Raw genomic sequence first — 542482 nt, forward strand, 5'->3', positions numbered from 1 at the left:
AATGTACTCTTAATATTTTTTAAATTAATTAAATACTACATTAACTAAAACAATACAAACAATATTAAATAACAGAGGGAATAAAATACCATTCCAACTCACAAAAAAAAACAGTAAGGAAAATGTTGGATAGCGTAGGGGTAAAAATTACTATTCCCACTCCAAAGAGTGCACCAGTAGGGAAAGTGTTGGATAGCGTAGGGGTAAAAATGACTATTCCAACTCCAGAGAGTGCAACAGTAGGGAAAATGTTGGATAGCGTATGGGTAGAAATTACTATTCCCACTCCAGAGAGTGCAACAGTAGGGAAAGTGTTGGATAGCATAGGGGTAAAAATTACTATTCTAACTCCAGAGAGTGCAACAGCAGGGAAAGTGTTGGATAGCGTAGGGGTAAAAAGTGCTATTCCAACTCCATAGAGTGCAACAGTAGGGAAAGTGTTGGGTAGAGTAGGGGTAAAAATTACTATTCTAACTCCAGAGAGTCTTACAGTAAGGAAAGTGTTGGATAGCGTAGGGGTAAAAATTACTATTCCAACTCCAGAGAGTGCAACAGTAGGGAAAGTGTTGCATAGCGTAGGGGTAAAAATTACTAATCCAACTCCAGAGAGGGCAACAGTAGGGAAAGTGTTGGATAGCGTAGAAGTTAAAAATAATTAATTTTTAAATATATCTAAACTATTTACAAATACCAATAAATAATGATTAAAAACATAATTACCAATGAATAATTCATATCCAATAAATTAATTATTAATACACAACTATAAACGTAATACCTACTTAATTACATATCAATGACTTTACACACTATTACCCTATAAACGCAAAACAAACGCCAATAATAAAATAATACACTTAGCATAATTATCAATTAATCAATTAATAAAAATTAATTACCAATTCATAAAAAATTAATTACCAATTAATAATTAATTCACAATATTATAATTAGCAAAAACAATTAATGAAAATAAATGATTACTCAATTACATTTAAATTACTTCCCACCATATCCCCCTATAAACCCATAACCCAATACAGAACATAATTATTAATCAATGAATTAAACATTTTACCAATTAATAAAAATGTATTGCCAATTAATTAAAATTAATTTATAATTCCTAAAAATTAAAAAATAATTTAGTATAATTAAATTACTTCCCACCCTATTCCACTATAAACCCGCAACCCGCTACAGAACATAATTATCAATTAATTCAACATTTTTACCAATTAATAAAAAGTAATTATAAATTAATTAAAATTAATTTATAATTCCTAAAAATTAATAAATAATTTAGTATAATTAAATTACTTCCCACTTTATTTCCCTATAGACCCACAACCCTCTACAGAACATAATTATCAATTAATTAATTTTTTTATTTATTTTTTGAAGCTTGTAAAGCGCACGGCTACCACCAACGGGGGTGTCCCGGCGCTGCAGACGGCAGGCTAAAAGTAGGGTGGTGGCTACTAAGGACTAATGAACAGCCAGGTTTTCAATCTACTCCGGAACTGTGATTCAAAGAGAGGAACCTGAGGTCTAATGGGAGGCTGTTCCAAAGTTTAGCGGTCACCACTCCGAACGCTCTGCCCCCCATTCTGGACCGGCGGAAGCGTGGGGTAACCAGGAGGCGGAGATTGTTAGACCTCAATGATCTGATAGAATGGACCAATTTGAGCCTTTTTCTCTGGTAACCAGGGCCAAGTCTGTCAGGGTCCGACGTGTTCCTACCCAATGTTGAACTCATGAACTACATCTCCCAGAATCCATGCGGACGCAAGGAGTGGGAGAGGCCATATAACCAGGAAATGCTCTGGGTGCGGTGCACGTGATTTTGTCTAAACTGGAACTTTGAATACACGGACGTCTTGGTTCTCCGTGTTTGCCTTGATTAGATAGTGAGGAACCACACCTTGTTGAAGTAACCCCGCGGCTACGGGATTACATTTGCTGGAGTTTGCCGTTGTACAGAGAAAAGGCAGAACTCTGCGTTAGTGGTGTTGAGGGAGTCTCTGGAGATTGTTTCCTTCCGTGTCGGATTCCTGGAGTGGTGGCCGCATCGAGGAGAGAGACGCAGGATTGCCCCCTCTCTCGTCGGAACGTGGGTTACCAGATTCGAGAGACGCCGGATTGCACCCTCTCGCTGTGAAGTGTGTGGAAGCCGGCATCGAGAGACGCCGGATTGCACCCTCTCGGCTGGTTGTTTCGTTCGGCGAAGTCAGGGGCTTTGAGCGGATACGGGAGACGCAGGATTGCACCCTCTCGTGATCGGAGCCCTTGTATTTTGTCTCCTGGGAGTAAAAAACCTTGGGTTAGTTACTGGTACAGAAGACGCAGGATTGCACCCTTCTGGAACCAGAGTTGCAAGAGAGGGAACTTCTGTCTCTGGTAAGAGAACCTCGTTCCTCATGATTTCTTTTGTAATGAATTGCTGTCTCCAGTTATAGACGTTGGTGAAGATACTGTATTAATACGAAACACTGCTGGAGGGCTTACGGGTTTGGTGTGGATTAATTAGGAGCCTTGAATCTAGAAGTTTTTGCACTTGAACCATTTGCTTTGTTTTTACTATTCTTGTTTCTCAGTCGGAAATTAACATATCATGTTGGTTAGACTGTCAGAAAATCAGGGGCGAGACCACATGGTATGTAGAAAGGATATAGGGGTTTTTCTAGGAACCAGTAAGGGAGAATAGGACTAATAAGTGTTTTTGTACCTTTAGGAATCTTTTCCATGCACGAGAGAGGACATCTCATCATATGATTTCGGTTAAAAGAAGGGGGTTAAAGTCTGAGACTTATCAGGTAGGGGTTAAGTCTATAGAGCTATAAGGTAGTGTAGGGTGAGGGCCTTGTACTAATATATGACACTTTGTTCTTACAGACATCCCTTCTTCAGAGGTTCCAGCCCCAGCGTTTTTTCCTTCACCTGCTTACCACCGTGCTCTGTAAGTGATAAGATTCAGAGTGCGGGGAAAGCTGGAGGTGGACCCCTATTAGCATCACCCTGATTCCGAGGAGCTGTTGGACCGTGACAGAATCACGTGCCCACGAAATAACTCCTCCTGATCAGGGCGTAGGTATGGCTACCATGGATGATGTATTGGCGGCCCTAGTGCTAGTGCAGCAGGAACTGGCCACTTCCAGAGCTGAGACCGCAGCGTTAAAGGAACAGGTTGATAGGCAGGCTAGAAACCCTTTCAATGCTTCAGCAGGTGCTCAACAGATTCAGGTTACGGTTCCACCACCTATTCCGATAGCCTGCCCTGAAAGATACTCTGGAGACCCTCTCACCATACAAGCATTTTTAACGCAGGTCTCCTTGCATTTCTCTTGCCGTCCCGCATCATTTCCATCTAATCTGTCTAGGGTAGCGTTTGCCATTTCCTATTTGACGGGCGATGCGGCTAATTGGGCCGGCCCATTGGTCAGGAACGACGATGCTCTTCTGTCGGACTGGACTGCCTTTAAGAGGGAGTTCGAACGTGTATTCGATAGAAGGGCCACGACGCTTGTTGCGGATCGTGACCTACTTGAGTTGCAACAGGGTAGGAAAGACTTGGTGTCGTATATGACCTCTTTTAACAGGTTGGTGGCAGAGACTGCCTGGCCGGAAGAAAAGAGGATGGCGCTGTACTACAAGGGCCTTTCCAAGGAGTTGAAAGACGTGTTAGCGCAAATCGACCCACAGCCCACCACCTGTACGGCTTTGATAAACTTAACTTTAAGACTAGATCATCGGCTCTCTGACCGTACAGGAGATAGGAGAAGAGGCAATCGTTCTCCTGGGGGGGTGGGTAGGGTCGAGCCTGCTACCCATATTGAGAAGAGTGGTTCAACGGAACCTATGGAAGTAGGGGCCGTAAGGGCGCCTTTGTCGAGGGCTGAGCGAGAAACCCGTCGCTCCCAAGGCCTTTGTATGTATTGCGGCAAAAAGGGGCATTATGTAAAGGACTGTACCACGAAACCTAAGAGATCACGTCCTTTTGTGGCTGGAAAGAATTATTCCCTTCCGGCGGTACAAAACAGTACAGAGGTGGAGGCCGTTCCGTCCCTTCTGGATCCTGAAGGAGCGGGATGGCAGTTGCCGTCTCTAGCAGGGGTGTGTTCGGCGCACACTGAGTCACACATAGTCCTCTCAATGATCTTGCAAGTGAGAGGTGAACAACACTCGGTTCATAGTATGCTTGATTCCGGGGCCACCGGCAACTTCATTGATGAAGGGTTGGTGCGCCGTCTGGGTCTGGAGAGGGTTTCTATTCTGAAGCCAGAAAGGGTATTGGCAGTAGATGGCACCCCACTGAAGTCTGGTCCAATCACAGAACAGACGGAAATGGTTGAGCTGCAGCTTCCGGGGGAGCCATTGGATCATGTGAAAAACATTGTCTTGAACATCATAGAAGCTCCTCAGTGTGAGGTCATTTTGGGGATGCCCTGGCTAGGGTTCCACAATCCTACCATGGACTGGAAACTTAGGACCATTCGGTTCCTTTCGGATGAGTGTCAGAGGTCTTGTCTGAGGGAGGCGGACAAACATCTACTGGCCTTGGCGCGAGTGTTCCAAGTGGCCACGGCCGCCGAAAAGGATGTGATATTGCCAGCAGCTTATGAGGAATATAGCGAGGTGTTCAGTGAGATCAAGGCGGCAACGTTACCACCCCACCGAGAATACGACTGCCGCATTGATCTCATTGACGGGGCAGTGATACCCTCGTGCAGGGTGTACGAACTATCGAAGCCAGAGACGAAGCAACTGCAGGAGTATTTGAAACAATTCTGTGCCATGGGGTTCATCCGTCCATCCAGGTCCCCTGCGGTTTCGCCTCTATTTTTTACAGCGAAAGCTAATGGTGAATTGCGCACCTGCATAGACTATCGCCTGCTGAATAAACAGACTGTGAGAAATCGTTACCCTCTTCCACTCATCCCCGTTTTATTGGATGAAGTACGAGAGGCCAACATCTACACCCGGTTGGATCTCCGCAGAGCATACCATCTGGTGAGGATTCGTAGCGGCGATGAGTGGAAAACGGCTTTTAAAACATATGGCCTTTATGAGTACTTGGTTATGCCGTTCGGGCTGTGTAACGCCCCGGCGGTGTTCCAGTAATTCTTAAATTATGTTTTGAAGGACTATATAGACCAGTTTGTCATAGTGTATATCGATGACATTCTGGTCTACTCAGCATCAATTCCACAACATGCCAGTCACGTCATCTTAGTCCTTAAGAGGTTGTTGGAAAACTGCCTTTACTGTAAACTCAGTAAGTGCGAGTTTGGGGTGTCAGAGGTGGAGTTCTTGGGGGTCATCTTGAGTCCCCGGGGGTTTCGAATGGCAGAAAGGAAGGTGGAGGCGGTACAGCAGTGGCCAGTTCCCAAAAGCGTGAAGGAAGTACAGGGCTTTCTAGGCTTTGCCAACTATTATAGGAGGTTCATAGGTCAGTTCTCCTTGGTAGCCTCACCGATCACTCGGTTGTTGAGAAAAGGAGTCCCTTTCGAGTGGACTCCGGAAGCAACAGAGGCTTTTGAACTATTGAAGACATCGTTCAGTACCGCTCCTATACTACGACATCCACAGATGGCTGTGCCGTTTGTGGTTGAAACGGACGCCTCAGACACAGTGGTAGGGGCTATTTTGTCGCAGAGAGATGCGGGAACCGGGCAATTACATCCAGTGGCGTTTTTGTCAAAAAAATTGTCCTCGGCTGAAGTGAACTACACAGTAGCAGAAAAAGAGCTGTTCGCTATAAAACGGGCGTTTATGGAGTGGATACACTATTTGTGGGGAGCAAGACATAGTATTACGGTGAATTCAGACCACCGGAATTTGGTCTTGCCCGTCATCTTTCTCAACGTCAAATGAGATGGATGCTATTTTTTGCCGGGTATGACTTCGTCATCACGTTCCGACCAGGGTCGGACAACCGGAAAGCGGACTCTCTGTCTAGACAGGAGGAAGGAGCGGCATCCCCTCTGGTGAAACCACAAGCCATCATCCCCCCTGAGAAAGTGCTATGTGCGGTCGCAGCAGACCAATTTTTGAAGCAGGTGGTTGGGCTACGTAGTCCGATCCAGTGGCAAAATTGGGCCGATCAAGACTCACAACGGACATTGAAGCATGGGATACCATTGTACAAAGGGAGACTGTATTTACCTTCACATTCCCTTAGGTTGCAGGCATTTAATTGGTGTCATAACGCCGTGGTGGTGGGCCATCCTGGGAATAAGAAAACGCTACTCCTGGTGCAGAGTCAGTTCTGGTGGGAGGGAATTTCTAAGGATGTGGAAGGGTGGGTGCAACAATGTGACACTTGTGCACGAGCTAAAGGTGAACAGAGTAAGTCGAAGGGGAAGCTTATGACATTGCCAACTCCTGCACATCCATGGCATGCCATCAGCATAGACTTCATTGTAGGGTAACCAGCTGATCAGGGTTGCAATGCTATACTGGTGGTGGTGGATAGCCTCACAAAGATGGGGCATTTTATTCCCTGCCGTAATCTACCCACAGCGAGCCAAACCGCTCAGTTATTGCTGACCCATGTAGTGAAATTGCATGGGATTCCTAGAGTTATCATCTCGGACAGAGGGCCTCAGTTCGTGGCTCGTTTGTGGCACATGTGGTGTAGGGCCATGCATACGGAGGATGCTTTATCCACAAGTTTTCATCCGCAGACGGATGGACAAACGGAGCGGATGAACCAAACTCTGAAGAAATATTTGCGGTGCTACGCTAAGGAGGCGGAACAGTCGTGGGTTTCTATGTTGTGGCTGGCAGAATTGTCTTACAATAATGCGTGGCATTGCTCGATCAAAGAAACACCTTTTCGGGCCAATACTGGATACCATGCCAATACTTTACAGGTGGTGATTCCGGGAGAGGTGCGGAATCATCCGACTGTGGCTGCTCATATGAAGGCCCTTTATCGCATCCATGGCACCATTCGGAAGTCACTGGATCAGGCCAAGGTCTTCTATAAAGAATGGGCCGATAAGCATCGTCAGGAGGGACCAGAGTATAAAGTGGGAGACAGGGTCTGGCTCTCTACTCGGAACATACGTTTTCGTTTCCACAGTATTTTCCACCCTCGCTTCATTGGTCCTTATGCCATTGCTCGTAGGGTCAATCCTGTGGCCTACAAGCTCAAGTTGCCGGCTTCGTTGCGGATCCATCCCGTGTTCCACTGCAGCCTGTTGAAACCGGCGGGGAGGGCCAGGGTCGTAGCGGCACCTCCGGTGCTGCGAGATGGTCAGTTGGAATACGAGGTCCGCAGGGTCCTGGATTCTAGGTACCGCCAGGGGAAGTTGTGGTTATTGATCTCCTGGAAAGGGTACCAAGCGGAGGACGTTTCGTGGGAGCCTAGTGCTGCGGTTCATGCTCCTCTGGAGGTCCAGAGGTTTTTTCAGCGGAATCCGGGGAAGCCTGGCGCTAGGAGGCACATGGAAGGGGGGCATACTGTCAGGGTCCGACGTGTGCCTACCCAATGTTGAACTCATGAACTACATCTCCCAGAATCCCTGCGGACGCAAGGAGTGGGAGAGGCCATATAACCAGGAAATGCTCTGGGTGCGGTGCACGTGATTTTGTCTAAACTGGAACTTTGAATACACGGACGTCTTGGTTCTCCGTGTTTGCCTTGATTAGATAGTGAGGAACCACACCTTGTTGAAGTAACTCCGCGGCTACGGGATTACGTTTGCTGGAGTTTGCCGTAGTACAGAGAAAAGGCAGAACTCTGCGTTAGTGGTGTTGAGGGAGTCTCTGGAGATTGTTTCCTTCCGTGTCGGATTCCTGGAGTGGTGGCCGCATCGAGGAGAGAGACGCAGGATTGCCCCCTCTCTCGCCGGAACGTGGGTTACCAGATTCGAGAGACGCCGGATTGCACCCTCTCGCTGTGAAGTGTGTGGAAGCCGGCATCGAGAGACGCCGGATTGCACCCTCTCGGCTGGTTGTTTCGTTCGGCGAAGTCAGGGTGCTTTGAGCGGATACGGGAGACGCAGGATTGCACCCTCTCGTGATCGGAGCCCTTGTATTTTGTCTCCTGGGAGTAAAAAACCTTGGGTTAGTTACTGGTACAGAAGACGCAGGATTGCACCCTTCTGGAACCAGAGTTGCAAGAGAGGGAACTTCTGTCTCTGGTAAGAGAACCTCGTTCCTCATGATTTCTTTTGTAATGAATTGCATTCTCCAGTTATAGACGTTGGTGAAGGTACTGTATTAATACGAAACACTGCTGGAGGGCTTACGGGTTTGGTGTGGATTAATTAGGAGACTTGAATCCAGAAGTTTTTGCACTTGAACCATTTGCTTTGTTTTTACTATTCTTGTTTCTCAGTCGGAAATTAACATATCCTGTTGGTTAGACTGTCAGAAAATCAGGGGCGAGACCGTATGGTATGTAGAAAGGATATAGGGGTTTTTCTAGGAACCAGTAAGGGAGAATAGGACTAATAAGTGTTTTTGTACCTTTAGGAATCTTTTCCATGCACGAGAGAGGACATCTCATCATATGATTTCGGTTAAAAGAAGGGGGTTAAAGTCTGAGACTTATCAGGTAGGGGTTAAGTCTATAGAGCTATAAGGTATAGTAGGGTGAGGGCCTTGTACTAATATATGACACTTTTTTCTTACAGACATCCCTTCTTCAGCGGTTCCAGCCCCGGCGTTTTTTTCCTCACCTGCTTGCCACCGTGCTCTGTAAGTGATAAGATTCAGAGTGCGGGGAAAGCTGGAGGTGGACCCCTATTAGCATCACCCTGATTCCGAGGAGCTGTTGGACCGTGACAAAGTCCATTAAGGGCCCTAAAAGCAAAAGTCAATGCCTTAAATTGGATATGCCGGGTGACTGGTAAACAATGTAGCTTCCTCAGATAAGTTGACACCGAGTGGCGATAAGGGATATTGCCAATCAGTCTGGCCGCCGCATTTTGTACAATCTGCAGGCGCTCTATTTGGTACAAAGGGGCGCCAACATATAAACTGTTAGAGTAGTCTAAGTGTGAGGTGATCAGGGCATGTATAATAGTTCTACGAGAGTCTAGCGGGAGGTAAGGGAAAGTTTTCCTAATCATGCGCAGCTTGCCAAAGCAAGCAGCCGTTACCTTGTTAATTTGGGCTTTACAAGATAAAGAGTTATCAAATTGAAAACCCAAGTTTCGAACTGCTTGGACTGGGACCGGGGGGGGGGGATTGAGCTCTGTCGGCCACCACTGAATGGCTGGCAGTAGAGTTTTCTGATTAAAAAATAAGACCTCCGTCTTGTCAGTGTTAAGTTTAAGATGACTGGAGGTCATCCAAGAGGAAATATTGCTAAGACCGTGACGAAAATTGGTAAAATTGGTGTCAGAGTGATCTCTAAAAGAAAATACAAGCTGAGTGTCATCAGCGTAAGAGATCACTCTGACCCCCCAGGATTCCACCACTTTTGTCAGTGGTGCAAGATATACGTTAAAAACAGAGGGCTCAATGCAGAGCCCTGCGGCACACCACAGAGCAAAGGTTTATCTTCTGATTCAAAAGGTCGAAGAAGGACCTTCTGGGTACGTCCTGTGAGAAAAGATCTGATCCAAGCCAATACTATACCTCCAATACCCATAGGGCCCAGTCGATCTAACAATATATCATGTGACTCCGTATCAAAGGCAGAGGATAGGTCGAGGAGGACCAGCATGGCCTCCTCGCCCCTATCCACACACTCTCGAATAGACTCCGACACCTCTAAAAGTGCCGTCTCTGTGCTAAAACCTGGTCTAAAAGCGGACTGCGAGTCATGCAGAAGTTGATTAGCTTCGAGGTGTTCCGCTAATTGTTTCTGAACTACCTTTTGTAAGATTTTAGCCGGTTTAGGAAGGAGAGAAATCGGACGGTAATTGCTACACAGGGATGGGTCCGCATCAGCCTTCTTAATAATTGGAACCTGCTTCCACACGGCCGGAAATTGGCCAATGCGTAGCGAAGTATTCCAAATATCAAGAAGTGGACTAATTACCAGAGGAGCAAGTTTGCCCAGCACCTTTGCTGGAGCGGGATCCAGAGGGGACCCCGATTTGCACTGGTCAAACAAAGTCCCAGCAGCCTCAATAGTGAGATCTTTGAAAGAAGTCAGGGACACTTTCTGCAGGTCATAGAAATCAGGCACGGGCGGAGCCCTGTCTAGATTAAATACAGAAATTATCTTGGTAATCTTTTCATGAAAGTAGTCCGACAGGCCATTACAAGGCCTGGCTAGGTGTACTCTGTGACACCAAGGCTGGGGGGGGTTAGCAAAATCCTTTATAATATTAAAGAGGGTCTAGCTGAATTATCAGCCTTTTTAATTTGTAGAGCAAAAAAATCCCTCATAGTGGACCGTTTTTATTTATGAAAGTTCTTTAAAGCGGTTTTGTAAATAATTTTTGACTCAGTGACATATGTCAGTCGCCATTTGCGTTCCAATTTATTGCATCGGCTCTTTTCCTCACGTAACACGGTGTAGAACCAAGGTGCCGACGGTCTTGATCTAGAGGTGGCGAGAGATTGCAGTGGGGCGATAGCGTCAATGGCAGATAAAAGGGAGGTAATACATTTGGCCACATCTCTATTCAGATCCTTAGAGGTGTGCCCTAACTGATTGGAAAAAATAGGATCCAAGGCGGCACAGGTGACTTTATGCCATTTTCTCCCACGCTCCCTCCCTATTACTGAAGGGCCCGCTAATTGAGGTAAAGTTAACTCGAAAGGAATAAAATAATGATCTGACCATGTGAGAGGAAGTGGAGGGTGAGTCATGATACCGGGGTGATTAGTAAATATCAAGTCAAGGGAGTGGCCCGCTGAATAAGTAGGGCCCTGGACTAGTTGAGTCAAGTTCAGTCCCTGCATGGTATCAAGCAAATAAGTAGCTTGTGTGCATGAGGTGTTCTCAACATGAAGGTTAAAGTCTCCCAGCACTATAAAGTGCGTGTGTCTAAGGGAGAGGTCCGCTATCATATGAAGCAGTGCGGCTAGCGAGGTGGATAGAGCGCCGGGGGGGTTATACACTAGAATGCCTGTAAGAATAACTGAGGCCGTATCTGAGATGGTAAAATACATGACTTCAATAAGACCTATTTTCGTGATTTTCCTAATGGTCATATTATAATGTGCCCGTAAGATAACGGCTTAACCCCCACCTATTTTTTCGCCCTCTCGATTTATTCCCACTAGCCGATAGCCGGGGGAGTCGCTAGGAGAATATCTGGTTTAGATGTTTCTTTTATCCAAGTCTCAGTAAGAAACAGGATATCCCACGCATGGGTGGAAAGTGATAACCAAATATCACTGTTATGACGAGGGAGGGATCGACAATTAATCAATCCAGCCTTCAGCGTTACCGGTTTACTAGCCTGTCTGGCCTGACGCATTTGATGGTAAGTCTGTTTCGTACAGGGAGTTAAAGTAAAGGCTCAGTGTGAGCAGCTGAAAGAATTTCCCTCTAAGCTAAATGGGCTGCAACTGGTGGCTGGGGAGCAAACATCATATCTCAGCTCTAAGAGCTGGGTTCTAGGCCAGCGAATCTGTGTAGTTTGGGAGCAACCGGCATGGTGGCTAGCTCTGGGCGCGGGCCAGGTGCGGACGGGCGCAGACGGGCTTGCCTTAGGCGCGCCTTCCCCGCTGCGCGTCGTATACTGCATGTAGTTAAATAGACTGGTACGCTAACCCTGGCTCCACCCTCGCGACCGGAAGTGTAGCGCGGTCGCCCTCTCTACCCTCCACAACAATCGGGCGAAGCCCGTGGTGGACCGGGGTAGGAGGGAAGGAGGTGAGCGTACAGGTAGGCGTGCAAATAAGCAAAGTACAAACAGTGCAATAGTTTGAAAACACTTTTTGTTAAAAGTTTTAAAATGAAGGCAGAGTAAACTTAGGGCGTTAGCAGCTAGCGCGACCAACCAAGCATGTAGCGCGCGTCCACTGTGTCCCCCAAAACTGCAGCAGTTAAATAGACTGGTACGCTAACCCTGGCTCCACCCTCGCGACCGGAAGTGTAGCGAGGTCCCCCTTCTACCCTCCCTAATTAATAATCAATTATTAATTGATTGATTAATCAATTAAAATGTATTACCAATTAAAATGAATTACCAATTAATTAAAATTAATTTTAAATTCCTAAAAATTAATAATTAATTTAGAATAATTAAATAACTTCCCACCCTATTCCCCTATAAACTCACAACCCGCTACGGTACTAAAATACAAAATGTACTTAAATTACATTTTTTTTAAACATATTATATACATAATATACATAAAAATCATATAAAAATCGATATTAGTAGCATCGATATTACTAACATCAATATTAGTAACATCGATATTACTTACATCGATATTACTTACCTTCGATATTATGTCCCCTCGATATTAAAAAATTCGATATTACTTACCTTCTATATTCTGTCCCTTCGATATTAAAACATCGATATTATTGTAGGTCAATATAAAAAATTCGATATTTTGTCTGCCTACCGTATTGCATATACCAAATAAACATTTCACTTAATGCAAAACAATATAACAAAACGCTTCATCAACAATAGATATATTTGACGTGATTCCTCAATTGTACATCCACCGTAATGTAAGGTTAAACATGTTTCAAAATAAGCGAAACAACACTGCAATGTGTATATAAAAGAAATTTTTCTAAACAGAATGATCACAAGTCAACACAGTGTGTGCTGTTTTATTTGCAATTTCCAATTTTCAATTTTTCAACACAGCATCCAACATTTCCCAATGCATTTCGGTGCTGGCATCTTCATCAGGGGAACACTGTAAAAACATATATGTACAATCCATGTATTCATTTTCTATTTAAGTTTTCCAAAATGACAAAATAAATGTAAAAATTACTTTTTTTAAACACGATTGTGTGAAAACACCACTAGCCAAAGTAGACAAACATAAAGATAGTACCCAATCTGGTGTGACATTTCTCAAGACACTATATAACCCAAGTGTGCATATGACCAGAACAATACAGTATTTTAACGCAACTTCAGTTTTTTTCAAACGCAACTTCTGCTTTTTCAAAAAGACACGCAAAGTGAAATGAGTGACATGGGAGTCTCCAAAGTTGTGCTATGTGAAAGTGTGCACAAATGTGATACTAATCCACACAGGGTGGCATGCTTAATGTGCCTTAGAATATAAATTATTTAGGGTACCCAATATTCTTCGAACAGCTCACTCACTTAAGATGCTTGTAGAAATAACCAACTATGTAGTAGCCTTATACTACCAACTCAGAAGCCCCATACTCTGTATAAAAAATAACATGAGCCAGACAAACAATATCCAAATTAGCAAAAAAAATATGAACGACATTTGAAAACTAAGCCCATAACTACGTTGAAATATCTGACTAACATACTCATGAGCTCATGTTTGCTAAACACAGACTCTCTCCTCTCTCTTTCTAACTTGCAGTTCCAACAGTGTAACATGTGCTACAGAAAGAAAACACTGTAGTCAATACTCGAACCTGTAGCATAATAATCCACTACCTCCAAATGAAATATTGGCTAGTTCGCTCGTGTTATTACCTATAGTTTAAAAGGTACCAAGTCCTCCGTAATCACTCGCGCTGTAATGGTTTCGTGCACTGAGGCGTTCTACACGCTTATGTTTCCACTTCCGCATTAGCGCGACGTTAGTGAGATCATGGATACAGATGTAAGACTCCCGCTGTCTGTGTACTAAACTTGAACGAAAGACAGATTCTACATTCAACCTGAGCACTAAATTAATAATGCCGGTCAAGCGCTGCATTGTTGCGCAAAAATTCTGAAAATGAATCTTAAAAATACCAATGAGGTTGCTAAACTATTTTTAATGATAAAAATAAAGAAAGTAAAAAAATGCCAAGCTGGTTGCCTCGAGTGTCTAAAACTAATGTGTTCTACATTAGATTAAGCATAGAATAGACTCCAAAAGAATCTGTGGGAAACCACCAGGTAACCCTAATGCACAATAACCCGCATCTGTAAACCCAAGTCCATAAAATGACCATGGCAGCTCACCCATATGCCTACATTTGTAAAATAAGTGCTGTATGGTTATGTTGTTGCATGTCTTTTTGAAGAAAACCGTATAATGCGGTCATATTTTCAAATGGACCCTATACACATTTATCTTGTAAGAAACATGTATGCAAAAGAATATATATATATATATATATATATATATATATATATATATATATATATATATATATATATATATATATATATATAAGGGGTTATATAGGAAACCATGTCCACTCCTATACATGCCTATTTACAGAAAACATGTGAACTCAATTTTATCATTCAACCCACAAGGACTCATAGTCTTCAAAAATCTGATCCAAAATGTCTCTCTTTGCGCCAGATGTCTGTTTATATCAACATGTGGCTGAAGGGACACCTGCTCTAATATGGTGAACCGTACTGAGGTATGGTATGTTTCTGCTCTCCCCAGTGTAGTGCTAAACATGACTTCACATTAGCGGTTCTAATCATGCTTTTGTGTTCTGTCATTCTAATTTTAACTTTTCTAGTGGTTCTTCCGACATACACAAGTCCGCAAGGACACTTAATAGCATATACAACCATGCTGGAATTACAATCTGATGCATGTTTCAGCTTGATTTGTTTCCCTGTGTGTGGGTGTGCAAACTTGTCACCCACAATCACGTTGCCACAGTGGCCACAGTTGTGACATTTTCGCATCCCATGTGTGGTGATTGGCATACGGTCTGTATTTGTCTTACTCAGTATCTCCCTAAGGTTTTTGGATCTGGAGAAAGCAAAGATGGGACTACCTTTAAACACTTCCTTGAAATCATGTACCTGCTCTATTAGTTCCCACCGTTTCTGAATGCACCGCTTAATTCTTATGGTGGCTGTGGAATATTTTAAAACACAAACTTCTTTGTGGGATGTGGATTTCACTGACTTTTTGTAATAGTTGGAATCTATTACGCTGTAAAGCTTTCTGCTTAGCCATCTCTAAAACCCAAGTAGGGTAACCTCTCATGGAATACTGTTGTGATAGTTCCTCAATATCTCTCTGGGCTTGCTCGTCATCTGAACTGATCCTTCTGATCCTAATGAACTGTGATGGGGGTAAATGATTCTTAAGGGTGAATGAGTGAAAACTGTGATAGTGTAAAGGGTTGTTCCTGTCTGTTGGTTTTTTAAATACCCATGTCAATAAACTGTTCCGTGTCCTTTAAATGAGAATGTCCAGATAGTTTATACTTGTTGAGTCCAATGTATGAGTAAATTTTATCTGAGGATGACAGGTGTTCAGCATGTGTATAGCATTCTCAAATTGGTTAGGTGTTATTTCCATAAGATCAGGATGTCATCTATATATCGAAGGTATAATAACAGATGATCCGTCCAGACACTTATGTAGAATGTGTGTATCTTCAAATTTAGCCATAAAAATATTGGTGTTTGTCAGTGCCCCGGTAAAACCCATGGAGGTTCCCGTCTTCTGTAAGTAAAATTGTTGTTTTCATGTGAAATAGCTGTGGTAAAGACTGAATTGTAACTGAATTGTAACATTTCCAATAGAAAGATGCTTAAAGATTCTTCATAATCATGACGCAACAGCATCCACTCAACAGCTTCAATACCTTCTCCATGGAGAATGGATGTGTACAATGATGATACATCAATGGTTCCCAACCAAATTTCTGTGTCTGATGGTATAGTGATGTTGTGTAACTTGTTTAGGCAATCCGTCGTGTCTTGCACATAGGTGACCCAGTTTTGCACAAGAGGTTGTAAGTGGTGATCTAAAAATGTTCCCACTGGTTCCTGCAAAGAGCCACACCCTGCCACTATGGGGCAGAATGGGGGATGGATGGGATTTTTGTGCATTTTCGGGATATCATGTTTAGCACTACATTGGGGATAGCAGAAACATACCATACCTCAGTTACGGTTCACCATATTAGAGCAGGTGTCAGTTCATCCACATGTTGATATAAACAGACATCTGGCGCGAAGAGACATTTTGGATCAGATTTTTAAAGACTATGAGTCCTTGTGGGTTGAATGATAAAATTGAATTCACATGTTTTCTGTAAATAGGCATGTATGGGAGTGGATATATTTTCCTATATAACCCCTTTTATATATATTTTTTTGCATAAATGTTTCTTACAAGATAAATGCGTATAGGGTCCATTTGAACATATGACCGCATTATACGGTTTTCTTCAAACAGACATGCAACAACAGAACCATACAGCAATTTCTTTACAAATGGAGGCATATGGGTGAGCTGCCATGGTCATTTTATGGACTTGGGTTTACAGATGCAGGTTATTGTGCATTAGGGTTACTTGGTGGTTTCTCACAGATTCTTTTGGTTATGAATTTTTGGAGTCTATTCTATGCTTAATCTAATGTAGAACACGTTAGTTTTAGACACTCGGGGCAACCAGCTTTGCATTTTTTTACTTTCTTTATTTTTATCATTAAAAATGGTTTAGCGACCTCATTGGTATTTTTAAGATTAATTTTCAGACTTTTTGCGCAACAATGCAGCGCTTGATGGGCATTAATAATTTAGAGCTCAGGTGGAACGTAGAATCTGTCTTTTGTTCAAGTTTAGTACACAGATAGCGGGAGACTGTCGTCTGTATCCAGGATCTCACTAAAGTCGCGCTAATGCAGAAGTGGAAACATAAGGGTGTAGAACGCCTCAGTGCTCGACACCACAAACTATAAGTAGGAACACGAGCGAACTAGCCAATATTTCATTTGGAGATAGTGGATTATTATGCTACAGGTTCGAGTATTGACTACAGTGTTTTCTTTCTGTAGCACGTGTTACACTGTTGGAACTGCAAGTTAGAGAGAGAGAGGAGAGAGTCGGTGTTTATTGAACACGAGCTCAGGATTATGTAAGTCAGATATTTCAACGTAGTTATGGGCTTGGTTTTCAAACGTCGTTCATATGTTTTTTGGCTAATTTAGATATTGTTTGTCTGGCTCATGTTATTTTTTATACAGAGTACGGGGCTTCCATGTTGGTAGTATAAGGCTACTACATCGTTGGTTATTTCTACAAGCATTTTAGGTGAGTGAGCTGTTCGAAAGAATATTGGGTACCCTAAATCACTTATATTCTAAGGCACATTAAGCATGCCACCCTGTGTGGATTAGTATCACATTCGTGCACAGTTTCACATAGCACAACTTTGGAGACTCTCATGTCACTCATTTCACTTTACGTGTCTTTTTGAAAAAACAGAAGTTGCGTTTGAAAAAACAGAAGTTGCGTTAAAAAACTTTATTGTTCTGGTCATATGCACACTTGGGTTATATAGTGTCTTGAGAAATGTCACATTAGTTTGGGTACTAACTTTATGTTTCTCTTCTTTGGCTAGTGGTGTTTTCACACAATCGTGTTTTAAAAACTCAATTTTTACATTTATTTTGGAAAACTTAAATAGAAAAGGAATACATGGATTGTACATATATGTTTCCACAGTGTTCCCCTGATGAAGGTGCCAGCACCAAAATGCATTGGGAAATGTTGGATGCTGTGTTGAAGAATTGAAAATTGCAAATTGCAAATAAAACAGCACACACTGTCTTGACTTGTGATCATTCTGTTTAGAAAAATGTCTTTTATATACACATTGCAGTGTTGTTTCGCTTATTTTGAAACATGTTTAACCTTACATTACGGTGGATGTACAATTCAGGAATCACATCAAATGTATCTATTGTTGATTAAGCGTTTTGTTATATTGTTTTGATTAAGTGAAATGTTTATTTGATATATGCAATACATATAGCACCAGATCGGGCATGTGAACAGTGCACCCAAGCATTCAAGAAGCTTCTGTTTGATTATTTGACATATTTTTACCTGACGGGGTAAGTCAGGTTTGTCTGGGGTCTGCACCATTTTTTTAAATAGTTTTAAAAAAGATGTATGTACATTGTTAATAAAACAAAAAATAATGTGAGTACAGAATAAGGTGTGCAGGGTATCCTTCTGTTGTTGTTGATACAAACTATGACATCACAGTTGAAGAGGTGACCCAGGTCCTATAAAGCCTTCCCAGTGCAAAGCGCCAGGTTTAGACTGGTTTACTACCTCCTTCTACAAGGAATATGCCCCTCTCTTAACCCCACACCTGACTGTCTATGAGGTTTCCCTGCCTTTTGGTGTGCTGCCACCAACCTTACGGAAAGCAATCATCATCACAATACTAAAACTTGCCAAGCATGATACTCCGTGACTCATATCAACCATTTATAATAAACAATTTCGATAATAAACTCTTCGCCAAACTCCTCATGAATCAGCGACTTTCTTTACTGCCAGAGATCATCTGACAGTATCAGTCAAGATTTGTACCAGGCCAGTCCACGGCTCATAACCTCTGTACAATGTACACCGTCATGCATGCTTGCTGACCCCCAACTAGCAGCAGACGCTGCCCTATTGGACGCCAATAAGGTTTTCGATTCCCTAGAGCGGCTAAACTTATTCCACTTACTACCGCGCCTACTCAGGCCCCTCGTTCATGTGCCTAATTGGTCTCCTATATGCTTTTCCGATGGCACGCCTCCGCCTCAATGGAGTGATCGCTGCTCAGCTCTCCATCACATGCGGAAATAGGCAGGGATGCCCTTTATCCCTTTTCCAATTCACCATAGCGATGGAGCCACTGGCTGCTTGCCTACGACACCACCATGCCCACAGGGGCCTCAATTTCATGGCTTGGAGGATCTTAGTGTCCATGTACACTGACGATGTCATGTAATATATACGAGAACCCCAAAAGAACCTGGTCTCCCTTATCCACAAAGTAATCAGATTCGGCGGGTACTCTGGTAATAATATAAATTGGGCGAAATCAACACAATTTCCTCTTACTTCCGGTATGCAACAATTTAAATTTAAATACCCCTTGCAGTGGGCCACTGACCCAGTGCCCTGCCTGGGTATCTGGCACAGCCAGGACATGGACGTACTCTGGACGGCAAACTATGGAAGGGCCACAGCATGACTGGAGGAGCAGATCCCGACTTGGACCCGGCTGCCTCTCTCCATGGCGAGGATTGCTATTGCAAAATCCCTCTATCTTTTCATCAACCTCCCACTCTCACTCGCTACACAATTCTTGAAGAGACTGCGCTCCAATCTGATATCACTAGTCTGGGCAGGTAAAAGCCATGGGTCATGCGGGAGACGCTTAGCCTACCTTTTCAACAATGAGGCCTGAATGCACCAGACATTACCCTATACTACCCCCCCCCCCCACAGGTTTCGGGGTAAAATAACCCTAACTAGTGAAGTAGATAGTACTGAGTATGAGCAAGGGCAAATAACTTCCCTCTCAAGTGTGTTATTTTGAAGTGCGCGCCTGGCTACTGGCCTTAAATGGACATACTGCTGTTGGTAAACTGAGGCCCTCTAACTCATCTATAAGCTTTGGTTTATCCACTTTACATTTTTGCACAGACTGTACGGCGCTTCAGTGCTATCGATTCGTATGGGATTAGCTGAAGAGGCACGCTGTCTGCAATGCGCCACCACATAGGTCACATTCATGTTATGTTCTGTTAATTATTTTTTCAAAGCACTCTATTACCAAAAAGGCATCTTAGCGCTGGCTGAATTGACAGAGAGGACCTGAAGGGAGGGATCCCATTCAGAAGTAAACAACCAGGTCTTCCAGGCTTTACTGAAAGCCAGAAGGAGGGCATGGCTTTCACTTACAGAGGAAGAGAATGCCATGCTTTTGTTGCTCCCAGCACAAAACTTTTGCCTCCCGAAGCCACACGTTTGAAACTGGGCACTACCACCGATTTGGCAGAGGCAGATCGTAAGGTCCTTCCTAGTGTGTACCAAGTAATACTCCTCTTCCGGAAATCGGGACCTAGGTTATGTACTGCTTTATAGACAATGCAGACTGCTTTGGAAATTACCCTCTGTCGAATGGGGAGCCAGTGAAGCTTCCTAGTTGACTTGGAGACTACATTATATCTCAGGACTTTTAGCAGCACATGAGCTGCCATGTTTTGCAAGGTTTGCAGTTTGTCGAGTACATGCTGATGAGCGTTGAGATAAAGCCCATTAGAGACGTCAACACCAAGGATGTGACTACTGTTTTCTAAAGATTAGGTAGAACAAAAGGTAAGACCATCGATTTTTCATCCTGTCAGGGATGTTCATTATCTCGCATGAGAGTGCCCGCGTGTTGCTGGCTATGGGACTGCAGTATACAGAGACCTAGTTCATACAACTGGCCATTCGCTGCCTCAGATCCCCCTGGTTGACCTCCGGGGATACGTCAAAGATGTGCCCTATGGAGTTCAGTGCCTCACTGGAATGCTATTGCTCCTAGCCAAAAGACCTGTAGTTATACATTGGGGCAGACGGCCTGCACCCACAGCTGAGACCTGAACACAAGCCCAGGTTTACTGCCAGGAGCAGCTCTCCGACTACTGGGATCTCATGCCAACGAGATCCTGTCTAAAGGACATTTGGGAACCACTGATGACCTACTTGAGACAAAGAGAGCTTATCCCTATGGCAGAAACGGAGGGGGACATGCCTGATGCAGGAGCAGACACTTCGTCCGCTGAAGCAACCTGTGCACCTGACTGTTTAGGGCCTGATTTAGATCTTGGCGGATGGGTTACTCTGTCAAAACAGTGACAGATATCCCGTCCACCAAAATATGAATCCCATAGGATATATTAAAATGTATATTTTGGTGGACAGTACACCTGTCACTGTTTAGACAGAGTAACCCGTCCGTCAAGATCTAAATCAGTCCCTTAGTCCCCATGCCTACACCCCCAAGCTGTACGAGTACCAGGGTGGATGTATGTAGTGTGTCTAATTGAATTGGACATTATTTATGATGTGCTGTCTTTTGAGTGATCCTCCTACACTAAAATGTATCCATTGGTGTGTTTGGTCTGTACCCGGACTCTCTCCCATCCCTGCCTCACCCTTCCTGAGGGTTTTGCGCTGTAACCTTCACAAAATGCTATTTATTTCTATTTTTAAATCAATGAAAGGTGATTCTTTAGATAGTTCTTTCATAAAGTAACATTAGTATAGTCCCACCACCTCCCAGTAAATGCGCAGTGCAGAAAACTCAAAATGCATGCCATATCACAGTCAACAAATTTCCACAGATACTAAATGTAGGAGGGTGGATACCTGACTATGGTTACCCCAGATTTTTTGCCCTGTGTTTAGCTGGTTTTCGACTTAGTTGGCCTGGGATCCTGCTAATCAGGGTCCCAGGCTATCTGCTCTCTCTTAAAATGGACTACATGAGCCCTAGGTGCATAACCTATCTGGTACTGGACACCTTATCAGCCCCTGTACAGTGCACTATAGGTGCCCAGGGCATAGGTGCATTCAAGGCCTACCAGGGGCTGCAGCATATCTTTTGCCACCCCTGGATGGTCCTTAAATTGACACAACTGGCTGATCACTCAGCTGGGGCAAGGTGGTGTAATCACCCCTTGTTTAGATATAGTATACCTATATCTAAACCTATATCTGGACACATATATACCTATAAGTCACTCCTATGGCAGGCCTTAACAATCCTGGAGGCAGAGTGCTTGGTTTTATGTGAGATGGTGCTCTAGCATGGGCTGAGCCTGTCTGCAGCTGTCGGGACCAACTCCCTTAGCTGTTACGGGATATTGCCAACCATATACTCTTAAGTGCATTATAATCAGTTGCGGTTATGTGCTAACTGGTTTGGCTTTATCAAAACATGTCGTGTAAGGTGTCATACGCTTTGGAATACTACCCCCTCACCAATCCTGGCGACAGGGGTAGCATTCCGCCCTTCTAGAGGGAGAAGACATGTTACTTTGCTAAAACGCAGTTAATTCTAACCAGAGCCTCAGCATCACAAAATGGATGCTGTTGCCACAGACACGAGTCTGACCTCCTACTGCCGACCGAAACTTGGCAGGGGAGGCCTGGACAAAAGGTTTCCTGTCACAGGGAGGTGTCACACCACCCCAGACAGGAGATAGTGGATTGTAGCAGGGAGGGTTGAATGAAACTAGACACCACCTGGGGAGCACAAGGCTTCCCCTTGCATAATCCAGTCAAACCGGTTCTGGGGCACACCAGCCCCAGTCCTGGCGCGAAACTGGACAAAGGGAAAGGGGTGTAACCACCCCCTTCCCTGGTCCCACCCATAGGAGGGACCTTACAGGTAATCCAGCCCACAGATTTGGAATAAAGGTAGGAGCAGTGCCAACGCACATCAGATTATCCTGACTGAAACTTTGATACAGAACTCTGGACCCTTTGACATCCCACTCGACGGGGAAGACTGAAGAATCTCCCTTGTGGTCAAGGAGTGACCACCCTTGTGGAATTTTAGTTTACGAGCTGAACATCATCTGCGCCAGCTTGTCACCCACGTACAACGCGCACGATAGCCATTTTTAGGTATCATGGTCTCCCTGTCCACGATCGATCGCCAGCGCGCTCCTCTGACCCTGCAAGCACCCTCCGCGCACCCTGGCTCCCCCTCCCTCCCTCACATGAGCCTAACCCTTCTCCTCCTGAATGACCCTGTCCTTGGGAGTCACGCCCGCGCCTGACCAGCACCTCCTCTCCTTCCATTAATACCCCTCTGTTGATAAACCATCCCTCCGCGCTTGATTGTCCACGCGGCATGCATACCACTCCTTTGATGACCCCTTCCCCCGGGTCCGACTGTCCACACAGGTCCGAGGCCATCGCCTAAGCCGGGAGATACCGTTTACTGCCCCTTATTGTATGGAGTCGCTCCTCTTCAAAGGATCCACTATTGATCATGGCCTCCCCACCCCATGGGATACGATCAGGCGCACACATCCTAAGAATCGGCGGAACACTCAGCCGCGTGATAGCCCCCTCCTGTTATCAGCAGGGTGAGGACCTCTATTGTGGATGTATGTGGGGGTGGGTTTGACACGAGGATTATGGGGACGTCATATCATAAGTTTAAAGAGTCTTTTATGCAATAAAGAATGCTCACATGTCATAAACCAGGGTATAAGAGGCCAGGCCTCAGAGAGGCTGCCAGAGCACCTCGAGACGATACCTTGTTGTCTGATCTGATGTGTTCTGCTCCGTCGGAATAAAACTTCTGTTTCCTGCCTTCTGGTCTCCGGCGCCTGCCTCATTGCTTGGTAATTTGAATGGTACAAAGGCGGTTAGCGCCGGGCAAATCTTGAAAAAGGTCATAGCCCTACCTTTTTCCACAATTGGCGTCCCAAAGCGTGGGGCCCATCAGCGACACGTGGATCCAGTGGGAGAGGTCCCGACGACAGAGTGAACGACTGCAACGATCGGGAGAGCTCGTGTCCGATAGACCCTCGTCTGACAGCCGATCATCCGACCTTCACTAGTTCCGAACAGACCTCTCTCGAGTGATCTACGGTCCTGACTGGGAACCATCAGGAGTGCCACGAACATCACGAAGAAGAGAGGACGATCGGGCGCTGGATTCGGAAGACAGGAAACCGTCCATGCGGTCCGGGTAAGGTCGTGTAAACACGACAAATTGAGAAATGATTGTTTGATTTGGATAATACTAGTATTACGCTTTGTTGATCCCTCTGGAGATTCACCGTCTGCAAACGGAGAAAACAACAGGCTCTCTCTTTGCAAACAGTGAAGGATAGGTAACGCAGACTTTTGTCCCCATTGTAATCCGTCGTGCCTATCTTCCTCCCCCACTGTTTTCCCGAGCTGTCGTTCGTGGATTGTTGTCTGGAGATTCTCTGTCTGCAAACAGGGAAGAACAAGGTCTCTCTTTGCAGGTAGAGAAAGAGTGGGTAACGCAAAACTTTAAACATGTCGTACCCACTTATTCTCCCCATTGATTGTTTGATTGACCGTACATTAAGTGTTCGGTATTGGTTCCTTTGAGGTATTCACGGCCTACAAACAACGTAGAATAGAAATATTCTGTCTAGTCTTTGTCCGCCGTGATAAGATAGGTAGTGCAGACCTTTGTCCCCGTTGTAACCCGTCATGCCTATCTTCTCCCCACTGATTGGTAGCCTGTACAGCCCGGACCGCTTATTAGAGATGAACCATCCAGCTCCACTGGAGGGCACCCCTAATAAGGACATGTTCACTAAGCATGGACTAGTCGCTATAGCTTATACTAAGCTATGGCATAAATATACGAAGAAGAACCCTGAAAGTCAGTGGCCACTGATAGGTTCCTTTGATGAAAATAAAATAAAAACATTGGAAATAGCGCTCCAGAAAAATAAGACCACGCCCACTATGCTCGATAGTATTGGTATGTGGCGCAAAGAAACGGAACAACGGAAGAAAAGAGAAGAAGCAAAAATAGGGAAAGAATTACGAAAGGCAGCCCACCTAGCCGCTAAGCAACTAGAAGAAGAAATAAAAGAAAGAAAAGAAGCTGCACAAAACCAAGAATCAGGGTCGACAGGTCAATGCCCTATTAGGACCCCCTCTGCGCTCTACCCTGAATTGCCCTCCAAACAACGGACGAACGATGAGTTACTGCTAGGTCCCCCAATCATCTATATGCCCCCTCCATATGCCCCCTGCCAACAAAGCTTGCAAGCCCCGAGTGCGAGCGAAAGTGACCTCAGCGCTAGTGCACCAGCCCTCACGGCCTCCGCACCAGCCACATTAACAACATCGCCAGATGACCCCGAGGCTAGCAAGCAACCACCAGCCAGACCAAACAGATTGAGCAAAGATGAACGGGATGGGATTGACAAAATAGCAAAGACATTAGTAGAACGAAGGGAGAGCGAAGAATACACAATGAACATGTATAATTCGCATGCCGACAGCCACAGACGGCATTTCATTTTGCGATTCAGCTACCACACGCTGAACGCATATGAGGATAGGTATCAAAGTAAGGGCCCCGCTAAACTGACAACGCTGTATAGGAAGATCGATGTTGGAGATGGGACTGAACGTGAGGCGACGGAGCTCTTCATGCAGACGCTTGAGGTCTTCCGCCACCTCACGGAACAAAAACCAGAAGCCAAGGTTACAGTCCCCGAAACGACCCCAGTAGAAGTAGCCAACACTATGATGCCCATCAGAGAGGCGGCCCCTTACTGGATCCCGCCACGTGGCCAGGGAACAAGCGATGATATTAATCACACAGATGCAAAAGGGAGGGTTGTATACAATTGGGTTTACCAACCATGGGACCGACAAGATATCCTAACCTTTAAACAAACCCTGCCCGATTTAAGAAAGAACCCGACAGCATTCTATACCGAATTAGGCACAGCCTTGGGTTCGACGATAATGACTTTAGCGGACATTGACTTGTTTTTCGGGTTATGCCTGCCAGCTGACGTGTGGAAGCAAATCCGGAAGGCTGACCGCACAGATCTGTTTGGACATACCTGGGACCAACTCAGTGAACTAGATAGACAGCGAGAGCCTGGAAGGAAACCAGTAAAGGACATATTAGAACTCCCAGACAAATTAGTTCAGAAGTTGAAGACACTGATCCCAGAGAAAAAGGTAGATTGGTTGATAGTCACGGCCTGTCGTCAGAAACCCCAGGAAGATGTGTCAGAATACTTCTCCCGATTCGAGACAGTGTTCTCCGACTACAGTGGCCAAGACATGACCACCGCAACCGGACAACACCTATTTGCACAAAATTATGTAAAGAGCCTATCACAAGAGGTCTCCCAAAAACTGCAGACGAGCGAGAGTAGTTGGGGGGCCTCCAAACCCGCAGCTATCCTTCAGATGGCTCAGTATTACGAGCACCAAAAGAATGAGAATGATAGGGCGTCCGAGAAAAAGAAGAAAGATTTAAAAGAAAGGGTAATGATAGCCCAGATACAAGGTATAGCGGTAGGACGGGAACACCAAAGGGGGAACTACCAATCGACCACCCCCAGAAATCCACCTCCTAAAGATCACACCCCAACACCCCACACTGGACGTAGAGACATTAGCGATGACCAATGCGCCTTCTGCAAAGGATTCGGCCATCGGAAATCCCAGTGTCCGGTTCTGCTAGAGATGAACAGAAATAGGGACCCCAGGGATGTGGCGGGTGGTCCGAGAAATAGAGGACAAGGACGAGGGCACACACACAATACCAACAATGACAGATCAGGGAGATTGAACACATTTGACCGCCCCCGACAGAACCAATATCAACTATCCGACGGTGAGAATGCCCCCGATTTTGCATAGGACTGCCAGGGGCAAGGGAGGGATCCAGTCGAGCTCTGTGTTGACCAGCAAGGTCCTTATGTCACCGCTAAGGTCCTGGGTACAGAGTCTCCATTTTTGGTAGACACTGGGGCGACACGTAGTGTGTTATCGAAACGACTGATTCCAAGGGCACCCTTGTCTGGCTCACACATTACATCGATAGGTTTCGATGGGACGCCCTCCACTAACCCCCTGTCCGTACCTATCACCTTTGACCTAGAAAACAACACCACTGACACAACATTTCTGCTCTCCTCCAACTCCCCTGATGCCATTATGGGCATTGACTTACTGAAACATTTTCGAGCTACCATTAGGTGTTCCCCAGATGGAATCCGAGTCATCCTGTACGACAACCCAGACATACCCAAATCTTGCCCTACACGACACATGTGCTCCATAACTGATGCTGACCTGTCCTTGCTTGATACCCTGCCTCCGTACCTATGGGCCAAAAATGACTCTGATGTGGGACGAATGATGATTGACCCCATTCATATAACTGTAAGATAGGACGCTATGCTCCCGAAACTCCCACAATATCGGATATCCCCCGAGGGCGAGAAGGCACTGGTAGCGATCATTCAGTCTCTGGTATTTGATATTTGATATTTATTGGCATTTGTAAAGCGCTACTTTCGCTCCGGAGGGAGCATCTTGGCGCTGAGCACACAGAAGGTCGACTATGGGGGGCGTGGATCAGATAGCTGCGAGAACTGAGGAGTCGGACTGAGAGTAAATCCAAGTTTTCAGGGATTTCCTAAATAGGCTTTCTGAGGGAGCGTGCCTAAGGTTGGGGGGGAGACGGTTCCATGCCTTAGCCGCCAGAAAAGAAAAGGTCTTTCCGCCCTTGGATTTTAATTTTATACGGGGTTCAGAGATGAAATTGGCGCCTGATGACCTCAAACAGCGAGTTGGAGTGTAACGCTGGAGGCGCTTGGTCAGGTAGGATGGACCCATGCACCTGGTAGCTTTAAATACAGTAACTAAAAGCTTGAATAAGATTCTCTTATGGAGGGGCAGCCAATGGAGGGCGTTGAGGGCTGCAGAGGCCGAGGACCTACGGGGGAGTTTCAAAACAAGCCTAGCTGCTGCATGTTGAACACTTTGTAGTTTTTTAAGAGAGGATTTCTTGATGCCTGCTAAGAGGCCGTTACAATAATCCAGCCGGGAGAGAATAAGCGCCACCGCGACTGATTTCCTGGCTGAAATAGGCAGAAAATTAAAAAATTTCTTTAATTGCCTGATCAAACTGAAACAGCGCCCTGCGGTAATGCGCACATGCTCATCGAAGCTGAGGGAAGCGTCAAATTGAACGCCCAGATTGCGGGCTGAAGCGACCGCGCTCGGTGGTGCTTCGGAATTATGAGGCCACCAGTCTTTGGGGGAAAAAAATGTGCCTTTACCTAGGGGAATTATTTCTGTTTTGGCGCTGTTGCATTTTAAGTGATTCAGGTTGAGCCAGGAAAAGACTTCTGACAGACAGTTTTGGAATCTGATGGCAGCATCAGGAAGTCTTTTGTCGATAGTGACGACAAGCTGGGTGTCGTCAGCGTAGGATGTCACGAGAATCCCATGTGACTCGATCAACGTAAGAAGGGGGGCCATATATACATTAAAAAAGAGAGGGCTCAGGATGGAACATTGGGGCACCCCTGAGATGATGGATCGTTCACCAGAAAGAAAGGGGCCTAAGGAGACCGTTTGAGAGCGATTGGACAAGAATGAAGTTATCCAAGCAAGCGCGGAACCCGAGACACCAATCTCACGCATCCTGTTAATTAGAATAGCTTGTGAGATGGTGTCGAAGGCCGCGGTTAAGTCGAGCAGGATGAGGACAGCCTGCCTGCCCTCATCCTGCAAGAACTTGATGGTGCCTTTAACTGCCTTTAACTGGATCGAGTCCTTCCTTTCAGGAAGAAGTCAGAGGGTATTGTTGCGGCCTTTTAAATCGGAGGAAAAACCCCTGTCTTGCGGGGTGCCACAGGGCTCTGCCCTCAGCCCTCTGTTTTTTAACATCTATCTTGCCCCACTGGCCGGCGTTGTGGAGTCCTACGGAGTCAGGGTGGTCTCCTATGCTGATGATACCCAGCTAGTGTTTTCCTTCAGAGACCACTCTGACTCCGCGTTCACCAACTTCCGCCTGTGCCTCAACAACATCAGTGGCTGGATGTCTGAAAACCACCTGAGACTCAATGCAGACAAGACAGAGGTGCTGTTTTTTAACCAGAAAAATTCCATCCCCTCCTCCTGGTGGTGGCCCACGGCACTAGATCCCGCTCCCTCCCCCGTCCACTCGGCCCGTAACCTGGGTTTCCAGTTTGACGACTCCCTTTCATGCAAAACTCAGGTCAATAAAGTGACCTCTGCCTGCTTCCTGAAGTTGCGCATGATCAAAAAGATACTCCCTTATCTCCCTCTGGATTCCCGCCGTACAGTTACCCATGCCCTCATCACGTCCCACCTGGACTATGCTAATAGCCTTTATGCTGGTGCCCCCCAATACCTGATTGACCGGCTTCAGATTGTTCAGAATGCGGCGGCCAGACTGATTGGCAATATTCCCTACCGTCAATCAGTATCCGCATATCGTAAGGAACTGCACTGGCTACCAGTGGCCAGCCGTATCCAGTTCAAGATCCTTACCCTGACCTACCGAGCCATCAACGACCGCGGACCAAACTACCTGAAAAAACGTGTCTCAATATCCCGTTCCTTCAGATCTTTGAGATCCAATGACCTCCGCCTTCTGATCTCTCCCCGTTTCAGACTCTCCAGAATGGGTGGCAGAGGGTTCAGTGTCATTGCGGCAAAACTGTGGAACGCTCTGCCAGTCGATCTTAGATTCTGTCCCTCCGAATCCATCTTCCGGGCCAGACTCAAAACTTGGCTCTTCTCTGGACTCTGATCTACTCCGCTGTTTTCCCTTCTTGCTCCTCTCCTCTCCTTTGGAGGTTCAGGTTCAGGTTCTAGCGCCGGGACACCCCTTCGGGGGTAGCTGTGCATAAAATAAAATAAAATAAACTCAATCAAAGCGGTTTCTGTGGAATGGCCGGGGCGGAAGCCAGATTGCTGTGGGTGCAGGATAAGTTTATTTTCCACAAAAATCTTTAATTCCTCATGGACTAGTTGCTCAGTGATTTTGCCTAGCGCAGGGAGAAGTGAGATTGGGCGCATATTAGACAAATCAGTAGGGGATTTATTTTGCTTTTTCATGAAGGGCTTGACTATGGCCTTCTTCCACTCAATAGGAACAATACCGGAGTTGAGGGATTCATTCACAATCGCATTGATTAGAGGGTTGACGGACTCAATAAGGTGGTGCAAGATGACTGGGGGGCAGGAGTCCGTAGGTGCACCTGATTTACAGACCAGTATGGCTTTGTGCGTTTGCAATAGGGAGACTGCTGTGAATTGATATAGTGAGGGAATAGTTGTATCAGGCTCTTGGGTTGGAATGGGTAAGGGGGGGAAGTCCTTATGGATATTATTAATTTTCTCCTCAAAGAAATCAGCAATTTGGTCACAGAGGGTTTGTGAGGGGGGGATTTCAAGTGCCAGTGCTTTGGGATGAGTAAAAGATTTTACGATATTGAAAATCGTTTGTTGTTTCTGTTTAGCTGAGTCTATTGCTAGGGTGAAGAATGCCTTTTTTGCTTTTTTTTTATATTAGAGAGATATTGTTTTCTCTGGAGAATGTATATGGATCTGGACGTAGGATCGTAGGTTTTTCTCCATTCTCTCTCCAAAAGCCTACACTTAAGGTGACAGTCAGTGAGGGCCGGAGTATACCAGGGGGCATTGGGTTTCTTTTTTCCTCGGACAGGTTTTTGAGTAACAGATTTTGAATTGGCAGAGACTACTCTGTCGATCCACAGGTGGAAGTTTGTGGAATCTAATGAAGCGTCGCCCATGATGGAAGGGGGGGGGGGACAGCCGGTTGTGGATTAAATTTGATGTACTCAGCTACCTTCTTCCAATTGACAGGGAAGGGGGTGTGAGAGTGTTTAATGGGAGGAGGGGGCAAGGTTTTGGTGTTGATGGAGAAGGGAATGAGACAGTGATCTGTCCATATTTGAGGCAAAGGGATAGAAACATCTAGGGAAGTCAGGTTTGTGCAAATGCCATCCAAGGTGTGCCCGGCACAATGGGTAGGATGGGAGACTAATTGGGAGAGACCAAAATTCTCAAGAGAGTGGCGGAAGTTGAGAGTGTGGGGGTCAGTATCGGATTCCAAATGAAGATTGAAGTCTCCAAAGAGGGTGAAGGTGGGGTAATGGGTAAGAAAAGCTGCCAAAGTTTCATCAAGGGAGTCCAAGAATGGAGTGGCATTTCCGGGGGGGGCGATAGACGAGTGCTCCTGAAAAGGCGGAGGAAAAACTGGTTTGGATAACAAATCCCAGGGATTCACAATCCTTGAAGGAGGCCAGATCAAAAGTATGGCACTTGAGTGCTTTCTTTACAATGATGGCCAGTCCGCCTCCCCGACCAATGGGTCTATCCCGCCTGAAGATGGTGTAATCAGGGGGGAGAGCGGTAGCAAGATCGGGGTTTGAGGCATCATGCAACCAAGATTCAGTAATGAACAAGGCATCGAGGTTGGCTGCTATAATAAGGTCATAGATGTCTTGTCCGTGACGCGCTAAAGATCTGGCGTTGATGAGGCCACCATTAAAGGAGGGTGTCTTTTGCCGCGAAGGAGGGGGAAGGGGAGGAATAGGGCTGACGGGGCTGGAGGATGACCAACCACATGGTCGGCAGATGAAAGGGCCCCAGAGGTGGTCAGAAAAGGAATGAACACAACAGGAAGGACTAGGTAGGGTGGGGCGCATAGACAGCAGCGTGGAAGAGTCGTACCTGAGTACTGGGGATGTAGAAGCAGCATGGCCCACGCCCGGCGCGGTCCAGGCGCGGACGGGCGCAGACGGGCTTGGCTTAGGCGCGGCTTCGGCGCGTATCCGGCGCGCCCGCTGCGCCAGCCCGCTGCGCCGTCTGGTTGCTTTGCACATTATGTAGGGAGATAAGAGGGTGGGAGTAGGGCGCGACTAGAGCGCTCTCCCCGACTGCCTCACTCAAGATGGCGCCCACCGCCGCCGAGTGTCGGCTAAGGAGCGGTAGGGCGGAATTAAAAGAGGAAGAGAGGTGTTAAGGTGTCAGAGTGCCTAAGGTATCAATTCCCCTTAATTTTAAAGCCCCCAGAGATGAATTCCAAGCAAATTTAAAAAAGGTTAAAAACGCTCAAGATGCGGTAATCACAATGCTGTTAAAATTAGAAGTCCAGATTGCACGTTCTTGTACACATCAGTCGCTCGCAGCCCCAGTTCCCCTCGCTAGGGAGAGCTTCTGAAGGGCGCCGAGCGCTGCAAGAGTTCGATTAAAATACACCAAGAGGGCGGGAGTAGGGCGCGACTAGAGCGCTCTCCCCGACTGCCTCACTCAAGATGGCGCCCACCGCCGCCGAGTGTCGGCTAAGGAGCGGTAGGGCGGAATTAAAAGAGGAAGAGAGGTGTTAAGGTGTCAGAGTGCCTAAGGTATCAATTCCCCTTAATTTTAAAGCCCCCAGAGATGAATTCCAAGCAAATTTAAAAAAGGTTAAAAAACGCTCAAGATGCGGTAATCACAATGCTGTTAAAATTAGAAGTCCAGATTGCACGTTCTTGTAGATGCAGGAGTGGTTGAAGAGGTGGTTAGCAACGTCTGCAACAGCCCGATCCTACCTATTGTTAAGAAGCAAGGCGAAGGAGATGAGAAAGCGTACCGCTTCATCATCGACCTGCGAGAAATTAACAAAATGGTTGTACCCCAATACCCCGTAGTCTCAGATATCACCACCATTCTGACCCTCATCCCGTCCACTGCCACCACCTTCACTGTTATCGACCTTAAGAATGCGTTTTTCTCTATCCCCATCCATCCAGACAGCCGTTATCTCTTCGGCTTCACTTTAAAATCCCGCTCGTACCGATTTTGTAGAGCTCCCCAGGGGTACACTGAAAGCCCCAGCATTTACAGCCAGGCCCTCAAAAGACAGCTGGATGCCTTCCAGCTACCAGATGGAGTGGTGTTGATCCAATATGTCGATGATATCCTTTTGGCGGCCGACACCACCCCACTTGCAATCACAGCTTCTGTCCAACTCCTACACTTTCTTGCAGAAAATGGCCATAAAGTTTCCAAAAAGAAATTGCAGTTCTGCCAGCCACAAGTGACATACCTAGGCCATCTCCTGTCCAAAGAAGGGAGGAAACTCACACCTGACCGAATCCAAACCATCCTAGACACCCCCGTCCCAAAAACACAAAAGCAAGTTCGCTCTTTGGTTGGCCTAACCTCTTTTTGCAGACAGTGGTTACCTAATTTCAGCCTCATTGTGAAACCCCTACTTGCCCTATTAACCAAAGATGCCCCCTTCCCGCTCCCTTGGACCCCTGAGTGTCAAGCATCCTTTAAGGAATTGCGAGATGCCCCCTGTTCAGCGCCCGTCCTGGGAACCCCGGATTACTCCAAACCCTTCTCCCTCTTCACCCACGAAAGGGAGGGGTGTGCATTGTCTGTCCTAACTCAATCAATTGGTCCTAAGCAGCGCCCTTGTGCCTACTTCTCCGCCACTCTTGATCCTGTAGCCAGAGCTTTGCCTGCCTGCCTTCGAGCAGTAGCTGCCGCTGCTGTCTCTATCCGTCAGAGCGAAGGAATCGTACTTTCAAACTCCCTCACTGTGTTAGTCCCCCATGCAGTCGACACCCTTCTGAACCAAACCAAGACTCAACATTTGACTAGCGCACGACTGACAGGGTACGAACTGACGCTACTTGCACCCCACATCACACTAAAGAGATGCACGACTTTGAATCCTGCCACATTGTTGCCCCTGCCTGAAAATGACCCCGACGTGCCTCCCATACACGACTGTGTGACCCTCACGGACGAACAAACTAGGAGTAGAGTTGACCTCCGAGACACTGCTTTCACTGACCCCGATGGAGAGCTATGGGTAGACGGCTCATGCATCAAACTCCCAGATATCACCACTTCAGCTGCCTATGCAGTAACGACAGCCCGAACAGTAGTTGAAACAGCCTGCATCACACAACGATCTGCCCAGGCAGCCGAACTGATAGCCCTCACACGAGCATGCATCATAGCCACAGGGACCACCGCGAACGTATATACAGACAGCCAGTATGCCTTCGGGGTGGTTCACCATTTTGGGCTCCTGTGGAGGGAGAGGGGATTCCTGACGTCCCACGGCACCCCTATCCTTCACGGAGATCTGGTTTCTGCCCTGATTGAAGCGGTTCTCCTCCCCAAACGACTAGCAGTGATCAAATGCCAGGCACACAAGAAGGTGACAGACTCAGTCGGACAAGGGAATGCACTGGCCGACATCACTGCACGAACCACAGCTGGGAATAGGACGGTGACACGCATGTATGTGACCAGGTCACAGGCAGAGAAATGGACTGATGCAAGGGAAATGATCAGAGACATCCAGTCGGCCAGCACCCCTCACGAACTGACTAAGTGGGCCGGGGTGGGTTTGAAGGATGATGAGGGCTGCTGGCGAACAAAAGATGCAAACAAGTGGTTGCTACCTGACTCATACCTGATCCCCATACTGACAATGGCTCATTCCCCCGCACACATAGGATCTGCACCCATGATCGAACTCATTTCCAAAGTCTGGCACAACGACAAAATCCCCGACTCAGCCAGACGCCTAGTCCAGCAGTGCCTTATCTGTCTGCAACACAACCCCGGGAAAGGAACTGTGGTACCCCGGGGAGGGTTTGGGACCCCCAATCACCCCTTTGAGGTCCTTCAGATAGACTACATCCAACTAGAGAGATGCCAAAGCTTGAAGTATGTACTAGTCATCGTATGTGCCTTCAGCAAATGGGTAGAGGCCTATCCAACCCGTGACAACACTGCCATGACTACTGTCAAAGTACTACTGAAAGAATTCTTCCCTCGCTATGGCCTTTGTCGAATTTTATGGAGCGACAATGGCCCCCACTTCATAGCTGAGGTTATCCAACTAATCCTAAAGGGGTTGGGGGTGAAACAGAGATTTCACGCAGTCTTCCAACCCCAATCCGCCGGCCTGGTGGAACGCCAAAATGCCACACTGAAGTTGAAATTGTCAAAAATAGTGGCAACCACCGGACTTAAATGGCCAGACGCTCTCCCTTTGGCCTTGCTATCGATGCGCTCTACTCCCACCAAACACCATTTGACCCCCTACGAGGTTGTATTCGGGCGACCGATGAACCTCTGGACTGCTCCCAAACCAACCTCCATTCATGACGTCCCGGACGTCCTACTGTCTGATTATTTGTGCAAATTAACTAAGACGTTGTCTGTCATTCATCAACAGGTGCAGCAGGCCATCCCCGATGCTTCCAGGGGCCCCGGCCACGACATCCAACCGGGAGATTTCGTTCTAATACGAAACTTCCAACGGACCAAGAGTCTGGAACCCCGGTGGACGGGCCCCTGGCAAGTGCTGATTACCACACGGACGGCGCTTCGAGTGGAGGGGAAGAGGCACTGGCTGCACGCACATCACTGCCGGAAGGTCTCTGTGAACCTGGCCACGACAGAAAACGTCCACACCCAAGAAGAGCTCCTGATCAAGGACCGACCGACATTGAACTGTTATCCCGATACTGGGGCACTTGAACTTGCAAAATTCTCTGACCCCACTGTGCCGACCAGAGAAGGGTATTTCCTGCGACGAAAGGAGGGAGCTTCGGCTAAGTAGGCCACGGACTAAGTTGAACCTCAGAACGGTGACCTAAACACAACCAAGGGTTACCGGGAGAGAAGCTAAACGAAGTCTGTGGTTCTGCCCGCTACCGAGCCCCTTAAAGATGATGGAAGCGCCAGATAAGAAGATGATGGAAGCGCCAGATAAGAAGATGATGGAAGCAACAGGAAATGCCCACTATAGAAACCCACAGACTGACAATTTGCACAAATCAAGGACAATCGCCCTCTTTATTGTCTTCCTCTTCTGCCTCCTCCTCATGACCTCCTTCTGGATTCTGGAGGAAAGCACACCGGCTCATGAGGCATTGCTGCCCACTGCACAACCAACCCCCATGAAAGAGCATCACCTAATCTCCCTGTCGCCTCAGCTCCGAGAAAGGCGCAGGGAATTTTGGAACAATCCCTTCGTGCAACTGTTGCACCAACACAACCTTGCTGCAAATGCTACGAACTGCTGGATCTGCGGGTTGCTCCCGCATGCCACTGGACACTCCATCCCCTTCATCCCTTCCCCTTTCTCAGTTCACGGCTCCTGCCTCGCCTGGTTGATCCTCATGCAAGAGAGCCACAAGGACAACGCCACTTCCGGCCAGACAGTGTCGCACTTCTACTCTGGGTTCTGGCTGAACAAAACCGGAAAGACCTCTACTCCCCTGTGTCCTGCGCTCACAGGCGCCACCTTCCTTAAAGACATTCCAGCCAAAGAACGAGTCGAAGTACAGGTACTCCACAATCCAGCTAGATCCACCTTCTCTCATCTGCGAAAACAAACTACCGCCACCCTGACTGTGGCTCTTTCTGTTATCAATGTCACAGGTCTTGTGTGTCTCGAAGGCCAGGGAACACAGCTGGTGGGTCACAGTTCCTGCCGAATCACCAGAGCATTGAACTCAGTTGATCCCCCTTCCTTTGTTGCTTCTCCAAATATGTACTTTGTGTGTGGCACCAAAGCTTACACCTGGCTCCCGAAAGGTTGGAAGGGTATCTGTTACATTGCCTTCGTTCTTCCCCCCACGTATGTAGCCCCTGCCAACCATCACCGGCAGAGGCGTGCAGATGACATTGGACAAGCCGACTCCACTGGAGCACAGTTCCTAGATGCAGCAAAGGGACTTGTTCCTCTGTGGGGCCCAATGGCAAACAGCCGCGCTATCCGACACCTGACCCAGGCAGTAGAAACAACGATCAACATCACGGCTGGCATCCTCGCTAACAACACAGCGGAGCTTCAGGCGGTCCGCCTTGTGACCCTTCAAAACCGCCTTGTTCTAGATGTGGTCCTAGCCGATCGAGGAGGAGCATGCCGCATCATCGGATCTAGCTGCTGCACCTACGTGCCAGATAACTCGCCTTCCGTCTACAAAGCAATTGAGCACCTCCACAGACTTTCCTCGGAGGTTCACCAAGAACAAGAAGGATGGTCGCTTGGGAGCTGGTTTTGGGACACTTTGAAGGACTGGGGTTGGAGGTTGTTTTCCATCGTACTGATACCTGTGGTGATATTGTGTGGGTGTTGTTTAGGTATCCAATGTCTGCCATCTTTGTGCAGTTTAGTTTCTAACTATATGTGCCCAAAGACTTTGGACTTCCGAAATGAGCACATGAGTCCCCTTTATGAAGTAGAAATACGTGGCCTTATGGGGATAAATCCGAACTGACAAGTTGGCGAGACATGTTAAAAGGGAGGACTGTGGAATTTTAGTTTACGAGCTGAACATCATCTGCGCCAGCTTGTCACCCACGTACAACGCGCACGATAGCCATTTTTAGGTATCATGGTCTCCCTGTCCACGATCGATCGCCAGCGCGCTCCTCTGACCCTGCAAGCACCCTCCGCGCACCCTGGCTCCCCCTCCCTCCCTCACATGAGCCTAACCCTTCTCCTCCTGAATGACCCTGTCCTTGGGAGTCACGCCCGCGCCTGACCAGCACCTCCTCTCCTTCCATGAATACCCCTCTGTTGATAAACCATCCCTCCGCGCTTGATTGTCCACGCGGCATGAATACCACTCCTTTGATGACCCCTTCCCCCGGGTCCGACTGTCCACACAGGTCCGAGGCCATCGCCTAAGCCGGGAGATACCGTTTACTGCCCCTTATTGTATGGAGTCGCTCCTCTTCAAAGTATCCACTATTGATCATGGCCTCCCCACCCCATGGGATACGATCAGGCGCACACATCCTAAGAATCGGCGGAACACTCAGCCGCGTGATAGCCCCCTCCTGTTATCAGCAGGGTGAGGACCTCTATTGTGGATGTATGTGGGGGTGGGTTTGACACGAGGATTATGGGGACGTCATTTCATAAGTTTAAAGAGTCTTTTATGCAATAAAGAATGCTCACATGTCATAAACCAGGGTATAAGAGGCCAGGCCTCAGAGAGGCTGCCAGAGCACCTCGAGACGATACCTTGTTGTCTGATCTGATGTGTTCTGCTCCGTCGGAATAAAACTTCTGTTTCCTGCCTTCTGGTCTCCGGCGCCTGCCTCATTGCTTGGTAATTTGAATGGTACAAAGGCGGTTAGCGCCGGGCAAATCTTGAAAAAAGGTCATAGCCCTACCTTTTTCCACACCCTGTGCAAACAGGCACCATCTAGCGCCTCACCGTTTGCTTTGTTGCAGTTCCCGCCGGAACTCGAGCGACAAAGATCGACAAGACCCAGCTTTCCCGCCTTCCAACAGCCCGATCCACAGTCCCAGCAAGTCTGAGACCCGTGGAGGAGACCTGAAGCGTGGGGCCGGCCATCTTGGAAAAACCACGAATTGGAGACATCACATATCAGGCCAACTTCTCACACTAAAGTCACCCACTTTGAGTCTGGGTCACAATAGCATTCTGAGAAACAATTCTGTCTCACATATCCGTGGTCCTCAGCTAGGTCTATTAAATAAAGCGGAGAGATTGAGGAGGTCAGTGCACAGCCTCAGTAAACCAGGTCCATACCTGCCAATATATTTAAATTCAGGAGGCAGCCTCCTGACTACCCCCCACAGGTTTCGGAGTAAAATAACCCTAACTAGTGAAGTAGATAGTACTGAGTATGGGCTAGGGCAAATAACTTCCTGTTCAAGTGTGTTATTTTGAAGTGTGTGCCTGGCTAATGACCTTAAAGATGGCAGGCATGTTCTTTAATGCTGTGAGCAAGACAGAGAAAAGGGACAGCTGCAACTGCCCACGGGGAGCTGTCCCTAATCAATGCGGTCTTGACATGTTGACCAGCACCCTGCCTTTTTCAGGGAGGTGCAATTGTCTGTTTACAGTGCACACTGAGGCGGCACGACCTGTAGAGATGCAGGCCAGCCGAAGCATACCATGCTATTGCCAGGAGCATACATTCAGATGGGGACAGCCCCCCACCCCCCCAAATAATTGCATTCCTTGCTTGATACTTGGGTCTGGGGAGGCGTAAGTCTAGCTCACTGTGGATTTTTCTCCTGATCTAAAAGAAAGAAGCCTTTCATATTTAAAAGTGTACTTTCGTCTTCATTTCATTTAGAGAAAAAGGTTTTAACTCATTTATTATTTGAATTTGCATCTTAAATATATATGGGGACTGATCAACGAACAAAGCAGCAAATCAGTACCCGCAGAAGTAATCCAATGTATGGGTGTAGTTTTACTATTTTCAGAATTCACAAACATTGGCAGTAGTAGGATTCAAAAACTGATCTGCTGCAGATTTCAGGTGTCTAGATATACTACTTTCAAAGTCATGTGATATTTTGGTCATGTGACATTTTTGGAAATAACTATTTCCATAACGGAGATTCTAAGCACAGTAAATTTTACCCGTTGAGGAACTCTGCTTTACAGCTGCAATTTTTGTTCTCCAAGTTGAAACATGTTTTCCTTGTGGAAAAAGCTATTCCCCTACACACCCACAACATTGTGCAGTGTTCTGCTTTTCTTCCTACCATGGAAGGGGATTTACTCCAATGCTTGATGGAGCAAATCTCTGATAGGTTTCGATAGTTTATGAATGCCCACCAACATACAAGTTGAATCATGGTTGATTCACCCACTTCACCCTCTTTGCATAGCGTTTGCTATTGAATAATTGTACTAAATTGTGATGTGCAGTAGTACAGTAGTAAATGTAAAGTATCCTTTGGTGGATACCTACCAGGCATATATAGAGTCATTTTTGGCCACAATATGGCTGTGCGAATTGGTCCCACAGTGTCAATGTGGCATAGGGGAGTGCAATGTAAATATCAATGTTCCTCCTTTCTTTTTTTTTAGGGGGGGTGAGAGTGACATGGAACAGGATGACTAAAGAACACAACAACCCACCTGTAGCATATTACATATAGTGCCCTGGGGTTGCAATGGACATATGTGCCCAATTTCTGCTACCCCAAGGAACTTTGGTATCATCAAAGGGCCTTCTTGTAAGACAGATCAGGCTTGTGCTACATATGTACGGAGTGATTCCAAGAGGTGTTGACCCTCATTTGCATGGGTCTACAGACCCATGCAAATGAAGGAAACAATGTATCTGCAATTGTGCTGTATTATGGAGGAGTTCTCTAACAAAAATGGTTTGCCCACTTAACCTCTCGGTTCCTGTGCATAAAGACTAAAAAAAAAAAGAAAATGGAAAAAGAGGAGATTGATTTATATTTCACAACAATTACACCATAAATTGTCACTGAACATCAATGTATTAATCGCTTGCAAATTTTTTGCATTGTTATTATATACAAAGTCTATATTGTTTCAATTAGTCACCTTAAAAATACAAAACAAATGTACAAAAACAGACAAACAAATCGTATTGTGTTACAATTATTTCCATGTGGCTTCCCGTGTTTTTCTAGTGAGGGTAAGGTGATTGTTCCAAAGCTTTTAATATGCAATATACCAGAAGGTAGTCCTTATCCAAATGGAGGAGCGAGGCCAAAAGCCTGCCTAACCTCCTAACTTAGGCCTCTTGTATTACTAATATATGCTGTTGGACTCCTTTCAAGAATTTCAGTGTGTTTCGCAGTGACGGCCAGCGACAATTAGAACAGGTGGAGCGACGGGCGGATATTAACGCACTGACAGGCACTAATAAAAACCTGCAGTGCCCTTAGACTCAAAGTCAGAGAGCTCAATTATGGTCCATTTTAAATAGTGTTTTTAACGGGCCACAGTTGAGAGCTGTGGATTTTTAAAATACCGAGATTAACTTACCTCCTGCCTCATGCTTAGTGCTCCTCTTCATCTTGATACCACAGGCTCCCAGAGCTCTAGCCAGCAACTCCCCTCTACCAATCCTGGTGCTGCTCTCATACTGCTCAGGCAGCATGAAAGAAGAACTAGAATAGGCTGGAGCGCTGGAGCGCGCTGGTTCGACGTTCTGTTAAGCACTGGGGGCCTGTGCATTTTCTCCACCCAGCTGTCTAAGGCAGCTCCGGTTGGAGTGTTTAATGTGTGCATGTCAAGTTTGCCGTCTCAAAACAGCTGGTGAAAGTGACATGCACCCATTCCACTGAAATGCACACTATCCTCTCCTACTTCTGTCCAGCCCTCGGACTTGGCTGCTACCAGAACAGAAAAAAATGGTAATAAATCTGTTTTATTATCATTTTTTTTCCCGTTTCCTGCTCTCCAGCGGATGGGCAATGATCCTCTGCTCTCATAGAGGCACCGCCACTGCCATTTCAGCCTATTAAGATTCCAGGACTCCTCAGGACCAGGGAAGTCAAGGAAATAAACCTGTAATGAGAGGGGCATCCTTGTCCAAATTTGTCTAACATTCGAACTAAGGCGAGATAAATAGTTAAAAACAGAAGGATTGGGCATCTGGACATACCCGGCACAATTAGGGCGAGAAAACAAAAGACACACAATTGATGGACGGAATGCAAAACAAATCATAACATTCACCCCAGTCAAGAGAGCTGGTTAAATCCATCATTCTTTTGCTCACCACCCAAGATTAGACCTGGCCATACGCAAATCAGTATTGACCCTGTACCTCATGGGAACAATCCAGCGCACTTAGGGCAAGAAATCAAAAGACACATAATTGATGGACGGAATGCAGAACAAATAAAAACATTCACCCACAGTCAAGAGATCTGGGTTAAATCCATCATTGTTTTGCTCACCATGCCACTCCAGTTTAGACCTGGCCATATGCAAATCAGTCTTGACCCTGTGCCTCATGGAAACAGTACAGCCTGTACTGCCAAGCCAGGTCCTTCCTAGGCCGGAAACAAGCATCCTAGGACCAGTTTTGGGGTTCCACCCCTCATCAGCCAGGATAGCTTGAATCCAGTGGCACTGTGAGCTCGGCACCCACGTCTAGGCAGGCATAAGTTGGCAGCTGCCCTGGGGGTTAATGTATTTTCTATAATATACCTCGGCGGGTCTCGGGCTCAAAAATTCCACGGACTCGACAATTCTCGCTCTGGTGCCTACTCAACTCACGGGGTCACACTCTGCAACTCTGGGCAATAGCTTGCTTAATCTCCACTACGGCCCCTCGCGGCGGGATGCCTGGCTTTCACCTTGTGGACACCCTGCCGTGGTTTCTCACAGGGGAATACCAGGACGGGTTCCCTAAGCAAGCGCCGGGACGCTTACGGGCAGCTGTGCGCTTTACAAGTCCAGCACATTTACATTTACATTTAGTGTACTGTCCCTTTTTGTACCTGGCAAACCTAGTTAAAGGTACACCACAGAGCAAACATACATAGCGCACCTGTTGTAACCTAGTTCTGGTTTCCCCCTGCAACCCTTGGCAAGTGGTGCCTACCAGCTCTCCTGCGCGAGAGCATCCATTGTTCCCTGCCCTCCTGATTGGTTCCCCAACATTCCGCACTGTCCTGGTTCCGTTCCCTTGCCCCCAACTGCATAATGATTCTGACTAACTGACCTACGCACTGCCTTAAGGTGTGGGGCTGATTTAATAAAACTTCTACTTCTTTATCCTACCTTGACTCCGACATTAATTGTAACAGTGGCGACGAGGACCTCAGCCCCTCACCGCGAACCCACTGCCTTCCAGTTTGAATGCGGAAGCAACCTCGACTAAAGGCACGGTGCTGCAGCCGGTTCAAGGAACAACTGGCTTGATATTAATAGGTCAAGGGCAAAGAACAGCTCCGTGATTTCGGCAAGTCGACTTTTGAGCGAGTCGAGCGTGAAAGGAGCCATCGACTTGTGAGTGAGTCGAATGTGAAATGAACCATGGACGCTTAGCAGATTGATTCGACCAGTGAATACCATTTGAAACTCGGGCGTTCTTGTGAAACTGACGAAGTAAGACTCGAGATAAGTATAACTGGACTCTGCGCAAGTTGATGTGGTGAGCCGTGAAGCACAGTGAGGACACTGAGCAGCCTCCGTGAATCTCGGCAAGTATTTGAAAAGTGAAAGTGATAAGTGAACCTTGGACTTTCTAAAGATTGACTGTGACCGGTGAATACCAATGAAACTTCGGGCGTTTTTGTGGCAATAGTAAAGGAAAAAAAAACGCAAGACCACTGGAATCTGAGCGAGTCCATGAGGTGAGCCTGGGTAGCCGGGTGGTGGTGAAGTGAGCGGAGCAGGGACCCATACTAAAATAACGTCTGTAACCGCATTTAATGATGTTTAAGCTGCGCGTTAGAGTGTGAAGTAAAAACCTCCAAACATTCAGCGCAAACCCAAGGCCAAACGAGTTAACGCTCTGAGGAAAACAAAGAATCACCTGCTAAAAGTACATAAGCATTGAAAGTATTTAGCGTGTCAAATTCCTCACATTGTTGAAGATAAGAACAGCGCATGACAAATAAGCTGTGTCCTGAGTGAAAGTGAAGTGCATTTAGAGCAGCGCAAACCCTTGATTGTTTAACAATCCGAAAGAAGAAGGGCGACTCTCCTCAGCGCGAGTCGAAGAGGCTCATTTAAATGTTAGAAGTGAATCGGCATCGGCGAGTGTCAGCTGTCCTTCTGGCCCTTTTCTGTATATTCTATGGAGTGATTAGCTTACCTTGAAGCAGCACATTCGGGAGCTTGAGGGAGGTCGTGCTGGCAGACCTTGGCGGCGCCCGACGATCGTAGAGTTTTCCTCATCACTTTGGCGCAAAGGTGAGAACGACGCACTTCACGCAGCAGCGCCCCCCTTGCTGTCGAAGGCCGCAACTGCTTATGCACACGATGATTTCGAGAAACAATGAAATCGAGTGGGATAACAAATGAGTGAATAAGAACAGTACCCCTGGGTGGAATTTATGAACTACACTGCAAGAAAAGTGATAGGAAAAAAAAGTACCTTATACACTAAATGGGCTGATATATGGAAACGTTAAGAAAAGGTATACTCAGTTTGTGAAAAAAAGTCTGAACACCCTCTTCTAAGTAAAATTCTGAAGTTATAACTAATGAGCTAGGAAGAAACTACGGTACGGTTAACACATAAAGGGAAATTATATAAGTGGAATTTGTTTGCAGCAGCAATATGGATAAAAACATAATGTGCATCTTACCCCCACCAGAGAAAGAAGTCAAGAAGGGAGCAAACAGAAATGTATTTGAGGAGGTGAAGGACGATTTAAGTGTACATTACAAACAAAAACTGTTTGCCAACGCACAAAAAGACAAAATTCACTGGGAAAATGGTGATTGTAAAAATGAATTGGACATATGTGAAACCAAACCTGAAAGTACTATTGACGTAAGTGGAGTTGGAATCGACGTCATCGCTGATTCAGGTTCAAGTTGTACAGTGATATACAAAGATTTTTGGAAGAGTAAATTGACTATGACACAAGGGAATGAATTAGATGAAGCTGACACATCCCCTAAGACATACACAGGAGAAAACATTAACTTAATAGGTTGTAGAGAAGCAAAGTTGAGCTATATGAAGAGAAGTACATGGAGTATAGTTTATATTTCAGAAGAAGGACCCTCTGTACTGGGGTGGGAAGAACAGAAGAAATGTAAAATAATGATAGATCCCAACCGTACTGAACCTTTGAATAGGCTGGCACAAAACAACAACAAACTCAGTACAAGCTCCAAGATGTTGAGTGAGAGAAAGCCATCGTCCACGACCAAAAGTGGATGGACAAAGGCTGCATGGAGTAAAGAATGGAAAAATGAAGCAGCCATTGACAAATTCAAACTAAAACAAAGTGCATTCATGAGTTATGATGTTGAGGACAATATTAGTGAAGAAGTTCTGGTAGATAAAAGTGAACCGGCCTATGAAAGAACATGTATGGTTTCTCAGTCCACGGTGCTAGTGGAGGACCTTTGTAAATCTACCTGCCACAAAGATGAGGAAGTGTGGCACTCAACTGCACTGATTAAGTCAAAACCCATCACAAGAAAGAATGATGCTGATGACAGTGACCAGGAAGAAGATTATGGTCAGTGTCTGGTGGAGTCTAGGTGTAACATGCTAGGAGAGTACTATGACTGGTTATATAATGTAGAGCCAGGGAATGAAGGTGAAGAGGCTCACAAACACGTACTATGTCCTCACCCCAAAGCTCAGTTAAGGAAAAACAAAAGGTTGGTGGAACGCTGGAGAGAATGTGAGTTAAGAGACACAGAGGACACAACCACATTCTCTAGTGGAACTCACTTGATGAAATTGGAAGGAGGACAGGTCTTTGTGGATGCATGTATTGAAGGAGTGAGAGTCGTTGGAAAAGAAAGTACAAGTGACACTGGTACAGAGTACAACAAGAGAATTGACGTCAGACCTACCACCGAGGGTGACAACGTGAGGGACACCCGTTGTATGAGTAAGCGTAGGCGTAGACGCAGTACATTATGGTCCTGGAAATATCCCAAGAAAAAGGATTCTAAAGCCGTGGTCACTCACCTGGATGGAGAAGTCAGTACAAGTAATAGCAGACAGGAGCACAATACCAAAAGGGATTGCCAAGGTGGAGTGAACGATGAGGAATCAGAGAAAAGGAACAGGAAGGCACTCAAACCAGCACTATGCCCTCACCATGTGGCAAACATAGGAATTGACTAGACGCATACTAGACTTGCGGGCCAGCATAAGACCTGTGGACCAAAAGACTCAGCGAGCCCTCACGGAAGTTCACCATTCACGTTGGGGATTTAACTGAACTGTGTGTGGGCCTGCACGAAACATTGGCAAGTTAAACGATGTAGTGTCAGACGATGAGGAAATGGACACACTCAAACACCTACAATGTTCCCACCCTGAAGGTTCCATGCAAAGAGATGTGAGTTGATGGTGATAGAACCAAGTTGGACGCTGTCCCACTTTCAGAAACACGATTCACACTTTCTCCCACCTGCCACTGACTCAGCTGACTGTCAATCACTCAGACCAGCCTCTGGGGGTCACTCCACGCACTCCGATCACCTATCGGAGCTGTTCGGTGACTCCCACTCTGTCTCTGAAGCCTAGCTTGGCGGTCACTGCTTCAGCGGTAGGTTTGGCAGAACCCACATGGAATCCCATTCTGACACAGAGCGTGTTCCTCATGCCCTTGTTACCAAAGGAACATCAGGGAGAGCCGTCCGCATTCCCAAATGTTTTCAAGGCCTTGTTGTGACTAATGTTGACAGATATATATATCACCAAAGTTTTCTCTGTGCAGAGTATTCCTCATGCCCTTGTTTCCAAGGGAACATCAGGGTGAACCACCCACAACTCCAAATGTATTTAGACCTTGTTTGTGACTAATGTTTACTAGTTCACTTATCTCCAAAGTTCTCTTTGCCACACGTTGTGCCTACCTGTCAAAACCCTCAAGAGAGGAAGATGTGTTGTAACCTAGTTCTGGTTTCCCCCTGCAACCCTTGGCAAGTGGTGCCTACCAGCTCTCCTGCGCGAGAGCATCCATTGTTCCCTGCCCTCCTGATTGGTTCCCCAACATTCCGCACTGTCCTGGTTCCGTTCCCTTGCCCCCAACTGCATAATGATTCTGACTAACTGACCTACGCACTGCCTTAAGGTGTGGGGCTGATTTAATAAAACTTCTACTTCTTTATCCTACCTTGACTCCGACATTAATTGTAACAGCACCCTATGTATAATACAGCCTGTTATTGCTATGCTTCATATTACAGAGCTAAACTTGAAGCTAAAATCAGCCCTTGAAAACGTTGTAAATCAGTCTCTTTCTTTTTGAATGGGTGATTGTAGCATAGCTGCCAAGGTTTCGGATTGCTATGTGTGACATTGTCAAATTCTCATAGTAATTATGAGTGACATTACAACAACCATGAGTGACACCTTCTCGCGAGCAAAATCAAGCGTTGAAGCCAAGAAAAACATTTAAATATCTGAAATTACCCCCATTTGAACAACGAGAAACCCTAAGAAGTTCCTAAAACTTCTGTAAAACACCAGAAATGGAAGGGCACTAGACACAGACTCAGAATCAGAGGACAGGCAGGCACAGAAGCTGCTAAGAAGATGATCGAATTGATCTGCTCATTCAGGACCTGCACTAGCCTAAAAAAAAGCAACGTTTATAGCCTAGCAAGTGCAACTAGGAGCTTATACCATCACTCTGTCTCTGGCATTATTGGTTGCAAATGCAAAAAAATAAGTTAAAAAAAGAATGCTCGGAGTGCCAGCGCAAAACCTGGATCTGTTTTGCTCTAACCATGTGATAGTGCAAATAAATAAAAAAAATACAAATTGCACAAAGGTGTAAAGCAAAGTCCTAAAAACCGTTGGACATTATATTATTCTGGTTTTGCACATATTTAAAGAAATAATGTTTTGATATATGACACGTTATGGTCATTCGTGTACTGAGCCTTTTTAAAAAGAGAAAACAATTCGTTTTTTTTTTAAATGTAGATTTTTTTAAAGATTGGCTATATAAATCTGTCACTGCAAATGGACTAAGTGCAACCTTGATTATTTTAACAATATATAGATGCAGACTAGAATGCAAGCACGGCTCGTGGATGTTACAAGAGTCACCACCTGTGTTGCTGGACGGCCGGAAGTAAACAATTAACAAATCATCCTGCCTCAGGCACATTAAGCCAACTCCTCACCACCACCACACCTCCATGTCCCCGGTTCTGGCAATCAATTATTAGCATGCTGCAGAGCATCAGTTTGGATGCCAGTGTGCTATCTTTCCCACGGGGGCCTAGGCCCGGCCGACTTGAGCCTCCCAGAAAAGAATGTTATAGGCCCCATTCCTGGATGTCTTCTCAGCTGCATATATTACATTAAATAGAGTGTCAACAAAACAGTATGACTTAGCTGACTCGACCCACCTGAGTACAGAACCGTGCATTTATTTTCAGGGCACACGGAGGTCAAAGCCAGGCCTGCATGTATTATTTCAAAAACATTAGACCAGTTTAAGCTTTACTTTCCATTTTTTATCTAACCCTAAATTCATTAAATTTTGACGAGCTGAGCCTTTTCCGGGGATCACACCAGACGCACAGCACAGCCAGCCTCAAGTAGAAGGGAAAGTGGAAAACTACGAAATAAACAAAATCGAATTATGCAACACATTTGTCAGTTATACAGCACACTTGTCTGTCATCCATAAATGCGCGCCCTGACATGGGCGATTCGGAATCGGGGGCTTCTATAAAAGAACCCGCTCTCTAGTCGAGAGAAACCATTCAAAATCACACCCGGTTGGCTTTACTTAACTAGCTGCGACAACGAGAGGCTGAAAAGAGGAATGTACTCTACGTAAGCCTTCAATATACTGAAAAAGCATACTGTACAATCAGAGGAAATTAATTAACATTTTCAGTACTTAGAATTAATTTTCTCTCAGCGTGCCATCGAAAACGCAGCCTGGCGGGAGATCGGTTTCACTGGAGGGCTGGTGCGGTTGTTACTTTATTTCGAACATTGTTCCTCTCCCTTGACCCAGAGAGGTAAGACCACAGCACCTCAGTCAGCGCAGGCTATTAAAAACTAAGCGATTTTACTAAAGCAGACAATACCTGACTCCACCAGGCCTGCCTCGTGGCCGAGGAGTGAGTGCCACGCCGCATAGAGACTCAAGACTCTTAGTGCCTGCACATAGTTGATTCCCCGCCGCTTCTGCCTACATCCTCCGGATGTGACGGCACAGTACCACCGGCACATCCGGATTATTAATCCCGGCCCCCATGGTGCCTCGGTGATTGATAGCACTATCGGATGCTGAGAGGGCAGCCCCTCTCTGCCTCTGCAAACAGTGTGATGAGTAAGCCCCGAGCCGCCTGCGCCGCAATTATTTGTTTTCAGGGCAACACAGCAGCTGAGCCTGGGCAGAGATACACTGTAGCGCTCTCAGCCACTCCACGGCTGAGAGCAGATCTGTTGACTATTTAGGCTCTCGGGCTCTGCAAGCAGCACGTCCGAGCAGCAGAGAGCCCGGGCACAGGTGGTGGCAATATGCGTGACAATGCATTTCAGTGCGGTGATGCGGATCACCGCACTGAAATGCGTGAGTGTCACACCTGTTGCGTGATGCTTGGCAGGACTGTTCTAGGAAGGTCGGAGTTACCCCACCGTCAAAATCCACAACATTTGTGCGGTTTACAATTCATTTCAAAGCATAGTTCTCTCTCTAAAAAAATATACAAGATAAAAAGCTATGTTCAGTTAATAATAAAAGAAAGTTTGAAAAAAACACTGTTGCCACAGGTTTCTGAGCTTTGTAGGCTGTAAGTTTTCATGGTCATTTCACCCCTCCACACTGCTGCCCACAAGTTTGCTAGTTGGGAAATTTAAGATTCATACCACCTGGCTCTCATTCAGAATTAGCAGCGGCAAGGGGCGAATGAATAACAAATATCCCATTTAATAAAAGATTAGTCACTTCAATTCGAATACCATCAAATTGATAGCAGAAATTCAGCTGCCACAAACAGTAAAGGAAGACAACTATTGGCTAAGAGTAGCCGTTCTGAACCCTATGTTCTGGGTGTTCAATTGGTTACTTTGATCACGTGGACATTTTGCAACCGCACTGGAATGTTGGGCATTGTAGTTCCTACTTGACTTCTGTGAATTCCATATAGAAAGTTAGGCATAATCTGATTCGCAGACTGAATATAGAATATAAGTTAAATAGTTAAAAAATACCTCGGGCTGTCCTTTTTTTAAGTCAAAAGCAACTAAGTATAAGCAGGAGGAATGCTTTCTAAAGGATGTCCCGCTCGTGGGCAACCACCATCTGTAGGGCGCCTTGTTAGGATCAGGCAAAAAGAAGGGCTGGTGCATTAAGTGACGCGCAGCATCGGTGTGTCGAATGGGCATGCGCCCTTTTGCGAGTTGAACGATGATGGGCGAAGTGGTACGCCAATCACAGATTATAACTGATACCGCCCATTTACAACACGCCCCCTCTTCGACTGTGTAACATCGGGCTTCGAGTCCTGGTCCACTTTTTCCCCAGTCCGTTGAGCGTGAACGCGCGCGGGAAGGAGGCCGGACGGATGCGAGCTCACTTCTTGCGCGTGACCTCCACCCTGTGTCCCCCGCCCTGCGGTGACGTCGTCCGGGGAGCGAGCGGGCGCCATTTTGAAAGTTGTGGTGGAGGAGGTGCTGCTGCTGCTGGGTGGCCGAAGATAGGACATCTAGGTGGGGCGTCCTACGAGAGACGGCGAGGAAAGAGCTTTGGAGAGCGGGAGAAGAGATTGCCTGCTATCCTTTTCAGGCACCTTTAAAGGGACGCATTCTGACAGAGGGACAGCCAGGAAAGGAGTCACCCGGAGGAGACACTCCTAAGGAAGCAGGGACGGGAGTGCCCGCTGCATCCTCGCACCCCTGCGCCCCCCGGTCCGTGCTCATCCTAGGCCCGAGGATCAGCTGCAGAAAGAGGAGGAGGCCGGGCACCGTCACCCTCAGCCCCGCCCCTGGTGCGGGGTCACCGTGCAGCAGCAGCAGCATGGCAGGTATGGAGGTTCTGCGGGCCGCTGAGTGCATTAGGGCCTTGCATATATATATGTTTTGACAGTCGGCGAGGTACCATTGACAGGGTCTGTGTCCAGGGTATTGTTGAGGACTTTTGTATAGCAAGAGCATGGATGTGCATTTACTATTCTTGAAATAGTTTGGCTTGTGCACACACATATGAAATGACTTGTGTCTGCATACAGGGCGTCAGTTGTGCATAGAGAGGATGGAGCCCCTCAGGGCCTGGGCATCCAAATATGTGTTCTGGACAGTCGGTGAAGAATAGAAGAGAGATATTTCTGTGTACTTTTAAACTGATTTTGCAAGCGGGGATGAATGAGCCTGTGCACAGAAGCTGTCTCACCGCGATACAATGGTGCTACGTTTTCTCTACGTACTACCCTTGTCTTTGAGCGGTATGTCCAAATACTTTTTCGTAGTTTAGCTTTTCTGCGAGTGAGATTGTATGTGTTTGTTTACATTTACTTATTTTGTATCATGTAAAATCTATCTGTTCGAAAGTCTAATGCCGTCCCAAAATTACGATTTACGCTCAGAATCAATTTGTGAAAGGTTTACTGGAAGGAAATTCACACGATGTTTGATGCTCCTTTCCCTATTGGTGATGAAGTTAACTTAACTTCCTTTCTTAGGCAATCGCGAGGCTGACGATGATACCGCCGACCCGATGGGCAACCTCCCGTGGCTACTCAGAAATCTGAGGTCCTTTTCCCTGCTTAATTTCCCTTTCAAAATCTGCAAAGTATCGGGCTCCCGCTTTGTAAAACGTCTTAATAAATCTAGACACTCGGGGGTCATTTAGTCTTGTGCATGAGACTTCTACACATCATGCTGCAGGTATGTCACACCTGAAGTTAGTATTTGTGAAGATCTAGTACCATCGAAGCACTCATAGGGTTAAAAAATCATGTCTAATTATAAATTAGATCATACTCTCTACTATGTTGTTGAATAGATCCCACACGCTTCTTAGAATAATAATCTGTCCCCCTTGTCCTTCAGTAGCTTCTCTGCTTTCTTAGCAAATGGATATTCGAAACCTGTGAGACACAAAATGAGCAACGTGCATATAAAGCTATGGTGTATTCTTCAGTTGATTACCCAGTTAGGAGCAATTTAATGTATGTACTCCGGAGAAGGGGCCCACATAGACATCTTAGCAGTAAATGTTACCAATTGCATTCAAAAGCTGGCTCAGTCTAAGGTTCTTCATTCAAGATTGCTGTTGTGTGTCTTGATTGCATATTGAAAGCAGGGTTCCTCATTGACTTCATTCTGACTTAGGGATTCCGAGTTTTCCACCTGTTTTCGACAATGAATACTGTGATCCACTACACTGCCGCATTTGGAGCTAATGTCGGATAGTCACTCAAACCTATGCAATTGAGTACATATAAGAATGATCATACAATGTAAAATATGGGCAGTAGTAGGTTATGCACAGCGGGCATTCCCAGGCAAAATGGACAGCCTGCTTGAAAAATCACAATGTAGGGCGTGCAAACGCATATTTAAGTTACCGAAGGATACCTGCAACAGCCTGATTCGCCTGGTGCAGCAAAACTGACTTCCTGGGAATGCAGGCAAAATACTACTGCCAAGTTCTGTAAACACCCATTGGAAGCGTAAAGAATATGCTTAAACCCATCTATAAAGGGACAACTAACCCATATAAAATATATATGTAAAACATGGTGTGAACACTTGTCCTGGCGACACAAAACTGGGGCCAGGAAGGGCTTAGTTATGTGGCAATCAAAATGCACTTATTAAACTATACAGGCAGAGGAGGCCTTTCCAGATTGATTACATTATGCAAATGGTATAGAATACAGCGATATCTAAATCAATCACTTGGGAAGAAGTGTTTAACGGATAGTCAATGGATCAGGCTTGTACCCCTTCCGATAAAATAACTGAATCCCAGATGGAAATCCCTGGCTCCTATGACTGGGTGCAGAATCTGCAAGTACAGGAAGGAATCCCAACTGCATTTGGTGTGTTGTTGTCCTGGTCTACTACTGCCACATCAGAAGGTAGCATTTTTTGGTCTCGCCTGGCGTTAGCAGCGCACATGCGTTGCACTCGCCAAGCAAGGGCTTCTTGGAATTGATGTGGTTCCCGAAGTGTGCTTTCAGCTCCGCCCGGTATTCTGGTTGGTTCGAGTCATAACGTATGCTAAAGGGAGTGAAATAATTGTAAGTGAGGTTTTATAACTCCTCCTGGTTACCACCCTGTCCACTTTTGGACCCGCCGACAGGGACTGGATAGTTTACTAGCAGTTACACGGTCATCTTGAAAAGCCTGGAAGCACTCTTTCTTTTTTTGATTGTCATCGCTGTCCGCTTCAATTGCACAAGCGCGGTCTGCTTTGGCTGCGCTTGTTTATTTATTTAATTAGTTGCACAAGCGCGGTCCGCTTCGGCCGCGCTTGTTTATTTGTTTTTTTAATTAGTTGCACAAGCTCAGTACGCAGCGCTTGTTTGTGCCTGCAAGAGTTCTGCAGCGTGCTGCCGTAATAAAGAGAGATACTCTTTAAATACATCGCTGTGCCTGGACATCGCATGCACAGAGACTTCACACTGTAGGAGTTTCACACCTGTTAACCTCCTAAACCCTGATTTTATTTTTTATTTTTTTGCTGCACTGCACTAGCCATTGGAGATTCCGACCCGCGGAGGTATTTATTTATTTACTAAATTGCACAAGCGCGGTCCTCTTCGCCCGCGCTTGTTTATTTTTTAATTAGTTGCACAAGCACGGTCCACCGTGTGTGTTAGTGCCTACAAGAGTTCTGCAGCATGCTGCTGTAATAAAGAGATCTACTCTTTAATGAGCAGTGTGCTCCTAGTGGGTAACCTGAGCTCCTATGTTTAACAATTGCAGTGCTGCTACTCCTCTCGGGAAGAGAAAAAGGCTTCTCCTCTTACCCCACTCCTGGTACCAAAATATAAAGGATTCTCCTCTTACCCCACTCCTGGTACCAAAATATGAACCGAGGAATAAATGCCAGTTGAAAACAAGTTCTTGTATTTAAAATAAGACTTTATTAAGTCTTTTAGGTATAGGCAAATAACGGACCCACAACAGAGCGGCTGTTCGTTGTCAGAAGGAGAAAGGCCGAATGAATCCAGCTTGGATTCTAGAATGATAGGAAGGGAGAAGACCAAGATAGAAATAGAAGAAAGGGATAAGGAGAGATGAGAACATTACAATAACGCTACTCAGAAGCCATAAAAAACAAGCATTAAAAATGCAATAGGTCTCGCCTTTGATTAAGTTAAAGCCATTTGCTTTGCTAAAGGTATTGTATAGCAAAGCAAATGGCTTTAACGTAATAAGTCAAACACGAGAATCTACTGGAGCTGTTAAATATCAGAATAGGCATATCCGGGACTGTTCTCAAATGGTTCACGTCCTTTCTACACAACCGGTCTCAGAAGTTCAAGATCAACAACGCACTGTCCTCACCTGTGCCCGTAACACTTGGCGTCCCTCAAGGTTCCTCCCTATCCCCCACATTGTTCAACCTAGTCATGGAACCACTCACTACCTTGCTTCAAGCATCAAATGTACACTTCCATATGTACGCCGATGACACTCAACTCTACCTCAAGCTACAATCCCCGGAAGACATCAAGCTTTTGAACGCCACACTAAGAAACACCCAAGCATGGCTGGCCGATAATCACCTCAAACTAAATGCTCTGAAAACTGAGTTCCTCCTGATCTCACCTCCTGCGAAAAAGGCCATCACCCAAACCTGGCTCACTCATCTAACAGCACTCAACGTCCAACCCACCATCGTGGACTCTGCGAAATCCCTTGGCATCACACTTGACTCCAATCTCAACATGCAGCAGCATATTAGCAAAGCAACTAAAGGAGCCAACTTCCAAATCAACACTCTGAGAAAACTCAAACCCTTCCTACCACCCAAGGACTTCCAAACTGTTGTACAAGCCCTAGTCATTCCTCGCATAGACTATAGTCAGTCAAGTCAATAAATTTGTATAGCGCGCTACATACCCAGAGGGTCTCAAGGCGCTTGAGGAAGGGTGGGGAGTTACTTGTCAAATATCCAAGTTTTAAGTTGCTTTCTGAATGCTAGATGGTTCGGAGTAAGGCGAAGATGAGTGGGAAGTGAGTTCCAGGTTTTAGCTGCCAGGTAGGAGAAGGATCTACCTCCCATGGTGGTTTTGTTGATGCGAGGTACAGTGGCAAGGGCTTGGTTGGAGGATCGTAGCTGGCGGGAGGGGGTGTAGAAGGACAGTCGTGTGTTGAGGCATTCGGGTCCGATTTCGTAGAGTGCTTTGTGTGCGTGGGTTAGGAGCCGGAAAGTAATCCTCTTATTGACGGGGAGCCAGTGGAGGTTTTTCAGGTGGCCAGAGATGTGTTCTTTACGCGGTATGTCTAATATGAGCCTGGCTGAAGCGTTCTGGATGCGTTGGAGTTTTTTCTGTTTTTTTGCGGTGGTACCGGCGTAGAGGGTGTTTCCGTAGTCCAGTCGGCTCGTGACCAGAGCGTGAGTGACTGTTTTTCTAGTTACGGTGGGGATCCAGCGAAATGTTTTTTTGAGCATGCGAAGAATGTTGTAGCAAGATGAAGAAACGGCGTTGACTTGTCTGTTCATCGAGAGTGAGGAATCCAGGATGACGCCCAGGTTTCGTGCGTGGTCCGTCGGGATAGGTGCTTTTAAGAGCCTCTCTGAACGCGGCCACGAGACTCATCACTGGCTCAAGAAAACACTCGCATATATCCCCTGACTTAAAAGCCCTGAACTGGCTGCCTTTTGAAGCTAGAGTTCAGCTGAAAATTGCCTGTATGACACACTCTGCCGTACACCACAAGTCACCCAACTACCTCACTCACAAGCTGACTGTATCAGGAGGCTCAAGATCCAACAGAAGCACAAAAAACCTCCTCCTGAAACCTCGTAGATTCCGGAAGGAAAAAACATACAAACGCTCCTTCTCAGGAATGGCACCTAGGATCTGGAATGCACTCCCGCCAGAAACTAGGCTTATCCCCTTCACTGTTCTCTTCAAGAAAGAGGTATAAGCCATCTTTATGGCTAAGTTCACCTGAACACTATTGTTACTGAAACATTGACATTACACGGCCCCTATATTATCGGCTACCTGAGTGTTTATCTGTGTTATACTCTTTTTTTTTTGATTGCTACTGGATCAAAGTCATTGCACGGATTCTATATTATTGGTTTCCAGTTTGTTTATTAGGGTTTATACTATGACCTGATTGTTCTACTAATTTGCAATCCACTTATTTCTGACTACTATACTGTTTTCAACAGTGTTTACTCACCCGCTGGGGTGCTATAATCTTATTCGATCGCTACTGGAGCAAAGACATTGCACGGCTCCTATTTTTTGTTTCCTGATTGTTATTAGTGTGTATACTCTTATGCGATTGCTACCCTACCTTGCAACCCACTCACTACCGAATATTATATTGTCTCCGGGAGTTTGTCTACCCTACCTCCTGTTTCTGTAAAGCGCTCTGATATCTGCAAGGATCTTGTTCGTGCTATATAAAACCTTAAAAATAAATAAAAGGCGAGACCTATTACATTTTTAATGCTTGTTTTTTTTGTAGTGGGTAGCAGTGTGACGGTTTGGAGAACTGCTTCCAGTGTAGCGTGTTGTTGACCTGCTTGGAAGTTGTTAACAAGATCATACTGGAAAGCGAGGAGAGGATGATCTGCAGTGTTCAGATCAGTGATTGAGGCCGAGGGCCTCTTGTGGCCCATGAAGATTCCCCGTGCTGGATTTATCGTTTAATCCAGGGGATTCCAGTAGTTCTGGTGTTGAGGAAATAACCAGTGATTAGAGGAATTTTGAGTTTTGGGGAATAACGTGACATTTTCTGAGATACTGCTTTGACTTCTTCATGTTTTTCTCCTGTTTTCCACATAGAGAATTTGTCTGTTTGAAGCAGAGGAAACCTGTCGTTGGAATATCAATTGGCGTGGTTTCTACAGAATACATAATTGCAGTTTGAACGATGACAGGGCTGAAGCTTTTCGTCTTTGTACAAGCGGTCAAAGTTGTGTCTGAGCAAGACAAAACGTAACTAGTTTTTGTGAATTGAGCATTAACAAGCTGTTTGCCGTCCAGGTGCGGTTTGACAATCGGGATCAAAGTGTGAATGTCTTATGTTGACATTTTTTGAAAGTAACATTTAGAGTCCGCCTGTTAATGAGTAGTGACACCATTTTCTCTAATAGAGTATGGATGCCTCATGAAAGTATAAGTGCACATTTTGATAGCTTGGTAACAAAATTAAATAGGTGTTTCCCAGAGTTTTCCTTTACAATCTTAATCCTGTAATACTGTTTTGTTAGAAAGGTTTCCAGCCGTCACAGCACTTGTCGTTGCAAACCCCATCAATGGTCCAGGGTAACATTTAGCCAGTGGAGGTAAATTATGTCAAATGCTTGTGAGTTTGAGAAGACCTAAGAAGCAGGAAACTTCTTAATACTGGATGCATTTTCCATCCTGTCTAGTTTTTGAAGTGGCTCTTTCAGTGCTGCTGTCCTATTAATGATCTGCTAGAAAGCATTCCTATTAGATATAGACAACGAGTGGTTAGAATATGTATTTTTTTTAAGCTGTGGCCCATTTGAAAATCACCCATAGTTGCTTAACACGTAACTGTTCGCATAGTTTGAGTGCTCTGTCCTTAGTCCCAAATGTCAGTTACGGCGCTCTGTGAAAGCTTATTAATCTAAATTGATGAAAAAGACTAGGCATGCTTGCTTTGTTATGTTAGTCTGCTACGATCTTAATAGAAGCAGTCCAGTTAAAGGTAGAATGCATGAATTTATCTCCAAGCAGGTCACAAGTAGATGAGCATACAAGCAAAACCAGACCGGCGTTAGCCTCACTAGAGATTCAACCTGAGGTCTGTGTGGAAAATGAGAACGGGGTTCGCATCTGGCTGTACACGCCACATTCAAGGTGTTCAATTTAGACAAATATAAACAGTCACTATTAGAATGCTTCATTTATCTAAGCCACCTGTTTGTTATTACTCGGATCATATTTTAGTCAGTCGTTTTAATATATATATTGTTTTTTGCCCACAATGCTGCTTCTGTCAAAGAGTAGCCTGATATTAATTACTTTTCACCCTGTTATGATGGGAACTGTCCCACAAAAATTGCTTGACTGCAACCCGCTCTACCCCCCCCCCCCCCCCCCCCCCCACCCCCATTGATGGTAACAGAATACCCATCAGTCTGTTTATCGCAAATGTTTGGATCACCTCACTGAAGGGCAAGTACAGTACAATGGCACAGCGAGTAAGAACCTACATCTGGACACAACAGTTGCACTTGGGTCATCTCGCTTTAAAAAATGATGGACAGTTATCATTATTGCAATGTACCATATATAAGATACCAAACCAGAACCCATGGTAGGTTGCAGAAGGTGTAGCTTCTGATATTCATCTTTAATTAGGATACAATTGCCATATGTCCATGCAGAAATAGTTAGCAGTCCTTGTCCGTCATATTTGTTCTAGTTCAAAACTCGAACAGTATCTGTGTTTCAGAGATATGTCTTGCACTGCCTAATTGTTTTTATTGGTGCTGTGCTACACTAAACCAACCAAGAGTTAGTGTCGCTAAGAAAAATAAAGAAGACATTTGGCAAGATGCTTGTGGTTATAACCGCACATTTGTGGCACAAATATCTGGCTTGACTGAGAGGCGTAGACCAACTAAGAATCATTAAAGGTAGCAATGGAGTGAGAGGTTTCCTTTGGCACCAATTGTAACAGCTTTCCATCTTGCACTTTTATTTTAGAAAACTGATTTTATTAGTCTGAACGCACATATAATGCATAGCTCCGACCACCGGAGTCTGCTGCAAACATTAGTGAAGCAACAATAGCATCTGCAGACTTTTACAAGGAACAACAACATCCCCCCCCCCCCCCCCCCCAGTTGCGCTGCTGCTAATACCAAAGTGCAAAAGACATTCCAAGTCCATCTAGACACTTCACGGAATTGCCAAAGATCCAGCTGTCAAAGTGACGGGAGGGCGGCTCTCTCAGGTGGAGGTCTAAGTCCTGCCCACGGTAATCAGCCCACCTCTTCCAGATTTTAAAGTGTTTACCGGGGCACTCCCTGGCCACGAATATAGGTTGCTCTAGTCCCATGCAGAAGTCCATGCCATACCTCCAGGCGGCCAGTGGCGGGGCTTGGGGCGCCTGCCAAGCTTTGGCAATGTCTCGTTTGGCCAATGTGAGGTTCAGGAGTAATAAATGACGCTTGTACCAGTTTCCCCCAATCCCTTCCATTACATGCAGCAATGCCAATTTGGGATCACGAGAAAGTTCCCAGGCCAACACCTCAGATAAGCATCGAAAGACCCCATCCCAGAATCTATGTAGCGCTGAGCACCCCCGTGTAGTGTGCAGAAGTGTACCCACCTCCGAACCGCATAGAAGACCGTTTGGCGAACCCACCATGCCCGCCCTCCACAAGCGCTGCCAGGTAAAATAAGTGCGATGTAGGTATTTAAATTGTATCAGTCGCAGGCAGGTGGAGATTGCTGCCGCCCTCAGCTCGCCAGGGCTTCAGTCCAGTCCTCTTCCTCCAAGTCCCCAACAACCTCCTCCCACGCGGACTTAAGTCTGTGTAAGTCAGAGGAGCAATGATGGACCAGTGTCTGATATATGCATGAGATTTTCTTATCTGGCAATTCCCCCATTAACAGTTTGGCCTCTAATGGACTAAACTCAGGGAGCTGCTCCAGGTCAGTCAAGTAGGGCGTTCAGAGCATGTAGAAATTGGAGGTATTTAAAACTGGGAGCGGGGCATCCCGAATTCGTCTTGTAAGTTCTGAAAGGACTTCAGGGAGCAGCCTGACATCACGTCACCCAGTGTGGAGATACCTATCGCATCCCATCCCCGAAAGCCCAGCAACGCGTCCATGTGGGGCAGCCGACTATTATGCCAGAGAGGAGTTTCTTGAGTGAGCACGTTCCACCATCCCATTCTGCGCAACGCTTGCGTCCAGACGTAGAATACTACCTGTCTGGCAGAGGGAAGGCACCTCCGAAGCGATGCCGAGTACAGCAGCTTATGCACAGACCCCGAGCCCATGAAAAACCGCTCCACCGCGTAGGCCGGATCACCCCCATCACCGTAGCACCAGTCGTTTAAGACCAGCAGATGCGCTGCTTGGTAATTGAAAAGCACGTCCGATGTGGCTAACCCCCGTATAGGAAGATAATAGTTGATTTGTTGGAACCAGCGGGGCGGAATCCGATGTGGATGGTTTTGTAATTGGTACACAAGGCGAGCGAGCACCACAATCTTAGAGGGCTGACCTGCCATATATAGTCAATGGCATACGGGACCATACCTTCATGTCCTCGCGTGTGCGATCCCATATCGGGGTGAGGTTGCGTTCTCGGGAGGCAGCTGCCTCCTCCGACAGGTACACCCCCCAAATATATCACCCTGCCCGACGCTAATTGAAGGTCCGACACCCAAGCTCCCACCTGCCGCTGTCCACCGAGTATCCACAGTGTTGACTTAGCCGGATTCATATAGAGGCCGGAGGTTTCGCCAAAAAATCTGCAGAATGCGCAACAGCCGTGGCCTGAGCGATCCAAATCGGTGAGGAGAAACAAGACGACATCTGCGTATAACGCTATTTTATCAGCCAGATCTGCAGACCACCGAAAGCCTTTAAGTTGGGCATCAATGCGCACCCACGCTGCAAGGGGCTCCATGGCGAGCGTGAATAAGTAAGGGGAGAGGGGGCAACCATGACGCGTCCCCCACCGAACCGAAAAAATCGAGAGACCGCGCCCCCCAAATTGAGGCGTTGCAATAGGACAAACAAATATGGACAGCTCAGGGAATCAAAGGTGTGGTCCATGTCCGCCAAAAACAGCGCTGCCTGCTCCCCTAAGCTCCTCCAGGCCGATATTGCGGCATGGGCACGCCGAATATTATGGCGAGTAGCCCTCTGAGGCATAAAGCCCGCCTGATCCAGGTGGACGAGGTCCGTAATATGGGGCTTGAGCCTGTTGGCCAGAACCTTAGCAAGAACCTTGGCTTCCGTATTAAGTAGCGAAATCGGGCGGTAGGACGCATGGCACCCTGTGGGTCTGCCCGGCTTCAAAAAGACCACCACCTCTGCGTGTCGCCAATCCGGAGGGAGCACACCACCCTTGCACGCCTCCTCCACAACCGGCCGGAGGCGCGGACCCAGCTGCACATAGAACTGCCGGAAGAATTTGCAGGGTAGGCGTTGGGATTCAGCTCACCCAGGGCAGTGCCCAATTCGTCTTCGGACAGGGGCTTGTCCAGGAGTTCCCGCACGTCCGAGACCACACGCGGGAGGAGGTCATCAATAAATCGCTGGATCATGTCAGCCGCCAAGCACTCCTGAGGCGCATATAGCTTCTCATAATACGCAGCGAAGCTCTCCGCAATTGCTGGGGGCTCGAGTATAGGCACCCCCCCGGGGTCTAAGATTTGAGGCAACAGTTGGGAATGTAAAGTGCACTGACACAGGCGGTGTAGCATCTTGCACGATTTGTCCCCCCACTGGTACACACGACTACGAGTGGCCAGCCAAGCCTGCCGCGCCTCCTCCATCAAAACCACAGTATACTGTTGTTTGGCCAAGACTAACTGTCGTCTGGCGGGTCCACCACCCATCTACCGGCTTCTACGCTCTAATTCCTCCAGAGTCGGCGGGTCCACCACCCATCTCCCGGCTTCTACGCTCTAATTCCTCCAGAGTCGCCTCGCGTTGCTCTAAATCTCTCCGCTGCTCATTACGGGCTGCCGCGCACCAGGAAATATCTACACCCGCAGCGTGAGTTTTTAAGGCCTCCCAAAGGGTAGTCTGGGAGTCCACGGAGCCCACATTGGATGTCAAGTAGTGATCTAGTTCTTTGGTCATATGCTCCCTGTAGTTGTCTTGCATCAGGTGCCACCCAGACATGCGCCAACGAAACGGCTGTCTTGCCGGGCCTACGCTAAATGTGAGGGCTACCGGTGAATGATCAGACAGGGCCCTCGGCAGAATATCCGCCGACAGGATTCTATCGGCCAGCCCCCTTGGAACGAATATGTAGTCCAGTCTGGAAAATGAGTCGTGTACCGTGGAGAAATAAGTATATTCCCTATGTGAGCCATGCCGGTAACTCCAGGCATCCGTCCAGTCCAGGCCTGTAGCCAGGGCATGTAGTTTTGTGGTAGGTCCTCTCCCGGCTGCTGTTCCGGTGCCGGATCCCCTTGGAGAGGCGCTGAGCCAGAGCGTGACCTGCGTTCAGATTTCGATCCCTTGCTGCGGCGCTGACCCTTAAGACCCTCACGGACCACTCCACTTGAGGAAGAATCCGATTCTCCACCCTGGGCCACGTTGACTCGAATTTTCACCGTCTCATCTGTCCATTGGAATACTTCTTCAGGGGAATCAAAGAACAGCCTGGAGGACTTATAGATAACTCGCAACCACGCCAGGTAGAGCGAGGCATACCGGAGCTTAAGGCCACGGAGACGGGCTTTGGCTGCAAGAAAAGATTGGCCCTGCTGCTGCACCAGCCGCGTGTAGGCTGGGAAGATGAGGATGGTTTGGTTGTCATAGGTGAGGGAGGCCTTCACCTTCGCCTGCCGCAGAATGGTGTCTCGGTCAGAGTAATTCAGAAATTTGGCAGTGCTCGGCCGTGGGTGTGCTCCAGCTGGGGGGTTCCGCATGAGAGCCCGGTGGGCCCGCTCCACCACAAAGCAGCGAGACAGAGCGCCCGAGGGAAGCCAGCCCTCTAGCCACTGGGCCAGAAAGCGCCACGCGTTGTCACCTTCACAGCCCTCCGGAAATCCCACCAAGCAAAGGTTGTTCCGCCGACCCCACCCTTCTGCATCTTCGACCCCCATGGCTAGGCTCTTCTGAATTTTTTTCCATGGCCGCGACCTTCTTTTTTAGCGCGGACATGTCATCTTCCACCTTGGATATGCGAGTCTCTGTGCCGGTGATCCTCTCCACCGCGTTCCTCAGGTCCTGGCGTACCAATGTAACATCGGACACAACGGCACCAGCCTTGGCGTCCAGCATGTCCTTGGACACTTATGGCCGCCAGCAGCGCTGCATTATCGGGTGCCGAGTTTTGTGTCGCCCCCACCTGACGCCAGCCGCCTGGCCCACCTCTGTGAATTTGTCAAGGGTCCCTTGCTTGGAGTGGCCGCCGCCAAAGTCAGCCCATCTTGCAATTTTAATTTATTGGAAGTTGCATGCAAGTTTATGATTGTTCACTAACCCAATGTCGGAAATACTATAGAGAACACTCTTTCTTTACTCACCACTTAGATGTGGTGGGTTTCTCAGTTAAAATAGGCGATGGTTTGAAACAGTGTTTTCTGGGGGTTGTGCTTTCGTGACTTGGCGGTACTGAGAGTGAAAGCTGTCAGTACTCAGTTTTTTTAGCAAAGGTGCACTTGTGTGATTATACTTGGGTATATTGTATGTTTAGTTTGCAAGCAATCACCATATTTTCTGTGAATTAGACCGGTTTCACTTTTTAGCTTGCAGAAAAACATCCTTTCCCACTGGCTATGTCTGTGATTTGACACAAAAAGCTGTTTTTTGCTGTAAGGGGTTCCCTTGAGTTTGTAAAGTTACGTACACTGTGTATTTGAGTAAACAGACTTCTTTTAACTTATTGAATAATTGACCTGTGGATCTATTAATGTTACAGCTACACTAACACGTTTTTCTGAACTTAATTTGAATGTTTATTTCCCTTCTAAAAATGCACAGTCATATTTACGGCAGTCAATTAGATGTTGTGATTCCTAGGCTGTGAGCTGCTCTTATGATTGCAGTCTTATATCATTTATGGTAGTGTTAGGGTACTTTACTTGTTAAGGTCAATTCCACAGTACATACATCAAGTTTCAAATGTTATCAGCTTTATGATAGTTTAGACCTTTTTATATATTGAATTACATTTACATAATTTGCTCCCTTAACGTCTGCCTTTAGCATATACTTTTTCCACTGAGAGAAATTCCTTGCCTGGCAATAAAAAGGGGGTTCCCCCTGATCGTAGAGTGGCACTTAGTCTTTCACATAAACACATATTTAGGATAGCAAGCAAACTGAATTAGTTATACAAATATACAGTTACGTTTGGGTCTTTAGCTACTGCAACATAGTGCCACACTCCTAACTAAATACCCTTCTTTCCACCCCTAAACCTAGGCTTACAAATGTGATCATTCTACAACTCTTGATATTTTCCACCGTATGATCGTAAATTGCATTAATCCTGTTTTTTTTAATCAAGTGTGTAGTTTACATGTGACCAAAAGTAATTGAATCCGGCCCGTGGCATAAGATTTGTTGCCCACCTTGCCTCTCCTGTTCTCCTTCTTTGTCCTTCTGATGTTAGTCATGAGGAAATGCTGCCTGTAAAAGAAAAACGAAGTCTATCTTGCACATAGCTTCTTTTATCCCGATTTTGCTGCTCTTATAGTAACCAGCAGCATCTTTTAAATCTTGGGCAATTAGGCAAATATATTTCAGGTTTCACGTACTGTGTGCTTGTAACAATACAGCATTGCCACACTTGCATGTTTGTATTGATATTTCTCAATCTCATCCACACATGCGGGTGTTCTATTGGTATGTATTGGCAGTCAGGATGTAATTGGAAACGGCACCCGTCAGCAGCCCACCTAAAACTGATCCATCAGTCCAGAAACACCTACAATCGGAAAATCCTCAACGCAAAAAAGAATTTTTCAGAACAGAACTGGGGAATGCCAAGGACAGACCTTGCAAGCTATTCGTCCTGATCAAATATCAATCTAACCAGCCTGGCTAAAACCTCCAAAGAAACCCCATAATCTCTAATTTCTTGCGAGGAATTTTCCTCCTTCTGTGACAAAATCACTGAACTAAGAGATGAACTTCATTCCGCAACGCACTCCCAAACTACGTCTGCTTTACCTCTTCTCTCCGCATTGCCCTCCCACATTTCACCCAAAAACCTAGCGCACTGGTCCTACTTTAAAGTCTATGACGAACACTCTGTCTCGAAAATTCTATCTTCCTTAAACCCCGAACAATCACTACAACGATCCTCTCCCTTCTAACTGCCTAGCTGCCGTCTCTCAGGCAATCGTCCCTTCTTGGACTGCAATAAATAATGTATCCCTACTACATGAATCAATACCAGACTCTTTCAAAGCCGGACAAGTCGTCCCCATCATAAAGAAACTCCGGCTGGATTATGCTTCCCCTGACAACTATAAACCAATATCGAACATTCCACTCCTAACGAAAGTGCTGGAGAAATGTGTGCAACAGCAGTTAAGCCAACACATCAACTTCCACCTACTTGATGACTTCGAATCCGGGTTCACACCTGGACACAGCACGGAAACCACCCTCCTTCACATCGTGGATGATGCCTTCCAAGCCCTTGACCTAGGCAAAACCTGTCTCCTAATCCTCCTAGACCTATCCTCGGTGTTAGATATGGTCAACCACAAAACCCTCGTGGACCGCCTCCAACTCCGGATGGGATTGGATGGCACCGTTCCTAAGTGGTTTAGGTCCTTCCTCCATAATAACTCCCAGAGAATCCTTATCAACGGCAACTTATCCGCTCCCTCTCTGATCACGGTTGGAGCCCCCCCCCCCCAAGGGTCAACCTTGTCCCCTACCCTCTTCAATCTTTACCTGGAACCGCTGACAGGGGTGCTACGCACCGCCAGCATCCCCGATCACATGTACGTCGACAACACACAGATCTACATTAATATCTCTTCCCCCGAGGACATTCACTCCCTGAATGAGGCCTTGAAGCTGGCTCACCTCCAACCAGCTCAAACGTAACGCAAAAAAACCTGAATTTCTCCTGATCTCCCCACCCAAAACCAATTCTTACTCTCAGGAATGGATCAAGGCTATCACAGAGTTAAATTGCCCTCTGACCATTGTGGACTCTGCTAAATCCCTGGGAATAACCCTAGACTGCAATTTGAATATGCATGGCCATATCCATTCCATGGCCAAAACCGCCAGATTTCACCTCCGCTACCTAAGACACCTGAAACCTTTCCTTGACACCACCTACCTAAAAATGGCAACCCAGGCACTAGTCCTCTCCAGAACTGTTTGGCCCCATTGAAAGCCTGCCTCAATGCCGACGCCAGATCCTAACTGGGCCAAAGAAATTCAACCATATCTCTCCCAATCTCAAAGCTCTAAACTAGTTTCCTCTTGAGGCCAGAATCCAACTTAAGCTAGCTTGCATCACTCAAAAGGCGCTATACTCCAAGACACCAGCTTTTGTCGCTCAGAAACACGTAATATCCGGACGATCCAGAAGCTCACGATCCACAAAGACCTTTTGCTCCAACCAGCATGCCTGCGGGAATTTTTTTTACAATCTGGCCATCTCTGGGGCCGCCCCAAGAATATGGAACTCACTCCCGCCCACCATCAGAAGACTTCCATCTTTGGCACATTTTAACAAGCATTTACAATGCAATAGGTCTCGTATTTGCGAGAGTTTAAGCCTTTGACATTGTAAATAACTATGCCTTTAATTTATCTTTTTAGAAAAACATGTGTGTATTTAAGTACAGTTTCCGGTCTGATTGAGGCATTGAAATGTTAAAGATTAGCCATTTAAAGGTCAAGTGCTGTACAAAACAAATGCAAGGTCAAAAGTGATTTGTAGCTCTGAGTGTGGAGGATGCAAATATGCATTTAGCATTTCTTCATTTATGGATCACCTGCTTCTCTCATGTATAAAGGGCATCTTCTCTTCGTGAAATCTGCATGTTGGTTATTTATAGCAATTCTTCTTCACTCGGTTCGGTTCAAAAACTTTATTCGATTCAGAAAAGAATCATAAAAGTAAAACTTCACTCTTAATGAAGTGTGTGCCTTGTGCGCTCACGGGAACTGCATTTATGTAACTAAGATCTGATCTCTACAATTTATGTATAGACCGTACTAATATATATGCCCCTGAAAACAAAGTGCCTTACCCTATGTATTTATCAAGCTGTGCTAAATAAACATACACTATACTAAACCCAGTTATGCACACAATATTTAAAATCCTCCTGTTTATAGCCGGTGTGTTGCTTTCTGAACTGTTATCCATGTAGTGTATTTTTTGGCGTGATTCTGACCCACCTCGTTCGCCAGCTTGTAGTGCAGGCTCTCCTAGTAGAGCAAGGGGATTCTCGTGGCATACAGCCCCGAGGCATGCAGCACTATGAACTTGCTGAACTCAATATCCGGGCTGCTAGAATTTTTACAAACTTACAAAGTAAGAGGGTTTGTGTGCAAGAAGGGAAAGAGCTGGTGCGGCACACTCAGTGCAAACAGAAAAGGGACTACAAGTCTTGGCAAACAAGAACATGCTATTAGAACAAGCCACTTAAATCAAATAATCAACAAAAAAAAGAAGGCAATAAAAAAATGTATGCAGATGGAAGCCCAGAGGGCCACAGCAACATTGAAAACAAGACGTGCAGGGCGAGTGCCGGTCCGGTGAGAAGGGGTGGGGCTGTGAGAGCAGATTCTGACGCGCGCCTTTGGATTGGCCGCGCGACGTCACGTGAGCTGTCTACGGTAGAAGCTCACGCGCGCGACCCGATCCGAAGTCGCGCGTCGGAATCCGACTCCCCCATAGGGAATGCTGGGCGCGCGGCCAGCTCTTGTCTCCCCTCGTCGTTTTTTCGGCTGAGACGCCGACTATAGTTCTTGCTGCGAGAACGCGCTTAGCGCGTTCGTCGTTTTGAGACCTAAAAAGGAGGCACAATCTTTCCTTCTGGGCAAATTCCTCGCTTAACGCTTGCATTTCAAGCACCTCAGCAATTTTGTTTCTCCTTCTATTCGGTATTATCCATGGCTCTTCCGGATGATACCTACACGGCACTTCAGGGCATCCCACCCGGGATTTGAGATTGCTGCTCTCTCATTTAATGTCTCCAGCTGTTTTTATCACACCTGTATCCGGGATATGTTACTACCTATTATTTCTTTCCTTGTATAATGCATCTACTTGTTCCTATCACAATTGTATGCACCCGTCCTAAGACTGTTTGTACCACCTGTCAATCCTGTAAAGCGCTCTGATACCCTCACGGGTCCGGTTCGCGCTCTATAAAACTCTAAAATAAAGTAAAAAATGTAGGAAGCAACCAAGTACTATACACAACAGAAGGGACATCTGAGCTGTCTTTCGAGGCTCTTAAAGGAAAGCGATTTAGCTTAACCTGAAATTCCAATGCCTTAAATGCTGTTGCAAAACATTGAGTCATATCTAAACCAGACAAAGGAACACCCTTTTGGTAGCACGAATCTTCCTTCATGTGAAACATATTAAAGTGGGCCATTCAATCAGGCTAAATTTGTCTTAACCCCTCCCCTGCTGATGACAAAACCGCTCCGTCACCAGCGTCCGTTGCGCTGTGCTTATGACGGAGCGGTTCAGTCATGGCCCGCCCGACGCTCCTGCGCGGCGTGAATTCCGCGCCTGCGCAGAACGCTCTATTGAGCGGACGGGGCCATGGCGGAACCGCTCCGTTATAAGCACAGCGCAACCAGAGCGGTTCAGTCACCAGCATGCGCCCGCCGCATTTCCGCCCCAGCCCCTTAGCACTGCGGCGGAATAGCCGCCGCAGTGAAGGGGTTAAAGGGGTTTCTGTTGGTAAATGATTCAGATTCTACAGGGAAGAAATGCTTTTTTACTAGTGAACAGTTGGGAATCTGTGCTTTTAGCTAGATGAAGGTAGGATTACAGTTGGGATGGTCTTGTGATCCATGCTTTCGGGGATTTTTTATTCTGCGTGTTGCCTGAGCATGGCTTTAAGCACTGAAGAACGAGTCTACGACCAGTGTTGTTCACTTCATTGCGTGGTCCTATTCTGTTAAATAGATTTATTCTTTGGCCTCGTCAGTGGTGCTCAATACTCTACGTAGGTCTTCATTCTTTCTGACAATGAGTGGCACAATTAAAAAACATTATTGCTCACTGCTTTTATTGCTGTATTTTCTGATCCATCGTGAACATTTCACTCTGACAGCCTTTTAGTGGGTTTGAGAGCAAGTTAAATCCTCCTTGCAGATTCAGTTGGAGATGCCAATTTCCTTGCCATTCAACTTGAAACGTGCGTCTGATTGTTCAGATGATTCATCACTTTGCTCCTGGCAGTGATGTTTTTGGAAGTTTTCTCTGAGGCGTTAATTGAAAGCCTTCATTTATTTGAGCAGAACAGTTTCATTTACTTTGTGTCCTATCGTTCACCCGACCGCTAGCCTGTTCATTTTGTTTTAATGTAAATGTGTACCTGTTTGTGAGTTTTTCCAATAAAACACAGGCAAGTAAAATCTTTGGTCTGTAAATTGTGTGTCTTCATATGAAATATCCGGGTTTCATAATTAGTATTCAATTAATTTGGAACGTCTTCATTTTCCTGGGAGATAAAGGTCATGTTTGGTGAAAGTGAATTTGTTTTCAGTAGTAAACGTTTATTTTTTTTGTCTGTCTTGGATAGCTGTTGGTTTGGCAGGTGTTTGGGTATTTCCGATTGAGGTGTCAATATATCTTGTCCCACGCATGTACCAAACGTTTAGCTATTGATTATACAAACCAGATGCTAATTGTCTTTTTTTGTCTTTAGGTGCTGGAGGAGGGAACGATATCCAGTGGTGTTTTTCTCAGGTTAAAGGGGCAGTAGATGATGATGTCGCAGAAGGTATGATCTAATCCGGCATGTTTACCAGTCTGAAGTTTTTTTTAATTCTTAATATTTTTTTTTGTTACATGTTGGATAGATCAAGAAACAAGTAGACTGTAAATATTCTTTACTTGAATTTGTCACTGCTGACCTTATCACCCTGGAGAAAACCATTTCAGTTAACACATTTATCATGTGTAGTGTGTTCAGGTTTTTTTGTGTGGCCTTTTGCTCTATGGATAATCAATTGTTTTGTTTATTAAAATGATGACTGGGGCTAGGAGGCAGCAGTGTCTCCTCGAGGCTACTTTCGTGTGGTTTGGGAAACCGTGCAATTATTTAGCTTGTTTTTTAAGATGCCATATTTTAAATCTGAACTTGTCCATGGAGTGTGTATACAACTTACTTTGGTACTTGGTATGCATGTTTTGTATAGGAGGATTTATGCATGCATGAAATGGTGGTGTGTGTAATGTGGTATGGAGCGCAGTGCTGCAGTTGGATTAGGGGTCTGAGGGAGACACCACTTGTATTGCTCTGTCAACTTGTACATTTAATAAATACTTGCGAATATGCTCTTCATTACAATGGCAATGAGCAGGAGCAGTGTTGATGGAGCGACAGTGATAGGCCACATTCTATGGCCTAATTGGAGTTGGTGAGGGACACACTCAGCGGTTGCAGTCAACCATTATTAATATTCTGATGCACACCTGGCAAATATAGGATACTTGTATTCAGTTTAGGTTGGCAGTAATTTCTCATTCCATCCTCTGATTAGCTGCACTGCTCAAAGTACACTGTGAAACATTAACTTGTTGTAACCTCCGGTTTGTGACGGGCACAACACATCATTTTGACTCCTGTGCACTTGTACTTCCTCGTTGACCATCACACTTGTTGATAAATTTGCTTGCGCCTTCGTTTGAAAGTACTTTACTATGTCAAGTACTGTATTAAAAATGTGTGATATGTTTTAAGTGTCGACCACCACCTCCGTTTTTGTGGATCACTTCCGTTTTATTAGTTTTATGAAAAGGGACACTAGTAATACCAAGCTCTGTTACCTACAATCTGGAGGCTGGCAGCAGGGTGGTCGTAATATAGCAAATCAAACCTCAAGATTTCCCCCTCACCCCAGTAGAATCTCTACACTCATATTATGTTGTAAATGGATATGTTGCCACTACTTACACCATGAGATCAGTAACTGTCAAGCCTTCTTGCCTCGAGCCACTTGCTATATCCCAGTTAAAAATTAGTATCTGCTATACCCCCTTGCAAAATAGGAAGTAAGAGTTGTAATTCAAGGTATTTAGGTCATGTCTGTTCACTATATTCGGAGCAGAAAATTGAAGTAAAAGGGGACAGACGTCTTGAAATCCACCAGACTAGAAATTTAGGGATTTTATTAATCTGCTTGTTGAAAATCTTTGCGTTGAGGTTAATCAACAAGAGGTCTGTATTAGCTATGTAGTTTGTTATTACGTGACTTACTGATGACCGCAATAGATGCCTCTAACATAGAGCGCGCAAACTTCCTGCTGTATGTGAAGGTATAAAACTGCCCAGCGAGGACTCTGGTCAAGAATTGACAAAGGTTTTGAATAATAATGGCGTGAAGCCATTGGATCTGGGCAGTTTGGGAGTTTTCAACCTTGCTATTGCAGACATCACTTAAGCAGTCTCTCAACTTCTCTATGGTTTCTGCCAGAGCCAGTGTGAGTTTTGTCATCTGTGCCAACTCAAAGTAGGCTGGAATGTCGTCCTCGTTCAAATCTTGGGAGTAGAGTCTGGCAGAAGTCTCAGAAAGCTGACTCAATCCAGGCATTGTTTATAGGTGTGGTAGGTTTAGTCACTTAGTAAGTGCTAAACCTTGTCCTGCAGTTGACAAAGTTTTCAATAAATGTAAGAAAGAGGTATTTGCAGACGTGCATATTCACTTTAATTAATTAAAATGATCTTTGTTTGATTCCTGAGAAGGGGGTCAATTGGAAAGAATCCGAACAGGAGGATGGTGTAGTATTGTGGGTACAAGATGCAAGATTTCTTACTAGGAGTAAGGGACTGCTAAAATGTAGTGTGACTGTGGATGGTGAACTGGTTGAAGTGATGATGGATTCAGGTGTGTGGTATAATATCGTTTGATATGAAATGTTTAAAAAGTTGTGGAGAGTAAGTCCGTTGTAGCCTACTACATTAAAGATGGGGAGTTATTAAGGATATAACATTGAATTCAGAGGATCCTTTTGTTCAGATTTAGATTTCATGGGAAGAACCTAGTGCAAGTGTTTGTAGCAGAAAGGGTTGTGGCAATTTTGGTTTGGTTGTCCCCATAAGAGGAGCTTGGAATGTGGCTGGATGCTAGAGCAAATGCATTGGGACAAATTAATGTATGAATAGAGGTATTCTAGGTTCATTGACCAGTTTGTTTTCAAAGAATATTTACGCAAGTACAAAAAATTACAATCCGCATTGTGCTGGAGAATGTGAGACCTGTAAGGCCAAAGGTATGAAACCTGCCCTTGTCTTACCGAAATAAAGTGAAGGACATGCTACAGGAATTGTGCTTGAGGAACATCCTTGAGATAACAAAGTTCAGAATGTTTGTCACCCATTGTTATAACTTGTAAGTGTTCAAGTGAGCTAAGACTATGAGTAGACCTAAGATGTTTGAATGATGCTATATGGATAGGTCGTTATCTAATGCCCGAAGAGTTGTTGGCCTCTGTTTCTGGTGCTGTTGTGTTGTCTACTATTCATTTGACCAGTTCATATTACCAAGTTGAATTGGAGGAGGATTCTAAACCCTTCAGCACTTTGGTCACTCAAGAAGGAGCATTCCAGTACAAACGCATGCTATTTGGATTTTCCAATGCTTCAGCCAGGTTCCATCGGGTGATGAATAAGGCACTAAAGGACACTGATCGAGCCAGGGTGTGTTCCAGGACAATGCTTTGGTTTTTGAAAAGATGTTGAGACAGACACACAATGCAGGGCTCGACAAATCCGAAAAATTGTACTAGTCCTGCAGGTCGAGTAACTTGGAAAATCCCCTCGACCTAACTTGACCTCTCTCTGAAAACGGAGCAAAAGTGACAAGTTAACAAGATTTAAAGGCATCTTTATTGCTCAGTCCCTTTTGTGAGCAATAAAAATGCCTTTAAATCTTGTTATCTTGTCACTTTTGCTCCGTTTTCAAAGACAGAGGACAAAAGTTAGTTTGTCTTCCTACTGGGCGAGTAGGACTTAAAAATAGCTCATCCTCATCCATTCTCCCTCGCAAATTTGAGTGGATTTGTCGAGCCCTGCAATGTGAACCTTAATAGTTTTGTCTGTTTTACAGGAAGGTAGGGTACTGATAAACGAAAGCAAATGTACATTTGGTCAATCAGCGGTAGTGTTTGGGTCAAAAAATTTCAAGTATTGAAATTACACTAAAATACAATCATGTAAAGGCAAATGTTGATGATCCAGTACCTACTTAAGTTCTGCTTCTGGGCTTAACAGAATTTTAAGCCAGGTTTATAGAAAATTATTATAGCAAATTGGAATCAATGATATTGCTAAAAAAGAATGAAAAGAAACGTGTAGGTTGGCAAGCAAGAACAAAGTTTTAAGATGTTAAAATGGGGTATCACTCAAGCACTCTGTTTGAACCCACTTGTGAGTGGGCTTAATGTGTGGTAGTGGATGCCAGTGGGTATGGTCTAGGAGCAGTATTGATTCAAATGACTGCTTTGGAGGAGTGTGTTGTAGCGTAGGGTTCACGTGTTCTCAGACTAGTGGAAAAAATATCACATTTTAAAATTCCGCGGAAAAGAGAAGAGTGATTCTAAACTTGTGGTAGGAAGCATGGGTAGGATTAGGATGGGAATGGCCAATGCCTTTTAGGTGATGTTGTTGTATCACTTTATTTCTGAAACATGAATTTTTTTGTTTTGTTTTGGCTGCTTTTAGTTCCTCGTGAAATCAGTGAACACACTGGAGAGTGAAGTTTCATCCCCTTGAGGGAATAGCAGGAGACTACAGTCGAGTAGCATGAGGAACTGTATTGTGTTGTTGTTGGTAGAAGTTGGAGAGTAAGCAACCAGGAAATATGTTTGTGAGGAGGTGAGGCATTTGAATAGCTTGACAGCTAATTATGTAGAACTGAGTTAATGAAAATTAGATTTATACATTTTAAGTTGTTTGTAAGAGTAGAGTTAGTCAGTAGTCAGTTGACCGTGAGTGGCATATGTGATGTTAAAGTCTGTGTTAGATTGAGAGACAAAGAACAGGGTAACGGAGAGGCGCATGGGTGGGTTGATGTTGTACAGTGGGGTTGGGGATGAATTGGGTAATAATGTTGTTATAGATGATAGAGGAAGGGCATGGCATGTTCATTGAAAGCAATGAAATGTTAGAGAGGATAGCAAAGGTGCAAATAGATGAGATTTTAAAGGCTGAGTAGGAAACATCGCTTGGTATGCTTGTCCAGTAAGGTGGGTGTATTCAATCTGTAGTTTTGTTTCCGTGGATAGTATTTGAGTAATAGAACAATGGCAAGGATGTATGCCAATTTGGCTGAGTCAAGGGCAGTGTTAACACTTCTATGCTTGGACATAGTTGAAAAGAGGAAACACATTGGTGTGACCCAGTGATTTATTGTGAAAGGAAAAGAGCCATTTTTCCGGTGGTTGCTAATTGAATAGTTCTGTTTCGTGGTTGGAGAACTGTGGAGTAGAGTGGATCGGTCCAGAATTGAGCTTTAAGTGGTTATAGCTCCCAGTGGTAATGTAGCATATTGTAAAGTCTGAACTGGGCCCTCGTTGTGAAAGTGATGTTATAAAAGTGGGCTTGATCAGGAATTTGGTGTGGGGGGGGTCTGTGAAAAGATGAGCCCTCTCCTGGTGGGGATATCAACCTAATTTCCCGTTGTGGAAAGGTTTTTAACGAATGAGATTAAACAGCAAGGCATTACTGAGTGTAGCATTTGAACTTTCGATCAGTTAAACAGACAACTTTTTTCCGCTTATATTTTCCCAATGTTGTTGCAAAATATGTACTAAAGCTTTCTTATCCATTAAGCTCTTTCTTGATTCGCCTGTTAGCTTGCTGATTCTCTCTTGTACACCCCACACTCAAGATGTTCAATTTAGAAAAATATTAAGTCACTATTAGAATGCTTCATTTATCTAAGCCGCCTGTTTGTTATTGCTCGGATCATATTTTAGTCAGTCGTTATATATATATATATATATATATATATATATATATATATATATATATATATATATATATATATATATATTCTCCAAACCAAACCAAGAAAGCTTACAGAGGCCCATTTCAGGAAGAGTAGCTTTAATCCAAGTACCACTGTATACATACTCCTACAGGTCTAACATGTTTCGGCGACATTGCCTTGATCACGGACAGGAGTGGTCACAGGTTGCCTTGCTGTGAGCGTTTTTAAATGTTTGCAACCACGTGATTTGTTCAATACTACCTTTCCCACAATGCACCAGTCTCTGCATAGGTAAGTAGTGTTCAATTTGAGATAATACTCGTGTTGCTGGAACATTCAATATGTACTCACAGCTGTTTGATGCAAAAAAAAACTTTTGGAGTTTGGAGAGAGACACAGAGCAGGGTGCCAGCAGCGAGCAAGCTCCTGGCAGAGTTGGGCGGCGGCTAGGAGCTAGCTCAGTGGCATGCACAGGAACATTTCAGCATTTTAAACGCCATATTGCAGACAGTTTGCAAGACCAAGAAAGAGGCGGTGAGTTGACTCTCTCCAAGTCTGTATACCGTTGCAACACTATAAACTGTGCAGCGCCTCGCGTACAGTGTAGGAGGTACACGCGCATGCTGTGTGCAAGTGAGATACAGACACGGCTGTGAAATGCGCGCAGGAGATGAGCAACACACAGAGACAGAGGCATAAGTGGAAAGGTTTTAAGAGCTCATGTTTGACCCAGTTCTTCGGAGCTGGAACCAACACAGAAGTAGCGCTGTGTTCCCCTCCCTCCTGCCCTCGTCAGCGTGATACAGTGTGTGCGTGTTTTTAATTCTGCTTTTTTTTTTTCTTCTCCTCTAAATTGAACTTTTGAATCGTGCGCTTCTCGGTGTCTCTTGACAGTTGCTTGTCTGTCTGTCCGCCAAGGGCGCCTTTTGATCTGCTCGTTTCTCGAGTAAACGGAGCACATGTTGTCTCATATGGTGCGGGGCGAGGCTGGCCAGAAAGCTCCTCTGATGGGGCGCTGTGTGCGTGAGCTCCTGCTGAAGTGAACCGCTGTCCGTGCTTTCTCCTACTCCATGGCTTCCAAGCTCCTGTGTGCCGTCGTCCTGGGTCCCCCGGGCTCTGGCAAGGGCACAGTCTGCCAGAGGATCACCAACAACTTTGGCCTCAAGCACATCTCCAGCGGCGACTTCCTGTGGAAGAACATCAAAGCCAAAACAGGTGAACGCCGCTGCCTCTGCGGCCACGTGCGTCTGCCCCTCGTAACCGCCCCCCCCCCTCCCCCCCCCCCCCCCCAGGTGTAACAACACTATGCCCCACAGACCACCCCACCTTCCCAGGAGAATGTAACACGGGACCCCTAAACCCGGAGTATCCCATATCGCACTGATAACCATTGACCTTGGCCTGAATGGCCCCGGGCAGTCTAGTGTTATGCCCCTGCCCAGCCTGACAGGAGCGGAAAATGGTGTGTGCTGAATATGGCGCAGGGCCCTGACTTTCCCATATGTCTTATTATAGTAGCTTCATTTTATATGCCTTGCACCGAATGGAGACGCCCAAAATTGTGGGAGGCCATATAGCCACCCTCTCCCATTAGGGAGAATTACTGTGAGTGCGGAAGTACTCAACAGTAGGGCTCTGGGAGAGGTACTAAGTGGTCTGACAGGGTGAAACTTAGTTAGTCACCTGCTAGTGAGTGCAGAGTGACTAGGGAGTGCAAGGGAGTGCAGAGTGACTAGGGAGTGCAAGGGAGTGCAGAGTGACTAGGGAGTGCAAGGGAGTACAGAGTGACTAGGGAGTGCAAGGGAGTGCAGAGTGACTAGGGAGTGCAGAGTGACTAGGGAGTGCAGAGTGACTAGGGAGTGCTAGGGAGTGCAGAGCGACGCGGACACGGGCAGTCAGGTAAGTTTTCTTATTCGTTGCCTGCTTGTGCCTCCGTGTGCCCCTGTTGCCTGCTTGTGCCCCTGTTGCCTGCTTGTGCCTCAGTGTGCCCCTGCTTGTGCTGTGTGGGTGTGTGTGGAGGGCTCTGTGTGGCTGTGTGTGTGGGAAGCTTTGTGTGGCTGTGTGTGTGGGAAGCTTTGTGTGGCTGTGTGTGTAGGAAGCTTTGTGTGGCTGTTTGTGGGGGGGCTTTGTGTGGCTGTGTGTGTGGGGGGCTCTGTGTGGCTGTGTGTGTCATTTGCGAGAGATAAAGCTAGTGGCATTGTAAATGACTGCCATTTATTTATGTTAAAAAAAACATAAATAAAAATGTCAAGAGCAATGCCAATAGCTCTAACTTTAACAAAGGCAAAATCATTGCATTGTAAATGCTTGTTTGATAAAAGCTTGCACACGGCTTTGTTGCGTGTGTTCCAAAAAGTGCGCTCGCTTTAAAGGTTTGCGCCTGTACTTCAAATGCAGTAATTCATACAAAGCAGAAAACACACTTTCTCCTTCATGTTCACGTGACTGATACTGCAGTTTTTTATGCAGTTCTGGCAATTGTTTTGTCACTGTTATTAGTCAGTCGGTGATTCACTGGGAAGCGCATGAATTATGTCGTGTACCAGCTTGTTCTTTCCTATCCAGCATTCTTTCTTGGCCAGGTCTTAATGTGAATGTAAGAAATGGTAAAAAAAAGTTAATATGCAGTAGTCTGTTTATTACCTTGCCCTTGAGAGAAACGGTGAAACTTTTATACTCTGAAATACATTGGTACTCTGCAGTCTTTATTTTTCATTGTTTAGCAATCTGTCAGATTTTCCTAAACGTACATCCAAATAACATGTATGTAGATTTTGTGTTGGACAGAACATTAATATAGGTTAGTGACGTGTGAATTGACATTGGTCTGATGGTAGCTACGTTGGTCAAATGGTATATACTGGCCGATTTGTTATTATAGAGTTTAAATCCAGCTTTTTGTTAATGACTGACCGTTTTAGTTTGGATTCATGTAGAATCGCTATTTGTTCAAGACTTTGTTGTTAACATCTATGACCTGCAAGTCCCAAGTCGGAATCCTATTAGGGTCTACCTTTTCACTGTCGAAAATGTGAGTTCCGCAAATACGATAATAAAAATACCTGTTATTCGCCGCACTAATACAGCAAACTGTCATGTTATGCTCCATGTATACAAAGAATATGGGTGCAGAGCAGTGCTTTAAATGGACAGGTATCGATTAACTATACTTCTACAACTTGAAAGGGAGAATACCGGCACTGGTCAGGATGGGTTCTATAACTCTAATTGGAAAGTACCAACACTTCTTCGTAATAAACAGGTACTCTGGTTGTGTGAGTATCGCCACTTCTGTGTTTCCATTTAAAACACTGGTGCAGTGTCTTTTGCACTTTTTCAAATTAGCTTTTGGCGGAGGATCCTCCTGCTGGACTAGAAGTGATATTGTTTAGAGGGCTTTTTAGACTAATTTTTCATTATTTTTCTCTTTTTCTGACAGGCGACACCTTTCACATGTTGGCTTCATGTAATACAAAATTCATAAATAATTGAACAAATCGATACATCCATAGAGAGACTTTGAGTCCACCCACTTAATCCATTAGTCTTTTCAACTGTCATACAGGAGTTGCTTCCGTCCATCACAGCATACTATGGAGCAATTGGTCAAACCGCTTGCATTGAGAATTATGGAATTTTTTCCTTGATTGCATGTGCAGGTTCTGCTTCACTCCTCTGTCTCCTGTACTTCCTCTCGGCCTCTTATTCCTCCTGCATTCTTCTCCTCTGCTTTCCTCTCTGCAAATATCCTTTTCTCTTTGCCTCTTTTGACTCCAGCTAATATCCTCTTCTCTGTTTTTGTCTGTTTGCCTCCCCCCCCCCCCGTTTCTTGCTCTCTCCCATTTCTGCTGGCGATTCATCGTTGCGCCTTTCCTGCCTCCCGCTAGACCCGCCCATCACCATTCAGTGACACTCCCACCTCCCAGGCCCAACTTGATAGTTGCCACAGTGCAGCCGGGCCGCAGGAAACAAAAGACAAACCCATCTGCGCCCGGTGCCAGGAACTCGGCAAGCACGCCTGTGAGCTGTTCCGCAAATACGACATCAACACCTTCTCCCTGACATAGTCACACACTGGAACTGCATCTACAAACTGGGAGGGGAGATTGCCATGAACCACAAAGAATCTGTCAAGTGCCCCACCACGACGGACACTGCCATTCCCGCTATGGAACATCTCCACTTCACATTCCAAACCCACGGTAATGCCACAGTCGGGAGCACCTTCACCTACAGACCCCCAGGACTGCCCCCCAGCTTATGCAACATTCTTGCTGACTGCATCGCCCCACTTGCCATAAACTCCAAGGATTAATCTTGCTCAGTGATCTAAACTTCCACCTGAATGTTGTCAATTATCACAACACCGCCAACCTCTTCGACAGCATGCACATCAGTCTCACCCAACTAGTCAACTGCCCCATTCACACCGCAGGACATACGCTGGATCTCATCTTGACCTCCAGCAAATGGGTCAAATACAGCCACGTCCCCTAACTCGCCTGGTCTGACCACTCCATCCGCTTCGGCATCACTAGCCCTCGTACCTGCACTCTCATGCCACCCATAGCCCCCACTGCAGCTGGAGCTAAGTAATGGACCAGTGCCCTCAATGCTCATCGAACGCCACCACAAACTGGGACCAGAGTGTCAAGAACTTCTACACTTGGATAACCAACAGCTCCTCATGCGTCACATCCATCAAGACCAAAAGACACAGGAAATCTACCAAACAAGCCAGATAGTACACCGAAGAGCTGAGAACAACTAAACACAAGAGTATGAAAAGATGGTGTGCAAACAAGAGCACCACAGACAGGATCACCTTAAAAAACTCCTCCAACTGCTACCACTGTCTGCGGAGAGAGAAGAAGAATTCCCTAGCCTATCGCATCAATTCCAGCTCCAATCCATCCTCAGAACTCCTCAACCTTGCCACTGAGAACAGCATCACCCTCCTCATAAGAACTATTAGACCGTCTCACCGATTTCTCCCACGACAAGATTGCCACCATTTACAGAAACTTTAACTAGTACGGACCACCTGATGACCACATGAAACCAGCTCCCCCCCAATACCACAATCATGAACTCAATTCACTCTGAAACTACCACTGACCCTTGCCCCCACCACATCTTCACCCTCAGAAGCCACAGGATAAACCTCACCCTCACCACAGTATTCAACACTTCATCCCTGGCCAGCTTCGCCGAAGACTGGAAACGTATGGAGGTCAAACCACTACTCAAAGCCTTCAGCCGACCCCAGCAAACTCAAAAACTACAGCCCCATCTTCCTGTTCCCCCTTCCTGTCCAAAGTCCTGGAGAAGGCCATCAACAAGCAACTCACTATCTGGAGTATTACCACCTCCTCAGTCTGGATTCTTCAGCAACCACAATACCAAGACCGCTCTGATTGCCACTACAGATTACATCTGATCCCTCCTCGACCGGGGAGAGACAGTGGCACTGATCCTCCTCGACCTCTTGATTGCCTTCAACACCGTATCCCACCACACACTGATTACCAGACTTCACCACACTGGAATCCAACGAAGAACACAGAAGATCTGCCTGCCACTGTTCACCTTCAAACCCAGACACAACATAAGCGTTGTCCCCCAGGGTTCCTCCCTCAGCCCCACCCTCTTCAACATCCACCCACCTCCGGCCATCATCGTAAGACTCTACAGACATCATATGCTACGCAGACAACGCCCAACTCCTCTTCTCCGATGACCCTGCCACCACCAGAACCAACTTCCAAAGATGCATGACAAGTGTTGCTAAATGGATGAAGGAAAACTGCCTGAAGCTGAACACGGACAAAACAGAAGTACTAATCTTTGACACCACTCCCAGGAACGACTCCTGGTGGCCTTTGGAACTAAGACCATCTCCATCACCTACCGACCAGTTAAGGAACTTCAGCACCATCCTGGACCGCAAACATACCATGAAGTCCCAGATCAGTGTGGTTTCCTACCTCATGGCGGAGTCCTATAACAGTCTCCCACAGCAGCTATGGACCTCTGTCTCTATTCTGAAATTCTGAAGGGCGCTAAAGACTTGCATGTTCAACAGAACCTCTGGGCCATCCCAGCGCCTGACTATTCTCTCTGGTGATTAGCTGCACTCTGAAAATTGACTGATTGATAATACTCCACTTTGCCAATAATTTTTCTTTCAATTGTTTTTCTTTTTAGGCGAGTTCTGTAGACAGCTTTTCGCTATTTGTTGTTGAAGACCTAAAGACCTATTGTGTACAGTGCCAATAAGCCCTTTGCTTACCATTAGTTGGTTTTTTTGCCACTCCTTTGCATGCTTCAGTGACTTTCTTCTCTCCTGTTGAGTTGGCTCCCCCCATGGAGCATTGCTTATTTACCATCTTTTTGGATTTTAGTATCCTTCCTTCACTTGCATGTTTTCCTTCTCTTTACCCATGTGCTGTTTCTCCCATGTACCCATGCATACCACCCAAGTCCACCCTGCGCTCTGCTGAAGCTTGACACCTGTTGGATCAGAATGTGAGAAAACGACAGGTAATCTGGAACTGCATATCACATTTAAGCAGTTTTCATAAGCAGCACTGTGGCTGTTTGCCAGTATAGTAAAAGCTAGTGTTACCAATGACTGTTGCTTGAAAAAGTTTAAACCTTTTTCAAATGTTTACACATTTGATCATGAATATTTTGAAAGCCATTTTGGTAGTTTCCCATTTGAAAGATATTAAAGTGAGTTGTGCTGATTTAGCAGTGTTGAATTTAATAAAATAACTACTGGTCTAAGGAACTAAATGCTTCTGAAATCTAATCACCCTGTTTTAAAAACACTTACACATTTTAACCATTTAGTTTCGTGCAGGATACAAATTGTGGCCCAGTTTCATATCGGACCTATTGATAATAGCCTCTCTGGCTCTACAGAACTCGTATTTAATCAAGGTTCTAATTCTAGGAAGGCTCGTAGATGCTAAGATGGTTAAACGTGTTAATTGTATTTCATTTTTCCTGTGTTCTGATTTCGAAATTGATGCTCAACATTAAAATATTACCCCCCAACGTAGGGCCACAATTTGTACGAAAAGCGAAAAGCATTGGGTAATATTAATGATTGTTACCAGAATGTAATTACAAGCAATTTGTAATGAACCAATAATGAGAAGTTTAGGGAGACCTAGTCTCTTTACCAAGTTGTGCAAATGTGCCCTGAGATTGAGCAAAACTTGGAATAGTTTAATCACATTTGGGAGAGATCTCTTCTCTCTATATTCCGCCTGGGCTCAATTCGATGGAAACTGTTTCCCTCCTGGTCAATATGATGTTGCCACCATCATCCACTGCCCTCGTGACAAAACCTTTGACCAAATCATGTTACACTGAGTTATGAACAGGCATGCTTATCACTGCGATTCAAAAGGTATAGATAAAAAATTGTAGAGCCGCTCTAATTTATTTGCAGTGCTACTTACGCAGGAAACATGCTTTAGAGTGGCCTGATTTTTAAACCTGCCACTATACTTCGTAACTTGAAGCTATTTTAGTCTATTTGTACGCAACTTCCACCATTTTATATTCCTTTTAATATTATTTGGTCGTTTTATTTGTGAACTGTAGTTTAAATTAATGATGGTTTTTTACAAGGTTTCTTACAAGGCTGCTTGGTTTTAATGTATTATGCTCGTTATTTATTTTACAGAATTTTATATAGCGCAAACTTGACCCGAAGGTATCGGGTATCGGAGCGATTTACACGAACACCAGTTGCGTGAGGACACATTCAGTGCTATTATGGTCATTTTTGGCCGAAAAAATTAGAATTTAATTGAGAAATGTTTTAATCAAATTGATTCAAGCATGTCGTTTTGGATAACATCTTACTCGTGAAAAGAGAACTCTAGGTTAAAATGTATTAAAGTGAGGCTACATTCCTGGTAATCATTGTACACAAAGGTCTCCCTTCATGAAGAAGGTACCTTGGACTGTGTAATTTATGTATTCCAGTTCAGAGGGTACTCTTTTGTTGCACGCCTTAAATATAACTCAAACTGATAAAAATAGATTAAACCCACATATTTAACCGTCTGGAATACTATACCTCGTATATCAAGATTTTGAGTACACAACCCTTCCATTATTCGTTTAGTGGGATTACAGCAGAGTGCAAAATATATACTTTCTTTAATTGTCATTACTTTCTAGGTTGAGAAAGCATGAATAGCTCTGGCAAATGTAATTTTAAGCCATTACTTTGTTTTATAAATTGTTACTGTTAATAATCTTAGATTCTACTTCTGGTCCAGGACCTAGGTCACCAGCTCAGGGTTAATGAAGACTGTTCTTTATGAACTCACTTCTGTGAAATAAGCATTTGTGTTACAAGAAAAGACCGAGAAAGCCACGCCAAGGATGCCAGGTTTAACATTAGTTTTAAAAATGCAAGAACAGGTTAAGAATATGCTTGATAAGTTAACAAACTCTTAAGTATGTTGGTCTTCATTTAAAATTTGTTGCTTTGACAATTCGAGTTTCTTTTATTAGTTGTGAGGCTTTCAGGATCTTGTCACTGAAATATCAATTGAGGACTCACTAGCCTCCTCACATGCTTGGGTAAAGTACAACAGATTTTATGTGCCTGCTGTCCCCAGTATATCACAATGAGCGTATTGATACCTATTTCTTCAGTGGCCCACATTCTAACCCAAGGCAGCCACAATCCTGGCTAGGTTTCATGTTCTGTACTGCTAACATCAAATTGCAGCATTAGTGTTAAAGTAGAAATACCACTTTGGAGGTTATGTCTTTTTAGGTCGAGGACCGAAGGCTGCACTTGCGCAGTCTCCGGGAGGAGATTTAATGATTTGGAGTTTGAGGCTTGAACCTGCCTCTCTCCTCTCTCCTCCATTGGCTGGCTTCCGAAACAGAGGCCAGCCATTGGAGGAGACAGGCGTCACTCCAATAAAGCCCCGTCTCTTTCGGATTCGGGGGCGTGTTTTTTTGCGTATTGACTGTGACATCACCAGTCACTCAGAACGCCAAAACACGCCCCGAATCCAAAAATGTTCAGACGTTTGCGGCCGCCATTTTGTTTTTGTGAGCGCGAGCTTGGGGCGTCTGTTCCCACTGCTTGTTTTTGGCAGTAAGTAGAAAATATTATGAAATAACATCTTTACATTTCCTTCTTGCGTTGCTGTGTTTGCCGCAGCTCTTCAGTTTATTAGATACGAGATGGGGTCGTTCCCAGGAAAGGGTATCTCTGTTACATCCGGGTACTCTGGTGCTGGGGTCCACACGGCTCTGTTCTATGAGGGGATCCTGCAACGTGGCTGCAGTGCACACTTGAAGGAGTAATGCACAGGCTGGGGATGTGGTGCCAGGGCCAGAGATGCCGACTTTGGAACTGCTAGCCCAGGTCCGAGTCTCGGCGTCTGCTCAACATCCCGTGATTCTGGGCAAATCGCTGCATCTCCCAGAGCCTACAAATGAACGTGACCCATGTAGTGTAACAGATGCTCACGCAAATGCGCTTCAATGCCCCCGGCAGGCAAAGCTGCCAGTGTGCCCAGCCCGTAGGTGCCCTGCAGCGCGTGTCTGTGCGCCTCCGTCCTGTTCCAGCCCCTTGCCGTGCCGCTCTCCAGGCGCTGCCTGCCGGTGCCGGGGAGGGCAGTGCCTGCCGCTGGAGGGGCGGGGAGAGGGCTGACTGTGACACCTGCTTTATCTCCGCACCGCCGGGGTGTCCGGGGCGTCGGAGGGCAGCGGGAGCTGGGAGGAAGAGCCGCTGCAGAGAGCAGGTGGGGCAGTGATGGGGGCTGCGCACTATGCATCCCACCTGCATGGCGCTCTCTACTCTAAGCGCTATCCTTGTATAGTCCTTCAATGTGCCTATGCTCCCCTCGTCCCCTCCCATGGTCTCTTTCTCCCTGTCCATCAACCTCTATCCTTGTCCGTCTACCCTCTCACCCTACCAGTGTCTGCTACCCTCGGCCTACCATTGTGTGTGTGTGTCTCTCTCTCTCCCCCTCTCTATCTCCCTCCCATCTATCCCTTTCCATCAGTATCTATCCTGTCCCAATCTAACCCTCACCCTACCAGCGTCTGGCACTTGCGGCCCCCCATGGCGCCTCTCTCTGTCTGCCTTTCTTTATCTCTCTCCTTCTCTCCCCTATCCCTTCACATCTACCACTGGCCCACTCTACCCTCTCTCCCTACCAGCGTCTGGCCCTCCCGACATCTAATCTGCTCTGTTTTTTCTGCCCCTCTATCGCAGTGTCCGGCCCTTTCATGCGCACTGGCTCGGTGTGTGTGTGTGTGTGTGTGTGGGTGTGTGGCTCTGTCTCTGTGTGTGGCTCTGTCTCTGTGTGTGCGTGTGGCTCTGTCTCTGTGTGTGTGTGTGGCTCTGTCTCTGTGTGTGTGTGTGGCTCTGTCTGTGTGTGTGTGTGTAGCTCTGTGTGTGTGTGTGGCTCTGGCTCTGTGTGTGTGGCTCTGTGTGTGTGTGTGGCTCTGTGTGTGTGTGTGGCTCTGTGTGTGTGTGTGTGGCTCTGTCTGTGTGTGTGGCTCTGTCTGTGTGTGTGTGTGTGGCTCTGTCTGTGTGTGTGTGTGTGGCTCTGTGTGTGTGTGTGTGGCTCTGTCTCTGTGTGTGTGTGTGTGTGTGTGTGTGTGTCTCGGTCTCTGTGTGTGTGTGTGTGTGTGGCTCTGTCTGTGTGTGTGTGTGGCTCTGTCTGTGTGTGTGTGGCTCTGTCTCTGTGTGTGTGTGTGGCTCTGTCTCTGTGTGTGTGTGTGGCTCTGTATGTGTGTGTGTGTGTGGCTCTGTATGTGTGTGTGGCTCTGTATGTGTGTGTGTGTGTGGCTCTGTGTGTGTGTGTGTGGCTCTGTGTGTGTGTGTGTGGCTCTGTGTGTGTGTGTGTGGCTCTGTCTCTGTGTGTGGCTCTGTCTCTCTGTGTGTGTGGCTCTGTCTCTCTGTGTGTGTGGCTCTGTCTCTCTGTGTGTGTGTGTGGCTCTGTGTGTGTGTGTGTGGCTCTGTCTCTGTGTGTGTGGCTCTGTCTCTTTGTGTGGCTCTGTCTCTGTGTGTGGCTCTGTGTGTGTGTGGCTCTGTCTCTGTGTGTGTGTGTGGCTCTGTGTGTGTGTGTGTGTGGCTCTGTGTGTGTGTGTGGCTCTGTGTGTGTGTGTGTGGCTCTGTGTGTGTGTGTGGCTCTGTGTGTGTGTGTGTGTGGCTCTGTGTGTGTGTGTGGCTCTGTGTGTGTGTGTGTGTGTGGCTCTGTGTGTGTGTGTGGCTCTGTGTGTGTGTGTGTGGCTCTGTCTGTGTGTGTGGCTCTGTCTGTGTGTGTGGCTCTGTCTGTGTGTGTGGCTCTGTCTGTGTGTGTGGCTCTGTCTGTGTGTGTGGCTCTGTCTGTGTGTGTGGCTCTGTCTGTGTGTGTGGCTCTGTCTGTGTGTGTGGCTCTGTCTGTGTGTGTGGCTCTGTCTGTGTGTGTGGCTCTGTCTGTGTGTGTGGCTCTGTCTGTGTGTGTGTGGCTCTGTCTGTGTGTGTGTGGCTCTGTCTGTGTGTGTGTGGCTCTGTCTGTGTGTGTGTGGCTCTGTCTGTGTGTGTGTGGCTCTGTCTGTGTGTGGCTCTGTCTCTGTGTGTGGCTCTGTCTGTGTGTGTGGCTCTGTCTCTGTGGCTCTGTGTGTGTGTGGCTCTGTCTCTGTGGCTCTGTGTGTGTGTGGCTCTGTCTCTGTGGCTCTGTGTGTGTGTGGCTCTGTCTCTGTGGCTCTGTGTGGCTCTGTGTGTGTGTGTGTGGCTCTGTGTGTGTGTGGCTCTGTGTGTGTGTGTGTGGCTCTGTGTGTGTGTGTGTGGCTCTGTGTGTGTGTGGCTCTGTGTGTGTGTGTGTGGCTCTGTGTGTGTGTGTGTGGCTCTGTGTGTGTGTGTGTGGCTCTGTGTGTGTGTGTGTGGCTCTGTCTCTGTGTGTGTGTGTGTGTGTGTGTGTCTCGGTCTCTGTGTGTGTGTGTGTGTGTGGCTCTGTCTGTGTGTGTGTGTGGCTCTGTGTGTGTGTGTGTGGCTGTGTGTGGCTCTGTGTGTGTGTGTGGCTGTGTGTGTGGCTGTGTGTGTGTGTGTGTGTGGCTCTGTGTCTGTGGCTCTGTGTGTGTGTGTGTGTGTGGCTCTGTGTCTGTGGCTCTGTGTGTGTGTGTGTGTGACTCTGTGTGTGTGTGTGTGTGTGTGTGACTCTGTGTGTGTGTGTGTGTGACTCTGTGTGTGTGTGTGTGTGTGGCTCTGTGTGTGTGTGTGTGGCTCTGTGTGTGTGTGTGGCTCTGTGTGTGTGTGTGTGTGTCTCGGTCTCTGTGTGTGTGTGTGTGTGTGGCTCTGTCTGTGTGTGTGTGTGGCTCTGTGTGTGTGTGTGTGGCTGTGTGTGGCTCTGTGTGTGTGTGTGGCTGTGTGTGGCTCTGTGTGTGTGTGGCTCTGTCTCTGTGTGTGGCTCTGTCTCTGTGTGTGGCTCTGTCTCTGTGTGTGGCTCTGTCTCTGTGTGTGGCTCTGTCTCTGTGTGTGGCTCTGTCTCTGTGGCTCTGTGTGTGTGGCTCTGTGTGTGTGGCTCTGTGTGTGTGTGGCTGTGTGTGTGTGTGGCTCTGTGTCTGTGGCTCTGTGTGTGTGTGTGTGGCTCTGTGTGTGTGTGTGTGTGTGTGTGGCTCTGTGTGTGTGTGTGGCTCTGTGTGTGTGGCTGTGTGTGTGTGTGTGGCTGTGTGTGTGTGTGGCTCTGTGTCTGTGGCTCTGTGTGTGTGTGTGGCTCTGTGTGTGTGTGTGTGGCTCTGTGTGTGTGTGTGTGTGTGGCTGTGTGTGTGTGTGTGTGTGTGGCTCTGTGTGTGTGTGTGTGTGGCTCTGTGTGTGTGTGTGTGTGGCTCTGTGTGTGTGTGTGTGTGGCTCTGTGTGTGTGTGTGTGTGGCTCTGTGTGTGTGTGTGTGTGGCTCTGTGTGTGTGTGTGTGTGGCTCTGTGTGTGGCTCTGTCGCTCTGTGTGTGGCTCTGTCGCTCTGTGTGTGGCTCTGTATGTGTGTGGCTCTGTGTGTGTGTGGCTCTGTGTGTGTGTGTGTGGCTCTGTGTGTGTGTGTGTGTGGCTCTGTGTGTGGCTCTGTCGCTCTGTGTGTGGCTCTGTATGTGTGTGGCTCTGTGTGTGTGTGGCTCTGTGTGTGTGTGTGTGGCTCTGTGTGTGTGTGTGGCTCTGTGTGTGTGTGTGTGGCTCTGTGTGTGTGTGGCTCTGTGTGTGTGTGGCTCTGTGTGTGTGTGGCTCTGTGTGTGTGTGTGGCTCTGTGTGTGTGTGTGTGGCTCTGTGTGTGTGTGTGGCTCTGTGTGTGTGTGTGGCTCTGTGTGTGTGTGTGGCTCTGTGTGTGTGTGGCTCTGTGTGTGTGTGTGGCTCTGTGTGTGTGGCTCTGTGTGTGTGTGGCTCTGTGTGTGTGTGGCTCTGTGTGTGTGTGTGTGGCTGTGTGTGTGGCTGTGTGTGTGTGTGTGTGTGGCTCTGTGTCTGTGGCTCTGTGTGTGTGTGTGTGTGACTCTGTGTGTGTGTGTGTGTGTGTGTGACTCTGTGTGTGTGTGTGTGACTCTGTGTGTGTGTGTGTGACTCTGTGTGTGTGTGTGTGTGTGGCTCTGTGTGTGTGTGGCTCTGTGTGTGTGTGTGTGGCTCTGTGTGTGTGTGTGTGTGGCTCTGTGTGTGTGTGTGTGTGTGGCTCTGTGTGTGTGTGTGTGTGTGGCTCTGTGTGTGTGTGTGTGGCTGTGTGTGGCTCTGTGTGTGTGTGTGGCTGTGTGTGGCTCTGTGTGTGTGTGGCTCTGTCTCTGTGTGTGGCTCTGTCTCTGTGTGTGGCTCTGTCTCTGTGTGTGGCTCTGTCTCTGTGTGTGGCTCTGTCTCTGTGTGTGGCTCTGTGTGTGTGGCTCTGTGTGTGTGGCTCTGTGTGTGTGGCTCTGTGTGTGTGGCTCTGTGTGTGTGGCTCTGTGTGTGTGGCTCTGTGTGTGTGGCTCTGTGTGTGTGGCTCTGTGTGTGTGGCTCTGTGTGTGTGGCTCTGTGTGTGTGGCTCTGTGTGTGTGGCTCTGTGTGTGTGGCTCTGTGTGTGTGGCTCTGTGTGTGTGGCTCTGTGTGTGTGGCTCTGTGTGTGTGGCTCTGTGTGTGTGGCTCTGTGTGTGTGGCTCTGTGTGTGTGTGGCTCTGTGTGTGTGTGTGTGTGTGTGTGGCTGTGTGTGTGTGTGTGGCTCTGTGTGTGTGTGTGTGTGGCTGTGTGTGTGTGTGTGGCTCTGTGTGTGTGTGTGTGTGTGTGGCTCTGTGTGTGTGTGTGTGTGTGGCTCTGTGTGTGTGTGTGTGTGTGGCTGTGTGTGTGTGTGTGTGGCTGTGTGTGTGTGTGTGTGGCTGTGTGTGTGTGTGTGTGGCTCTGTGTGTGTGTGTGTGGCTCTGTGTGTGTGTGTGTGGCTCTGTGTGTGTGTGTGTGGCTCTGTGTGTGTGTGTGTGTGTGTGTGGCTCTGTGTGTGTGTGTGTGTGTGTGGCTCTGTGTGTGTGTGTGGCTCTGTGTGTGTGTGTGGCTCTGTGTGTGTGTGTGTGTGTGGCTCTGTGTGTGTGTGTGGCTCTGTGTGTGTGTGTGTGTGTGTGTGTGGCTCTGTGTGTGTGGCTCTGTGTGTGTGGCTCTGTGTGTGTGGCTCTGTGTGTGTGGCTCTGTGTGTGTGGCTCTGTGTGTGTGGCTCTGTGTGTGTGGCTCTGTGTGTGTGGCTCTGTGTGTGTGGCTCTGTGTGTGTGGCTCTGTGTGTGTGGCTCTGTGTGTGTGGCTCTGTGTGTGTGTGTGGCTCTGTGTGTGTGTGTGGCTCTCTGTGTGTGTGTGTGGCTCTCTGTGTGTGTGTGTGGCTCTCTGTGTGTGTGTGTGGCTCTCTGTGTGTGTGTGTGGCTCTCTGTGTGTGTGTGTGTGTGTGGCTCTGTGTGTGTGTGTGGCTCTGTGTGTGTGTGTGTGTGGCTCTGTGTGTGTGTGTGTGGCTCTGTGTGTGTGTGTGTGGCTCTGTGTGTGTGTGTGTGGCTCTGTGTGTGTGTGTGTGGCTCTGTGTGTGTGTGTGGCTCTGTGTGTGTGTGTGTGTGTGGCTCTGTGTGTGTGTGTCTGTGGCTCTGTGTCTGTGGCTCTGTGTGTGTGTGTGGCTCTGTGTGGCTCTGTGTGTGTGTGTGTGTGTGTGGCTCTGTCTCTGTGTGGCTCTGTCTCTGTGTGGCTCTGTCTCTGTGTGGCTCTGTCTCTGTGTGGCTCTGTCTCTGTGTGTGGCTCTGTCTCTGTGTGTGGCTCTGTCTCTGTGTGTGGCTCTGTCTCTGTGTGTGGCTCTGTCTGTGTGGCTCTGTCTGTGTGGCTCTGTGTGTGTGTGTGGCTCTGTGTGTGGCTCTGTGTGTGTGGCTCTGTGTGTGTGGCTCTGTGTGTGTGTGGCTCTGTGTGTGTGTGTGGCTCTGTGTGTGTGTGTGGCTCTGTGTGTGTGTGTGTGTGGCTCTGTGTGTGTGTGTGTGTGTGTGTGTTGCTCTGTGTGTGTGTGTGTGTGTGGCTCTGTGTGTGTGTGTGTGTGTGTGTTGCTCTGTGTGTGTGTGTGTTGCTCTGTGTGTGTGTTGCTCTGGGTGTGTGTGTGTTGCTCTGTGTGTGTGTGTGTTGCTCTGTGTGTGTGTGGCTCTGTCTCTGTGTGTGTGTGTGTTGCTCTGTGTGTGTGTGGCTCTGTCTCTGTGTGTGTGTGGCTCTGTCTCTGTGTGTGTGTGGCTCTGTCTCTGTGTGTGTGTGTGGCTCTGTCTCTGTGTGTGTGTGTGGCTCTGTCTCTGTGTGTGTGTGTGGCTCTGTCTCTGTGTGTGTGTGTGGCTCTGTCTCTGTGTGTGTGTGTGGCTCTGTCTCTGTGTGTGTGTGTGGCTCTGTCTCTGTGTGTGTGTGTGGCTCTGTCTCTGTGTGTGTGTGTGGCTCTGTCTCTGTGTGTGTGTGTGGCTCTGTCTCTGTGTGTGTGTGGCTCTGTCTCTGTGTGTGTGTGTGGCTCTGTCTCTGTGTGTGTTTGTGTGTGTGTGGCTCTGTCTCTGTGTGTGTGTGGCTCTGTCTCTGTGTGTGTGTGTGGCTCTGTCTCTGTGTGTGTGTGTGGCTCTGTCTCTGTGTGTGTGTGTGGCTCTGTCTCTGTGTGTGTGTGTGGCTCTGTCTCTGTGTGTGTGTGTGGCTCTGTCTCTGTGTGTGTGTGTGGCTCTGTCTCTGTGTGTGTGTGTGGCTCTGTCTCTGTGTGTGTGTGTGGCTCTGTCTCTGTGTGTGTGTGGCTCTGTCTCTGTGTGTGTGTGTGGCTCTGTCTCTGTGTGTGTTTGTGTGTGTGTGGCTCTGTCTCTGTGTGTGTGTGGCTCTGTCTCTGTGTGTGTGTGGCTCTGTCTCTGTGTGTGTGTGGCTCTGTCTCTGTGTGTTTGTGTGTGTGTGGCTCTGTCTCTGTGTGTGTGTGGCTCTATGGCGCTATGTGGGTGTAAATGCAATAGGTAATGCATTTGCGAGCGCTTAAGCTATTGGCATTGTAAATGACAATGCCATTTATTTAACGATTAAGCTATTGGCATTGTAAATGACTGCCATTTATTTAACGATTAAGCTATTGGCAATGTGAATGACAATGCCATTTATTTATGATTTAAAAAAAAAAAAATCATGAGCAATGCCAATAGCTTTAATAATGCAGATATTATTGCATTGTAAATGCTTGTTTTTCACATCTCTTAGCCGAATACTACAATTTATATTTACTCAGACTTAAGCCAGGTCTGTTGACAAAGCTCTGCACCATGTATACCTGACTTTTTTTTTTTTTTTTGCCTAGCTCCAAACGTGTCCTCCAATTGTTGCCATTTTTCAATCCGAACGAAGTGACCTCAGGGTATTCTTGGGAAATCTTCACATAATTCTCCCGTTGTAATTTTTATTTTTGGTCGCTTCCCAGTGACATGTCAGTGGATTCTGGTTTGAACCCCATTCATTAGATTTTATATATCCAAATGTCTATTCCTACAGAAGGTGTCAATTATTTAAAAGGTTTTATAGTTTAATTGACTTTTTTGTTTAGTGCAATATCATCCCTAGAAAATAAGATTAGACTTTCTCACATGAAAAACAAGAGTTGAATCTACACATCCTTCAAATATCTGGCCAAATCATTAAAACCAGTGAACGAATGTAAGAGCCTGTATTCAATCTTCAACCATGGCGCAGTTTCATCAATGACAGCTCATCTGTCAATTCAACTTTCCACCTGTGCAAAATACTTCATGTATAATCTCCATTTGTCTTCTGTAAAATGATTGGGCATTCAGAGATGTCAGAATGCTATAAATCTTCCTCCGTCGCCTGTAGCCAAATGTATAGTATATATATCAATGAACAGAGAATAAGTGTCCCCGTTTTGCACCCAATTGCTAATCAAGTGAATTTCTTAAATTCTGCACCTATCTCTTGCCACTGGTTTTCCAGCAAATCTGAAATTCAAAAGGAAATGCAACTAAAATATGAACCAATTCATCATTTTCTATATTGCTTTCTCCTAAAACTTTAGGTCTCAATTAACCACTTGTAATTCGTATGATTTTACCTAGCATCAATTCTCCAATATTTTTTTCCCATCTTTGTGTGAGAAAATAACATAAAATTGGAACCTCTGTCTACAAAGTTTGGCTCTTAAAAAAATATATATATATTGTTCCTTTACATGAATAGATTAGTTAAACTTTTTTTGGGATGGGTGTTTGTTTTGGTGTTTAATAATTCAGCCAGCTCTCCTTGAAAACACAGGTATCTGATGCATAGTAGCCCAAAAATAAATTAATATTGTATTCTGAAAATATACAGTAAACTTGTTTTCCCCAGTTGCTTTGCTGTCTTTACATGTTGTAGAGACATCCGTTTTTATTAACTTTTGTATTGTAAATGTTTTGGTTCAGATTGTGGTTAGTATATGTTGCAACCTACCTGGACTGTCTTCAGTTTCTGAGATGATTTTTACTAGAGTAGGCTTGATTGTACAAGTTTGAGCCAATTTGAGTGTGGAAATCACATAATGGTGGTACTTAAATGAGAGCTTGACTTAAGTGATTTGATTTATTTGCTCACACTCCAGCACGCATGTAATGCATCTAATACTGAACTCCATCCGGTTGGTATGGCCCTGCACTGTGTGAATCCAGTTTATATTGTATGCTTTTGTATTCTCAATCTAAACGGTCACATTTTACTTCCAACCACACTGCCACCTGCAGCATTGCTTATGGTTCAGCTCTATTCAGCAATTAGCTCATTTCATTTGCGGGTGATTGCGTTTTGCATGTGCACATTTGCTTTAAAGGTAGTTCACGTCAGTGCCAGCGACTGTAGAATATCTGCTTTTATTTACACTTTCACTTCATGTTTTTTTAATTTATTTTGAGATGGGCCATTAAAAAAAATGTTTTGTAATCCTATGCATGCCAACTGTAAACCTCAGCACACCTACTGTAATAGCTTTTTAGGTCTCGGCTAGCGTAGGCTGCACAAATGCGCAGTCTCTCAGGCAAGATTTTATGTTCTTAGTAGTGAGGCTTAAACCCGCCCCTCTTCTCCATTGGCTGGCTTCCTAAACGGCGGCCAGCCATTGGAGAAGAGGTTTGTCTTTCAATTTAAGCCCCGTCTTTTTCGGATTGGGGGGGGTGTGTTTTTTCGGTTGTTTCTCTGTGACGTCCTCAGTCAATCAACAAAAACATGCCCCCCAATCTGAAAAGGACTGGGATTAGATAGAAAGAAGAACCATTTGTCTGTAAGCCCTGTCCTTTTCAGACTGGGGGTGTGTTTTTGATTGTTGTTTACATTCTAGAAAACACGCCCCCCACTCAAAAACATGCCCCTCAGTCTGAAAAGGACCGGGCTTACAGACAAATGGCCAGCGCTCGAGCACTTGTTCTGTATTTCAGCCGATAGCCTTTTTTCTATGCCTATTTTGCAAACTTTTTTCCCGTTCTTCTGTCCCCATCTTTTCTTCTTTCCATTTGTTTTTTAGTTCGCAACTAACGAATGTGAACTGTAATGTACTAACCCTGGTGTACGTTGTCGCTACTCTTAACAGGTGAAGGTTCGAGTATTTTGGTAAACAGTACCAAAACATGAGTTTGTGTTTAATTACGCTGCCGTTGGCTCAGTGGGCTTGCGCATCGCTACCAGTGGGCTGTGGCCAACCCCATGCTCACAGTTTCAAAGTTAGAGGGTTTATTCATCATTTCATCTTTCCGAGATCGATACAATTGTCGAGCGGCTGGAACGTGACTGGACGGACGGCTGCCTTCCTCAGCGTGTGGAGACGTCTTTGTCATTCCCAGGTACATCCAGATTAATGGATTTCTCAGGCCCATGTTTGTGAAAGCGGATGGGCAGAGAATTACTGGTGAAGCTCCTGAGGGTGGGGTGGTGCATGGCTGCCCCCGAGATGGGCCGATGCAGAAGTTGGATATGGCGATGTGAAATTTGTTTGCGAAGCTCGCCCCAACTACGCAGTAGATATGTAACAAGTCTCCGGTGGAACCCTTGGTACGGACACGCACAACCGCTCGTGGGACTCTGCTCGAAAGCTAAGCGGCAATAGGGGGGTCGCTCCCGGAAATGGGAGGCCTCACCTCAGCAGGGACAGCACCTAAAATGGTATTGAGGGTAATATGTAAACCCACAACGGGGTCAAGGTAGCGAGGCGACTAGAACTAGCCAGGTCCTCAGGCTAGAGCCAGATGTTGCACACGTTCTCTGCAGACTCGGTTTCGGGTCTCTGTGACTCACCAATTCCCCGTGGGCAACAGGCGCAGGAGCCCAGGGCAGTATGTGCCCAGCAACAGGGGGACTCGCCAGGCATTTGCTCATGAAAGATCAGCATACGGAAACCAGCAGCCCAAAGTCGTGGACTATTCCCAACCTTCTGATGATGTCAGCCTTTCAAGGAGCAGCGCGCTCAGTGGGGATTCCATGTCGTCGTTAGTCAGAACTTTGAGGCGGGGTATCAGACGGGCTCACCAAGCAGCCAGCTTATCTGTCCAATGGCCGACGGTCCCATATAAGGTGAGAAGGGTCTGTGTAAGATGCTCGGTGCAGTGGGTCCGGTGTTGCTCCGTGATGATGGTGGTGGGAGGGAGGGCGACGGATGGCAGGGTATACAGGGATATCGACCAATTTGGTGTAAAAGAATGTGTAAATATTCAAGTTCCGTTGCCTATGTGGAGTCCGTGATTACGAGTCAGTGTACACACATACACAGAGCCAGTGTGAAGCTAACAGGCGCCTACCTCGTGTTGTGCATAACAAGGTGAGGGGCTCGTCAGGAACTGTAAGTGTTAGACGAGGGCCTTAAGGCGACGTGTGTGTGTGTGTGTTATACTTCCCTGTCGTTATGATAAGGGGTTCTCCACTCGTGTCTGTTATTGTTATGTGTTAATAGTTGTAGATGCGGGGCACGTTAAATTGTGTCCAACCAGGTTGGTTTCGTTTTTAAGATGGACACTGCGTCAATTCCAGTGTTGCGTAACACCTGTATTTTGAATGTTCATTTTATCAGCTCTCATTTATCTATCACCACGGGTGACCTAAACCAGCTGGGGTTGCTTGTTTCTCTTTGCTGCACAGTCTTCGCGCCAAGTTTCTCATGTTGCAGTCTGCCTGGCCAGTGCGCATTTATCATTTGCACTACGTTCTGCCCGATTAGTGTATTTTTAGCTACTGTTGCCCAATGTACCCGGCGAGTGTCATTTTACCACTACCTGCTTATTCTGCTTGGCTACTGCATTTCGTCTCTATGCTGCACTGTCTACACACCTATTGTATTGTTAACCTTGCTTCACAGTCTTCCTGGCTAATGTATATGTATAATTTGCTGTGCATTCTTAGTGGCTAGTGTATATTGCCATTTGCTGCCTATTCCGCCTGGCTAGTGTAATTGTACCCCTTGCTGCACATCCTACCTGGTTAGTGCATAGCTCCCATTTTCTGAACATTCGGCCTGGTTAGTGTATGTTTACCTCCTGCTGCACATCCTACCTGGTTAGTGCATAGCTCCCATTTTCTGAACATTCGGCCTGGTTGGTGTATGTTTACCTCCTGCTGCACATTCTGTCTATCTAGTGTATATCTATAATTTAATGCACATTCTGCCTGGCTAGTGTAATTATACCCCTTGCTGCACAGTCTGTCTCGCTAGTGTATTTTTACTTCCCGCTGCACATTCTGCCTGGCTAGTGTATTTTTACTTCCCGCTGCACATTCTGCCTGGCTAGTGTATATCTACCTTGTGCTGCACATTCTTCCTGGCTAGTATATATTTGACATTTGCTGTATACATGGCCTAAGTATTTTAACTCCCCACTGCACATTATGAATAGATGGTGCATATTTGATATTTTCTCCTCATTCTGTCTGGCGAGTGTATTTTTCTTCCCGTTGCACATTCGGCCTGGCTAGTGTATTTGTGATTTGCTGGAAATTCTGCCTGGCTTGAGTAGTTTTACTTCATGCTGCATTTTCTTACTGTCTAATGTATATTTGTCTTTTTCTGGCTGAGATCTGACCCCCAACATCTCTCCCTCGAAAACAAAAGCTTCGGAAGCTACCACTAATGCCCTGGGAGTATGTAAAAAAAAAACATACCCAGGAAACGCAGCAGCACCCACACTCCAGATATGAACTCGAAACCCACAACCCACACCTGCTGTGTGTGAGACAGCAATGTGTGTGTGGCAGCAGTGTGTGTGTGACAGCAGTGTGTGTGTGACAGCAGTGTGTGTGTGACAGCAGTGTGTGAGACAGCAGTGTGTGAGACAGCAGTGTGTGAGACAGCAGTGTGTGAGACAGCAGTGTGTGAGACAGCAGTGTGTGAGACAGCAGTGTGTGAGACAGCAGTGTGTGAGACAGCAGTGTGTGAGACAGCAGTGTGTGAGACAGCAGTGTGTGAGACAGCAGTGTGTGAGACAGCAGTGTGTGAGACAGCAGTGTGTGAGACAGCAGTGTGTGAGACAGCAGTGTGTGAGACAGCAGTGTGTGAGACAGCAGTGTGAGACAGCAGTGTGTGTGTGACAGCAGTGTGTGTGTGAGACAGCAGTGTGTGTGTGAGACAGCAGTGTGTGTGTGAGACAGCAGTGTGTGTGTGAGACAGCAGTGTGTGTGTGAGACAGCAGTGTGTGTGTGAGACAGCAGTGTGTGTGTGAGACAGCAGTGTGTGTGTGAGACAGCAGTGTGTGTGTGAGACAGCAGTGTGTGTGTGAGACAGCAGTGTGTGTGTGAGACAGCAGTGTGTGTGTGAGACAGCAGTGTGTGTGTGAGACAGCAGTGTGTGTGTGAGACAGCAGTGTGTGTGTGAGACAGCAGTGTGTGTGTGAGACAGCAGTGTGTGTGTGAGACAGCAGTGTGTGTGTGAGACAGCAGTGTGTGTGTGAGACAGCAGTGTGTGTGTGAGACAGCGGTGTGTGTGTGAGACAGCGGTGTGTGTGAGAGACAGCGGTGTGTGTGAGAGACAGCGGTGTGTGTGAGAGACAGCGGTGTGTGTGAAGACAGCGCAGCACCTCCGGCAGCCTGTTCCATAGCTGAGGAACTAGCACTGAAAAGGCTCTCCCTCCCTTGGTCACTAACCTGTAGCGAGGGCAGACCAGTAATTGGGAGTCTGAAGATCGAAGTGTTCTCATAGGGCAATAAAGTTGCAGACGATCTTTGATGTAGGTTGGGGCTTTGCCATAGATTGCCCTATGGGCCGTGCATACGTTCTTAAATTCCACTCTTTCTTTAATGGGGAGCCAGTGCAAACTTTGTAGTAGGGGAGTGGCTTTAGATGTCCTCGGTAGCCTGAAGATTAACCGTGCAGCGTCATTCATTATGACCTGAAGTCTACTGGTCAGAGTTTTAGGTAAGCCAAGGTAAAGGGCATTACCGTAATCAATCCTGGAGATGATGGTGGCCGCTACTATTGATCGAATCATGGGTTGTGAGAGGACAGGAATTAACTTCCGCAGTTGCCGAATGATGTTTGTGCAACTTCCCACAACCGCGGAGATCTGAGGGGCCATTGACAGATCATCATCCAGCTTGATCCCCAGGCTCTTTACAAACGGGCTTGGTTTGGGAGCAGGGCCTAACTCTGTGGGCCAGTAGAGATCACACCAAGGTGAGGCAGTGGATGGAATCACTAGTACCTCAGTCTTATCAGGGTTAATTTTTAGCAGGTTATCCGTCATCCATTGCACTGTGAACCGCAAGATGTTCTGAGCTTGGAGTTGTGCGGCCATAGTGTCATCGACATTTAACAGCAGTTGCGTGTCGTCCGCGTAGTTAAAGACTTTACAGCCCATGGTGGCCAAAGAAGCAATCAATGGTTGCAGGTAGAGATTAAATAGAAGCGGGGACAGGGCGGACCCCTGTGGCACCCCGCACTCTAAAATCCCTATCTCAGATGTTTCATCCCCCAGTTGTATCTTTTGGGTCCTTCCTGTAAGGAATGATTGCAACCATTGAAAGGCCAGGCCCTTAATCCCAAAGTCCTTCAGTCTTTCCAAAAGCAAGGCATGGCTGACAGTATCGAACGCCGCTGATAAGTCTAGCAAAATCAGGGCGCTCGGTTTCCTGCAGTCAGCCATGCCTCTTAGTTCATCCAACACCGAGAGCATCACCAACTCTGTGCTGTGATGAGCTCGGAAACCTGCCTGTCGCTCATGGAGTAGATGATGAGTTTCCAGATAGAGGGACAGGGACTTTAATACATGCTGCTCAAGAACTTTTGAGAGGAAAGGCAGCTGGGAAATAGGTCTGTAATTCTTTAACACCGCAGGATCCGATCCAGACTTTTTCAGTAGAGGTCTTACACGCGCCTCCTTAAGCTCAACCGGTAGGTACCCCGTGTCTAATGATCTATTGAGGAGGGTGTGTGTGTGAGAGACAGCGGTGTGTGTGAGAGACAGCGGTGTGTGTGAGAGACAGCGGTGTGTGTGAGAGACCGCGGTGTGTGTGAGAGACAGCGGTGTGTGTGAGAGACAGCGGTGTGTGTGAGAGACAGCGGTGTGTGTGAGAGACAGCGGTGTGTGTGAGAGACAGCGGTGTGTGTGAGAGACAGCGGTGTGTGTGAGAGACAGCGGTGTGTGTGTGAGACAGCGGTGTGTGTGTGAGACAGCGGTGTGTGTGTGAGACAGCGGTGTGTGTGTGAGACAGCGGTGTGTGTGTGTGAGAGACAACGGTGTGTGTGTGTGAGAGACAACGGTGTGTGTGTGTGAGAGACAGCGGTGTGTGTGTGTGTGAGAGACAGCGGTGTGTGTGTGTGTGAGAGACAGCGGTGTGTGTGTGAGAGACAGCGGTGTGAACTTTTATTTATGTTTTGGTTTTTGAAACCAATAACGCATTGTTATTTGCAATGTCAATAGCTCAAAATCTCGTAAATACGCAACCTATTGCGGTGCAAAGTTAATATGTCTCGCATTTGCAAGAGATAAGCTATTGGCATTGTAAATGACAATGCCATTTATTTATCTGTTTTCAAAACCAACACCTAAATAAAGTTTGTCATTTACAAAGCCAATAGCTCTAACTTTTGCAAAGGCGAGACCGTTGCATTGTAAATGCCTGTTTCACTTCTATTGCCTGTTTCGTATGTTAACAAAAATAAACGTTACAGCCGTGCCGAAGCCAGACCAATTTATTGTCTGCCAATTTTTGGGTTTGTTAAAGACAAATATTTTGTGTACTATGGATTCAAGCTCTTTGGGTTCCTATTAAATTAATCACGTATAACCTAGCTTTTAAGCACTCCTTTATGACAATGCTGAACATTCTCCAATATGTAACTTTTATGTTCGGTGCTTGACCTTTCTTTTTCTAGTTGAATCTTTTGACTGCTTTAGCGGTCAGTGATCATGCAGCACATCATAACACACACCTAAGTTGGTATTACTGATTGATCTGCATACTGGCTTTCTTCTGAACTTTGTCAACTCTTTCGGTTTTCTTATACTCATTTTGCTCTCCCGCAGCCTCATACCATTTGTAGTTCACCAGGGGTCAGTGGTGGGTTTGTTTGTTGCAGGGCTAGGCCTTAAAGTATTTTCGACAGGTGAGAAGTCTGCATGAAGTTTGTCAACTTGGGGCAAACATATTTTGCTAAACTTGGCTGTCTATTTCTGTTGATAATCCTACCTTTCATTTAAACCTTTGAAGAAAACCATTATTTTGAATTCCAAAGCCCTGCTCCCACAACAAGGAACATGTGATTTAACATTTGTGCTGGTCATGGATGTCTTTTGTTTTGTCTCCCCTTTTCCAGAAAAATTCCAGATGCTTGGATTGTGTAATAAAGCACCCCTACTTAATACTGTACAGTGGGTATGCATTTAGTAGGAGTTTGTGACCACTGTTTAAAATAGGCCAATACACACATGCTCCGTGCTAATCTCATAATAAGGCCTTCACGTTGTTTGCAGTTACATTAACTGACTCACCTTGGCCCTGCCCTTATCCTATGCATCATTTGTTTATTGCAACACACAAACCCTACTGGTTAACCCTGTTTTAGTGCATTTAATTTTTCGAAAATGACTCCGTGCTGAAGTTTAAAGTGATTATCTGATGTAGTATTCTTACTGATTGTCTGCACTGAACACAGACTACTCTTTGTCAAAGAACGTGTATTCACTGTGCCATGTTTCTTTTCAAGTTTTTGAAATTGACAGTATTTAGCATCCGTTATCTGACTTATCTGGTTGGAATGGCAAGAGAGGGGAAAAAGAGAAACTTTACAGTCACCTCCATACTACCTCCCTACACTATTATATATTTCACAAAAGTTATCAGGGAGTCACAGAACACCTGTTAATCAAGGGTACTATGGCACTATTGGAAGAACAGGACATAGAGGTGAATTGTGACATCTTTTCTCTAAACCCCATGTGAAGATATTCCTTTAAAGTATATAGTTGTCCTCGTGCGTTTCCAGTGGCATGCTTCATTCTGGTAACTCCTTGCTAATACCCTTAATTTAGGTGTGTAACGGACCTCGCTTTTGTATTTTTCTTTTTTTGTGACGTAATGGTGCAGTTTACGTCTGGAAGGTACTAAGATGTCTTACTGTCAGTCTAACTGTATAGTAATTTTATTGTAATTGCATTTATATAGCGCTTACTACCCCTGACGAGGCGTCTAAGTGCTCTTTCGGAGAGTAGCACGCAACTCCAGAACCCATAAAGGATTAGTGGTAAATTAGTATAGTGAAATATGAAAGTAATTTGAGTGGAAGACGTGCAGAAAGAGGCCTTTTTTCAAAATTATCCTGTACTCTCAACTTTGTCAGATGGATACTGTTGGTAACTGACTCTGACTAACCAGTCCTAGAGCCAGTGGTATGCTAAAACACACTTAGAGTACAGTTAAAACACCTACATACACTAGGGAACACTATGCATTGGGGTACCCATTAGCATGACTTCCTCTGTAAGCCCCTAGTATATAATAGGTAAGCGGGATTAAAACTACCTCTTAAAACGTGCCACAGGGCGCTTTTGCACACTGGTGAAGGGGGGGAGCTGAGCTGAAGTGTGAACACGCGCCCTGTGGCCGTTTTAGTTTGGGGGATAAAGTCCCCATGAATCCGGAGTGTCCCTTGGGTACAACTAGCCCATCCGGTATCTCTAGTTAGCACCACAGAGCTGCGTTGCAGGGAAAATGGGCATGGCCTGGACCACCTCTCTACAACGCAGCGCAGTGACGCTTACTGAAAGCACCTGGTGGACTAGTTGGCCTCCATGGGCCCTCTGGATTGAAGGTGTATTATTTCCCCAACTTAAAACGCTCCATAGGGCGTCTTTGCACAAGTCACCTCAGGCCCGTCCCCTCCCTTCCCCACTGTGTAAACACACCCTGTGGCCGTTTTAAGGTGGGAGTTTAATTCCCCTTGAATCCTGAGGGTCCCTAGGTGCAAATTAGCCCACTAGGTACGTCCAGTAAGCACCATTGCAGAGAGGTGTAAAAAGGGGCATGGCCTGGACCAACTCTCTGCAGCACAGCAGCGCTTCCTGGAAGCAGCTGGTGGGCTAGTTGGCCCCCCCAGGGTCTCTCAGGATTGAAGGGGAATTATTTCCCCAACTTAAAACGTGCCACAGGGCATGTTTGCACACACTGAAACGGCACGGTCCCCTCAGGCCCTGTCCCCTCCCATCACCACTGTGTAAACGCGCCATGTGGCCGTTCTAAGTTGAGATTAAGTCCCCTTGAATCCTAAGCGTCCCTAGGGTCAAACTAGCCCACTAGGTACCTCCAGTAGGCGCCACAGAGCTGCGTTTCAGAGAGGTGTAAAAATGGGCGTGGCCTCTGAACACCTGTCTGCAATGCATCTCCCTGGCGCATACTGGAGATACCTGTTGGGCTAGTTTGCCCTCAGGGACCCTCAGTATTGAAAGAGAATTAATTTCCCAACTTAAAACGCGCCACAGGGCGCGTTTGCACAGTGGTGAAGGAAGGGGGCGTGGCCTGACTTGACCAGTCTGCAAACACGCCCTGTGGTGCGTTTTAAGTTGAAAATGTATTCCTCCTCAATCATGTGGGTCCCTGGGGGCCTACTAGCCCACCAGGTACCTAGAGTATGCGCTAGGGGGCTGCGTCACAGAGAGGTGTTCAGAGGCCACACCCCTTTTTATAACACTCTGCAATGCAGCTCCGTGGTGCTTACTGGTGGGCTAGTTGGTCCCCAGGTACCCTCAAAATTGACGAGGAATTAATTCCCCAACTTAAACCCCGCCACAGGGTGCGTTTGCACACATGTCAACTCAGGCAGGTGAGAAGGGGAGCCAGTTTCCACAACTGTCTCAGTAAACCTGTACAGGTACTCACTATTGCTGACCCCTGTTGGATCATGGACAGTTTGTCGTCAATCTTCATACCAAGGCTTTTTTACCGCCAAGGCTGGCTCTGGGTACTTGCCTAGCTCTTGTGGCCAAAGGCGACTGCTCCATGGGTTGGCGTCCGTGGTGACGGCCAGCACCTCCGTCTTATCTGGGTTGATTTTGAGGGAGTTGGCCGTTATCCAGTGGATAGTAAATTTGAGGATGTTCTGGACTCTAGCATGTGCCGTTGGAGAGTTAGCAATCTGAATGATAATTTGGGTATCGTCGGCATAGTTGTAGATCTGGCACTCCAGCTTAATCAATGCGGCTATCAAGGGTTGGAGATAGGCATTGAACAGGAGGGGTGACAGTGTTGACCCCTGGGGGACCCCGCATGGAAGTGTGCCCGGCCTGGACACAGCGTCTGCTAGCTGCACTCTCTGGAAGCGGCCCTTCAAACGGATGTGAGCCATGAGAGTGCCTTGCCCTGGATCCCTAGATCAGAAATCCGCGACAGGAGTAGGTCATGATTTACTGTTTCAAATGCCGCAGGGTTTCTTGGAGTCTGCCCTCAATCTCAAACCATCTAGAACTGATAGCATAACTAGTTCCGTGCTGTGGTGTGCTCGAAATCCTGCCTGGTTGGTTTGTAGGATGCGCGAGTTAGGATAGCACATGCTGTTCTAGAACTTTTGAGAGAAATGGGAGTTGGGAGATTGGCCGGAAATTCTTCAGGTTTTTGATGTCGGCCCCAGGTTTTTTTCAGGAGTGGGATGACGCATGCCACCTTGAAGTCCCTCGGGACTTGTCCTGTTTCGAGGGAGGAGTTAAGGAGTGATATAATCTCGGCTTCTATCCCTGGGAGAGCCATCTTGAAGATCCTTGGGGGGCAGGGGTCCGCCGGTGAGCCTGATTTCACGCGGCCTATTACTAGGGCCAAAGCTTCGGGCATGAGCGAGGGGAAAGAGGTAAGAGGTTGATCGCAGAAGGGACGCAGGGGTGTCTGTTCAAGAGGGCACAGAAGCGTGGGGGTGTGCTGAATTGTGGTCAGGAGATCCTCTACTTTAGAGGCGTATAAAGTTTGAAATTTCACTCTGTCCTTACCGAAGGAAGGCTTCTGTTCCTTTACCTGGCTTAAATCTTTTAGAATGTTGAAAGTATATTTCTGTGTGTTATGTGCAGGCGCACCTTTGGCTTCATAGAATTCTGATTTTTTTTTTTAGTTTGGATTGCTTTTTTGTATGTGGCAAATTTTGCATGGTATTTTAAAAGGGCGTCTGGGTCATAGGCTTTCCGCCAGGCTCTCTCGCTTTGGTGAAGCAGTTGTTTCATGCTACGTAGTCATCACTGAACCACAGAGCCCCCTTCCCTTTGTCCCTTATCTTTTCCCTGCGTGCAGGTGCTAATGTGTTGATGGTGCTTTTTAGCCTTAGCGTGAGGGCTCTACTTTGTGTGGCTATCCAGGAGTGGGACAGGGAGGGCTGGATTTTCTTAGTGCCGAGACCAGGTCCTCGGCCCTGATTTTAATCCGATCCTAAGGGTTTTCCATTCTGGGGGTGGAAGGGGTTTTTGCTCTAGGAGTTGGAGGAAGCCACTGATAATATAGTGGTCTGACCATGAGCAGGGTCTCGTGACTGGGGGGTCTATATGTGGCGGGGAGTTCCAGACCAGGTCGAGTGTATACCCTGTCTCATGGGTAGTGCCTGTCACGGTTTGCTATAGCTCTAGTGCAGTCATTGCTTCGTCCATTAGATTGGCTTGGCTCTCTTCGGGGGATTGCTCCCAGTGGAAGTTAAAGTCTCCCATTATTACGAAGCCTTGATATCGTGAGCGCACATCATGGGCCAGTTCCGTCAGACATTCAATGAACTTAGGCGGCGGTCTCGGGGGCGGTACACAATTAGGATGACGACACAGGCTGAAGGGGAGCAAAACTTCACCCCTAGTACCTCCGCCCCTTCGAGTTTCTCTGTGAAGAGCGTCTCAGCCTTTAGGGAGTGTTTGTAGAAGATAGCAACCCCACCCCCTCTGGTGTTGCCCGGTCTGTTGTGACGTAGGGCCGCGTAGTTTGGGGGCATGGCTGCTACCAGGTCCGCCGTTGAGGATTCCTCAAGCCAGGTCTCGGTGATGCCTAGAATATCTATGGTGCTGTAGGGCTGATGCGCTGCCATAGCAAACTACAGTGTCCCAGGGAGTGGGCACCCCGAGACACTGCAGGAGCCGGCCCTGGGGGTTTGTGGTCCCCAGAGCCATGACAAGGTTTCAGGAGGTGGACCGTGCGGCCCCCCTCCCAACATCTATAAAGCCCTGGGGCTGGGGGGTGACTTTGAGCCCCCCCCACCAATTATTTTTCGAAGCCCCGGGAGGGGGAGGGGCGGTGGCGGTCCCTGGGGCTGGAGGGCCTTAGGGCCCCGCACTTTATTTAACAAAGCCCCGGGGGTGGCGGTCCCTGGGGCTGCAGGGGGGGGCGTGAGCCCCCCCAACCATTCCTCAAAAAAGCCCCGGTCCCTGGGGCTGCAGGGACCGGGTACCCCCCCCCCCCCCCAACCATTCCTCAAAAAAGCCCCGGGGGTGACGGTCCCCAGGGCAGGGGGGACCCTTTAGGCCCACCAACCCAATACCATCATTGCCCCGTGGACTTGGCCCCTCCGGGTGATAATTAGCAAGGAAGCGCAGGAGACTGCGCTTTTTTTTTTTTTTATCGGCAGGAGCGGTGCTCCCTGCGCGGATTTTGACGATTTTTATTTATAATTTTTTTTGTCCCTGAGCAGACCTAGGGGGTCAGGGTGTTTCTACCCTGCCCCCTTTTTGCGTTTTGCGCGTTCGATCTTCTGTTTTCTTGTGCCTCTGTTCTACCGAGGCACAAAATGGCTGCCAACACTTCCTGGTTTGGAGTGTTGACAGCCAATTAGCATACAGCTCGTGCTCAGCAGGGTGCGCTTAGGGTGCGCTGATCCTCCGTGGCCATAGATATATATGTGATTTTACTTTTGAATTTCTCAGGAACTACTGAACGGATTTACGCCATTTAACCAAAAGGCACGACTTTGAAGCAAGGGCTACCTTTTTTGCCACATTTGGTGTAAATCCGTTCAGCAGTTCGGGCTGTAGCTGCGACTAAAGGTTCCTATGGGAAATAGCATGGGGAAAACACGTTTTGGGACCCCCCCCTTTTTTCTCTGCCCCCGCTTGACGAATCGCCCAGGGACTTTCAGGATAGGAGCGGACCGGAGCGCCCCACCAGTTTTAAAATTTTGCGAAGATTCGTCAACCGGCGCCAAAGTTATTCCAAATAGAATGTTGCGGATTTCCTATGGATAATAGGTTTTAATTATAACTACCTACGGGCGACCGCCAGTAGGTAATATATATGTATAATATAACCTACAGGCGGTCGCCAGTACGTTGGTAGTTAGGACCTGGTTTCTATAGGAAAAGCGTTTGAAAATATCTTTGGTGCCGTTTGACTAATCTTTGTGAAATTTTCAAAACTAATGGGGCGCTCCGGTCAGCTCCTGTTACTGGAGGTAATAGGAGGAGTAATTGGCCCCCAGGTTGTCCTTGGGGGTCAGCTACTCCTTCTGTTACCTGCAGTAAGTCCCACACAGTGGGATTGCGAAGAGGTGTTGTTAGGCTATGACCCCCTTTCTCCACAACTCTGCGACCTCGCCTCCTGGCACACTACTGGTTGGGGATGAAGTCCAGTTTACTCCTGAGGAACTTTAGGTGCCAAGAAGCCATTCTGGTACCTCCTGTAAGTCCTACACAGCAGAATTTCGGAGAGCTGGTCGGAGGCCCAACCCCTATGCTGCACCACTCTGCAAACTCTACTACTACATTATAGTTGGTAATTAGTATTGCTTTTGCTGACTGTGAGGAGCCCTGCTGTCCGTTGTTTCGACGTGGGAGGAGACTTTGGAACCCACAACTTGCCGCACCTGCTCCGTGGGTAGCGCTTTGCGGTTGTGGACTTTGGAGGGCGCCTTATCCTTATGGGCATCTGCGTTGTGTATGCTGTGGGGCGAGGGGGCCACGGAAAAGATCGCGCTGAACGCCAGCAGGGACTCGAACTACCAGGAGTCCCTGCTTGACCTGAAACAGCTGATCCAGCGTTCGGCTGACAGCCCCGCCCACGGATACCGCACGGATAAAATCCCTTTGCTCCACTGACACAACGGGTATTGCTTTTGCCTTTGCTGACTGTGAGTAGCCCTGCTGTCCGTTTTGCCGTGGGAGGAGACTTGGGAACCCACAACTTGACGCACCCGCTCCGCGGATGCCGCTTCGCGGTTTTGGACTTTGGAGGGCGCATTATCCACCTGGGCATCTGTGTTGTATATGCTGTGGGGCGAGTGGGCCACGGAAAAGATTGCGCTGAACGCCATCAGGGACTCTTAACTACCAGGAGTCCCTGCTTGACCTGAAACAGCTGGTCCCGCGTTCGGCTGACGTCCCCGCCCACGGATACCACACGTGATATTTAATTGACGCACACACCCGCTGCTCGGGAGCGCCCGGGACAAGGGCGGGACCGTCTGTGGCAGTCCGAGGCCGGGCTGGGCCACCCCTCTAAACTTTTCCGCAAAAGACATCTTGCGTGAGCTTTATAGCGGTACCTCGTTTTAATGTTACTTCATAATATGCAGTCAAAGTGACTAACAACACTTGTTGTTAAATATTTTTTCTCTGCCATTTTGGTACATTTTAATGTGTTCCTGCTGTTGGTATAATCTTGTATTTTATTTTACCCCCCCCCCCCCCCCCCCCCCCCCCCCCCCCCAATTGGCTGTAAGTAGCAGCATGGGCAAGGGAGATAAGCCGACTGCTCACCGCCCTACGACCAGGCTATTAGCAGCTTCTACGCAACCCCTACCTAGCCTTACGGCTATTGATAAAATGCTTCAAAAAGCAATAGGGGTTGTGGCTAACGCTATAGAAAATACGGAAAGGCGTCTTTCGATTACCCCTGCCATGCCCTCCTCTACTCTTCTGGAAGACTGCTCCGTAGCCACAGATTTTCCTACAGATTTTATGACCTCCCTTATGCCCTCCTTCTCAGACCTACCCGGTGCTCAGATTGTGTCTGACTCAGACTTTGTAATTGAGAGCCCGCAATCGCGATCTTCCTCTTCCCCTGCCCGGGTCCCACCCCAGGAGCACGTGCGTTGTGCCTGACCCAAAAAATCTAAGAAAAAGGGGAAACCCACTAAGGCACCAGTACCTACTCCTGCTTGTGGAGACTCCGAGCAGGGCTTTCGTGACACTAATCCCAGTCCCCCTCTCTGGGCTACTCACCTTTTTGTCCGATTTCCAGGCCCACATGGAACTGGTCATCAATACCCATTTTAAATCTTTGTCCTCTCTGATTGATAGACTGGTTTCTTTGATAAATAATAAAGGCCCAGGGAAAGCACAGACAGCCACCGCATCAGGGAATACCATCTCGGCACTGGCTAAAGGACCCACCAACGTGGCTGCGACGGATCAGCCTCTGGGCAATAGTCTTTGCCCTAATCCCTCCACCTCCGCACTGATCCCCCCCTAAGATCACGACTCCCATACTAACTACTAATGGCCCAGGTCCCATTGGTCACCCCACTACGTCTCCATCTGTCCCTGGATGTAAAGTACAGGAACCACCAGGGCTGCCAAAGCCAACTGGGCTCTTAGAGTGCCCGCTAGGAAATAAAAACATGCTGGGCTCTTCTAAATATACTGCCTACCCCAGCTTCCTCCGGAAGCATCGCCCTATGTGGTAGTGCTCACAGGCGTCCCTGCCCTCCCAGGCGATACAAGGGTATCTTTTCCGGAATTGAAGAACAAAGTTATCTTCTGGTTAAGCAGGCACAGACCTTTAATGGGTGCCGGGCAGGGTGAAATTATGTTTGCATGTAGAGTAAGTTGGTTGGGGACGAGACCTAAGGACATTAGTGGTGACTGTGAATTTTCGGGATCCAAGGGCTGTCGAACATGTATTACATAATGGAGGGTTTTCTCTCGCGAACTCAAATACCGTCCACTTGGGGTATTTCCATTTACAACCTTCAGCTCTAGGGGGGGTCTGACCCATTCCGCCCCTTTCTTGCTGGTTATGATTACGAATTTAACATCACTGTGGGAAATAGATACTCTGCCCTAAGCAATATAGACTGACCACTACCAATCTATTTCCCTGTAGGATCTGTTTTGCCCCACTTGGTGTGTGAAGGTGGGAGGAATTCTAGCAGTGTGAAGGGTGCTTCTGGTGAGACCGTCGGTCTGGAAGGGACACATTTTAATGTTATTACTCCCCCGCCCTCTCCTAATCAAGCTTTAGTTAGTTCTGTAGAGGAAGTGGGTAACCATTTACATTTTAAACCTTCCTGCTCTACCGAGCCTCTACTGGCAGACCCCCCCCGGTTCCTGCTTCAACTCACTTTCCACTTACAGTCTCTTTGAATGTAGCAGGACTCGAGAGAAAGCTGCTAAATCTGGAGTGGGGAGAGTTGATGGAGTGCTATGATCTATGTCTCTTCCAAGAGACCTGGATGCTGTCCCCTCTGGTCAGGGAGGGGTATGTCTTTTCATGTCCCAGCAGTTCAGGGCTTGAGGGGCAGACCTTCGGGGGGGGGGGGGGGGGAGGGTTATGTATTTGGGTTGCTGTTCATCTGGGATGCATGGTTAAGGTTGTAGATTCCCACTGCCCGGACATTCTGTGTCATATTGAATGTCAATAAGGGGACTGTGCTAGCAGTGTTTAATATATACCTGCGCCCTTATCTGCTCCAGCTGGGCCAATCAACTTTGGAAGCACTGGAGGCTCTCTTACAATCTCTTCCCCCGGGTGCTCATAAAATTATTGGTGCAGACCTCAACTGCCAATTTGTGCCACTTTCGGGGATTCCCTCTATATCCTCGGTAGAGGACGAAAGTTGGTTCATTCCGGACTGCACCATGTACCCTGAAAAGCGCCGACTACCACTTGCCCTTGCGATTAACAAGTTGGTCTCCCTATATTCACTAAGGGCTTGTAATGGTAGATTGGCCCTAGATGTTCCAGGGACTAGTACATTTAATAGACCGGGGGGAAGCTCTACCATAGATTACATATTGGTGAATGTAGAGTTTTGGGCTTGTCTCAGAACTTTTTCTGTGATCCCAAGGATTGACAGAGATCACAACTTACTGTCATTAGAACTGCTAGCCCCCCTTGGTTGTCACAATGACCTAGGACGTGAGGAGAAGGCTACTGACTGTAATCTCGTCATAGCAGCGGAGAGTTAGATGGGGGAGAATTGCACTGGCTCCTGAGAGGCTGGCAGAATATATCAACTCTTTGTAAGCTCTCTCACGGAGGTCTCTAACCTCCTGGGCGCAGTTTGCGAACCTCTCGCTTCCCACTCCCAGGGGCTGCAAGACCTACATAACAACCTTTTATGCTCCCTGGCCTGCTACTTTTACTCTTCGGGTGTTAGGAGTGGTGGGACAAAGAGGTGGGATCACTTGTTTAACCCTTTCGATGCTGATGACGAGCTCAGCTCGTCATGATGCACGGTTGAGCTGTGCTGATGACGAGCTGAGCTCGTCATGAATAAAGTAAAATATAAATTTCCAGCACAGGACGGGAAAACTGCTAGCAGCCAAGGTGTTAATAAAGCATGTAGCTACGCAAAGAGGTGCTTGATCAGGGAGGTCAAATCGGGCTCAATTTCTAGCATTAGAGCGGCGAGGGAGGTGTATTAAACTTTGATTAAGGAGGCTTGGGCTGAGTGGGAAGCCGCCAGGTGGGACAATATCAGAGTGGCATTGGGAACCCGAGATTTCAGGTCATTCTGGAATCTTGTGCGAGTCGGGTCGGCCGAGGGGAAGTCTGCCATCAACCCTAATCTTAGTGAAGACGCTTGGCTAGATAATTTTAAGGCCCTGTATTCATCTGGCCATAGTGACCACCATGAGGAGACTGTAATGCAAAACCACCCCACAGAATTGGCTCTCCTGGAAGCCCCGGCCTGCCCACCTCGCTCTGTCCATGAAGTGCAGGTGGCCCTTGATAGCCTGAAATTAGGAAAAGCCCCGGGCCTGGACAGGATACCTGGCGACCTCTACTGTTGTGAACAAAAGGTATGGGCTCCCTATATCTGTTTTATTTTAATGCCATTTTTCAGGGTTCAGAGATCCCTGAAACCTGGCTGGGAGCCGAAATAATCCCCATTCACAAGAAAGCCTCCCCCCTCGACCTCGAAGTTTGATTGATGTCCTCCAGAAAAATTTTGCCCGCCTTTGTTATCAAGGTTGCAGAGTTGGATGGATGACCAACACATCCTAACCTCCCTTCAGGCGGGCTTCCGAGCAAAGGTTTCCACCATAGACCAACTGTTTAGATTACAGTTGGTCTACTGGAAGACGGTCACTATTGGGGCTGGTAGTTTGTTTTTGATCTTTGTGGACCTTCGGTCCGCGTTTCACCTGGTCCATAGGGATAAGTTGTGGGCTTTACTGGTGACGATGGGTGACCCCCTTTATTTGTGCCACCTATTTAAACGATTGCACCAGGGCACATATGCTAGGGTGAGGTATGGGAGGAGTGGAGAGTTCGTCGGCCCCCTTCCCGGTTGAGAGGGGAGTAAGGCAGGGGTGTGTCCTGGCTCCTACCCTCTGCTCCCTCTTACTGGGCTAATAGACCATCTCTCTCGGGAGCAAAAGATCTGGACTCTCCCAGTTTAGCAGGGAGACGGATACCTGCCCTAATGTTCGCCGATGATACTCTCCTGGTGTCAAAATCGTCAGGGGGTATGCAGCGCACATTAGAGGCATTCTGCTCCTTTTGTCATTTGAGAAATCTGGAGATCAACATCTCAAACAAAGTTCATGGTCTATAACTATAAATCGGCCAATTGCCCCTGCCCGCATATGAATGGAACAGTGCTGGACCGTGTGTCCACCTTTGAGTACCTGGGGGTCACACTGAATGACAAGATGGACTGGGGGTCCCACAAGGCTAGGGCCAACCTAAAGCTGGCCAAATCATCGGGTGGTATTTTAAAGATTTTTAATGACACCTCATTGAAACTCCTGACCTCTATGGCGTAGAGCTATGGGGCCATACATCAGCTGCCCCTTTGATGCTCACGGAAAATAGTTTTATTAGGCGCTTGCTCAGTCTGCCTGTGTGCTCGCCTTTGATCCCTCTGCGGTTGGACCTGGGCCTGGTACCAATCCAGGAGATCATAGCAAATCTCCTTCTCCTGTATTGGAGGCGTCTTTGTGCGACTCCTGAGCTATAGGGAGGACCTGAGACATTCTGCAGAGGGGGACCTTGGGGAAAATACCCTGGTTGAATTATATCGAGCACCTCTGCCATGCTTTAGGTAGAGGAGACATGTGGTCGTTTCCCCAAGACTCCTGTCCTTTGCTTTCTAAAAAACTGCTGAATGTAGCTCTAAGGAGGTACCGCACGGAGTCTACAACAAGTAATCCCTTGACGGGTAGGTTAACAGACACTTTGTTGAACATCAAGGCTTATCCCCACTTGAAAGCAGGGATAAGCCAAGCCCTCCTTGGCTAAGAAACTTTACATCCAGTTCAGACACAGCGCATTGCGATTGAGGGCGGTAAAGCACAAATGGCGGAACACCTCCTCCACGGCAAGTACCTGCCCGGGGTGTTCGAGCGGCAGTGAGACCGATCTGCACGTCCTGCTCTTCTGCCCCACTTACGCTAGGGCAAGGGAGAAATGGATTCTGCAGCTATGTAGGGCTAGGGGCTTTAGGGATTATAGGGAGGTCTTCAGGATTCTTAAATACTACACTACCCCCCTGATAGTGTTTGCCACAGCAAGATTTCTCCAATCTATGTGGTACACGAGATGTACAATACTAAAGCTGGAAGCTCATATTTCGCACTTAGGGCTACTTTCTAGGAGGTGCCACACTTTTTATACTATTTTAGATATTTTATATATTATCATCTAGGTGTATTTATCTGATGTTTTTAATATTTGCAGGAACTGTTTGTATGAGATTTTTTCAACACAAGTTTTTACTTGTTTTATCCTTTGATATTGTGTTGTGTTTATTGTATGTATGGTCTTTTTATGGTATGTTACCGAAATAAAGTACTTAGACTGACTATTAAGAAAACCTTAGAAATTCACTGAAAAAACTATAGGTTTCAGGGACGTTATAGTTGGATATTAGCATTTTAAAAAAACCTTAAACATTCACTGAAAAAAACACAGGTTTCAGGGACGTTCTAGTTAGTTGGACCTTTCAATCGTCCAAAACCACAGAAATTCGGCCGTTATAGTTAGTTGAGCTAACAATAACTCACGCCCCGCAATGCACTGCTGATGACGTCCATCACTGATGATGTACTCTGTGATGTCACTGATCATATGTCTAATGACATCACTCATGACGACATCTGGTTAATATCTGATGCACCTCCTCACACCCTAATATAACCTTCCATACACCCACTCTAAAATGCAGGCTACCATTCTCGAAACCATAGACGCACCAATACCAGTTAATACATACCCGCTCACTGAGTCATAGGTTGCCGCACACCCACCCACTCATCGATACAGTCACTCATACACTCACTCATCAATGCAGCCTCTGGTATATGCACTCATACACCCATACAGACACTCACAAACTGTCACCCATAGTTACTCACACACCTAGTCAGTCACCCAAAAAATCAATAACACTGCTTTTACTCACCTATACAGTTATATACACACACCACCTCACTTGTACATACGGATACTAAAGCATACTCACTATCTTCTACAATCACTGACACAAGTACACACTCATCCATACAGCCACTCTCACAATAATTCACTCTCATATAGTTGGGTATATACTCCAACACTCGCATATACTGCCTTTCACATATGTAGTTCCTCACACATATACTACTGAGACATCCATTCACTCCACGACACAGCCATATGCACACTCACTCATACAGCCCCTCGCAGACGCACTCATGAACCCTTACACCTACTAAATCATCCACTCACACGTCCATGCAGGGAGTTACACCCCCTCACCCACCCACACAGACACTCGGGTACCCATACAGATACTCAGACAACCAATCATTAACCCATATAGACACTCGTGTAGCTACTCAACATCCCATGCAGCCACATACACACCAACTGACAGACTGGTACATACATTCACACAGATTAATCATTCACCCATGCATTCACTAAGACACATTTAATCACTCACACCCACTAAATCATATATTCAAACACTCATACACCCACTCATTCTTCAGTACACCTTTGCTTATCTATATATAACATTCTTAAACTTTTTAAAATCACCCAGTAGCTGGATGAGGTAATCAGTGATGTCATGAGTGATGTAATATGTGTCTTCAGCACTGCATTGCGGGGGCGTGAGTTATAGTTAGCTCAACTAACTAAACCAGCCAAATTTCTCTGGTTTTGTACGAGTAAAATGTCCAACTAACTATAACGTCCCTGAAACCTGTGGCTTTTTCAGTGAATTTCAAAGGCTTTTTAAATGCTAATTTCTACTATAATGTCCCTGTAACCTATGTTCATGGGCCTAGCAGGGTCAGTGATAAGTGGGGAAACCTTGGCAGCATTTCAAAGATCTAGCAGTGGAGCTGGGAGTCCTTCTGGCAGCAGAAAAAACAGTAAGTCCTGCCACCCGGCTCAAATTTTGAGGAATTGAGCTAGACTCAGTTGCAGGAGCATTCAGACTGCCAGATGTTAAAGTAAGAGTTCAGGGATGACATTAGGCAACCGTCCGCAAGGTGCAGCAGCTTATTGGGAAACTTAACTTTGCAGCCAGAGTCATCCCTGCATATCGGGCCTTTGCCAGACGCCTTACTCAGTTAACTGCCGGGCTCTCGCAAAAACACCATCATTTTAGGTTGGGGGCAGGGGTCAAGCATGACCATCATATGGGACGTCTTTCTACAGAATTTTAACGGCCTGATAATCTGGAGAGAGAGATGGGTGTCAGCCAGGCAGATCGCTCTGTTCAGATGCGTCAAGCAGCACCGGTTTCAGAGCCCTGCTAGGGGACAAGTGGTGGGCTGGGCGATGGCCAAACAGCTGGTGGAATCAGGTTGTCACTAGCAACATCACATTTCTAGAGCTGTTCCCCATTATAGTGGCCCTGACGGACTGGAAGAAAGAATTGAGGGACATGAAGCTGACACTCTGCTCTAATATCAAAGGAGTAGTACAGGTAATCAACAGAGGGTCAGTCAGGTGCCCTAACACATTTAGGCTAATTCAGCGCTTTGTTCAATTAGAGCTGGAAGGGAACATAGAGCTGAAGGTACGGCATGTACCGGGCGTGGAGAACGAGGTAGCGGATGCCGTCTCCTGTGCATAGATGAGCAGATTCAGGGAGTTGGCATCAGGCGGAGAGGGAGGTGCAACCCTTCATGGAGGACTTTTGGTCTCTGGCGGAACTGACCTGTTGATACTAGTGGACCGAACCCTGTCCTATGACGCGGCCGAATGCTACAGGACATGAGCTGGGACAGTGATGCAAATAGGAAATATCCACACACTGGGCGATATGGGAAAAACAAGGATGGCGGTGGAGCGATTCATCCAGTGGGTATTTACGAACAAAGTCCAGTTCCTGGGCCCAAGCCCACCTGTCTGCAGCAGCGCACTTCTCCAAGTTGATCACAGGATTGGACCCCATAGCCTCCTATTACGTCAAAGCAGCAATGCGGGGTTGGAAGCGCTCAGAAGGGGCGAGGGCGGATAACCGTAGGCCTGTAGCCTACAATAAATTGGTCTTCATCCTGGATGCGCTGATGGAAATAGCGAAAGACACATATGTAAGTAAGTAAATTTTATTTAGCATAGTTAATTAAAACCATTGCAGTACAAAATCAGAATAATTTTCTTTTTTTAAAACTATATACTTGAAAAACCAGCATAGCGCGATCAGTTTCTCGGTTCATTTTAGACACAAAATTGCATCCTATTAAATTAATCTTTTAAAATTGGTACAGCTTTGTTTTATAATCTAGTGTAGAGTCCGATTCAAGTTGTGACTTTTTTCTTTCCCGGTGCCTTCATATTGCTCATTGTTTGCCAAAAACTGATCCCTAAATGTCTCCATACAGTTCAACAAAACAAAACTGCATTTATCGTCATGGCTTTTTCTTTTCCACTGCCTTCATAAATTTCACAAAACTACAGTTCAACTGTGGGGCCTGAGATGCAAAACAGGCAAGAACTGCATTCCTTCGTGTGTGTATCCCACGTCGATTAAAGTAGTGTTTCAACAGATATTTCCGTTCATCCAACAGTTTCTCACAGGTGCACAGCAAGTGCAGCATGTCCTCTTGCACTAAGCCGCATAACCGGCAGAGGGAGCCTGCTTTGTCTTTTAGCCAGTGTGAGAAGTGTCGAATGCAGGGTAGCAGGCCCAACCTATACTTTAAGAAACACATTTTAACGGTTTTGGCATAACCCAAACTAAAGTAGCTCTGTGGTGCTTTTGTTGAGTAAGAGTTCAGGGTCTCCAGCCAAAAAGCTCAGATACAAAGGGTCAATTAGTTCCCAGAGAAATACCTGGCGCTCAGCCTATAGTATACGCAGAGGTATATGTAACTCCAAAGTGTCTGTATGGTGCAACTGGCAAGCGGGAAAACCCTAGAACCGCTCAAAAGTGTATCACAACGGACACACAAATATCCAGTAGCAAGAATTGCCTATGCACACATGAACAATCATACACATTCGTATTGTGAATATGAACAGAGAAAAAGTATGGAAACAAAGACAGCAATAATCATGGATTCCTTAAACTTCCGATATTTTTCTGTAGATTTTAATCGTTCCAAAAGCCAGCCGACACGTGTTTCATCGCGTTAGGAACAGAGTTAACGCGGGGGGGCAAGATGGCCGTTGAGGGTTTCAGCGAGTAAGTCGCACTTTTTCACTTCTCCCTGCCACAGGCCTAATGGTTGACTGAATCGATGCTGGAACCTGACTTGGAAAGCAGTACTTGGCAGCACAACACACAGCTTCATTGCAACAGGAGTTGCAGGAAAGACGCCGGATTCCTATCTCAGGAATTAAGTTTAACAAAACGGATCGCCCTGAAGATTTGGAGAAATATTACAGCAAGTTCCAAGCTGTTTTTGAAATCTTGGTTCAGAATGCCAACGAGGCTGCAACGAGTGCAGGATGCAAAAGACGGCAGAGAAAATAAAAGCGGGAAGCCCGGCGAAACTGACTCTAGCAAAGCCCCTAATGCTAAAGAGAAAGTCAAGACTGATATGAAGCAAGACACCAAACATGATACAAAAATGGATACAAAAGTATCACAGAACGCGGCTCAGAAAGCCGGTGCTATTCCCAAAAGGCCAACTCTGAGGAAACCGGGCGGTGACAACCCAGCCTCGGCTAAGGATAGTGGAAACACCAAGAAGACGAAAGAGAGTGCTATGCGCCAGCCTTCAGTGACGGAAAGTTTTTCAAATATACCTCTGAATCCGGGCGGGATCTGCAGCGGTAAGATTGTATCCGTGTCCGATGCTGGTCCAGTACCTGCTGCTACAGTTGCCGCGGAAGCTAAAGGAGTTGTGGATCCTGTCAGCAAGGTCCGTGGGCCGACACCGGCAGTGGGAGAGGGAGAGAAGGCAGTGAAGGGCGCCAGCGCGGGCGCTGGGATAGCGGTAACCAAGCAACAGGGAGAAAGACCCGCTGCAGGGAAGCCGGCTGAGGCGCTGCCTGCATCCACTGTTAGCGCTGCTGTCAGACAGGGGATTGAGAGAGATGCAGAGGGTGAGAGTACTGCAGTGGCCACTTCTGCACAGCTCTCAAGCAAAATGGCCCCAGGAGCACATCATACACTGCATAAGGTTGGTAACGAAGTGCTTGAGGTTAACGCTCTGAATGCGCAATTATCAGATAAAGATAGCGGCTTGACAATATCTATGGATTACGATGAAGGATTAGCGAATGGTTTGTTAACAACTGACACTGCACAAGCAATGCCTCCGCTATGGGAGAATGAAGTAGAAATGAATTTGGAAAGAGAAGGAGGGAAATCAGGCGGTGAATCATCAGCTTCTACCTCCCACTCCACTGAATTGCATTTTATATCTGAGGCAGCCTCCGCGGAGAGGTACTACTCGGTAGAAGAAGACTCCCAGTCACAGTCGCTTCCTACTGGAGAGAGTACTGATGAATCAACTGGGGGAGATACAGGTAGTAGCTCTCCGGTTCAGAAATATACTCAAAAAAAACGTCTATCCAGAAGAAAACCATCCTCAGCAAGCAGCACTACAGACCCCACTAAAAAACTAGCCTGGGATTACTCTACTACCACATTCTCCTTTTTAGAGCAGGATAGCCCGGCTACAATGATTGGAGAGCAGGGTTCTTTGCAGCCCACACAACCACCTGTTACTCTGGATCTATTATTCAACACTCTGAAATTGATGCAATCCGAGGCTAGAGGGGAAAGTAGGAGAGCTAGGCATGAGGCTAGAAAGGTACAGAATAACTTGAGGAAGATAAGTCAAAGGCAGGACGAGATGGCGGAAAGGGTGGCACACGTAGAAGAAAGAACTGGGAAAGTGGAGGACGACCTGAGAGAGATTAAATCATACAAGGAAGAGCATCAGAAGGTTGCTGAAGATATTAACTGGAAACTCGAGGATTTTGAGAATAGACAGCGTCGAAATAACATCAGACTGCTAGGAATTGAAGAAGGACTGGAAGGAGGAGACATCAGACTGTTTGTGGTGAATTTGTTAAAAGGAGCTTTCCCAGAACTAACATCATGGCAATGGGAACATGAAATTCAAAGAGCCCATCGCTTTCCGTTCTTTAAAAGAGGGCAGGAAGGGGCCCAAGGGGGTAAACCAAGGGCAATTTTGATTTTTGTTGGAAATTTCTTGCTAAGGCAGCTGATCTTAGATAAGGCCAAACCTGAGTCAAGAAAGTCTTTTAATAACGTGTCATTTTTTGCAAGGCCTGATTTTTGCCATGCTACGGTAGAGCGTAGATGGAGATTGAGGCAGCTGATTCCGAGTATACAATCTCTGGGTTCAGAAGCCTACCTTCTCTACCCAGCAAAGCTGAAAATAGTAACTAAAAGTCAGGTTAAGTTCTTTTTTTCTGAAATTAAAGCAAAGGCCTTTATGATTGAAGTTTTGGGGTATAAGGACAGTTAACCAGAATATAGTAACTGTTTATTTGAAATAGAGGGGGGTAGGAAGGCGGGGAGAAGTGGCGACTGCTGATTCTCTGGCGATCACACATAGGTCATGCTTGACCTATTTGCCTGTAGGGGAGGGTGGGGGTGGGTTAGGCTGGGGTGGAGAAGGGGGGGAACACTAGAGGGGGGGAAAAATGGCACACATCATTTGTAGTAGTGTACACACAGAGCTCTGGTAAAAAGATGGTATTGATTTTAAGTATATGGTGGAACAAGGAAACAAAGAGAGTAAGAGGAAACTGGGAGAGTAGGACGGACAGGATGGATATAATTCTTGAAATTCTGAATGGCATGTAGAATTATGTCAATGAATGTGTGTGGCCTTAACGACCTCCAGAAGAGATTAAGGGTCTCTGCTTTTTGTAAGGCATTAAATCCAGATCTGATCTGTCTCCAAGAGACCCACGTTGAGGGAGGTAAAGGTTTTTTGTTAGGACAGCTGGGGTTCGAAGTATTAGCTTATACTACACAAGCTTCAAAAACACGAGGGGTGGCAATCTTGGGAAGGGGGAGAGAGTGTTTGGTGATTAGGAAGAAGGTAGATAAGTGGGGAAGATGGGTTATGGTGGAAGTAGTATTCAGAGGAGCTAGATTTACCTTGGTCTCAGTCTATGGCTCAACAGCCGATGAATCAGACATATTTGAATTTTTGGATCAGGAATTGACAACATGGGTGGATCCTATCGTATGTTGTGGGGATTTTAATATTAATCGACCAGCCAGTATAGAGCTTCAAAGGAATTTTGGTTATACTGGGCGTAAGAAGAGGGTACATAAGGCGATAGTAGATCTGGCTACACATAATGCTTTATCAGATGTATGGGCAAATTTGAATCCAATGAGTGATGGGGACACTTTTTTTTCAGCGCCCCATAGAATTACTGTTAGATTGGATTATTTCTTAATCTCTAATGTGCTGTTATCTAATGCATCTATTACAAAGTTACCACGTATGATGTCAGATCATAACCCGTTACTATTGACATTGAATCTCAGTGGAATAAGCAGAAAGGTGTACAAATGGACATTTGAAAGAGCGTTGTTGAAAGACAAAAGCTACTGTAAGCATATGATGAAATGGATAACCGAATTTTGGCTTAATAATAAGGGGAGCACAAGTAGTGGTAATGTCTGGGATGCTTTTAAAGCAGGGATTAGAGGCGAAACGATTAGTTTTACATCTTTTCGACGGAAAGCTGAAAGAGAGAAGTCTGAACAACAGATGAACTCAATTTTGGCTGCAGAAGCAGAACTTAATAGATTGATTATAGCCGGGAGTCCACTGGATCAAAAAATATTAGAAATAATGATGTTAAAGAATGACATTGCTGAAATGGTTACAAATAGAACAGCCATAAACTATCTCGCAAAGAAGGAACAGGTGTTTGAATATAGTGAGAAGGTGGGGCATATCCTCGCTGTTAGGACGAGGCAGAAAGCTAATGCTGGTGATATTAAAAGCATGGTAGATAACTTAGGAAATGTGATATTAGATTCGAATGGTATAAGGAAGGAATTCTGGAAATACTATACGAACTTATGACAGCGACAACAGGATGGGATCCGAGGAAATAAATAGGGAAATAAGAGATTATTTGGGAAATATACAGCTAGATACGCTGGAAATAGTAGATCAGACTAAGCTAGATTCCGATATAACATTAGAAGAAGTTGCATTAGCACTTTCGGAACTCCCATCTTCTAAAGCCGCAGGTCCAGATCTCATTCCAATTGAATTTTATAAAACATTTTTTTCCTCTATAAGTGCGGAGCTTTTAGATACTCTCCTACAAGCACAGAGAGAAGTCTCAGTTCCAGATTCATGGGGAGGCACGGAGATCATTGTCATTCTTAAAAAGGGCAAGCCTCCTACAACACCAGGGTCGTATAGACCAATTGCCCTTATGAACGCGGATGTGAAATTATATTCTAAAATTTTGGCAACAAGGCTGTCTACCATTATTGAAAAATTAGTTGCACCAGAGCAACATGGATTCATCCCAGGAAAAGGTACCACTACACATGTTCGAACAGTAATCACTTGCTTTGATGCTATGGAGGTTATTGGCGGCCCGCTGGCAGCCATGTTCCTCGACGCCGAGAAGGCTTTTGACAGGGTGGCTTGGTTATACTTATGGGAAATAATGAAAGTATATGGTTTTGGCGATAAATTCATAAGGGCAATTCAGGTTCTATACAAGGCACCTACAGCTAGAATTAAAATTAATCGAGACTTAACGGCACCTGTACAAATTAAAAGAGGTACTAGGCAAGGTTGTCCTAGTTCTCCCCTTCTTTTCGCATTATATATGGATCCATACTTGCGTTATTTAAAAGCTAACCCGAATATTCCACCACTCATCTCGAATGGAGTGGAGGTTAACGTTCTAGCATATGCAGATGACGTTGCTATAATCACTCCAGACCCAGCCAAAGCAGTGGAGGAGGTGGAGCGGGAGGCTAGTAAATTTGGAAGAATATCCTGGTATAAACTAAACAGCGCAAAGACACAAATCATCCAAAACACTGTGGTCTTATATAATGATGCTCGAGTGGTTCCCGCAGCAACATATTTGGGAGTCGAGATATCTCCTAATCTGGACACAGTGGTAGGACGGAATATCTCTCCGTTAATTAAAGATGTAAGTACAGATTTGGCCAGAATTGATAAGCTTAGACTTTCGCTAGTAGGACGTACAAATGTAATTAAAATGATTATTCTTCCCAAATTCCTTTATTTTTTTCGCACTATTCCTCTTTTTTTTTAAACAATCTGGTTTAGTAAACTAGAATCAATACTTAATACATTTATATGGTCTTATGGGAAAACGAGAAGGGCCTATAAGTTCATGACGCTACCAAGGGTTAGAGGAGGGTGGGGGGGTCCCAGACTTCAGGCTATATTACTGGGCATCTGTACTACAATACACCCAGGGTTTGCTGGGGGCTGATAACCGAGAGGTGAATGTTAGATCTTGCTCGACAATGGTATATTCTATTGTACTGGGGGCAGATGCCGCAAATGCTTTCCTAAATCATGCAGATTTCCTTTACTATAAGCATACACGATTTAAAACAGTTAAAGCTGCATATAATATCTGGATAGCAGTAGCAAAGAAATGCGGACTAGGAAGATACAATAGGTATACTAGATTGTACAGGAATAGAACACTACCCCCCTTGATATTTTCAGATTCTATAATGGCGGAATGGGATATGCAAGGCGTAAAAAGTATAGGGGATCTGATGGGAACGGATGGGAATATATTACAATTTTCAGATCTGATGGGTAAATTTGGCATTACAAGAAATAGTTTTTTTAAGTATTTGCAAATCAGGAGCTTTTTGGGCAAAAAAAAGGGGGGAGAATCCGGATTTCGGAAAAGTAACCTTATGGAATCTCTAGCTCAGGGGGGAGTGTGTTCTATACGATTCTTTTATGCCAGTCTAGCAGGCCTAAAAAAAGACGATACTGAGAAATTTGGAGATAAATGGGCAGGGAAACTAGGTGTACAGAGTCAATTCTTTCTGGATTCACTAGAGTTAGGATGCTCTGTGCTGTGTTCTGCTCCTCTTCAATCGCAGCATTTTAAAACTGTATTTCAACTCTATCATACACCGGACCGCATTGCACAGTGGGGGGCGACCACAGGGACAACTTGTTTTCGATGCAATGCTCCAGTAGCAGATAGTATTCACATTTTCGCACTGTGTCCCCAATTAGAGAATCTACGGAAGGAGATTGAAGATTTTATGAGGTTTACTCTGGGTGTAAATGAGACTTTAACACCAATGGTTATCATGCTAGGGGTTAGGGGTTATAGGGACGATAATACTGAATTTATATTCCTAGCGATGGCAGTGTACAGACTATTAATTGCAAGAGCATGGCGGGATCCTACTCCCCCTACAATACAACAATGGATTGCTTTGTTATTAGGGATATTTAACCTTGAAAAAGGTATATACGCCAGGAAGGGTAAAAGAACTAGAAAATTGGGATTAAAAATTTGGAATCCTATATATCGGTGGAAAGAGAGAGTAAGGATACCCCTTGGTTAATAATTTATAAGGCTTGTTTTCCACCTGAAAGTGTTGATGACTTATAATTTTTTGTTTCAACATAGTAATTATTTGGGTTATACTGTGTATCGAGATCTCTGTGTATGTAAATGACAAATTGTTGTATGATGTGCCATAACATTTTTTAAATAAAATTAAAAAAAAAAAAAAAGGAACAGAGTTAACGCGACTCCTCAGGGCTTGCGGTCGTGTCGCACAAACGGTAAAAGTCGCACAACTGGTTATAATTCCGACCCGGCGGGGCCAGCTGTCATCAGTGGTCGATGGAAGATCAAGTAAGCTTCCAAGTCCAAAATATCGTAATACAATGTATTTGTCCTCCTAGCAGTCCGTTAAAATGAGGCACATCTGAAAGTAGTCGTTGTGATTGCGACTACGAGTACATAGGCGCTCTGGTGAAGTTTCAATTCTCTCCTACGATATCAGGGAACCTCGCGCTATGTTAAAGTGGATAGCTTGCAGCATGCGTAAATAGTAGTAAGGATCAGTCCGTTCCGTTAGAGGTTCCCGGTTCACTGCCAACTGTATGTTGGGTCTCCAGCCATTCGTTCTTTTTGAAAGGGCTGCCGTATCTTGAACCCACGATAGTTGTTTGATTGATTTCTTGACCAGTTTTTTGAGCATTGTGTTGAGGTATCCCAAAGCTGCTTTAAGCCCGTATTTGTCAGACTGCTGATAAGGTACTTGGCTGCTGGTGAGGAAGGGTGTTGCTCTAGCTCCGTCCATAGATACTCATTTAGAGTTCCTTGTTTGGATTTCCTCACTTTGTCCCAGGCAGAAATATAGGCCCCCTGTCTTGCCAGGATCTCTTGTTGAATACCGAACTTTTTTTTTTTTTTAACCGAACTCTACCCTGATTTGTGCTGGGGAGGTTCGCTTGGGCAGGCTAAAAATGATTCTGTATGCAGTTGTAATTGTAATGTCAACGGTCTTTGCGTCTCTGCCTCTATGTACCTCGCTCCCATAGGTAATTGTTGGCAGAAGTTTAGCACAGATTACTTGTACCAGAGGTAAAAGAGGGCCCAGAGAGTTTGCTGTTTAATGTTTTTAAAGAGATTGCCAAAGCAAGCCCTTTTCCTCTGATGCTCGTTCTCTGTGCAGTAAACTGTCCGCTGTTATCGATCTTTACTCCTAGGTATTTGTACGTCGACGTATCTTCAATTCGTGTGTTCCAGAACCACGATATAGATTTTCTTTTGTTCTTGCTAATGGTCATCGACTGGGTTTTCTCCAAATTTATTGTTCGTTTGCTTCAGAATAGCTATGTGTTGTCTTCACAAGGTGTTGTAGCCCTACCTTTGTGTGACTTATTAAGACTATATCGTCTGCGTATAGAAGACACGGTAGTTGGAGCCCTCCTAATTTGGGAGCATGAGAGTTGCAGCTGTTTAGGATCGGTACAAGGTCCCCTAAAAACAGATTGAATAGAGTGGGGGCCAAGACGGAACCCTGTTTGAGGCCCTTATTGGTCGGTATGAGCCTTGACAGAAGTGATCCTTCCCCCACCTTTATCTGAACCCAGGTCTCTGTATGAAGGTTAATCAGCAGATCCAGCAGAGGTCTCGGAATCCTCAGCCATTCAGTTTAGACCATAAAATGTTAAAATTTATGTGATCAAAGGCAGCCTTGTAGTCTATGAAACAAAAGTGGATGAGCCTTATCTATTAGCATACCCATAGTTAAAATATTGGTCATTGTGCCAACTGATTTGGCAAAGCCTGTCTGGTTGACCGGAATTGGGGATTTCTCTGTGGCCCATGCCTGCAATTACTCCAACAGTATACCTCAAATACCTTGCCTCATTATCAATTAGGGCCACCAATCGATAGTTTTGTGTAATAGCCTTGTCCCCTGCCTTAAAAATTGGAGAGATGATAGAGCCCTTCCAGGAGCCTGGCAGGATGTTGTAATGTCTAATCTCCAAAAAAAGGGGTTCGAGAGCTACTGCCCAACCGTTCGCGTCTTGCTTGTAAAGAATTGGCGGGATTCCATTTGGTCATGGAACTCCCTCTCTTCTTCCTTTCTTAATATGGCGCTTAATGATGCTTTGTAGGTTTGACAATTAGTCATTTAAAATTGAATTCTGACCATCTTGGATGCTGATGTGCATTTGGGGTGATTGTGCTTTGTATTCTTTAAGATTATCCATCACACGATCCGGTATTAACACCTGATTATTTCCCATAGCCTGATTAAAATGATTTCCAAGATAACTTGCCCAGGTTTCTTCTGTGATGCATAGGTCTTATGAGAGTTTATGATTTTCCAAAACCTTGCCCCATCGTTCCGTTTGGTGTCAGAATGAAGTCTTGCCCACATGTTATCCTACATGGATATATTGGCTTCCCATTTTAATTTTTTCAATGTTGCTTTCAGTAAGTGGCCGTGCTTCACTATATCCATGGGTTTCTGCTGAAGTTCTCATTGTGCGATAAATTGATGTTTTTGTGTCTCAAATATTGTTCATTATACTCTTGTGTAAACTTTTTCATTCTGCCACAGCCTAGTTTTACGTATGTCTTAGGTCTTGTAGCATAGATAGACATCTTTTTTGTGAATTGTTCCTATTTCGCAATTTCACTGGATCCAAAGCGGGCCACAAAGTGCTGTTTTGCCCTTTCTATTAAAGTTTCATCAGTTGCTGCCGAGTATTTGATTTTTTTTAAAGTTAACGGTATAAACCAACTCTTTTGGTGCGTTGGATAGCTCAAATTTCGGCTTCACAATTTCCAGGGCGATTTCTTGAGGACAGTGGTCACTCTGTTTTTTTACCTATCCGAAAAGAGGTCGTGTATTGAAAAAAAGGTAGTGAGATAAAAGTGTAGTCCAGTATACTACTTGCTCTTGTTGAGTGAAATGTTGAAGCCGGAGGGCTGTCTACAGCAAACCTTCCATTTAGAGCTCTGATGTTAAAATGTTCCAATTCTTCTAATATCTGATTTCCTAGTTTTGTTTGTTTGGATACTTGCGACTTCCCTTGTAGTGGAATATCCCAATTTGAATTTTGAGTTAGGGTCTCATCTTCTCGCGAGATGCCCATGAGGTTGAGATTAAAGTCCCCAGTGAGCACAAGATTTGTTGTGGGTCTTTCCCTTATGCACTCCTCCAAGAAGTTGCATAGTTCTTTGTCTGCCTTGGTTTTCTTTTTGGGATGGACGTAGGCGTTGATCAAGGTAAAGTCAGTATCAAAATTACCTGGTTTTAGTTGCGCCAAAGGAAAGTTTACTGCCAATGACGCTATCGAAGATGGTCCAACTTCTTTTACCGTGAGGGTACTTGTGGCTGATGCATATATTACCAGGTCACCTAGGAGGTGCCCATATTTGGCTGTCCTTTTTGTACCAGTGAAGAAACTTAAATATCCCTGGAGATGTGGAGGATCTGCAAGCCATGTCTCTTGTAGTGCCACAATATCTTATGTAGTCTACAAACTCTGAGTCCGATATTTTAGTGGCTAGGCCGTTGATATTCCACGAACATATACGTAGTAGGTCATGCTTGCTCTCACTTGAGTTTAGGCCGGTTTGTTATTTGTTGTTGTTTATTGTTCTGGCAATCCATCTTAGGTCTGACAATCCAGTTGGTAATGTCTTATCTCTGATCCGTCGAGTGATACCGGTATGTTGGTCATTGCTTGTTCCGCATGATCCTACTGCTCCTCTGAGAACATAAATTCTGGGTCTTTTTTTTCGCAGTGTCCTGGTCCTCCAACTTTGCCACTGGAATTAGTATTTCCGGATATCTTGGCTTTATGTATGAGTTTATTGTTATCCCCCAATTTTTGAAAATCTCTGCTTCAGCTTGTATTTTCTGAGAGATTGCTATAGTGGCCCAAGTTGCTATTGTTTTTTCTCTACCCGTACCATCGTCTATGAATTCGATGGAGACCAGATCAGAGCTTTTCACTTCTACCAGAGAGAGGATGTGAGATAACAGCCGTAGGATGTTACCTCTATTAAGTGTATCATGCCTTCCTTTCGAGATGTAATCCGGATTGAACCATGTGGCACCTGTTGCATTCCTTTGTTCGTTTATGATCCCGCTCCCTTTGTAAATTTGGCTTAATGATTTGGGCTCAACTCCTCGTATTACTGATGATTTTGCCTGGTTAGTGTTGACTTCATTTGCGCCTCTTGTTACTTGACCAGGTGTGTGCTGATTTGATTCAGGCGGTTTAGCCAGTTGGTAATTCTCTCCGAGCCAAGGGGGGTAGCACGTGGGATCCGCAGTCTTTGCAGATGCTGGTTCTTCTTCTATCTGATAAGCCCATGTGTGTACGGACGGAGTTGCTTGAGTGATAGTGGATTGTTGACTATCCGTCGACCCTTTGCACTTCCCTAACTTTTTCGGCTCCGGGTTGTTCCCAGGCCTTTTACCCGGAATGTGTTCTTGCTTGATAGTTTGTATGAGGTTAGAACTAGTCATCGTGCTACTTTTTGGTAGCCGTTTCAGGTCGGATTCAGGATTTGCTTTACTATCCCCGGAGGGTTGGAGGCATATAATTAGCCTATCTTGTAATGCAGCTTTTGGATCTTCATGCGTAGTATTTCCAAGTGTTTCCAAGTTCTCGATTATTTGCCCCTTTCCATTGGTGATTTGAGTTGATGCTATTATCTCTACAGGAGTCTCTGATGTGCTAGTGCCTCCCTCAAGTTGGAGTATGCTTTGTTCTGCAACAGGGGTTCTCCCAAAGAGATGCATAAAACCTTCGCGGTTAGAATGTGTTTTATATTTCCTGCCTTTACTTTTTTTGCTCGTCTTTGTTTAGCGTTCATTGTTGAATCTGTATTGACTTCTCCCAAGGTTTCAGGAAAAAGAGGACCTAATGTTCCAATTTCACTGGCCTCTATACTTTTGGATATATGAGATAGGGAGTCTTTTGTTTTGGAGTGTCCTTGTTTATTAGTTTCCAGCAATTCTGTATTCATTGAGATTTCTATTTCTTCTCCAAAATGGCCATCGCACGGATTGATTTGTTGACACTGAGCAGACCTTTTAAGCTTTATGCACAGATCGCTCAGTATTGTTGGGAGTGTAGACAGTTTTTCAATAATTGGGCCACATCCACCTCTGTTGCTCCTATTTACGTCTTGCGATTGGTCAAGCTTGTTTTGAAGAAGCGTGTTTAGCGTGCCCAGCTTCCCATCAATGGCAACCACAAATACAGCGAATGTGTTTAATAGCGTTAATTGAGTGTCCATTTTATCTGGTTGATAGTGAAGGGCTACTACCAGGAATTGTATTGTTTTTAGCAGGCTAGGCCAAGCGCTTTCCTGCTTTATATGTTTTGGGGTTTCTTCTGGACTTCCTGAAGTTGTATTATGATTTTGAGCCCCCTTTAGCGCGCCCGGATCCTCTGCCGGTTGTTCCCGGAAGCCTTCAGTTGTCTTGACCAGTGTATTTGCACTCACCCAACTTCTGCTCTTGTCTTGGGAGTATGCAGCAATGAGATCTTCCCACTCTTCCTTTCCCAGGTATGAGGATATTTCTATCACCTCTGACGGAGGAGTTGTTGGCCGGTCTGCTTTGTCTATCTTCCTCCCAGACCTCGGTGGTCTATTATAGTCAATCCCTTGTGCGTTATATGATGTAGCTAGGGCTGCCAGAGATAATTAATTCTCTTTCCAGTGCTACTTTACGCTCACCTCCTTATTTTTAGTATCACTGAAGTGCTTTGTTGCCTCTTTGCTTCTTTGTTCGCAGATCGTTAGTGCGTCTATTTCGATATGCGTGTCGAAACGCGTGCTGATTAGATTTTCCTCACCAAGTGGACTGCTGCTCTCAACAGTGTCACAGATGTCTATTTGACTGTCATCTAATTTGTCTACTGACAGATCTTTTGCATCATTAGTCACGTGTACTTGGATTAGTTTGGTTTCTAATACAATTTTTCCTCCGACCTTTTTCCCAGTGGTTGTAGTATCCTGTACCATTCAGCTTTTGGTTCGCTGAGGGGTTGATGTTTGTGGTAAGCTTCTAACTATAGGGCTAGGGCTTCCCTTGCGGTTATCGTCACTCTGTATGCCAATGATATGTAAAGGCTGGGATGGTTCAAGAGGTGACTGTAGGCCTGATAATTCTTTGGTGTTTGAAAGTAAGATGTCCCCCGCATTTTTTAAGAAGCAGAACTTTGTGTAGATTTTTGGCTGAAACATAGTTTGGCAATTTTTTGTTTTACTATTCTTTTCTGTTTTGTTGTTTGCTCGCTTCTTGAGCTATATGTATCTGATTTGTCTGATATGTCAATTAATGAGCAATCGCTCTGTGTTGTCGGCCTGGTTTTGATTTGTGGTTACTCCCTGGTCACTCCCTGGTCCCATCAAGCGTCTTGGATGTTCCTTTGCGTTTTTTAGGTTTTGCCTGGCAATACTGCGCAAGCAGTTCGCGCAGGCGAAATCCTAATGATTACAATATGGGATATAGGAACGTCCCCCGGCTCCCATTGGCTAGCTCCATAAATGGAGGCTAGCCATTGGAAGCCGGATCTGTCCGTCAAGGCCGGACCAGATTCGAGGGTGTTCCTGCATTTTCTTCCCGGGGCGTGGTTGTACTTGTCCGTTCGTCTTGTTTACTCTTGTGATAGAAAACACACCGGAAGCATGGTTTTCCCTCTCGGCCACTTTAAGGAGTATCCACCTTGTAGGCGGTAGTCCTTTTTCAGTTACCGGTCTTGTTGGGGCAGATCATGTGATCCGGAAGGAACGATAACGTGGGACGCTGAGCAACGTACTAGTTGGGCGCTCGCTCCCGCGTTAGATGTGAGCTGAATCTGAAAGAGCATAGAGATCTTACGTGGTAAACTTTGGAACGCACAGGTACGTGACCATTGTGTGTATGGTTACTTTGGGAAGACAGTGAATTGATAGTAGGATATAGTGCCGTGGGAGGGCGACCGATAGTCTTTACTTTAATATTGGTGCCCTTTGTTTACAGAGTTGGCGGACACCGCTACAACGATTTAAGAGGACGGTGGGCCACCGTGTTAGGGACCAGCAGCGAGTGTTTACTAAGGAATGTCTGTTTTACCGGGTAAGAGAGTGGACTCCCTGTTAAAACAAATAGGCTTGGTTTAGTACATCGTTTATGTTTTGCCTTTCTTGTTTATTAGAGCTACGGACTGAGTAATTCCTTCCACTGTATTTTGCTTGATCCTCATAGGAGGTTATCTAGTCCCCATATTGTTATCTGGAGACCACGCTTCAGGTGGAAGAGTAGGAAGTTACTGGCCCTTCCCGGTCTCTCTGGGTGCTGGTACTTTTATGCTGTTTATGAATAGCCTGGATGCAATCCACTTGTGATGATTTTATTGGGCGACAGTTGAGTAGTTTGTTCCATCATTGATTGTGTTGGTTTATTTGTTTTACCAATTATTTCCGTACCTGTACCTGTGTCAAGGGCTTATGGTGGCGCATGCTCATGATTTGGTTGTAGTTTGATTTATTTTTCTCACATGGAAACACTGGTTTTGTGGAGTGGTTGAATTACACATGGTTTTTGATTCATCTTTCCCGTTCTCACCTCTGGTGTTGGTGCTAGTTCTTCCCTCTGTCTGCCTAGTTTTTTGTGCTGTTCCTCCACCTGAACTGAGCCCTTTAAAATAAGGCCATGCTCCAAAAAGTACCGCAGCCCCCTGCCCTGAACCATAAAAAACTGCCCCCTACCTCCGTGCAGTACTCTGACTCTGCTCCCTACCCTCCCTTGGCGCCTAAAACTGTCACCTGCCATGCACCCTACAAAGCCTCAACTTAGTAAACTGTCCCTTCTCTGTGTGCTTCAAGGCCGTAAAATGTAAGCCTAGGCACAAATGTAAGCCTAGGCACAAATGGATGGTTGGATTTGTGGGGTAAAGTTTTATTTAATGTGATTTTATGTAGCGCGAACTTTACCCGAAGGTGTCAGAGCGCTTTACATAAGAACCAGTTGCCAAACCGAAGGACTTTGATTTACATGCGTTAAGTAAAAGATACAAACAGGAAAACAATTGAAATGTACCAGATGTAGTCACACAAAGAAGAGACTGTTGATTCTCGTTATATTTCTATATACATATGGAAGGGATATGAATAGATGTACTGCAAGAGTCACATAGGAATGTTATAGTAGAAAGGTCTACTGCATATACTAGTGAATACAGTCATCTCTATATACAGAAAAACTGAGTTATATTTAGAGGGGTCGGAGTGGGACGCAGTGGGTGGATGGATGCATGATGGATGGATGTATGGGTGGATGCATGGATGGGTTGTTGGTTGGATGGGTTGGTGGATTGCATAAATTGTGGGATTGGCTGTATATATGCATCTATCCATCCATGCATCTATCCATACACCCATCCATACACCCATCCATGCATCTATCCATACATCCATCCATACATCTATCCATACACCCATCCATGCATGCACCCATCCATGCGTCCACCAACTCATCCATGCAAGCATTACAACAACAGCCCGCAGCTCTCCTTCGTCTCTCCTCTCCCCCCCCTTCCCTGAGCCCGCAGCTCTCCTTCGTCTCTCCTTGCCCCCCTTCCCTGAGCCCGCAGCTCTCCTTCGTCTCTCCTCGCCCCCCTTCCCTGAGCCCGCAGCTCTCCTTCGTCTCTCCTCGCCCCCCTTCCCTGAGCCCGCAGCTCTCCTTCGTCTCTCCTCTCCCCCCTTCCCTGAGCCCGCAGCTCTCCTTAGTCTCTCCTCGCCCCCCCTTCCCTGTGCCCTGCTATTTTAAATGACAATGCCATTTATTTATGTTAAAAAAAAACATAAACAAAAATGTCAAGAGCAATGCCAATAGCTCTAACTTTAACAAAGGCAAAACCATTGCATTGCAAATGCTTGTTCATACCTCCTTTGCTCATAGGACCTCCTCGGACGCGTCCTGACTCTCATGCTGCGCTGGTCAGACCTTCCGGCCGGCAAGATTGCAGGGCCAGCAGACAAAAAGACGGAAGACGACCTTGGTGATCCGATCGGCGCAGCTTCCAACCACACCTCCGGTGCACCTCGCTCAGCTGGGCTTGTTGGCGGGCTGGCGGTGCGGGCAGGTACTCAGGAACCAGCAAATTGTGGGCTGAACTGGGATACGAGGGTCTCTACGTAACTAGGGGGCTCCTTAGGGCTCCTTCCCCCTGCCACATCCACACTTCGCTGCCCCTCAATAACAAGTGCCCTGCGGCTTACCTCCCAACCTGACTGCAATACACAGAGGAGCCGCACGCATCTCCAGCTGCCAGCTACCACCGGCCTCAAACCTCGAACAGATCCGTCAGCAGGCAGCCATCAGCCAACTGGTAACCGGTGGAGGTAAAGGTGCTGCGGCAGGGCTCCGATCCGGTCTGCCTGGTGCCCGGTAGCCGCACACGGCAGACTTTTGCAGAGTTTTGCAGGGTTTTGGCCGGGCTCGGCCAGGCTCGGCTCAAAGGGTTTCCTCACCCAAGTTACAATGTCAGAGTGTTTGAGGGGCTGCGGCTCACAGCGGCTTTCAGCAGCAGCGTTGGCTTCCAGCAGCAGCGTTGGCTTCCAGCAGCAGCGTTGGCTTCCAGCAGCAGCGTTGGCTTCCAGCAGCAGCGTTGGCTTCCAGCATCAGCGGTGGCTTCCAGCAGCAGCGGTGGCTTCCAGCAGCAGCGGTGGCTTCCAGCAGCAGCGGTGGCTTCCAGCAGCAGCAGCGGCGGCTTCCAGCAGCAGCAACGGCGGCTTCCAGCAGCAGCAACGGCGCGTAGTCCTCCCTCGTTCTCAATCTCGGCAGGCTCAGGCTATTCAGACGAAAGACGCATATGAGCTGAACCTGTTGAAAGCGACCTTTGAAACTGCTTTCTTTGGGGCATTTAGCCTCAGCGAGTTAGTGGCCCTGGCTAGGACAGGTCCTGCGGAACTGTGCCTGCAGGTAGCCGACATCAGGCCCAGGGTGGCCGAGGTGGAACTGCAGCTGAGAAGGTCAAAAGCTGACTAGTTTGGCAAAGGGGCAGTGGTAAGGCTGGAATGAATCAGGGACCCCAAATATTGCCCAGTATGCTGCCTACTAACCTACATGGCAGCTCAGCCAGCAGGGGAGGGCCCCCTCTTCAAGCATAAGGATGGCAATCTCAAGTAAATTCCTGTTCTCAGCAGTGATGTGCAGAGCCCTGGACAGGGCAGGCCTACTGCCAGCGTCCTTTGGTTCACATTGATTTAGGGTCGGTGCAGCAACCACAGCATCCCAACATGGAATGTCTGAGGCAGGGATCAAGGCCATCGGCAGATGGCGGTCGAAGGCATACAGGAGCTACGTGAGACTGCAGCTGTTGTAAGCATACACGACAACGCACACGAATATGCAGTCTCCTAACATTCGCCTGACATTATGATTATTGCCTCAGCAGGACGGCGATGCCCCTGGCTTGAATGGGTGGTGGCCTTTGTTTCCCGGATAAAGTTGTGGTGGCAGCAGGGAGGTCACAGGCAGAGAGGCGGGTCAGTCGGCACCTGCGTCCGATGGTGGGGTAGCCCGAGGATGAGATGGGAACAACTGCCAGCGGTACTAGAGGATCTGCGGAAGGACGTAGCCTGGCACCTCGACGTGTTGGTAATTCATCTGGGCGGGAACGATTTAGCCCGTCTGGGGAGTAAAGAGCTACTCCTCACCATCCAGGCGGACCTAACTGGGGCAGCTCGGTGCTTTGGGAGCACTGTCATCATTTGGTCCGAACTGATTAGCAGGCTGGTGTTGCGTGGGGCGGAGGTGCATAAGGCAGTAGAAAACTCAAAAAGGAAGCTGAATAGCACTGTAAACAAATTCTGCAAGACCAATGGCTTGAAGAGCGTTGGACATGGCCTCATTCCCCAGGGGTGCCCGGAGCTGTACGGATGTGACGGGGTCCACCTATTGGAGGAAGGAATGCGCATATTCTGAAGCAACCTGTTGGGCACTATGTTTTGGGCAGGCTGCACTTAAGGAAAGACAACAGATTATAACTGACTGCAGTGCGGGAGCCGCAGGAAGACTGGAGCCTCCCTGGCTGTGTGGCGGAAATGAAGGGTACATTGGTTTGGTTATGGAAGCACACCGACCGGGTGTTGTGTAGAAGTAGGGCAGCTCACTTTGGGATACCTTACGGCAGGGTGAGTAGACCCGACAGAAGGGGGTAGCAAACGGAGATGCTGCTTCCAGCCCAGACCCCACCAGACGGCAGGGCACAAAAGAGAGTAGCATGGTAGTGAGTTGAGGCCTAACTTCCGAGGAGAGGCTACCCCCACACGGATGATGTACGACTCTGATATGCAAATGAGCAAAGACAAGCAAGTGATTTATGACCAACAAATGATTTATGGCGGAAGATTTATGACAATCAGAATGATTTATAACAAATGTATGACTACTTGTAACAATGATTTACAATCCTCTGATTTATGATGAGCAGTAAATGATGTCCTGGGGCATTTACCAATGTGTAGTTATGTAAAAAGTAATAAACTGCGGCCAACGACGACTACAAAAATTACAACTACTGTTGGCTGTGTTTGGTAATACATATATATGAATGTGTGGCATCCTGGAATGGGCAAAGTGTGGGAATTATTAGCAAAGTAGCTTCCCAATGATGTGAAACCGACCTTGAGGCCTGCAGATTCCTTCCTCTTCCTCGTGTGTCTATCTGTGTGCCTGGTAAATGCATCAACAAGAAGGAAGCGCTATCATTGTGCTCTATGAGCGCCAGGGCTCTGTCTGTGTAAACACACAGGACGCCCCTTCGGAGCCCATGTGTTATGTGTGACGTTGCCTTACGATGGAGCTTCTCTTCGCTATATCTTCCACAGATTCCTGTGCTGCAGACCAGGGGTGTCCAGTCTGGGTGCACAAGGCTGCAGACCTCCCATCTTTTCATAACAACCTGGTGATATTTAAATTCACTGTGTAGAAGTGTGTCTTATTTGAATATCCAGGATTTTTGGCTTGACTTTACCCCCATGGGCAAGTATTGGGCACACCCTATCGGGAGGTCTTCAGAGATTAAAGGGCTACAGTTCCTGCAGATCGTTTGGTTTGTTTTGATGTCTCAGATGGCATGCAGGGCCCACTGTTATTACTTTGCTCATCCTTTTACCTGCTTACTGCTCAAAGGGACCCCCCAAGCCTGCAGCTTTTAGCCCCTCCTCTGAGAGGAGCAATGTCTGGGTTGGAAATGTAACGCCTTTTTCCTTCCCTCTAGTTGTTGCTGAGCACTAAGGAAGAGTACCCTTGGATGACTTTCTATGGCCTGCTCAAGGTTGCCCGTTAATCCACTCGTAGTCATACTGGATAGGTTAGTATCCGACCTTTCAATCAACCAATCAATCAAATAGTATTTATACAGCGCACAGCTGCTTCATAAGAGACCTATTTACCAGTAGAAGAACCGTAAGCTCTAGGCCTTATCAAAAAGAGAGGATTTTATTTATTTTTAGGTCGAGCCTAGGCAGCCCCGTAATCATGTCTTTAACTTTTCAGGCAAAAATCACTCATTGATATCTGAATAACCAATCCAATCCAAAAATGCATTATTTCGGCCATATAGACCATAAAAGATGCAGTACAAAACACAATACATACATTTAAAATACAATTTTTAAAAATACATTATGTAAGAATCTCTTCTCATCCAGCGAGGAATAGGGGGTGACATGACAGTACCATGGTTCAGAGGGCTATTTTCTTTCTGATTATCCATACTGCCATTAGAAATTTGGATATAGCGAACACAATGTGACCCAAAGTGCTAGTTTTCATTACTCTGAATGCCTGTGTGTACTTCCTGAACCCCAGGTTTCTACAGAGCGGCGCTATTCAATATTTTCTGGGTCTGTGATAGGCAGGGCATACAAACATGATGTGGAGGTAATCTTCCTCATGGATGTTACAACATGGACACATTTTGTCACCCCCCTTGGTCCATTTGTAGGTAAAAGTTTTGGTAAGGAGTGTACCTAGCCTCCATTGTACAAACAATTTCCTCGCCAGGATAGGAAAGATAAAATCCATGAAAGGTTCAAATACATAAGAATTTTTGTATTCCAGGAATCGCGCAGTAAGGGTGCCGCTGTTTTGAGCATTCATCATAAGTGAAAGGCTTCTGTCTTTGTAGATTTGGGTCAAGGCTTTGCGTGAGATCCTTTGGCAACCTCGAGCAGGATCCTCCCATAGCTCCGACAAGTTCATAGTGAGCAGTTCGTTTTTTACGAAAGCAAGCCAGGGGATTTTACTATTGCGGTTCAGGCTCATGACCTGGATAAGGTCCTGCCTGTAGTGATGTAGTTCGTTTGTGGACCAAAGCCTGTGCCAAAACTTCACTGGCTTTGACACAAGCTCCTCAGCAATAGGGGGAAGACCCATGTCTAATCTCAGTGGCAGGAGTGGCGTGCCTTGTGGAAGACCTAATAGGCGCCTTAGAAAGCTGTTTTCCACTCTTGCCAAGTCTTTACCTGCTTTATACCCCCATAGCTCACTGCCATACATGGCCGCTGCCTTGGCTTCAGTCCTATAGGTTTCAAGGGCCGGGCTTATGGGCTTGAAGGTGGAAGTATTTGCCACCTTCAGAATTGCACCCGACAGCTGGGACAGTTTAACCCTTGATCTAGCTATCTGACGGTCCCATGATAGGTTTTCCTGTAGTGTTACCCCCAAATATATGAAGGTAGAAACCCTCTCGAGGCTAACAGTACCCAGGGTGGGATTGGGTCTGGCTTTGTTTAGTGGATTAAAAATCATGAACTTGGTCTTCTGTGTTCACCTCCAACCCGTGCTGTCGACAGAAGAGACCAAATCCATTCAGGATCCTCTGGATCCCCATGGGGGATTTGGAAAGCAGGAGGGTATCATCGGCAAACATAATTGCCGGAACCCTCCTGCCTGCGAAATATGGGGCGTCATTGTCCTTAACGTTATCTAGATGTGATATAACGTTATTAATGAAGAGACAGAACAGGGTCGGTGCCAGGACACAGCCCTGCCTCACCCCTCGACGGACAGGGAACCTGGACGAAAGGTTGCCTTCCCTCCCGCACCTGACCTGCGCATAGTTGTTCTCATGCAGCCTAGTTATAATACTAAGTAGCTGGGGGGGTACTCCTAACTTTTCCATGACCTCCCAGAGTTTCCTGCGCGGGACTAGGTCAAAGGCTGACCTCAAATCCACGAAGACCATGTACAGCCTTCCCCCCCTCTAACCTCACCGTCTTCCAATAAAGGAGGACGAGGCGGAAAATCTGATCCATGGTCGACGTGTTTTTTTCTAAAGCCAGCCTGCAGGGGGCTCATGATGTCGTTGTCCTCCACCCAATCTAACAGATGGTTTAAGATGAGGCGCGCAAAGAGCTTTTGGGGAACATCTATCAGGCTAATTGGCCTGTAATTGGCCGGGAGCAGAGGAGACCCTTTCTTGTATATCGGCACAATCTCTGCCCCCAGCCAAGAGCAGGGGACCGCCATGCCTTATAAGATGGCGTTGAAAAGGATAAGGAGGTACGGACCCCAAATGTCAGGGTGATATCTAAAGAGATCCCCCGGTAGCTTGTCCAGCCCCGGCGCCTTTCACAGCGCTAGGCGCTCCAATGCAGTCACCACCTCACCTAGGGAAAATTCCAGGGCCATATCCGAGGTACGGGGGGCTCAACCACCACTCCATCGGGCCATAGAATAGTATCTTGGTAAAGTGCCCCAAAATGGGCCTCCCAGACAGAGGGGGCGATGTTAGGTTCACCTGCTGATTTGAGTTCCCCCGTCCCGTTGTTTACCAGGGCCCAAAATTTCCTAGAGTGTTTAGCTTTTAGGGCTTCAGACAGGTCATGCCAGTGATTCCAATCCCACTCTGCCCTTGCATTGGCCATTGCTGCTTTGTACTCCCTCCTGAGGTCTACAACCTTACCCTTATCAGAGCCCTCCTTGATGGTAGCAATTAGCTCGGATTTAATTTTCCTACAGGAAGAGGTGTACCAAGTAGGGGTACGAGTCTTTTTCCTTCGTGATTGTACCACCGGATGGAAGACCTCTGCAAGGTCCCTCACTAGTTCCTGGTGAATGCTGGCTAATCTCTCATTATAGTCCGGGTGTCTTGGTTCATTTATGAGAGCATCCACATCCTTGAACCTGGGGAGTGCTAGGCCATATAACTTATTTATGGCATCTTCTGTGTTGAGCAGCTTTCCCCATTTAACACGGCGCCTATTTGTGGAGAGAAGCATATCCCCCTGGTCATCTCCGCAGGCAGTAATGGGCGACCCTGCTGGGGGAAGTGGATACTGGATCTCCAATTGGAGAGCATTATGGTCACTATCTGACCTTATTAACACCCTGAAGTCGAGAACTTTGGGCCACATAGTGATATCTATTAGAATGTAGTCCAGCCTTGACTCGTGGTCCTTTCTATTGAAAGTACACAATGAGGGGGTATCAGATGGGGTACGCCCATTGCATGCCCTCAATGCGAAGTTCAAGGTAAGGGACGTGAGTTGTACTGCCAGCGGGGACCAAGCTTTGGGGTGAGGTGAAGACGAGGGTGGGACCCCCCAATAATAATCCTCAGCGGTGAGAGCACCCTCCTTTAGTCCTTCTAGGGGTTCGAAGTGGCAATTAAAGTCCCCTCCCATCACTATCTTGTGGTCACCTGACAATTGACCTAGGAAGGAAGACAATTCATCTAAGGTGGGGGATTCATTGGGCGCGGCAACTGGTCGCGAGTAAACATTGACAATGGCCCATGATGTTTTACCAGGCCATGTAAGCAGCACACACTGGATGTCCTGCGAAAATGTGTCCATCTTTTCCGCCTGACACCCAATGTGACTCGCTACCCAGATCGCGAAGCCTCCCGAGGGCCTCCCCCTCCCGTTCCACTTTGCTGGAATTTCAAAAATCTCAAACCCCCTTCTGGTCTGTGGTTCCCTCGCCCATGTCTCCTGGAAAAGGAAGATGTCGCTACCACTTATCAGGAGATCCCAATCAGGTGTACCTGCCTTATTTGTGATCCCTGCCACGTTCCAGGAGAGAATTCTCTGCCCTGGACCTTGTGGTGGTGGTCCTGGCCCACCAGAGAGGAATAGTGCGGTAACTGTGGGGGGGTCAGGGTCTCGCGGGCCATTTGTGATAGCCGGAGTGATAGACGATACAGCCACCTCCGCTGGTTGCAAATTGAGACCAGTCGGGATATTGGGTGGTGACTCTTCTTGACCCGAGATACTTCCAAGGGTAGCCCTTCGTTCTTTGGCGGGGTCCTGCACCCTATTATCAGTTACGGGAACAACTCTCACTTCCCCCCTGCCTGGGACCCCGAAAGCAGATTTTTCTGGAGACTGTTGAATATCCCCCTTTTGTGGTCAATCCACCTGAGCAAGGCAGGAAAATCTATTCTGGTGGATAAAATTACCAGGAACGGGAAATACATTGTGCTTGGGCCTGTATCGTGAGCCATCTACAGCAAAGCCCACTCTAGTCCAACCCTGTTCCCTCCCCACCTCAGGATTACAAACATTTGGATAGAAGTGTGAGAGAGGCACTAATTCAATGGTGGACTTATCAGGCCTTACAAGCCAATTACAAATATATGGGGCAACCTGTGGGCTTTTGAAGCTGACAATGATGCAGTCCCCCGCCCTATTCTTAGGAGTAAAACCAATCCATGGAATCCTTCTGACCATCAAAACATCACCTTTTAGGTTCGGAGGGAGGGGCCTGTTGATATTAAGCCAACTAATTACCTTATTACGCAGCGAGTCCTGCGGCTCCCTTGCATCACCAGTGAGCTCAGGCACTCCCACCATAATCGCCGTGTATGCCACTGCCTCGGGGGGCAGATTGACCACCCTGCGCCTAGCGTTAGGGTTAATGGGGCGGCCAATGTGACCGTTGGCAGAGCTCTCCTCTTTCGTTTGTTGGGAGGATGCAGGTTGCTTAGACCTTCTAGGAGCAGGAACGGGGGGCCTTGACGTTTGGGATGACGATGGGTGCGTTTGGGGGGCAGAAACACTATTGTTGCTGTGCAAGTCCCCTGGCTGGACTGGTGCCACGTTTGGGACCTGGGTAGTCGTTACTGGGGTCGGAGGTCTATTCCCAGCAGTCTCCCGGGGGACTCTTTGTACATTTGGACCCGGACCAAGACTGTTTCTTTTATGAGTATTTTCTAAAGCCATCAGTCTAGCCTCTATAGAGTCCAGTTTTACAGACAAAGGGTTCAACAAGTTCTTAAAAATGTCCGTAAGTGCACTAATGAGCAAGTCTGTGTTGTTAGGAGGTGCCCCACCAAATATGAATGGCCCTGAACACACCGGTATGGCTGTAGCTGGTGGAGGGCCAGGGTGTTCCGACCTATTTCCCGGGGAAATGACCTCAGGCGAGGCCGAGATGTTTGTACTAACATCCAGGTTTTGCTTGGTTGAATCGACTTTGGCCCTCTTTGCCCCTTTTAACTTCCTTGACCTTTTCCTTTTCGATGGTTGATCCCCTCTGGTACTTGCGGGTTCTGTTAGAACTATAGTCTGGCCCACATCCTGCGACTCAGTTTCCGTGCAATCCGCATTAAGAGGAGGGATCTACAACCCCGGAGAGGCGTAGTGAGTCTCTGTCCCTCTGGAGGTTTGACGGGGTCCTTAGTTGTTGTAGGACTGACTCAATAGTCTGGTCGATACTATCCATGAGTGACAGGTGGGCGGCATCCAGAAGTAGTGGGGTACTGGCATCAATTGAAGAATCCGGGGAGTCCAGTGACAAGTTTTCTGAGCCCACCTCGGGGTGAATGTCCAGCACTGGTTGTCCTTTGTTGGCCAGAGCACTGGCCTTGGGGAAGAATTTTTTCAATGTGCTAGAACACTGTTGAGCAGCCTTGCTCCTGGAGACCCTGGTAGCCATGTTGCACTGGAATGCACAGGGGCCGCAAGCTTGAGGAGAAAAAGGTATTTTATAAGGAGCACGGCGTCAGAGGGGTGGCCCGGTCCGGTCTCTACCGGCCTAGAACGGCCCGCCCTTTGCCCGGGCTTAGCCCGGTGATCACCCGCGCGCGTCCCGCGATGCGCGTGTGTGGGAATGAAGATGTAGTTGATTGGGGCTAGGAGGCGTGGCCAGCCGGGAAGAGTCCCAGGTGCGCCGTCTCAGCAGCCGCTGGGATACCTGGGACTCGCAGTCCCGCTGCGACGTTAGCAACCGTCCACGTCCCTCTTCTGGCCAAATGATATCCCCACTGCAGCCTCCTGGTCAGACAAGCAATCCGCTGGCGATCCAAGCCTTCGAGCGGCTCCAGCGGAGCGGGGGCCGCGAGGGGCGGTTTTGTGGACACAAGGGAGAGGCGCGGCCAGCCGGGAAGAGTCCCAGGTGCGGCGTCTCAGCAGCCGCTGGGATACCTGGGACTCGCAGTCCCGCTGCGCCGTTAACAACCGTCCACGTCCCTCTTCTGGCCAAATGATATCCCCACTGCAGCCTCCTGGTCAGACAAGCAATCCGCTGGCGATCCAAGCCTTCGTAGGGTGCTTTGGGCATACCAGGTCAGAGCCCCACCTTACCGCCGGGTGCCACAGGAAACTCTGATGAAGTAGTCTCTCCAATCTCTGTTTCCCGCCATCTCCCATCCATAAGGTTGCCCCTGGTTCGAACCCCAGGTTCCCGAAGGGGGAGGCCAACCTGAAGACTTGGTCTTGTGGCTGGTGCTGTTGCCACGGCGGTGGCTAGTAGTGGCTACTCTACTGCTACTGCTGCCCGTCCTGAGTCCTCGGCGCCAACGTCGTTATCGGGTCGTGCTGGCTGGGGAGTTGAATGGCCGTCCGTAGATTGAAAATTAATGAAACAATCACCATGAATCACAAAAATCACTCATTGATATCTGAATAACAAGTGTAAAAGCGTTACTTAATCTTGCATTCCCTAAGAGTGTTTGGTTTTTCCATGTTTTTACTTTTTTATGCAGCATATTACTCTGGTCACCCCTCCCTAATAACTTAATTTCCCTTTTTCTGGTTCTCCAGCACTGCGAGGTCATACGAATGGCAATAGCGCTATGCAGATATGATCACTTCACTGCAAATAAAAAAACAAAAGTAAAAAGCATGGTTCTTTTCAACGCCAAGAGCTCTTACTTTCACAAATGCGAGACCGATTGCATTGCAAATGCTTGTGTTGAAAAGTGAAATGTCTTGGATTACACCAGACTTAAACGACTGCCTTGTCATTCTCACCCATGATCTGAACAGCAGCAAAGTTAGTTACATGATCACTCCCCATCCATCCTTCAGAGGCAGGGAGATTCGAACCTTTACTGCTGCCAACGTGTGTGCCGCAGCTATGTGCAGAGCATTGACCAGCTCCAATCCAGGGCTTTTGTTGCTCTCTCTCCTGCCAGTAATCTGCAGTATCCTCTACTCTCTCCACCCCACCAGGAAATATAAAGTGATCATGCAGTCTGCAGCATGAAAAGGGATTCTTTATACTGTTTAAACCCTCTTGGCCCTAATTCTTTTGCTGTAGCTCTAGACGAGCATTCTGGCCAGGCGCAGTACAGCAGGGCAGCAGCCAGTTCTTGCCTCATTTACCCACTTGTACTTCAGGCCTTGTTCGTCGTGTTAGGTGTAGCACTTTTCTACTGCAAGGGTTCCTTAACTAGAGGCCAGTAACTGATGCTTACTATTTGCCGAGTAGCATCCCTACTAGTACCTGACCGAGAAAAGTGTATGCTCGGAACACATCATGTAATCATCGTTGCACTAGCGTATCCTGTACCGCTTATCCTTCACCTATGCCATATGTGCAAGAGAATTTTGTACTGATACTTTTAGTACTGTGCGCATGAGGGACGCTTAAACTGTTGTGTGATGTACTGGTTATGTTTGCAATGGAAGGTTGCTTAGCTGTAGAACACGCCTTTTCTATTCTGTGTGTAGTGGAGGTTGGACGACTGCTGCTGCCCAAGTTTCCTTATGGAAGTAATGTTGTACTGTTACTGATAACTGTCAGGAAAGCTTGCAACCTGGCGACTCGTGGAGTATGTTTGTGCATGTGTGCAAGCATGCTCTGTTAGCCCGTGCTGTAACGTTTCTGTGTGTGGGGGCAGGTTGCTTTTGTTGCCGCCGCCTTCATTAGACTTGTACTCCATGAGATGGAAGCTGCTTCTCTCCCAGGTGCACATTTCGGCGTGTCAAGCTTTGAGAGCGCCGTGTTCACAACCCAAAAAACCCAAAACGTTTGGCTTAGCAAATGTTATTGTGATGGAAGCCCTCTTTCTAGCAAAATAGTGATCCGCTGCTTTAAAAAAAGAATAATCCATGTATTTTTCGTTTACCTGCAGTTATGTATCGTTGTATTACATTGAACAATCAGTATCTGCTTTCAGCGGTAGGCATGTTTTGTCTACTTTATTCATGTCAGATGTTAGCTAACTACACTTGCCATTCACATGTGGCAGTCAGTCTTTAAATTGACAGGGTTTTGTGTGCTTCGTACGTGGTATGCATGATAGGGTAGGGGAATCCACAAAACTGAATATTCCTTACCGTCGTCAATGCGTTGTCCTTTCGCTCTATTTCGGTGGGCAGGGGTCGCCCCAGTTTCGTTTGTATGGTTTTCTGAGCTGCCGTAAAAAAATGCACCTTATACCGGTCCCAGAATACGCTAGGATATTCCAATTCGGGAATTGTCTGGTTTCGCCAATTATTTCAGAAATACGTCCCTCGCTTTGCATGTTTACTTGGCGTGGTTGTATAGCCTACCACTGTGAATTGGGCTTCTGCCCTCCTGCTTGCATCTATCGGCCAAGCAGTAACCATACGGGCTTTCTACTTCACTTTTATCTGCACAGTGGCTGCTAAAAAGCGAGCTCTGTAAACATCCTTTCGGTTTTTATGATCTATGCAGCTCCAGTAAACGTTGCTTTTAAGATCGGTCTTGCCCCTAAATAGTGTGGCCGCTATTCTCGCAACGTTATGTGCTGTTTTTGTAATACTATACTATTTTTTCCAATACACACTTTCAAAACGTTTCGCTGACTAACGAGACCAAACCTAGAATTGTGCTGTCCAAGGGCAGCGCCTTCCCTCGTATCTTTTGTGACGCTGCCTTGTATTGGGAGAAGGCTGAGCCGTACTGATGGAGACCGATTTAGAGCTCTGTTCTAAAATGCGTGGGGGTTTCTTTGTGGGTGAGGGGGAGGTTCGGTGCCGCTTGTCGCCGTAGGACCCTCGTGGCCAGTATTGTGATTGTGAGCTTGGCTTTACGGGGAATGCTGGACAACAATCACGGCTGGCTTTTGTTGTTTGCATGCCCCCGCCTACAGCCCATAGCAGAAACAGCACGTACAGCACACGCTAATGCACACGGACACTGGACGGCTAGGCGAGGCACTTTCAGTGGATGCAGCAGACGCCCCCGAACACCGAAATAACCCACTGACTCCGATTATCACTGGGATTGCCAGTTCTCGCTCAAAGAGGGAGTTCTTTTCCTTGTGTCTGGCGGCCGTGGTGTTCACCCAGATGAAAATCCAAACGCGAATCTGTGCACTGCGGAAGATGAAATGCTTCCCCTGTCAGTTTACACAGACTATTAAATCCTCTCAGTCCAGCACCAGTGCATTGATGACGGCTTCTTTCTTTGATCAAGGTATGGGAAAAACACTGTCTTAACGGTGAGTTCGAGAGTTTCAAATGCTTTTCTTTGATATTTTTCCGAAATATTTTAATTTTCCGTTATAAGGATATGGAAATCTGAAACCTTCCGATGGCTCTTGACCCTTTATTCCGCAGTTTAAACACCGACATATCAAGTTGAATGCAGAGAGGAGCTGTTTGTATTTTAATTCATAAACTAGCATTTGCCAGTTATTCTGACATCGTTATATTTCAGTGCGTGGTATAGTGTTGTGGTCGCGTAGACGATCTGCCTAGAGTTGTTTTTAAAAGCAAGCTTTGACAAATAGCACGTCATGCAGAGGGCACCAACCTTTAAAGTGTGCATCTCATTGCTTCCTTTTGGAGATACTGGAGAGGCTGTCAGTGATGGAATGCTGTAAAGAAAACCAGGCAGCGGCATGTCCCCTAAACCTTTCTACACTCGCAAGACGTTATTGATCAGTTAAGCCCCTTTCATGGCTTCTGCACAGAATTCACGTACTGCCCACTGCAAGCACATCTGCCCCACTGCAAGCACCCAGTCTTTTCAGGGGCAAGGATCAAGCAGGCAAAGCTGAGGCCATGAAATGTAGCAAACCTCCCAGTCTCCAACCTCTCTGGCATCCACCTCCAAGCCACTTTAGCACACAAACGCCAGTGAGGGAGTCAGAATAAGACCTATTCTACCCAAGTGGCAAAAAAGAATATCCAACAGGTGGGTCCCGCAGAAAGCCCAGGCAGGCTTTGCCCTACCATTAGTTTTAGAATCACCGCACCTCCCACCTACATCGGAGCATCTTTTATAGGAGCACCTTTCTATCTTGCTGCAAGAAGAGCAAGCTCTTTTGCCCAAGGGTGACTTGGAGCGCCTTCCAGCCTGGAAATGGACACTAATTGTTACTCTCACTAAGCGATCTCGGAGGCAAAGTGTGTAAGGAAGGAGCAAGACTGGATCGAAATTTTACAAGTCTGTAAATCAAAGAATAAGAACATTTTGTTGGCCGTGATTAATTAGCCAGAGCATTGCCCCACATTTTCTGCAACCAATAAGGTTTCGCATCAAGCATGGCTTACTCATATTGGCTCCTTGTAACACTCTGAAGATCAAGCAACTCTACTTAGACAAAGAGCAATACGCCAACTTTCTTTTTCCAAATGTACAATTGACGCTCAAAGAAAGAAAATGAGGGGAAATATGGCGCCGGGTTCACATGGTTTGGCAACCTACATTTACAAGCACAACCGAGGTTTGTTGAGCAAACTATTTTTCAACCTGTACAATTTCTGTGTCCAAGAAAATGTCATACTAGAATCTTGGCACGGGTCAATCCTACATCCAATTTACAAGAGAGGCCCTTAATTGGTCCGAAACAGCTATTGAATGATTGAGTTATTAGATACAACTCAAAGTTTCTTGCTACTATCTTGTTACAGGAATTGGAAAACTGGGTGGTAGAAACTGGCCGGATTACATGCAATCAAACAGGCATTCGGCCCAAGTCAAGTACAACTGTTAACCTTCTGGCTCTTTCCATGCTTAGCAACTTCTTTGCACGTGCTTTATTTAACCCCCCCCACCCCCGGCTTTTATAAAAAAAGCTTTTATAAAAAAAAACACTTTTTATTAAGCTTGTAGCAAGCAATCTGAAAATAAACAAAAACACTACCTGTAGTCATGCGCATGTGTGCAAGGCAGAAAATGTTAGCTATGCTATTGGTGATTACACTTTCTGCATCCCAGATCACCCACTGCATCCCAGTCGCCAGGCGAGTCCCTCCGGAAATGATTGCTTTGGCAGAAATTGCAGTGGGCGGCCACACAAGGGCTGCCTTTGTAGGCATTCCATTTGCTTCATTGTCTAGGGCAGTCACATCTTTCATAAACTTTCTCAACCAACGTGCACCAATACATGTTCCTTTTCCAGCCCTTCAGCAGAGGTGCGGACGTAGCCCCACACAAAAATGGTATGCTACGTTTGGCAACTGCAGTGCCCAAGGTCACCCAGACCTGCTGCATTCAGCACAAGTCTGCAGCATCCCAATCATTAACCAATTCCATGCTGATGATAGCTCCCGGCAGTCATGCGTCACAGTGGGCTTGTGCTGATGACGTCCGGGAGCTGTCATGAACACGCCCGCGATTAGAACCTTCAGCACTGAGGCGAAATTCGCGCCGCAGTGATGAGGTTAAGTCACTATTTGGTGGAGATTGACATGGCACTGCCACATACACAATTCATTTATTTATTTATAAAGTTTTGTTCAGCGCTAACCAGACCCAGGCGTGTATCCGAGCGCTTCACAATATGAATGGGTAGGAAATAATAGTGAGACGGAACCAACGATACTTATAAGTGCAAACACGAGCAGGTTCCAAGAGGGTAAACGAGTACATCACATTAAGAGTAATACATATACTTTACTGGGAGAAAAACATACATTACTTAAAAGGCCATACCAGGCGAGGCTGGGATTAAAAGGTGAACGCCAAACTAATAAACAATCCGGGGACAGTGAGTAAGGAGTGGAGACTTGGCCAATTAAGGCAAGAACTTGTTCATTAGGATTATTTTTGCTTCTTTTTTTAAAATATTTTTATTGGGTTTTTACAGACATATGAAACAGTTAACATTTAGACCTTTTGGGTTGTCCATACAGGTTGGCGTTCCATTTAGGCTTCAGTGTTGGTAGCCTCGGTTGCAAAGGCTTAAGCTCCCTGTTACCGCTATTGTCAAACAAATAACATATGACATATAGCATAGAACATATACACTGCAGCGTTTTGTGTTAGGGGTGTCCGAAGGGTTGGGCTGGATACAGTGGATCATGGACTTGGACGGGCACCTGCCACACGGACTACTCTGAGGAAGTAAGGAGGGGGGTGAGAAAGAGAGAGAGGAGAGTGGGCTCTAGGGGAAAAGGGGAGTGAGGGTGTCCTGCTCTGAATAACTGGCCTGTGCTGGGTTCTGTCGCTGGTGTTGATCTGCACCTACACGTTGGAATATACGGGTCTAGGAACCTGTCCAGGGAGGTCCACAATCCCCTGTTAGGGTTTTTCCATGGTGTGTTGCGTAGGTTTGTGATGTCGGCTCCCCTCAAGAACGTTACCCAATTCAGCCACCCCTTGAAGGTGACCTTGGAGGTGTCCTTCCAGTTGGTGAGGACTATTTTAGCTGCTGCTGTTAGTAAGAGGTCGAGCAGGCTTCTGTCATGGTGCGAATCTAGATCAGAAGTTATGAATGCGGTGGTGAGTGAGGAGAACTCCTCTTTAAGAGTACAACCTAATGCTTTGTTTATGAAGGAAAAAACTTTGTTCCACTGCACGAAAGTTACAAAAAAAAATTGGAAGATGAGGTGTGCCAGGTTCCCTTGTTCTATGTCAGTCAGTCAAGAACACTTTATTCGATTATTAAAAATCATAAAAGCAGAAATATTACAATTCATTATCATTAATTTATGTACAAACTATCATCAGTACAAATTTATCATCTGATAAAAACACTTTAAAAAGTCTCCCCCACAGGAATATTTAAAACTGGGCAAAATGATAAATCAGTCTTGGTTAATGCGAATGGCTAGTCTCTTGGCGTTGTTCCGCACAGCTGCTACCAAAAAGCTTGCAACCCCAAACATTACCAGAGTATTGTTTAACAGTTTCAGATAAGTCAAAGCGGGTCTAACTTGTAGAAACCCAGCTTCCCTCAGTAACGGTTTTAAATAAGTTTTCCTGAGGTCAGCGAAATGCTCACAGAACATAATGAAATGCATTGTGTCTTGAGTAGAGAAGTTGTCGCAGCTACATGGTTGGGAGGTTTCTGGTCTACCCCAGACTGGGAAGTGACCTAACAATAAATAAATCATACCAAACTTGAATTTAATTAAAATGTGTCGGTAAAATGGGATTGTGACGATTTTCAAATAAGGTTCTAGTGTCATAGATGTTAACAATGCATAATTGGCCCTGACACAAGGTTTCCTCATTTCCCGTTCTTCCCGTTCAAATTCTAAAATGCCCAGGGCATTCTTCTTTACTCAGGTTAAATCTGCCTTCCTAATGAGCTATGGTGATACATACATTTCTGGGCGCCCGAGTTTAAAAAACATTTCCTTTATGTACACTAACCAGGGTACCCTGTCCACCCTCTCTAGGCCCATGCAATCTCTCAGTATCCAATGGTTCAATGAGATCTCCTGATTCAACCAAGTATTAATCCAGCTAACCAGCGGGGCGACCATCAGCTGATCACTCACGTGTCCCAAACCCAATTCAGTATGAATTGAGAATGTGGGGGTAGACTGTGGGACCGCTAAGAGGGTTCGTAGAAATGTATTTCCGACTATCTGAATCTTCTCCTGAGGTATATAGCCCCATAAAGAGGCCCCATACGTGGCAATAGCCAATCTTTTTGCTCTATATACTTTCAAAAGAGCCTCCATGGGCCCCCCCCCCCCTCCCCCCACAAGCGTTTGGCAAAACCCATAAGTGCGGCCGTTGATCTAGCAACAACGTTCGCCTTCTGCTTCTGCTGTGGTCCCGATGTGCCTCTCTCATCGAATAAAACTCCGAGGTACGTGAATACAGGTACCCTTGAGATTTCTGCACTATCGCAAAAAAAAATTACGTTTTTGCCCCCTTGGACGTTTTCCCAGATCATAACATGGGACTTGAAGTTGTTAACCTTGAGGTCTAGGGAGTCCATAAATGTCCCAAAGGAATCCAAGAGCCTCTGGAGACCAAGGCCCGTCCTAGCCAAGAGCACTGCATCGTCCGCGTACAGGAGGACCGGTATTGCAGACCCTCCTATACGCGGAACATCCAGTGAGGCGCCCTCCAGGTTTTTGTCCAAGGCATTTATATACAAAGTGAAGAGGAGGAGTTCAGGATGCAGCCCTGTCTGACCCCCCTCCTCGAACTAAAGTGACTAGTGCATCCGCCCTCTCTCGTCACCCTAACTGATGCTGATAGCCCTTGATGGAGAGCAGCTAGAAAGTTTACCAGGGGAGGGTCAACCCCTATACTTGATAAAATGGCCCAGAGCTTCGCCCTGTTTACCAGGTCGAAGGCCGAGGAAAGGTCCATAAAACCTAAGTAAAGCAGCCCTTCCTTAGGCTGAGTATATTTGCGTATCAGCATGTGTAGGTTTTGACATTGGTCTAGGGTACTTCTCTTTTCTCTGAACCCATACTGCAAGTTGGAGAGAACCCCTCTTTCCTCTAACCAATCCCTCATCTGACTCAGAATGACTCTGCCCAAGATCTTAACTGCAGAGTCAATCAGCGAGATTGGTCTATAGCAAGCTGGGTCATCCCTTCGGCCCTTTTTAAATACTGGCCCTATAACCGAGGTTGCCCACGATGCCCGAAACCCATTTTCGCTAGTCGCGTTAAAAACAATTGTTACAATTTTTGCCCAAAATTTTGGTAGGGTACTATAAAAGTACGCTGGGACATGGCCTGGGGCTTTGTGTTTGGACATTTCTAAAATTGCTTTAAGTACGTCCGCTTCTTGGAATAGAAGCGGGGGTCCAGACTGTATGGGTTCGTAAGGTGTCTCTTGAGTAGGACTGCCCTCACTGTCATAAATCCCTTTAAAATGTGATAACCATTTTTCCTCCGGGATCACACAGTCTAGCGTAGCAATCTCTTCCCCTGAGAAGAAAGGGTGATTAATGGTTGCCCAAAATTTACTGCTATCTTTTAGGCTTTCTGCCGACAAAAGGTCATTCCAGGCATCAGATTTAATAGCCGGTTTCCTATTGAGGATTGCCTTTCTGCAAGCCTTCCTTAAGTTAGCCACTAGTGCTCTGTCTCTCGGTTTTTGCTTCAGAGCCTGTAGAAGGGCTCCATGTGCTTTCGAGCAACAGCCATCAAACCACCTTCCTGGCTTCTTTAGGCCCTTTTTGTCATCTACCCTCAGATCTGCTTCGATCTGGGAACAGATGGCAACATAGGCCCCCACAATCTCACTACTAGGGGCTGACCTATCCAAACAGATCCCTAGTTGGCCCTCAGCCTTCAGAAGCAAACCCCCATAAAGGCTTCTGGAATCACCTTATCCCACTTGAGTCTCCTCCCTTGATCTCTCAGGGTCAAATGTGCGATCTCACTCGGTAATTTTTCCCTTGTGTTGGTAGCCTCTCCTCAGTTAAATTCCAGAGTTACTGGGTTATGATCGCTAAACCCTGATTGGATCACTTCGCCCTATTTGCTACTTCCGAGGAGACAAATATAACCTCAATAACGGTGTCTGTGTCTCTCCCCTTAAATGTGGGGACCCTCCCTTCTTCCCCCCTTGATGCCATTTCAAACAAATTCAGGCTTGCTAGCAGATCCTCTAATGCTTCGCCCTGCCTATTATGTTCGAAATGCGGGATCAGCGAGGCTGAAGTTCCGTGATTATCCTCCAGGTCGCATTTCCAACCACAAGGATGAATATTAAAATCCCCCATCATGATTATCTCGAATAAAGTGTCATGTGCTAATTTATAGTCCTCTAAAAAAACTCGCCAGGGCACATACGTGTAAGTTCAACTGTTCCTTGTCCATAGCGTTGTAAAAATGAATTAATAAAATAGTGTGTAAATCCTGCATATCCCATTCAAGCACTAGTAAATTTTTGGACCCAGTATCTACCATGGAGTACGTAACAATTAGGTTTAAGGAGGTAAACCTAGTGAGACCACCCTTCGATCTCCCTCCTAGGCCTGGTGTAGCACTTACTCCAAAACTAGAATAACTATCCAGAAAGAGCCTGTTAGATGTGTCCCAAGTCTCTTGTAAGGCTATAATATCATATTGTTTAACAAGATCTACCAACACATCATTCAACTTAGTTCTGATCCCGGCCACATTCCAACTTAAAATTTTACAAGAGGATGGGCACCTCTGACCCTTAATGGTCTCTCCTTGCTGTATATATCTATCAGGTAGTCGATCATTATCCTCCATATTTGTTAAGTAAGAAAAATGGTTTGACATGGCTAGATCAGTCACCCAATTTGTGGTAGCTCTATCAGGGTTGCTGGGGAGGATCTCTCCTAAGTTCTCTGCCCCTTGTCAGGCCCTAGTCCCTCCACCCACAGTCTTTAAAGAGTCATCAGTCCTTAGGTTGGGTCAAAGAATTTGGTTATTCTGTTGGGATAAGGGTAAATGCATACTGGGGACCGGCGGGTAGAAATATCCCAGAGGGAGTGGCCTAATACCCCCACCTCCTCCGATGTCAGAAGCATCCCAAAATAACCTGTCTGCGGTGTTTGGGCTGTTAAAATTTACCACAACGCAGTCCCCCGCAATGCACTTTTTCCGCTTCCTCACCCAACTGACCCGTCTAGCCTTGATAACCTTAAGGCAATGTCAGAGTTACCACTACTAAATTGGACACACCACCCTTTTGTCCTCTCTCTAAAAGATCTCGTGTGGATTCCTCAGAGTTACTAGATAAGGGGGGAACTCCTGTCAGCACCGCCACCAATGGTGCGGAGTCCGGGGGGAGATATAACGTGCGGCCCTTCCCCTGTTGTCCACCCACACTAACACTGGGGTTAGTCCTGTGATGGGGGGTTCCTACACTTTCAATCACATTAGGCTTAGCAATGTTAGAATTTAAGGGCTGACAGACAGGTAATGTGTTTTTTATACCCCTGCCTGCCCCAGTTTAAGTGCAACAGTGGATGACCCTTCAACTACGACGATATCCTTTGATATCGAACGTCTTCTCCTAGCCCTGTGGTTTAGGTGCTGGTCCTGACCCTGCGTGACCCCCATACAGCAATCCCTATGCCTGACCATAAACTTGTCAATCTTAGTAGATTTTTCCAACAAACTGGCAACACAAGAGTTCAATGAGTCCACAGTAATCTTACATAGACCAATGAGAGCAGGCTCCAGTCGGGTTTCAAACATTTCTTCCACCAGTGACTCCAGGCGATCAGTAACAATACTGTCTAGGGGTTGCTGTTCTGCCCCGTGTGTCCACTTTTTAAGTGGCTTGGGCAATTTCCTTCGCTTCCCAATAGTGCCCATGGGTGGCCCTGCAGAATTTTCCGGGATTTCTTGAGTAGGCCCTGCTTCCCCTATAACTTGCTTCCCCGGGCTGCCTCCCACACTATTTAGACCTTGTGGGGGGTTATTAATCAATATGACAGGGTCCAGGGGAATCCTAGATGGTAATATATCCTCAGTCAGATCTGGGGTAGCGTATCATGAGGTGGCAGGCATTACCAGTCTAAGTTCCTTCTCGGCATTTGCTATTTCATCAGTCAATACCCCCACTGCCGAAGTCAGATATGAAATAATTGATCCTGACTTTCTGGCAACTTTTGCCTTAGTCCCCTCTCCTTCTCCAAAGTTACCATTTTTCCGCTTACCCATATCTGCAGCCAAGTGTAGTGTCCCGACCCGGCCTCCTCTGGCCCCTGATGGCCACAGATGGCCCCACCCTTGTCCCGGGCTTCGCCCGCACACGTCCCGCGGGGCGGGAGGTGCTCTGACGCTACAGCCAGTGCCCAGAGGCGCTACTTAACATCACTGGTGCGCCGGTGTACTGCTGCTGGGGCACCTGGGTATTGTAGTTGGTTACAGCCGTTCCCCTCACGGCGCTGGAAACACTGCTGCGCTGCCCCGCCTCCGCCGTTTCCCTCACGGCCGGAGCTTCCACCTGGTAAGTGCTGCTTGCTGCTTAATTAGGACCCCCAGAGCACTCGGCGCTCTGATGTTAAGTAGCGCCTCCGGGTGCTAGCTGTAGCGTCGCCGGAGTACTGCTGCTGGGGCACCTGGGTATTGTAGTTGGTTACAGCCGTTCCCCTCACGGCGCTGGAAACACTGCTGCGCTGCCCCGCCGCCGCCGTTTCCCTCACGGCCGGAGCTTCCACCTGGTAAGTGCTGCTTGCTGCTTAATTAGGACCTTGTTCTATGTCAGTTCCAGCAATGGTCGTGCTCCCTCAGGCCCATGGCCGCTAGGCGAGCCGGGGTCCAGTATAGTTTGTGTAGCAGCCAGAATTTTGTCTGGGCAAGCACCGGGAAGACCATATTCTTCGAGGGGGCCAGAGGGCATGTCTTTCTTGTTCGTTCTGGGCGGAGTCTAGGCCCGCCTCCCAGTAATTGATTGTTTTGCTATTAAGCATGGAGGTGTTGGGAAAGAAGCCGTGGAAGATATCTGGCGGACTTCCGGTGGAAGAGAGCTCCAGATCTTCGGGGCAGAGCTTGAGAAGTCTCTGTGGCTCGTTCTTTTTGTGGAAAATCTGTAGTTTCAGAAGCAGTTAACTTGCTCTTTGTGGTGATCTACCCCTTCCAGATAATTCAAGCTTTTGAGCCAAATAAAATGGGGTCTTAAAATGGAGAGATTAGTAAGTCAAGCAGGCAACCTTGAGCTGAATTCCTGCTTCGTAAGGAACCAGTTTAGAGATTTTAGGACTGGGGATATGTGAGCGTTTTTTTTGTACTAGTAATCAATCTGGCTGCGGCCTTCAAGGAGGATCTTAGTGGGGCCAAGGCATATTTGGGAAGGCCACAGAGTATTGCACTTCTGTAGTCTAGCCTAGGCAGTACGAGCGCTTGAACCGCCTGCTTGAAGTTATCTTGTCGAAGGAATGGTTTGAGATTCCGGAGTATACTCAACTTGTGTTTAGAGCTCTTGTTTATATTGCTGATATGTTTCTGCATATTCAAGTGCATGTCCAGTGTGATTCCTAGGGATTTAGCAGATTCAGTAATGAGGGGGGGAGCAGTTGAAGGCTGAGAGGTGTTTCAAAGAGGTTGATCTTGGGGGGTGATTAGGAGGCGCGATGAGACGGAATTCCGTTTTGGAGGTGTTGAGCAAGAGGGGATTCTCAGACAGTTTTGAGTATACGTCAGGGTATCGTTGAGTGAAGTGAGGTCATCAGGGGAGGTGATTTTCAGATAGAGTGGAGTGTCATCCGCATACATATGAAAAAGAATGTTTGCAGAATTTAGTGCATTTGCTAACGGTTCCAAGAATAAATTGAAGAGGATGGATAATAAGGCAGACCCTTGTGGAACCCACATGGATATTACAGCGGGCTAGGATAGGGAATGATTCACCTCGAGTCTTTGAGATCTGTTGTGGAGGAAGAAAGCAAACCATTGCAATACCGGTCCTGAAAGGCCCATCCTGTATTCTAGAATCGATAAGAGGTTGTCATGGTTGACCGTGTCAAACACAGAAGAAAGGTCGAGGATGATCAGTAGGTAGGTTTTTTTTTTTGGTGTAGCATTTTTAAAATGTCACCCAAAATGTGAGTGAGAGCAGATTCCGTGCTGCAACCTCTCCGAAATCCAGACTGATGTTTATCCAGAAGTTGGAAATTCTCTCATGTAATGTATGTGTTCTTGTAAAGCGCACTGCTGCCCTGAGGCGTCGTGGCGCTGTAGACCGCTGGGGAACCCGTCCTGGCTATCCCTGTGAGATGGTCCCTACTGGGTATCTCCAAGGTGAAGCCAGGCATCCCCGGCGAATGTGGGGGGCCGTTGTAGAGATGAGGCAAGCTAATGCCCAGAGTTGCCGAGTGTGATCCCTGGTTAGAGTAGGCACAGAGTCGAGAATTATCGAGTCCGCAGACCCTGGTCCACGATCCTGCCGCGTCGGGTATTGAACCCTGGTCCCAGGCCGTTCTCTGCTTCCGGGTCTGCCGCCTCTAACCAGTGAGCCACACCACTCCACTTATGTGTTCACAAAGTTGCGATAGTACACAGTTTTCTAGTTGTTTTGCCAGAGTGGAGATGTCGGAAATAGGGCGCACCTTATTAAGATCAAACATGTCAGCATTAGGTTTTTTTAGAATGGGGATACCTGACCAACTTTAACCTTCTCACAGTGAAGCAGTGACAATATTTGTCCAAAGGGGGATCATAGCATCTTTGATTTCTTTGAAGATGGGCGGAGGTAGTGGGTCGCTGAAGTGGTTAGATAGGTTCATCATAAGGAGAAAGTTTGTAAATGTCCCTTTTGCTGAAAGGAGTAAATGTATTCCAAGTGGCATTGTTCTTGGTGCCAAGTCTAAACAGACCGAGCCTCTCATGGTTGGTAAATGGAGAAGCAAACCCGTAGGATGGAAGAGCCCTTTAAGAATCCAGGTCACTACTGATATTTGTTTTTTCCATGAAAAAGGCAGCCAAATAGTCACATGATGGAAGGTTGTCACCAGGGTCAGGGCGGTAGGGTGCTTTGACCTATTGTTTTACAATTTCAAAAAGTTTCTTCGATCGGTTTTTGGCTTGATTAAGCTGGGTTCTGAAAAACCGGCTTTTGCTTTCTTGATTTTTAATTTTTTTTTTATTGTAGGAGCTCTTAACCAATTTAAGGTGGATTAAATGATCCATGGAGGGTTTAGATCTCTAAGATCTTTCAGCTGACCTTAAGTTGCGGTGTTCCGAGTTTAGGTTGTCGGTGAACCAAGGTTTGGAGATTTTGGCTGAAGCATTTTTTGTTGTAGCAGAGCTAGGGAGTCCAGGATACTAGAGATGGTGGAATTGTAGAAATCGGTGAGTACCTGAATGTCTGTCGTATCTGCTTGGGAAGGCAAGGCATGCTTACAGCGTGTTCCTAGATCTTGGGTGTTGATATGATATTCCTGAGGTCCCTTTTCCGTTGCTTCATTTTCTCCTAGGTTGAACTCTTCTCAAGGACATCTCCCTATTGACAAAGAAGAAGATGCTGTATTGGTCAGGCTAGTCACATGGGCTAATGGAATCCAATGTGATGGTGTTTCCTTATGCTATGATAAGGTCCAGAATTTCTCCCTTGTTTTGAGTTGGCCTGCCACAGAATTGAGTCAGCTCATGATCAAATAGGAAGGATTTTAACCTCTTGGCTGCTAGGCGTTTTCCCGCTGTGTGCTGGAAAATGCCATTTTAGTGGCACTATGACGAGCTCAGCTCGTCATCAGCACACGACACCCGTGGGTGATGACGAGCTGAGCTCGTCATCAGCATTGAAAGGGTTAAGCAGTTTACCGTTTGATCATTAGGGTTGGACCAATGAAGGTTGAAATCTCCCAGGAAGATTTGGGACACTGAAGTGTCATTATTGGATGAGATGATTTCCATTAAATGTTCAATAAAGGAAAGATTGTCTCCAGGGAGGTGATGGAAGGTGTGTAGTTTACATACAGGGAGGTGGTTGCTTGAGATGTTAATGCAAAAGTATTCGCTGGAGGTTGAAGTGAGGTTATCTGATTGGGAAACAGATAGTGTATTCTGATGTATACACGCTAATCCTCCCCCTGGTTTCATAGATCTGTCAAGACAAATTGTCATTACTAGGAGGAACTAAGAGGCCAAGGATACTTGTGGAAGAGCAATTTAGCCAGATTTCGGCGAGGATGAGGATATCGAGATCATTGTGTAGGATGAGGTCAAAGATATTGGAGGCATGTTTACTAGCAATCTTCAATTGAGAAGAGCACATTTCAATTGTACAGGTGCATCGGGGGTAGGGGTCAGAATGATCACTTTTTTGAGGTTGTCACGGTTTATAACTCTGAGGTTGTTTGAGGGTTCCCTAAACGGGTTGGCGTGAATGGCTTGAATATGACCCAGCTGGGTCTTGTCGGTGTCTAATGTGTGGGAATAGGAGAGGAGTAGATCATAGATATCACTGGTCGTTAGATCGGTCTTCATTCTTTTGGGGCGGGAGGGAGCATTTGGGAAGGGTAGGGTTTTCCGAGTGAAGTTAGAAGAGTGTGTGTGTCGAGGTCGGGGCCTGCGCCTGTAGGGACTAAGGACACTTTCCCTAGGGAATTGAAAGATCTGAGTAGAGGTAGATGCTCAGTCGAGATGTCTTTCAGTTCATGAAGTTCGTCATAGAGGAGGCGCCGGTGTTGAGAGATATGGTCCAGACTTGCAGCCAGATCTGAGTGCTGGTTATAGGATAGGAGTTGTGTGGAGAGTTCCGGCCTAGAGGCGGGGCCTCAAGGGATAACTGGATGGTCAGAGGAGTCACTGGTGTGGGAGCGATTGAGTCCGTGATGAATTGCAAAGATCCTATTCACGTCGAGAGGGGAACCTGATGGTGGGAGGGTGGAGGGACAGGTGAGTGGCGAATAGGAGGTGGGTGAAGAAAGGTTGATTGGGTAGAGTCAATAGAGGGCAATTGCCTAGGGTCAGGTAAAGTATTAAGCAAAATTATGCAAGGAAGTTCACTGGGCGACGGGACGTGAGGGGTTACCCCAACTAAGGAATCCTAGTGTAACCGCGTAGGAATCTGGGAAGTGTGCAACTCTGTAAGCCCGCTAGCCACTGGAAAAGATGATCGGGTGGACTGGGAGGGTTCCAGTGAGTCAGGGGACTGAATGGAACCGCAATCACTTGGGTGGGGGGTCGGGGGGGGGCTGAGTAGGGTTATGTGAAATTGGAGTCGTTACGGACATGGTGGGGGTGTGTGAATGTGATGTCTTGTGTAGTAGGATGGTTTAGGTGGGGATGAGTAGGGGAAGAGGTTACAACTTTCCTGAGTGTAAGGAAGATATTATCCATTATAGCTAAATTGTCATTAGAGGCTTGAATTAGAATAATCCCATTGTTGTAAAGGGTGATGGTTGCATTTGCATTGAAGAAAGTAGAGTGCATAGCAGATAGTTTGAGACCATGCAGAGTTTTCTTATTGCCCAATATACAAAGCATGGAACGGAAGACGTTCCTTCAACATGCCCGTTTTCTAGAGTAGATGATGAAGTCATTAGATAGATTACCCTTGTTGGCACAGAAGTAGACATCTGAGATTGTTTCAGGTCTGGATTTGAATAAGCGATGTTTGTGTTTTTTGGCTGTGTTTTTGGAGAGGTTAGGCGGGTATTTAATAGTGAAGGCTTTTGAACCGTCGGAGTCAAGTCTTCTATCCATTCTGAGAGAGGCCGAGATTCTATAGTAACTAGGTCCACGCAGGCGGGATGTAAGTTATGAAGTTTTATTGACGATAGTAACATGAAGATATTATCCTGTGAAGCAGCGCCACTAGTAGCAGCCTGCCTGCTGCTCAGCCCATTCTTAACTGTCACTTGAACTCACAGGCAGCCAACATTCCATACAGCACAAACACTCTGGCTGAGCGGGAGGTTAAAATGGCACAACATGAACATGGACAGGATACTACATATCTCCCTTTCTTATACAACAGAAGCAATAGTACACTACCAGAAAGAGAAATAACAATAAGAACCTAATAAAGGAATAACTGAGTAACAGAGGTATGAAGAACAGGACAGATAAGGACGAACAAAGGGAAAGGTGGAGGAAAAATCCTTTATTATACAACAGAAGCAGGAGTCCTGTACCAGGAGGAAATCAGAGGAAGCAATAGGTAGATGTACACGAATAGAAATGACCCATACTCTCCAAGAAAGAAATACAAAAGAGAAGAGGACAATAAGGCGAAAGAAACCACAAGTTAGCAGAAAGACATATGCACATCAAAGACTACCTCCAAACACACCCGCTGAACAGGAAGGCAAGAAGGAAGGAAGGAAACACAAGGCACGACACGACCGAACATCAGCCTTACAAAGAGACACACAAAGAAGGAAAGGACAGATCTCCTCCTAAACCAGGAAGAAATAGAATGAAGCAACACTGAGGGAAAGGCTGAGGACAAGGAAGACTAACATCCAATGTAGTCCAGATACCAAGGTTGAAAAGAACGTGACATCACGAGGAGAACTGGACAAGAGAGAAAACCGAGAAGATGAGAGGCAAATACAACTCATCCCCCATTTTCAAATTGACAATATAATAATATAAGAATAACGTTGCGTTTTCAAAACGACAATGTAACATAGTAGAAGAGAAAAATGCGAGAAAATAACAGCAAACGGGACTGAGACCCATAATATGATAGCCTGTGTAAGGACAACCCCCATGAGAGGTCACATATAGTGAAATGCTGTAATGGGACTTTGACCCATAAACCACACCCTGTGTGAGGGTAAAAGTGTAAGAGAAGATGGGGATAAAACCCTTAACCCACCCCTGACATAAGGACGTAAGCTAATGTGAATGGGAGTGGTCCCAAACAGACACACCCTGTGAGAGGGTAACAATGTACGAGAAGATGGGACTGACCCATGACCTACCCAGTGACGTAAGGGAAGTTAGCTACTGTAAATGGGACTACACCCATAGCCTATCCCTAAGCATAGGGATGGTTAACAAATGTAAATGGGCCTAACACACATGCAACAATGCCCTGTGTGAGAGTGGAAACCATAAGTAGCTCGTGTAGGCAAGAGTATAGTGGGCATATGGGGCTAGTATCCATTGCCATTCCTATGTAGGGAAGAATAAAGTGTAAATAGAATGCATGTAAGCTGAACAATGAACCCCTGAAGGTGAGTACCCCGAGTCCATAAATGTAAAATGATGAGTCAAGGAGACCCACCATTCAGTCCCATGGTGGATAAGTATGGATAAGAGCAATTACATCATGTAATGTACAAAAAGCCAAAACACCCAAGGAAACAAAGAAGCTAATTAGCTAATTGAAGTGACATGTAAACCAATTTGATAGAACAAAACCCAATAATTATATTCAAAATAGTTTGTGGTTTATTTAAATATTTTCTTCATTTTTTTGATAAGAATCTTATTTCTAAAAGATACATGTAAGTATTTAAAACATCACTAACATACATTTTATGATTTCATATTCAAAAACACGTAAAGAAAGAAAATGAGAATTAGGGAATTTAACACACAAAAAACAAACTCTACGCGCGTTTCGGCATATATCAATCTGTTTGTTTTAAAGCTGTAACTGCTCAGAGACACAAGGTCAATTGACAAACAATGGTTTCAAACATGTCTGTACAGTATGTTAATGTATATTATTTAGACCTAGACCCAAGTCTTCAATCAGAATTGTATAACGACAATACATATCTTTCAATGCAAGTGTATGTCACATGATTTTTATATGTCTTTCAGTGTTATGTTTCTGTCTTAAAGCAAATGACGGACTCCTGAGGAAGGCATATGCCGAAACGCGCGTAGAGTTTCCACCCACCGCTTTGCTTACTCCACTAGCCCGATCTATCATCATAGTCATTTGTACTCTGTTTGTTTTTTGTGTGTTAAATTCCCTAATCCTCATTTTCTTTCTTTACGTGTTTTTGAATATGAAATCATAAAATGTATGTTAGTGATGTTTTAAATACTTACATGTATCTTTTAGAAATAAGATTCTTATCAAAAAAATGAAGAAAATATTTAAATAAACCACAAACTATTTTGAATATAATTATTGGGTTTTGTTCTATCAATTTGGTTTACATGTCACTTCAATTAGCTAATTAGCTTCTTTGTTTCCTTGGGTTTTTTGGCTTAATTACTAAGCTCACTACCATATGTTCTTCTAAAAAAATGTCTATTTTACTCCCTACCGGTAGTGTATGCATTAGCAGTAGGGGTCCCCCTTTTTTCTAAATTACAAAAAGCCAAAACATAAATGAAAGCTGTGTATACATAGCCAAACGTACAATAGGCATAGATACTGAATCGCAGTAACATTTCATTTGCTAACTGTTAGTTTAGTGTGTGCGTGTCACCGTAGCCTTGTGACACACACCAGTATTTGTGAGCAGAATAATGCGCAAAGTGAAAACGTGGAAAGAGAATCTTTGGATCACCTCGTGGACTGCCATTACAATAAGTGGTAAAACTGTCATAAATGGTCCTGAAACCGAAGCTGTACTGAGTGGACCGGAAAACCAAGCACAGAATGTACTCCCTGAATTCATCACACGTCCATGTAAGATGTATTTACATGTTCCTCAGATGTGCCAGGGTCCCAAAGGAAACATGAAGACAACGATGAGGTGAAAACTTGGAGATAGACGAGTTGCAGCAGGTGCATTGACCAGTTTTGAAATGCTTAAGAAACAAAATCTGCCGTATCTGTGTAGATGCCAAGCAAAAGATGGCGGCACATCGTGCCGGATGGCTCACGGCACCCTTGTGCACGATGGCTCACGGCACCCTTGTGCACGATGGCTCACGGCACCCTTGTGCACGATGGCTCACGGCACCCTCGTGCACCAAACATTCACACAGGAGTCCTTTCACAGTGGGAGCTTGTGTCGTCATAGGGGATCCTTTAACTACGCGAGGCATCAACGTTGAGGTGAGATGAGCGCGCTATCTGTTACACTGTTGGGATTCCAAAATGGAGAACGGCTGTTAAACGGCCACGGGAGCCAGGTCTCAGATAAGGGAAACTGACAAAGAAAAACAGACTCACTAGCATGTCTTGCCAAAGACACTGGTACTGCGTCGACAGTGTGAAAACTCAGCTTGCGAGACAGACGCAATGTAGGAAAAAATAAAGCACCACTACTACATTGCGATGCCATACAGTAAATGAGTCACCCCATTTCCATGTGACGGACAAGACCCAAAACAGCTCCTTTGAAAAAATTTCAGCAAGTGTGAAAAATGCCTCACTAGTGAAACATGAATATTATAGAACTCCTACCAAGTCAGATAGAGGCAAAAGCATCAACACAGGATGTTGTTCAGACCGGATGGTCACAAGTACATGAGTTCATACATGTTGACACAGCATTGAAGCTCACTGACCTCCATAAACACATTTTGGCTCTATGGATGTAAGTTTTGAAGTTTTATTTAAGATAGTTACATGAAGCCCATTCTTAACTGTCACTTCAACTAACAGGCACCCAACATTCTGAAGCGCATCCTCAACATTCCATGCAGCACACAGCACAGACACTCTCCCTGAGCAGGAGGTGAAAATGGCACAACATTAACATGGACAGGATACTGCAAAATCCTTTTGAGAGAAGCAAGCAGTGATATAGGTTTATGGCAGTGATAGTGATTCTTCATTAATTAAAGCATAAACAAATTAGGCAGTGGACCTGAAGGCCATGCAGAAAAACAAGTTGTCCGTGGATTATGATGATTTTATTAAATTGAGCGTAGACAAATAAGCGACGTGCGTGAGCCTAGAAGAACATCCTGTGGTATGTCAGGTAAGAACGGGCTATCCTAAAGTAGGCAATGAAAGAGGACCCATTCCAATATGGCCGATCTTAGGTTAATCCAAATTAGTAGTACTACCTTTTTCCTCACTACATTGTGTGAATGTACCAAGACTAGTCCTACTTTACTTTTACTGCCCTTGAATGCTGCCTCAGGTGTTAGATTGCAAATATACAAGTCCTACCTTCCATTTGATGGCAATGAGTAATGGAAACACTTCTTTATTTTCGGTGCAGGACTGAGCAGATATTAGTGTGCTTAATTTACTGAGAACGAACACCTTCTTGAAGAGAAAGGCTCCTGTGAACGGATGAGCTTGGACCATTAAATGCAGGGAAGAGGCGAGTAGCACGGTGGGGGACTTGATCGTATCCAACAATCCCTTGTTGTTTCCATGTCTGGAAGCAAGAAACTCCAGATCAGCATGGCGGTCACCTGGACGACGACCCTTGGCTTCGTACATCCCGAGAGCAACACTGCGTGAGCACACACACGACCATGCAAACCCTGCCGTAGGGAGACGTCGTATACATTAACACTGCAGTCCAGAAGTTCTGAACTACTGGACAACCCCAAAGTATGTGATTAAAGGTCCCTTCCTGACCACATTTCCTACGACAGCCAGAATCGTGTATTCTGCCCACCTTGACCATCGTGTTAGATGAGAGGTAAGATCTATGGAGTACTTTACGCAGCACCAGTTGGAACCTCGCCCTGACGGCCACCTCTCTACGGGAGGCCAAAGTCTCCTCCCACACATCTGCTTTAACCTCCCAGGTCTGAATGCCATTGTTCTTGCAATGCGGGGGAGGGCATTTGTTGACTTGTTGATCAGTTTCTTGTTTGTAAGGGAGGTTGCTGTATGGCTCATGTGTTCATCAAGCAGTCTGTCCTCAAGGGGTGCTGCTTTTGGGGGGTCAGTTCCTCGGGGAACCACTGCCTGGAGACCGTGAAGTATCTGGAGATACCGGAAAGTTTCCGAAGTTGCCAGTTCGTAGTCTTTTGTAAGTCTGAGAAAGGTACAACTCTGTCCTGGGCCCAAAGGTCTCCTGCAGAGACCTATTGGGTCCCATTGGTCTAAACCGGATCGAGTCCCCTAAAGCTTTTGACCACGTGGACAGGAGTTTGCTGTGGCATAAACTGTGATCATGGAGCATCCCAATACAGCTTTTGTACTCCGAAACTTGGACAAAGGTGAGCCTGGGCACCAACAAGGGCCTGATCCCACCATTTATCACGGGATGAGGTTTAAACTGGTGTTTGCTCGCTCTAACTTTGCTCAACCTCTTTATTTCAAGTCTGAGTAAAACATTGGACAAGGCACACTCACATCTGCTAAAATTGGGACAACTGATGACGTAAATCCAATACGTAGATGATGGAGTCCTCATAAATTTAGCACCAATTGGTCTACAAAATTTGCTGAACGGTTGGCTCTCTACTGTGTAACAAATTGGATGACGGTCAATTTAGACCGAGATTATAGTAAGCGGAAAAGAAAAGTCTACCAAAATGGCTGCGGATCGCATACAGTTCATGTGATCTATGCGCGAGCACAGAGCCAGCCACATAAAACACCACCATTTGTCTGTACCTTGGCATCAGACTTGAAAGGCTGCCGCTCTCACGCCCACCCGCCACAGCAATGCCGAGAGCTTGTTTCTGGTCGAAAGTGAAAGCCTACCGTGCTTGTTTACAGTAGCCTTGCTCCTCAAATGCTGTTGCTGTGTTGCCATCTCTCTAGAGACACTCAGCTTGAAAACACTGGACTTGCTAGCTGCAATGCTACAACCGCTATGCTTTGCCTCTAGATACTTTGATCCCTCGCAGACTGTGCTGACTCTGCCCCTCCTGATTCTGAAACTGACCAACCTAGTCACCACGCAGTCTCTTCTCTCTGTCTTATGTCTGCCCTGCCACCATTTACTTTGGACCCTCACCCTCGCACCTCCTCACCCTCACACCTCCTCACCCTCACACCTCCTCACCCTCACACCTCCTCACCCTCACACCTCCTCACCCTCACACCTCCTCACCCTCACACCTCCTCACCCTCCTACCTCCTCACCCTCCTACCTCCTCACCCTCCTACCTCCTCACCCTCCTACCTCCTCACCCTCCTACCTCCTCACCCTCCTACCTCCTCACCCTCCTACCTCCTCACCCTCCTACCTCCTCACCCTCCTACCTCCTCACCCTCCTACCTCCTCACCCTCCTACCTCCTCACCCTCCTACCTCCTCACCCTCCTACCTCCTCACCCTCCTACCTCCTCACCCTCCTACCTCCTCACCCTCCTACCTCCTCACCCTCCTACCTCCTCACCCTCCTACCTCCTCACCCTCCTACCTCCTCACCCTCCTACCTCCTCACCCTCCTACCTCCTCACCCTCCTACCTCCTCACCCTCCTACCTCCTCACCCTCCTACCTCCTCACCCTCCTACCTCCTCACCCTCCTACCTCCTCACCCTCCTACCTCCTCACCCTCCTACCTCCTCACCCTCCTACCTCCTCACCCTCCTACCTCCTCACCCTCCTACCTCCTCACCCTCCTACCTCCTCACCCTCCTACCTCCTCACCCTCCTACCTCCTCACCCTCCTACCTCCTCACCCTCCTACCTCCTCACCCTCCTACCCCTCCACACCCTCCTCACCCTCCACACCCTCCCTCCTCACCCTCCACACTCACCCTCCTCACCCTCCGCACTCACCCTCCTCACTCACCCTCCTCACCCTCCGCACTCACCCTCCTCACCCTCCGCACTCACCCTCCTCACCCTCCGCACTCACCCTCCTCACCCTCCGCACTCACCCTCCTCACCCTCCGCACTCACCCTCCTCACCCTCCGCACTCACCCTCCTCACCCTCCGCACTCACCCTCCTCACCCTCCGCACTCACCCTCCTCACCCTCCGCACTCACCCTCCTCACCCTCCGCACTCACCCTCCTCACCCTCCGCACTCACCCTCCTCACCCTCCGCACTCACCCTCCTCACCCTCCGCACTCACCCTCCTCACCCTCCGCACTCACCCTCCTCACCCTCCGCACTCACCCTCCTCACCCTCCACACTCACCCTCCTCACCCTCCACACTCACCCTCCTCACCCTCCACACTCACCCTCCTCACCCTCCACACTCACCCTCCTCACCCTCCACACTCACCCTCCTCACCCTCCCACCCACACATCCCTCTGCACCACAACAGCACTGTCCTTGCTTGCTACCAACAAGCATTGCCATAGCATTAGGAAAGTGTAAGCTATTGGTTTTGTGAATAACAGTGCTATTAATTTATATATTTTCAAAGCCAACACATATAAAAAAAATTGTCATTTACAATACCAATAGCTCACACTTTCCTATTGCGAGACCTATTGCATTGCAAATGGTTGTTAATAACTGCCATAAGGGTAAATGGTACCTGGGAGGTAACCTGGCAGAAAGGTGTTCCAGCTGCAAATATTTCGGGGTCTTGCTTCAAGATTGCCATTCTCCCAGCCTCCACCTAAAGACTCCAAAGCCACGCTTGGCCTCACTTATCGCCGCCTTTCAAAAAATACACAATAACATGCCTTTGCCAACTGAGAAACCAATTTTGGCAGCAGTCAAAGCAAAACGGACTCCAGTGTTAGCCTACGGATCAGTAGCCATCCCAGGTAGACTAAATTCATTCTTGAGCAACTCTCACAGTAAGGTCTTCTGTCTAATATTCTATCTCTAGCAAGGCACCTCACCTGCACAAATTCGCTTAGAGTTCAGATTACAAGGGCTGATACAAGCGCCCTTAAGTAATTGTCATCTCTAAGAGCGGGTTCTCCGAACACAGTAATCTCTTATCTAGAAAGAGAATCAAGACCTCTGCAAAGCGATCTCCCAAGCTAGGAATGAAGCCTTAGAGGCGCTGGACTCTCATCACCTCTAGGAAGCAACTTTACCTCATACCACTTTTAAACTGGCAATGAACAAACAAAACTATTGTCTTGTTTGCAAGACAAGGAGTAATTCGGAAAGCGCAAAAACGCTTGACTATATATAAACACATACAAATTGCCATCTCCACAGAGCTATCTGTTTGAAACAATTAAAGGTTTCCACAAATCCATGTTTTTAGCATTAAGGCTCGACCTACTACCCACGAGTGATAAATTGCCACCATGTGGTCCCAACCCAAGTACACTGCTTTTCAGGCTGTGCTTGTGGCTTTAAGAATCCCTTTTACACACATTATGCATATGCCCCACTTTGCAATTCGCACGTAACAAGCCTTTGCGTAACATCTTCAACACTCCCAAGAATAAGAACATATCAAGGCGTTCTTTAATGTTAACAAGGCTCTTGTGCTAGGGTAATAGTTTGCCTGGTAAAGTTTATCATCACAGAGAAGCTTCTCGAAGATGGTACATAATCGACCTTGACATCCTTGCCAGCAGTTGCCTCGAACACTCAAGAGCATTAGGCATCTTACCAAAAGCTGAAGTCGATGAAAAAATGAACAAAATGGAATGCTCTAGCATATAACACAACCGCCCTATAACCTGAGCTGACCAAAGCATTACAAGATGATGCCCCTTTCCGACCGTTAGACCAAATACCGTGGGGGCTACCTGAGCGTATTCTCGGACTGTTTCAAAAGCCTATAAGTGGCCATCATGCATCTTTTGCTGCACTTTCCAAGCACTGCCATTTTTATCTTACATGACTGACTACTGCCCACAGAGGGCAAAAGAACAACTGCTCTGATCTTATTTAAGCGCACTTATAGAGGAACTAAGTGCCACAGGGACTTTCATGTATGGCTAGCTGCTTTCTTTTAAGCATGCCATTCTCCATACACTTTTCTGCACTAATATGGACAATGTTGAACTAAACCTTTGACATTGGTGTGTACGCTCTGAATGAGGATATTGGATGATTGCATTACCATACAGTATTTTTATGACTGTTTTAAAAATTGTCTGAGCAGTCATTTATTTGAATTTGAATTTAAAGAAACTTATAGAGTTTCAGTACACTGAATCAGTTTCATGGCGCTGGTGAGGTCCCTGAGTGAGAGTAATAGGAGAGCTAGGTACCAAAGGCCTGCTGGAATAATAACGTTTTTAGTGACCTCCGAAACTCCATGTAGGAGGAAGAGAGTCTTAAAGGTAGAGGGAGGTCATTCCAGAAGGTGGGTGCAAGTACAGCAAACTTCTGCCCCCCTGCCCGCTTCTTTTTGAACCGGGGCGTAGTTAGTGAGGCTAGGCTAGAGGAGCGGAGGTCCCTAGAAGGAACGTAGGGAGAAATTGCCAAGTTGATAAAAGCAGGGGCTGTGCCTGCTCTTGCTTGAAAAGTCAAGCACCCTAACTTGAACCTGGCTCGTTGTTTTATGGGGAGCCAATGTAGGCTCCTAAGCAAAGGGGTCGAATGGTGGGACCTAGACCGGCCGGAGACCAGGCGAGCAGCCTGGTTTTGTACTAACTGTAGGCGCTGCAAAGCATAAGCAGGAGCTCCGTTATAAATGATGTTGCCATAGTCAATCTTTGACAAGACCATGGCCATAAGGATCAGCTTTAGTGCAGAGGTGGAAAAGAATCTGGCAACTTTCCGAATAACTCGTAGTGTGAAGAAGCAAGAGGAAACCACCGAGTTAATGTGTGAATGGAGGGTTAATTGGTTATTGAGCATAATCCCAAGGGTTTTAACTGAACAAGAAGGGAGAGGAGGGGGTCCAAGTGACGGGGGCCAGAAGGAAGGGGACCAGGGATTGGCAGCACCGCCCGTCTCCACCAGTTCAGTTTTATCCGGGTTAAGTTTTAACTGATTGATGTTCATCCAGTCTCGGATAAATAGCATGACGGACTGAAAACTGCCAACCCCTGAGGGGGAAGAAAGATCAAAAATGAGTTGATGATCATCTGCATAGTTATATACAGTGACCTCCATATTCTGTAAAGCAAACACCAGTGGAAAAACCAAAGATTGAAAAGTAAAGGGGAGAGAGCAGACCCCTGGGGATATCCACAGTTGACATTACGTAGAGGGGCCGAGAAGGTGCCAAGATGGACAGTCTGAGTACGGTCCTTCAGGAAAGACTCGACCCAGGCTAGTGCTAGCCCCCCTATCCCCGCCGCCCTGACACGAGATAACAGAAAGTCGTGGTCCACAGTGTCAAAGGCGGCGGATAAGTCCAATAGGACCAGAATCTTGGGGGTGTTGGTGTCGAGTCCTTCCCTGAGTTGGTCCATGACCGAAATCACCACCTTCTCGGTTGAATGTCGTGGTCGGAAGCCGGCTTGACATGGGGCCAGATAATTGCTGTCCTCAATGAAGGTGCTCAGAATTTGAGACACGTGTGCCTCCGCCACCTTACCCAAGTAGGGAAGCAGGGATATGGGGCGGTAGTTGGCTAGGGAAGAAGGATCAGCCCCAGGCTTCTTTAAAATGGGGATGATGGTGGCAGATTTAAATGCGGTGGGGACTAGGCCTTTAGTGAAGGTATTATTTAAGACCGTGAGAGCGGGAGCGGGACAAGCCAAGAACACCTGGGCCAAAATACGGGCCGGGCACGTGTCCGAGGGAGACCCAGATTTTACACGCTTAAGGAGCGGGGGCAGAGACTCATAGGTTAGCTCCGGAATGTAAGTGAGACACTGGGTGTTCTGTGGCGGGGGATAATCTGAAAAAGAGTTAGATGGAGGAGGAATACGTGCTTTTATTTGTGCAACTTTCTCAATGAAAAACTCATTCAGTGAGCTGCACAATGACTGGGAGGGTGTGATTGTAGGTGAAGGCCTGTCTGATAAGGCTAGCTCGTGGACTGTAGCAAAAATTTCACGTGGCTGGCATTCTGCTGCCAGAATGGGTTGAGAAAAGTAATCTTTCTTGGCCGCTTGGATGGCTTTTTTATACTCTGATAGTAGGGTGGTATAACTAATTTTACTAGCGGGGCAGTATTTCAGCCTCCAAGCCCGTTCAGCTTGACGGACCGTTAGCTTGAGTGCTTTCAAAGCAGGAGTGAACCACTTGTTGGCATGGTGATGGTGATTGATAGTAACCTTCTTCAAAGGGGCCTTTTCATCTCGAAGTTGGATTAGCCAACTGTCCAAAGTGGCCAGTTGCTGTTGAGGAGGTGTATCAGTGAGATCAGGGCAGGTGGCAGTTAAGGACTCGCAGAAGGCGGAAATATCAACACGATTCCAGCTTCTAGCCCAAAGGGTTTTAGAGCCAAGTGGGGCATTTTGCACGCGCAGGTCCAGGGAAAAAGACAGAAGATGATGGTCGGACCATACGCAGGGGGCGATGGACAGGTTAGTGGTGGGTAAGTTAAGGGTCCATATTTGATCTAATATATGGCCCCGAACGTGTGTTGGGGCACGGACCTGTTGAATAAAATTTAAGCTTGATAGCAGAGAAGTAAAATCCTTGGATGTGAGGTCTTCTGAGGGATCACTGGGCCAGAAATTAAAATCGCCAAGCACAAGTACAGTAGCATTATTGACCACTAGAGGGGCCAGTAATTCTTGGAAAGCAGGAAGGAACTGGGAAGGAGTGCGAGGAGGACGGTATAGCAACACACAGGTGACAGGGGTTTTTGGGTAAGGTAGAGCGTGCAACCAAGCAGTCCGCTGCAAGTAAAGGGGGGGATGCTAGTGTTTGAAACCGGAGGTTGTCACGGAAAATTAAGGCAACCCCACCACCGGTTTTGCCATCAGGTCGATCAGCTCGTAGGATGGAATAAGAGGGCGGAAGGGCCGCCAAGACACTAGGTTGGGAATCAGGACGATACCATGTCTCCGTTAAACACAGTATGTCGGGGCTGTCGCTATCAAGGAGGTTAAATATCTCCTGCTGGTGCGCGACTGCCGATCTAGTGTTTAGTAGGGTGATAGAGGTGCCCGGGTATGGGGAATTGCTGGGGGGTGGGGGCAGGGGGTTGATTGTCTCTGGTGAGGAAGGGGAACAGGCAATACCTAGGGCCAAGATGTGAAAGGCGATTGTTGGGTCTATGGGGTAGGTCTTACACAGGGATAGCAAGTACCTGGATGAGTATTCAATGGAGGATCGGGCGTGGTGGCAGGCCCCGGGTCCCGTGCGGTCACGGACGGGCACAGACGGGCTTTCCTTTGGCGCGCCCGCTGCGCTCCCGGAAGCACATCGCCTTAAGTATCCTATCCCACCCGAGCACTGGACCGCTAACTCCGGCCAGGCTCGTGGGACTCCCCCTCCCAAGATGGCGGCCGCCCTCTACTCTCTTGGCACCGAGGCCGGAGAGTGTCTGCAGGGGAAGACCGTAAGGAGTGAGGGAGCGCCGGGGTCCTGTACAACAAAAGGGTTAGTGCATTAGGCAGCAATAGTGCAATTTAAAAGTTAATTTTAAAAAATATCGCCGAGCGGCGCAATTGTCATCTGTAGCTCAGAGCAGCTCTCAGGGAAGTATTTCTCCCTGCAGGAGACCTCAAGCGTGCCCCAGGCTCTGCCACCGCCTGAAGACCGCAGCGACCCCCTGCCTGGGGGATTTATCAGTTTCTTCATTTGCTAATTGCAGCTTTTAAGCACTGTCCCCTTTATCATTCACATTTGTGCACTATTACGGACAGTGCGGAAACAGATCATAGACATTGGTGGGTTCGCTTTGAAATACTGCTTTAGATGGCTGGGATAGCATATAGCTTTTTTTATGCATGTTTTAAAAGTATTCTTTGACCGCACACATGTTTATTTACTTTCAAATTTGCTATTCACATTATTTTTTATTATGTAAAGTTTTTAATTAACTATATCCTCTATAAATTAACTTATTTACCATATACTTACTGCTTATTACACGCCCTATTTCCTCATCCTGAGGGACAAAGGTCACTATTCTATTTAAGGTCTTTGCCCCCTTCATGCAGAAGGATCAATTTTAAAATGCTCACACTGTCCCAGGTTCTGTCTGCCCTAGATCAAGACAACTGGATGGTGGATTTGGACCTACAGGATGCCCGCTTTCATGTACCCATCCTACAGGCAGACACTACTGTCCGTTCATGGTGGGCCAGGAGCATTTCCAATTTGTCCTGCTCTAATTCGGTGTCCTCAGCGCCCTCCTGGTTTTCATGAAAGTGATGGCAGTGGTCGCAGTACATCTTTCGGGGTCCAGAGTGCTTTTTTTCCCCTACCCCAAGCCTGGCCGTTAAATGTGGACTCTCAAAATCAGTGATAAACACCTATAGACCACTGCAAACCTCATAAGATTGTTGGGGTTCTCAGTTAATTTGCTGAAGTCATACCCAACTCTTTTGCAGAAGCTCTCTTTCATTGGAGCCATTCAGGGTACAGTGCAATTTAGGGCTTTACTTCCACCATTACAAGTCCAGGACACTTGCTAAATGACCCTGATGTTTTAGCCTCGGTCCTGGGTCTCTGTGTCTCTGAGGCTTCTGGGCCTCTTGGCATCTTGATGGTCGACTATGCCAGATGGCATATGCAGTCTCTGCAGTGGAACCAGAAGTTCCAGTGAGCTCAGCACGAAGGGAACATATCAGATTCCATCCAGGTTTCGGAGAATACTCCAAAAGACCTTCAATGGTGGCTCAACTGCAGTAGGTCCAGTTGCAGACTGCATTTCGTGCCCCACGGAGAGGTAATCTGTTGGAGGTGGAGGTCAGATGGCTCTGATCTTCAGCATAGTCCCATCTGAACATCGATCTGTTGGAATTAGTGGCCATTTGCTCCTTGTTAAAGGCCTTCCTACCATCCATCAAAGGGAGGCAGGTTCTGGTTTTCACACATCCCATCACTGCTGTGTGGTACTGTAACAAGAATGGTGGCGTCTTGAGTCCGGAGACACGTCCCCTCTGGAGCTGGCTGTAACAGCAGAGCATTTCCCTTGTTGTGACTGGTGGGATTTTTGAACGCCAGGGCGTACAAGCTTAACCAGCCTCACCTGGCGCACCCCTGCCCATAGTTCTAAAGAAAATCAAGAACAACTTTGCTTAGTATCTCTGGATTAGGCAAGGAGATTGCGGAACCTGCAACTTCTGGGCATGAGAATATGTCCTTCAAGCAGGCTACAGCTTTGGGAGGACTTGATTTCGCAGCAGCAGGGCATGGTCTCTTTTGTGAACTAGCACAATCTGCAATTCATTCATGGAGATTAAGCTCCAGCAATTGACTGCATTCGATCTTCCTTCCGCATTTTTAGATATCGTCTTGGCTGCCAGGAATCCTTCAGCTAAGTCTGTCTACACTGGGGCAAATCTATAGCCTGGTGTGGCTTCTGCATTACATATCCCCTGCAAGCTAAACTGTTGGACGTCCTGTTTGTTGTATCCCAGGAACAGCAAGTGCTTGCATTGGGAACTATTAAAAGTTATCTGTCAATCCTGTTGGTATGTTTTTCAACTTTACTGGATCAAACTCCCCTGTTCAAGTCCCCCTTTGTGATGAGCTTTTTAAAAAAAAGTTTGACTTGTTCACTCCAAAAACTCTTTATGGTACCACTTTTGGTACTTTTGTTCTCGCTTTACTTGTGTACTCCATTGAAACCAATATACAGCTGTTGATTACATCTCCTAACTCTGAAGGCTGTGCATCTGGTTGCAGTGACTCCAGCTCAGTGTGTGAGCGAGCGAGCGCAAAGTTTTCTCAGGGAGCCACCGTACACCTCCACTTTTCTGGACAAAGTGGCACTGTGGTTAAGGTGACCTTATTTGCCTACAGTTGTGACCGCTTTTCATCTTGGGCAATCCACTGTTCTTTCAACGTTCTTTGTCCCACATCACCCCTCAAAAGAAGAGTTGAGACTTCATTAGCTGCACCTCAAGGGTGACTTGAGCTTTTACATTGATCGCAGCCCATCGAGAGGACTATCAGCTCTTTGTAGAGTTCCTGGGCAAAAAAAGGGCAATACAGTGCAGAATAGGGCTATTTTATTGTGGGAAGTCTGCTGTTTTAGTATCTGCTACGCATTGGCCAAGAAGCTGCCTCTGGAGGAGTTGAAGGCAAGCTGCTACTACTGCTCTGACATGCAGAGTGCTTGTCCTTGACATCTGTCAGGCTGTGACATGGGCATCTGTACTATTGCTGTGATAGTCCGGTCTGATGGATACAGTATTTCAACCATTCGATCCCACAGAGGTTTTGGTATGAGCCATTCCACAGATGCACCACCTTGGAAGCTACCGCTTTGTTTTATATTCTACAAGTGAGAGATCTACGGTTATAAATATCCTTCAGAAGAGCAAGTTTACTTCGATAACTTTATCTAAGCGCAGATTCCTCACTGCCCACCCTCCTCCCCACTGTGTATATTAATCTTTTACTTATAGAAAAAGTTCCTAAATTAGGACTCTGCACACCGACTGATTATTGTTGGGCTTCCGGTCTTAGGTGTGGACTGTCAATGAAGAAGCTGATGTAAGCATTCAGGGGGGATGCTTATATGCTGCCCCATTCGTCACTTCTGGGGTGGAACGAGGTTGACACAGAGCATCACAAAGTCATCTACTGGGGCACAGGAGCAATGTTTATAAAATCTTCCGGGTCCAGTCTGCTCCTGGGGATAGCCTAATGGTGTGCAAGCTGTGCTTAGAGTGCCCACCAGAAAAAGCATTATGTAAGGTAAGTAACTTGTTCTTCGTTTGGTGGAACCTTACTGTAGTTGTCCATTTTTAGGTCTCGCCTTTTCCATTGGAAAATGGCGAGAATTCAAGTGCTCAAAATACTCGTGAAACCACCGTTTTTTTCGTGCGGTTTTCTTTGAGTTCACGTGAATCACGTGACCAAACAAGCACGCGCATCAGCCTCCCTCCCTCCCTCCTAATTGCATTTTTTTCGCGGACGCCACCACATCAAAGGGCTTCTCCCAGCGTGCGCTCTGCGGCTTCTCCTCCCCTAATTATTCATGACTGGCCGGTCACATGTAGCTGAAATTCAAGCGTCACCTTGAAAGTTATTTTGAATTCCTTTGCAAACACTTCGTTTTAAACAGGAAGATTTGTGGCAGATGCTGGAATTCCAAGTTTAATTTCCAACCTCCGCCTACCGTTCCCTCCTTTCTTTACAGCGAATCTTGCGCGAAGTGCTGTACACGGGATCCTGTACTTGTTTGTTTCTGACTGCCTTTCTCTTTCTGACTTGCGCTTTCCTCCTCCTGCCTTTATGTAGCGCGAACATGAGCCAAAGATATCAGAGGCTCTGAGCGCTTTACAACAGTAGCAGGCATGGGTTGCTTCGAGTTCCAGTAATTCAACTCGGAGGTTTACACCGGAAGATGCGCGCAGGATTTACCTCACAAGACAATTTCCTAAAGTCTACATAGAAGATAAACGAAACCGGGAAGGGCACTGCCCCCACATTTCAGCATCGTATTTATATAGCGCTTCCTACCACTGACGATGCGTCAAAGCGTCAAAGCGCTTTTCGGCGAGCATCATGCTACCCCGGAACCCAAATTTATGCAAAGATTCTAAAAGAAAAACTCTTGAAGAGACTGCGCATCACCTGCAGGCCACGCGGTAAGACCAACTCGTCTTTTCAAGCTGTGGTGCAAAACAGACCTGGGCTATTCGAACACAAGAAGTGCCCCTCCCCCTTCTGGTTGCAAGTGTCTGCAAAAAAACAACGTGAACTAATACACATCTATCCTAGTGTATAGAGATTTGAATCCGTACATATTTATTGCAGGGCTTGAAATAAGCTACATTCGAGGTTGCTCTGGATGGGTGGTAAGAGTAGAACTTTTGTTTCTAAAATAAAATGTACATTTAGGACAAACAATCAGGCTCCCCGCTTTATAGCCATCATAGTGTGAAACATTTGTAAGCGAACAGTGTTTTCATCCCCTATACAGGTGTGTAGATTCTGCGACGGGCCGGTGGTACCCGTGATAATTAACTCACTAGAGGAGTGAAAGGGCCACGGGCACCAGAACATCCGAAATCCACACGTGTATTGTATTTCTTAGTTCAAATTGTGGTTTAGCATTCCGTGTGGTTAAGCGAAGCTTCAAAGCGCTTGAAGACACGACAGTATATAGAGAGGAGCTCGTGCATCTGTACGTAGTTGCGGCGGATGGGGAAGGCGGGTTAGGGGGCCGCCCACGCGACACCCTCAGCACTAAAAACACCCCGAAGACAACATTTGCAGCGCTATTAATCAACACGAGAACGTGTGAAATTTTGAGCCGTCTTGCTATAATGTCTGCAGTTTTGTGAAGCCAGCTGCTATGGGTGAAGCTGATAATCACGCGCTGTACCATGACACAATCAAAAAGCCTGCAAAGTAAGCCCCTCATGTGCCATGCAGCTCATTGCTTACACAAAGAATGCGCAATGCATGCAGGGCAGCTGTCGGGGAGTGTGCCCGCCCCTCCCCCATCACATGAACATTCTTTCACACACATCTCCATCTGCCTCCCCCGCCCGGAGGGCACCGGGGTCACTCCACGAGCCGCCCTGGGGTCTGATCCCAGTGACTATGGGAGAGTAGGTCTTTCTCAGCCTGCACAGGGAGGTTGGGTGCAGCGTCGATTCCTGCCTGGCACCGGGCAGTGATGGCCAGAGGGTAAGCAAGACCCTTCCAAGGCAAGGACAGCCCAGGGCCCTCGATGCAAGGCTGCAGACGGAAAGTTCACTTCTAGCCTCTTGGATACCCTATCTGAAGAAGTCAAACTGAAGGCTGCCCACATACTACCAACTTTAAAACAAAACAGTCACTGTAGTTGCTTCGACTTGTTTGAGTTAGGTTTGTTCCCCCGCCCCAATTGCTGTCCACTTGGTTGTATATTGGTTGACTGGCAAGGCTTACGCACAACCAACAGCTTGTGTGCACAAAAACATATTTTCATCACACAGGTGCCAGGCTTCTGATTGGCAGACTCTGGTACTGCGAACATTTGTACCCGCATCTATATCTCAGTACAGCAGCCAGGCGGTATCACTGTGGGTCATCTGCATGCTCATTTCAGGGTTACAGTTGGCATGGGTGGGCATATGAAGTGCAGTGTGTGGGTATTCACACACGTTTTGCAGGTTGTTTCCTTCCTTCCTGGACGAGGCACATAAACCTACTCATGCAAAGGCAGGAGAAGAAAGTGTATTTCCATGGTGTTGGCGAGCGGTGAGAACCCCCTTATTAATTTACATGTCGGCTTTCTAATGACCGTGGGGGTTATTTAGTATACAACGGCGCATAAATTGCTAACAAAAATGGTACTCCCGTCCGACGATTAAGTTGCATGAAGGAAGACTGCATTTAGAAATCTGTGGTTTTAGATTGGGAGGCGAATTACCAGTGAAGTGATTTATCATAATAACAGACGTTTTAAGGCATGGGCGAAGTGGGCAATTGCCCAGGACCTCCACTCTCCAAATGCAATGTTCTTGGATTTTCGTCACAATAAAATACACTGAACATAATCTTCACAAAATGTATTTACAAACGTTTAAGCTATTGCCATTATAAATTACAATAACTTTTATTTAAGTATTAATTATTTACAAAATTAAAAGCCATTGTTATTTGTAATATCAATACATCTAAATCACGTAAATACAACACAAAGTGCATTACAAATGCTATAGGTGTCACATTTGCGAAAGTTAAAACTACTGACATTGTAACTGACAAAGCTATTAATTTTGCTATTTTCAAAACCAACACATAAATTAAAAAAGTGTCATTTACAATACCAATCGCTCAAACTTTCCTAATGCCAAAAGTTAAGTATGGGCATTGTAAATCACAAAACAAAAAAATAAAATGTCATTTAGAAAACCAATAGCTCAAACTTTCCTACTGCGAGACCTATTGGCAACGCCAGTGCTGGTTTCCTTTTCCCCTTCTTTATTTAAATTTATTTATAGCATATTGCGTTTCCGTGGGCAATGCGGACTGGACATCTTTTTTTTTTTTTAGGTCTTGCATGGGCAGTGCATGCGCTGCTCTGTGAGGCATGCTGTATTAGAGTATGGACTTGAAGCTCTGTCCACTCTTCTCCCATACTTTTCATTGGCTTTTGCCATTGTCCTTTGTAAATGCGGACTCCTGATTCATTAATAGGCTTGTTGGTCCCTCTTTAGTACCGCCATGTCTTCATTTGTACCCTCCCATGAGGACTGGACCTTTTACTTCTGTTACGCAGGATGTCTTTTTTTAGACTGTAAGCACGATTTTCTTTAATGTTTTTTTACTACTGCAGGCATAACATGCTTTCCTGCAACATTCAGGGTGCCATGCGGGCTTTAACACCTTGGCTGCTAAGGCAATTTCCAGCCTGTGCTGGAAATTGCTATTTGACATTATGTATGACGAGCTCAGCTCGTCATCAGCACAGCTCCACTGTGCCTCATGACGAGCTCAGCTCGTCATGAGCAGGGAAGGGGTTAACTTTCCAAGCAGCCCGGGACGATGGCAGCCTAGGTCTTGCGTTTACAAGAGTTTGAGCTATTGGCATTGTTAATGACAATGTCTTTTATTTATGTGTTAATTATCAAAGCAAATAAATGAAAGGCATTGTCATTTACAATGCCAATAGCTTAAACTCTCGCAAATGCAAGATCTTTTGCATTGCAAATGTTTTTTTTAAACTATCCCCCAAGATAGCAATTGCAAAGCCTAATTATTTGCTTATTGCATATTTTTGCAAGATAAGTTTCACATTGTGGCATCATAACCTGGTCCCAGAGGTGCCACGTAACATCACACTAAAATGTATAAACAACTCTGATTCTGGTGAATGCCTAGGATTTTTTTTTTTAAGTTGATCCGGACTAGACTGGTATGCCCTTTGTTGACAGGCGTACTTTACTTAAATTAATACAAGCATCCCGCTTAATCTTTTTTGCTTTCTGTGTAGTTGTCAGATCACAGCATCTCTCCTCCCTCAATGTAGATGAGCGCGTCTTACCTGCCTGGCCATTGCTTGGAGCTTATCACCTTCTTGGCAGTACCTTGGATCTTCTCACTGCCTGGCCAAAGCTCGGAGCTGGGTTTACTTCAGTTTTTCTCACAGTTCGATGTTGATAAAATCTTCTCTGCTACTTTGGGTCCCTCTGTGAGCTTTTTAAATTACTTCAAATACTTTATGGTTCACTGCATGTCTGTATGTATCCCAGTATCTAGTGTGACTAGAGTCCAGAAGTAAATCCTATCGACTGCAGATGGTTGAGAGGTATCATTTGCACCTTTTAATAGGTTACGCATGGTTGGCCTTGAGGTCCCCTGGGCAGTTTTGGCTATAATTTGTAAAAAAGTGGTCCTCACCGACAAGCATCTGTGTTTATGGTTGATGTCCTGGTGTTGCAATCTGGGAGTCATAGAAAGTGAGTGAACATTGTAAAAGTTGTCTGTATAATGTTTTGGAAAAGCACTTGTGTGTTTACCGTTCTGTAGTAAAGCTTTCTATATCTCGTGAGGTCTAAAATAGAAGGGTTAATACCTGCTGACTACAATATACTTCTGGTAAATGCAGACCTTAGTGGGAGGATTTTCTTGGGTCCATGAAGCTATCCTTATGGTCAACATCTCTTGTAGCATCCAGTTCAGTGTCCAAGATGGGCCCCTATTCTGAATCGATTTCTGAGGGTTGAATGTTGTATTTTAATAATGCCACCAAGGGTGTTATAAAATTTGGATTCCTTCCATTTTGTTTTTACTTCTGGCCTTAGCCAAGGCCCTTTCGTTTTACTCAAATGTATGTTTAATACTTAGAGGGGCTTTCATCCAGCGCTCTTCTTCCATTATCTCTTGTCATTCACATTTTTCTTTTACTCACTAAATTATACAGCATCGGGCAGTTGTCAGCCCACTTTAGCCATTGGTTAACTTCACTGTGAGTGTCTGCAATCATATTTCTTTAGGAACATTAAAGGCCATCTCTTTATTAAATTACATCGCTACTGTTTTTTAATTCCTAGTTTTGCTTTTAATTATTTTTTTTAGTTTATTGTTTCAAAAAATCTTATTAACATTGTAACAAAATGGTACCCCATACTTCAAGAAACTTGCATATGATGCTCACGGCTCTTCAGAATGAAAAATTGATTTTATGTTGCTAATAACACAAAGGTAAAAAACACTGCAATTTACAACGTCAATAGCAGCAACTAAAAAAAAAAACTTTAAGTCCTATTGCGTTTTTTAATGCAAATTTTAACCGCAGTGCTATTTGGAAGCGGTTTGGAAAATTTGATTTGAAGGATTCGCTCATAATTGTCAGAGTGCGTTGCGGAATTGAGTTCATTTCCTAGTTCAGTGATTTTGTCACAGGAGGAGGAAAATTCCTCCCAAGAAATTAGAGATTTAAGGGTTTCTTTGGAGGTTTTAGCCAGCGTTGTTAGATTGATGTTTGACCAGGTCGAATAGTTTGCGAGGTCTGTCTTTGGGGTTCTCCAGTTCTGTTATGAAGAATTCTTTTTTTGCGTTGAGGATTTTCCTATTGTTGGCTCTTCTGGACCGACGGAGCAGTTTTAGATGGGCTGCTGACGGTTCTGTTTCCAGTTACGTTCTGACTGCCAATACATACCAATAGAACACCCGCATGTGTGGAAGAGATTGAGATATATCAATATAAACATGCAAGTGTGGCAATGCTGTACTGTTACACGCCCACAGTACGTGAAACCTGAAATATATACCTTAATTGCCTAAACCTCAAGATGCTGCTGGTTACTATGAGTAGGAAAATCGGGTTAAAAGAAGCTATGTGCAAGATAGACTTAGTATTTCTTTTACAGGCAGCATTCCTCATGACTAACATCAGAAGGATTAAGAAGGGGAAATGGGGAGGCAAGGTGGGCCACAAATCGTATGCCACGGGCTGGATACACTTACTTTTTTACACATGTAAACTACACACTTGATTCAAAGAATCAGGATTAATGCAATTTACGATCATACGGTGGATTTACAAAATTGGAAAATATCAAATGTTGTAGAATGATCACATTTGTAAGCCTAGGGTAAGGGGTGGAAATAAGGGTGTTTATTTATGAGTGTGGAACTATGTTGCAGCAGATAAAGACCCAAACATAACTGTATATTCGTATAACTATAATAATGTAAACAACAAGGACCCCCTGTTGAGAAACTGAATTCGTAATACAGGGAAATAAACAATGTGAGAGAAGTAATCGAATATCAATGCAAAAAGGGAGAAAAAGTATGAAAAGCACACAACCAATTAAAAAACACAAGATTGCATTTATTTTTATATACACATATTCATATTAAAAACATTTAATAACCAAGCATAATAATCTAATGATTACATAAACAACTCAGTAGTACAATAATCATATGTTTGTAACACAATTACACGAAAAGGTCATAAAACAGTGGCAAACAATGTTAATCAATCATATGTTTGTAACACAATTGCACAAAAAGGTCATAAAACAGTGGCAAACCATGTTAATCGACGCGCGTTTCGGCGTTTTTGGAAACGCCTTCTTCAGGAGCCACAATAAAATCTGAAAAACATATGTAAAGCAAATTTAAAACAAGGAATTGCAATCTCAAATTCCAATTTTAACTGTAAAAAGTTCATATGCGAAATATACATATAACAGTGCTTACATACCAATGACTCCCTACTTGTGTAGCTTGAAGATATAGCTACATAAGGTACAAACTAATTTTATATTTGAGCAGTAGTATATGAGCAAAGGGGAACTTTTGAGGGGCATGGAAAAGGTGGGGGAAAAAGGGAGGGATACCCTCTGAATGAGTCAAATACACAATGGTAAAAAGTAGAACGATGCACCCAATATGCAAACTATTTCAGTTTGCTTGCTAACCTAAATATGTGTTCAGGTGATAGACTAAGTGCCACTCTAGGATCAGAGGGAACCCACGTTTTTTTTTTTTTGCCAGGCAAGGAATTTCTCTCCAAGGAAAAATTATCTGCTAAAGGCAGACATTATTAGTTAAGCCAGCACATTATGTAAATGTAATTCAATATATAAAAGGTCTAAACTTTCATAAAGCTGATACCATTTGAAACTAGATGTATGTACTGTGCAATTGACCTTAACAAGTAAAGTACCCTAACACAACCATAAATGATATAAGACTGCAATCATAAGAGCAGCTCAGTCTAGGAATCACAACATTTATTTGACTGCCGTGATTAGAAGTGACATAAACATTCAAACTAAGTTCAGAAAAACGTGTTCGTGTAGCTGTAACATTAATAGATCCACAGGTCAATTATTCAATAAGTTAAAAGAAGTCTGCTTGCTCAAACACACTGCGTACGTAACTTTACAAACTCAAGGGAAACCCTTACATCAAAAAAAAGCTTTTTGTGTCAAATCACAGACATAGCCAGTGGAAAAGGATGTTTTTCTGCAAGCTAAAAACTGAAACCAGTCTAATTCATAGAAAGTATGCTTATTGCTTGCAAACTAAACATACAATATACCCAAGTATAGTCATATAAGTGCTTCTTTGCTAAAAAAAAAAGAAACTGAGTACTGACAGCTTTCACTCTCAGTACCGCCATGTCACGAAAGCACAACCCCCAGTAAACAGTGTTGCAAACCATTGCCTTTTAGAACTGAGAAACCCACCTCATCTAAGTGGTGCGCAAAGGAAGTGTTCTCTGTTGAATTTCTGACAATGAATGCACATCCCCAGCCTCTGTCACTCCAAAACCAGACAGTCCATCCTCAACCCACCCGAGGCACACAGGATGGTTAATCAAGATAATGCCTATGTTCTTAAAGTAAGAGTCATAATAGGGAATGCACTCCTTTCTCCATGAATGGTTAGTTTTTGCTTAAACTGCCAAATAGGTGCATGCATAACAGTGCTGTGATCGTCCCGCCACATCATAACAATAATGCTTGAAAAAAAGTGCGAAAATCACACCACCAACTGCTGCACTGCTACGATCAGGAAAAATGTCCTCCACATAAACAAATTTTTAACATTGACCAGAGTAATCCATAGAATCCCCATTTTTGTAGGTATTCAGTAATCCATATTTTCCATACTTATAGAATCAGTGCAGAGACAGATACGTTGAAGTGGAATGTTTTATTCCTCATTTTCAAATGTCATATGCTGCTTATCCAGGCTTAAACATAGACATGTGTTGCCAACTGTCCTTTGACCCGGTAAAGTGGAAAAACCCAATGCTTTTCGAACTATGTGCATTTTTTTATCAGGGGTACTGTAATGAATCGGAAAGAAATGTTTAAACGACTGCTACACAGTGATGCACCCTGAATAATGGTGAATAATACATTTTATCCATAAAAAGGGAGGGGAGTTTAATAAACTCCCCTCCCTACCAACCCTTGTTAACCTCCCCTTTCCTCATAATCGTTATTCATAGCAACCAAAGTAAACTATCCGTGTTCATTTACCTTCTGAGGCCATAGCTAACAGTTTAACGTATGCGTGTCTCCCTTTTGTTTCAAAGAAGAATCAACTTCTCTCTCTCCCGCCATGCATTATATTTCAAACTTTATTGCACACGTGACCTCAATCAGTCCCAAATGAATCTACTCAGTGACCTATTTTACCTGCCTTGCTTGTGAAAAGAACTCCTGCCCAATAATCCCATAATGCACCATCTCAGTTACCTAAACCGTGAACCCCCGAAAACTCCATATTAAAACTAATGTCTGCATCAAATACAAACACATATACAAGTATTATACAAGGAAATAAATAATAGGCAGTAACATATCCCAGATACAGGTGGGATACAAATAGCTAGATACATTATGAGAGCATCTGTCTCAATTCCCGGGTGGGATGCTCAGAAGTGCCGGGTAGGAATCATCCGGAAGAGCCATGGGTAATGCCTCAATGCAACTATACCTGCTGCACTAATAACTGCAGGCCTGAATAGCAGGCTATCTCCTTTGCCTCTTTTACCTCTTCCCACCCTGATGGGCCATCTCCTCTGTCCTAATACTTAAAAGGACAATAAGCTCTGATGCCCCTTTGTAGGTCTTGCCTGCGCAGCACGCATGCGCTACATAGGAGCAGAATCCTTTGAATCGATTCGCTTTTTAGGCCAAAAAAGTGCTTGCATTGCTTTCAATGGCAACACGTGCACGTTTATCGATTCACTTGCGGGAGCAAGGTTTGGGGTTATCTGTTTGTAATAAACTTGCAAACAGATGGTGCCCCTGCTCCCTCCCTCAAGGGAAACGCTTTGTGTGCTCTCCTCCCACTCCCCCTCCCACTTGTTCCAATGGGCGGTAGGCTGGGTTATGTGGAGGCTGAGTTAGATCAGATTCTACAGGCTCTAGTGAAGGGTGGGGGCTGATCAGCCCGCCTCTGATAACATACAGACTATGTGAAAGGAGGGTCTGGGCCGCCTCCGTCAGCGTCCTGGGCACAGAAGGCAGGGCGACGGCCTGCCCTAAGCTCCGCCCAGGTGCATGTAGAGGGACGCCCTACAGTTTCTGTTCAGCCCCTTGCGTACCCGCAGCCTGTTGGGAATCAGCCCCTACCCTCCCCTGTCCAGGCTTAGACAACACCCAGGGCCTGCGGGTTGTGACTCTTATAAAAGGTTATCTTCAGTGCTAAACAGAGGGGCAGCAGGAGGAGGTGGTGGGCGACTGATAAAAGGACCAGGGAAACGAGAGTGGAGGCCAGCTAACCAACGCCCCCAGAGAGCCCATCCACAGCCCCACCATGTACGACTTCATGGAGGCCTTCATGCTGGTGCCACACCCGCTCTATGATGTCACCAACCCGGGCTCCTGTATGCTGCACAAGGCCCGGCTCAGCCCCTGCTTCGGCGGCCTCGACCCCTTCGGATGGCCGCCGCCTGCGAGCCTGCAGTGTAAGTGGCACCGGCTTTGGGTTGTGTTTCTGCTGAGAGTGGCGGGCGGATGTTTGTGAGGCGTGGCTCTCTGAGAGAGTGTGTGGGCTGGCAGAAGATGAGGTCTGCTAATACCACCTGTGAGATATGGGCAGACAATAACACCCCTCTGCCCCGAGGCTGGGGACTTGAGTTTTGCTCCCTCCGGTGCAGGGATGGAACACGGTTCAGCGTGCATTGGCGACCAACACTACGCCCCCTACCGGGTGAGAGATATGGACTTTGATATATCTTTTTTGGACACTGAATCAAAGGGTGGGACAAGCTCCCACCCTAGGGTAACACAAAAGGACTGGGAATACTTCCTATGGGAGCAGAAGTCATGATCCGGGATCTTGCCCCTTCCACCCCATGCTAGGCGATATGGCCTACTACCTACTATGCCTTTGGGACATTGGAAACATAAGCTGTAGTATTGCCCCCCTGCTGCTTCCAGGTGACCAGATATGGGCTTGGGCTTCTCCCTAGGTAAGGTGGGGTCATGCACTGCGCTCTTGTTGCCTCTCCAACCCGCGGCTAAGAATTTGAACTGGGGTGACTCCATCTGGGAAGCTGGAGGTATGAGCTGGGGTATTGTTCTGTATTTGGGCGAGGGTGTGGGCTGGCTCTATCTACCACAGTGTGCTTTGGTCACTTGACCCATGCTTGTTTAAAAATAGCGCCCTATAACCACTATGTGTTCCTCACGCTCACTTTGAGTGAAGTGGGATAAGAGGGCCTTAGAAATTGTGCTCAGAAATGTTTCTGCACTTCTAACTTCGCCAAAGAGGTTTGCTTACATTTTAGTTAAATCCATATTTTAGTGTTGGTAGTGATTTGTTTCTGTGTTAATGGACTAACAAAATGAGCAACAACATGATATTGGACAGAACGACAAAATGAGCACGCTATAGGCTCTAATGCCTTGGTACAGGACACAAATGTCCATTAAAACAGATGGATTCGTTCTGATTACTAGGACTATCTAGCCAGCCCTAGTACTACACGGCTTGGTCTCCAGCTTTGACTTGGCTGGTGCATCCTGATTTTCTAATCGGTGCATGTTGAATGTATTGTTTTGGCTTAACCCTTTCTGCTGCCTGTGCATTCCCTTACCTGGCTCTCGTTCTGCCACGAGCAGTGTCTGCCAGGCCTTCTTTGAGTCAGTGACTGATAGTTTACTTCTTAATTGTTTCCCAGTACCTCTGCTCAAGCCAGCCTACTGCATTGCGTTAGTGTGCGGGTTTCATAGTGTTCCCAATCCGGGGCAGTGAGTGTACTTCGACATTCTTACTTAAAAGCTGTGGGCTTTTTTCGGTTCGCGATTGTTCTGGCCCGGGGGAGGAGATATGCAGTTTTCTGCGTCTTTTCTTTCTCTGCCTGCTTGCTTGCAGGGGACGATGGCTTTTAACATGGAGATTTGACCCTGAACAGAACCTAGGGGGTGCAGCATTTGAAAGGAGGCACTGCAGGGAGAATATTGGGTTCTGGGGGAGAGGGGCACTTCTGCTGTGATGCTGTTTTGTGTGCCTTTGCCAGCCAGGGGACTCTGGCCAACAATATGAATGAATAATGCAGTGCTGCATCATATTTAGTTTGAATGTCTGCGGACCTGCATCTCACATAGTGTGAATGCGCAGCTTTATTGCCAGTGCTTATATGAGATGTAAGGAATAGGCAGAGTGGGGCCCAGGTAGTACTGGAAAAAAGAAAAAAAAACAGAGCCTCTGTAAACAGTTTCCAATGGTATGCAAATGGTCTTTAAAGACCTGTGAAAAACTTTGGCGTGCTGTAGTCTTAATAATGCTCCAGACACTGCCCAGCCGAGCCCCCAGCAGCACACCCACTGACCTCTGGCCCCACGGCACTCTGAGGGCTTCGGAGTAAATTAAGACAGCCCGGAAATGCAGCAAATAAACATCTCTGCACTTCCAGGCGTCTTCATTTACATGTACTTGCAGAGGCCTTTGCGCTTCATGGGAACGCATCCACGCCCCCGCAGGGGGGAGCACCCCACAGTTTGAAGACCTGTGCCCTACACCCACGCATGCAACCTAGGGGTCATCCTCGACTCCACCCTCTCAATGACTAAGCAGGTAAACGCTGTCTCCTCCTGCTTCAACACCCTCTGCATGCTCCGCAGGATCTACAAGTGGATCCCCACCTAAATAAGAACGGTCACCCAGGCCCTCGTCAGTAGCAGGTTGGACTACGGAAACGCCCTCTACGCAGGAACGTAGGCCAAACTCCTGAGACTGCTGCAGGGCATCCAGAACGCCTCTGCATGTCTGATCCTCAACATCCCTCGCTGCAGCCACATCCCACACCATCTGAAAGACCTGCACTGGCTCCCCGTCAACAAGAGGATAACCTTCAAGCTCCTCACCCACGTACACAAAGCACTCCACATCCCTGGACCAGCATACCTCAACAGACAGCTTCCACACCCCCACCCGCCAGCTCCGCTCCGCCCTCTCCCTCTCCACAGCCCCCCACATCCAAAGAACGACTTCCGGCGGCATATCTTTTTCCCACCTCACCGCCAAGACCTGGAACACCCTCCCCACCCACCTATGGCAGACCCAAGACCTACTGACCTTCAGAAGACTCCTCAAAACCTGGCTCTTTGAGCAGTAGCAGCTCCTCCCACTCCCAGTGTCTTGAGATTCTTGCGGGTAAGTAGTGCGCTTTACAAATGTTATGATTGATTGATTGCATGATACCACATGAGGATGTATGGAACAAATACTTTCTCCTCCTGGGTTCCCCTAGGGTAGTAGCCTATTAAAGGTTCCCCTCAAGACAAAACCTCAGTCTTCCATGCAGTCATTCAAAAGGTTGCATTTCATCATGAGGGTCACCGTGGCAGTAGGTCTGAAAGAAACTGATTCTCATTACAACATTGTCAAACTGAGAGATCAGACTATTTACTGATGTTAAAAACTGTTGAAAAAACTGGCAGCTAGTTTAATGTAGTCAAAACCCACTCTAATACATTCAGAGCAGAACCCAAATCTGAAGCCTCACCTAAAGGTCCTCTTTAAGTCTTGCCTGTCGTTGCAGCGCAAAGCGCTGCTCGCTGGGCGAGTGATTTTGTAATAGATGTGAGAAAGGAGATTAAAGCCCCGCCCCTCATTTTCATTGGCTGGTGTCACCGTTTATGCTAAACGGTGGCCTGCCATTTGAAATGAGGGTTTTTTGTTCACGCCCTTTCGCCTCCGATCTGGACTGAGTCGCCTGCTTTGCTGTTGTCGCAAAGCACTTTTTAGGTTTCTCCTATTATCATTCGCTTGCTAATGTAATAGGCGAAAATTCAAGTGCTCCATTCGACTCGTCAAACCACTGCGGCTTTTCCACAGTGCATGTGAGTCACGTGACCACAAAAGCGGGTCACGTGACCACACAATCACGCGCATCTCCCTAATCCTTCCACACTTCTCCTCCCCTCGCTCGCATTCCCACCCCCCCACCAGGCTCTCCCGCCCCCATCCGTCTTCCCTCCGCATCTGCCTGCCACACTTCTACTCCCCTCGCTCGCGTTCCCGCCCCCCACCAGGCTCTCCCGCCCCATCCGGCTTCCCTTGTACCCTCTTAAGCCTTACGTCAGACCGGTTTATTTAAAAAAAACTGTGAAGCAAACCTTGCACAGTCACAATCCAATTACCGCCTCTTCCGTACATTATTGGGACTGCCCGAGAGGTGCGTGGTTTTCACGGAACTCCATCTTTTTAACAGCAGGAAGCAGCCCAGAAAAAACAGCATTCATTCAAAAACACAGATACCCCTTCCTCTTGCGTAGCCTTCAGACAGTTAGTGATTAGCAGAGCAATGTCCGGATGCTCCCTAATGTAACAAGATTTATTTCGAGTTTTAAGCCAAATAGTTTCAAGATTTCTTCATTTTTTTTTTTTTTACGAAGTTTCCTAACAATAAGGTTCGGCGTACTTTTATGTTTATTTCAACGAACTAGTCTTTCCGGTTAAGGGGTAGGGGAGATCGGAGAAACCTTACGCTGCTCTTTGTGCCGATATTTCGGCAACAATATGGGTATTTTTCAGCAGTTAAAACGCATGCATGATTTCCTTAAAGTCTACCAGCTGGACCCCTTCATGTCGACGCCCTGCCAATGGAAGTTCGATAAATTCGTAGGAACCCACATGCTGTGACGCCTCGTTTTATGGGGGTAACTTAATGCCTGAACCGTGGACCTGAAGTATTGCGGTAGTTAAAGTTCTTAACGCTTCTGTGCACTCGTTGCTGCACAACGTCGTCTTTCCTGTGTGACTGTTCCTCACCTGTATTGCTGTCTCTGCAGAGACCACATACAAATAACACCACCCACTCTCATCTCTCACACACACACACACACACACACACACACACACACACACTCCTCAGCAGAAGACTCACAAAACGCATCACTGTGATAGAAGACCAGACACAGACATACAAGCACACACACTTGAGCATCACGCGCTACAAAAGCGGGAGGCACAGGACCAGCATAGGTGCTCGCACCAATCACTGCATGAGGCGCACACTCCTCTGCAGGATGCACCAGCGCCGCTTCCAGAGGCGGCTCAGGGGACAGCACCAGTTTTAGGGGGCAGCCCGTAGTATCAGGTCGTGGTGTTGACTGTAACTAGGTAGCAGCACTGTTATAAGCTCTGTGGTGTATGTCACCGTAACTGAGTGTGATTGTAAAAATGTAAGAATTCTGCCACCTACTATGGGGTGCACCGCACTGCTCTCTGTGCTGCTGCATGTTGTGTTGCAGTCCATATCATTTGTTTTCTAACAGTACATACGTCGGTCATTCGGATACCGGGACTCCTAGGCCTTAGCTGTGCAGCTGTCTGTTTGTGCCCTACTACCGCTATTTGTTGTGTTGCTCTCTGTGTGTGCCCTGCTGCTGTCTGTATGCTGTGTTGCTCTCTGCGTGCGACGTGCTGATAAATGTATTTGTTGTGTTGCTCTCTGTGTATGAGTTGCCTGTATTTGTTGTATTGCTCTCTGTGTGTGACCTGCTGCTATCTGTATTTGTTGTGTTGCTATCTGTGTGTCCTGCTGGTGTCTGCATGTGCCCTGCTGTTGCCTGTATTTGTGATGATGTTCTTTGTGTGTGCATGACACCTGTCTGTATGTGTCTAGCTGCTATCTGAAGATGTTGTGGTGCTCTCTGTATGTGCCCTAATGTTGTCTGCATTTGGACGTAGGAGAAACCCCATACTTTGAGAGTGTTGTCATGCTTGCTTTTAATGTTTGGCATAGAGGGTGATTTAAAAGCTACTAATGACTAATTTACCTTTTATTGGGAAATAGGGACCACTGCATGTTTTTCATTTAGCCAAAATGGAAAAATTCAAACTGTTCTCTGTGACTTATAGTAAAGTGTTTTCACTTCTCTAGTGTTTGAAGATTAGGTGTTACGTCCAATCAAAAAATAAGCACTGTGTGTTTGTTGAAATATAGAATTTGTGAAAAGGTCAGCATATATAGATGCAATGTTTTAACATACACTGTGTTCTTAAATTTCAAATCATTATTTAAGACTGTAACAGTGTTTGTGTATTCATATACATTTTCATTGCTTCTCCGGAAACTGCTTTTCACTGCAAAGTCGTTTAAATGCATCTTCCAAGCGACTGAAGAAGATACTTGTTGTTATTTGTCAGGTGGTCCAAGGAAATGCTACCCGAATGCTCAGTGAAGGGAATGAGTGTATGATGATTTCTATGTGAAACTAGTTTAGTAACCAACATCACACAAAGTAGAAACAATGATTGAAAAGTCAGTGAAGAAATCCTTATTGTTTTGAACATGTTATTAATAATGTGTTTGTTTCCTGGCCAATTTAATATCTACTATGTTCGTTCTTTGAAGAAGCCTTACAAAAATGTTAACTCCCCAAACGTGTAAATTATGCCTATATTTTTAAACTACTTCAAATGGTGTAGTTTAAATGGTTAATTATTTACCTTTCTATCTTGCAAACGTGAACGCACAATCTCATCTCTGTGCAAAAATATCAGCTGACCGAGTTTACAGGAATGTTTCAAAGTGAGTGAGTTATCACAGAGAAATACTGCATATCACTCAGACACACTGCTAGACACACTCAGGCAGCTGACATGTCGCTAGACACATATAGCTACACTGCTGAACGCGTAGATAAACACTTAGTACACAAACACTTAGTACACACAAACACTGCAAGTCAGGCACAGCCATATTTGCACTATGGCACGCGCACACACACTCACACACGCGCGCACACACACACACACCTGATACATGCATGTCTCTGACACATAGTTACTGTTAAACACACACACACACACACACACACACACACACACACACACACACACTACTAGATACACTTCAGTACACACTAACACTGCAATACAGGCACAACCATATTCACACTATAAGAGACACACACACACACACACACACACACAGCTAGACAAAATCAATCCGGTACCTGACACATACAAGCTCCTAGACAAATAGTTGTGCACGCTGCCAGAAACACTTAGGTACACACAAACATTGCACGACAGGCAAAGCATATTTACACTTTTAGACACACACACACAGTATTAGACACACATAGGCACTTGCACATACGCTTTGCTAAACATACATGGTGATACTGCTAAACACAGATGCACACTGCTAGAAACAGTTAGGTACTCACAAACCCTGCAAGACAGGCACAGCCATATTCACACCATTAAGACACACACATAGACATACACACTGCTAGACATACTCGGGCTCCTGACACATACACAATGGTAGACACATAGTTACATTGCTAAACACACACATTGATCTGAAAAACCAGCATTGAAAATGCAATAGGTCTCGCCTTTGATTAAGTTAAAGCCATTTGCTTTGCTAATGGTATTGTAAAGCAAAGCAAATGGTTTTACCTTAATGAAAGGCGAGACCTATTGCATTTTCAATGCTTGTTATATTTGAGGCCCTGTCCATCTGGATAAATGGATCGCTTCCTGAACCACCAAAAAGTGCCTCTGGGTAAAAAAAGCCATCTCCAGGCAAGGAAAGCTAACCCCTTGATGCAGTGGGGAAAAGTGGCAGTAGGTAGTGACATCGTAGTGTGTTGCATACACTCACTTTTGACTGTTACCTGTTAGAAGAAATGTAAGACCTTTCCCAACACCTTCCAGGGAAAAATAATTTCCAGTGCGGACATAAGCTTCTATCTGAATGCTTTTGCTGCAGCATACCACCAAATCAGCAACAGCATAATTTTACTAAGACATGCTTGGTTGCAAACTTCCGAAGCCTGCCCTAAAGTCCTACAAAAACTCCTAAATGTGTCCTGCAGTGCTATTCCTCTGTTCTGTCCTCGTAATTAGGCTTTGCAATGATCAAAAAGGAAACTGATATTCACAAGCCCATCAGCACCCTTTAACAGCAATGGCCTTTTAAGAGCTGGCAACAGTGAAGGGTGTGGCACAGGGTTTCAGCCACGAGGAACAAATGCTGCATTCAAGCAGTGACTGTACTTATTCCTCTGATCACGGAACACTGGTCAGGAGAAGGATGAGGGATAACCTCATGAGTAGAGGAAGATCAATCAAATAGGTAGTTTTCACGGTTATTCCCAAGCTCCCATATCTACCCCCAAATATTGATCAACAAAAGCACAAAACCATCAGAAAACCTATCCATTGTTGCTGGTGGAGATTCACATGATCCTAAGCTGAAGGGCATAGAGAAAATATTATTGCATCCGAGAGAACAGGAATTGTACTCCATGTACTTACTAATATCAAAACAAGCATTTGCAATGAAATAGGTCTCACAATCTTTAGAGTTAGAGCTATTGGCTTTGTAAATGAGAAAATGTATCTGTTTTGGTTTAGAGTGTGGTGGATGTATGAATAGAGACACATCTGCAGAAGTGCATAGAGGACTTAGAATGAGGAATTACTACTGGGACCAGAGAAGCAGCTGCTGCACTGTTTATCAAATTGATAATGAGGAATTGCTGATGAGACCAAAGAAGCAGGTAGCAGCACTGTGTAGAGGAGTTAGAATGACGAATTACTGACCGGACCAGAGAAGCAGCTAGATCTAATGAATAACAGGAAAGATCAACCTTAGACCATAAATACAACTGTTAAGACGTTGACCATTGGCAGAGAGTGGAAAAACACTGAAACAAACTAATAAAGGCACAGAGTAGCAGGCCCAGTAATTATATTGTATTTGTTAATGAGGAGTTGTGTGCTGAGGTTAAGAAACCGTCTTACTTTATGACAAACAGCCTTGCTTAACATAATAGCAGAACAAGCAGCGCGACTACACACACAAATACAATTACAAATAATGGTAAAAATACAATGGAATATGTGTACACAGTGCTCGACAAATCCACTCGACCGCTCGCATTTGCGAGGTAAATTTTATGAGGTCGAGCTATTTTTAGGTCCTACTCGCCCTTTCTGGCGAGTAGGAAAACATACTAACTTTTGTCCTCCGTCTTTGAAAAAGGAGCAACTGTGACAAGATAACAAGATTTAAAGGCCTTTTTATTGCTCACAAAGCAAATTAGCAATAAAGAGGCCTTTAAATCCTATTATCTTGTCACATTTGCTGGCTTTCAGAGAAGGAGGTCAAGTAGGTTAATGTTAGGTCGAGGAGTTTTTTTAAAGTACTAGACCTGCAGGACTAGTACTTTTTTTCAGATTTGTCGGGCCCTGGTACAAGGAAAAAGCAATTTTTTTAAAGCAACGCATTTTGCTTTCTGCTTTAGACAAAATCCGGCACTACCTTGATGTTTGCACTCGCAGCATTTGTTTATGGAGGATAGAAGCAGCGATGGGCATCACCTCTGTTTAAAGAAAAGGCTGCTTTTTAGGTCGAGGACCGTCGCACTGCGTAGCAGTGGGCGGAACCGAAGATTTTGTTTCTTAGAGGGGGGCTGGAACCCGCCCCTCTTCTCCATTGGCTGGCTTCCTAAACGGAGGCCAGCCATTGGAGGAGAGGGGCGGAACTCCTTTTAAGCCACGTCTTTTTCAGATTCGGGGCGTGTTTTTTGCGTTCTTTCTATCTGCAACGTCATTTGTCACTCAGCAAAAAACACGCCCCCGATTCCGAAAATTTTGGACCTTTGCGGCAGCCATTTTTTTGGGGGGGGTATGGTCAGGGACAGCCCCGTTGCCATTCCAAGTAAGTTTGCGAGAAAATCCATGCCTCTGGGGTGTCGGGGTCTTCACCAGATTGTTCGTTGACAGCCCCCCCTGTGCCTGCTGGGTGGCCTTCTCCCTGGCAAGTGGCACTGGCGCACGCCAGACTTTGCTGCGAGATTCAGGGACAGGCTGCAAAGCTCCGGAGCTCCATGTTCACTTTTCTTTAGTGCTCGGCGCTTGATGATGTTTGCCTTAGTCGTTGTGGCGATAAGTGCCTGCAGACTGCAACCATCCCTCCTAGTTTAGCTCAATCTCAAGATCACCCCTAATCATGATCCGGAGAAGAGCCCGGTGTGAAGTGCTACTAGTCCCTGTCAGTGGTAGTGAGTGCCACATAATGTAATTACAATACAAGCCCACGCTAATAAAACTGTTAATGTTATGGGTGTCTTATATAGCGCTAGGCTCCTCCAAGGAGTGTCCCGGCGCTTTCTAACCCACAGCAGACTACAGAGGGGAGGCAAAAAAAAGAAAAGAAACAAGCAGATCACTGTCCATAGAGCCATGTCTTAAGATCCTTTCTGAAGGCAAGCAAGTTCGAAGTACAGCGGAGTGACAGAGGGAGGGTATTCCATAGCTGGGGAGCCAAGCGTTTGAAAGAGCGTCCCCCTACCCTTGCTTTCCTAACAGCAGGGATGTAGGAAATGGGAACCCCGGCCGGCCAGGGCTTGCGCCAAAGTCAGTCAGAGACCACCACTCCCACGTCAGGGCAAGGGGGTCACACGCCAAGACAACCCCTGCTCACCCTCTAGGTAACGCGGCGCGAGCAGTCAGGCCTATCTCGGAGGTCATGTGTAAAGCATTTGTTCACGCACCCCCAGCAACAACCTCCCGGGCCCCCACAAAAGGAACTCCACACAAGGTATATATGAAAATTAGTCTTTGTATTAAAAAGGACACATAGGAACACACACTTTACAAGGTGCCAGAGGCACGGGCAGGATTTACAAGGGACTATGTACAGGGCAGGGCCAAGGGACCACTGCTGGGGGTATGCACATGATGGAACTGGCATTAGAACACATATCAACTGGGAGCTTCCTAGAACTAGTACTAGAACACATAACAACCAGGAGCCTCATGGAACTAGCAGTAGAACTCACTCTAACCAGGATCAACATACTTGGGACATCGGATATTCAGGAGGGAAGGAAGGACAAGGTACATAACACAACAGAGGCCCCATCAGCAGGACAACACGTAATAACTCTCAGAATCACATTAATATTAGCCAATAGCGTTCCACAGGCCAGCTGGCCTTTCTGGGGCTAGGACGCCCAATGTCACGATGTTCAGGGCAGGCTGCAGGTAGCCAGGGACAAACCTACACGTGGCAGCTGCCCACGAAGTGCTGGGCAGCTGAGGGGCATTGTGGGAGCCTCGCAGGCTCGGGGGAATAAATGCGCCATGATGGAGCCTCTAGGACTCGAGAACAAAGATGCTGGGCGGAGCCTCGCCGGCTCGAGAGGACAAGGGGCAATGTTGGAGCCTCTCGGGGCTCGAGAACACGGGGACACGTGGGAGCCTTCTCGGGCTCGTGAATCATGTGGGGGCCTTCGCTGAAGTCCCCCCTCTGGGGACTCGATGTGGCCAGGCATGGGTGAAGATCCTCTCAGGGCTCGGAAGCAATGTGGGGCCCAGGGGGGCCTCTCGGGCTTGGAACAACCGGCGGAGTCCCTCTCGGGGGACTCTGCATTATGTGCGGTCCCACGGGCCTCTGAGCGCCCAAGCGCTCGCAATGGAGTTTAGGGGCGGTCACCGGCTATGTGCCCCGGTGCCCCATCTCTCCCTCTCGTTACTCACCGGTCGGACTCGCCGGTCTCTCTCGCTCTCTGGGGCTCCCCCTCGCTCCTGGGGGCCCCGGGGGGGGGGGGGGGGGGAAGCGGCAGTTCTCCTGGGGGGATGCACGGGCGCGGAGTAGGCTCCCGCCACCCCCTGCCTTCTTGTGCTCTCGCCAGCCGTCACCCCTGCTCCTCGGGCCGCCGGCCAATCACAGCGCGCCCCGGGGGGACGTCAGCAGCCAATCCCAGCGCGGCCCAGGGGAGGGCATCATGAAGGGTCCCGGGCCGGCGGTGGTGAACTCGGGGGGCTAGCGAGGAGTAGGCTCCCTCGTAAATACGCCAAATAAGGGGATAGGCGAGGTAGGCACTCGATGGGGGTCAGGCACCTCCGTAGAACAGGGCAAATGCCGGGTGAGCACCGGCTTGTTGAACACAGCGCTAGTAACAGGGATGAGGCGCTCCCAAGCGCTAGAGGGCAGGAACCAGCGCTCCCAAGCGCTAGAGGGCAGGAACCAGCGCTGCCAGGCGCTGGGGGTCAGAGGAAAGCGCTCCCAAGCGCTAGATGAGAAAATAGCAAAGTCCAGGACCTCAGGTGGAGCACAGCCGCTCCTAGAAGGGAAGGGGCCATCAGAAGTCCAGGAGTAGGGCAGGGCCCAGGGAGGCAAGCCAACCCTGAGCCCAAGCAACAGCAGCCCCTGGTAGATTCAAGTTGGGAACAAGAACATCTTCAGAGTGAGTGTCACAGCACCCTTTTTATACACAACATCCACTGTCTAAAGGGGCAGGCAGGTGGAGAACCAGCTAGAACTGGTTATGGGGGATTCTTTTCACTGGCCAGGCTAGGAACATCAGACGCACCCCAGGGGGTGGAGCCAGCATTGTGTGGGGAAAACCCAGCCTCATTCAGGACCCTCAAACCAGACAGTCAAGCCACAAGCAGGCCCAGGCTCACTTCTCCCCTCACATCAGCATGCTAAACACTCCATTCACCACCGGGGCAGACCCTCCCAGATTCCTGGAGCCAGGCTCACCAGCCTGCCTCAGCCAATCACACGCCAGACACACATTCGACAAATATGCCAACTTCTAAAAGTGGCGCTTCTGTACTAGACCCAATCATACAGCATATACCGTTGCGCAGCATTCAATCTCACGAGTTCACACATACCAGACTTGACCCTGCACACCCTCCGCAACGGGAACTACCCGGGACACATACATTCCCCATGCATTCCTATGGAAGGGCAGGTCTCTCTCTTCACACGCACTCAGAGTGGGAATTACCATCCCCAGGTTACTTATAACAACAAAAACCTCAGGGGGGAACCTGCCAGAAGGGCCAAGTCCAACAAGGGACACTGGCAAGACCAAGAGATTCCGATCTAAGGGATCTAGTTGGTTTGTAGAAAGCAAGACATTTCTGAATATATTCAGCTCCCACAGCATGGAGTGCCTTATGCATCAGCGTAAGTATTTTAAAAACAATCCGCTTCCGAATAGGGAGCCAGTGTAGGGAGTGTAGGTGATCCGAGGCTCTCGCTCGGCGAGGTAGGCCAAAAATCGCCCGTGCCGCCGAGTTTTGGATCACCTGAAGTTTTTGAAGTAAATAGTCAGGAAGACCCAAATATAGAACATTTGAGTAGTCCAGCCTAGAACAGATAAGAGCCTGGACCGTAGTCTTCCTATGCGCCAGCGGGAGCAGGGGAAGGAACTTGCGTAACATTGTAAGGAGACCATAGCAAGTGCCAGTCAGTCCAAGGATCTGGGATTTGAGCGATAGGCTGTTGTCAATTTTGACCCCCAAATTCTTAGCAACCAGAGAGGACGCGGGAGGGGACATGTTCACAGGCCACCAATCCTGCCAGCTCGGGTCAGCCTGACACCCGAAGAAAAGCACCTCTGATTTATCTGGGTTGCACTTGAGGCTATTTCGCTGAAACCATTCGAAAACAGCCTCAAGACACCCACGGATGCTCTCTCCGAACTCAGCCCCCTTACCACAAGTGAAAAGGAGCTGGGTGTCATCGGCGTATGACACGATCTGAGCCCCAAAAGACTCAGCCAGCACCGCCAGAGGGGTCATAAAGATATTAAAGAGAGTCGGGCTCAGCACCGAACCCTGAGGGACTCAGACCTCCTAAGGCGGCACTTCGGCTGAGTATGGGGAGGCCCAGACCATCTGTCGGAGACAAGCTAAATAAATTCTAAACTAGCTCAACACCGTCCCTCTCAGACCGATCTCATGGAGTCTGCTGAGGAGACCCTCATGAGGGACGGTGTCAAAGGCCGCCGACAGGTCTAACATTACCAACATGGCCCTTCCTCCTGCGTCCAGCACTTCCTTAATGGCCTCATTGACCTCCAGAAGTGCCGTCTCAGTGCTTAGGTTGGATCAAAAGCCCGACTGGGTGGGGTGCAGCAAGCTATGGGTTTCAATAAAAGTGGAGAGCACAGTATGGACATGCTTTTCCACTATCTTTGCAAGAGCAGGCAGGAGGGAAATCTGCCTATAGTTGGCATGTATCTCGGGGTCGAGGCCAGACTTTTTAAGAAGTGGGACCACCATCGCCTGTTTACAAACCATAGGGACCACACCGCTAGTCAATGACAAATTCAAGATAGGATTAATCAGCGGGTTCAAAACCTCCGCTGCCCTAGCCAGAAATCTAGCAGGGCCGGGGTCAGAGGGTGAACCTGACTTGAGTTTAACTAGGAGGTCCTGAGAGATAGTCATACCACTGTGACACTCAGCGGTTGGCAGTCCATGGTAGTTCACACAGGCTGCATCATAAGTAGGGCTCCCGGTTTTATGGCATTTATTTTTTGGCCATTTCCGTCTGTATTTATCCATATTTATTTTGTGGGCATTTTTTCTGTATTTATCCACATTTATTTTTGCCACAAGTAAGACCGACGCTGCAGCTAGTATATTTCCACATTTATTTCAGTCCCAAAAAAACACGCACACAAGAGCTGAAGGTTTGTCAACTGTGTATTCACCATGGATCGGCTGACCATCCAACTATTCATTCATTGATATAACACTTTAGACATGGCTTGAAACAGTGAATATAATTTGCCATGTGATTAAATGAGAGGGACATTTTTTGGGGGTTTGAGTTTAAAAGCGCTGCTGCGTTTGTTTTGTCTGTGTTACTGAAGCTTGCACTGCAACCATCTGGCAATAGCTACCCTTTGCCTTTCGAATACCTATGACTGGTGGTTTCCATGCATTCCTTTCTTCTGTGGGCAAATTGTCTGACATAAAAAAAGACAAAAGTTCTGGCGGTGGTAACCAGCGTTCAATGTTGCTTACTATTTACTGATGTAATTTCGAGCTTTTAAGCCCCTTTTTTGAGAGACTATATCCCACACAAAGTGTCGGTTCACAGGTGTATTGCACAGCCAGTATACCAACAAACAAGGCCTCTGGACTTTTAACGAACAGAACACAAGCTCTAAAAATATCAACCAGCACCTCTCCTCAGAAACATCGGATCATTAGTTCACTCTGGTGAATTAAAGGTCATGGAGTTGTCTTTTCTTAATCCTGCTATCTGGTATTTCCTTGGCATCCCTGTTCATTTCCCGAACTCTGGACGCCTGGTGTCTGAGGAAGCATTAATAGCCATGCGCGTAAATGAGCAGGTAGTAATGGTAAACAAAACAGGCAGGATGTGAACTGAGCGTTATTTCAAGGGCCAAGCTCGCAAAAAACAATCCACAATCCATGAGCTGCAGTTCTCCTAATCCGTCACATCAATGAACGTTAATTGCTGTTTTAAGCAAACAAAAAAACGATACCAACCCCCCCTGGTGCTGCCGATTCATGCTGGGTGGGGGGCCGGAGCCAGAGTCCGATGCTGCAGTGGGACAGACATTATGCGGAGCGGCATTCAAGGGGTAGTGTCCTGGGTCGCTGTGAGGCCGTAATTAATCTACCCCCTGAGGCCACAGAAAAACACTTAACTTGCGAAATGGCGACGTGCTGGCACAGAGCTCACACGAGCAGCGGAGCCCTGGAGTGACGTATTCAAAAGAAGGGCTGGGGCAGCAAGAAAAGGAACAGGGGTTTGGCAACTCTGGGCTGAAGCACGGCACCGCGGTCAAATTTACTAGTATTTTGCCGTTTCTACATATAAATACAGACAACGGAAAAATCATTTTCCGTCTGTATTTATATGTAGAAATCCGTTTAAACGGAAAACCGGGAGCCCTAATCATAAGTCCCTTTTAAGGGTGCCAATTACAGACGAAACAGATGAGAGAAGGCTCAAGTCCAGCGCGCTGCACGTTCCCAGACCACCCAGCAAAGCTGACCAGGCACGCAACGCCACTGCGGGTCCCAAACAGCTGTGTACTAGGAGCGCTTCCAGACACCTCACGGCCACAACCAGAGAGGGCAGGGTTTAACATAGCCAGTCCCGGCAGCTCCCTGCCCGTCTCGGCAGCTCCCTGCCAGTCTCGTCCCGGCAGCTCCCTGCCCCTCCCGGCAGCTCCATGCCCCTCCCGGCAGCTCCATGCCCCTCTCGGCAGCTCAGTGCCATCTCTCCCGTTAACCTCTGTCCGCTCAGGGCCATAAACTTAAAACAAAATATTCCCGAATGGACAGAACCGGGGAGTACCCAGCTGCTGGAATGTGAACATAAGACCTGCAGAGCTGCTGCACGCGGCCAGCTGCCTTAAACCATGAACTGTGCGCCTCTCACACACCTCAAAGCGCTATGACCCATAACACGAGGGCTGCACCCAAGGGGCCCTCTCGCACATGACATGTATACAATCCTCACACCGACTCAAAGCGAAGACACTTCCAGCCACAGATCCTGCAAGGTGCGACTGCTGCTCGTGTAGGCAAGTGCCTCAGCGCCCCACAAAGGAGTAGAAAGCACTATATTAGCATTGCAATGCAAAGCCCACATACCTCCCACTTCTCTCCGTGCTCTGCCCCCCCCCCACACACACACACACACACCAAAGCGCACTCACGCTGGCACTCTCCCGGCGCACAGGCTTCTCTGCGCTGGATCCGCTTACTAGCGCGCAGCTGCCTGCAGGCTCTGTACCCAGAAGATACCCTTTGAGGACAACAGCGGGCGCTGCCAGCCTGCGCCCCTCTCCTACCTGGGGCCCAGTCCTGCAGGATGATGGCCAGGAAGTAATCCTTTGTGTACATGGTGCCAAGTGGGCGTCAGGTGCCCGCGCTGCCCATCCCGGGACCTGGAGGGCACCGCAGCCCCTCAGCCGCACTCCTGCCTCCAGGTGGGCACTGCAGCCCCTCAGCCGCACTCCTGCCTCCAGTGGGGCACAACAGCCGTACTCCTGCACCCAGGGAGCCACGCGTCTCACCGCATCATCGGCGGTCCCAGGGCAGCGGCGGCCAGGGGCTCCTCCCTGCATCGCCCGATGCAGTGACTGCTGCTCTCCCAGGGGCGGGGAGTGCGGAGGAGGGTCAGGAGGCAGCGAGAGGAGAGTAGCATCCTGGAGCAAGTGCAGGCGACTGGGTGCGAGGAGGGACAGCAGGGAGGTAAGGCGGAACAGCAGGGAGGTAAGGCGGGACAGCAGGGAGGTAAGGCGGGACAGCAGAGGGGTAAGGCGGGACAGCAGGGAGGTAAGGCGGGACAGCAGGGAGGTAAGGCGGGACAGCAGGGAGGTAAGGCGGGACAGCAGGCAGGTAAGGCGGGACAGCAGGCAGGTAAGGCGGGACAGCAGGCAGGTAAGGCGGGACAGCAGGCAGGTAAGGCGGGACAGCAGGCAGGTAAGGCGGGACAGCAGGCAGGTAAGGCGGGACAGCAGGCAGGTAAGGCGGGACAGCAGGCAGGTAAGGCGGGACAGCAGGGGCTGTGCTTTCTCCCCTGCCCCCTGGCTGTGCTTGCTCCCTGCCCCCTGGCTGTGCCTCTGTGTGTGGGTGTGGCTCTGTGTGTGGGTGGGTGGGTGTGGGTGGGTGTGTGTGGCTCTGTGTGTGTGTGTGGCTGTGTGTGTGTGTGTGTGGCTCTGTGTGTGTGTGGCTCTGTGTGTGTGTGGCTCTGTGTGTGTGTGTGTGTGGCTCTGTGTGTGTGTGTGGCTCTGTGGCTCTGTGTGTGTGTGTGTGTGGCTCTGTGTGTGTGGCTGTGTGTGTGTGTGGCTCTGTGTGTGTGTGTGTGGCTCTGTGGTGTGGCTCTGTGTGTGTGTGTGTGTGTGTGTGTGTGGCTCTGTGTGTGTGTGTGGCTCTGTGTGTGGCTCTGTGTGTGTGTGTGGCTCTGTGTGTGTGTGTGTGGCTCTGTGTGTGTGGCTCTGTGTGTGTGGCTCTGTGTGTGTGGCTCTGTGTGTGTGGCTCTGTGTGTGGGTGGCTGGGTGTGTGTGTGGGTGGCTGGGTGTGTGTGTGGGTGGCTGGGTGTGTGTGTGGGTGGCTGGGTGTGTGTGTGGGTGGCTGGGTGTGTGTGTGGGTGGCTGGGTGTGTGTGTGGGTGGCTGGGTGTGTGTGTGGGTGGCTGGGTGTGTGTGTGGGTGGCTGGGTGTGTGTGTGGGTGGCTGGGTGTGTGGGTGGCTGGGTGTGGGTGGCTGGGTGGTTGTGTGTGTGTGGCTCTGTGTGTGTGTGTGGCTCTGTGTGTGTGTGTGTGTGGCTCTGTGTGTGTGTGTGGCTCTGTGTGTGTGGCTCTGTGTGTGTGGCTCTGTGTGTGTGGCTCTGTGTGTGTGGCTCTGTGTGTGTGGCTCTGTGTGTGTGGCTCTGTGTGTGTGGCTCTGTGTGTGTGTGGGTGGCTGGGTGTGTGTGTGGGTGGCTGGGTGTGTGTGTGGGTGGCTGGGTGTGTGTGTGGGTGGCTGGGTGTGTGTGTGGGTGGCTGGGTGTGTGTGTGGGTGGCTGGGTGTGTGGGTGGGTGGCTGGGTGTGTGGGTGGGTGGCTGGGTGGTTGTGTGTGTGGGGCTGGGTGGTTGTGTGTGTGGGGCTGGGTGGTTGTGTGTGTGTGGGGCTGGGTGGTTGTGTGTGTGTGGGGCTGGGTGGTTGTGTGTGTGTGGGGCTGGGTGGTTGTGTGTGTGTGGGGCTGGGTGGTTGTGTGTGTGTGGGGCTGGGTGGTTGTGTGTGTGTGGGGCTGGGTGGTTGTGTGTGTGTGGGGCTGGGTGGTTGTGTGTGTGTGGGGCTGGGTGGTTGTGTGTGTGTGGGGCTGGGTGGTTGTGTGTGTGTGGGGCTGGGTGGTTGTGTGTGTGTGGGGCTGGGTGGTTGTGTGTGTGTGGGGCTGGGTGGTTGTGTGTGTGTGGGGCTGGGTGGTTGTGTGTGTGTGGGGCTGGGTGGTTGTGTGTGTGTGGGGCTGGGTGGTTGTGTGTGTGTGGGGCTGGGTGGTTGTGTGTGTGTGGGGCTGGGTGGTTGTGTGTGTGTGGGGCTAGGTGGTTGTGTGTGGGGCTAGGTGGTTGTGTGTGGGGCTAGGTGGTTGTGTGTGTGTGGCTGGGTGTGTGTGTGTGTGTGTGTGTGTGTGTGGCTGGGTGTGTGGGTGTGGGTGTGTGTGTGTGTGTGTGTGTGTGGCTGGGTGTGTGTGTGTGTGTGTGTGGCTGGGTGTGTGTGTGTGTGTGTGTGGCTGTGTGGCTGTGTGTGTGTGTGTGTGTGGCTGTGTGTGTGTGTGTGGCTGTGTGTGTGGCTGGGTGTGTGTGTGTGTATGTGTGGCTGGGTGTGTGTGTGGGTGTGTGTGTGTGTGTGGCTGGGTGTGTGTGTGTGTGTGGCTGGGTGTGTGTGTGTGTGTGGCTGGGTGTGTGTGTGTGTGTGGCTGGGTGTGTGTGTGTGTGTGTGGCTGGGTGTGTGTGTGTGGGTGGCTGGGTGTGTGTGTGTGGCTTTGGGTGTGTGTGTGTGGCTTTGGGTGTGTGTGTGTGGCTTTGGGTGTGTGTGTGTGGCTTTGGGTGTGTGTGTGTGGCTTTGGGGGTGTGGGTGTGTGGCTCTGGGGGTGTGGGTGTGGCAGTAATTGCTGTCTGCTGAGCTCGTCCAGTAGGGTACTATAGGTCTTACATTTGCGAGAGATTACGCTGTTGGCAATGTAAATGACAATGCTATTTATTTATCTGTTTTCAAATCCAACACACAAATAAAAATGTTGTCATTTACAATGCCAATAGCTCTAACTTTTGCAAAGGCGAAGCCGTTGCATTGTAAAAGCTTGTTTTCTCAGTGAAAGGCTTTCCTGCCGGGAAGGGGGACATGGCAGCATGACCAGCCGATTGAGTGAACAGTTGTCAACAGGCATCAGGTCAAGAAAGAAACCTCTGGTTTGCACTCTACAAGATATGCATGCTGGGATTCTTCAACCGATGGGGAAAAAAACTGTCCAGCCCGGAGAGTTGGCGTCTAATCAGTTTGATCCCTCAAGCGCTGTGCAGCCCAGTGACAAATTTATTGTCACAAGATGATGCTTCCATAAGAAGAGAAAGTTTTTCACTCGCAAAAAGCGTATGATATGCTGTGGCAGTAAACTCCTTGTGTGTAACTTGCCCACAAGCAGGTTGTGAGAGCTATACTTGGGGAGGATGAATGAATAGGATACAGGTAAGCAACCCGATTTACCTTTAAAGTGATGGTGCAAGAAGATGCCATAGGCATGCAGTGCACACGTCTCTCACATGCGCATATACAGATGGAACATGCACGTTATGAGGAGAATGGAAGCAGGGTTGGGGGGGCGGGCAACAATGAAAGTAGATGGGCAACTACAAGGAAACGGAGGCTGCAGTCAAGTTGAAACTTGACAGGCGCGATGGTAAAACATTAAAAATAAAATTAAGCGTGCACCCGTCCGTGAAGCGGGCGCTGTGCAATAAAGTTTGTTTACACATGCGACTTGTTGGAAAATGCAAGTGCGTTAAGCACTGTGCTTATGATGGTAAAACATTAAAAAAATAACATTAAATGGGCATTAAATTGAATGCGCGGCTAAGGTAATGAGCAAGGATTTCATTCTGAAAGCAGTCAGAATCAGAAGTGCAAAAACGTACCAAAATAGACAGGGGGAATAATGTTTGTAACGGGGCCAGTCGCCAGGGTCGGAAAATACCCACCTAAAGGAGGAACAAATGCAAAAATTAGCCACTGAAAGGAAAGGAAGGGAATTTACATAGGCACACAAAGGAGCTGAAGGGGAGTGAGGAGTGTAATTAATGTCCCTTGAGGAGATACTTCATGCCTCGCAGAGCAGCGCTGCTAGGCTCAACCTAATAATGGAACATCTTTAGACCGCTCTTCCGAATGTATTGTCAGATTTTACAGCAAACTCGACTCATTGTAATATGATCAAATGATTGCCATTGATGTCCCCAGAACCCTTGATAGGCTAGTATTGTGGCCGGGGGGGGGGGGTCTATAATAAGGGCACTGGGCTTGAAAACCGTGTTTTCTTTTTTTTCTTCAAACAGGGAAATGTTATTGAAACACTAAGTTAAATACTGGATTATTTTGTACTTAACAATTTAGACGTTTAGAAGGAATCTTTTGCTTTGTTAAAAACAGTCTATAGGAGGAAGAGGCTGTTGAAGTTCTAGCTAGCAATGGAAATTAAAATGTTCGAGTTCCATTAACTTTTGATGAACACAATATCTATTAAATAATGGACAGTGGTATAGTTGTGATCAAACTCAAATTTCAAAAAATATTTTCTGAATTGCTTGGGTCCCTATGAAATGTGGACTTTTTCTTTACCTTTTTACAGAATTTTGTTTTTCTAATAATTTATGGTAGCACTGTTTTTCTCTTTGTCCTACAGCTGATATTATCTCAACAGTAGAATTTAATCATTCTGGAGAATTACTAGCAACAGGAGACAAGGGAGGTAGAGTTGTCATTTTCCAGCAGGAGCAAGAGGTAAGTAATAGTTTCTTATTTAATTTAATTCTGAAAGTGGCAGTGGGAGGTTCAGAATGTGACATTCTTGTTCATATTAAGAAACCCTATGTTACTATTTGGCCAGTTTAGAGCTTGGTTGTGTTAGTCCTGCTCTTTTTTTCATGAATAGTGCATGGTTCAATCCATATAACCCTGCTCCTTGAATTACAAATAAGCTGAATAGATACTTTTCCTCTTGTTTAAAGGTGTAAAGAAAGTCCAGGAATCTTAGGACTGGATGAAATATCTTTATCAATTGATAATTCTTTTTAGTGGAACTTTGCTCGAGGCGCCGGACCTATCCAGCCTCATATCTGTGACTGTGCAGTAGGGGTTTGAGTATGTGCTCCTTTTTGGATAGTAATAGTTTCGAGCATGCAAAGGGTATCCTTATTAGATCTGTTGTTTTTTTAGAGAGACCAATGCCGTGTGTCTTTAAGAAACTTTGTTAGATCCTTGTATGTTTATACACATTATTTACATGTGTGCTCTGAAGGTGCAACAGCCGACTCGTGTTTCACCCTAGGTGGTCAATATGACCAGGGCTTTCTCAAGGCATATTAATAATTCTCAGATCATAGAACATTTCTCTTATAATGCCGAACATGAATCTTCAAAAGTACATAATAAATGCTGATTTTTTTGTCAGTGGAGTAACTGTCCCGGGTCAATCCCTCATGGAAGATATCTGGCGAGCTCACCAAATGACTTCCATGAGGGATTGACCCGGACCGTTGACTAGGGCGAAACATGCGTCTGCTCAGGCATGTCATACTAGATCTTGTACTGGCAGCAGTAAAAATGTATTAAAAGAGGTTTGATACCAAACCCCATAAGTTTCAGTAAAGCCATCATGCAGCTGGGAAACGTGTTAATGACCAGTGTCCAGTACATCTACTTAAGATGGCTTCCTTGTTCACTTGTACCATCTAGTAATTGAATTAGACAGCACAGGGACATATCTGCTCATGCAAATATGCCCTCATATGTAATATAATGTATCCTGCCTTGGGACTACACGGTCTGCTGTAGGGGTGACATATATATAGATCACATACAGTGACTTTGGCACAGTGCGTGTGTCATATTGTGTTTTCACTCATGGTCTGCACCTTGACACACCGTCTGCAATGGCAGGCTGCATTCAGTTTGTATGGGGGTCACTTAAAGTGGCATAATACATGCCGGAGCCATTAAGGACACTCTTTGGTAGCCAGGTAGTAGGGCTAGCACTTACTAGGGACTTAAAGGGGTGTAAAAGTGTGTACCAATTGTGTTACAATTAGACCATTTTACCTTGTTTTAGGGAGCTCACTCGGGCTTGGTTAGCAGGGGCACAATGCACATCAATCAAAATATCCGTAACCGTGGCAAAAAGTGGCGGAGACCCTGACAAAAATTAACACTTTCCTACAATCGCTCTCTTAACAATAGAGCTGTTCCAAGTTGTGATGCCATTGCCAGTCTATATGCTATGCCTTCTCACGGGCCGCCCTCGCAGCAAAGCCTTAGGTTAATTGATGTCAGAGTTGCGCCGCAAGCACAAGATGGCTAAGTGGCAAAAGCTTCTTCCCCTTTGTCTCAGGAGTGAGGCCGTGTAGTCGCCACACAAAAAAATCTGACTCGGTGGGAATTACCAAACCCAGACCATTCTGAGGTCCTGATGCACTAAGAGTTGCCCAGGTCATCATTGACTACGCAGCAAGTTGAGGCCTTTAAACAGCAATGCATTAGATTTCTAAGACCGCGTCAGCCCGTTCTTGACCGCCTTCATGATCCATGGAATTAAGTGACTCCCAGGCGCACGTCTGCTGCAGGTCTTTCCCTGGTGTTGACTGACTCAGTTTTTTGTGCTTCCGGTTTGCTTAAGCTGGGATGTCATGCTGATCTTAGTGGACCAAATGCTCCATATGAGCATTCTTGGGCCTGTGTTGTCCATTTAGTTCTGAAGTCAGTCTTCCCATCCATCAAGGGGGGGGCCTGACTAACAACTCTACTACAATGTGGTACTGCAAAAAGGAGGGTGATGTAGGGTTATGGATCTTGTGCCAGGAGGTGTCACCTCTTGCTACATGGCTGGGCTGTCAAGAGATGTCCTTGGTGGCAAATTATTTGATGGGATCGCTCAGTAGCTCAGCCCAGCAGATGTTGGTTGGTAGACCTAAAGTATCTGCTTAATCCGTAGGTGGTCCGAAGTGTATTTGCCGAGTGGGGTGTGCCCTGGGTGTTTCTTTTCACCACTGCAGCAAACGTGTAGTGTCATGACTACTGAAAGATTCATGGGGGACATTTTATATAGCGCAAACTAGGCCCAAAGGGATCAGAGCGCTTTACATGCGCACCAGTTTCGTTACTGGTGGACAACTTTTTTTTTTTGTTTTGTTAGGCTCGGGCAGATTACGTGATTAGCCCAGAATAACAGGATGTTGAGCATCGTTGCCGAAACTCTAACCCGGTTCCCCAGCTTTGAGGTCTACCGCTAAGCCCTTCAACCAGACCTGTTCGGGCTGTTGGATAAAATTTGTGGCCTGCTAGATGAAATTTGTGGCCTGCTATGAGGACCATCCTGTCGCCACCTTTGGTCGTTTTGCATTCGTCCAATCAGCCTTCATTCAAGTCGCATGTTGTGCTGAGTTTCTTAAGACTGATTAACATGTTGCCACTGATGCCTTACATTATGTATCAAATGGCATTTTAACTTATTCCCAACATTTCTAATGTGCTTGCCTTTCAAGCCCATTTACAACTGTTGTCTGTGTCTAGTGCCCAGCAAAACGGTGGTCCTTATCACAATTACTTCGGCGTGCTGTAAGTGCTGTTGGTGCATCCCCCGTAAACTAGCTTTTCCCAGACAAATTGGTGAAGAAAACTTATGCTTCATTTTATCCAGAAGTGACATTTCGCTTTCATGTGGGCAAGCCCATTATTCTGCTGAAGGGGGACTTTGTTGACTCATCCAATAGAGAGCTCTTAGGTCATTCAAATAACTGGGTACAGACCGAGGTGGCATGGTGTGCAAAATAAGGATGGACTGAGATGCAGTCCCAACTAAGTGCCATTGGCTGGGATAAATTAAAGTACTCCATCCATCACTTTTTTGTATAGTTTATTGATAGATATGACCAGATCTGAATGTTGTGCCACTGGTGCTAGGCTACATCCGACTGAAGGGCCACAATTGGGGCAAAACCCGTTCTTGGAATGCTTGTGTTCTGGTTTAGAGTAGACCTGGCCTGGTAGTTAGAGCTGGACTTTTCCTAGTCGACCAGGGTCAAGACTAAATTGCATATGGCTGTGTAAAAACTGAGGTGGCTTATGATGCAAAATATTAAACTGAGATGCGGCCCTGAGTAATTACCAGTGGTGCAGATGAATTCGGGTATTTCTCATCACTTTTTGTGCGTTTGAAGTATCACCCAAAGTGGCAACGATATCCCCAGACGTGGGACATGTGCTCACTGTGCCGTTGAACATCTATCAGGGTGAACCCGGTCTTGGGTTACTTACGTTCTGGTTCAGGAAGGGCCAGACCTGGTAGTTCCAGATAGAGTATTTCTATTGAAACAGGGTCAAGATTTATTTGCATAAGACTGGGTCAAAATTGAGGTGGCATGGTGGTCAAAAGTGTATGGTTGGAATACTAGCATGAATGATTGCCTATAGTTAGTCTTATTTCAAGTATTGCTCCCATCAGCTTTTGTGTTTATGAAATCACAAGCACTTATACCTACAATAATGGACCTCATTATGTAGTTATCCATCCACTGTGTTCACCGAAAAAAACATGTTAAATTGAAGTTGAGGCTGGTTTTAATATCTTAATAAAATTACTTTAATTACAGCTATGAACTAAAACTGAAATTTGCATATTCTTAACTCTGCAATACATAACACAGTAGACATGCATACTGTAACTCGTACAGCAAATACAGTGTTCATAACCACATTCTCGATGTGACGATATACCTATGAAAGAGATTAAGTGTTACGGGACATATTACCTATCACTTTAGCATTAATACTACCAGTGAGACACTATAGATTATAAGGCTATTAATGTTTTTTTAGAAGGAATTGTGTTCTGCATCGTAGGATCCTCACTGATGGTCATAAACACAGAAAATTGCCATGCTTCTGCAGGGATCCTGGAACACTTCAGATTTTGAAAAAATATCAGTTGGAGGAAAGGCCTTAATCGCCATAGAGTAAAGTTTTCTCCAGTAATAAATGACAAACTTGCTTTTTGCAACGAAAGGTATGTAATCAATGTGTTGAGATCGCATTGCAGCACCTGTCAAAGCAAATAAATACTTCTGTTGGGCACCTAAAGAAGATGAAAATGAAATAAAAAAGGAGCCTGTCCGGTCAAGAGTTCATGGAGTGAAAGAAAAAATACACTTATTTTAAAGAGGCAACAGCTTTCCTTCCCAGCATGCAATGTACCAGCAGGTTTCCTCACAACCTCACTTTTTTTTCCAGCTCATGCTGTGAGGAGCCCTCCACAGACTCTGGCTTTCTTTACCCAGTTGATTCTATAACTTTTCACCAATTTTTCCATCATAAGTGGCAACATTTCCCTCAGAAATGTGCCCTGCATGTGGAAGAAAAAAGGCTTCATCAGACCCACATTTGGTGAGGAAAAGAAGAAAAAAAGTAAAAAGAACCGAGAAGTCGCTCCTTCTTTTGAATCAAGCACTTCTCACACAAAAGACTCCCATAGAGGAAGATCTAGAGAAAAGACATAAACATTGTCATCACCATTCTGGACACTCTAACGACCCTCAAACACCAGTCGACATAGAGGCAGGCGTCGGCACCAACTTGCTTGCCATCTAGGAGAATGTTTACAGCACCACCGATGTCAACTACACATCAGGTACCGTTACTTTTACCTTCGAGGTCACTCCCTGTTCAGACACCACAGTCGTGGGCAGTGAGGTTATCGGCAGCAGAATACTTGACACCGACGCATCTCCTTTCGATGTCAAAGTTCAGTTTCTTTGTCTACTTCGAGATCACCATTGAGACACTGACGTCAATAAGATCTACGTCCAGACAGTCAGAAGTATCTATTTTTTTCGATTTCTGGCCCACATGAACCAGGTGATGATAGTGGGACTAGACTAACTTGAGTAATTCCACAGAAAATCTGTGCAGTAACATCTTTCTCCTTTATTTATCTCCAGTCCTATTTCTCCTAGAACTATCGTTCACCCTTTGAAATCAGTTAAGATCTGCATCGACAGTAACTTCACGTACTGAAGACCCAACATTTTACACCAAACTCCAAGAAGACCTAAAAGACTAAGAACCCCCTTTTAGTCTCTACCAGGTAGATGTGTTTCCACAGATTTGTACTCCACCTACACTCCCACGTCTCCGGCAGCATCACCTCCGAGATAGTCTCCTGTCGATGACTTTCCAAGATGTCTTAGGCAGAGAAGCCAATAAACTGAATATACAATTACAAACGCCACCAGCCTCCGTTTCAGTTATAATGGATAGACTGCAACCAAGAGCTTCATCAAGACTCACCTTACCCTTGGTACCAGCGTTAGCAGAAGAAAAGTTCCTTACTCCATCCACTATTGAGGTGGCAACTCCTAGACTTTGTAACAGATACAGGGTCTTAGAACAAGACCCTATCTACCTGAGTCAAGAACCCAAACTCAATTTGGTCGTAGCTCCTGCAGTTAGAAACATCTTTCAGCTCCAGAGACTTCAGTCCCTCCTGAAAAGGAAAGTAAGACTGGATGCAGTGGACAGACAAAAAAAAAGTAACTCTGCAGCTGTTTAGGATAAAAACTGTAGTGCATCTGCCCCATTTGTGAGATATGACTGAGTCTTATGTGAATCTGTCTGCATTTGAAGATGATCTGTCGAAAGATACACTGGATTTTATGGAAATCGTCCATCAGGGCAGCTATAAATGAATCAGATTTGAATATTGCTCAATTCTTCAATGGTATATCTCTACGCAGATTGTCTTGGCTTAGACTGACCTCACTAAAACTTGATGCTCAATCAAAAATTATGAATCTTCCTTTTTACTGGTCCAGTTCTCTTTGGCCAATACACGTGGAAAGAATTGAAAAAGCAGAAACCCTTAGAGCGGTGGGTTTAGAGGAGAGAAATACATTTTAACATTCCCAATATTCTCTATGGACTACAGATTTCAGTCTAGAGTGGATTCTACCACCTCAATGGTCTTTTCATTCTCACTCTCAAGGTACCCAACCTCAATACAAACAGCTAAAATTCCAGAGGACATCAACAGATGCACCGCCAGTTCTCATCAAAGACTAGACCAGAATCAAAACAGTGAGCATTACCCCCCCTGTGGTCTATAATCTACTCTTGTGGAAGAGTTTCTCACATAATCAACAGAGGAAGTTGATAACCAGACAAATGTGTCCTACAAATTATTCAAAATGGGTACACCATCCAATTCAAAAATCCTCCACCCCCTCCAAAACAAGCACTAATACACCAGTTGCTGCAATTAAAAAAGAAGGTTCAATCTTCACTCTTTAAAGGGCAAACGATTTGTTCTTGCTCTCAAAAAGGAAAAGGTATCTATTCAAGATATTTTTGGTCCCCAAGAGAAACAAACAAATGGAATTCAGGCCTATACTCCCTAAGACAGGCAAAGAAATATGTCAAAAGTCAAAAATTCACAAGGTTTGCCCTGCATCAGATCTATCCCTAATTGATGAAAGGAGATTGGATGTAAATTGATATTTGTATAGCGCACTACTCACCCGCAAGGGTCTCAAGGCGCTTGTACGAATACCGCTGTGGAACCCATCCTGGCTTTCCCTGTGAGGCGTCCACTCCTGGGCACCCCAGGGTGAAGGCCAGGCATCCTTAGCGTTGTGTGGGCCGTTGTGGAGATTAAGCAAGCTATTGCCCAGAGTTGCAGAGTGGGACTCCATGCTTAGAAAAGGCACCGAGGCGAGAATGATCAGGTCTGTGGAATTTTGAGCCCAAGACCCGCCGAGGCGGGGAATTGAACCCTGGTCCCGGGCTAGACCTCTGCATCAGGGTCTGCCGCTCTCCATTTCCACATACCCATTGCAAAGAAACACATAAGTCTTAAGATTTGTAGTAGGGAAATTCCATTATCAGTACACAATGTTCCTTTTCGGTCTAAAGTATGCAACCAGGTCATTTTCAAAATGCATTGCAGTGGTTGCAACTCACCTCTGGAGAAACTAGATCTACATTAACCCGTATCTAGATGATTGGCTGATGAAGTCACACTCCTCAGCAAGCACAATTTGATTTCAATAGAACAACCAAACTCTTGACAAAACAGGGTTTGCATATCAATCACGAGAAGTCAATTTCTTCACCTCGTCAACTTCTAGGCTACCTTGGAGCTACCCTAGGCACTGCAAACGGAGATGTGTATCATTCAGAGAAGAGGATGTCTAAGATTTTTCGGCAATGTCTCTTACAGTTTCAAATTCCACGTCCAACAGCTAGACATCTCATCCCTACTAAGATCCATGGCCTCTAGCACTTATCGAGTACCCCCCACACGTCTCAAAATGAAACCCCTACAGTAGTGTCTCGAGGAACATTGGTCTCAGTGGAAGGACAATTAGGATGACCAACTTTCTCACAACACAAGCCAAACGTCTGATGTGGTGGTGAAAGAGATCATTTACTGAAAGGAAACCCTTTGGTCGAGGCATATGAGCTGCAGATCTCACACTGTGCATTAGATCGCCACCTGGTGTTGGGCTCGGATGATTGCTTGTTGTCTTCTTGTAAGAAGTCTTTGTAGTCACGAGATAGGTGACTCCTCCCTTGGACGATAGTGCGCGTGGGCATCAACTCAATCTTCAGATTGTTTTTTTCCACCTCTGGGTTCGGATGAAACCTTTCCGCTCCAGTTAAAAATTTACTTTTGAAGTACTTCGATGCGCAAAGATTTTCTTCAAACTTCACCAAACAACTTTCAATATCGATAAACATCGACTCGACTTAATCAGCTCGATTCGGGTCGTCGACGCGGGCCGTTAAGCCTCACGGCGTGGGTCGGCCTACACCTCATGGAAAGGACGCCATTCAAAAGATGCCCTGAGTGTGGAGCAAAATTTCCACACAGTGACCATCACGAGGTCTGTAACCTGTGCTTATCGCCAGAAAACAACGAATCCAGCTGCACAGCCTGTGCATCCTTTCGATCGAAAAAGACCATTCGTGATCGGAGGGCCTGTCGACACGATATGCAGAGATCAGCTCCGGAACCAGTGGATATTTTCGACGAAGGTCCATGCATCCCAGAAGAATATTCCTATCTCCAGATCGTATCCGAGGCAGATGACTCAGATGGCTTCATACCTTCGGGTCAACGCGTGAGTACCACTGCCCCTACCACAGCCCAAATACAAAAATCGAAGGCAAAGGTCAACACTCAGGCTGCGGGGCCCAGTTGAGACCGAAAAAACAGTTCGAAAGCCCCGCCATCGAGCCCGGCTCCGAAGAAAATAATGAAGCCTTCCGGTAGCTCCATACAGAGCAGATCGCATGTGCCGATACCACCTGCTCCCTCTGCACCGAAACAAAAAAGTCCTGGTTCCGAAAGACTCTCTAAAACCGTCGACTCCGAGAGACAAAGTGGCTCAGAAAACAACAAAGCCTGCTTCCGATGCTCCGAAAACAGCTTCCACTCCAAAGCCGATACCCTCGATGCTGAAACAGACAAAGCCTGATTCCGATGCTTCCAAGTCCACGAAATAGGCATCGGCTCCAAAGACAAGAACTTCAGTGCCGAAATCTAGGCCAAAGGACTCAACATCAGCTCCTACGGTTAAAGACGAGTAATAAACAGGTTCGGAACCGAAAAGATTGGCGCCGAAGGCTGTGCCTGAAAGAGCTTTTCCAACCAGATCCTTTACAAAAAAGGATCTACATTGATCCAGAAACAGGACATGTTTCCACTACACAACACAGGAAGAGGAAGTCCGATACAGCACGTACACCTCCAGTAGGTGTCAAGGAGGATTCTGCCACATCTCCTATGCACCCTTCTTCTCCTGTATCTCCTTCTCTTCCTCTTCCTTTAAACATTTCACCTCAAAATTCTACCCCTCATTCTCCACCACATACACTCCCTCAGGATGTTGATTATGAATATAGCATGGGGGAGGAAGAGACCCAGATGACCCTTTTCCCTACCCAACAGGTTCACCGGACTGGGAGTATCCAAACCCACAGGATGTACCAGATATTCCTGACCCACATACATATCCATCTAAACCTTCTCCTCCAGAAGACCATATTGGGGTTGGACATTTAATTAATAGGGCTGCCATCTATCACAATGTCACCATGCGTTCAGATGAGGCAGAGGAAAAAATGTTATTAGACCCTTTTGAACACTCCCAAAAATCTATGCAAATACTGCCAATGATTAAAGGAGTCATTAAGCATGCACCAGAAGTGTTTAAAGATCCTGTACGAGCTAGAATCATAAATCCAAGGTTAAAGAAAAAGTACAGGGGTGCTCCTGGGGACCCTGCCTACATTAAAGGACAGCTACCCTTAGACTCCCTAGTAGTTTCAAACGCTAGGAAAAGAGCAAATTCCCAAACAGGCGAAGCAGCACCTCCTGGTAAAGAATCAAAGATCATAGACGCTTCAGGGAAAAGAATAGCTGCCAAAGCTAGCAATATATGGCGCATCGCTAACACACAGGCCCTTCTCGCAAGATACGACAGGGCTCACTATGATCAGTTAGAGAAACTCTTACAACATCTACCTGACCAAGGCACAAGCAAATGACCTCATGCAAGAGGGTAAGCTTATATCAAATGCCTCCATTAAATGCGCACTTGATGTAGCAGACGCTGCATCCAGAGCAATAACCACCATTGTCCTCCTTAGACGTCACGCGTGGCTACGCATTTCAGGATTTAAGCAAGAAGTGCAAACTACTATCTTAAATCAACCATTCAACCAACACCAATTGTTTGGTCCAGAGGTAGACACAGCACTTGAAACAAGCATTGGAAATAAAATAGGTCTCGCATTAGTAAAGTTTAAGCTATTGGTCTTGTAAATGACAATTTTTAGGTCTCGCCTTTACCATTCCGCAGGAATGGGAAATGGGGAGAATTCAAGTTGGCAAAATCCACTTCAAACCACGGGCTTTCAGCCGCGGTTTTCTTTAAGTTCACGTGAATCCCGTGATTAGACATGCACGCGCATCAAGCAGCATTTCTCCTGCAGGCTCGCAAAAGGCTCTCCTCCCTCCCTACATCAAAGGCATCAATCACCCTCCCACAGGCTTCCCCAGCGCTGCCCCACCCCCTGCTTCACAGCCAGGTCATCTGTTCCCTGCCGGACCTCTCACACCTCCGTCACAGCATGCCTGTGTACTTCAAAGGCTTATCACTTCACACGGCCGGCTGCAGGCCGTGCAACCAGAGCACTTCAGTTGGTGTGCAGCCCCCCTCCCAGCACTGCCTTGTTACTCTCGGCAGCCGTGAGTCCCTAAACACTTTTTATATTTAATTAGCAGCATTTCTCCTGCGCCAGGCCACATCAAAGGCTCTGTGCCACTTTCACCCACACAGCAACACTTACAGACACGCAACGCCACTTACACCCACGCAAGCCCACTATCATCCACGCAACACCACACTCACCCACGCAACGCCTCTCACTCACTCACGTAAAGCCACTCACACCCACGCAGTGCCACTTTCACCCAAGCAACGCCACTCACCCAAGCAACGCCACTCACCCAAGCAACGCCACTCACCCAACACAACTCACCCACGCCACGCCGCTCACCCACGCCACGCCGCTCACCCACGCCACGCCGCTCACCCACGCCACGCCGCTCACCCACGCCACGCCGCTCACCCACGCCACTCACCCACGCCACGCTGTGCCACTTTCACCCCCACTTTGCAGTGCACAATATGTCTCGCAGTAGGAAAGTTGGAGCTATTGGTTTTGTAAATGACAAAGCCCTCTATGTTTTTAAAATGAAAACAAAAATAAAAGGCATTATTTGCAATTGTAATAGCTCCAACTTTCCTACTGCGAGACCTATTGGCAACGCCAGTGCTTGTTTTATTTATGTGGTGTTTTTGAAAATAGCTAAAGTAATAGCTTTGTCATTTACAATTTCAATAGTTATAACGTTCGCAAATGTGACACCTATAGCATTTGTAATGCAACATGTTTTGTATTTACGTGACTTGGATGTATTGATATTACAAATAACAATGGCTTATATTTTTTTTAAATAAGTAATATTTAAATAAGTGATTGTAATTTATTATTATTATTATTATTATTATTAATCGGGTTTTGTAGAGCGCAGACAACCCGGAGGCCTCGTAGCGCTAAGTACCGTCATACTAAAAGAAAAGAAAGGATTAGATGAACAGGTGGGTTTTCAAATACTTCCGGAATTTTAGGAGGTTAGGTTCACTGCGAAGGGAGGTGGGCAGAGAGTTCCATTCTTTTGCGGCGTTCCAGGAGAAGGAACGCCCGCCCCATCTGGTCCGTCTGATTTTGTTGACAGTGGCCAGGAAGGCAGTGCTAGATCTTAGGGACCTGTGAGGAAGGTAGGGTTTTGCCAGGGAACAGATCATAGTAGGGGCATTCTTCCACATGGCTTTGTGCATAAAACAGAGAGACTTAAACAGCACTCTGGCCTTAACCGGAAGCCAGTGCAGTTTCCTTAGGGCAATGGTGGCTGAGTCTCGTTTATTGAGGCCTATTAGGAGACGAGCTGCGGCGTTTTGAGTCACCTGTAGCTTTTTGATTGTAAAAGCAGGGGCACCTAAGTATAGGGAGTTCCCGTAATCTAGGCGGGACAAAATGATGGCTTGAACCATCATTCTGCGAGCTTCAAAAGGAAGAAGAGGCAGCACTTTTCTCAGCATACGCATTAGCCCAAAGCATGTGGCAGAGAGAGTAGTAGCTTGCTGCATGAAGCTGAGGTTTGAGTCCAGCCAAATGCCTAAGCTCTTTAAATGGCATTTTGGTTGAGGCGTAGGGCCCATACATGGTGTCCAGTCTAGCAAAGGAATGGGAATGGTTGAGTTACCTAACACCATGAGCTCAGTTTTCTCGCCATTTAATTTTAAATGCGAGGTTGCCATCCACTGAGCCACTGCTGTCAGGCAGTTACTTAGATTGGAAGGGGAAGAGTCTGCCTGATTCATAGATACGACTAATTGCGTGTCATCGGCGTAGGTTATTATATCCAGACCGAAAGAGTGCACTATATCAGCTAACGGCTGCATATAAATATTAAAAAGAGTAGGGCTCAATGAAGAGCCCTGAGGTACACCTCGATCATGGGCCAGACTTTAGAGTAGGTAGTACCCTCAACTACCCTAAAAGAACGGTTCTCCAGGAATGACTAGAGCCAGAGCATGGCCTTCCCCGAGATTCCCATCTGGTTGAGGCGATGGAGAATGCTGGTGTTAACGGTATCGAAGGCGGCACTGAGGTCGAGCAACATGATTGCTGTAGTGCCGCCTTGATCCATTTGCTTCCTGGCCAGCTCAGTTACCGCCAGGAGAGCCGCCTCGGTTCCCAATTTTGGACGAAAGCCAGCTTGGGAATCGTGGAGGAGATGGTTGTTCTCTAAGAATTGAGTGATAGCCGAGTTGACGTGTTTTTCAAGGAGTTTGCTGATCCACGGAAGGAGGGAAATAGGCCGATAGTTGGCCATATTTTCCGGGTCCAGTGTGGGTTTTTTCAGCAGAGCCTTAACCTGTGCACATTTCCATGCAGTGGGTACTGAACCTGTGGAAATGGAAGTGTTTAGTATGTTCAGGATTACAGGTTTGACTATATTCTCAATTTTTACTATCTGAGAGGGAGGGGCAGGGTCTGTGGGAGATCCTGATTTTATTTTCGTCATGATGACCGCAAGTGAGTTTTCATCCAGCAATGGAAACTCAGCTAATTTTGGAGTCGTGACGTTAGGTGAGCTGGTTCCCATGTCCTGGGATAGATTAGGTGATTGAAAAGCGGAGGCAATTTTTTGTATTTTCCTGTAAAAGTACTCAGCTTGACTCTCACATCGAGCCTGAGCTTTACTTGGGTCAGCGGGAACCAGGGGGATATCCATCAGGAACTTTGCTATCTGAAAGATTTCTCTAGAGGAGTTGGAGGCAGTTAGAATTTTTTCCTCGAAGTATAAAGTTTTGGTTCGTCTGATTTCTAATTTGTACTTTTTGATGGCTTCGAGATGTGTAGTTTTATCTACCTTACTACGAGAGATCCTCCAATTTCTTTCAAATTTTCTGCACGCTCTTTTTAGTTCTTTAAGATGAGGGGTGTACCAGGGTGAGCCCTTGGATTTAGTTTTTTCTTTAAGGGCCTTGATAGGTGCAATAGTGTCCAAGGCTGAACACAGCCATTTGGTATAATTCTCATATTGCAGTGCTGGGTCTGTCGCCCTTTGGGGGGGGGGCAGCCGAAAGCAGGTTAGCCCATTGGTCTGGGGAAACTTTGGACCAGTCTCTTCCAGTTAGGGTAGTGCGAGGAAGGGGCTGCAATGGCGTCGCTGGAGTCCACTGAATGGGTATTAAATAGTGGTCGGTCCAGGTAAGAGGTAATGGGGTCCCTACTTCCAGTCTGTTGTCGTTACTGAAAACACCATCGAGAAGATGGCCCTTTTCGTGCGTGGGCTCAAAGCCTTTCTGTATAATCTGGAGAGCTGCCATACTATCCAAAAATGCCTTGGCCGTGGGGTTGTTTATAATGGCAATAGCTTAAATTTTTGTAAATAACTTTTGTGAAGAATATGTTCAGTGTATTTTATTGTGACGAAAGTCCAAGAACAGAAGTGAAATATTAACATCTTTTTGTGACATTTGTAATAAAGGTTGAAACATTGAGAGAACATATTTGAACCAGTGATGCTGTGGTTGCGCAGAGTGATGCTGTGGTTGCGCAGAGTGATGCTGTGGTTGCGCAGAGTGATGCTGTGGTTGCGCAGAGTGATGCTGTGGTTGCGCAGAGTGATGCTGTGGTTGCGCAGAGTGATGCTGTGGTTGCGCAATACTTATTTCTAGGGGTAGGGTTTGGTCAAATCCGAGGTTTGTACTATGCAGCTTAGTCTAGGTTTTCCACAAGCTTTCAAAGCACATGACCGCAGTGATGAGTCACATTTAAAATCAAGATGGCAAGAAAGAAAGAGAAATGGAAACGCGAGACACGGCCTGGCGGCGCGTGGGCAGTGAATAATTGGGGGAGGATAAATGCCTGCCGGAGGCAGTGTGTGAGGGGCAGTGTGTGAGGGGCAGTGTGTGAGGGGCAGGTGTGTGAGGGGCAGGTGTGTGAGGGGCAGGTGTGTGAGGGGCAGGTGTGTGAGGGGCAGGTGTGTGAGGGGCAGGTGTGTGAGGGGGGGCCAGTGTGTGTGAGGGGGGGCGTGTGTGTGGGGGGGCCAGTGTGTGTGTGTGGGGGGGCCAGTGTGTGTGTGTGGGGGGGCCAGTGTGTGTGTGTGGGGGGGCCAGTGTGTGTGTGTGGGGGGGCCAGTGTGTGTGTGTGTGGGGGGGCCAGTGTGTGTGTGTGTGTGGGGGGGCCAGTGTGTGTGTGTGTGTGTGTGGGGGGGCCAGTGTGTGTGGGGGGGCCAGTGTGTGGGTGTCCTGTTGAGGTGGCTAAAAAAGCACCAAATATTCCTCTCGGGTGACTGAGATGTGAAGCGCTTGATGGAGTGTCCCGTGGTGTGATTATGTTACACAGTTGTAAGACTGAGGCATGGGACGGCAATGCTGTGACAAGAGGGCGAGAGCCTGTTGGGGCAGGGGGTGAGGCACAAGATTGAGAAGTGGCTTCTAATATGGCAGTTGCTGGAGGCTAAGGAACGAGAGGTAAGCTGTCACGCAGTTATCAATGCTGAGGGATGAGGTGCTGTAATGCCCCGTGATGGGGTACCCTGGTAGGAAACAGAGGGAGCTGGCAGCATTAAATACACTGTTGGTCTTTTAACGTAATGCGTGCGAGCCAGGAAGTCTGTGGCTGAGATGCAACCACTTTGTGAGGCTCAGCAGGAGCAAGTGGGAGGAGGGAAAGATATATATCAAAGCGCTTTCCTGAGTCCGAGAGGGAGGAAGGCGTCGGACAAAGAAACACACCAGAGCGCGGAGAGTCCGAGAAAGAGAGAGGAAGGCAGGAAAGAGAGCGAGATAGTCGGCGAAGGGCAGAGGCGGGCTGGGGGGGGGCAAGCGAGAGTGGTGGAGATCAGGGAGTGAGACAGTGCAAACACTGCACAAAAGCTCCACAAAGAGGAGCGAGTGACACTGAGACTGCTTGTGTGTGTGAGCGCATCTGAGAGTGTGTGTATATGACAGCTTGGGGGGAAGAGATAGAAAGAGAACACAGGGGGAGAAGGGTTGGGAGGGGCAGAGGACAGGCGAGTGGGAGAGAGCTAGGGTTCATTAAGTGAAAAGTGAGAAACCGAGAGTGATGTTGAAGGGACATGAGGATGGCAGAGAAAAGGGTGAACCAAAATCGGTGAGCATAAGGTGACCGGATATTTCGAACCAAATACCGGAACACTTCACAAAAATAGAAGTAAGACTAGGCTTTCACATGGACAGAGAGGCACAGAAGAGCTGCTAACATCGGAGCTTGCACAATCCTGAATATTTGAGGGAAGGAAAACCGCAAAAAATTAGTGAAAGGGGCGGAGACGGTGTATGGAGGAGAACGAGGCGGAAGGGGCAGAAATATGGAGAAAGATGGAGCGGCAAAGAGAGAGAGAAAAAAGTCCACCCTTCCAGGGCAGAGGCATGTCATTTGCGGATTCAGTCAGTGGTTGGGGGGCCTGGACGGACATTTGTTGGAGAGCTGTCCTGCATGGTAACAGCATTTTGTTTCCCACGAAAAATACGGGCAAGCCTTTTCAAGGTGTGCATGCATGCATGCATGCATGCATGCAACGCGAGGGTGTAATGTAAACAAGCGGCGCCATTCTCAAACAAAGCACGAGCCCCGTGCATAGAAAAGTTTTGCGCATGGTGGCCGCAAGGGATTTAAATACAACAAGCCTTTAGGGATGTGGCTGAATAAAAGACGTCGCAGTTAATGGGAGCACATAACAGTCTGTTTTCGTTATATAATTGTAGAGCACGTCTTAATAAAGTGGAAATTCCATAGGTGTTATGTCTATAAAGCAAATGGAAGATTGCCAGCCTCGGTCTTACTAAGAGGTTGTCTTCGCCATAGGTTGTCCATGAGTATATTAATCTGTGGGCTGTCTTTTCGACATCTCTGCCACATGCAACGCAGGGGTGTAATGTAAATAAGCGGTGCCATGCTCAAACAAAGCACGAACCCCTTGCATAATAAAGCGTAGGTAAACCATACTTCTCCGCTGCTCCTCAACGTGAAACGAAAGCTACATTACATTCGCGATTCAAAGTTAAAAAAGTCGATCAAAATGTTTTCAAGTTCGGAATCAAACCACTATTAAATGCACGGAATACAGTATTGCAAAATGTACAAAAGTAGCCAAAAAAGCACTTAGGACAAATTATAAAGTAGAAACATATTTCATAGCAAGAGAGAAACAAAAATGTAGACAAGTTTCACGTGATGTAGAGCATTGGAATGTCCGTAAAATAAAGTTAACCTGCGTGCAATCAAGAGTGAGAACCACGCCTGCAGCAGGGGGCGGAGCGGGGGGGGTGCGGTGGGACAAAACAGATGGCTGCCTGTGGGAGGGAGGCTGATGATGTGATGTCTGATATCATCTGCTACCTTCACCATTTACAAAGATGTAGTGTAGCATATTAATCTATACGTTTACATCTTGCAGCAATTGCAGCATGTTTACAAAATAGACAACATATATCGTTATTCTGAGTACCTACAATCAAAGCTTTTATGTAGGGATTAAAACTAATCCTTCCTCCTAGGTTACCACCCTCTCCAGTGTGGAACCTAAACATTGTTCTTACCAGGCTCATGGAGCCCCCTTTTGAACATTTACATAAGTGTGAACTGCAATTCCTTACATGGAAAACAGCTGTCCTTCTCGCTATTACCTCTCTTAGGAGAGTTAGTGAGATTCAAGCTTTCACTATCAAAGAACCATTTTTACAATTACTCCGTAACAAGGTGGTTCTAAGGACTAATCCCAAATTCCTTCCTAAAGTAATTACTCCTTTTCATCTAAATCAATCAGTAGAGTTGCCAGTGTTTTTCCAAAAGCCTGACTCTGTGGCAGCAAGAGCTCTACACACACTAGATGTGAAAAGAGCTCTTCTCTATTACATTGATCGGACCAAATCCTTTCGTAAAACAAAGCAACTGTTTGTAGCTTTCTCTCCACCATATAAAGGCAACCCCATCTTTAAAGCTGGAATTGCAAGGTGGATTGTAAAATGTATTCAAATATGCTATCACAAAGCAAAACGTACATTAACAGTTCCCCCTAGAGAGCACTCCACAAGCAAAAAAGGGAGCCTCCATGGCTTTCTTAGGGAATATTCCCCTAGAAGACATCTGTAAGGCAGCTACATGGTACAACACACACCTTCACTAAACATTATTGTGTTGATGGCCTACCGCAGCTTGCTGCTTGGCTTGTACAAGCTGTCCTCAAAACTCTTTCAAACTACTGCAACAGATACAGGTGACCACCGCTAAGGGAGACACTGTTCTACAATCAAATGCACAGTGTGAGATCTGCAGCTCATATGCCTTGAACGGAAAATGCTACTTACCAGTATGCATCTGTTCTTGGCATGCAGAGCTGCAGATTCTCACATGCCCACCCGCCTCCTCGGGCCTGTATCTGTTCCAGTTCTATCTTTATTAGATACACACACATGGACATCCCTTTTTTCTATTTCTACTAACTCCATTTCCCATCATGGCGAAAAACAATCTAAGGATGGAGTCAATGCCCATGTGCACTATCGTACAAGGGAGGAGTCACCTATCTCATGACTACAAAGACTTCTTCCAAAACGACAATATGCAATCATCCGAGCCCAACACCAGGTGGCGATCTAATGCACAGTGTGAGAATCTGCAGCTCTACATGCCAAGAACAGATGCGTACTGGTAAGTAGCATTTTCCTTTTCCAGGATCTCACAAAACAAACAATAGTCACAGAAGCTTTCCTAAAAAGAGTGGGGAGTGCATTTACAAGGTCTCGCAATACAAGGCCAATGGTCCCTAAAAGAGCAACTTTTTCAACAAATGTTCTAGAAAGGAAAGTGATCCAGCTAGCCTTGAAAGTGTTATGTTAAATTCACTTGTTCTAGCGCTATGCCTCTCACCCGAAAGCGTTTTGCGGTGCTTCACTACGGACAGGGACATCAGATGACTTAAATAGCCTTGTCTTCAGCAGTTTTTTAATATTTGGCGTGGTCTGTAAAGGAACGAATTTCGTATGGCAGAGTGTTCCACTATGAAGGAGCGAGATATAAAAAGGACCGGCCACTGTATCTAGCCTGATGGATATGGGGACATTAAGCAAGGCCTTGTCTTTAGATCTAAGGTTCCTGACCAGACAATAATAACTAGGCTTCTTCTGCAAGTAGCTCTGGCCCTTTCCCATTTGGGCCTAATGAGTAAGCCAGCAAAGTTTGAAGGCTGATCTTTTCCTAACTGGCAGTTAATGTAAGGCTTGCAGTAAAGGTGCAGTGCCTGAATAATGATTGCGATCAAGTCGCACAGTGGTCTTGTGTACTACTTGCATCTTGGATATCAAAGCCTCATTAGCTAATACTAGTAGAACATTTCCATAATCCAACCAGATGATCACAGACTGTACTAGCGTTTTCCTGGCAAAGGAAGGAAAGGAAATGCTTTCCTCAGCATACACATCATAGAAAAGCAAGTTCCACAGATGGATGAGCTATGATCTTTCATTGATAGACATTGATCTAGTTTAATCCCAAGATTTTTTACTGTCTGCCTAGGAGACTGAGCGTGGCCACGTTCAGGGGGCCACCCCTCAAGGAACCTTGACTGTTGGGCTTTACCGAACAACATATTCTCTGTTTTGTCCCAATTTATTTTCAAACAGTTCTTTCTCATCCATTCAGCTATTTGAAGAGCATTCTCAAAGATGCCTATTGCATGCAACCTGCAAATTACCATTACATGGGAGACCGTATTTAAAGCTGATAGGTCAAGCAGAACCAACATGAGTTTTAACAAATTTAAGTAGTTTAAATAATTCTTTGGTCGAATTGCCTGCTTGATCAATATGTTTAAAGATGTACATTTTACGAGCTAGTTTAATTTTCCTATGATAATTACTAGGCATTAATTTTATGATTCTTTGTCCTCCCAGTTTTTAGTCTGGTTCCATCTTTCAAGCTTACAAGATGATTTCTCTATTCTCAGCTCAACAAATATAATGGAGTCTGAGATCTGCTCTGGGTCCTTAAACCCATGTAAGAGGAGCAACACTTTTAAACATTAAATTAAAGGAGTAGCGATACTCTGCCAAAGCTGAGTTAACATCACTGACCTGCGAGGGCTCTGAAAATTCGATGGCTTTGGAAAATGGTCTGGTAAGACTAGCTTCTTTTGTCTAGAAGCTCTTTTATCAACTTTCTTTAACTTGCCTGTCCTATCTATCTCAGTTATCTGAAAACCGATCATGTGGTGATCAGTCCATGTGAGCGGTAGCGGAGTGGTCACTAAGTAAAGATATAGAGTTGGTAAAGCGAAGATCTAATGTGTGGCCTGCCATGTGAGTGGGACCCACCACCTGGTGGAGACCCAACATTTCCTTGTTCGTTAAAAGTTGGGCTATCTCTTGAATTGAAGAATCTTTCCCATGATAGTAGACCAGTAGGAGGAAATTGTTTGGCGACAGTACTTGTGGGGCAATATATTAAATTTGCCAGTCACTGAAATCATTTTGTTTTTTTATCCCAGAGGTCGATAAATGAGTGCCCCTTTCCAGTGGTCATCCGTAGAAAACTCAATTTTAAAAGTACACAATTCCACCCAGTCTGCTATTAAGGTGTCAATAAGTGAGACATTGTCAGTTTCTCAAAGCAATAGCAACATCACCCCCAGTTCTGGCTTCTATGTTAAGTCTAGTCATGTGGTATTGGTCGGAGTGCTTGCATGATGAATGTAGGGCTGGGGCATTGAACCAAGTTACTGTAAAGAAACAGAACGCTGGTGATAGAGAGGAAATGAGACCCCAAAGTTCTGTTGCAAGTTTGGGTAAAGATCTACCATTGCAGTAGAGGCTGTTAGGTGTCTCAGAGGTGCGGGAGGGTATGGGAGTTAGCAGTCAAGTGCGTGGGTAGAGCCCTATTAACAAGACAGGGCAATCTAGACAGCGTAAAGCAGTTAATTCAACACTTGGCCTGTTTGTTAAGATATACACCTGTCTTCGAGTTGGTGTAAGGCTATAGTAGAAAAAACAAAAATTCTTGCAGGGGACTGGCCTCGATGGTATAAGAGGCGGGAAAATTGGCGACATTCAGGTGCAGATGGACTTGCCTTTGGCACACCTGCGGTGCAGCGACTGCTGCCCGTCGGCGCTTGCATCAGCCCAAAATAGTCATCAACTGTATTGGCCAAACACAACTTGTCTGCTAATCCTCCCAAAGGTTTGCACCATCTCTAGTTCCCAACAGGATTCTTATTCAGACAGACAATGCCACAACAGTGCATGATCTAAACCAGCAAGGGGGTTACCATATCAAGGTTTAAGTCTATACAAGCTCAAACAATCTGGCGTTGTTTACTGGCAAGAAACTGATCTATTCAATCAATTCACTTACCGGGCATTCAAAATTGCCAAGATCTATTAAGCAGATACTTTATACACCACCATGAATGGGAAATAGACAATACATTTTGTTAAGCGTTTTCCAAGCCCGCCCCCCCCCCCCCCCCCCCCCCCCCCCCCCCCCGACATGGACTTATTCGCCACAGGAGAAAACACCAAATGCGCCCAAACTTCGCATCACATTTGGGAATTAAACTCGTTGGGCAATGCCCTTTTGATCAATTGGTTGAAATGTTTTTGCTACTCCTTCCCTCAGAAACCTTTCATACCAACAGCACTACTCATACTCAAAGTACTGGATGCCTTATTGATTCAAATAGCACCAGAATGGCCCAGACAGTAGTTGTATCCAGAGCTACTTCACCTCCACGTCAGGCCCCACAGGAAGTTGTTGTGCAAACACAAACTTATGTTTGGAATGCAAGGGAAGATTTTGCATCCCAGTGTACAATCCTCAAATTTTGGTGTCATGGCTCCATAAATCATTCAATATGGACTCTTAAATTTTCCCCCAAACTGCGACTATTCTTAAGGGAGTTAAACAACCAAGCACAAAAACATTCTATGCCTTTAAGATAAGAATTGTCATCTGGCGCCTTCAAAACAACAATGATCCAATTAAATGCCAAGAAGATATCTTGCATATTAACTTCATTTGGCTCATTCAGAATTGCATTTCAGCTCTGTAAAAGTACATATAAGTTCCTATATGCTGCAATAACCGTATATAGGGAAGGACCGAATCAAAGATCCTTCTTAACTACAAGAGTGCTTAAAGACTATCTAGAGCAACTAAAAAGACATCTCCTCCTATCCACAGCCTGCCCTTCCTTGAGAATTAAACTTAGTTGTATCTAAACTTCTGTAGTAGGGGATCTCTGTGTATAGTCATAATCTAGTGAATAGTCCCGCCCATGTGCGTGGACCCCGGAGCAATCAAAAATAATCTCTTAAGGTGTCGGAAAAATGCAGAACTGCACAGACACTTAAGAGAGAATTAAAGACAGATAATGCAGCCTATATCACCAGGCTACACTGTCCAGTACTTCAACTAGAAATTCCACCAAAAATCCACAAACAGCAAAGTCTGTCCAGATTTCCCTTGCTTTAGCAGTAAAAACCCTCTGGAATGATAGAGAGGAAGACCTGGACAGACAAGCCCCATAGGCTGCCATTATGTGGCTCAGAACAGGATACTGTGCCTTTAAGAGAACTTTGCAGAACTTCACAGTATCCCAGAATGCACTGCAGGTCCCTTATTACTTTCAGTTCTTTTTTCCGGCTCCTGCAAGCAGGACCCTGGAGCATTGATATCGCCCTTTTCAAGCGTTTATTGGTGATTTTTTTCACTTTTTTCAAGTCTTTGAGTGCTTTTCTAAAGTACTTTGGTGTCTTTCTTCTTGTTAATCCTTTGGTGCATTCTTTGCTTGTCAATATGCCTGCACGATTTGACAAATGCCCAGATTGCTCCAGGAAGAAGGCCAAATCGGATCCACATGTGGTGTGTATCCTCTGCCTTCCCTCTTTCCATGTCCCAGAGAAGTGTCATTTGTCAGGGCTTTTCTGGCAGGACGCTGAAAGATAGAAAGAAGATCAGGCTTCAGGGCCTTGAGGAAAGGCTGAAGGCGCAAGGTGGGTCTGGAGGGGCTTACTCTGCCCATGCTGAGGCCTCAGGGGGGCCCCCCCAAGGGCAGGAAGACCAGCAAGCGTCCCCATTCTCTGTCTGTGTCGATTGCACCGACTACGGCGTCGAGAGGGATGACTGCAGCCTTTTCCCCGTCTCCACAGGGCTCTGGGTCAAAGCTACTTCGGCGTCGAGGGAACTGAACAGACCGTCGTCGAGATCTCCTGTGATTATTTCGTCGTCGTCTGAGTCGTCGTAGAGTGATCGACGTAGAGAGGCCGGGCGTCGGCTCTCGCCGTCGAGGCGAAGGAGGTCGCTGTCGAGGCGAAGGAGGTCGCTGTCGAGGCGAAGGAGGTCGCTGTCGAGGCGAAGGAGATCGCTGTCGAGGGGCCGACGCTCGCCGTCCGGTCACCGTTCTTCGACGCCGAGAAGACGAGGCATGAGTTCTGGTGCCAGGAGTCAGTCTAGCAGGTGCCAGATACGTATGGGAGGTTCGCCAAAGTCACAGACTGGAAAGGAAGGCGGATCGCCGGGTTCGGTGTACTTCATGGTGTATACCCCGCCGCAGAGGCCGGTTACGCCCCCGCCTCCATTACCGAGGGGGCTCCCACCGTGGTCCCCTACTCCTCCTCCGCTCCCACCACTTCCACCGTGTCCTCAACCTCAACCTCAGCTGCTGGCAGACAAGCCGCCTCCGATCCCTCCAAGGTCGGTATCACTGCCCTGATATCAGACTCCTCCCAAGGGGACCCCTCAGCCGAGGGCCCCAGCCAAACCAAAGTCGCCCGCCCCTGTGGAACCGGCGGATCGACCGAAGCCAAGGAGGTCACGATCACGCTCCGGACGGAGGGGGAGATCGAGGAGTCTGCATAGATCCTCCACCAGGACAAGACGGCGCCATAGGAGGCGCGAATTGCGGTCCCGCACGGACTCGACCAGGACCTATTCACTGACCTTGTCGGAATCCCCGGGGACAAGGGTGTCTCCAGTGGACGACATCAGCACGTTCCAGGATGTTCTCCTGAGGGGGGCAGTGAAATTGGGAATCACGGTGACTGCTCCGACACCCACGACGTCCGTGATATTTAAGACGCTTCACAAGAAGCATTTGTCTCGCCCTTTACTACCACTAGTACCTGGGTTGGTAGAGCCCGCGGAGGAGCTGTTCCTCACGCCAGCAGTGACTAAGGCTGCTCCCTCCCGGCTTCTGAAGAAGTACAGGGCCCCGGATTCTGACCCAGCTTTTCTACGGATAGACCCGGTTCCGGACTCTGTTATAGTGACAGCGGCCAGGAAGCAATATTCTACCTCTCCGTCTTCTACTGTGCCTCCTGATAAGGAGAGCCGATGGATCGACTCAGCGGCAGGAAGGCGTGTGGGACGGCATCCACGGCCATGAAGGCCTCTAGCGATGCAGCTTTGCTAGGGTGGTATGACCGTGCCCTGTGGGAATCCCTTCAGCAGTTCACGGAACTCCTGCCACGAGATAAGAGGGAGGATTTCCAGGAGATCCTCAAGAAGGGGATGCTGGTTTCGAACCAGGTCATCAGCGCGGCTGCGAATGTCTCTCTTGGCGGCCCATGGGTACTGTCATGGGATCAACCAGCGGCGCCATGCTTGGCTCAGGCTCACATCATTCAAGCCGGAGGTCCAGCAGCGGGTGGCCATTCTGCCCTTCTCGGGGGAAACCCTGTTCGGAAAGCATGCGGACGATGGGATGGCCCGCATGAAAGCGGAGGCCGAGACCCTGACGGCTGTGGGCTTGCAGAAGCCCAAAGAAAAGAAAAGAAATCCTACCGCCCGTTCCAGAGACTGTTCGGTGCACAGGGCATAAGGCGAGGACATGCTTCGGGACAGCAGCAGCAACAACAGCAGCAGTTCCGGAAACCCTTCCAGAAGCGCCAGAAGGGTAGAGGGGGCCAGCAGTCCTCTTCAGCGAACAAAGGCCCAGCTGGGTCTCCACCCTGAGCGGTTACTTCCCCTACATCCGTTACCCGCTCCGGTAGGGGAAGCATTCGATTTTATCTGGCAGAGTGGAGAAAAATTACTCAGGACAAGTGGGTGCTGAATATTGTCTGCAATGGATACAGTCTTCGGTTCACCAGCCCGCCTCCATCAATTCCTCCGGTCAGCTCGCAGTTTCAGCTGCGCGAGCTCCAGGCGGAAGCCGATATCCTGTTAAGGAAAAGGGCAATAGAAGACGTACCTCCGTCTCAAAGAGGAAGAGGTCTGTACTCTCGGTTCTTCCTGGTTCGCAAGAAGGACAAGAACGAGTTCAGGCCCATTTGGGATTTGCGACAAGTAAACAAGTGGATTCTCAGAGAGAAGTTTCGCATGCTATCGTTGCATCAGATTTATCCTCAGTTGCAACAGGGAGACTGGCTATGTGCTATAGACCTACAACATGCTTACTTCCATGTGCCCATTGCACACAAACGCAGGAAGTTCCTGCGATTACAAGTCAGCGCCAATCATTATCAGTACACAGTACTGCCATTCGGACTGAAGTCTGCGCCCAGAACATTCTCGAAGTGCATGGCAGTGGTAGCCGCACACCTAAGGAAGAACAAGGTGTTTGTCTACCCGTACCTAGATGATTGGTTGATCAAGGCCTCCTCCTTCTCTGAAGCTCAAGCACACTTCCAGAAGACGTGCGTTCTCTTGAACAAGCTGGGGTTGCACATCAACATGTCCAAGTCTGTCCCGACTCCGGTCCAGTGCATACAGTACTTGGGAGCCTCCATCAATACGCTGTCAGCAAGCGTGTCTCCTTCGGAGGAGCGACGATTATCACTCCTTCGGAAGGCTCAGGCTCTTATGACCACTCCATCTACAACAGTGAGGACGGGTCTTCTCTACTGGGATCAATGGCCTCTTGTATCTTCCTCACTCCACGCGCACGACTGCACATGAGACCGTTGCAGGAGTGCTTGGAGGATCAGTGGGTCAGAGGAGAGGATCTCGGGACAGGATACGACTGTCTCTGCATGCGCTTCAGTCGCTGAAGTGGTGGCGTTCAGCCGAGAATCTCCTGAGAGGGGTTCCCTTCCACAAGGACATTCCCACACAGACTATCGTGACAGATGCGTCTCTCCACGGCTGGGCGGCGCACTCCGGGGACTTACAGATTCAAGGGACGTGGTCCAAAACTGAGTCCACGTCCTACGCTCAGGTTAGGCAGGTTTTGCTGCGAAATCTATTCGCACAATAGTGGGTTTTTTCTAGGTTTCTCCACAGCCGCTTTGGTGTGGGGATGGGCTTGCCATTCTATTCACTAGATTATGACTATACACAGAGATCCTCTACTACAGAAGGAGTAGTTTCTGTCCTGTAACTCCAGTTCGGTAGTAGGGGTATCTCTGTTATAGTCATAAGCGCCCGCCCTCCTCCCCGGTGGAGAGGGATATTCATGTAAGGAATGCTACAGGTCTGGCGTGTTACGCCTTCAAAAAGAACTGAAAGTAAAAGGGACCTGCAGTGCATTCTGGGATACTGTGAAGTTCTGTAAAGTTCTCTTAAAGGCACAGTATCCTGTTCTGAGCCACATAATTGCAGCCTATGGGGCCTGTCTGTCCATGTCTTCCTCTCCATCATTCCAGAGGGTTTTTGCTGCTAAAGCAAGGGAAATATGGACAGACTTTGCTGTTTGTGGATTTTTGGTGGAATTTCTAGTTGAAGTACTGGACAGTGTAGCCTGGTGATATAGGCTGCATTATCTGTCTTTAATTCTCTTAAGTGTTTGCAGTTCTGCATTTTTCGACACATTAAGAGATTACTTTTGATTGCTCCGGGGTCCACGCACATGGGCGGGACTATTCACTAGATTATGACTATACACAGATACACCTACTACAGAACTGGAGTTACACGACAGAAACTACTCCTTATGGCTCCTCCTTTTGAGCACATACACAAGGCCTCAATGCAGCATCTCACTTGGAAGGTAGTTTTTCTGCTGGCTGTTACTTCAGCGAGAAGAGTTGCCGAGCTGCAAGCTCGATCATCTGTAAACCATTTACTATTTTTCACAGGCATAGAGCAGTATTAAGATGGCATCTCTTTTTAGGTCTCGCCTATCCCATTCCGTAAGGAATGGATAGGGGATATTTCGACGAGTGCATGTGTCTGTGCATGCGCTTCCATCCGCCTGCCTCGCATCATTGCCACCAGCAGCATTTCTCCTCCCCTAATTATTCACTGCCCACGGCCGGCCGGAGGTACTTTACCTTTCTCGGCCGCCAGGCCCTGTCTCGCATTTCTCCTCCCCACATTTACAGTTCTCTCCCTCGTTCACTTCTTAGATGCATCTTAACGCTGTTGTCCTTAACTCATCCATAACCAAATTGTGAAGATTACTTGTTTTCATTCACTTCTTTCACGGCAGCGAGGCAGTGCTTCAAAGGGATCCGCTCCCCCGCCCCCTGCTTTAAGTAAAAGCTTCTTTTGGCGCTTTTTTTTTTGTTTGTTCTGTTGCATCTGTGGATTCACTCCCGCAATGCCAAAGCTTGTTTAGAAATGAACGCTTGAAATCACCCATCTGTGTGATGTCGGCATACTTATTTACGGTGTGGTTTGTAGCAGGGCCCCATAGTTCCGGTTTCACGCTCCCATCACAGCCCCAAGCCCTTGAGGTTTATTTTACAGAAACGTGAGCACCTTTCCGTTTTGAGCAGTGGATTCTTCAAAAACACGGGCTGTACTAATTTATCCCACCTCTTGCGCAGTAATTCATTCGCGGGGCAGTGCTGTGAAATGGATTTTTGAAAAGTCACCAGGGGAAAGACAATGGTTACTTGATGTTGCTTTTTGTCGGACGAACAATCGTTAAGGTGTAATACCACCGCTGTTAACAATTCCACATATTAGAGCGTCCCCCAGTCAATCAATAAAGTTAGCATTCCTCCGTTCATTTTAGTGGTTCTGTGCAAGCGATTGTCAAAAATACACTCAACACACTGAAGCTTTACTCCTTTCTCGCCACTCAAATATCAGTGTCCGGCATTTGTTGACTACGGCTCCAAAAATGTATGAAAAGCCCAGATATTTGTATTGTGCATTTCAATGTATGTGTACGGGTAGCTTCTCATTTCAATGTATGTATACGGGTAGCTTCTGAAGCAAGAGTGGTGCACACAGTACAAAGTGACAGGTTAAGATCCATGACGCCGGAATGAACCACCTACAAGGGACTTGGTGAAAGTTGTGTGCATGATGTGACATTTATTCATAAACACATACACACAAACATGCACATACACACCCCACACAGACCTACACAACGCACACCACACAACACATACCCTGCAGTCAGTCACAAACACATACACACACCAACACACAATACACCCAAACACACACACTCAACCAAACACATCAACACACACACACCAGGTACAAGCAGATCTTCTCTCTCTCTCTTACACACACTGATCAAAACACACACCCTGCACACACGTAGACGCACAGTCACATGCACACACACACAGACATACACAACAAACACTACACAACACATGCAGTCACACACACAAGGACACACAGTCACATCAAAACACATAATCTGGCTCACTCTCTCTCACACACACATATAGGCACATAAAAACACAGACCATACACCATGTAAACACACACACAGCAGACTGACATACCACACACACAAACATTCACACACAATACTTTAAATGATGCTCCTACTTGCATGCAATAAGCTATAACAACATACCTAAAAAACTGGTGCGTCAACAACACAAAGTCCTAAAAAGAATGCCAAATGTATAAGTTACATGGCATCTGGCATCGACTTGAAAGCCAGCGCGCGCCCGGCCTCACTTCCTGCTCCCCCTCTTACAGCAATTAACTTTCGTTCGCGCTGCCATCTGCTTTGCTTTTTTTTCCTGCCTTTCGTCATGGCGCCTCACAACTGTCCCTCCCCACCACAACCACAGAGCGCCCAGATTTTGACCGAATTAAGAGACATTTCACTTTGTTACGATTGTGCTTCTTCACTTGTTGTGGTGTTTGTCGTCGGCTGACTTGTCTTGCCTTCTGCTCCCCTGATTGACCTAGTTTTCTTGTCTTCTGCTTCCCTGATTGTACTTTTTTTCTTGCCTTCGGCTCCACCACTCCATCCATCCATCTCCCCACTCCAATCATCCATCCATCTCCCCACTCCAATCATCCATCCATCTCCCCACTCCAATCATCCATCCATCTCCCCACTCCAATCATCCATCCATCTCCCCACTCCATCCATCCATCCATTTCCCCACTCCATCCATCCATCCATCTCCCCACTCCATCCATCCATCTCCCCACTCCATCCATCCATCTCCCCACTCCATCCATCCATCTCCCCACTCCATCCATCCATCTCCCCACTCCATCCATCCATCCATCTCCCCACTCCATCCATCCATCCATCTCCCCACTCCATCCATCCATCCATCTCCCCACTCCATCCATCCATCCATCTCCCCACTCCATCCATCCATCCATCTCCCCACTCCATCCATCCATCCATCTCCCCACTCCATCCATCCATCCATCTCCCCACTCCATCCATCCATCCATCTCCCCACTCCATCCATCCATCCATCTCCCCACTCCATCCATCCATCCATCCATCCATCCATCTCCCCACTCACTCCATCCATCCATCCATCTCCCCACTCCATCCATCCATCCATCTCCATCCATCCATCTCCCCACTCCATCCATCCATCCATCTCCCCACTCCATCCATCCATCCATCTCCCCACTCCATCCATCCATCCATCTCCCCACTCCATCCATCCATCCATCTCCCCACTCCATCCATCCATCCATCCATCTCCCCACTCCAATCATCCATCCATCTCCCCACTCCAATCATCCATCCATCTCCCCACTCCAATCATCCATCCATCTCCCCACTCCAATCATCCATCCATCTCCCCACTCCAATCATCCATCCATCCATCTCCCCACTCCAATCATCCATCCATCCATCTCCCCACTCCAATCATCCATCCATCCATCTCCCCACTCCAATCATCCATCCATCCATCTCCCCACTCCATCCATCCATCTGCCCACTCCATCCATCTGCCCACTCCATCCATCCATCTCCCCACTCCATCCATCCCTCCCCCACTCCATCCATCCCTCCCCCAATCCCTCCCCCTCTTGCCCTCACTATCTATCGCCCTCACTATCTATCGCCCTCACTATCCTATCCATCGCCCTCACTATCCTATCCATCGCCCTCACTATCCTATCCATCACCCTCACTATCCTATCCATCACCCTCACTATCCTATCCATCACCCTCACTATCCTATCCATCACCCTCACTATCCTATCCATCACCCTCACTATCTCTTCCAGGGGATCCTCATCAATAGTCATAAGCATTAGAATATTCCTGCCCATGCGCGGGACCCCGGAAACACTATATTATATGTGCCCCACATGTGTGTATGTATATGTGTATATGTGTATATATATATATATATATATATATATATATATATAATAGCTGCCAAGTCACATTAGAGCTGAAATATGCTGTGAAGAATTTCCACCATACATGTATAATAAGCATTAGAAACATGAGAAACAACACCAAAGATTGTTTAGAAATTGTTTTAATGCTCAGAAAGCAGTAGAAATTCTCATAACTCACTGAAAGCATAGGAAGCTCCCAGGCTGCATTGCAAGCACACAGTCTAAAAAGACTGAAAAGCTAACCTGTAGCTGAATAGCAATAAACTGACACCGTGCCTTTAAGGCACTCATGACCCCCTCTATCCCATCATGCCCCAGGGGTGACAGTTAGGTCAGTTGTTCTTTCCGGCTCCTTCAGTGAAGGACCCTGGTTACACAGCTCCACTATTTTTCTGGTTTTTGACAGAAAAATACTTCTTTTTTGACAACTTTTACTCTTACTTTGACGTTTAACATCTAGTCAAGTAAGATACTGCTTGTTTTCAGCAGTTTAGTGAACATTTTCCTCTGAGAATGCCTTCACTCTTTGATAAATGTCCTTCTTGTGGCAACAAGAAGGCAAAATCAGACAACCACGACGTCTGTATCCTTTGTCTGCCTGAAGATCATGATCCAGGCACCTGTCCACATTGTGAGAACCTGTCAGGAAGAACTCTCAAAGACGGGGAAAGGATTCGGATTCATGGCCTGGCTCACAGGGCTTCAAGAGGAAGATCTCCAGTGAAGAAGGGCTCCAAGAAGACTCCTACATCTTCAAGAAAGGTCTTCATACCCTTTAACTTCAGCGTCCGGCTCGGCGCTGAGAGAACCACAGGTGGAGTTTTCCTCTTCAAAACTACCGTAGACGGCGGGCTCGCCGTCAAGGAGAAGACCAGGTACGTCGACGACGTCGAAAGATCCAGCTCCGTCGTCGAAATCCCCTCCGCCGTCGTCAACCGGGCGACGATCGGCGTCGAGGAAGGCTACTCCGCCGCCGTCAACCGGGCGACGGTCGGCGTCGAGATCCATTACCCCTCCGCCGTCGACAGTAGCTCGTCTATCGGCGTCGAGGACGCAGTCTCCGTCAGTGCAGCATCAGCGCTCGGCGTCGAGGGTGCCCAATACCCCTCCGCCGTCGTCGCACAGGCATTCGACGTCGAGGCAGAGATCTCCGTCGACGGCCGACCATCGCCGTTCGACGTCAAGGCAGAAAGCTCCGTCGACGACAGGACAGCGTCGTTCGACGTCGAGGCAGAGGGCTCCGTCGACGGCTACTCATCGCCGCTCGATGTCGAGATCAGGCTGTCACCTAGATGGTACAGATCTTTGGACCATTGGCGAGATGCTGGGGCTACCAAGCGTATGCAGGAATATGCCAGCCCACACCACAGGTCTCCTCGCCAAGATCTGGTGGAGGAGATGGACAGGCGTAGCCCTCCCAGGCGCAAATCCCCTGTGAGACTACCCACCAAAGCGCACAGAAGATCCCGATCTCCTAGAGGGGAACCTCGAATGGAAGGTCGGATCAGATCTCGCTCCCCTAGACGGGAGGAGCGTTCAAGGAGGTCACGGGAGCAGAGACTCGGTGCTCACCGTAGACGTCGACGTACTCCGTCTACTTCTTCAACCTCTTCTACCAGATCGTCCAAGAGGGACTACTCCCCGACGTTGACTGACAGTCCTGCGTCCAGGTCCTCCCCAGTGAATGACATTGGCACGTATCTGGATGTGCTGCAAAGAGGAGCGCTTAAACTGAACATCGAGATGTAACGACAGTCATTTTTGAAACTTTACACAAGAAGGCTATCTCCAGACCTCTGCTGCCTTTAGTCACGGGGATTATGGACCCTGTCAAGGAGGTTTTCCTAACCCCAGCAGCAATCAGAGCAGTACCGGCCCGCATTCAGAAGTACAAACCGGCGGCTTCTGACCCAGTGTTTGTAAAATCTGACCCTCCAGCAGACTCTGTGATTGTGGCAGCGGCGAGGAAGACACATGCGGTTGCTGGTTCCTCTTCAGTCCCGCCAGATAAGGACAGCAAAACTCAAGACTCCTGGGGTCGAAAGGTTTGCAACTCTGCTGCTTCCACTCTTAAGGTTGCTAGTGCAGCTGCGCTTCTGGGTCGATATGACAGAGCCTTATGGGACTCGGTGGAAAGATTCAAAGCCAAGCTGCCAAAAGAGGACCAGCAGGACTTTGAAGAAACTGTTAAAGAGGGGTGTCTGGTGGCGAATCAGATAAGCACGGCCGCGGATGGGGCTGTGCTTTCGGCTCATTCCTATTCCCATGGAGTTTGTGCCAGAAGATCGGCCTGGTTGCGTCTTACATGTCTGAAACCGGATGCTCAGCATCTGATTCTGAATCTTCCCTTTTCGGGTTCCGCTCTCTTCGGAGAACATGCGGACGAAGAGATGACCCGAATGAAGACTGAGCTGGATACGGTGAAGGCGGTGGGCTTGGAGAAGAAAAAGGAATTCAAGCCCCGCTTCAAGACCAACAGGGGGAGAGGGGCTCAACAGAGGGTTCAAACCCCTCAGTGGTCCCAAAACAAAACTCAAGGGAAACCCCAGTTCCGTGGCAAGCCCAGCAGAGGTAGAGGAGGTCACCAACAGTCCTCCAACACCACAAGAGGAGGAAAGGCCTGAACAGAGGCTTCCTCTGACGCCGTTGCCCACTCCAGTGGGAGGAAGTGCTTCACAACACCTGGCAGAGTGGGTCAGCATCACAAAAGATCAGTGGGTGCTGAATATACTGCGCAATGGATACAGGATACGTTTCCGTGCTCTTCCAAAGAGCATCCCTCCAAAGAGCTCTTGCCCTCACCAGCTAAGCTTGCTCCGACGAGAGGTGAAAATCCGGCTGCAAAAAAGAGCAATAGAAGAGGTTCCTCTCGCTCTAAGAGGAAAAGGAGTTTACTCCAGATATTTCCTTGTCCCCAAAAAAGATCAGGAGGACAAGTTCAGACCAATACTCGACCTGCGACTATTAAACAAAGTCATCGTCAAGGAAAAGTTCCGCATGTTAGCGCTTCACCAAATATGTCCACATCTTCAAGCCGGAGATTGAATGTGTTCGGTGGATCTGCAAGATGCGTACTTTCACATCCTGATTGCGCAACAACATCGCAAGTACCGAAGGTTTGTCGTAGGGAACAAACACTACCAGTTCAAGGTGTTACCCTTCGGTCTCAAGTCCGCACCACGAGTCTTCACCAAATGCATGGCAGTGGTGGCGGCTTTTCTTCACAAGAAGGGTCTCTTCATTTACCCATACCTGGACGACTGGCTCCTAAAAGGTCCATCTCCGGTACAAGTAACGCACGATCTGCAACTGTGCCTGCACAGCTACACACTCTGCCTCCATGTGAACCTGGAGAAGTCAGTCCAGCGGCCTACACAGTCCATCCACTACCTAGGCTCCGTTCTGGACACAAGCTTGGGAAAAGCGATTCCTTCGGAGGAGAGACTTTTTTCCATGAAACAGAAATGTGGGATTCTGCTAGAGTCTCGGCTTCCAACAGCCCGACAAGTAGCATCTCTACTGGGTTCCATGGCGTTCCGCATTTTTCTCATCCCAAACGCCAGGCTGAGAATGCATCCTCTACAACAGGCTATGGAGGATCAGTGGGACCAAGCGACAGGACGCTGGGAAGATCGAATCAATCTTTCCCAGGCGACAAAAGAGACCATCAGATGGTGGACTCGGAGAAAGAATGTGATGGTGGGGGTGCCGTTTCACCAACCCATTCCTTCCCAGTCTATAGTGACGGATGCCTCCCTGCAAGGCTGGGGAGCACACATGGGTCCGCTTCAGATTCAAGGCCAGTGGTCTGCGCAGGAGCAGACATACCACATCAACATGCTGGAACTCAGAGCGGTATTCCTGGCTCTCAAAGCTTTCCTACCAGCGATCAAATCCAACTCAGTCCTGGTTCAGATGGACAATACGACCACCATGTTCTATCTGAACAAACAAGGAGGCACAAGATCTCGCCCACTATCTCGAGAGGCTCAGGCAATCTGGCATTGGCTTCTCTCTCGAGGTCTCACAGTAGTGGCAGTGCACCTTCCAGGCGAGTTGAACGTCAAGGCAGATGCACTCAGCAGGCACTTCGAAGATCAGCCAGATTGGGTGCTAAGCGACGAAGTAGTAGAAGAGCTTTTTTGTGGCTGGGGTCGTCCATCCATAGACTTGTTTGCAGACGACGTAAACACCAAATGCCACGCCTTCGCGTCCAGGTTCCACAGGCCAGGGACGCAGGGGAACGCTCTACTGTTGGATTGGGCAGGGATGTTCGCATGCGCGTTTCCTCCCCTAGCGCTGATTCCGAGAGTAGTTTCCAAGCTCCTCAGGTCGAACATGGAAATGATCCCGATTGCTCCGGATTGGCCTCGGCAAAGGTGGTATCCGGACCTTCTACATCTGTCTGTGTGTCCACACAAATGGCTCCCTTGCAGGCCGGACCTGTTGAGCAAGATGAACGGGAGGATAATGCATCCCAACCTCTCATCATTGAACCTAACCGCATGGCTCCTGAGGTCCTGCAATATGCACATTTGAACTTGCCTCCCGAATGCATGAGCATTTTAAAGGAGGCTAAGACCGTCCACGAGAGCGTCCTATGCATTCAAGTGGAAAAGGTTTTACTTGTGGTGTAGAGATCATCATTTGGATCCGACTAAGGGGCAGGAGGACGTCATCTTACCATACCTCCTTTCCCTCGCAACTGCTGGTTTAAAGTACACTTCAATTAGACTGCATTTGTCAGCTATTGTAGCATACAGAAAATCACCAGATCAGATGTCTTTCTTTCAGGTTCCAGTGGTCAAGGATTTCCTCCAGGGGTTGAAGAAAGTGTATCCCCCTGTGCGAAATCCTTCTCCTCCGTGGGAATTGAACCTAGTTCTATCAAGGTTAATGTCTCCACCTTTCGAGCCCATCCACAAGGCTTCCTTACAACATCTCTCTTGGAAGGCAGCTTTTTTGGTGGCGATTACCTCTGCGCGCAGAGTAAGTGAGATACAAGCGCTCTGTGCGAAGGAACCATATACTATATTCCACCACAACAGAGTAGTCCTAAGGGCTCACCCATCTTTCTTGCCAAATGTCATCTCGGATTTTCATATAAATCAGTCTATTTCCCTCCCTTCATTATTTCCAAATCCTACGACCCCAGCCGAGCGGTCACTTCACTCCTTAGATCTTAAGAGAGTACTTAAGTTTTATTTGGAAAAGACTAAAGGGATTAGGAAAACGGACCAACTGTTTGTGAACTATGGCTCAATGAGAACAGGTTTTCCAGCGGCCAAGAGGTCCATCTCCAGATGGATTGTCTCTTGCATTAAGTTGGCCTATCAGCTAAACGGCAAACCTTTGTTGATGTCTCCAAAAGCGCATTCCACTAGAGGGAAGGCCGCTACAGTAGCTTTCTTGCATGACATCCAAATGTCGGAAATATGCAAGGCGGCAACCTGGAAATCAGTTCATACCTTTACGAGGCATTACTGTCTCGAATCTGATTCCAGGGCCGATACTCAAGTAGGGAAAGCCTCCTTGACGAATCTGTTAGGGTAGTCTATAGTCTACTCAGACTTACTGATGAGATTACTGTCTTATCATTCCTTTGCCCGCAGGGATGAGGAGAGGCTCGCTACTCTATTCTAATGCTTATGACTATTGATGAGGATCCCCTGGAAGAGAAGGATTAGTTACTTACCTGTAATCCTAGTTCTCTTCCAGGGGTATCCTCATCAAAGTCATAAGCAACCATCCCGCCTCCCCGGGCAAAGGATACTCTTTAATAAGGAGATATTGTTAACCTATTTGTTATTGGGTTTGTTTTCAGTCTCCGAAAAGAACTGACCTAACTGTCACCCCTGGGGCATGATGGGATACAGGGGGTCATGAGTGCCATAAAGGCACGGTGTCAGTTTATTGCTATCCAGCTACAGGTTAGCTTTTCAGTCTTTTTAGACTGTGTGTTTGCAATGCAGCCTGGGAGCTTCCTATGCTTCCAGTGAGTTATGAGAATTTCTACTGCTTTCTGAGCATTAAAACAATTTCTAAACAATCTTTGGTGTTGTTTCTCATGTTTCTAATGCTTATTATACATGTATGGTGGAAATTCTTCACAGCATATTTCAGCTCTAATGTGATATGTATATGTATATATATATATATATATATATATATCACATATAATATAGTGTGTCCGGGGTCCCGCGCATGGGCGGGAATATTCTAATGCTTATGACTTTGAGGATACCCCTGGAAGAGAACTAGGATTACAGGTAAGTAACTAATCCATCCATCGCCCTCACTATCCATCACCCTCACTATCCATCACCCTCACTATCCATCACCCTCACTATCCATCGCATCACCACAGAACCACTCTGCGCAACTCAGCCAACCGCAGCACCCCTCTGCGCAACCACAGCACCCCTCTGCGCAACTGCAGCACCCCTGGTTCAAATATGCTCTCTCAATGTTTCAAGCTTTATTACAAATATCACAAAAAGATGTTAATATTTCACTTCTGTTCTTGGATTTTCATCACAATAAAATATACTAAACATAATCTTCACAAACGTTATTAACAAAAGTTTAAGCTATTGCCATTATAAATTTCAATCACTTTTACTTAAGTATTCATTATTTTAAAAAATTAAAAGCCATTGTTATTTGTAATATCAATACATCTAAGTCACGTAAATACAAAACATGTTGCATTACAAATGCTATAGGTGTCACATTTGCGAAAGGTATAACTATTTGCATTGTAAATGACAAAGCTATTAATTTAGCTATTTTCAAAAACACAAACAAAAAAATTGTCATTTACAAGACCAATAGCTCAAACTTTCCTAATGCGAGACCTATTGCATTGCAAATGCTTGTTGCAAAAATGTTGTCAGGTTTTTGCACTAATCCGATAATCACATTCCCGATATTTTTCAGTGACCCTTCACCCACAAAGAGAAATCTTCTCTCTTTAGATGTTCAGAGTTCTTAAGTTCTGTTTGAATAGAACAAAAGAAATCCTCAAAACAAATCATTTGTTCATAAACTATGGACCTTTAAGAAATGGTTCATCGAAACAAACTATAGCTAGATGGATAGTTTCCTGCATTGCCTGTTTCTCTGTTAGCTACCAAACCCCTACCGGGTAAAACCAGAGGCCATTCTACATGTTGTAAGGGTCACCTGGATGAAAAAATTCCCAATTACAGCAATTTGTAAAGCAGCCACATGGATATCAATTAGTGGTGGGCGGAATTTGCTTAGTCTCTCTACGCAAAGCTCCGCAAAACGGTAAAAAATCTCGGCAAGCACGCAAAAGTTCAGCGAACACGCGGAATTGCTTGTTCCACCCGTTCGTGATACTTTTTTTTCTGTTTGAACGCTGTTTGCGTGCTTGGGGTGAAATATCTTGCGAACACGCATTTTGAAAGCACGAACAAGCAAAAAAACTCAGCGAAGCCGCGGATTGTGGAATTTTCGGCAATTCTGTGTTCTCCACGGAACACTAACTTCCGTGAACGGAATTTACCTATTATCAATTCACACTTTCGCTAAACATTAATGTTTTGGATGACAATTTAAGAGCAAATTCTTTGTTAGGCCATGCAGATCTAAAATTATAAGGTCCCAAATGCGAGACCTATTGCCATTCCAATGCTTGTTATTTCATTTTCTTTCTCTGCAGGTGCTCAATAGAAGACTTTATATTCAACTCGGGGTTGCCTTAATGTCAGATGCTGAAATGTCTCACTACATTGATTTTTTTTTTTTTGTGTTCAAAGGTTTTTTATTAGGAGCTGCAAAGAGATACAACAGTACAAGAAGACCAGTTTCAATAAAATTACGTACAGTGCTGTAATAAAATCATAAAAAAAGAAGTATAAAATTTGGTACTAGTATCGCAAATTGCATTCAGTAAAACAGGCAAGTCCAGAAAAAACAAATAGGGATCCACACATATTGTCTAATAGGCAGATATAGAAGAGTTGAGTCCAAAGTTACACGATGACTTGTATAACATGACCTTCGCCCATCGATGCCCTGAGAGCTGTCTGAGGGTGCTTTTTTGGGACTTTGCTGGCCTTAAGGCACTCGCGCGACCCTCGCTCCGGGCTCAGCCCAAAATGGCGGCGCCTAGTCGCGGTCGGTGTGCCTGATCCACGCGAGCACCGATAGTGCTCTGAATGTCATCAGTCATCCACAGCCGGCGGTAATTACTTTCCAGCCCTGATAATCCGCCCTAAATGCTCATTTGCGGTCAGAAGAAAGTATCTGAACAGCTGTGCAGACTTTAACCGGCTCGTAATGCCTGACCCTAAAATGGCGGCGACACTGTACTCGATCTTCACGTGAATCTTATACTCCGGCTCTCAGAGAGCTTCTAGATGCACCTCAAGAACATCCACTGCCATCCTGAGCCTTGACCTCCCTCCAAGTGAAGGTATGTGCAGCCCCAACCTGCCTCAACACCTCTGTCTGTGTAATGCCTGCACCTGAGTGACTGAGCCCACGTGGTGTTCCTAAACCAACCTCACTGCCGCATGGCTGCATCCTACCACCCATAGTGGAGTTTCTCACCCTTGTTCTAAGAGAGCAACGCACCTCACCTACTATGCAGTGATTGACCTTTGGCCACATGCTAATCTATGCACTCCCTGCCCATATGTAAGCAGTAACCAGTGTCATTCATGCCTTGGATCCTGGCCCCATCCTCTCAGGCGCTCCCAGACGCATAAGCAGTCCTGCAGCCGACTCTCTTTTCACATGAGAGCTCACCCTCATCAGCCAGCAGTGTCCTCCTACAACGCCTACGATCTGACTGTTTCCAGGCAAACGGGTGCATAATCCAGACGCGGTCAGCAATCCTGCGACCCACTCCTATCGCAAAGGTGCTCATCCGTGCCATCCAGCGGTGTTCTCCTCCAACACTATAGGGTCAGGCAGGCTTCCAGCGAGCGAGTACACTCATCAGGCAATAATGTCACTACATTGATTTGATACCTTTCATAGAACAGATAATTTCAGTAAAAAGCAGCCCTGTCATCCCTTACTGAAGGTAACTTCCCCCATGGAGATTCAGGTGTTACCTCCAACTTATGAAGTTCAAGATTTGAAGACAGGGTCCCGGGAGGCATGGGAATAATCTTTGTTTGTGACTTCAGTATGGATACCTACAGTGTAGAACTTGGAATACAAGTAAGTAACTTTTCTTCGGTGTTGTGCTCTCATGCATCATTTATTGGCAGTGCCACAATGTATTATCCAACAGGGTTGGACCAAGTTCTCCAGTATTAGGGGTGTGTCTCATAGATTCACATGCCTGAATCATTTCCCGTCGTCGGAGTGAGTCCCACAGTACATAAAAAAGCAATAATATGCCATAATAAACATAGGAAAAACCAGTAATTCCCAACCAGGAAGTAAAGTAGCCCAAGCTCCAGGAGAAAAAACTTCCACACTTACGACTATCCTAGTCATTTTGTATAGTTCAAACTACAGCAAATCAGGCGACAGCACCCACCAGAAGGTTCTCCCCAGAGGCTCAGGCTTTCAGATTTTGTACTGCACGTCGTGTGAAGGGAAGGTTTCCTGAGCTCTTCTCAGTACTTCTCTATTTTCCTTCTGGAATCTAGTGTTTTGAAGATGTCTTCCAAGAAATCTTTATTCAGACCTTGTGACTCTTGTGGTAAACTCCGGCTTTTTAAAGAAGATCCCCACAAGAAGTGCATTTATTGCCTTTATACTGAACATCAAGTAAAGGACAGCAAGATCTGTAGAACCTTCCTCAGAAGACCCTCAGGGACAGAGAGGGACGCCTGCTTTTCTGGCTACAAAAGCTTAAGGATTCGGATTATCCTGCTTCTGAGGTAGGCAGTATTGCCTCTGGATCTACTTCAGCCTCTAGGAAGAGAGCTGCTGCTGAGGTAACTTCTCCTGGGGCTAAAGTTGCTAAGTAACAACTACCTACTAAGGGGTCTGAGAAGCCTTCCACATCTAAGGCTACTCCCCCTGTTAAGGAGAGAGGTGGTACATCTATGCCCCCGAGAAGATCCACCAAAAAGTTACCTCAGACATCTGAGAAGATTTTACCTCAGATACAGTCGACGAAGCCAATACAGTCGACGAAGCCAATACAGTCGACGAAGCCAATACAGTCGACGAAGCCAATACAGTCGGCAAAGCCAATACAGTCGGCAAAGCCAATACAGTCGGCAAAGCCAATACAGTCGGCAAAGCCAATACAGTCGGCAAAGCCAATACAGTCGACGGAACCATCATTGACTATGACAATAACTGCACTGTCGACGACCTCGTCGTCGTCTAAAGCCAAAAGTCAGGTCGAGTCCTTTGGTGGACCCACAGTCGACGCCGCAGCTATCCTCTTGTACCAGTCTGCAAGTGTGGTCTCAGTCTATGGCTTTTCTGTCGGTGCCAAAACCGTCTTTGCTCCAGAGACGTGGTTCAACCTTGGAACAGTTATCACCTCTGCATATTTCACCGCAAAGGGTACCTCTGCAGGTTCCAGACAAGCTTCTCTTCCAGGGGATCCTCATCAATAGTCATAAGCATTAGAATATTCCAGCCCATGCGCGGGAATATTCTAATGCTTATGACTTTGATGAGGATACCCCTGGAAGAGAACTAGGATTACAGGTAAGTAACTAATCCTTCTTGACTCTGAAGACAGTGAGGAGGATTCTGTCATTGAAGAAATCTTTGGAGCGGCGACAAGTCCTTCCGAACTAAACATAAATTATCAAGAGGACGACTAAGACGATCAACATTCATCTGAACTAATGACATCACAGGTAACAAATGTCCCTGCAGCTCAGGTGCCAATTGCATTGCTCACCAATCTTCAATGCATGCTGGACGACTATTACAGGCGTTTCCCGCCATCAGAATCTACAGGCTCTGTGCCTCATACACCTGCGGTGGAAACGCCTTTACCAGACTTCAGACCTCCAAGGCCTCCTCCTCCTCCGTCCAACCAGCCGGACGAACATTCTTCTGACGAAGGAGAGGTTGATGACGGGTCCATGATGTCGGAGTGGGATGATTACCAAGTACAAACTCCTCCATCTCCTCCGGCTACCTCTGATTCACCACCAGTGGACGTGGGGGGATTCCACCTTCTCATAGAGTGGGCTACGAAGCGCTTCCATATAGACCTGGAACATACGGAGCAGGAATGCTTTCTGTATGATTTTAAAGACCAGCCAAGAAAGCAGGCGAAATCTATACCTATTATAGGCTTCATCTGGAAGGAGGGTATTAAGGTCATGTCTACCCCAGCTTCCATACCTCCGGTCCTGCCACGGATCGATAAGAAATATAAGGGACCTGCAAAATCTCCTGCTTGCCTTATAGGACAACCAAAACTGGATTCAGTCATTGTTCAAGCGACCCAAGAGACCTAGGAAGCCTTCATCTCCAATTGCAGCCCCACCGGATAGGGATGGGAGGCGCTTGGATGCCATTGGTAAACGTGTGTCAACGGAGGCAGCTACCACGGTCAGGGCTGCGTACTCATTGGCCATCCTGGGCAGATATGACCGGCAGATGTGGTTGGATGTTTCCCCATACATAAATCTACTTCCTGAGCCTTCTAAATCTGAGGCACTGAAAATCCTGCAGGAAGGGGAAAGAATCTCGGCTGAGATGATCGACTCGGCGGTGGATGTTGCCTCAACTGGGTTCAGGCAATTGGCTGGTGCTGCTCTCTTGCGTAGACAGTGGTGGCTACGATCCACTTCATTCCGTCAAGAACAAACTAGGGTATTAGATATGCCGTATGACGGAGAGTTTCTGTTTGGCCCGCAAGTGGAGGAAGCCTTGCAGACTATAAAAAAGATACAGAAACAGCGAAATCCTTGGGCACCCTACAATTTCGTAAACCGCCCTTTTGAGGAGCGAGAGGACGTGGATCGTCCTCCAACAGAGGTGGATATACACAACAATCTTCCTACAGACAGGGAAATCAGCGCTACCAAACCCATTGCTATCAGTCCTACGGCAGACGAAGAAATATTCCCAGAACAAGGGGAAACCGGCCTACCGCGAAAAGGACAAACGTCAATGAGACTTGTCACCTGCCACCGCTACTTCCCCACTCTCAAGTAAAAATTGGAGGACCAATATCAATTTTACTCAAAATGGTCATTGATAACATCGGACAGGTGGGTCCTGGACATAGTGGCCAAGGGCCATGCCCTAGAATTCGAACAGTTTCCTCCAAACGTTCCCTCGAAAGGTCCACCTCCAGCTCATCTAAGAGAGCTCTTTCTCCAGATCAATTTGATTTTTAAAAAAGGAGCAATCGAGAGTGTTCCTCAAACTCTAAGGGGAACAGGATTCTACTCCAGATTTTTTCTGGTAAAGAAGAAATCCGGAGAATGGCGTCCGATTCTGTATCTCCGTGCCCTAAACTAATATCTAAAGAAGCTAATGTTCAGAATGTTGTCGCTACAAGAAATACTGAATCTTCTAGCAGCTAGAGACTACATGGCCACCTTGGATCTCCAAGATGCGTATTTCCACATCCCCATCTTACCTCGCCACAGAAAATTCCTGCGATTCAGAGTGGCTGGCAGGGATTATCAATTCAGAGTTCTTCCCTTTGGGCTGCGCTCGGCACCCAGGGTGCTTACAAAGGTTTTGGCTTGTTGGCGGCGCACCTCCGGCTGGAGGGGATACAAATATTCCCATATTTAGACGACTGCCTTATCAAGGCCAGTTCTTACGAGGACGCAGACAATCATGTACAGCAGTGTCTAACCCTCTTTCAGTCTCTGGGTCTCTCCATCAACCTCAGCAAATCCCAGTTGGTACCGTCCCAAAGACGGGCTTTCCTGGGAGCAACCTTAGACACCCAGCTGCTCCAAGCCTTCGTCTCGGACGAGAGACAAGACAAGTTACAGAACATGGCTCAGGATCTACTTTCAAAAAAGTCAGTTTCGGTCCGACGGTTCAAATCCTTTCTGGGGATGGTATCTTCTTGCATTCCATTGATACCGAATTGCCAACTCAGAATGAGGCCTCTTCAGGAGGAACTCAGCTTACAATGGCTGCAGGTCTCCGGCTCCTTCGAAGATCTCATCAAGATTACCCCTAGCATCCGGGGTTCCCTTCTCTGGTGGATACAAAGAAGGAATCTTCAACAGGGATGCGCGTTCCTTCAGGATGCGCTAAACTTTACGATCACCACGGACGCATCCCTCGAAGGCTGGGGAGCTCATCTTCAGGGGCTTACAATCAGCGGCAAATGGAGCCCTCAGCAAAGATGTTAGCACATCAATCTGTTCGAGCTGAGAGCCATCTTCCTTGCACTCGAAGCATTTTGCAATCATCCAAGGAGCCACTGTGTTGGTGCGCACAGACAACACAACAAGCATGCACTATGTCGACAAATAGGGAGGGACAAGATCAGCTCTGTTGTCGCAAGAAGCCCAGGAGCTGTGGGCATGGGCAATTCGACACAGAATCGATCTTCAGGCGGTTCATGTTCCTGGAACAGAGAACGTCCTTGCAGACACTCTCAGCAGTGTCTACTCACGAGTGGGAGCTTCATCAGCAGGCGGTGGATCGGATCTTCTGACAGTGGGTCATCCAGATCTAGACCTCTTTGCTACCAAGAACAGCAAATGCTGGTTCTTTGCAAGTTGGCATCCCCACATAAACACTCAGGCAGGGTAATTCGTTTTCGATCAACTCGTCTCTGATATATGCTTACGCTTTTCCACCAATACCGCTGGTTCCCAGAGTCCTGAGGAAGATGAAGAAAGAACTGTCGGCTGATTCTCATTGCTCTCAGATGGCCTCGCCAATACTGGTTCACAGAGCTCCTTCTCCTATCTGAGTGCGAACCGATTCAGTTGAGTACAATTTGGGACCTACTTTCCATTCAGGACGGTCAGATTTACCATCCGGGCCCGACATGGCTGAGATTAGCAGCCTGGCGCCTGAGTACCTTGAGTTCGCCCATCTAAACATTCCTGCTGATTGCAAGGAATTTCTGGCCAAAGCAAGAGCGCCTGCTACCATAAAGATGTACAGTCTCAAATGAAAACGTTTTTGTATCTGGTGTCGGTCGGCTGGAATTCATCCTTTTTCAGCTAGTCCAGAGGAAATCTTGCCTTTTTTCTTACATCTAGCAAGATCGGAATTGTCTCATGCAATCCTTAAGGTTTTCCTGGCAGCGATTTCAAGATACCGACAAGATGGGACCACTTCTCTTTACTCGTCAAGAATTATACAACCATTCTTTAATGGCCTTTTTAGAATGTTCCCTCCAGTACGTCGTCCACCTCCATCGTGGCATCTCAATGTAGTGTTAGCGCAACTTATGTGCCATCCCTTTGAACCTATCCACAGAGCCGATTTGAAATTCCTTACGTGGAAAGTGTTACTACTTTTGGCTTTGACTTCCTCTAGAAGAGTCAGTGACATCCAGGCTTTTACGGTTCATCATCCCTTCTTAATGACTCTGCGGTGCTCCGCACTAATCCGAAATTCATACCTAAAGTGCCTTCGGATTTCCATCTAAACGAACCTGTAATTTTAAAGACATTGTTTCCTAATCCACAATCACCTGCGTAAAGGGCATTGCATACTCTGTACATTAAGAGATGTCTAAAGTTCTATTTGCAAAGAACATCTACTTTACGCAAATCTGATCAACTGTTTATCACTTATGGTGCAATTCGTAAAGGACAAGCAGTTTCTAAGCAAACAATTGCAAGATGGATTTCTGCAGCTATTGTCTTTTGCCATGCACAAGCAGGAAGACCTCTGCAAGCAACTCCTAGAGCGCATTCTACAAGGGCAGTGTCTTCTTCAACAGCCCTGTTAGCTGGAGTCCCTCTTCAGCACATCTGCAGAGCGGCAACTTGGGCCAGTCGGCATACTTTCACCAAACACTACTGTTTGGATGCGGCCAGTGAGACCGATGCTTCAGTGGGTCGAGCAGATCTACGTAATCTTTTCAACTAAGGTGAGCCTCTAGTCCCACCTCCTATTACTGCTGTCAGACGCTTGCTTTGTTTTTATTGTGCACATGCTCAAGTAACTGCATTTTATCATGCTTTTAATACTGTAATAATTACATATTGCATTATGTGCTTCTCATATTGACAAGCTTAAGCTACTATTAGCGTCTCCCAGGCACGGATATGTACTGCTATCTACTCTGATTCAGGCATGTGAATCTATGAACGACACCCCTAATACTGGAGAAGAACAATAGTTACTTAACTGTAATCTGTGGTTCTCCAGTATTGGTGTCTTTCATAGATTCACATGCAACCCGCCCAGCTCCCCTCAGAGGCTCTTAGGCTACATTGGTTTACCATCACTCCTTGCGAAAAAATCTGAGCCTGAGCCTCTGGGAGAACCTTCTGGTGGGTGCTGTCGCTAGTTTGGACTGTACAAAATGACTAGGATAGTCATAAGTGTGGAAGTTTTTTCTCCTGGAGCTTAGGCTACTTTACTTCCTGGTTGGGAATTACTGGTTTTTCCTATGTTATTATGGCATATTATTGCTTTTTTATGTACCATGGGACTCAAACTCCGACAACGGGGAACGATTCAGGCATGTGAATCTATGAAAGCCACCGATACTGGAGAACCACAGATTACAGGTAAGTAACTATTGTTCTTATGCTGCATGTTTGACTACATTATGCCTGGTTTCTGGCCCTTCTTGACGTCCTCGGTGTTTTAGGAACAGTGTGCAATGACTTCAGGCTTTAAAGCTTGTGAAGCCTGTGCGCGTCAGATGTCTGGCACTGACCTGCACCTTATCTGTATGTGGTGCCTCGGTGTGCACCACGACTCGAAGGACTGGGACGCCTGTCAGAGGATAAAACCAAAGTCCTTGAGGGAGCGGCGTATGAAACTGCTGGCTGCACGGATGTCCTGTACAGCACCCTCCCGTCGCTGCTCTTACTCTCTGAATTGGGCTTGTTCCCGAGGTCGCTCCCGCGACCGCAGCTCGAAAACAGGAAAGCATAAGCACAGGTATCGCTTACGGAGGTCTTCCTCCGATATCCATGCCGCTCCAGCCCATTCCTCTCACACTGTGCCAGGTAAGGGCACACAGCAGCCTCCTCCTCCTCCGTACCCTCCCTTTCCAGGAGTTGGAGCAACGCATACCCAAATTTTGGCTTGTTCTAAGGCACTCCAGGCTTGCTTTGAGTCGCACCCTCTCTCTGGTGTGCTTTCGGGTCCCACAAAGGTTGCAGGCACTCATGCCGGGTCATCGTCTGCGGACGTTTCCCTGGCACTGACTGCGTGTATCGACTTATATTCCGTAGCTGACACGGTGCCGACGAGCCAGGACCCAGAGCACAGCCCACCCCGTCAGTCAGCCCATAGCCCTGAGCGGCTTCCTTCGCTGACGTCCGAGGTGGCACGACGCCAGGTACTACACCAGGCTCGACGCCGGGCCCGGCACCTCGTGCTTCCTCCAGGCAGTTTACAGTGGGTTTGACGTCGGTAGGCATTCTGATCAAGTCCCCTGAGGAGGTAGTCGACGTCCAGGTGACTCTGACACGATGTCGCTCGAGGCCGGTACTGACGTCTATTCCTCTTCCCTTGGTTGAGGTTGTTCCTCCTCCAGACTCATCGGGCGGCGATAGGTCTCCTACGCGGCGTCAGTTGATGCCAGTAGTAGCGATTACTACTCCTCCTTTACAACGTGATGCTTCCCTTGACTTCACGGGTCCAAGGTGCAAGTACCCAGTGTTGCCTGGCCTTCGGGTCAGCCTCCGGCTCATCCACTCCTAATGTCTAGTGGCGTGATTAGTCTTCAACTGTCTCCTACCAACGGTTTAGTCTCACCAACACGGATGGCAACTGAATCAAGTGCTGCCTTCACTCGCGCTATTCATGGGGTGGCTGCTGTACTCTGCTTTCAGCCCCCTGTAGTGCCTCTACTTGATCCTTTAATGGATCTGCTCCACTTGGAGCCTATCTAGGTAGAGCCTTTGTTGCCCTTTGGAGGCTCTTTATTTGACATCCAGCTGTGTGTTTGCACGTGCATCCTCTGCTCTTTGGGACTCAATTGAGAACCTTCTCCCTTCTGTTCCAGAAGTGTCACGGGCAGAATTGCTTCGTCTTCTGCTGCAAGGCAGGGGCATGGCACAATTCTCTCTTAGGTCTTCACTTGATGCAACTGACTCTATGGGGGAAGTTCTTGCTCGCGCTGTGGCTGTCGTTCAATGGGGTGGATCTTTTTTACCGCAACGCGGATTCGGCGGTTTCCTGTCTCTTCTCTGGGCTGCAGTGAATGTTGGTGCCATATTCTCTGCCTTATTTTACGGCGTCAACCTATGCACGGGTTAGTTATAGTGCCCGGTTAGTGTTCAGGGCGGTTTCTGCTACCCACCCACCCCCCCCCACCACCACCACCCCCACCCCTTCCCCCTCGGGGCAGAAAGGCCAAAACAATAGGCAGATCTGCCCCGGAAAGGGGGGGGGGGCAGAAAAAACATGCACAACTTTTGAGCCCCTGTGGAAGCGACCCTTGCCCAAGAGGTTGCTTCCATTTAAATTATTGAATCCCTGGTTAATCCCTGGTGGCTAGTGGGGTTTTATTTCTCCCCCTGGGGGCAGAAAGGCCAAAAAAATAGGCCGATCTGCCCCCAGGCAGAAAAAACATGGCCTAAATTTGATGTTGATCCCCTTTGGAAGCGACCCTTGCCCAAGGGGTTGCTTCCATTTAAAAATAGATACCATCCCTGGTGCCTAGTGGTTAGGGCGAGCAGACCTAAAAGCAGGCGGAGCCTGCTTTGTCTGCGAAGACAACTGTTGTTGGCGTGTTAGAAGGAATCTGAGACGGAGCTCACGCACGAGCGTCGCAGTCTCAGATTCCTCTTCGGGGGCGCGCACGGCACCACACACGCATGCGCATACAGACTCAATCACACACAGTCACGCATGCGCTCACACATTCCCACACGCACACACTCACCCCCCTCCCCCCTCAGGCATACACACAGGCAGGCAGGCACGCACACACACACACACACGCACCCCCCTCCCCCACCACCACCACCACCACTCCTCACGGGGCTCACACGCACGCGCGCGCACACACACATATACACATATCCCCCCTCCACTCACCGTGCTCGAGTCGCCTCGCTGAGCTCCTTTTCTCCACACGCGGGGCACTTCTGTGGATCTTCACGCTACCTCGGCGCTCTCCCTCCATGATGGGAGCCCGCATCAACGCGCAACACCGGCCTCTTCCGGCCGCGTCACAGGCCCCGCCCATGTCACGGGCAAGGATGCCTGACTTCCTGGTTTCGCCCCCGCCAGCAACTCTGCTTCCTGAAAGCGTGCAGCAACCTAGACCGGTAATTTGGGATTGCGGGCAAATTACTTGTTTTACTTGTTTATAATGTACCCTAAATGATTCCAGAGAAGGAAGTGACTTCATTTATGACGTAGTAGCATTCCACAGTTCGGTGCCTCTTGCACTAAGCAATCCATTACCAGGACTCTGGGATCCTGTTTTTCTTGGTATCAGATGCAGGAACATGTTTCAAGCAGAGGTGTTTTCTGGTTTATGTCGCAGTTATGATATAGCGGAACTCAACCAATAGGTAATGGAGTGCTTCACATGAGCAGGATGTTGAGCCTATGCTCGAAGTCGGCAGCTCTGGTCATTAATGCCGATTTCACTTTTAATTTACAGAGCCTTGGAGCAGCAGCGCTAGCCACCGTTTTACAAGCACTTTCACTTTTAATTTTGCAGCCTGTGCGGCTGTCCGGGCATACTAAAGTCTGTTTCAATAGTGCAATGCAAGAAATTAAAAAAACATTTTTTTTAAACACGAAAGAAAAGGGAACTGAGTGTTAACAACAAACAGATTCTGACTTCTAAAGGACTGTTTTTTTATATCCCTTTTTCCTCTAACTGCCTTCCCAGCCCCATTTGGGTGCTTTATGTGTAAGCCTGCTTTCAATGCCCCTGTCCTGGCGTGCCACTGTTGGCATTTACAGTGGTATTCAACGGTGTCGAGCGAGGATGCAGGCATCCTTATGCCATCTGCTCTTTGTGCCTCGCCACAAATCATACTGTACTTTGCAGGGGGCATGTTTTCAACGAATTATTCAGAAGGATGCTGTGCACAGAAATCACTAAACATCGCTGTTACTCGCAGCATACGTTTGTGTAGGACAGCCACTGGAACCTCTGTAAGGCATGTGTGCCTGCAGTGTTGTGCTTGGTGTGCTGCGAACGCTTTCAATGACTGGGCTGTTGATAACCTAGATGTGCACACAAAGATACCGTAGTATATCTGCTCTTAATCCTTCAGTCCCGAATTGCTCGTGGTAAACAATGGCAAAGGCTGCGAAATGTGTATCTAACTGCGTAGAGGGTTAGTGTTGTCTGATAATACAGAGCAGTTTGTTGTTGTAGACCGGTACTGCTGCTGAGAAATAACCAAACAGTTCAACTGGTTCGCTTCCTGTGCGGGAGAACTGTTTCTGCTGAAGGTTTGTTCAAATTCGCCTGTTTGCGGCTGTAATGTTAGAAATGAAAGAATAAAGTTGCCGATAGCAAAGGCAAAGCCACTAGGTATGGTTTTAATATACTACAGTCTGCAAACATAAGCATCTACAAATACACACAGGCCTTTTGTTCCATGTTTGTGTAGCCTGAAGCACAATAAAATGGGCAAGTTTTTTAAAACAAGCATTTGCAATGTAATAGGTGTCACATTTACAAGAGTTTGAGCTAATGGCATTGTAAATGACAATGCCTTTTGTATTTATGTGTTGATTTTTACAAACTGATAAATAAAAGGCATTGTCATTTACAATGCCATTAGCTCAAACTCTCGCGAATGCGAGACCTATTGCATTGCAAATGCTTGTTTTTCTTATGTTTCTACATACTTTTTCAGTGCCTGGAAATTTAGGCAAATGTAGTTTTTTTTAAACTACGTACACAATCAATTCTGTTTTTCAGAAAAATCGTTGGCACATATTTGGAGCTTCCCTGTTATTCGTTCATGGCATTGTTGTTTGTATGTGGTCCAAGTAGTGTTCAAAATACTTACTAGTCTAATGGCAAGTTTTAAGCACATGTGAATGACATTCAGAATTGTGTGTAATAGATAGTAAGATTAGAACATATTAAGTGTGGCAACATTTTCAAGTGCTTTTTGTAGACTTGACTGATCAGAACGTAATATTTTCTTTTTCTTGTTTTTACAGAACAAAACACAGTCTCACAGCAGAGGGGAATACAATGTTTACAGCACTTTTCAGAGTCACGAACCAGAATTCGACTATTTGAAAAGCTTAGAAATTGAAGAAAAAATAAATAAAATTAGGTGGTTGCCACAAAAAAACGCTGCTCAGTTTTTATTGTCAACAAACGGTAAGCTGTCTTGTCATTTTTTTCAAAACATTTTGCATTTAGAAATTGAACACAACGATGTAAAGGTTGAGAACACAGTTTTACCCTACTCTTTTGGGTATTAAATTTGCCAATATCTTTCACCTACAGCTCCTAGTTTGGCTGATTACGCATGCGGCATGGAACTGGATGCAGCAATGCATGCATGGAAGAAAACTGTTCCATCTTGCAAAGTTAGAGCAGTTTAATTTGCTAGAAAGCCTCAAGGTATCTTGAAGATCTTTCAAAATCATATCTGGGATTTTAAAAAGACTATGAAAATGGAGCATGTTCTTAGGCATGTAAGAACAGTTAGCTAGAGCCATTGCAGTCTGCATGAGTCATAGGCATAGAAGTAACCCTTCCTCAACATGCCCACCGATGTGCAGTATGCAGAGGACAAGTGCTCCCTACAGAACTAGTTTATATTTTAATTATTTATACAACACAGAAAAATCACTGAAAAATATAATTTAGTACAAGAGCATTATACAGGTTCCATTAAAGCGAGATTGTTTATTGACCCCATAAACCACAACTCTGTAGGCACTACGGAAAAAGTGGGTGTGACGCGGCCACTGCAAAAACACAAACCAAAGGCTCAGTAAAAATAGTGCTCAAAGGTACAACAGTATGTTGGAATACAAACAACATATAGTTAGACTACAGGAGGTTACCCGTAAACCCGATAGAGACCAGGGTAAATATTGTATAGCATAGACCGTGTCTAGAGGGGTATCGCTTGGTAGGAAAATAATTAAAAATGCACAATGAATTGCAGCGAAAGGGCGAAGGGGCACATTGAAACAGAAGCCCGTGAAGCAAAAAGATTTAAGGAAATGCTTTCCACATATATTTAATTATATTATACAATCAAAACACAAATGATTAAACCATCATAAGTGCACTGTTACATTAAATGTCATCTAACCTGTGATATTGTGCACAAGTACTTGTGAGAGGTTAATGGCGCTAGTGACACATGAAGGAATATATACAGCAGGAAATAAGACACAAACAAGGTTGTATATACAGAGAAATCAACTAGGATGCCCATACAGTTAGTACATTTATGGACAAGTTAATTCTTCTGGGCAATCACAGAAGGCGCTGTGAATTATGCAATGGGGGGTCGACGTCGTTTGGCCTATATACAATGTCAGGTCATCAGGACCAGGTTACAGATTTGGGATACAGTGTTGTATGAACGGTAGGCAACCAATAGGGGCTCATAATCAGACGTAATTGTGGGGTTGGATCAAGTAGAGTCCAGTAAGGTATTTCAATGTTCGAGGCATGTGGGCCGCTAAATTCATATCTTGTGCATATATCGCCGCCTAGTGTTGGGTCCGGATGATTGCACCTTGTTGTCCTGGAAGAGTCTTTGAAGTATCACGAGATAGGTGGCTCCTCCCCTGGACTACAGTGCGCATGGGCATCTCCATCCTCCGATTGTTTTTTTCCGCCATTGGGTTCGGATGTGTTCCGTGACTCTCGTCGGAACCTATAGGAAAAACTTGTTTTCTTCAGACCAAAAGGCCTCTTTAAGCATCGGTATTGTACTTCGTTCGGTTCTGATTTAACTTATCCGGTTTCCCGGATACTTGAGCACGTGTGCTCCCAGCTTTTTAGGCCCGATCGAAGATTGACATCGACAATGGAATTCCAGGCCCCTTTTAAACGTTGTCCAGTCTGTAACGCGAAGTACCCTCTCTCAGACGTGCACCCTGTGTGCAACAGATGTCTGTCTCCAGACCACGACGAGAAGAGTTGCTTGGCCTGTTCGAAATTCAGGTCGGAAGAGGCGCTCGTTCTTCGACGTGAGGCGAGACTATCGGCGTGGAGAGCGTCGGATGTGGAGGATATCTTCGAGGCTGGGGACGACAAGGGCGTCCAAGAGGAGGAACCGGAGCACTTCTCCGACCCGGCCTCCTGTCAACAATCTTACTACGGAGAAGAGGTAGGCGATGAGAACATCGAAGATGATGAAGCCGTCGAGGTAAGAGACGACGGTATGGCTATTGGAGCCCCAGAGGGCGGCTCCAGCGATGAGCAAGACCCAACCGAACCTTCGGGGGTCGAAAGTGACACTGTCTTGTCAAAGGCTCAGGTTGAAGCATAGCCGGAAGGCCTTAGCCAAGATCTTTATACTCATTCTACAGCCCCGCAACCTGGCCCGGCTAAGAATATTTCAGAGCCTTCTGTGGGTACGCCTTCGAAATCGAAACTGAAACTGGTCAAACCAGTATTCTTTTCGCAAAGTCTCGTTCCATCAGATCATAAGAAGGCTTGGAGTGTCATTGCCCCTTCGGGGTCACAAAAGGGTGCCAACCCGAAGATCGGTGCATCCAAGAAGGCCAACAGACGGTGCAACGTCATCTAAGGCTGCCCTCGGGGGCGTGGACACTGAAGACGGACTTGAGTCGCAGCCGCCCCTCAGTCCGAATGCATACAAGTTGATGCTGGTGAAGGTTCTCGAAGACCAGCACAAAATGGCCGCGTTGGAACGTGACGCATCAAGCCGTGGCCATTTTGGGAATCCCAGCGCAACACCTGGCTCGAAGTTGGCGATGGCCGTGAAAAAAGTCAGCCATCGGGGCCTCCACCTATAGTTTTTGGACTGCCTCCGACTGCAAGACCTAAAACGTCTAAGCCCGCACAGGGCACCGACCCTGGTAAAATGATGTCAAAACTTAACCCCTTCCATGCTCATGACAAGGTTAGCTCGTCATGAGGCACAGTGGAGCTGTGCTTATGACGAGCTGACCTTGTCCTGAACAATGGGGAAAATCACTTTTCAGCACACAGCGGGAAAACCCTTAGCAGCCAAGGTTTTAAGGGACCGACCGCCACTCCTGAAGGCGTCGGTTCCACTCCACCTTCTTCTGAAAGCTCAAAGAAGTTGTACATTGACTCTGCAACCGGAAGACTAACCCTTTTCAAACGGGAGATGTTGCCGGAGAAGCCAATGGAATCCTATCAAATTCCACTTAAAAGGAAAAGAGAGTCTGCTTCCTCTCCAGTTCTTTTCGAGTCCGTAAGGCCTTATGGACAAGCCTTTACACATTCCCCCACATGCACTGAGGATGGTGGGGGGGATGACCAGAATGACGAGCAATTCAATTATCCTGATGAATCTAATCAGGATGACTCGCAGGATGTGCTCGACGATCAAAGCACGGCGGACACCCAGTGTTACCAAGTAAATACAGCCCCCGCAGAGGATACTGCGGCGTTCAACGCTCTGATTGAAAGGGCAGCGTTGAACCACGATGTGGTCATACATGCAGACCCGGTTGAGGAGGACTTTCTGTTTGATACCTTCTCTACGTCGGACAGATCAGTGAAGACGCTGCCGATGCTGAAGGGTGTCCTTAAGCACGCCAATGACCTTTTCAAGGACACAACCAGAGCAAGGGTGGTGAACCCACGTATTGAGAAGAAATACAGGCCTGCTCCTGTGGACCCTACGTATATAAGGGGTCAATTGCCATTGGACTCTTTGGTGGTCTCCAATGCCCGGAAGAGGGCGAACTCACAAACAAGTGGTGATGCTCCTCCCCCAGACAAAGAATCTAAAGTATTAGAAGCCTCTGGGAAGCGGGTTGCTGCACAGGCGGCGAATATTTGGAGAATAGCAAATATACAGGCTCTACTGGCTAGATACGATAGGGCTCACTATGATACACTAGAGCAATTGTTGCAACACTTGCCTGATGAATATAGAGAGGGGGCGGACATGTTGATTCAGGAAGGGAAACTGATATCAAACGCTTCTATCAAGTGTGCACTAGATTTAGCAGACACTGCAGCCAGGGCCATTAACACTAGTGTAATGCTAAGGAGGCAGGCATGGTTACGAATTTCAGGATTTAAGCCAGAAATACAAACAACTTTGCTCAATCACCCCGTTAACCCAGATTTCTTGTTTGGGCCCGACGTTGACACAATTCTTGAAAAGATCAAGAAAGACACCGAGACGGCTAAGTCTATGGGGGCCTTGCAGTCTCAACAGTTCACAGGGGGTGCTTTTCGTCGCTCAGGTAGTAGAGGGCCGTCAAGAGGGCAAACATCTCAGCAAACACAATACAATAAAGGTGGTGCACAGACCACCTTTAACAAAAACAATAGAGGTGGATACCGTGGTAACAGCACCAAAGGCAGAGGACGTGGAAATAATAACACCAGGTCCTCAGCAAATACCAAACAGTGACGTCTTGTCACTGCCCCCGGACCATGTAACACTGGTCGTGGGACGACTCCAGCAGTTCCTGCCAGTCTGGGAAGGCATTACCACAGACCGGTGGGTGAGGCAACTTATCCAGTACGGGTATTGCTTAGAACTGACATCCACTCCACCCGACATACCACCAAGACACCATCCTATGTCTGCAGAGCACTTACTCTTATTACAGCAAAAAGTGGCCAGCATGCTGCAAAAAGGGCCATAGAGCTGGTGCCTCTAGAGGAGCACGGAACAGGGGTGTACTCTCTCTATTTCTTAGTCCCAAAGAAGGACGGGTCTCTCAGACCCCTCCTGGATCTGAGACCCTTGAACCTATACATCCTTTCAGAACATTTCCACATGCTGACTCTGCAGCAGGTCCAGTCAGGTGGATTTCCTGGCAACTCTGGATCTGAAGGATGCATATTTCCATATACCCATACATCAGGCACACAGGAAATACCTCCGGTTCACTATACAGAACAAGCATTACCAGTTCAAGGTACTACCCTTTGGAGTGACCACTGCTCCCAGAGTGTTCACCAAGTGCTTGGCGACAGTGGCGGCACACCTTCGGAGACAACACATTCATGTCTACCCTTACCTGGACGACTGGCTTGTGCAGGCGAAGTCGGCCCAGCAGTGCGCCAGCCACGTGTCCTGCACGATTTATCTTCTGCAAAGTTTGGGATTTTGTCTGAACTATCCCAAGTCGCATCTTCAACCCGCTCAAGTACAGCAGTACTTGGGAGCGACGTTGGACACTGTGACAGCTACAGCCCAGCCAAACTTGGTGCGAATAGACCGCATGCAACTGCTGATTCGCAAATTCAGACCACAACACTCACTACAGGCGCGAGTGTTTCTGCAGTTGATAGGCATGATGGCCTCCTGCATATTCATAGTCCAGCATGCGAGACTGCACATGCGTCCGCTCCAAGAGTGTTTAGCACGACAGTGGAATCCGGCTCAAGGACAATTGAAAGACCTAGTGTTGGTGACCGGTCGTGCGTATAACTCTCTGCATTGGTGGAATCCACGCAACCTTTGCAGGGGACGAAAGTTCCAAGAGCCTGTACCACAAATAGTGCTCATGACGGACGCATCCCTCCTGGGGTGGGGGGCGCATCTCCTTCATTACACAGTGCAGGGACTATGGTCGGATCAACAGAAGAAGATGCACATCAATCTGCTGGAATTGATGGCAATCTTCATGGCACTGAAGGCTTTCAAGATACATCTGTGCAACAAGGTTTTGTTGATCCGGACGGACAACATGACTGCCATGTATTACATTCAGAAGCAGGAAGGTACTCAATCTCCACAGTTGTCACACTTGGCACAGAGCATGTTGAAGTGGGCCACTCAGAGGAATGCCTCCCGGGCCAGGACAACCAGATGGCAGATCTGCTCAGCAGGCACAGCCATCAGGTGCACGAGTGGGAGATTCATCCTTCGGTGCTGCAACCGTACTTCAGGCAGTGGGGACATCCAGAAATCGACCTGTTTGCCACAAACGAGAACGCAAAATGCCCAAACTTCGCCGCCAGGTTCCCACACCACAGGGCAATGTGATATGGATGAACTGGTCAGGCAGATTTGCGTACGCTTTTCCGCCAGCCCCGCTCATACCTCTGGTGGCACGGAAACTCGGACAGCACTCAATTACTCTCATCCTGGTTGCTCCAACGTGGGCGAGGCAAGCATGGTACACCACGCTCCTAGAACTTTCCGTGGTGCCTCATCAAAGACTGCGTCTTACACCCAGTCTTCTCACTCAGAGCCATGGCGAAGTTCAGCACCCAGGTCCGCAACAGTTAAACCTTGCGATATGGCTCCTGAAGTCATAGAATTTGGGTATCTGAATCTGCCTCCTGATTGTATGGACATCATCAAGGACGCAAGACGGCTAACCACTAGGGCCTGCTATGCTGCCAAATGGAAACGTTTTGTCATTTACTGTTCCAACCATGACATAAACCCGCTGGATGCATCAACACAGAACATTATTTGTTACCTGTTACATTTATACAGATGCAATCTGGCATACAGTTCTATACTTATTCATTTGGAGGCGGTAGCGGCTTACTTACAGAACAGGCAACACCTTTCTCTGTTCAGAGTGCCAGCCATAAAGGCTTTTATGGAGGGACTCAAACGAGTCATTCCACCCAGAAGACCACCTTCTCCGGTCTGGAATCTTAATATAGTTTTGACCAGACTGATGGGACCTCCTTTCGAACCTTTCGAACCTCTCCACTCTATTGAGATACAGTTCCTAACTTGGAAGGTTCTTAGTAGCGATCACGTCGCTGAGACGGGTTAGCGAGCGGCAAGCCCTAACTATTAAAGAACCTTTTATACAGGTTCACGCAAATAGGGTGGTACTACGCACCAACCCTAAATTCATGCCCAAGGTATTTTCTCAGTTCCACATTAATCAAACTATTGAGCTGCTAGTTTTCTTCCCTAATCCAGACTCAGTGGCAGAAAGATCACTGCACACATTAGACGTCAAACGAGCTCTCCTGTACTATATAGACAGGACGAGAGATTTCAGGAAGACTAAACAACTCTTTGTTGCTTTTTCACCACAGCACAAGGGCAAACCCATTTCCAAATCAGGTATAGCCAGATGGATTGTTAAGTGTATTCAGATTTGTTATCAGAAGGCTAAACGCACACTAACAGTCCCCCCAAGAGCGCATTTAACACGCAAACTAGGGGCATCCATGGCTTTCCTGGGTAACATTTCATTAGAGGACATATGTAGGGCAGCCACATGGAATAACATACATTCACCAAACACTACTGTGTTGATGTACATTCCAAGCAGCAAGCTGCTGTAGGACAGGCTGTTCTAAAGTCCCTCTTTCAGGCTGCTGCAGCTGGCTCGGGCAACCACCGCTAAGGGAGAAACTGCTATTTATTCTATGCACAAGATATGAATTTAGCGGCCCACATGCCTCGAACGGAATATGCTACTTACCAGTATGCATCTGTTCTTGGCATGTAGGGCCGCTCACATTCATATCGCCCGCCCATCCTCCCCGGTGCCTGTCGCAGCTGTAGCAGTCAGAATTATTTGTAAGCATGGTCATCAAGTATTGTATTGGACTCCATCTCTGCCACAATGGCGAAAAACAATCTGAGGATGGAGATGATGCCCATGTGCACTGTAGTCCAGGGGAGGAGCCACCTATCTTGTGATACTTCAAAGACTCTTCCAGGACAACAAGGTGCAATCATCCGGACCCAACACTAGGCGGCGATCTATGCACAAGATATGAATGTTAGCGGCCCTACATGCCAAGAACAGATGCATACTGGTAAGTAGCATATTCCATCCTGAAACTTGGTCCGGAGGGGCGTCCAAATGAGTCATGGTGATCGCAGGGGCAGCCGGAGTCTATCAGCGGGGGACTGGAGCAGCCTGGTTCAGTCTGCTTGAGACCAGAAAGAGCAATGCGGTTCCGGCGTGAGTCCGGAGGAGACTGAATTATTAACCCCACAAACCACAACTCTGTAGGTACCATGGAAAAAGTGGGTGTGACACGCCCACTGTGCAAAAACGCACACCAAAGGCTCAGTTAATAGTTCTCAAAGGTACAACAGTATGTTGGAATACAAACTGCACAATTATTAGTCTATAAACGGGCCCACAGTTGCCTGTGAAAGTGTTGATTCAGGTGAGGACATTTATTTTGTTTGTACTGCATACCAATGAAATTTTCACCACCTACCCCTCCCCCTTCTGTGCCGCCCCAAAAAGGTCTCCGGACGTAAGGGGAATGTAGAATAAAAATGAAAAATTAAAAGAACCCCTGCATGGAGGGAAATCCCAAGGTATAAAACCAGGCTGTGACAGTATGGCATGCAAAGTGTTTTCAGGGTTGATCTCCTCAGTGAAAAGTCAAGTCAAGTAATTTATATAGCGCGCTACATACCCAGAGGGTCTCACGGCGCTTGAAGAAGGGTGGGGAATTAAAAGTCGAAAATCCAGGTTTTAAGTTGCTTTCTGAATGCAAGGTGGTTCTGAGTGAGGCGAAGGTGAATGGGAAGTGAGTTCCAGGTTTTAGCCGCCAGGTAGGAGAAGGATCTTCCTCCCATGGTGGTTTTGTTGATGCGGGGTACAGCAGCAAGGGCTTGGTTGGAAGAGCGTAGCTGGCGGGAGGGGGTGTAGAAGGAAAGTCGTGTGTTGAGGCATTCGGGTCCAAGTTCGTAAAGTGCTTTGTGTGCGTGGGTTAGGAGGCGGAATGTTATCCTCTTATTGACGGGGAGCCAGTGGAGGTTTTTCAGGTGACCAGAGATGTGGTCTTTACACGGGATGTCTAGTATGAGTCTGGCTGATGCGTTCTGGATGCGTTGGAGTTTTTTCAGAAGTTTTGCGGTGGTGCCGGCGTATAGGGTGTTTCCGTAGTCCAGGCGGCTTGTAACCAGAGCGTGGGTGACCGTTTTTCTAGTTTCGGTGGTGATCCAACGAAATGTTTTTTTGAGCATGCGAAGAATGTTGAAGCAAGATGAGACGGCGTTGACTTGTCTGGTCATCGAGAGTGAGGAGTCCAGGATGACGCCCAGGTTCCGTGCGTGGTCCGTCGGGATGGGTGCTTTTCCAAGGGCCTCTGGCCACCAAGAGTCGTCCCAGGCGGAGGGGGAGGTACCTAAGATAAGGACTTCTGTTTTGTCTGAATTCAGTTTCAGACGGCTGTGTTTCATCCACTCGGCTACTTCTTTCATTCCTTCATGAAGGTTGGTTTTGGCGGTGTTAGGGTCTTTGGTGAGTGATCGTATCAGTTGAGTGTCATCAGCGTAGGAGATGATGTTGAGGTTGTGTTGGCGTGCGATGGCCGTGAGGGGGCTCATGTATACGTTGAAGAGGGTGGGGCTGAGTGAAGATCCTTGTGGCACGCCGCAAATGACTTCAGTGGCCTCTGACTTGAATGGTGGGAGGCGGACTCTGAGTACTGCCGGCAAGGAATGAGGTGATCCATTCCAGTGCTTTTCCTTGGATTCCGATGTTACTGAGGTGTTGTAACAGGGTGCTATGACAGACTGTGTCGAAGGCTGCGGAGAGGTCGAGGAGGATGAGGGCGACTGTGTCTCCATTGTCCAGTAGAGTTTGAATGCCGTCTGTTGCAGCGATGAGTGCGGTCTCAGTGCAGTGTTTGGCTCGGAAGCCGGACTGTGAGGAGTCGAGGGATTTGTTGGTTTCGAGTAAGGCGGCGAGCTGGTTGTTGACAGCTTTCTCGATGACTTTGGCCGGGAATGGAAGGAGCGAGATGGGGCGGTAGTTTTTGAGTTCGGTGGGGTCAGCTGTGGGTTTTTTCAGAAGGGCGCTGAGTTCGGCGTGTTTCCAGATGTCCGGGAAGGTGGCGGAGTTGAGGGAGCAGTTGATGACGTCTCGGAGGTGTGGTGCTATGATGGAGTCTGCTTTGTTGAAGATGTGGTGAGGGTATGGGTCTTTTGGGGATCCTGAGTGGATGGAGTTCATCAGGCGGATGGTGTCCTCAGTAGAGATTAGGTTCCAGTCATTAAGGATGTTCAAGGGGGGTGAAGGTACGACAGAAGGTTGGGTGGGTTGGTCTCCGGGTTGGTTGTCGAAGCTGTTGTGGATGTCTGCGATTTTGTCGTGGAAGACAAAGCTAGGGAGTCGCAAAGGGTTTTAGAGGGAGTGATGTCGTTGGAGTTGGCAGTAGGGTTGGTAAACTCTTTGACGATGTTGAATAATTCCTTGCTGTTGTGGGCGTTGTTGTCAAGTCGGTCTTTGAATGCGGCTTTCTTGGCAGTCCGGATCAGTTGGTGGTGTATGCGGGTGGCGTTTTTAAAGGCGTCCCTGGTGCTGGTGTTTGGGTCTTTTTTCCAGGCCTTCTCAAGGGAGCGACAGAGTTTCTTGGATTTCTTAAGATCATCGTTGAACCAGGGGGCGTTTTTGCTGCCTAGTTTGATTTGACGTTTTTTCAAAGGTGCTAGGTTGTCGGCGCTGTTGGTTAGCCATTGAGTTAGGTTAATGGCTGCTTGGTTGGGGTTCGAAGAATGGGCAGGGGGATTTTGTAGAAGCGATGAGGAGATCTGGTCGATGGTGATTTTGTTCCAATTTCTTCGCAGAGTAGGTTGAGGATGGTTGTGGGTTGTGGTCTTTTTGTAGACAAAGTGAACGCAGCTGTGGTCCGTCCAATGGAGAACTGTGGTGTGACTGAAGGAGATATGTTTGCTGGAAGTGAAGATAGGGTCGAGTGTGTGACCTGCGTAGTGAGTGGGGGTATTAACAAGTTGTTTGAGTCCGAGGTTGGCGAGGTTGTCCAGAAGGGTGGTGGTGCTGTCGTTGCACTTTTCCAGGTGAAAATTGAGGTCTCTCAATAGAATGTAGTTCTCGGAGGGGAGGGCGTGTGGGATGTCTTCACTGAATTGTGCACGGGGTCCTAGTGTCCTGTAGAGGAGGGTGCCTCTGAGTGTGGTCTTGGGGTCGGTGTGGATCTGGAAGTGAAGGTGTTCGGCGCTAGCGAGGTTGACGTCTGAGCTGGTTGAGATGCGGAAGGAATTCCTATGGACGATTGCGATGCCTCCTCCTGTCTGGTTGGTACGGTCTTTTCGGATGATCTTGTAGCCTTCCAGGATGGCAATGGTGATGTCTGGGGCTGAGGAGGCGTTCATCCATGTTTCTGTTAGGAAGGCGACGTCAGGAGAGATGGTGTCTAGTAGATTCCAAAGGTTGATGGCGTGTCTGTGGACCGAGCGGGTGTTGAGCAGGATGCATTTTAGGTGGTTGGTGTCAGATCTCTGTTTGGTGTTAGTGGATGAAGAGTTGGTCTTGGTGCCGTCATATTTGCAGGAGTTGCATGTGAAGGGTCCATGGGTGTGTCCAGGAGCGGCTTGGGCGCAGTTGGGGAGTCAACCGGGGTTTAGGGCTAAGAGGGTGGAGGCGTCTTATGTAATGCGGGTGGGGTGGGTGGGACGGGGGCCAGGGGGTCTGGCGCTGGGCGCGGTCGGGCGTAGACGGGCTTACCTTTGGCGCGACCGTTGCGCGTGGACGCTGCGCGTAAGTCCATCTGTCCATAAATGGATAGTGGGGGGGGCGGAGCGTGGGAGGGTCAGCTGGGAGGCGGGAGCGGGGAGGAGACACGGTGACAGTAACAACAGCAAAATGGTGGTAGGGTAGCGCGATCCAGAGCAGGGGCACAGTCTACCTTCAAATTGCCAAAATACAGTACACGCGTTTTTGATTAAATAGTAAATAATGTTGCCACTATGCAGGAGCACTGAGCAAATTAATAAATTAATCAGATGAAAACGATACCAGGCAAATTAATAAATTAATTAATCAGATGAAAACGATACCAGGCGCTATACAGCAGCGCTGAGCACAAACGATACCAGGCGCTATGGAGCTGCACTTTCTCTGGACAGGCAGGGCTCGAAGAGGAGCGAGTGGGAGCAACCGCTGAGTGCGAGAACCAGACGGTCACAGAGGCAGAGGAGGACGGGGCCTGCAGAGCGATGCTAGTGTGTGGGAGGATCAGCTGGGAGGCGGGAGCGGGGAGGAGACACGGGGACAGGTAAACGCCAACAACAGCAAAATGGCGGTAGGGTAGCGCGATCCAAAGCAGGGGCACAGTCGACCTTCAAATTGCCAAAATACAGTACACGCGCTATTGATTAAATAGTAAATAATGTTGTCACTATACAGGAGCACTGAGCAAATTAATAAATTAATTAATCAGATGAAAACGATACCAGGCAAATTACAATGACCTGGCTGCAATCGAAATGAATTAATTATCAGAATAATATAAGGGTACATATTTAAACAAAATGGCAAAATAATTTTTATTGCATAGTTAATTGAAACCTTTGCAAATGCCAAAGAAAGATAGCTTTCAAAACATTATATGGTTCTGGTTTAAAATCAACTACTTAAAACGTGAACGTGCTAACACTGTTAAGAACATGTACAAGTGTAGATAAAATACCAACACTTAAGAATGGATCAAGTATGAACCGGTCTGTTTGGCTAAAAGACCAGTTTATTGGCTACTTGGGTGGGGCAGAATTTTTTTAGCCCCAGTGTCTAGAAATGTAATCACCTGGGATTTAAGCCCATGTCTGTCCCATTGTAGCACTCTCACAGCTTGCCTACAACTGCTCACACCCAGGAACTTGGATGAAGAGCACAACAAGAGTTTGCTCTCTGAAGGAATTCTGGACAAATGCAAATCACATTAAATATTGATACTTTTTATTAAAAAAAAAAAGATTTTATTGACCGATCACATCTAAATCTCAGAGATCTGTACCCCAGAGGTATTTGCCAGGCAAAGATACATGTGTATGAGATCGCAAACCATCATGACTTTTGCATATATAACCAGAGAACAGAATCAATGCAATTAACAGCCCCGTCCCCCCCTACCCAACCTCCCCTTCCCCCCCCGCCCGGATTCCCCCCCTCCCTCACCCTGCACGGTTACTAACTTTTTGGCAATCAGCATAAACACAACCATCTACACAGCACTCTCATGTCCTGTATCAGGTCTTGTTCTGGCGGAGGTTCGAGCCATAGACCCCTGATGTCAGCCCACCGCTTCCAATATTTTATAATGCTTACGAGGGCATCCCATCGATTCTTGTACTTGATGGCACCATCTGCATGTTAAGTCTGTGGTTCTGCCAACCACCTGAGCTGATAATCCATAGTTGTAAAATTACCCAGACCGTGGATCATAAACTGAGTTTTGAGTGACGACTGTCTAGGTAGGGCTGCCTTCGGATCTACTTGTAGTAATTTATTGTGATGCAAGTATTCTTCCCCTTGGCAAACGTTTTTGTTTTCAAAGACCGATAACTAGTGTGAATAGTTTTTTTTTGTGTATTTTTTTAAACATTGCAAAAGAGAGGCAGATCCCAGAGCTCTTGTGCTTGGCGTGCTTTCAAACTGCTCCGAAATCGTTTTCCAGTCTGGATTCATTATTTCTTGCTAGAGGGGGTGGTCCAGCGAGGACGGGCTGGCGTTTTTAATTTAAAACAAAATTTCACGTATGCCATTGGTTTACAAGGCCAAACTAGTCCAATTTGGGCATATTTAAACCTGTAATTTAGAATATCATTAAGGGTATTGAATCTTACCTGTATCTGTGGTAGATTAAATGTCCAAATTGCTCATGAGCACAAATTAATCATTGGAAGTCTGACTAATAGTGCCCAGCCCATTGAGAAGGTCTGTATGGATGTCTGTGGCTAAGAGAAACAGTCAGACAACGTTCTGGAGCGTGAGCACACCAGTATCAAAGATAGCAGCTCGTGGGAAAGAAACTTGAGATGCGGTGCGTTTCAGACAAGACACCACAATTTAACGAGGAACAAGGTCAAGACTGCATAAGTGTTCCTTTCCCAACTTCGGTTGGATCTGGATAAGCTACTGGACAATGGGATGCGACTCTAGAAATGGTCAATCAGTGGTGAGTCTACAGCGGTAGAGATATCTCTCCATGGATGTCTGTTCAATGGGGCAATAATGACATTTTTACATCATCCTAATACACACAATTAATACTAGATTATGTTGCCGAAGTGTGCTGAAATCACCTAATTCAATTTATGGTGAAGAGACTGGCAAAATATATTTCTGCTGAAAAAATTGTGGATCCCTTATGCACTCATTTAAATAGTAGTTAGAACTCAGGTTCAATGTTTCAAATGGGTGGGGTCGACGTTTGTCACACGATGCCTTGTGTCTTGAATTTGAGGAATCTATATATTTCTGCATCATATTGATGTAAGCAAGTGACAACAACAATTTGGTAGTGGTGTTCCCTGAAAGGGAATAACCGCACCTTCACATGCGTGTTGGATGGAATAGTAATTTGGAACACCGTTATTAGAGATATTATAAATCTAGTCCGAGTGCTAAGGAGACCACCGTCACTCACTACCAAGGATGACTAAACGCAGATCCGAAAGATCTGCAAGAACAAAATTGCAGAAAGGAGTCGATTAAGCACTATCCTATGAGCAGTGTCAAAAGTGACCTATTAGTCATAACAATTTTATATCCAAAGTAATCATAACATTGCACTTTTCATCAACAATGTTCTCCTTGAGACAGGATGATAAAGCCAAAGTCCTTTTGTATATATTATTCCATTTATTCATAAACATCAGAAGAAACAGCCAACACGTGTTTCATCGGTACACAGTCCGTACCAAGACTTTCTCAAGGCTCGATGGATGAATGAAACACTTTAAGTAGAAGATTGATGATAGGCACGAAAAAATAAATCCTCCCAGACCCCTACAGTAATAGTGTCGCAGAGCACAAACCTCAATTGCTGTTAAAGGAAAATGTAAAAAGAGTAGCGAAGATAACCGTGGATAAACTCTCAGTTGCCAACCGGGATGGAGTTACAATGTGGCCGGATTGTGTGTGCACAATGTGTATCTACTAATGGCGACGGTGTGGATCAGAGAATTTCCAGAGTGTCAATCAAAACTAGAGAGTCCTTGTTATTTGCCAGTCCAGTATGCTGAAAAACAAGAAGTCGCTATAAGAGCTTGAAGTCGTCGTGTAGCAAAGTGAAACGCCACATCCGTAATCCGGAGTTCCGTTAGTCTGTCCACTTGATAACACGACTTGCCAATTCATGCATGGGGAAATCAATCAAATTGTATTGATGTATAAGTCTAAGAGCATAGTTAATTAATGAAACCAGGCACAATTTCTTTCTGGTCTACTTCTAGTCCATGTTAACCATACACTATCATAGCACTGTCGGGCCTTTTAGCAATCGGCTAAAGAATGAAAGGCACATCATTCCTCCATAGTATTCAGTCCTTATGCAACCGAATTCTTGCATGCCAGTCTTTGCAAAGTATACAACAGAACTCCACCTCTTGGAAAAGGATACGCTTTTCAATAATCTGTCATTTGATATCATCCGCTGAGTGGTTGTGTTTGATGAAATGCACAACCAATTTAGTATTGTGTAGTGGCATCTGATATAACTCCATGTTGGCCAGTCCTTGCCTAACCTTGCTGCGGTGTACAGGTACCAGGTGCAATATACAATATTAGCAGAGTTACAGTTGGTGTGAGATCTTGGCTGTGTAAATTGCGATTATTGAAGTATTTAGTGTTGATGAATTGGCATGCAACATGGACTCCACATTTATAATGGACTCTGACTGTTCTCAATTCCCAGCAAAGTGTTGGGTCTAATAAGTTTGTCACTGGCATGAACTATGTGCTGTTTGTTGTTTTTACCCCTTTTAACCGACAAAATGGGTAGATCAAAGGAGGCATCACTGTGTTTCAAAAATGTGCTGATCGATTATTTAAAATCTTAACTTTGTGTGGGGTTCAAAATGTAGAAACACACACAGGTTTGTCCATGGGATGTTTGACTCCTTGTTTTAGGAGTTTCCTCTGGTATTGTACCAGACAATCCTATGGCTGCTTTGACCAAACGTCTTGGATACTCTTTCTAACAGCTTAATAGCTAGCAGATTAGTTTCTCAGAAGTAATCCTGTTTATGGGTGCAGCTGCAGCACACTGCGGACCTGGCCATGTAGGTACTCCTTTCTCAGAACACATGTATGGAAGATTTTGTTGAAGAAGAATGTTCCAATAGGTTTGTGATACAAAGATGTAGCCAGCTTGTTCTCCTCATGCTTGGTCAAGAGGCCTACAAATTACACACATTCATGCTCACTATTGTGAGTGAACTTGATTACACTGGCTATTCAAATAATCAAAAAACAACCCTAGTTTAACCTTTTCGCTGCAGCGGACATTTTGCCGGGGTGCGGCCGAATCGGACGTGCGTGCAGCAAAGGCCCACCGTGACGTCGGACGGCATCGCAAAGACTATCTTCCGAGTCAGTCCAGATCATGAAAACATTTTTGTGTCTCTTCCAGTGTTTGATTGAATGTTTAACTCGGTAAATACTTCAAAGGGTGTGAGTCGTGTCGAATCTGTTTGATCTCTATACTTTCCTTTTTGGTATTTATTGGTTTGCAGAGACTCTGTATAGTGTTACAAACAGATCACTGTTCAGGTTGAAAACCATGCCCTCATAAATGTACTCTCCCTTCCATATGTCTCAAATTTGAGGGACAAAATCCTTAATAAATGTATTGATGTGTTCTCCCAGTGGTTCAATGATTGAGCCATAGCCTGAAAGTGTTGGCTCCCTGGAGGATGTGTACTGTTCTTGTGACTTTTGAGCAAAGTGCAAAGTACTGGGGTTCTGGCATGTTTATTTAAAGGGGGAAAAATCAATTTGTTGTGAGTTAGAAATTCCTTTTCCTTTCGTCTGGTAATGATCCTCAGGATTTTCTCTTTCATCTCAGCTAAGGGATTTTGAGTACGTTTCACATAGTGAGCTGTCTTGCTTAGTAGTTTCTCAATTTCTTGGTCCTAATCTTCCAGGATTTGTACTTCAATTTGACCCCCCCCTCACCCCCAAATGAAGGTGGCCTTAACTGGGAGGAAGCACCTGAGTGATTCAGATTATTGGGGATACATTGGGGGGGGCATTTGTCTTGCATACATAACTAAATTATACATTTTGTGTGGACCTCTGTTCCTCTGCATTTTAATTACCCAGGCCCACACAGATAATCTGACTTTCAGCCGCAGATTCGTTACTTTAGACTATTCCTCGGGCATCCAAATGGATACAAATGTTTTCTACCCATACTCCTGACTGAAGGTAGGTGACGTTGCTTGGCTTGGTTTCATCGACATTGTCTGTGCCAGAAATGTTGTGCACAGTGCCGATATTGGCACCTCCCGTTGGTTCTTTCCTTCCGCTCTAGATAGCGCTGATCTGTGAAGTTATTTTCTTGACTCTTGTGTTCTCTTCTCATGTGACAGGAGATGTTTCCAAAGAAACCTACTGGTTTTACAAACCATGTGGTGTCTTTGACAGATACTTGATTGTCTGTGCAGCTTGGAAAGATATTAAGCCTCAGAGACCTGTGAGGGCTTCTGGGTCATGCATCCGAAGGTACTGAGGGGGCGTTCCTATAAGCTCCTTGCAGCCGATGACCGAGTAACGTTCAAGATACCGGTCGAACAGAAGGTCCTAGGACTAAGGATAAATTCTGCAAGAAGTTTGTCACCTTGTTCTAAGTCGTCTGGTAAAAAGTTGAAGAGGTGTTCGACTTTGCACCGCTTATCTAAATCCTCTGACACTCTGCAAGAACGTTTTCACCCCAGGCGCAATGCTTTGGTGGAACTTGAGACCGGGCTTACTACACTCTTCACTGACTTCGCAGCAGCGACGCCCAACTAACAAAAATTCAGTGACCTCATACACCTCATATTTTGATGGCTCGACCCCTCTAGAGTGACTTGGGGTCCCACGGATTTGGGAGGTTCTCCCCTACCCCCACCCGCACCTTTATTGGCGGGATCGCTCTTGGTGCCAGTCAGGCCCCTTGATTCCTGTGTTGGATCTGGAGCATGGCTACCTGCGAGATGAAGACCTTCCTCAATACCCGATTCAGTACTGACATTCCCCGTTCTTCTGACATCTTGATAGTTATTCCCGACACCATCACGGAGACGAATGGTTGCTGCCAGGCGCTGGTTCTGACGCAGACCAGGCCCATGCCCTATGAATTGGAGCCATTGCCTTTTACATTCAACAAACTTGGAGAGGGAGAGATGAATGGGAGGAGTCTGAGGACCCTTATGGATACCAACATCCCCTAGATGATGCTGAGCACAGCTGGTGTGAGGAACTGGTGGAGGCCAGTAGGCTAGTCACCCCACCAGACACTAGCTTGGTGGCTCCACCCCCTCCCCCTACTGTGGCTACGGAGGAGGTTGCCTCATTCTCTGTGGTGGTGCTTAGGGTGGCTGAGATCTTGGAACTTCAGTTGCCCTCATTGGCAGTCCAGTCTAATGTCTTAACAGAGGTGCTCCAATAGGGAGTTGCTCCATCTCAACCTTTACTGCCATTTAATGGCCTGGTCAAAGCACTGCACAGGACAGTTGCCTGCTGCCATCGCCCTGCTCCTGGGGACCGCAGTTTCCTTACCAAGCACGCCCCTCCTTAGAATTTGGTGGTCCAAGCTTCCACCTCTAGGATTCCATTTCACTGGATGGGGAGTCCAAGAGGCAGTATACCTTTGGGGGGAAAGGATGTTCTTATGCCAGCATAGCACTGCGGTTGGTGAACAAGGTGTGCCTCTTGAGCCGATACTCCCATACAATCCGGGTTTGAGTTGCGCAAGTGCTGCCTTTGGTCTCGGAGGAGTCCCGAGCTATACTCTGAAGCTATTGCTTACACAAGATGCAGCAAAGTTCATCATATGTGTGGACTGGACATGACACTCTGGCTGAGCGATTTCATAGTCATTGGTCCTTCGGTGCTATGACTGGTTCCGAAACACTGGCTTTTCTGGGGATGTCCAATCCTTGTTCATGGATATGCCCTTTGATGTCTTTCTTCTTTTTTGGTGCAAAGTCAGACTCTGTGCTAGAGCACTTTTTGCGGCTCCTCGCTAACCTCAGTCCTCTTTCCTCCTCTTTCGTGGCCATGGGAGGGGTTTCCAACCACGCTCATACCCTCCCAACCACCACAGTCAACATGCTTCCCAGTCTTTTCTTGGCTGAGGACGTGGTTCCCACAGACCACATGGGACAGGTCGCCAGAGGTTGTGCCAGTCTGTACCCTTACCCCCTCCCCCCAAACCAGGAGCTGCAACCTCCAATCCTCTTTTGTTTGCCCTCCTACAATCACTGGCAACCAGTGGAAAGCAGGATGCGCCATCACTGGCATCACTGGAGGGACAGTAACCGACTGTTGGGTTTTACTGATTGTCCAAAGGAGCTACTCCATTCCCTTTGGGAAACCCCCACCCACCCCTATGCCACCCATCGACAACCTTGAGGACCACCTCTCCTTGCTCAATCAGGAAGTGTTGGCTCTCTTGACTAAGGGAGTCATCGAGAGGATTGAAGCATAAGAAGTAGGTTGTGGTTGCTATTCCTGCTACTTTCTGATGCCATAAAAGGACTGGAGTCTTCTTCCTATCTCATGCCTTCTCAAACTACTTGTTTTCCCCTGAGGCGGAAGCCGGGGGCATTTTGCTTTCTTTTCTAAATACTAAATTCGAACCTGTATGATTGTGTGCTCATAAACTGTTTGTGTGGTGACATATGACCTGTATGCAGTCGCGCTGACCTTATTTTAAACACTGTAATTATTTTAATTGTGGCTATTTTAAAAATCGGTTACTGACCACCTGTATGTTTGGACGAGATTAAATCGTCACAGGGGTCCCGATCTCCACTTCTTCACCGGTGCAGCCGAGCACAGCGCTCTCGCCGGCTGGGCAAAGCGGAACCGCCATCTTGGGGGGAGGCAGGGTAGCGCTCCAGCTCCTGGACGCTTCCCGCCCTCCCTCACTATTTAAGGAGTGTTAGTTATTGTGGTAACTGACTACTTGTTTTCCCCTGAGGCGGAAGCCGGGGGCATTTTGCTTTCTTTTCTAAATACTAAATTCGAACCTGTATGATTGTGTGCTCATAAACTGTTTGTGTGGTGACATATGACCTGTATGCAGTCGCGCTGACCTTATTTTAAACACTGTAATTATTTTAATTGTGGCTATTTTAAAAATCGGTTACTGACCACCTGTATGTTTGGACGAGATTAAATCGTCACAGGGGTCCCGATCTCCACTTCTTCACCGGTGCAGCCGAGCACAGCGCTCTCGCCGGCTGGGCAAAGCGGAACCGCCATCTTGGAGGGAGGCAGGGTAGCGCTCCAGCTCCTGGACGCTTCCCGCCCTCCCTCACTATTTAAGGAGTGTTAGTTATTGTGGTAACTGACTACTTGTTTTCCCCTGAGGCGGAAGCCGGGGGCATTTTGCTTTCTTTTCTAAATACTAAATTCGAACCTGTATGATTGTGTGCTCATAAACTGTTTGTGTGGTGACATATGACCTGTATGCAGTCGCGCTGACCTTATTTTAAACACTGTAATTATTTTAATTGTGGCTATTTTAAAAATCGGTTACTGACCACCTGTATGTTTGGACGAGATTAAATCGTCACAGGGGTCCCGATCTCCACTTCTTCACCGGTGCAGCCGAGCACAGCGCTCTCGCCGGCTGGGCAAAGCGGAACCGCCATCTTGGGGGGAGGCAGGGTAGCGCTCCAGCTCCTGGACGCTTCCCACCCTCCTCCCACTCCTTTCACGCTATGGATATAAAGAAACGTTTTTCCCGTCCGCGCAGCGGGCGGGCGCAGCGGGCGCGCCGATGGCGCGCCGAAGGCGCGCCTAAGGCAAGCCCGTCTACGCCCGTCCGCGCCGGACCCGCGCCCAGCGCTAGTCCCCCTGCCTCTCATACCGGCATGATCACCTGGCCCTCGGAGCAACTTATATTGCTACGCCGTAATACTTGCAACCCGCACAAACTTTGTAACCCCCAAACTTTGGACTACTGCTCTTATTCTTGCCCTGAGTGTAATCTTTTTATTCCCGCTTGCATTACACGGTGTTCACCACCCAACAATGGTACTCACTGCTCTTCTTCGCCTACCATTCATGCTGGCTTAATTAACTGCCGATCTCTTCCTGCACATGCATCTGATATTTGGCTTCTACTAGATACAAACAAGTGGGATATTTTATTCCTTACTGAAACATGGCTTAAAGATTCGTCCATGCCAGATATCAACTTGGCCATTCCCTCCGGCTTTCGTGTGGTAAGCATTAATCGTGATGGCACTAAACCTGGAGGGGGTCTGGCGATTGTTGCTAAATCTCACTTGATTTTGAGCTCGACCAAAATTATTAACCTCGGCTCGATCGAGGCCATGTATTTTGTAATTAAGGACGCCGCCTGCACTATCTTTGCTGGTATCCTTGTATATAACCCTCCTCCTGTTACTGCCAGTTCTCTCAGTGCCCTTGTGCACACAATTGCGGACTTTTCCCTTAAACACTCGCACTTCACAGTGCTGGGAGATTTTAATCTTCATATAGATAGTCCTTCTTGTGTTCAAGCCTCTTCAATGCAGGAATCCCTTCAAGGACTGACCTTGTCCCAACTAGTTAAAGGCCCTACGCACAAAGCCGGTCATACTTTAGATTTGATTTTTTCAAATCATCCTTGCATTACTATTTCTCCTTCTCTCCCTCTTACCTGGTCCGACCACTTTCTTATCCCTTTTCATATTGACAGACCTCCCCTTCCCCCTACCTCTTCTCTTAGCAGAGATAGTGGTCGTAAATGGGTCAAGGTGACCTGTGAAGCCATTGAGTCTCAATTTCAGTTCCATTTTAATCAAATGGTGGATCTGGACATGGAAACGGCAAGATACAACTCGGTCCTTACCTCAGCACTTGATTCCATTGCTCCTCTTGCTCCCCTGGCATCTGCCAGATCTCGCCCTTCGGCTCCCTGGTTCACCCCCCTCCTTCGCGAGGAAAAAAGCAAATGCAAAAGGCTAGAACGCATGTGGCGTCAGAAATATGATCCAGAGGCTAAACTGGCCTATAAATCTGCATTAAATAAATTTCAAATGCTCAAACGTTCCTCCATGAGATCTTACTACTCCAACCGTATTCAACAGGCACAGAATTCATCAAAAACTCTTTTTTCAATTGTGAAAGATTTTGTTACTCCTCAGGCCATAAAAACTCAATGCAGCCCTACCCAAGATCTTTGCAATGGCCTCTCTGATTTTTTTCAGGACAAAATAGCTAAACTTGCTTCTTCATTTGTTTCAGCTATGCCCAATTCAATTCCAGACTCTTCTTCCCTTACGCTAAGTTCCTTCAACTCTTTTAATGAATTATCATTTGAGTCTGCTTTATCTCTTCTTCAGCAAGTCAAGTCTGGCTCACCTATAGACCCTGTTCCTGCTAAAATAATGGGCAATCTTGCCCCTGTCTTAATTAACCCCCTTCTTTCCATTTGGAATGCCTCCCTGACCCAGGGTCTTTTTCCTTCAGCTTGGAAACAGGCTAGACTGCTTCCCATTCTTAAAAAACCTAATGCAGATCCTTCCCTGTTCTGCAGTTACCGACCCATCTCGCTTTTGCCTAAGCCAGCTAAGATATTGGAGAAAGTTGTTCAGAAGCAAATGGCCCAGTTCTTGGAAACAAACAAATTGCTTCACGATTCTCAATCTGGGTTTCGAACTGGCTACAGCACTGAGACAGCGTTGCTGGAAGTCTCAGAGACAATTAGGGAATCGGTGGATAGGGGTGAGGAGGCCATGCTGGTTCTCCTCGACCTATCCGCCGCATTTGATACGGTTTCCCATGTCATTCTTACATCTAGACTTCAGCAACTAGGGATTGGGGGCACTGTCCTAGCATGGATCAAATCCTTTTTATCCGGACGGACCCAAAGGGTACTGTTGCATCCTTACCAATCTGAAGATAAACCCCTGCTGTGTGGCGTACCCCAGGGCTCAGCTCTGAGCCCTTTATTGTTTAATGTTTACCTGGCCCCCCTTGCCAAGGTAGTTGAGTCTTACGGAGTCAGGGTGGTCTCTTATGCTGATGATACTCAGCTTGTTTTTTCATTTAGAGACCATTCTGACTCCCTCTTTTCCAACTTTCGAAGCTGCCTTGGCAATATTTGCACTTGGATGGCTGCTAACCATCTTGCCCTCAACACTGAAAAAACAGAGGTTCTTTTCTTCAGCCAGAAAATTGCTCCTCCTTCTTCCCTCTGGTGGCCTACCATTCTGGACCCTCCTCCTGTACCAGTGCATTCAGCCCGCAACCTGGGCTTTATATTTGACAATACTTTGTCGGGAAAAATCCAAGTTAATAAAGTGGCGGCTGCTTGCTTCAATAAACTTCGCATGATTAGGAAGATATTTCCCTATCTCCCCCAGTCTTCACGCAGAACAGTGGTTCAGGGACTCATTACGTCTCACCTTGATTATGCCAACTGCCTCTATGCCGGTGCCCCCCAATACCTCATTGATCGACTCCAGATTATACAAATAGCGGCTGCTAGGCTGATTGGCAACATCCCTCCACGCAACTCGGTCAGAGCCTATCGAGAGGAGCTTCATTGGCTCCCAATTGCTCGCCGCATTGATTTTAAGGTTCTGACCCTTGCCTTTAGGGCAGTTAATGGCATTGGCCCCTGCTATTTGAGCAAAAGGCTTAAAATAGCGTCTTCAGTAAGGCATCTGAGATCTAATAGTTTACGCCTGATGACGGTTCCTCGCTTTAGACTCACGCGTACTGGTGGCAGAACCTTTACTGTTGTGTCCGCTAAGCTTTGGAACAGCCTTCCTTTGGATCTCAGGTTTTCCGAATCAGAGCAAGTCTTCCGCCGTAAACTGAAAACTTGGCTGTTTTCTAAACACTAGCCTACAAAGCTTTTGCACACTTTTAGTTTTTTTTCATGAACTCAGTATCCCCTCTGTGACAATCAAGTAGTCTTAGCGCCGGGACACCCCCTTTGGAGGTAGCCGTGCGCTTTATAAAATTCTAAATAAATATAAATAAATAAATAAATCTCTTCCTAAAAATGGAGAGATTCAAAATTTCTGCCCTGGACCTGGGAGACTGGATCTTGGCATTGGACTGGCAGGAGGCATATTTCCACATTCCCGTCCTACCTGCCCTCAGATGGTACCTGCAGATGACGGTGACCCTGTAGCACTTTGTGTGAAGTGCTTCCCTTTGGCCTTACCAGTGCCCCTCTTGTGTTCTCCAAGCTGATGACGGAGTTTGCAGCACGTCTGCGTAGGTTAGTGGTTCCAGTCTTCCCACACCTCGACGATTGGCTTTTGAAGGCTGGCTTGCCATACAGTCGGCTCCCACCTTCCGACTAGGGTGAACATTCTGCACTCGCTGGGGCTCACCATCAGCATGCTGAAGTTACACCTGACTCTATCTCAGATTCTCCATTTCATCAGAGCTTTTCTGAACATAGTGCAGTTTCGGGCTTATCTTCCTGAACGGTGAGTCCAAGATATTCAGGCTATGATACTAATGTTTAAGCCTCTATCCTCCGCTTTGGTCACAGTTAAAAGATAAGATACTTATTGCCCATTTCAGCATTTTTACAGTTTCCGGACCAACCTTCCTTGTTCAAGTCACCTGTGGCTAGATTACTCAGTGTTCCAAAACGTTTTCTCCCAAGCCATTCCTTATGCCCCATTGGGACTTCAATCTGGTCCTGACATTTGTGATGCTTGCACCCTTTAAGCTGCTTCACAACTGCGTTCTCAAGTTATTAACTGCCAAGACTGCTTTTCCAGTGGCCAGGAGGTTCAGAGAATTGCAGACTCTGTGCACCCTCCATTTGCAATCTTCCATACAGACATCCTTCCTCCCCAAAGTTTTTTTTTCTCTCAATAGAGTCCAAAACATCACCTTACCCACTTCCTTCGCTCTGCTTCATTTTTCTGAGGTGGAGGAGGAGAAGCTCCATCGTCTGGCCCCAAAAGGAGCATTGTCGTTCTACCTTTACCGCACAAACGAGTTCCGGTTGGATGATTAAGTGTTCATAGAGTACGTTGGGACCATGAAAGGAAATGTTGTGCAGAAATGGACCGTCTCAAGATGGATAGTACTCTGCATAAAGATCTGCTTCACACTGGCCAAGAAGCAACCTCCTGAGGGCTTGCATCCTCAAGCCAACAGAGAAAAGTTTGCCACCACAGTGTTAGCTCGCAGAGTCCCTGTTCTGGATATCTGTCAGGTAGCAATGTGGGCAGCTCTGCACACATTTACCAAGCACTACTGCTTGGACAGTAAGGTCCACTGTGACAAGCACTTTTTCCGTTTGGTTTTGCAAGACTTTCTGGTTTAAATCAGTTTCGCAGACCCTTTGGTGAGAAATTGCTTGGGTATCTATTCTAAGGGAAGGAATCTGCATCTAGAAGTCTTACCTTTTTGTAATGCCTTATCTAGTAGCGACTCTCTTGCCGCAGATTCCTTACTGATCCTCCCTTCCACTCCTCTCTGTGAACTGATAAGTGTGAGAGTCATCCTTCTAAGGTCATTAGAAATTCACACCGGTTGTCATACTTCATCATGGCTATGGTAAGGAAAGCCTTGAACTTATGAGATCTGGTCAGGGTGGCGCCTATACAGCTACTTTGCACGTCAATTCAGACGTTGACGACACTGGTTTGGAGCTGAAGGACACCACCTACTGGCACACAGTGGTATTGTTCAATCTACCAGGTACAGTGACTCCTGGTAAATATTCTATGGGAAGGAGTCTGTGGCAAGATAGTCTAGTCTTGTGCTACTAGTTTTTAAATCCAGGATGCTAGCTCCAGTGTAGGATTTTTTTTCTTTCACGCAAGAGATTATTTATAGGAGTGCAGAAAAAGAGCAACTAGAACAAGTTTTAGTAGTAGTTTTCGAAACTGAGGATCTGTTAGATGTGACATGGAAGGTCGCAAGTGTGCCGAGAGCCTTGAGAAGAGGAGCCTAAGCCTGCGTGGTTAGTATTTCTTCTCAGCCCTCTTTTCCCCAAGCATTGGAAAGCTTGACACTTTGTGGAAGGACCTGTGGTAGAGAGTGTGCCGTTACCACTAACTGATCACATGATTGTAAGGTTATTAGCACAATTTGTAGCTTGAGAGAGAAAGGTGTGTGTGGAATGTGGCACTGATTATTTCTGTCGCTTTATTGCATTTTGGTATGTTTCTTCTACTGTTTTATTACTTCTAATGCAGACTGTTGCACTGTAAATCATAGTTTAAATCCTTGCCATCTGTGTAAAGATGCTGTCTTTTTCAGATAAAACAATAAAGTTGTGGAAAATCAGTGAAAGGGACAAGAGACCAGAAGGATACAATTTGAAGGAGGAAGATGGAAGATACAGGGATCCTTCAACAGTTACAACACTTCGTGTAAGTGTATTTTACTTCATATTTATCCAAATACAACCTGTTAAATATGAGCAGGCTCTTTCTCTTTTTAGCGTTAGAAACTAACACCAAGCAGCAATGTGTTCTTTTATTTTTTTAATTGTATTTCATTATGGAATGTTAATTCACATTTGTACAGCGCCAACCACTGTTAAGGCACCACCGCACATTCTCTGACTATGGACCTTTTTGTGCACGTCTCAGAAGGCCATGCGTCAAACTCTAGAAACCCTTGTATGTAGACAAGCTGCTCCTCTAGTTCTTGTACGACAGATGTTGCCTTTAACTGTACCCTTTTAATAAACAATACTGCCACCCCTCTAGAAAAGGAGGTAGAGGAGAAAGAGTATAGACTTCCCATTAATCTCTTGGCTAACCAGGCTCATTTCAGAGCATTGAGATGTGCTTCTTTTGAAATGGCAATCCTCTTATCCTTACACCTAATTAATAATAGGACCCTATGTCTTTTAGTACAATAAAGTTCCAAAACTTCACAAGATATGAATTTCATAGCTCCAGATATAATGTATTTGCATACCTTCTAGTAGATGGGAGTTTCGTGGGGAACCCTAGCCCATCTCTTAGTAGATCCCAACACTCGGAAACCGAACTATGAAGTTCACGGTTTGTCACACCACCCTATCTGCCAGTCAAACATCAATAGAAAAATCACTAAAAGCAGCTTCCCCCTAGAACAGTTCAAAAAAGATCCATCTTATAAAAAACATTTTTCATCCACTGATTGTTCAGGCTTAGTAAAGAGTGAACAATAACTTCCTGCTCCACATTTGCTAAACTAATACTATCTTCCAAAACAAAACTCCCCACATAAATAGAACCAAAACCAGCATAACACCCTAAGCAGTTGCATGCTGCAGCACTCGTACTTTTGGTATTCACTCATGTGAGCTCCAAGAGCACCTGTTACTTCTCCAGCAGGGACCATTGACGACCACATGGTGTGGTGGTGTATACTAATTCATGTAGACCCTCCACACTTAGCTTTCTCATCTTCACCATATTTAAACCTTTAACAGTGTCCTCCAAACGAGTCTTAGATCACACTAGTATCCTCCAACACTTGTTTGTTTCAGCAAATAGCCACTGCCATACACCACCATACATCTGGCAGAGTGGATAGTAGTGTTGCCTGCCCATCACAGAGACCACCTGGTCTACAAGCGGTCCTTCCTTTCTACTGCCAACGCCCTGTGAATGCTCTCTGATAAATGTTTGGAGAGACCTTGTGTCTGTCTTTCAATGCTCTGCTTCTCAAGGAAAGGTTTAGCCAGTGGACCTTCTGACCTCCGAGAATACACCCGAAAGAAAACCTAATGCTGCTTTTCTACTCTACTCCGTTGGCCACATAGACTCCTGTAGGCCTTCACTCCACTTGACCTGCAGCAGATACCGAGATACCTGAGCCATTTTCTTCCCATACACCCATGGGCGCAATAGTCCCATTGATACAGCCTGCATATCTCTCCATGGCCTGCACTTGGTCACTAACCAGTCAGGCTGGCTTGCCCCTATGTTATTGTACAACTTATAAATAATCCTGGGCAAACCCGATAGCCACAAGTTTTAGTAATTTTCCTACCTCATAAATTATTCGTGGCTGATGTACGTTTTATTCTATAGAAAATCCCATATTGATGTTTCCACATGCTTCTTTAGACTGGCTTTGTTTGGTTCAGTCTAATGCCACAAGCCCTTTGCCATGTTTTCCTTTGCACTAAATAGGGATCAAGTCTGACGATTTCAGTGTTGTGGCCCATTTGAACACAGTCACTAGTGTGATTTCACATTGTGGTTCCAGCTGATCTAAGATTTCCCATACCTCCACTTGACATCTTTCACAGCCGATCCTATTTCCAGTAGGTGCCTACTTTTGGCACAGCAGTTTGGTTCATTGCACCCTGAAATGGTTGTTTCCCTACTAAATTAGCAGCTACCTGTGCAGTCTCTTATTTTTGGTATATATATTCCATTAAGAATATGCGCTTCTATGTCTATTTGGTATGTAGCTCCATGCCAGGTGCATGTGAACGTTTTTAATCTAGCTGTCCTTCGGATTGTCCTGACCAGGCATTTGAAGTAGTCAACAGGCCGAAACACCCTTACAAGGCCAACTCCTCATAAAAAGCTGATATATGAAGACCTTTTGTTATAGAGGTGATGATTTTGGGATAAACTGCTCCATCCCATATTGCTATAATTGTGGGCCTCCTTACAGCAAATCTACTTCAACACTGAATATTGAATTCCCCAAAGTTCACTTAAAGGATATTTTTTTTTTAACCTTTTGATACTTTCATTAGATATATGCCCATATGCTTTATCATGCAACTTTTTGTAAAATTAGCTAAATATTTTTTTAATCTCTTTTCAACATAAATGTGTCTATGATGTAATATATGCTTAATGAATTAATGTATTTATTTTGGACGATTCATCCTGACGTGTTGCCAATAGCAAACAATTCACAATCTACAACCTCCTATGATTTAGTCCTTCCCCTTGTGTGCAAGTTCCTTCTGATTGGTTTACTTTTCCCCATCTCGTTGAGGTCGTAAAGAACACCTTATGTTTTGTTTTTTAGTAGAAATCTGTGCATGTAAATCGCGTTGTTTGGTATAGTTTTGACAGTAGCATGTATACCTTTGTGCTTCGAGTTCCACTCTAAATAGGTAATCTCTACTAAAGCTGAATCAGTAATGTAATGCATGGCTAAGTCTCGAAGGTTTTTCTTGTGATCTGCACTTGAGTACTCCGCCTCCCATCCTGTCCATTCAGGGGATCCTGGAATGGCTCAGGGTTTTGGGCCCTTGTAGTCATTCATACACTAAACTATATGTTCGAGGCATATGGGATGCAAATCACAAACTAGTCCACAGATCGCCATCGGGTGGTGTGCCTAGATGATTACACTTTGTTGTTGTCCTGGAAGAGTCTTTGTTTGGTAGATGACTCCTCCTGTGGAGCATAGTGCGCATGGGCATCGACTCCATCTTCAGATTGTATTTCTCCGCCATCGGGCTCGGATGTATTTATCAATCTGACCTGTTAACGATCTCCTTTCAACTTCCATTGCTCAATTCAGTTCGAGGCATGTGGGCTGCTGAATTCATATCTGTGCATAGATCACCGCCTAGTGTTGTGTCCGGATGATTGCACATTGTTGCCCTGGAAGAGTCTTTGAAGTATCACGAGATAGGTGGCTCCTCCCCTGGACTACAGTGCGCATTGGCATCCTCTCCATCCTCAGATTGTTTTTTCCGCCATTGGGTTTGGATGTTACTATCTTAGCTCAAGTTAGGAAAACTTTCTACGAAGCCAAAAGGCTTTCAACAGCGTCGGTATTGTTTCGTTCGGTACCAATACCTTTGCTTTGAGAGGACATCGAGGAATCAGACGGTTTTTCTTCCACTTTCGACCCGATCTTCGATCTACGATGGAAAGAAGCACATTCAAAAGGTGTCCACTTTGTAATGCAAAATACCCGCACATCGATGTCCACCCGGTGTGCAACAAGTGCCTGTCCCCGGATCACAACGAAGCCAACTGTATGGCCTGTGCCCGGTTCAGGTCGAAGAAAACTCTTCTGATTCGACGCACGGCTCGATTGGAGTCGCAGAGATCAGCGCCTGTTCCAAAAAACATCTTTGGGACCGAAGACGAAGAGGTCGTTGATCTGGAGGATCGGGAAGGACACTCAGATCCGGTTTCGGGCCATGACTCAGAGTATGACGACGAAGAAGTATTAGAAGAAGACGAAAACGTCGTCGAAGAGGTAGGAGACGACGCAGAGGCCCTTGGGGCCGAAGAAGATAGCTCAGGTGAGGAGCTCGCCCCAACCGGCTACGCGGGGGCTGACGATGAAGCACTCACTAAGGCTCAGGTCGAGGGATCGCCACAGGGCCTTACCCGAGATCTACAGACTCGTTCAACAGCCCCGCGTAAAGGCCCGGCTTCGAACATATATAAAGAGCCATCGGTATCGAAACCGCCTTCATATATAAAGAGCCATCGGTATCGAAACCGCCATCGGTCGATCCAAAGACATCGAAACCGAAAGCATCACTGCCAAAACCGAAACCAAAAGTGCAGCTAACTCTGGTCGGCTCCAAGGCCTCAAACCCCTCGGAGCCGAAGAAACAGAAAAAGGCCGTCGATACCGAGAAGCCCAAGAAGGTAATCGAGCCAAAGGTTGGGGCACCAAAGACTAAAGTCAAGGCTGTCGGACTGACGAAGCCGACACCGAAGGGAGTCCACACACACAAAAGGCCCGAACCAATAGAAGGGTTCGATCCTCGGTCGAGGCCTGCGGACAAGACAAAGACTGGCTCCAAGGACCCTGTAGAGTCGACGCAACCGAGCCCATTCATAGCCAAAGAAATGTCGGAGTCACTCCAACGCATCAAAGATAAGGCTACAGGAGTCGGGCCGAAGAAGGCCCCAACACCGAAGCTGGTCGGAAACGTTCAGCCCACATCGGCACCAATCAAATTCGGGTTGCCACCGACGGTGCGTCCGAAGATGTTCGAACCAAAGAAAGGTATCTGAGCCATTAAAAAAGTGTCGATGGAAGTGGAGGCTACAGAGGAGCCTGAAGAATAGGAGTCGAGGCAGTTCATCGACTCGGAAACTGGTAGACTGTCCATATATAAAAGGAAGATCATACCAGAAACACCCATGGAGTCATATAGGATTCCCTTAAAAAAGAAGAGGGATTCAACATCACCAGTTCTTCTGGAACCTCTCCAATCCAATGGTCAAGAACCTCAGACTTTTTCACCCACATACTCAGATGTGGATGCAGGGGATGACGAAAATGAGGATGACACTTATCATGTGGACACTGATCCCGATGATCAAAACCAACCATGGGCAGACCCAGCTGACCCAAAAGATCCGCAGACTGCCCCTGGCACACATGTATACAGTGTAAAACATCTCCCACTGAGGACACTACTGCCTTTAACGCCCTTATTGAAAGAGCGGCAAGTAACCATGACGTGCAACTACATGCTGACCCTGTGGAGGAAGACTTTCTGGTCGACACCTTTTTCCACTTCAGAAAGAACAGTCAAGACCCTGCCCATGCTAAAAGGGGTCCTTAACCACTTGGATGCTATGCTTCTGCTGGAGCTTCAATGTAATTTCCATTGAAATCAATGGAAACTCCATGACGAGTTACCCTTGTCATTAGCGCTGAAGGGGTTAAACATGCTGGTGACATTTTTAAGGAAACCGCCAGGGTATTAAACCCAAGAATTGAAAAGAAATATAGACCGGACCTGTGGACCCTACTTATCTAAGAGGATAGTTGCCATTGGACTCATTAGTTGTTTCTAATGCACGTAAGAGAGCAAACTCCCAGACTACAGGTGATGCTCCTCCTCCGGACAAAGAGTCGAAGGTACTGGAAACTTCAGGAAAAAGGGTGGCAGCGCAGGCAGCTAACATCTGGCGCATTGCCAATACTCAGGCACTCATAGCCAGATATGACAGGTCCCATTATGATACCCTTAAGACACTGTTGCAACACCTACCAGATCAGTACAAGGAGGGTGCAGAACTACTAATCCAAGAAGGAAAGTTTATAACCAATGCTTCCATCAAGTGCGCTCTAGACGCAGCTGACACTGCAGCCAGGGCCATTAACACTAGCGTCATGTTAAGGAGACATGCCTGGTTAAGAATCTCGGGATTCAAGCCAGAAATACAAACTTCTATCCTCAATCAGCCAGCTAACCCGGACTACTTATTTGGACCTGAGGTTGACACCACCCTTGAAAAAATTAAAAAAGACACCGAGACTGCAAAGTCTATGGGGGCTCTGCAGTCCCAGCAGTTTTGGGTGGCTCTTTTCGTCGCTCCAATACTAGAGGACCTTCAAGAGGCCAATCCACACAGCAGACACAAAACAATAAAGGAGGTACACAATCCACCTACTATAAGAACAACAGGGGTGGATATCGTGGAAACAACATCAAGGGCAGAGGAAGAGGAAACAACAATTCCAGATCCTCTGCCAATAACAAACAGTGTCGCCCTGTCACTGCCCCCGACCATTTAACACATGTCGGGGGGAGACTACAACAGTTCCTGCCGGTCTGGAAATCCATCACCACATACAGGTGGGTGAGAGACATTGTCCAGTACGGGTATTGTCTGGAATTAACATCCACTCCACCCAACATACCACCAAGACACCGTCCTATGTCCGCAGAGCACTTACACTTATTGCAGCAGGGGGTAGTCAGCATGCTGCAAAAATGAGCCATAGAGCTCGTGCCTGTAGAAGACCAAGGCTCAGGGGTGTACTCTATGTATTTCTTAATAACCAAAAAGGACGGGTCTCTCAGACCTATACTAGACCTCAGACCTCAGGCCTCTGAACAGTTACATTCTGTCAGAGCATTTTCATATGCTCACCTTACAGCAGGTTCTGCTGTTACTCAGTCAGGGAGACTTCCTCACAACACTGGATCTAAAAGATGCGTATTTTTCCTATACCCATACACCCATCACACAGACGGTATCTCAGGTTCACTATTCGGAATCAACATTATCAGTTCAAAGTCCTCCCTTTGGGAGTAACAACGGCACCCAGGGTGTTCACAAAGTGCCTAGCGACAGTAGCAGCACACCTAAGGAGACAGCACATACATGTCTACCCTTATCTGAACGACTGGCTTATTCAAGCAAAGACGGCCCAGCAGTGTGCCAGCTACATGTCCCACACGATTCATCTTCTTCACAATCTGGTATTCTCGCTGAATTATCCAAAGTCACAACTTCAACCCGCCCACGTGCGACAGTACCTGGGCGCGACAATAAACACTCTGGCAACCAAAGCTCAGCCAAATTCAGCGAGGATAAACAGCATGCAATTGCTGATACAAAAATTCAGATCTCAACACTCGCTTCCAGCAAAAGTGTTCATGCAGTTGATAGGCATGATGGCCTCCTGCATCTTCATAGTCCCGCACGCGAAACTACATATGCGTCCGCTTCAGGAGTGCTTGGCACGTCAGTGGAATCGGGCTCAAGGACAATTAAAAGACCTAGTGTTGGTGAGCGGTCGGGCATTCAACTCTCTGCATTGGTGGAACCCACAAAACCGTTGCAAGGGCCGACCGTTCCAGGAGCCTGTGCCACAGATTATATGGACGACGGACGCATCTCTCCAGGGATGGGGAGCTCATGTACTCCACTACACAGTGCATGGACTATGGACAGCACAGCAGAAGAAAATGCACATCAACCTTCTGGAACTGATGGCAATCTTCATGGCGATGAAAGCTTTCAAGGTACACTTGTGCAACAAGGTCGTGTTGATCCGGACGGACAACATGACTGCCATGTACTACATACAGGACAATCAGACGATGATGATCCAATTCCAGCTGGTCAACAAGTCGTGAGTACAAGCGTCGACCCTGTTCACACCCCCATACTGGGCCAGGCTTCGGTTCCACCTTCACCTTCGGGTACAGATGCACACCGGCCACAAACTTCTGACGCCTTCCTTCCGGCAACAAAGACTACCAAAAAGCCTCTAGGCGACTTGGGCTCGATTCAGCCTGTCGGTCCAGATAAACAAAAAGTCCTTAAACCAAAACTAACTCAGGCACCAAGCAAACCTCGGTACCCACACTGGTCAAGCCAAAAACAAGCTTAGCACCGAAAACAATTTCCACAACAAAGACTCATCGAACCGAAGCCAACTCGGGTACTGCAATAAGTCGAACCAAAGTCTACTTCGGCACCAAAACACACTTCAGCACCTAAAGCTGTTGCACCGAAACGTGCTTCGGAACCAAATACTATGGATCCAAAAACATCCAATCCGAACAAAAAACACAACATGAAGAAAGGTTCTGACCACAAGTCTTCGGAATCTAAACCAAAATCTGCTCCGAAGACCGTAATAGACACGGCTAAACCTTCTAAACAACTCGGCCCCAAGCAAGGAAAGTCGGTACCGAAAAAGGATATTTCCACAGAAGAGCTTATCCGTCCAGACCCAAAACAAAAGACTCTTATTCATCCAAAGACTGGACATGTCATTACTGTGCCTGAAAAAATGAAGCTGGACCCTCCCGCCACACCTCCAGTAACTCTCAAAAAGAATGCTCAGACTTCTCCTATAAGGGTACATTCACCACTTCATGAACTACCAGATCCTGACATTTCCCCTGCACATTTACCATTCACCCCACACAGCCTGCACCAGCAGATGTTGAGGATGATTATTCAAGGGAGATAGAGGATGAGCAACCCATAGATGACCCAGAGGATATTCCTGGACCATCAGATGATCCTTGGGAAGATTATAATGCGCCAGATGCCCCTGATCTGCCACACAATGACGCATACCCTTCTAGGCCATCTCCTCCAGATGACACTATAGGGTTTACATAACTCATTCATAGAGCAGCCACCTTTCATGGGGTCGATCTACACACTGACCCAGTAGAAGAAGACTTCCTTATGGAAACACTATTACCATCACATAAAACCACAACCACATTACCAATGCTTAAAGGGGTTGTAAAGCACGCGCTAGAGGTATTCAAAGACCCCGTCAGAGCCAGGGTAATTAATTCCATATTGGAGAAAAAGTATAAAACGGCTCCAACTGACCCAGCCTACATCAAAGACCAGTTGCCATTAGACTCATTGGTAGTCTCAAACGCCAGGAAAAGAGCTAATTTGCAGACAACAGGGGATGCTCCACCCCCTGATCAAGAGTCCAAACTTTTAGATGCTTCAGGCAAACGCTCCATCTTGCAGGCAGCCAACGTTTGGAGAATTGCTAACACTGAAGCTCTATTATCAAGGTATGATAGAGCTCACTACGATGAGCTTGAAAACCATATGCAACATTTGCCAGACAAATAGAAGACCAGGGCTTTTGACTTAATACAGGAGGGTAAGGTCATTACTAATACTTCAATCTGTTGTGCTTTGGATACTGCCTATACAGCCTCAAGGGCAGTCGATACAGGCATACTTTTACGTAGGCATGCCTGGCTGTGCATCTCTTGTTTCAAACCAGAGGTACAAACCAGTATTCTTAATCAACCTTTTGACCAACATCATCATTTTGGTCCTAAAGTTGATAATGCACTAGAAAAAATTAAAAAGGATACTGACACGGCAAAGTCCATAGGAGCTTTACAAATTCAGAGTCCCAGAGCGTCCTTTTGTCGCTCCTCTTACAGGGGCGCCTCCAAAAAATTTCCAACAAATAACGTCTCCTCTTCTTACAAAGCACCCTCCCAATCCTCACCCAATAGAGGTTATTACAGAGGAGGATAGAGAGGTAACAACACTAAAGGCAGAGGTAAAAACAATCGCAATGCCTCCACTCCCAAGCAGTGACTTCCCTCCCCTTCCTCCAGACCATTCCACTCCTATCGGGGGGAGATTACAACAGTTCCTCCCTGTCTGGAACTCCATCACAACAGACATGTGGGTGAGACAAATAGCTCAGTCAGGTTATTGCCTGGAGCTCACTTCCACTCCTCCAACAATACCACCCAGACAGCGTCCCATGTCACAAGAGCATCTCACACTCCTAAAACAAGAATTTGCCTCTCTACTGCAAAAGAATGCAATAGAACCAGTACCAGTACACCATCAGAACACAATCAATCAATCACGGCATTTGTATAGAGCACTACTCACCCGGGAGGGTCTCAAGGCGCTCCCGGTGAGTAGTGCGCTATACAACAGTTTACTCCCTAGATTTGCTTATCCCCAAAAAGGACAGCTCCCTCAGACCTATACTAGACCTGAGACCCCTAAATCTTAACATACAATCTGACCACTTCCATATGGTCACATGACAGCATGGCCTTCCTTTGTTTAAACAAGGCAACTTCCTTGGTACCCTAGATCTCAAGGCCTACTTCCACATTCTCATCCACCAAGCTCACAGAAAGTACCTTTGGTTCGTACTGGATGGTCAGCATTACCAGTTCAAAGTACTCCCTTTCTGTGTGACTACGGCACCTTGAGTTTTCACAAAGTGTCTTGCAGTAGTAGCGGCACACTTGCGAAGGGACAGCATCCATGTCTTCCCAATCTCGACGACTGGCTAATAAAAGCCAAGTCATACCACCAGTGCGTGCAGCACACACACCAGACCATTCACCTGCTACACAAGCTCGGGTTCACTATAAATCAAACTGTCACATCTACAACCATCCCTGTCTCAACAGTATCTGGGTGCCACAATAGGTACCTCCAAAGCACTTGCATCTCCCAATCCAGCAAGGATACAAAGTATGCAAGCTCTTATACAAAAATTCCAACCGCAACACTCACTACCAGCTCAAGTGTTCATACAATTAATCGGAATGATGGCGTCTTGCATCTTCATAGTACCACACGCAAGACTCCAAATGCGCCCCCTGCAAGAGTGCTTAGCAAGCCAATGGAACCAGGCTCAACAACAATTAACAGATCTAGTGGTGGTGGACGACCGGACCCATCGCTCTCTGCAGCCGTGGAACACCAAAAACCTTTCCAAAGGACTGCCGTTCATAGAGCCAGTTCCACAGGTGGTGCTAACCACTGACGTATCCCTTACAGGCTGGGGAGCTCATTTAGCAGAGCACACAGTACAGGGCACATGGATACCACAACAAAAGCTACTCCACATAAACCGTCTGCAATTGCTAGCCATTTTTCTAGCTCTAAAGTCATTTCAACATTACCTATCAGGCAGGGCTGTATTGGTCCGCACCCACAATATGACAGCCATGTACTACATCCAAAAACCGGGAGGAACACACTACTTGCAGCTCTCCCGGCTGGCGCAGAGCATATGGAGGTATGTCATTCCTCAAAAAATCTTCCTGTTGGCAGAACATCTATCAGGAGTTCACAATCCGGTTGCGAATCTGTTAAGACAACAGATACACGAGTGGGAACTTCATCCTCAAGTTCTTCAACCTTTCTGTCGCAAGTGGGGCCAACCAGAGATAGATCTGTTCGCCACACACCTCAACACCAAATGCCCAAGCTTGGCCAACCGGTATCCACACCCATTGTCCAAAGGCAATGCGATATGGATGAGTTGGTCACAGATTTGCGTATGCTTCTCGCCTCTACCACTCATTCAGTTAGTGGTGCGCAAGTTACAGCAACACTCCCTCACATTGATTCTCATTGCACCAACGTGGGCAAGACAACTGTGGCACACCACACTCCTAGAGCGCTCAGTGGTACCACATCAGAAACTAAAACTCTCTCCACACCTGCTAACACAGAACCGCGGAGAGATCATGCATCCGGACCCCATGCAACTCAACCAAGCGATTTGGCTCCTACGGTCTTAGAATTTGGATATCTCAATCTCCCGCCTGATTGCATGAATGTTATAAAAGAAGCTAGACGTCCCACCATTAGGGCATGCTATGCAGCCAAGTGTAAAAGGTTTGTTGTGTATTGCACAAATAACATTAACCCACTAGATGTTTCCATCCAAAACAGCATATGTTACCTGCTCCATCTACAAAGATGTAGTTTGGCATACTCCACTATCAGGTTACATCTGCTGCTATAGCCGCTTACCTTCAAAACAGACAACATCTGTCATTATTCAGAGTACCTACCATCAAAGCATTCATGGAAGGACTCAAAAAAATAATTCCTCCCAGAGTTCCACCCTCACCTGTATGGAATCTAAACATTGTTCTCACTAGGCTTATGGGTCCTCCATTTGAACCCTTGCATATGTGTGACTTACAATTTTGTTTCATGAAAGTTGCTTTTTTAAATGCTATTACTTCACTCAGAAGAGTGAGATCCAGGCATTAACAATTCAAGAACCATTCTTGCAACTCCATCACAACAAAGTGGTTCTAAAGACTAATCCCAAATTTCTTCCAAAAGTCATTTCAACTTTCCATCTGTCTATTGAGTTGCCAGTATTCTTTTCCCAACCTCAAACAGTTGCTGAGAGAGCTGTCTGTACATTAGATGTCAAAAAAGCTCTCCTCTACTATATTGATAGGACAAAGCCATTTGGTAAATCAAAACAGCTTTTTGTGTCCTTTTCTCCTCCACATAAAGGTAATCCCATCTCAAAAACTGGGATTGCCAGGTGGATTGTCAAATGCATTCAAATTTGTTAACCAAAAAGCAAAACACACTCTATCCATTCCCCCTTGGGCTCATTCCACCTGTAAACTAGGGGCATCTATGGCATTTTTAGGAAATATTCCCTTAGCGCGGGGACTCACTGTCTTGAGTGTAACCATGCGCTCTATAAGTGGTTTTATTATTATTATTATTGGATGATATCTGCAAGGCAGCTACATGGTCTACACCGCACACATTTGCAAAGCACTACTTTGTAGATGTGAAAGCAAAACACTATTTCAAGCTACTGCATCAGATACTGGTGGTCGCTGCTAAGGGAGAAAACCGCTATGCAATCAATGCACTAGTGTGTGATCTGCAGCCCATATGCCTCGAACGGAAAATGCTACTTAGCAGTATGCATCTGTTCTTTGCATGTATGGCTGCAGATACACACATGCCCACCCGCCTCCCCGGCTACCTATATCTGTTCCAGTAATATCTTAATTAGATACACTATACATGGACTTGTTTCTGTTCTCACACAACTCCATCATTTTCCCTAATGGCGAAAAACAATCTGAAGATGGAGTCGATGCCCATGCGCACTATGCTCCACAGGAGGAGTCCTCTACGAAACAAAGATTCTTCCAGGACAACAACAAAGTGTAATCATGCGGACCCACCACCAGAGGGCGATCTATGCACTATTGTGAATCTGCAGCCCTACATGCCAAGAACAGGTGCATACTGGTAAGTAGCATTTTCCTTTTGGTTTGTCCATCACCTAATGCAACTTATGCGCCTGACAGAAAAATAACACAAATCGCACCCTTGCCAAAAGTTTGCCTTTAATCAGTTGTGCAAATCAGTCCTGACTCTGCTCCAAAACAGTCCAGCCCAAACAGCGTAGCCAGGACCTCCCTGAACTAGAATCTAATGAGCCCACAAATAGGGCAAAACCCGGTCCTAAGTTCCTTTTATTCCGTTTCAGGGAGGACCTGGCTTGGCAGTTCGGACTGGAGTGTTCCCATTGGGCCATGGTGAAGACTGGTTTGCATATGGCTGGGTCCAAACTGAAGTGTCATGGTGGGTGAATAGCGATAGATTGGGTTGTGACCCAAGCGATTGCCAGTTGTTGGGAGTTTAAGCATTCCATCCACCTTGTTGTTGCTTTACTTATAGTGGCTCCCATATGTTCCCCTGGCTTCATTTAATATACCGCATGAGATCATAATTAGATTTCTAGCTTTCTGATGTGTGCGCCTTTTTAATCTGTGCGCTGACGCAGTGTGAGACTTTTGGCACTTGAGACTTATTTATATCTCTTCTCTGCTGCCTGTTAGTAAGTTGCAGATGTCTGTTCCGCATCCCTGTGCAAGTTTTTTCCCTACACGTTGGTACTTCGAACTTGTGCTTCTATTTCTTCGAAAGAGATGTGACACTTTCATGTAGGGTACTCATGCTGTCTGTATTCTTCTCTCTGCCACTCCTCTGAGAACGAGTAGAGGCTTCACCAGTTGAATCCTAAGTTTGTTTGTTTCTGTATTGATGAGGCAAAGGATCACCAAGTAAACGGATCAACTTTTTGTTGGGTTTTCCGGTGGATAGAAAGTGAAGGCAGCCCAGAAACAGACCATGTGAATGTGGATTCTCTTTTTCTCTCCAACTGTGCTATGCTTTGTCCAAAAAGGAGCTTGTAGAGGACCTTTGGAATCATTCCACCAGTATAAAGGCTGCTACCACGACCTTGGCTAGAGGCCTACCACTGTTGTACATGTGCCAAGCAGCTACATGAGTCTGTTTATACCTTCATCAAGCATTTCTGCATTGACTTTCAGGACCATAGTAAGGACCGTTTTGCTTGCTCGACCCTGTTGGACTTGCTGTTATGAAGTATATTTTTCAGATTTACCTCCTTAGGGAGCGTGTTGCTTTGGTAGATTTTCAAAAGATGATTAATCTGTAGTTAGAAGTAGCCAGCAAAAAAGCAGGTTGCTTACTTTTTTGGTAATTGGATAATTTAACTGCAGAGCCCTCCTCCCAGTTCTAGTAATAATGTTCCAAACTATATTTTGCAGACTATCAAGAACTCAATTGTCAGTTCCTCTGTCGGAAAGTGTGCAAGTTTCTATTGATAAACTGATGTTGGCCTGCACAGGTAGTAACAGGAGATTGTTTGGACGTGTTTAACTAAGTCTATTTAGACAAACCCCTTATGACACATAACGTGGGTTTGGTGTTTTTATTTCACCTTTTACTGTAAGCATTTGTCTGTGAAGCATACATAAAAAACCCATTACATTTATATCATAGAAAAAGGACCTACATGTGACCATTCAACTAGACATCAAATAGTAAATACACTGTAGTTGACATTTAACAAACACGTGACAAAAAACCATTGACATCATAAATGACCATTCCTTGAATTAGAAAGGAAACAATAGCGGAGCAGACTTATTTATGATTTTTGTTACTGCAACCTGCTGAACAGCTAGTCGACATTAGAATTACAACCGGCTGAGTGCCTTGTTTGCACACTGAATCATTCAGTGAAATCATGATGGTTGTGGCCAGCTGTGTGTGGTCCATAGAAAAAGGACATACATGTGACCATTCAACTAGACATCAAATAGTAAATACACTGTAGTTGACATTTAGCAATACATGACCAACAAGCATTTGCAATGCAATAGGTCTCGCATTAGGAAAGTTTGAGCTATTGGTATTGTAAATGACACATTTTTAATTATGTGCTTGTTTTGAAAATAGCGAAATTAATAGCTTTGTCATTTACAATGCCAATGGTTTTATCTTTCGCAAATGTGACAACTATAACATTTGTAACACAATATGTGTTGTAGCACTGAGTGGTATTTGGAGTGTATGTTGCATTGAGCGTAGTGTAATTATGTGGCGTGTAATTATGTGGCACTGAGTGGGGTTTGTGAGTGCTGTGTAATTATGTGGCGTCTAATTATGTAGCACTGAGTGGGATTTGGAATATGTTGCATTGAGTTTAGTGTAATTTTGTGTCGTGTAATTATGTGGCACTTGAAGTGTATGTTGCATTGAGCGTAGTGTAATTATGTGGCGTGTAATTATGTGGCACTGAGTGGGATTTGGAGTGTAAGTTGCATTGAGTGCAGTGTAATTATGTGGCGTGTAATTATATGGCATGAGTGGTATTTGGAGTGTATGTTGCATTGAGTGCAGTGTAATTATGTGGATTGTAATTATGTGGCACAGAGTGGGATTTGGAGTGTATGTTGCATTGAGTGCTGTGTAATTATGTGGGGTGTAATTATGTGGCACAGAGTGGGATTTGGAGTGTATGTTGCATTGTGCGCAGTGTAATTATGTGGAGTGTAATTGTGGTCCCCCTCCAAAACAGTATCCATAGCGATGTAATTCTCTTCCCATTGAATATTGCAGTGAAGTCGGAAGTAATACATTCGTTAATTTATACATATATGGGAAACTGTAACTTTAAAAAAAGAGCATATATTTTACGCAATAGATCTAAATAACCAACTGGTTTTAATATGACCGTTATCACCTATTCATTTAGAAGGATCAACCTACTGTATGTTTACATAATCAAACTCAATATACAAGGCATATCAAGAATTTTTTTTTGGGATAAACACAGAGGAGGTGGTAACAGAATGGGAGGTGGAGGGAGAGCCACAGAGAGCTAAAGAAGAGAGGGAGGTATAGAGGAGGGTACAGAGATATAGAAAAGAGCTGAGTGAGGAGGTAAACGAGTGTGGGTGGGGGGGACCCAAGGATAGATGCAAATAAAGGCAAAGATTGAGGAGGGAATGGTACAAAATGTGGAAGATTGAGAGGGGAAGGTCCAACGGGAGATGAAGGAAGTGGGGACGGTAAGTGGTCGGGAGGAGTGAGTTAAGAGACGAGGGAAACATTATTGAAAGGGGAGGAATGGTAAAAACTGAGGAGAGAAAAAAAGTGAGAGGAGCAAAGACTGAGATAACAAAAGACAGGTGCATGTAAAGAAATCAGGAGGGAGCTAAATTGGTGAAGGGGACAGATGGGAGGAAGAGAAAAGGGGAAGAATGAAAATAAAATGGGAGAGAAAAAATTCGGCTGAATCTACCCCTGAATGCGAGTGTCCAAAAGAGGAGGGAGTTGACGCCTAGACTCTAACCCGGTTTCCCAGTTCCAAAGTCAGCAGCTTTTGCAGTTATGCCACATTCTGACTCAAGTAATAGGGCCTGAAGACAAACACGAACATTATTGATCAAAATATTGTCTGAAAAGTTCTGTTATTTACAGCTCTGCGCTATGTCCGGGTTTAAGAACACGGGAGCGGGAAGACAGTTGCCTGTTTCAGACCGACGCCCGTAAGCATCTTCGTTCATGGAGGGGGCGCGAGCTGAGTGGCGGGAGACTGAAGTGCGAGGAGGATGACGGCATCTAAAGAGGAGCGCCATGTGGGTCGGCCAAGGAGGATGAAGGAGCTAAAAATAAAATGCTGTGGGGTTTGAGCGGCACATGAGCCGACCTTGGCATTTCTCCACACACCTGCCCACAGAAGCATTCTCGCCTTTGTAATGGTATTTCTCTGTAATACTGACCAGTTCCTCGCTCGTCAAGTTGCCAGAGCGCAGGGTTCTCAAGCCCTGCCGCCATGTGGCTCTATCCAATACACTCAATTGTGATAACAGATCAAGGCAATCAGAAATGGCGGCTTTGGAACCCGGGCCACCAGAGGCATCGATGAACAGCCTCTTTATCCCGAAACAACCAGAATCAGACATTGTGGCACTAAGAGAGCCATTTCTGCTCATGAGATGGGGTTGTTAGACCACTCTAACTCTATAGTAATTTAAGGCAAACAGACCCTGGAAAATGAAGAATACGAGGCTATTAAAAGAAGCACTGTTAAAGAGAACAGGTCTTGTTTTTATGTGCTAACACATACAGCAGTAGCGCATTCAAGTGAGGCACACAGCAGGGAGTCCGCAGGAGGGGACAAACGGGGCTTTAGCTGAAGTTTAATTGTAAGGTAGGAGCAGAGGCGGAGGGCTACCACTAAATATCATTAGGCGAGAGATAAATAATGAGGCCGAGCGAAGACATGATTAACAAAGTCTCAAACTACTGGCGGAAGGAGGCTCGTGGAAGCAATCCGATGGATGCAAGGGGCGGAAGTAAATAAAAATAAAAAATAGGAAAAGTTGAGTCAGTGCCCTGGCACAGCTCTGCGTCTGTGTTCATGTGTTTTTGCAGTTTTATATAGCATGAACTCGACGCGATGGTATAGGAGCGCTTTTTAAACGAGCACAAGTTGCATTACACAAGAACACATTTTTGTTAGCAATGGAGATTAAGTGATTTGCCCAGAATCACAGGATGTTGAGCCGACGCCTAGACTCGAACCTGGTTTCCCAGTTCCAAAGTCAGCAGCTTTTGCCGTTATGCCACATTCTGACTCAAGTAATAGGGCCTGAAGACAAACATGAACATTATTGATGGAAATAATTTCTGAAAAGTTGAGTTCTATTATTTACAGCTCTGCGCTACGTCCGGGTTTAAGAACACGGGAGCTGGAAGACAATTGCCCGTTTCAGACCGACGCCCGTAAGCATCTTCGTTCATGGAGGGGGCGCGAGCTGAGTGGCGGGAGACTGAAGTGCGAGGAGGATGGCGGCATCTAAAGAGAGGAGCTCCATGTGGGTCGGCCAGGGAAGATGAATGAGCTAAAAATAAAATGCTGTGGGGTTTGAGCGGAGAGCAAAGATCCTCTTTAGACTCCAACATTAAATCAAACCCTTAAACTGACCTAGTTACGCTAATGTTACATAAAATTACTTCACTTAAAAAGGAACCTTAACCTAACCACAACTGTAACCCCAATTTAAAATATATGAAGTTAAGTAACTTTAGACCCAATATTAACCAAAATCACCAAAACTAAGCTAATGTAATTAAAGCAGGGGGCGGATCCCTTTGAAGCAAGGCCGTGAAAGAAGTAAACAGCAGAGATGTAATTAGGGGGAGGAGAAGTCTCGCTGGGGTGAATGCCTGAGGCCAAGCTGCCCGTGGGAGGGAGGCTGATGGCTGTGATGTGGACGCGCGTCGTGAACTAGCCTCTGGTTGCCTGTGGGAGGGAGGCTAATAGCTATTATGTGGACGCGTGCCGTTAACTGTCGGAAATCCGCTGGTTTAGCCTCTGGTTTAGCCCCAATAAGCTCGTCCTATTATCCCTTGCGGGATTAATAGGACGAGCCCTAAAAAACCATTGACAACATAAATGACTAGTCATAGAAAAAGGACATACATGTGACCATTCATCTAGACCTCAAATAGTAAATACACTGTAGTTGACATTTAACAAATATATGACAAAAAACTATTGACAACATAAATGACCAGTCAGTGTATTTACTATTTGATGTCTCTTTGAATGATCACATGTATGTCCTTTTTCTATGTTATAAATGTAATGTTTATGTATGCTTCACAGACAAATGCTTAAAGTAAAAGGTGAAATAAAAACACCAAACCCACGTTATGTGTCATAAGGGGTTTGTCTAAATAGACTTAGTTAAACACGTCCAAACAATCTCCAGTTACTAGTTTGATTGGTGGCCTAGTTGGGCGTGAATAAAGGCCCAACCCCCCTATTGGTAAAAAAGACGTGCACAGGTGGCACCTTTTATGAAGCTTTGTCTCATCCCATCAAAATGTGGTACCGAGCCATCATGCCAGGGGCTATTGCATGGATTTTCAGGTTCTCAGTGGCACAATGGGAAATGAAAATGGCAAGAATTCAAGGCACTATCCTTAGCAAAGGAAGCTTTATTAGAGGAAACTACTTAAGTTCCTGTATTTGTGCACTTCATGAACATTTTATGGTTAACTATTGGTTATTGTGGACAAAAATACATTTGACTTCATCTCGGGTAAAAACTTTGCGCCAATCTGATTGAAATAGGTCCATTAAGACTCATGGGGTTGGGGGGCGGCAGTTGGCATGTAAAGACAAAATCCAGCATTCTGGGCACCACTTTTAACTACTGTCTTCCGTGCACCTGCTAAGGGAGACAGTCCTCATTCCTCGAAGGAGTCCATGATTTTCCCCCTTATTTAAAAAGGGGAATAGAAGCCACCCCTCATGTTATTGGCCCATCTCCCTTTTGGACTTGTCAAAGGTATTGGGTAGTGTCCTTTTAAAGACCTTGGAAAGATGGGCCCTTGACAGTACCTTTTTTCTGACATACAATACGGGTTTAGGCTAGGGGTTTGTACAGTCGAGCAGAGTTTAAATCTCCTCTTAATTTCAGGGAACTATATTCAAGCTAGGGGTGGAGCTCTTCACTTGGCCTTTATGGGCCTCTCTAGCACCTCTGACATGGTTGACAGTGGCAAGCTGTGATCTATGATATGCAATGCAGGGATTGGCCCTGCCCTGGTTGATTTTCTTGCACGCTTGCATAGTGACACCAAGGTTCAAGTTTGCTATAATTCAAATGGAGATTGCATTTAACCATTTCACTCAACAAAGGGTGTGACAAGGTTGCATTTTGGCACCTTTTCCATTTGCGTTTTATATAAACCAGCTTGTTTAAATTTTGCTTGCAAAAGGAAAAGGCCTTCCAAGGGTTGGCGTCTGGTGGCAGTTTCTCTATACGCTATGTGGTGGTGATCGCAAGCACTGCCAATGGCCTGTAATTGCTCCTCAATATTTTTAATACTTTAATGGGTGATCTAAATTTAAACATTAACCATCAAAAATCACATATGACCTGTGGCCCAGAAAAAACTTTCTCCCCCTCTTTCTACATTGATGGTATCTCTATCACAAAATTTCAAAGTTTCAACCACCTTGGCATAATTTTCTCAGAAAAATTGAGCTGGGAAGATCTGCTAAAACAGAAGGCCTGTAAGATTGCATCGGCTATAGATGGTATTTTTAGATTTTTGAAAAAATTAAGACAAGATCAAATAAAGGAATCTGATAGACATCTAGCTGAAGATTCCTTAACTTAGAATATCCCCAGGCGCCAGACTGGATCTGGAATTTTTTTTGCAGCAGCACCTCTGCGCTCTGGGGGGGGACGGCGCCACACGACCCCGCCCTGACATCGTCCACGTACGTGACATCAGCGAGGTCATATAAGTCCCTCCTGCTGTGCTGACGTCCGTTTTCTTCATTTCCTTGTGCAATGCGGATCCGGAGTTAGCGGTTCCTCTGGCCTGTTTTCAGGCCCCTTTTTGACGCTTCGCATCTGGAACAGTGTGCAATGCCTTTGGGTTTTAAAACTTGTACCTCCTGTTCATGGGCAGATGTCCGCGACGGACCCGCACCATATCTGTATTGGTGTCTGGGCGAACACCACGACTCAACGGACTACGATGCCTGCCAAAACCTCAAGCCGAAATCCCAGCGGGAGCGCCGGATGAAGCTCCTTTCGGCTCGCCTGTCCCGGTCGGAGTCGTTTCTATCTCCGGCCTCATCTGCAGCAGGTCCCTCTGGCAGTGGTTTTCCGTTGTGGCGTTGGTCGCCCTCTGGGGCCTGGGGGCGTTGTTCGCCCCTTCTGGGTAAGGCACGGCGCATGTCGCCAAGAAACTCTACCTCACTCCCCTCAGTTGTTGGGGCACTAGTTCCCGGAGCCCTCCAGACGTGCGCCCCTAAGTCACCCCTCCCCGCCTTTTCTATGCGCGGGGGCGACTCGGACACAGATGGAGGCTTATGCCACTGCCCTGCAGGCTTTCCTTGGGTCCTCTCCTGTCCCTGGGGCGTCCTCGGGGCCTCAGCTACGTACGGGATCTCCGACTGGCTCGCCGGTGGGTTCGCCACCGGTGCCATATGAGCCCTTGCCCTCCAGGGACGAAGGAGATATTGGGTTGTCAGGGTGCGGCCCGGCTGGGTCCCCCTCTACGACCCATAGCACTCCTGCTGTGCCTCATAGTCCCGTGGGGCTCCCTGTGGTGTCGTGGGTGGTTGCTGGTGCTCAAAGCCTTGCTTTGAAGACACCTGTGCCTTCCGGGCAGGCGGACGCCGGTCCGGAGCTGGGGTCGCCGCTGTAAACGCGCCTCCCCGGCTCCGACTCCGCTTCTTACTTAGGAGTCAGAGCCTGTTGTGGTTGAGGCTGAGTTGGCGCCAGAGCGGCGCCATAAGCTTGCTGCTCTATCTTGCCTCAAACAGTCTTCCATACAGAACGAGAGAAGCTAGCATATCTTGAGTGCCAGATCTTGCGCCAAATATGGAGGGGTGCTAACTGAACTAAGTCCTCCAGAAATGGGAGGCCGGCCTCCATTTGGACAATGAGGCCAGGCATACTTTTGGGAGTCGCAAGCAACCTGTGTAAAAATCTATTCTCAATTTTCTGGAGGCTAACCAGGTAAATGTACCCACACACATCTGCTCCGTAATACCCAAAGGAAAATAATTTGTTTTTATATAGAGTTAACGTACTAGTTACTTACCTTCGGTAACGATTTATCTGGTAGAGATGTTGTCTAGCCGCAGATTCCTTAATTTAGAATATCCCCAGGCATCAGACTGGATCCGTAAAAAATTTTGCAGCAGCATCTCTGCGCACGGGGACGGTGCCACACGACCCTGCCCTGACGTCGCCCACGTACGTGACATCAGCGAGGTCATATAAGTCCCTCCCGGCGCGCTGACGTCTGTTTTCTTCTGAAAAACTTTTCCGCGGCACAGCACAGAGCCCCCAACAAAAACTGTGAAAGTATGGGAACAATGTGCGAAGGATGAAAAATCCATAAAATAAAGAAGGCGGATGGTGTAAAAAAAACATCATAAAGGACAGTATCTGACACTGTCTCATAAGTGAAAAATCAACGATCATGTTTCCATCTTATGATGCTTGATGCTGCTGGATTATTCCAGTTTTGGATTATATCTCTTTTGGCCACTATCAAACCTAATCCAACAAATAGTTGTTGGTATCTCGTGAAAACCGAGTTATCCAGAATACTAAATAGGACTATTCTTAATTGCCCATTACATCGTTGCATTCTATTTTTCTTTGGCCCCCAGCATCCCTGTAGGACTCAGCACTGTGCAATAAGCCTCCTTCCTCTGGAAATTCTGAGAAATATATGTGAGGAATCTTGTTTAATGCACCAGAGCTTAACTCTGGTATAGTATACATGTTGTAGGTATACTGTGAAGAGCCGTTCAATAATCACTAGGCGATCTTCTATTTCTAGGCCCTTGTTGTAGGTTGCCTTATAGCATTACATCATGGACACACAGGTGGCTGTCTTATTCTGCCAAAGAAAGGATCTTTTAGAGGATTTAAGCCTTTGAAAGAATGAGGAATGGGAAAAGTGTAAATCTGCAGTGTACATTCTATTCTAGGAACTTGTACTATTTTAATGAATGCAATCCAGCCCACTATGGAGAGGTGAGTGGATTTCATAGTTCAAGGTCTCATTGTAGGTTGTTAGAAATGGGAGTCTCTAGTTGGCAATGATTTGCACCTTTGTCCAAGTATAGACTCTTCCTTCTAATCAGGATAGGGTGGGGGATACACTACTGAAATAACCCATGCTCACCCCCTTGGTAGCTTGTCACAAGCAGTCCGGCTTATCTCAGTGAGTGTGTAAAGCATTTGCACATAACCCACAGTAATACAGTGAAAACACTACAAATGGACACCATACCAGTTAAGAAAAATGTCCTATATTTTAAACAAGACCAAAACAATAAAAACCCAACCTACAGTACTCAAAAATATGCACTTTGCAAGAATAACCCTAAAGTGCAGTTTATTGAAGTCGGTAGCTCTGTCAGATGCTACCACAATGCTGAAAACAACTGAATCCAACAGTTCCATCGGACCGCATCGGTCGGGGTGTGGGCAGACTCGTAGACAGTACCTTTTTGTTGCGGCTGATCATGTTGGTGTGGGCCAGTTGTGGCTATCATTGTGATTGCGAGGTGTAGCGGTGCGACGTGCGATGCCCTCAAGTCGCAGTGCAGGCAGCGGGGACTGGTCCAGTAGCGTCGGTGAGACCAAGGCTGCAGTGCGGAGGAGGCCTGGAAAAAAGACCCAAACACCAGCACCAGGGACGCCTTCAAAAACGCCACCCGCATACACCACCAACTAATCCGGTCTGCCAAGAAAGCAGCATTCAAAGACCGTCTAGATAACAACGCCCACAACAGCAAGGAATTATTCAACATCGTCAAAGAATTTACCAACCCATCAGCCAACTCCAACGACATCACCCCCTCCCAAGCCCTCTGCGACTCCCTAGCTTCCTTCTTCCACAACAAAATCGCAGACATCCACAACAGCTTCGACAACCGACCCGAAGACCAACCCACCCAACCTTCTGCAGGACCTTCACCCCCCTTGAACATCCTTAACGACTGGAACCCAATCTCCACTGAGGACACCATCCGCCTGATGAACTCCATCCACTCAGGATCCCCAACTGACCCATGCCCTCACCACATCTTCAACAAAGCAGACTCCATCATAGCACCACACCTCCGAGATGTCATCAACTGCTCCCTCAACTCCGCCACCTTCCCGGAAAGCTGGAAACACGCAGAACTCAGCGCCCTTCTGAAAAAACCCACAGCGGACCCCACCGAACTAAAAAACTACCGCCCCATCTCGCTTCTTCCATTCCCGGCCAAAGTCATTGAGAAAGCTGTCAACAACCAGCTCGCCGCCTTCCTCGAAGCCAACAAATCCCTCGACTCCTCACAGTCCGGCTTCCGAGCCAAACACAGCACTGAAACCGCCCTCATCGCAGCAACAGACGACATTCGAACTCTACTGGACAATGGAGACACAGTCGCCCTCATCCTCCTCGACCTCTCCGCTGCCTTCGACACAGTCTGTCATAGCTCCCTTCTACAGCGCCTCAGAGACATAGGAATCCAAGGAAAAGCACTGGAATGGATCACCTCGTTCCTCACCGGAAGAACACAGAGTCCGCCTCCCACCATTCAAGTCAGAGGCCTCTGCAGTCATCTGCGGCGTGCCACAAGGATCGTCACTCAGCCCCACCCTCTTCAACGTATACATGAGCCCCCTTGCGGCCATCGCTCGCCAACACAATCTCAACATCATCTCCTACGCGGATGACACTCAACTGATCCTATCACTCACCAAAGACCCTAACACCGCCAAAACCAACTTACACGAAGGAATGAAAGAAGTAGCCGAGTGGATGAAGCACAGCCGTCTGAAACTGAACTCAGACAAAACAGAAGTCCTCATCTTAGGCACCTCCCCCTCTGCCTGGGATGACTCTTGGTGGCCAGAAGCCCTTGGAAAAGCACCCATCCCGACAGACCACGCACGGAACCTGGGCGTCATCCTGGACTCCTCACTCTCGATGACCAGACAAGTCAACGCCGTTTCATCATCTTGCTTCAACATTCTTCGCATGCTCAAAAAAACATTTTGCTGGATCCCCACCGAAACTAGAAAAACGGTCACCCACGCACTGGTCACGAGCCGCCTGGACTACGGAAACACACTATACGCCGGTACCACCGCAAAACTCCAGAAAAAACTCCAACGCATCCAGAACGCTTCAGCCAGGCTCATACTAGACATCCCGCGTAAAGAACACATCTCTGGTCACCTGAAAAACCTCCACTGGCTCCCCGTAAATAAGAGGATTACTTTCCGCCTCCTAACCCACGCACACAAAGCACTTTACGAACTTGGACCCGAATGCCTCAACACACGATTATCCTTCTACACCCCCTCCCGTCAGCTGCGATCCTCCAACCAAGCCCTTGCCACTGTACCTCGCATCAACAAAACCACCATGGGAGGTAGATCCTTCTCCTACCTGGCAGCTAAAACCTGGAACTCACTTCCCACTCACCTTCGCCTTACTCAGAACAACCTAGCATTCAGAAAGCAACTTAAAACTTGGATATTCGACAAGTAATTCCCCACCCTTCCTCTAGCGCCTTGAGACCCTATGGGTATGTAGCGCGCTATATAAATCTCTTGACTTGACTTGACTCGTTGCGGTCCTGAAGGATCACCGTGCAGGCGACAGAGCGGGTTGCGGGTAACTGTTGGTCGGGCCAAACGGCAGTGTGGGCCGGGGCGGTGCGTCCTACGAGCGGTGCCCCCTTTAACCACGGTGCGTCACAGGAATCAGTCAGCGTGGAGTGACGTTTGTGAGACCAGACTAGTGAAGTGAAGTGAGGCGGGCGGAGAGTGGTGCCCACAGATCATGGTGCAAGCAGCAGCTAGGTGGCGGCGGCAGTCGTCGTCGTCGGTGAGACCAGGGTTGTGGTGCGAGATGCTACAGTGCCTTCAGGACATATAGCCAGCAACAGAGTTGGTTGCTTTTCCCCCTCTGTGGCAACTAAATCCCACGGTTCCAGAGGCGGTACCCAGAGGTGAGTGACTTTTTTGCTGTCCCTGAGACTTCGTGAACAGGAGGCAAGTTTGGTTTCAAGCCCTTGGAGATACTCAGCACAAGTTAAAGTTCAATACAGTCCTTTCACTGCCCAGGACAGAAGCCACAACTGCAGGCCAACCCAGCAAAGCAACAACACAGCAAAGGGGCAGCACTCCCCCTGGCAGTACTTCCAGCTCTTCTTCTTGGCAGGTTCCTTGATTCCAGCAAGTTCTCTGAAGCCTTTTATGTCCCTGAGACTTCCAACAAGAGGCAAGCTCCACTTCAAGCCCTTGGAGAAAACTCTAACAGCAGGATGATGAAAGTACAATCCAGTCCTTTCCCTGCCCAAGACAGGAGCAGAAAGCAGCAGACCAACACAGCAGAGCACGCCTTAAAGTGGCAGTTCCTCCTGACAGCTTTTCCAGCTCTTCTTCCTGACAAGTTCCTTAGTTCAGCAGTAATCCAAAGTTCTGGGGTCTGGGCGCCAATGTTTATACTCTGTTTTTCTTTGTTATTTTGGACAGAGTGTCTGTGCTCAGTCCAAACCAGTTCTGTCCTCTCTGGTCCAGCTTCGTGGCAGGAGGTGGAGACAACATTGTGCAAGGGAGACAGGGCCTATATTCAGGTGCAAGGATAATCTCCTCCGACCACTCTAAATGCAGGTCAGGCCTATTCAGGTGCTAGTGAAAACTCCTCCCACTTCTCTGAATGTAGCCCAGGTCTATTCAGCCCGCTCTGAGTCGTCCACGAAAGGCCGGACACACTAGAAATACCTCTGCCCCCTCTCCCCCCCCCCCCCCCCCCCCCCGCCACCCTCCCGTGGCTATCTACAGTGAATGCACATCCCCAGCCACTCCAAAGCCAGACAGTCAATCCACAACCCAGCAGAGGTACACAGGATGGCTAAGCATCAAAATACCCACTTTCTAAAAGTGGCATTTTCAAACACACAGCATAAAAATCTTTACTAAGTTCATGCATACTAAATCCCATTTCTCTATCTAGTCCCAATGGGCAGATGTGCACTTGTCATGTTGACATGGCAGTTACAAACTGCGCGCAGACACTGTAGTGGCAGGTGCTAGAACTTTTATGGGCTGCTTGAGTGTATGGCACAACCAGTGCTGCAATCCCACTACCAGCATTCGATTTACAGGCCCTGGCACACCTTTTGCTCTCTACTCGGGACTTACCAGTAAATCAAATAAGCCAAACATGGAAATACAAATCCATAACCACAATTTACATGGAGAGCATATGCACTTTAGCATTGAATAACCGTGGTAAAGTGCCCAGACTCCTAAAACCATCAAAAACAGGATCAACAACAGGAGGTCAAAAAGCAAGAAGTCTGGCGGTAAATCCGCCGAAAAAGCCAAGTCTAACAGTTATGCATCATGAGGATTATATTTTCCACCAGGAAGGAGGGTTCTGGGTTTATGTTCATGCCTAAATATTTGAAGGAGTGATGGATTATCTTTACCCCTTCACTGCGGCGGCTATTCCGCCGCAGTGCTAAGGGGGGAGGGCGGCCGAGCGGCAGGCGCCTGCTGGTGACTGAACCGCTCCGTCACCAGCGTCGGTTGTGCTGCGCTCATGACGGAGCGGTTCCATCACGGCCCCGCCCGCTCAATAGAACGCTCAGAGCAGGCGTGCCGAGCGGGCCGTGACGGAACCGCTCCGTCATCAGCACAGCGCGACCGCGGCTGATGACGGAGCGGTTCCGTCATCAGCAGGGGAGGGGTTAATCGCAGATTGTCAGGCTGACTGGATTATCCTCTGACGTGTTTAAAGGGGGAAACACCAGATTTATCCCAATTTTTCTTGAACAAACTCTTCCTTTTTTTTTAACCACATGGCTGCTGTGGGGATTTTTGCGCTGTGCTGCAAATTGCTCTTTTGCTGCAGTTATGACGAGCTCAGCTCGTCATCAGCACACGACACCCGTGGGTGATGACGAGCTGAGCTCGTCATCAGCAGCGAAAGGGTTAATGACCTGTGATGCTTGGGTGTTCGAAGAAGAGCAAAAGATAATCGGCATATAAGAAGGCCTAGTCCTCCTTCCCGGATACCCAGCAGAAGCTCACTTTTTCTTCAACATGCCAAAGCCACTCTGCTGAAGACTCTGTCCATCCCAAAAACTAATGCGGAGAGGTAGCTCCTCTTGTGTATCCTTCTATTTTAATAGGAGTCAGAGTCCCATTAGTTTGCATTCTTGTCGTAATGTCAGTGTATCCAAAACATTTTGACCCGAAATTCATCTTTTGTATTAGGGAGATGAGGTAGCCCCAGGTTAACCAAGTTTTTTTCAAAATCTACCAGACGGTGTCAATGGTTTCTCAAGCCTATGGTACAGTGCAAAAGTGTGATTTGCTGTTTAAATGTTTTGCCTGGTGGATCTGCGTGTCTGAAGCCACTTTCCATTTTAGTAGCTTAGAAATTCCTTTCAACAGACAGCCTGGATTTTAGCTAGGGTTTTGGGCTCTGTAATTATAAGCGAGATTGGTCTGTACAGACTGGTTCGAGGCATGTGGGCTGCTGAATTCATATCTGTGCATAGTCCGCCACCTAGTGTTGGGTCCGGATGATTGCACATTGTTGTCCTGGAAGAGTCTTCGAAGTATCACGAGATAGGTGGCTCCTCCCCTGGACTACAGTGCGCATGGGCATCGCCTCCATCCCCAGATTGTTTTTTTCCGCCATAGGGTTCGGATGTGTTTTCGGTTCCCTCCTTCGGAACCGATAGTTGTTCGATTTTACTTGAGACCAAAAGGTCTTTAGGCTGGGCGTCGGTATAGTTGCGTTCGGGTTCTCTTACTGACTCTCAGCTCCAATCTCCTACTGCCCTTCCACGTGCTTTGACGCGGACGGGCCTACACTACCGCATTTGCTATGGAGCGGACTCCATTCAAGAAGTGTCCGCTATGTCACTCGAAATATTCGCACCTCGACGTGCACCCCGTGTGCAACACATGCTTGTCACCGGATCACCGTGAAGACACCTGCATGGCGTGTTCAAAGTTTAGGAGTAAGAAAACTTTGAAGATTCGCCGGGCTAATCGACTCCAGGCACAGTTGTCGGCTTCGGCTCCCCCACCTGATGACATCTTTCAGGAATCGATCGAGGAGGAGGACGACGTACAAGAGTCGGACTCTGGCCCCGCGTCCGAGGAAGAGACCTACGACGCGGACGAGGAGGCCTGCGACGAAGTCTCCGGTGAGGTAGGGGACGACGAACTGATTTGTGCCACGATGGGAGATAGCTCAGAGGAAGAGCATCCCCAACCGGACTCCGGGGTTTCCCCCCGTCATACGGCCCAGGTCGAGGGATCGCCTTCGGGCCTTACCCGAGATCTTACTATAAGTCCTACGTCCCCGCCTCCGGGCCCGGTCACGGACATTTCTAGCAAGAAAACGAAAGTGAAGCCAACCGGTCCCGCACCCTCGGATGCGAAACCGAAACTGGCGTTGGTGAAGAAGGTTCTGGAGGCGTCAACTTCCACGAAACCCAAAATGGCCGACTCGAAGAGCCACGCCAAGATGGCCGACCACAAGAGCCGCGCCAAAATGGCCGACCCGAAGTCCTCTGGGTCGGCACCAAAGGTGAAGACTTCCGACGCGGCTGCGTCGGCACCGAAAGGGGTCGCGGACCCGAAGACGGCTTCGAAGAAGCGTCACGCCGACGGTGCGACAGGCCAAGGGGTGTCGGCACCGAAGAAGAGGCCTGCCGGCGACCGGGCTCTCGGAGACGAAGAGTCGCTCGAGACGGTTCAGCCCTCGGCATCCCTTACAAAGAAGGTGGGAGAATCCTTGAAGCGGATCCAACAGTCCACTGTGGTTCCCAGCCAGGACACTGTCGTGCCTAGGCCCACGCCGAAGCCTGCCAAGGAACAAACGCCCATCCGTTTTACCCTTCCTCCCAAGTCGGCGCCGAAGGCCTTCGCGCCTAAGCAGAGCGGACATTCTCAGGAAGTATTGACGCCGAAAGCTGCCTTGGTGGTGTCGAAGCTTCGGCTCCAACCGCTCGCGGTGGAGGAACGTCGAGAGGTGACCATCGACGCCAACACCGGAAAATTGTCGCTCCTCAAACGAAAGATTACGTCGGAGCCGCCATTGGAACCTTTTAGGATTCCACTTAAGAGCAAAAAGTACTCTACGGACTCTTCGGCTCTGATGGAACCTCTGTCTCCACAAGCCATGGAACGCTCGCCGGCCCATTCCCCAGTGCCTGATGTGGACGACGAGGACGACGAGTACAACTATCCTGCGTACTCGGATCCGGAAGAGGAGCAGGTGCCCTGGACGGCAGGAGGCGACACGGACGACCTGCAGTCAGGCCAGGACACTCAACTTTTCGCCGCGAAGACGTCCCCGACGGAGGACTCGGCGGCGTTTAATGCATTGATAGAGAGAGCTGCAGCGAACCATGACGTCGAACTGCACTCAGACCCTGTGGATGCGGACTTCTTAGTCGACACCTTCTCGGTAGCCGAAAAGCAAGTCAAGACGCTACCTATGCTCAAAGGGGTGCTGAAGCATGCACAGGAGGTATTCAAGGAGCCCACCCGGGCGCGGGTGGTCAATCCTCGCATCGACAGGAAGTATAAGGCGGCGCCCACGGATCCCACGTATATTAAGGGACATTTGCCATTGGACTCCCTGGTGGTGTCCAACGCTCGAAAGAGGGCGAATTCGCAGACTACTGGTGATGCTCCTCCCCCAGACAAAGAGTCAAAAATCTTTGAGGCATCAGGCAAACGCATTGCTGCACAGGCAGCAAATATCTGGAGGATCTCTAACACCCAAGCCCTGCTTGCACGTTATGATAGGGCCCATTATGACACATTAGAGGCCATCCTACAACACTTGCCTGACCAATACAAGGAGGCGGGGGAGATGCTCATTCAGGAGGGTAAACTCATTACTAATGCATCCATCAAATGTGCCCTAGATGTAGCAGACACTGCCTCCAGGGCTATCAATACAAGCGTGTTACTTAGACGCCATGCCTGGCTTCGAATTTCTGGGTTCAAGCCCGACATACAAACCACATTACTGGGTCAAACGGTGAATCCTGACCATCTGTTCGGCCCTGAGGTGGATGCCTCCCTAGAAAAAATGAAGAAAGATACCGAAACTGCCAAGTCTATGGGGGCTTTACAAAGTCAGCAGTTTCGGGGTGGTTCCTTTCGCCGCTCCAATTCAAGAGGCACCTCAAGAGGCCAGGCATCCCAGCCCACGCAATACTACAAGGGTAACACCCAGTCCTCGTATAACAACAACAAGGGCAGGGGTGGCTACAGAGGCAATAATATCAAAGGCAGAGGACGTGGAAACAATGCCTCCAGGTCCACCGCCTCCAACAAGCAGTGACGTCTTGTCACTTCCCCCCGATCACACAACACCTGTCGGGGGGGAGACTACAGCAGTTCCTGCCGGCGTGGAGGTCCATCACCACGGACAGGTGGGTGAGGTCTCTTATCCAGTACGGGTACTGTCTAGAACTTACGTCCATTCCACCGGACATACCGCCAAGAGGCCGTGCTATGTCCGACGAGCACTTGACCTTGTTGCAGCAAGAAGTACTAATCATGCTGCAAAAAGGGGCAATAGAGCTCGTTCCATTGCAAGAACGGGGAACAGGGGTTTACTCCCTGTATTTTCTAATCCCCAAAAAGGACGGATCACTCAGGCCGATCCTGGACCTCAGGCCCCTGAACTGGTACATCAACTCAGAGCACTTCCATATGCTCACATTGCAGCAGGTGCTTCCCCTGCTTCAACGGGGGGACTTCCTAGCAACGCTGGATCTGAAGGATGCCTATTTCCATATTCCCCTGCATCCTTCACACAGAAAGTATCTCAGATTCAAGATCTTAGACCAGCATTACCAGTTCAGAGTCCTGCCGTTCGGGGTCACCACGGCACCGAGTTTTCACCAAATGCCTAGCGACTGTAGCAGCGCATCTCCGTCGCCAGCACGTCCATGTCTTTCCATACCTAGACGACTGGCTTATTCAGGCAAAAACGGAACAGCAGTGCGTAGACCACGTGTCACGCACCATTCACCTCCTGCACGATCTGGGATTCTCTCTGAACTACCCAAAGTCCCATCTCCAGCCCGCCCACGTGCGACAGTATCTGGGCGCGACGATCAACACTCTGGCGGCCACTGCGCAGCCGAGTTCAGTGAGAATCGCCGGTATCCAGGCGCTGATCCAACGATTCAGACCCCAGACCTCGCTTCCAGCGAGGGTGTTCATGCAGTTGATAGGCATGATGGCCTCCTGCATCTCCATTGTCCCGCACGCGAGACTACATATGCGTCCGCTTCAGGAGTGCCTGGCACGTCAGTGGACTCAGGCTCATGGGCAACTGACAGACCTAGTGTTGGTGAGCGGTCGGGCGTACAACTCTCTGCATTGGTGGAATCCACAAAACCTTTGCAAGGGCCGACCATTCCAAGAGCCTGTCCCACAGATCATCCTGACAACGGACGCCTCTCTCCAGGGATGGGGAGCGCATGTACTCCATTACACAGTGCAGGGACTATGGACACTTCAGCAAAGGAAGATGCACATCAATGTGTTGGAACTGATGGCAATCTTCATGGCCTTAAAGGCGTTCAAGGAACATCTGTGCAACAAGGTCGTGTTGATCCGGACGGACAACATGACGGCCATGTACTACATCCAGAAGCAAGGGGGAACACACTCTCCACAGCTGTCTCATCTGGCTCAGAGCATGTGGAAGTGGGCCATTCAGAGGAACATCTTCCTCATGGCAGAACATCCCCCAGGCAAGGACAACCAGATGGCGGATCTGCTCAGCAGACACAGCCATCAGATGCACGAGTGGGAGTTACATCCATCAGTACTCCAACCGTACTTCCAAAGGTGGGGTCATCCAGAGATAGACCTGTTCGCCACAAAGGAGAACGCAAAATGCCAAAGCTTCGCCGCCAGGTTCCCACACCCCCAATCACAGGGCAATGCGATGTGGATGAACTGGTCAGGCAGATTTGCGTACGCTTTTCCCCCAGCACCTCTGATACCGCTGGTGGCACGCAAGCTCAGGCAACACTCGATGACGCTCATCCTGGTTGCTCCAACGTGGGCTCGCCAACCATGGTACACCACGTTTCTGGAACTCTCCGTGGTACCGCATCAACGGCTTCATCTCACTCCCAGCCTTTTGACGCAGAGCCATGGCGACATTCAGCACCCAGATCCGCAACAGCTCAACCTGGCGATCTGGCTCCTGAAGTCCTAGAGTTTGGCTACCTCAATCTTCCTCCCGACTGCATGGACATCATTCGGGAGGCGAGAAAGCCCACTACTAGAGCTTGTTATGCGGCTAAATGGAAGAGGTTTGTCGTCTACTGCGTGGAGCACAGAATTGACCCGCTAGACGCTTCCATTCAAGACATCATATGCTACCTCTTTCACCTGTATCGGTGTAATCTTGCCTACTCTTCCATCCGCATTCACCTGTCGGCTATGGCAGCATACCTCCAAAATAGGCAACACCTGTCACTCTTTAAGGTCCCTGCTATCAAGGCTTTTCTGGAAGGACTCAAAAGAGTCATTCCACCAAGGACTCCACCAGCTCCGGAATGGAACCTCAATGTGGTTCTTACAAGGCTGATGGGTCCCCCCTTTGAGCCACTACACTCTTGCGAACTGCAGTTTCTGACCTGGAAGGTGGCTTTCTTAGTAGCAATCACATCGCTACGGAGGGTTAGCGAACTGCAGGCGCTCACCATCCAAGAACCTTTCTTCCAGGTACATGCTAACAGGGTGGTGCTCCGCACTAACCCTAAATTCTTGCCCAAAGTGGTCTCACAGTTTCACATAAACCAAACTATTGAATTGCCGGTGTTCTTCCAAAACCCAGAGACGCTGGCGGAGCGGATGCTCCACACTCTTGATGTGAAGAGGGCCTTGATGTATTATGTGGACAGGACAAAAGATTTCCGCAAAACCAAACAACTTTTTGTTGCTTTTGCCACTCAACACAAGGGAAATGCAATCTCCAAAGCAGGAATAGCTAGATGGATAGTAAAGTGCATTCAGATCTGCTACGCTAAAGCAAAGCGCACTCTCACTATACCACCGAGGGCCCACTCCACTAGGAAGTTGGGGGCCTCTATGGCATTCTTAGGTAACATTCCCTTAGAAGACATCTGTAGAGCAGCCACATGGTCTACCACTCATACTTTCACTAAGCACTACTGTGTAGACGTGCACTCAAAACAACAGGCAGCTGTTGGTCAGGCTGTTCTAAGAACGCTTTTTCAGACTGCTGCAGCTGGCACGGGCGGCCGCCGCTAATGGAGGGACTGCTATGTATTCTATGCACAGATATGAATTCAGCAGCCCACATGCCTCGAACTGCAAATGCTACTTACCAGTATGCATCTGTTCTTGGCATGTAGGGCTGCTGACATTCATATCGCCCACCCTCCTCCCCGGCGCCTGTAGCAGCTGCAGTATGTATTCATATACAAACATATGCTCATAGCATGGTCATCACTCACTTCTTCACTCCATCTCTGCATATGGCTAAAAACAATCTGGGGATGGAGGCGATGCCCATGCGCACTGTAGTCCAGGGGAGGAGCCACCTATCTCGTGATACTTCGAAGACTCTTCCAGGACAACAATGTGCAATCATCCGGACCCAACACTAGGTGGCGGACTATGCACAGATATGAATGTCAGCAGCCCTACATGCCAAGAACAGATGCATACTGGTAAGTAGCATTTGCATTCCGAAGCAGGACAGTTGTGTTAAGCAGCACAGGGATGGCCGCCTCGCGCGTCTCTGGGGAGGGTGCCCGTTTCTTTATCTGATTTGAAAACGTATGTAGTGGCGCGACTAATAGAGAGGTGTAGACTCCAAGGAACACTTTCCAGTAAAACATTTGAGACAGTTTTTGTTGTTGAATTCTTTGACTAGCTAATTGCCTCTGTTACCAGTTTAGTCGTAATAGCAATATCAAGTCAAGTGATTTATATAGCGCGCTACATACCCAGAGGGTCTCAAGGCGCTTGAAGAAGGGTGGGGAAATACTTGTCGAATATCCAGGTTTTAAGTTGCCTTCTGAATGTTAGGTGATTCTGAGTGAGGCAAAGGTGAGTGGGAAGTGAGTTCCAGGTTTTAGCTGCCAGGTAGGAGAAGGATCTGCCTCCCATGGTGGTTTTGTTGATGCGAGGTTCAGTTGCAAGGGCTTGGTTGGAGGATCGTAGCTGGCGGGAGGGGGTGTAGAAGGAAAGTCGTGAGTTGCGGCATTCGGGTCCAAGTTCGTAAAGTGCTTTGTGTGCGTGGGTTAGGAGGCGGAAAGTAATCCTCTTGTTAACGGGGAGCCAGTGGAGGTTTTTCAGGTGGCCAGAGATGTGGTCTTTACGCAGGATGTCTAGTACGAGTCTGGCTGAAGCGTTCTGGATGCGTTGGAGTTTTTCTTGAGTTTTGCGGTGGTACCGGCATATAGGGTGTTTCCGTAGTCCAGGCGGCTCGTGACCAGTGCGTGGGTGACCGTTTTTCTAGTTTCGGTGGGGATCCAGCGAAATGTTTTTTTGAGCATGCGAAGAATATTGAAGCAAGATGATGAGACGGCGTTTACTTGTCTGTTCATAGAGAGTGAGGAGTCCAGGATGACACCTAAGTTCTGTGCGTGGTCCGTCGGGATGGGTGCTTTTCCAAGGGCCTCTGGCCACCAAGAGTCATCCCAGGCGGAGGGGGAGGTACCTAGGATAAGGACTTCTGTTTTGTCTGAGTTCAGTTTTAGACGGCTGAGCTTCATCCACTCGGCAACTTCTTTCATTCCTTCATGTAGGTTGGTTTTGGCGGTGTTAGGGTCTTTGGTGAGTATCGTATCAATTGAGTGTCATCAGCGTAGGCGATGATGTTGAGGTTGTGTTGGCGTGCGATGGCCGCGAGGGGGCTCATGTATACGTTGAAGAGGGTGGGGCTGAGTGAAGATCCTTGTGGCACGCCGCAGATGACTTCGGTGGCTTCTGGTGGAAGGCGGACTCTCTGAGTTCTTCCGGCAAGGAACGAGGTGATCCATTCCAGTGCTTTACCTTGGATTCCGGTGTTTCTGAGGCGTTGTATTAAGGTGCTATGACAAGCTGTGTCAAAGGCTGCGGAGAGGTCGAGGAGGATGAGGGTGACTGTGTCTCCATTGTCCAGTAGAGTTCGAATGTCATCTGTTGCTGCGATGAGTGCAGTCTCAGTGCTGTGTTTGGCTCGGAAGCCGGACTGTGAGGAGTCGAGGGATTTGTTGGTTTCGAGGAAGGCGGCGAGCTGGTTGTTGACAGCTTTCTCGATGACTTTGGCCGGGAATGGAAGGAGCGAGATGGGGCGGTAGTTTTTGAGTTCGTTGGGGTCAGCTGTGGGTTTTTTCAGAAGGGCGCTGAGTTCGGCCTGTTTCCAGCTTTCCGGGAAGGTGGCGGAGTTGAGGGAGCAGTTGATGACGTCTCGGAGGTGTGGTGCTATGATGGAGTCTGCTTTGTTGAAGATGTGGTGAGGGCATGGGTCTGTGGGGGATCCTGAGTGGATAGAGTTCATCAGGCGGATGGTGTCCTCAGTGGAGATTGGGTTCCAGTCATTGAGGATGTTCAAGGGGGGTGGAGGTCCTGCAGAGGGTTGGGTGGGTTGGTCTTCGGGTCGGTTGTCGAAGCTGTTGTGGATGTCTGCGATCTTGTTGTGGAAGAATGAAGCTAGGGATTTGCAGAGGGCTTGAGAGGGGGTGATGTCGTTGGAGTTGGCTGAGGGGTTGGTAAATTCGTTGACGATGTTGAATAATTCCTTGCTGTTGTGGGCGTTGTTATCTAGTCGGTCCTTGAAAGCGGCTTTCTTGGCAGTCCGGATCAGTTGGTGGTGTATACGGGTGGCGTTTTGAAGGCGTGCTGGTGTTTGGGTCTTTTTTCCAGGCCTTCTCAAGGGAGCGACAGAGTTTCTTAGATTTCTTAAGATCATCGTTGAACCAGGAGGCCTTTTTGCTGCCTAGTTTGATTTGACGTTTTTTCAACGGTGCTAGGATGTCGGCGCTGTTGGATAGCCATTGGGTGAGGTTAATGGCCGCTTGGTCGGGGTTTGAGGAGTGGGCAGGGGGGTTTTGAAGAAGCGATAAGGAGATCTGGTCGATGGTGATTTTGTTCCAGTTTCTTCGCAGAGTAGGTTGAGGATGGTTGTGGGTTGTGGTCTTATTGTAGGTAAAGTGAACGCAGCTGTGGTCCGTCCAAAGGAGAGCTGTGGTGTGGCTGAAGGAGACATGTTTGCTGGAGGTGAAGATAGGGTCGAGTGTGTGACCTGCAGTGTGGGTGGGGGTAGTGACAAGTTGTTTGAGTCCGAGGTTGGCGAGATTGTCCAGAAGGGTGGTGGCGTTGCGGTCGTTGTTTTTTCCAGGTGAAAGTTGAGGTCTCCCAAAAGAATGTAATCCTCGGAGGGGAGGGCGTGTGGGGTGATAAAGTCCGTGATGTCTTCACTGAATTGTGCACGGGGTCCTGGTGGCCTGTAGAGGAGGGTGCCTCTGAGTGTGGTCTTGGGGTCGATGTGGATCTGGAAGTGAAGGTGTTTTGCGTTAGCGAGATTGACGTCTGAGCTGGTTGAGATGCGGATGGATTTCTTATGGACGATAGCGATGCCTCCTCCTGTTTGGTCGGTACGGTCCTTACGGATGATCTTGTAGCCTTCCGGGATGGCAATGGTGATGTCTGGGGCTGATGTGGCGTTCATCCATGTTTCTGTTAGGAAGGCGACGTCTGGAGAGATGGTGACCAGTAAATTCCAGAGGTCGATGGCGTGCCTGTGGAACGAGCGGGTGTTGAACAGGATGCATTTTAGGTGGTTGGTGTCAGATAACTGTTTTGTGTCCGAGGATGAGGAGTTGTTCTTGGTGCTGTCGAACTTGCAGGAGTTGTAAGAGAAGGGTCCATGGATGTGTCCAGGAGCGGCTAGGACGCAGTTGGGGAAACGGCCGGGGTTTAGGGCTAAGAGGGTGGTGGCGTCGTATGTGATGCGGGTGGGGTGGGTGGTACGGGGACCAGGGGGTCTGGCGCTGGGCGCGGTCCAGGCGCGGACGGGCGTAGACAGGCTTACCTTTGGCGCGGATGGGGCGCGATCGCTGCGCGTGACAGCATCTGTCATAAATGGGTGGGAAGGGGGGAGGGGCGAGGGAGGAGCAGCTGGGAGGCGGGTGCGTGGTGGAGGGGGCGGGCTCAGGGCAAAACAACAACAACACAGCAAATGGCGGCTACAACGCGAGTGCAGACCGGGTTGGGGGAAAATGATGAGGTTCTTGCCAAAATTAATAACAATCAATGAACAAATGCAGGCACAGTCGAGTGCACAAACAGGCAGGCACGTTCAAGTGTAGTGTGAAATTTGCCATGTAAGCATGCCTCTGGTAGGGTGTCCGTAAGCGGCCAGCTCCTCGGACTGTATTGGGTCATGGGGACCACAAAGTTTTTGGTGAAACTGAGCAAATGGTTGTTCTAGATCATGCGCATAATTAATTTGCCCTTCTTATTTTTGTTTCCCTCCTACCAACCAACTATTCCCCCTCCTCCCCTCCCAAAGAAACGTTCTGTCACTTAACTCCGCAGCTAAGCCCGTGTAGCATCTTTCCTGTTTTGTTGCTGTGCTCATAATCAGCTCTGTGAGGCTTCCTGTTCCAGTTGTACAACGCTTTGTTGTTGTGGTGTTTTATTTTTTCGGAAGTTTTAAATTCTTATTGGGGAACATTTGTTGCTTCCACTTTGGCTTATTATTCAAATTCTGTTGGTGCTTTACCCTGCCTGTCGATTGTTTCTGACTTTTCTTGTTTAATAGAATGTAAATATCCTTCCCCTCTTAACACAGGTTTAAGGACCTCCTGGCATCCCACACTCCCATTCCCATTATGATATCTATGGGAATGTTAGTTTTTTTTAATGTTGAACTTTGAATATTGAGCACAAATTAATAATTTTTAAATTGTGTAGGATCGTAACTGATGAGCTAATAATGTTGCACTTGAAACTAATCAAAATATTATGTTAGTGTGATCAATAACGTAGACTAGTTCTGCCACATTTTTGTGAAGACACGACTTTATTAAAAATGGATGCATTTTCTGGTGTATTGCTCATTGTGCTCCTGCTCACTCTACCTCAAAATCAGTGTCCCTCTGAGTTTTCACTCCACACAATTTCGCGGAAAATCGAGTAATGTGATGTAACTATCTTTAGAGGGCATGCATTGTAAAAAAAAGTTTATGTTCTTGATGTAACGTTTCGAAGTTACACTTCCGCTGGAAGTTCTGATTGTCCTCTTGCTAGCACAGTAGCGAATTGGTCTTAGAAAATGTTTCATTTATTTTTGCACCTCCGATTTCTTTTGCTGTGGACAGTAACAGAAGGTTCTTGATTATTCTTAGTAGTGGGTTGGTGTTATAAATTTATTTGTGTTGATCCAATTTCTGATTTGTCCAAAATATGCTGTTGATGATCACACGATGCAGAGTTTGCAGTTTTTCTCATTGTTTATGCATAAATTGTGTATAAACCCCCCATGGTCTTATGTGAATTGGACTGACTTTTATTTTTACATATGAAACTCTGTGTGATCAATACTTTCATTTTCATCACAAACTGTCCGATTATTATGTTTACTTGTTAGTGCTCTTTGTGGACCTGACAAATATCGAATATTTCTGATTTTGTATCTGTGCCTTCATGGCTAACCATTTATTTTTTCATAATGCCTATTTTGATTTGTAATAAAATCCTTTCAACTTTAATGAATCTAGAACTCAGTTTTCGAGTGGTACCAGTAAATTTCGATTTACCCTGCTAATTTGGTTGTGATGTTGAATAGGGTAAAGTGTCTTAATACTAGATCGCGGATGCTGGAGACTTATCGCCAGAGGTAAATTCTGGGGTGATTAAAATACTGCAGTTCATTAATTCATTGCAGTTCAGGCTCCCACAGAAGTATGGTCTAATATGCTGCATGGGATGTATGTTACAGTCAGTGGCACAACCCATATCTATTGCTGCCATGAAAAAAGTCTGTGCAAGAGAAAAATGCGCAGCACAAAAGGTGGTATATTGCCTTTGGTTATGTTGAATATTACACCAGACATCATACGAGATGTGCTGTGCTGCAAAAGCCACTAAAGAGCTGCATGTTACTTTCCGTTGCAAAGGAAGGCCATGCGTATCAGGCAACCTATACATCAGTCTCTTGAAATCCCTTCCCATGATGAACAAACTGGGAGGAGCCCGGCTCGAACCTAGCAGGTTTTAGAATGTTGATGCGGTGGTTGGAGGTGCATATAAAAGCAATAGTATTATGGTAGATAGAGCTGATGTGGCCAATATTGTAACTTATTGGCTCTATTGATCCAACCATGTACTTTTGATTTGTAGGTAAAAGTGCCTCTTAAATAGTACCCTTCACAAATCTGCACTCTTTGATATCTGCCTCAGGCCAAAAAGTTGCATTTGGTCCTCCATCAGATATATCTCTTGGAACATCAGGACCTTTGAGATGTAATACCCCAGCATTTTTCTAACTGGTCCACATTTAATTTTACCGAAGGCAATTAACATTCAACGAGAGGCACCTGAAACTGGTAGATTGTAAGACTGTGCCTCATCAGTCATGGCGGTTAAATGGGCAGTTGTTGAGGGTGCTGTGGGTGTGACTTTGAAAAAGATTCAGTTAAAAAGTTGGTTTAAATAGCGTAGCCTATCTGGAGGATCGAATTGCCTTGCCCCCCCTACTAAAGTGGATCTCAGTCTGGCTCAACCCGGAATTGGAAGTGAACCACGAAATTTTTAAGGACTGCCTTATCCTAGATCATTGGGACAAGATTCCCTGGTTGAAATATGTCCAACAATTATCTATAAAGTTAGGCCGGCCAGAATTGTTTAATAAACCATCTAATCTAGTGAAGGGCGACCTGAAGTGGGTCAAAAATACCTTTTTATTGAACAGAGGGATGGAAAGCAGGATTGGAGTTGTCAAAGCCATCCGTGAGAACTCACCAATTGATTGTATCCTCTGGGTGTGAACTGGAACTATATCTAAAGGTTGTCAACAACTCAAACCACAGATACCTTTTAACTAAGTTCCGGTTAGACAAAATTCACCTTCTGATTTCTGGCCGCCCTGGTTGGTCTAAGTCCCTTGATCTGGATTTGTGTAAATGTGATGGTTGTTCGATTATGGATACTGCTCACTTTCTGTTTTTCTGTGGTTACTTCATAGATATAAGGAAAAAGTTTATTATACCCTTGTTAAAGGGGAAAGGGTTTAGGCAAGTAAAGCCAGCCTTATTGTACCTTCAACTACTGTCTAACATATGGGAAATTTGCAATGTAGCTAGATTTTTAACCATAGCGGTGAGACTCAGCAAAAAGATTAACTGGACTTAGATGAATTATTGCAAACGTTAAGTTCTGCTTCTTGAATCCAGTTTTAAATGTTTTTATCTCCCGTGACACCAAGTTTTTGCATTTTTAAGTATTTTTTTAATTGGGTACTCCCTCTCTTTTAAATTGTATTTTTATGTCACTATGCCGCCTGGTGTCTTTTGGACCTTCTTGTTTGTTTTTGTACTTTTGTGGTTTTTGAAACAAACCGAATAAAGTATTACTTGACTTGACTTGGTTTAAATAACTTTAAACCTGCAACTTCTCATCCTTCCCCCATACTTACAGAATGGAAGAACCTGGGAAATATCTTGGGTGATAAACTCATCTTCTGGTCCCATCTTTTTCCTGTGAAAATGAAGAACACTCATCCGAAGGTTCTGAATCAGATGTTGTAGCTAATTCTGTGTGTATCAGGCGCATTATGGGCACAATTTTATCTGTCTCTTGCTATGTGAGGCTTGTCCTTTTGCAAGTCCTCCTGGAGTTAGCCTTTTCCTTTCTGGGTGATTCCCTCTGTATGGTTTGTGCATCGCTTCTGAGATCTCTGTGCTCTTCTAGCTACTCCCATGCTGCCTTAAGAGTAAAATGATTTAGTTTCACAGTTTATAGGAACATGTATTTAATGTACATTGCCCAGAGCTCGCATTTGACTCCTTCAGAAATGTATTTTATTATTTTTATTTTTACTTGTGTGGTTTGGAAACCCTTTTATGGTCTGGGATCATAGCAACTTTTGCATAGTGTTGTACCATGTTTAAAGAACTGTGATTTGGTATTCCGGCTGAAGTCCTTCCATTCTTGAAGATCCCAGGAAATAGATTGCTTTGTCTCGTGCTGCCTCTAACATCTTCTATTCTTTCACCCAGGGTTTCAGATAACGTGGTGAGGTCAGATACTATTGTTTACAGTGATTTTACTGAGTCTAACGATTGTGCCCTCATCTTTGCTCACGTTAACTGCGAGTTTCAAGTTTTGGCATAGCAATGCGAAGTCAAGCCCAACCTCGCTAGTATTGTTTTCCAGTACAGGATTCCTGCATGGCCGAGAGTACATCTGTGGAGCCTGTTGAAGGGGCTTGTGCTGTAGCTACATTTTGGGACCCAGGCGAAAATGACCCAGGCGGAAATTACCCAGGCAGGGTCACCTGTAGTGGCATTATGTGTACATTTTCCAATTTTCCCCTGATTGTGAATATGGTTCAGTTTGTCTTTTGCAATGGTGCCTCTAAGGCAGTGCAACAGTTCTTTTGTCTCTTTACAGTGTTTGGCAGCCTATTTTTATCTCTTCTCCCCCCTTGTTATCTTCTTGTAGGGACACACCCTGTTTGAACTTACAAAAGGGGATGGGGTGCCTTTCCGTGAAAGTTCAAGTAATGACCATGTGTGCCAGTTGTGCCTCCTCTTGGCAATCCAATCCTGCACACATTTATTCCCGACCATTTGTGCAGTTGAAAATGTCACAATTAAGTATGTGGTTTACTTCTGCTTACTTGAGATGTGCCCCCTATCCCCAAAAATGCCACCAGGCAGGCTGTCTGGACAATGGTCTATCCTAAGGTGGGTTATGACCATGGGGTGAGTGGTCATTTAGATATGTTCCCTTAGTGTTCTGTGAGTACCATGTGGTCGTGTCAATCTCGCCTGCATCAGAATTGCCCCATCCATGAGGGATGGGGAATTTTCAACAACCATTCCAGTGCTAGTTGTGCTGTCTATGGCAGATTTTGTTGTCTTCTCTTTGGCACTGGAGGCCCTGCAAAATGCATCCTGACATATTGCAGTGGGACTCTGGAGATTGATGGGGTGTCCTGCGATTCATCTTAGGGAGGGATGAATATTATTAGTGAATTGAGCGGGTGATTACCCAGAGGTGTCCTGCAGATAAAGAAAGTAGGATAAGAGTCGAAGTTATGCGTGGGGAAGAGAAGATGGGCCTACAACCACCACCCAGAAAGTACGGATCTCCCTGACCTCAGACATGTGTGCATCTGACATCCTGCCTTGTCAGCCAAGTGACATCACTGCTTCAAGCTGTCTAGTATAGTCTTCCCTGCATCCAGATTAGATTTACGGGTACTGTCTGGTTTCTCCAAGAAGCACTGTCAGGCACCGTAAGGTTTGATCATGATTAGGGCAAGATCGCACAGGGTGTTCACTTACAATACATCTGTCATCTTTGGTGGCCATGCCATGCCCTCTTGCTTGCTGTGTTTCCTAACCTACTTGAGCTAAGGAAACTCTGGTTGGGACAAACATCCTTTTGTGGGTGGAACCTGCATAGATTTACTTATGAAAGATGACATCACCAAGTGGACTTGTATTTAGCTGTATGTTGTAAATAGGATGGTCAGGGAATCTTGTCCCTCGTCGCCACCACATCACTGAACGCCACGGCTTCACTCGTCGCCACCACAACATCACTGAACGCCACGGCTTCACTCGTCGCCACCACAACATCACTGAACGCCACGGCTTCACTCGTCGCCACCACAACATCACTGAACGCCACGGCTTCACTCGTCGCCACCACAACATCACTGAACGCCACGGCTTCACTCGTCGCCACCACAACATCACTGAACGCCACGGCTTCACTCGTCGCCACCACAACATCAATCTGTGCAACCATTCAACAACAACTGGTTCAAATATGTTCTCTCAATGTTTCAAGCTTTATTACAAATGTCACAAAAAGATGTTAATATTTCACTTCTGTTCTTGGATTTTCGTCACAATAAAATACCCTGAACATAATCTTCACAAAAGTTATTTACAAAAGTTTAAGCTATTGCCATTATAAATTACAATCACTTTTATTTAAGTATTAATTATTTAAAAAAATTAAAAGCCATTGTTATAATATCAATACATCCAAGTCACGTAAATACAAAACATGTTGCATTACAAATGCTATAGGTGTCACATTGCGAAAATTATAACTATTGGCATTTTAAATGACAAAGCTATTAATTTAGCTATTTTCAAAACCAACACATAAATAAAAAAAATTGTCATTTACAAGACCAATAGCTCAAACTTTCCTAATGCGAGACCTATTGCATTGCAAATGCTTGTTTGAACTTTCTGTGCAGGCTCTGTCCTAGGACCCTTGTCCCCTTTTTGAACTTTATGTGCAGGCCCTCCATCTTGGTACTTGAACACTGCGCTCCTTGTTCCGGACAACCTTTGTCCCCTTTTGAAAGTCCATTGTCATCTTCGTCCTCTCTTGGTTCTGAGACCACTGTCCAAACTTGTTTCTGGAACCTTTGTTCACTTTGTGGTCTGGGACCTTTGTCCCCTCATGGTTCTGGGACCTGTGTCCCTTCTAGACAGTGTCCAAGCCCTTTGCCACCCTACTTATGCTGGAATCTCAAATACTGCTTTCAATCCATTCATACTGCCGGAGTTTTGTTCTGGTTTTCAAAAGATCTACAGTGTGACCAATTCCTAAATAAGAGAAACAAAACCACTGAAAATATGCTCTAAAAAGTCCACCAGATGGCACTCTTGCGGAAGAAAAAAAGGGGGAAAAAAACTCAAATTGAACTAGTTAGTGCTTTCCTGTAATTCCGAACACTTTGACGTTTGGCCGGTATCTGAGCTCAAAAGGGCATATCATTGCGCATTGTGACTGAAACTGACTCCACAGACTTTTATTAACTTCTAGATCGCTGCCAAATATATCTGATGACCACCAACAGCGTCATCCAGGAAATACTCACTGTTTACGTCTCTCCAAAGTACACAGTTCGTGGCAAGTGCTGAAATTATCTTCCTGTCACTCCGTGGCGATGTGTTCTGGTAACCATGGGCACACCATAGAAACAGAGAATGAGGACTCAAATGTCTTCCTGACTTCGTGACTTAACACGTCGCGTGATGACGTTACACGCAATGATGTCACAGACTAGAAGCACCTCATTTCCTCACCAGCTTGGCGCAGGGACATGCTACAACGTGCAGACGCCAGACGTTCAATACCTATGAAAAGGAACGTTCTGTCACTCCGCAAGGACTCCTGAAAGATCTACGACTTCATCATTATAAATTGTGCCATGGTGAAAAACAGATCAGCACGGAGGCAGACATACAGTATTCACAGGCAAACGGAAATTTCACCACACAACTGACTCACGGTAGAAGAACATGAATACTGTTTCTTCTTTTCCTTTCCCCGTATATGTCTGTAATTGGCTCGTTTTTGGCAGCATATGTCCGTTTTTCCATGCAGATCTCTCGTTTTTGGCAGTATGTGTGACCAATTTCCAAGTGATTGTAACGTTTTATGGCAGCAGCTGAGGCTTGAACATTAAAATTACTTCACTTAAATACATTCCATTTCACGTATATAAAGCTTCATTTGAAACATTGCAGGCAGTAGAGGAGGAATTCTATGAACCAAATTCTTAAAGTTACTGGTTTCTTTTAATTCATAAGAAGGGTTTCAACGCATTAAGTTCTTTTTTTTCTTCTTCTTACTTTAAGCTGCAACAGGTAAAAATGTAGCTTTGTTTTGCTTTTGCTGCCACTTGAAACTAGTTACTTATCAATTTAATGCACTTCAAATACTTGTAGCTGTTTTATACATTCACAGCGCTTTAAGGATTACTGGTTACTTGACAGCTTAGTTTCTCTATGCCTTACTTGGTATTGTTTCCTTTGACTTTTCCCTCATCCATCTGGTTTCAATCTTCCTTTGATTGTTATTGGCAGCAAATAGATGTTGTGGGTTCTTTTGCGAGGTGTAGCTCAGGCTGTGTTTGATGGTTCTTCTCTGGTCAGCAGAAAACGTCGCCAAAATGTTGTAAATAGGATGGTGATAGATGGCAGGATACTTCTAGTTGATTACATGTAGATGTATTGTAGGACACAGCTGAGTACAAAACCTCGCCAGCTGACCAGACCATCAACTGACAATCATAGAACACCCTGGTACAAGTTAAAACACTCACAGGTATTCTGGGAGACTAAGGAGGTAGGAACACTAAGGAAGGGCTAAAGACTACTGTCGGCCATATTACAAGAACAATCAATATACAACACTGTAGAGGAAGTTAAGCATGCCTTTTTGCTGTATAAAGGTGTGCGTCAGCTTATCTAAAATGTTCCCTTTGGCCTGTGAGAAATATGGGCGGGGTGCCCTGTTTGCTTCCTATGCACTTAATGAGTTTAGTTATTTTTGCTTGTTGTATGCCTTGCAGCAGAATGTGGCAAAGAAAATGCATCATATTGAGTTAATAGTTGAACCTTGTTGTGAAAGGTTGGGTCTAATTGTGACGCAAGAAAGTCCTTAGGAAGGAGTCCTGAAAATAACCGTTTTTCTCAGTTTATATGAATGTTACATATTTTGGTGCCACACTTTCTTTTCCTTTTATTTAGACTTTAATTCACTACAAAGTCCTAATTTTTCCAATGAAAATTTACCACCATAAACCTGCTCTCTGAATTGGTGACACTCATGAGCACTATTCCTGCCACAGATATTCCCCGCTGAAGTAATTTAGACAAATAACTAAGGCTTTGATCAAGATACAGACAAATGGCTGCCCCGTGGTACAGCTAGCATTGGAAAAAAGCAAAGCTGTAGTTTGCTATCTAGACACATTTGCCAAGCTCACAGACCTGTAAATAAAACCACTTCAGCAGCTGAGCAGTCTTATTTTTATCTCTTTGGGGAACGCCTATTAGTAGAGCAAAATGGACCGTATAAGATTATTCTTAGGCTTTATCAGCACCATTGTGACACCTATATCTCACATTGGGATATTTTGATATAGAATTTCTGAAACTTGCCCATTAATTTAGATTTCCACCCCAAAAACATTAATTCCCCTCGGCAGTCCTTTCAAATGCATTGACCTTATTTAAGTCTTCAGTCCATCAGCCTACCTATGTGAATGATGCCATTACTGGAAGGAAGACCACTTAAATGGCAGCATCCTCAAATTACAGCATGTTTTACTGCAACAAAGATTCTTCACATGGACCCTTCATAGTATAAAGACCAATTTAACGTGCTCCATATTTGATAAACTTCTCAAAGTTGGCAGCGATTTACATTACGTACCCCATCATCTCTCAGAATTTCCTCTGCGCCATCAGGGTAGATTTTGACAAAGGTCAATTTCTGATAGTTACTAACTCATCTAAAATGGCTCCTGTTTGAAGCAAGGATCCACTTGAAGATAGCCTGCATGACACACAAAGCCATTCACCATAACACTTCAGTCTACTTGGCCGATAAACTGAACCCGGCTGGGGGTAGTCTTTCCATAAAAAGCGCAAACTCCCTTTTGTTGGAACCACAGAAGCTCAGCAAAAAAAGTACAATCCCTCCCAAGAATATGGCAGGCACTACAACCTGTAGTGCACTCCTCGACTATCTCTTTAAAAAAAAAAGTTAAAATACTTCTGCTGAACGAATTTCTTCAATAGGAGCCCGGAGGTATCTCAGCTTGACTATTTTCATGTGACGCCTCGGGATCTTGAATCTGCAAGATCAATTGTTACATTGTATCTGTATTGCTGCTTGCTTATTCCTTATTGCTTTTTTTCTCTGTATGTTTGGCTTGTCTGCTATTTGTACTGTGCTCTGATACCCGGATTGGGTCATGTTTGCGCTATACTCCTCAAACAAATAAATATGGTTTGTGATGAGAGCTTTTTTCTGATTGGTTTACTAGGCTCACTGGCATTTACTAGGGTGAAGCATGTGATTCTCTCAATTCTGACTTCTCTGTACAGATTGTAGAAGAATGGCACTAGTTTTCGTAACTACGCGATTCAGCCACTAAACGATGTAGTCTAGGAATATGGAAATAGTGCTCCAGTACACAAGGCTCTTTTCTAGGAAGGACATTAATGTCCTGATATTTTCACTCTGCAAAAATGAACTGCTATTGTTGGAAGACTTCTGAAGATGATTTGCTCATGCAATACCCTTGGACTTACTTCCACACCTATTTCCCCATGACAGTTAAGTGAGTTTCACCCATTGGCTTCCTGGCTGCAGTATAAATGAATGAATGGGTTTGTTTGCTCTCCAGCTGTTATTTATCTTCACCTCACTTGTTTGATTTTTGATTAACCCTCCTAGGTCCAGATTTTCTAAAGTAGGACATGCAAAAAGTGGTTGCAATGTGCACACCAACGTTTTGTGAACAGACCTATGTACTAACAGTTCGGATCTCAAATACAGAATCATAGTGGGTCCCATTTCGACCTACTGCATGAATGTTAATCAGTTAAGTCAAAAATTGCAACCTACTATAATTTGCTGCCATCACAGGGATGGTGGCTTACTGGGGTTAGTAGAACGATATCTAAGTGTTTTTAAATTAAGAAATCATTTTGTCAATTTTTTTTTATTAAATTCAATTCAAGAATTCTTTATTTCGGCAGGCATGACCATAAAAGCACAAGTAAAAAGTATGTCTCAGTTCATACATTTAAATTTCCGAAGGTAAAGTGCACGTGCAATATATTATCAAAGAATTCCGAATAAATACACATTTCTGAAATTTAATAAGGGTGGTACCAATTTGTAATCACAAAAATGGGGTGAAATGATCGAATTAGGCTTAACCTAATTTTAAAATGGCTAGGCGTACACACCACATAGAGAATAAATATTGAGAGACTGAAATCACAATAGGCATACTAGTATCATATTTTAGTATCCTATAGGCCTCCTGTGAGAAAGTGCCATCTTTCTTGCATGGTATGCCCCCACTTTTAGCTGAATTGCTGATGTGCTTTGACTGAGAGTGCCCTGGGTTCCTGCCAATCAGGTGCCCAGGGCCTATGTTCCTTCCCTAAAACTGTGTTGAAACTAAAACCCAATTGGCATCTCTGGCCACATGTCAGCCCCTGGTAAATGGTACCCTAGGTACCCAGGGCTTTGTGACCAGAGAAGACCCCTAAGGGCTGCTGCACTTAAAGTGCCACCCTTAGGGGCCCTGCACCCTGACACACACACACACTGCCTTTGCAGGCTGAGTGTCCTGGTGCAGAACTAAAAAAAAGTCGTCATGGCACACATCCCTGTGTGCCATGCCCACAAACCCACTGCCCTGGCATACATCAGTCACCCCTCTAGCTGGGTGCCTTATGCCAGTGGTGTGGGCACAGGTGCATGGGCCTTGTGCCCCTACAGTACCCAGGGCCATTAATGGGCACTGTACGTGCAGTGATGCCATTAAGAGTATATGGTGCTGGGGGAGGTTGTCATTGCGAACTCCACAGCACCATAATGGCTACACTGAAGCACAACTCTGGGCTCCGGTCATCTTGAGGATGGGGAGCCCTGTCCAATCAGGGATAGGCTCCTGCAAGAAGATCAAGAAACGAGAAGACCTGCCGTGTAGCTGCTAACAAGAGGACGACACCAATTGACTTGGCCCCAGCCCTACCGGCCTGTTGATCCTTGAACCTGCTCCTGCGAAACTCCGGTGCCTTCAGTGGTCAGCAACCTCAAGAACCCCGGAGGACCTGACTGCCTTGAGACTCTACCAAGACTTGAACTCCCACGAGCAATGGCTCTGCTCAAAAAGTAACACCCCTGGCGCCAGCCAGGAACCGCGAATCCAGCACACTCTGCACCCGCCGAGCCCGGCCTGTGCTTGAGTGGACAAAGACCCTGAGGACATCCCCCCAGGCGATTGTGACCTGCAATCCAGCGCCCAAGGACCCTCCTCGACGACCCAGACGACGCCTGCAGCCTCACAACAAGGGACCCCTCCTACCCGGACCAGCATAGGGTAAGATTTCCCGACTTCAAAAGACACCCCGGTGCCCAACTCCTGGGTGCCTACCTATCCTCCAAGATCCTAACTTACTCCTCGAAGTGTTGGTCGCTCCTAAAGAATCTCAGTCCCTGAGCCTGCAGCCTTTGTTCAACTTTCAAGTCTCCCATTGAATAACAATGAGCGCCCAACAGCTCTAAAGCACCCTGCACCCAGCTGCCAGACTTCCCCTGGGAGTGCAACCTTTGTCCTAATCTACTTCCCCGTTTGCCCTTAGCAAGTGACCAGGAGCTCAGCTCCCACAGCCGCGTGGCCTGCTTGCCAGCTGCCACCAACCAAAGGCCCCCTGCCGCCCATAGGCTAACATTGGGCCTAACTACCTCTGCACCCGGCTGCCCCAATGCCGCTGAGGGTATACCAACTGTACGTACCTGAACCTGGGAGACCCCCGAGTCTATGCTCAGAACCTTAACTCTGCCAGTCGAGTACTTACCCAAAAAAGCCTATAACTCACTTTTCTTCCATAGGGTAACATTGACTGGATTCACTTAGAAAATCTTCTAAGTGTGGAGTTTTGAAACTTTAAAATATCAATCTAAAATCAGCCGAACAACGAATTCCGATTTACTCACCTGTTATCAGGAGAGATCCCAGTGCTGGATCTTGGTGCCCAGCACTGACCCTGAAAAGTAATTCTAACCGTACTTGTCAGTAACTTGAATTTCCTTCCATAGGATAACATTGCCTGCTTTTTGGTGAAAAAGTTTCTAAGTGTCAATTTTTGGAACTTACAAATATTGGTTAAAAATCGCCTGTATGGCATAAACTAATTCTTTCAATTGTTCACAGGAGGTGCACCAGTGCTGGATCCAGGATCAAACACTGAGTAAGAAAAAGTTACGATAACACTACTTACCTGCTAAGTAAATTTCCTCACATAGGATAACATTGGTGATTCTATGTGAAAGTGTAAACTTTCAAAATACAATAATATTCCTTAAAAATCACTACTGTAACCAAAACGCTTTTACCCAACTGTTTACAGGAGATGTCCCAGGACTGAATCTAGGATACAGTCCTATGGTTAGAAAAGTAACCCATAAAGTAATTAATTACATTTAACTAGAAATTCTCATTGAGCTCAATGTTGCATTGTTTGAAATTGTGTTGCCTCTTGCAACAACTGTAACTACTGTACTTAAAAAGTCTATTGCGTATTTGGAAAGTGTTTAACTAAAGTAACTCATTCTGAAAAAGTATATTTTGACGCCACTTTGGTTCTAAAAATAAAACCACTATATATTTTTATACAAATAATTGGCCTAGAGTTCAGTTCTTGAGTGTGTGAGACCATTTGTTGACTGAGTGTGTACAGCAAATGCTTTGCACTGTCCTCTGATACTGCCTTACTGCTCTACCATGCTACCACTTTAGAGAGTAAGGTTATATCTAACTTTAGCCTCTGCCAAACGTCTGGGGACTGTGGACTCAGTACCCTACTTTGGTTCAGTATATACAGAGCCACTTTCTTACACCTCCGCAAAGTGATTTGTTCTGAGGTTTCTACTTATCTCTAGTAACCATCTGTGTCTAGCCTTCTTGTATGCCAGGCAAAAAAATAGTATATGTTCTGTCTCCGAAATGTTATTGCAGACTGGACAACCCTGAGTCAGAGTGCCTCCCTCCCCAGTTGTTTATAAAGGCATAAAGTGGCAGTGCTCTGTGCCTAAATTGTAGATAAAGCTTTATGGCTAGGGGAAGCTGGATGACATCCAGAGCAGGTTCCAGCCTATATTGCTCTTTAACCTCTAGGAAGCATGCAGTCAATATGCCAGTCGCGGGGTTCCTCTTTATCTGATTAAGTATAAATTCCCTAAAGATCCACAGGGTCTTTCTGGATATTGACATGCAGCTTCCTTCAGCGTTAACCCATAGGTCGCCCATCCCCATAGCTTCTAAAGAGTTTTTGATATATGCCAGCCATGGGATTTTACTAGCTCCCTGTAAATCTAACACATCCTTTCAGCTCTTCTCTAAAAGCTACTAATTCTGGGGTACTCCAAAGACGTCACCAATGTAGGAGGGGTCAGAGGGCAAGTTCCTCTGCAATTGGGCCGACCCGAGATCCATTTGAAGTGGCGTAAGTAGTGTACTTGTGGGGAGACCTAAGAGTTGCCTAGCAGAGGAATTCTCATTCTTGGATGGGGATCGGATGGCCGATGGCCCCAAATTTCTGTCCAGTACAAGGCCACCCCCTTTTTTGGTGTTCATAAATTTCCATCACCGGTCCAACCATTTTATGGGTACACTTCCTGAGCATCTTTGCTAACCGCCCCATCCCCCCTCCTCCCCGTTCCTGTCCCAACTTTGGGCTAGCCTTCTTTATTTGTGCACTCCATTTTCTCAGTAAGTGTTAATCCTAAATATTCAAAGATGGTCACTTTCTCTAGTGGTTTCCCATCTCTCTCTAAACCTGAACTCTTGCAGAATGAATGAAAGATATCTAGGGCCCTCTGTATTCCCATAGGGGACTTAGATAGTAAGAGGGTATCGTCAGCGAACATCAAGGCGTGAACCTTGAGGTTCGTCAACGTAGGAGCACTTGTGTCACTCCCAGCGATCAGTGTCTCCACTAGGCCGTTAATAAATGAGCAGAAAAGGGTCAGGGCCACGCACCCTTGTCGTACCCATCTATTTATGGAAATGGGGTCAGTGAGCTCGCCATTTTTCCCGTACCTTATTTGGGTATAATTACATTCATGGAGCTGTTTCAAATGATGGTAGATAAGGGGCGGGGCATTTCTAGTAAAATGGACCACAGTTTGTTCCTGTGGACCAGGTCAGATGCCGATTATAGGTCCACAAAGATCAAATAATTTTTATTAAATGCAGCCCATTCTCCTTGAAGGAAAACTAGATGCATTAAAAAAAATACATTTAAAAGTAAGTTTCACTATTTTTTTTCCTCTTAGGAGTAGGGAAGCAGTGGTCCCAAGGAGCACTGCTAACTCCTAATAAAATGTTTTGTCAACATCCACAAATGAGAACTGGTATCTTATGCACCCTTCCTGTTTGCGAGTGGGGTACCACTACCATTGTGTTGTCGGTGAAAAATCTAGTTTCTTCTTTTTTTTTTTTTTTTTTTTTTTTTTTTTTTTGGAAACAGATTTTGATAGATTGCACATATGTGGCAGCATCCTGCATCCTGGGGAAGGGCTGCAGATCAATTACACAGCATCAGATTAATTGCAATCTTAAACATCATTTTGATTCAACTAATACCATCAAAACCTACCAGTTCTACATCCCCCCCCACCCCTTATCCTGCCCCGCCCCCCAATTCCCTCCACCCAGATCCCACCCTCCCCAGCCGCACGAAAGCATCTCATATTTTGTAAGCCATGCTCTAGACTGACAGTGTACAAACACCTTCCCTCCTGGTCCTTTTACGCCATTACCGGGCCCTCTTCCTGGTCCACCGTAATTTCCAACCACAGGCCCGTTAATTTGCCCAACGCTGCCATATCCTGTAATGTTTCCTTGGGCAGCCTCGGGCCTCAAAGATTGGCCGCTCCAACCCCATACAGAAGTCCAGCCCTTTCTTCCACACCAGCACAGAGGGAGCCCAGGGGTCTTTCCTTGCTTTAGCTATATCTCTCTTGGCTATGGTTAAGCCTAGCAGCAGTAGATGCCTTTTAAATGCGTTGCCTCCCACCCCTTCCATCACATGCAGGAAACCTAGTCGTGGAGTACAGGGGAGCTCCCATCCCAAGACCTCAGACATACAGTCCCAGACCTCTTTCCAGAATCTAATTAGGGAGCCACAGCCCCACACTGTGTGAATCAACGTCCCTACTTCCCGTCCACAGCGGAGACAATCTGGGGACGTAATCTGGCCTGCCCTCCACAGTCTCTCCCTTGTAAAGTAGACCCTATAAGTATTTGAATTGAATGAGTCTCAAGCGTATTGCTATAGCCGCACCTCTAGGGGCCTCAAGTGCCTCCCACCAATCTTCTTCCTCCAGCGTCCCCACATCCCCCTCCCAGGTCTCCCTAAGTTTCTGCAATGATGTGGAGCAGTGTATAACTAAGGTCTGATATATTCGAGATATCTTTTTCTCTCCTAGGTCACCCATAAAGACCTTGGCCTCCAGAGGGCTAAATTCGGGCATGGAATCAAGACCCTCCAGGCTCGGGGCAATGGCGTGTCGGAACTGCAAGTACCTAAAGAACTGGGACTGGGGCATACAATACTCCTTGCGCATCTCCTGGAAGGACCTGAGGGCTGTCCCTGACATTACATCTCCCAGCCTGGAGATTCCTTTATTGTCCCAGCCTCGAAAGCCCTGAAGGGACGCCAGCGCAGGTAGGCGTCCATTGTGCCATAAGGGAGTCTCTTCAGTTAGCTTGCCCCACCATCCCATACGACGTAGGGCTTGCCTCCAGAGTTGGAAAACCACCTGGGTGACCGGCGGCAGCCTCCTCCGCAGTCGCGCCGAGTAGAGGACTGTGTGTAGAGTATTAGACCCCATAAGACATCTCTCCAGGGCATACCCAGAGTCCCCCCCCTGTCCCCATACCACCATTCATTCAGGACTAGGAGATGGGAGGCTTGATAATAGGATTGGATGTCGGTCGGAGGTCGCCAGGCAAACACAGTATGTGGGCAGAGAACATGTGCGCAGCGCCACTCGCACTGCCCCTCCCGCCCAAAGGAATTGCCCTAACGCCGAGTCGACCTGTCGGAACCAGTGAAGCTGAATCGGAAAGGGGTGGTTCTGTAGTTGGTATAAAAGTCTCGGAAGGGCCACCATCTTAAAGATGGCTGATCGACTGTAGATAGTGAGGGGCATGCGATACCACGTCTTCATCTCTGTCCGAACCCGGTCCCAGATTGGCACTAGGTTCCGTTGCCAAGAGACCGTAGGGACGTCTGTTATGAACACTCCCAAATACTGGAGTCCCCCCACCGCCACCCGCAGCGTGGATGCCCAGTCCCCAACTCCCGAGCGCTCTCCCAGCACCCAAAGGGTTGATTTGCGCAGGTTCATGTAGAGCCCGGAGACCTCCCCAAAGATCTGCATAATCTCTTAAGACGCGGTCCGGATCTATTTAGATTCGTAAGGAAGAACAGGACATCATCAGTGTATAGCGCCAGTCTATCCGACAGCCTGGTCTCCCATTCGAAGCCACGCAGTTGCGCATCTATGCGCACCCACGCCGCCAGCTGCTCCATGGCAAGGGCAAACAGGTACGGTGAGAGGGGGCAGCCCTGTCTCTTACCACGGCCAACATAAAATGCAGATGACATGGCCCCCGCCACCCTAACCGAGGCCGTTAAGTCTGTGTAGAGAAGTTTCAGATATGACAGGAAATGTGGCCCAAAATTTAGTCGGGGCAGAAGCGCGAACAGGTAAACCCAACTCAGGAAGTCAAATGCCCTGTCTATGTCCGCTAAGAGGAGTGCTGCTTGCTACCCGATATCCCTAATCGCTGCCACCGCCACATGGGCCGGTCTGATATTATGTCTAGTCACCCTGTGGGGCATAAATCCGGCCTGATCTGGGTGGACAAGTTCCGCAATATAGGGCAGGAGACGGTTGGCCAGCGCCTTAGCCAATATCTTAGCATCCACGTTAAGGAGAGATATTAGTAGAAATGATGCATGTTGATCAGGGGGCCTGCCCGGCTTGTGGAACACCACCACCTCCGCGTGCCTCCAGTCCGCAGACGGCTACCCCCCTCCCGAGCCTCTTCTAACGCCGCCCTATAGTGTGCTCCCAGCTGTAAGTGATATTTCTTTAAAAAATTCACTTGGGAACCCATTAGGTCCGGGAGCCTTCCCGGTGTTGAGCTCCCCCAGGGCCCGACCCAGCTCCTCCTCCGTCAGTGGGAGCTCTAGGCCATCCCGCACCTCCTCCGACACAGCACAAGGAGGCAGATCCACAAGAAATGTATCCACTGTGCCCGCAGGGAGGCACTCCTTAGTGGCATAGTATGTTGCAAAACTTTCTGCCAACTCCTTAGGGTCCATGATCGGGGCCAAATCCGCATCTTGGATCCCCGGTAGGGTCCGTGCCTGGAACGTATTCTGGCACAGCCGGTGTAGCATAGTCCCGGATTTGTCCCCCCATTGATATATCCTGCTGCGCGTCGCCAGCCACACCTGTCGCGCGTCATCAAGAAGTAGTGACGCATAAGACTGCTGTGACAAGAGGAGCTGCCCCACCACATGACTCACCATTTACGCTACAGCGTCTCTCCAGAGCCTCTGTCAGCCGCGACCCTCACTAACTCTGCTCTGCGCTTCCTCCGGGCAGCCGCACACCAAGCAGTGTCCACACCACGAAGCGTGGGTTTCAGAGCCTCCCACACCATCCCAGCATCCGTGGCCGACCCCACATTTTCAACCAGATAATGCGCTATAGCTCCCCCCATATGTATCCTATACTCCTCATGCTGAAGGTGCCATGTGGAGAGGCGCCATCGGAAGGGCTGCCGCTCCCTGTCCAAAAGCAGATCTATCGTAACCAGGGAGTGATCCTACAGCCCACACGACAGTATAGCCGCATACTCCACTCTTCCAATGACTGGTCGAGGGACAAAAATATAGTCTAATCTGGAGAAGGATTTGTGGACCGCTGATAGGAATGTATATTCCCGACTATGTGCATGCAAATAATGCCACGTGTCCACCATAATTTGGTGGACGTTCCAGCTACCTGGCCACCCCCAGGTCGACCTCTATCCAAACGGATGTCAATGACATCATTCTAGTCCCCCCCCCCCCCCCCCCTCCCCCCGCCCCTATCACCGCTAGTGCGTCAGGAATGTCCGCCCATACTGCAAACAATTTCTCCACCAGTGACCACTGTAGTGGGGGTGGGGCATACACACTCCCCAGCACCAGGGATTCCAAAGTCCGCCCTCCTACACCCCTGAACCCCCCCCCCACCCCCCACCCCACCGCCTCAACTCAAACAGTCGGAAGCGCCGTACACCACGTGACCGAACGGCCCCTTCTCAACACCATGAGTACACAACCAAGTCACCTGCAGCCCCCTATGTACTGTAAAGGCACCTTAGCATCAAAGTTCCTCTGCCTGCAGGTCGATAGTTCAAGGATCAGGTACTGGAGGTTCGAGGGCGACCCCCTTCCCCTCCACAGCTCTGCTTTAAAGGACTGCCTCTGCTGTTGCACCAGTCTTGTATAGTCAGGGAAAATCATGATCTTCTGATTTTCATATAGGAGGGGATCCTTCGCCCTTGCCTGCTGTAGGATAGTATCCGGGTCGTGGTAGTTCAATAGCTTAGCTATCACCGGCCGAGGACGGGCCCCCACCGGTGGCTTTTGCACGAGAGCCCTATGTGCTCGCTCTATCACGAAACATCGTGAGAGGGAGTCCGGAGGGAGCCAGTTCTCCAGCCACTGGGCCAGGAAATTCTCCATGTTGCCTTTCTCGCAGCCTTCTGGGAATCCAACGAAGCGCAGGTTATTTCGCCGGGCCCGCCCTACCGCATCCACCGCTTGGAGCGCTAGGCCTTTCTGTACACTCTGCATGCTGGCAACTTTGCGCTTCAGGGCCTTCCACATCGTCTTTCACTCCCGAGATTCTGGTTTCTGCCTCCGTAATGCTGGCCACAGCGTTGCATAGATCCTGACGCAGCAAGGTTACATCCGCACCTACGGCCCCTATTTTCGCGTCCAGCATGTCTCTAGATTGAGTCATAGCTGCCATCAGCGCCGCATTGTCCGGCCAAGTATCTTGATGGCCACCCGTGGCTCCGGCGCCTCCACTGTGCCCGGTGAACTTGTCAATAGGCCCATGTTTTGCCGACCCTCCACCACTCCCGCCATTGCCAAAGGTAGACTGGGACACTCACAAGGGGCCAGCTACCGTGTGTACCAGTGAACCGTCTCTGGGACCGCCAGTCAATGAGGGATGCCCAGTCCTTGTGCCCCCTCAAGACCAGCGCCAGTCCGTCTGGCTAGGCGGCAGGATCTATGCTCAACGCCCACTCCGCCGGATGTACAGTAAGGAGGGCAGCCCCAGCTCCTTCCAGGCCACTCACAACTTGCACCAGCCAAGTGCACCTGGCCACCAGCTACGGCTCACAATCTCACTCCTCCGCCGGTGCTCCCATCCATCCCGTGGCCCCGGCACCAGGAAGGCGACACATGTCCTGCCAGTCTCGGCGTGCTCCCAGGTGACCTTCCTCCACTGCTGCGCACAGGGCTGTGCTGGACCCCACTCCAGGCCGGGCACACTCCTGCAGCTCTTCAGCTGCGTCCACTGAAGGCCGACCTGCCTCCCCGAACACCAGACGAACAGTCACACTACGGTAACCGCCACCTCGGGCGGCGCTAAAATCCAGCTCCCGGCTCCGCCACAGGTCTCCAGGCCTCACCCTTCGAAGGTCCCAGCTCAGCCACGAGGAGAGGATCGGGCCACAACAGCGGCTGTCTGCTCCCAGTAGTAGTCCCTCTGAGGCTGCAGATGCCGCGCGGGGAGTTTAAGAGGCACCCATACCTCCGGCCCTCACTCAGCCTTTCAAGTCGCCACCAGCACGCCGGGCCCGGTGGGTCACGAAACTCGAGGCCCCGGCTTCTCCACCCCAGACCAGGCCGCGGAACGCCGCTCCTCCTCCCTCCGACTCCGGGCACCGCAGCGCTCCGCAAACGTCACCGGAGCGCAGCAGCTCGAACTAGCGCACAGTGTCTTTTCTCCAGGCAGCAGGGCGTATCAGGGGAACAGGATATTAGGCGGATAATTCACGGGCAGGACGGAGCTCTACTAGGCTGCGTCTGCCATGTTGGCCCGCGTAGCCACGCCCCCCCCAAAAATCTAGTGTTAAGGGTTTCTTTTTTTTTCGTTTGTGAGCACAAAGCAGCATGATTTCCTATTTGTATTAATGTTTTTTTAACGGGAAAATACAGAAAGTTCGTCAACCTTTAGAAGTTTTTATGCGCTTTTATACACGCTAGATACATATCCGTATAGATTGACATCTTGGTTAGTTAAAGAGGTAAGAGTTCTTTAAAGAAATTCAGGTGTGCATATGCATTTGTATTAAATACTTACCTTTTGTATTGACAAATTGTATAATTGTGCTCTTACATGGCTGAAACACGATAGTCTCTTTAATTAGATAAAGAAATGTACATCAGTTACAAATTAAATTTTTTAACAAAATATAAATACAGAGGTGTTTGACTTAAATCATGTTGAGTTGTAAGGCTCTCCATTGGTTCATGTCCAAGTTTAGATGCACGCAATTCTGACATTAATTACCTTTTTAGGAAACAAACCCTGAATCTGGAGGGGACTTCCGAATGTTCAGTATTGTCTAATGGTACTTGTTTGGGGAAGAGACAGTCTGAGTAATTTAAATAGTTCCATGGTCTTGGTAGAGTTTTATATATTTATTTTAAAGCTTTCATTTCCTTTCACCCAGTCTTCCATTTATTACAAAGTCCTTACGTTTTCAATTGAAAATATTCCGAGGTATGCTACAAAAGTGCTCACTCAAATGGTGATATTATCAAACTGTGTTTCTGCAACAGAAGAGCGTCACAGAAGTAATTCAAACAAGAATTAAAGACTTTGGCCTAGCTACAACCCTATTAAAGTATAAAGGGCATTACATCCAAAAAGGCTTGCACATTGATACAGCTAAGAGTCACAAAAGCATACACACAGTGGAATATGTGGATTTTTTTGTCTATGCATTTGTCTATGATTAATCTGTATCCCTTGTTTGGCTCTATGTTGAACATGTTATGCACCATTATCTTACAGGTACCCGTGTTGAGGCCTATGGATCTAATGGTTGAAGCGAGCCCACGAAGAATATTTGCTAATGCTCACACGTATCACATCAACTCTATATCTGTCAATAGCGACTATGAAACATATCTGTCTGCAGATGACTTGCGGATTAATCTGTGGCATTTAGAGATTACCGATAGAAGTTTTAGTATCCTTTTCAGTGAAATAACCAAGAATTTTAAATCGCCAGCATGTATATATTACTCTGTAAAATGATTTACTTTGTTTCTGTTCAATTTCAGTATTTCAGTGCTTTTCCGGAATTACATAGGCCTACTGAATAATCACAACAAAGTCTCCCACTTGCAAAGTAGTGTATGAGTAGTGAAACTGATGAGTTAAAATGTTCAAATTGTGCATACTATGCAATTGGCATAGTCTAAAGATAAAGGAAATTCAGCTCATGCACATTTATCTAAATATACGTAAGTTTGGTCTAGGGTTTGTGCCACTAGGGCAAAATGTTGTGTGTAACTGATAAAGGAACAAAGAGGATTTTTTTTACATGGGTTTGGTCACATTGTGATTCTATATTCTTAGTTTACCATAGGTAAAATCCAGATGTACTAATACATCTAGAACCAATTGCTAAAGAAATAGCTGTCCACATTGGATGGCTTATTAGTACAATCACTTGCAAACAAAGAGTACAATTTTATAGTTTTCTTTGCATTTTAATGAGCTTTAATGCATCCTTTCTCATTTCAGGTGACCGAATGACCGGTTTAACTGCTGTTTCTCCTTATTGCAATTTACTATTGATCGTCTTGAATTCCTGTATCCTCACTTGTTAATAGAAAAAAGGTTCAGTGGCATCTATGGCTTTAGATACACATGTTCTGCATACTCCTGCCATGTAGTGTTGTATTTGGATTTGAACAAGTAGTTTTTCTTCTAAGAAGATTTTTTAGTCACAAGATCGAGTGTCATTCTCGGTGATACTTCGCAACGGCATTGACTTCTTTATTAGATTTTCTCTCCGCTGTCTGTATCAGACCTGTGACTAGCCTCCGTGTTTAACTCCGTTCAGTGTGCGTCTTCGGTACTATTCTCTCTTAGATGGTATAGTTTGTCTCAATAGTGCTTTTCATCGTTGTGCCGTCAAAACTTCAGTTCACGCACCGACCCGTCGCCCTTCGGTGCGCTGCCCATCTCGGGCCTTCCCTCTCACTTGCAGTCGGAGCTGAACATTAGTTCCTGATGGAACAAACACCTTTTCGATTTTGCCCGCAGTGCCATTCCAAATATCGACATTAAGTGTGCAACTTTTGCCTCTCACCCGATCGCCATGAGACAGACTGTGACGCCTGCAAGTCTTTCCGTTCGAAAAGACTCTCCAGGATGAAACGACTTGTCGGTTGGAGATGTCTTGTCGAAGTAAAGACGACGCATGATATTTTCGTGGCCAAGCACGCCCTAAGAACATGCTGCTGAGGTAGAACAAGAGGTTTTCTCCTTTAAAAAAAATTCCGACGTGGAGGCGCAGTTAGAGTACACCCTGCCTCCTAGGCAGCGTATGAGTACTATTACCCCAGACCCTGGTCCAAAACCCAATCAGCCTTTAACATTTTCACCCTTCCCAATACTAGAGGTTGTGGTACCGCGATATGAGCATTGTCAGATCCGAAAAGACACTGGATGCCCCACCCCCTGGGACCTGAACTGAAAATTTCCACTAAAGTTAGGTCCTTGTGTTGACCCCCTCTCATCAAGCGCAGACTTTTGTCTCCACCCAATCTTCGGAACAGACTCGCCCGCTGACCACAGCTACCTCGGTGCTGAGCAAAAAAAACTCCTCAGTTCCAAAAACCTCTATTTCAAAATCGACAAAGACCAAAACCTCAAAGCATTCCTCAGTTCCCATGTCTCCGGTCTAGCCTATCCTTGAAACAATGGACGTTAGACAGTGAAAATACCAGATTCAAGAAGGCACTGAGCGAGTAATGGCCTCTTCTCCACCAAAGAGACAATTAACTTTTGAGGATGCATTGAACGCTCCTGTTCCTCTTAAATACAGGTCAAAGGACAAGGCTACCAGCCCTACTCATTCTCCACCTCCACTGCCTTTCGCATCACCTCCACTGTCCCCTCCTTCTCCTACATCTCCACATCACCACCCTTTTGATGTTAGACCTGCAGGGTCATCTAGGTCAAACAATGGGTGAATGGAAGAGCTGTTAGGGGATCCAGACCCATGAGACACATAAGATACAGAATCTATAACACCCAATGATCCAGATCTTTATTCAGCCCGCCCCTCCCCTCGTTAAGAAGCTAGTGCTTATTAACAGGTCATTGCTAGAACACCAACTTCCCATGAGGTTGAGCTGCACAAGGAGTCTGATAGCCTCTCACCCACTCACAAAGATGCACATTGCCAATGCTACCTGGTATGCTGCGGCACGCTGATGACACCTTAAAAGAATATATACGTGCCAGGGTTATTGCCCCACGGGTAGATAAGAAATTTAAAGTGGCTCCATCAGACCCCCTCTTCATACTCAGTCAGGTACCACCAGAGTCCATAGTTGCCACTACTGCTCATAAGAGCTATTAGCCAGGCAACTGGGGATTCGCCACCTCCTGAGAAAGAGGAAACATATTGACGCAGCTGGGAAAAGAGTAGCAGCGCAGGCAGCTAACCACTGGCGCATTGCCAGTTCCCATGCCCTTTGAGCACGTTATGATAGGGCCCAGTGGGATGAGATGAAGGAACTACTACAGTATCTCCCTGTGGATCATCGTCGAAGAGGGCAAAAAATTGTTACAAAAGGTCAAGCAATCATCAAAAATTCCATTAGGTGTCCCTTAGATTCAGCAGATACAGCCGATAGATATCAATACCAACAAGCTGCTTAGGAGACTGTAACGAGGGGGACCCGGACCCGCCAGGCTTACCTGTGTCCCCTCTCTTTACACAGCACACCGAGACCTGGAAGACACCGGACGCCGCGTACAAACATGGTCCAGAAGCAACAACGGAACCTTGTTTCTTTAATTGGGCGGAACAGGACCCGGACCACACCCTCTCGTCCGAGGTAAAACCCAGCCCAGAGAACCAGCAGGTGTGTTTTACACCCGGAGGTGATTGGAGTGAGGACGGAGCGGACTGGGAGTACGGAGCAAGCGAGGAAGACTGGGGAGAGAGCGGAGTAGGCTAGCAGTGACCATCGGAGGAAAGAGGAGGCGAGCGGAGAAGTGGAGTCGAGCGAAGACCATCTGAGGAAGGAGGAGGCGAGTAGAGCGGAGGAGTCGAGCGGAGACCATCGGAGGAAGGAGGAGGCGAGTAGAGCAGAGGAGTGGTGCGGCGACCATCGCAGGAAGGAGGAGTCGATCGGAGACCGGCGGGAGACGGAGGCAGGTCGAGGAGAAGAGAGGGGAAGAGCGAAGACCGAGACGTCTGCGACATGCCAGGAGGCCAACAGAGAGGCGCTTCGCCCTGCCACACTTCCTGGGAAGTGTGGCTCGAGCAGGTACGGTCACGCTTTGCGGGCTGGGCGGGTCGTAGGTGGGTTAAACCTCCCTGAACAACCGACCATTTCCTAGTGCAAACCCCTACCCTCACGAACCCTTCACTTGAATCTGGGTCGGTAAACTGCACGTGTGTCACACACTCCCTTCCCTGTGCACGAGCCACGGCCCCATCCTAACCACACTTTCTTTCTTCCATGGTACGCTCGACGGGACAACGAGATATCCGGAGGAGAGGCGGCCTACAAGTCCCAGAATCCCCAGGGAACACCGAAGAGTCTGAGCACTGAAACGCCTGGATCGACTCTCGGAAGAGACGGATACGCCACTGCCATACTACCGAAAGACGATCCAGAAGAAGCGTTCATATAAATTAATAAAGCCATCTTTACCCCGACCTCCAGTGTCCGTGAGTCTGTTCGAACGCCCACAGAGACATACCAGAAGTCCAACAGACAGTTCTCAATATGCCCTTTGACAAAGACCATCTTTTTGGCCCACAGGTAGACACCACCTTAGATAAAATGAAAAAGGACACAGATACTCCTAACACTATTGGGGCCTTACAGACTACTACACCTAGAGGCTCCTTTTGTCGCTCTGGCTTCAAGGGAGGATATACATACACCACCACAGATGCCTCCACTTTTCAGCTAAGTGGGCCAATCCACCTACAGTAAGGCCTATTTTAGAGGCTCCTTCAGAGGTGGTAACAATATAGGCAGAGGTGCTTCGGCACGTGGAGCACCATCCACTGCAAAACAGTGACTTCCCAATCCTTCCCCTGACCACAGTCTGTCAGGGGAGACTACAATTTGTTCACCGGTCTGGGAGTCCATCACCACAGACCAGTGGGTACTAGTCATTATCCAACATGTCTACTGTCTGGAGATCATTACCTTGCCACCAAACATCACACCTCACACTCACAGGTTATCACAGGATAACTTAACACTCCTCAAACAAGAAGTCGAAGCTCTTCTACTCAAAGGTGCCATACAATCAGTCCCTCATCAACAGCAAGGCACAGGGGTATATTCTCTACCCTTTGTGATTCCAAAAAAAGGACCTACACTGAGATAAATCTTAATCCTCAGACCTCTCAACTACTACATTCTAACAGAACACCTCCATATGGTTACTCTACAGGATTTCATTCCACTTCTACAGGGCGACTTTATGGCAGCACTTGACCTTATGGACGACTACTTTTACATACCCATAGAATTTACTCCCCTTAAATACCACAGATTTGTTGTAGCGGGAAAACACTGCAAATTTAAAGTTTTAACTTTCGCAGTGGCCCCTGGAGTTCACAAAATGCTCGGCAATAGTTGTGGCACATCTCAGAAGGCAAAACGTTCCCGTATTTCCCTACCTGGACAACTAGCTCATCAAAGTCAGTACTTAGCTTCAGTGCCAACAGTACACTCAATTGACTCTGGATCTACTTCACAGCTTGGGGTTTACAATAAATGTTCCTAAGTCTCACCTTCAACTTCTCCAAATTCAACCATACCTGGGAGCAATCCTCAACACCAGGTCCATATTGGAATATCTCAATCCAGCTTGAGTTCAAAACTTTTTAAAAACTCTGCCACATTTCAACCAAACTTAATTCTGACAGTTCAGACTGTTATGCGATGATGACCTCTTTTATTGCCATAGTTCCCACGTGCAATTGTATTTGCGTCCCCTACAGTAGTGGTTTCAATCACAGGGTCACCTCCAAGATCTGGTAATGAAATACTGCCACATAGTGCTGTGCAAATAGAAAGGTGCAAAGTTTAGCCTGTCGAAGGACTAAAGTTAGTCTGTGTCACTCGTTGAGTGCTATTCTGATGGCAGGAGTATGCAAAGTATGTGAATCTACAGCAGTACATGTCATGAACAGATGCTGTGCATTATTCCACCATCTAGTGGTTTGGAAACATTCTTGTTTTATTTATTTTATATTTTTGTAGCTATGCACAACGTGGACCACCCTCTGGTGGTCAGTTCTTTCCTTGTGTGACATAAAGAGGGTCATTGAGAAACAAACCTTTTTAAGTTCTTCCTCAACTGTCGCCACATATTCACAAATAAATTTCCCACCAAGTCTGCATCTTTTGTCTGCAGAAGCATCACAAGTACAAGGACTAAGAGGCTTGTGCCGAGCTCGTCCAAAGGCACATTAGGTACGACGTCAACAGAGGCTAGAACATGACACCATTGCGGGCACACCTAAGACACAGGAATCTCTTAAAGGCTTCAGCTTATTTAGTAACGATAAACAGAATGTCTGAGGCTGAACAGCACAAGGAGCTGAGTCAGACAGCCAAGACTTAACAGTCGGCGCCGGAAAAAGGAATGCGTCGAAGGCGGCGAAGAACTCTGAGAAGAAGCAACTAAAGGTAACCAGACTGGCGAAAGGCATATACACCAAGACCCGGGCTCAAAGGCAGCCTCTATATCGAAGGTTAGCACAGACAAAGAGCCACATGGGTTCAGACAAGAAAATACTGATGGAGGCAGATCGTTGACCAGACCTTCTTTGCACACTTCCCCGCAAGAAGGGCAAGGAATCTGGGACGGGAGAGGCCTCCAGGTTGAAAAAGAGAACACGCGCGGCACTGAACAAAGCACGCTTGAGGTCAAGCGACAGAAGCAAGTACTTGAGGCTGAAATGGCTGCCCAGCTTCAAAGAAAGGAGTACAATGACTCCTTGACTGAGTTTCACTTCTCGACAAGGCCATTCACAGACTCCAATTGTAATATTCTGTCAACGCATTGTGAAAGACTCACCTCTGTCTTCTGTAGTCATAACAGTATGTGAGGATGTAACTTATTCCTATGTTGCTAGCGAGTTGTCGAATCTGTTAAGTGAATGTTATAGTTTCTATATTTAGGGATGTCCCGGTTTACCAATATAAATGTTGTGAAAATGTTTTCCATATATATCTTCAACATTTGTGTCGTAATGGTAATGAATTCCGGTACTTAGGATGATCTGAGAACTTTTTTAGTACACTTTGAAGTTGTAGCATGTTAATCGTGCCATTTTGTGTTAAATTCCTTTACCCAGTTATCTCTAGACATTGTAGATATTAAGCCTGCCAACATGGAAGAACTGACAGAAGTAATTACTGCTGCTGAGTTTCATCCACACCATTGTAACACCTTTGTTTACAGCAGCAGCAAAGGGACTATTCGACTGTGTGACATGAGGGCAGCAGCACTCTGCGACAGGCACTCGAAACGTGAGTCATAAAACAGTGTTTCTTAACCCCTTCGATGCTCATGACGAGCTGAGCTCGTCATGAGGCATGGTTGAGCTGTGCTGATGAAGAGCTGAGCTAGTCATGAACAATGGGAATAGAGATCATGCAGCACAGGAGGGGAATTGCTACAGCTGCGATGGTGTTAAATAACTTTTTGAAAGCCTTCATTCCCTACATACAAGTATGGTCTTAAAAACGCTTTGGGTTTCTCTGTACTTAATGTGCATCATGGTTTAGTTTTTACTATAGTGAATGTAACTGTGCATTACAATTGCTTTCTGTGGGCATGCAATACTGTTTTGTGCAACACCTACATCTTTGCTGGCTTCTATTTTTGTCAGTTTCTTTGTGTTATGTATTACAGCATTCCTATAGTGGCTAAAACCCCTATGTGGGACACTGAAGTGCTTTCATACATGGTTAGCAAGCTATGCCATATACGGTGTGTGGTTTGAAGAGTGTTGTCTTTGTTATTTTATGTGGGAAGTGTTTCCATGAAATGAGTGGTGCAGTTATTGTGGTAAGTGATGCAGTGCAGCAGATAATGAAGTGTTAGAGACCGAATTGCACGTTTATGGTTTCAGTATGCTAGGAGCTTTGAACAGCTCTACAGGTCACTTTACATTATTTCTTACGTTTTTAGTTTGCCTGGCAGGTTACTGCACTGGGTTGTCCAGGTTGATGTTGTGTGTTTAGATGTGGTCCTGAGCTAGCAGGGTTGGAGGGAGAGAAGTGGAGGGGTTTGCTGGGATGGGCATTGTTACTATCATCCAATATCTGACATTGTGAAATATAAAGAAGCAGTCGTAGTGTATAGAGATTTGGAACTTGCATAGGTGGACTCGAATATAGAACTCAGTGTCCAAGAGTGCTTTCCAGAACTCTTCAGTTGTACCGTGCCTGTTCATTTGTTGATGGCTGGTTATTTGCAGTACTGTACTGGTGATGGACAACCCTTGTAGCAGATGTTTATAATGTAAGAGGTATAAGTTACATTTGGCTAATGACCTCTATGTAATATGGTCTTTGTATTATTGTGGACCAGAAATGTTATAACTGAACTTACATAGCCATATTTTGCCTCGGCGAACCTTTGATTAGTCCTTCTTAGCTTCCATGCATATCAAAAGTAGTTTGCTCGTTTGGTTGTTTCCAATCTGTGGGTTGTAAGCTAAAGATTAAGCTTAAGGTTATGATTGCCTTTGTGGGTTCTGCTACCGAGCTGTGCGGTGGTGCAGTTCATGCCATGCCATGTTTTCAACTGTCTTCAGCAGTGTATTTGCTTCTGGATGCTTAGAATGTAACCTGTATCAAGTTCCAGAGCATTGCAGCTTGTTCTGAGAAAGTAGTGCTTCCTATGAGTTTCTTATGGTATAAGTGGTGCATAACTGAACGCAGTGTCCTGTTTTGTTTGTATTGCCTGAACTTAACTTGTAGGTATAGCTGTCATTTTCCTTTGGAGGCTCTAGACAATGCAGAATGCCTTGAACATTGCCCTTCTAGCTATAGGTAGCCACTGGAACGATTACAGGACTGGAGTCATGCATTCTCTTAGGTGAATTACGTATAATGAATGAGCGCCAAATCTGAGGTAGTGTTTTCATTGTGTAGAAGGCAGTCTTTGTGGCATTATTAGCATACTGTCAAGGATAATCCTGAATCCATGGTTACTCCTAGGTTTTTTAACTTCTCTTGATGTTGCCAGAGGGGCCTAAAGTTCTTTCGGACATATTGTGGTAGGCTGGTAGCTTTCCCAAGTCATAATCTAACTTTGCAGCTTTAGGTGGTTATTAATCATCCATGTGTTTATGGCACGAAGGGAGTCAAGTTTTGAATTGTGGAGGTCTTCGGGCCTTTCATTTACAAAATGTTTTGGGTGCCATCTGCATTGTTGTAACAGGTGAGTGAATTAATCAGTTTTGTTAAGGGGGCTAAGAAGATATTGATAGAGGGGATATGATGATCCCTTGAGGAATGTCACAATGTTGTGTGTGAGGGGGTGATGTGAAAAAGGCTCGGTAGACTACACTTTGTGAGCTAGGAAGCAATCCATTTTAAAGCAGTTTCAGATTCCAATAGTGTGAAGTCTTTGCAGTACTGTGTGGTGGTGATGGACAGTGTCAGACCGAGCTTATGAATCCGGATATTTTGATGCAGCTACTACGTTTTCCCTACTGAGTTTTAGATCACTCAAGATGAATATGCTGGCTGACTCTGTACCTCTGCCTGGTCTGAAACCGAACTCATGGTCTGACAGTAAGTCATCATGGTTGGTAAAGTTACAGAGCTGAGTATACACTGCTTTCTCATTTTTTCCCCCTGAAATTATCCATTTGATATGGGCCTGTAGGTTGCTGGATCAGACGGTTAGATGTTTTTCTTTTTGAGGAGAGGTCTGATGTCTGAGGTTTTGAGCTCAGGTGGGAATGGACCTAGTTCTGGGGACTTGTTGAGTTGGCATCTTGCTACCACTGCACAGGTTGAGCGAAGGATATCATTAAAGATTCCTTGCACTTCTGGGTCTGATGGTGATACTTATGGTCTGGCTGAAGTGATAATATTGAGGAAATCTTTTTGTGACAGTATATCTGTATTTTGTGTACATTGATGGATGGTTATTGGGATCTCCTTCTCCTATGGTGGGGTTGTGTATTTTTGTGGTGTTATCCATGTTTGTGTTGTCCATGTTCTCTGAGGTAATTTTCAATCTTTTTAATTTTTAAGATCAATTCAGTGTAGATTTTGTCACAGAAGTCTTGTGATGGCGTTTGTGGGCAAGTTTTATAGTCTGCTCGGCCGGTTTTACAGTGGTTTTCCCGAATATTAAAACCAACATTGCCTGAAACAAGCTCAAATCCATATTGTCTTCTATTCGTTAAGACACTTATACAGTGTGTCTTTACAAATTTAAGCTGCCCTAACTTGTGAGCATGAGCCACTTTTTTATTAGCTTTAGATGTCACTAAGGGGGTGACTTCATTTTGGTGCCAGGGCCTGGTTTCTGACCCAGTTCGACCTTTCCCATGGCTATTTGGAATTTAAAGTCAGTATTTTGAAATACTCGATTGGAGCAAGTCAGTGACCTGGGTACTCAGGATTTCAAGAGACTGGTTTCTTAGCCTAAAGATAAACTTCAGTTATTGCTGTATCAGAATCACCAGTTAGGGGCCATTATCACTCTGGCTGGAGTTTAACAGTATTACAGCAAGAAGCAACAGAATACCCACAGTTCACCTGCAAGAAGAAAAAAATAAGTAAAAAAATTAATAGGTCCTGCTGAAGTGGAAACAATGTGTCATGTCCATTGAAACGTAAGTCGACACGTACGTCGAAGTAAGAGTATGATGCCCCAGCCATCAGCATTCTACCAAACAGAACTAGCCAGTCAGGTTTACTTTAGTTATAATTAGAACACACCCAGCCTTTAAGTACTGAGTGTTCCACTAATTTGTTTGAAAAAAATGTATTTTATTCAAATTTTTCATTGACTTCTTTGTATGTCCTCAAAGGGACATTTATCAAAACAATCCAGTATACATTCAGAAAATAATGTGCGCAATATATACAAGTGTTGGATCTGTACACAATCAATACTCAAAATTCAGAAACACCAAAAACAAAAATCTACACAAATAAATTGATACAATGAGAAACATTAAACACAAGCACCAGTCCTTCAAATAATATACCAGAAGACAGGCGGACAAGGGGGTTCAAAGATACTGCCTGCCTGTCTAACTGTCTGTGGTTGGGTATTTTGAGGATTGAACAACTAGGGGTGATAAGAGTGGTATTATTTAGTCCCTAGTTGCACCCTTCTTCCTTGACACAGGCTGGGGGTCAATGCGTTTCGAACCACAGAACGATTGTGGGTTCTCCTCAGGACCGGGACTGGGTGAATCCGTTGCTGCAGGTAGCATGCAGGGGCTACAAAGGTGGTGGGCAGCCTCACACAGTGTGGAATTTCTGAACTTGAGAACGAGTGAGGTACATGTTGGAGATTCGAACGCCCAGTAATTAATCCGGAGATCCGAGTATGACACTGGTTTCCTTCGGTTTGGAATCGTTCGGTAAATGAACTGCATTCGTTCCTCGACCTCCGGCGTCAGCCATCAGCATAGCATCTAAAGGTTGATATTTCCACCGCAAGTTTTTTTTCATCTATGTATGCGATGCTGCACTGGGGAGTGTGAATGTGTGTAGTATGTGTCAGTGATAGGAGTGTTGACTATGTGAATGAGGTGTCAGTGTGGGTTATACATTTTTGGTTAGTAAAATTGGTGTTGGTTCCCTGAGAGGAACATTTTTAAGAATGTGTACAGATTAGGAGTTTTCTGCACAGATTGTGATCATTATAAGAAAATGTACTATTGAAACTTGTTGATATATTGTAAAAGAAACAATGTTTAAAAATAGTGACAATATAAACTAAGATTGTTATGTGATTGCTTTTAAAAGAGAATAATGAAATAAAATAAAAAAATGTTTTTTATGCAATTTAAATCCTTGTGTTGAGAAATCATGAGTTAATGACCCGTTGCTATGCTATCACTAGCAAGTATTGAAGTATTTAAGGTCACGTGGGAGGTTGTTTGTTAAACCCGATGCTATTCGTGCCACAGTGGGTGAGGCAATCCTGGTTCTCAGAATTAATACAACTATTCCAGAAGAATATTCAGAAAGTGCCAAATAGGTTGGATTTGCTGTCTATGCAAGATGGAAGGTTGCTTCACCCAGAACCAGAGTATTTAAAAGTTAGCAGATAATTCAATCTCTGTCCGTAGGTAAGCAAGAAAACCCCAGAGCTAGAAAGTGTTACATAGTTAACTGGAAAAGAGATTCACTTTGGTGTTTTAAAGAAGTTTTATTAAAAACGAACAAACGAGATAAGACAGTGTTAAAGTATTTACCACATCTTCTAAAATGTAAATGGACTCGTGCATCTTTTAAAGGTTCAATTAGCAGCAAAAGTGACTTACACAAGAGGCCACATTGGGAAGTTTTTTTTACAGCACCAGTCAAAAAGCGTTTTCCTATAGGAGCAACGAGAATGTCCCCTCCAACAAAGGTATCAGCATCCACATGGAACTTAAATATAGTGCTCACACAATTGATGAAGGCACCATTTGAACCTTACACTGAAAAAAGAAGGGAGGTCCCTGTATTGTATCCAATCTGGGACAAGGGGAAATAAGCCAAAAAACAGGATATGTCCCAACTAAACACAGATCGCTATGTCGGTATAGCTAATTATACCAGTAGGGAAAATAGATCACATTCTAATGGAGACCACACTATAGGGAAAAAATGCCAAAAGCCACTTCAGTGAATCTACACATTACAGTATCATCATAAAAAAAATTTGTGGCCAAGCATGGAATGCTGATATTTTTGTGATTAGAGTGCAGTGTTTATCCAGAAGGAGCAGGGAGGCCAAAGTAACCGATAAAGATTATTTTTAATTGATCAACGTACAAAGGAGGACAACCCCTACAAACCATATGCCGGCTAAATATCAGCATTTCATGCTTGGCCACTAATTGTTTTTTATCCCGAATATATCAAGATATTAAGGTACCCTTCTGGTGGCTCCTCTGGACACCCTTTATCTTTACTTCATTAAGAGAGCAGATTAATTTGAAAATATCTAAAGGATCAGAATCACATTATCCTCATTTGGGCCCTGAAACACTAAAGAAAAAGAAAAAAATTGAAGTCAATGAAGTCGTTCCTCTGACTAAAAGATTTTAGTTGAGAATTGTCCTGAAGGTGTTGTAATCTCAGAAAACCAAAACGCTGCGTCGACCAATATCTCAAACCTTTATTTCCAATTGTATTGGACATGTGAATATATAATTTGCGGTTTTTAATCTTTTTAATGTGTTTGGATTTATTCCAATTTTAAATGTATTTGTGTGGCAACTGCATGAAATAAACCCTACTTAATATTTTTAAAGCAACTCATGGTTTTGTAATCAATGTTGTGATGTTGTAAATTTTGTTACTGTAATGTGTAGATTCACTGAAGTGGCTTTTGGCATTTTTTCCCTATAGTGTGGTCTCCATTAGAATGTGATCTAGTTTCCCTACTGGTATAATTAGCTATACCGACATGGCTGTCTGTGTTTACTTTAAACATATCCTGTTTTTTGACCATTTGAACCTTTACACAAGGCTACATTACAGATGCTCACATTCAAAACAGCCTTTTTAGTGGTCATTATCTCACTACGCAGAGTTACTGAATTACAAGCACTCACCTTAAAAGTACACAAGGACAGAATTGTCATGGGAACCCACCCACAGTTAATGCCAAGGGATATATCACAGTTCAAGTATTCAGATGCCAAGTTTCTTACAGAAGCCAAGGAGAGACACAGAAAGACAATTTCACATTTTAAGTGCAAGACCTGCGGTAATGTATTACATTGAAACTTCCGAGGCGGACAGAAAGACGAAACAGCTCTTTGTGTCATTTGCAAATAGTTTTCTAGTAAGAACAGTTACAAAGAACACAATTGCAAGATGGATCGTTCGGACCATTCAGTTGTGCCATATAAACGCACACGAGACACTACAAAAGACTCTTGGTGCACATTCAACAAGAAAGAACGGAGCAACCATTGCTTTATTAGCAAATACTCCATTACAAAACATTTGTATGGCAGCTGGTTAGTCGTTAGTGTGCACGTTCACAAGACACTACTGTGTAGATATTCAGATGTATAAGAAAACACAAGTAGGATAAAAGGTCTTACAACATCTGTTTTCAAACCAATGCTCTTCAACCCATCCACTACTGTAGTAACTAACCACTACAAATCGATGCACAGAATGTACCCCAATGGCCTTGAACCTGGTCCTTAATTTCTTGAGAAATGCTCTTTTTGACCTGTTACACAACTACCCTCTTCGGTTATTATTGTATCAAAATCTACTTTCTGGTGGCCATCACATCGGCCAGGAGGCTCAGCTGTGTGCCTGCCTGTCACTACTTTTTATCCTTCGAAACTGGTCCTCTGGACACAGGCCTCCTTCCTCCCGAAGGTAATCACCGCTTTCCACGTAATCCAGACTATCACCCTTCCTACTTTTTCCCCCGCCTCATTCTTTCTAAGGAACTGGAGAGACTCCACCGTCTGGATCCAAAAAGAGCGTTGCCATTCTACCTTGACCACACAAACTATTTCAGGTGGATGACCAACTCTTCGTAGGGTATGTTTGGTCCAAGAAAGGGAAGGCTGTGCAGCAACAAACCATCTGCAAATGGATTATGCTCTGCATAAAAATATGCTAAGCATTGGTCAAATAAACATCTGAGGGCTTGTGTGCTCATTCAACCAGAGCTAAAGCTGTGACAACGGCATTAGCTTGCAGAGTTGTGGTCCTGAACATCTGTCAGGCTTCAACATGGGCTTCACGGCATATGTTCACAAAGTAGTACTGCCTGGACAGTATGGTCTTTCGGGATGAGCATTTTGCCCATTCGGTCCTATGGGACTTTATGGTCTTAATTTGATTTGCAGAGCTATTGCTTGGGTATTTATTCTAAGGTAAGGAATCTGTGACTTGAAATCTATCAGATGAGCATGTTACCATCAGTAACGCCTTATCTGGTAGAGACTCTAGCTGCAGATTCTTTACCGACTCACCAATCATCCCCACTCTGTAATCTGACTAATGAGGTTTTGCAGCATGAATCCTCTTCTGGAATCACATGCTGTGCATTTTTCCGCCATCTAGTGGTTGGGTCTGGAACGGTCAGTTTCTTTTTTTGTTGGGCGACGTTGACCACCATTTGGTGCTAGGTCCTTCTCTTGTATAATGTTAGGCGGCGCCCCAAAAATAATGCAAGGTAGTGGCCATGAAGAATACCCCTCAAATTTTTCCCTAATTGCCACCACAAATTTGCGCAATGCGATCCATGCGACGTCTAACTTCTGCCTGCAGAGGGATCACAAGGCCTATGCTGTATTCATGTAGAAAACTCATGGCCCATCGAAAGCAGCGGCAGGAGCACCACATAGCCATGCTAGTCAGTCAGAAACACCAGGTAGCGCTTAGGGGCTTGGGTCTCTCAAGCGATGAAGACAAACATGGGGTGACCGCAGAATCAGCACACAGAGGATATTAGAGATCCTCGAAGGAGACAGAGTTGGCGTACCGCAAAAAGGATGAACAAGGACGTCGAGAAAAATGAAAAGGTAAAAAACAAAAATCTTACCCGTCCGATACCAAGGGCCACAAAAAGAAGATGCAAAAGGCACCCCAGGCGTTGAAGAAAACCACTGAGGGTAAGCCGCAGTCGAAAGAACCCCATGGATCCCATTCCAGGTATACTGACTAAGGGAGAACATTGAAACCAAAGGCAAGTGCTGGACAAGGGGCTGCGAAGGATAAGACCATACCTTCGGAGACAGAATCCACACATTCAAGAAGAGGATCTCCCCAGCTTCAGACGCCCAAAAGGGCTCTCGGTGGAAAAGAAGAAAAGATGCCTAGAGGCAGAAATGGCGGCACTCCTTCAACGAAAGGAGGAGTTTGAGGTTCTAAAGGAGTTCAGTATTCCTGCTAAACCCTCCATTGCCGCAGAGAAAGAAGAGGATACCCTCGAAGATCTGGTAAACCCCGAACCTCAAGAAGAGGACGTCAAAGAAGAACTATCTCTTTCCAGAAGAGGAGGAAGCTAAGGGAACTTTCGAGGAAGAGTGAAACGACCTTGACACACAGCCCTGAAGAAGAGTTCTGTAGCTATCCCTCGAAGGCTTCGCCACCAGACAAAATAGCCTTTTGCAACAGCCTCATCAAGAGAGCAGCTGATACTCTTGGTGACCCCTCAGAGGACGCAAAAGGAGACTTCTGTTTTTCCTAGAAACAGCACCATCCTTGAAGGGTACACAATAACTTAAATGCTGCCAAGCATTCTGGACCAGGGCAAGGAGGCTTTCAATGAACCTGCCTCAGCAAAGGGAGTAGCCCCAAGGGACAAAGTACAAACCCTCCACAAGGCAACCCTATATACGTTCAAGGAACACAGTGGCGGACTCCGTCATTGTTATCACAGCAAGGAGGAGGAGAAATGCTCATTCCACCACTAATCCTCCTCAAGATAGGGAAAGAAAGAGAATAGACATGGTGGAGAGGAAGATGGAAAAGGAGGCAGCAACACCAACAGTGGGACAACATTGGGAAACTAATGAACAAACTCCCAGAAGAGGATAAGACAAGGGCATAATCCATCATACAGGAGGGGGGAAACATAGCAAACACCTGTCTGAAATACGCTCCAGAAGCAGCCAATCCACTCAGCAGACAAATGTGCCCTGGTACAACACTAAGAAGACACACCTGGCTCAGAACCTCAGGCTTGAAACAGGAAGTACAAACTTACATAATCAATACGCCCTTCACGGGAGATGCCCTGTTTGGAAGTGAGGTAGAAGAGTCCCTACAGCAAATAAAGGACAATGAAACTGCCAGAGCTGTGGGAGCCCTGCTACAGAGGGGCATCTTCAAAGGATGAAGATTTAACCTCAGAAGACCCAGGTGAAGAAGGGGTCTTCTCAACAGGGCAACAGCAACCACAGTGCAACAGACAGCAGCCTAGCAAACAGTCCGGATACCAATCCTGGCACCAATCCTGGCAGCAACAACCAAAGCACTCCTTTCGTAGCAGAGGAAAAGCTAGGAGACAACCCCCAAGAGGAGGAGGAGGAGCAGCAAGTTCCAAGTGACTTAACCACAAGGGAGGACCCCCACACAACAGCAGCAGGAGGCATTACCTGCTACAATGGGAAAACATAGCTACAGACAATTGGTTTTCAAATGTGGTACAACATGGCTATTGTATAAAACTAAGTAACCTCCACTGAATCCAGCAAGGAAGAAAAAGTTCCTCAGATCTCTTAAAGTTGATGGAGGAAATAAAGGAAAACCTAGAAAAACAAACAATAGAGAAGGTACGAACAAGGGATCACAACAAGGAAAAGTAGTAACCTTATTTCTTGGTACCAAAGCAAGATCTCACGTTAGGACCAATCCGAGATCTGATTCATTAACAAATTCATTCGCGCACACAGCATTTCAAGATGTCAACACTACAAGTAATCCCACAACTACAACAAGCATTTGCAATATAATAGTTTGAGCTATTGGCAACACCACCTCTCTAAAGGTAATGCACTGTCGCTAAACTGATCAACCTGAAAACAAGTCGGGTTGGCCCTAAATCAGCAAGGCTGGGCCGGTATATATCCAACAAAGAACAAGTGCCTATACTGAATGTGATTGAAAATGGAATAGCCACCAGAAAGGAGAATCCTTCAAGACTGGGGTATGCTTATAATTTGCAGTTTTATTTTAACATCTGGGTCAAAGGAAGAAAGGGTTATAAATGTCTTGGTCATATACAGTTAAACAGAAAATACAATTTTTTTGAAACACACCAGGAAAAAATACTAAGGACAAAAGAACAGTGAAAAATGTTTAAAATCCAACAGACGTATCGAATTCATTTATATCACATTCATTCATCTTCATTCGTACTACACAAAACTACGAATACAAATACTCCACTCAGCTAGGTGCGAATAAATAGCCAAGAAGAGTATTAGGTCTGCTACAATATGTACAGTTATTATATACAGTTTTTACAAGGGTTATACATGTGTCAATCAAAATAAATCAATAGGATTCAAAAACGATGCAATCCAAAGCAATGTATCCAACAATTTAAAGCCAGTAGTATGAAGATGTTTGCACACTACGGCAAGAATAATGAACAGAAGCAGACGCTGGACATGCAGGGGCCTACGCGTTTCAAATCCCTATAGGTTGGCAGGGATTTTCATCAGGGCCAGGTAGCTCTAAAAGGAAGAAAAAGAACAAAATTCTATAGTGAATGGCTTAAAAGATTAAAAGAACCAAGAAGCTCGAGTGTAGAACCGCCCAAGGTTTCAAAAGCTTACCACTAACGGAGAGAATCCGAAGGAAAGATGTATCACCTGTGCAACAACAAAAACAATAAGGACTACGTAAATAAAGGGAAGTGTTTGTCCAAGACTTAGAAGTACAGAATTAAGGACAAAACAATTACCTAAGGTGTATGCGGCAGCCACATCGGTGAAACAGATCCAAGTTGTATAATGGACGGCGAGAGGACTTTGGATGGCCTAGGGGAGAGACGGGCACTATTAGTGTGGAACGGTGGCGTAAGATTGAATTTCTAAAACTGGGACTGGTCTTGGGTTCTTACCGGAGGATCGTGGACAGTCGCGTCCCGCCTCTTGATTTCCAAACGTTCAGGCTCAGTCTTCGTTAATTTCCAGGAGCTGATTGAAAAAAGAGTAGAGTATAAGAAGCTTCTCTGGCCAATGTTCGGAGTGTGAAGACACACATCCTTGAAAGAAAGGGCTCGTAGGAAATTGGCTTACCGAACACAGCAAAGGATCTAATCGGAAGAATAACCGGCGTCTCCAAAAGCACTAGTCCCTCGCGCATGCGTGGAAAGTGATGTAGTGGCTGAGGCTCCTCTTATGTAGTGCGTGTAGGATTACAAATTACATGCTGAGAATCTAGTCTCCAAATTGTGCGACAGGGGTTACCCGAAAAAACTAGTTCGGAACTCCATGAAAAGAGCCAGATGGACCCCGAGGGACAGTTTGTTAGAAAGAAAAAACAAACCAGTCTCCAACAGACAAGTTTGTGTAACAACTTACTGCCCGAATGCCAATAATCTCAAAAAAATCATCAACCAAAATTGGCACCTTGTAAAAAATCTGGATGCCAGCCTTCAAAATCCGCCCCTGTTTGCTTTTAGGAAAGAAAACAGTGTGGCGAACTATGTAGTAAGAGCTGGTATAAGACCCAACGCACAACCTTCACTAAGGCAGATGATGGGATTCCCCCCGATCACGGGCCACCACAAATGTGGAACATGCCTGTGTTGTGAATTAACAATCGAGGGTTCATTATTTCAACACCAGGGTATCTCATGGAAACATGATAACTTCAGCAATTGCAAAACGAAATACGTTGTATACGGAATTATCTGCCCGTGTGGCCTATTATACATAGGTAAGACCAATCAAGAAATTCGTACCCGAATTACCCAACACAAATCCAGAATAAAGAATGGCACTGAAAACGCGCCACTGGTAAACCACTGGAAACGTTGTAACCATTCCCTGAGTGACATCAAATGGACAGTGATCTCGCGTATTGAAAAGGATCCACGAGGAGGAGATATGGATCAAAAACTCTCTAAAAGAGAGGCCTATCTAATTGTTAAATTCGATACAGCCGTGAGAGGGCTCAATGAAATATCGGAGATATACAAATTATGAAGGAAAATCCGACTTATTGAAGTCACTACCCCTTTGACTTGCACGCATGCGCAATCACGCACTACATAAAGAGGAGCCTCAGCCACTACATCACTTTCCACGCATGCGCGAGGGACTAGTGCTTTTGGAGACGCCGGTTATTCTTCCGATTAGATCCTTTGCTGTGTTCGGTAAGCCAATTTCCTACGAGCCCTTTCTTTCAAGGATGTGTGTCTTCACACTCCGAACATTGGCCAGAGAAGCTTCTTATACTCTACTCTTTTTTCAATCAGCTCCTGGAAATTAACGAAGACTGAGCCTGAACGTTTGGAAATCAAGAGGCGGGACGCGACTGTCCACGATCCTCCGGTAAGAACCCAAGACCAGTCCCAGTTTTAGAAATTCAATCTTACGCCACCGTTCCACACTAATAGTGCCCGTCTCTCCCCTAGGCCATCCAAAGTCCTCTCGCCGTCCATTATACAACTTGGATCTGTTTCACCGATGTGGCTGCCGCATACACCTTAGGTAATTGTTTTGTCCTTAATTCTGTACTTCTAAGTCTTGGACAAACACTTCCCTTTATTTACGTAGTCCTTATTGTTTTTGTTGTTGCACAGGTGATACATCTTTCCTTCGGATTCTCTCCGTTAATGGTAAGCTTTTGAAACCTTGGGCGGTTCTACACTCTAGCTTCTTGGTTCTTTTAATCTTTTAAGCCATACACTATAGAATTTTGTTCTTTTTCTTCCTTTTAGAGCTACCTGGCCCTGATGAAAATCCCTGCCAACCTATAGGGATTTTAAACGCGTAGGCCCCTGCATGTCCAGCGTCTGCTTCTGTTCATTATTCTTGCCGTAGTGTGCAAACATCTTCATACTACTGGCTTTAAATTGTTGGATACATTGCTTTGGATTGCATCGTTTTTGAATCCTATTGATTTATTTTGATTGACACATGTATAACCCTTGTAAAAACTGTATATAATAACTGTACATATTGTAGCAGACCTAATACTCTTCTTGGCTATTTATTCGCACCTAGCTGAGTGGAGTATTTGTATTCGTAGTTGTGTGTAGTACGAATGAAGATGAATGTATGTGATATGAATGAATTCGATACGTCTGTTGGATTTTAAACATTTTTCACTGTTCTTTTGTCCTTAGTATTTTTTCCTGGTGTGTTTCAAAAAAATTGTATTTTCTGTTTAACTGTATATGACCAAGACATTTATAACCCTTTCTTCCTTTGACCCAGATGTTAAAATAAAACTGCAAATTATAAGCATACCCCAGTCTTGAAGGATTCTCCTTTCTGGTGGCTATTCCATTTTCAATCACATTCAGTATAGGCACTTGTTCTTTGTTGGCTAAACTGATCAGACATTTGCATGCGTTTTCCTCTAATTCCTCTACTGCAAAGAGTACTGGAAAATGATAACCAGGAACGATCTAGTTCTCGTAGCCCCTCAATAGGCAAGGCAAATCTTATACTCAAGCTTATTGGAACTGTCCAAGGGACATGTCAAATTCAAGGCAGGAAAGGACCTTGTCGCAGTGCAGGGGGGGGCTGATATTACACCCGGGACCAGCAACACTCGGCCTGGCGCCTGAATACATAGTTTGAACATTTGAACTTACCACAAAGGACAATGGCGATACTAAAGGAGGCTAGACAGCCAACCACAAGACAATGCTACGCAGCTAAGTGGAAAAGATACCTCATATGATGTACGGAGGACAGTGCCCTAAATACAGAATCTACACAGGAGACAGTGCTGATATCTTATCCACTTGCTAGATTGTAAAATCTACTCAAGCCTCAAGGTGCTCTTGGCAGCGATTGTAGCTTACACCAGCGACGCTTCATGTAAGAGCTTTTTCACATCCCCAGTCATCAAGAGATTCCTAGAGCGCTTCAAAAGAATCACACCTCAAAGGAAGGCTCCAGTCCCTATGTGGAGCTTAAATACAGTTCTAGCACAGCTAATGACAGAACCATTCAAAGGCAAACCCATACACAAAGCAGAGCTTTGGTATATAACAGACTGCATTCTCAATAGCTATAACATCTCTGCAGAGAGTAAGTCAGACCCTCCAGGATTTCGCGATTTGCAAAAAAAAATCACAAAATCAGCCGTTTTGTAAAAATGCTGCGATTTTTACAAAACGGACCTCGAAATTTGAAAAATGTGATCCATGCCGGGTTTTATTTCTGCGTTCTCGATGGCACAGATATTTTAAATGTGGGGAAACAATTTGATCGTAATCCCTTGGTCTTCCATCCATAATAGATACTGTTTCCTTAGTAGTAGATCACCCTCAAGTGGTTATTTACAGAATTACGCTGCAGATTATTCTAAGAGGATTTTAAAAAGTGCTCAGACCTGGAAACAAAGAAAACTGACAATAAACTGGTCTAAAGTGCTGCAAACAAAACCTGCTCTACTTGTTACTGTAATGCAGGCCACCCTCGCAACGCTGCAAGGGGTGGGAAACATGCTGGAGACACCTTTAACTGAGCAGCCGAAGTCTATAGGTAGGCTAAGGAGGGAGGGCTGTTTCATCTAGTGTTTTTGTGACAGGGCTGTTTCATCTAGTGTTTTTGTGACAGTCAGTGCCTGTGTCTCATCCCCTAGGAGCAAAGCAGCCATAATCCTGGTATCTTCCCCCCCCCCCCCCCCCCCCCCCCCCTTCTTTTGAGGCTGCAGGCCAGTAAGGAGTCTGCAGGCAGGGAACAAGCGGGCCCCACTCTAGACCTGTCTGCTGTTGAGGCACAGTTGCGCCACCCTGGAGGCCTCTTTAAAATGTAAGGTCCAGGAATTGCCGACTTCTCCCTAAAAAAGTTCAGACTGTGCCACCCCCTCAGATAGGTAGAGCACATTGCGGCCAGCGAGGGATAAGAGCACCAGCCAGAGAAGGAGGACAGGAAAAGGGGGTATTGGAAGTGGCAGGCTCATGAGGTAAATCTTTCTGAGGCAGGAGGGGGCACAACTCATGAGGGGATGAGCACAGACATTTAGGGACTTGTAGTGGGACCTCTGGACTGGTTTTTGAGGAAACAGAGTGCTCCGAGGGAGTGTATCTGTACCGCAGACCAGTGGAGGGCACAGTTGGATGGTGGAAACCACTGAGAGGAGCAGAAGGGAGTAGTGGAGGCAGGTGCCCCCATATGCACAGCCCAGGACTAAGGAAGCCTCTAGGCACACAGACAATTCAGAATTCATGTGTGAAGGGCACATGTACCCCAACACAAGCAATGAAGATATCTGGTAGGGTGTGGCTGTCTAGTTGGCGCAAGAGATGGCGGAGAAGGACAGGGCACCTCCTTCCTTAAGAAGATCCCTGGCAGAGAAGGCAAGGACACTGCACTCTTTTGCAGATGGCAAGGGTGATGAGGGGAATACTGGAGATGGTGGGGACAGAAAAGCTGTATGGTCAGCTGTAGTATTGGTCCTTAAGCATAGTGGTAGGGTGAGCGAGGGGATAGAGAGTAGAAGGCAAGGGTTAAGATTGTCCGGTATGGCAAGAGTAGGCCCGGACGTATGTTAAATCTACATTTCAATCAAACCAAAGTGTCTACATTGTAAATAAACAAAATATACGTAGCTTCATGTTAAATAACTCAAGAAACTAATATATCTGTGTTTGTTGTAGGAAAAATGGCCAAATAAAATGCCGCAAAATTGCCACAAAAGTTCCATATGTCTGCTGCTAAAATTTCCATTTTTGTGCCGCTAAATTTGCTAATCCATGCCGCTATATCCTGGGGGGTCTGAAGTGAACTACAAACACTATCTGTTGAGGAACCATACATGCAAATCCACAAGGACAAGATTGTCCGAGCAACATACCCATAATTCCTACCAAAGGTAGTAAGAATATTCTACATGAAACTAAGCATTCAGCTAGCAGTTTGCTTCAAAACCCTACTAATACAACTAGAAAAAAGCCTTCAGACCATGGATGTAAGAAGAGCTTTACTATACAATCTACACAAGACCAGACAATTCCATAAAGGGAATCGATTGTTCATCTCTTACTCCAAGTCCAGCAAGGGTGCACCTGTGACATAGGAAACAATTGCTTGTTGTATTGTAGAAGCAATTCAGGTATGCTATTCCTTAGCGGGAAGATTAAACTCCGCACCTAGAGCTCAGTCAGCAAGAAAAAACGGGCTATCCTGGCCTTCATGGCTCATGTGTCAATTAACACTATATGTGCAGCAGCTACATGGGTATCTCCACACACCTTTACCAAGCATTATTCTGTGGACACACATATGACAAAGGAAGTTTAGGTGGGGCAAAAGAACTTAAACACCTGTTCACAAGGTCTTCCTCATCTTACCCCAACCATCCCAAGGAAGGGGAAACTGCTCCATAATGTAATGCACAGCATGTGAACCCAGAAAAGGATTCATGCTGCAAAATGAAATGGGTACCTGCCTGTAGGAGTAGTGTTGCAGCTTGAAGAGTTTTTTGGATTCACATGCAACCGACCCACCTCCTCACAGATGAGGAAAGCAAACCAGTGTAAGAAATAAATCCCGTAAAAGAAAGGAAAGAAATTAAAGAAAAGTGAAGACTTATCCTTATTTACTAAGGAAGGAAAAGAATCCAAAGATGCCTTCCACGCACAGGATCATTCGGGGCGCTGTGACGTCGCACAAGTGATGGACCTAGCACTAAATAAATGGTGGTTGATGACACCCCACAAAAAAAAACGAAAATTCCTGTCCCGACCACTAGATGGCCGAATAAGGCACAGCATGTGAATCCAGTAAACTCTTCAAGCTTCAAAACTACTTCAGTAAACCTTTTTGTTAACCCTCACAAAGGGCCCTAGCAACTCGCACCAGTGGTCAGGCTTCCTTGTAGCTTAGTGCTCCTGTTGTGGAAAGTCAGGAAAATGAACTGACATCGGTGCACTGAGGTGGCACCTCTATAGGTACCGCACAGTACACTACTGGTGCGGCGAACGCCGATGCGAAACAGACCACCACCTACCAGTGTGCAGGTGTACTGCTTGAAAATTTCGGGATCCGGAAATGTACTGTGGTTTCCTGTTAAAACTAAGTCCTAACTTCTAAAAAGTGGGAACACATTTTAGATGCTGTGACCACAGACCTAGGTACATGCCCAGCAAACATGACTTGCGTTTCAAGCTCCACACTCAAACTGACCTACTTTCCAGGCACTTGCGTAGACACACACACGCTCATACAGAGGTCATAGATTTTCTACTATTGACCGCTACCATCCTTTCCTATTCATCACCCACTAGGAGCAGAAAGATCTTAGACATGAATATGTTAACCTTTTCTGAACCTCTTTGAATACTACCGATATCCAAGGTTCATCTACCAAAATGGAGTGACAAGGGAAACCACCATCTTTCGCTACAGGCATTGGAATCCTGGTATGGTAATGTCATGATTTTGATCTTTCACGATCTGTTATTTCACCCTCCCCTTTCCATTCTACACTCCAAATTCCTTAGATAATTCTAGAAACTGATTGCCAGGCTGTGATATTTGCCATTATTTGACACACCTACCCTCACTACTACACCATTTCTAGGACATCTACTTGCTAGGGATGTTGCTGTCTCTTCTAAACACTATTGCCACTCAAACATTGCACTAACTGTTGATTACACAATCACACTGATAATTTCAAGATCATGTTCAAAGCAGTCCCTTGGATATTAGTTTGGTATATTGTTAGGAATGGGGTAGATTGGGCTTCTTCTTGGCTAGGGTATGCACCTAAGTCAGGAAGAACCCACCACTCTAGTCAGGATAAGGGAGTGACACACAAGATAACCCCATCTCTTACCCCCTAGGCTGAGCAGTCAGGCGTATCCCTGAGGCAATGTGTAAAGTGTTTGCGAAACACGCACACACCCCTGCGACACAGTAGGCACACCACAAAAAGACTTCACTCAAGATTATATAAAAATATCCTTTGTATTGCGCATAAACACCTTAGACCACATTTGCAAATCACTTTGCCAACCAGGCAATTGTCATAACATTACAAGTTAGTGCAATCCAGTTTACTTATAGGTTGCACACGTTCTAAATCCACCATCACTGCCTATATAATGTTTGCTCTGACATAGTACCCCTTATTCTGTCATGGTAAGTCATAAAACGACTATACCTTGGAACATGAAATGTAGCAGTTAGGGAACATATCTGGATCACCGGCCCACCTACTACAATGATGGTAATTCTGGTTCTCCACATAGGTTATATGATCGAGCTCTGCACTCTATGAGCTCCTCGGGCCTATGAGTCACAAAGCTGTGTTTGTTTACTGTGGCCAATTCCAGATCGGTCCCGTCTTGGGCTCGCCCCACAATGGCCACAAAAGTGTGAACAGGGGAGGTGGGCGCCCACAACTGGAGGCTAAGCGGGGAGACCTTGCTGGGACCCACCCCTGCATGTGACTTAAACAATATGTTGCTACCCGCAAACACGTGGCGTAGCTGTTACAGGGAGATGGCCTCAGGGCGGGAGGCCGGGGTGGGTACAGTTCCCCGTAGTCCCCCTGAGCCCACTGTCCCTCCATACTCCTGGTGCCAGGAAAGCAGTTCCCACATCCCTTTGGACCCGCTCCCGCTGCGAGGTGGCCTCCTGCAGCGCCAGAGGCTCTTTTCAACTCTGCCTCACAGGTCTGTGCTGAGGGAGGTTTCCCAGGTGCGGCTGCAAGGCAGGGACATCCGGTTGTTGTTCCTGAATGGTCCTGGCAGCAGAGAGGGCGCCAATCGTGGTTTCCCTGGCTAGGGGGGACCGGGCTGGGGACAACCACCTTTAATGCTCTGTTTAGACGGGGACCTCAGTAGGCACCTCTCCCACTGGAGACACACTGTGCTCTCGACAATGCGGGTGGAGCGATTCTGGACGTAGGGCAATGCTAGTGCCTACCACTAACTCCTCTCGGCACAGGCTGCCAGGAACCACATGGAGTGCGGCTCCTGAAAGCACATGCTGGTGACTCTGAAGGGCATCACATTCCTCATGTGCTCCCGATACGAAGTGAAGCGCTCCCCACACGTGCTGGTCTACAACAAAGAGAGCATTCTCTTTCAAGGTAACATACAGCGCTCACCATACGCAATGGTCACATCAGGAGGTTGGGGGCAGAAACAGCGCTCCCCAAGTCTGGTTCAACAGATGCAAGGAGCATAAACAGCACTCCTTGAAGAGCAGTGGGGCACCAAAGTAGGAGTGCAGTCAGTAGTCCAGTACACAGGGTCCTTCTTAGCAGGTCAGCATAACTCCACAAACTCCCGTTGCGGTTCCTTCTGGCAGCCTGTCAGTAACCTATTGGCAATGTAACGCATGTAAAGCCAACAGCGTCTGGGTGAAAGTCCCCTGCAGTGTCTAAAATCATGGGGTCACATCCCCTGTACTTATACTCCTAAAGTTTTTGTTCTGGAGGCACTTCAATCAACATTTAGAAGTACACAACACCTCCATTCAATCCCCAGCCCGAGCTCCAGGCACACTACAGGGGGCACAGACAGCATTGTGAAAGGTAGGTACAGCCCTATTCATTGGCAGGTGACCACTCCTCCCACCACTCTAAGTGCAGACCAGGCCTATTCATCCAACTGAGTCACCCAGGAGAGGCAGGACACACCTCAACCCCTCTTGTAACTGGCTGCAGTGAATGCTCATACCCAGCTCCTGTCAGTCTAAACCAGACGAATACACAACCAGGCAGGGCACAAAGTCATAAGCACACAGAAATGCCTACTTCTAAAAGTTTACTCTTCAAAACTCATATGTAAGCAGTTATATGATCAAGTGCATAGGAGCCTCAGAATTAATTAATCGAGGTTCTAAGTCCGCCATAAAATAAAGAGCAGCTTGATGAATTCGGGACCAGGTCTCCATTTATTCGTAAAGTTTTATTGTCCTTCCTGGTAACGTACGGACAAGACCCCCCCCCCCCCCCCCCCCCCCCCCCGAACAGCCCCCCCTCCCCAGTGTTTATACTTCTAAAAGTGGCATTTCTAAAGTAGTAATAAATCCACTTTCACCAATAAGCAGTATTTATCACCACTGTTCTAAGCATACCAAACATGGCCACGCTACCCCTTCCATAGCAGAAATTACACCTGACGCACATATCCGGGAATACCCAATGCAAACCTATGAAAGGGGCAGCCACACAGCAGTGAAGCCGAATAGGCTGTTTGTCCCTACCAGGATATGCCACACAGTTAAGGCACATGTCCTTCATTTTACCTACACAGCACCCTGCCCATAGGGCTACTAGGGCCTACCTTAGGGGTGACCTATATGTAGTAAAAGGGGAGGTTCAGATGGGAGAACACTGTAAGTGTTTCACCACTGTGGCAGGAAACTGCGCACGCAGGCCCTGCAGTGGCTTGAGGCCTGAGACAGGTTTGTAAGGCTACTTCGGTGGGTGGCGCAAGCAGCGCTGCAGTCCCACTAGTAGTATTAAATTTACAGGCCCTGGGTATATAGGATACCACTGTACAAGAGACTTACAGGTAAATTAAATATGCCATTGAGATGTAGAGGAATATTACCAAGTTTACAAGAGAGCACATGCACTAAGTCTTAAAACCACTAAAAATAGGTCGGAAACAATACAGAGGAAGGCAAAATGTTTAGGGATAACTCTACGAAAAGGGCCATGTCCAACATGTATTCAAAATAAGTCTTACACTTACTTTTACTCTTGAAAAGTCAAGGGCCCCCCCATTACACAGCAATTTCGGGTACATGTGCGATTGATTTTTAAACTTCTGAAAAGCATTGGTGGCTGCTAGAATCTAGATAGTATGCCACAATCTTCCATATCAAACTGCGTAATTGAATTGAAGTCTCATAGAACATCCAATCGGCCCACAGAAACCTGAACCTACACTTACAAATCTAAACACCCATCCACCAACCAGAGGTCTGTTTATCACCTGATAACTTTTGAAATATGTATTTTCTGCCCACAGTGATAAAGGCCATCCGTTCCTCAAGATGTATTTACTTAATTCTTCCTCTATTCTTTTTATTGCATTGTGCAAGAATAACTGAAAACTGACATTTTGCTGTGCCTTGCAAGAAATGAAAAACATTCACCCCCAGTCAAGAGATCTGGGTTAAATCCATCATTCTTTTGCTCACCATGCCACCCCAGTTTAGACCTGGTCATATGCAAATCAGTCTTGACCCTGTGCCTCATGGGAACAGTCCAGCCCAAACTGCCAAGCCAGGATTTAACCCAGATCTCTTGACTGGGGGTGAATGTTTTGATTTGTTCTGCATTCCGTCCATCAATTGTCTTTTGCAAGAAATGTAAACATTTAATTCAGAACCTCAATGCTCTTGAGTTTTGTTACTTCTGATAATGTAGTCATTAGTTCCACCGCAGTGGGATGTCTTAATCCCTTGATCACATTATTTCTGACAGTCATCAAGTAACAAGTATTTGTGACAATTTATTTTGGTAATCTTTTAGGTTTCATAGGATAATTGTAGTAAAACATAGCTGATGTCAAGCCTCGTTCTCCTTCGCAGGATTTTCTTTGACATTCATAAGCAAAACCCCTGTGGACAAGAGAAACACTTTCTTTTGTGAAAGCACATTTCTGTTTAAAAGTTACTTTTTTTTTATTTGGCCAGCCACAGCAGTCTGTATGGATTTACAGCCTTCTTATAAATTGAAAATGTTGGCAGTTAAGCAGCAAACCCTATCTGCGACAAACCCTGCCCTGAGACTCCATCAAACTGATTAACTGTCTGGCATTAAATTTTTCTGTTACGGTTTGTCTGCATCTGTGAACACTGTTTGTTTCTTTAGGTCTTGCCTACTAGTCAGGGCATGCCCTGCCTACTGTGAAACGTATTATTAGCTTACTGTAGGTTTAGAGCCCCGCAGTGCTTACCATTTGTTGGCTTTGTTACTCCCGTTTGCTTGCTTCGTATTTGTCAGCTTGTGTGGTTATTACTTCCTCTTCTGTTTGTCCCACTCCTGGAGCATGGATAAATTACTTGTGTCCTTCCCCGCTTGCTTTCCAGACACTAATTATTTCTTTTTGTTATTTAAGCACTCTATGAAAGTGCTTGTGTTCCAGATGTCTTTCTTGTGTACTTCTCTTCCCCCGTCTGTTGTGTTGGTTTTTCTCTCTCTCCGGTTTGCTTTTCTCCAGCCTTCACCCGCCCTCTTTGTTGCCTGCCATACATGTGGCTCTCCCTAATCAAATGGCTTCCGCCCCACCCCATGCCCTCTTTTTCTTCCGCCCACTTAAAAAAAAAAAAAATGTTTTTAGGTCTTGTGCCTAGCGTTGCAGTGTGCAGCATTGCTTGCGTAGCGTGAGACCTCTTGTATGGGCTTCAGAAAGCTAACCACATGCTCGTGCGTGTGGTTTTGCTTTCGCAGGCTGGCATTGGCTGTAGCATGCTTTTTTAATAAAAGAAACGGCACGCAATTGGGTAAAGGCGAGCGCATGTCCCGCCTTTGCTCCGCCCATGTCTAGGACGCGCATCAGCGTGCGGCACAGATGACAGGCTCCCTCGCTCTCCCCCCGCTCCTCCGTGGTGCGCGCGCACTACTGCTTTCGATTCCCACCCGCCCTGTGGTGCGCGCACCACTGGTTTACTCGGTCCGCGCAACGTACTGCTTTTGGAAATGCAGTGAATTTCACTGTTTTCCATTCCAGAAGCACAAAGCTTCTCGTTCACTCACTTGCTCTGCATTGAAATGGAATGTATGCTCTCTAGTATTACCTGGGAGAATTTAAACAAGTCTGTGTAGAAACTTGAATTTACTTCCGGGTCACCCGCTGCTGCGTTCGGACTACACTTCCCAGGACTCTCCGCGGCAGCTGGTACCTGGCTCCTGCAGACATGAGTACTGGGTTGTTTTCATTCCACCGGTTCTGCCGCCTTCTACCCTCCAAGATGCCGATAAAGGGGCGCTTCCCGATTCGCTGCACCTTAGCCTACCTGCTGGAGGGCAAGATGGTCTTCAAGAGCTCGGTGAAGTTCATGACAGTCAATTACAACACGCACGGGGAGCGTGCGGAGGGCGCCAGGTAAGACTCTACCACTAGCATCGGGGCTATGAGGTGACAATCACAAACAGGGGGGACGGTCGGTGCTGGTGTGTGGGGTACAAAGTGCCACTGCATCTCACTATGCAGCGTTCCCTGATGCACCATAATTTTGCAGAAACATGTGGGTTTTAGAATAAGATACCCTTCAGAGTTTTTCTATTGGCCATTCGCATTTAATTTGAAAAGTAATATTAGATTTTGAAATCTTGAACTGTGTAAGAGTTGCACTTTTTTGTGCTGTTTGTTAATGTGAGACATTGAGCAGAAACCCGGATGCAGTTCTCAGAGGTTTGAGGGTAGGGTATGAGGAATTTAGTGCAACCTTCTACACTACAGTGCAGACTTTCAATTGATGGTCTACCCAACGTAGATTTACCTTCATGACTAAAGATGGATCAGGTGAGACTGTCCCTTGAGAACAGGCATTCAGTGAATTGTCACTATACTAGGGAGAGGGGACCTAGAGAGACTTTAATATGGTTAAAATTTCAGTTCACGGTTATCAAAGAAGATGATGGGCTTGAGTAGGGAAATGCCATTATGTTAGCTGGGTTGAAGGCGTGGCTTATCCTCTTGGGTACCCAGAAGATGTGCATGTCTGTGGGAGAGATAGGTCTTCAGCTTTCTGCAGAATTTAATCAGCGAGGATGAAGCCCTATTGTGCAGAGGGATTACAGAGTGAGAGGGGGGATATACACGTCTGCTCTTGGTGGAGGCACATTAATCTGAAAAAGACAAGTTAGTGATAGATTCCTTACCTTAGAATATCCCCAGGCGTCAGACTGGATCCGGAAAGTTTTGCGTAGCAGGACCCTTGCGCGTCGGTAGGCGTCGTCTGCGGCTCCGCGTCCGTCGTCAGCGTCGTGGGCGCCGTGATGACGTCGTCGAAGTACTTAGACGCCGCCTCCGCGTGCTGACGTCAGTTCTTCTTTTTTCCGCGCCAGTCAGCTCAGATCTGGAAAGAGCAGTTCCCTAGTCACTTTTTGGCTAACTTTGGTGATCTTTTGATCCAATTCGAAGTCTGTACGACTCCGACGGTGCCTGTAGGGATGCCCGGATTCAAGCATTGCGACGAGTGAGACCGTACCATGTCGGTCACGGACCCCCACCGCCTGTGCCTGACGTGTTTGGGCGTCGACCATGACGACGAGGCCTGCCCCGACTGTCGGGCCCTTTCGAGGAAGGCCAGGCGGGAGCGGTCCCGCAGGCGACTCGAACTCAGTCGGTCCCGCGCGAGGTCGAGGGACAGGTCGCTGGGACGGAGCCGTCACAGCCTTGGGAGTCGGCACCACTCCTCCGGGTCCAAGTCGTCAGGTAAGAAGCATAAGAAGTCGAAGAGACATCATCGCTCTTCTGACTCCCCCCCGACGCTCGCGCGATGTGGCCGGGGGTTCAGGTGACATCGCCCACGCTGCTCCTCGGTAGTCGCGGGCGCCACGTTCGGTCCCATACCCCCCGGTCCCTGGGCTGAACGCGACGCCTGAGGAGATTGAGCGTTTCCTCATGGCCATGAGGTCCCTTTCTCCTCCGGGTTCCGCTGCGCCTTCGGGCCTAGCGAACCCGTCTGGGGGCCCTAGTGGGTCGGGGGCTTCGACCCAGACGCCGTTGGGTGCTTCGGCCCCGACGACGCCGCCTTCGGGCCCGGCGCCGCAGGGCCCCACGATCCTGACACCGCCGGTGCCCGCGGGCCCGGCGCCGCAGGGTACAGCGGCTCCGGCGTCGTCGGCGCCTTGGGGCCCGACGCCGATGGACCTTCCTCGGGCGATGGATCGTCGCTGGTGGATCTTACGACCCCCCACCCCCCGGCGTCGGTCCGTGTGGTGTCTCCTCCGGTGCCGTCCTCAGGCGACACCGTCCCCGATGCCTCCTTTCATTCGGTTCTGACGACGCCTATCGGCGCCGATCTCGACGTCGTTTGGAGATTTTAGTTTCTATAAACCGACCTCATTCAATTACGACCCTGAATCTCAGGAGATGAGGGATGAGGAGGATTGGGAGGGGTCGGAGGACCCTCTAGCAAGGGAGTGCCAGTCTAACATGGACTGGGCTGGAGACCTTGGGGAGGCCAGTGGCCTGGACACCTCTCCAGACACGGGATTTGTCTCTCCTCCTACCGTGGCTTCGGAGGAGGGAGCTACCTAAGGTGTGGTGTTGATGAGGGCTGCCAAGGCCTTGGGCCTTGAGCTCCCCGTCGCCGCCGTGAGGACCAACCTCCTCACGGAGGTCCTTAAGCCGCAGTCATGCTCCATGGAGCCTCTGCTGCCGTTTAATGAGGCCTTGACGGACGTGCTTTTGGGCACTTGGTCCAGGCCCGCTACAGGTTCGCCTGTAGATAGGAACGTGGCCAGACGCCACCGCCCGGCCCCAGGCGACCCATGTTTCCTGTCCTCTCACCCCACCCCCGAGAGTCTGGTCATCCAGGCCTCTAACTCCCAGACCGCCTTCCTGACGGCTCCGCCGGACAGGGAGACCAAGAGGTACGAGAACTATGGTAAGAAGATCTTCTCGTCCCTTAGCTTGGGACTGCGGTCTTCCAACACCGCATGCCTCTTGGGCCGTTACACCCACTCCCTGTGGGAAACGGTGGCGGAAGTGCTGCCAGAGTGCCCGTTGGAGGTACGGGCCAAACTCGGCCAAGCCCTTGTGGAGGGCCGGGACGCAGCCAAGTATTCATTCAGGTGTGGACTGGATACTACTGACTCGCTGGGTAGAGCGATGGCTACGACGGTGGCGGTACGACGCCACGCCTGGCTGAGATCCGCCAATTTTTCGACAGACGTCCAAAACACACTCATGGACATGCCGTTCGATGGCCGTCGCCTCTTTGGCGACAAGGCAGACCACGCGCTTGAGTGCTTTAAGGACTCCAGGGCTACGGCCAAGTCCTTGGGCCTCTCGGCCCCGCGCCAGCAAATGGGTGCCTTTCGCTCCTTTCGTGGCCAAGGAAGGGGCGTCCCCACACGTGCCCCCAGCCACTCGCCGCAAACTGTCGTCCAGCGGTGCGGCCGTGGAAACTGCCGTGGAGGCGGTCGGGGAAACAAGCGGAGTCAGTCAACACCTGCCCCCGCAGCATCCGCCTCAAAACCCTCCTAGTCCGTGCTTTTCGGCCCATGTGACGCCAGTGGGAGGCAGGGTTCGCCATCACCACTCTCACTGGCGCACAGTCACTTCGGACAGGTGGGTGCTGCAGATCGTCCGAAGGGGCTACTCCCTCCCCTTCGAGACGACCCCTCAAGCCATGCCACCGCAACACCACCGCGTATTGGGGGATCATTTGCGGCTCCTGCAGGAGGAAGTTTTGTCCCTCTTGGCCAAGGGGGCCATCGAGTGCGTTCCTGGGCCAGAAGTAGGACGTGGTTGCTACTCCCACTACTTCCTGGTACCCAAGAAGGGCAAAGGGGGCCTACGCCCTATCTTGGATCTGAGGAACGTCAACTGCTTCCTCCGGAAGGAGAAGTTCAAAATGCTGACACTGGCTCAGGTCTTGACTGCCCTAGACCCAGGAGACTGGATGGTAGCGTTGGACTTGCAGGACGCATATTTCCACATCCCCGTCCTGCCGGCCCACCGGCGTTACCTGCGGTTCACGGTAGGCCTTGAGCACTTTCAGTTTACGGTGCTCCCCTTCGGCCTTACCAGCGCCCCACGGGTGTTCACGAAGGTGATGGCGGTGGTCGCAGCTCATCTGCGCAGGTTGGGGGTCTCAGTCTTCCCCTACCTAGACGACTGGTTGTTGAAGGCGGGCTAGCCCCAGACGGTCGTCAGCCACCTCCAGACTACGGCGGATCTCCTGCACCAGCTGGGATTTTCCATCAATGTGCCGAAGTCACACCTGTGCCCCTCTCAGAAGCTCCTTTTCATCGGAGCGGTTCTCGACTCGGCGCAGTTTCGGGTTTACCCGTCCGAACAGCGGTTCGGGATATACAGGCTCCGATTCCGATCTTCGGGCCGTTATCTCGAGTTTCGGTAAGGTTGACGCTGCGGCTTCTGGGGCTGATGGCCTCCTGCATCCTTCTGGTGCATCACGCACGGTGGCAGATGCGGGCTCTGCAGTGGGACCTGAAGTTTCAGTGGGCCCAGCACTGGGGCAACCTGTCCGACCATGTCCTGATCTCGGAGGGCACTGCGAGACAGCTGCAGTGGTGGCTCACGGACCGCGATTGGGTCAACCGCAGATCCCTCTCCCTTCCCCAACCGGAGCACGTAGTTGTGATGGACGCGTCCCTCCAGGGCTGGGGAGGCCACTTGGGAGAGGCGGGGATCAGACGACTCTGGTCTCCGGCTGAATCCCGGCTCCATATCAATCGGTTGGAGCTGCGGGCGATTCGTCTGGCACTGAAGGCATTCCTCCCGTCTGTCCGAGGGAGTGCAGTGCAAGTGTTCACGGACAACACCACCGCCATGTGGTACTGCAACAAACAGGGCCGAGTGGGGTCGTGGACCCTTTGCCAGGAGGCTCTGCGCCTCTGGCAATGGCTGGAACATCAGGGCGTGACTCTGGTGGTTCAACACCTGGCAGGTTCTCTGAACGCCAGGGCGGACGAACTCAGCCGTAGGTGCTCGATGGATCACAAATGGCGTCTGAACTCGGACGTGGCGCAAGGCCTCTTTCTGCGATGGGGAGAGCCTTGGTTAGATCTATTCGCCACCGAAGAGAACGCGCAATGTCATCAGTTCTGCGCGTTGGAATTTCCAAGGCGGCCCTCGCTCGGAGACTCTTTTCGTCGCGAGTGGAGCTGCGGTCTGTTGTACGCCTTTCCGCCTATACCACTTCTGCCCAGAGTGCTGAAGAAGATCAAGCGCGATCGGGCACAAGTCATCCTTGTGGCTCCGGACTGGGCACGAAGGTACTGGTATCCCGAGCTACTCAGTATGTCAGTCGATCCCCCGGTTCGTCTGCCTCTTCAGGAGGACCTTCTGTCGCAGCAGTAGGGGACGGTCCTCCTTCTTTGTTCAAGTCCCCTATCGTTAATCGATTCCTGAAGGGCATCACTCATACCTTTCCTCCTGTTCCCTTCGTGATGCCTCAGTGGGACTTGAACCTGGTTCTAACGTTTCTGATGTGCGCTCCCTTTGAGCCACTTCACAACTGTCCTCTTCGCCTTCTTTCTCTGAAGACTGCCTTCCTGGTAGCCATCACCTCTGCCAGGAGAGTGAGTGAGCTCAAGGCTCTCTCTTGTAAGCCTCCTTTCCTTTCAGTCCATCCGGACAAGGTTGTTTTAAGGACTAGGCCCTCCTTCTTGCCTAAGGTGGTCACGCCCTTCCACATTGGGCAATCCATCACATTGCCCACCTTCTTTCCGCCTCCGCACCCCTCGAGAGAGGAGGAGAGGCTCCACCGTCTGGCCCCAAAACGTGCGCTCTCATTTTATCTGAATCGCACACAACAGTTCCGGGTGGATGATCAACTCTTTGTTGGGTACGCGGGCGCTAAGAAAGGGAAAGCGGTGCACAAACGGACCATCTCTCGGTGGATTATCTTGTGCATCCAAGCGTGTTACTCCTTGGCTAAGAAGGAACCCCCTGTTGGGCTGAGGGCTCATTCCACTCGAGCCACGGCCACTACTACTGCCTTGGGCCGAGGTGTGCCCTTGCAGGACATTTGCCAGGCAGCAACGTGGGCCTCGCTGCACACGTTTGCAAGACACTATTGCCTGGACAGTCAAGTCTGGAGGGACGGCTACTTTGGCCGTTCCGTCCTCCAGGACTTTCTGGTGTGACTATTGGTTCGCAGACCCACCACCACGGGGATGGTATTGTTGGGGTATCTATTGTAAGGTAAGGAATCTATCACTAACGTGTCTCTTTCCGATGCACAAGTTACTACTTGTGTAACGATATATCTGTAAGAGACATTAGTTAGTGATAGATTCCTTACCGACCCACCCATCCTCCCCGTTCTGCGAACCGATATCTAGGGTTAAGGTCATCCCCTTTCAGGGCCTTAGTTTCTTGGCACCAGTGTTGGTTTTTGTCATGGCTCTGCGCTTCTGGCGCGGAAAAGCTGTGGCTAAGAACTGACGTAAGCACGCGGAGGCGGCGTCTAAGTACTCCGACGTCATCATGGCGCCCAAGACGCCGACGACGGACGCGGAGCCGCAGACGACGCCTACCGACGCGCAAGGGTACTGCTACGCAAAACTTTCCGGATCCAGTCTGACGCCTGGGGATATTCTAAGGTAAGGAATCGATCACTAACTAATGTCTCTTACAGATATATTTCGTTACACAAGTAGTAACTTGTGCGACAAGACCATTGTTGCTAGAAAGAGCATTTACATGCAAGTTGCAACAAAACTCAGGAAGGGTAATATGAAGCTACTGCCACAAGTGTGAAGGAAGCAATAGTTGAGGACATCCCATATTCTACTGGATATCACTTGTTTTATCTTGTGAACTAGGTTCTAGCAGTACTTTGCTATAGACTGGTTTTATTCAAAACAGAAGCATTATCGCTAAGGTGAATATAAAACTTTAATGCTAGCAAGCGCTCACCTAAAATCACTTATTCCAAGAGTCATAACCAAGTCACATGAAATGATTAACAGGGGCTTCAACCCAATATCAGTAGTATGGCCTGTATTGGAAAGGATATTTCCAGTGTTTCATGTAGAGTTTAGAGACAGATTCGAAGTGCGAACTATTGTCCATCAGCTAAAGGACCCAAGGCACAGTCACATGCTGTGATGTGCCCAGGACCCCACCTTGCTAGCTGTTAAGGATTTTAAGGATACAATTCACATAACAGCCATTGGGGTCCCCTTTTCAATTATGTGCACTTGTGCTCTTTTCTCCTAAAGTAATTTTTGGGCAGCTTTTTCTAGAGCTAAATGGACACAATGGCATAACAGTGCTTTACAGTACAAACTGGCTTCTGTGTTTTTTAACCACACAAACATTGTGACTTGTCTAGAATCAAAGAGTGCCCACCTGAGATTTCGAGGCAAAAGTAATTTTCCACTTTTAATGTCGGCAGACCGGGCCATTAGGCTAAATCTCCTACTGCAAAAAACAAATAAAAACACAGTTGTTCCATATTTAGTGTACAAAATCACTTCATAAACACCACAGGACAACCTGCACTTGTTCCTTTAATAATCACTCCACTGCAAGCAAGCATTTGCAATTCAATATGGTCTCACATTACTGTAAGTTTGGACTATTGGCGTTGCATTACTATTAGCAACGCCAATAGCTCAAACGTTCAATAATGCGAGACCTATTGCATTGCAAATGCTTGTTTCTTTTAGTTCCTGATCTAACTTGGATCAGCAACTAAAAAGAAACAAATGACTGCCAATTTTGTATGTGCATGCATGCTGCGTGTTTCTACAAAATAATGCAGCTGGCCTAGTTAAAGGGCTTTTTTTTCTTCAGGCATGATGCACAGCATCAAAGATGCTGTGTAGCATGGCTAAAACAATTGGCAAACCCAGTAGGTCCCAAAGAGCAGGCCCATTCACTTTGCGTTTGCTTATCTATCTAGAGTTCTGGAGGTCACAAAGATAGAGTTCATTGGCCTGGTGCATAGAGATGACGGTTGAGGAGGAATTCTTTTAGTTGTCTCTTGAAGATCGTGAAGGAGGGATTAGTCCTGATGTGGATATTGAGAGAGTTCTAGATTTTTGGGGCATTCCCTGAGAGAGCGGGAAAGGGCTTTTTTTGTTTCTTTGGGGGGATTAAAAGGAGCGAGTTGGAGCATCTTAGGTTTCTTGAATGTCCAGCTTTAGTGAGTTTGGCAGCAAGGTAGTCCGGTTTGCCTGTGTGTAAGGCTTTATGAGGGAGACGGGCAGTTTTGAAGGCGCAGCGTGCTTCGATGGGTAGCCTTTTTAGGGCCTGTAATGCGGGGGTGATGTGGTTGTATTTCTTGGTACCTGTGACCATTCTTGCTGCTGCGTTAGGGGTGGCTCTCATGGTGGCTGTGTGTGTTTCAGCTGCCCCAGTTAGTATGGCATTTTCATAGTCAAGGCTGGACAGAACTAGAGATTGGGTAGCGATTTTCAGGTCGGGGGGGGGGGGGAGTGAAAGGTTTGATTTTGGTGAGGAGTTTAAGGTTGTAGAGGGCACCTTTTGCTTAGGATGTGATGGGGGAGCTCATGTTGAGACTTGAGTCTAGAGAGATCCCTAGTGATTTAGCTGAGTTTGCTGGAGTAAGTTTGTAGTTTAGAGAGTCCAGGTTGTTTATCCATTCTTGGATCTAAGGGGGTTGTTCGTGATTGGAGAAGACCAGGATTTTGTTTTTTCTTGGTTGATTTTGAGGTGGTTGAGTGTTAGCCAATTGGAGTTGAGACAGAGGATGTCATTGAGGGAGGACTGAGCCTTGTGGGACACCTCTCGTTGAGGGGAGGCATCGGACATAGAGGTTTTGATTTTTATGAGTTGGGAGCGGTTATTTAGAAATGAGGACCATTTTAGGACATTGCCATCTGCTCCGATATGCTTTTGTAGGGTCTCTAAGCGTAGATTGTGATCTACTGTGTCAAAAGCATCGGATAGGTCGAGGGGGACAAGTAGGCAACATCTGTTAATCAAGGGAGTTGTGAATGTCCTCTGTAATGCTCAGTATAGCGGTTTCTGCGCTGCAACCATTCCTGAACCCGGATTGGTGTGAGTCAAGTAGGTTAGATTCCAGGTGTTGGTTCAGTTCGGAGAGAACACATTTCTCTAGGATTTTAGCTAGGAAAGGAAGGTTGGTGATGGGCCTTAAGTTTTGAGGTCATTCAGGTCAGCATCAGTATTTTTTTAGAAGGGGGGGGTGACTTGGCCTTGTTTGAGGCAGTTGGGCATCAGTCTGTTTAAGGAGCTGTTGATAATCTTTGTACACAGTGGGGTTAGGGTACGGTTGAGGTTCTTAGCTAGGGAGGCGGGTAGAGGGCCTGCGTAGTGGTTGGAGGGTTTGGAGTTGGCAATCACCTGCTTGGAGAGAAGATTGAAGTCCTTCCATCGCTTGGGGAAAGATGGGGAACTAGGGTGAGGGCTTATATTGGGGGTAGACAGAAGAGGGGTCTCGGCTTTGGGGAGCATGTTGTGAGCTGGGGTAGGGTTAGGTTTCATTAAGGGTGAGGATTTGCAGTGTTGGGATTGAGGACGGTAGTCTAGGGAGAGCGCGATATTGGTGATTTTGTCATTGATGAATTTAGCCAGGTTGTTACACTGAAGTTTGGAGGCAGGGGGGTTACTTTGGTGGGCCCTGAGGTCTGTTTCTGGAGGCTGTTGAAAAGTTCCTTGCCAAATAAGACTAAACATTCTGAAAAGGTTGGAGGATTAACCTCTTTCCAAGCTCTGCAGATTTCACGCCTTGCGTGAAGGATAACATAAAAGATAAATCTAGTAGGGAGTTCCTTAAGATTATAGTCTGTCCTCAGTCCAGAGATAATAGTCCTCGGGGTAACTACCAGTTGTTGTTGGAGGACATCTTCCATAAAATCCTGAATCTTAATCCAATAGTTTCTTATCTCTGGACAGTAGACAAACATGTGGAGGTCATCCGCGGCAGGGTGCCTACATCTTGGGCAGAAGTATTCCATACTAGTGAACTTAACAAATTTTTTAGGAGTTATGTATACCCTATACATGGTGAATAAATGGTTTCTTTTTAAAGCGGCAGGCTTAACCATTGCCTGTAAGATGGTAAAGGAATCGATCCATAGCTCCTTAAAGTTGTCGATGTTTGGGCTTAACGGGTTGCCCCAAATCTTTTGTAACTCAGGATCTGTGACATTCTCAGCCTCTAATATAGCCCAGTACCAAAACAAGATCTTGCACTTCCATCTATCCCTCCTGGATACAGAATCAAATTTTAAGTTTGATTCTTCAAAATCCCAGGATAGGGTTGCCCACCATCCTGACAACTGATAATATTTAAATCTGGTGAGTGTCCCCCCGGTCAAACTAGAAAGGGACTCCCAACTTAAAAGCTGCAAGTCTTTTTGGAGATCTACCCAGCAATCTAATCCTGCCAACCTTAAAGGCAGGGACAGTTGATCATCTAGACAGGCAGGTGTGCCGGGCGAGTCCCAGATCGGGGCCTGAGGTACATAGTAGGGAATATTAAGACGTTTCCTAATATATACCACATTTTTCAACGCAGCACCTAGAATCTTAAGCCTCACTTTTTATAAAAAACTTCGGGTCCCCAAACTTGAAAAGAAAGAACTCTTGTCCCTGCGGTATATCTTGTAATAATGCTTTAAAGAGTGTGCCTAATGAAGATGAGTCTATTCTATTAGCCAACAATCTGCAGTTTCTAAAGTGAAAAGAATGACAGTAAACGAGTATATCTGTAAGGGCCAGCCCACCTGTATTTAAACTTCTCCTTAGTTTTTTCCAGATTTTTGGGGACTTGGAGTTCCAAATAAAAGATCCTATTTTCCCCTGTAATTTTGCACTAGCCGGAGTAGAAAAGGATAAAGGAATAGTATTGAAAAGAAATGTTATTACAGTACAAGTTTTGACAAGATCTAGGCGGCCCTTGTGGCTTGGCGTAACAGGTAATTGATCTTCCAACGATTTTTCTGGGCACTGTTGGTTCTTTTTCTCCAAAGTAACACAGGGTTTATGGTGTGAAATGGAGTGGATCAAGCAAACCGTAGCGACTTAAGGGACCTGGCCCCCCTTTTCTTGTATTGGTCCACAACATCAGGGTCGGAACAGGATGACCAATTGTGAGGGGATGGGTAATTTCCGGTCAAGAATGCCCAATATGTTATATGAGGAAAAACAAAAAACAAAAAAAAGTTCTTTGGGGCAGTTTCTGGGTTTGTCTAGTGCGCCCCGGAAGAAGGAGGCTTTCTCCTTGATGTGTTTTTTGTAATTACTGCATTCTTTCCTGAGCTGGAAGAGGTTGGTTGTGGATGGGTTACCTCTCCAGAGTCTCAGAGGAGCTTACTTTCCTTCTTTCGGAGTTGAGGTCATAGTTGAACCATGCTCGGGAGGGGATGTTTGACTTTTTTTCAGTTTCAAGGGGGCTAATTGTTCAAGAGCAGTTGTCATTGTCCTGTTGTACTGTGTAGTGAGCTCAACCGTGTTGAGGTTGTCTGTACAGGATGGAAGAAGTGATGTTATGGTTTCCTCAAGGACAGGGAGGGGGATGTCCTTGAGGTTTCTGCTCCTTTGATGGGTAGTTTGTGTTTTGAATGGTGGAGCTGTTGATTGATTGATGTTGTATATAGTGGTGTGGTGGTCTGACCAGTCGATTAAGAGAATGTTCTTGATGGTTCTAGTTTCGCTTTTAGCTATGATTTCATCTAGGGTAGAGACCTTGTTGTGGGTTTGACCCTTGCAGTGTTGGGTGAGCTCATTTGTGAGAAGGAGTACATTTAGTGACTGTATAACAGTTTCCTTTCCGTTATTCCAAGGGAGGTTGAAGTCACCCAGGATGATATTGTTGGAGTTAGTTAGGGAGCAATGTGTAATTAGGTCCGATATTTGTTCTCTGAAAGCAGGAGAATTTCCTGGGGGTGGTAGATGAGATTGCATTTTGTTACTTTGTTGCTTTGACATATGTTGGTGTTGGGGTATTCGAAGGTGGAGAAGGAGTGGGTTTTGATTTCGACTATATTGATGTTGTTCTTATGGATGATGGCAATGCCGCCACCACGTTGGTCTATTCTGTCTTTTTAATGATGGAAAAGCCTGGGGGGGGATCGACTAGTTTACCTTGCCGCTGTTTGAATGGATTCGGGAGGATGGGGGTACTTGGGGAATGGTTGTTCGTTGGGAGGGAAGTCTTGTAGACCTACGTCAGTTGTTGTCTCTACCAATTCTGGTGATTACTTGTATGTTGGAGTGGGGGGGGTTGAGTTGTACTTGGGACGTAAGTATTAGCGAGTGTCGTTGCCTCTGACATCTCAGGGTTCGTTCTTCTTGGTCTGAGAGATTGGGTGTTGCGAGGGGTGGAGCGCCAGCTCGTCGTCTGGTGTTACGACTGTTGAGGTCGCTCAGTGATGTTTGAGGAAGGGGAGTATTGAGTGTTGGGCGGGGAGGAGGGCGCAGTGGTGTTAAGAAGGATTTTGTTTATGGTTTGCGTGATTGTGTTGATTTGGCTGTGGAGAAGGGATAGGTTTTCAGTTATGGTTTTGAGGTCAGTCGGGGTCCTAGCTAAGAGGGTGTTGAGTTGTTTTTCTATGCGTGTAAGGCGTTCAGTTATTACATCCATAGTCTCTAGGTTAGGGGTGGTGGGCAGATCCGACTGAGGGTGTGGGTTGGGCCGGGAGGGTTGTTACGGTTAGGTGGAGGGTAGGGATTGGGGGGCAGATTCGGTTGAGGGTCTAGATTGGGACAGGAGGGTGGAGGGTTAGGGGAAGTGGCGAGGCATGCGTCATCTGATAGGCGGTGGTGGGGGGATTGTGGAGGGAGTTTCTCGAGAGTGTTGGTGTTTTGTCTAAGGGTTGGGCATTGGTTAGGCGGGTGAACATGTTACTGTGAGTAGGGGAATTGGGGTAGAGGTATTGGGAGAGGTGAGGGGGTGGGGCAGGGTGCTGAGTCTCTGGGTGGGAGGTGTGGTTGGGGGGGTGGGAGTGGGGGGGGTAGAGAGTAATCTGGCCTGGGGGTGGGGGATAGGTCTTTGCAGTTTGTTACTTGAGGTCTTAAGGCAGGATTCATGGCTGGTCTTTCTTGAGTCTGGGTCTGGGGGGCGTGTAGGGAAGGGGTGGGGCAATTGTGAGGGGTTGGGATGGAGTTTCACAGCTTGGGGAAGGAGAGTTCAAATTGGTGATTTGATTTGAGTTGCTTGTTTATTATAGCATAACCTGATGTCTTTAAATGCTTCACAGTTTTTTCTGTGAAAGGTGTTCTTTTTTTGGGGCTTTTTGTTCTCCCTAATATTCCTTCAATTTTAAAAGATCCTCATATACTGCCTTTCTGACAACCTCACATTGTAGGTTGTGGTTGGACCATTCTGAAAATTGCTGTAAATACATAAAAATAACCTACAGGGAATTATTTGTGGTAAAACGACAATGCAGCAAATGTTAATTTCTGCAGTTTTCTGTTGTAGTGTTTGAAGAGCCTGAAGATCCCAGCAACAGATCCTTTTTCTCCGAAATAATCTCCTCCATATCAGATGTCAAATTTAGTCACAGCGGTCGATATATGATGACTCGAGATTACCTTTCAGTAAAAATATGGGATTTAAATATGGAGAGCAGGCCTGTGGAAACCTACCAGGTAAGGCAAAATTATTTTCAGCTCTGTTGAAAGGATGTGCTGCAGCATTTGCTAATGCTATCTGCCCATGTTACGCAGTTCTTGTTTTGTAGAGCTTTTTTGACATGCAATAAGATTAGAATATATTCACAAACAAATGTACTTAAAGGTTTTGACTGTGTTTATTTTTACTTGCCTTGTGTTTTCGAAACCTAGAATCACTTGGTCTGATTTTCTAGGTAGTTGTTGGAAAGGGTTCCCCTGGAAATAAACATGGTGTTGAAAATTGCCAACATTACTTCATCTTTACACTTGATGAAAGTTTTAGAAAGTCTGTAAATGCTGTAGATTAAAAGTCTAAGGAAAATCCCTGGAAAAAGTAATTCACTCACTCACACTTGATACTCTGGGTACTATTTGTAATCACTGGTCACAAACTAATTTATACCGTTCAGACTTTTTATTTAAGACAACATGTAGATAAAAAAGAATTCATTACATATTCGGTTTCACAATACATGTAAAGTCAAAAACAATCACTTTGTGCAATAAATAAAAACAGTGTTAAAAGTTATTCATTAATGTACACAGGTAAAGCAGAGAAAAAGAATACACATTTTAAAGTGTCAACAAATCCTATCTAAGTTAATCACAACATTATCTAAGGCAAAACATATATCACCTATAATCAAAATCAAGACCCCAATGAAAAAAGAATACCTATTTCTATTACTGATTTCAAGATTCAAGTGCCCTTACAATATTTTTGGTACAAATCCCATGTTACAATATGCCTAATATCAAGGATTTCCTGGGCTTGAATTCTAAAGAGCAAAAAAAACGCCGACGCGTTTCGGTGTATCTGCCCTTGGATATTGGCACACCTTCCTCAGGACAATTCGGAGTCGTTTGGGGTTAAAATCATGTATCCTTCCTTAATATTAAGGTTCTGTTTCTTTTTAGATAGATTATGACCAAATCCACAAAATGCTGGATCTTAAGCTTGATCTTTAGATAGTACGTACTCGTAGAGGGTGTTCCCTTGCCCTTACGTCTCGTCGGTTCATTCAGTAACCCTGACAGTTTAGTAAATGGCCCTCTGGATCCGGGAATTTCACAGGTTCTATAGATGAGGCCCCTACGGATGTATGGGTGTGTCCTCTTCCCGTGGTATTCTTTCCTTAGTTAGTTTCCTATTCGCCTCAGGATAACGGTAAATGGGCTTGTAGAAGCTATGCCTGATCTTTGGTATAATCTGGTCACGAGCGGCCACAGGTACGTCCGATCCTGTGTTCTCTCAAAAAATGATGTAGATTATCCACTGTTAATGTTCTCCATTGTTATGGTCTTCAGTGGTGAATTTGTATTTGTCATGCATCTAATGTAATGAGGCAAAATGGGTGTCTTAAAGAAAGGGTCACGTTCTGGAGGAAAATCCAAATAGATACATTCCACTTGTGATAAAATGCTGAGTTGATGTAAAGTTGTTGCGGTTAGAATTGACTTGATCGGAATCTTAAAGAAGATAAGTGACTGAAATACTTTGTCAACTTTCAAGCATAGAGCTTGTAGCACTTCTTAATGGAAAATTATTCCGTAAATGTCGGCCAAGTGGGATGCCTGCAAGAAAGTAGGAACCATAGCAACCACAGAATGTATCAGGCCAAGGACTAGGTGCTGTTGTGCAGCCATTGGACAAGGCTGGAGTGAGAGGCACAGATTCCAAGCCCCTTCCAAGATGCCCACATGAGCTGAAGCGAACCACAGCCAGGATAGAAACAAGTTCAACTCCAGCGGGTAATTGAGCTCTTCAAGCTCTGCTAATCTGACACTGACTTGTATAAGGATACATGAGCCACCCTACTCACATGGAACCACAGTAAATAGTTTAACAAGGAACAGTGGTCCCTGTGGACAATAAATATGTAATAAATCATAATAATCAGCACAATGGAAATAATCGAAGGCAAGCAGATGTCAGAAATAGAAAAGAACATATATCACAAAATATTCATCAGTTCAAGATGAGATCTAGGTACCTAGCCAGTCTGTCTCAGTCTTAAAGGGCATATTATTAATCCGATTTATTAGGAATACACTGTCCCTCACGTAGGTCTCTTGTATGGGAACAAAATCCCTGATAAAGAAATCAATAACCCTTCTAATGGGGTCTAAGGCTTATCCACCGCCAGATAGAATGAGTCGGCTTGGTGGATTCGTAGTGCTTTTATGAATTTTAGGCAGGATCAATAAGACAAGTGTCTGCAGGCTTTCAGTGTTCAGGTATTTAAATTCCTTTTTATTGGGTCTCGGCTAGAAGTGCGTTCTCACCAGAGAACCATAGTCGTCGGCTCAGCTGACATGGAGTGGAGACGAGCTGGGCACGCGCGCAGCATTGTCTATGGCGGAGGCGGATTCCGTTGCGCGCGTGAGCTTGTAACGTAGACAGCTCACGCACGCGACCCAATCCCCGACCCAATCCCAAGGCGCGTGTCGGAATCTTTCTCTGCCCCCTCTTGCGCAAACCGCAGGCACATGATAACCCCGCCCACCCCTACAGCAGAAGGCAGCCAGGTCTGGCATTGTAAATGCTTGTTATTCATGTGGTATTGATCTTTTCTCGGGGTCATCGCAGCCTCCACAGAGCAGCCGGAGCCGGCGCTGCTGGGTCGATAGATAGTGGGGGGAAGGAAAGGCAGTGACGGGGATTACTGCTCGCCCGAGAGGGGGTGCGCGTCGGAAGAAATCACGCACATCCGAATTAGGACCTTTCATCTCCCTCCCTGCTAAGTCTCCACCGCCTCTGCCGTGCGCCCCGTGCCTGGGGCTCTCCAGGCTTTCTCTTCTCGCCTCTCCCTCTCTGATTATTTTCCTTCGTCTCCTCTCTCCTTCGCCCTCTCTTAGGGTCTCTATCGAGCGGTTCCATCCTCTACAAAGGCTTCTCACATTCCCTCCCGACTCTCTTGTCTGGATGTCTCTCAGTGCCCAGGCTCAGCAGCCCCTCTTTCCGGATCTCACTTTTCATATCTGTGCGCCTCGATCACAGCCTCTTCTGTTTTAGACTCCTCTTTGCTGTCTCTTTCTGCCTCACGGACGCTCCTCTCTGCATTCCATCTTCTGCCTCTTCCTTCCCTCTCTCAGGCTCTCTCATGCCCCTTCCTCCTCTCCGGGTCTCTCCCATAGTTCTTATTCCTCCCCTGTCTTGCACTTTCCCCTGTTTCTTCTCTCCTGCTTCTTTCTCTCTCTGTATATTCTTCCCTGCTTTTTTCTTCCTTTGTATCGCCTCTTCTCTCCCTCTCTCTATGAACTTTTCCCCTCCATTTCCTCCTCTGCGTCTTCCTATGTTTTTCTTTCTCTGCCTCTTCTCTGTGCATTTTCTCTTGTTTTTCTTAGGCGTGTATTTTCTCCCCTGCTTCTTCCCCTGTGTCTGTTCTCCCTTGCTTCTTTCTCAGTGTATTTTTCCCTTGCGCCTTCCTCTGTGTATGTTAGCCTCTGCTTCTACCCCTGTGCCTTTTCTCCCCGGATTCTTCCTCTGCGTATGCTCGCCCCTGCTTCTACCCCGTGCTTTTTCTCCCCGGATTCTTCCTCTGTGTATTTTCCGCCCTGCTTCTACCCCTATGCCTTTTCTCTGTATATTTTTACCCTAAGTTTCCTTTTTGCATTTTCTTCTGTGCTTTTTCGTCTTTGTATTTTCCCCTGCTTCCTCCCCTGTTTCTTTTGTCACCGTTTTCCCCTACCTTCTCCACAGGCATTCCCCTGCATTTTCTTCCTTGTCTCTTCTATCTTCTCTGTATTTTCTTCCCTGCTTTTCCTCTGTGCATTTTCTACCCTTTTTTAGTTTGAGCCTGTCAATGCGCTTGCGAGAGATATTGGGGCTTAACCAGACCTTAACCATCGGGCGATTTGATGCTGTACCCCTAAAAAGCGCGTGCACATCAAAGCCACCAGCCTCCTTCCCACAGGCATCCCCCAGCGTGCGCTCTGCCTCAGGCATTTCTCCTCCCCTAACTTAGTCACTGCCGCCGGCCGGCCGTACTTTCCCTTTGCCGGCCGCCAGGCCGTTATCTCGCGTTTCTCCTCCCCCCTCCTAGTGTACTTTTTTTTTTTTAACTTGTTTAATTTCCTGCTCTCCCACCCTTTCTTGCCTTTCATTTCCCATTTCTTGTTATAACGATGGGTCTAACCTTTCGTTGAAGCACAGGAACAAACAGGAATAAACATAAAAGCTATTTTACCTTCTTTTTGACTGCAACTAAAAGCAACAAATATATAACAAGAATTAGAGTTTTTGCGATGAAGTATAATCCTCATAATGAACTGTCACGCACTAACTTATGCAAACATAACTACCGAGACTGTTTGCTGCTCGTGAAGTCCAGCTCAAAACAAGTAAATAATTAACTATGTAAGTAAAAGCGATACCTAGGTACTTAACACTAATGTAAGCAAGCACGGACTACTTACAGAATTATCTCAAGAGGGATGCCCTCCTTTTAGCTGTTCACATTCGATCAAAACAGTCCGTCACCAGTGAAATCAGCTACCGTAGTCTTAGCTTACGGGTAGGCAAAAAGGTGTTGAAATCGGTAAACACCATTAGCCAATAGTCATTCTTATGACCGTGTTTTCGGTGTACTGTAAATCTCCCCACAAGAAGCAAGGGTTTACATTTAGATTGACTCCGATGACCATTTGTTTACACTGTGCAACGTGACAGTAATTCCATATGATATGGGTAGCTGCAACGAAGGCTGCAGAGAGGATCCAAGCCTCGACTGAGACCTCTACATGCACTCAACACAAATATAGCTCCGAAAGTCAGTTGAAAAGTTATATGGGAGAAGGCACACAACTTGCAAATAGTCTCTACTTGAAAAAAACATATTCCATACAAGCACGGAGACTGACGGATGTCCCCACCCACCCGCCCACAACACACTTCTAGGACGCTTACCGTTTGCTGGGAGTGCTTCTCTATGTGTTTTCTCAGTTCCCCTACGCTGTCGTCCAGGCTCGAGCGGCCGCCCTCTTGAAACGTTTCCGTCAGCGTATAGACATTAAAGTCACAGTGATGTTTCACACAGAAATCCCCCGAGTGTATCACACGGGACACGCTGCTCCAAGACTCCGGCTCACTGGCTTTCTCACTGAAACAAAATTCAGTCTGTTAATAAGTAAACCCTGCTTACATGATGCAATCTGGCAACATGTGCTCCTGTTTCGGTCTGATTCATCAGACGACAGCAAGGAGAAACAGCAATCGGACAGGCGGCTCCTTCTGCCAAGGATTAGAGACACAAAACGGCATACTTAGAGAGAAACAATATTATGTGCCAAAAGTAACCACAGACAAAAATGCAAATCCCTTTCAACAGGTTCTCCTGGATTCGAAAATTCGCCTCTGTGCATAGACGGTTAAGTAATGGTGACGACGTGGGACTATGAGTAATAAGGAAGTGAACCTAGCTTTTATATTGCAGCGCTCTTTAAAGAACCGAGGCATGCGTCAGGAGAAGCACAAAAGCAAACAGAGATGATGTACTGATGGTTTTGGCATTTATAGGTAACTGCCCCATTCCTTTCATAGCTGTATTGCCGCATTCTCACGTCCCTTCACAGACATGGAGAAACGGCATCCCTCAGGGCCACGGCATCCCTCAGGGCCACGGCATCCCTCAGGGCCACGGCATCCCTCAGGGCCACGGCATCCCTCAGGGCCACGGCATCCCTCAGGGCCACGGCATCCCTCAGGGCCACGGCATCCCTCAGGGCCACGGCATCCCTCAGGGCCACGGCATCCCTCAGGGCCACGGCATCCCTCAGGGCCACGGCATCCCTCAGGGCCACGGCATCCCTCAGGGCCACGGCATCCCTCAGGGCCACGGCATCCCTCAGGGCCACGGCATCCCTCAGGGCCACGGCATCCCTCAGGGCCACGGCATCCCTCAGGGCCACGGCATCCCTCAGGGCCACGGCATCCCTCAGCAACCAGGATGACTCAAATGCTTGTCGATGTCATATATTTTAATGACTGTTTTCTTTCTTGAGTATTCTTCTTAGTACATTACATCATGTACAGTGTTTCCTCATAACATCATTATTGCAGTCACTCCCAAGTGATCGACAAGCATTTGAGTCATCCTGGTTTCTCGACAAGAATTTTGTATTTTATGGACAATTTGTTTTGGAAACTTATAGTTTGAAAAAGATGTACATGTAAAGGAAGGAATTGTGTTTTTATAAGGCATCCCACGGGAGCTTGTGAACAGTGTGTCGCTCTCAAACAGTCTGTTTGTTTCACATGTACACTGCACACTGACATTCATTCTCATTCTCCGGTACGGATACGTACCATAAAGCAGCGTTTTAACCCCCCTATTGACAGTGGGGTCAAAACTTCGTTGACAACCCAAAGTGAACCATTTCCCAGCCCTTACCATTGCATTAGGAGGCTTTGATCACTCATTGCATATTACTGTTATGGTCGTATTTGTATGTTTGAAACCTTGTTTTTATGTCACAAAGTGTCAACCTTGATATGTAGGTTTCACTTTCACTTGGGACACCATGCACTGAATTTAGAATAATGTGTACACGCATTTGCATAAACAACTTAATTGATGAATATTTTGTGATATATGTTCTCTTTCTGACATCTCCTTGCCTTTGATTATTGCCATTGTGCTGTTGATTGTTTATTACATGTTGATTGTCCCCAGAAACCACTGTTTCTTGTTAATCCGACTGACCGCATAGTCCCATATGGTGCTAAGCTGAGTCGTGTGAATGTTGAGGCTCGCTAGCTTTCAATGCCACGAAGTCAAATGTTTCTGCAAAGCACTTCAGGGCTAAGCCCGGAGGTGTTTTGCAAAAACATTCTTATCAATCTAATTGATTAAATAGTTACTTGTTAATTAAAACCATAACATAGTACGTCATGTGAAGTACACAGTAAGTAGATATACAATAGTTTAAAGATCCTAACACCAACATGTACTCTTCTGCAGGCTCATGTCATCTCAGAAATGCAGTGTTGCATTTAGAATCGGTAAGACACATGTCTAAAACCTTACACAGGCAGATTTTACTTATTAATATTGAGGAGTAAAAGAAATGTTCGTCTGTGTTTCCTAACTGTGCAAGCCGCCCAGCCTTACAGTTTTGTGGTCTTTCGAAGTCCTCTAGGCAGTTTTATGGTCAAACTTGTGAGGTATCCATGTGATTGTTACTACTTAGTAGGCTCTCTATTTTATCCATGGGTTTAATGAATCAAAAACATCAATCTGCTTGAACTGAGGGAGATTTGCCAGGGTCACCCTACGATCTGTATTACCCACCTTATGACTCGCATCTCTTTGGGGACCTATGGGACGATGTGAAGCCACCTGCGGACCCTAACCTTTATCCTGCTAAGCCCACACCACCTCATACCATGAGGTTTTTCAGCGTACAGCTCCTCCTGCAAGGTTGACAAACAACCTCAAGAGGAGGACTTTCTTATGGAAATACTCTTCCAAGCGTAGCTCAATGCAATATCTGCCTATGCTCAAGGGAATGCTTAGACCTGCACATGAGATTTTTACGGAGTCCCTGTAGGTGAGTTACCAACCCTAGGGTGGGTAAAAAGTACAACGTGTCCCCTTCTGACCCCCCCCCCCCCCCCCCCCCCCCCCCCCTCCGCCATACATCAGGAGCCAATTACCACCTGACTCACTGCTTGAACATACTGTACACAAACATGCTAATTCCCATAATTTCCAGGGCACAGCAGATGCTCAGTGTGGGAAAGTGGCTCTATATATACTGGACTAGAAAAAAGGTACAGTGTGTATAGAGTCCACAAACCCCAGAGGTATAACAGAAGTTAAAGCCTGGTGTGACTTGGTTTGAGCAGTAAGGCAGTACCAGAGGTCAGTGAAGCATGTGTTGTACACACTCAGTCAGCAAAAGGTTTCACACACTCAAAGACTTAAAGAACTCCAGGCCAATTGTTTTTATATCAACGATATAGTTGTTTTATTCCTAGAACCAACAGGTATCAAAAATATACTGTTCTTAATGTGAGAGGTCTCAGGTGAGTACTTTGCAGAAAGGCAATAAACTTTGTAAACACAATAGGTACAGGGGTTGCAGTAGACAACACAATTCTACACACAAGTTAGCATTGAGTTCAATGGATCCTCTTGTATAAACACAGTTGATTACTTAGTAGATTACTTTGGTAATTCCAGGATTGACTGCTAGATTCAGGTCTAAGCTGAAAACAGTTGAGCAAAAACGTTTTAGGTAGTGCAGTGATTTTTCAAGAATAAAAAGCTATTTTAAAAGTTCACACTTACAAACTTTTCAACAGAAATCTGGCAATATTATCCAATGGGAGAAAATTCAGGCTGCAGGTAAAGTAATTTCTCGTTACTTTTGTAATCCAGTACTGGGCACCTCGGGCCAGCACTGGGGTCTCAACTTAAAACAGGTAAGTAATTACGTTTCAGTATTTCGTATGATTTTTAAAGAATATTTCTAGTTTTCAAAAGTACACACTGAAGAAATTTCATAGAAAAGCAGACAATGGATTCCTATGGAGAAAATACAAGTCACTAGTTAACCCACTAGGGATTACTTTTGCGGTTCAGCACTGGGCTGCAAGGTACGGTACTGGCTCCTCTCCTGATCACATGTGAGTATTTCGAAATTCGGAATTCTGATGATTTTATATGAATATTTTAAGTTTTCAAAAGTAGACACCTAAAAGATTTTTCGAGTCAAACCAGTCAATGTTATTCAACGGCAGGTAAGTGGGTTACCGGTTTCCTGGTGAGTACTCGACTGGTGAAGTTGTGGTTCTGGGCATAGACTCAGGGATCCCGCAGGGTCAGGTAGGTACAGTTAGTTCACCCTCAGCGGCGCAGGGGCGGCCGGGTGCAGAGTTGGGCTCAATGTTATCCAAGGGGGGACAGGGGGCCTCCGGTTGGTTGCTGCTGGCTAGCAGGCCATGCAGCTGTGGGAGCTGGGCTCCTGGTCACTAGCTTATGGCAAAGGGGGAAGCAGTATAGGACAAAGGTCGCACAGCCAGCGGTATTCGGGCGGCTGGGTGCAGGGTGCTTTTGAGCCGTCGGGCGCTCAATGTTATCCAATGGAAAAGGTCAAAAGGGAACAAAGGCTGCAGGCTCGGGGGCGGAGACTCTCCAGGGGCGACCAGCACGTCGAGAGGTAAGTTGGGATGTTGGAGCACAGGTAGGTACCCCAAAGGGAGGCACAAGGGGCTGTAGGGCGCCGGGTGCAGGGGTGTAGTTGAGTGTCGGAAAAGCTTACCCTCAGCTGGTCGCGGTCCCTGGTTCTGAGTCTGCAGGCATCGTCTGGTTCGTCAAGGAGGATCTTTGGGCACTGGACTTCGGGTCCCAGTCGCCGGGGGGGACGCCCTTCGGATCTTGGATCACTCGGGCACGGGCCGGGCTCGGCAGGTGCAGAGTGGGCTGGTCCGGAGCTTCCTGGCTGGCACCAGGGGAGTTGTTGCAGCAGAGCCTCTGCTGATGGGAGTCCCAGTCTTTAAGAGGGTCAAGGCAGGTAGGTCCTCTGAGTGTCCCAAGGTTGCTGTCCGCAGGAGTCGCCGGGATTTAGGCAGGAGCAGGTTCCAGGATTGACAGGCCGGTAGGGCTGGGGCCAAGACAGTTGTTGTCCTGTTAGCAGCTGCGTGGCGGGTTGTTGTCTTCTTGATCTTCTTTCTTCTTTTGGTATCGGGATCTGAGGAAGGAAGGTTCAGGGAGCCCCTAAATACTGAATTTATGGGCGTTACAGGTAGGGCAAGGGCAGGGACCAATAGGTGGGAGGGGGCAGGATCCTAGCTGTGATTGGGCAGGGCTCCTCATCTTCAAGATGGCCGAAGCCCGGGATCGTGCTTAACCAAGTCTCCCCCACCTGAGGGGTGGGGTTGGCACAGGCTGGCACCCCCCCCCCCCTTCCTGACGTAGTTTTTCCCGCCAGAGTGGGGGTCAGGACTGGTGGGGGCCAGTTGCTGGGTACATCATTTAATCTGGAGAAGTTCACAGAGGCGGCATGCCTTTGAAGCTTCTCCCTGCCCATCCTGGGGGAGGAGACCTAGCACCTCGCCCAGGATGTGCATTGTTGCAGGCCCAGAAGAACGGGGGCTCTCCACCCAGGGGTCCAGCAACCTGTCTGCTGTATGGCAGCCTCTGCAGCCACTCAGCCCAGACGTGGATTGTAGGTTAGGTTTTTGGGGGGCATCTCTAAGATGCTCTCTAGTGCATTTTACATTAAATCCCACACTGGCATCAGTGCGGGTTTAATGTCCTGAGAAGTTTGGTACCAAACTTGTTAGTCTTCAGTGTAGCCATTATGGTGCTGTGGAGTTCGGAAAGACAACCGCCCAGCACCATATACTCTTAATGGCATCACAGCACTTACAGTGCCTAGGAATGGCCCTGGGTACGGTTGTATGACGTTTTAACGCATGCTTTTACCACGCATGCCTTTACAACGCAGGTATTACAACGCAAGTCGTTACAACGACTTGCGTTGGGGGGCGCTGGATAGTGGAGTAGTTTAATTTTCTATTCCAACTCCAGTCCCCATGGATAGTAGGGAAGGTGTTGGATAGAAAATTAAACTATTCCCTATCCAACAGCGCCCTCCAGCGAAAGTCGTAACGACTTTCGTTGTAATTCCTGCGTCGTAATGGTAGTGCGTGGTAAAAGTTTTGTTGTAAACGATGTTCCCCCCCCCCCTGGGTACTGTAGGGGCACAGGGCTCATGCACCTGTGCCCACACCTCTGGCATAGGGCACCCAGCTAGAGGGGTGACTGAAGTATGCCAGGGCAGTGGGTACTGTGGGCATGGCCCACAGGGATGTGTGCCATGTCAACTCTTTGTTTAGTTCTATACTTAGACACTCAGCCTGCAAAGGCAGTGGGTGGGTGTCAGGGTACAGGGCCCCTGAGGGTGCACAATAAGTGCTGCAGTCCTCCGGGGTCTTCTCTGGTCACCATGCCCTGGGTACCTAGGGTACCAGTTACTAGGGGCTGACAGGTGGCCAGAGATCCAAAGGGTTGGGACACGCACAACCAGATGACTGCAGTATTCAAATTGCCAGTTGTCACGTGCAGCAGGGGCTGTGCTATCTGTGTCCAACAGCGTTGTAAACAGTATCTAAGGTGCAGCCCCTGGATAGGGGTTGTGCCCAGCGCACTGTATCCAGGGGCTGCACCTTAGATAGATGGCCAGAGATGCCAATTGGATTTTAGTTTCAACACAGCTTTTAGGGAAGGAACACAGGCCCCTGGATACCTGGTCGGCAGGAACCCAGGGCACACTCAGTCAAAGCACATCAGTTCAGAAAAAAAGTGGGGGCCTACCAGTGCAAGAAAGATGGCACTTTCTCACACTCAGCCTCGTGACCGGGTGAGCAAAAAGATTGATACAGCAGGCAAGCATGTTGCCGCCCAGTCTGCCAACCAATGGTGGATCGCCAATTCAGTAGATCTGCTCTCTCTGTACAACCATGCCCACTGTGATGAAATTAAGGATCTGATCCAGCACCTTCCAGATCAGCATAAAAACCTGTCCAGGAGTTGGTAGCATAGGGGAAGATAATTTTGAACACCAACATTGTGTGACCTTGACGCCGTAGACACTGCTGCTTGAAGTGTCAATACCAGTGACCTTCGCAGGCACGCCTGATTGCACATGTCTGATACCAAACCATAAATTCTCAACTCTCCATTCGATGGTGAGAACCTCTTTGGAAGGCAAGGTGATTAGATATTGGAAAAATGTAAAAAAGACAAGACTGCCAAAGTCATTGGTGCCATGCAATCACCTTCTAACATGGCTCCTTTCAGTCAATCGGTAAAAATTGATAGTCCTGGTGGTTTTAGTTCCATGCGCGCCCAGTGCTCTAGGAATTGTTTTTACGTTGTGCCCTCGACTTTTTCCGGAAATCCCAGCACCAGGATGTTATTGTGGTTGCCATTGTCATCTGGGCCATTTGCCGTTTTAGGACCGTGACTTCTCCCTGTAGCTCTGCGATGTTGGTCTCAGCGGTATCCAACTTAGCTGCTACCTTTCTCAGGTCCACATACAGGAAGTTTATGTTCGAGGCATATGGGCTGCAGATGGTACATTATGAATAGATCGCCATCTGGTGTTGGGCTCGGATGATTGCACTTGTTTTTCTCCTGGAGAAGTCTTTTGTTGTCACAAGACTGGTGACTCCTCCTTTGGGTGCTAGTGCGCATGAGCATCGGCTCCATCCTTAGATTATTTTTTTCCGCCATCGGGTTCGGATGAGGATCGAAGCGCTCCAGATCGACTTCGAGAAAAAGTGATATTTCGGCATGTATTCCCTTTCCAATTCGACAGTATTGTTATCGAATGCGATTTCATTTCTATTCCGACGCGTTTCGTCTCCAACAATAAACATTTTCTTCTACGTTGACGAGAGCGGGAGGCCTTTCTCGACATAGTCCAGCCCGGAGTCCATGGAAAGGACTCCATTTAAGAGATGTCCAACGTGTGGTGCTTAGTTCCCACACAAGGACCTACACGAGGTGTGCAATCTCTGCCTATCGCCTGAACACGAATCCAGGGACTGCGAAGCCTGCGCAGCGTTCTCCTCCAAGTCGACGATTAGAAACCGTCGGGCCCGAAGACACGAGGAATCGAGAATGCAGTTGGAGGCAATCCCGGAGCTGTTCGAAGACAAGCACCTCGAAGAAGAAGAGGAACATGAAGACGAGTCGGGGTCGGAAGGGGACTTGTCTGATGTCGAGGAAATCGACGTCCAACAAACAGTGAGCGACTATGTCCCCTTACCAAAAAACCGACCCTGTGTGGTACCGACCCCGCCTTCGAGCCCGGTCAGACCACCGAAGAAAGTTTCCGACGCCCGCCTTCGGGCCCGGCAACGAAACCGAAACAAAAACCGAAACTCTCGGCCTCCCACCATGTCGGATCCGAGAAACGGTCGACATCGACACCGAAGCTCCATACCAAAGAAAGCTCGGCATCGAAAACATTCCATGTCGAAACCGAAACATGCTTCGACGTCGAATACTTACTTGACCCTGAAAAAATCGGAATCGAGCAAATTCTCGGTGCCAAAAACACAGAACATTGACGGTCAGAAACAAAGGCATCTTTCGGAATCAAAAACTTCGGTACCGACACAGGAGCAGCAGACCGATCCAAAACAAAAGACTTTGTTTATCGATCCGCAAAGTGGTGACAAAATCACCGAAAAAGAGGAAGAATGAACTAGATGACAAAGCTCTTCCTCCTAAAAAGAGAACAATGGGGACAAATACAACTCCTCCCCTTTCTCCTCAGCCTAGAGACTCACCCTCTTCTCCTATTCCTCACAATAGACTAACTATTCCTCCACCTTCTACACCAAGACCATCTACACCTCAAACAGATGTAGACAGTGATGCAGGGGAGGGAGAACCTCATGGAGTTGACGACACTATCCCAGATGAGGAAGACCCATGGGAAAATTATGATGCAGGGTCAGACGATGATAACGACCCACAATTATACCCCTCAAAACCTTCACCACCTGATGATAATACAGGTTTTGTGCAGTTGATTAATAGGACAGCTAAATACCATAAGGTAGATTTACATACAGAACCTCAAATCGAGGATTTCTTTTTAGAAACGCTACCTGCTGCACAAACAACATCAGTCACACTACCTATGCAAAAGGGTCTTCTCAATCACACAGCAGACATATTAAAAGACCCTGTGAGGGCTAGGGTATTAAACCCAAGAATTGATAAAAAATATAAGGCAGCCCCAAAGGACCCAATATTTATCAAGGGACAAGTACCTCTGGACTCGCTTGTAGTTACAAAAGCTCGTAAAAGAGCAAATTCATTATCTACAGGAGAAGTTCCTCCTCCTGATAAGGAGTCCAACCTAATAGATGCATCAGGCAAAAGGGTAGCATCCCAAGCAGCAAACAGCTGGCGCATAGCTAATACACAAGCGCTACTGGCACGTTATGATAGAGCGCATTATGATGAGTTAGAAAAACTCATCACCCATCTTCCTAAGGAACATCAAAAAAGGGCAGACCAGCTTATACAGGAAGGGAAGATAATAACTAACACTTCCATTAAGTGCACTTTAGACGCAGCAGACACTGCAGCAAGATCCATCAACACTAGTATCATGCTAAGAAGACATGCATGGCTTAGGGTCTCAGGGTTCAAACAAGAAGTTCAAACATCTTTATTGAACCAACCTTTTGACCAAAAAACACTTTTCGGCTCAGGAACAGATGGGACTTTAGAAAAGATGAAAAAGGACACAAACGGCTAAATCAATGTGAGCATTACAACAGCCAACTCAAAGAGGTTCCTTTCGTAGGTCCACCTATAGAGGAGGGTCAAAAAATACAGGCACAAGCCAACAATCTACCTCTTTTACACCAACATCAGCCAGAGGTAATTCAAGAGGCAGTTACAGAGGTAACAACAACAAGGGTAGAGGTCGCGTAAACAATAACAACCTCAACTCCCCAACCCCAAAGCAGTGACTTAATACAACTCCCCCCAGACCATATAACACCGGTCGGGGCCGTTTATCACAGTTCCTACCTGTCTGGGAAAACATCACATCAGACAGGTGGGTGAGACAGATTATCCAACATGGTTATTGCCTGGAACTCACAGCTACCCCACCAAACATCCCCCCCAGACAGCGTCCAATGAATCAAGATCTAACATTGTTAAAACAAGAAGTACTATCACTGCTACAAAAGCATGCCATAGAGAAGGTTCCAAAACATCAGCAAGGGACAGGAGTATACTCTCTATACTTCCTAATCCCCAAAAAAGACTGGTCTCTAAGACCAATCTTAGACCTCAGACCTCTCAGTGCATACATAAACTCGGAACATTTCCACATGGTCACGCTCCAACAAGTACTTCCTTTACTGAAGAAAGGGGACTTTCTTTCTACACTGGATCTAAAAGACGCTTACTTTCACATCCCAATTCACAAAGTCCACAGAAAATACCTCAGGTTTGTAGTAGAAGGACAACATTATCAGTTCAAAGTCCTTCCATTTGGGGTCACAACAGCACCAAGGGTGTTCACAAAATGCCTAGCAGTAGTTGCAGCACACCTAAGAAGACAAGAGATACATGTCTTCCCTTACTTGGACGATTGGCTAATAAAAGCCAAGTCACAGGAAGAATGTCTTCAAAACACACAAAAGACCATTCAATTGCTGCACCAGCTGGGGTTTACGGTGAACTACACAAAATCCCACCTACAACCAAACAAGATTCAACAATACCTAGGGGCTACTATAGACACAGAAAAAGCCAAAGTATACCCCAATCCAGTCAGGATCCAAACAATGGTCACGTTGATCCAAAAATTTCAACCACAACAATCACTAACAGCTCGAGTCTTCATGCAGCTGTTAGGGATGATGTCCTCCTGCATACTGCTCATACCATATGCCAGACTACAAATGCGTCCACTGCAGGAGTGTCTGGCGACACAGTGGAATCAGGCTCAAGGTCAGATTACAGATCTGGTGTTGGTAGACGACCGCACACATCGCTCTCTGAAGTGGTGGAACACAACAAACATTTCCAAGGGACGGTCGTTCCTAGAACCGATTTGACAAGTGATCCTGACAGAGGATGCATCGCTCACCGAATGGGCAGCGCATATGGAGAAATATACAGTACAGGGAAAATGGAGTGTACAGCAAAAAAGACTGCACATCAATTATCTGGAACTACTAGCAGGATTTCTAGCATTAAAAGCTTTCAAAATGCAAATCCTCAACAAAGCAGTCAGAACTCAGAACAGACAACATGAATGCAATGTATTATATTCAAAAACAGGGGGGGGACACACTCTCTCCAACTATCCAGACTAGCACAGGACATTTGGACATGGGCCATTCCTCAGAAGATCTATCTGTTAGCCGAACACCTACCAGGAGTTCAAAATCAGATAGCAGACATCCTAAGCAGAGAGTCAGAACAAATACACGAATGGGAACTGCACAACCAAATACTTCAGCCATTCTTCCAAAGATGGGGACAACCAGAGATAGATCTCTTTGCCACTCATCAGAACGCAAAATGCCAAGACTTCGCAAGCAGCTACCCACACCACCTGTCCCAGGGCAATGCACTATGGATAAATTGGTCCAACAAATTTGCTTACGCTTTTCCCCCTCTCCCACTAATTCCATTAGTGGTTCGGAAACTGCAACAACATTCAATGACAATGATACTAGTAGCACCTACGTTGGCAAGACAGCCGTGGTTCACCACGCTACTGCAACTCTCACAGGTGCCACATCAAAAGCTGAGATTACCCATGCACCTTACACAGAACCATGGAGAAATAATGCACCCAGATCCCAAACAATTGAACCTAGCGATCTGGCTCCTGAGGTCATAGAATTTGGATACTTGGATTTACCTCCAGACTGTATGGAAATTATTAAGCAAGCAAGACGTCCTACCACCAGAGCATGCTATGCAGCAAAGTGGAAAAGGTTTGCTGTATACTGTAACAGTAACAACATCAACCCTCTGGACGCATCCACTAAACAGATTATTTGCTATTTACTACACTTGCAGCAATGTAACCTTGCCTACACCTCTATTAGAGTACATCCAGCAGCTATAGCGGCGTACCTACAAAACAGACATCTTTCCCTGTTTAAAGTACCAGCAATAAAAGCTTTCATGGAAGGCCTCAAAAGTCATTCCACCAAGACTACCGCCTGCCCCAGTCTGCAATCTCAACATAGTACTTACCAGACTAATGGGACCACCTTTCGAACCTATGCATAGGTGTGAAATACAATTCCTCAGAAGAGTAAGTGAGTTGCAAGCATTTACAATACAAGAATCATTTATGCAGCTACACCAAAATAAAGTGGTTCTTAGACAAAGCCGAAATTCTTGCCACGGCCTCGACAACTTTCAGAGGAAGAGCGTCAAGAACATTTCATCGACGCCGAAACGGGCAGGCTTTCCCTCCTGAAGAGGAAAATCACCCCGGAGCCCCAATTGGAGTTGTACAGGATCCCACTAAAACGGAAGATGGACTCTGCTGGTACTCCAGCCTTGGTGGATCCCATTTCACCACAGGCTCACGAAGTCTCGCCCACTCACTCAAATGTGGACGCTGGTGAGGGCGACGACGAGGATGAATACAGCTATCCCGTCTACACAGACCCAGAGGATGTGGCAGAGCCCTGGTCTGCTGGTGGTGAGCCTGGGGACCCGCATTCTGGGCAGGACCCTCAGCTCTTCTCCGCAAAAACTTCCCCCACTGAAGACTCTGCGGCTTTCAATGCCCTCATTGAGCGGGCAGCGGCCAATCACAACGTAGAGCTGCATGCTGACCCTGTGGACGTAGACTTCCTCTTTGACACCTTTTCTGTCTCTGAAAAGACTGTAAAAACTCTGCCAATGCTGAAGGGTGTTTTAAAGCACGCTGCTGAGGTCTTCAAAGAACCCACCAGGGCGAGAGTCATCAACCCGAGGATCGATCAGAAGTACAAGGCGGCGCCCACTGATCCAACTTATATCAAGGGACAGTTGCCTCTGGACTCCCTGGTTGTCTCCAATGCCCGGAAGAGGGCCAACTCGCAGACTACGGGTGATGCTCCTCCCCCAGACAAAGAATCAAAAGTCTTTGAGGCTTCGGGGAAGAGGGTGGCAGCGCAGGCAGCCAACATATGGCGCATCTCTAACACGTAGGCGCTCCTGGCGCGTTATGACAGGGCACACTATGATACCCTAGGGACCCTTTTGCAACACCTACCCGATCAATATAAGGAAGGGGCTGAAATGTTAATACATGAGGGGAAGCTGATCTCCAACGCTTCCATAAAGTGCGCTCTGGACGCGGCTGACACCGCCGCACGCGCAATTAACACTAGCGTTATGCTTCGTAGACATGCCTGGCTAAGGATATCTGGGTTCAAGCCGGACATTCAAACCACCATCTTGAACCAAACGGTCAACCCAGATCACCTGTTTGGCCCTGAGGTTATACCACCCTTGAGAAGATGGACACCGACACAGCAAAATCCATGGGTGCTTTGCAGTCCCAGCAGTTTTGGAGTGGGTCCTTTCGTCGCTCCAATATTAGAGGCACCTCAATGGGTCAACTTTCGCAGTCCGCGCAGCTCTACAAAGGCAACACCCAGACTACTTATGCCAACAAGGGTCGAGGTGGATACCGCGGCAACAACGCCAAGGGCAGAGGACGTGGCAACAACAGCTCCAGGTCCTCTACCGCCAACAAACAGTGACGCATTGTCACTGCCCCCCGACCACACAACACCGGTCGGGGGAAGACTCCAGCAGTTCCTGCCCGTGTGGAAGTCCATCACCACGGACAGGTGGGTCAGAAAGCTTATCCAATTTGGTTATTGTCTGGAGCTCACATCCACTCAACCCAACATACCCCCAAGGCACCGTCCTATGTCCGGCGAGCACTTGCACTTATTGCAGCAGGAGGTCACAGTCATGCTGCAAAAAGGGGCAATAGAGCTCGTGCCCTTGCAGGAAAGAGGCTCAGGAGTTTACTCCCTGTACTTCCTGATTCCAAAGAAAGACTGATCCCTCAGGCCCATTCTGGATCTCAGGCCCCTCAACTTTTACATCCTGTCTGAGCATTTCCACATGCTAACACTGCAGCAAGTTCTCCCACTGCTTCAACAGGTAGAGTTTCTGGCAACTCTGGACCTGAAGGATGCGTACTTCCACATTCCGCTACATCCTTCACACAGAAAATACCTCAGGTTCACCATCTAAAACCAGCACTACCAATTCAAGGTTTTGCCTTTCAGGGTCACCACGGCACCCAGGGTATTCACAAAGTGCCTGGCGACGGTGGCGGCACATCTACGACGTCACAACATCTACGTCTATCCCTATCTGGACGACTGACTCATCCAAGCGAAGTCAGCCCAACAGTGTGCCGACCACGTGTCCCAAACCATTCACCTCCTGCACGATCTGGGATTCTCACTGAATTACCCAAAGTCCCACCTCCAGCCTGCCCATGTACGGCAGTATCTGGGTGCGACCATAGACACTCTGGCGGCCACAGCCCAGCCAAATTCAGTGAGAGTCGGCAGCATTCAATCGCTGATCCAAAAATTCAGACCTCAACACTTGCTTCCAGCAAGAGTGTTCATGCAGTTGATAGGCATGATGGCCTCCTGCATCTCCATTGTCCCGCACGCCAGACTACATATGCGTCCGCTTCAGGAGTGCTTAGCACGTCAATGGACTCAGGCTCACAACCAGTTGAAAGACCTAGTGTTGGTGAGCGGTCGGGCATACAACTCTCTGCATTGGTGGAATCCACGAAACCTTTGCAAGGGCCGACCGTTCCAGGAGCCTCTGCCAGAGATTATCCTGACCACTGACGCCTCTCTCCAGGGATGGGGAGCGCAGGGACTGTGGACGCAGCAACAGGGGAAGATGCACATCAATGTTCTAGAACTGATGGCATTCTTCATGGCACTGAAGGCTTTCAAAGTACATCTATGCAACAAGGTCGTGTTGATTCGGACGGACAACATGACAGCAATGTACTACATTCAAAAGCAGAGGCACAGACTCTCCGCAGCTGTCTCATCTGGCTCAGATCATGTGGAAGTGGGCCATTCAGAGGAACATCTTCCTCATGGCAGAGCACCTCCCGGGCAAGGACAATCAGATGGCGGACCTGCTCAGCAGGCACAGCCACCAGATGCACGAGTGGGAGATACATCCATCAGTACTCCAGCCGTACTTCCAAAGGTGGGGTCATCCAGAGATAGACCTGTTCGCCACAAAAGAGAACGCAAAATGCCTAAGCTTCGCCGCCAGGTTCCCACACCCACAGTCGCAGGGCAATGCGATATGGATGTACGCTTTTCCCCCAGCACCTCTGATACCGCTGGTGGCACGCAAGCTCAGGCAGCACTCGACTCATCCTGGTTGCTCCAACGTGGGCTCGCCAACCATGGTACACCACGTTTCTAGAACTGTCTGTGGTACCGCATCAAAGGCTACATCTCACACCCAGCCTTCTGACGCAGAGCCATGGCGACATTCAGCATCCAGATCCGCAACAGCTCAACCTGGCGATCTAGCTCCTGAAGTCCTAGAGTTTGGCTACCTAAACTTACCTCCCGACTGCATGGACATCATTCGGGAGGCGAGGAAGCCCACTACTAGAGCCTGCTATGCGGCAAAAATGGAAGCGGTTTGTCATTTATTGTGCGAACCACAGCATTAACCCGCTGGATGATTCTATTCAGAACATCATCTGTTACCTTTTCCATCTGTACAAGTGTAATCTGGCCTATACTTCCATTCGCATTCATCTGTCTGCAATGGCCGCTTATCTCCAAAATAGACAGCACCTTTCACTCTTCAAGGTGCCTGCCATCAAGGCTTTTTTGGAAGGCCTCAAACGAGTCATTCCACCACGGACTCCACCAGCTCCTGAGTGGAACCTCAATGTGGTTCTTACCAGGCTGATGGGTCCTCCCTTTGAACCACTGCATTCATGCGAGATTCAGTTCTTGACATGGAAAGTGGCTTTCCTCGTAGCAATTACATCGCTACGGAGGGTTAGTGAATTAAAAGCCCTCACAATCCAAGAGCCATTTATCCAAATTCATTCCAACAGGGTGGTGCTCCGCACTAACCCTAAGTTTCTGCCCAAGGTTGTGTCTCAATTCCACATCAACCAAACAATCGAATTACCTGTTTTCTTTCAAAATCCTGAATCATTGGCGGAGCGGATGCTCCATACCCTTGACGTTAAACGGGCCCTAATGTATTACATTGATAGGACCAAGGATTTTAGAAAAACTAAGCAACTCTTTGTCGCCTTTGCACCGCACCACAAAGGTAATCCTATTTCCAAGGCTGGTATTGCTAGATGGATCGTTAAATGTATTCAGATCTGCTATCTAAAAGCAAAACGCACTCTTACCATTCCGCCAAGAGCCCACTCCACCAGGAAGTTGGGGCCCTCTATGGCGTTCCTTGGAAACATTCCTTTGGAAGACATATGTAGAGCAGCCACATGGTCTACCACACATACATTTCTGTAGTAGGGGATCTCTGTGTATAGTCATAATCTAGGGAATAGTCCCGCCCATGTGCGTGGACCCCGGCAATCAAAAATAATCTCTTAAGTTGTCAAAATCATGCAGAAACTGCAAAGACACTTAAGAGAGAATTTAAAGACAAATAATGCAGCCTATATCCAGAGGCTACACTGTCCAGTACTTCAACTAGAAATTCCACCAAATAATCACCACACATAATACAGCCAGCCAGTTTCTACCTTAGAGAAACTTGCCTCCACGATCAAAAAGACTCTGGAATGTTAGAGAGGAAGGCATGGACAGACAAGCCCCATAGGCTGCCATTATGTGGCTTAAATAGGATACTGTGCCTTTAAGAGAGCCTTCTAGAACTTTCTCCCAGTATCCCAGAATGCATAGCAGGTCCCTCTACTTTCGGTTCTTTTTCCGGCTCCTGCTTACAGGACCCTGGCATTGAGCTCTCCCTTGTTTCAAGGGTTTATTGTATTTTTTGGCACTTTTGTGTTCTAAAAGTGTTTCATTTGTCTTTCTTGGTGTTTTCTTTCTCTCTTGTGTGCTGTTTCAGGCGTTTAGGGCTCTAAAATGCCTGGCCTTTTTGATAAGTGCCCAGCATGTGGGAGAAAGAAAGCCAAGAGTGATCCCCATGATGTCTGCATCGTCTGCCTCCCTGAGGATCATGTCCCTGAGGACTGTCATCTGCCAGCAGTTTACTGCTCGGACTCTGAGGGACAGGATGAAGATCAGGCTTTCTGGCCTGGAGGAGAGGCGTCTGCAGGCTGCAGGTGGGTCTGGGCAGTCTGGGAAGGTTCCCTCTGCCTCTGTTGAGGCCTCTGGGGGGCTCCCCAGGGGCAGGAAGTCCAGCAAACGGTCCCGATCTCCGTCGACGTCGATTGCATCGACGACGACGTCGAGAGGGATGACGGCGGTGTGCTCCCCTTCTCTCCGGGGGGAGACGGCGTAACGGCTCGACGTCGAAGATCATGGAGAAGTCGCCGTCGAAGCCACCGTCGACGTCATCGTCTTCGTCGACGTCAAGGTCTTCCTATCGAAGGCGAAGTGACCAGCATCGACGCTCGCCGTCGAGGCGACACCGTCGATCGCCGTCGAAGCACCGGTCGACGTCGAGGGGCTCCTCGACGTCGAGAGCATCACGACGGAGACGGCGACGCTCGTCGTCGAAGACAGAACGCTCGATGTCGCGGAGGCGGCGCACGACATCGCGGAAGCGGCGGTCGACGTCGAGAAAGAGGTCGACGTCGCGGAGGCGGCGTTCGACGCCAGAAAAGCGACGCTCTGCGTCGAGCAGAAAGCGGTCGGCGTCTGGAAGTCATTCAGCCTCTCCAAAACGGCGCAAGAGGGATTCTAGTCCCAGAAGTCACGCTACTTCTAGTGGAGGACGCAAGAGGAAGCGATCACCTGCTGAAGGGGCTGGATCTCCGCGCCCTTCGCCTAAGGGGTCACCGGGCTCGGTGTACTCAGAGGTGTACACGCCATCTCGGCCTCGGACTCCCAACTCCTTCCGAAGGAGTATCCTCCACCCAAACCTCCACTTCCTTCAGGCGACCCACCACCACCTCCGGTCCCTCCGCATGGGCCCGCTCCGCAGCCGAAGGTTCCTCCACCGAGGTCCACTTCGCTGCCGTCTTTGCCTGTACCTCCTAAGGGGACCCCTAAACCGAAACCCCGTGAGGAGCCAAGGAAGACCCCGCTACGAAAACCGGTGGAGCGGCCACGTGCTGGCAGGTCTCGCTCTCGGAAGAGGGAGAGATCGCGACACAGATCGTCCACGAGGTCGAGACGCCGCCATAGGAGGCGCGAATCTCGCTCACACACGAGGTCCTCCCGGACCAGGGACTATTCTCCTACCTTGTCGGGGTCACCGGACACGAGGGTGTCCCCGATTGATGACCTGGTGGCGTTCCATGACATCCTTTTAAGGGGCGCTGCGAAGTTGGGCATATCCCTGACTGTGCCTACTCCGAAAACTTCAGTCATTTTTGAGACATTACATCAAAAACACCTGTCTCGGCCTCTCCAGCCTCTGGTGCCGGGCCTGGAAGAACAGGCTATGGCCCTTTTTCTCACCCCTGCGGTGACGAAGGCGGCTCCATCGAGGTTGCTGAAAAAGTACCGAGCTCCCAATTCGGATCCGGCCTTTCTGAGGACGGAACCCCCTCCTGACTCCGTAATTGTGACGGCGGCCCACAAGCAACATGCTACCACCCCGTCATCCACGGTCACCCCGGATAAGGAGTCCAGGTGGATGGATTCGGCGGGGAGGAAAGTCTGTGGTACTTCCGCTACCTCCATGAAAGCTGCGAGTGCCACGGCGCTGTTGGGCTGATACGACCGCGCCCTCTGGGACTCTCTCGAGCGATTTGCAGAGCACTTACCTCGGGAGAAGCGTGAGGACTTCCTGGAAGTGCTGACTGAGGGGATGCTGGTGGCGAACCAGATTATCAGCGCGGCAGCGGACTCTTCCCTGTTGGCTGCTCACGGATTTTGCCACGGAGTCAACCAACGACGCCACGCATGGCTCCGGCTTAGGTCCCTGAAACCGGACGCTCAGCAGAGGGTGGCCAACCTACCTTTCTCCGGCGAGACCCTCTTCGGGAAGCATGCGGACGATGAGATGGCCCTCATGAAGGCGGAGGCCGAGGCGCTCACGGCCGTGGGCCTGGAGAAGCCTAAAGAGACCAAGAAGACGTACCGCCCCTTCCAACGGCGGTTCGGTGGGCAAGGCCGAGGACGAGGCCAGGCTTCGGGACAATCGCAACATCAACAACAGTTCCGTAAGCCATTCCAGAAGCGCCAGAAGAACAGAGGAGGCCAGCAGTCGGCTCCGGCGCCCAAGGGCCAGGCTGGGTCTAGGCCCTAGGAACCTACTTCCCCCGGATCTGTTACCCACTCCGGTAGGGGGAAACATTAATTTTTTTCTGGCAGAGTGGAGAAAAATTACTCAGGACAAGTGGGTGCTGAATGTTGTTTGCAATGATACAGTCTTCGGTTCACCAGCCCTCCTCCGGCTATTCCACCGGTCAGCTCGCAGTTTCAGCTGCGCGAGCTTCAGGCGGAAGCGGATATTCTGTTGAGGAAAAGAGCGATAGAAGACGTACCTCTGTCTCAGAGAGGAAGAGGTCTGTACTCCCGGTACTTTCTGGTTCGCAAGAAGGACAAGATCTGAAAGAGACACGTTAGTGATAGATTCCTTACCTTAGAATATCCCCAGGCGTCAGACTGGATCCGGAAACTTTTGCGTAGCAATACCCCTGCGCGCCGGTAGGCGTCGTCTGCGGCTCCGCGTCCGTCGTCGGCGTCGTGAGCGCCGGGATGACGTCGTCGGAGTACTTAGACGGCGCCCATGCGCGCTGACGTCAGTTCTTCTTTTTTCCGCGCCAGCTAGCGCAGATCCGGAAGAAGCTCTACCCCCAGTCACTTTTTGACTGAAAACTTTTTGATCCTTTTGATCTTCTTTTTGGTCGACTTCTCGACTATCGGTGCCAGGGATGCCCGGGTTCAAGCCTTGTTCGAAGTGCGGCCGACTCATGTCGGTCACGGACCCCCATCGCTGGTGCCTGAAGTGCTTAGGCCTCGACCACGACGATCGATCCTGCTCCGACTGCCGGGCCCTGACGTCGAAGGCTAGGCGGGAGCGGTCCCGCAAGCGTCTCGAGCTGAGGCAGTCGGGCCCGCGCCGCTCCAGGTCCCGGTCCCGGTCCCACGGGAGGTCGAGGGACAGGTCGCGAGGTCGGAGTCATCGACGTTCCGGGAGTGGACACCGATCGTCTGGTTCCAAGTCCTCAGGTAAGAGGCATGAGAGGTCGGAGCGACACCATCGATCCTCCGACCCGCCCCGACGCTCGCACGATGCGGCCGGGGACTCGGGCGACACCGCCCACGCGGCTCCGCGGGAGTCGCAAGCGTCACCGCCTGCCCCACACCTTCGGGTCCCTGGGCACGGCGCGTCGCATGAGGAGGTCGAGAGGTACCTCATGGCCATGAGGGCCCTCCCTCCTCAGTCGGTTCCCGTGGCGCCTTCGGGCCGATCGGTTCCGTCTGGAGGTCCTTCCGGGTCGGGCGCTTCGGCCCCGACGACGTCGGGTGCTTCGGCCCCGGCGCCGCTGGCGACTTCGGTCCCGGCGCCGCACGGCCTCACTGGATCCGGCTCCGGATCCGGGACCCCGCCGGTCGACCCTACGACCTCGCCGGCGCCGTCCCTTCAGGTGTCGTCCCCGGCAGCCGATGTGGTTGCCGCCCCCAATGTTTCCTACGGTCCTACTCAGGAGTCGGAGGGGCGCCGCTGGGCGCCGATTCCGTCGGCCTTAGGAGACTTTTATCTCCACGAGGAGGCCCTGGCTGTTAATCCTGGTCTCCAGGAGCCAGGTGACGAGGAGCAATGGGAGGGGTCCGAGGACCCTCTGGCACGTGATTGCCAGTCGCAGCAGGACTGGACATATGAGCTTGGGGAGGCCAGTGGTATTGACACCTCGCCAGACACTGGATTTACGTCGCCCCTGACTGTGGCTTCGGAGGCGGGTTCTGCTTACAGCGTAGTGTTGACGAAGGCAGCTAAGGCCTTAAACCTTCAGCTCCCCGTCGCGGCCGTGAGGACTAATCTCCTCACCGAGGTCCTCAAACAGCAGTCAGGCTCCGCGGAGCCCCTCCTGCCGTTCAATGAGGCCTTATGTGACGTTCTTCTGGGCACTTGGTCCAAGCCCGCCACAGGCCCCCCTGTGGATAGGAACGTGGCCAGACGCTACCGCCCGGCACCGGGCGACCCATGCTTTTTGTCCACCCATCCCACCCCCGAGAGTCTGGTCATCCAGGCCTCAAACTCCCAAACCGCATTCCCGTCGGCCCCGCCCGACAGGGAATCCAAGAGATATGAACAGTTCGGGAAGAAGGTTTTCTCGTCTGTGAGCTTAGGGCTGCGGTCTGTGAACACCGCCTGTCTCTTGGGCCGCTACACCCACACCCTGTGGGACACGGTTGCGGAGGTGCTGCCTAGATGCCCGGAGGAGGTCCAGGCTAAACTCAGCCAAGCCCTGGCGGACGGCCGAGATGCAGCACGCTTTTCTATCCGGTGTGGGCTGGATACTACGGACTCACTGGGCAGGGCGATGGCAACGACGGTGGCGGTTCGACGCCACGCCTGGTTGAGGTCCGCCAACTTCTCGGCCGATGTCCAGGCCACCCTCCTGGACATGCCGTTTGATGGCCGTCGCCTTTTCGGCGACAAGGCAGACCATGCGCTGGAACGTTTCAAGGACTCCAGGGCCACGGCCAAGTCCTTGGGCCTTACGGCCCCACGCCAGCAATCGGGTGCCTTTCGCTCCTTTCGTGGCCACGGAAGGGGCGCCCCACCACGTACCGTCAGCCACGCGCCGCAGAATGTTCAACAACGCGGTGGCGGACGTGGGAACCGCCGTGGCGGTGGTCGGGGCCAGCGGCGAGGCCAGTCCACACCTCCCTCAGCAGCCCCTGCCTCAAAACCTTCCTAGTCAGAGTTTTCAGGCCCATGTGACGCCTGTGGGAGGCAGGGTTCGCCATCACCTCTCCCACTGGCATACAGTCACTTCGGACAGGTGGGTGCTGCAAATTGTCCGAAGGGGCTTCTCCCTCCCCTTCGAGTCATCCCCTCCATCCATGCCACCTCAATACCACCGTGTGTCGGGGGATCACTTGCAACTTCTGCAAGAGGAGGTTTCGGCCCTCTTGGCCAAGAGGGCCATCGAGCGCGTTCCTGGGCCAGAAGTAGGACGTGGTTGTTACTCCCACTACTTTCTGGTACCCAAGAAGGGCAAAGGGGGCCTACGCCCTATCTTGGATCTGCGGAACGTCAACGGCTTCCTCCGGACGGAGAAGTTCAAGATGCTCACTTTGGCTCAGGTCCTGGCTGCCCTGGACCCAGGAGACTGGATGGTAGCGTTGGACTTGCAGGACGCCTATTTCCACATCCCCGTCCTGCCGGCCCACCGGCGTTACCTGCGATTCAAGGTAGGCCAAGAGCACTTTCAGTTTACCGTGCTCCCCTTCGGCCTTACCAGCGCCCCACGGGTGTTCACGAAGGTGATGGCGGTGGTCGCAGCCCATCTGCGCAGACAGGGGGTATCAGTCTTCCCCTACCTCGACGACTGGTTGTTGAAGGTGGGCTCGCCCCAGACAGTCGTCAGCCACCTCCAGACTACGGCCGACCTCCTGCACTTGCTGGGGTTCTCCATCAATGTGCCGAAGTCACACCTGTGTCCCTCTCAGAAGCTCCTCTTCATCGGAGCGGTTCTCGACTCGGCGCAGTTTCGGGTTTACCCACCCGAGCAGCGGGTTCGGGATATTCAGGCTCTGGTTCCCATCTTCCAGCCGTTATCCCGGGTCTCGGTCAGGTTGACGCTGCGGCTTCTGGGACTGATGGCCTCCTGCATCCTTCTGGTGCGTCACGCCAGGTGGCGGATGCGGGCTCTGCAGTGGGACCTGAAGTTTCAGTGGGCCCAGCATCAGGGCAACCTGTCCGATCATGTCCTGATCTCAGAGGGCACTGCGAGACAACTGCAGTGGTGGCTCACGGACCGCGACTGGGTCAGTGGCAGACCCCTCTCCCTACCCCAACCGGAGCACGTAGTTGTGACGGACACGTCCCTCCAGGGCTGGGGAGGCCACATGGGAGAGGCGGAGATCAGAGGCCTCTGGTCTCCGGCGGAGTCCCGGCTTCATATCAACCTTCTGGAGCTGCGGGCGATTCGTCTTGCACTGAAGGCATTCCTCCCCTCTGTCCGGGGGAGCGTAGTGCAAGTGTTCACCGACAACACCACCGCCATGTGGTACTGCAACAAGCAAGGCGGAGTGGGGTCGTGGACCCTCTGCCAGGAGGCTCTGCGCCTCTGGCAGTGGCTGGAACATCAGGGCGTGACCCTGGTGGTTCAACATCTGGCAGGCTCTCTGAATGCCAGGGCGGACGAACTCAGCCGCCGGTGCATGATGGATCACGAATGGCGTCTGAACTCGGACGTGGCGCAAGGTCTCTTTCGGCAGTGGGGAGAGCCTTGGTTAGATCTATTCGCCACAGAAGAGAACGCGCAATGTCTTCAGTTCTGCGCGTTGGAATTTCCAAGGCGGCACTCGCTCGGAGACGCTTTTCGTCGCGAGTGGAGCTGCGGTCTGTTGTACGCCTTTCCGCCTATACCACTTCTGCCCAGAGTGCTGAAGAAGATCAGGCGCGACCGGGCCCAGGTCATCCTTGTGGCTCCGGACTGGGCACGAAGATACTGGTATCCCGAGCTACTCAGCATGTCAGTCGATCCCCCGATTCGTCTGCCTCTTCGGGAGGACCTTCTGTCGCAGCAGCGGGGGACGGTCCTGCACCCGAACCTGTCCAGTCTCCACCTACAAGCTTGGAGATTGAGCGGCGACAGTTGAGGCCATTTGACTTGCCTCCTGAAGTCTGTGATATCATTCTGGCAGCCAGGCGTCCCTCCACTAAGTCGGTATACGCCTGCCGGTGGAACAGATTTGTGGCATGGTGCACAGCAAAGGCTCTCTCGGCACCCCTTTCGGAAGTGCTGCTCTTTCTTCTTTCCCTTGCCCAGCAGGGCTCTGCTCTGGGCACTCTTAAAGGGTACCTTTCTGCTCTATCAGCCTTCTTGATGCTACCAGATCAGCCTTCTTTATTCAAGTCCCCTATTGTAAGTAGATTTCTGAAGGGCATCACGCACATGTTCCCTCCTGTTCCCTTCGTGATGCCCCAGTGGGACTTGAATCTTGTTCTCACTTATCTGATGTGTGCTCCCTTTGAGCCACTGCATAACTGTCCTCTTCGTCTTCTTACTCTAAAGACTGCCTTCCTGGTTGCCATCACCTCAGCCAGGAGAGTGAGTGAGCTCCAGGCTCTTTCTTCTTCTCCACCTTTCCTGTCTGTTCATCCTGACAAGGTGGTGTTACGTACACGACCTTCCTTTCTGCCCAAGGTTGTTACGGCCTTCCACATCGGGCAGTCCATTACCTTGCCCACTTTCTTTCCGCCTCCGCATCCCTCGAAGGAGGAAGAGAGGCTCCACCGTCTGGATCCAAAACGTGCGCTCTCCTACTACATAGATCGCACACGCCAATTCCGGGTGGATGACCAACTCTTTGTTGGTTACGTGGGCGCAAAGAAGGGTAAGGCTGTGCACAAGAGGACCATCTCTAGGTGGATCATCTTGTGTATCCAAGCATGTTACTCCATGGCGAGGAAGGAGCCCCCGGCTGGATTGCGGGCTCACTCCACTCGGGCCACGGCAACGACAACTGCCCTGGGCCGCGGTGTCCCCCTGCAGGACATTTGCCAGGCAGCTACGTGGGCCTCGCTGCACACTTTCGCAAGACACTACTGCCTGGACAGTCCAGTCCGGAGGGATGGCTTCTTTGGCCGTTCCGTCCTCCAGGACTTTCTGGTGTGAATATTGGTTCGCAGACCCACCACCGGGGTTGGTATTGCTGGGGTATCTATTCTAAGGTAAGGAATCTATCACTAACGTGTCTCTTTCAGATGCACAAGTTACTACTTGTGTAACGATATATCTGTAAGAGACATTAGTTAGTGATAGATTCCTTACCGACCCACCCATCCTCCCCGTTCTGCGAACCGATATCTAGGGTTAAGGTCATCCCCTTTCAGGGCCCTAGTTTCATGGCACCAGTGTTAGTTCTATCATGGCTCTGCGTATCTGGCGCGGAAAAGCTGTGTGTCAGAACTGACGTCAGCGCGCATGGACGCCGTCTAAGTACTCCAACGTCATCCCGGCGCTCACGACGACGGACGCGGAGCCGCAGACGACGCCTACCGGTGCGCAGGGGTATTGCTACGCAAAAGTTTCCGGATCCAGTCTGACGCCTGGGGATATTCTAAGGTAAGGAATCTATCACTAACTAATGTCTCTTACAGATATATCGTTACACAAGTAGTAACTTGTGCAACGAGTTCAGGCCCATTCTGGACTTGCGGCAGGCAAACAAATGGATTCGCAGGGAAAAGTTTCGCATGCTGTCGTTGCATCAGATTTATCCTCAGTTGCAACAGGGAGACTGGCTTTGTGCTATAGACCTACAGGATGCTTACTTCCATGTGCCCATTGCACACAAACACAGAAAGTTCCTGCGGTTTCAAGTCTGCACCAATCACTATCAGTACACAGTACTCCCATTTGGACTGAAGTCTGCGCCGAGAACACTCTCGAAGTGCATGGCGGTGGTAGCAGCACACCTGAGGAAGAACAAGGTGTTCTTCTACCCGTACCTGGACGATTGGTTTATCAAGGCATCCTCCTTCTCGGAAGCGCGAGCACACTTCCAGAAGACGTGCGTTCTCTTGAACAAGCTGGGGCTGCATATCAACATGGCCAAGTCTGTCCCGACTCCGGTCCAATGCATACAGTACTTGGGAGCCTCCATCAATACGCTGTCAGCAAGCGTGTCTCCTTCGGAAGAGCGACGATTATCTCTCCTTCGGAAGGCTCAGGCTCTTATGACAACTCCATCTACAACAGTGAGGACGGTGTCTTCTCTACTGGGATCGATGGCCTCTTGTATCTTCCTGACGCCACACGCACGGCTGCACATGAGACCGCTGCAGGAGTGCTTGGAGGACCAGTGGGATCAGAGGAAAGGATCTTGGGACGACAAGATTAGACTGTCGCTGCATGCTCTTCAGTCTCTGAAGTGGTGGTGTTCGGCGGAGAATCTCCTCAGAGGGGTTCCCTTTCACAAGGACATTCCCACGCAGACTGTCGTGACGGATGCTTCTCTCCTGGGATGGGGAGCGCATTCCGGGACTTTACAGATTCAAGGAACGTGGTCGCCGATGGAGGCCACGTATCACATCAATTTCCTGGAACTCGGAGCTGTTCACTTGGCGCTGAAGGCCTTTCTGCCGTCCTTCCAGACCAACTCTCTGCTTGTACAGACGGACAATACCACCACGATGTATTACCTCAACAAGCAGGGGGGCTCGAGATCACGCACTCTGTCACAGGAGGCGCAGGCGATCTGGCACTGGCTCCTAGCCAGAGGACTGACGATAACGGCCACCCATCTACCAGGTGTGCAGAATGTTCAGGCAGACGCACTGAGCAGGCTGGTTCAGGAAAATCACGAATGAGTCATAAACGACGAAGTACTAGAAGAAGTCTTCGCACGGTGGGGAACTCCAGACATAGATTTGTTCGCCACCGCCGAAAACAGCAAGTGCAGAGACTTCGCCTCCAGGTACTTCCAGCAAGGGACGCTGGGTAATGCGTTAAGGATAGACTGGACAAACAGCTTTCTGTACGCCTTTCCTCCCATTCCCCTGATTCCGGCGGTGCTCATCAAGCTGGCCCGGTCCAGGGCTCGGATGATACTCATTGCCCCGTAGTGGCCCAGGCAGTGGTGGTTCACGGGCCTACTTCACCGGTCTCTCCTTCCTCACATTCGGTTGCCGTGCAGGCCGGACCTTCTCACGAAGTTCGGGGGACGGATGTTACACCCCAACCTCTCGTCTTTGAGTTTGGCGGCATGGCTCCTGAGATAGTGCAATATGGTCATCTGAATCTGCCTGAGGATTGCATGGACATACTGAAGGAGTCTAAGAGACCTTCCACTCGGACTTCATATACTTACAAGTGGAAGAGGTTTTGTATCTGGTGCCAGTCTAAGAACCATGACCCTAGGACCTGTAAGGAAGATGTCATCCTTCCTTACCTTTTACATTTGGCGCAGTCTGGCCTTAATGTTCATTCCATTAAGGTTCATCTTGCTGCATTGACTGCCTACAGGAAATGCCCTTCACAGACTTCCTTTTTTCAGATCCCTGTGATCAAAGACTTTCTGGAAGGATTGAAGAAAGTATTCCCTCCTGTCAGGCTTCCTTCGCCTTCATGGGAATTGAATGTGGTGCTGTCCAGATTGATGAAGGAGCCTTTTGAACCTATCCATAAGGCTTCGTTGCAGCACCTGTCCTGGAAGGCGGCGTTCCTCGTGGCCATTACATCGGCCCGCAGGGTGAGTGAAATTCAGGCGTTGTGTTGTACTGAACCTTATACTGTGTTTCATGCTGCTACGGTTGTTATGCGTACTCACCCTAAATTTCTTCCCAAGGTTATTTCTGATTTTCATGTCAACCAGACCATAACTTTGCCTACGTTGGGTTCAGAACCCTTCATCCCCAGCGGAGAGGTCTCTCCATTCCCTGGATGTTAGGAGGGTGTTGAAATTTTATCTGGATAAAACCAAAGATATTCGTAGGTCTGACCAGTTGTTCGTCAATTACGGATCGGTCAGGACGGGTCTTGCGACCTCTAAACAGTCTATCTCTAGGTGGATTGTGTCCTGCATACAATTATGTTACCAAAAGGCTCAAAAGACCTTAGGAGGTAAGCCTAAGGCTCATTCCACCAGGGGCAAAGCTGCCACGACGGCTCTGCTCCGTAACGTGCCGATTGCTGAAATCTGCAAGGCAGCCACTTGGAAGTCGGTCCATACCTTTGCTAAGCATTACTGTCTGGACTCTGATGCCAGAGCAGATGCTCAGGTGGGGCAGGCTTCGCTGCGGAACTTGTTCGCACAGTAGTGGCGTTATTTTCTTTCTCCACCGCCGCTTTAGTGTGGGGATGGGCTTGCCATTCTATTCACTAGATTATTTCTATACACAGAGATCCCCTACTACAGAAGGAGTAGTTTGTCCTGTAACTCCAGTTCTGTAGTAGGGGTATCTCTGTTATAGTCATAAGCGCCCGCCCTCCTCCCCGGTGGAGATATGTATTCATGTACGTAATGCTACAGGTCTGGCGTGCTACGCCTGTCAAAAAGAACTGAAAGTAGAGGGACCTGCTATGCATTCTGGGATACTGGGAGAAAGTTCTAGAAGGCTCTCTTAAAGGCACAGTATCCTATTTAAGCCATATAATGGCAGCCTATGGGGCTTGTCTGTCCATGCCTTCCTCTCTATCATTCCAGAGTCTTTTTGATGGTGGAGGCAAGTTTCTCTATGGTAGAAACTGGCTGGCTGTATTATGTGTGGTGATTATTTGGTGGAATTTCTAGTTGAAGTACTGGACAGTGTAGCCTGTGGATATAGGCTGCATTATTTGTCTTTAAATTCTCTCTTAAGTGTCTTTGCAGTTTCTGCATGATTTTGACAACTTAAGAGATTTTTGATTGCCGGGGTCCACGCACATGGGCGGGACTATTCCCTAGATTATGACTATAACAGATACCCCTACTACAGAACTGGAGTTACAGGACAAACTACTCCTTACTAAGCATTACTGTGTTGATGTGCACTCCAAACAGCAGGCAGCTGTAGGGCAGGCTGTTCTCAAAACACTTTTTCAAACTGCTGCAGCTGACACGGGCGGCCGCCGCTAATGGAGGGACTGCTATTTATTCTATGCACAGATATGAATTCAGCAGCCCACATGCCTTGAACCAAATATGCTACTTACCAGTATGCATCTGTTCTTGGCATGTAGTGCTGCTGACATTCATATCGCCCGCCCTCCTCCCCGGCGCCTGTAGCAGCTGCAGTATTCACATATACTCATAGCATGGTCATCATTCACTGAGTTTCACTCCATCGTGGCCACAATGGCTAAAAACAATCTGGGGATGGAGTAGATGCCCATGCGCACTGTATTCCAGGGGAGGAGCCACCTATCTCGTGATACTTCGAATACTCTTCCAGGACAACAATGTGCAATCATCCGGACCCAACACTAGGCGGCGATCTATGCACAGATATGAATGTCAGCAGCCCTACATGCCAAGAACAGATGCATACTGGTAAGTAGCATATTTGGTCTGTTCCAACACTATCTTATTTAGATACACTTACATGGGCATTTCTATCTGTATTCTATCATACTACTCCATCTAACCCTACTATGGCAAAACAATCTAAGGATGGAGCCGATGCCCATGCGCACTAGCACCCAAAGGAAGAGTCACCAGTCTCGTGACGACAAAAGACTTCTCCAAGAGAAAAACAAGTGCAATCATCCGAGCCCAACACCAGATGGCGATCTATTCATATTGTACCACTTTGCAGCCCTCTATGCCAAGAACAGATGCATACTGGTAAGTAGCATAGTCCTTCCTGATGCTCAAGGCTTCGTGGGGCCATGCCGGCACTCCACCTCATGCCGGGACATTTCTCCAGCAGCTGCCGTGTCCATCGCGCTGTCACCGGCTTATCTTCAGTCTCTACCAGATAAGGCGTTACCCAAGGATAGTAACTTATTCATCATGGAAAAAAAAAAGGATGGGCCTCTGCTAAGGAGTCCTCTACACCTTGCACAACAGGCTGCATTTCCACCCAGCAACATCTACCAAATGGTAGTGCTTCATGAACACTAACCAGCAACTGATCAGAACAAGGCCTAATTGAATTTCTTAAGGAAATATCTACATCTCTGCCCACCAGGTTCAAAAGTGTTAACAATTGACTCCACGGTCTGTGAAAGCAATCCCACCTTCTTCTTGCCCAGCAAGTCCTGCTTGGAACATTAAAATGCCCCATTACGTTGGCCCTCTTACACATACAATGCATACCAGGCAGGGTACAAACACAAAACATGCATGCATACACTTGGGATGTTAGTGCTAGGTTCTGGAGTATTGCATAGAAGTGGAAATTTATTAGAGGACGACCAGTAGGCCTCCATGCCAGAGACACAAAAAAAGTTTGGCCTAAAGTATGGATTAAGAAAAACTGGGATGCTTCCACTGGTGCTCCATGTATTAAACCCATGCCAAAGCCCCCCTAATTCCACAATTATACTTTAAATTAAACAGTAATGCTGAAATTACTTTGTACATTCTAAGAGGTTTACCGTAGTCTAGTGAGAGCACTAAATACTAAATCACTGTAAATTTTCTGTTCGAGGCATATGGGCTGCAGATGGTACATTATGAATAGGTCGCCATCTGGTGTTGGGCTCGGATGATTGCACTTGTTTTTCTCTTGGAGAAGTCTTTTGTCGTCACAAGACTGGTGACTCCTCCTTTGGGTGCTATTGCGCATGGGCATTGGCTCCATCCTTAGATTGTTTTTTTCTGCCATCGGGTTCGGATGAGGATCGAAGCGCTCCAGATCTACTTCGAGAAAAAGTGATATTTCTGAGCGTATTCCCTTTCTAATTCGACGGTATTGTTATCGAACGAGATTTCATTTTGGCAAACAGATGGCATCTGAGGTCAACTCTATATCAAGCCAGTTGGTCATAGATGGCAATATATCTTTTCAATATTCCTGTAATAAAGTCCCAGATTTTTTTTAATGTATCCAGGCATCATTATAATTTGCATCTGACACATCGGTTTGTTATTTTCTACTTGTAATACTACTATTAAAGCTTTCTTCCTCCCAGGTTGCACACCTAAGTAATGTATGTTGATTTTGACAATAAGAAAATTGATTCCAACCCATTTGTGCACATATCTGATATCTGACATTATCCCATGTTACCTGCCTGTTAATAAACCAATATCGCCTAAACCAAACTCCTGTCGTTTGAGGCCGATTCTGTATAGATTACCCTCAGTGGTATTTCAGCGTGCACAAATGTAAATTGTAGAAATCTAAATAGTTTGTTACATTAGGTAATTGTTTTCATCCTGCAACAACGTAATAGTTTTGGGTTTAGATGTCTGTTAATTTTTAGAACGGACAAATACATTATTAATCTTTGATCTTTCCCTAAACTGCATTGAAGATGAAACCCAATTGGCACTCTTTGGCCACAGGGCAGTCCCTTGTAAATGGTACAACAGGTACCAAGGGCATTGTGGCTATGGAAGGCCCCTAAGGGCTACAGCACTTATTGTGCCACCCATAGAGGCCCTGTACCTTTACACGAACACACTACGTTCGAGGCATGTGGGCTGCTGAATTCATGTCTGTGCATAGATCGCCGCCTAGTGTCGGGTCCGGATGATTGCACATTGTTGTCCTGGAAGAGTCTTCAAAGTATCACGAGATAGGTGGCTCCTCCCCTGGACTACAGTGCGCATGGGCATCCTTCCATCCTCAGATTGTTTTTTTCCGCCATTGGGTTCAGATGTACTTTCTTTACTCAAGTTCGGAATCAATAGAAAAACTTTTCTAAAAGGCCAAAAGGCCTTCGGGGTCGTCGGTATTGTCCTTTCGATCGGTGCTGAGTACTTTGTACCAGTTCTTTTCGAGCAGGACGTCTAACAGAGCCGCGTGGCCTTTTCGACACCAGAGGCCTGGTTGTCGATGGAACGGAGCCCGTTCAACCGATGTCCCCTTTGTAATTCTAAGTACCCACACATTGATGTACACCCGGTGTGCAACAAGTGCCTATCTCCGGAGCACAATGAAGCCAACTGTCTAGCTTGTGCTCAAATCAGGTCGAAGAAGACGCTTCGACTTCGACGCGCAGCGAGGCAGACTATGACTAAGCCAGCGCCCGACCCGGTGAATATCTTCGATGAGGAAGACTATGAGGTCGTCGAGACTGAGGATCCAGAACAGCAGTCGGATCCCGGGTCGGAGCATGACTCTTAACTATTATGAAGACGACGAAGAAAACGTCACGGATGAAAACGTTGTCTAGGTAAGGGACGAAGCATCAGCCATCGAAGCAGTCAGACCCTTCCCAGTCCGGCTTCAGAGCCAAACACAGCACCTAGACCGCCCTCATCGCAGCAACAGACGACATTCGAACTCTACTGGACAACGGAGAAACAGCTGCCCTCATCCTACTTGACCTCTCAGCAGCCTTCAACATAGTCTGTCATAGCACCCTCATACAACTCCTCAGCAACGTCGGAATACAAGGAAAAGCATTGGACTGGATTGTGAGAAGGTGGCCTGATATGCAGTGGTCACTATTCTAGTGAACACTATGTATCAGTCCAGCAACCCTTATTGATGATTGGTTGTAAGTCAACCTTATAGACCAGCTATCCTAGTAGCATGGATACGAGTAGTCTAAGGCTAAAGACTCGAGAGGGCGTGTTAAGCCAGCTGTTATACCACACATATACCCCTTGAACACCAAGTGAAAGGACACCACACAAGTGTTATGAAAATAAACAAGATATTTATTAAGAATCACAACAGCTCTGTACTCTTTATGAGGACAGGGTACTAAGCACAAAACAAAACTCTTACGAAAATACTTAAGTTAGCACAGTATATACAAATGCCCGAGGGGCACGGAAAACCATATACTCTGAAAGTGGAATGCGAGATTACTAGCAGGTAAGTACAGTACTAATAGGCTTAGGAATCGCTAGGACTTGACTATAGAATCTTCAGATTACTTCTAGGAGGCCTAGGGGACTCGGGTGCAGAGTGTGCACTCTCACGCGTGATGCGGGACAAAGTCTATGGTAGCTAGTAATGACAAAGTTAGTGTTCTCAGGCGAACCCGACCTGGTAGGAGGAAAACGAAAGTGGATCCTGACCCTTGGATAGTGAGGCTATGCTGGGGCACCGAAATGCCGAAGTTACCTAGCCCAGGGGCTGCAGCTGCATAGGTCTCAAAACACGTCGGGAATCCTCGTAGACGAACCAGGAGCCTGGAAGAAAAGTTGCTGGCAGGCGACCAGTGAGGAAAGTTCGATGGATCCAAGCCTGGATCGAAGGAAGATGACACCTGAAAGCAGAGGGGACCAAGTTCGAGACTACTAGCCAGTAGTCAGTGGGCACCAGGAGGGCACCGGATGGTAGCCACCTCGACTAGGTGAGTGGGTGACGCTGTGTTCGCAGATCTCACGGACCAGGAGGCGTTTTCGGCGACCAGACTGGAGGAGCGAGCTGTCCCACGATGGATGAAGCTGTCGGAGTCGCTGGACCCAGGATTGGGCAACAAAGCCTTGGCAAATTCAAGCCCACGCGGTGGACTCAAAATGGCGTCTGGAGTGGACCAGGAGGGTCCGGGGTGCCTCTCTTGAAGAAGGAAGCAAGGGCCAGTCTGGAGCAACCAGACCAGCAGCAGTGATGTCGTCGGGCGTCGTGAAGAAGGCCACAAGCCAGCCGGCTAGTAGCCACACAGCGCGGTGAGCACGCAAAAGCAGAAGGGCCCCACGCAGATCGTGGAGATGCTGGAGGGCTGATCTTCGGTGCTGGAGCTGCTCAGGGTTGGGGCTTCTCGGACCCCAAAGCACTCACCAGTGGAACACACGGTGGGCTTGTTGCAAAGAAGTCGTGCAGTCTTGGCGATCGTCGGTCCCTCGAGGTCTCGTCGCACTCACGGTTCTCAGCTTGGCTGTAGAGGTGAGTAGATGTCAGAGGTGCCAGGGAAGCCGGGTCTCGTCGAGCTGGGTCGTCGGATTCGTGAAGAAGGACTTGCAGCAGACCGCAGTGTTCTTAGGATGGTGCCCGCTTGATGCAGGGTGACCACTCCTTAGCCACAAGGGAGAATCTTGAAGAAGAAATCTTGATGTCCTTTCGCAGGAAGTCGTGTCTTGATTCCAAAGATGATCTAATTTGAACAGGGGGCCCGCTCCTATCTTTATACTAAAAAAGGGGGCTGACCCGGTGACTAGGTCCTGCCTATGGGTGGGACTAGGAGGGGGGTGGTTACACCCCTCTCCCATGCCGGACTTCCCCAGGCCAGGGGCTGGTGTGCCCCTGGAACTGGTTCAGACTGGCCTATGCGTAGTGAGCACCGGTGTGCCACTCAGCAGTCACCTTCCTGTAAAGCCCTGCCTACCCAGGATACACAAAACCATGTCTGGGACGGTGCTAGCACCGCCCCTGACAGGAAACCCTTTGTCCAGGCTCCCCTCGCTGGAAGGACTCCCAGCTGCAGGGGGTCAGACTCGTGTCTGTGGTGGCAGCATCCATTTTGTGGAGCTGAGGCTTCGTTTAACTTTAACCGGGGTTCACAGTTACACACATGTCGTGTCCCTCTAGAAGGGTGGAATGCTAACCCCGTCGCCAGAATTGGCGAGGGGTTAGTATTCCAATTCGTATGACACCTTACTCGACATGTTTTGATAAAGCAATACCAAAGATAGCATTTAACCGCGAGGATTATAATGCACTTAAGAGTATATGGTATGCGATATCATGGAACAGCTATTAGGACTTGGTTCTGCAAGCTGCAGACAGGCTCAGCTCATGCCAGAGCACCATCTCACACGATTCCAAGCACTCTGCCTTCAGGATTGTCAAGGCCTGCCATAGGAGTGACTGATAGGAATATGTGTGTCCATTTTAGGGTTAGATATAGGTATACTATATCTACAGCAAAGGGTGATTACACGACTTTGCCCCAGCTGTCATGCAGCCAGTTGTGTCAAATTTAGGAGGCCAGCCAGGGGTGGCATAATACATGCTTCAGCCCCTGGCAGCCCTGGGTACACCCATGCCCTGAGTTACAGGGTCTGATAGGGTGGCCCAGTACCAATTGGAAATGCACCTAGGGTACATGGAATCCATTTTACAGAGAGAGCAGTAGGCCTGGGGTCCTGATTGGCAGGGCCCCAGGTCGACTATGTCAAAAACCAGCTAAAACACAGGGCAAAAAGTTGGGGGCAACCATAGTCAGGAGGTACCTTCCTACATGGATCATCTTTTTCCTCGCCGGAAGAACCCAGAGAGTCCGCCTCCCCCCTTTTAGATCTGAGGCCACCGAAGTCCTCTGCGGCGTACCACAAGGATCAGCACTCAGTCCCACCCTCTTCAACGTATACATGAGTCCCCTCGCATCCATCACGCGCCAACATAACCTTAACATCATCTCCTACGAAGACGACATCCAGCTGATCCTCTCTCTCACCAAAGACCCAAACACTGCCAAAACCAACCTACACGAAGGGATGAAAGAAGTAGCTGAGTGGATGAAGAACAGCCGTTTAAAACTGAACTCTGACAAAACAGAAGTCCTCCTCTTAGGTTCATCCCCCTCCGCTTGGGACGACTCATGGTGGCCACTGGCCCTGGGAAACGCACCCATACCTACGGACCACGCACGTAACCTGGGCTTCATCCTGGACTCCTCCCTCTCTATGACCAGACAAGTCAACGCCGTCTCATCATCATGCTTCAACATCCTACGTATGCTCAAAAAAAATCTTCCGTTGGATCCCCACCGAAACAAGACGGTCACCCACGCACTGGTCACAAGCTGACTGGATTACGGGAACACCCTTTACGCCGGAACCACAGCCAAACTACAGAAAAAACTCCAACTCATCCAAAACGCATCAGCCAGACTCATACTAGACATCCCCCGCCAAGCTCACATTTCCGGTCACCTGAAAGACATCCACTGGCTCCCCGTTAACAAGAGAATAACGTTCCGTCTCCTCACCCACGCACACAAAGCCCTCTACGACCTAGGACCCGAATGCCTCAACACGCGCCTGTCCTTTTACACCCCCACCCACCAACTACGATCATCCAATCAAGCCCTCGCCGCAATTCCACGCATCCATAAATCCACCATGGGGGGGAAGATCCTTCTCCTACTTAGCGGCCAAAACCTGGAATTCTCTCCCCACCCACCTCCGCCTTACACAGAACCACCTCTCCTTCAGAAAACAACTAAAAACTTGGATATTCGATAAGTAAAGAACCCCCCTCCCTCAAGTGCCTTGAGACCCTCTGGGTGAGTAGTGCGCTATACAAATGCTAAACCTGAACTTGAAAGACTTCAAAGGGCTCTGGTCGAGGCATCGCCAGAAGGCCTTAGCCAAGATCATGACGAACATTCTATAGCCCCGCGTCTCGGCCCGGCTAAGAATATATCACACGAGCCATCGGTCGAACATTACCAGTCACTGGTTAAAACTAAACCAAAAGACATGGAGTCAAAAACAAAACCGAAACTGCTGGAGACAGTCTTCGGATCGAAGAGTTCGGATCCATTGGATTCGACAAAGAAAAAGGGTGTCGACAACCCTGCGGGGCCACAAATAAGGGGTGTCAAACCAAAGATCGGTACGCTAAAGTCCATGACTAAGTCAAGCACTTCGAACCGACGACGTCGACGGACAGCGACACAAATAAGGGACTCTATTCTCAGAAGGTTCTCGATCCGAAGCAACAAGTCGACAGGCCACAGTTCGTCAAAGGCCTCGAGCCGAAGATCAAGAGCGGCTCAAAGGAGCACATCGAGGCAGAGGAGCGTGCCTCCAACGCAATAGGTGCCTAAGTCGACGCAAGGCCAAAAACATATTGGCGAAAAGACAGTCGTTCGGACCGATGGCGACGCCGGCCCCGAAGAAGGTCAGTCAGTCTACAAAGTCTATGCCACCGATAAAATTCAGACTGCCCCCGACTGCACGGCCTAAGGCATTCGATCCGAAAACGGGGATCGAAACGTCCAAGAAGGTGTCGATGGGGAAAAGGAGTCATTCTCTAGAAGAGGACATTGTGTGCCAAGAGCCCTCCTATGATGAGCAGTCGAAGCTACATATCGACTCCGACTCTGGCAGACTTACTATTTATCAGAGGAAGATCAGGTCAGAAAATCCTATTGAAACATATAAAATTCTACTCTAGAAGAAAAGGGATTCTTCCACATCACCTGTTCTTTTTGATACTATAAGGTATCATGGCCAGGACACTTCTGCATACTCACCCTCACGCACTGATGAGGATATTGGGTATGACTACAATGAGGAATTTAATTATCCTGTGGGCACGGATCAGGATGACCAGACTCAAGCCTGGACAGACCCTGTTGACTCGGGGGAGTCACAAACTATTCCTGACACTCCTTCTTATCCTGTCAAGACTTCGCCAACAGAGGATACAGCTGCGTTAAACGCATTAATAGAAAGGGCAGCAAACAATCATGATGTGGAGATGCATGCTGACCCAATTGAAGAAGACTTCCTATTTGACACTTTCTCCACTTCAGAAAATCAGTCAAAACATTGCCAATGTTGAAAGGTGTCCTTAAACACGCAGGAGACCTTTTCAAGGAAACAACAAGAGCAAGGGTTATTAACTCTAGAATCGAAAGAAAATACAGACCGGCACCTGTGGACCCTACATATATTAAGGGACAGCTGCCATTGGACTCTTTGGTGGTATCAAATGCTCATAAGCGTGCCAACTCACAAACCACTGGCGATGCTCCTCCTCCAGACAAGGAGTCTAAGATATTAGAAGCTTCTGGAAAAAGGGTGGCTGCTCAAGCAGCTAATATATGGAGAATTTCTAATACACAAGCCCTATTAGCCAGATATTATAGGGCTCACTATGACACACTAGAGCAACTCCTACAACATTTGCCTGATGCCTACAAGGAGGGAGCAGAAACACTGATACAAGAGGTAAAATTCATATCTAACGCATCCATTAAATGTGCGCTAGACACAGCAGACACCGCAGCCAGGGCCATCAATACAAGTGTCATGCTCAGGAGACACGCTTGGTTACGCATCTCTGGGTTCAAACCTGAGATTCAAACCACATTATTAAATCAACCTGTGAACCCTGATTTATTTATTTGGTCCTGATGTGGACACATTATTAGAGAAGATTAATAAAAAGGACACAGAGACAGCCAAGTCTATGGGTGCCTTGCAGTCGCAACAATTCAGAGGAGGCTCCTTTCGTCGCTCCGGTAACAGAGGAGCTGCACGAGGCGAGGCATCCCAGCAGACTCAATACAATAAAGGGAGCACGCAGACCACCTATAATAAAAACAATAGAGGTGGATACAGTGGCAACAGCAACAAAGGCAGAGGACGAGGGAGTAACACCAGATCCTCCGCCAATACTAAACAGTGACGCTTTGTCACTGCCCCAGACCATGTAACACCGGTCGGGGGACGATTACAGCAGTTCCTGCCAGTCTGGGAAAGCATTACCACAGACAGGTGGGTGAGACAACTGATCCAGTACGGCTATTGTCTGGAGCTAACATCCACTCCACCCAACATACCCCCAAAACACCGTCCTATGTCCGCAGAGCACATACACTTATTGCAGCAAGAGGTCATCAGCATGCTGCAAAAAGGGGCCATAGAACTCGTACCTGTAGAGCAACAGGGGTATACTTGCTGTACTTCTTAATCCCCAGAAAGGACGGGTCTCTCAGGCCAATACTGGACCTCAGGCCCCTAAACCAATACATCTTGTCAGAACATTTTCACATGCTCACTTTACAGCAGGTTCTACCATTGCTCAGTCAGGGAGATTTCCTCGCAACACTAGACCTAAAAGACTCCTATTTCCACATACCGATACATCCGGCACACAGGAAATATCTCCGGTTTACCATACAAAATCAGCACTACCAGTTCAAGGTCCTGCCTTTTGGGGTGACAACAGCCCCCAGGGTGTTTACCAAGTGCCTAGCGACAGTAGATGCGCACCTACGAAGACAGCATATTCACGTCTACCCCTATCTGGACGACTGGCTTATCCAAGCAAAGTCAGCCCAGCAATGTGCCAGCCACATGTCCCGCACTATTCACCTCCTACACAGCCTAGGATTCTCATTAAACTACCCAAAGTCTCATCTTCAACCCGCCCACGTACGACAGTACCTAGGAGCGACAATAGACACTCTGGCAGTAAAGGCACAGCCAAACTCGGCAAAATCAACAGCATTCAATTACTGATTCAGATATTCAGACCCCAACACTCGCTCACAGCACAGGTGTTTATGCAGTTGATAGGCATGATTGCCTCCTGTATCTTCATAGTCCCTCACACAAGACTACACATGCGTCCGCTTCAGGAGTGCTTAGCACGGCAGTGGAACCAGGCTCAAGGACAATTGAAAGACCTAGTGTTGGTGACCGGTCGCGCATACAACTCTCTGCATTGGTGGACCCACAAAACCTTTGCAGGGGACAACCGTTCCAAGAGCCTGTACCACAAACAGTGCTGACAACGGACGCATCTCTCCTGGGATGGGGAGCGCATGTCCTCCATTACACAGTGCAGGGACTATGGACGACACAGCAAAAGAAGATGCACATCAACCTGCTAGAACTGATGGCAATCTTTATGGCAATGAAGGCGTTCAAGGTACATTTGTGCAACAAAGTCGTGTTGATCCGGACGGACAACATGACTGCCATGTACTACATACAGAAGCAGGGAGGAACACACTCTCCACAGTTGTCACATCTAGCGCAAAGCATGTGGAAGTGGGCCATTCAAAGAAACATATTCCTCATGGTGGAACACCTCCCAGGCAGGGACAATCAGATGGCCGATCTGCTCAGCAGACACAGCCACCAGATGCACGAGTGGGAGTTACATCTCTCAGTGCTACAACCGTACTTCCAGCAGTGGGGTCACCCAGAGATAGACCTGTTCGCCACAAGGGAAAACGCAAAATTCCAAAGCTTCGCCGCCAAGTTTCCACACCCGCAGTCTCAGGGCAATGCGATATGGATAAACTGGTCAGGCAGTTTTGCGTACGCTTTTCCCCCAGCCCCGCTCATACCACTAGTGGCACGCAAACTGCGACAACACTCAAGGACACTCATCCTAGTTGCTCCAACGTGGGCGAGGCAACCATGGTACACCACGTTCCTAGAACTTTCTGTGGTGCCTCATCAAAGGCTGCGATTAACACCCAGTCTTTTAACGCAGAGCCATGGAGACATTCAGCACCCAGATTCGCAACAGTTGAACCTTGCGATCTGGCTCCTGAAGTCAGAGTTTGGTTACCTGAACTTGCCTCCTGACTTTATGAATATTATCAAGGAGGCAAGAAGACCTACAACCAGAGCATGTTATGCGGCAAAGTGGAAACAATTTGTCATCTATTGTAACAATAATGACATCAATCCACTAGATGCATCAACTCAAAACAGATGCAATCTAGCCTACAGTTCCATACGTATACATTTAGCTGCGGTGGCAGCTTATCTTCAGAACAGGCAGCACCTTTCACTCTTCAGAGTACCTGCTATTAAAGCTTTCATGGAGGGACTCACAAGTGATTCCTCAAAGACACCCACCTTCACCTGTCTAGAACCTGAACGTGGTTCTAACCAGACTAATGGGACCACCTTTTAAACCTCTACACTTGTGTGAAATACAATTCCTAACATGGAAAGTGGCTTTTTTAGTGGTGATTACATCACTTAGAAGAGTTAGTGAGCTGCAAGCCCTAACTATTCAGGAGCCATTCATCCAAATTCACGCAAATAGGGTAGTGCTACGTACAAACCCTACATTTATGCCAAAGGTGGTATCCCAGTTTCACATCAATCAAACAATTGAACTGCCAGTGTTCTTCCCAAATCCAGATTCGGTGGCAGAAAGAGCTCTACACACACTAGACGTTAAGAGAGCTCTCCTGTACTATATAGACAGGACAAAACATTTCAGGAAAACTAAGCAACTGTTTGTTGCCTTTTCACCACAGCACAAAGGCAACCCCATTTCCAAATCGGGTATAGCCAGATGGATTGTTAAGTGCATACAGATTTGTTATCAGAAAGCTAAACGCACATTAACAGTTCCCCCAAGAGCGCATTCAACACGCAAGTTAGGGGCATCCATGGCTTTCCTAGGAAACATTCCTCTAGAGGAAATATGTAGAGCAGCCACATGGTCTACCATACATACATTTACCAAACACTACTGTGTAGATGTACACTCCAAACAGCAAGCAGCTGTAGGACAGGCTGTTCTCAGGACTCTTTTTCAGACTGCTGCAGCTGGCACGGGCAATCACCGCTAAGGGGGAGACTGCTATACATTCTATGCACAGATATGAATTCAGCAGCCCACATGCCTCGAACGGAATATGCTACTTACCAGTATGCATCTGTTCTTGGCATGTAGGGCTGTTGACATTCATATCGCCCGCCCTCTTCCCCGGTGCCTGTCGCAGCTGTAGCACTCAGAATTAATCTCTAGCATGGACTTCACTTACTGTATCATACTCCATCTCTGCCACAATGGCGAAAAACAATCTGAGGATGGAGAGGATGCCCATGCGCACTGTAGTCCAGGGGAGGAGCCACCTTTCTCGTGATACTTAGACTCTTCCAGGACAACAATGTGCAATCATCCGGACCCAACACTAGGCAGCGATCTATGCACAGATATGAATGTCAGCAGCCCTACATGCCAAGAACAGATGCATACTGGTAAGTAGCATATTCCCTTTGCATGCTGCATGTTTTGATGCAGAACGAAGTGAAGAGTCTACATGGCACACATCCCTGTGTGCCTTGCTTACAACCCCCTGCCCTGGCATAGGTCAGCCACACCCCTAGCTGGGTGTACTATACCAGTGGTGAGGGTACAGGTGCATGAGCCCTTTACCCCTCGGTGACTAAGCCAATTCTTAGATGTTGTAGGTGTAGTAATGCCGTTAAGAGTATATGGTGCTGGGAGTTTGTCATTACAAACTTCACAGTACCATAATGGCTTTACTGAAAACTGGGATGTTTGGTATCAAAGTTATCAGCACATCAAACCCACACTGATGCCAGTATGGGATTTAATGAAAAATGCACCCGGAGGGCATCTTAGAGATGTGAAGGTGAAGCACAGGTCTCAGTCCCCGCCATATTGCAGATTGGGAGGCCCAGTCAACCAGAGTGAGACATGTGCCCCCCCCCCCCCTCCCACTGGAGCGTGGCATAATAGGGGGTGTAACCCCCCCCAGGAAGGGACCCATTGGTCTTAACCTTTACTTACCTGTAACACCCCTAAATCTAGTATTTAGGGGCACCCCTGAACCATGCCTCCTCAGACAAGAATAGACTAAGAAGAAATGAAGGACCAAAGAAGCCGTGCCAAAGCTAAGAGGAGGACGCCCACTGACTTTGCCCAGCCCTACCGGCCTGTCCCCACCTCGAACCTGCAGAAGCGAAACTCTGGTGTGTCCTGCAGCCAGCAACCTCAAGAACCCTGAGGACCTGCCCTGCCTTCCACAGAAAACTGTCTCCAGTGGGCACCGGATTTGCTCACCAACAGACTCTGGCTCTAGCCAAATCTGCAAGTCTGCACCCGACGCCCACAGCCTGAGTACGAGTGGCCCAACACCACGAGGTCGTCGCCCTGGTGATCCTGACCTGAGATCTAACCTGCCTCTAATCTCCCAGCGACGACTGCAGCCTATTTCAGGAGTCCCCGCAACCGGAGCTAGGAAGGAAAACCTGACTCCTAAAGACACCCCTGCACCTGATGTCCCTCGGCCTTGGGTTGCCCAAACGATGGTCTCCCAGCATCTCCAGGCATCCCAACTTACCTCTCCAACCAATGATCACCTGCAGAAGATCTTCGTCCCCAAGTTTTTGTTGAAACTGGAGTTTCCCTATTGAAATCAACAGGGCACCGACCCCCAAAACCAGCACTCTACACCCACTCGGCACTGTGCCCAGCTGTGTGTGCACTTTGTGTGCCAAACAGTATCCCCATATGCCCTGAGTCACTGGGAGGTTTGCTCCCACATCTAAGTGGCCTGCTCGTACGCAGCCACCAACAGGAGGCACCCTGTACCCCATTGGGTCTCGGCACTCTGCACCCGGCCGCCCTAGTGCTGCTGAGGCTGTTTTGAGAGTGCATCCTTAACCCTGGGGGAACCCTTATTTTAACCCCAGAAACTCAACAAGGACTGAGTACTTACCTGGTAACCGAGAACTTAATTTCTCTCCATAGGAATACATTGACTGTTTATCTCTGAAAATGTTCTACGTGTGGAGTTTATTTGTATGGAAACATGAAAAACTACATCAGTGCAAAGCTGATTTTACTTACCTTTTCTTTAGGAAATGTCCCAGTGTGATATCTAGGCATATCACACTAAGTAGAAAAAGTTACTTAAAAAGTAATCTAAAAAGTAAGTAAAAAAGTATTCCGAACAGTAATATCTTGCTGGATTGTCCCTTGCCAAGAAGGAACCACCAGAGGTAATTCGTACTCATTCTACCAGAGAAATGTTTTGCTATCTTCACTAGCCATTGGTGTTCCTGGTGCAGAAATTTTCATGCAGCAACATTTTGCTTGTTCACTTCTGCAGGATTTCCTTGAATGGCCACTCATCAGACCCAGCCCCCTTGGAAAGGGTACCGTAATGGCTTCTTTTCAATAGTTTAACCCCTTCGACGCTCATGACGAGCTCAGCTCGTCATGAGTTACGGTTCTCGTACGCTCATGACGAGCTGAGCTCGTCATGTAACGTGGGTTTTTTAAAAAGTCAGCTCGCAGCGGGAAAAGCCGCCGCACGCATGGTGTTAAGAATTCGCAGGTAGAAAAATTAATTGGAAGAAATTATCTTTCTGGTGGATACTGTCTACCTGCAGGTTCCTCACTGATCCCACCCACCTGTCTGTTCTCAAGTGGGGTCGTATATTGCTGAATTAATAAGGTTCCTTCTTAGTTCATTGCACTGCACATTCACATTCAAGCTAAAGTTGACCTAGTCTGTCTCGAGGGTCTCGGAAAAAATCGACAAGCAACAGTCATCAGGGTTCCAAGGTAGCACTACATGACTCGAGTGACTGCACTTCCATTACGAAGATGAATCCTGCATTACCTACTGACTTACATAGTTTCCTTATCCAGTCTGCTACCTGAGGATATTCAAACGGTGAGGAATCTACAGGTATAATATCCATCAGGAAGATTGTTACTGAAGTTAAGTAATTTCTTTTCTTGTCCCCATATTAAATGCTATCCATTCTTTCATATAGTAGACTACGGCCTATTTATTATCTGAAAGAAACACGTTAGTGTTAGATTCCTTACCTTAGAATATCCCCCAGGCGTCAGTCTGGATCCAGAAACTTTTGCGTAGCAGTACCCCTGCGCGTCGGTAGGCGTCGTCTGCAGGCGTCCCCTGCGGCTCCGCGTCCGTCGTCGGCGTCGTGCGCCGTGATGACGTCGCTGGAGTACATAGACGCCGCCTCCGCGCGCTGACGTCAGTTCTTCTTTTTTCCGCGCCAGTGGACGCAGATCTGAAGAGCAGTACTCCGGTCTTTGACCAAGTTTTTCGATTGTTTTTTCACTTATTGTGCCTGATAGGATGCCTGGGTTCAAGAATTGCGATGACTGTGAGCGCACGATGTCGGTCACGGATCATCATCGCCTCTGTCTCCGGTGTCTGGGCCCCGACCACGACGTGGACTCCTGTGTCGACTGCCGGGCCCTCACCAACAAGGCTAGGCGGGAGCGGTCCCGCAAGCTACTGGAGCTCCGGGTGTCGGCCCCACGTCGGGACCGGGAGCGGTCCCGGTCCGGCCGGAGGTCGAGAGAGCGTTCGAGGGAGCGTTCGAGGGAGCGGTCGCGGAGCCGCGCCGAGCGTTCCGGAAGTCGACACCACTCGTCAGGCTAGTCAGGTAGGAAGCACAAGAAGTCGGGGCGTCGTCATCGTACCCCCGACTCCCCCCGACGCACACGCGATGCGGCCGGGGGCTCGGGTGACCCCAACCCCGCGGCTCCGCGAGAGTCGCCGGCGCGGCCTGCCTCATACCCTCCGGTCCCTGGGCATGGCGCGACGCCTGAGGAGATCGAGGCGTTCCTCATGGCCATGAGGGCGCTCGCTTCTCCGACGGGGCCTACGGTGCCTTCGGGCCCAGTGCTACCGTCTGGGGGCCCTGGCGGTTCGGGTGTCCCTGCCTCGGCGCCGTCGGGTGCTCCGGCCCCGGCGCCGCCGACGGCTCCGACCCCGGCGCCGCAAGGGCCTTCGGGATCGGCGCCGGCTGGTCTTCCGGCCTCCCCGGCGCCGTTGCCATCGGGGTTGCCCCCGACGCCGCCCCCGCGCGGCGCCGGTTCTCCAGTGCCGGCTCCGGGCGGCGCCGTCCCCTTACCTTCTCCGACGCCGGACGCGGCGCCGGACGGGCGTCGCTCGACGCCGGTCCCGGAGCCGATGGGGCCCATGAACCCCGAGGAGCCGGTCTTCATCATTGACTCCGAATACGGAGAGGATGAGGAGTACGGTGAAGGTTGGGAGGGGTCCGAGGACCCTCTGTCACGCGAGTGCCAGTATGACCCGGACTGGACAGGTGACTTGGGGGATGCCAGTGGTTTGGACGACTCTCCTAACCCTGGTTTGATCTCTCCTCCTTCCGTGGCATCGGTGGAGGGAGCTGCCTATTCTGTGGTGCTGATGAGGGCTGCCAAGGCCTTACACCTTGAGCTCCCCGTCGCGGCCGTGAGGCCTAACATCCTCACCGAGGTCTTCAAACCGCAGTCATGCCCACAGGAGCCACTGCTGCCGTTTAATGAAGCCTTGTCAGACGTTCTGTTGGGCACGTGGTCCAGGCCCGCTTCAGGTGCGCCTGTTGATCGGAACGTGGCCAGGCGCCACCGTCCTTGTCCGGACGACCCCAAGTACCTGTCTACCCACCCCACTCCTGAGAGTCTGGTGATCCAGGCCTCGACCTCCCAGTCCGCATTCCCGTCGGCCCCGCCCGACCGGGAATCCAAGAGGTATGACCAGTTTGGCAAAAAGGTCTTCTCGTCCATTAGTTTGGGCCTGCGGTCTTGCAACACCGCTTGCCTCTTGGGCCGCTACACCCACTCTGTGTGGGATACGGTCGCGGAACTGCTGCCAGAATGCCCCATGGAGGTGCGGGCAAAACTCGGTCAAGCTGTGGCTGAGGGCCGGGATGCAGCGAAATATTCAATTCGGTGTGGTCTTGATACGACCGACTCGCTGGGCAGAGCTATGTCAACGACGGTGGCGATTCGTCGCCACGCCTGGCTGAGATCCGCCAATTTTTCGGCTGATGTCCAGAATACTTTGATGGACATGCCGTTTGATGGCTGTCACCTGTTCGGTGACAAGGCGGACCACGCGCTGGAACGCTTCAAGGACTCCAGGGTCACGGCCAAGTCCTTGGGTCTCTCGACCCAGCGTCAGCAAACGGGTTCGTTTCGTCCCTTTCGTGGCCAAGGAAGGGGCGCCCCCACACGTGCTGCCAGCCACGCGCCGCAACAATCCTTCCAACGCGGTGGCGGCCGTGGAAACCGCCGTGGTGGCGGTCGGGGACAACGGCGGGGTCAGACCACACCTTCCCCCGCAGCATCTACCCCAAAATCCTCCTAGTCCGTGCTTTCGGCCCCATGTGACGCCAGTGGGTGGCAGGGTTCGCCATCACCACGCTCACTGGCGCACGATCACTTCGGACAGGTGGGTGCTGCAAATCGTCCGAAGGGGCTACTCCCTCCCCTTCGAGACCTCTCCTCCAGCCATGCCACCGCAGAACCACCGTGTGTCGGGGGACCACTTGACACTTCTGCAGGAGGAAGTTACGGCCCTCTTGGCCAAGGGGGCCATCGAGCGCGTTCCTGGGCCAGAAGTAGGGCGTGGTTGCTATTCCCACTACTTTCTGGTGCCCAAGAAGGACAAGGGGGGCCTACGTCCTATCTTGGATCTAAGGAACGTCAACGGCTTCCTCAGGAAGGAGAAGTTCAAGATGTTGACGTTAGCTCAGGTCTTGGCTGCTCTAGACCCACAAGACTGGATGGTAGCGTTGGACTTGCAGGACGCCTATTTTCACATCCCCGTCCTGCCGGCCCACCGGCGTTACCTGCGGTTCACGGTAGGCCTGGAGCACTTTCAGTTTATCGTGCTCCCCTTCGGCCTTACCAGCGCCCCACGGGTGTTCACAAAGGTGATGGCGGTGGTCGCAGCCCATCTGCGCAGGTTGGGGGTTTCAGTCTTCCCCTACCTAGACGATTGGTTGTTGAAGGCGGGCTCGCCCCAAACAGTCGTCCACCACCTTCAGATGACGGCAGACCTCTTGCACGACCTGGGGTTCTCCATCAACGTGCCGAAATCACACCTGTGTCCCTCTCAAAAGCTCCTTTTCATCGGAGCGGTTCTGGACTCGGCGCAGTTTCGGGTTTATCCTCTGGAACGGCGGGTTCGGGATATTCAGGCTTTGATTCCCATCTTTCAGCCGCTATCCCGAGTCTCGGTCAGGTTGACGCTGCGGCTGCTGGGACTGATGGCTTCCTGCATCCTTCTGGTGCATCACGCCAGGTGGCGGATGCGGGCTCTGCAGTGGGACCTGAAGTTTCAGTGGGCCCAGCATCAGGGCAACTTGTCCGACCACGTCTTGATCTCGGAGGGCACTGCGAGACAACTGCAGTGGTGGCTTACGGACCGCGATTGGGTCAGGGGCAAGTCCCTCTCCCTTCCCCAACCGGAGCACGTTGTCGTGACGGACGCGTCCCTCCAGGGCTGGGGTGGCCACTTGGGAGAGGCAGAGATCAGAGGCATCTGGTCTCCGGCGGAGTCCCGGCTCCATATCAATCTGTTGGAGCTGCGGGCGATTCGTCTGGCACTGAAGGCATTCCTCCCCTTTGTCAACGGGAGTGTAGTGCAGGTGTTCACCGACAACACCACCGCCATGTGGTACTGCAACAAACAGGGCGGAGTGGGGTCGTGGACCCTTTGCCAGGAGGCTCTGCGCCTCTGGCAATGGCTGGAACGTCAGGGCGTGACTCTGACGGTTCAACACCTGGCAGGTTCTCTGAACGCCAGGGCGGACGAACTCAGCAGTCGGTGCTCGATGGATCACGAAGGGCGTCTGAACTCGGACGTGGCGCAAGGCATCTTTCTGCAATGGGGAGAGCCTTGGTTAGATCTATTCGCCACAGAAGAGAACGCGCAATGTCATCAGTTCTGCGCGTTGGAGTTTCCAAGACGGCACTCGCACGGCGACGCCTTTCGGCGCGAGTGGAGTTGCGGTCTGTTATACGCCTTTCCGCCTATACCACTTCTGCCCAGAGTGCTGAAGAAGATCAGGCGCGACCGGGCCCAAGTTATCCTTGTGGCTCCGGACTGGGCTCGAAGGTACTGGTATCCCGAGCTACTCAGCATGTCAGTCGGTCCCCCGATCCGCCTGCCCCTTCAGGAGGACCTTCTGTCGCAGCAGCAGGGGACGGTCCTCCACCCGAACCTGTCCAGTCTCCACCTCCATGCTTGGAGATTGAGCGGCGGCAGTTAAGGCCATTTGACTTGCCTCCTGAAGTCTGTGATGTTATTCTGGCAGCCAGGCGTCCCTCCACTAAGTCGGTATACGCCTGTCGGTGGAACAGATTTGTGGCATGGTGCACAGCAAAGGCTGTGGACCCTCTTTCTGCCCCTCTTTCGGAGGTTCTTCTGTTTCTTCTTTCTCTTGCCCAGCAGGGCTCTGCTCTGGGCACTATCAAGGGCTACCTTTCTGCCCTTTCAGCCTTTTTGAGGCTTCCTGATCAGCCTTCTTTGTTCAAATCCCCGATTGTAACTCGATTCTTGAAAGGCATCACTCACATGTTTCCACCTGTTCCGTTTGTGATGCCTCAGTGGGATTTGAACCTGGTTCTAACTTTCCTGATGTGTGCTCCCTTTGAGCCCCTTCATTCTTGCCCTCTCCGTCTCCTGACTTTAAAGACGGCTTTCCTGGTTGCCATCACCTCTGCCAGGAGGGTGAGTGAGCTCCAGGCTCTTTCTGTCCAACCTCCTTTCCTGTCCATTCATCCTGACAAGGTGGTTCTGAGGACTAGACCTTCTTTCCTGCCCAAGGTTGTTTCGGCCTTTCACATCGGGCAGTCCATCACCCTCCCTTCCTTCTTCCCGCCTCCGCACCCTTCAAAGGATGAAGAGCGGCTCCATCGTCTGGACCCAAAACGTGCGCTTTCATTTTACATGGATCGCACACGCCAGTTCCGGGTGGATGACCAACTGTTTGTTGGCTACGTGGGTGCGAAGAAGGGACGGGCGGTTTGTAAACGAACCATCTCTCGATGGGTCGTCCTCTGCATCAAAGCGTGCTACTCTTTGGCTCGGAAGGAGCCTCCTGTTGGGCTGAGGGCCCATTCCACTCGGGCCACGGCGGCTACTACTGCCCTGGGCCGGGGAGTCCCCTTGCAGGACATTTGCCAGGCGGCTACGTGGGCCTCGCTGCACACCTTTGCGAGGCACTACTGCCTGGACAGTCAAGTCCGAAGGGATGGCTTCTTTGGCCGTTCTGTCCTCCAGGACTTTCTGGTGTAGTTTTGTATTGGTTCGCAGACCCACCACCGGGGTTGGTATTGCTGGGGTATGTATTCTAAGGTAAGGAATCTAACACTAACGTGTTTCTTTCAGATGAACAAGTTACTTACCTTCGGTAACGATATATCTGTAAGAAACATTAGTTAGTGTTAGATTCCTTACCGAACCCACCCATCCTCCCCGTTCTGCGAACTGATACCTAGGGTTAAGGTCATCCCTTTCAGGGCCCTAGTTTTTACATGGCACCAGTGTTGGTTCTCTCATGGCTCTGCGTCTCCTGGCGCGGAAAAGCTGTGTGCAAAGAACTGACGTCAGCGCGCGGAGGCGGCGTCTATGTACTCCAGCGACGTCATCACGGCGCACGACGCCGACGACGGACGCGGAGCCGCAGGGGACGCCTGCAGACGACGCCTACCGACGCGCAGGGGTACTGCTACGCAAAAGTTTCCGGATCCAGACTGACGCCTGGGGGATATTCTAAGGTAAGGAATCTAACACTAACTAATGTTTCTTACAGATATATCGTTACCGAAGGTAAGTAACTTGTTCTACTTGTCTTGAAGTTATGTCCTCTGTGTTAGGAACACCTGTGATGATACCATTGAACATGCCTTATACTATTAGCCTTTTGATTGTGCAAGATCTCTGCTTATATCTTTTTAGGAATGGTCTATTTTGTTTCTGAATGACCGAATTCAGATTAGTCTGTAGATAATATAGCACTGGGATGAAAAAAGTGGGGCAGTGATGGTAGTAGGAGGGTATTAAAAGTAGTCACAAAATTAATGTGTGCCGTTTTATTAATTTTTCTTATTTTGTATGAATTGCAAATTTGTTTAAAATGTAATCCCTTTCTTTCAGGTGCATGAATACCTCAGAAGTAAACTTTGCTCACTTTATGAAAATGACTGTATCTTCGATAAATTTGAGTGCTGTTGGAACGGATTAGATAGGTAACTTTACATTTAGTTTTATGTGACTATTATTTCCATATATCAAAATCTATTGAATTAATGTTTTTGTTGTGTTTTTTTACGTGTACGTTGTGAAATAGTGGCATACTAGCGCCAAGAAATTCTACCTTTTGCGTTAGTAACAATCATGAGGCAGGAAGTTACAGCACTCTTTAAATTTGTAGCCTCTGGACTAAAATTACATCTCAACCACACTGGGAGCTGCCACTTACTCATGGGAAACCAACCACCACCTTTACTGTTCATCGGGTTCCCGTTAGTTCCCAAGACTTCAAGGAATCCATCTTCCTCCTCCAGTTTTTCTGGCGAAGAAAAGGTCTGTCAGAAAGGAGATCCATCCTAAATTTTTGAAGGTTCAATATCTTGCAAAAGCAGTTGTGTGTGATGCACTTCAGCTCCATATGAAAGGGTCATTCATGGCGTATCTTGATATTAATTAACCTCTTCATTCTTCCTTCCTATAGATGTATTTTCCTTCCACATGCCAGGGCCAAGACTAACATTGCAGCCCTGCGTCGCTGTAGCTATTGGCTTAGCACCTGAATGAGTTTGCTTGGATCCTGAATGAGTTTACTTAATTAGATCTTCCTCTATACTGCAGAGACCTTTTGGTCTAGATGAGAGTAGAATCCATTAACACATACAAAGCTAAATGGGAGTGATTCTTCAGCTGGTGCTCATCTAAAGGCGCTCATCCTTTCTCCTTCCATCCATGACTAATTTCTCGAATTGCTAGAATTAGCACAATCAGGACTCAAGCACTCATCTCTTTAGGTGTATTTTGCTGATATATTGAGATTCTCATATTCTCCTTGGCACCAACTGTTACGGGCAAGATAGTCATGAAAAAATTTGGTATTGGTCCTACTGGCAAGGTGTCCATTGGCAAAATGGCAGTATAACACACTGTTGCAGCACTTAATAAGGATCCCGTTCAAGGTAATAGGTAGAGCAAGTCTCAAATACCTCTCAAACACAGCATTGCTGTCCACCATAATATCTGCCAGGCATGTGTGAGAAAGTGCTAGTCTACATTTCAGCAGTGACACAGTAGCAGTGAGCACAACTCCACCTTTCATTCCTTACATGCCCACTGACACTCAACTTAAGGAATCCGTTGTGCCTATGTTTTTTTTTATCCAGCAGAGACACACTTGCATTCTCTCTATGTGGACGGATGTTTCTGAAATTTTACTTAGAAAAACGACTTACTGGACTTTTAATGAACTACAAGTTACATTGTCAAAACCTTGAAAGGGCTACCCTTTATCCAAACAAAGAAACTCCAGGTGGGTAGCAATGACTATCCACTTCTGCCCTACGAAATCAGAGTGATCAGTTTTTCCGCCGTTGCGTCTGGATCGTCGCCGAGAGGCTCCAGAGTTTTGTAGGAAAGAAGACACAGAAAAGTTGAATTTTGCACGGAAAAGATTGGAGAAAACGACAAGGAACAACACCATCAAGCCGGGACGACGAAGAAGAATAAGAACTTGGACGTCCAACGGAGAATGCGCACACAGGGGGCCCCCTGAGCGCAAGAAATGGGCAAGACACCTTTTAAATTCTGCCGTAACTGCCACCACAAATACGCGCAGAAGGACCAGCACCCGGTTTGTAACCTCTGCCTACCGGTCGACCACGAGATCAAGGACTGCAACGCCTGCTCCGCCTTCACATCGAAGACTCTCCGGGTTAGAGAGAGACCGAGAAGAGCCAACTACAACATGCAAGGCAAGGGACAACCGCCGTCGCTTCGGGACCTGGGACTCTCGAGCGACGAGGACAGCATTCGCCGGAGAAGATGTCGATTACAGTCGTAGAGACTGATAAGAAGACTTCTAAAGAGGTAGGAGAGTCGACCCCTAAACCCCGACAGATCCTCGAAGGTCTGAGTCAGACTCTCGAAAAACAGAGTAAGTCCTCGAAGGGAGCACTGGCGCCGAAAATCTCGACGGCCGCAGCTGCATCCAAGGACAAACAGCCCAGCGGATCCTTCGAAAAGGACTCACAGACGGCGAAGACCGGCGAAAAGCCAGGGTCGTCGAAGCACGTCCCCGAAAAGGAACGATCGACTTCGAAGGAGAAGGACCCGAAGGTCGCTTCGGTGTCGACAAAGGACCCGAAGGTCATTTCGACGTCGACGAGTACGTTGAAGAGATCGGCCGAACCGTTCTACGCTGAACAGGAGAGAAAGAAGAGACGGCTCGAGGCCAAAATGGATAACATCCTGCAAAGAAAGAAGTTCGACGAAAAGATGAAGAGGTTCGCGGTTCCGTCAAAGCCAAAGACTGTGATCGTTGAAATCGAAGAGGAGGAGGACGACTTTGACGCCGAAGGGCTGCCGAAAAGTCCAGAGACCCAGGACCATCTAGAGGAAGAAGTAGTCTACTAAGAGGAGGGCGCCGATCAGCGGACGACCCTCGACTCTGCATCCTCGGGTACACAGGACCTGGAGTGGCAGGACCTCGACACCGAAAGCCCAGAAGAGCCCGTGGACACGTACCCTTCGAGGCCTTCGCCGCCAGATGACAATGGGGTCTATAATATGGTCATCAAGAACGCTGCAATGGCCTTTGGAGTCAAGCTAGATGAGGAAAAACCTAAGGCAGACTTCCTCTTCGAGACCCTGCTCCCCACCCAAACGAGGAGCCAGTATCTCCCCATGCTTGAGTGTCATGGCCCAAGGGAAAGAGACGTTCAAGGAACTGGCAACATCAGGTCCGTCACGCCTAGGACGGAGAAGAAATTTAAACACTCCTCTAAGGATCCTCCCGACATCCGGGGATCAGTCACAGCGGACTCCATTATTGCGGCGACCTCCAGGAAAAAGGCAAATGTGCCAACAACATCAGGCCCACCACCAGACAAAGAAAGTAGGAGGATGGACCTAACTGGGAGAAAGATAGAAAGTAATTCAGTGATGCACTGGCGCATGGCAAACTCGCCTTGCTGAACAGGCACCAGTACCAAATTCTAGACGAGATCGGACAGCTGATAAAGCACCTCCCAGACGAGTACCAACAAAGAACCTCACACCTTGTGGAGGAGGGGAAGAATGTGGCAAATTCATGCCTCAAAACCGCCTTGAATGGGGCTGAAACGTCCAGCAGACTGATGATGTTGGGAATCACGGAGAGAAGGCAGGCCTGGCTCAGGATCTCAGGCTTCAAGCCAGAGGCGCAGCTTAACATTCTAAGCACCCCGTTCAATGGGGAGACACTGTTTGGGGCGCTGTTGGATGAAAAGCTCACCCAGCTCAAGAAAGAAAATTAAACTGCAACGTCCATGGGTCCTTACAATTCAGTGGGATGAGAAGAGGTACCCCGACACGGAGACCGAACGAAAGAGGGGGAAACCAGCCAGGAACGTCACACCAGACATTCCAGCAGTCCCACCAGGGCGACACCCAAACACAACAGGGACAGCAAAGACAAACCTGGCAGTGCCAGCCAAGGGGCTATTCCTTACGCGGGAGGGCCAATGGACGTGGACAAACTAGAAGAGGGGTCCAACAACCCACCTTAACGTGACTCCGTCAAGCAATACGTGCCCACCCACGCAACACAACAAGACCAAAAGAGGGTTACACGGACCAAACATCAACGAACATGTAACACCAGTAGGAGGCAGGCTAAGTAATTTCTTCCGGGAGTGGAAGAAGATAACCACAAATGGATACTCGACATCATACAGTTCGGATACTGTATAGAACTGGAAAAGACACCACCAAACAAGAAACCAAAAGGGAAGGCGCAGTCAGGGAAGGAGCTAGAGCTACTTCAAAAGGAACTGAAGGAATGCCATCGATCCAGTACCATACAGAGAAAGGAACAAGGGAGTGTACTCAACCTACTTCCTGGTAGCAAAGGTGGACGAAACACTGAGACCCATCCTGGACCTAAGGTTCCTAAACAAGTACATAAAAACACAAAAGTTCAAGATGACGTCCCTACAAGAGGTCATTCCTCAGATAAGGGACGGAGACTTCATGGCCACCATAGACCTCAAAGATGCCTACCTGCACATTCCAATGAACAGGCAGCAGAAAAAGTTACTAAGATTTACCATGAAAAACGAACACTACCAGTTCGCAGCCCTAGCCTTCGGACTAAAATCCGCACCAAGGGTCTTCACTAAGTGCCTCGCAGCAGTGGCAGCGCACCTATGGAGGGAAGGGATCCATGTATACCCTTACCTCGATGACTGGCTAATAAAGGCAAGTTCACACAGGACGTGCAAAGAACACACACACCGTGTGACAAGTACACTGATAGACCTGGCATTCTCCATTCACTGGGGGAAATCCTCAATGGAACCAGAGCAAGTGAAGATCTTCCTGGGAGCACAGATCAACACCATACAGAGCAAGGTGTTCCCCAGCGACAAGAGAACACTGGTCCTGCTGAAGGAGACACGCCTCTACCAGAAAGGGCGAGGTCAGACAGTGAGGACAGCGAGCAAGATAATGGGCATGATGGCCTCCTGCATACATCTGGTCCCAAATGTACGGCTCCACATAAGACCATTCCAGGAATGGCTGCAACAATGGTCACAAGCTACAGGGAGTTGGGAACATCTAGTGGTTGTAACGCACGCAGTGCAGGAGGAGATATTGTGGTGGAACAAGGAGAACATAACAAAAGGGAAGCCTTTAACACCACCAACCCCAATGGTGACAATCACCACAGACGCATCCCAGATGGGATGGAAAGCGCACATGAACAAGGTCAGGGTGAGGGGTCTGTGGACTCCAGCTGATGCTGTCAAACACATCAACTACTTGGAACTAAAGACCATGTTCCTCGCCCTGAATGCCTTAAAAAAAAAACTGTACAACCAGAGAGTGTTGATCCAAACAGACAACACAACAACGATGTTCTACATCAACAAGCAGGGAGGAACACAATCCGCCCGCTATCAAACCTAGCACGGGAGATATGGAGATGGGCCATCCCACTCAAAAAAGACCGACTAGCCATACACCTACCAGGGAAGGACTATGTGGAAGCGGACCGGCTCAGCAGGCAGACATCTGCATCCCACGAGTGGGAGCTAAATACACAGGAAACGCAAAGGCTATTCAGAAGGTGGGGGAACACAGACGATATACCTATTTGCAACACACCAGGATGCAAAATGCTGAAATTTTGCATCCAGGCAACCAGGGGAAAGACCCCGGGGGAATGCACTATGGATAAGCTGGTCGAAAACATTTGCTTACGCTTTTCCCCCGATACCACTGATATCCAGGGTACTCAACAAGTGCAGAACCAGCAACATGACACTGATACTGATGGCACCACATTGGGCAAGGCAGACCTGGTACTCACAAATAATTGAAATGGCACAAGGGCCACCCCACAAATTCGGCAAAAGAAAAGATCTACTCTCCATGCAGAACTGAGAAGTACTGCACCCAGAGCCAGAGAGCCTCAGCCTAGCTGCATGGCTCCTGAGGACATAGAGTTCGCACACCTAAGGCTACCAGAGAGCACCTGCGGGTGCTACGAGAGGCAAGGAGACCTACAACACGAAAGTGCTATGCTGCAAAATGGAACAGGTACACAAAATGGTGCAGTAGGAAAAACTGCACAAAAGGATGACAAAGGAATCAACGGTGCTAAGATATCTCACACACCTGATGAAAGCAAAACTGAGTTCATCCTCGCTGAGGGTACACCTAGCAGTGATATTGGCCTACACAAGAGGAGAGACAGGAAGGGAGTTTCTTTAAATCACAAGTAGTAAAGAGATTCCTGGAAGGGGGAAAAAGGATAGCACCACCTAAATGGATGCCGCAGCCGGCAAGGAACCTTAATCTAGTCCTAACCGAACTTATGTAGGCACCTTTTGAGCCCATCCAAAAGGCCACACTACAAATGCTAACAATGAAGACAGCATTTCTGGTGGCAATCACCTCGCTGCGCAGGGTAAGCGAGCTGCAAGCCCTAACACTACAAGAATCCTACATCCAAATACACAATGACAGGGTGGTAATGAGAACGGACCCACACTTCATGCCAAAGGTGGTGTTCATGTTCCACATGAACCAGACAGTACAAATACCAAGCTTCTTTCAGAAACCATCCACAAGCGCAGAGAGGGCACTGCACACTCTGGACGCTAGAAGAGCAGTAATGCATTACATGGAAAGAACTAAGGAGCACAGGAAAACAAAGCAGTTCTGTGACCTTCTCAAGCAGTTTCCTGGGTAGACCAGTAACAAAGGGAACCATTGCACGATGGATCGCACAAACTATACAATTCTACCATAAACAGGCAGGCCAAGAACTAGCAGAGGGGGCACGAGCCCACTCTACCAGGAAAAAGGGAGCAACAATAGCCTTCCTGGCTAACACACCCATTCAAGACATATGCCTGGCGGCAACATGGACTTCAGTGCACACGTTCACTAAGCACTACTGTGTGGATACACAAATGAATAAGGAAGCACAAGTAGGACAGAAGGTGCTTCAACATATATTCAACAACCAACGCTCATCTTCCACCCAGCCGCCACAAACCTAACAAACCGCTACAAACTCTATGCACAGCATAGTGAATCCAGAAAGATTCACGCTGCAAAACTAATAGTTTCTTACCTGTCAGTGTAGTTTTTCAGCTTGAAGATCTTTCTGAATTCACTAGTGAACCCATCCACCTCCGCCAGAAAGATGAGGCAGGAGAAGGATGTGGAAATAAAGAGGACAATATACAAACAGACACCATAAAAGACAAAGCGGAAAAATCATTTACTTGGAGGAAAAACTAGAAAATAATACTAAAGGATTCACAAACAGAACACAAAAACAAGAAAAAAGAATCCGAAGATGGCGCCCAAAGGTGGGAGCTTCCTCGGTAAACGTGCCGACGCCACAGGAGGTACACCAAAAGGTGGGCTGATGATGCCCACCTGGGCTACAAAAAAAAAGAGAAAAGACTACGATTCCGGACCCAACCACTAGACCGCGGAATAATGCACAGCATAGAGAATCCAGAAAGATCTTCAAGCTGCAAAACTACACCGACAGGTAAACTATTCGTTCAACTACTACCCTACAAGAAACTGTACTAACGTTCTAAGAACATTCTCCCAAATAGAAAAGTTGAGTTTATTTTAAAGCAGTGATTAAAAGAATGCTATTCTTCAACTATGTCATAAGTGCATCAACTGTGGTCTCAGGTTAAACGGTCTATGGATTTCTTTAGCATATTGCTGCAAAGATCTGCATTTAGACTGTGTTAAAGCTGAAACTCCACACACACAGCTAACATGCACAATTTTAGGTGGAGGCCATCACACGCAAAGTGAGAGGTCTGGAAAAGGTGAAAAGAAGTGTATAACAATTGTGCTTACCATTCTTAATGCTTATGGGTTTACTAGCATTACTGGTAACAATCCTATCAGCAGTAGCCGACAGTGCTGTATCCTTCTAGTAACCATTCAAGTAGCAGTGGATGCTAATCAGCAGGTAAACTCAAATCAGAGTCTTGCCTTCCATAATACACCCTCAAAGTTATCCACTCTTGGAGGGAGAATTCTCAATTACGTGGCAGGGTAGTATAAAACAGACACTTGCATTCTTTCTCCAGCGAGGATTTGCTATCCTGTCTTTCAGCATATCTCCTCCAAGCATTCCATTTACAAATTTCAAGAAACACTACCTTGATCAGCTTCTACTGAAGATGGTGTTTATTACAGCAAATCAAGAATGAACATACACTAGGAATATATAAAGAAAAAAGGCTATACAGGAGGAGGACTATAGTCTGAAATTTGATTTAAGACCAAGAACAGCGATCTTAGAAAGGACCTTTTTGAATACTGGCATTGTTTTTGATGTTTTTGTGGTTTGAACAGTCATTGTATGTGAGTCATACTTTAATCCAGTTGTTCAGAGTCACTGAAAATTCCTAATACAGTGCAAATAGTGTTGTCATGTGACTTCAGTGTGGGAGAAGTTGATCCCCCTGAATAAACTGAAAAGACAATGCAGTGGTTATGGTCACCAACCTCAATCACTGAGTGCACAAAGGGTCCAGCTACTCTGCAGTATCTTGTCCTCAAAAACTACTTGATTTTGAGATAGCAATACAAGTATTTATTACATTTTTTAAACATTTTTCAAAGCTTGAAAATGGAGGCCTAGACCCATTCTGCTCACAAGAGGTTTATGGCTCAGAACCTTCAAGCCACAGCAGAAACATCATAGTAAACACAAGGACTATGACCCAAAGGTAATCTGCATAAATCCCACATCTGTTTAAGGATTTTATTTTGCTTTTAGTGGGAGAGGTGATCAGAATTATTGGGCTCGTTAGTGTTAAGGCTAAAGCTGTTACCCAGGATGAACGGAACATGAGGGCATTAGAAGAAGGTTCAGACTGTCTGGCCACATGCTTTAGAAGAACTTTGGGGAGTAGGCTATATTGTGTTGGTGATTTATAAGATGGTAGAACATTTACCAATTTCAGGGGATCGTGCTTCAAAGAACCAAATCCCAGGTTCAAATCTGCATTGGTGACAGTAGCGGTCCGCCCAGCTTAACACTCAGCTCATTGTACTAACCATGACACTCCAGACCTACACTCTGCAAGCAAGTGAAATGCCAACAACCTCAAGTGAAACAATATAGATCTGACAGCAAATCAGCAACACGAAGTCTGCTACTCTTACACTCATGCCCCTGCGCTGAACCCCCACAATGGTCAAATCACTGCCTCTCTTTAATCCCCAATATCCATAACTCCCTGAAAGCCACATAGTATGACTGTCATACATGCCATTCAAGGAGAACCTCTCATCCATACTCATCACTGTCAATATCTCCATCATTTAAGGCAGATGCCAGATCCTCCCTCTCCTTGATAACCTCACCAACTACTATCCCACTGCTCTCCTACCTATCATTGACCAGACAATCGAAAAAGGTCTTTGCATACCTCCAAGATCACATCAACCACCTCCTGCACAACTATTAATCTGAATTCAAGCTGCAATGTCCAAGGTTTTTACCATGATCCTTTCTTACTATATAATGATGACCCGATCTTCCCCAGGAAGTCAAAACAGTTGACCCTTGTCAGCATAAGTGACTATCCTGTGTATTTGATAGGATTCACTATATACGTTTGCCACCGGTTCTTTTTCTACCTTTTCAGCGTTCACTTTGTGCGCATGGGTTCCTCTGGGTCCCAGAAGGTCACCCATCACGTCCAGCATCCCCAAGGATCCACCTTGATCCTTGACACCTTCAGTCAGTTCAATTAACTTTATTGGTGTGTGTATAGAAACAACCACAAAAGTATGCATAAAAACAAATTACATTGCAAATGTTGAATGGCACTGTTAAACAACATGGGGACAAAGTTAAAATATAAGAACACATAAAATATCAATTTAAAAAAGCAATACAGTTTCGTCAAATCATCATGAGCTCAACGCAATATTGAAACAATTATACGTTTATGTATATTAAGTGCGTTTATAACAAGCGCCACATTGAGACAGACCCTGACATCTTCAGTCTCAAAACGGACCCCCATGAAACTCCAATGAAGGATAACTGCATTAGGAACAGGCAATACTTCTTTGGCACAATTTTACATGAAAGATTCCTCTACTTTGGACATCCAATGTGTCAAGCAATGTTTGGACCTCATCCAGACTTGGATAGGTAGTACCTACCTGAAATATTATCCCACCACGACAGATTTCCTCCTTTTTGCCACCAGCAATTAACTAATTCAAACCTGACAACAATATGGATGGATTTAAACCCCTACGTTCAAAGACTGCCAACTCACTCTGATGTACCCATGACACTGACCTTACCCTCAAGGACCACATTGCTAAGAAAATCAAAGATCGCTAAGAGTGACTCCGTTATTCCCAGAAAATGATTTCAGAATTGCAGTTCTAGCTCTTGTACTTTCATCTGCTCTTTTGTCTGTTAGATACCAAGCATCCTTCCACACTTCTAACCCCTTTCATCTTTGAAGGCCATTTTACACACAACAGCACACATCATAAAAGGCATAAAGAAATATGGCCAGATCACACCTGCGCTGTAAGAGTCCTTCATATCCTTGCCAAACAATTTCACCTTCAAAACTAGGTGCATCATTTAGAAATCCATCATGAATAGCACATGTACCTTACAGGATGATGAGCTTATGTCCTATTGTCTTTGCCCACAGCCAGGGCACCATCCAACTGAAGAGTACAAAGTGCAAGGATGGGAAACTCTGTAACAAGCATACCTTATCTATGCACCATTCCTCTATGAATCAGGATTAACCCTATCTTCAGTTTATGAAAGTGAGATTCTACCTTATAGATATGAGACTTCTACCTGTAGATTCCTTACCTCATAATTTCCTAGACTTCGGGCTGGATCTGGCAACTTTTGCTCAAGCAATACCCCTTGTGCGTGCTGTCTGGTGTCTCCATTCGGCTCTGCGTGATTTTGGCGTCATTTATGGCGTTGCGGTCACCTATATAGGCACCACCCAGGTGTGTGGACGTCACTTCTTTTCTTTCCGCAACAGTTAAGTGCCAATCCGGAAAGAGCTAGCCACTCTGTCTCTTTTTGACTGGCCTTTTTTGACTTTGTCAGCTTCAAGACTTTTGTGTTTCGAGGGATGTCTTTGAGGAAGACTGGTTTTAAACCGTGCGGTGCCTGTCACTGCGCTATGTTGGTTACAGATACCTAATTCCTCTGCCTTTGGTGTCTCAAGCGCAACCACGACTGAGTCGTGCTCGGACTGTCATGGCTCCGAAGGCCTTGCGGGAGTAGGCTATGAAGCTCTTTGCCGGGGTTGTGTGACAACTCTGGGAGCCCCAAGTCCTCTTCCTCCCACTTGAGGTCCTCTGCACACTCGGAAGAAGCACAATAAAAAGAAGTCTAAGCAGACTTCATATTCACCTCGACTGTTGTCCTTCGAACGAGTGAAGGAGTCAGACGCTCTAGGCACGATTCTCCGAAGCCAGGGTCAACTCTGAGGCTCCCTCCATTTCCAAAAAAATTAACGTTTCACGAGGCCATGCGTGTGCTGCATGTTTGAGCGGGTGACTCCTCTGGTGAGCCTTCAAGCTCCGCGGGGTCTGGAGGGAGCCCATCGGGTTAGACGTCTGCTCCTGCCACAGTGCCTGTCGGGTCTCGAGGGATCTGATTCCGGATCTGTATCAGCGCCAGTTGTGCAAATGTGACCTTTCCCGGGGCCTAACCCGAAGCTGACGCCTACGGAACAGCTGGTGCCCACCAGCTGTTCAAACCCCATCCTTATTCCTGATGACACTGAGTCGGCTCGGCGTTGCTAGATTCAGATTCTGATGCCGTTAGAGGCCTGGGGTTGTATTTGTCGCCTGAGCATTTTCTTGACATTTCAGGCACAGATGAGGAATGGGAGGGGTATATGGACCTCTTTGGAGCACCAGGGTCTTGAGCAGATAGACTGGTATGAGGAACGTGGGGAGCCCAGTAGACTGGACAGCTCCCAAGACACTGGCATGCTCTCTCTGCCTACTGTGGCTACGGAGGAGGGGGCTTCTTATGTCATGATGGTATGGAGGGCAGTGTAGCCCCTTGGACTGGAGCTGCCCTTTCTGCAGGTCAGGATTAATCTCCTTACTAAAGTGCTTAAGCCTGTGGCTTCCACTTCTGAACCCCTACTGCCAGGGTTTATTCCCTTCCGCCCGTCCGGATAAGGAATTCGAGAAGTTGGAATCACTTGGGAAGATGATGTTGGGATTGTGGTCGGTCAATACTGCATGCTGATTGGGCCGTTTCTCCCATTTCCTTTGGGAAACAGTTCCGCAATTGCTGTCACAAGTCCCGGAGGAAGCCCGGGCAGGGCTCTCCCAGGCAGCTAAGGACGAAAGATGCAGCAAAGTTCGCATTCAGGTGTGGATTCGCAGGACAGCGATTTCATCAATAGTGGCCTTACAGCGCCACTCCTGGCTTTGAACATCTGTCTTCTTGCGGGATGTCCATGCTAAATTTGATGGACATGCCCTTTGAAGGTTCTCGTCTGTTTAAGGAGAAGGCAGATTCAGCCCTGGAGCGGTTCAAGGATCCTCGTGCTACGGCCTTATCCTTGGGGGTGTGGTGTGTTCCAGCCGCGCGAGCTCTACAGCAGCCATAGTCTTGCACAGACTTCCCAAGTAATGCGGAGACGTGGATATGTCTCATTCTGTCATAGAAATGGAGACCCGAAGTAGTCAGCCACCCTTCCCTCGGCAGCTGCAGCCTCCAAGCGATCCTAGACTGATTCTACAAGACTACGCTACTCCAGTTCATCGCCATTCTCTGCCTTTCCTTTCTTTTCCTCTTCCTATTCTGCCAAATCAAGAACGGCTGGCGGAGGATTATTCAAAATTGCTTCAAGAGGAAGTTACAGCTCTCATGGCCAACAGAACTATAGAGAGGGTCCCGGTTTCAGAAGTGGCTGTGGTTGTTATTCCTGCTACTTTCTCATTCAAAAGAAACTGCAAAGGGTTACAACCCATTTTAGATTTTTGGACCGTAAATCTCTTCCTTAAGAGGAAGTCCAAGTTTCTTTCTCAAACTCCGGTCTTGTCTGCCCTAGACCAAGACTGGATGGTAGCGTTGGAACTGCAGGATGTGTTTTTTCACATCCTCATTGTGCCGGGCCACAGGCGTTACCTGCGGTTCAAGGTTGGCCAGATGCACATTCAGTTTACTGTGCTCCCATTCGGCCTTACCAATGCCCCTTGGATGTTCACCATGGTGAATGGTGGTGGTTGCAGCTCATCTGCGCAGGTCAGGTATTTCAGTTTTTCCATACCTCGACTGGCTTTTGAAGGAGTCTTCGCCCCCAGGCTGTGGTCTCCCACCTTCAGACTACAGCGAACCTCCTGTATTTCCTGGGGTGCTCTATAAACATGCCAGAGTCACACCTGACTCCTCAGACGTTTCCTTTCATCAGTGCTGTTCTGGACACAATGCAGTTTTGGTCATATCCTCCCTTGTAGCCTGTCAAGGATATTTAGGTTATGATTCCAATGTTTCAGCCTCTATCCTGGTATTAGGTGAGACTGACTAAGGCTATTGAGCCTCATGGTCTCCTGCATCTTGTTGGTAAAGCATGCCAGGTGGCTTATGCAGGCTCTGCAGTGGGACTTGAAGTTCCATGGGCACAGCATCGGAGAGATCTTGCCGACATGGCCCAGATCTCGAAGAGCACTGTGAGACCTGCAGTGGTGGTTTACAAACCGCGATTGGGTCAAGGGCAGACCCCTCCCTTCCCCAACCAGATCACACAGTGGTGACTGACGCATCACATCTGGGATGGTGCAGCCATCTTGGAGAGGTTGAGATCAGGAGACACTGGTCTACGGAGGAGTCTGGGCTCCTCATCAATTTGTTGTAGCTTTGCGCAATTCAGTTGACATTGAAAGCATTTCTTCCCTCAGTCAAGAGGAAGTTTATGCAGGTGTTCACGAACAACACCACCGCCATGTGGTACTGCAACAAGCAGGTCTGGGGTCTTGGACCCTTTGTCAAGAGGCCCTGTGTCTCTGGACATGGCTGGAACAGCAGGGCATAACCATGGTGGTTCAACTCCTGGCAGGTTCTTTGAACACCAGGGTGGACAAACTCAGCCATCGATGCCTAGTGGATTTCAAATGGCGTCTGCAGCCGGAGGTGGCGCAACGTCTTTCATCAGTGTGGAGAGTCTTGGGTACTTATGTTTGTGCAATGTCAGCAGTATTGTGCGCTGGAGTTTCCTAAGTGGCTATCTATAGGAGACGCTTTTAGTCACATGTGGAGCTTGGGTCTGTTGTACTCCTTTCTGCCCATACCGCTTCTGCCCAGAGTACTGAGAAACATCAAGAAGGACCATGCCAAAGTCATCCTTGTGGCTCCGGTCTGGGCAGTGAGACTGTTATCCAGAGCTTCTGAAAATGAGCATCGATCCATCTGATTAGGCTGCCTCTTCAGGAGGATCTTCTGTTGCAGCAACAGGAGAGGGTCCTTCACCCGAACCTGTCAACACTCTGCCTCCATGCATGGAGCTTCAGCGGTGGCAGTTAATGGCTTTTGAACTTCCTCCCGAAGTATGCAAGGTTACTTTGGCGGCCAGGCAGCCCTCCACTTAGATTGTATACTCCTGCTGTTGGCAAAAGTTTGTATCGCATAGTACAGAAAGGTCTAATGAACCTCTTTGTCTTCTCTTTCTAATGTACTTCTTTTTATTCTTACCCTTGCCCAGCGGGGCTCTGTGTTGGGTCCTCTTAAGGGTTATCTTTCTGCTCTACCTGCTGTTTTGTGGCTGCCAGACCAACCTTCTCTCGAAGTCTCCAATTGTAAGTGGGTTCTTGAAAGGGCCGGCTCGCTTGTTTCCACCCACCCCCTTTGCCATGCTTCAATGGGACCAAATAAAGTGGTGCTTCATTTTTGCTCTCCCGCATCCCTCTAAAGAAGAGGAGCGTCTCCACCATCTGGACCCAAAAAGAGCATGCTAATTCTAAGTTGACCACACAAAAAAATTGTGGGTGGACAACCATCTCTTTGTGGTGTACGTGGGAGCGAGAAAGGCCGGGCATTGCAAAAAAGGAAAATTTCCTGCTGGGTCATTCTCTGAATAAAAATCTGCTATGCTTTAGCTAAGAAGGGATTAAGCGCCCATTCCACCAGGGGAAAGGCTGAGACTACGACCTTGGCTCAGGGGGTTCCCAGTCCTGGACATCTGACAGGCAGCAACGTGTACATCTCTGCACTCATTTGCCAAGCATTACTGCTTAGACAGTCTGGTCCGCAGGGATGGGCGTTTTGCCAGTTGGGTCCTGCAGGACTTTATAGTGTGAGGAATTTGTTTGCAGCCCGCCGCCAGAAGGGTATGGCGTGTGTATCTATTCTAAGGTAAGGAGTCTGCAGGTAGAAGTCGCTATCTGATGAACAAGTTACTTACCTTCGGTAACTCATTATCTGGGACAGACCATATCTAGCTGCAGATTCCTTGCAGACACTCCCATGCCTCCCTGCTCTGCGGACTTATTTTTGGGTCTCGCCTATATAGGTGACCGTGACGTCCTAACCTATGCTAACTATGCCGGCGATGTCATGTGGAGCCGAATGGAGCCACCCGACTGTGCTCGCCCGGGGTATTGTTCAAGCAAAAGTTTCTGGATCCAGCCTGACTCCTGGGAAATTCTAAGGTAATGAATCTGCAGCTAGATATTGTCACTATCAGATAATGCATTACCGAAGGTAAGTTACTCGTTCAACACTGCATAGTCATGTAGCAAATTTCCCACCTCTCTTCACTGAGCAGATCATACCCCCACCTCTTACCCCCTGCCAGCATAGAGACACTGATTGTATCTGATTCCTTTCTGCTAAGTTTGCGATCTACAAGTACACAGGTACATACTGTATTTTCAGCGTGGAGGTAATGATGTTTCTTAAACAACCTGGACGGAGCTGGTGTAGGATCTGAGTTATTGGAAGAGGCAGCAGCTAGATCATTTGAGGAGGTGGCTGAGTAGAAAGCAGATTGCAGTGTGATAGATACTGACTGGATTTGAAGGTACCTCATTTTTGTCCTTGCCTAATGTACAAAGAACTCAAAACAAATCTAAATACATTGAAATTGAAGATAAAACATACTTGACTGAATGTATAAGAAATTACACTTTGCCCTGATGAAGTCCTTTCATTGGGAGGAAACGCATTGGCTGGGTCTTTCCATATTTGAAAGAATTGGTTTGAAAGTAAAGAATTTTTTTCACTGTTTTGGATTTCCTCAAAAAAGTTAGGGATATAATGGCAACTGTCGGGTCAGAGAGCACAACTAGAGACTCTGGATCTCTGATGAACACTTGTCATAGTAATGATAAGCTTTAATTTCTGGCCTTTTTTTTACAAAACAACTTTTCTGTTTAGCGCAAAGCATCAAACTAGGGTCTTTCACTGGCCGCTAATAACTGTGTCCAAACATTACACTAGAGACCTTCAAAAAAGTACAGGGAGAAATTCTAGGTGACTCATAGAGCTTGGGTACTCGCAAACATTTTCCTAAGGGCCGCAATGTTTGGTCTGTGATGTGACCGAGCGTCGCATCGATTCCAGCAGGGTGGCGATCTGGGCGGGGGGTGAGGAGGGGGAGTGGTATAGGGAAGCAAAGCATATACATCTAGTGGCTGAACTGCACAATATGAAACCTGAAAACCTGGGAATATTCCCAGCTTCCCCACTTTACCAAATTGTGTGATGCTAGGCAATTGTTTCATTTCACTTTTCCTCCTTTTTTAGGTTTTGCTGGGGGGCGGAGCCGTTAGGCTCCTCCTCCAGAGATCTGTAGTTTCTAGTATGGGTGACTTGAACACGCCCCTCTGCTTCATTGGCTAGCTCCATAAATGGAGGCTAGCCATTGGAACAGAGAGGCGTCCGTCAATGCCGGACCAGACACGGGGGCGTTCCCGAGATTCTTTGGCTTTTGCCGACGTCACGCGACGCCGGGAACGCCCCCGAGTCTGTTCCGGCATTGCCGGCACCTCCCTTGCTGCTCGGGTCTCCTTATTTGTTCCTAGCTGCCCCTCTCCCGCCTCCCTCGTCCTCTCCCGCCCCCCTCCCGCCGTTCGTGTACTCTCCCGCCTCCCTCGTCCTCTCCCGCCCCCCTCCCGCCGTTCGTGTACTCTCCCGCCCCCCTCGTTCTCTCCCGCGCTTGTTCCTGGTGCCCGTCTTCTGCCGTCAGCTCTCTCCTCCCCCTTTCCCGCCCCCTCCCGCTTCTTTCCTGGAGGCTGAGCCTGGACACAGCTCCATGGAGGCGGGCGGGACACAGCGGGCTTCGTCGAGTTGTTTGGAGCCCCCGGCCCTCCCCACAGGCAGGCAGTGAATGGGACCACTACAAACACCGCTTGGCTCTGCAGGCATGGACCGCCACCACCGCACCTCCCCTGCCCCCGTCCGCGCCGCCGACTGGCACTACCAGTTCCGAGTCATCCTGCTGGGGGACGCCACGGCGGGGAAGGTGCGTCCCTCCCAAAGCCCCTCCCGACTCTTCGCTCATCGCTATCTCCGCCCACCCCTCTCACCCCCACCGCATTCCCTTTTCTATTCCTTTCTGCATTAAGACTCTCTGAAATCTTCCTTCCCTCTAGATCCCTCGCTCGCCAAGCCTTCCCTCTGCTCTCCAATACGCACCAAGTGCGTCCCTCCCAAAGCCCCTCCCGACTCTTCGCTCATCGCTGTCTCCGCCCACCCCTCTCACCCCCACCGCATTCCCTTTTCTATTCCTTTCTGCATTATGTAATGAATCCACATTCGGGGGCTTCTCTTCGAGCTGAACGGATGGTTTAAAGCGACCTCCTTGTGTGATCTTGACCCACCACGACCACTACAGGGTGGGGAGGGGGCACAGGCGCCCCCACGCAGCGCCTACACCTGGGTTACACTATAACATAACACGTTGTGTATATTTCTACAAACACATTTCAGCCCTAGGGTTTCCTGGCACTTGTTAACTGATGTTCATTGTTAGCTCCGGAAGACTTGCGCTTTCGACGCCAAGAAGATGAAAGGCGGGGTAGGCCTGCCCCTATTCGAACCCATTGAGTCAACCGCCAAGCACAGATCGTTAGTCCACTGAGCCCGGAGTTTAGTTTTGGGGTACTCTGGGTTGCGCTTGGAAACCCTCTCCCGCCTCCTGGAGCCCATGAATGAATGAATGGGTGGGTTGTTGATCGCGGCCGGACAGGTGGCCTCGTGGGTGAATTGATGTGACTACTACCCGTATCTTATATTTGGGGTAGATTATGGTGCAGTCGGGCCAGTGTCTACCCTTGTGTTGATGCTTAGCCGCACCCCCATCCGCACTCCTCTGAGGCCCCATCCCGCCACGCAGGACCGTGGAGGAGACAAGCCCCGCTGACAGCTCCGTCGTCGTTATTTCCGCCTAATTCCCGTCATCCGCAGCGCCGTCGATGAGATAAACAGCCGAGCTCGGTTCTGCTCCAGTGACGCCCGGCGGGGACGGGAATGTTTTCCTTTTTTGTTACATCCGAATCAATTGACCGAGTAGGAACTCAGCCAACCGGGAGACAGGACCAAACCAGGCCGACCCGACTGCGCTCAGCCACCCCCGGCTGCGCTCACTCACCGTGCAGGACTGCTCCTGACACCCTGCACTGTCTGCACCTGACACCATGCACCACCTACTGCTGACACCCTACACCACCTACTGCTGACACCATGCACCGTCTGCTCCTGACACCCCGCACCGTCTGCTCCTGACACCCCGCACCACCAACTCCTGACACTCACCCTGCACCGTCTCCTGACACCCTGCACCTTCTGCACCTTCTGCTCCTGACACCCTGCACTTTCTGCTCGTGACACCCTGCACTGTCTGCTCCTGACACCCTGCACTGTCTGCTCCTGACACCCTGCACTGTCTGCTCCTGACACCCTGCATCCTAATCACCTGAAACACTGCACCGTCTGCTCCTGACACCCTGCACTTTCTGCTCCTGACACCCTGCACTTTCTGCTCCTGACACCCTGCACTTTCTGCTCCTGACACCCTGCACTTTCTGCTCCTGACACCCTGCACTTTCTGCTCGTGACACCCTGCACTGTCTGCTCCTGACACCCTGCACCATCTGCTCCTGACACCCTTCATCCTAATCACCCGAAACACTGCACCGTCTGCTCCTGACACCCTGCACTGACTGCTCCTGGCACCCTGAGCTGACTGCTCCTGGCACCATGCACCGTCTCTCCTGACACCCTGTACCGTCTGCTCCTGACACCATGCACTGACTGCACCTGGCAGAATGCACCATCTGCTCCTGACTGTCACCCTGTACTCTCTGCTCCTGACACCCTGCATTCTCTGCTCCTGACACCCTGCACCATCAGCTCCTGACTGTCACTCTGCACCCTCTACTATTGAAACCCTGCATTGTTTGCTTCTGAAAACCTGCACTACCTGCTCCTGACACCCTGCGCCGTCTGCTCCCACACATTAATCTGCACCATATGCTCCCATGCACTCACCATGCACGTTCTGCTCCTGACAACGTACCCTGTGCCACCTGCTCCTATGCACTCACGCTCCGCCATCTGCCTCTTCAGCACAGTCGGCACCTGATACACCTTGCACCGTATACTCCTGCACACACACCCTGCTCCTTCTGCTCTCACGCACTCACCATGCACGTCTGCTCCTGAGAACTCACCCTGCATCGTCTAGTCCCAGACACTCACCAGACTCCTGCCCATGCACAGTTAGCTTTCATCCACTCACCCTGCACTGTCAGCTCCCATGCACTCACCTTGCACCTTCTCCTCTTGCGCACTCACTCTGCATCGTGTGGTCCTGGCTCTCACTATGCACTGCCTGCTCCAGTGCACTCACCCTGCAACATCTGCTCCAGAAACTCACCCTACAACATCTGCTCCCCCACATTCATCCTGCAATGTGTGCTCCCACGCACTCATCCTGCACCACCTACCCCTGTGCACTCACCCTGCACTGTCTGCTCCTTATCCTCACCCTGCAGCATCGGATCCCATGCACTCATCCTGCACCATATGCTCCTGGGTACTCAACATGCACTGTCTGATCCTGACACTCACCTTGCACCGTCAGCTCCCATGCATTCAACCGGCAACTTCTGCCCCCACACACTCACACTCACACTGTAACATAACCTCCCGTGCATTCACCCTGCACCGTATGCTCCAGCACACTGACCCTCCTTGTCTGCTCCCACACACCCACTCTGCACCGTCTACTCATACGTACTCAGCCTGCAGTGTATGCTCTCCTGCAATTAATGTGCACCATATGCTTTCACACACTCACTCTGCACCATCTGCTCCTGTGCACTGACCTGGCACTGTCTGTTCTTGTGCACTCACCCTGCACTATATGCGCCCACTCATCCTGCAGTCTATGCTCCCCTGCAAACAATGTGCACCATTCGTTTTCATGCACTCACTTTGCACCATCTGCTCCTGCGCACTCACCCTGCCTCGTTTGCTCCTGGCACTCACCCTTCATCGTCAGATCCCATGCACTCACCCTGCATAGTCTGCTCCTGACACTCACCCTTCATCGTCTAATCCCACCCACTCATCCTGCATAGTCTGCTCCTGACACTCACTTTTCATTGTCTGATCCCACCCACTCACCCGGCATAGTCTGCTCCTGACACTCACCCTTCATCGTCTAATCCCACCCACTCATCCTGCATAGTCTGCTCCTGACACTCACTTTTCATTGTCTGATCCCACCCACTCACCCGGCATAGTCTGCTCCTGACACTCACCCTTCATCGTCTAATCCCACCCACTCACCCTGCATAGTCTGCTCCTGACACTCACTTTTCATTGTCTGATCCCACCCACTCACCCGGCATAGTCTGCTCCTGACACTCACCCTTCATCGTCTAATCCCACCCACTCATCCTGCATAGTCTGCTCCTGACACTCACTCTTCATTGTTGGATCCCACTCACTCGTTCTGAATTGTCTGCTCCCATGCACTCATCCTGAATTGTCTGCTCCCATGCACTCATCCTGAATTGTCTGCTCCCATGCACTCATCCTGAATCGTCTGCTTCTGACACTCACTCTGAAACATCTGCTTCTGACAGTCATCCTGCATCATCGTCTCCCGCCCATGCACTCACCTCACAACATCTGCTTTTGACAGGGATACTGCATCATCTGCTCCCGTGCACTCACCCCACAACATCTGCTTCTGACAATCATCCTGCATCATCTGCTCCCGTGCACTCACCCCACAACATCTGCTTCTGACAGTCATCCTGCATCATCTGCTCCCGTGCACTCACGCCACAACATCTGCTTCTGACAGTCACCCTGCACCCTCTGCTGCCGCACACTAACCCTGCACCCTCTGCTGCCGCACACTCACCCTGCATCCTCTGCTCCAATGCTCTCACCCTGCACTGAATGGGAACCCGCACTAACCCTAAGTGGCGGCTGACACAAGTAAAGAGTGGCGGAGGAGGTGCGGGGGAGTGTACAGCGGGTGGAGTGCACAGCAGGGGTTTTCATAAAAAAAGACTTACCTGCTGCTGCTGGCTACCTCGCGCTCCTCTGCTTTCAGTTCCTGGTCCCAGCAGTCCCTGGGACAGCATCATGGACTTCCCATCCAATCCACTTGCTGCTCTAAAAAATGAGAGCAGCATAGGGATTGGCCTGAGCAGGCTGGATTAACGCTCGCTCAGGCACCTAAGTCAGTGCTGTTTCTCCACCTCGGCTGTCCAATACAGTTGGTGGGAGAAACCTAAGTGCGCATGTCAGTTTGGCCTGCCTAAGAAAGACAGCTGGGCAAAATGACATCCACACTTAATTGTGCACCTACCACTCCCCGGCTCCTCCATGTACACTCTGACTCAACCAGCAGCTGAAAAATAAAACCGTAATAAAATATTGTTTTCTTTTTCAGCTGCTGGCTATAAGCCAGTGGCTCGATGCTCCTCCGCCAGAACGGAGGGGCCGCCGCTGCTCACCCTGCAACATATGCTCCCACAAACGTATCCTGCCCCGTCTGCTCTGGTGCACTGACCCTGCACCATTTGCTCCGATGCACCTACCCTGCACTTTTTGTTTCCATGCACTCACCACCACTGTGTGCACCTACCAGATTCGGGGGCGTTCCCAAGAATTTTTGGCTTTTGGCTACGTCATGCTACGTCAGCCAAAAGCCGGGAACGCCCCCGAATCTGGTCCGGCCGGGCCGTGCTTGCTGCTGTCCTGCCTTCCTCCGTGTCCCTCCTCCCGCCGTCCCCCCTCCCGCTCTCCCCCCTCCCGCTCTCCGTGTGGTCCTGCCTTCCTCCGTGTCCCCCCTCCCGCCGTCCCCCCTCCCCCTCTCCGTGTGCCGGTGCAAATTAAAAATTGTCGCTAATATATTCACGTGGGCTCAAGGTTCTAAATATTTCACTGAACACTCACACGGGTGCACAAACCAGTGATGCCAATAGATATCTCCCCGAATTCCGGCGAGGTCTTCCAATCCCAGCAACAACATTAGATTGAGCAAAGATTGATTACTATCAAAATATTGGCTGCCTAAAATCCGGGATGTGTCTTTTATGTCTATCCCGGTATGCTCTGCTCTATCGCACTCTGACCCCAGAAGGAAATAAACGAAAGTGGGCGTGTTCTTCTGCAGGAGGCGGCTGAAGGGTTTGTTGTCCAGGAGAGCCCTGGTCTGACTGTTGCGCGCGCTCCGAGTGACTTGTACTGGAAGCGAAGGCGGCGCGCGGTACTTCCATTTGCACGTGAGAGCACCAGACAGAACCCAGCGGACCTCCTCTGTTTACGCATACCTCCAGTTGAGAGCAGTGATCATGTCCCGTAGACGGCATGCCGAGGACAGTGACGGTGAGTAGCGGCACCGAGTTCAATAGCGATGGTCGCTGCCCCGAGTTAGACAAATATATCTAGTAGCGGACTTCTAACCACTTGAAGAGCGCCCCTTCTTAGGCGCTTGTTGCTTCTCTTGCTGCGCAGAGCCCTCGCTGTCTCACCAACCCCTTCCTGCCCTTTTCAGCACAACCCTCTTACCTACTCCCATTTTCTTGCGAGCCCTCACTGTCTTCCTTCTTATCCAAGCCTTCGCTGCCCCTCGGATGCTTGCAGCTCCCACATCCATCTCCTTACCTCCACTTTTGTTTGTGGATCACTCGCTGCATCTAATTAGCTTGTAGAGGTCTCACTGCCGTCCCGCCCCCTTGCTGTCCTTACTGGGTCTTCATGACCCTCATTTGCCTCCCCCCCCCCCCCCCCCCCCCCCCTTTTTCCCCACTGATCTTTGTTTCAAATATCTGTTATGGCTCTTAACACTGAACGAGTGTCGCTCCGAGACTGGGATTACATAGGGACCTTTAGAGGCTCTAAACACGTAAGATTTTGGTGCCCCATATATTTCTAATTCCAAAAATAATCAATAACTTGTAAACTAACATTTTATTATTTCACAATGAAATAAAACTTCGAGTAAGATGGATAAAGTTTGTTTTTGTATACTTCCACTTTATAGGTTCAGCTGCACCATTTGCAAGTTTGCATTATATGGTTCATGGTAAATCCGGCAATTGAAAATGTCTGTGGTGTCCCTTTTCCCTTGATGCCCTAAGCACATGCTTATTTTGCTTAATCCAGCCCTGCGCACACGCATTCAGAATATTTTAGAAGAGAATGGTGCATGTGTACCTGTCCTGAGCATATTGAGCTGTGCTGATCCAAAATACAGTGATATTATGGGTATTGCTACTTCTAAATCCATGGAAACCCCAAGAATCAACACAAACAGTAGGCAAGTCTCCCTGTCCTAGCAGCAGGGCTTTCAGGATGCTGACATGGAGTATCGTCTAAGTGAGAATTTGTGTCAGAACTCAAGTATTCATTTGTTTATCCACCTATACAGTACTCTGAGACTTGAGCACATTCCAGATATGTCTGTAATCTACTTGTCAGTCATTCCTTAACTGTACATATTCTGTGAGCGCTGAAAGTTTGTTTTTGTTTTTGTTTACGCTTCTGGATATGTTCAGTAGGGAATGAAATATTGGACTTGCGTCCTTTTATGAGTAAAGAAAGCTTGCTTTCCTGCTGACATGCCTGTTCTGTGAGGAAGTAAAGCTTGCTTTGCTGCTGCCCGAATTTGACCTGTTCTGTAATTGCAAAAGGCTGTACTCTTTCTGTCCAAGGTGTACCTGCCCTATACTGGAATGTTCCCACTGTTGCTGCCCCAATTTATGAAAAAGCAAATTATGTTGTGAGTGCACTTGCGTAAAATGATCAGTCAGAAACTTTCTTTTGTAGAACCGGAGGCAAAACGTAGCAGCGGTTCTCTGACCCAAAAACCTTGGGTTCACTCCTGGCTTCCCAGCTTTTCCAAACGGTGTCACTGTGAGCAATTAGTTTTCTTCACGGTTTCTCCTTTATCATTGTCCTCCCATTTGAGAGCACCATGAAATAATACCGGTTAAGGTGTGTGTGTGGCTCTGGGTGTGTGTGTGGCTCTGGGTGTGTGTGTGTGTGTGGTAGTAATTGCTGTCTGCTGAGCTCATCCGTAGGGTACAATAGGTCTCACATTTGCGAGAGATTAACCTAATGGCAATGTAAATGACAATGCCATTTATTTATCTGTTTTCAAAACCAAAACATAAATACAAAAGTTGTCATTTACAATGCCAATAGCTCTAACTTTTCCAAAGGCGAAACCATTGCATTGTAAATGCTTGTCTTTTATTATCACACTAGCAGCCCGGCCTTGCCCGGGGCAGAAAGGGGCTGGGGGCAGCATCGCAGTGGAGAGGCGCAGCAGAGTAGCCGCTTCTGCCCACGCTTTCTTTCCCCCGACGTCCGGACTTTCACTCTCTGTTCATGGCCCCCGCCCGTCCCTCGCTGCGCACCCGCGGCTGCTTGACTTACCTCATCCGCCGCTCCTCCCTGCGCTGCTGTGTTTACTGCTCCCCTGCTTCTCGCCGCTCCTGACCGCTTGTCCGCTACCTCAGCCGCCGCTCCTCCCGACGCTGCCACTGCTCCTCCGCTTCTCGCCGCTCCATTCCGCTTGTCCTCCGCAGCTCCTCCCCGTGCTCATGTCCTCCGCTCTTCCTGTTGCTCCTGAACGCCGCTCCTCCCCGCGCTCCCGATGTCATCACTACTTTCTAGGGACTACTTTATTGTTATTCGTAAATGTTTTAAATAACGTATATTTTTTTATTTTTATATCGCCTGTGTCCGGCTTGCCCTGAGGTTTTCATAGATGTTGTAGGAAGGTACCTCCTGACTATGGTTGCCCCCAACTTTTTGCCCTGTGTTTTAGCTGGTTTTTGACATAGTCGACCTGGGACCCTGCCAATCAGGACCCCAGGCCTACTGCTCTCTCTGTAAAATGGATTCCATGTACCCTAGGTGCATTTCCAATTGGTACTGGGCCACCCTATCAGACCCTGTAACTCAAGGCATGGGTGTACCCAGGGCTGCCAGGGGCTGCAGCATGTATTATGCCACCCCTGGCTGGCCTCCTAAATTTGACACGACTGGCTGCATGACAGCTGGGGCGAAGTCGTGTAATCACCCTTTGCTTTAGGTATAGTAGCTCTATATCTAACCCTACAATGGACACCCGAGTTCCTATCAGTCACTCCTATGGCAGGCCTTGACAATCCTGAAGGCAGAGTGCGTGGGCTCGTGTGAACTAGGTTCTGGCCCGAGCCGAGCCCGGTTGCAGCTTGCGGAATCAAGACCCAATGGCTGTTCCATGATAACGCGTACCACATCGGTAACTTCGGTGTCGCGTTATCAAGGCATGTCGAGTAAGGTGTCATACGAATCGGGATGCTGCCCTCTCACCAATTCTGGCGACGAGGTTAGCATTCCGCCCTTCTAGAGGGACACGACATGTACGTAACTGTGAACCCCGGTTAAAGTTAACTAAAGCCTCAGCTCCACAAAATGGATGCTGCCACCACAGACACGAGTCTGACCTCCTGCTGCTGGGAGTCCTTCCAGCAAGGAGCGCTTGGACAAAGGGTTTCCCTTTCGAGGGCGGTGTTCGCACCGTCCCAGACAGGGTTTGTGTATTCTGGGTAGGTAGGGCTTTTGCGAGAAGGTGACTGCGGAGTGGCACCCCGGTGCTCACTACGCATCTGCCGGTCAGAACCAGTTCCAGGGGCGCCAGCCCTGGCCTGGGGAAAGTCCGGCAGGGGAGAGGGGTGTAACTACCCCCCTTCCTGGTCCCACCCTTAGGGCAGGACCTAGTCATGTACCCACCCCTTTCTTTAGAATAAAGGCCGGAGCGGGGACCCTTCCAAATTAGATCATCTTTGAATCAAGAACTACTTTCTACGAAAGGACATTCGAGACTCTTCTCAAGATTTCTCCCTTGTGACTAAGGAGTAGTCACCCTGCATCAGCGGGCACCATCTAAGAACTCTGCGGTTTGCTGCAAGTCCTTCCTCAAGGATCCGACGGCCCAGCTCGACGAGAACCGGCTTCCCTGGCACCTCCGACCTCTACCCACGTCATCAGCTCAGCTGTGATCTGTGGGTGCGACGAGACCTCGAGGGACCGGCCATCATCAAAACCTGCACGTTTTTCTTAACCAGCACGACCATCGAAGCAATTCTCTGGTGAGTGCTCTGGGGTCCGAGAAGCCCCGACCCTGAGCAGCTCCAGCACCGAAGTGCAGTCTCCCAGCATCTCCACGATCTGCGTGGGGCCCTTCTGCTCGCTGCTCAAGCACGTTGTCTGGTCACTAGCCGCTGGCTTGTGCCCTTCCTTGACGACACCCGACAACCAACACTGCTGGTCTGGTTGCTCCAGCCCGGCCCTTGCTCCCTTTTCCGAGAGGAGCACCCCGGACCCACCTGGTCCATCCAAAGACGCCATCTTAGGCCCACCACGTGGCCCGAGATCTGCCAAGGCTTGTTGCCCCAATCCTGGGCCCAGCGACGCCGACAGCATCATTCTTCGTGGGACAGCTCGCACCTCCATCCGGGTCGCCGAGAACGCCTCCTGGTCCGTGAGACTGCAGAGCCTAGCGTCGCCCACTCACCTGGTCGAGGTGACGGCCAACCGGTGCCCTCCTGGCACCCTCTGACTACTGGCTAGTAGTACGAACTTGGTCCCCTCTGCTTTCAGGTATCATCGATCTCTGATCCAGGCTTGGATCTCTACGAACTATTCGTCACTGGTCGCCGGCCAGCAACTCCTTTTCCTTCCGGCTCCTGGCTCGTCAGCGAAGACCCCCGACGCCTGTAAGACTTGTGCAGCCGCAGCCCTCGTGGCTAGGTAACTTCGGCATTTTGGTGCCTGCATAGCCCCTTTACTCTAGGGTCCCGAGTCCCTCGCTTCCGACTTGCCTTATCGGGTCCGCCCGAGACCACTAACCTTTCCGTGTCCTCGGACACTTGTTTTAATTGTGCACTTGAAGTATTTTCCTAAGAGATTTGGTTTGTGCTTAGTACCCTGTCCTCATAAAGAGTACAGGGCTGTTGTGATTCTTAATAAATATACTGTTTATTTTCATAACACTTGTGTGGTGTCCTTTCACTTGGTGTTCAAGGGGTATGTGATGGTATAACAGCTGGCTTAACACGCCCTCTCGAGTCTTTAGCCTTAGACTGCTCGTATCCACGCTACTAGGATAGCTGGTCTGTAGGTTGACTTACAACCAATCACCATAAGGGTCGTTTGGAACGATACATAGCGGTCGCTGCGTATCGGGCAAACTTCTCACATTGGTGAGCAGCGGTTGGGATTTGAGCTTGCTGTTGTTTTACCACACGTATCCTAAGAATATCTTGTTGAAAGATCACATAAGTACTGTTAGTACATATAACTGAAGCTTAGAATACTCGTGAGTTCTACTGAACCAGCTGTTGTAGCTCCTCAAGGCTTAGCACACCTTGGCTGCAACTCTTAGCAAGGGATCAGTAGGTAAACACATAGTGTAGGTAGGTGCATCACTTACACCACACTAGAAACAGTATGTCGGACAAAGGAGGAAACTCTGAGTCTCCCCTTGTGTCAGTTGACCCTCCACAGGTCATCCCTTCAAGATATACTGTGCTGAGCTTCAAGGAGTTAAGACAGGTGTGTCACTCCAGGAAGATCAAGCAGGGGTCTAACCCCACAACGTCCTTTCTGATTGGTCTCTTGGAGACTTATGATGCCAGAAAAGCTGAGACCCGTCTTAGCTCTTCTAATCCAGAAGGAGACATGCCTCCCCTCGAGGGAACCAGAGACGATCCTGACCTCATCCACCTCTCAACTGAGACTGAAGATGTAGAGGATGATGAGAATGAGGATCCCTCTGGGGATGAGGCAGATAAGGGACAGGTAGAAGTCGTCAGACTAAGCAGGTCCAACTTAAGCAAACATGACAGTGGTACTGGGGGACCCCCGGGGCCGCTATCAGGTCAGCTTAACATTGGGAATGGACGAGCCAGATCTGTCAAGAGACTCTGGCAGATCCCTTCAAACCAATGGCTCTCACAACTCTTCTCAAAGAGGGATGACGTCCCCTCAGAGGAGAGTGTACGAAGCTAAAGAAAGGGCAGCTAATCTGAGGATTGAAAGGGAAGAACTTGCCCTGGCCAAAGAGAGGCTTGCCTTTGCTAGAGAGCAACAGTTAGGTGGGGCAGTCCCCACTGGTGGCAGCATTGTACCTAGCAATAGGGAAAGGAGTTTTGATACGAAACACCTTGGTAAGATAGTGCCCCCCTTTAAACAAGGGGACGACATCCACAAATGGATTACTGCTTTGGAGAGAGCCTGCACTGTGCAGGGTGTTCCCCAGAGTCAGTGGGCAGCTATCTTGTGGCTCTCCTTTGAAGGTAAAGGTAGAGACAAGCTCCTCACCACAAGGGTAGAGGATGCTAATAATTACCACGTCTTGAAGAGTACACTGGTTGAAGGGTTTGGCCTAACCACGGAGCAGTACAGGGTGCTGTTCCGGGATACCCAGAAAACGCAGTCTCAAGATTGGTCTGACTTTGTCGATTGTGCCACTAAGGCTTTTGAGGGCTGGTTGCTGGGCAGTAAGGTTACCGATTACGAAGGATTGTATAATTTGATGATGAGAGAACAAATTTTAAACAATTGTCGGAACCAGCTATTACATCAGCACCTGGTAGACTCTGAGTTGACCTCTCCACAGGAATTGGGTAAGAGGGCAGACAAATGGGTCAGAACCAGGGTTAGGCCTAAAAACCAGGGTGGTGACCAGAAAAAGGAATCAACCAAGCCTCAAGAGAAGGGTGGGGATAAATCCACAGAGAAGACTTCCCAAGGGCCCCAAAACTCCAACAAGGGTGGTGGGTCCCAGAACACTCCTTCAGAACAGAAGAAACCTTATTGCCATACCTGTAAACAGGTGGGCCATTACAAAAGTGATGCCAGTTGCCCTAAAAATGGTAATAAGGGAAATATACCCCCAGGTAATACTCCTAAATCTCCTGTTACCACTAGTGGTAATCCCCCAGGTGGTGGGAGTGCCCCCAAGAATGTGGTGGGCATTACTTTGGGCCAGCAGGAGGACTATGGCCTAGCCAGGTTCCCTGACCACACTCTTGTCTGTGAGACTGGCATGGGGTTGCCAACTTCACTACTGGACCCCACATTTTGGGAAAGTATAGACAAGAAGTTTTAGTGAATGGTCAGAAAGTTGAGGCATTCAGAGACACAGGGGCCAGCCTCACCATGGTGAGTGACCATCTGGTCCCCTCTGCTCAACTGACCCCTGGTTTTACTTATCAGGTGACAGACATTCATGGAGTGAAGAGAAGGCATCCCATGGCAGTAGTCAAGCTCAGTTGGGGTAATGTCACAGGGCCCATGAGAGTGGCAGTGACAGATAACCTACCTGTAGATTGCTTACTGGGGAATGACCTGGAACTCTCAGCATGGGCTGAGGTGGAGCAAGAAACTCATTCCAGAATGATAGGCCTATCCAGACAGGTTAGTGGGGCAGTAATAGCTACAGCCCCAGTCCAAGCACCATTCCTCCCTGAAAAGGTTGGAAGGGCAGTGGTAGCCACTGCCCAGGCTCAGACAGACTTTCCAGAGCAGGATAGGAGGGCTGTGACAGTCACAGCCCAAACACAAACTGAGTGCCCTCCTGAAAAGGTTGGCAAGGTTGAAATGGTCTCAGCCTCTACTCAGACAGATAGTGAGGTTGTGAAGCCTGAAACAATGGATCACTCCACTCAAACAGAGAGCATTGAGGAGGAAGAAGAGTCTTCCCCCTCCCAGACACTAGGTGAGAGCCAGCCTCCTCAGGGAACTGACTCTACCCCTGTTGAAGGAACTGCCCCAGAGGTAGTCAGGCCTAGCCTGGCAGAGCCCCTGATGGCAGTGGACCCTTCCCAGGTGGGACCCAGTCTGGAGCAGGTAACCTGCACCTCTCTACCCTGCCTCAGTCAGCCCAGGGCTGAAGAGACCAGGGAGGCCAGTGGTGGACCCCAAAGGGCCCCCTGTCCAAAAGAACCCCTTAATCAGCAGATTAGGATCACTGAAGCTGGTAAACCTAGCCAAGTGAAAATAGAACAGACTCCTGAGGGATCCCCCTTAAAAGTAGTTAGGGAACTCCCACAGCTGGACACTGTTGGGCACAGCCAAACATGGGGCCTAAAAACCCCAGACCTGACCTGTCCCTCCAGTAAGCCAAACAGAGGGACTCAGCCTCCAGCTTTAGGTAGCCAGAGGCTGACCCTGAGAGCTCAGTGCATCTCAGCTAAAGAAAGAAAGGCACACATGATGAATGGTGATTGGAGGAAGTTGAGCCCAAAGGCAGAGGAGCCTCACTTCAGTACTCCATCCCAGCATCAGCCTTCTTCTTTCCCAAGACACACCAGAGACAGAGATTCCCTATGGTGGAGACCCTCAGATGCCCTTAGGGTGAGGGGTTGCCTAGTGGACCATGACACAGGGGGAAACCAAGCCAGAGCTGGTCCTTCCTTATATGGCCACTTAGGTAATAGAGGCTTACCTGGACAAGGATAGCCTTATCTCCTTTCGTTTGGGGGGGGGGGTTGTGTAGGAAGGTACCTCCTGACTATGGTTGCCCCCAACTTTTTGCCCTGTGTTTTAGCTGGTTTTTGACATAGTCGACCTGGGACCCTGCCAATCAGGACCCCAGGCCTACTGCTCTCTCTGTAAAATGGATTCCATGTACCCTAGGTGCATTTCCAATTGGTACTGGGCCACCCTATCAGACCCTGTAACTCAGGGCATGGGTGTACCCAGGGCTGCCAGGGGCTGCAGCATGTATTATGCCACCCCTGGCTGGCCTCCTAAATTTGACACGACTGGCTGCATGACAGCTGGGGCAAAGTCGTGTAATCACCCTTTGCTTTAGGTATAGTAGCTCTATATCTAACCCTACAATGGACACCCGAGTTCCTATCAGTCACTCCTATGGCAGGCCTTGACAATCCTGAAGGCAGAGTGCGTGGGCTCGTGTGAACTAGGTTCTGGCCCGAGCCGAGCCCGGTTGCAGCTTGCGGAATCAAGACCGAATGGCTGTTCCATGATAACGCGTACCACATCGGTAACTTCGGTGTCGCGTTATCAAGGCATGTCGAGTAAGGTGTCATACGAATCGGGATGCTGCCCTCTCACCAATTCTGGCGACGAGGTTAGCATTCCGCCCTTCTAGAGGGACACGACATGTACGTAACTGTGAACCCCGGTTAAAGTTAACTAAAGCCTCAGCTCCACAAAATGGATGCTGCCACCACAGACACGAGTCTGACCTCCTGCTGCTGGGAGTCCTTCCAGCAAGGAGCGCTTGGACAAAGGGTTTCCTGTCGAGGGCGGTGTTCGCACCGTCCCAGACAGGGTTTGTGTATTCTGGGTAGGTAGGGCTTTTGCGAGAAGGTGACTGCGGAGTGGCACCCCGGTGCTCACTACGCATCTGCCGGTCAGAACCAGTTCCAGGGGCGCCAGCCCTGGCCTGGGGAAAGTCCGGCAGGGGAGAGGGGTGTAACTACCCCCCTTCCTGGTCCCACCCTTAGGGCAGGACCTAGTCATGTACCCACCCCTTTCTTTAGAATAAAGGCCGGAGCGGGGACCCTTCCAAATTAGATCATCTTTGAATCAAGAACTACTTTCTACGAAAGGACATTCGAGACTCTTCTCAAGATTTCTCCCTTGTGACTAAGGAGTAGTCACCCTGCATCAGCGGGCACCATCTAAGAACTCTGCGGTTTGCTGCAAGTCCTTCCTCAAGGATCCGACGGCCCAGCTCGACGAGAACCGGCTTCCCTGGCACCTCCGACCTCTACCCACGTCATCAGCTCAGCTGTGATCTGTGGGTGCGACGAGACCTCGAGGGACCGGCCATCATCAAAACCTGCACGTTTTTCTTAACCAGCACGACCATCGAAGCAATTCTCTGGTGAGTGCTCTGGGGTCCGAGAAGCCCCGACCCTGAGCAGCTCCAGCACCGAAGTGCAGTCTCCCAGCATCTCCACGATCTGCGTGGGGCCCTTCTGCTCGCTGCTCAAGCACGTTGTCTGGTCACTAGCCGCTGGCTTGTGCCCTTCCTTGACGACACCCGACAACCAACACTGCTGGTCTGGTTGCTCCAGCCCGGCCCTTGCTCCCTTTTCCGAGAGGAGCACCCCGGACCCACCTGGTCCATCCAAAGACGCCATCTTAGGCCCACCACGTGGCCCGAGATCTGCCAAGGCTTGTTGCCCCAATCCTGGGCCCAGCGACGCCGACAGCATCATTCTTCGTGGGACAGCTCGCACCTCCATCCGGGTCGCCGAGAACGCCTCCTGGTCCGTGAGACTGCAGAGCCTAGCGTCGCCCACTCACCTGGTCGAGGTGACGGCCAACCGGTGCCCTCCTGGCACCCTCTGACTACTGGCTAGTAGTACGAACTTGGTCCCCTCTGCTTTCAGGTATCATCGATCTCTGATCCAGGCTTGGATCTCTACGAACTATTCATCACTGGTCGCCGGCCAGCAACTCCTTTTCCTTCCGGCTCCTGGCTCGTCAGCGAAGACCCCCGACGCCTGTAAGACTTGTGCAGCCGCAGCCCTCGTGGCTAGGTAACTTCGGCATTTCGGTGCCTGCATAGCCCCTTTACTCTAGGGTCCCGAGTCCCTCGCTTCCGACTTGCCTTATCGGGTCCGCCCGAGACCACTAACCTTTCCGTGTCCTCGGACACTTGTTTTAATTGTGCACTTGAAGTATTTTCCTAAGAGATTTGGTTTGTGCTTAGTACCCTGTCCTCATAAAGAGTACAGGGCTGTTGTGATTCTTAATAAATATACTGTTTATTTTCATAACACTTGTGTGGTGTCCTTTCACTTGGTGTTCAAGGGGTATGTGATGGTATAACAGCTAGCTTAACACGCCCTCTCGAGTCTTTAGCCTTAGACTGCTCGTATCCACGCTACTAGGATAGCTGGTCTGTAGGTTGACTTACAACCAATCACCATAAGGGTCGTTTGGAACGATACATAGCGGTCGCTAGAATAGCGAACGCTGCATATCGGGCCAACTTCTCACAGATGTCTTGAGTGTTTAGATTGGTGGTGTACTTTTCGAGTTTACCTGGCTCAAAGGACAGTCTTCTCTCTTTATTATAGTAGTATAGATCTAGATAGAAGAGGACCTCGAAATAAATTACTTTAGGATGTGCTCTGTACAAAACAACCTCCTGTGTATAATTTGATAAACTATAATGTTTGTGTTTTAGGAGGCCACCCAAAGAGTGCACATAACTGACTGACTTAGTTAATTATCGCATTGTTGTCATTGTGCGGGAAGAATAAATATTTCTAAATTCATAATTGAAATCTATCACTTAAAAAAATGTCTGAATGCACTGATATCTGATATACTACGGTGAAATGGTTCTGCATGCCTATGAAATAAACTTTTTGAACATTTGAAGAACGCTTGTCATATTTTGACACTTTTGCTGCAAGATGGCTTTGAAAGTTAAGGTACTTGTAAAGTTAAGGGGTGCAGGCCAACCTAGTTACTGCCTTTCTTTAACTTCAATTAACCTTTAAAGGCTTGCCTGTAGTGCAGTGCTGCTGTTGATCAGGGGGCTGCATGTAAAGGTCAGGAAGGGAGCATGGTGCCCCCGTGATGTACTTTTGTGTAGCACTGCCATAGTGCCAAATTAGATGGTGAAATTCAGCAAGTTTTCTGGACCTGCAAGGTATTATCCTACTGTTCACCCAAAGCGTAAGAATTCATTGGGTCTTTCATGACTGTCATGTACCTGAATCTTTTACCCATTGTCATTTAAATAGCAGCCAACCTAAATATTATATATAATAAAGGTCATACATTTTTTTTATTTAGTAGCATTTTCTGCCTCAACGTCAGCCACTGAGGTGCATGATCGAGGTCCACTATCCCTTTGGCCACCCTAGTTGATATTCTGAGTGCATGTTGTGAGTGTGGAGGTCCTTGAGAGCGCTGCCCTATTCTCTTCAAACAACTGCTTAGTTGGAATTTTTGTCTGTCCTTTCCCTAGATGTTTGCTCTGCAATACCCTTTGGCGTCCTCTCCTTCTGGCTTTACTATACCCTTTGCTTTTACGAGTGTTCGCCAAGAACTACTGTGTTCGTAGCATATTTTGTTGTAGATACACATGCTCTGCATACTCCTGCCATCTAGTTTTGGACTCTGTCTGCAACTTGTTTATCTTCTAAGGGTTCTCTTGAGTCACGCTGTATTTTGTGACGACTCCTGGTGCCTGCATTGCACATTGGCACCAACTCCATTTTAGATTTGTTTCTTCAACAGCCCAGTTCGGACGTGACTGCCAGAGCACCAGGATCGAGGCGCGCTTTGACCCTTTCTTCCACCATTCCCGGTCTTATTTCGACACAGATTAGAGCACAAAACATACCACTGACTCTACTGAGGCAACCACAACAGACTTTTCACTGCTGGACCATTGGCCCTGAAGATTCGACTTTACACTTTCTCCTTCGAGAATGCGCAGCTTGTAATGTAACTGACCCAATTTCTACACTGCTCCCACTGTAACGCAAAATACCCTTCGTCTGAACACCACCAGGTGAGTAATTTGTTTGTCGCCTCAACCCAACACCAAGTCCTAGCTGGCATTTAAGTTCAAAAAGACTGTCAAAGAAGGGACGTTCGCTGGGCACATCATAAAATGTCCAGACTTCCTTTGGAGCATATCCCAGACATCTTTGGGTTAGGAAACACCTGACGCCAATGACTCAAGGAAGATGGCCTTTCGGACATTCCAGGCCACCAACGGTCCCCGGAGGCGTTTTTTTCCCTCCCAAGTGAGATAAAGAGCAGGAACAATCCCACCTCACTGTTGCAGCAACAGGACCATGCACACTGACAAATGCCATGGCAAACGGTCATACCAAGCTCACCAAAATCGTCTGTGGCAAGGCACCACCTCAAGGGGGTCGGCTATTAGCCTGTCAAAGTTGAGCCAGCCTTCCAGGGCACCACATCGGTCAGGGTTAACTCCTAAGAAGCCCACAGATCTAGTACCCTCTGCATCCACAGGCTTTCAATATTTGGACTAACTGTCCATTCTAAGATCTTGGCCTTCTTGGCGCCAAAGCCCATACCGGGGTCAAACTGCAACAGGTTCCAAGGTGCCGCCAGCACCAGAAGCCCTCCCAGAGTTGACACCTACTTCAGTACAAAAACACTGGGATCTACCTCGCCGCCGACACCGCCAAACTCTAGGGTGTGGCTTTAGAGCCCTTACCCTTCAATGACGAAGTCCAGCAGCTCCGAAAGCCTTAAGGACTCGGGCAGCCAATCCTACCACCAAGCGGAAGTTGACCTTTGAGGAGGACTTAGCTTTAGCATCAGAACCAGTTCCCAAATAAAGAGGCGCAAGGGCACCTATCTTATCCACTCCTCTGCCTCCTTTTTCTCCTCCTTCACCAACTCCTCCCACACCTAACACCTCTTTGCATACTACCAAGGGCATGTGCCCCTCAGGGTTCACATTCCTCCACAGCATCACATAGCCCCTACCATGAGGATGTGCTATGACACAACTGGGGTAACCAGGTGAGGGCGAGTCCCCTGGGATAAATCTAGAGACCCTCCTGGGTACCCCTGCCCACTGACACCACTGGGACCAAATGCAAGAGCTATTTCAACTCCTTCCGCCTGAGTCCAGGCAAAGGGAAGAGGAACTGGTAACAGAGGGAAGGGCTATCTCGACGCAACTATACCTTGGCCCTAAATGCCGCCGACACTAGCTCGCACAAGGAGTAAACACATCCTTATTCACCTACATGCATGACTTTGTATCTCAGGATTTAAGTTTGAGGTTCAGCAGGCACCTACTCAATCTTCTCTTTAGTGAATATAGTTTGTTTGGCCCGCAGGTCTACCAAATGTTAGAGGAGCTTAAAAAGGATACTGATATGCCTAAAGCCACAGGATCTCTACAACCTACTGGTCAAATGGGGTCCTTTTGCAGGCAGCAATACTGTGCAGAATGTAAGACCACCTCCCTAGATGCGGGCTCCTACCAAAAGCAACAGCAGTCCTACTGGCCTTACACCTCTAGACGTTCTTCACGAGGGGGATATAGAGGCAACAATAACAAAGGATGTTCCAGTAAGGGTGCCTCCACTACTACTAAACATTGACTTTCTGCTCCGCCCTCCTAACCACATAACACCTGTTGAGGAGAGAATCAAAGGTTTCCTGCCAAAATAGCAGGAAATCACCTAGGACAAATGGTTTCTAGCCATAGTGTAAAACAGTTACGGTCTAGTTTCACTCATACCCCTCATATATAACTTCGCACCTCATGCCCCAGCAAAAACTTCTTCTAGAGGGAGAAGTACACACTCTCCTTCAAAAAAGTGCCATCAAACCTGTCCCCTCGCAACACTAAAAGAAGGAAGGGGGGATTACTTTAAGTGCATTCTTATTCACAAAAAGGGTAGGTCCCTCAGACCAATACTAGATCTCAGACCTCATCTGATACAAAGTGTCAGAACACTTCTACTTGGTAACAACCCTTCAGGATGCATGTTTCCCACATCACCAGCCCACAAACGCGACCTGTGCTTCCTGGTAAGTGGCCAGCATTACCAATTTTACAAATTCAGTGTTTTACTATTCAACATAACCACCAACTGAGTCTTTACCAAATGATTAGTGGTGGTTGCGGAACATTTAAGATGAGGGGACATTCGCATTTTCCTCTATTTGAACGATTACCTGATCGAAGGCTCAAGCAAATGACAATGCCTCACCCATACACAATCCATTGTATTTCTACTTCACACCTTAGGCTTTACCATCAACCTCACCAAATCACATATTTTCCCAAAGAAGATTAAACTCTTTCCAGGGTTGACTCTCAATTTGGTTACAGGCAAAGCCTACCCCAGCTAGCAGAGACATAACTTTTCAACAGTTGGGCCCTCTTTTTCATCCGAATAGTCCTCTACCAGTCACAACAGTTGAGATTTCTCAGCATGATAGCCTCATGTATTCCCATACTGCTCCATGCCAGGTTGCACATGCATCTGCTTCAACAATGCCTTGCAGCCCAATGGTCCGCAGCTGAGGGTTAGATGGAGGATCTAGTGTTGGCAAAGGCACGTGTTTATCACTGCCTGCAATGGTGTAACAGCAACAGCCTGTTGCCGGTTCTGCCTTTCAAAGACCCTTTACCACAGGTCAACATCCCTACGGATGCATCACAAGCAGGGTTGGGATGGTCTTATTCTCACAGCAGTATGTGTTGTTGACCCCACAACAGCAGGGCTACCACATCAAGTATTTCAAAATTCTAGCAATCCATCTAGCTCTTAAATCCTTCCTCCTTCCGATACAGGGCAAGGTAGTACTAGTCTGATCCAACAACATGACAGCGATGTACTACCTACAGCAGCAATGCAGCATCCTTTCTCTCCGCCTTTCCCTTGTAGCTCAAACAATATAGATTGAGGCCATTTGTTACCCCACTGACTTGATAGCAGAGTATCTTCTGTCGGTGGACAACAACCTGGCAGATGTTCTCAGCAGGTCACCAAGAATTCCACAAGTGGAAACTCGCTGCCTAAGTACTGAACAGCTACTTCAAATACTGGGGAACTTCTCGGATTACTTGTTTGACACCCCAGAAAATGCGAAATTCCCAATCTTCGCCTGTAGGTTCCCACAGTCTATGGCAGGCATCTCCAGTTTCTTCTGTAGTAAGAGCTACTTAAGCTCAATGAAAACCTTCCCGAGTTTCTGATATTATTAGCGTTGTAAAAATTATCACAACGAAACAAGATTACATTATTGGCCACTATATGCAAGATTACCAACCATCATCTCAGTTTATTAAGCACAGTTGCTAAGAGTAATATAAAAATGCTTTGTCAATGTGTCATATCCCTACGTGGTTAATACAACCACAGCTGCAATTTCTCTGGCACCAAGGTAATATTAGTATTAAGTTTCCCCAATGCCATATTGTTACAGGGATTCTGCTCAGACACAGAACTGTACATAGAGACTTAGGACCTCAGTGAATTAGGGTGTGCCAAAACTCGCCTTAGTACCCAAAATCCCCTACCAGACTAGCAATCAGTGGCACATTAGCTGTTCGTCCTATAGCAAAGAAACCCATGATTAGACAACCTAGAACATGCGACTTAGGACCATCTCAGGAATGGTGGGAAGTGAGAACACTCTTGTTATATGTTCATACCAGTCCACAACAGAAGTAAAATAGAGACACAGTAAGTTTAAAATGTTTATTTTAACGACGTGATCTCAAGTGCAGTATTTTAATCAACATAAGCATACATATGATTAAGAATAATACGGTCCGCATGGTTACAATGCCATAAAATACAAAAGGAGGAATCCTATTACAATGATAGTGCAAACAGGTCATAAAAGTGCCTAGTTTAAGCACCCTCCCTATCTAGGAACTTTGTATTATAAAACTATAGAAGGTCTCTTGAGCTTTCTTAGGGGGACCCCATTTACCTGTCCGCTCACTAAGTGTAAATTACATCAGGATCGGCTAGTCTCTCTGCATGCCTGGAATCTTCCAAGTGTGTTCAAATTCTGGCAAATGTGCTATGATAAAGGCACCAGAATCCTACTCTGCTTGCCACTGCCAAATTGTTGTCTAGAATTTGTTACACAGACACGCCGATAAACAGGCTTGCACGTTATGATAACCTTGGCGGCTCAGCACTCACTGTTCAGACTAGGGGCACAATGTAGGTCTAGAGAGGTCGAAAAACAAACCTTTTCTCATGTATAGACCTTTGTGAAAGCTAACTGCCAAAACAGCTAAGCAGTGTTGTGTACAAAAAAGCAGCAACGGGTAAAATGGCGTTTATCTCCTAATAAGCCATGCTAACTTAACATGCACACAGAAAGAGGTCCATAAACCACACTACAGTGTGATTAATCACTGCAATATCGTCGCCTATATTTTGAAAATTCAACCATATTCAGCCAAACAACTCCTTCTGATTTCTGCAAGTACACACATTTTCTTCTCAAACATGCTTTTAAACTTTGGTATACGTTTGTTAAATCAACCAAACAAAAGCTTCTAATGTAGTATGCTTGGCTACAAACACAATAGAGCCACTTGCACATAGCCAGGGGGCTACCAGTAGTTCCGGTGTTAATCGTTGGAGGACCTGATCCTGAACTGTTCAGGAAACTTTGCTTATGCTTTTCTGCCTTCCCACTCATTCTGCTGGTGGTGTGGAAGAAGAGGCAAACATTCAACACTTGTCCTTGTGGCTCCCACTTGGTCCAGGCAGCCTTCATACTCCACTATACTAAGTGTCCATCAGTTGAATAGAAAAGCTTTCCAGCAGAGCAGAGCTCACCAAAAACCAGTGACTGATCGGACATCCAGGCCAAAACAGCTCAACCTAGAGATCTGGCCCCAGTCGTCCTTGAGGTTGGTTATCTATGGTTCCTGCAAAAGTTCATTATGGACATCTTCAAAGAAGCACGCAGATAGACTACTCAAGCTTTCTATGCAGCAAAATAGAAATGCTTTGTCTGGAACAGTATACAAAAGCAGATCGACAGCTCTGTGGTGCAGGACATCATATGCTACCTCCTTCACCATTAACAATTAGGGTTAGCTTACTCCTCCATTAGACATCAGTTAGCTGATTCGTGTAGAAGAGAGAGCACTCTTCCTGGTTGTGTACACTAGTCCTCAAGGCTTTCAAGGAGGGCCTCAACAGTCTTTCCCTCAATGGTGCCACCTGTCCCTCAATGGAACCTGAATATAGTTCATACCAGATGTATGGGTCCCCCATTTGAGCCAATGCATTACTGCCCCTGCATTCTTAATGGCTTTGACCTCAATTAGGCACTTTAGTAGGCTGCAAGCGCTCACATTGAAGCAGCCCTACATTCTGTCCACAATAGAGATTTAATATGGACAAATCCAAAGTTCCTGCCCATTTCAGCCACAATCTAAAACTCCCAATTCTCTTTCCACAACCATATTCAGTGACAGAGAGAGCTCTCCGCATTTTAGATTTCAAGAGGGCTCTTGTGTACTACATTCATAGGACAAAGTCCTTTTGTTAAGCAGACCAGCTGTGTGTAGCTTTTCGCAACTCTAAAAAGGTAAGCCTATTTCAATCTGGTTTCTCAAACTAGTAGCCTGTGAGTTACTGGTAGTCCTCTAGCTACCTGTAAGTAGCTCTCTTGTGTGCAGCCCAAAGTAGTCCATTAGATGGTTTTTGCTTAGGGGATTAATAAAAGTTTACCAAAATTGAAAAATGTATGTTGGGGACAAAAATGTGTATTTTCACAACTCAAACTGATGTTTGGAGAAAAATGGTTTACATTTCAAAATATATTTCAAGTTGATATTTGAGTGTTAATCATGCAACCTTGAACACCTATTACTGATATTATTACCTTGATGCCAGGAGCATTGCGGATATGGTTGTTTTATATTATACACATAAAGGCAATAACCATTGACAGACCCTTTTTACATTACTGCTGGCAACCATGCCTGATGCAGCGAGGTGATCTTTGCTGATAGCCTTGTATATGTTGCCCACTAATGTAATCTTATGTGATGTGGTCACTATTACAACACTAAAAATTAGTAGCTCAGGATGATTTTCAATGAACATAAATGGCCCTTCTTACAGAAAAGGTTGCCAGACCCCTGTGATAAATGGATAGTCCGGCATATTCAAGACTGCTACCTTAAACCCAAGAATTCTTCCTGTACTTCTCAGGGCACCTGTCCCACAAAAAAACAGGCTGCTTCCATGGCTTTGCTAGAAAATATCCATTTTGCTGATATTTGTAAAGCAGCCACTTTTAGGAAAACCCCAGGCATTACCTAAAAACTACTGAATGGATGTTCTTGCTAGACCGGAAGCTGTAGATGGCCAGACTGTATTAAGGAACTTATTACAGGCACCTGCTCCATTCACATGCTGTCTATGTAGTGCATGCACCACATTCTTCTACCACTCTCACCACTGGACTAAAAGCCATCTAACATGAAGCCTTTACTCCTTGTTGCCTGCATTGCACATGGGCAGTCACCATATGCCTTGTGACTCAAGAGAATTCTTGAAAGATAAAAGTTGCAAACGTGTAAGTCCAACACTAGATCGCAGCAGTTTCCAGACAGGTGAACCTAAAGAACTACATGCTGCAGACAGATGCTTAAACAGGACGTACGTAACCTGTTCCGTTCAAAATGTGGCAGAACCATCCAAGGAAAAGCGGTCTTTAATCAGGACCTATGCCACCTTTGGGCTAAGGATTTTTTTTACCGCCAACTTTAACCTTAAGACTGCCATCTTGTAAGAAGCCTTTAGAGTGCAAGATTTAAATCACCTCAGCTAAGATTCTGAGCCTAAAATGTGCCTGTTATTTTCCCAGAGTGCTGATATCTAAGAATGCTCCAACTACAGGGGAGGAGACTGATTAGTGCCTGCTTAGTATTTTTACCCCCTGGACACGCATTGTGGTGAGAATACTTGGGTTATTTTGAACTGTGATAAACTAAGCGCATTGAGCGTACTAGAGGGTGGTTAATTCATACCTGAGCCTTTATTCATACTACCATAGAAATTTGTACCAGGAGGGAAGAACCGCCGAGTCCGGAGAAAAAGGAAAGGAACGGAAACCCAAAGGAAGAAGAATAGGGTAGCCTATTACGACTCTGTGACCCTACCACACTTCACTAAATAGTACCTGGTTATTACTAGTGTAGTATTTGGTTTTGGTGTGTAATAGTGTACTTTATCTTTTAAAAGTAAAGCACTGTTATCGCGCTGATGCGTGGTAGTTGAGTTCTGAGCTCGAGCACCACCAACAATACCTTTCTGTCGAGCTTAACTGATGAATTGACCCCTTGACATCAGCGGTAAGTAACTTCAAAGCTAATGATTGAGGCCCAGTAGCTCTTGTTTGGCCACTGGGCCGCCCTGATTGGGGTCTGGCAGATGAGATTTATTTTCTATTTTGATTATTTATACTATGCTGTACAATGTCATTTGTCTGCCTGTCCTTGTTGTTCTTGCTCTATAATATAGACCTATTTCCCATTTCCTATAAATCTGTCTTTGGTTCATGTGACTTCACATTACCCTCCTGTTTTCCTATGAACAGATGTCTACCTGACATCTCATCAGAATGCCACCAAACACTCATTTTAGGAGTCTGTGATGACCTGAACTTTCTGGTTCAAGAGTCGGGAGCTGCGTCACAGGGCATGGAAATGAAGACCTGATATCAGAATGCAGGAGTGGCACCTATCTACAGCTGTGCTGCAAGTGGAACAAGGTGGTTTTGGAATCTGATCTTGCCACCTACTGGTGCGAGGAAGCACCTGCTGGAAACCGGTTCCAGATCTAGTCTGGCGGGAATTCAAAAGGTGAGGAGTCTGAGGTTTGAGTAACCACCAGAAAGAGTGTTATGAAGGTAAGTAAATTGTTCTGCCTGATTTGAGCACATGGTTGAAGGCCATAAACCTTGAGCTTACGTTCAGCTGTTTGCAAAAGCTCAGTGAAAGAGCGGTGAACTTCATTTTAATAGTCTACCAAAAAGCAGACAACCACATGGAGAAAATACCCTTCTTTACATAAAACATTGCTTGCCACATGATTCTGGAATCCTCTGCCCTAAGAAATGAATTCAGAGTAACATTTGTTTGCACTGTGTAGAATGACTTGTTTCCTTGCGTCATTTTCTAGCTAAGGCAACATTGAATTTGATATACTGTATCTTTCTAGCAATGCAATAAATCAAACCCACACTGCCACTATACCACTAGGTTTGTATGGAAGAGGAAGCAAAAACATCAGTTTTTGTAAACATTGCATCCTAACATGATTATGCCATTTGAAGACTATTGCAAATTGTTTTGCAAACGTGTTGCTGTCCACAAAATGAAATAGCTGCACATAATCAAAAGTATCTTTGTATCAAAATGTAAGCTGAAGCATTCTAATTTATTTAGAATTATGTACTTTTAGTGCTCATTTTAAGCATGTTACTGCTCATATATCCAATCATGCATATACTGTTTATTACATTCTCACTTCATTAGTTTAAGGGAAAACCAAAGTTTAAATATACATCCATTAAAACATGTTAATCTATATATTGTAACACATTTGCGAATCAGTTTTATTGACCTAATGCTCACGAGTTTGAAAAGAATGTCCAAGTTCTCATATGTAGTTAAGTAGCTGCCTTCCTTTTCCATCATACTTTACACTAACAAATATATTTTTGATTTTTTTTTAGTGTTGTCATGACTGGATCTTACAATAACTTCTTTAGAATGTTTGATCGAAATACGAAACGAGACATTACCCTGGAAGCATCTCGAGAAAACAACAAACCACGTACAGTTTTGAAACCACGTAAAGTTTGTGCAAGTGGCAAAAGGAAGAAGGACGAAATAAGCGTTGACAGTTTAGACTTCAACAAGAAGATTCTTCACACAGCTTGGCATCCCAAGGAAAACATCATTGCTGTTGCTACTACAAACAACTTGTATATATTTCAAGACAAAGTGAATTAGGGGCGGCAATCCTTGCAGGATGGTCAATTTCCTGCATAGTTGAGATAGTTGAATCTAGAATTTGTACCTGTAAAAGAAAGCGAGAGAGGTCCATAGTGGCACCCCTTTCCAGTGTTTAAAAATGTGCCATGTGACAACACATTTTTATAGCTACATGGAGAAAGCTCCGATGATCCATCAGTTGTGCTGTTCTCCATGTCTGCTAGCCATTTAGGTAAGGGTAGGGCACTTTTTAATTTAATGACTACTTGCACCATCTTGCCTAATGGACTAGATTGGACTGTATCAACGTTGGTTTACTCCACTTTTTTAATGCCTTCCATTGTGATGACGTCAAATCCAGTGAAAGCCTTCAGTCATGCTATGGGATTTAATTGTGTAACCTCATTACTGTATCATTTGTGGCCGCCCTTTTTTTTATTAAATACAGCTCATCCTTGCTGTGGCTTGTAGCATTCCTCTCCTGGACTCCTTCCTTTTCTCAAGCTCCCAATCCACCCAGTCCTGGTGGTGGTGAATAGAATAACCAGCTGAAAGCACATAAAATGGGTCAGTTCGGAGTCGGTGGGGGTCTGTATTGCGAACAAATGTTTTAATGACAACTGACTGTAATCACTCCTTGCCATATCTGGCACAAAACAATAAAAATAGAAAGAAAAAGAAAAAACTACTGAAATAAAATTAAAAGAATGGAGAAACCTGTTTTTTTCTTCTGTTTTTAATCTATTTTTGGTTGAGATTTTTTTCCTGTTTCTGAAAATGTTACTTCTAATGGTGGTGATGACCAGAAACGAAGCAACAGTTTCTGAAAGAAATATTTGATTCCAAGCAAGCACATGCTTGTTCTCTGGGCATTTTTATCCAGGCATCACTTTTCACGTTTTTTGCATTTTGTTGGTTAAATCTGTATGGACTTTACCCAATATTCTAATGTGCATATCATGTGAGAAACTGTTATACTAGCTGTCATTCACATGCTGAATGTTTGGGAAACCTAGATCCAGCCTGCTCTGTTAATTAGAAATCAACATGGTTCTTCATAATTGTTGCAGTAGATGCAAGGCCCAGAGAGCTTTCCTTTGGAGAGACTGCTCATTACTCTAAAAGACCGGGATTACCTACAGGTAAGATTGTAGTAGCATAGAGTTTGTGCAAATGAAGGGAATGACAGTGAAAAACTTTCTCACTATTTTCAAACTGCGCTGAATCATCCCTGGGTGCAAGGAGTGGTGGTTGGGCGGGGCAAGCAAACATATGGCACCTGATGACCTACTTGAGCAACACATTTATACAAGACTTCCAGTAGCGGGGCATGGTTTGGTTGGGTGTTGGTGCCTCTAAATTAAGCATTGTGAGCATACTAGGGCATTGTGTAGGTTTCTGATAATTTGTCCCTGATATATAGTCTTAAACGCTTCTGCATTACTGTCTCCCTGCTATCAACTTTGGTGTGGCCCAATCGGAGTAAAACATTTTCAGGGAAGGATTTAAAGCAAATATAAAAGTTCCTCAAACAGTGCTCCTCTTCTAGATCTCACACGCACTACAAAGAACTAAAAAAGTAAAATAATTACCATCAACTAACATACTTATTTCCTGATAACTAAATCTGAGGTGTGCTCAATTCTACATACCCCTCAAGAGTATAATTAGGATTCTGGCAAGTCTCCACCTTCCATACCAATATGGCCTTAATGTTGGAATATTTTCTTAGTTATAGGACTCTTTGAAAAATTTGAATGACTTCAAAAGGCCATGGACTTTGAGAGGCAAGAAAAATGTATTTAGTTCTCCAGCATTGGGTATATAATAGTTTTGCAGCGTGAATCTTTCTGGATTCACTATGCTGTGCATATTCCGCGGTCTTGTGGTTGGGTCTGGATTCGTAGTCTTTACTTTGTTTTTTTTTTTTTTTTCCTCGCCCAGGTGGGCGTCGGCGTCACCCCTTCCTGGGTGTATTTCCGGTGACGTCGGCATGCTTCCTGCGGAAGCTCCCACCCTTGGGCGCCATCTTCAGATTCTTTTTTCCGCGGTCGGGTCTGGATCGTTCCCGTTGGGCTCCAGACATTTTTGGAGAAAGTACTAGGAAAAGATTGAAATTCGAGAAGATATCGAAAGAAGAAGACTACGAAAGACTTCACTGAACACTGCCCGGCGAAAAGGAGAAATCATCGAGGACTTCGACGATCGTCGACGTTCGCACGGCCTAAACACTCAATGATGGACAACACGCCGTTCAAGTTCTGCCCTAACTGCCACCACAAGTTCGTGCAGAAAGACCAACACCCGGTTTGCAACCTTTGTAAACCGGTAGAACACAGAAGCGAGGACTGCAACGCCTGCTCCGTCTTCGCCCGGAAGACCCTTCGTGTGAGGAAGAGCCAGAGGGTAGCGCACGCCACCCTCCAAGGAAAAGCCCCGACGCCATCGCTGTACGAGCTGGGGATGTCCTCGGAGGAAGAGGACAACGCTGCCGCCGAAGACGACGGCTACACGGTCGTAGAGACCGATTACACGAAGACATCTGATAAGGTAGGAGACTCGTCGTTCCCCAAGAGCACGAGAGACTCAGAGTCTCGAAAAAACGAGGGCAAGACCCCGAAAGCGCCAACGCAGACACACCTGGCGTCCGCGGCTACCCACAGGCCCAGCGGATCCTCTGAGAAGGAGTCCCTGGCGCCGAGAGCTGTTGAGCAGCAGAAGTCGTCTAAGATCGTCCCCGAAAAGGACTGATCAACGTCGAGGGAGAAAGACCCTAAAGCCTCGACGCCGTACAAGGACCCGAAACCCAGTTCGACATCCAAGTCCTCGATGCCGAAACTCTCGCAGTCGAGCCAGGCGCCGAAGAGAGTGGCCGAACAATCCGGCGCGGACAACGCAGCCGAGATGGAAAAGAAAAAACGGCGACTAGAAGCCGAAATGGAGAACATCTTGCAGCGGAAAAAGGATTTCGACGCCAAGATGAGAGCCTTCACGATCCCCCACAAGACCAAGCCAACCATGTAGGAAATGGTCTAGGAGGAAGACTAACAGGTCGAAGAACATGAGCCTGGCACCAAAATGGTCGACGACCAGGAAGACAACGAGAATCCCTACGAGGCTTACAGCTATGGGGAGGAAGAGGACAGCAGGTTGGACGCCGAGTCAGCCACCTCTGACCCGCAGGAGGAGGATTACTTGGATGTCGACACCGAAAGCCCAGAAGAGGCGGTCGACACATACCCCTCGAGGCCATCGCCGCCAGACGACATCGGAGCTTACAACTCGGTGATAAGGTCGGCGGCAACAGCTTTCAAGCTCAAGCTCGACGAGGAGAAGCAGAAAGCGGACTTTCTCCTCGAGACATTGCTCCCCACGCAAACAAGGAGCCAGTATCTACCTATGCTCGACATCGTCTTGGCGCAGGGGATGGAAGCATTCAGGGAGCCCGCAACATGCAAGGCAGTTACTCCCTGAACTGAAAAAAAGTACTAACATTCATCGAAGGACCCAGCCTACATCCGAGGCGTGGTCTCAGCTGACTCAATCATCGCAGCCACAGCAAGGAAGAGGGCTAAAGTGGCCACTACTTCTGGACCACCTCTTGATAAGGAGAGCAAGAAGATGGACTTAGTGGGCAGAAGGATCGAACGGAATGCCGCAACCCAATGGCGCATGGCTAATTCCAATGCCCTCATAAACAGGCACATGTACCAGATCATGGAGGAGCTAGGGAAACTGGTGAAAGACCTACCCCAGGAGGCCAGGCAGAAGGCCGAGAAACTGGTGGAAGACGGGAAGAATGCGGCAAATTGTTGCCTCAAGACCGCCCTGGAAGGTGCAGACACCTCCAGCAGGCTCATGATGATGGGTGTCACGGAAAGAAGACACGCATGGCTCAGAATCTCTGGCTTTAAGCCTGAAGTGCAACACAGTATCTTGAACACTCCGTTCAACGGCGAAACGCTGTTCGGGACAACAGTTGACGACAAACTCAGTCAACTAAAGAAAGACAATGAAACTGCGCGATCCATGGGAGCCTTGCAGTTCAGAGGCAGCAAAAGAGGGACCCAGTCACGGAGGCCCGGCGGAAGAGGTGGAAACCAGCCAGGTACTTCACACCAGGCTTTCCAACAGACGCACCAGGCGGACTCGCAGGCGCAACAGAGTCAACAGAAGCAGTCCTGGCAGTACCAGTCAAGGGGCCAGTCCTTTCGAGGGAGAGGAAATGGACGAGGACAGCATAAAAGAGGGGGCCAGCAGCCCGCCTCTAAATGACTTCAGAGTCACCCGTGTGCCCGCCCACAGAAAAGATCCCAGGGGGCAGCACGTACAAAGGGGTCAGGACACAATGGACAACTACCACCACGTAACACCAGTGGGTGGAAGATTAAGACTATCTCCAGGAATGGAGAGAGATCACATCAGACAAATGGATTCTAAACATCATCCAATACAGGTACTGCTTAGAATTGGAAGGGAGACCAACAAGCAGGAGACCAAAGCGAAAGCAACTAACAAACGATCAGCTGCAGCGGCTTCAGGAAGAAGCAGGAGAGCTCCTTCAAAAGGAGGCCATCGAACGGGTTCCCTTCAAAGAAAGAAACAAGGGAATATACTCAACGTATTTCCTCGTGCCAAAGGTCGACGAGACAATGAGACCCATTCTGGACCTCAGGTTCCTGAACACGTTCATAAGAACGCAAAAATTCAAAATGACCTCCCTGCAGGAGGTGCTACCGCAATTGCAGATTGGGGACTTCATGGTCGCAATAGACCGCAAGGACGCCTACCTGCACATCCCAATGAACGTAAAGCACAAGCATATGCTCAGGTTCACGATCGCAGAAAGCCACTACCAGTTCACAACACTAGCCTTCGGGCTAAAATCAGCACCGAGGGTCGTCACAAAGTGCCTCGCGGCAGTCGCAGCGCACCTACGAAGGCAGGGAATACACGTATACCCTTACCTGAACGACTGGTTAGTGAAAGCAAACTCGTACCAGAAATGCAAGAAAGATGCACATACAGTGACGAGAACGCTAATAAACCTGGGGTTCTCCATCCATTGGAAAAAATCATCAATGGAGCCGGAACAGGTGAAGATCTTCTTGGGGGCACAGATCAACACCTTGCAGGGCAGAGTGTTCCCCAGCAACAAGAGTGCAGGGGCCCTGGTGAGGGAAGCTTGCCTCTACCGGAAGGGACAAGCTCGGACAGTGAGGACTGCGAGCAAGATCTTGGGGATGATGGCATCATGCATCCACCTGGTACCAAACGTACAGCTGCACATGAGACCCATCCAAGAATGGCTCCAGGAACAATGGTCACAAGCTTCAGGGAGTTGGGAGGATCTAGTGGTTGTGACACACGCAGTGCAGAAGGAAATGACATGGTGGACCATGGAGAACATAGCAAAGGGAAAGCCTCTTACACCTCCAACACCAACAGTGACCATCACCACAGACTCATCCCTGAGGGGATGGGGCGCTCACATGGAAGAGCTCAAAGTCAGGGGTCTGTGGACACCAGCAGATGCGTCGAAGCACATCAATTATCTAGAATTGAAAACAATCTTCCTTGCATTGAAAGCCTTCCAAACAAGACTGTACAAGCAGAGGGTGTTGCTGCAGACAGACAACACCACAGCGATGTTCTACATCAACAAGCAGGGTGGAACACAGTCAACAACACTTTCGACACTGGCGCAGGAGATATGGAGTTGGGCCATCCCCCTCAGGATAGACCTACTGGCCATACACCTACCAGGGAAGGAGAACATTCAGGCAGACTGGCTGAGCAGACAGACATCGACATCCCACGAGTGGGAGCTCAATGCCCAGGAGACGAAGTGGTTGTTCAACAAGTGGGGAACGCCATCAGTGGACCTGTTTGCAACACGCCAGAATGCCAAATGCCGAAGCTTCGCATCCAGACAACCCGAAGAAGGGTCCCTTGGAATGCCCTATGGATAGATTGGTCCAGGACATTTGCCTACGCTTTTCCCCCGATACCACTGATACAGAGTACTGAGCAAGTGCAGAGCGAGCAACATGACCCTGATACTGGTCGCACCGCAGTGGGCCAGACAGACATGGTACTCGCAGATCATGGAGATGGCACAGAGTCCACCCCACAGATTCGGCAGAAGAAAAGACCTGCTCTCCATGCACAACGGAGAGGTACTACACCCAGAGCCAGAGAGCATGAGCCTGGGGGCGTGGCTCCTGAGGACATAGAATTCGCACACTTGAGACTGCCTGAGAGCACCCTCAGGGTCCTTCGGGAGGCACGAAGGCCCAGCACACGGAAGTGCTACGGGGCAAAGTGGAAGAGATTCACAATATGGTGCAGGAAGGAAAGACTTCACAATAGAATGAAGAAGGACTCCACAGTGCTGAAATACCTCACGCACTTACTGGAGAAAAAACTCAGCTCGTCCTCCTTAAGAGTCCACTTGGCAGCGATAGTCGCCTATACAAGGGGTGAGATGGGCAGGAGCTTCTTCACGTCACAGGTTGTGAAGAGATTCCTGGAAGGAGCGAAGAGGATCGCACCACCCAAGCGGTTGCCACCACCGGCATGGAACTTGAACATAGTCCTGACGGAACTCATGAAGGAGCCCTCTGAACCGCTCCACAAGGCCTCACTAGAGATGCTGACCATGAAGACAGCCTTCTTGGTTGCAATAACGTCCCTACTACGACGTGAGCGAGCTTCAGGCGCTATCTCTGCAGGAACCATACATACAAATACACAATGACAGGGTTGTGATGAGGACTGACCCACACTTCTTGCCAAAGTTGGTGTCCAGATTCCATATGAACCAGTCCATACAGATTCCGAGTTTTTTCCAAAAACCAACAAATAGCGCAGAGCGAGCCCTTCACACCCTAGACGCCAGAAGGGCGGTCATGCACTATATCGAGAGGACAAAAGGGCACAGGAAGACAAAGCTGTTCTTCGTGTCATTTGCCAACAGTTTCATGGGTAAGGCTGTAACAAAGAACACTATTGCACGATGGATCGCGCAAACAATCCAACTCTGCCACAAGCGGGCAGGGCAAGAACTAGCAGAGGGACCACGTGCCCACTCCACTAGGAAAAAGGGTGCGACAATAGCCTTCCTGGCTAATACAGCCATACAAGACATATGCCTGGCGGCAACATGGGCTTCAGTGCACACATTCACGAAGCACTACTGCGTTGATGTTCAAATGAACAAAGTAGCACAAGTTGGACAAAAGGTGCTCCAGCACATATTCAAGAACCAAAGCTCATCTTCTACCCAGCCGCCACAGAAATGAGAAACCGCTACAAAATCTATGCACAGCATAGTGAATCCAGAAAGATTCACGCTGCAAAACGAATAGTTTCTTACCTGTCGGTGTAGTTTTGCAGCTTGATGATCTTTCTGGATTCACTAGCGAACCCACCCACCTCCGCCAGAAGGATGAGGCTGGAGAGAGAAAGAGGTGGTCAAAAAAAAAAAAAAAATGACTTTGTATACAAAGCAGTTAAAAGAAGTTTCACCTACATAGAACATTGCCATCACTTCGGAGACGAAAGAAACACGGAAAAAAGAACCCGAAGATGGCGGCCAAGGGTGGGAGCTTCCGCAGGAAGCATGCCAACGTCACCGAAAATACACCCAGGAAGGGGTGACGCCCACCTGGGCGACGGAAAAAAAAAAACAAAGAAAAGACTACGAAACCGGACCCAACCAAAAGACCGCGGAATATGCACAGCCTAGTAAATCCAGAAAGATCATCAAGCTGCAAAACTACACCGACAGGTAAGAAACTATTCGATTTGCGTTCTTGAATATCTCACCATATTCCTGTTTTGAGTCTACATTATCATTTTAATTAGCAGTACGCAACTTTGAAATGCAGGCATTGTAAGATACCATGGTCTTTAGTAGCACACTCCCCTTGTGAATGTCTTCACTAGATACAGCAAAGTGAATGGGTTTTAATCTCCACTCTAAAGACAGGCCATCATTGCTTTCTACAGCCAAATTTTACAACCATGAACTGAATTTCAACCCAAGACTTGTTTATATAATGCCTTCATAAGTCAAAGCTTGTAAGATAATCACCCTCTATGCCCAGAGTGTACTACACTTATTCATCTTTGCCCACAAAAGAACAGTTTTTTGATGTTCAGTCTCTAAGTGAATTTACACATTCTGCTCCTATAAGAATGCACAAAAAAATTTCTGTTGAAAATCCCCCGCACCCTCCCACCAAAAAAACAAAATCTGAGACTTCAGTAGCTAAGTCCTGGATAATATTCCTCCTTTTTCCTCAGAATCCAACTTTCCAACTCTAGTCCCACATTTTCTTGCCACCAAAATTCAGGTAAATCTCTGCAATGACTAGTGCCTCCATACCAGTGACTCAATCTTTCTCGCCCAAATTCGCATAATTGATATCCTAATGCTCCAGGGTCTTGTCTCATCCCTTTCACCATTGACAACCAAGTCAAAGAAAATGGCCATACGCTTAGTGACGAATAAAGCCTTTTTAACATCTCCTGCCTTTTTGCCCATCCAGTGACCTGCAAAAACCTCTTTCATAGCCTATCTTCTTGTGGTTGAGGACTTCAGGTAAGTCACAAAAGAAACCTCAGAAGTCCAAGTGGGCCATTCCACCACTATTAATCTCCAGAGAATAAACAAGGGCGTCTATGTCCCTAAATCTATTTTCCAACCATGATCTATGTGCACCCTGAATATCTGGTCCGACAGCACAATGATCAAAGCCTTTACAGCGGTTATGTTTCACATCTACACACTTTCAGCTCACTTTTCCACACCTGGGGCTGGATATACAGGGGCCTCCAGTCAGGTTATCACCAGTGTCTGTTTTTAGCGTCGTCTGTGCCCCTCAAGCTTGTTTTGGGTTCTGCACTGGCATCTGTTGCCGTCTTAGATTCAGGCACCAAAATCTGTACTAGTCCCTTGGACTGAGACACCACCGCCACTAATGATTGAGGAGCTTCCACAAGCTATTGCGTTGTCTGACTCCAAGCCGAATTCACCTCAACCAAGGCTGCACCTGATCCCAGTGTGATTCAGCCAATACTCAACCCTCTGACTTGGACACAATACCATTACAGCGCAGTCGTGCACAGACATTGCACCGTGTTTTCAGTCACACTTTGTCCAGAGCCAGCCCTATAGAGGCAACAGTGGGGGTGATGGGGACAAGTTTGATCCACCCTGTGATGAGGAAATCTAATATGTGGATTTGGAAGATGCAGGGGACTGGATTCCTCACCCAATACTGGGTTGGTTTCTCCTGGACCAATGACTGAGGAGAATTTGTCATTTGCCACAGTCACAGGGACATTCCTTTCGAGTAGCTGTGGGATTTAGAAATTGCTTCAGTCATTCAGACAGCTGTTAAACTTCTTGACCGGCACTCTGCCCTTTGGAGGTCAAAACAAATGTACTTACTGATGTCCTTAAGCCTTGCTAGGCACTGACTGAATCTTTTGTGCCTTCATTGAAGCCCTCCCTAATAAGCACTTGGGCAAAACCACGTTCTACCCTTAAGGTCAATCGCAATGTCGCACGTTGCCATAGACCGGATCCATCCAACCATGATTTTAACCAGCATCCAACTCCTTAGAGTTTGGCAGTGCAAATAGCCACCAGCAGTGTGAACCCCAACGCCTTTTCTCTTGATGAAACCCAAACATGGAAACATTTGGCAAGAGAATGTTTTCATCAACCAGCTTTGCCTTGAGGTTAGTCAGTGCCAGCTGCTTTTTAGGACTCTAAACCCTAGCACTCTGGAGTATGGTTGGTGAGATCTTACTGTTAATCACAGAAGGCTTGTTGGCTTCCATTGCCCAAACCATTCAGTATATCTAGGATGTAGCTACATTTGTCATTGAATATGGCCTAGACACCATCAACCGTCTAGGACTATTCATAGAGACAAGTGCGGTGCTTCACTGCCACACGCAGATGAGGTCCACAGGCTTCTCTTTAGATGTCTAGGGATCCCTAATGGAAATGCTTGTTGACTGATCCTGCCTTTCTGGAGAAAAGCAGACTCTTGCCTTGAACAATTTAAAGAGCTGAACCATAGCAATTCCTTGGGCTTTTTGGAACCAGTTTGGCAATCCCCCTCCCGTCACATTTTTGCCTTTTGGGGGATATTCTAGGGGCTTGGCTTATCAACCGCGCCAGGCCTCGCTGCCTGCATAATAGTCCTCCCAGCCGTTGCGAGGTCAGGCCATGGACATAGAAGACACCAACCAGGCCATCAGAGACCGCGTACGTCTTTATGTAGGAAGCAGGGTCTGCTACTTCTTTCATGGGTGGAAGAACATCACAAGTGCGTTCTTCAAATCATCCAACAGGTCTATGCTCTGCTATTCCTATTCGACCTACCCTACCTGCATCAGAGAAGCTTTCAGAGTACCAACTACATAGAGAGGGCACTGGCTTGGTGGAGGGATCTAGATGTTGCCACTGCTTCCTTGTGCCAAGGAAGGCCCTAATCCTGTTTTGAATCTTCGCCTTTCTGAGGAAGGACAAATTAGAGATTCTCACCCTGGTGAGTGTATGGTGATGATAGACCTGCAGGTTGCCTAGTTTTACATCCCTGCCCTGCAGGCTTACAGACGCTATCTGGGGTTCAAGTTGGGCCACAAGCATTTTCAGTCTGGTTTGCTCCCTTTTGGCCTCACCAGTACCCCTCAAGTGGCTCACGAAAGTGATGATGGTTGTCACTGCCCATCTATGGATGTAAGGTGACCAGTCTTCCCCTACCTCAATGACTGGCTTTAGAAGGCTGGTTTGCTGCAGTCTGTTATGGACCAGCTTCAGATAATGGCGAACCTCCTGACATTGCTGGGGTTCCCAGTCGACCTGCCAAAGTCGCATCTAATTCCTTCTCAGAGACTTCCTTTCATCTAAGCCATCATGGATACAGTGCACTTTTAGGCCTTCCCTCCAAACCAACAAGTCCAGGACATTCGATTCATGATCCTGTTTCATCATTTACCCTGGTTCTCAGTAATGTTGTCTCTTTGGCTTTTTTGGACTATTGGCCTCCTGCATCATGTTCAATGACCGTGCCAGATGCCACATGCGAGATCTGTAGTGAGGCCTGACTTCTTAGGGGACCTAACAGGGGAACCGGTCAGATTCCTTCCAGGTTTCGGATAAGACTGCTAAATATTTACAGTGGTGGCTACTTGACTGCAACTGAACCAGCGGCATAGCCATCTCCCTAGTCCATCCAGAGCCAATGGTGGTGGCAGATGCATCATTTGCTTGGTTGGGGAGATATGCTGGGAAATGTGAAGATCAAAGGACTCTGTTCTCCAGTGGAGGCCTACCTCCAAATTAACCTATTGGAGTTGCAAGTTACTTGTGTGGCTTTGACAGCCGCCTTGCTGTAAACTAGGGAAGGCAGGTACAGGTCCGCACAGACAACACTGCAGCAATGTGGTATTGCAAAAGAAGGGAAGGGTGGGGCCCTGTGCCCGTGCATCTGAAAGAGACACGTTAGTGATAGATTCCTTACCTTAGAATATCCCCAGGCGTCAGACTGGATCTGGAAACTTTTGCGTAGCAGTACCCTTGCGCGTCGGTAGGCGTCGTCTGCGGCTCCGCGTCCGTCATCGGCGTCGTGATGACGTCGTCGGAGTACTTAGACGCCGCCTCCGCGTGCTGACGTCAGTTCTTCTTTTTTCCGCGCCAGCCAGCGCAGATCTGGAAAGAGCAGTCCCCCTAGTCAATTTTTGACTAAGTTTTGGTGATCTTTTTGATCCATTTCGAAGTCTTCATCGACTCCGATGGTGCCGTAGGGATGCCCGGCTTCAAGCATTGTGTGGATTGCGACCGCACCATGTCTGTTACGGATCCTCACCGCCAGTGCCTGACTTGTTTGGGCATCGACCACGACGACAAGGCCTGCCCCGACTGTCGGGCCCTTTCGAGGAAGGCCAGGCGGGAGCGGTCCTGCAGGCGGCTCGAACTCCGGCAGTCGGCCCCGCGCCGCGTGAGGTCCCGGTCCCACGCGACACGGCCGGGGGTCCGGGTGACACCGCCCACGCAGCTCCTCTGGAGTCGCGGGCGTCGCGTCCGGCCCCATACCCTCCGGTCCCTGGGCTGAACGCGACGCCGGAGGAGAATGAGCGTTTCCTCATGGCCATAAGGTCCCTTTCTCCTCCGGGTTCCGCGGCGCCTGCGAACCCATCTGGGGGCCCTAGTGGGTCGGGGGCTCTGACCCAGACGCCGTTGGGTGCTTCGGCCCTGACGCCGCCGGCGCCTTCTGGCCCGGCGCCGCAGGGCCCCACGATCCCGACACCGCCGGTGCCCTCGGGCCCGCAGGGCTCGGCGGCTCCGGTGCCGCCAGCGCCTTCGGGCCCGGCGCAACGGGACGCCGATGGGTCTTCCTCGGGCTCTGGACAGTCACCGGTGGACCTTACGACCCCCCCCCCCCCCCCCCCCCCCCCCGGCATCGGTCCGTGTGGTGTCACCTCCGGCGCAGTCCTCGGGCGGCGCCGTCCCCGATGCCTCCTTTGTTTCGGTTCTGACGTCGGCGCCCGACGCCATTTGGAGATTTTTACTTCTATGAACCGACCTCATGCAATTACGACCCTGAGTCTCAGGAGATGGGTGATGAGGAGGATTGGGAGGGGTCTGAGGACCCTCTGACCAAAGAGTGTCAGTCTGATATGGACTGGGCAGGAGACCTTGGGGAGGCCAGTGGCCTGGACACCTCTCCAGACACTGGATTTGTCTCTCCTCCTACCGTGGCTTCGGAGGAGGGGGCTACCTATGGTGTGGTGTTGACGAGGGCTGCCAAGGCCTTGGGCCTTAAGCTCCCCGTCGCGGCCCTGAGGACTAACCTCCTCACAGAGGTCCTTAAGCCGCAGTCATGCTCCATGGAGCCTCTGCTGCCGTTTAATGAGGCCTTGACCGACGTTCTTTTGGGCACCTGGTCCAGGCCCGCTACGGGTGCGCCTGTAGATAGGAACGTGGCCAGACGCCACCGCCCGGCTCCGGGCGACCCATGTTTCCTGTCCTCCCACCCCACCCCGAGAGTCTGGTCATCCAGGCCTCTAATTCCCAGTCCGCATTTCCGTCGGCCCGCCGGACAGTGAATCCAAGAGGTACGAGAATTATGGCAAGAAGATATTCTCGTCCCTTAGTCTGGGACTGTGGTCTTCCAACACCGCATGCCTCTTGGGCCGCTACACCCACTCTCTGTGGGAGGCGGTGTCGGAAGTGCTGCCAGAGTGTCCGTTGGAGGTACGGGCCAAACTCTGCCAAGCCCTTGTGGAGGGCCAGGACGCAGCCAAGTATTCCATCAGGTGTGGACTGGATACTACTGACTCGCTGGGCAGAGTGATGGCTACGACGGTGGCGGTCAGACGCCACGCCTGGCTGAGATCCGCCAATTTTTCGGCAGACGTTCAGAACACTGTGATGGACATGCCGATCGATGGCCGTCGCCTCTTTGGCGACAAGGCAGACCACGCGTTTGAGCGCTTTAAGGACTCCAGGGCTACGGCCAAGACCTTGGGCCTCTCGGCCCTGCGCCATCAAATGGGTACCTTTCGCTCCTTTCGTGGCCCACACGCGCCGCCAGCCACTCGCCGCAAACTATCGTCCAGCGCGGCGGCGGCCGTGGAAACCGCCGCGGAGGCGGTCGGGGAAACAGGCGGAGTCAGTCCACACCTTCCCCCACAGCATCCGCCTCCAAGCCCTCCTAGTCCGTGCTTTTCGACCCATGTGACGCCAGTGGGAGGCAGGGTTCGCCATCACCACTCTCACTGGCGCACTGTCACTTCGGACAGGTGGGTGCTGCAGATCGTCCGGAGGGGCTATTCCCTCCCCTTCGAGACGACTCCTCAAGCCATGCCACCGCAACACCACCGCGTATAGGGGGATCACTTGCGGCTCCTGCAGGAGGAAGTTTCGGCCCGCTTGGCCAAGAGGGCCATCGAGCGCGTTCCTGGGCCAGAAGTAGGACGTGGTTGCTACTCCCACTACTTCCTGGTACCCAAGAAGGGCAAAGGGGGTTTACGCCCTATCTTGGATCTGAGGAACGTCAACAGCTTCCTCCGGAAGGAGAAGTTCAAAATGCTGACTCTGGCTCAGGTCTTAGCTGCCCTAGACCCAGGAGACTGGATGGTAGCGTTGGACTTGCAGGACGCGTATTTCCACATCCCCGTCCTGCCGGCATTACCTGCGGTTCACGGTAGGCCACGAGCACTTTCAGTTTACCGTGCTCCTCTTCGGCCTTACCAGCGCCCCACGGGTGTTCACAAAGGTGATGGCGGTGGTCGCAGCTCATCTGCGCAGGTTGGGGGTCTCCGGCTTCCCCTACCTCGACGAATGGTTTTTTAAGGCGGGCTCGCCCCAAACAGTCGTCAGCCACCTCCAGACTACGGCGGATCTCCTGCACCTGCTGGGATTTTCCATCAATGTGCCGCAGTCACACCTGTGCCCCTCTCAGAAGCTCCTTTTCATCGGAGCGGTTCTCAACTCGGCGCAGTTTCGGGTTTACCCACCCGAACAGCGGGTTCGGGATATACAGGCTCTGATTCAGATCTTCCGGCCTTTATCCCGAGTTTCGGTCAGGTTGACGCTGCGGCTTCTGGGGCTGATGGCCTCCTGCATCCTTCTGGTGCATCACGCACGGTGGCGTATGCGGGCTCTGCAGTGGGACCTGAAGTTTCAGTGGGCCCAGCATCAGGGCAACCTGTCCGACCATGTCCTGATCTCGGAGGGCACTGTGAGACAGCTGCAGTGGTGGCTCACAGACCGCGATTGGGTTAGCTGCAGATCCCTCTCCCTTCCCCAACCGGAGCACGTAGTTGTGACGGACGCGTCCCTCCAGGGCTGGGGAGGCCACTTGGGAGAGGCGGAGATCAGAGGACTCTGGTCTCCGGCGGAGTCCCGGCTCCATATCAATCTGTTGAAGTTGCGGGCGATTCGTCTGGAACTAAGGCATTCCTCCCGTCTGTCCGAGGGAGTGTAGTGCAAGTGTTCACGGACAACACCACCGCCATGTGGTACTGCATCAAACAGGGCAGAGTGGGGTCGTGGACCCTCTGCCAGGAGGCTCTGCGCCTCTGGCAATGGCTGGAACATCAGGGCGTGACTCTGATGGTTCAACACCTGGCAGGTTCTCTGAACGCCAGGGCAGACGAACTCAGCCGTCTGTGCTCGATGGATCACGAATGGCGTCTGAACTCGGACGTGGCGCAAGGCCTCTTTCTGCGATGGGGAGAGCCTTGGTTAGATCTATTCGCCACCGAAGAGAACGCGCAATATCATCAGTTCTGCGCGTTGGAATTTCCAAGGCGGCACTCGCTCGGAGACGCTTTTCGTCGCGAGTGGAGCTGCGGTCTGTTGTACGCCTTTCCGCCTATACCACTTCTGCCCAGAGTGCTGAAGAAGATCAAGCGCAACCGGGCACAAGTCATCCTTGTGGCTCTGGACTGGGCACGAAGGTACTGGTATCCCGAGCTACTCAGTATGTCAGTCGTTCTGCCTCTTCAGGAGGACCTTCTGTCACAGCAGCAGGGGACGGTCCTCCACCCGAACCTGTTCAGTCTCCACCTCCATGCTTGGAGATTGAGCGGCGACAGTTGAGGCCATTTGACTTGCCTCCTGAAGTTTGCAACATCATTCTGGCAGCCAGGCGTCCCTCCACAAAGTCGGTATACGCCTGCAGGTGGAACAGATTTGTGGCATAGTGCACAGCAAAGGCTGTGGATCCCCTCAATGCCCCTCTTTCTGAGGTTCTCCTCTTTCTTCTCTCTCTTGCCCAGCAGGGCTCTGCTCTGGGCACTGTCAAGGGCTATCTTTCAGCTCTTTCAGCCTTCCTGAGGCTGCCTGACCAACATTCTTTGTTCAAGTCCCCTATCGTTAATCGATTCCTGAAGGGCATCACTCATACGTTTCCTCCTGTTCCCTTCGTGATGCCTCAGTGGGACTTGAACCTAGTTCTTACGTTTCTGATGTGCGCTCCCTTTGAGCCACTTCACAACTGTCCTCTTCGCCTTCTTTCTCTGAAGACTGCCTTCCTGGTAGCCATCACCTCTGCCAGGAGAGTGAGTGAGCTCGAGGCTCTGTCTTGTAAACCTCCTTTCCTTTCAGTCCATCCGGACAAGGTTGTGTTACGGACAAGGCCCTCTTTCCTACCCAAGGTAGTCACGGCCTTCCACATTGGGCAATCCATCACGTTGCCCACCTTCTTTCCGCCTCCGCACCCCTCGAGAGAGGAGGAGAGGCTCCACCGTCTGGACCCAAAACGTGCGCTCTCATTTTATCTGAATCGCACACAAGAGTTCCGGGTGGATGATCAACTCTTTGTTGGATACGCGGGCGCTAAGAAAGGGAAAGCGGTGCACAAGCAGACCATCTCCCAGTGGATTATCTTGTGCATCCAGGCGTGTTACTCCTTGGCTAAGAAGGAACCCCCTGTTGGGCTGAGGGCTCATTCCACTCGAGCCACGGCCACTACAACTGCCTTGGGCCGAGGTGTGCCCTTGCAGGACATTTGCCAGGCAGCAACGTGGGCCTCGCTGTACACGTTTGCAAGACACTATTGCCTGGACAGTCAAGTCTGGAGGGACAGCTACTTTGGCCGTTCCGTCCTCCAGGACTTTCTGGTGTGACTATTGGTTCGCAGACCCACCACCACGGGGATGGTATTGCTGGGGTATCTATTCTAAGGTAAGGAATCTATCACTAACGTGTCTCTTTCAGATGCACAAGTTACTACTTGTGTAACGATATATCTGTAAGAGACATTAGTTAGTGATCGATTCCTTACCGACCCACCCATCCTCCCCGTTCTGCGAACCGATATCTAGGGTTAAGGTCATCCCCTTTCAGGGCCCTAGTTTCTTGGCACCAGTGTTGGTTTTTGTCATGGCTCTGTGCTTCTGGCGCGGAAAATCTGTGGCTAAGAACTGACGTCAGCACGCGGAGGCGGCGTCTAAGTACTCCGACGTCATCACGGCGCCGACGACTGACGCGGAGCCGCAGACGACGCCTACCGACGCGCAAGGGTACTGCTACACAAGTTTCCGGATCCAGTATGAAGCCTGGGGATATTCTAAGGTAAGGAATCTATCACTAACTAATGTCTCTTACAGATATATCGTTACACAAGTAGTAACTTGTGCTTCTCAAACTGCCTTAAATTGTCAGGACACGTGGCATTTTTCAACAATGGGTACAACCCTGGCTCAATTTCAATGTCCGCACTTTTACACACTAGAAGGAGAAAGCCCTCTGGGAAACAAACTTTTTTTTTTTGTATTGTTTCAAAAACCTTTATTAACACACGTGCTCATATACACAGCTTCGCGCCTACAACCAGTCTTGGCTGGCAGCAAATCACTTTCGACAAGGCAATACATATCGGTACCGCCGGAACACACATAATAATGCTGTAATGTACAATCGGCTCCTTCGGGACAGGCCGCGCAACAGTCCATTGTATCAGGTGCAGGAAACAAACACTTTGTCTACTGTGAAGCATACGACTCATGCATGCATTCCTGCTGCTACCTCTCCTGTCCAGAGTTCTGAAAAAGTCATCCTGGTGGCTCTGGGTTGAGCCAGGAGTAAGGGGTACCTGGAACTTCTGTGCATGAGCATCTGTCCTCTGTCAGGATGCTGCTTCAAAAGAATCTTCTGTCTGTGGCAACAGGGCGGGGTACTACATCTGGTCCTGCGTAATCTACATTTCCATGCATGGAGATTGAATAGCAACAGTTGACTACATGGAACTCTCCCACCCAAAGTGGTGAATGTCATCCTTGCGACCAGGTATTTTTCTCAAAAGTCTGTGTATGCTGGAACAGTTTTTATGGCCTTGTGTGGCACCCACAATACAGAACCATTGCAGGCCAAACTGTTGGATGCCTTGTTAGTTTTGGTCCGGCAAGGACTTGCAATGGGCATGGTTAAAGGTTATCTGTCTTTTTGTATCTAGCGGACTAGCCGCCTTTGTTCAAATGACCTGTTGTGATGTGTTTTCTCAAAGTTATGATTTGCATGTTTTCGTCCTAAACTCTTTGTGATACCACAGAGGGTTCATAATGTGGTCCTCAGTTTCCTTATATGTGCACCTTTTAGGCCTTTGCCTAAACCTGTTTTTCTCATCACAATAACCTCAGCTTGTCCCATGAGTTAGCTTCAACTGTACAGCCAACCTGAACCACCAGCTTCATTCCGGGCAAACTGGTGCTGAGGACTAGAGCGGCCTTTCTACCAAAGGTTGCAACTCCCTTTCACATTGAACAGTCCACCACTCTTGATTTTTTTTTTTTGCCCAATTTCATCCCTCGAAAGAGGAGGCGACACTCGATATATTGGAACCCAGGAGAGTGCAGAGTTTTTACATCGATCGTACCACTGACCATTGGGTGCCGGCCTACACCTCGTGGAATGAAGTAACTACGAGAAACCCATCTTCCTCCACATGCAAAGTCATGCCATGATTAAAAGCGGCTCTCTGGGTACATACTATAGGATGACCGCTCGTCCAGATCATGTTGTGAAGTTTCCACAGCGTAAGTTTCTAGATTATCTTCTGCAGAATACATTGGTAATTTATTCCAGCCATCATCCTGTCATCCGCCTGACTGTATCAAGTTCCTGATCCTATGTGTTGAACTTCTGTTGACTACTACTTGTTTCACAGACTTTTGAAAGGCCTACATGCTGGTGATACAGCATCTTTGCAATTTTAAAATAGTAGGCATGTTTGGTTTTAACCAACTAGGCTGCAATTTCGCCAGATTTTAGGTCGCATAATATGCTCAGGTGACATCACCCTCTAATTCTTCATCACTATTCCCCTATGGATGGAACTGTAGTGCAATTTTGTTCATGCAGTGCGGTTCATCTCTTTGAGGTAATAGAGCTGCTTGTTTCAAAACATCCACTTCACTGCTATCAAAGTGTTTGGGTGTCCTTTTTTTGCATCCTAAAAATGTTTGCTGCCTTGTTATATTATGCCGGAACTGCCAGAAATTGATCATCCTGTCTGTGTATTTTCCATCTGGGTGTGGTCCTCTTTTTGAGTCTTAACATACTGGCTGCCCCTTGTGCACGCCCCAGTGCGTGAAAGAGCAGGGACTGGAAACCCACTATTAATGTGAATCGTGGTAAGCAGGGCGCAGATGGCAACAGGGTGAGTGACGCGGGGCACAGCGGTGCAGTGCGGAGGGGCTCAGGAGACAAAGCTTCGCAGAAGAGCGCCGAACATTAGAACATTTTGTAAACTTTACAAAGCAGTTATTGAAAACAAGCCTTGTAAACCGGCAGGGCTGGGGAAGTTAAACTCGGCAATATCTATTAATAGCATTATTTGCAGTTCTAAGTGGCCTAGTTAAAATGTTTCAGTTTCAATCCCTTCTGTTTATCGGTTACGGCTATGCATTATTAAAACTCTAATATTTCAATAATAATTTTCACACAATATTTCCATATCAAACGCTATAAAAATACTCTAACTTTAAATTTGAAGAAGTAACTGAAGATCTGGTCGTCATAGGAATAACAAAGTGTAGGATCCTGTTAGGATTGGGACGTCATAGGTAAATAAGACTGACGAGTAGTATTGTGAATGTGCAGTATTAATGCCTGCGCCACAAAGCATGCATGGTGCATAACTGTACATTCTGCTTTGTGCTCAAGACCAAAGCCCTCATCTCTGCCACTCACGCGGGCTTACACCAGTATCCCCATTGCCTTATCCCATTATCAATCATCCTATTGCCCCGCAACTCTTCATCTTTATCCCCCTAGCTACCTCCTCAATCACCCAGCATAACACCTCCCTCACTTCACACCCATCACCTTAACTTCATCCTGGTGTCACTACTCCAAGTGTCACACACAATTTTCACTCACCTCTTTCCCCTTCCTCCTGCTCCTCCTCCTGCAGCAGCACTCTCGGAGCCCCGGGCTCGGTGTTCTCAAGCACGGCCCGAAGCTCAGGGTAGGGGTCACGCTCCTTCAGACTGTGTATGCAGCAACCGCTCCAGCAGTAGGCCCGCACTTGCTGTTGCCAGCTCCTGCCGCTCTCGCCCGCCTAAGACCCTGCGGTCCTCTAGCGCCGCCAGTCAGCGGTGAGGCTCGGTTAACACAGCCGAGAGCAGCTGTAGGCAGCGGACAAGGAGCGCCCGGCTCGCCGGTTCCATGGCCGGCAAGGGATCCTGTTTCTTATAGGGGGTGCCAACAGCCCGGCGCCCCTCTGCGCCCTCCTTACAGCAACACTCAGGCCATCTTATTCCGTCGCCGTTATCCAGACTCCCACCCTTTCAGCTCGGTCGTGTTTGTAAACAACGTATGCAGCCGTATGATTCGAGCCAGCACAGTAGACCTCAGCCGGTACTGTGATTGCTACTCCTTACTCTCTCTCGCCGCACTCTTACCTAGTACATCCCGAGTTCCCACAGTACAAAATGGCGATCAAAACTAGACCACTAAATGAGTACGCAAACAATCTGGTAGCCATGTTGGGAGTAGGTGAACAAACTTGAAGAAGTGATATTTCTGTAGTATGGTGTTGACGTTTTTTTCAACAATGGATTTCCAACATTGCTACTGAAGGAACAACTGCAGACTAGTTTTCAAGACGTCCCATACTTCCATCCACCAATGCCTCGCCAAACCTTCTCCAGGCAGCTGGTAGGCTGCACTATCCCTGGCTTCAACGTCGCTGACCTCGCTGGTTTCTGTCAGTTATAATGATTTGTCCCCAGAGTAGAACCTCCGTTGGTAACGACGGTGCTTCGCCCGTCACGTCTACAGCCTAGGAACGGCGGAGCATTTTCCAGGGACTCATTTTTAATACATGGGAAAACACTGTTAAAGTAAACAACTACAAAAACGCTGACCTTACCCCAAGAAGAAAATTAACTATCCAAAAGAGGCAGGGCTTTTAGCTGAACAAGCGCTCACATGATGTAGACTTTCCTCCTTTAGAGCCGCCTCACTTGGACGGGCTCGGCCGGACTCCCTGCTGTAGTAAAAGGTTTCTTATCTTTATGGTGCCATCTGTTTCGCCCCATAAAGAAGATAAGAAACCTTTTACCATACACGTAAGTCATGGAAGCCAGTCCAAGTGGGACGGCTCTAAAAGAGAAAAGAGTACGTCACTGGAACCTCTTTTCCAATGGCTGGCCACCGTTTAGCATGAGCGGTGACGCCAGCCAATGGAAAAGAGGGGTGGGGCTTACCCTCACTAGTGAAACGTACTCAGAAACATTTAATCTCGCCAGCGAGACTGCGCATGCGCAGCCATCGCAGGCCGAGACCTAAGAAGCTGAATGCTGACCTGTCGTAGCTTAGCAACTACCGCCCAATCTCACTATTGTCAGCACCCACAAATATGCTGGAAAAGCTGGAACAACGCCAACTCACCAATGTTGTAGAAGGGCACAACATATTGCATGACAGTCCGGTTTTAGGTCTGGTGTTAGTACCCAGACTGCGCTGATGGAGGTGGTGGAGTCCGTAAGAATGACTGTGGATGCTGGAGTGTTAGCGATGTTGGTACTTTTAGACCGGTCCACAGCATTCAACATTGTTGCGCACCTAATCCTACTGGACAGACTCAAACTGCTGGGCCTGCGGGGGATAGTACTCTCCTGGATTCAGTCCTACCTTAAAGACTGCTCTCAGAGGGTCTTTCTCCAACCCCATCAATTGGAACCTAAGCCACCGTGGTGCGGAGCTGCCTTGGGGCTCGGCCTTGAGCCCACTACTCTTCAACACCTATCTGACGCCACTTTTCTCTCTCATTGCTTCTTGGGAAGTGAAGGCAGTCTCTTATGTGGATGACACCCAGCTTCTGTTTTCTTGTAATGACTACTCTGCTGATTCTTTTACTAGATTTAAGGCGTGTTTGAAGGACATTTAATGTTAGATGAATAATAACAGCCTAAAACTTAATTTGAACAAGACGGAGGTCCTGTTATTCAGCCAGGCATCTCCCCCTCCAGCTGAACTTTGGTGGCCAGTAGAAATGGGTTTGTCACCTATACCGGCAAGCACAGCGAAAAACCTGGGTGTCAAATGGGATACAAACCTATTTCTCGGGCCAAGGCCGTCATATATCAGCCTCATGCTTTGGCAAACTGAGAAATCTGAGGAAATGCCTGCATTTATTGCCAGAGGATTGTCGAAGGGTCATAGTTCACGCCTCCGTGACATCTCGGCTGGACTATGCAGATTGTCTCTACCAGGGACTGCCTGCCTATCTGATCAAGAGATTGCAGATGGTACAGAATGCATCAGGGAGAATAAATTGACGAGTTCTGGTCCGTCCCACATCTGTCAGCACGTCCAAATTCATTGGCTACCTGTAGCGAAAAGGATAGAGTTCAAGGCCCTTACTCTGGCCTTTTGTGCTTTGCAAGGTAGCAGCCCTAGATATCTTAAGAGTCGGCTTTGCCTATATCACAAAAACACTCACTGAGATCTAACTCCCAGAACCTGCTCTGTGTACCTAGCTATGCTAAGTCCCGCATTGGAGGCAGGTCCTTCACAGTAATGACGGCCAGATTGTGGAACTCCCTGCGTTCCCATATGCGCCTGATGAAGTCTGAAAGTGAGTTCAGAAAGACCTTAAAGACTTGGCTTTTCAGCCAAGGCTAGTACCTCGGTTGGACACCCTCACTTGCTTGACCACAAAGCGCTGGGACATCTCTGCTTGAGGTAGCTGATGCACTCCACAAATGCTATTATCATTATTATTAATATTCTCTGCACTTTTTAGTCACTTCTTCCTGCTTTTTTGCTCTTTGTATTGTCGGCCTTAAGACGGACGTGAAGTATGTGTCAGTCTGACACAATTTTAACTCCATCTCAAGGTCCTTTTCTAGTCTGCATTTTTGGTTGGCATTCTAGCCTTTCAATGTGTTGCCACAGTCTTGTCCACTTAAGATGGACTGCTGCGCTGCCTGTGTGCCAAAGGCAAGCCCATCTGACTGTCTGCTCACAGGCCATGCTCATCGCCAGCCATTCTACTGTTTTTTTTTCCAACAAGCTGCTGGCCTTGACTCATGGGATCTCGCCCCCACACTTAAGGTAGATATTCTTATAAAGTTGGGCGAACACTATTTTTGTGATATGGGCTCCAGTATTTGTCTTGATTTCGCACAGTTATGGTAAAAACAAATGGCCAAGCCAACCATAGAGCAGAGAGTTAATGCTTGGGAAAAGGTTCTGCCCGCAGATTCTGGCCTGTCTGTTTCTGGGTCTCTGTTGGATACTCTTCCCCCTGCAAACTCCATGCTTTGAGCCAGGAATACTGCTAAACTACAGTGTGAATTACATAAAGCACACCACGGTTAAGCACGCAGACGAAATCTGCAACTCATAGCAGAGAAATTTGATATTCTGTTCTGTTATTACATGAGCGCGAACAACTAACAAACTCAAAATTGCAAAGCTCTTTTACCTTCCGCGTCCATATCTTTTTTTAAGCACATTGAAATTTGCACACATTTTTTCATGTAGAGCTTTAATATTTTTCCCTACATATAACCAGCTCATTAGCTGGCATGGTTTATCATCCCCTTCCCAAGTCCTGACCCCAGATTTGCTGAGACACTGTCTGATTTTAATAATCCGATGCTACTATCTCATTTGACATTTGTAGTTTTAGATGATTTATGCCAAGTGGATACATCAACTACCTCGTAGGCAATGGATCTAATCAACTCATGGGCTACAGTTGGGCTTGAACAATTTGTTTCTGGCCCAACTCATAAACATGGCCATACTCTTGATTCCATTTTTGCCCCTGATAATTTCTTAATTTTGGGATCTGTTTCCGCCCAAATTTGGTACGATTATTTTTTTAGTACACGTTTTAGGGCTCGGGCCTCGGCCACCACGAAGTGGGGGCGGCGCTTCCGAGATCCTAATGTTAAAGAAAAAAAAAGGATCTGTAGGGCTCTGGCCAGACACATTCCTTAGTGTTTTATGGCATCTGCCTAGTGATTCGTCTTCGCTGTGCTGTCTATTTAGTAGCCTTGACGTGATAGGCTATATTTACTTTTCATATGTCATTGATGTTAGTTTCATGGCATATTCTGTGCGCGAACGAGCACGGAGAGTGATTATTCTTAATTAGGAGCTGTGAGAGTGCCCGTGTAATGCAATCCAGATGGTGCAAGCGCGTTCACCATTGCATTCTGCGTTGAGTGCTTTTGAAACCGGCGACTGAATACTTGTAAATACACCTTTAAAGAGTTGGATCTGTTTCTCAGTTTGCGAACTACGATTCTTTTTACATTTTTAGTTTAGCATAGCACATAGGAAACAGCGCCTGCCTGCCAAGACCCGCTGAGCGTTTTTCAAGCCTGTGAAAAGAATGAATTATTCAGCAGTAAGCGTGCTTACAGCTGGCCATTCGGGGGCTTTGATCTGCGAATCAGGCGGCGGCATGAATGCCCGTATTGTCATGTTGTGTACACAGTGTGTGAATTATTGAAAATAGAGAGGCCTGGGCCTCATCTGGTAGAGATTACAGTGCAGGCATGCTGGGTGAGGGCCTGTAATTGAAAATCCCCAGATGCTGTTTATGTGGTCTTTGTCCCGTGACCTGCTGCAGTAAGCTTGTCTGAACAAAACGCATCCTGCATAGAAAGCCCTGCCCAGCCCCTCCCCCTAGCAAAACTCAATGTGGGACTAATTAAGCACCTGCCCACAATATTTTCGGGAATCCTCAATACATCTGCTGCTCCCCAGTTTGTCAACAGGTTACGTTAACTGCTCTTTCAATTGTTAACGTGGGGATCGTTTTAACTATACAGTTTTGTTTAACTGCAGATTTCCTGTATGGTATATTACATTTGTGAAGCACTTTTGGAGAGCGAATGATGCTTACACAACTTTACTAACACTCGAATGGTTATAGACAAATTGTGTATTTCGTTTTTATTAGTAGTATAATCCATCCAATTGGGCCATCCCTTGTGTTCTCGTGTGACGTGTCAGAATCGTACAAAAAAATCATTGGCGCGCTTTGCACACAATTTGAAAGAATTCATAAAACTCAGAAGGTGTTACAATGCCTGACCGTGATCCACCCATCGTGCACGAAGATACCCCTACACATAACACTGGGGATATTTTGGTAAAGTTAATTGAGTCAGCCATACATACCTACAGCTAAGGTAGTAGTCGTGGGCTGTGTAGGGGGCACACAAAGTATAACTTATCGGAGTGGCATAGATTGACTAAGTTAGGACTCTTTTTTTGGATTACACTGAATAGACTGCTTGTTAATGCCCAGGACTAAATAAAAGCATAACAGTCGTTCTGTAAAACTTCCTAGCCCATTTAGGTTACTGAACCAGGTAATAGCCTTCCTGCTTTTCATTGTAGTTGTGTGACTAAGCAAGTTAACAGTTGACACAATCTTGCAGTGTGGTATCACGGCTAGAAAGGTGTCAGAACGCAGGTCTTATTTACTGCATGAAACCAGCACCATTAGGAACTTATTTAAAACTGAGTTCGAATTATGTGCTGGGTCAAGTGATTTTCATTTTAGATGCATCATGGTGTAAATCATATCAGCAAGACCATTAATGGAAGTATGAATCCTCTTTCATCCTTGTTTTCCCCTGCAATGAAAGTTCTCCACAGAGTTTGTCGCATTTCGTGTTATTTGTAGATTTTATTCTTGTTCATGCTTGCTCTCGCCATGCTACCTGAGTATCTTTTTATTTAAATCCCTTTTCATATTAGTAACACATAATACGTGAACAGTAGTGCAGAGTGGTAGTGCAGAGTGGTAGTGCAGAATGGTAGTGCAGAGTGGTAGTGCAGAGTGCAGTTTGGTAGTGCAGAGTGCAGTTTGGTAGTGCAGAGTGGTAGTGCAGAGTGCAGTTTGGTAGTGCAGTTTGGTAGTGCAGAGTGGTAGTGCAGAGTGGTAGTGCAGAGTGGTAGTGCAGAGTGGTAGGGCAGAGTGGTAGGGCAGAGTGCAGATTGGTAGTGCAGAGTGCAGATTGGTAGTGCAGAGTGCAGATTGATAGTGCAGAGTGCAGATTGATAGTGCAGAGTGCAGATTGGTAGTGCAGAGTGCAGATTGGTAGTGCAGAGTGCAGAGTGGTAGTGCAGAGTGGTAGTGCAGAGTGCAGATTGGTAGTGCAGAGTGGGAGTGCAGAGTGGTAGTGCAGAGTGGTAGTGCAGAGTGCAGAGTGGTAGTGCAGAGTGGTAGTGCAGAGTGGTAGTGCAGAGTGCAGGGTGGTAGTGCAGAGTGGTAGTGCAGAGTACAGAGTGGTAGTGCAGAGTAGTAGTGCAGAGTGGTAGTGCAGAGTGAGTGCAGAGTGGTAGTGCAGAGTGAGTGCAGAGTGGTAGTGCAGAGAGAGTGCAGAGTGGTAGTGCAGAGAGAGTGCAGAGTGGTAGTGCAGAGAGAGTGCAGAGTGGTAGTGCAGAGAGAGTGCAGAGTGGTAGTGCTGAGTGCAGAGAGAGTGCAGAGAGAGTGCAGAGTGGTAGTGCAGAGTGGTAGTGCAGAGTGGTAGTGCAGAGTGGTAGTGCAGAGTGGTAGTGCAGAGTGGTAGTGCAGAGTGGTAGTGCAGAGTGAGTGCAGAGTGGTAGTGCAGAGAGAGTGCAGAGTGGTAGTGCAGAGAGAGTGCAGAGTGGTAGTGCTGAGTGCAGAGTGCAGAGAGTGCAGAGTGGTAGTGCAGAGTGGTAGTGCAAAGTGGTAGTGCAGAGTGGTAGTGCAGAGTGCAGTTTCAGAGTGCAGAGTGGTAGTGCAGAGTGCAGTTTCAGAGTGCAGAGTGGTAGTGCAGAGTGGTAGTGAAGAGTGCAGAGTGGTAGTGCAGAGTGGTAGTGAAGAGTGCAGAGTGGTAGTGCAGAGTGGTAGTGAAGAGTGCAGAGTGGTAGTGCAGAGTGGTAGTGCAGAGTGGTAGTGCAGAGTGGTAGTGCAGAGTGGTAGTGCAGAGTGGTAGTGCAGAGTGGTAGTGCAGAGTGGTAGTGCAGAGTGGTAGTGCAGAGTGGTAGTGCAGAGTGGTAGTGCAGAGTGGTAGTGCAGAGTGGTAGTGCAGAGTGGTAGTGCAGAGTGGTAGTGCAGAGTGGTAGTGCAGAGAGAGTGCAGAGAGAGTGCAGAGAGGTAGTGCAGAGAGGTAGTGCAGAGTGGTAGTGCAGAGTGGTAGTGCAGAGTGGTAGTGCAGAGTGGTAGTGCAGAGTGGTAGTGCAGAGTGGTAGTGCAGAGTGGTAGTGCAGAGTGGTAGTGCAGAGTGGTAGAGCAGAGTGGTAGAGCAGAGTGCAGTTTCAGAGTGCAGAGTGCAGTTTCAGAGTGCAGAGTGGGAGTGCAGATTGAGAGTGCAGAGTGATAGTGCAGAGAGAGTGCAGAGTGATAGTGCAGAGAGAGTGCAGAGTGATAGTGCAGAGAGAGTGAAGAGTGATAGTGCAGAGAGAGTGCAGAGTGGTAGTGCAGAGAGAGTGCAGAGTGGTAGTGCAGAGAGAGTGCAGAGTGGTAGTGCAGAGTGGTAGTGCAGAGTGGTAGTGCAGAGTGGTAGTGCAGAGTGGTAGTGCAGAGTGGTAGTGCAGAGTGGTAGTGCAGAGTGGTAGTGCAGAGTGGTAGTGCAGAGTGCAGATTGGTAGTGCAGAGTGCAGATTGGTAGTGCAGAGTGCAGATTGGTAGTGCAGAGTGCAGATTGGTAGTGCAGATTGGTAGTGCAGAGTGATAGTGCAGAGTGATAGTGCAGAGTGGTAGTGCAGAGTGGTAGTGCAGAGTGGTAGTGCAGAGTGGTAGTGCAGAGTGGTAGTGCAGAGTGGTAGTGCAGAGTGGTAGTGCAGAGTGGTAGTGCAGAGTGGTAGTGCAGAGTGGTAGTGCAGAGTGGTAGTGCAGAGTGCAGTTTGAGAGTGCAGAGTGGTAGTGCAGAGTGGTAGTGCAGAGTGGTAGTGCAGAGTGCAGTTTGAGAGTGCAGAGTGGTAGTGCAGAGTGCAGTTTGAGAGTGCAGAGTGGTAGTGCAGAGTGCAGTTTGAGAGTGCAGAGTGGTAGTGCAGAGTGCAGAGTGGTAGTGCAGAGTGCAGAGTGGTAGTGCAGAGTGCAGAGTGGTAGTGCAGAGTGCAGAGTGGTAGTGCAGAGTGCAGAGTGGTAGTGCAGAGTGGTAGTGCAGAGTGGTAGTGCAGAGTGCAGAGTGGTAGTGCAGAGTGGTAGTGCAGAGTGCAGAGTGGTAGTGCAGAGTGCAGAGTGGTAGTGCAGAGTGGTAGTGCAGAGTGCAGAGTGGTAGTGCAGAGTGGTAGTGCAGAGTGCAGAGTGGTAGTGCAGAGTGCAGTTTGAGAGTGCAGAGTGGTAGTGCAGAGTGCAGAGTGGTAGTGCAGAGTGCAGAGTGGTAGTGCAGAGTGCAGAGTGGTAGTGCAGAGTGCAGAGTGGTAGTGCAGAGTGCAGAGTGGTAGTGCAGAGTGGTAGTGCAGAGTGCAGAGTGGTAGTGCAGAGTGGTAGTGCAGAGTGCAGAGTGGTAGTGCAGAGTGCAGAGTGGTAGTGCAGAGTGGTAGTGCAGAGTGCAGAGTGGTAGTGCAGAGTGGTAGTGCAGAGTGCAGAGTGGTAGTGCAGAGTGCAGAGTGGTAGTGCAGAGTGCTAGTGCAGAGTGCAGAGTGGTAGTGCAGAGTGCAGAGTGGTAGTGCAGAGTGCAGAGTGGTAGTGCAGAGTGGTAGTGCAGAGTGCAGAGTGGTAGTGCAGAGTGCAGAGTGGTAGTGCAGAGTGCAGAGTGGTAGTGCAGAGTGCAGAGTGGTAGTGCAGAGTGCAGAGTGGTAGTGCAGAGTGCAGATTGGTAGTGCAGAGTGCAGATTGGTAGTGCAGATTGGTAGCGCAGAGTGCAGATTGGTAGCGCAGAGTGCAGATTGGTAGTGCAGATTGGTAGTGCAGAGTGGTAGTGCAGAGTGGTAGTGCAGAGTGGTAGTGCAGAGTGGTAGTGCAGAGTGGTAGTGCAGAGTGGTAGTGCAGAGTGGTAGTGCAGAGTGGTAGTGCAGAGTGGTAGTGCAGAGTGGTAGTGCAGAGTGGTAGTGCAGAGTGGTAGTGCAGAGTGGTAGTGCAGAGTGGTAGTGCAGAGTGGTAGTGCAGAGTGGTAGTGCAGAGTGGTAGTGCAGAGTGGTAGTGCAGAGTGGTAGTGCAGAGTGGTAGTGCAGAGTGGTAGTGCAGAGTGGTAGTGCAGAGTGGTAGTGCAGAGTGGTAGTGCAGAGTGGTAGTGCAGAGTGGTAGTGCAGAGTGGTAGTGCAGAGTGGTAGTGCAGAGTGGTAGTGCAGAGTGGTAGTGCAGAGTGGTAGTGCAGAGTGGTAGTGCAGAGTGGTAGTGCAGAGTGGTAGTGCAGAGTGGTAGTGCAGAGTGCAGAGTGCAGAGTGCAGAGTGCAGAGTGCAGAGTGCAGAGTGGTAGTGCAGAGTGCAGAGTGGTAGTGCAGAGTGCAGAGTGGTAGTGCAGAGTGCAGAGTGGTAGTGCAGAGTGCAGAGTGGTAGTGCAGAGTGCAGAGTGGTAGTGCAGAGTGGTAGTGCAGAGTGGTAGTGCAGAGTGGTAGTGCAGAGTGGTAGTGCAGAGTGGTAGTGCAGAGTGGTAGTGCAGAGTGGTAGTGCAGAGTGGTAGTGCAGAGTGGTAGTGCAGAGTGGTAGTGCAGAGTGGTAGTGCAGAGTGCAGAGTGGTAGTGCAGAGTGCAGAGTGGTAGTGCAGAGTGCAGATTGGTAGTGCAGAGTGCAGAGTGGTAGTGCAGAGTGCAGATTGGTAGTGCAGAGTGCAGATTGGTAGTGCAGAGTGCAGAGTGGTAGTGCAGAGTGCAGAGTGGTAGTGCAGAGTGGTAGTGCAGAGTGCAGAGTGGTAGTGCAGAGTGGTAGTGCAGAGTGGTAGTGCAGAGTGCAGAGTGGTAGTGCAGAGTGGTAGTGCAGAGTGCAGAGTGGTAGTGCAGAGTGGTAGTGCAGAGTGGTAGTGCAGAGTGCAGAGTGGTAGTGCAGAGTGCAGAGTGGTAGTGCAGAGTGGTAGTGCAGAGTGCAGAGTGGTAGTGCAGAGTGGTAGTGCAGAGTGGTAGTGCAGAGTGCAGAGTGGTAGTGCAGAGTGCAGATTGGTAGTGCAGAGTGCAGATTGGTAGTGCAGAGTGCAGATTGGTAGTGCAGAGTGCAGATTGGTAGTGCAGAGTGCAGATTGGTAGTGCAGAGTGCAGATTGGTAGTGCAGAGTGCAGATTGGTAGTGCAGAGTGCAGATTGGTAGTGCAGAGTGATAGTGCAGAGTGATAGTGCAGAGTGGTAGTGCAGAGTGGTAGTGCAGAGTGGTAGTGCAGAGTGGTAGTGCAGAGTGGTAGTGCAGAGTGGTAGTGCAGAGTGGTAGTGCAGATTGGTAGTGCAGAGTGCAGATTGGTAGTGCAGAGTGCAGATTGGTAGTGCAGAGTGCAGATTGGTAGTGCAGAGTGCAGATTGGTAGTGCAGAGTGCTAGTGCAGAGTGCTAGTGCAGAGTGCAGAGTGGTAGTGCAGAGTGGTAGTGCAGAGTGCAGAGTGGTAGTGCAGAGTGCAGATTGGTAGTGCAGAGTGCAGATTGGTAGTGCAGAGTGCAGATTGGTAGTGCAGAGTGCAGATTGGTAGTGCAGAGTGCAGATTGGTAGTGCAGAGTGCAGATTGGTAGTGCAGAGTGCAGAGTGGTAGTGCAGAGTGCAGAGTGGTAGTGCAGAGTGCTAGTGCAGAGTGCTAGTGCAGAGTGCAGAGTGGTAGTGCAGAGTGCAGAGTGGTAGTGCAGAGTGGTAGTGCAGAGTGGTAGTGCAGAGTGCAGAGTGGTAGTGCAGAGTGGTAGTGCAGAGTGGTAGTGCAGAGTGCAGAGTGGTAGTGCAGAGTGGTAGTGCAGAGTGCAGAGTGGTAGTGCAGAGTGGTAGTGCAGAGTGCAGAGTGGTAGTGCAGAGTGGTAGTGCAGAGTGGTAGTGCAGAGTGCAGAGTGGTAGTGCAGAGTGGTAGTGCAGAGTGCAGAGTGGTAGTGCAGAGTGGTAGTGCAGAGTGCAGAGTGGTAGTGCAGAGTGGTAGTGCAGAGTGGTAGTGCAGAGTGGTAGTGCAGAGTGCAAAGTGGTAGTGCAGAGTGCAGAGTGGTAGTGCAGAGTGCAGATTGGTAGTGCAGAGTGCAGAGTGGTAGTGCAGAGTGCAGATTGGTAGTGCAGAGTGCAGATTGGTAGTGCAGAGTGCAGATTGGTAGTGCAGAGTGCAGATTGGTAGTGCAGAGTGCAGATTGGTAGTGCAGAGTGCAGATTGGTAGTGCAGAGTGCAGATTGGTAGTGCAGAGTGCAGATTGGTAGTGCAGAGTGCAGATTGGTAGTGCAGAGTGATAGTGCAGAGTGATAGTGCAGAGTGATAGTGCAGAGTGGTAGTGCAGAGTGGTAGTGCAGAGTGGTAGTGCAGAGTGGTAGTGCAGAGTGGTAGTGCAGAGTGGTAGTGCAGAGTGGTAGTGCAGAGTGGTAGTGCAGAGTGGTAGTGCAGAGTGGTAGTGCAGAGTGGTAGTGCAGAGTGGTAGTGCAGATTGGTAGTGCAGAGTGCAGATTGGTAGTGCAGAGTGCAGATTGGTAGTGCAGAGTGCAGATTGGTAGTGCAGAGTGCTAGTGCAGAGTGCAGAGTGCTAGTGCAGAGTGGTAGTGCAGAGTGCAGAGTGGTAGTGCAGAGTGCAGATTGGTAGTGCAGAGTGCAGATTGGTAGTGCAGAGTGCAGATTGGTAGTGCAGAGTGCAGATTGGTAGTGCAGAGTGCAGATTGGTAGTGCAGAGTGCAGATTGGTAGTGCAGAGTGCAGAGTGGTAGTGCAGAGTGCAGAGTGGTAGTGCAGAGTGCAGAGTGGTAGTGCAGAGTGCTAGTGCAGAGTGCTAGTGCAGAGTGCAGAGTGGTAGTGCAGAGTGCAGAGTGGTAGTGCAGAGTGGTAGTGCAGAGTGGTAGTGCAGAGTGGTAGTGCAGAGTGGTAGTGCAGAGTGCAGAGTGGTAGTGCAGAGTGGTAGTGCAGAGTGCAGAGTGGTAGTGCAGAGTGGTAGTGCAGAGTGCAGAGTGGTAGTGCAGAGTGGTAGTGCAGAGTGCAGAGTGGTAGTGCAGAGTGGTAGTGCAGAGTGGTAGTGCAGAGTGGTAGTGCAGAGTGGTAGTGCAGAGTGGTAGTGCAGAGTGGTAGTGCAGAGTGTAGAGTGGTAGTGCAGAGTGTAGAGTGGTAGTGCAGAGTGTAGAGTGGTAGTGCAGAGTGCAGAGTGGTAGTGCAGAGTGCAGAGTGGTAGTGCAGAGTGCAGAGTGGTAGTGCAGAGTGCAGAGTGGTAGTGCAGAGTGCAGAGTGGTAGTGCAGAGTGGTAGTGCAGAGTGCAGAGTGGTAGTGCAGAGTGGTAGTGCAGAGTGCAGAGTGGTAGTGCAGAGTGGTAGTGCAGAGTGCAGAGTGGTAGTGCAGAGTGGTAGTGCAGAGTGGTAGTGCAGAGTGGTAGTGCAGAGTGGTAGTGCAGAGTGGTAGTGCAGAGTGGTAGTGCAGAGAGAGTGCAGAGAGAGTGCAGAGAGAGTGCAGAGAGAGTGCAGAGAGAGTGCAGAGAGAGTGCAGAGAGAGTGCAGAGAGGTAGTGCAGAGAGGTAGTGCAGAGAGGTAGTGCAGAGAGGTAGTGCAGAGTGCAGAGTGGTAGTGCAGAGTGGTAGTGCAGAGTGGTAGTGCAGAGTGGTAGTGCAGAGTGGTAGTGCAGAGTGGTAGTGCAGAGTGCAGTTTGGTAGTGCAGAGTGGTAGTGCAGAGTGCAGAGTGGTAGTGCAGAGTGGTAGTGCAGAGTGCAGAGTGGTAGTGCAGAGTGGTAGTGCAGATTGGTAGTGCAGATTGGTAGTGCAGAGTGGTAGTGCAGAGTGGTAGTGCAGAGTGGTAGTGCAGAGTGGTAGTGCAGAGTGGTAGTGCAGAGTGGTAGTGCAGAGTGGTAGTGCAGAGTGGTAGTGCAGAGTGGTAGTGCAGAGTGGTAGTGCAGAGTGGTAGTGCAGAGTGGTAGTGCAGAGTGGTAGTGCAGAGTGGTAGTGCAGAGTGCAGTTTGGTAGTGCAGTTTGGTAGTGCAGAGTGGGAGTGCAGAGTGTGGTAGTGCAGAGTGCAGAGTGGTAGTGCAGAGTGGTAGTGCAGAGTGCAGAGTGGTAGTGCAGAGTGGTAGTGCAGAGTGCAGAGTGGTAGTGCAGATTGGTAGTGCAGAGTGCAGTTTGGTAGTGCAGTTTGGTAGTGCAGTGTGGTAGTGCAGAGTGTGGTAGTGCAGAGTGGTAGTGCAGAGGGCAGAGGTGTAGTGCAGAGGGCAGAGGTGTAGTGCAGAGGGCAGAGGTGTAGTGCAGAGGGCAGAGGTGTAGTGCAGAGGGCAGAGGTGTAGTGCAGAGGGCAGAGGTGTAGTGCAGAGGGCAGAGGTGTAGTGCAGAGTGCAAGTGCAGAGTGCAGAGTGGTAGTGCAGAGTGCAGAGTGGTAGTGCAGAGTGCAGAGTGGTAGTGCAGAGTGCAGATTGGTAGTGCAGATTGGTAGTGCAGAGTGCAGATTGGTAGTGCAGATTGGTAGTGCAGAGTGCAGATTGGTAGTGCAGAGTGCAGATTGGTAGTGCAGAGTGCAGATTGGTAGTGCAGAGTGCAGATTGGTAGTGCAGAGTGCAGATTGGTAGTGCAGAGTGCAGATTGGTAGTGCAGATTGGTAGTGCAGAGTGCAGATTGGTAGTGCAGATTGGTAGTGCAGAGTGCAGAGTGGTAGTGCAGAGTGGTAGTGCAGAGAGAGTGCAGAGTGGTAGTGCAGAGAGAGTGCAGAGTGGTAGTGCAGAGTGGTAGTGCAGAGAGAGTGCAGAGTGGTAGTGCAGAGTGGTAGTGCAGAGTGGTAGTGCAGAGTGGTAGTGCAGAGAGAGTGCAGAGTGGTAGTGCAGAGAGAGTGCAGAGTGGTAGTGCAGAGAGAGTGCAGAGTGGTAGTGCAGAGTGGTAGTGCAGAGTGCAGAGTGGTAGTGCAGAGTGGTAGTGCAGAGTGGTAGTGCAGAGTGGTAGTGCAGAGTGCAGAGTGGTAGTGCAGAGTGGTAGTGCAGAGTGCAGAGTGGTAGTGCAGAGTGGTAGTGCAGAGTGGTAGTGCAGAGTGGTAGTGCAGAGTGGTAGTGCAGAGTGGTAGTGCAGAGTGGTAGTGCAGAGTGGTAGTGCAGAGTGGTAGTGCAGAGTGGTAGTGCAGAGTGGTAGTGCAGAGTGGTAGTGCAGAGTGGTAGTGCAGAGTGGTAGTGCAGAGTGGTAGTGCAGAGTGGTAGTGCAGAGTGCAGAGTGGTAGTGCAGAGTGCAGAGTGGTAGTGCAGAGTGGTAGTGCAGAGTGGTAGTGCAGAGTGCAGAGTGGTAGTGCAGAGTGGTAGTGCAGAGTGGTAGTGCAGAGTGGGAGTGCAGAGTGGGAGTGCAGAGTGGGAGTGCAGAGTGCAGAGTGGGAGTGCAGAGTGCAGAGTGGGAGTGCAGAGTGGGAGTGCAGAGTGGTAGTGCAGAGTGCAGAGTGGTAGTGCAGAGTGGTAGTGCAGAGTGCAGAATGCAGAGTGGTAGTGCAGAGTGCAGAATGCAGAGTGGTAGTGCAGAGTGCAGAATGCAGAGTGGTAGTGCAGAGTGCAGAATGCAGAGTGGTAGTGCAGAGTGGTAGTGCAGAGTGGTAGTGCAGAGTGGTAGTGCAGAGTGGTAGTGCAGAGTGGTAGTGCAGAGTGGTAGTGCAGAGTGGTAGTGCAGAGTGGTAGTGCAGAGTGGTAGTGCAGAGTGGTAGTGCAGAGTGGTAGTGCAGAGTGGTAGTGCAGAGTGGTAGTGCAGAGTGGTAGTGCAGAGTGGTAGTGCAGAGTGGTAGTGCAGAGTGGTAGTGCAGAGTGGTAGTGCAGAGTGGTAGTGCAGAGTGGTAGTGCAGAGTGGTAGTGCAGAGTGGTAGTGCAGAGTGGTAGTGCAGAGTGGTAGTGCAGAGTGGTAGTGCAGAGTGGTAGTGCAGAGTGGTAGTGCAGAGTGGTAGTGCAGAGTGGTAGTGCAGAGTGGTAGTGCAGAGTGGTAGTGCAGAGTGGTAGTGCAGAGTGGTAGTGCAGAGTGGTAGTGCAGAGTGGTAGTGCAGAGTGGTAGTGCAGAGTGCAGAGTGGTAGTGCAGAGTGCAGAGTGGTAGTGCAGAGTGCAGAGTGGTAGTGCAGAGTGCAGAGTGGTAGTGCAGAGTGGTAGTGCAGAGTGGTAGTGCAGAGTGCAGAGTGGTAGTGCAGAGTGGTAGTGCAGAGTGCAGAGTGGTAGTGCAGAGTGGTAGTGCAGAGTGGTAGTGCAGAGTGGTAGTGCAGAGTGGTAGTGCAGAGTGGTAGTGCAGAGTGGTAGTGCAGAGTGCAGAGTGGTAGTGCAGAGTGTAGAGTGGTAGTGCAGAGTGTAGAGTGGTAGTGCAGAGTGTAGAGTGGTAGTGCAGAGTGTAGAGTGGTAGTGCAGAGTGTAGAGTGGTAGTGCAGAGTGCAGAGTGGTAGTGCAGAGTGCAGAGTGGTAGTGCAGAGAGAGTGCAGAGTGGTAGTGCAGAGTGCAGAGTGCAGTTTGGTAGTGCAGAGTGCAGAGTGCAGTTTGGTAGTGCAGAGTGGTAGTGCAGAGTGGTAGTGCAGAGTGGTAGTGCAGAGTGGTAGTGCAGAGTGGTAGTGCAGAGTGCAGTTTGGTAGTGCAGTTTGGTAGTGCAGAGTGCAGTTTGGTAGTGCAGAGTGCAGTTTGGTAGTGCAGAGTGGTAGTGCAGGTGGAGAGTGGTGGTGGAGAGTGGAGAGTGGAGAGTGGTGGTGGAGAGTGGAGAGTGGAGAGTGGTGGTGGAGAGTGGAGAGTGGAGAGTGGAGGGTGGAGAGTGGAGAGTGGAGAGTGGTGGTGGAGAGTGGAGAGTGGTGGTGGAGAGTGGAGAGTGGAGGGTGGAGAGTGGAGAGTGGAGAGTGGAGAGTGGAGAGTGGAGAGTGGAGATTGGTAGTGCAGAGTGCAGAGTGGAGATTGGTAGTGGAGAGTGGTAGTGCAGAGTGCAGAGTGGTAGTGCAGAGTGCAGAGTGGTAGTGCAGAGTGCAGAGTGGTAGTGCAGAGTGCAGAGTGGTAGTGCAGAGTGCAGAGTGGTAGTGCAGAGTGCAGAGTGGTAGTGCAGAGTGCAGAGTGGTAGTGCAGAGTGCAGAGTGGTAGTGCAGAGTGGTAGTGCAGAGTGGTAGTGCAGAGTGGTAGTGCAGAGTGGTAGTGCAGAGTGGTAGTGCAGAGTGGTAGTGCAGAGTGGTAGTGCAGAGTGTAGAGTGGTAGTGCAGAGTGTAGAGTGGTAGTGCAGAGTGTAGAGTGGTAGTGCAGAGTGCAGAGTGGTAGTGCAGAGTGCAGAGTGGTAGTGCAGAGTGCAGAGTGGTAGTGCAGAGAGAGTGCAGAGTGGTAGTGCAGAGTGCAGAGTGCAGTTTGGTAGTGCAGAGTGCAGAGTGCAGTTTGGTAGTGCAGAGTGGTAGTGCAGAGTGGTAGTGCAGAGTGGTAGTGCAGAGTGGTAGTGCAGAGTGGTAGCGCAGAGTGGTAGTGCAGAGTGGTAGCGCAGAGTGCAGTTTGGTAGTGCAGTTTGGTAGCGCAGAGTGCAGTTTGGTAGTGCAGAGTGCAGTTTGGTAGTGCAGAGTGGTAGTGCAGAGTGGTAGTGCAGAGTGGTAGTGCAGAGTGGTAGTGCAGAGTGGTAGTGCAGAGTGGTAGTGCAGAGTGGTAGTGCAGAGTGGTAGTGCAGAGTGGTAGTGCAGGTGGAGAGTGGTGGTGGAGAGTGGAGAGTGGAGAGTGGTGGTGGAGAGTGGAGAGTGGTGGTGGAGAGTGGAGAGTGGAGGGTGGAGAGTGGAGAGTGGAGAGTGGTGGTGGAGAGTGGAGAGTGGAGAGTGGTGGTGGAGAGTGGAGAGTGGAGAGTGGTGGTGGAGAGTGGAGAGTGGAGGGTGGAGAGTGGAGAGTGGAGAGTGGAGAGTGGTGGTGGAGAGTGGAGAGTGGAGAGTGGAGGGTGGAGAGTGGAGAGTGGTGGTGGAGAGTGGAGAGTGGAGAGTGGTGGTGGAGAGTGGAGAGTGGAGAGTGGTGGTGGAGAGTGGAGAGTGGAGAGTGGTGGTGGAGAGTGGAGAGTGGAGAGTGGAGAGTGGAGAGTGGGAGTGGAGAGTGGTAGTGGAGAGTGGAGAGTGGAGAGTGGAGAGTGGAGATTGGTAGTGCAGAGTGCAGAGTGGAGATTGGTAGTGGAGAGTGGTAGTGGAGAGTGGAGAGTGGGAGTGGAGAGTGGAGAGTGGGAGTGGAGAGTGGAGAGTGGAGATTGGAGATTGGAGATTGGTAGTGCAGAGTGCAGAGTGGAGATTGGTAGTGCAGAGTGCAGAGTGGAGATTGGAGATTGGAGATTGGTAGTGCAGAGTGCAGAGTGGAGATTGGAGAGTGGAGAGTGGAGATTGGAGATTGGTAGTGCAGAGTGCAGAGTGGAGATTGGTAGTGGAGAGTGGTAGTGGAGAGTGGAGAGTGGGAGTGGAGAGTGGTAGTGGAGAGTGGAGAGTGGTAGTGGAGAGTGGAGAGTGGTGGTGGAGAGTGGAGAGTGGAGAGTGGTGGTGGAGAGTGGAGAGTGGAGAGTGGTGGTGGAGAGTGGAGAGTGGTGGTGGAGAGTGGAGAGTGGTGGTGGAGAGTGGAGAGTGGAGAGTGGTGGTGGAGAGTGGAGAGTGGAGAGTGGTGGTGGAGAGTGGAGAGTGGTGGTGGAGAGTGGAGAGTGGTGGTGGAGAGTGGAGAGTGGAGAGTGGTGGTGGAGAGTGGAGAGTGGTGGTGGAGAGTGGAGAGTGGTGGTGGAGAGTGGAGAGTGGAGAGTGGTGGTGGAGAGTGGAGAGTGGAGAGTGGAGAGTGGTGGTGGAGAGTGGAGAGTGGAGAGTGGTGGTGGAGAGTGGAGAGTGGTGGTGGAGAGTGGAGAGTGGAGAGTGGTGGTGGAGAGTGGAGAGTGGAGAGTGGAGAGTGGTGGTGGTGAGAGTGGAGAGTGGAGAGTGGAGAGTGGAGAGTGGTGGTGGAGAGTGGAGAGTGGAGAGTGGAGATTGGTAGTGCAGAGTGGAGATTGGTAGTGGAGAGTGGTAGTGGAGAGTGGAGAGTGGGAGTGGAGAGTGGAGAGTGGAGAGTGGAGAGTGGAGAGTGGAGAGTGGAGAGTGGAGAGTGGAGAGTGGAGAGTGGAGAGTGGAGAGTGGAGAGTGGAGATTGGAGATTGGAGAGTGGAGAGTGGAGAGTGGAGAGTGGAGAGTGGAGAGTGGAGAGTGGAGAGTGGAGAGTGGAGATTGGAGAGTGGAGAGTGGAGATTGGAGATTGGAGATTGGTAGTGGAGAGTGGTAGTGGAGAGTGGGAGTGGAGAGTGGTAGTGGAGAGTGGAGAGTGGTAGTGGAGATTGGTAGTGGAGAGTGGTAGTGGAGGTAGAGAGTGGAGTGGGAGTGGAGAGTGGAGAGTGGAGAGTGGAGAGTGGAGAGTGGAGAGTGGAGAGTGGAGAGTGGAGCGTGGAGAGTGGAGAGTGGAGAGTGGAGAGTGGAGAGTGGAGAGTGGAGAGTGGAGAGTGGAGAGTGGAGAGTGGAAAGAGGAGAGTGGAGAGTGGAGTGGAGATTGGGAGTGGAGATTGGTAGTGCAGAGTGCAGAGTGGAGATTGGTAGTGCCGAGTGCAGAGTGGAGATTGGTGTGGAGAGTGGTGGTGGAGAGTGGAGAGTGGGAGTGGTGGTGGAGAGTGGAGAGTGGAGGGTGGAGAGTGGAGAGTGGAGAGTGGTGGTGGAGAGTGGAGAGTGGTGGTGGAGAGTGGAGAGTGGAGGGTGGAGAGTGGAGAGTGGAGAGTGGAGAGTGGAGAGTGGAGAGTGGAGATTGGTAGTGCAGAGTGCAGAGTGGAGATGGTAGTGGAGAGTGGTAGTGCAGAGTGGTAGTGCAGGTGGAGAGTGGTGGTGGAGAGTGGAGAGTGGAGAGTGGTGGTGGAGAGTGGAGAGTGGTGGTGGAGAGTGGAGAGTGGAGGGTGGAGAGTGGAGAGTGGAGAGTGGTGGTGGAGAGTGGAGAGTGGAGAGTGGTGGTGGAGAGTGGAGAGTGGAGAGTGGTGGTGGAGAGTGGAGAGTGGAGGGTGGAGAGTGGAGAGTGGTGGTGGAGAGTGGAGAGTGGAGAGTGGTGGTGGAGAGTGGAGAGTGGAGAGTGGAGAGTGGTGGTGGAGAGTGGAGAGTGGTGGTGGAGAGTGGAGAGTGGAGAGTGGAGAGTGGTGGTGGAGAGTGGAGAGTGGTAGTGGAGAGTGGAGAGTGGAGAGTGGTGGTGGAAGTGGAGAGTGGAGAGTGGTGGTGGAGAGTGGAGGTGGAGAGTGGAGAGTGGTGGTGGAGAGTGGAGAGTGGAGATTGGTAGTGGAGAGTGGTAGTGGGAGTGGAGAGTGGGAGTGGAGAGTGGTAGTGGAGAGTGGAGAGTGGAGAGTGGTGGTGGAGAGTGGAGAGTGGTGGGGTGGAGTGGGAGTGGAGAGTGGAGAGTGGTGGTGGAGAGTGGAGAGTGGTAGTGGAGAGTGGAGAGTGGAGAGTGGTGGTGGAGAGTGGAGAGTGGAGAGTGGTGGTGGAGAGTGGTGGTGGAGAGTGGAGAGTGGAGAGTGGAGAGTGGTGGTGGAGAGTGGAGAGTGGTGGTGGAGAGTGGAGAGTGGAGAGTGGAGAGTGGTGGTGGAGAGTGGAGAGTGGTAGTGGAGAGTGGAGAGTGGAGAGTGGTGGTGGAGAGTGGAGAGTGGAGAGTGGTGGTGGGAGAGTGGAGAGTGGAGAGTGGAGAGTGGTGGTGGAGAGTGGAGAGTGGAGATTGGTAGTGGAGAGTGGTAGTGGAGAGTGGAGAGTGGGAGTGGAGAGTGGAGTGGAGAGTGGTAGTGGAGAGTGGAGAGTGGAGAGTGGTGGTGGAGAGTGGAGAGTGGTGGTGAGAGTGGAGAGTGGAGAGTGGAGAGTGGTGGTGGAGAGTGGAGAGTGGTAGTGGAGAGTGGAGAGTGGAGAGTGGTGGTGGAGAGTGGAGAGTGGAGAGTGGTGGTGGAGAGTGGAGAGTGGAGAGTGGAGAGTGGTGGTGGGAGAGTGGAGAGTGGAGAGTGGAGAGTGGTGGTGGAGAGTGGAGAGTGGAGAGTGGAGAGTGGTGGTGGAGAGTGGAGAGTGGAGATTGGTAGTGGAGAGTGGTAGTGGAGAGTGGAGAGTGGGAGTGGAGAGTGGTAGTGGAGAGTGGAGAGTGGTAGTGGAGAGTGGAGAGTGGAGAGTGGTGGTGGAGAGTGGAGAGTGGAGAGTGGTGGTGGAGAGTGGAGAGTGGAGAGTGGTGGTGGAGAGTGGAGAGTGGTGGTGGAGAGTGGAGAGTGGAGAGTGGTGGTGGAGAGTGGAGAGTGGAGAGTGGTGGTGGGAGAGTGGAGAGTGGAGTGTGGAGAGTGGAGAGTGGTGGTGGAGAGTGGAGAGTGGAGAGTGGTGGTGGAGAGTGGAGAGTGGAGAGTGGTGGTGGAGAGTGGAGGTGGTGGTGGAGAGTGGAGAGTGGAGAGTGGAGAGTGGTGGTGGAGAGTGGAGAGTGGTGGTGGAGAGTGGAGAGTGGAGAGTGGTGGTGGAGAGTGGAGAGTGGTAGTGCAGAGTGGAGAGTGGAGAGTGGAGAGTGGTAGTGCAGAGTGGTAGTGCAGAGTGGTAGTGCAGAGTGGTAGTGCAGAGTGGTAGTGCAGAGTGGTAGTGCAGAGTGGTAGTGCAGAGTGGTAGTGCAGAGTGGTAGTGCAGAGTGGTAGTGCAGAGTGGTAGTGCAGAGTGGTAGTGCAGAGTGGTAGTGCAGAGTGGTAGTGCAGAGTGGTAGTGCAGAGTGGTAGTGCAGAGTGCAGTTTGGTAGTGCAGTTTGGTAGTGCAGAGTGGGAGTGCAGAGTGTGGTAGTGCAGAGTGGAGATTGGTAGTGGAGAGTGGTAGTGGAGAGTGGAGAGTGGTAGTGGAGAGTGGAGAGTGGTAGTGGAGAGTGGAGAGTGGTAGTGGAGAGTGGAGAGTGGTAGTGGAGAGTGGAGAGTGGTAGTGGAGAGTGGTAGTGGAGAGTGGAGAGTGGTAGTGGAGAGTGGAGAGTGGTAGTGGAGAGTGGAGAGTGGTAGTGGAGAGTGGAGAGTGGTAGTGGTAGTGGAGAGTGGAGAGTGGTAGTGGAGAGTGGAGAGTGGTAGTGGAGAGTGGTAGTGGAGAGTGGAGAGTGGTATTGGAGAGTGGAGAGTGGTAGTGCAGAGTGGTAGTGCAGAGTGGTAGTGCAGAGTGGTAGTGCAGAGTGGTAGTGCAGAGTGGTAGTGCAGAGTGGTAGTGCAGAGTGGTAGTGCAGAGTGGTAGTGCAGAGTGGTAGTGCAGAGTGGTAGTGCAGAGTGGTAGTGCAGAGTGGTAGTGCAGAGTGCAGAGTGGAGAGTGGTAGTGCAGAGTGCAGAGTGGAGAGTGGTAGTGCAGGTGGAGAGTGGAGAGTGGTAGTGCAGGTGGAGAGTGGTGGTGGAGAGTGGAGAGTGGAGATTGGAGAGTGGAGATTGGAGAGTGGAGAGTGGAGAGTGGAGAGTGGTAGTGCAGAGTGGAGAGTGGAGAGTGGAGAGTGGTAGTGCAGAGTGGAGAGTGGAGAGTGGTAGTGCAGGTGGAGAGTGGAGAGTGGTGGTGGAGAGTGGAGAGTGGAGAGTGGTGGTGGAGAGTGGAGAGTGGAGAGTGGTGGTGGAGAGTGGAGAGTGGAGAGTGGTGGTGGAGAGTGGAGAGTGGAGAGTGGTGGTGGAGAGTGGAGAGTGGAGAGTGGTGGTGGAGAGTGGAGAGTGGAGAGTGGTGGTGGAGAGTGGAGAGTGGAGAGTGGTGGTGGAGAGTGGAGAGTGGAGAGTGGTGGTGGAGAGTGGAGAGTGGAGAGTGGTGGTGGAGAGTGGAGAGTGGAGAGTGGTGGTGGAGAGTGGAGAGTGGAGAGTGGTAGTGCAGAGTGGAGAGTGGAGAGTGGAGAGTGGTAGTGCAGAGTGGGAGAGTGGAGAGTGGTAGTGCAGAGTGGAGAGTGGAGAGTGGTAGTGCAGGTGGAGAGTGGAGAGTGGTGGTGGAGAGTGGAGAGTGGAGAGTGGTGGTGGAGAGTGGAGAGTGGAGAGTGGTGGTGGAGAGTGGAGAGTGGAGAGTGGTGGTGGAGAGTGGAGAGTGGAGAGTGGTGGTGGAGAGTGGAGAGTGGAGAGTGGTGGTGGAGAGTGGAGAGTGGTGGTGGAGAGTGGAGAGTGGTGGTGGAGAGTGGTGGTGGAGAGTGGTGGTGGAGAGTGGTGGTGGAGAGTGGTAGTGCAGAGTGGAGAGTGGAGAGTGGTAGTGCAGGTGGAGAGTGGAGAGTGGTAGTGCAGGTGGAGAGTGGAGAGTGGTAGTGCAGGTGGAGAGTGGTGGTGGAGAGTGGAGAGTGGAGAGTGGTGGTGGAGAGTGGAGAGTGGTGGTGGAGAGTGGAGAGTGGTGGTGGAGAGTGGAGAGTGGTGGTGGAGAGTGGAGAGTGGAGAGTGGTGGTGGAGAGTGGAGAGTGGAGATTGGTGGTGGAGAGTGGTAGTGGAGAGTGGTAGTGGAGAGTGGAGAGTGGTAGTGGAGAGTGGAGAGTGGTAGTGGAGAGTGGAGAGTGGTAGTGGAGAGTGGAGAGTGGAGATTGGTAGTGGAGAGTGGAGAGTGGAGATTGGTAGTGGAGAGTGGAGAGTGGTGGTGGAGAGTGGAGAGTGGTGGTGGAGAGTGGAGAGTGGAGAGTGGTGGTGGAGAGTGGAGAGTGGAGATTGGTGGTGGAGAGTGGTAGTGGAGAGTGGAGAGTGGTAGTGGAGAGTGGAGAGTGGTAGTGGAGAGTGGAGAGTGGTAGTGGAGAGTGGAGAGTGGTAGTGGAGAGTGGAGAGTGGTGGTGGAGAGGGGAGAGTGGTGGTGGAGAGGGGAGAGTGCAGGTGGAGAGTGGTGGTGGAGAGTGCAGAGTGCAGGTGGAGAGTGGTGGTGGAGAGTGGTGGTGGAGAGTGGAGAGTGGTGGTGGAGAGTGGTGGTGGAGAGTGGTGGTGGAGAGTGGAGAGTGGTGGTGGAGAGTGGAGAGTGGAGATTGGAGAGTGGAGAGTGGAGAGTGGAGAGTGGAGAGTGGTAGTGCAGAGTGGAGAGTGGAGAGTGGTAGTGCAGGTGGAGAGTGGAGAGTGGTAGTGCAGGTGGAGAGTGGTGGTGGAGAGTGGAGAGTGGAGAGTGGTGGTGGAGAGTGGAGAGTGGAGAGTGGTGAGTGGTGGTGGAGAGTGGAGAGTGGAGAGTGGTGGTGGAGAGTGGAGAGTGGAGAGTGGTGGTGGAGAGTGGAGAGTGGAGAGTGGTGGTGGAGAGTGGAGAGTGGAGAGTGGTGGTGGAGAGTGGAGAGTGGAGAGTGGTGGTGGAGAGTGGAGAGTGGAGAGTGGAGAGTGGTGGTGGAGAGTGGAGAGTGGAGGGTGGAGAGTGGAGAGTGGAGAGTGGTGGTGGAGAGTGGAGAGTGGTGGTGGAGAGTGGAGAGTGGAGAGTGGTGGTGGAGAGTGGAGAGTGGAGAGTGGTAGTGCAGAGTGGAGAGTGGAGAGTGGTAGTGCAGGTGGAGAGTGGTAGTGCAGGTGGAGAGTGGTGGTGGAGAGTGGAGAGTGGTAGTGCAGGTGGAGAGTGGTGGTGGAGAGTGGTAGTGCAGAGTGGAGAGTGGAGAGTGGTAGTGCAGGTGGAGAGTGGAGAGTGGTAGTGCAGGTGGAGAGTGGTGGTGGAGAGTGGAGAGTGGAGAGTGGAGAGTGGTAGTGCAGAGTGGAGAGTGGAGAGTGGTAGTGCAGGTGGAGAGTGGAGAGTGGTAGTGCAGGTGGAGAGTGGTGGTGGAGAGTGGAGAGTGGAGAGTGGTGGTGGAGAGTGGAGAGTGGTAGTGCAGGTGGAGAGTGGTGGTGGAGAGTGGAGAGTGGAGAGTGGTAGTGCAGGTGGAGAGTGGTGGTGGAGAGTGGAGAGTGGAGAGTGGTGGTGGAGAGTGGAGAGTGGTGGTGGAGAGTGGAGAGTGGAGAGTGGTAGTGCAGGTGGAGAGTGGTGGTGGAGAGTGGAGAGTGGAGAGTGGTAGTGCAGGTGGAGAGTGGTGGTGGAGAGTGGTAGTGCAGGTGGAGAGTGGTGGTGGAGAGTGGTGGTGGAGAGTGGTGGTGGAGAGTGGTGGTGGAGAGTGGTAGTGCAGGTGGAGAGTGGTGGTGGAGAGTGGTGGTGGAGAGTGGAGAGTGGAGAGTGGTGGTGGAGAGTGGAGAGTGGAGAGTGGTAGTGCAGGTGGAGAGTGGAGAGTGGTAGTGCAGGTGGAGAGTGGAGAGTGGTAGTGCAGGTGGAGAGTGGTGGTGGAGAGTGGAGAGTGGAGAGTGGTGGTGGAGAGTGGAGAGTGGAGAGTGGTAGTGCAGGTGGAGAGTGGTGGTGGAGAGTGGAGAGTGGAGAGTGGTGGTGGAGAGTGGAGAGTGGAGAGTGGAGAGTGGTAGTGCAGGTGGAGAGTGGTGGTGGAGAGTGGTGGTGGTGGAGAGTGGTAGTGCAGGTGGAGAGTGGTGGTGGAGAGTGGTGGTGGAGAGTGGTAGTGCAGGTGGAGAGTGGTGGTGGAGAGTGTTGGTGGAGAGTGGTAGTGCAGGTGGAGAGTGGTGGTGGAGAGTGCAGAGTGGAGAGTGGTAGTGCAGGTGGAGAGTGGTGGTGGAGAGTGGAGAGTGGTGGTGGAGAGTGGAGAGTGGAGAGTGGTAGTGCAGGTGGAGAGTGGTGGTGGAGAGTGGAGAGTGGTGGTGGAGAGTGGAGAGTGGTGGTGGAGAGTGGAGAGTGGTAGTGCAGGTGGAGAGTGGTGGTGGAGAGTGGAGAGTGGTAGTGCAGGTGGAGAGTGCAGGTGGAGAGTGGTGGTGGAGAGTGGTGGTGGAGAGTGGTGGTGGAGAGTGGTGGTGGAGAGTGGTAGTGCAGGTGGAGAGTGGTGGTGGAGAGTGGTGGTGGAGAGTGGTAGTGCAGGTGGAGAGTGGTGGTGGAGAGTGGTGGTGGAGAGTGGTGGTGGAGAGTGGTAGTGCAGGTGGAGAGTGGTGGTGGAGAGTGCAGAGTGCAGAGTGGTGGTGCAGAGTGGTGGTGCAGAGTGGTGGTGGAGAGTGGTGGTGGAGAGTGGTGGTGGAGAGGGGAGAGTGCAGGTGGAGAGTGGTGGTGGAGAGGGGAGAGTGGTGGTGGAGAGGGGAGAGTGGTGGTGGAGAGGGGAGAGTGGTGGTGGAGAGGGGAGAGTGCAGGTGGAGAGTGGTGGTGGAGAGTGCAGAGTGCAGGTGGAGAGTGGTGGTGGAGAGTGGTGGTGGAGAGTGGAGAGTGGTGGTGGAGAGTGGAGAGTGGTGGTGGAGAGTGGAGAGTGGAGAGTGGAGAGTGGAGAGTGGTGGTGGAGAGTGGTGGTGGAGAGTGGAGAGTGGAGAGTGGTGGTGGAGAGTGGTGGTGGAGAGTGGTGGTGGAGAGTGGTGGTGGAGAGTGGTGGTGGAGAGTGGTGGTGGAGAGTGGTGGTGGAGAGTGGTGGTGGAGAGTGGTGGTGGAGATTGGTGGTGGAGATTGGTGGTGGAGAGTGGTGGTGGAGAGTGGTGGTGGAGATTGGTGGTGGAGATTGGTGGTGCAGAGTGGTGGTGCAGAGTGGTGGTGCAGAGTGGTGGTGCAGAGTGGTGGTGCAGAGTGGTGGTGCAGAGTGGTGGTGGAGAGTGGTGGTGGAGAGTGGTGGTGGAGAGGGGAGAGTGCAGGTGGAGAGTGGTGGTGGAGAGGGGAGAGTGGTGGTGGAGAGGGGAGAGTGGTGGTGGAGAGGGGAGAGTGCAGGTGGAGAGTGGTGGTGGAGAGTGCAGAGTGCAGGTGGAGAGTGGTGGTGGAGAGTGGTGGTGGAGAGTGGAGAGTGGTGGTGGAGAGTGGAGAGTGGTGGTGGAGAGTGGAGAGTGGAGAGTGGAGAGTGGAGAGTGGTGGTGGAGAGTGGTGGTGGAGAGTGGAGAGTGGAGAGTGGTGGTGGAGAGTGGTGGTGGAGAGTGGTGGTGGAGAGTGGTGGTGGAGAGTGGTGGTGGAGAGTGGTGGTGGAGAGTGGTGGTGGAGAGTGGTGGTGGAGAGTGGTGGTGGAGAGTGGTGGTGGAGAGTGGTGGTGGAGATTGGTGGTGGAGATTGGTGGTGGAGAGTGGTGGTGGAGAGTGGTGGTGGAGAGTGGTAGTGCAGAGTGGTAGTGCAGAGTGGTAGTGCAGAGTGCAGAGTGGAGAGTGGTAGTGCAGGTGGAGAGTGGAGAGTGGTAGTGCAGGTGGAGAGTGGTGGTGGAGAGTGGAGAGTGGAGAGTGGAGAGTGGAGAGTGGAGAGTGGAGAGTGGAGAGTGGAGAGTGGAGAGTGGTAGTGCAGAGTGGAGAGTGGTAGTGCAGGTGGAGAGTGGAGAGTGGTAGTGCAGGTGGAGAGTGGTGGTGGAGAGTGGAGAGTGGAGAGTGGTGGTGGAGAGTGGAGAGTGGAGAGTGGTGGTGGAGAGTGGAGAGTGGAGAGTGGTGGTGGAGAGTGGAGAGTGGTGGTGGAGAGTGGAGAGTGGTGGTGGAGAGTGGAGAGTGGAGAGTGGTGGTGGAGAGTGGAGAGTGGAGAGTGGTGGTGGAGAGTGGAGAGTGGAGAGTGGTGGTGGAGAGTGGTGGTGGAGAGTGGAGAGTGGAGAGTGGTGGTGGAGAGTGGTGGTGGAGAGTGGTGGTGGAGAGTGGTGGTGGAGAGTGGAGAGTGGTGGTGGAGAGTGGAGAGTGGAGAGTGGAGAGTGGAGAGTGGAGAGTGGAGAGTGGAGAGTGGAGAGTGGAGAGTGGAGAGTGGAGAGTGGAGAGTGGAGAGTGGTAGTGCAGAGTGGAGAGTGGTAGTGCAGGTGGAGAGTGGAGAGTGGTAGTGCAGGTGGAGAGTGGTGGTGGAGAGTGGAGAGTGGAGAGTGGTGGTGGAGAGTGGAGAGTGGAGAGTGGTGGTGGAGAGTGGAGAGTGGAGAGTGGTGGTGGAGAGTGGAGAGTGGTGGTGGAGAGTGGAGAGTGGTGGTGGAGAGTGGAGAGTGGAGAGTGGTGGTGGAGAGTGGAGAGTGGAGAGTGGTGGTGGAGAGTGGAGAGTGGTGGTGGAGAGTGGAGAGTGGAGGGTGGAGAGTGGAGAGTGGAGAGTGGAGAGTGGAGAGTGGTGGTGGAGAGTGGAGAGTGGAGAGTGGTGGTGGAGAGTGGAGAGTGGTGGTGGAGAGTGGAGAGTGGAGAGTGGAGAGTGGAGAGTGGTAGTGCAGAGTGGAGAGTGGAGAGTGGTAGTGCAGGTGGAGAGTGGAGAGTGGAGATTGGTAGTGCAGAGTGCAGAGTGGAGAGTGGAGATTGGTAGTGCAGAGTGCAGAGTGGAGATTGGTAGTGGAGAGTGGAGAGTGGTAGTGGAGAGTGGTAGTGGAGAGTGGTAGTGGAGAGTGGAGAGTGGTAGTGGAGAGTGGAGAGTGGTAGTGGAGAGTGGAGAGTGGAGATTGGTAGTGGAGAGTGGAGAGTGGTAGTGGAGAGTGGAGAGTGCAGAGTGGTGGTGGAGAGTGGTGGTGGAGAGTGGTGGTGGAGAGTGGTGGTGGAGAGTGGTGGTGGAGAGTGGTGGTGGAGAGTGGTGGTGGAGAGTGGTGGTGGAGAGTGGAGAGTGGAGAGTGGTGGTGGAGAGTGGAGAGTGCAGAGTGGTGGTGGAGAGTGGTGGTGGAGAGTGGTGGTGGAGAGTGGTGGTGGAGAGTGGAGAGTGGAGAGTGGTGGTGGAGAGTGGAGAGTGGAGAGTGGTGGTGGAGAGTGGAGAGTGGAGAGTGGTGGTGGAGAGTGGAGAGTGGAGAGTGGTGGTGGAGAGTGGAGAGTGGAGGGTGGAGAGTGGAGAGTGGAGAGTGGTGGTGGAGAGTGGAGAGTGGTGGTGGAGAGTGGAGAGTGGTAGTGCAGAGTGGAGAGTGGAGAGTGGTGGTGGAGAGTGGAGAGTGGTGGTGGAGAGTGGAGAGTGGTAGTGCAGAGTGGAGAGTGGAGAGTGGTAGTGCAGGTGGAGAGTGGTAGTGCAGGTGGAGAGTGGTGGTGGAGAGTGGAGAGTGGTGGTGGAGAGTGGAGAGTGGAGGGTGGAGAGTGGAGAGTGGAGAGTGGAGAGTGGAGAGTGGAGAGTGGAGAGTGGAGAGTGGAGAGTGGTAGTGCAGAGTGGAGAGTGGAGAGTGGTAGTGCAGGTGGAGAGTGGAGAGTGGTAGTGCAGAGTGGTAGTGCAGAGTGGTAGTGCAGAGTGGTAGTGCAGAGTGGTAGTGCAGAGTGGTAGTGCAGAGTGGTAGTGCAGAGTGGTAGTGCAGAGTGGTAGTGCAGAGTGGTAGTGCAGATTGGTAGTGCAGAGTGCAGATTGGTAGTGCAGAGTGCAGATTGGTAGTGCAGAGTGCAGATTGGTAGTGCAGAGTGCTAGTGCAGAGTGCAGAGTGCTAGTGCAGAGTGGTAGTGCAGAGTGCAGAGTGGTAGTGCAGAGTGCAGATTGGTAGTGCAGAGTGCAGATTGGTAGTGCAGAGTGCAGATTGGTAGTGCAGAGTGCAGATTGGTAGTGCAGAGTGCAGATTGGTAGTGCAGAGTGCAGAGTGCAGATTGGTAGTGCAGAGTGCAGAGTGGTAGTGCAGAGTGCAGAGTGGTAGTGCAGAGTGCAGAGTGGTAGTGCAGAGTGCTAGTGCAGAGTGCTAGTGCAGAGTGCAGAGTGGTAGTGCAGAGTGCAGAGTGGTAGTGCAGAGTGGTAGTGCAGAGTGGTAGTGCAGAGTGGTAGTGCAGAGTGGTAGTGCAGAGTGCAGAGTGGTAGTGCAGAGTGGTAGTGCAGAGTGCAGAGTGGTAGTGCAGAGTGGTAGTGCAGAGTGCAGAGTGGTAGTGCAGAGTGGTAGTGCAGAGTGCAGAGTGGTAGTGCAGAGTGGTAGTGCAGAGTGGTAGTGCAGAGTGGTAGTGCAGAGTGGTAGTGCAGAGTGGTAGTGCAGAGTGGTAGTGCAGAGTGTAGAGTGGTAGTGCAGAGTGTAGAGTGGTAGTGCAGAGTGTAGAGTGGTAGTGCAGAGTGCAGAGTGGTAGTGCAGAGTGCAGAGTGGTAGTGCAGAGTGCAGAGTGGTAGTGCAGAGTGGTAGTGCAGAGTGCAGAGTGGTAGTGCAGAGTGGTAGTGCAGAGTGCAGAGTGGTAGTGCAGAGTGGTAGTGCAGAGTGGTAGTGCAGAGTGGTAGTGCAGAGTGGTAGTGCAGAGTGGTAGTGCAGAGTGGTAGTGCAGAGAGAGTGCAGAGAGAGTGCAGAGAGAGTGCAGAGAGAGTGCAGAGAGAGTGCAGAGAGAGTGCAGAGAGAGTGCAGAGAGGTAGTGCAGAGAGGTAGTGCAGAGAGGTAGTGCAGAGAGGTAGTGCAGAGAGGTAGTGCAGAGTGCAGAGTGGTAGTGCAGAGTGGTAGTGCAGAGTGGTAGTGCAGAGTGGTAGTGCAGAGTGGTAGTGCAGAGTGGTAGTGCAGAGTGCAGTTTGGTAGTGCAGAGTGGTAGTGCAGAGTGCAGAGTGGTAGTGCAGAGTGGTAGTGCAGAGTGCAGAGTGGTAGTGCAGAGTGGTAGTGCAGATTGGTAGTGCAGATTGGTAGTGCAGAGTGGTAGTGCAGAGTGGTAGTGCAGAGTGGTAGTGCAGAGTGGTAGTGCAGAGTGGTAGTGCAGAGTGGTAGTGCAGAGTGGTAGTGCAGAGTGGTAGTGCAGAGTGGTAGTGCAGAGTGGTAGTGCAGAGTGGTAGTGCAGAGTGGTAGTGCAGAGTGCAGTTTGGTAGTGCAGTTTGGTAGTGCAGAGTGGGAGTGCAGAGTGTGGTAGTGCAGAGTGCAGAGTGGTAGTGCAGAGTGGTAGTGCAGAGTGCAGAGTGGTAGTGCAGAGTGGTAGTGCAGAGTGCAGAGTGGTAGTGCAGATTGGTAGTGCAGAGTGCAGTTTGGTAGTGCAGTTTGGTAGTGCAGTGTGGTAGTGCAGAGTGTGGTAGTGCAGAGTGGTAGTGCAGAGGGCAGAGGTGTAGTGCAGAGGGCAGAGGTGTAGTGCAGAGGGCAGAGGTGTAGTGCAGAGGGCAGAGGTGTAGTGCAGAGGGCAGAGGTGTAGTGCAGAGGGCAGAGGTGTAGTGCAGAGGGCAGAGGTGTAGTGCAGAGTGCAAGTGCAGAGTGCAGAGTGGTAGTGCAGAGTGCAGAGTGGTAGTGCAGAGTGCAGAGTGGTAGTGCAGAGTGCAGATTGGTAGTGCAGAGTGCAGAGTGGTAGTGCAGAGTGCAGATTGGTAGTGCAGATTGGTAGTGCAGAGTGCAGATTGGTAGTGCAGATTGGTAGTGCAGAGTGCAGATTGGTAGTGCAGAGTGCAGATTGGTAGTGCAGAGTGCAGATTGGTAGTGCAGAGTGCAGATTGGTAGTGCAGAGTGCAGATTGGTAGTGCAGAGTGCAGATTGGTAGTGCAGATTGGTAGTGCAGAGTGCAGATTGGTAGTGCAGATTGGTAGTGCAGAGTGCAGAGTGGTAGTGCAGAGTGGTAGTGCAGAGAGAGTGCAGAGTGGTAGTGCAGAGAGAGTGCAGAGTGGTAGTGCAGAGTGGTAGTGCAGAGAGAGTGCAGAGTGGTAGTGCAGAGTGGTAGTGCAGAGTGGTAGTGCAGAGTGGTAGTGCAGAGAGAGTGCAGAGTGGTAGTGCAGAGAGAGTGCAGAGTGGTAGTGCAGAGAGAGTGCAGAGTGGTAGTGCAGAGTGGTAGTGCAGAGTGCAGAGTGGTAGTGCAGAGTGGTAGTGCAGAGTGGTAGTGCAGAGTGGTAGTGCAGAGTGCAGAGTGGTAGTGCAGAGTGGTAGTGCAGAGTGCAGAGTGGTAGTGCAGAGTGGTAGTGCAGAGTGGTAGTGCAGAGTGGTAGTGCAGAGTGGTAGTGCAGAGTGGTAGTGCAGAGTGGTAGTGCAGAGTGGTAGTGCAGAGTGGTAGTGCAGAGTGGTAGTGCAGAGTGGTAGTGCAGAGTGGTAGTGCAGAGTGGTAGTGCAGAGTGGTAGTGCAGAGTGGTAGTGCAGAGTGCAGAGTGGTAGTGCAGAGTGCAGAGTGGTAGTGCAGAGTGGTAGTGCAGAGTGGTAGTGCAGAGTGCAGAGTGGTAGTGCAGAGTGGTAGTGCAGAGTGGTAGTGCAGAGTGGGAGTGCAGAGTGGGAGTGCAGAGTGGGAGTGCAGAGTGCAGAGTGGGAGTGCAGAGTGCAGAGTGGGAGTGCAGAGTGGGAGTGCAGAGTGGTAGTGCAGAGTGCAGAGTGGTAGTGCAGAGTGGTAGTGCAGAGTGCAGAATGCAGAGTGGTAGTGCAGAGTGCAGAATGCAGAGTGGTAGTGCAGAGTGCAGAATGCAGAGTGGTAGTGCAGAGTGCAGAATGCAGAGTGGTAGTGCAGAGTGCAGAATGCAGAGTGGTAGTGCAGAGTGCAGAATGCAGAGTGGTAGTGCAGAGTGGTAGTGCAGAGTGGTAGTGCAGAGTGGTAGTGCAGAGTGGTAGTGCAGAGTGGTAGTGCAGAGTGGTAGTGCAGAGTGGTAGTGCAGAGTGGTAGTGCAGAGTGGTAGTGCAGAGTGGTAGTGCAGAGTGGTAGTGCAGAGTGGTAGTGCAGAGTGGTAGTGCAGAGTGGTAGTGCAGAGTGGTAGTGCAGAGTGGTAGTGCAGAGTGGTAGTGCAGAGTGGTAGTGCAGAGTGGTAGTGCAGAGTGGTAGTGCAGAGTGGTAGTGCAGAGTGGTAGTGCAGAGTGGTAGTGCAGAGTGGTAGTGCAGAGTGGTAGTGCAGAGTGGTAGTGCAGAGTGGTAGTGCAGAGTGGTAGTGCAGAGTGGTAGTGCAGAGTGCAGAGTGGTAGTGCAGAGTGCAGAGTGGTAGTGCAGAGTGCAGAGTGGTAGTGCAGAGTGCAGAGTGGTAGTGCAGAGTGCAGAGTGGTAGTGCAGAGTGCAGAGTGGTAGTGCAGAGTGCAGAGTGGTAGTGCAGAGTGGTAGTGCAGAGTGCAGAGTGGTAGTGCAGAGTGGTAGTGCAGAGTGGTAGTGCAGAGTGGTAGTGCAGAGTGGTAGTGCAGAGTGGTAGTGCAGAGTGGTAGTGCAGAGTGGTAGTGCAGAGTGGTAGTGCAGAGTGGTAGTGCAGAGTGGTAGTGCAGAGTGGTAGTGCAGAGTGGTAGTGCAGAGTGGTAGTGCAGAGTGGTAGTGCAGAGTGGTAGTGCAGAGTGCAGAGTGGTAGTGCAGAGTGCAGAGTGGTAGTGCAGAGTGCAGAGTGGTAGTGCAGAGTGTAGAGTGGTAGTGCAGAGTGTAGAGTGGTAGTGCAGAGTGTAGAGTGGTAGTGCAGAGTGCAGAGTGGTAGTGCAGAGTGCAGAGTGGTAGTGCAGAGAGAGTGCAGAGTGGTAGTGCAGAGTGCAGAGTGCAGTTTGGTAGTGCAGAGTGCAGAGTGCAGTTTGGTAGTGCAGAGTGGTAGTGCAGAGTGGTAGTGCAGAGTGGTAGTGCAGAGTGGTAGTGCAGAGTGGTAGTGCAGAGTGCAGTTTGGTAGTGCAGAGTGCAGTTTGGTAGTGCAGAGTGCAGTTTGGTAGTGCAGAGTGGTAGTGCAGGTGGAGAGTGGTGGTGGAGAGTGGAGAGTGGAGAGTGGAGAGTGGAGAGTGGTGGTGGAGAGTGGAGAGTGGAGGGTGGAGAGTGGAGAGTGGAGAGTGGTGGTGGAGAGTGGAGAGTGGTGGTGGAGAGTGGAGAGTGGAGGGTGGAGAGTGGAGAGTGGAGAGTGGAGAGTGGAGAGTGGAGAGTGGAGATTGGTAGTGCAGAGTGCAGAGTGGAGAGTGGTAGTGGAGAGTGGTAGTGCAGAGTGGTAGTGCAGAGTGCAGAGTGGTAGTGCAGAGTGCAGAGTGGTAGTGCAGAGTGCAGAGTGGTAGTGCAGAGTGCAGAGTGGTAGTGCAGAGTGCAGAGTGGTAGTGCAGAGTGCAGAGTGGTAGTGCAGAGTGCAGAGTGGTAGTGCAGAGTGCAGAGTGGTAGTGCAGAGTGGTAGTGCAGAGTGGTAGTGCAGAGTGGTAGTGCAGAGTGGTAGTGCAGAGTGGTAGTGCAGAGTGGTAGTGCAGAGTGGTAGTGCAGAGTGGTAGTGCAGAGTGGTAGTGCAGAGTGGTAGTGCAGAGTGGTAGTGCAGAGTGTAGAGTGGTAGTGCAGAGTGTAGAGTGGTAGTGCAGAGTGCAGAGTGGTAGTGCAGAGTGCAGAGTGGTAGTGCAGAGAGAGTGCAGAGTGGTAGTGCAGAGTGCAGAGTGCAGTTTGGTAGTGCAGAGTGCAGAGTGCAGTTTGGTAGTGCAGAGTGGTAGTGCAGAGTGGTAGTGCAGAGTGGTAGTGCAGAGTGCAGTTTGGTAGTGCAGTTTGGTAGCGCAGAGTGCAGTTTGGTAGTGCAGAGTGCAGTTTGGTAGTGCAGAGTGGTAGTGCAGAGTGCAGTTTGGTAGTGCAGAGTGCAGTTTGGTAGTGCAGAGTGCAGTTTGGTAGTGCAGAGTGGTAGTGCAGAGTGGTAGTGCAGAGTGGTAGTGCAGAGTGGTAGTGCAGAGTGGTAGTGCAGAGTGGTAGTGCAGAGTGGTAGTGCAGAGTGGTAGTGCAGAGTGGTAGTGCAGAGTGGTAGTGCAGAGTGGTAGTGCAGAGTGGTAGTGCAGGTGGAGAGTGGTGGTGGAGAGTGGAGAGTGGAGAGTGGTGGTGGAGAGTGGAGAGTGGTGGTGGAGAGTGGAGAGTGGAGGGTGGAGAGTGGAGAGTGGAGAGTGGTGGTGGAGAGTGGAGAGTGGAGAGTGGTGGTGGAGAGTGGAGAGTGGAGAGTGGTGGTGGAGAGTGGAGAGTGGAGGGTGGAGAGTGGAGAGTGGAGAGTGGAGAGTGGTGGTGGAGAGTGGAGAGTGGAGAGTGGAGGGTGGAGAGTGGAGAGTGGTGGTGGAGAGTGGAGAGTGGAGAGTGGTGGTGGAGAGTGGAGAGTGGAGAGTGGTGGTGGAGAGTGGAGAGTGGAGAGTGGTGGTGGAGAGTGGAGAGTGGAGAGTGGAGAGTGGAGAGTGGGAGTGGAGAGTGGTAGTGGAGAGTGGAGAGTGGAGAGTGGAGAGTGGAGATTGGTAGTGCAGAGTGCAGAGTGGAGATTGGTAGTGGAGAGTGGTAGTGGAGAGTGGAGAGTGGGAGTGGAGAGTGGAGAGTGGGAGTGGAGAGTGGAGAGTGGAGATTGGAGATTGGAGATTGGTAGTGCAGAGTGCAGAGTGGAGATTGGTAGTGCAGAGTGCAGAGTGGAGATTGGAGATTGGAGATTGGTAGTGCAGAGTGCAGAGTGGAGATTGGAGAGTGGAGAGTGGAGATTGGAGATTGGTAGTGCAGAGTGCAGAGTGGAGATTGGTAGTGGAGAGTGGTAGTGGAGAGTGGAGAGTGGGAGTGGAGAGTGGTAGTGGAGAGTGGAGAGTGGTAGTGGAGAGTGGAGAGTGGTGGTGGAGAGTGGAGAGTGGAGAGTGGTGGTGGAGAGTGGAGAGTGGAGAGTGGTGGTGGAGAGTGGAGAGTGGTGGTGGAGAGTGGAGAGTGGTGGTGGAGAGTGGAGAGTGGAGAGTGGTGGTGGAGAGTGGAGAGTGGAGAGTGGTGGTGGAGAGTGGAGAGTGGTGGTGGAGAGTGGAGAGTGGTGGTGGAGAGTGGAGAGTGGAGAGTGGTGGTGGAGAGTGGAGAGTGGTGGTGGAGAGTGGAGAGTGGTGGTGGAGAGTGGAGAGTGGAGAGTGGTGGTGGAGAGTGGAGAGTGGAGAGTGGAGAGTGGTGGTGGAGAGTGGAGAGTGGAGAGTGGTGGTGGAGAGTGGAGAGTGGTGGTGGAGAGTGGAGAGTGGAGAGTGGTGGTGGAGAGTGGAGAGTGGAGAGTGGAGAGTGGTGGTGGAGAGTGGAGAGTGGAGAGTGGAGAGTGGAGAGTGGTGGTGGAGAGTGGAGAGTGGAGAGTGGAGATTGGTAGTGCAGAGTGGAGATTGGTAGTGGAGAGTGGTAGTGGAGAGTGGAGAGTGGGAGTGGAGAGTGGAGAGTGGAGAGTGGAGAGTGGAGAGTGGAGAGTGGAGAGTGGAGAGTGGAGAGTGGAGAGTGGAGATTGGAGAGTGGAGAGTGGAGAGTGGAGAGTGGAGAGTGGAGAGTGGAGAGTGGAGAGTGGAGATTGGAGAGTGGAGAGTGGAGATTGGAGATTGGAGATTGGTAGTGGAGAGTGGTAGTGGAGAGTGGGAGTGGAGAGTGGTAGTGGAGAGTGGAGAGTGGTAGTGGAGATTGGTAGTGGAGAGTGGTAGTGGAGAGTGGAGAGTGGGAGTGGAGAGTGGAGAGTGGAGAGTGGAGAGTGGAGAGTGGAGAGTGGAGAGTGGAGAGTGGAGAGTGGAGAGTGGAGAGTGGAGATTGGAGAGTGGAGAGTGGAGAGTGGAGATTGGAGAGTGGAGAGTGGAGATTGGAGAGTGGAGATTGGAGAGTGGAGAGTGGAGATTGGAGATTGGAGATTGGTAGTGCAGAGTGCAGAGTGGAGATTGGTAGTGGAGAGTGGTAGTGGAGAGTGGGAGTGGAGAGTGGTAGTGGAGAGTGGAGAGTGGTAGTGGAGAGTGGAGAGTGGAGAGTGGTAGTGGAGAGTGGAGAGTGGAGAGTGGTGGTGGAGAGTGGAGAGTGGAGAGTGGTGGTGGAGAGTGGAGAGTGGAGAGTGGTGGTGGAGAGTGGAGAGTGGAGAGTGGTGGTGGAGAGTGGAGAGTGGTGGTGGAGAGTGGAGAGTGGAGAGTGGTGGTGGAGAGTGGAGAGTGGAGAGTGGAGAGTGGTGGTGGAGAGTGGAGAGTGGAGAGTGGTGGTGGAGAGTGGAGAGTGGAGAGTGGTGGTGGAGAGTGGTGGTGGAGAGTGGAGAGTGGAGAGTGGAGAGTGGTGGTGGAGAGTGGAGAGTGGTGGTGGAGAGTGGAGAGTGGAGAGTGGAGAGTGGTGGTGGAGAGTGGAGAGTGGTAGTGGAGAGTGGAGAGTGGAGAGTGGTGGTGGAGAGTGGAGAGTGGAGAGTGGTGGTGGAGAGTGGAGAGTGGAGAGTGGAGAGTGGTGGTGGAGAGTGGAGAGTGGAGATTGGTAGTGGAGAGTGGTAGTGGAGAGTGGAGAGTGGGAGTGGAGAGTGGTAGTGGAGAGTGGAGAGTGGAGAGTGGTGGTGGAGAGTGGAGAGTGGTGGTGGAGAGTGGAGAGTGGAGAGTGGAGAGTGGTGGTGGAGAGTGGAGAGTGGTAGTGGAGAGTGGAGAGTGGAGAGTGGTGGTGGAGAGTGGAGAGTGGAGAGTGGTGGTGGAGAGTGGAGAGTGGAGAGTGGAGAGTGGTGGTGGAGAGTGGAGAGTGGAGATTGGTAGTGGAGAGTGGTAGTGGAGAGTGGAGAGTGGGAGTGGAGAGTGGTAGTGGAGAGTGGAGAGTGGTAGTGGAGAGTGGAGAGTGGAGAGTGGTGGTGGAGAGTGGAGAGTGGAGAGTGGTGGTGGAGAGTGGAGAGTGGAGAGTGGTGGTGGAGAGTGGAGAGTGGTGGTGGAGAGTGGAGAGTGGAGAGTGGTGGTGGAGAGTGGAGAGTGGAGAGTGGTGGTGGAGAGTGGAGAGTGGAGAGTGGAGAGTGGAGAGTGGTGGTGGAGAGTGGAGAGTGGAGAGTGGTGGTGGAGAGTGGAGAGTGGAGAGTGGTGGTGGAGAGTGGAGAGTGGTGGTGGAGAGTGGAGAGTGGAGAGTGGAGAGTGGTGGTGGAGAGTGGAGAGTGGTGGTGGAGAGTGGAGAGTGGAGAGTGGTGGTGGAGAGTGGAGAGTGGTAGTGCAGAGTGGAGAGTGGAGAGTGGAGAGTGGTAGTGCAGAGTGGTAGTGCAGAGTGGTAGTGCAGAGTGGTAGTGCAGAGTGGTAGTGCAGAGTGGTAGTGCAGAGTGGTAGTGCAGAGTGGTAGTGCAGAGTGGTAGTGCAGAGTGGTAGTGCAGAGTGGTAGTGCAGAGTGGTAGTGCAGAGTGGTAGTGCAGAGTGGTAGTGCAGAGTGGTAGTGCAGAGTGGTAGTGCAGAGTGGTAGTGCAGAGTGGTAGTGCAGAGTGGTAGTGCAGAGTGGTAGTGCAGAGTGGTAGTGCAGAGTGGTAGTGCAGAGTGGTAGTGCAGAGTGGTAGTGCAGAGTGGTAGTGCAGAGTGGTAGTGCAGAGTGGTAGTGCAGAGTGGTAGTGCAGAGTGGTAGTGCAGAGTGGTAGTGCAGAGTGGTAGTGCAGAGTGGTAGTGCAGAGTGGTAGTGCAGAGTGGTAGTGCAGAGTGGTAGTGCAGAGTGGTAGTGCAGAGTGGGAGTGCAGAGTGGAGAGTGAGAGTGCAGAGTGGGAGTGGAGAGTGCAGAGTGGAGAGTGCAGAGTGGAGAGTGGAGAGTGGAGAGTGGAGAGTGGAGATTGGTAGTGCAGAGTGCAGAGTGGAGATTGGTAGTGGAGAGTGGTAGTGGAGAGTGGAGAGTGGTAGTGGAGAGTGGAGAGTGGTAGTGGAGAGTGGAGAGTGGTAGTGGAGAGTGGAGAGTGGTAGTGGAGAGTGGAGAGTGGTAGTGGAGAGTGGAGAGTGGTAGTGGAGAGTGGAGAGTGGTAGTGGTAGTGGAGAGTGGAGAGTGGTAGTGGAGAGTGGAGAGTGGTAGTGGAGAGTGGAGAGTGGTAGTGGAGAGTGGAGAGTGGTAGTGGAGAGTGGAGAGTGGTAGTGCAGAGTGGTAGTGCAGAGTGGTAGTGCAGAGTGGTAGTGCAGAGTGGTAGTGCAGAGTGGTAGTGCAGAGTGGTAGTGCAGAGTGGTAGTGCAGAGTGGTAGTGCAGAGTGGTAGTGCAGAGTGGTAGTGCAGAGTGCAGAGTGGAGAGTGGAGAGTGGTAGTGCAGGTGGAGAGTGGTGGTGGAGAGTGGAGAGTGGAGATTGGAGAGTGGAGATTGGAGAGTGGAGAGTGGAGAGTGGAGAGTGGTAGTGCAGAGTGGAGAGTGGAGAGTGGTAGTGCAGGTGGAGAGTGGAGAGTGGTGGTGGAGAGTGGAGAGTGGAGAGTGGTGGTGGAGAGTGGAGAGTGGAGAGTGGTGGTGGAGAGTGGAGAGTGGTGGTGGAGAGTGGAGAGTGGAGAGTGGTGGTGGAGAGTGGAGAGTGGAGAGTGGTGGTGGAGAGTGGAGAGTGGAGAGTGGTGGTGGAGAGTGGAGAGTGGAGAGTGGTGGTGGAGAGTGGAGAGTGGAGAGTGGTGGTGGAGAGTGGAGAGTGGAGAGTGGTGGTGGAGAGTGGAGAGTGGAGAGTGGTGGTGGAGAGTGGAGAGTGGAGAGTGGTGGTGGAGAGTGGAGAGTGGAGAGTGGTAGTGCAGAGTGGAGAGTGGAGAGTGGAGAGTGGTAGTGCAGAGTGGAGAGTGGAGAGTGGTAGTGCAGGTGGAGAGTGGAGAGTGGTGGTGGAGAGTGGAGAGTGGAGAGTGGTGGTGGAGAGTGGAGAGTGGAGAGTGGTGGTGGAGAGTGGAGAGTGGAGAGTGGTGGTGGAGAGTGGAGAGTGGAGAGTGGTGGTGGAGAGTGGAGAGTGGAGAGTGGTGGTGGAGAGTGGAGAGTGGTGGTGGAGAGTGGAGAGTGGTGGTGGAGAGTGGTGGTGGAGAGTGGAGAGTGGTGGTGGAGAGTGGTGGTGGAGAGTGGTGGTGGAGAGTGGTGGTGGAGAGTGGTGGTGGAGAGTGGTAGTGCAGAGTGGAGAGTGGAGAGTGGTAGTGCAGGTGGAGAGTGGAGAGTGGTAGTGCAGGTGGAGAGTGGAGAGTGGTAGTGCAGGTGGAGAGTGGTGGTGGAGAGTGGAGAGTGGAGAGTGGTGGTGGAGAGTGGAGAGTGGTGGTGGAGAGTGGAGAGTGGTGGTGGAGAGTGGAGAGTGGTGGTGGAGAGTGGAGAGTGGAGAGTGGTGGTGGAGAGTGGAGATTGGTGGTGGAGAGTGGTAGTGGAGAGTGGTAGTGGAGAGTGGAGAGTGGTAGTGGAGAGTGGAGAGTGGTAGTGGAGAGTGGAGAGTGGTAGTGGAGAGTGGAGAGTGGAGATTGGTAGTGGAGAGTGGAGAGTGGAGATTGGTAGTGGAGAGTGGAGAGTGGAGATTGGTAGTGGAGAGTGGAGAGTGGTGGTGGAGAGTGGAGAGTGGTGGTGGAGAGTGGAGAGTGGAGAGTGGTGGTGGAGAGTGGAGAGTGGAGATTGGTGGTGGAGAGTGGTAGTGGAGAGTGGAGAGTGGTAGTGGAGAGTGGAGAGTGGTAGTGGAGAGTGGAGAGTGGTAGTGGAGAGTGGAGAGTGGTAGTGGAGAGTGGAGAGTGGTGGTGGAGAGTGGAGAGTGGAGAGTGGTGGTGGAGAGTGGAGAGTGGAGAGTGGTGGTGGAGAGTGGAGAGTGGTGGTGGAGAGTGGAGAGTGGAGAGTGGAGAGTGGTAGTGCAGAGTGGTAGTGCAGAGTGGTAGTGCAGAGTGGTAGTGCAGAGTGGTAGTGCAGAGTGGTAGTGCAGAGTGGTAGTGCAGAGTGGTAGTGCAGAGTGGTAGTGCAGAGTGGTAGTGCAGAGTGGTAGTGCAGAGTGCAGAGTGGAGAGTGGAGAGTGGTAGTGCAGGTGGAGAGTGGTGGTGGAGAGTGGAGAGTGGAGATTGGAGAGTGGAGATTGGAGAGTGGAGAGTGGAGAGTGGAGAGTGGTAGTGCAGAGTGGAGAGTGGAGAGTGGTAGTGCAGGTGGAGAGTGGAGAGTGGTGGTGGAGAGTGGAGAGTGGAGAGTGGTGGTGGAGAGTGGAGAGTGGAGAGTGGTGGTGGAGAGTGGAGAGTGGTGGTGGAGAGTGGAGAGTGGAGAGTGGTGGTGGAGAGTGGAGAGTGGAGAGTGGTGGTGGAGAGTGGAGAGTGGAGAGTGGTGGTGGAGAGTGGAGAGTGGAGAGTGGTGGTGGAGAGTGGAGAGTGGAGAGTGGTGGTGGAGAGTGGAGAGTGGAGAGTGGTGGTGGAGAGTGGAGAGTGGAGAGTGGTGGTGGAGAGTGGAGAGTGGAGAGTGGTGGTGGAGAGTGGAGAGTGGAGAGTGGTAGTGCAGAGTGGAGAGTGGAGAGTGGAGAGTGGTAGTGCAGAGTGGAGAGTGGAGAGTGGTAGTGCAGGTGGAGAGTGGAGAGTGGTGGTGGAGAGTGGAGAGTGGAGAGTGGTGGTGGAGAGTGGAGAGTGGAGAGTGGTGGTGGAGAGTGGAGAGTGGAGTGGTGGTGGAGAGTGGAGAGTGGAGAGTGGTGGTGGAGAGTGGAGAGTGGAGAGTGGTGGTGGAGAGTGGAGAGTGGTGGTGGAGAGTGGAGAGTGGTGGTGGAGAGTGGTGGTGGAGAGTGGAGAGTGGTGGTGGAGAGTGGTGGTGGAGAGTGGTGGTGGAGAGTGGTGGTGGAGAGTGGTGGTGGAGAGTGGTAGTGCAGAGTGGAGAGTGGAGAGTGGTAGTGCAGGTGGAGAGTGGAGAGTGGTAGTGCAGGTGGAGAGTGGAGAGTGGTAGTGCAGGTGGAGAGTGGTGGTGGAGAGTGGAGAGTGGAGAGTGGTGGTGGAGAGTGGAGAGTGGTGGTGGAGAGTGGAGAGTGGTGGTGGAGAGTGGAGAGTGGTGGTGGAGAGTGGAGAGTGGAGAGTGGTGGTGGAGAGTGGAGATTGGTGGTGGAGAGTGGTAGTGGAGAGTGGTAGTGGAGAGTGGAGAGTGGTAGTGGAGAGTGGAGAGTGGTAGTGGAGAGTGGAGAGTGGTAGTGGAGAGTGGAGAGTGGAGATTGGTAGTGGAGAGTGGAGAGTGGAGATTGGTAGTGGAGAGTGGAGAGTGGAGATTGGT

At 48.0% G+C, this 542482-nt stretch overlaps 1 protein-coding gene across 5 annotated transcripts; it reads left to right on the forward strand.

Moving 5' to 3' along the window:
• The first annotated feature begins 49329 nt into the window (after positions 1–49329).
• Positions 49330–482714, forward strand: LOC147658884 (serine/threonine-protein phosphatase 2A 55 kDa regulatory subunit B alpha isoform). 5 transcript variants are annotated; one of them, XM_086952059.1, is made up of 10 exons: positions 49330–49892; positions 68618–68692; positions 204140–204237; positions 254368–254533; positions 280522–280634; positions 340121–340298; positions 346696–346860; positions 383298–383467; positions 438335–438426; positions 481737–482714. In XM_086952059.1, the coding sequence occupies exons 1-10, from the start codon at positions 49886–49888 to the stop codon at positions 482014–482016; spliced, it is 1344 nt and encodes a 447-aa protein (XP_086808185.1). In that variant the 5' UTR covers positions 49330–49885; the 3' UTR covers positions 482017–482714. The 5 variants fall into 5 exon arrangements, with proteins under 5 accessions (XP_086808185.1, XP_086808188.1, XP_086808187.1 ...); XM_086952062.1 differs by lacking the exon at positions 481737–482714 and adding an exon at positions 479865–479947; XM_086952061.1 differs by lacking the exon at positions 204140–204237 and having other exon boundaries at positions 49499–49892.
• The last annotated feature ends 59768 nt before the right edge of the window (positions 482715–542482 follow it).

Source organism: Lissotriton vulgaris, unplaced genomic scaffold (assembly GCF_964263255.1).
Source record: "Lissotriton vulgaris unplaced genomic scaffold, aLisVul1.2 SCAFFOLD_752, whole genome shotgun sequence".
Taxonomy (NCBI): domain Eukaryota; kingdom Metazoa; phylum Chordata; class Amphibia; order Caudata; family Salamandridae; genus Lissotriton; species Lissotriton vulgaris.

What these genes read in the sequence shown, in the direction of transcription:
- LOC147658884 (XM_086952058.1), top strand. Translation starts at nt 143,517, where the DNA reads ATGAAATGCTTCCCCTGTCAGTTTACACAGACTATTAAATCCTCTCAG. An exon ending in GGCCTGTGGAAACCTACCAG is followed by an intron (nt 383,468 to 438,334) that starts GTAAGGCAAAAT and finishes CCTTTCTTTCAG; the next exon opens with GTGCATGAATACCTCAGAAG. An exon ending in TGTTGGAACGGATTAGATAG is followed by an intron (nt 438,427 to 481,736) that starts GTAACTTTACAT and finishes ATTTTTTTTTAG; the next exon opens with TGTTGTCATGACTGGATCTT.